Source organism: Diabrotica virgifera, chromosome 3, assembly GCF_917563875.1.
Source record: "Diabrotica virgifera virgifera chromosome 3, PGI_DIABVI_V3a".
In the NCBI taxonomy this organism is placed as follows: Eukaryota; Metazoa; Arthropoda; class Insecta; order Coleoptera; family Chrysomelidae; genus Diabrotica; species Diabrotica virgifera.
The window spans coordinates 193,075,800-193,652,515 of record NC_065445.1 but is presented as its reverse complement, the minus strand read 5'-3'; the positions used below and the strand labels follow the sequence as shown (position 1 = coordinate 193,652,515).

At 33.1% G+C, this 576,716-nt stretch overlaps 8 protein-coding genes and 1 long non-coding RNA gene across 16 annotated transcripts; 6 read left to right on the top strand and 3 right to left on the bottom strand.

Annotated features, from left to right (window-relative positions):
- Nucleotides 1-42,995: 42,995 nt before the first annotated feature.
- Nucleotides 42,996-45,237, bottom strand: LOC126882664 (uncharacterized). Its single transcript, XM_050647638.1, has 2 exons — nucleotides 45,234-45,237; nucleotides 42,996-43,735 (listed from the first exon to the last, which is right to left on the bottom strand). Exons 1-2 carry the CDS (start codon nucleotides 45,235-45,237, stop codon nucleotides 42,996-42,998), a joined length of 744 nt encoding a protein of 247 aa, XP_050503595.1.
- A 3,819-nt stretch (nucleotides 45,238-49,056) lies between these two features.
- LOC126881498 (uncharacterized) lies at nucleotides 49,057-55,915 on the bottom strand. The gene is made up of 2 exons (XR_007696881.1): nucleotides 55,442-55,915; nucleotides 49,057-49,724 (listed from the first exon to the last, which is right to left on the bottom strand). It is a non-coding gene; the product is annotated as an uncharacterized LOC126881498 (long non-coding RNA).
- Nucleotides 55,916-75,902: 19,987 nt separating this feature from the next.
- Nucleotides 75,903-82,822, bottom strand: LOC126881497 (uncharacterized). The gene is made up of 2 exons (XM_050645790.1): nucleotides 82,396-82,822; nucleotides 75,903-82,104 (listed from the first exon to the last, which is right to left on the bottom strand). Exon 2 carries the CDS (start codon nucleotides 77,271-77,273, stop codon nucleotides 75,903-75,905), a length of 1,371 nt encoding a protein of 456 aa, XP_050501747.1. The 5' UTR covers nucleotides 77,274-82,104; nucleotides 82,396-82,822.
- Nucleotides 82,823-116,407: 33,585 nt separating this feature from the next.
- On the top strand, nucleotides 116,408-121,734 carry LOC126882663 (uncharacterized). The gene is made up of 2 exons (XM_050647636.1): nucleotides 116,408-118,256; nucleotides 121,640-121,734. Exons 1-2 carry the CDS (start codon nucleotides 116,408-116,410, stop codon nucleotides 121,732-121,734), a joined length of 1,944 nt encoding a protein of 647 aa, XP_050503593.1.
- A 23,925-nt stretch (nucleotides 121,735-145,659) lies between these two features.
- On the top strand, nucleotides 145,660-173,631 carry LOC126881496 (uncharacterized). The gene is made up of 3 exons (XM_050645789.1): nucleotides 145,660-145,814; nucleotides 154,530-154,716; nucleotides 173,123-173,631. The coding sequence occupies exons 1-3, from the start codon at nucleotides 145,665-145,667 to the stop codon at nucleotides 173,242-173,244; spliced, it is 459 nt and encodes a 152-aa protein (XP_050501746.1). The 5' UTR covers nucleotides 145,660-145,664; the 3' UTR covers nucleotides 173,245-173,631.
- Nucleotides 173,632-186,514: 12,883 nt separating this feature from the next.
- On the top strand, nucleotides 186,515-401,443 carry LOC114330328 (P protein-like). Of its 4 annotated transcripts, XM_050645780.1 has the most exons (15): nucleotides 186,515-186,661; nucleotides 206,786-206,938; nucleotides 215,879-216,042; nucleotides 221,969-222,153; nucleotides 232,946-233,212; nucleotides 244,508-244,711; nucleotides 257,566-257,681; nucleotides 319,219-319,357; nucleotides 327,289-327,424; nucleotides 344,310-344,500; nucleotides 346,345-346,438; nucleotides 357,729-357,871; nucleotides 363,306-363,564; nucleotides 385,561-385,654; nucleotides 401,225-401,443. In XM_050645780.1, the coding sequence occupies exons 1-15, from the start codon at nucleotides 186,639-186,641 to the stop codon at nucleotides 401,307-401,309; spliced, it is 2,253 nt and encodes a 750-aa protein (XP_050501737.1). In that variant the 5' UTR covers nucleotides 186,515-186,638; the 3' UTR covers nucleotides 401,310-401,443. The 4 variants fall into 4 exon arrangements, with proteins under 4 accessions (XP_050501737.1, XP_050501740.1, XP_050501738.1 ...); XM_050645781.1 differs by lacking the exon at nucleotides 206,786-206,938 and having other exon boundaries at nucleotides 186,588-186,661; XM_050645783.1 differs by lacking the exons at nucleotides 344,310-344,500; nucleotides 346,345-346,438.
- Nucleotides 401,444-403,207: 1,764 nt separating this feature from the next.
- LOC114330340 (regucalcin-like) lies at nucleotides 403,208-434,942 on the top strand. Its single transcript, XM_028279667.2, has 5 exons — nucleotides 403,208-403,558; nucleotides 415,979-416,182; nucleotides 420,781-420,996; nucleotides 430,431-430,648; nucleotides 434,707-434,942. The coding sequence occupies exons 1-5, from the start codon at nucleotides 403,402-403,404 to the stop codon at nucleotides 434,860-434,862; spliced, it is 951 nt and encodes a 316-aa protein (XP_028135468.1). The 5' UTR covers nucleotides 403,208-403,401; the 3' UTR covers nucleotides 434,863-434,942.
- Nucleotides 434,943-460,111: 25,169 nt separating this feature from the next.
- Nucleotides 460,112-530,074, top strand: LOC114330339 (regucalcin-like). The gene is made up of 6 exons (XM_028279665.2): nucleotides 460,112-460,265; nucleotides 472,432-472,613; nucleotides 511,197-511,400; nucleotides 516,345-516,560; nucleotides 516,616-516,797; nucleotides 529,774-530,074. The coding sequence occupies exons 2-6, from the start codon at nucleotides 472,457-472,459 to the stop codon at nucleotides 529,927-529,929; spliced, it is 915 nt and encodes a 304-aa protein (XP_028135466.1). The 5' UTR covers nucleotides 460,112-460,265; nucleotides 472,432-472,456; the 3' UTR covers nucleotides 529,930-530,074.
- Nucleotides 530,075-536,023: 5,949 nt separating this feature from the next.
- On the top strand, nucleotides 536,024-575,770 carry LOC114330338 (regucalcin). 5 transcript variants are annotated; one of them, XM_028279664.2, is made up of 7 exons: nucleotides 536,024-536,165; nucleotides 536,218-536,331; nucleotides 554,218-554,421; nucleotides 554,497-554,526; nucleotides 562,898-562,954; nucleotides 564,551-564,738; nucleotides 575,546-575,770. In XM_028279664.2, the coding sequence occupies exons 2-7, from the start codon at nucleotides 536,268-536,270 to the stop codon at nucleotides 575,699-575,701; spliced, it is 699 nt and encodes a 232-aa protein (XP_028135465.1). In that variant the 5' UTR covers nucleotides 536,024-536,165; nucleotides 536,218-536,267; the 3' UTR covers nucleotides 575,702-575,770. The 5 variants fall into 5 exon arrangements, with proteins under 5 accessions (XP_028135465.1, XP_028135462.1, XP_028135463.1 ...); XM_028279661.2 differs by having other exon boundaries at nucleotides 562,778-562,954; XM_028279662.2 differs by having other exon boundaries at nucleotides 536,027-536,331.
- The last annotated feature ends 946 nt before the right edge of the window (nucleotides 575,771-576,716 follow it).

Genomic DNA, 576,716 nt, shown 5'->3' with positions numbered 1-576,716 from the left:
TAGAAGGATCAAACGCTATCAACATTTTAAACGCATTCCTGTTATTCATCACACATCATGGACTACCACATATGATAATTTCGGACAGTGGAACCGAATTTAAAAATGGACTCGTTCAAGAATTCGTGGACACTCACAAGATTCTAATCCACTACACAACACCTGATAACCCGCAATCCAATGGAATGGTCGAGCGCTTTCACTCCACAATCATAGAGCATCTTCGAATATTAAAAGAAAAAAAGAAAACACTTAACATAAAAGACCAGATGCTTTACGCCATTATGGCATACAACAACTCTATCCACTCAGCTACCAAACAGAAGCCCATCAACGTTCTCAATGGTCACATAGATGCCCAAGATCCATTCGACATTGACATTAACAGAACACTTATAAATAATTACACACAGGAGCACAGATTGAAAACAAAAGAGATGTATAAAGAAATAAATAAGAAATTGCAAGAGAGCAAACAGAAAAATATTGAAAAATTGAACGAAAAACGACACTCACCTATAACATATAAACCAAGCACGAAAATCTACACTCGAAAAACAGTAAAACGAAACAAATTGCTCCCCAGATTTTCATCTAAACTAGTCAAAAATAACAATCCTGTTACTATTGATACCCAAGATACTACGGTGCACAAGAAGAACATTAAACATCAACCACCAATGAAAACTAACCCCAAAAATACTTTACAGATGTATCTCAGTAACAGCCCAAGAAGTGAAGATCCAGGACCTTCGAGACAATCCAGGGATCCTTCCTGTTAAGATCGGAGAAGCCAGAATCCAAACTAGCACTCACGATTTTATCCACTATTTCCAATTAGAACCAATAGCACAAGAAATCGAAACATTAGAATCTCAATATCAAACTACAACCATAGCTATAGAAAATGGACTCAGCCAACCGTACTTCGACAGTCTACAGAACTTCGACCAAACATTGCAATATCTCCTTAAAACAGCCCAAGAGAAACTCGACTCAATCTATCCAGCAACCAGAAATAAAAGAGGTCTTATCAATGGCTTAGGAAGTATTATAAAATCCATATCAGGAAACTTAGATCAAGAAGATGCAGTAAGATATGATGCTGCAATTCAGACACTTGAACTTAATCAACAGAATATTATTAACAACATCAACAACCAATTAAGCCTTAATAAGAAAATAATGAACAACTATAATGAGACAGTAACGTTGCTAACCCACAATCAAGAGATAATAGCAGCAGAAACCAACAGAATCAGAACGGATTTAAACCAATTCGTCTTTGACTTCAACCACTATATGCAAGTTCGAAACGTTCTAGACCAGATGAATTTAGCCTTACAAACTATCATACAAATATTAGATGACTTACAGACAGCAATTACGTTTGCAAAAATCAAAACTCTTCACAATGGACTTATAAAACCAGACGAAATCAGATGGACCATCCAGAAGATGCTAGAACATCACCCAGCTTCTCAGCTACCATACCTCCAAGTAGAAGATCTGATGAAATACTACGAGATAGTAGAAGTAGATGGTTACTATTCCAACCATTCTCTAGTCTTTATCTTACATTTCCCCATTCTTCATTCCAAAGTATTTACATATTTTCATTTATATTCACTTCCCACCATCAACAATACAATAATTATCCCACCTGGGCCATATTTAGTTTCTAATTCGGAACTTTTCCAATACATGGACCTACCATGCAGAAAAAGCGAACCGAAGAAATTCATCTGTCCAGAGAAGTTCCCACAAGAAAATACAGAAACCGATGACTGCATAAATCAAATCCTAAAATTATCCAACGACGCCGCTCAATGTCAAAACGTGCCGATCACAATTAGCACAACAATTATCCAAAAATTATCTGAAGCCCACTATATTGCTGTTTTTCCAAAAGCTACTAAAATTTCCACCCACTGTTCTACTTCCAAAATTGAAGTACTAGAAGGAACATTCCTGATAGAACTACCCCCAGGATGCGAGTTCAGAACCAACAACGAAGTTTATATCAACTCCAAAGCAGCAGTAAAAGAAGAACCTTTAACCCTGCCAAGGATCAAAATTAAATTCCAAGACGAAGATCCAACAGTGAAGCCTCTAAAGTTAGACAGAATCCAGTTAGATGAACTGCATAAACTCTCAACCGAAGAAGAAAGACTCCAACCCGTGTCCCTAACAACAATGGACCATTCTCATCTGTGGACACCACCAATATATTTCTTGGTAATTGCCCTTATCATTCTCCTGGTTTACAAATTACGAGAGTTATGGAAAAAGAAGAAAATGGAAGAAGACGAAGAAGAAGAGGATGCAGCCGATCCGGAACCAACGCCTTCAGTTTTGTTCATCCCTCACAAAACTTCTCAAGGGGATGGAGAAATTATGGTGCAATAACCCCAGAGGTCAGCGATCGCAATCAGCAGTTTTACCTTTTATATTCAGCATTTTGATTTTATATAAAAGTAATATCATTGTAATTAATTTCAGTTATTTTCGATCAATTAAAAGTGAAGTATATTTGTAAAAGTTAATAAAGGGTCTTTTTAAAAAGTACCTTAGTGAGTTTAAACCTTTAAGTTGCACCATGAAATGCACCAGTTTTGATAAAGTTTCTTGCTTTCTATATATAAATGTAGCATTAAATATTAAGGCAGTCAATGAGGGTATTTGGCTCAGAATTCCATCCTACTACATCGATTAACTTGATATTTTCACAGTAAGTAGGAAATAGCTCAAGAAACAAAGTCCATTCTATATAGGTACTATGGCACTTCTAACTTGTGGGTGGTTTCCATCCCTTCAAGGGGGTGGAAAATTTTTTGGTCAAAATAACGACGGAAGTGGGGCTAGAGAGCCTAATTCTAAGTAAAAATTCTTCCATAATGTTTTTTTGAAAACTCAATACTTTTTGAGTTGTTCGTGGTTGAAAATTGGCTATTTTCATTGGAAAATGACACCTTTTCAGAAAGTTTTTTGCGAATATCTTAATAATAACTATGCACCTAACTAAAAATACTATTTAAACATTTTTGTAACTTATGAAAAAAACACAACGATTCGCTTTTTCATAAATCTTATATAGTACGTTCTTTAACGGTAAAATTTTAAAGAACCGCTTGGATTGACATGAAATTTGGCATACACATAACTAACAAATCAAAGAAAAAAGTGATATTGTGCCGATATGTGCTTTTGCCCCGGGGGTGGTTTTCCACCGGAAATAGATAAACTATCTAATTTTAATTAACTTTTATTTTACAGAGTTTTTTCACTAAGTCAATAATTTTCGAGTTATTTGCCAGTGAATATGTTCATTTTTTATGTTCATATTTTATTTTTATAAACACCAAATCTTAATAAATTTTTGTCTAACAGAAAAACAAAAAAATAAATGATATTCAGAAAAGCAATGCTGGCTTTTTTCATTTTGAAAAAAGCATATTTTTCAAAATTAAATTTTTTTTAAATTTTACTTTAAAACCAGTTTTCCAAAAATAAGCACTTTGAATCGACGAAACTTACAGATTATAATAATATAAACACAATATAAGTAAAATAATTTGTGGAGCGGTAACGATTAATTTCATTTAAGTTGCTAATTAGGAGGTGGTCTTCCCGATTTTTTTTTTGCCAAAACAAAAGTGACCAACTTTATTTTGAACGTATCTTGCTTAAATTTCATGCTAGAAACTTTTTATAAAAAATGAAGCCTTTTTTAAACCCTTTAAAAAAGTTATAATGGGTTTTCACCAAAAAGTGCTTAATTTTCGGATATTTCACTTGGAAATATTCTATTTGAAATTTGGTGAATATGAATATATTTTTCATTGGCTATAACTCTGATTCTACGAGGTCCAGAGACCTAAAGCGTACACCATTTTTGTTACTTTTTACAGGCTATATTTTTGCTAAGAACGTTTTTTTCGACAAAATACTTACTTTTTGAGTTATTTGCGAAAAACTGTCTAAAATGGTAGTTATTTTCTTGAGAAATGAACATTCACTCCCAAATAACTCGAAAAGTGTTGACTTGGCGAAAAAGCTCTATAGATCAAAAGTTACTTAAAATTCGTCAGTTTATCCATTTCCGGACTTATTTTGGACATATATTTTTTCACCCCAAAAGGGGGAAAAAGTCACCCCCAGGGCAAAAGCACACATCGGCACCATATCACTTTTTTTATTTTACATGTAAGCTATGCGTATGCCAAATTTCATGTCAATCCAAGCGGTTCTTTATAATTTAGAGCAAAACCGTGAAAGAATGTGCTACTAGTTATATGTAATACAAATAGGGATATGGTAGGTGTACAGAGTTTGTTTTTTGGTGCATGCTCAAATCGGTGTATTCAACTTGAAATAACAGAAAAATGGTCGATTTTAGGTGTATAATGTCTGTACCTTGGAAGAAGGAGGGCCAAAGTCCAATTTCTTACTTTTGAGTAATTCCACTTATTAGGTTTCTCGCTCTTAAAATTCGTTGTCTTCCTTAGGGTATTTTATATACAGGTTTTATTTTATTGCAGCTGTATTTGTATAACAAGGACCATTAGTGGTGTGAATTTTTTTTTCAAAATTTAGTAGAAATGTTATTTTAGGTGGATATTGGCCTTTTTCAATTTACCGTATAATATTTTGGTTTGGACTATGGCCCTTTTATTATGCATCTGTGCCACTCACTCTCTTGACTTACATGGTTAATGAAATCATAATTTCGATTACTAATAAAATGTATTCAAGAGAAACTTCTAATTTTACAAAGTATGGGTATTATTAATAATAATAATAATAAAAAATAATGATAAAGAACAAAACACTATTATTTTTAGCTGTCAGAATAAGAAAAATCATCTCTTTCGTGTGCTGGAAAATCATCTAAGTTTCCTTTAGAATAGCTAATTTCTTCATAAAATCGTCTATTGTATTGACTGATGTAGGGCAATAGTTCCTTAAGGCTTTCACTTTAGGTTCACGTAATGGTAGGGGTTCGCTATTAATGGGCGCCAATAAAAAATCTATTTTGCTTTCTCGTTTTCGAAGTGATCCTCTCCTAAGATCAACTTTTTTTAATTTCGTGGCATCGAAGTTAGTTATTATAGTTATTCGAAGTTATTATAGAAAAAAACAAATGCCTCTTTTGTGAATTTTAGCCACTTGATTTGAATCCATGGTATTACTTCACCTTCTTCGTTCTTTTTCCTGTGAACAAGCTTGTTAGTCAATAGCTTCCCAAAATTTATAAAATCAGTTTGATTCATTTTGAGGACATTTAAAGCGGATTTTCTCTGTACACTCCTAATGAAATTGCACCAGTCATGTGGTACCTCAATGTCCATTGTGGTTTTCTTTTTTTGCCTCTCAATTGAGGCATGAATTGTATCTTCTTCCATGTGTGTGTGTCAAGGCTCCATAAACTTATAATTAATTTCAGTTACGGAGCCTTTTTCTTGCATAAGAGTACAAAATATTGTTATTAAGTAAATGTTCTTACTTTGTCCCGAGCATGAGCCGCTGTAAAAATTTATCTTTGTTATAGATTCTGGTAAAGAACACAAATCATCATTTGCAAACACAAATCAACACTTTTCCAAATCAAAAGAAGCTGTAACTGTTGCTCCATCCCTTTTGGAACTTTCTTTATCTGCTGCTTTCATTGAGTAAGTTTTTAATGCGAGAAGCAAATGGTTCTCTTTTTGTTTTTCCAGCGTCGCTCTTTCTTCCTGTTATTGCTCATTAACCTCCTTTAGATTAGCTAAGGATTTGAGACTAAATTAATCCTGTCACACTTATAACATGTGTCGTTAGCAGGATGATGAAAAGACAGGTTATATTCTTAAATATATGTCTGTACTGTCATTCCAGTTGTCCAGCAATGCTAACTCTTCATCTGACGAAAACGTCTTATCAGTTGGGTAATACCTTTCACAAAAATTGCACTTAGGTTTGATTCTGTAATTTAATAAATTTTTCAAATGGTGTTATTTCCAAAACAAGTAGAAGGGCCAATCTGCACATTGGCTTAGCTTATCCTGCGTATTGAAAGGGCCAAAGTGACACATTGGCCTTTATAAAATTCAGCTAGTCGGCACATTGGCCGTTAAAACAGATGTTTATTTTTTAAATGATCAATTTTAGGAGATTGGCCGCTTTACTACTGAAAGTATGAAAAAAGACATGAATATTGGTACCATAAGCTAAAAACAGCAATTTTTGGAGATTGGCCCTTATTCTTCCAAGGTACAGATGTAATCAATACCTTTTGTCGTGCTTGAAAAGGCTTTTAAATGAGCAAAATTAAATGTGGATTATCAAATTAAGCGAGATATGCTGCAAAAAAATGATGACTAATGTATTTTAAGAAAAAAATGAGAAGTATATTTAACGCATCATTCACCAGAATTTAAATGCATCGTTTTCCTTCTACAATACATTTTATTATAGTGTTATTTCTATACTCATAAAGTTGAACGGGTTTTTGAAATGGTGAATGGTTTTTGAAACAAATAAGATTAAATTGTAGAGCGCATTTTCTTAAAGATCTTCTTTTTCTCCACGTAACTCGAAAATGATTAGGGATACGAAAAAAAATACTGTACAAAAATGTAAGGATTTTTTAGATAAAAATTTTGTTTTTGTTTTCATTACTGTATCTCTCATCATTTTCAAATTACATGGAGAAAAAGAAGATTTTTAAGAAAATTTAAAAATGCACTCTATAAATTGATCTTATTTTTTTCCATAACCATTCATTTTAAACCCGTCCAACTTTTTGAACAAAGCAATAACACTATAATAAAAGGTATTGTAAAAATAAAAATATGCATCTAAATTCCGGTGGATGAGCGGTTAAATTATACTTTTCATTTTTTCTTAAATTATATTAGTCGTCACTTTTTAAAGTTATATTTCTTTAGGCGCGATGGAGAGTAAAATTCCATAATTCTGCACGCATGCGCACACAGACAGTGTGGCGCTTAGTTGCTAAAATCTTTCTAGTTATGTATAAATATATCAGTGCAAGAAAAGGTGTGAAAAGAATATATTAGTGTTTTTAGTAAATATATTTATTATAATTTTTGTGTCTTTGGATTTGTCTTCCTCAGGGGTAAGATGAGTATTGTTAAAACATTTTATTGTATATTTATTATAATCTTATCCGTCTTATCCAGGAAGAAATTCGATTACATTCAGAAATACACAAGCTAGAACTAACGTTATGTTAAATTCTCCTCTATTCGTCATGTGCAGCTATTATAATGCCTTAAGTATTTACTGCGATATATTTATTAAAGCAACTTATTTCTATGGCCAAGATCTACCTAGGTGATTAATAATTTATTTCTTTACGTTCAATAGTATGTTGTTCGTTGCTAATCTTTCAAATTATGTATCAGCGCAAATAAGCAATTAAAATAATATTGTTATGATCTGCTTTCTATTACTTTCATATTAATTATTATTTATTTGATCAATTATTTAATTAACGCAAATCATACATAAAAATATTAAGAAAAAATCTCAGGGCGCCTTTTGTCAAAAAAAATTTAAATAAATTCTCTTAGGTTATCCTTATCCTTTCTCGTAGCTTCAGTATCTCTTAGTTGATCCTTATCGGGATAAAATAGGAAAAGGAAATAATTAGATAAATCATAAATAAACACATACAAATACCTTTATTATCAAAAGCAATGCTCTATAAATTTATCAATTAAATCCTGTGGGCATAACTGTCCAAAAGAAACTTTTACCATATAAATTAATCTAATTCAAACAAATATTTATCGCTTTGTTCTTGATACCCTTAATAAAAAAACAAGCTAAACAAACAAATTTGGTATCCGCAAATTACTTATATTTCCTATTAAATTTTTGAAGTGTTGGAATCTTAAATGCATATGCTTTTACGTAAAAATTTTAACTTCTGATTATAAAGAAAATCTGTCACATAGGTTATTGACTGACCTTTTTGACTCACACACAATAATGTCTCCTCTTGACCCAAACAGCTCCTCCTTGTTGATTATGTTAGACTACCAATCAAAGCCATCTCCGTTCTCAGCAAACAATCCAGCAGGATACCAGCAACTATTTCTCCAAGACACAAGCCAGGTCTCTTTTTTTTTTCAGTACTCGTTCAATAAACTCCAAAACTCTCTCCCCTCTTTCTCTCAACAATAATCTCCTAAGACCCAAGTATCTATTTTACTTGGTGTTACAAATAATTTTAATAATGATAATTCTTGTAACTTTCTCTCTTGGACTTTACAGAATAAAAGAGGTATTTCTTCTCGATTTGATTTGTCTCTCGTTCCACTTTTCAGCTACTCTCACTATCAAAACAAAACACTAGTACTTGCTTCTGAACTACTCACGAAAATTTTGACTGCTCCTTTCGGATACCGGTAACACAATAATCCCTCTTTCCAAAAACTATCTGAAAATTCAACCTTCTCTCCTTCCCATTCCAAAGTGCCAAACCAATCAGAGACATTTCTTCTTCCCCATTCTTTTTTTCATTCGAAACACCCACTCATACTTTCAGAAATATTCCTACCATCATAATAATTACTTTCGGGAAATTCTACAAAATTTACTCGGGGTTAAACAAAATGAGATTAAAATTCCAAACTTTCTTTACCTTAATTTTCTAAGAACTAATTACCTATGGCTTCTACCTTTCCCGTAATAAACAATCGGTTTAAAATAATAATCCTAAATAACTTTCACTTCACTTTTATTTACAAATGTTTTTAATATTCTTTATGGAAAAATTCATTAAGGAGAAACCACGTTGCGTGAAAGCTAACTTCTAATAAATATTTACAAATCAATATACAGGGTGCATCAAATTTATGTGCCCGCGTTATATTAAAAAAAAATAAAAATTTTTATTCTATCTTTGATTGATAAATTGAAACACAGTAACATCCCCGCCTTGTTTTGAGATAAAATCTTTATTAATAAGTGCAACAAAAAAAAAATGATTTTCTCGCGACAACAACACTTTTCTATTGTGTCAAAATATTGAGTCCCACCTGAAAAATAATTGCTTCCTTTTTCCCAGTGTCTGTACTTAGGTGGGATAGGGTAAGATTTCGATCGAAGTCTTTAACCTCAAATGAATGTTCATACTGTTTGGCTACTCTGTTTTCTTCATTTATTAAATGTTCATACTCCGTCAATATTTTACGCAGTTCCTTCTCCTTTTTTTTTCCACATAGCAATTTTCTTTCGTTTTCTTCCGATTCTTTACACATGTTTATTGTGTATTCTGCCTCCTCTATTTTGCATCCTTCTTCTTCAAATACCACAGTTTCAATGGTATCTCTTTCGCCTTCTTTTTCTATTCTGATCTCTTCTTCTTCTGGGCTCATCTCTTCTTTTGAGGAATCCCAAGCTTCATTTTCTTTTGTCAATCTTTTTTCTTCTTTTCCTTTTTCTGGGCTCATCTCTTTTTTCGAGGAATCCCAGGCTTCACTGTCTTTACTTATCTTCCGCTGCTTTCTCCTCTTTCTTTTCTGTCCTTGTTTTATTGCCACATTCATTTCCACCGTTTGTTTTTTGTCTACATTATCCTTTTTCCGTTACTCATGTTCCTTGTCCATTTCCAGAATGTCCTGGTTCTTCTTCTTTACCCTCTGTGATTTTCATCGTGTTATTTTTGAAATCTGTCACATGTTTTTCTGACAATTCATCCACTCCTACGATCATATCATGCATCATGTGTGGCATTATAACACATTGGAGTGCATCAAATTTCTTCCCCAATCGAATCCTTATTCGTATTCCTTCATTTATAGTTGCCAAAGTCAGTTTATTTGCGCCCACTAAATTTACCCTGGGAATTTTGTAAATTATATTCGTTAAAAACAACCTCTTCTATTAATTTTCTGTTAATCAATGTAATTTCCGAACCAATATCAATCATAATTTTAATGGGTTTCTCATTAATAAAACCATCTACAAATTTTAAATTTACTCCACTTCTTTTATCATTATTTCCTGCTAATTTAATAAATTCGTTCGGGTGACAAAAAATTCCTGTTTGTTCTTTTGTGTTTAGTGAGCGCCTTCGTGAAAAGACGCTTGCTGTTCTTCTTCGCTTCTTTTCCGTCGCTTTGTCTCTCATCCTCATATTCACCTATTTGCGTATTGTTTACCGCTCTTCTATTTTTTCTTTGTCTGTCGGACCCGTATCGGTTTCCACGATTTTCCTGTTCATTCGTTCTATTATCATTTTTGTCTTCTTGGTATGTGCGGGTGTTATTTCTATTTTAGTTTTCTCGATATCTGTCTTCGTTCCATTGCCGATTTCTTTGTTCATAGTTTACTCTTCTGTTATCTCTATTTTCGTTTTCCCTCCTCGGAATAAATTCTCTTCTTGCATAAGCTCTCCTAAAGTTGTGTCTTCTATCTCTATAGTCTTGATTTTCGCGTTGTCTATAATTTTGTTGCGATCTTCTTATTTCTCTTTCTCGCATTTTTGCTTCTCGTATTTGTAAGAATTGGCACAAACTGTCAATATCTTTGTAGTTTTGTAAAGTTATGTGATCTTCTAAGGTATCTTCAAAATGTCTGGCTATCAGTTCTACTAGCTGTTCGGAAGAATAATTGTACAGTAGGTGTTTTGCATTGTCGTATAATTGTAGTGCGTATGTTTTTTCTGAAATACTCATTCTATCATGGTATAGTCTATTCGCTAAACTCAGACACAACTGGCTAGTGATTTTAGTTGGTATTTTTTTTTGTTGTTGGCCAATTTTTTCAAAATTTGAAAAAATACTAACAATTTAGTAATTATTAACTATTTAGCAAATATTTTTTTTGCCAATTTTACCAAATTGGCAAAATTACTTACCAAAATCACTAGCCAGTTGTGTCTGAGTTTAGCGAACCGACTATACCTCCCATTTTGCAACTCCTTGTTTATTTCTAGCTGTTGTATTTTTCCCCAGAAATAACTCAGGAACTTTTGTTCGAATTTATGCCAATTATCCAATTCTTCTTCTTTGCTATCAAACCATAAACTCGCCTTATCTTTAAGATGGTTCCTTATCGTTTCTTTGGCTGTTTCGAAGTTAACGATGTATCGTACTTTCTTTTTTAAATTATTTATGAAAATTACTGGGTGTAATTTTTTTACACACCCGCCAAATCTTATTCTCACATCCTCTGTACTATGGATAATCGTTTCCCTTCTTGCTCCGGAATTTTGTTGATTCCTGATTTCCTCCATTTTTCTTTCTATTTCTCTCCTGTCCTCTTGTAATGCGTTTTCCAACTTATTTTCCAAATTTTCTAGTTCCTTTTTCTGGCAATTTGTTAACTCCTCCTCTTTATTTTGAATTTTCATTTCTTGTTCTTTCATGTGATCCTTCATTCTCATTTCTTGTTCTTCTATCTCGTTTTTCATTGTTGTCAAACATCCTTTTATTTCCTTTTCATACTTTCCTATGCGTTCCTGTATTTTCGTATTATTCTCTTCTTATGCTTGTTTTGTTTCCTCCTGATTTTCTTGCATTTTATCCATTTTCTTTGATGTTTCATCCTGATTTTTATCCATTTTTTGTTGTGACTCTTCCATTTTTTGATGTGTTTCATCCATTTTTCGTTGTGTTTCCCTTTGATTTTCTTCCATTTTTTGTGACTGGAGTTGCATCAGTTGTAATAATTTATCTATTCCTGATAATTCCTGTTTTTCGGTTGCCATGATTGTTGTTTCGAAAATATCTTCTTGTTCTATATGTTCTTCTTGTTCCAAATGTTCCTCTTGTTTTTTGTTTTCTTTGCTTTTGCTTCTGGTGGTCGGCATGTAGTTAAAATTTTCTCCCCGCCTGATACGAAATTCGAAAATACCTTGTATGCTGTAGACACGAAAGTTTTTTTCTCCCCAAATATAATCAACTTATCACACAAATTTTCAAATCTATCAAAATTCAAATCAATCAAAAATAAAATAAATATGTAAAATTGTACCTAGATAAAAAAAATAACTCAAACAAAATATTTCATAAATTGTAAATATATCAACTTTTTCCGACGGGCAAATAAATTTTCCTTCACCTGTTTTTCCGTTTGCTGTCCTTTCAAATTCACAACCAGAGATACTTTAAAGCCCCACGTTGGGCGCCATATTGTTATGATCTGCTTTCTATTACTTTTATATTAATTATTATTTATTTGATCAATTATTTAATTAAAGCAAATCATACATAAAAGTATTAAGAAAAAATCTCAGGGTGCCTTTTGTCAAAAAAAAATTTAATTAAATTCTCTTAGGTTATACTTATCCTTTCTCGTGGCTTCAGTATCTCTTAGTTGATCCTTATCGGGATAAAATAGGAAAAGGAAATACATAGAAAAATCATAAATAAACACATACCTTTATTATCAAAAGCAATGCTCTATAAATTTATCAATTAAATCCTGTGGGCATAACTACTGTCCAAAAGAAACTTTTACCATATAAATTAATCTAATTCAAACAAATATTTATCGCTTTGTTCTTGAAACCCTTAATAAAAAAACAAGCTAAACAAACAAATTTGGTATTCGCAAATTACTTATACTTCCTTCTAAATTTTTGAAATGTTGGAATTTTAAATGCATAGGCTTTTACGTAAAAATTTTAACTTCTGATTATAAAGAAAATCTATCACATAGGTTATTGACTGACCTTTTTGATTCACACACAATGATGTCTCCTCTTGACCCAAACAGCTCCTCCTTGTTGGTTATGTTAGGCTACCAATAAAAGCCGTCTCCGTTCTCAGCAAACAATTCAGCAGGATACCAGCAACTATTTCTCCAAAACACAAGCCAGGCCTCTTTTTTTTCAGTACTTGTTCAATAAACTCCAAAACTCTCTCCTCTCTTTCTCTCAACAATAATCTCCTGAGACCCAAGTATCTTTTTTACTTGGTGTCACAAATAATTTTAATAATGATAATTCTTGTAACTTACTCTCTTGGACTTTACAGAATCAAAGAGGTATTTCTTCTCGATTTGATTTGTCTCTCGTTCCACTTTTCAGTTACTCTCACTATCAAAACAAAACACTAGTACTTGCTTCTGAACTACTCACGAAAACTTTTGACTGCTCCTTTCGGATGCCGGTAACACAATAATCCCTCTTTCCAAAAACTATCTGAAAATTCAACCTTCTCTCCTTCCCATTCCAAATTGCCAAACCAATCAGAGACATTTCTCCTTCCCCATTCTTTTTTTCATTCGAAACACCCACTCATACTTTCAAAAATATTACTACCATCATAATAACTACTTTCGGGAAATTCTACAAAATTTACTCGGGGTTAAACAAAAAGAGATTAAAATTCCAAACTCTCTTTACCTTAATTTTCTAAGAACTAATTACCTATGGCTTCTACCTTTCCCGTAATAAACAATCGGTTTAAAATAATAATTCTAAATAACTTTCACTTCACTTTTATTTACAAATGTTTTTAATATTGTTCATGGAAAAATTCATTAAGGAGAAACCACCTTGCGTGAAAGCTAACTTCTAATAAATATTTACAAATCAATATACAGGGTGTATCAAATTTATGTGCCCGCGTTATATTAAAAAAAATAAAAAATTTTATTCTATCTTTGATTGATAAATTAAAACACAATAATATATTAGTGTTTTTTAGTAAATGTATTATTTATTATAATTTAAGTGTCTTTGGATTTGTCTTCCTTGGGCGTAAAATAATAAAATATCTATTTTTATATTTCACTTGTCACCGTGATGTGTAATTATGTTTATGCGAAACGTCAATAACATGCGTCTTGATAGCCTGGTTGGTAGGGCATTGGACCAGAGATCCAGAGATCGCGGGTTCAAATCCCGGACGATTCATATTCTTTTTTTTTTAATTTTTGGCATTGTTAATTAAGTTTTGGTTAATTTTTGGTAATTATTGTTAATTTTTTGTATTGTAACTGTTAAGTATATTTATTGTGTTGAAATTATATAATAGAAGTATAACTTCTTACGTGCGTACAAAGTACACACACATTTTTTTTGCAGTATATATCGCTTAGTTTTTTTTAATGGCATGGACTTTATGTCAATCAGCCAATCTCGCTTAGTTTGAATCTAATCTACATTTAATTTTGCTCGTTTTAAAGAACTTTTCAAGTATATACTACAAAAAATATTGATAGCATTATACAGCTAAAATCGACAGTTTCTCTATTATTTCAAGTTAAATACACTGATTTGAGCATGCACAAAAAAAACAATCTACTTTCACCTACCATATCTCTTTTTGTATTAGGTATAACTAGAAAATTTATGAAGGAACGAATCTCTTTGTTTATTTTAAACGTTACAAAAATCTTTTATGTAGTTTTCTTAGTTAGATGCATAGTTTTTAATGTATTCGTAAAAAAACGTTCGAAAAGGTGTCTCTTTCAATGAAAATGGCCAATTTTCAACCACGAATAACTCAAAAAGTATTGAGTTAAAAAAATGATCAAACAGTTTTTGCTTAGAATTAGGTTCTGTAGCCACTCTTGTGGTTATTTTGACCAAAAAGTTTTCCACCCCCTTGAATTGGTGGAAACCGCCCCAAAGATAAAAGCGCCATAGTATATAGGATAGGATTTAAATTAGGAGATAAGTAGAAGCTATTCCCAAAATTTCATTAAAATCCATGCAGTAGAATAGAATTCGGAGGTAATATCCTGTTCTTGCTCTCATTTTTTTATGGCATAGACTTGCGTGTCAATTAGCCAGTCACAACTTTTTTGTTTTCTGTTCATACATAAAGAAGGCGATGAGGTCCTTAGAGTTCCATAGCAAACTCTTCTACAGCTCTCTACTCAGTTCAAAAGCTGGCCGCTATGGACTGTCTAAGTTGCTCACCACATTTTCCATTATACATCTTCTTCTTCTTCTTTTTTCATATGTACATAATATACCAAATTATCAGGATTAGTAAGTTTAGAGGTTAATTTTAGTTTCACAGGTAAATTTCATTAAACAATCATATATATTTTTGCTGTTCAGAGACAATAGATAGGATATATTGAAAGGTGGAAAAACATTACATTTTATAAAATCTTGGATTAAATTATGTGTGCATGGAATGTATTTTGCGCACTCAAAGAAAGCGTGATTCAAGTCACCAACCTTCTGACATTCTGTACAAAGATTTGAATCAAAAACTTTAATTCTTGCTAGATGAACTTGCTGTCATTGACTGGCGTATTATTTGGTAGTATATTGACATTAGTTGGGAATATTGTATTTAGCCTAAGTTTATTACACACAATCTGTAACTAAAAAAAAATATATTTTTCAGATTGCATTTATCAACAAGGCATATGCCGAAGATATAGAAGAGACAATAGAAGAGTGTGTAAAGTCGCTTGATCTTCCCGATAATTACGTAGAAAATCTAAAAAATCAACAATTAATAGATGATAAAATACTCTGTTTTTCTAAATGCGTAATGGAGAAAAGAGGACTAATAGATGGCGAAGGAAAATTAAATGTGGACAACGCAGAAAAGGATGTCGATTCCGATGAAAAAGCCAGTCAGAAGAACAAGGAAATTGCAAAAAACTGTATGCGTCAAATTACCACTATTTCCAGCTGTGAAGATACTCTCAAATATGATGGATGTCTTAGTCCTCTATGGTGTTCTGATGGTACTCTCGCTCACAGAAAATAATGTTATAAAATACATAATCAACTATTGTGCTTAAAATTATTAACTTTAATAATTTTTTTATATATGCGAGTACAATAGATTATAACTATTCAAAATGCATTAAACTTTTATTTGTTTTATAACCAGACCTAAGATAACCGAACCGAAAATTCACATAATTTTTGCAACACAATGGTTTATAGGATGAGTCACGCACTTAGGATAGTTTTAGGATTTATACAAAACCGAGTGCTGTTCTGAAGCTATTTTCTTGTGGCATTTTTTATAATCAATTACTTTTAATGGGAAATAAGCCACAATTTTACCAAAAAATCATTTTATTAACGTTTCGAAGCCCAAATCGGGTCTCGTTGTCAAAATACAAAATACTACTAAAATAAACAAAAATGTTGTTGCTAAGTAAAAAAATTCTTCTAATTTATTTAACCTGACTCATTTATATTGGCAATTCAGACGTATATTATACATTTTAAAGTAGACGACTTTAAAATGATACCGCCAATTTTTATGAGTTGTGTTCCTGGGAGGACTTTACTAAAAGATAGTTCATTCAATTACATGAAATCAATCCCAACTCAAGAATATCCCTCACAAAAAATCATAGCACGTAATCTGTCTTTAAAAAGACAACCAAATTTAACGATGACAGTAAAATTCTCGCGTTAGAGATTCCATAGTAAATCACAAGGGAAAACCAGGAAAAAAACTCGTGATACTATCCCGGCATCGTAAGTATTTGGTCTTACATTTAATTTACTTTCAAAAAACTAATACCAAATTCTGACTTTAATATGTTTAAATTATAAATAATATTAGTATTATATAGATATACAATGAGTAATACTAAAATATAAAATTTGTATTAACTCGATATATTATTCACTTACTAACCGTGGTATTTTCTTTCTATTGACTTCCTTTTTCAGTATGGGTAACCACATCTTACTGCATTCTACCGAGGAATTTGCGACACAAATGGTTTCATTTAGCATAATTAGAGCCGCTTCTTTGTTTTTTCTCTTTTTAGTATCTGATTCTTTCAGGACTATACTTGAATCTCTCCACTGAACTCTATGTTCATTATCCCATGCATGTTGACATATTTGAGATCTATCAAATTCTCTATTCTTAATATAAGACTCCTTCTTCTTCTTCTTGTGCCACTCCTATCGGAGATTGGAAATCATCAAGGCTACCCTGACTTTGTTTACAGCTGACCTAAAAATTTCATTAGTGGTGCAGCCAAACCACTCTCTCAAATTCCGCATCCACGACATTCTTCTACGACCTGGATTCCGTTTTCCTTATAATAAATATATTATTATATATATATATATATATATATATATATATATATATATATATATATATATATATATATATATATATTATATATAATATTATAATATAAAACTATAATATATATTATATATAATATTATAATATAAGACTGATGTTCACTTATTCTAAAGTTTAATGGTCTTGATGTTTCACCTAAATAAAATTGTTCGCATTCACAAGGTATTTTATAAATACAATTCTTTGTTCTTTCTTGTTCACTGTTAGGTTTAGTTTTAGATAGAATAGATCTCAATGTGTTTGTTGTTTTGAATGTTGTTGAAATGTTGAATTTATTTCCTACTGTTTTAAGTTTCTCGGATAGTCCTTTTATATATGGTATTAATATTTTCCTCGTATTATTTCTTGTGGATGTTATAGGATCCCGTTCTACGTTGTTCTGTTCTATTCGATCCAGTCTTGACAATTCCTTACTTATAAACGATAATGGATAATCATTTTTCAATAAAACAGATGTTAACAATTGTTTTTCTTCTAACAATGAATTTTCGTTAGAACAAGTAATTTTGGCTCTATCATATAAGGATTTAATGATTCCCTTCTTAACGTTGATGTTGTGATTTGATTTGCAATTGAGATATCTGTTGGTGTGTGTTGGTTTTCTATACACTTGAGTCTCATATCCAGTATCTTTCCCCACCACAATGGAGGCACACTGCTGAACATTTGAGGTCTGATTTTCGGCAACCATATGCACTTCCAGTTTCCATTGCATCTGCGAAAGATGTATTTAATAGGCTCGGGGGTACTGAAAGCTTGGAAGTATGGATAGGTATCCAAAACTTTCCATGTTTTTTTTAGCCCCAATCTTCTGGACCACAATGTTTACCGAGCCATGACTCAATCTGGTGATACATTCGGAGTCGGTGGAAACGGGCTGCATCTTGTGTAGGAGGAAGTGAGAATAGATTAAATGCATTTTTTTGTCACTGTTTTAGCGAATCGTGAGTATCTCAGGGTTTCCAGAAAATCTTCTTTATTTATACAATAAATTAAAATAAAATAACCACCACTCATGATCCGCGCTTACAAAAAACACAAAATGCTTATCTAATCACTTCTTCTTCTTTCTCATAATCCTTAGTGCCCTTCAGGGCGTCGGATGTCGGGTTCCGCCTTTTATCCACTTCTTCCAATTGCTTCTATTGGTGGCCAGGTTCTTCATATCCCTCATACTGATGTGTCTCCTTTCACCTATATCTTGGATCTGGTCCATCCATGTCTTCCTCGGCCTTCCCTTTTTTCTTTTGTTTCCCATTTTGGCTTCATGTGCCTTCTTTGTAAGTCTATTTTGCTCCATTCGTTGTATGTGTCCAAACCAGCTTAATTGTTTGTTTTCGATCTTCCTAATTATCGGTTCTTGTTCCAACTCTCTTCTTATATCTTCATTTCTGAATCTGTCAAACTTCGTAACTCCGGCTATTTTTCTCATGTATTTCATCTCCGTCGCGTTTATCATTGATTCATGTTTCTTTTGGACAATCCATGTTTCCGCCCCATATGTCATTATCGGATTTACTATGCTGTTATATACTCTGAGTTTAGTTTTGTTGCTTATTTCTGACTTTCCAAAAATTGTATTATTTAAAGAGTAATACACGCTAGTTGCCTTCTTCAGTTTATTACTTATTGCCAAGTCCGTTTTCCCATCATCTGTTATTATATTTCCCAGATATTCAAAAGTAGATACATGTTCTATTACTTTTTCCCTTACTATTATATTAGTATTCCTTTCTCTTTTCTCATCTTCATTTATTATCATAAGTTTTGTTTTGTTGAGGTTCATTTCCATTTTTAATTTATGTATCTCTTTTTGCCAAATATCTATTAGTTTCTGCATTTTCTCTACTGTGTCTGTGATTAGAACTATATCATCAGCGTATAGAAGGGAGTTGATCTTTATTGCATTTAAGTTTTTATATCCTACTATGTATTGAAGGTTTCTTGTTTGATCTTTGGTATTTTTGATTAAAGTATCCATGACTATTATAAACAAGAGGGGGCTTAGTCCATCTCCTTGTTTAATTCCCTTATCCCATTTAAAAGTGCCTGATCTTTCTCCATTTATTTGTACTTGGCCTTCTACTTCCATATATATAGATTTTATGACTTTTATCATCTTTTTTGGTATATTATAGCTCTCCAATATTTTCCACAATATTTCTCTGTTTATCGTATCAAATGCCGCCTTCAGATCGACGAACATGAGAAATAGTTCATTCCCTTTACGGCATTGTCTCTCTATTATATTTCTTATGATGTAGACGTTATCGTTTGTTTGACGGTTTGATCTGAATGCAGCCTGTTCGTCTTCCAATTCTTTCTCTATCACTGATCTTAGACGCTTCTCTATAATTCTCGTGTATACCTTGAAGGCGACCGATGACAAGCATATTGCTCTATAATTCTCGCATTCATTATGTTGTCCTTTTTTGTATATTGGTAGAACTATGTTCTTCTTCCAGTCATCTGGGATTTTCTCTGTACTCCATGCTTCCTTGCATATCTGTAATAGCCAGTCCTCTCCTTTTTCACCCATCCATTTTATCATTTCTGGATCTAGTTGGTCCTCTCCTGCCGCTTTTCCAAGTTTAATATTGTTTATAGCTTCTTCCAGTTCTTCCTTCCTTATACTCTCTGGTTCCTCTTCCTCCTCCAGTTCTGGTCTATTTCTTCCTGCTTCATATATTTCTACTTCTTCGTGTTTGAATTTATCTTCGTAGTATTGTTTCCATACTTCTACTATTTCTGTAGTCTCTATTTTCAATTGGTTATTTTTATCTTTGATTCCATACTGTTCCCTACCTTTTTTCCCTCTTAAACCCTTTATACGGTTCCAGAATTTTCTGTTATCTGTTTTGTAATTTGCTTCCAATTCTTTTCCGAATTCTTCCCAGCTCATATTTTTCGCTTTCCTTACTGCTATCTTTGCTCTATTACGTTTCTCCATGTATTCTACTTTGTTATTTTCATTTCTACATTGTTGATATTTTTTCCAGGCTTGCTTCTTTTCCTTTATTATTTTCTTTAGTTCTTGACTCCACCATTCTGTTCTCTTATGATATTTATTTATTGACTTTTTTCCACAAATTTTCTCTGCTGTTTTATATAGTGTGTCTTTTAGTATTTTCCATCTTTCTTGCATATCCAATTGCTCTCTTTCCAGCTCCATTCTTTGCAATTCCTCATATATTTCTTGTTTATATTCACTTTTCTCTTTCTCTGTTTTCAGCTTCTTAATATTTATCGTAGTGTATGACTTATCGACTATATATTGCTTTTTCTTTGTAGTCATTTCGGCTACTAGTAGCTTGTGTTGAGTATTAAGTTCTGCAAATTTTTCTGTTTTTATATTTTTGATAATATTCATTTCTGCAGGAATCACGATGTAATCTATTGGACTTTTGGCATTTCTTTCCTGTGCTTCCAAAGTGTATCTGTCCTCCATATTTTGATACCAGAATGTATTTCCAATTTTTAAGTCGTTATTTACACAAAATTGTATCATCTTCTTCCCATTTCTGTTCTCAGCTTTTTCTCCATACCGCCCAAGGCTTTCAAGTCCCTTGTTGATGTTATTTCCAACTCTAGCATTCCAGTCTCCCATAATAATTATGTTCTCAGTATCTTCTCTCACTTCGTCTAAAGCTGTTTGGAGTTCGCTATAGAATTGAGACATTTTCTGTTCTTCTGTGCCCTCGACTGGTGCATATATTTGTATTATGCTAACTAACTCGTCTAGTTTTATACTTACGGTAATTATTCCAAGCGCGGCTCCTCCTTAGGGTCAATTGGTCAATGACCCCCCTAAAATAATCTCATAAAAATACCAATTTTATTAAAAATATCTTTTATCTAAAACTTCACTCTGAAATATAAAATTCTCTCTCAGCAGTCTGCATTGGCAAAACAAATATAATAGATATAATAACGTCGCGCCTCGCGCTATACACAAGCCCGTGGCTGGGCCGTATTTTAAATTGTCTATATACAGTTCTTATGGCTTATGGACAAATGCATGTAAAATAGAAAAGAGACGGCAGATAGCAATTTCGTGGGCGAGAGTGGGAGTGACCTTTCCGTCGTATACCTCTAGTAGAGTCGACGGCCTCACGTTTAGTTAGTTACCGTCTGCTGACCGCACTTCACGGCAGGTCTATATCGATCGCGGCGTATTTGCGTAATTTATTTTGTTTTGTTGGATTTTTTTGTGATTGTAACAAAAACAAGATGAGTGTTGTTGACGAAATAATTGCCTTAAAATCTGCTGGAACACTAAATTATGAACGGCGGCTTGAGAAAAAAGAAAGTGGTCGACCAAAACCAAACATGAATTTAAAACAAACAACAAAGGATAGGGGTAAGGACATTCAAAGATATTTTAAAGAATCAATGTACAATTTGTGTGATTGGATTTGTGGCTGCAGTGTGAGAAATGCATTTTTTTGCTATCCGTGTTTACTGTTTTCGAATGACGCTGTATGGGCGAAAAATGGAGTAACTGACATTAAGCATTTAAAAGTGAAAATTACAAAACATGCCTCTTCAACTACTCATATAAATTCATCAATGAGTTACGCAAGTTTAGGACGTGTTAACATAAGACAGCAACTTGATAGTGTATATCGTAAATCTGTGCATGACTTTAATGAATTGGTATCTAAAAATAGGTATATTTTAAACAAACTAATCGACTGTGTAAAATTTTGTGGAGTTTTCGAAATTGCATTGCGCGGTCATGACGAAAGTGACAGCTCCAATAATCGTGGAATTTTTCTGGGCCTTATCGATTTTGTTTCTGAACTGGATTTAATGTTTAAAGAACACATTGAAAAAAGTACAGTATTTAAAGGAACATCGAAAACAATTCAGAACGATATTTTAGAATCAATGTTAGCCATTGTGCATACTCATATCATGAAGGAGATTGGCCAGACAAATTTTGTGGCCATTCAAGTAGATGAGACCACAGACAGCTCCAATAAAACGCAGATGATTATCATATTGCGATATGTATTAACTGGTATTGTACATGAAAGATTTTGGAAATTTGTTAACCCCCTAGGTACTACAGCACAACATTTAACTAATGTAATATTGGAAGAACTTCAATTATTAAAAATTAATGAAGCACCTGAAAAATTGATTGCCCAAAGTTACGATGGTGCATCAGTCATGAGCGGTAAACTGGGAGGAGTACAAACAAAAATTAAAGAAATATACCCAAATGCACACTTCATTCACTGCTATGCCCATCAATTTAATCTTATCCTCCAAAAAGCGGCGAGTCAACACAAACCGATAAAAATATTTTTTGCAAATTTACACGGATTTTCGTCCTTTTTCGGCCGATCTCCAAAACGTACGATGGTTCTGGATAGAGTGGTTAAAGTAAGGCTACCTAAAGCTGCGCCTACTCGATGGGCTTTCAATACAAAATGTGTTGAAATTGTATACACTTATAAAGATGATTTAAAATCTTGCTTAGAGGAAATTATTGATGAGGAGCAAGATGGTAACAATATAAATCAAGCAACTGGTTTAAAAAGACATTTGGAAGATGAGCATTTTTTATTTTGGTTAAATTTTTTCCATAAAATAATGCCCCATGTTGATATATTGTTTAAACAATTGCAAATGCGAGACATTGATGTTATATCTGTCAAAAATTGTATCCTGTCTTTTAACAACAATATCCAAATAATTAGAAATACTATTTTGGAATCAGAAGTACCAAGCACATCAACAGCAAAAAAAAGAAAAACTACTGCAGAGGATCCAAAGCGACGAACTGCACTTGAAATTTGTGATATTATTATATCTGAAATAAATCACAGGTTTAGTTTCAATGATCATCTCATGATTTCACAGTTATTCTACATAGAGAAATTTGAAGCATACACTACCAACTTTCCGCAAAATATTTTAAAAATGGTGACGGCTAATTATCCCACAGTGAATATTTCCAAACTAAAATCGGAACTTGAAGTCTTATATTGTCGTGAGGATTTTCGCAATAGTGCTGGTGCAGTAGCCATACTTCAGCTTTTTATTAACATGAATTTGTCTGAAACATTTTCTGAAGCAGTGAAGTTATTAAATATTTTGTGCACACTCCCTATGACAACCGTGGAAAGTGAGAGATGTTTTTCTACTTTAAAAAGAGTAAAAACATTCCTGCGTAATACGATGGGACAACCTAGACTTAGTGCCTTGTCTATGCTGAGCATCGAGAAAACGCTTGTCAAGAGCATTCCAAATTTCAATGAGAAGGTCATAGACTATTTTGCAGAACTAAAGGATAGAAGAATTGACTTAAAATATAAAAATATTTAAAGTAAGTTTCGTTTTAATAAATTTACAATTTATTATACTATAAATATTCCTATCTATATATCAGTCAATAACCTGTTCATACCATTTTTCCTATATTTTTTAAAAGATTTACTCTAAAAAAAGACAAATTTAATTTTCGGAAAACTAGGGTAAATAGTATTGAGTTTTATCTAAGTCTGTATTTTTTATCTAAAATATAAATGCTAAAAGATCTTTTAAATACTTTAAAAAATCAACAGTTTGAAGTTTTCAAACCAAAATGACCCCCCTGAAGATTGACCCACGAGCCGCCGCTGAATTATTCTAGAGTTTATTGCTTGGTATTTTACAACTCTCCCACTCAGATCATCCGTGATTATAAAACCGACTCCCTCTTTTGCTCTTTCCATTTCTTGTACACCTGAGTAGAAGAGCTTGTAACCATCGCCACATCTCATATTTCCTCTTCCCTTCTTCTTCGTTTCACTCAGGCCTAGGATGTCAATGCCGTATGTTTTCATTTCCTCTGTCAATTCGAATTCTTTACCATAAAGACTTGTGATATTCCAAGTACCTATTATTGTTGTTTCCTTTCCATTATTTTCGTTGTCCTTTTCCATTTGCGTTGTCTGTTTTACTAGTATCTTTGCAGTTTTTGGTGCCTGTGTTTTCAGTTTTTTGAGTTATATGCTCCCCCTTCTGCTGTTCTTATTGATTTTGGTATTTGCTGTATTTCGTTTCCTGGGGATCTTTCACTCGCTTTTCTCCCCTTTGTTTTTTGTTCCTCTGCTCCATTTTCAGGTTGAATTTCTCCATTGTTATCATTTTTGTAGCCCAACTGCTCCGGGGTATATATTTCTCCATCTATTTTGAGCCCGTTATAGTTTAGGAACGCTCTGTAACCTTTATCTCTAGCCAATTTCAGTTGGTGGATTAGAAATTTCCTTTTCTGTTGGTATTCTTTTGAGTAGTCTTCCGTAATGAATATTTTGCTGCCCTTGAGTCTACGTGTTTGGCTTAGTATCTCTATTTTTTTCGACACATGTTTAAGTTCTATTTTTATAGGCCTGCTTTTATTATTTTGGTTTCCTACTCTATAGATATCTTGTATCTCCTCGTTTTCGTCTATTGAAATGTTCATTTTATTAGTTATTTCTTTGAATTTATTTTTTAGGATTGCTCTATTTTCATTTGTTGTTTCGTCTACACCATGTATCACAATGTTTTTCTTTCTTACTTCTTTTTCTAGAGCCTCGATTCTTCTTTCTTGCAATTTCATCTCCTCTTTGATTTCCAGGTTTTCCTTTTTGATCAGTTCATTTTCTAATTTTAGCTTATTGAGTTCGATTGATATAGCATCTATTTTATTTTCTACCCTAATCTCTCTCTCTTCCATTTTATTAAGTTTTTCTATTATTTCTTCCATTATTTTTTCCATGACGATGTATTTGTTTTTACCTTTCCCTACACGACCACTCACCGATAAAGGTTTATCCTAAGTCGACCCTGCGGAGGAACCGCCTTTCCTTGAGTGGTTAAATGTAGTTTGTTTAGATTTTAAATCAAATATTTTATTTTTAAATTGATTTTTAAGTTGATTTTAGGCTTACTTTATTTATTATGGTTTAAAGAATATTTATACTATTATAATCCAATACTTTAACCATCCAACCGTCCAGAGGATCCAAAATCTATTTTTAATAATAAAAATATGGAATATTCTTACCTTGAATTGTTACGCCTATGTTTATGTTATTGTTATTTTTGAGTACCTTATTAAATTCTGTCACCACGCGTCTTACTTGTTTGTAGGTTAATAAACTAAATTTACACTTCCACAATAAAATATTATGAATTTTCACTATGTAAATATTTTAAACCATTTAACTATTAATTAAGTTTTATTAATTGTTGTTTATAAGTTTTAAAATTCACTTTTTACCACCAAAAACTTGATTTTTAGACGATCGATCTAATTATACGTATCTTCTAATATATATCCAGCGACGGAACCTATCTAATCACAAAAATATAAATTTTACCCAGAAGACTCTCAATAGTATTATCTATAAAATACAAAATACTTTTCACAATTTTTAATACCACTGCACGTGGCCAAATAGGTCGCACAACTGTAAGAATAAGTTAAGTAGAAGGGAATCGACTGCTGTGCCACCTAGGATAAATTATAATAATATAAGTAATAGCAGGCAGATCGCAGATATTCAGTCCGTTACGGAAGAGGAATGACGTAACTGCAAATGTTGTCAATTTTTGTTTATGCGTAATTCACTTCTAAAATACTATGTTCAGATGATACAAAAACGACCGAACTCTAAAAATGTGCGGAGTCACTATAGGGTAGTTGCGTCGTGAAATACGCGCTACGCTAGACGTTGTTTCAAATGTATAACGCAACTGTAGATAGGGTTGAAAATGGGGCGATTAAATTAAGATAATGAAATTCGAACCAATAAGGATGAAACTAAAAGCCATCGCGCATCGTTATCAAAAAACAAACGCCAAACCGATGCTCCTGCGGACGATTAATCTTCATTTAATCCCTATTTTAAATATTTAAAAATCGTTTTTTTGCTCTTGTTCTGAAGAATTTTTCATTTTGCGGTTGCGTTATTCTTCTTCTGGACCTGCGAATTGGTCCTCAAACAACTTCTTGGGCCTTTTCTATACAGTGCGTCCATAAAGTAACGCATAAATTCATTATTTCGTAAACGGGAGACTTTAAGGAAAAATCCTGAAATAGGTCGATTTTTATTTTTGAAATTACGATTTTTTGGCATACATATCATACTAGTGACGTCATCCATCTGGGCTTGATGACGTAATATAGGATTTTTTTTAAATGAGGATAGGGGTCATGTAATAGCTCATTTGAGAGGGTATGTAATTCTCTACTCAACAATATAAACATTAATATAATTATTTGTACAGGGTGTCCGAAAAATGTTTTTTTTTAAATTAAATTAATTGGTACAAAAAGATGAATGTATGTAATTTGTTTAATTCTAAATATAATTTATTGGTCCCAGAAAACATAAAAATGTTTTATTTAAAAAATAAACATCGATTTTCGCTTAAGCGTAATGTTAAACTTCCAAGAGGCAGGTGGGTGGCAGCTCTAACATTGAATTTAAACGAAAAGCAATATTTATTATTTGTCAAATAAACATGTATTCCTGTTTTCTGACAAAAGTAAAACGAATTTTGAATGAAATAAGTTACATACATTTTTCTTTTTGTCTAAATTAATTTAATTAAAAAATTATTTTTGGACACCCTGTATAAATAATTGTGTTATTGTTTGTATGAGTAAATAGAGAATTAAATACCCTTTGAAATGAGCTATCACATGACCCCTATTCTCATTTAAAAAAATCATCGATTACGTTATCAATCCCAGATGGATGACGTCACTAGTATGATATATATGCCAAAAAATTGTAATTTGAAAATAAAAATCGACCTGTTTCGGAATTTTTCCTTCAAGTCGCCGGTTTACAAAATAATGAATTTATGCGTTACTTTATGGACGCACTGTATATGCTTAGGCTTCTAAGTTTTATAGTGGGGAGAAAGGACAAAAATATCATAATATCAAATATAAAAAATCATAATAAAATGTATGAATAAAAAAATATATAGATAGAAAAGTAAGCCTAGGCACTAGGGATGGGAAAAACCTACCGGTTTAAACCTAAAACCGGTTTTTTTACTTCGCAATAACCGGTTTTACCGGTTGTTTTTTTGTCACGGTTATAACCGGTTTTTTCGTTTTAAAGTAAAAACCGGTTATTAGGTTTTTACGGTGATTAGGATTAGGTTAGGTATTATTTTGGATCCCAATCATAATTATTATTCTCAAGTAATTATTCCAAACTACACCATAATTCAAATTTTATTTTATTTTATAAAATACAGAAGCAAACTGAAAGTGCAATCTCACATCAGCCAGAAACAATTATTAAGTTTTATTATAATATTTCCTTAAAAAGGTATTTGTAATCATAATATTTACGTAAGAAGTGATCTGGTTGAATTAGACGCAAACAAAAATAATGCTCTGACTATGAATATCGAATTACTGATTACGAATACGAATCTCCAAGAATTTCGCTACGTTTTCAAAACGATACACTCATACAGGAAGTATTAAATGAGTTAAAATGTACCTTTTCTACAAATATACAAACGTGTTAAAAGTAATACATGTTCTTTCGATAGTATGTACTAATTTTGATCATATTGATATCGAGTAGAAGGGAGTATCGCAAACTAAAATGTATTGTAAATGAAACTTTGTAACCTATTGGATTAAAAAAACCGAAAACCGGTTTTTCCAAAAACCGGTTTTTTGGCCGGTTATAACCGGTAGGTTAAACCGTAAGCAAAAAAACCGGTATAACCGAAAACCGTTGTTTTGTCAAAAACCGCCATCCCTACTAGGCACGATTCCGACATCGACGGCAGGCGGCAGACGGCAACTGCAAGCGGCAGTTAGAGTTGTCACCATGACGACGTTATTACTTTGCACTATTAATTTGTATAATTATTAGCCGGTGTCTGGCAAAACGTCAGTTGCTAAGAAATATACAAATTAGTAGTGCAAAGTAATGAAGTCGTCTTGGCGACAATTGCAACTGCCGCCCTGCAGTGGCCGTCTGCCGCCTGTAGTCGATGTCAAAATCGTGCTTTAACGTTTTGTTTTTATTGTATCCCTATGACCACTCGAGAATCTGGTCAAGTTTGGAGCGCTGTAAAACCTAGATAAATAAATAGAATTAAACAACTTTATAGTGGAAATTGTTCGCTGAAGAACCCTCTACAAAATTGCTTTAATGTTATTTTATTGTAAAATGAACTGAAAAAAGTTACAACCTCCAAAAGGAAACTTGTTAAAAAATGTTTACTTATTTTTGTTTAGATCTTTTTTCTTGTTCACTTGACGATAAAAAATAATAGAAACAAAATTGTAGAAAATTTAATTTGATACATTTTATGTTTTATGAGAGTGTGTTTGAAAACTCCACCATAACACTGAATACTAAGTCCATTGAGAGAGTGAGCAAATTCAAATACCTAGGAACGTGGCTTTTTGAAGACTGGGCATCGGACAGGGAAGTAAAATGTCGCATTGAGCAAGCTCGACAAGCTTTCGTAAAATTCAGGAAGGTACTGAGCTGCTCAGAGTTCGACCTTACACTGAGACTAAGGTTTACTAAATGCTACGTGTGGTCGGTGCTGCTATATGGCATAGAGGGCTGGACACTCAAAACGAGGGATATAAACAGATTAGAAGCCTTCGAAATGTGGCTTTATCGCCGTATCCTAAAGATACCATGGACGGCGAAAGTCACAAATGTGGATGTCCTTAAAAGAATCAACCAAGAACGTCAGCTTTTCGAAAATATCAAGAAAAGAAAAACGGCGTATTTGGGTCACATCATGCGAAACAAAAAATACCAGTTCCTTCAACTTATAATCCAGGGTAAAATTGAAGGCAAGAGAGGAATAGGACGCAAGAAAATGTCCTGGCTCCGAAACATAAGGCAATGGACAGGGATTACCGACATACAATCACTGATCCACATTGCAAGAAACAGAGAGTTAATGGAAAATGTGATCGCCAACATCCATTAGTGGATTTGCATTTGAAGAAGAAGAAGAGAGTGTGTTTCCGTAGGGTTGGTAGTTTACGAGATATAGCGCGAAACCCCTTTGCACCCCTTTTTCAATATGGCGACCGGGGGACAAGGGTGGCGACCACAAAAACTTGAAATTAAGCTTTTACTGATCCCCCCTACACATTAAAAAAATAAAATTGGCTCCTCTAACAAATGCAAGCTATGACCTAAAAATATAACATTTCAATGGACTAGATAGAGAAAAGTTTAAGGCTTGTAAACATGACGACGGCCAACGTCTGAATACGGAAACGGCACCTAAAGAAGAAGAGGTTTATAGGTAAAAAGGCCGACAGAGGTAAGGCCACCCAATTTGGCCCCGTGAATGTGTTATTTGTTGTAGTCAGGATTACTGATTCTTGATCAGCTTAGTATGTAAGAAATTCAGAGCAATTATTAAAATTATTTTTCCACATGCCTCTATCAAAAGTATACATTTCCTGGCCTCATTGTAGGGAGGAAAAGTCGTAGTACTTTTACTCCTTAGGAAGTATAAGTAAAAGTGACGTCATGGTATGTCATCGATGAAATAACTTATTGATACTATACTTTTAGCCCTTGAGGTAGTGTCAAATTTGACCGGAGCATTTTAGCATGGCTCTTTTTTTTATTTAGTTAGGTGTTCTAAAGCTTATTAACAAATGATGTGTCAGCTGGCCCAAAACCGGAGATTTTAGGCAAGAAAAGGTAAAAACTGAAACTTGATGGAAAAACGCTACAACTTATATGTCAAATATTTATCTCCGTGGCTTACATCTATTAATGGCGTAGAGTACTTGGCCCCTAGCTTTTATTCAGGCGACCCGGGTTCAATTCCTGCCGTTAAATTTTTTTTTGTTTAAAATTGATATTTTATTTTGAAAAATTATTATTTTTTGATAATAGCACGTTTTTATTATTTATACGACACAATATAAATAGTCTGTCTTTTATAGAATCGTAAACTATGCATTTGATCATAAATAATATGATTGACCTTAATAAGCAAAGTTGTTGTACATGAACCCCTGAAGGTTCCTGAGTTAGTACGACCAATCTAAGTAAAAAAGGAGGTTGCCCTCCCCACCCCTCTCCCGACATTTTTTTTTATTTTTTTGGACAAACTGTTTTTTCTTAATTTTATATGAGGTAGAACCAAACGATACATGCAACCCTAATTTTTTAATTTTCTATCACCAACCCCCATTTTTTATTAGCAATCTAAATATTTCCCTGTTCTCTATAATATATTATAAAAATGAATGTTTGTCTGTATATCCCCTACAGAATCGTAAACTATGTATTTAATCATGATGACCTCAAGCAAAGTTGTTGTACATGAACCCGGGAAGGTTTCTGAGTTAATACGACAAACCTAAGTATAGTATTTTTACTACAAAAACGTTATTACGTAGGTCAAAATTTTTGACGTAAGAGAACTGTCAAAACATTAGAATGTGACTTTTCATTATTGCCATGATTATTATAAACATGGCAATAATGAAAAGTCACAATCTAATGTTTTGACAGTTCTCTTACGTCAAAAATTTTGACCTACGTAATAACGTTTTTGTAGTAAAAATACTATAAGCATCATTTACGCAGACACCACAAAAACAATATTGTTTATTAGAAAAAAGTATACTAAATTTTTTTGAATATTTTTTGGCTTTCTGGTAATTTTTAGGCATTTATTAAGGTCAATCATAATATTTATGATCAAATGCATAGTCTACGATTCTATAAAAGACATAGACTTTTTATATTGTGTCGTATAAATAATAAAAACGTGGTATTATCAAAAAATAATTATGTTTCAAAATAAAATGCCAATTTTAAAAACAAAAAAAATTTCAACGGCAGGAATTGAACCCGGGCCGCCTGAATAAAAGCTAGGGGCCAAGTACTCTACGCCATTAATAGATGTAAGTTACGGAGATAAATATTTGACATATAAGTTGTAGCGTTTTTCCATCAAGTTTCATATTTTACCTTTTCTTGCCTAAAATTCCCGGTTTTGGGCCAGCTGACACATCATTTGTTAATAAGCATTGGAACACCTAATAGTATAGTATAGTTGATCCAAAAGATGGCATAACCCAGACATCCAAAGTGAAAGTTATCCTTCAACACCAAATTGTTCTATATGGTCCACACAATGTCCAGAAAAAAGTCACACCATTTTGAGCGTCGGGTTTGGGGGGGAGAGGGGGCAGAAATCGGTAAATTCGTAGTTTTTTAAGTTTTTCGCCAATATTTCTAAAACTATGCGGTTTGGCATGAACAACCTTCTATACAAAATTGTTCTACATTAAATTTGAAATAAAAAATGCTCTATGTATCATCTTTTCAAAATGAACGGTTCCAAAGTTACGGAGTTAATATATTATAACTGGTCCAAAAAAAGGCCTAACCCAAACATCAAAAGTAAAAGTTTTCCTCCAAAATGTTCTATATGGTCCACATATTGTTCAGTAAAAAGTCACACCATTTTGAGCGTCCCGTTTGGGGGGGAGATAGGGGAGAAGTCGGTAAATTAGTAGTTTTTTTAAGTTTTTCGTCAATATTTCTAAAACTATGCTTTAGCTTAAACAATGTTATATACAAGAATATTCTACGTGAAATTTAAAACAAAAAGTTTTTATACATAATTGTTATAAAATCAACGGTTCCAGAGTTACGGAGGGTGAAAGTCGAGGTTTTCGATACTTTTTATATTTTTTGGGCAATATTTAAGATATAACTATACCAAAAACCCAGACATCCAAAGTGAAAGTTATTCTCCAACACCAAATTGTTCTATATGGTCCACATAATGTTCAGAAAAAAGTCACACCATTTTGAGCATCGGGTTTGGGGGCGGGAGAGGGGGGAGAAATCGGTAAATATAAAAGTATCGAAAACCTCCACTTTTCACCCTCCGTAACTCTGGAACCGTTGATTTTATAACAATTATGTATACAACCTTTTTTGTTTTAAATTTTATATAGAATATTTTTCTGTAGAACATTTCTTACGCTAAAGCACATTTTTAGAAATATTGACGAAAAACGTAAAAAAACTACTAATTTACCGACTTCTCCCCCATCTCCCCCCCCCCCAAACCGGACGCTCAAAATGGTGTGACTTTTTACTGAACAATATGTGGACCATATAGAACAATTTGGAGTTGAGGGAAAACTTTTACTTTGGATGTCTGGGTCAGGCCTTTTTTTGGACCAATTATACTATACTACCTCCGTAACTTTGGAACCGTTCATTTTAGAAGGGTTATGCATAGGGCCTTTTTTATTTCAAATTTAATGTAGAACAATTTTGTGTAGAGGGTTGTTTATGCTAAGCCGCTTAGTTTTAGAAATATTGACGAAAAACGTAAAAAACTACGAATTTGCAGATTTCTCCCCCCTCTCCCCCCCAAACCCGACGCTCAAAATGGTGTGATTTTTTTCTGAACATTATGTAGACCATATAGAACAATTTGGTGTTGGAGGATAACTTTCACTTTGGATGTCTGTGTTTGGGTCTAATTATACCATACTATAACTAAATAAAAAGAAAACAGCCATGCTAAAATGCCCGGTCAAATTTGACACTACCTCCCGGGCTATTTATCCGATTACGTAAATATCTATACGTTTTAACGTTTATTTATAGAACACACTGTATTTAGCAAAATAGTACAAAACAGTAAATTGTTATTTTGGTTTAATAATTATTGTTACATTAATAATTGGATTTCAAGCAATAGATTCTTCATCCGATTTTCGAATTTATGATTTTAAATAATTTTATAACCTGCTATGGTCGATTGACAGATTAGAAGTTTCAAAGTGTGTACACGTCATACAGTATGGTCGTGACCAACTAGCCCGAAAAATCCGGGACATGGCCCGAATTACGAAGTCGTGTCCCGGCTTCCCGGACAAGGCTTCCGGGCCATCCGAATTTTCAACGTTTTGGTAAAATTCTATTTTGAAATTTTGAATACGTTATTCTTTTAAGAATTCACACCAAATTGAATTGGTGGGACGAAAAAAAGTGGACAATTTCTAGAGTGTAATACTATTACTACATCCAAAACGCATGCATTTTATATCGTGGTATTATAGTTCTTCTTCTTCTTCTTATACTTGTTGTAGATCTGTCTATCTGTTAATTCCGACGTTGAAGTATTTCTTGAGAGGTAGACTGCCAGCTATCTCTCCATCTTTTTGGTGGCCTCCCCGGTGGACGCTTGCCTGATGATTTTCCTTCTAGAGCAATTCTTGGTAGTCTGTGCTCCTCCATGCTTTTTACATGACTGAACCATTCTCTTCGTCTTTGCCTGGCCCATCTGACCACATCTTGCACGCCACATTGTTCCCTGATGATGTTTTTTCGTATTCTATCTCTTCTTGTCTTTCCTGCTATTGCTCTTAGTGTCTTCATTTCAGCTGTTCGTAGCATGCTTTTATTGGTGTCTTCTCTTGATTCAATGCCATAAGTCATAACAGGTCTGATGCAAGTTTTATAAATTCTAACTTTGCTGTCCATTCTCATATATGGGTTATTCCAGACCACATCTATCAAACATCCGGACAAGACAGCGGCCTTGTTAATTTGTCCTCTTAGGTCTCTGGCTGGGTCATGATAACTTGATAACTCTACACCTAGATATTTGGACTAGTTTAGCTGTTCTCTTGGTTTTCCCTCTACCACTAGCTTGCATCTAATTGGGTCTTTCGCAATGGTAATGCATTTTGTTTTCTGCGTGGATATGTTCATGTTGAGTTGTCGACATGCTTGATAGAATCGATAAAGTTGTCTTTGTAGATTTGTAGGTCATCCTCGTCCTCTGCAATCAGGGCTGCATCATCCGCTTAGCACACTATACTGATTCTACTGTGGCCGAGTCTGTATCCTAGTTGTAGCGATTCCACATCTTCTATTATTTCATCCATTAGCATATTGAATAGAAATGGACTGAGGCTGTCTCCCTGCCTGATTCCTCCTGGTGTTGGTATGTTAGCCGTAGTGGTGTCGTTTGTTTTAATTTTTGTCGTGTTATTGTTCATTTGTTTTATGACTTCAACAATGTTTTATGACTGTCAAAAGCTTCCGTTAGGTCTACGAAGCAAATATATGTAGGTTTGTTATATTCTATCGACTTCTCTTTCACTTGTTTCATGACAAATATTGCGGCCGTCGTCGACCTGTCTTCCTGAATCTTTGCTGTTCTTCTCTGTTCTTTATCTGTGATTCCAATTTATTCTTGAGTATGCCTGTGATTAACTTCATTATCGTATTTAAGAGAGTTATTCCTCTGTAGTTTTCCGGGCATGATCTTTGTCCTTTCTTAAAAATCGGTATTGTGATACTGGTGTGCCAGTCTTGTGGTATATCTGCTCTGTCTAGGATTTTGTTAAACAATGTATTATAGTATTATAGTTCTACGAAAACTAAAACGGTGGACTTTTTTTCGTTTCTGCATTCTAATTATCGTCTTCTGAAAAAAAAATGCCCCGATTTTCATTGAAAAGTCCCGGATTTCAGGTATTTTTTTTCAGCCTTGTCCCGGATTCGACTGAATTGGAGTTGGTCACACCAAGTATGGTGCAAATGAAAGGAATACATTTTTCGTTATTTCGTAAACTGGCATCTTTAACGAATAATCCCGAAACACGGCAATTTTTATTTTTAAATTATGATATTTTGCCATATATACTATACTAGTGACCAGTGCCGGCGCTAGGGTATAAGGTGCCCGCCTGCAAAACTAGCACATGCGCCCCCCCCCACACACACACACACACACACATTCTTATGGGCGCCCATACACAAATTTTTAGGGTGAAACCAGACGTAAAGATGTTACACATTACATTTTGTATACTTTGGATGACAATATATAGTTTAAAGCACCCGAAAAGCTAGGGGGTGGCATGGCCTCCCTGACAGCGTGCCTGCATGGGTGCCCATGCAGATACTCGTACAACCCCAGCGTTGGGGACATTATGTGTGTTTTAATGAAACAGTGAGACCCACATTTCCGAAGATCAAACCGGTCACTGACCTACCTATCTCACCGCTCATAACCTGGAGTGGTATCTATCTGACCCCCAAGCTATAACACCACCCCACCCCATCGCAGTACATAACGAATGAGGAGGCTTTGTACTGAACGTTTCCTTGGATGCCCTGGGTAATGGGACATCCTCTGTATTACTTTATGTGGTTAAACCACCTGATTTTAGGGGTAGGTAGCTAGAAGAGCTTTTCTCCATATTAATGACTTGATTTTGGACTTGTGTCCTAAAAATGTATGTTCCAGGCAGCGACGTATCGACTTAGTTGGTGTTCCCCTATACGCAAATGTCCCCGGTAAATAAAGCCGGTTACAGTTTTATTGGATCCATGATCTGACAGAATAACTTCATTTTAATTTTTTTAATAAATTGGCTAAGAGAACTAAGATTGTTTTTGTCATTTCTTCTTTTTACACATTAACTAAATAAAAATAATAACTTTAAAACCTCAAGATTATTTTCTGCAGTAATCTGAAACCATAATTTAATAATAGTACTGAGTACTTAACAAATATAATTTTATATTAGTTGAATACAACACTAGATTGTTTAACTGCAGAGTACAACTGACAAACTATTCTGTATTAGTATAGGTATTATAATCACATGAAATAATACTAAATCTAAATCTAAAAATCTCTAAACTAAACTTAAAATATTTATTTTCAATATTACGTTTTTATGGGATTAAGCCGCGGCGCATATTGAACCTAAGCCAGTCACAACCTGCGCCGGTGGGACGGGTGACCTGTGCAGTTATTTTTGGGAGAGATTAAATTTCCAGCAAACGACGGCACTGTTGCCAGATTTACCTTTTTCCTTTTAGCGCGAATTTTAAAATTAGTCTAATGCCACTTTGGTTTTAAAAGAGAGTTATGTATTCTTAAATTTATAACCTTACTTTTACAAGTAATTAGGATTATTTTATTTACATGTAAATATTGAAACAAGTATTGTACTGTGTCATAATTTAAAACTCATGTTGCAGTATTTTGAAAAAAAAAATGAAGCTCAAAGGAAATATACTTATACAGTACAAATTATTTTTTAATGGGAATGGAAATTTACGATTTCAAAGGTGAAAATGTGTTGGGATATTATAGATGGACACTTTTTTATTTTAGTATTAAGTGGTTACATAATTATTCAGAATATTAATAAAATTACTAGTAATTTGAATTAGTTTTAATATGTATTATAAAAGTATTAATTCTCATCATGTATCTGGCTAAATAGCTAAGCGCTAAAGCCGCAAAATAAAAAAAATTTAAAAAAACACTCGCCTGGGGGCGAGGCGAGTTAATAAATTCTATTTTCTTATTTCAGTCATTTTGTGACGGCTTAAGAAGTTACATAAATGATGTCTTTAGGCTGTGAAATTTTAACCGTAGAAAGACATCTTTATGACTTGTATTTACATGATATAGGGCTTTTCACTCAGTCATTTGTTTCGAGCTTCTGTCATGTGTTGTCTAATATTAATATATCTATGTCATATGTTATTGATATTGCCAATGATACAAACCAAAGACGTATGACGTAGTTATATTAATATTATGTGACACTTGACTGAAGCTCGAAACAAATGACAATCGATGAAAAGCCCTATTCAATAGGGCATTTCATTCACAGTCATTTGTTTCGAGCTTCTGTCATGTGTCACATAATATTAATGTATCTACGTCATACGTTATTGGTATATACCAATGATACAAACCAAAGACGTATGACGTAGATACATTAATATTATGTGACTCATGACAGAAGCTCGAAACAAATGACAATCGATGAAAAGCCCTGTTGGCGTCTGCATATCAGGATCCGGTAATACTATATAATACTTTATCTATGATCAGGATATTGCTGGGTGTACACAAGTAAACAACACTTTTTTGATTAAAAGGTTTATTTCATTAAATCAAAACTTACATGGATACAATTTAAATAAGATATTTTTTCTTTTTAAGGCAACATAATATAAGATATATATTTTAGTATAACTCTCCTACATTAACAAGCTTTAACACATTCAGTGGCCATGACATATGGGTAGCATCAGGAAGGTTTTACGGAAGGTACTGACGACACATAAGTTATGTGAGTAGTACTGTGTAACTAAATAAATGATTTAAGTATGTGGTACCAGCCAAGTGGAGCTTGTTCGAGATGGGCACCAAACATGTTAATCTGGTTGTATAAAGTTAAGGATATAAACACCGAATAGCGATAAAGGTATTTATTGATAGAACCGACACTAGGGTAATTCTACCCCGGGAGTACTTCCGAACACTGACTAATTACTGATACGCGATTAGCTAAAGACTGATGTAGACTGATGAATGCTCTTTCTCTAGGCCAGATATCTTGGTTTTATAGAAGCTTAAATTGGGTCATTAGTGACACGATGCCCGCGTGATTTGTATATTTAATTAAGGTAAATAATTCTACTTTTGTCAGCACTTTCGTGTAATTTCCAAATTATATTGTTGATAATTGACCAATTTGGATCTAAACTAGTAATCTACGTGTGTGAATATAAAAACAAATAAATTCGTGCAATCTACTGGGTGGTATAATTATTCTGTTCAATATCGGATATGAATTCTGAATATTTGTTATTGGACATACTGCCCGCCGGAAAAGCGGTCCCAAGTGTCAGTGCTCGAAGTTTACAAGTATAACATAAACATAAGATATAATAAGTATATTTCTAATATTACAACATAAATAGTTTATTAATAAATAGTTTAAGAATAATCAATATTTCTCCAACTGTTAACTTAGCTTTCAACGTCCGACTCTATATTTAGATCAAAATTGGGACTATTAGATGAAAAGGTGTTGAGAGGGATGTCGGCTTTGGAAGTCGACGGGAGTCGTCTTTCCGGTTACGAGCTAATGTAGGTACCTCGTGTTCGGGTTTCTGACTAAGTGTTTTAACTGAGTGACATTTCGTGTAACAGGACAGTATTTCCACAATATGAGCAGACCAATCACCACTATCGAAGTAATGACCCCGGTGGCCGTTAAATAAGCCCAATGTGATTCGTGTATCTTTCGCCAAGGCGTATGCGCGACTTCTTGCCCCAGACTCTCTTCTTCCAATAGTATAGTACGGAACTCATCTGCTTGTGTGTTAATGTGTGTGGGTTGAGTCGTACTTAACTTACGTCGTGTCATCGTCAGCAACTGCGCTACGGGAGTGATCGGAGTCTTTAGGTAACTGGTTATCGCTGTCTCCACTCCACTGCTAGTTGGGAGTAGTGTAATGTTTTTCGTTTGGGCGATGCATCGGGGCGAGAGTTTCAGAAATGTGACTCGCTCCAGAACTCTTTCGTTTCGATTTCCATCACAGATAATAGACAGGTGTATCGGAATCGGTGTGATTATTAACCAGAGGTTGGGTGTACCCATCTTACTCCACTGAGCTTGCTGTATTGCCCGGGTAACCACTGGACATGTGCTATTCTTAGATCGCTCATAAATTTCTTCCAGTATACAGTTTGGTTTGGTATCCATGTTCATTACAGCCGTTGGGGAGCACGCTATCTGTGCCCGTGCCAACTGTAAGCATCTTGCTTTATCTTCTGCGGTCAATTCGAAGTAGTGGAGAGCGTTATAATCTACAATCAGTAGATTTGTTGGGGCCACAAATGAATGCAACACTGACCCCTCGACCTTAAGTGGTATCGCAGTGACCTTGAGCATGTTGTAATTATTTCTCCCTGTCACTATGAAGTAGCCGATGACCTTTATATATTTGTCGTCATGGCTAACCTCCGTTTCTATAATGGGTTGTCGTCGTATTTCCACTCCTTGTGGTAGTATCTTCCCTGCTCTTTCTATTAACTTGGCTATTTGACCCGGCTTTATTATATCAATGAAATGGCCGTGGTTGTAGTGAAGGTTTAGTATTCTCTCGTAAAATTGAATATATTCGTTTATGAACTCCGTAACTTGTAATGCTATAGTTTGTATTCGTAACGTGCTATATTCGGTTTCTAATCTTTGTGCTTTGTCCTCTACTTCGTTGAGACCTCTAGATATATCTTGTAGACCGGTTGTTAGTGCTTTTTGGAACTTATTCAGTTGTTCATTTATCCTCATCTCCGTGTGGTTTATTGACGTTATTGTCTCTAACATTATCTTTGCCTGATGCTGTGACCCCTTTATCAATTCTCTCTGGTTTTTGTCTAGTGTCTCAATGTCACTATAGGCTTCGTCGTTCACTCCAAATATGGAGGTTAATATTGTGCCTAATATTCCTCTTTTTCCTCTTCTTTTATTTCTACTGTCAAGGCCTCACTTACTGACTCCGCCTTCCTTCGTCCTTCCTCTAACTTCCCTATTATCTCTTTACAGTTTACGATTTTTGTCTCTTGACACAGATCCTGTATGCTTTCTATCATACTTCCTATCAGTTGATGCTCCTTTTGAACTCTTCCTTTTTCGATTAGCACCTTTATTCGGAATGTTCCCCGGTCTATGTAAACCTCTCCAAGGTCTTCTGTAAATAACCCTGGTTCCGGATTGTATATTTTATACAGTTCTGCATTCATGGGTTTTAATAGTGTTAAAAACATTATTGCGATTAGTATTTTCTTCCATCTTGATCCTGATGAATTCTTTGGTTTTTCCTGTTTCTCTTCTTCCAATTTTATCAGCTTATGTATAGGCCTTTTTGTTATTTTCCCGTTTGCCTTTCTCACTGACACTACTCTGGTTAATCCCTCCGCTCCAGGGTGTGTTTCTATTACCCTTGCTAATGGCCATCTACCTGGAGGTGTATCCTCTTCCTTAATTATGACTATTTCTACTTTTTCTATGTTTGGGTGCGTTTTGTGCCATTTATTCCTTTGTTGTAACTGTTGAAGGTACTCTTGCCTCCAAATCTTCCAGAAATCTCTTTTTATTTTTTCCAATATTCGCCACCTTGCTGGCATCTTCAAATACGTCGTGAGCTCTTCTTCCCGATTCGGTGATACGATTTCTTCACATTCTTGCTCTTCTACTGATAAACTTGTTTCTTGATTCACTTCTTCTAATTCCCAGAATTTCTTTATTTGTATGTCCATTTCTTGTCTGGATATCATACAGCATACTTCTGCTTTTGTAGTCTCCCTTTCTCGTGCTATCCCCGAAACTATCCAACCTAGTTTGGTGTTTTGACTTAGGAGTCCATTACTTATTCTGTGCATCCCTTCTGTCAATATGTAACTATATTCTTTTACTCCTAGCAGTAAGTCTATTTTTCCTACCCTGTAGTATCTTGGGTCTGCCAGTAGTACATTCTTCTCGTTATAGTCCTGTAGGATTATGTCCTGTTCCGGTAAATCCCTTGTTATTTTCGGTAGTACCAGTGCCTCTATTTCCATGTCGAAGTCACTTTGGTAATGATTTCCGATCAAAAGTTTCATACTCCAGTTGGCTGTCTTTTCCCCTGACGAGCCTATTCCGGATATGGTCGCCTGTATTGGCTGCCTTTTTGTTCCTAGCGCCGTCGCCGCTTGTTCCGTTATAAATTCGCATTGTGACCCTTGGTCGATCAATGCTCTCATTATGTGAGAATCTCCTTTCGCATCCCTTATGCGTACCACTGCTGTGGCTAGTAGTGCTTCACCTTCCTTATGGCTCGCACAGTTAACTGAGTTCTGGACTCTTTGCTGTGTGTTGTTGTTTCTTTGACCCTTGTTCTCTTGCGTGTTTTCTCGTCTTCCGTTATTTTGTTCTCTGGCGTTGTTGGAATAAATATTTCCTCCTCTGTACCTGTCCGATTAGTACCCGTTTCTTCTACTGTTCGATTCTCTTCCATTTCTTTCTTGTGTTTGTTCTCCTTTTGTTTCATTTGTGGTTCTTCTGTTGCCTGTGTTTCCTTTTTCATAATGCAACATTTTGTGGTGGTCTCCGCCACAGTGTTTGCACCTAATCTGTGAAAAGCATTGTTTCTCCTTCTTATGTGCTAGGCAATTCGCACACCATTCTTTTTCTCGTATTATCCGGTTCCGGTCTCTTACATTGAGTTCCTGAAATTCTCTGCAGTATGGTACTCCGTGATCTCCGTTGCATATCACGCAACTCATTCTTGTTTTCTTACCCTATCCTCCATGCTTCTCTTGTCTCTTTTCTGACTCCAGCAGTTCCAGTGTTTGGAATCGTCGCTGTAAAAATGTTTGTGTTGATTTGTACGTCGGTATCTCTCTACTGTCTCCGATGTGGTTTTCGTATAGCCTCCTTGTCTCATTGTCCCATTTTGTTATGCTAATTCGCGCTATCAATGGGCTCCACGCTTCCGTGTCTGTTCCTAAGCCTCCTATGGCTTCCAGGCACTCATGGAAGATGTCATGTAGTGATTTCAGTGCTCTAGCGGAAGATTCCTTTACTTCCTGTGCTAGTAACATCCTGTCTATTAGTTTAAACAGTATCATCCTCGGATTTTCATATCTTTCCTTTAACATGTTCCATGCCACTTTGTAGTTGGCCTCGGATATGTGCAAGTGTTGTATCATCCTGTGGGCTTCCCCTCTTACTTGTGTTTTTAGGTACTGCATCTGTTCTGCTTTCGACAGTTGGTCGTTTTCATGTATTACCTTCGTAAACAGATCGTGGAAAGTTCTCCACGTTTCGTATCTTCCTTCATACACAGGGATTTTTACCTGCGGTAATGTCACAACATCTCTTCTCTGTGTGCTGTCTGGTCGTTGCATCCCAGGCCGTATTTTCTTTAAAGTCTCCCTGACTTTCCTCCTTAGCTGATCTATCCTCTCTACTTCGTCACTGTCTATAACGTCTAGCTCATCATTTACTGTTGCTTCTATGATGAGTGTGTTTATTTTCTCCATGTGTTCTTTCAACTCTGCTTGCAGTTCTTCATCGTACTGCAAGTCTTGTTCATATTCTTGTAATAATTCCTCGATTTTTTGTTTTCTTATTTGTATCTCCTTTCCTTTTGTTGTCTTTCCTCTTTTCAAGATTCTTCCATATTCTTCCAATAGGGTTTTTCCCTCAATATATGTCTTAAAGACCTGCTCGTAGTATTTTGTTTCGAAGTATTTGTCTTTCGTTACTCCACTCTCTAGTAATTTCTCGTGGTTATGCACAAATCTTGTCCAATAATCCTCTAACCTATCCTGGCGCTCTTTAATGTATTGTTGATTCTTGCGAGATCCAGGGTCTCTTTTAAGAGACGATACCTGTTTACAAATCTCTGCTCCAATCTCTGCTTGCTTGTTCTGTACCGCTTCCATGTTTAAATTCACCTACTTTTATCCAGCAGTAAGTGTTTTCACGGTATTTTTAATATGTTATTTATATTTTCAATTTACTATGATTCACGTTTAAATGATGCGTGAATTTTACTCTTTTTGACCTTGCTGACGCTCAGTTTTTCTGTAGGTCAGTTGTACATGTAGGTTAATGTCGTCAAGCAAAATATTATGTTACACAACTATAAATAGAAACCTCTCGGCTACTATGTTTAATTAAAATTATGCAATATGAATGAAATACAAACGCAATATGTATCTATTAACGTATACGTTTTTTCTTTATCAAATTTTTAAATAAATAAAAAAAATAGGTAGTAAATATTTGTAGGGATAAATACCGTTTATTATTATTATATAGGCAAAAAAAATATCTATCTGTAAGTTAAATAGTTTGGGTTTAAATGGCAAATATTGTATATAATGCACTAAAAAATATATATTGTATGTATGTATACGTCAATTAGTTTGGGTTTAAATGGAAAATATTGTATAGAATGCACTAAAAAATATATATTGTATGTATGTATAGGTCAATTAGTTTGGGTTTAAATGGAAAATATTGTATATACGATACGTAAAAGTTGGAAAAATATTATGTTATTCAAAAACTTACGGTTTTTTCTTTATGTTTCTGGACGTTGCGGCTCTCCTGATTCTGGAATGGCTGTGCAAGTGATCCTGTAGTTTGTAGGTTCTGTAGTGGCTTTCTGGATCTGGCTTCTGGTTCTGTAGTTCGATCTCTGGCTCTGCTATGGCTTTCTGGATCTGGTTTCTGTTCTGTATTTCAATCTCTGGCTCTGCAATGGCTTTCTGGATCTGGCTTCTGGCCTGTATTTCGATCTCTGGCTCTGCAATGGCTTTCTGGATCTGGCTTCTGGCCTGTATTTCGATCTCTGGCTCTGCAATGGCTTTCTGGATCTGGTTCTGCTCTGTATTTCGATCTCTGGCTCTGCAATGGCTTTCTGGATCTGGTTCTGCTCTGTATTTCGATCTCTGGCTCTGCAATGGCTTTCTGGATCTGGCTTCTGGCCTGTATTTCGATCTCTGGCTCTGCAATGGCTTTCTGGATCTGGCTTCTGGCCTGTATTTCGATCTCTGGCTCTGCAATGGCTTTCTGGATCTGGTTCTGCTCTGTATTTCGATCTCTGGCTCTGCAATGGCTTTCTGGATCTGGTTTCTGTTCTGTATTTCGATCTCTGGCTCTGCAATGGCTTTCTGGATCTGGCTTCTGGCCTGTATTTCGATCTCTGGCTCTGCAATGGCTTTCTGGATCTGGCTTCTGTTCTGTATTTCGATCACTGGCTCTGCAATGGCTTTCTGGATCTGGCTTCTGTTCTGTACTCCCGGGCCTAGCGTCGTCTATCTGCTACTGGGTTCGTTTGGTGTGGACTGTAGTTGTAGGCCTCCTTTTTTTCTCGATAAGAACCATGTATAGAGTTAAGGATATAAACACCGAATAGCGATAAGGGTATTTATTGATAGAACCGACACTAGGGTAATTCTACCCCGGGAGTACTTCCGAATACTGATTAATTACTGATACGCGATTAGCTGAAGACTGATGTAGACTGATGAATGCTCTTTCTCTAGGCCAGATATCTTGGTTTTATAGAAGCTTAAATTGGGTCATTGGTGACACGATGCCCGCGTGATTTGTATATTTAATTAAGGTAAATAATTCTACTTTTGTCAGCACTTTCGTGTCATTTCCAAATTATATTGTTGATAATTGACCAATTTGGATCTGAACTAATAATCTACGTGTGTGAATATAAAAACAAATAAATTCGTGCAATCTACTGGGTGGTATAATTATTCTGTTCAATATCGGATATGAATTCTGAATATTTGTTATTGGACACTGGTCATGCACAGAGACTTATACTATAATATGTTATATCTCATATTGCTCACTATTGTAATGAGTGAGCCTGCATAGACGAACTATAATATATTATTATGGTTCTGTGTATGCAGGCTCACTCATTACTACTGTAGTGAACAATATGATATGTAATATTATGAGATATACCTATTATATATTATGGTATAGCTCTCCATGAGTGCCAAGTTTTAAACTTAACTGATAACAACTAATGGATACCCTTTTATCCAAACTTTTATGAAAATTTTGAATGGTCATATTGGTATTAATTCCACAACCCCTACCTATAACAATAGGCTCATTGTTGGATGTTATTGCAGTAGGTCTACTGGAAATACTTACTAAAATTGTATGTATCTACATCACTTAGAAGTCTACCCAAAAAGCTATTAATACTCTCTAAACCATCATTAATACATCTTGTATACATAATAGGATTTTTTTCAGAATCAGATATTTTATTAAGATTTACTTACCATGCCCTATCTATGTGCCAGGCACTTAGCAGTCTATTAGGAGCAATACCCATTACATTTGACGAGGCATTGTAAAAGGTGTCGCTTATGCCTGATATGAAAACATTTGACTATACATATAATACCAACAGAGACATGTATTTAAAAAAATTGGTAAATTAAAGTAGGTATCTTTTCTATTTGAAAATAAGAAAGCAGTACAAAATCCATTCCCAAATTCATCTTTTACTAATACTGTCATAAGTTCAAAGTCATAGGAATTGAGCCCATGAGTTCCATCGATTGCGATAAAGGATTTACCAAACTTAATTAACATTTCCTTTTGGCACAGTATTAAGGAAAATAAGACAAAAATCATAAATGTTAAATTCAGAATGAATATCCATTAGTATGCCCTGTTGTTTGTATGTAAAATAATATTGGACATGAGTCTGTAAGAATTCAACCCAAAAATAAATACTGGTTGCATCATCATTTTACATATACCCATCTTTCAAATCAATGCCATAAGAAAGTTTAATGTTTGTGATATCTTTTCTTGTAAGTAAATCAATTCTTTTTAATTCGCCTCCTATGCTATTATGCTATCCTGAGCAGTCTGAAGTTTACTAAAAAAGTAAAATATAGGTATAGGAGAATCAAACACACTAGTTTGAAATTGTAAACTGTAGTAAATATTCATGAGTAATATTTAAAAAGTGGTTTAGTAGTAACATTCTTGTTTTAAATTATATTGTGTATATCGACGGCGGAAAGGCAGGACCTCATAACTGAAAATTTTTTATAAAATGAGTTACTTCGGTTTTCGCTTTAGAATAAGTGTATCAGCACCTATTAAACAGCTTTTAGAGCTGGGAAAGCCTTTTGGAAGCCTTCCGGAAACTTTCCCAGCTGTAATCGCTGTTTAATAGCTGCCGATACACTTATTCTAAAGCGAAAACTGAAGTAACTCATGTTATAAAAATTTTTCAGTTACGAAGTCCTGCCTTTCCGCCGTCGATATGCAAATATTTTACTTACATTTTTGAAGAAAGTCTCAAAATAAACTTTGAAGAGATATTTATCTGATTTTGGTATTTATGTAAGTGCTCTATATCATCCTCATGCCCGTAATGTGTTTTAAAATAGTTTCAATATTTTTAGATACTATTATTCGACTAGTACACCAAATAAACATTTTGCAGGATCCTTGGGATTTTAAAGCTCTTTCTCTATCTTGTTTTGTAAAATAATTTTTTGAGGATCACATACATATACATTCATAATAAGATGTTCTTGTAGTCTTGTTCTCTTCCTGTGCCATCCATACAGTGCAAATCTAAAAAACAACATAACAGGTGATTACGTGGGCAGTTATACTACTTACAGCTTACTTTGCATCTAATCTATTATCTAGTATTACTCTATTAGTATCTACCTACATAAAACTATCTTTGAAATCTAAATTTTTTATATCAACATCAGCCTCTTAATACTTAAAAAATAAATAATAATATGGAAGTTACACGTACCTACCTAAAAGTTTTTGAATTGCAATTTTATCAACTGGAAAAGACTGCAACATAATGAGTTTGAAATTATGACACAGCTCAATATTTATTGTTTCAATTTACATGTAAATAAAATAATAATAATAATCCCATAGAGTTATATATTAGCATAGAGAGAGTGTCATTCAGAGCGAAGTGACGACACCATCTTTTTTATTTGGATTAGTGCTGTCTCACTCTTACGCATAGTAAAGCTGCTACAGTTGTCCTTCTCTTCCGTGACTATCTTCACACTGAATGTCATCATAGATTTTCAATACAATGTGTTGTTTCAATACAATGTGTGAAAGAGATGCAGCAAACCAGTCCATGAGATCTTGTTGTCAGGAAGCGCGGAAGATAGGCTCCCTCTATGTTAATATATACCTCTATGAATAATCCTAATCACTTGTAAAAGTAAGGTTAAGATTTTTGACTTGAGAAAACAGAACTGTCAAATTTAAAACCAAACTGCTATAAAATTTTAAAATTCCCGCTAAAAGGAATCTGGCAACATTGCCGTCGTTTGCTGGACATTTATGACTGGTTGCACCAACAGATCTTAAGTCGACTTTACATTACATGATTTATCATGTGATTTGTCATATGATTTGGTCATGGATTGAAATTTACATGTTTACACTGTGTGATTTGTCATATGATTTTGCATTGTTTATACGGCTCGCTTTGTCATAAGCATTGTTATGCGGCTCGTCATGGGAAAAATCATATGACAAATCACATGATAAATCATGTAGTGTAAAGTCGACTTTAAGCTCCAGCTTAGCTAAGCTCTACTTATAGATAGGGCCTCCTTGAGTATCACTTACGTTGCATCATAATTTTAGATTCTTACCTTATTATCAATTATATCTATTATTATATTATGGTATTCTTATTGTTATATATTATAATTATATTATATTAATTCTTATGATATTCTCGACTTAAGCTTAAGATCTGTTGGTGCAACCGGGCATTAATCTCTCCCGTTATTTTTCTAGCGTGCCGCATATTGAACACAAGCTAACCCGACCATCGGCTGTCGCCGTAACGAATAGAGACGGGCAAAATAAGTGCAAACGTGTAACGGTTACTATTGATACTGGTTCTCAGTGGTACTGATTACAAAATACTGATGAATCTGATCTTTGTACTGAATTGAGTAGGCAACTAAAAAACGGTAGTTTCGTACATGTAACTAGTAACGTTTTAAAAATATCTTACATGTCCCTAGTAGTCGTAGCGGTATGACTTTCGAAAACATCGAATTTGATTATAAGCGGGTGCATAAAAAGATATCTTACACTGAGTATTCTATTTCTACATACTTTTATAGTAACAAGCATAAGTTAAACACTGCATTGATTGTGATTGCAAAAACGGTTCTTTTGCTGATTATGTTTTTGATAAAATATTAAATCACACAAAAAATACAATTCCCAACCATTATTTAATTTTTAACGATAAACAAAAGTCTAATAAATATATGATCACAAGTTTAAAATTGAGCGACTTTTTCGATAACAGTGTCATTAATAAATATTTTTTACCATGAATCATTTTCCAATGATTGTGTGGATTTAGAAATACATACTAAACAATTTTTTGATCTGTATAAAGGAGATTATAATTATGACACATTATGGTACTCCTTATTTTTCAAATAATATGCTCTTGTAAACGCATAACTTTGATTTATTGGCTAAAGCCACACTAACTAGATACTTCACAAGAAATTAAAAATACTTAACATGTAAAAAATTCACTGTTTTAATCAGATATATTATATTCCCTACTATTGCGCCTACTATATTATATAATAAAATACATATTAAAACAAATAAACGAAAACTTGTAGAGTAGTGCTGATTGATACAACAGAGCAATAAAATGTTATTCATTCAAGATAGTGTAAAATATATCGCCGCTTATTAATTTCAGATATTTCCATCTCGCAAAACAAAAACACGTAAAAATTAACATCTGGCGCTGAGTCACCCGTCCCAAGCCCAAGAAAACTGTACGTCGATGACAAACCTTCTCAAGCTCGACCTGCTAACGCATGAACTGATAGTAGAATGCGCAGAACGGTCTACGCAACTCGCCGGTGCCAGGTTGTGTCTGCTTAGGATCAATTTGCGCCGGTACTTATACTCGATACCTATTAATAAGTACATAGATAATACTTAAATTACACAGGCGGCAAGAAAACAGTATCACAAGCGTGTTTATTTTACTAGAAATCATTCATTTCTTCTCATAACTGCTGATACAAAACTAACAACTGGCAAGAAATTTGAAGAAAATAAACAAAGCATTCTAATTTAGAGCAAAGTTGTTTGGTGGAAATATAATATCTTTGACCAATAAATTATATTACTACATGGTAAGAATTCTAAGCGGTATTGCATATTTTTGTATATTTTACATGTGTGATATGCAAAACAAACAAACACTGATTAGGGTATTTTGACGAATTTAAACCACATTAAAAAAAATGAATTTTTCTATTTTAGTATTTTGCATAACACCAGCAGAAAAAAGCTCATTCTGGCGCCCGCCTGCAGTGCATCCCTTGCAGGCCCTGTTGCTTTCTGCACAGACGATGGCCTCTAAATGCACATTTGAGACCACCAGAAGGGGGGTAGATATGTAAATTCAGTCTAGAACTCGCTGGTTTTTATAATATAATATTATATTAATATAATATTATATGAAGCGGACTGAAGTGGACTGTTTTATTCTAATTGTGATCAAGTAAAATGAAACAAATGAAATAGCTACAATACATCATTTAATGTTAAGACGACGAATTATTTGCAAACTTACACAAATATTTTGACAATACAGACAAACAGATACAATTATAAAAAGTTCAGAAAAACCACTGACCCAATTAATAGATACAATATTGCCATTGACCTTACCAAATCAGCTGTTAGAAATATCGTAAAGGAAATACAACAATAATTAATAGTATTCTAAACAGCTAAGACGTTAAATCTCCGGAGCGAATCTGATACCGATAAACAGCCCCTTTTTTAAAGAAAGAATTTTATGGTCGTAAATTATTAGGGCAAAACAATATCGAATTTCGGTAGGTCAATGATACCAGAGTATAATAATGAAAGGAAAATATTAACAAGCGTTTATTACGAGAAAGGCACCCTATTAAAATCAATAAAATCAATATATGGATATAATATATGTCAATAAAGTGTAATGCTAAATAAAACACATGCAATAATTATTATTATAATATGATACAACACAGAAAAATATAGAGATACGTTTAAAATGAATGTCTATACGATTAAAGACCCAATGTCTTTGCAAATTCGCGCACTTCGCGACGTTAAAAGTTATTTGGAGAAAAAGGGGTATCTGATGATACCGCAGCAACGTAAAATGTACTTTAAAACTTGTTTTGGTACCTTAAAAACTCCTCTCAGGGACGTACAATGCAGCAGGATTGCTGTAGTAATTGGCAAGGACATCACCTCCTAGCTCAGGAACGATGATGTCTGGATCCCGTCATGGGACGCAGGGTAGCCCTTGCTACCAAAGGAAGAACACCTTCTTCGCTCAACGAACTGTGCACTACTGACTTAGTCCCGTCTAACTGGGATTAAATAAACACATTTTTAGGGGGGTCTCTTCTTCGATATTGGTTTATTACCAATTTTTCATTATTTTCGTTCCGCGACGTAGTTAACCATAATTAGACCGATGTGATGTCGACACGTTCCCAATAGTAATAAACCGAGTTATAATTAAAAGTTCGTATATTTATAGTTCATAACAGTTCATCCATTAGACCCGACCCTTTTTTACGACATCTAAGAGCAACCAACGTTTTCAAGAAAGTATTTTAACTATACGGGGAGAGCCATAAGTTAAAAGAAAATTGCGGAACTGCAACATTCTCCCCGCGTTGGCAGACTTGCCAAGAAACCATAACTGCGTATTACGCGACACACGGCACAAAATCGGAACCTGTAAACACTTACAAGTTTATGAACCGAACGACACACTTACATGATTACAAAAGATGCATATTTACAAAGGTACAAGAAGAACAATAGACATACAAAAGATAATAGCTTACATTATTAGGATACATAAGTAATTACCAAACATACATAATTACTATTACACACTTATCTGATACGAAGTGCCTTCTCGTATTGTTATAAGATACTATTATTGACATATACGCAATCAACATATTATTGTGAATTTAAACAGACAGGCACAAGCGCAACAAGAGAACCTATTATGTGCCCACATAAAAGTTACAAACTATCAAGGATTGCACAGGTAAATACAACACTGTAATTAACAATACCACAGATTTCTACATAAATAAGTTTCCTCAATAATAAGAAGTGCCTTTTTGTATTATCCTAGGATAAAATACATTAATTCGACGCCACCGTCGAGATGTGGCGATTCAAGCGAGTATCATGTACGGCCAAGTTAACCAACGAGACTGTACTATGAAGAACGAGGAAGAAAGAGAAGTGATGCACGTGATTAGAAGGCTACGTTAAAATGTCTCGGAATAAACGAGAGACGAGATAAAATATATAAGTTCTACAACTAACATTCCATTATAAAATATTCCGAAAGCGGAGAATTGACAGAAGATGAATATCCTGGTTAACAAATCTAAGAGAATGACTCCACGTGATGACAACTAATTAACTTATAGCATCAGAATAATTATTAATCACTACAACATTCGAAACAAATAAGCGTCAAAGGCAGAAGAAGATCAATCTGTAAAGTATAGCATTGTCCCTAGTTATCCCTAATCTACTGGACAGACATAAGCATGACGAAAATGAAGAAACTATTTTCTTCCATGAATTTTATCTAGAAATGAGAAGATTGATAATCTAAATTGGCAATAAACAAATTAAATCTCAGGTTGGGACTGGCACCCTGTGGGTAAAAATAAGCAAACAATTTTAAATAGCTAGAAGCTTACTAAGAATATATTATAACATTATGATAAATCCGAACTAGGATGAATAAGAGATTAGATAACATACGACATTTTACTATTCAATTAACAAAACTTAAAACGACAATTCTTAAAGGATAAACTAGTACGAATAAGAGAATAGATACCATACTACATTATACTATTCAAGTAACAAAGCTTAAAAAATAAGGCAATTCTGAAATAAACAAGGAACGGTACAGCTCCTAAGAATTCTTTGCAGTATATAGAATTCGCACAGCTTGAAAAGAAAATACTTTGGCTCTCCAAAGTTAAAAGTCATTATTTTAACATAACGCGGCGGTAACATACAAACAAATAAAGCTTTATGCACAATGTATATCCCATAATCTACAGCAATAAAAAGAAATCTAGTACAAGTGACGCCATGATATATGGGACGTTCCAAATCATAAAATGCACCATAACTAAGTCCGAAATGATGTCTTAAATTAGACGTACCTTGGGATTCTACATGACCCAACGATACGTGGTTATCGAAGATCAGTGAAACAACTAGACTGTTCGAAGAAAGAAGAATAGACTTCTTTGCAAAAGGAAGATAAAAATTTCTCAACGTACCGCTAACTTTAATGCGGTCAATACTTTCCTCTGGAAGTAAATTAAAAGGAACCAACTCCTTATCTGAACTAGTTATACCGGATGACAACGATTCTATCATCCGAAGCAATGAAAAACTTTTTACGTCTCGAACGATAAGCAATTCCGCTTGCTTTTTATCAATATTTCTGGTGAAATGGAAAACAAATGCCTTTACTCGGCGCAAAAGAGAAATGAAAGAGTACAATTTAAAACTGTGTACCCTGAATGTTAGATCTAGAGAAGGGTGTAAAACCACTCTAGGGAATTTTGACCCAATTACGGTCGTAAAATCTAAGTCGATAGGTTTCGAAGAATCTGTTCCCCGAAACGACAAGACTTTTGGCTCACAACGCCAAGTTTTCGTTGAAGCAACAATACCGGGGCTAGCTCCCCGCGAAGCTGTATCAGCTGCGTCGTCATCAGACGCTCCACCTTGCAAAGAAAAGTCTTTCGACAAGGCTTGAATATTAGAATGGACCTGAGGCCCAGTAAAAGGTAAATCATTAAAGGATAGTCTCGTAGATAAACTCGCGCTTGTCTCGATAACACGAGTGTCGGAGGAGTCACTATCTGGTACCACTGCAACAAGTGGAAGAGAAAATGCATTACTGCTAAGGTCATTAGGTAACACCTTAGGGACAGTATCTATCTGACCTAAAGTCGAGGATTGCTGACCTGACGAACTAGGCATACTCACACGAGATGTTTGAGATGTAGATGTCTCGACAGAAGGTTGATGCTGAGAAGAGGATGAGTTTTTTGATATGTTAATTTGAGAAAATTTCAATCCATCAACTAGATGGCCTAGATCAGAAATGAGAGAGAGGGGTCTTTCCCCCACATGTAACCTAGGAGAACTATCTTGAGATGTACTACCTACGTTATAGTATGCATATGTTGAGATGGGCTCCCATATTATGAGCCCCATTGCCTTACAGAATAAATCATCTATAATAGTACGATCCTCGCTATCTGAAGAAGGATTTTCCGACATTAAGTTTTCGATTGCATCCTGTGCACATTCATATTTATCATACTCAATCTGTAAATATTTACGACGAACTTTTAATAGGTAATAGTCAGCTAATGAGACATTTTTTATAGTCCAATGACAATGCCGAATGATTGCATTCTTTGCGAACTTTCTCTTGAATATGAGAGTGTCCATAGTTTAGATCCAAAATGGAGCAGAAACAGGTAAATTAATAAACAATATGAAATGAATTTCGAAGAAGAAACAGTATTTTAGTTCCCTGGATTTTATCTACTACAGAAAAAAACCAAGGAGATGTTTGTAAGAAACGAAACAGGTCTCTTCTACAATAAGAAATGATAAACAATAACAAAACAAAGAACTGTCTCTACAGACCGGGTATCCTATAAAATAAAAGAAATACCCCAACAGAAAATGATTACGATATGATATTAATATTCCTACAATCAGGAAAGATTAATAAAAGAAAATAATTGTAATATCTGAAATTAATTTTAGCACTCGTAAAACAACTAGCGAACATAAAAATAAGAAATGTCGCTACAGACTGGGTATCTTTTATGACAAAAGAAATACTCCAATGCAAATGGTTATACAAACCGCAGAAAAAGATCTCTAGCACAAAAAACCTTGAATAAAGAAAATGTAACGATGTCTTTCGGCAGACTAGGTATGTTTTAAGGTAAAATAAATACCCGAATAGATAGTTAAGATAACCGCAATAAGATGAAAATCGGTAAAAGGTCTTTGTTATAAGAGCACAATAAAAAATAATATAAAAAAATAGTATTTCACCAGAATAGATATCTTTTAGTATAAAGGAAATACAGCACTGTAAAATGGTTGTAATAAGGTCTCTATCATAAGAAACCATCCAAGAAATCAGATTTCGACAAGAACATGAAGATGCAATAGTCTTTCAGCAGACTAGGTATCTTTTAATATAAAAGAATTACCGCAATAAATGGTTATAACAACCGTCAAAAAAGAAGGTATAAAAAGGTGTAAGAGCACTTTGATCAAAGCAAAGTAGATATGTATTATGTCTTTCAGCAGACTAGGTATCTTTACAGAGAAAAGAAATACCTAAATAAACTATGGTTTTTATAACCAGCACCTTGAACAAAGCACAGTAGATATGTCTTTCGGCAGACTAGGTATCTTTTCGGAGAAAAGAAATACCCGAATAAACTAAGGTTATGATAACCGCAAAAAAGGTCTCTACCATAAGAGCACCTTGATCGTAGCAAAGTAGATATGTCTTTCGGCAGACTACATAGGTATCTTTTCAGAGAAAAGAAATACCTGAAATGGTTACCACAACTGAATAGGTTCCTGCAATCATAAAACCTTAAGCAACGACATGTAAAATGGTTAAAACAACCGTCTAGGGGCTCCAAGCAGCAGGAGACCGCAAACTAAACTGGCTAACATTAACCGAAAAAAGAAACAACATGTAAACTAGTTAAAATAACCGACTAGGGGCTCCAAGCAGAAGAAGACCGCAAACTAGACATGGTTAAAATTAACAAAATAAAGCAATGGTTACAATAACCGACTAGGGGCTTCAAGCTGAAGAAGACCGCAAACTAGACACGGTTAAAGTTAACCGAAAACAAGTATCTACACGAAAACAAGCTAAATAAACAAAAAGTATAGTGAAAGAAGAAGAAGATCCGGCTCGAAGGACCATTTGTTGCTTTCTGCACAGACGATGGCCTCTAAATGCACATTTGAGACCACCAGAAGGGGGGTAGATATGTAAATTCAGTCTAGAACTCGCTGGTTTTTCCCCTTCGAATAAAGTGTATACTAATATAATATTATATGAAGCGGACTGAAGTGGACTGTTTTATTCTAATTGTGATCAAGTAAAATGAAACAAATGAAATAGCTACAATACATCATTTAATGTTAAGACGACGAATTATTTGCAAACTTACACAAATATTTTGACAATACAGACAAACAGATACAATTATAAAAAGTTCAGAAAAACCACTGACCCAATTAATAGATACAATATTGCCATTGACCTTACCAAATCAGCTGTTAGAAATATCGTAAAGGAAATACAACAATAATTAATAGTATTCTAAACAGCTAAGACGTTAAATCTCCGGAGCGAATCTGATACCGATAAACAGCCCCTTTTTTAAAGAAAGAATTTTATGGTCGTAAATTATTAGGGCAAAACAATATCGAATTTCGGTAGGTCAATGATACCAGAGTATAATAATGAAAGGAAAATATTAACAAGCGTTTATTACGAGAAAGGCACCCTATTAAAATCAATAAAATCAATATATGGATATAATATATGTCAATAAAGTGTAATGCTAAATAAAACACATGCAATAATTATTATTATAATATGATACAACACAGAAAAATATAGAGATACGTTTAAAATGAATGTCTATACGATTAAAGACCCAATGTCTTTGCAAATTCGCGCACTTCGCGACGTTAAAAGTTATTTGGAGAAAAAGGGGTATCTGATGATACCGCAGCAACGTAAAATGTACTTTAAAACTTGTTTTGGTACCTTAAAAACTCCTCTCAGGGACGTACAATGCAGCAGGATTGCTGTAGTAATTGGCAAGGACATCACCTCCTAGCTCAGGAACGATGATGTCTGGATCCCGTCATGGGACGCAGGGTAGCCCTTGCTACCAAAGGAAGAACACCTTCTTCGCTCAACGAACTGTGCACTACTGACTTAGTCCCGTCTAACTGGGATTAAATAAACACATTTTTAGGGGGGTCTCTTCTTCGATATTGGTTTATTACCAATTTTTCATTATTTTCGTTCCGCGACGTAGTTAACCATAATTAGACCGATGTGATGTCGACACGTTCCCAATAGTAATAAACCGAGTTATAATTAAAAGTTCGTATATTTATAGTTCATAACAGTTCATCCATTAGACCCGACCCTTTTTTACGACATCTAAGAGCAACCAACGTTTTCAAGAAAGTATTTTAACTATACGGGGAGAGCCATAAGTTAAAAGAAAATTGCGGAACTGCAACAGGCCCGTTATCGCCCGCCCTGCTAGTGACGTTATCAATCTGTGCGTGATGACGTAATCGATGATTTTTTAAATGAGAATATGGATCGTGTGCTAGCTCATTTGAAAGCTTATGGTAGCGGAGCCCAAGCGGGGATTTTTGCAGTAACTCGAGCGCGTCAGATTATCTTATGGGGAGAACCCTGATACCCTGTAAATGTAAATACCTCTACCATATATTGGCTCTAAACACAGGGGAGTTCGTTAAGGGGAGGCCGAAAAAAAAATCTATCCTTAGAAAAACTCGAAATCGTCAGATTAAGATAAGGTAAGTTAAGTACATGCAAAAGAGTGTATATTTCAAAAATCTGACGATTTGGGCGGGGCGTAAGGAAATGGGTGAGTCACGAAATTTCACAAGAAAAAAGCGAATATTTCGCAAAATTAACGATAGATCTAAAAACTAAAAAATACGTGCTCAATATTTGTCAAAAATGTATCGAATGATACCAAACACTACTGCCCACGGAGAGGGGTGGGGGGGAAATTTAAAATTTTAAACACGAATCCCGCGATATTTCGCGAAATGAACATCAGATCGCAAAACTGAAAAATACACTTATTCAATTTTTTTTAAAAATCTATCGAATGGCACCAAACGCGACCTCCCACGAATGTGGGGTGGGGGGTTACTTTAAAATTTTAAATAGGAGCCCCCATTTTTTATTGCAGTTTCGGATTCCTTACATAAAAATAAGTAACTTTTATTTGAAACATTTTTTCGAATTATGGATAGATGGCGCTATAATCGGAAAAAACGATTGTTGGAAATGGAAAATTAAATTAAAAATAGAAAGTCCCCAATAAAATGGAAAACTTTACTTAACTTTTTTTGTTTTAGAACCTACTCTTCACAACCCAATAGGTCCCCAAAGCGCTGGAGTGACTGCACATTTAGCATATTTTCCTCCCCTACTATTATTTAATTCTCTATGCAGTAATAGAACCACCTATATAATTATTTATACATGATGCCAAAAAACATTTTTTAATTAAATTATTTAACAAAAAAAAAGAAGAATGTAGGTATGTAATTTATTTAATTCAAAATACATTTTATTGCTGTCAGAAATCAGAAGAAACTGTTTATTTACCAAATAAACATTGCTTTTCGCTTAAATTAAATGTTCACACTTCCAAGTAGCAGGTGGCTGACGGGAGCTGGCTTGTAGTCTAGTCCTAGTCGCACCATAGGGGGTCCCGTGGGAAATTCTAGCTCGCCGTGATTTGATGGTGGTATTATAGGTTTTTTGGGTCGCTGAATCCAATGGAAGTTGTCTGGAAGTGGCTCACACTGCATGTAATATAATGTGGGCCAAAGAAAACAGTCCACCTCGATATTTGGCAGTATTTATTAGATTTTAAGAAAATAAAGAAACAGGTCAATTTTTGATCTAAGGGGGACACATTTTTAAAGTACATACATCTGTCATTTATCAACACCCTTCCTTCCATTTCCCCCACCCCCTAAAACCAAAAAAAGTTAAGTAAAGTTTTGCATTTTAGTGGGGACTTTCCATTTTTAATTTAATTTTCCATTTCCAACAATCGTTTTTTAAATTATAGCGCCATCTATCCATAATTCGAAAAAATCTCTCTAATAAAAGTTACTTATTTTTACGTAAGAAATCCAAATCTGCAATAAAAAATGGGGGCTCAGATTTAAGATTGTAAAGTAACCCCCACCCAATCTCCGTGGGGGGGGGGGCTCGTGTTTGATGCCATTCGATAGATTTTTCAAAAATATTGAATAAATATATTTTCCAGTTTTTAAATTTAACCCCAACCGCTCTCCGTGGAAAGTCGTGTTTAGTATCATTCGATAGATTTTTGAAAAATATTGAGCACGTATTATTTAGTTTTTCGATCTGTCATTCATTTTGCGAAATATTCGCTTTTTTATTGTGAAACTTTGGGACTCACCCACTTCCCTACGCCCCCCTCAAATCGTCAGAGTTTTGAAATATACACTGTTCTGCATGTACTTACCTTATCTTAATCTGACAATTTCGAGTTTTTTTAAGAATAGATTTGTTTTCGGCCCCCCCTTAACGAACTCCCCTACATTAAGAGCCATTATATGGTAGGGATACATTTACAGGGTACAAGGTTTCTCTCCATGTAATAATCTGACGCGCTCGAGTAACTGCTTGGGCTCCCCTACCACTACATAATACACTTTTTTAGATGAGGATATTTGTGGTTGAATATTTTCACGGAAAACCTAATACAATTTCACATATTTTGTGTTGCAATTAATGTTTTTTTTGAATCACCAATAACTCACAAATTAAAGCAGTTAGGTATAGGGAGTGCTTAAGTAATTAAAATGTACCATAAAACAACATTTCATTACAATACTAAAATACCAGGGTGTTTCTATTTAAGAAAACTCAGAAAATACTGATTCCGAGTTTCGACCAACCCTGTATACTAAAACAAAAAATTTAACCATACCAATAATTCCTAACAATAGTAGACTATATTAAAAATCATTTGAACATAAATTGAGTTTATTATGTCAAACTACTACAAGCCTACAGGGTGGGAATATTGCTACGAAATTAATAAGAAAACGTAACTATCTTTTAACCTACCCTGTATAATATTGCAAAACCTTATATTTAAAGAACGAAGAAATCAAGGAGAATCCAAAAATGTAAAAATATACAGGGTGTCCCATTTAAAAAAAAACGAAGTTACAATCAACTTCCGGTATAACCGGAAGTAGCAAAGAGACCAAAATATTTTCATTAAATAGTTCACACCTCAAAACCCCTGTATAACAATTTTCATGATTTTCTTACCTTTAGTTCTCGAGATATTTCTAATAGGCCCTTTATCTGCCTCACCCTGTATATACCTAAAAGAATAAAAAACCGCTAAACGCCGTAAAAATGAGTGGCGCATGCAATATTCCAGCTACAAAAGATGTGATATGAATATTACGTGGCTCGAAAATGTGTTTTCATTTTGATGCAAAACAAAATTCTAGTTTTATTTTAAAAGATTTTTTCATAATATTTGCTCAATTTGAAGTAAAACGCGGCACAAAAGAGTAACTTTTATACAGTTTGAATTTTGAAACTCTTTTGTGGCGCGTTTACTTCAAATTTAGCAAATATTATGGAAAAATCTTTTAAAATAAAACTAGAATTTTGTTTTGCATCAAAATGAAAATACATTTTCGCGCCACGTAATATTCATATCACATCTTTTGTATCTGGAATATTGTATGCGCCACTCATTTTTACGGCGTTTAGCGGTTTTTATTTATAAATTTTAGTTATTTATAAATTAAATGTATGAAGTTGAATGCAATATTTCTCGATTACACGTTAAGCTTTATAAATGGTCGCCTTTGTCACATTATCTTCCAAATGATCTAGTGTCCATCAAATGTACACTAGATTTTTTTCTATTCGAAATAGATTGAAAAAATATTGGGATGGCCGGTAAATAAACCCGCATTGCCCGTTGCCAGATCAAATTTAGCATCGTAACCACTATAACTACATAAACCACTTCGGGAATAATCGTTAATTGGATTATAATTTTGTAGCTTAATAACTTCTAAACGACTTAACCGATTTTGATCACTAAACATGAGTTTGAAACGTATTGACAAGTAGTATCTGATGCATCTAACGTCAAGTATGATAACTAAAGCTATTACAGGAATTATTGAGCTTGAAAACCGTTTTCCCATAGGAAATAGATTTGATCATATATTTATGAGGCCCATAACTTTTGAATTTTCCCGGATATAAGGTATACACCGTTAGATTCGTCTAGAGCAGCGGTTCTCAATCTGTGGTACATGTAGCACTGGCGATACATATCATGATTTGCGGTGGTACACAAAACAAAAAAAAAATTAAAATAGGAGTAGTACCTAATTAAGTCTTGATAATACAATTTAAAAATATGGTGGTACCAAAAATAAAAAAAATAACTGTAGGTGGTACATTACTCAAGAAGGTTGAGAATTGAGAACCTTTGGTCTAGAGTCCTTCTACAAACGCTCAGTTATTGGCGCAATTCGTAGGTTGAAATTTTGAGTAATTGTCGAAAAACCAAAATTTTCAAAGTGTGTTTTTCAGTTTTTCGGCTATACTGAGCAGTGTGTATGTCTGATCCTGACGGCTTAAACACCATTTGAAAGCATATCTCAACACTATTGATTTGGTGTATATGCGGTTCTCCTGTCTCTTCTTGAACCGGAGATATATACCCCCAAAAATATGCCATTTTGTACCTACCAAGTCCTATAGCTGGCTTATGGTTGGTCAAAATTTAAAAACTACACCGGTTCTGAATCGACCCTGACCCCCTCTTCAAACCCAAAAAAAATTCAGATCGGTTTAACTTTTCCACACACATACATATCCACAAACATTTTCCCTTTTTTAAATAGAAATTAAGTCATATTTCTGAGCAAGGGAACTTTTGAATTGTATAACCGATTTTCAAAACTAGACATGCGTTGGAAAGGTAATGATCAGTATTATTAGAAGACGCAAAGGTCAGACTTAAATTTTGGAAGTTTTTGGGAGTTTTGGGGACGAGAACGAAAAACAGACTTTAAATAGGAAGGGCCACAAAATCCACACCCTTGGACCTAAATGGATGGTTGACATATAAATGGGTGAGTCTTTTCCTGAAGTTTAAAATGGAAGTTGGCCCAATTTTCAATTCAGTCAGATTATGAAAATCGAAAATTTCGTGTATATTATATAGTGTCGCGTGTAGGGGGGTGTGTGTGCGCCACTGGCGAGAACTACCGTTCTCTGGTAATACAGTATGGAGCAAGGGAAAGGAATAAATTCGTTATTTTGTAACCCGGCGATAATAAGAAAAAATCCCAAAATATGTCAATTTTTATTTTTATATTATGATATTTTGGCATATAGGTCATACTAGTGATATTATGCAACTGGTCGTAATGACGTAATCGATAATTTTTTTAAGTGGGAATAGGGGTCGTGTGCTAGGTTATTTGAAGGGTTATTTAATTCTCTATTCATTAATATAAATATTTATATAATTATTTATACAGGGTGTCAAAAAAATTTTCAATTAAATTATTTGACAAAAAAAGAAAAATAATATAAAAAAATACGGGATTTTTTGTAAAAGGTATATTTAAAATTCCCTAAATAAGGGTTACAATACATCACAGAACGTTTTCAGATAAAGAATCCATCATCAGTGTTACTAAAAGCCCTAAAATAAGTATAACCTAATTAGTTAAGAAAAATGATTTAAAAAGTTGACTAAGGTTAAAAAATGCAAGACGTCATACTTACAAAAAATAGCATGCCTGAGCCACCAAAATGTTATGGGTAAAAACCCTTTAAATATTGAAAGTTGTTGTGTTATACTACATATTAATAAAAATACTTAATGATGTTGTACATCAAAATACCTAATAGCTCGAATCGCAGTGTCGTCAAATTTAATATTATTCCTCTTTCTTTGTTTTGTCGGTTCTCCTCATTTTCAGAATTTCAGTAGCATGCAGGTGTGACGATCTCGATAAAATGGTCACTACAGAATGTTGAAGATAAAGATTCAGTTTTAACAAGTCTTCTTCTTCTTCTACGGCACTACAGTCCAAATTAAGCCTTGACCTCCTTTATTTTTTGCCTCCACCCTTGCTTGTTTGTGGCTGATCTTCTCCATACACGGACTCCTAAAAGAGCTTGTGCGTCGCTGTTTACTGTGTCTTCTCAGCGCTTTCTTGGCTTTCCAACCGGTCTCTTTCCCTGGATTCTAGCATTCAGTGCTCTTTTTGGTAGCCTATCCTCTCCCATTCTTATCAAATGTCGGGCCCATTGCAATCTTTGTATTCTAATGAAGTCTGACAGGGGTGCTTCCTTATAAAGTTGATAAAGTTCGTTGTTGTATCGACTTCTGAAGATTCCGTTTTCCCTCACAGATCCTAGTATTAATTCTCCTCAGTACTTTCCTTTCGAATGTGTCGAGTATGTTTTTGGATCTTTCCTTCAGGACCCAGGCTTCACTGCCATAGCATGTTATTGGTCGAATTAAAGTTTTATAGATTCTCATCTTTGTATTTCGGTGGACACTTTTAGACCGAAATATACGGGAGAGGGTACAGTAAATATACCAAATACTAAGACAAATATGCAGAGAAAGTTTGTAATCATTGCTTTACTGGGAAATTACCCTAATTATACTGGCATTTATGGAAATATAATATCGTTAACTACGTCCTCAAATGGATCAGTCACGTTTGATTGTCTGCTATAGAGCAGGAAAATGCATCAAAAAACTAGCTGGAAAAAATTATATGTATCTCTAAAATTCCTAAAAAAAATTGCAGAATTTTATATATTTATATAACCTTTAAGACCTTCTATCTTCTCGGGTGTAGGTCGTAGGTACAAGCAGAATTTTTAAAATTGCCTACTGTCATAAATTAGACCGGGCATAGTTTCAGAAGTACCTCTGCGCAAGTTTATTTGCAAATTCAAAGGAACAGGAAGGTTGGAAATCTATGAATATCGCTCACTAGTATGTAGAGAAATCTCTTAAAAAAAGCGAAAAATTTCGGATCAAATTCTGGGAGGCACTGAAGTTAAAGAAGTAGATTGTAATCAGACAATTCCGAGTACTTCCAGGACGCCAGGAGTATAATAAAAGTGTTAGCGAAAACATCACAAAAACTACGTTGGCTCCAGCTCTCACTTCTATTGGTATTCAAATAACTACTGTTCAAAAGTGCACATTTAATATTAATATAAATAATTATCCAACCACAAATTAAACGTATTGAGGATGTAATTATGAAAATACGTACTATCAATTACATACTATCAAGCGGAGGCGCCCAAAATCCCGACAGACAAAATCCCGACAGCCAAAATCCCGACGGTAAAAACACCGACACGCCAGAATCCCGACACGCCAAAATCCCGACATGCAACAATCCTCGCATAAGCAAAAATCCCGACCACTACATTTTGAATATTTATTTTTTCCTTTTCAAATGCAGTACCAAATCATATTATAGAGTATTTAAATTGAAAAATTAATTACCTACTTACTAATAAGTACGGGTACTAATTATTATGTAAAAGAAAAAATCATAAAACACTTCATTTTATAATATAAAAGCTATACTTACTGAAATGGAAGGTTGTAAGTGACATGATAATTCTATTATTAGTGGAGTCAATGAAGGTTTTCACCTCCGATTTCGTTGAACCTCTATCGATTTTCATGAAAATTGGTAAGTATGTAGAGGATACCTCAAGAAACAAAGGTGGCATGGTGGCAACTTGCGCTTTTACCCTGGGGGGGGGATGCCACCCCTTCTCGGGGGTGGAAATTATGTTATTAAAAATAATACCACTAATCGATAGAGGGACAAATTATAAGTAAAATTTGTTATATAAAGTTATTTCAATAAATCAATAGGTCTTGAGTTATTAAAGATCAAAAGTTTTGATTTTTCCTGAAAAAAATCCATGTTCTAAAGCAGTCTTTCATAAATAATTTAAAAACCAAAAGTTTCTTCAAAAAAGTTGTTATTACCAAAATCGAAGATAATATAAAAATAAATAAGCTCCTTATTCGAAAAATCCTTTATTACATATTATACAAAGTGAGTTATATGCAATTGAATGTATATTTTTTTTCCGCGAGTACTCAAATCTTAGTATTCAAGCTTAAATAACAGGAAAACGATGCACTTTGTTAAATATAGATATTAAACATTTTAATAAACTACTTAAAGGTAACTATCAAAAAGCTATATAAGTAGTCGATAGCATCAAAATTAAGCAAGTTATGATCGAAATAAGAGGACCCTTTCAGATTTTTTAGGGAAGAATAAAAAATGAAACATACGTCATTTCCACAAAAATTAAAATTTATAGTAACCCATTTAAAACTTTATTTATTTTAACATGAGTAATAACTTCAACAATTTTGACCGGTTTAGAACGCATATTTTTGAAAAAAAATACGATTAAAAAAAATTAGAATTTTTTAAATTTTCGTGAATTTCATTTCTTTTGATAATAACTCCAAAAATTCTCGATATACTTAAAAAATGGTAGAGAACAAAACTTTAGTTCTAACTTTATTTAAGTTTTTTCTTTTTTTAATATTTTTTTACGACAAAAAATAACCGAGATAAAAACATTTAAAACCTAAATTTTACTGCGAGAACCATGTAACCGGGGCCATTTCACCTTGTATTTAAAAAAAATAAAAGATTTAGAAAATTATGTTTAATACAGTGTTATAGAACTTTTACTTAGCTTTGTAATGGTTTTCGGATAAATCTCATATTTCAAAATTTAACGGAGTTATTTAAAAAAAACCAATAACATTTTCTTTGAAAAAATTTTATAGCGGAGATTGTATGTATACAGTTTGTGGGAAGTCCAATTAGTCGTTTGTTGTAGGAGATACGAAAAAAGTTTATTTAGGTGAGATTGGGGCATAGATAATATCAGAATTTAAATACATTTCCAAATATACAGGGCCACCCATATTGACAGGGTGAAACAAAATTTTCTTTTGTTTAATGGAACACCCTGTATATTTTTACATTTTTGGATTCTCCTCTATGTTTTATTTCTTAAAATATCAGGTTTTGTGATGTTATACGAAGTAGTTTAAAAGATAATTACGTTTTTATTTTCAAATTTCATAGCAATATTCACCCCCTGTATAATTGTAGTGATTTGACATCAGAAAATCAATTTATGTTCAAGTGATTTTTAATATAATCTATTATTGTTAAAAATTATTAATCTAGCAAAACGTTTAATTTTAGCTAATACAGGGTTGGTCGAAACTGAATGAGTGTTTTCTCAAAGTTTGAGAGTATGAGTTTTCTCAAACGGAGCAGCCTGTAATGCCTGTAATGAGCATTGTAATGAAATGCTATTGTATGGCACTTTATTATTTCCCACCCTGCCAGTGAGAACTGAATTTATTTTTGAAATCCCTAACTTTATTTAATTATTAATTATTTTAAATATTGTAAACGATTAAAAAACAATCAAATTAAATTGAAATGAATAACCAGTGTATATCTTCCACATTTACTTCATATTTAACGTAGCCTGTACCATAACATTGCACAGATTATTATCACTGTATAGCAACGATATACCATGAATGTGAATTCATACTTGAGAAATGTCCTATATCCAGTCTCACAAAAAAAGGGATTCCTCAAACATAATATATATGCAGACAAAATCAGCCAAAGTGATTTGCGATATCTAATTAAAGGCCCTACCAAGTTGGTTTTGTTGAATATAGCATGGAAGCACGACGATACTTTAGTGATAAGCGTATTTTTCGTAGTAGCTATAGTATGTTGTTTTATATTATGTATTACCTATATTAAATTAGTTTTAGTATGTTTCGTTTATCTAAAAAAATGTAAAACAAACAAAAATTCTGTTTTTCTTGTAGTTGTTTTTTCGTATAGATATTGTTTTATATTGTAGTAAATTGAATTTAGTTTTAGTATGTTCCGTTTGTTTGTAGAATTATATTTAATTAGATTTGCTTTAATTACTAAAATAAATAAATTTTCAATTATATTTTATGTATTTGTGGAAAAGGAAACCTAGCATTAGCGGCCACATTTCTATAACGGCCAATTGTTTTCTATTTTTAGTGGCCGTTATTGTCAGGTTTTACTGTACCAGGTTCTACCAATATTATTTTGTCAGGTTTTACCAATAATATTTTATTAAATTATGAAATATTATTTAAATAAAAAATTTATAAACTTGATAAAAGAAAGTTTGCTTAGAATGTACTCCTCTATCTAATTATGGGGTTATTTTTAATAAAATAGTGTTCACCAATGAGAAGGGGTAACATCCACCCCCAGGATAAAAGCGCAAGTTGGTACCACATAATTTTTGTTTCTTGAGGTATCCTCTAACTACTTGCCAATATTCATGAAAATTGATGGAGGTTCAACGAAATCAGGGGTGAAAACCTTCAGTGACTGCCTTTTTGGAAATATAAAAGATTAATTTTTTTCGTGATTGTCGATTTGTTAATTTTCTGATTTTTGGTTGCTATAAGGTTTAAAAAATTAATAAAAATTATAAATCATGCACATAAATGTAAAAAAATATTTATTTTACTTAATTAAACAAGATTGCTTGAGCCAGAATGCTGAAATCTGCATTTTTATCATTAAAAAAAAGGTGGATTTCACCCCTAAAATGCAGAAAGCGCAACTTGGTGCCATATCACTTTTGTTTTTTGAAGTATCCTCTAACCTAACTAATCAACAAATTTCATGATAATCGATGAAGGTTCAAAGAAATCGTGGGTGAAAACATTCAGTGACTACACTTTCAGAAATATAGAAGAATAAGGTTTTCGTGATTTTCGACTTGTTAATTTTCGGATTTTTGGTTGCTATAAGGTTTGAAAAATTAAAAAAAAATGTAATTCATGCACATATATATAAAAAAATATTTATTTTTCTTAATTAAACGAGATTACTTGCGCCATAATGCGGAAATCTGCATTTTTTACAATTTAAAAAGTAGGGGTGTATTACATCCCTAAAATGCAAAAGCGCAAGTTGATGCTATATATCTTTTATTACTTGAGGTATCCTCTAACTACTTACCGATTTTCATGAAAATCAATGAAGATTTAACAAAATAGAAAGTGTAAACTTAAAGTGACTGCACTTTCAGGAATCTAAAAAATAATTTTTAAAAAAGGGGTGTATTTCACCCCTAAAATGCAAAAAGCGCAAGTTGGCACTATGTCACCTTTGTTCCTTGAGGTATCCTTTAATCACTCACCAATTTTTATAAAAATCGATGGAGGTTCAACGAAATCTGAGATAATAACTCATATCCACCTTCATTGACTCCACTATATATGAAAGAAAACTTGAATTCAGGATTGGATTACACATATATTATTGGACTATATATTGGCAAAAAAAATCATTTAATTCATTTACCCATGTTAGAAATTTTATTTAGAAAATTAGTTCATATTAAATGGTAAATACTTTTGTTTAGTAACAAAAAATAAACAACAGATGGCCATAAACAAAAAACCAGAAATAAATGAAATTATATGTTAAAAAGAAACTTATCAAACCTGTCGGGATTCTGGCGTGTCGGTATTTTGGCCGTCGGGATTTTGGCTGTCGGGATTTTGAGGTAGACCCACTATCAAGTACCTACTTAATAGTTCTGTAATAAATTTTGTTACTTATATAAATAAATTATCTAAAAATGAAAAAAGACTTGTTGATTGAGTTAGGTAACAAAATCATATTTATGTATAACATGGGAGTATAGTGCCTTTTAGTCCCTTGAATAATTACTACCCACCGCTACGTGTCGGGCAGTAAATATCATTCTCAGGAGGAAAAGCTCATTTTGCTTCCTTGTTATACAAATGGCCATTTAAATTATTTTGAGGAACGAAAGATGGACTTTGCAGTCAGTTTATTCCGTAATGAGTTTACATTAGATGACTCCAGCAACGTAGCGCGACCAAAGAACACAAAACTTTACGAAAATCTCAAAAAAAAAAGTAAAGGAAGGATGAAAATTTGGGAATAGGTAGTTGAAATTGTCTATTATTAGATATATAAGAAAAAGTTTACAATTCTACACCCCCTCCATTTTTGTAAAATGGAGGGGGTGTAGAATTGTAAATGAATGCCCCCTTCTCGGGGGTAAAAAATATACATTAAAAATAAGTCCGGAATTGGATAAAATGACTCTTTCTAAGCAACTTTTGAACTCTAGAGTTTTTTCACCAATATTCTGGACTAATTAGCAAAATACATAAGCAAGTGCATAAAAGTTATTTACAAGCAATTTTATTGCTGGAATTGAATCTGATAATTGTATATATTAACAAAAATAAAAAACCGCTAAACGCCGTAAAAATGAGTGGCGCATACCATATTCCAGCTACAAAAGAGCTGATATGAATATTACGTGGCGCAATAATGTATTTTCATTTTATTGGAAAATAAAATTCTAGTTTTATTTAAAAGATTTTTCCATAATATTTGCTAAATTTGAAGTAAAACGCGCCACAATAGGGTAACTTTGACACAATTTGCATTTGAAGCTCTTTTGTGGAGCGTTTTACTTCAAATTTAACAAATATAATGGAAAAATCTTTTAAAATAAAACTAGAATTTTATTTTCCATCAAAATGAAAATATATTATCGCGCCACGTAATATTCATATCAGCTCTTTTGTAGCTGGAATATGGTATGCACCACTCATTTTTACGGCGTTTAGCGGTTTTTATTCTTGTATCAGGAGTTTTTCAAAGTTATTTATAAATTAAATGTATGAAGTTGAATGCAATGTTTATCGAATACACGTTAAGCTTTATAAATAGTGTCGCATGTAGGGATATTATGCGCCACTGGCGAGAACTGCCGTTCTCTGGTAATAAGTTTTTAACGTACACCATACAAAAAAACACCGCTAACTTACATTATTATGCTTCCAATTGGATTTTTCCATTTTTTTTTTCAAAATTTATTGGTTTTTTAAACTTAACTTTTTTTATTTTTTATATGAAAAAGTTTGTTAACAAAATTTTTTTGTAGATTTTTAGAGGATCTATAAGACTGTTAATATTAAATCCTTTTAAAATCCTCAGTCGCAAAAAGAGGTGACTTTGAAAGGGTTGGTAAAGGTGGTTTTTCCATGTTATTACAAGTTCTAATTGTCTGTAGCTCACTCAATTTTTGTCGTAGAAAAAATTTTCGTAAACCAAGTTCTTAAGAATTAAACAAGCTACATTTTCATATGTAAACATTTTTTCGCAAAACTCCAGTTTTTTTAAAACTAGTATTTTTAAGCCGGTCAAACTTCTGTAATCTATTAAAAATACATAAATAAAAAATACGAAATAAGGTCGATGACTAATTTTAATTAGGGTGGTAATTAGGGGGTTGTTTCCGAAAATTTTTGACTGAAAAAATAGGGACTGACATTCTTTTCATTATATGTCACTTAATTTTTAACCTACAGACTTTATTTTTTATTTTTGAAGATAGATCTTTCTAAACACTTAAAATTAGTTTCTATAAGTTATCCTCGAAAATGCATAGCTTTTCCGTCATTTAACTAATAAAACTAGTAAAAAACTATTTAGTATTTGACGAAAAAAAGCTAACGTATTATAATAAAGTACAGTTCGATTACTATTGGTCTTGAAGAAAATTAAAAAAAAAACACTTTGTGTCTTTTTTAAAAAGTATATATTCGTTAAGTAAAGTTATTTTAAAACAGAAACTTTTTGAGTTATTAGCAGAAAACTGATTAATAACATTTATTTTTTCGGTATAAAACGAACACTTTCAATAACCAATAAATCAAAAACTATTAATCTTACACCGAGAGAACAATTTCTTTTCTCCTAAAACACCGATTTCTTTGAGCAATATTTCTTAAAAGTTAACATATCCTATTAACTTAAACACACCGGTTCACATATAAAGAAACCAGTTTTTTAAACACAACTCAATAATTTCTTACAGATAATTTCTTCAATACTAAGAAATGCATTAATGGTTATATTTAATTTTCTTATCCTAAAGTTTTTATTTCTTAAATTGAAAACTACAAATAATTTGCAGTATAAGAAATATAATGTTAAGTTAATCCATATTTATATTTGTGAACAAGAAATTTTCTTGCAATCAAATAAATATTTTAAACCACAAGAAATAATTCTTCAGAAATACCCTCTGTAGTAACTGTGGTTATAAAATAAAAACTAGGTCATTAATGCCGAAATTTTACTTGCAAAGAGATTTTCTTCCACAAAAGAATTGCGCAGATTAACTATTTATGATTTAGTCGTCAGTGTTTGTCAAGATGGCGTGATATGTTTATGTTCATATAGATGGATGTTGGATTTATTGGTGTTCTTTAAAAATTAACGGATATTTTGAAGGTACGTACATATATAGGTATTAAATAAAAGTAAATTAAGTAATTTCAGATGTAATAATAATATTGTTGCGTATCCGAATGGTTAAAAAAGAAACATAATATTATCTTTATATGCTTTTTAGGTATAATGATGGACGACTCTGAAATAAAGGAGCTTATTATTCTAACTGGGAAATATGCCACAATTTAAAGCTGAGACAGAATGATATAATAGAAATTGTAGAACTTCATACATGTAAGTACCTTTTTAAAAATGTGTATACTTATGTAGGTATCAACTAAGTATAATAGGTTTCTTGAATGTATCGTCTCCTATAAAATATACAATACAACGCTATATCAAACATGGCGGTTGAAACGCTGAGGATGTTTTCTGTTAATTTATTTGAGATAAAGAAATCAGTTAGTCTAAAAGAAATATATGTTTATGGTTAAGAAATGTTATTGCCGAAAACCGTGAATTAGTTAATATGTATTAAATGACTTAGATGTAAACTAATAATACTTTCCCGTAATAAAATTTCTTAATGATTAGGTATGCTGTCTCTTTTAGGTTATAAGAAAATTACATATTATTATGTCTGCTTCAATGTTTTACATTGGTTGTATTTTCCCTCTTGTTTTAGCTAAACAATGTTTATTGTGTGAGTTAATATTATACAGATAAATAATTAATATCTCATTAACAAAAAGAAAAAAATAAACAAAGATGTGTAGGTTAAATAATGCCATGTTTGAACTAAATATGATTGATTTTTATTAGTATTAATAGTTCTTATGTGGGGCCGTGTATTTGTTTTTTTTTGTATTTCCTAAATTTGTCAAAATTAATATCTATAGATATCTTTATAAAAATTTTTTTTATTAAAGTAAGTTTACTCTTTCTACATAACGATTTTGTTTTAGTGAATTGCTGATATACAAAGTGCTATTAACAAAAGAAGGAAAATTTAAGGAAGTTGGATGTTGCTAGATAGTTTGCCAGAAAGTGATGGTTCAATCATTTTTAAGATATATTTCTTTGGCTATAGTAGAATTTATTTGAAATATTTTAGAAAATTATATCTTACATACAAAGATATATTTCTTAGGCAATATGCCAAGTCGATCTTTCTTAAATATTAATAAAGTTTCTTTATGTCAAGAATTTTTTTCTCTCGGTGTATCAAAAAAATGTATAAAACATTTTTTGCTTACAATTAATATTGTCAAAATAAAATAAAAAATTTCTACCCCCGAGATGGGGTGGCAACCACCCCATGGTAAAAGCGTCTTTCGGCATCATATAGTTTTTGGTCCTTGGACTATCCACTACTTATTGTCAAATTTTCAAGCAAATCGGTCCATTCTGTAAAAATTGCGAAGTGAAAAGTTTCAGTTCCTGGACTAATTATACATTTGGAGCTCTATAACTTTTGAAAGACTTAACTGATTTTGATCAATAAACATGAGTTTGAAACTGTAACGAAATAACGATGGACTACCCCAGCTAATTGAAACAATATTCGAAAATATTACCTCAACTAACCAAGATAGCCATCGTTACACCCTTAGCTTAGCTCAGTTCACTCAGGTGTGTGTTCGTCTTGTCCTAACCTCAGATATGAACTATGAAAATTGGAATGGAAGCAAACAAAACATAGTTTTTAACTAATCATGTTTATTGTTCATAAAGATATAATAAATAAAATGACTTAGTAAATTGCATTAACAAATGTATTTAAATTCTTGCCAAAAACTAACAATTCTGGATTATACTTATGGCTTTTGGTAGCTGATGGTATCTTCTTGATGTCGTATGGTACTGCTGCTGGTTCTGCAACGGGCTCTGGGGTTGTAGGTGTTGTATTCCACCAGGCCTACGGATGTTGGTCGTTGCAGTCTTGGTTATGTGGTTGCAGCCCTGATGACATGGTCCTCGTTGTTGTATCGCCGGCGATTTGAGGGTTGTTGAAACTCCCGGAGGGAGAAAAGTGGTTTCTTTCCAAAAAACTATAAAATAGAGACACATATCAATCATCAAGAAGAAAAACCAACGTGTGCCATCTGCCGTTCTAATCGTCAGAAAGAGTAGCAGATGACAAGAATAAATCAAATGAAATTTAGATGAGAATAGTTAAAATTCTGATTACTAAACGTGCATACATGTAAATTAAAAGATAATTATATATTTTTTTTTTATTTACAATTTGCTTCAACCACAAGGGTTATTAGCAATGAACTGTATTTACATCAAATTACAAAATTTAGGTATATTAAATTTGGTTAATGAGTCCTATAGTACGTAAAAAATTAAGAGTCTTACATGAATTACTTTCACTTAAACAATCTTTAATTGTAGTTGGTAACTGTTGATGTTGCCGTTCTATAACGTAGAGGGGACAGTCTATTATTATATGTTGCACTGTTAGTTCACTATCACACACATAACACATCGGAGGGGCTTCCTTCTTTAATAAAAAGTCGTGGGTGATCTTCGTATGACCAAGTCGCAATCTGGACATGAGCACTTGGTTTCTTCTCTTTGTAGGATGTTTCGACGGTGATATACTTTGTTTGATTGTTCTTAATGTAGAATTTGATTCGTTCCAATTTGTTTGCCATTTTGTCATGATCTTGTTTTTAAAATATTGCTTTAGATCAGTATGAACGCAAGTAGTTATGATGTCTGTTAAGGGATTCTCACTCGCATTTTTTGCTAATGTGTCAGCTTTATCATTTCCACTTATCTCGCAATGTGATGGTACCCAGAGGAACTGAACTAATCTTTGATTTTGTTGGCATATCAAGAGTTCCGCCTTAATTAAGAGGAAGATAGGATGTTTGGGGTATACCCGCCTCAAGGCCGTTAATGCACTTAGGGAATCGCTAATGATTATTGAGAATTTGATGTCATGTGTGTTAACAAACTTTAATGACTGGAGGATAGCAAAGAGTTCAGCTGAGAATATGGAGGTTTGGGGAGGGAGCTGGTAGGAACTGTTATAGTTATCTGTTGTGAAAGCCGCTCCTACTCCATTTGCAGATCTGGATGCATCGGTATAAATATGGATGTGATCATTAAAACCATTTAATATCTCTAATAATCTCTGATTGAAGATTTTTGCTGGTGTGTCACCTTTCTTGAATGCAGATAGGTTTGTATTACAAGCAGGGAGAGCAATTGTCCATGGTAATATGTGTTGGCTGACTTTAAAAGTATTGTAAGTGTGTGGAATTATTGTGTCTAAGCTCTGTAACGTTGCTCTCACTCGATGATAAAACGGAGGATCCAATCTTTTCCCACAATTAAATGTCGATGGAAATCTATCTGTAAATGTGTTTTTATAAACAGGTACATGTGGGTTAGTTGATACTCTTAAGGCATACATGAGGCTAAGGTATTCTCTCCTGAGTTGAAGGGATGGTTCGCCTGATTCAACATACATACACTCAACTGAGCTTGTGTAGTGTGCTCCCAGTGCAATTCTAATTGCTGAATTATGAACTGTGTCTAGCACTTTCAATAGTGAACCTTTGGCTGAGTTGTAGGCAACAGCAGCATAATCTAGTTTTGAACGAATTAGGGTTTTGTATACAGTCATAAGAGTTTGGAAATCGGCACCCCATTGTTTATGAGAGATACTTTTCATTAAGTTAAGGCCGTTTTGAACTGACAGACGGAGAGAGTGGATGTGGTCTTGCCAAGATAGTCGGCTATCCAGTTTTACTCCCAAGAAGTTGATCGATTCTGAATACTTTATTGGTAAATTTTTTAGGAAGAGTTTCGGTGGATTTACTTGTTTCTTTGGAGTTTTACTGAAGATCATTGCTTTCGTTTTAGTGGGTGAAAATTCTAGGCCAGTAGTATTCGACCAATTCTCTAGTTTGTAAATGGCTTGCTGTATATGGGTCGTCATTGTTGATATATTTTTACCACGACAGAATATAACAAGATCATCAGCAAATAGACGGGCTTTGACTAATGGGCTAAGTGACTTAGCGATGTCATTGATGGCAATAAGGAAAAGTGCAACACTAAGAGTAGACCCTTGAGGAATACCGTTTAATTGGATTTTAGAGTCTGAAAGAAAGTTGTCTATTCGAACTTTGAAGTTTCGCCTATATAAAAAATTATTAATAAACTTGATAATATTTCCTTTAATCGACCAACTTGACAGGATTCTTATGATATCTGATCTCCAGATTGTATCATATGCACGCGTTATATCAAAAAATACAGCCAGACATTCTTGACCACATCCAAATGACTCATGAATTACAGATTCAATATCCACTATGTTGTCTAATGTAGATCTGGACTTTCTAAATCCACTTTGTATAGGGCTAAGTAGCTGTCGATCTTCTAGGTACCACATTAGTCGGTTGCTTGCCATTTTTTCAAGTACTTTGCACATATTAGATGTTAGGGAGATTGGTCGGTAAGACTCTGGGTCCGATTTATTCTTGCCCTGTTTAATAACTGGTACAATAATGGAATCGTACCAATCAATGGGGAAAACATTATTTGTCCAAATGAAATTATAAAGATCCAAAAGATATTGTTTTCCTTCCGTTGGCATAGCTTTTAAAAATGTCGTAGGGATGTTGTCAGGCCCTGGGCTAGTGTCTTTAACTTTGTTTAAAGTTTCTAACAGTTCATCCATCGTAAATATGGCATTTAGAGGTAAATTATTGTGGTCATCAAGATTTATACATGCATTATTAAATTTATTTTTATGGGCTAGGAAACTTGTAGATAGATTTTCGTCACTGCTATGTTGTTGGTATACGTTTGCTAGTACGGAGGCTATTTCTTGCTTAGTTGAATAAATATGGTTATGATGTTCTAGGTAATGAATGGTGTTAAATGATTTTTTCCCGTACATTCTGCTTATCATTTGCCAAACCTCAGAAGTCGGGGTAGATGAATTTAAAGATGATACATAATTTTTCCAGGCTTCTCTCTTACTCTTCTTTAAGGTGTATCTACAATACGCCCTTAATCTTTTGAATTCTAGCTGGTTATTTAAAGTTGGGTGCCTTCTTAATTTATAAAACGCCTTTTTTGACTCTTTAATTGCTGCTTCGCAGTGGGAATTCCACCACGGGACTGGAGCACGTTTTTTTGGAAATTTTGAATAACCTATGGACTCGTGAGCTATTGACGTTAAAAACTGTACGAGATGGAGTACTTTGGAGTTAATATCAATGTCTGTATCAAAGGGCTGAACCAACTGAGAAATTTTTTGTGAAATTAAAGAGGAATATAGAGACCAATCTGCATTTTTCAGACACCATTTATTGGATGGAATTGATGAGGAGATATGGTTATTGTTCGTAATTAGGATAGGAAAATGATCGCTTCCATGCAAATGGGATGTCACATCCCACGACAGAGTTGGTTGTAAGACAGGGTCACAGAGGGATAAATCTATTGGGGATCCATTGCCGGTGGAAATATTGAACCTTGTGATTCTTCCATCATTAAGGATATTCATATTAGAATCTGTAACAATTTGTTCGATTTTACGTCCCAAGGAATCTGTTTTTTTACCTCCCCAAAGTATATTGTGGGCATTAAAATCGCCTAATATAATACGCGGTTCTGGAATTTGATTGAAGAGTTCAGTTATTTCTTTTATGGACGGGTCTAAGTTCGGAGGAAAATAAATATTACATATATTGACTTTGTGGGGGCCTTTTATAGATACTGCTGTTGCCTCCAACTCAGTTCTTAAACGTATTACTTCGGTATTAAATGAGTTATGGACATATATTACTACTCCCCCACTAGCATGGCTAGCAGTTATTCTGTTCTTATAGTACGGAGTATAGTTTCTTAAATTATGACAGTTATCTTCTTTGAAGTGGGTTTCTTGTAGGCATATTACAGATGGTTTAAACTTAGCTATAATTAATTTAAGTTCTTCTAAATGGGTGTAATACCCATTTAGGTTCCATTGCAGTATACAGTTGAATGTTGTATTAAATTTCAGCAGAGGCGTCGCTGCTGTATTCACTGTGATCAGTAGAGAAAGCGGATAATAATAGCTGTTTATTAATCTTAGTTTTTAATCTTGTACAGCGACTTTTCAGATACTTGGGAGTTAATGCTGGATGGATTTTAGTTAAAAAATTGAGTAGTCCTTCGATATCTTCTGTATACGTTTTTGCAATGCTGAGAGGATCTGCAGAGCCGTATGCATTTTCAAAGAAATCAATTAGTTCTTCCTGGGTTAAATATCCGTTGTCAGAATTATCTTGGAAAAAAGAACTAGTGCATTTAATAAGATCTTCTGCTAAAGTCTTATTATCTTCAGGAATAGTTTTTGCTTTCTTAGATTTACGCAGAGGTTCTTTAAATGGGTTCTGGTCTACTGATGTTGAAGGAGACGTTATTTCTGACACCGCTCGTTTAGACGATTGAGTGTCAGAGGGTGTAGGAGGTTGATTTTGGCTGTGATTATTCATTTCAACATTATCTGGCTGGATAGGTGTTTGAATGGGATTTGAATCAAATAGAGAAGTATTGGTTGTTTCTTTTGATTGTGGACTGGTGGATTGTTGCGAAGATTGTGAAGGATGGATAGTTGGCTGAGCATCTGTTATGATAGGGTGGCAATTTTGGATATAATTTGGTTGAGCAGTAGGTGATGAATTTTCGATAGATGTTTGAGTGTTTGTATTTTTTTTGCACTGAGAGGCTAGATGACCTTGTTCTTTGCAAATGTAACAAGACTGTTTTTCAAGTGAAAAATAAATTCGATAATTGATTTGTTCATAGTTAATTAATATAGACTCAGGAATATTTTCCAGATTTTTAGGAGAAATGTAAGTATAGCGTCGGAAACTCAAGATATGCTTAAATAAAGAGTTAGTTGTACCTATTCTTAGAAAATCCAATGGAGTTATTTGATGAATTGCAAAATTTTGTAGTTGAGTCTCTATAATACTGTGAGGTATTGATGGGGGGACATTAGAAATTATCAGTTTTTCGCTTGGTGTGACTAACTTCCTGGCTTGGATACGTTCCTGATTGATTACTATTGTTCCATTATCTGTTCTTAAAAATTCGGTGACTGTTTCTTCAGTAGTAAAATATACGCAAATACGATCATTTACAATCCTGGAAATGGCGAGAATTTTATTGGGATCGACTTTAGTTGCTATGGCATTTAAATAATCTTCAATTTTTGTATTTGGAAGTGAATTGAATAAAATGGCTTGGTTTTTGCTTGCGAATTTTTTGTTAGGTTGAGTCAGAGCGGTTGAATATAATTTTGATTGATTGGATGGATTAATGACATCTTGAGAATTTTGAAGTTCAGAAGATCTCTCCTCTGAAATTTCCTGCATATTGGGCCTATGTTGCCTGATTACGGCCCTTGTGCTTGGACAGGTTCATTAGTAATTAAGCTACTTAATTACCTCGTTACTGGTATTTATAACCGTTGTTTACTGTTTGTTGATTAAAAAATAGTAATAAAGATGATCTAACTTACAGTTTGATCCCAAAATCGGATTAAGCACTATATAATACACTATTATACCAACTTTGATAATTTTCTAACAAGTAAAACCACCTTAATTTTGATAAAAACTAAGAGCTAATCGGAAACACTGTTTACTAGTTAAGAAACCAGTTTCGAATCGATAATTATATTTGAAACTAAAATATCAGAACACATGGTCTGACATTGGAAGTTAGGTTAGATAAAAAAACAATTAGAAAAACTGTTAGACGGAGAAATATAATCACAATATAATGTTATCCTTACCCCAAGAGATGATTTGATGAAATAGAAATGATTTATTTTTCGAATTACATGCCTTTTTAAGGATTAATTTTTCCCTTCCAGTGTATGTCAGGGAGTAGGGGGTCAAGTCGATGAAGTGACACTGTCATTGAAAACGACATTTAAAATGACAACCAAGTACTATGAAGTAGCGGCATGTTCCGTATTGAAAATACAGATATTTGGAGAGTATGAATATACGAGGTATGTTCAGTTATGATGATTTAAATGAAAGAGATATATTAAATAGAAGATAATAAAAGAGGGTAATAAAAGAGAGCGCCAACCGATTTTTAAAGGGGAAAATGGGTAAACCAAATAGAAGAAGATAATGATTAATGAAATATTAAAGAAAATAAGGTAAAATAATTATTTAAAAACAAAATATCAAAGATGTGACGTTTGTAACGTTACACACTCCTCTCACCCATCAGAAAAATTTTGAACAAGTGAGAAATTTTTCTCAAAGAAAACAGGAATGTTACACACTCCCTCCACTCATCAGAAAAATTTCGAACACAAGTGAGAAATTTTTCTCAAGGAAAACAAGAAATCAAAGTTCTAACCAAAAATAAATATATGCAGTAGTAATCGTTCAGAACAAATCAAAAATAAATCATTAAGTAATCATTAAGTCAATGTATATAGTTAATTTAAATTATTAATCATAAAAAATTTTAAAGTACCAAAATAATTTTCAGATGTTACTCTGGGGAAAATAAAAATATTACCCAATGAATTGTAGTATTCATCACACTGTAAAATATTTATTCATTATAAATAAATGACATCAGAGAATATCTATTTCTTGAAAAAACAAATAAATGTACTTTAAAAAAGTATGAAATTAATTCAAAATTATAAAGACATGTAAGTAGTATAAAGTCTAAGAAATAATCAAATTTAACTAATAATCCAAGTCCAAGTAATAATGAAAGATAAATAATGTAAATGACTTTTAATCAAAAGTCAAATAATATTGGTATTTATAAAAATCATGCAAATAATAAGGTATCTATATAATATAGAAGGCATATTATGTATAACCAAATTTAAGTAATTGTATAATGGATATTATATCCTTAATAAAATAAATAGCTAGGGGAGATATGCCTGAGACGGCATACTTTTTTTTAAATGTTTTGTAATCGATAACCGATATAGTTAGACATGTAATAAAAATCAAAGTCAGTGCTAGAACCATTTACATAAATATAATATTATTTTTTAACAACCTACATATTACAGTTTTTTTCTGAAAAAATAAATTGTAAAGTATTACATGTGCCATTTTACCCACATACATGTGGGTAAGATGGCATACCCTTGAAATAAAGGCACTAATCTCGACATAAGTCACAAATAATTTTTTTGTAGTCTTGGGTACACCGACACATTCGGAATATGACCACTTGCCACAAATTTGGTATCTTAGTCAGGTTTCTCGAGAACGAGATAATGAAAAGAGGTCATTACAAAAAATGCAAGCAGCATCTTCCTTGTCACTTGCCTCAACATCGACGGAATCGATTTTGTCGGTTCGAATTCCTCTTAAAACGATTCATAACTGTAACGATAAACTTCAATCATATAATAAAATTAATGCAGTGTAAAAACGCATAAGGGTGAGATGGCATACCTATGCCATCTAAGCCACATGCTTACTATGCCATCTCAGGCAACATTGCAATCATACCGTTTTTTTAACCTAGTTTTTCTTAAGCGTATTTTTAAGATATAAATCGATACAGGCGTGATAGGCATAAGGTAAAAGAACATCACAAAATTTAAAAACTTAACTCAGGTGTAAAGACTCGCGAATTATAATGTGATACAAAAAAAGTGAATAAATATTTTGTCCTACTTAATTAACATTCCAAAGGCTACTGCTGTCAAAATAAAACTAACATGCATAAGTTCAACAATGTTGACAAATTTTAACTTAAGGAACTGAAAACTGTCACACTAGGCACCAAATTTGGAATAGTTTACGAAAAACGCGTGATATGCCATCTCAGCCAGTATGCCGTCTCAGGCATACTTCCCCTAATAGAGCTACTAAGAACTGAATCTCGAACAAAATAACAAGTACTCGGATAACAAGTACCTAAAGTAAGGTAATAATATAATAATCAATATGATAAGGTGAGTAAAAGCATATAAGTAGATAAAGATAACATAAGTATAATATGATAAAAAGAAATGCAAGTGCAACTATAGATAAACCATTAAAAAAAATAAGTACCAACTATATGGAAAGCCAAATAAGACAAAGTTTTACACCAAAGGGTTTGAAAAAACTGCATAAAACCAGTCCTACAAGACTTAACCAATAAGTTAATAAAGAGAGAGAGAGAGAGATAATGATACATAATGCAAATGCTACTTCCATCAAATGCATACCAGGGATCTACACTAAAGAACAAAATATATGTATAAAAATGCATAAATATGATTTGCAAAGATGGAAAATAACAAATGCTAGTAGCTAAACTACAATCATACTTCAAAGCGCCACAATTCTACACCAGATTTCTAAAAGTAGATATGCATAGAATTGTTTGAACTCCAAAAGAAAAAATTTATAAAAGACATCATCCTAAAAATAATATACAGCATTAAACTGTATATCAACAGTCATTAAGACCAAAAAAACGGAACTCAGACTCAATAGATCTGGCCCAACCCTATGGATAACTTATATGTACCCTAGGAAAAAAAACACTAGGTGTCTATGCAGCTATATATAAGCCATACACAACTTATAAGTGCCGGATCAGGCTTTTGTGCTAATCTGTATCAAAAATCAGTACAACACCCAAAATAAAATAATAAAACAATAATATATAGATAAATAGGGCATTGTTAAATAAAAAAGATGTTAAATATGATGTTTATCATAATTAATATAAGTGCACTAATGCAAAAAATTGAAAAATGTAAAATATCATGCTTTACGAACAAAAATTTTTTTGAGATTCAACACAAGAAGAAGAAGAAGAATGATTTAAATTAATATTCTGAATACGTAAAGAAGAAGAATAAGAATAAAATACCTCAATGAAAGAAAAGAACTTGAAAATTGTCCTAGTCTTTACTATACAAGTAAAGTAGTATATATCATCCGGACAGAAAGTTCGACGGAAACAACAAAATTTTTGGTAGTTGTACAAAATTGGTAATAAATATATGAAAACAACTAGGAAATATAAGAATAAGTAAAAAGTAATTGAAAATAAGTAATAAAACAAGATTTAAATGCACTTTAGAGTACACAGAAGTACCTATGAAAAGAACGTAGAAGAAATAGTATGTATAAAAAGTACAGAAAATATGACAATAAATGGAAAAATTCTCTTGGGTTTTGGAAAGTTACAACAAAATATGAAAGTAATTAAAGAAGAACTACCAAAAAAAACTGGTTAAATTGAAAAAACAGAAAAAAAAATGCCATGTGGACATTACTATCAAGGTCCTAAACATAAAAATTAGCCAAAAAAAGTAGGTAAAAAGTATCAAAATGTTAAAAATACCAATATTTGCAACTGTAAATATATTTTAAATCAATTATGCTGAAATATATAATTAAATTATTGAAACTGGTAATACTTTTTGACCCATAACATGTGAAAATATATAAAAATTAGTCAAAAAGGTAGTCAAAAAGTACCAAAATAGATAATATATATAGATTTACTGCAAAAATTGAATATAAAAATGAAATATAAGAAAATAGTATTTATTAATGCTTGTTGTCTGCTACCAAACCACACACTCACAGCTCGATTCTTCGGATAAGACAAGTGCGTTGGTGCGCCAGTGTAACGAAATAGCGCACATGAGAAACGTTGCGGCGCCAGTGTAACGAAATAACGATGGACTACCCCAGCTAATTGAAACAATATTCGAAAATATTACCTCAACTAACCAAGATAGCCATCGTTACACCCTTAGCTTAGCTCAGTCACTCAGGTGTGTGTTCGTCTTGTCCTAACCTCAGATATGAACTATGAAAATTGGAATGAAAGCAAACAAAACATAGTTTTTAACTAATCATGTTTATTGTTCATAAAGATATAATAAATAAAATGACTTAGTAAATTGCATTAACAAATGTATTTAAATTCTTGCCAAAAACTAACAATTCTGGATTATACTTATGGCTTTTGGTAGCTGATGGTATCTTCTTGATGTCGTATGGTACTGCTGCTGGTTCTGCAACGGGCTCTGGGGTTGTAGGTGTTGTATTCCACCAGGCCTACGGATGTTGGTCGTTGCAGTCTTGGTTATGTGGTTGCAGCCCTGATGACATGGTCCTCGTTGTTGTATCGCCGGCGATTTGAGGGTTGTTGAAACTCCCGGAGGGAGAAAAGTGGTTTCTTTCCAAAAAACTATAAAATAGAGACACATATCAATCATCAAGAAGAAAAACCAACGTGTGCCATCTGCCGTTCTAATCGTCAGAAAGAGTAGCAGATGACAAGAATAAATCAAATGAAATTTAGATGAGAATAGTTAAAATTCTGATTACTAAACGTGCATACATGTAAATTAAAAGATAATTATATTTGAAACTAAAATATCAGAACACATGGTCTGACATTGGAAGTTAGGTTAGATAAAAAACAATTAGAAAAACTGTTAGACGGAGAAATATAATCACAATATAATGTTATCCTTACCCCAAGAGATGATTTGATGAAATAGAAATGATTTATTTTTCGAATTACATGCCTTTTTAAGGATTAATTTTTCCCTTCCAGTGTATGTCAGGGAGTAGGGGGTCAAGTCGATGAAGTGACACTGTCATTGAAAACGACATTTAAAATGACAACCAAGTACTATGAAGTAGCGGCATGTTCCGTATTGAAAATACAGATATTTGGAGAGTATGAATATACGAGGTATGTTCAGTTATGATGATTTAAATGAAAGAGATATATTAAATAGAAGATAATAAAAGAGGGTAATAAAAGAGAGCGCCAACCGATTTTTAAAGGGGAAAATGGGTAAACCAAATAGAAGAAGATAATGATTAATGAAATATTAAAGAAAATAAGGTAAAATAATTATTTAAAAACAAAATATCAAAGATGTGACGTTTGTAACGTTACAAAACATATTGACAAGTAGTATCTGATGCATCCTAGATCAAGTATGATAACTGAACGTATTACAGGAATTATTGAGCTTGAAATCCCGTTTTTCCCATAAGAAATAATATATTTGATCATATTATTACTTATGAAGCCTATAACTTAAAAATTCGAATTTTCCAAGATATGAGGTATACACCGTTTGACGCGAATAGAGACCTCCTACAAACGCTCAGTTATTGGCGCAATTCGTAGGTTGAAATTGTGAGTAATTGTCGAAAAACCAAAATTTTCAAAGTTTAATTTTTCAGTTTTTCGGCTATGGTGAGCAATATATATGTCTCAGCTTGATAGCTTAGGCATTATTTAAAAGTTTAGCTCAACTTTTGGGTAGTCAAAAGTCAAAAATTACACTGGTTCTAAATCGACCCTCACACCCTCTTAAAATGCAGAAAAAAATCAGATCGGTGTAACTTTTCCACACACATACATACATACAAACATATTATCCACAAACATATATTTTAGAAACTGTTTGCTTAATTCGTAAACATCTACATGTCTTTCCACCAAGACCTAATCATGACTACTTGACGAGAAATTCTACCTTTGACGTCTATTTACCGACCCCGTCATCTGAGTTAGTAAAGAAATTTATATTTTATTCCGCAAAAAACTTTACAACCATCTCCCTGTGCAACTTAAATCTGCAGCATCTTTCCCCAAATTCCGTAAACTGACAAAAGCCTACCTATCCGAAAGACCATATTATGCAGTAGAACATTTTCTTAATCAGTAACTAAGAAGTTACAGTACCCTTTGCACAAGCAGTATTTTTATTATTATTTTTCATCTGTATTTGGGTGTCATATGCAGCAGTTTATCTTTTAAACTTAAGAGGAAACAGTAGCGATCAACAGGTAGCGAAAAAGCGTTCCAAGATTGCGGCTGTAATTTTGAATATTTTTTCAAAATATTTGGCACACGTATTCGTAATATAATAAAGAATGGCGGTACAGAGCCCAATTTGAAAAATATATTAATATGTGGAAATTACTCTGTAACTAACTACAATATTAAAAAAACGAGCCTGTACCGCCATTAAGAAGAACAAAAAAATACACTTTCTTCAAATAAACTTTTTTATCCGATGCCTAGATTTTGTGTCATTTTGGAACTACTAATGAAATAAAAAATTTTAGTAGTTCCAAAATGACATAAAATCTAGGCATCGGATAAAAAAGTTTATTTGAAGAAAGTGTATTTTTTTGTTCTTCTTAATGGCGGTACAGGCTCGTTTTTTAAATATTGTATTTAATTACAGAGTAATTTCCACATATTAATATATTTTTCAAATTGGGCTCTGTACCGCCATTCTTTATTATATTGCGAATACGTGTGCCAAATATCTCGAAAAAATATTCAAAATTACAGCCGCAATATTGGAACGCGTTTTTGCTACCTGTTGATCGCTACTGTATCACCTTAATTACTAGGTAGACTATGCAATTTGCAATTTATTTAAATTTTTTAATTTTGCAATTGATTAACTGTTTAACTTCATTATTATTATTATTTTTTAATTTATACTGACGATTTTTGTAATTTTAGTAAATTGAATTGTTATTGTTTTGTTTTCCTGACTTTTTGTAAGCTTTGTCGATAAAATTGTACAATTTTTTATGACAATAAGCATATTTCTATTCTATTCTATTCTATTTCCCCCTTTTTAAATAAAAACTGAGTCATACTTCTGAGCTCGGTAACTTTTGAATGCTATAACCATGACCGATTTTCAAAATTAGGCATCCGTTGGAAAGGTAATGATCAGTATTATCAGAAGCCGTAAAGGTCGGACTTAAATTTTTGAAATTTTTGGGAGTTTTGGGGACGAGAACGAAAAACAGACCCTAAACGGGAAGGGCCGTAAAATCCACACCCTTGGACCAAAATGGAGAGTTGACATATGGATGGGTGAGTCTTTTCCTCCTAAACTTTAAGATGGGATTTGGTCCAATTTTCAATTCAGTCAGATTTAGAAAATCGAAAATTTCGTATATATATATATATATATATATATATATATATATATATATATATATAGTGTCGCTTGTAGGGGTATTGTTGTTGGGGTTGTGCGCCACTGACGAGAACTGCCGTTTTCTGGTAATAGTATAGGTAATCAAAGTCCGCAGATAGTGTGCTACTTTACCTACCATAGCTCTTTTTGTATTATAAAAAGAACATTTACGAAGGAACGAATCTCTTTGTTATTTATAACCTAAAAAATGTTTCATATAGTGTTTTTAGTTCGATGCATAGTTTTTAAGGTATTCACAAAAAACCGTCCGAAAGGTGACCATTTTTCAATGAAAATGGCCAATTTTCAATTACGCATAACTCAAAAATTATTGAGTTCTCAAAAAAAAGTATATAAAAAAGTATATTACAGGAATTATTGAGCTTGAAAAACCGTTGTTCCCATAAGAAATAATATATTTGATCATATTATTATTTATGATGGCTATAACTTAAAAATTCGAATTTTCCAAGATATGAGGTATAAACTGTTAGACTTGACTAGAGACCTCCTACAAACGCTCAGTTATTGGCGCAATTCGTAGGTTGAAATTTTGAAAATTGAAGAAAAAATCTTCTGTGTAAAACTTATATTAATTTGAAAACACCATTAAAGGGCTACATTAAAATACAGAAAGTTTTCGCTCTAAAGAGAGCATCATCAGTGTTCTAAGCACGCTGTACATGCTAAGACACCAAAAATACATGGGTTAAAACCCTTAAAATGCCGACCAAAGATCTTACATTGTCATATTATTTATTAGATTCAGATTTAGAGTGAGTTGGCTTTCACCTTTCTCTTTGTGAAGACAGAGAAATCAACTCAACCACCCACATGCTTGTGGTATAGTCATATGGTGCCTTGAGGTATACCTTTTAAATTTCACCCATCGCCAGGATTTAATAAATAATTATGCTAATGTAAGAACTTTGGTCGGCATTTTAAGGGTTTTAACCCATGTATTTTTGGTGGTTTAGCATGTAGAGCTTGCTTAGAACACTGATGATGCTCTCTTGAGGGCGAAAACGTTCTGTATTTTAATATTCTTCTTCTTCTTCGCGCGATTAGGATTACTCGTGTTTGTTTGCCTCTTATTCTGTTTCAGTTTTTGTTGAATGTACATTGTCTTTCCACCTTTTCGGCGACCTTCCAACGGGTCTTCTGCTACACGGCTTGTTGTTTTTACAGATGTTCGCTAATCGATCTGGTTCCATTCGGTTTACATGTTTGTTCAAGTTTTTCTTTCTTGTTTTTATCCACCTGTGAATATTTTTAATTTTGCATCGTTCTCGTATACTTCTGTTGTTTTGTCTGTCTCTTAATGGTATGCCCGCTATTGATCTTAATACTTTCATTTCGATACTGTTGATTTGTTGTTTCGTCTTTCTTGTATCGGTCCTTGTCTCCGCTGCATATGTTAGGATAGGTCTTACTGTTGTCTTGTATACTTTTATTTTGCTTTCTTGGTCAGATATTTTTTTCTTCATATGGTTTCTCGGAGGCAACCACTTACTCTTGCCGCTTTTGTTGCTTGTGTTGTGGTCTCTGTTCTTATATTCCTGTCACTAGTGACCTTTACTCCTAGGTAATCTAATTTCATTACTTGTTCTAAAATTTTGCCGTCTATTTCCAACTTGTATCTTGTATTTTAATGTAGCCCTTTATTGGAATCGTCAAACTAATATACCTTTTACACAGAAGATCTTTTTCTTCAATTTTTGTAATTAATGGTATACAGCCAGCTACAGGAAAATTTTTCCTTATGAAATTTTGAGTAATTGTCGAAAAACCAAAATTTTCAAAGTTTAATTTTTCAGTTTTTCGGCCATGGTGAACAGTGTATATGTCTCAGCTTGACAGCTTAGGCACCATTTAAAAGTTTAACTCAACTCTATTGATTTGGTGTACTTGCGGTTTTCCTGTCTCTCCCTGAAACTAAGCTATATACGCCCAAAAAATATGCTATTTTGTATCTCCCTAGCCCTCTAGCTGGCTTACTGGTAGTCAAAAGTGAAAAATTACACCAGTTCTGAATCGGCCCTCACTTCTTAAAACACAGAAAAAAATTCAGGTCGGTGTAACTTTTCCACACACATACATACATACAAACATATCCACAAACAGTTCCCCCTTTTTAAATAAAAATTGAGTCATATTTCTGAGCTCGGTAACTTTTGAATGCTATAACCGATTTTCAAAATTAGACATCCGTTGGAAAGGTAACGATCAGTATTATCAGAAGCCGTAAAGGTCAGACTTAAATTTTTGAAATTTTTGGGAGTTTTGGGGACGAGAACGAAAATCAGACCCAAAATGGGAAAGGCCGTAAAATCCACACCCTTGGACCAAAATGGAGAGTTGATATATGGATGGGTGAGTCTTTTCCTAAACTTTAAGATGGGATTTGGTCCAATTTTCAATTCAGTCAGATTTAGAAAATCGAAAATTTCGTGTATATACAGGGTGTAACAAAATTACAGGTCATAAATTTAATCACATATTATGGGACCAAAAATAGTTCGATTGAACCTAACTTACCTTAGTACAAATGTGCACATAAAAAAAGTTACAGCCCTTTGAAGTTACAAAATGAAAATCGATTTTTTCCAATATATCGAAAACTATTAGAGATTTTTTATTTTTTATTTTTTTATTTTTTATATGTTTAGTAGGCAATCTGTTATAACATAACAATAGGCACATTTTATCTGAGCAATAATGACATGAAGAGAGATTGTGACCAGCGCCACACATCTCTATAGAGATAATATTAAATTACTGTATTACATAAATATATTAACTTAGCTACTGTAACAATGTTAATGTCTGTGCGGTAAATCTAATGGTGTTTGTCTCTTTAACCGTTTTGTTTCCTGACTTTTGTCTAACAAATTAATTGCAAGCACATTCGCGTGGCTTTCAAGACGTACGATGTATTTTGCACTTAACTCCACTATCACTTCACTGACGGTTTTCGTTTCCAGATCATTGTAAATATCCCTGTTAGTAACAAACCACGGAGCATCGATTATTGAACGTAACACCTTGGACTGGAATCTCTCAATTATGGATACATTCGACTTGGATGCTGTTCCCCAGAGCTGCAGACCATATGCCCATACTGATTTGAATATTGTGTTGTAGACTAGCAGTTTATTTCTTGTCGTGAGCTTGGACTTACGCCCTAGAAGCCAATAATGCTTACTAAATTTTATGCCCAGTTGTTTCCGTTTGTTCCATATGTGGGTTCTCCAGGTTAATCCCCTGTCCAGGTGCATGCCCAGATATTTTACAGAGGTAACTGAGGTAATTACCTTATTATTTATTGTTACTGTAGGTGATTCACCGTGACATTTTGTAAAAACAATATGGTTTGATTTTTGTTCATTCAATTTAATTCTCCAATTTTGTGCCCAAGTATTTATTTGATTTAATACTCTCTGGAGTTTTGCAGCAGCTTCGACGGGATTTTTGTGTACTGCTAGGATTGCAGTATCGTCTGCAAATGTGGTGGTCGTTGTATCACGATTTGTGGGTAAGTCGGCTGTGTAAATCAGACACAGTTGTGGTCCCAGAACGCTTCCTTGCGGTACCCCTGATCTGATGGGATATAGTTTTGTATAGGCTGACTCAAACTTCACTCGAAAGTATCTTTCTGATAAATACGACTTAAGGAGTGTATATAGTTCCTCTGGTAAGTTCTCTTTCAGTTTATACAACAGTCCTTGATGCCAAACTTTATCAAAAGCCTGGCTAATATCGAGTAATGCTGCTGAACAGTAACTTTTTTCTTCAAAGGTTTTATTTATAACGTTGACCACTCTGTGAACTTGTTCGACGGTGCCATGCTCTTTCCTAAAGCCAAATTGGTGGTCGGGTATCATATTTCTGTCTGTTAGTATTTGTAGAAGTCTTCTTTCTATTATTTTTTCCATGATCTTAGACATTACTGGCATTAAACTAATTGGTCGATATGAAGTTGGCTCATTTGGAGGTTTTCCTGATTTTTGTATAAGGATAATTTCCGCAATTTTCCATTGGATTGGGAAGTGTTTTAGCCTTAGTACCGCATTACACAATTGAGTTAGCATTTTAATTGCTTTGGTAGGTAGATTTTTAATTACCTCACCTGTGATTAAGTCATAATCAGGTGCTTTCTTTTTTATTAGATTATTGTTGATTATGTTTTGAACTTCTTTGGGTGAAGCGTGTAATGTGTTTTCTCCTGTCGGGGTTTGGTTCTGTAGTAAATTGTAGATTTCTTGATCGTTATTTGTTGCAGCAGCTGGTATAGGTACTTCTTCTAGGTATTCGCCGAAAATTTCTGCCTTTTCATTGTTTGTTCTGACCCATGTTCCGTTGGATTTTCTAATTGGTGGGATATGACGATGTTGCTGTTTTAATTTTTTTGTAGCCTTCCATAGCGCATAATCGCTGGCATCTGACGGCGTTAAATTTTCTAGGTATTCTTGAACGCTGTTATTTTTTAGTTGTTTTAGTAGTTCCTTCAATTGTCGTGCTGCTCTATTGAGCCTTAACTTGTCATCTGGATGTCTAGTTTGCTTCCAAGTTCTACTCAGATACCTTTTTTCAATTATTTTTTCTCTGACCTTTATTGGAAAATTAATTTTTTGTTTTGCTTTTGTTGGTGGAGGTGTTGATTTCCATGCAGCTTCCTGAATCGTTGTTGTGTAATTTTGGATTTCTTTTTCTAGTTCTTCTGGTGACTTTAGTGATACGTTTAGTTCAATATTTGCTTCAACCCTTTCTCTGAAAGCTTGCCAGTTGGTTTTGTAATTGTGCAACTTGGGCAGAGGCTCTTTTTCTTTAATTCCTGAATGTACAGTTGCTACTACAGGAGTATGATCAGACTCTATATCGAAATTTGATTCGATATTTAGATATCCCCTTGAGAACCCTTTTGTAACAAAGAAATCTAAACAGTCGGGAACTTTCTGCGGGTCGGATGGCCAGTATGTAGGCTGATACGTAGACAAATGGTCCAAGTGTTGTTCTGATATGATTTGATGTAGTACCCTGCCTCTTCCAGGAGCGCACAGTCTTGAACCCCAACTAGTATGTTTGGCGTTATAGCCTCCACCTGCCAGGAAACGGTTACCAAGTTGGTTAAAGAATTTTTGTTTGCTCTATAATTTGGTGGGCAGTATACAGCAGCTATCGAGATTGGTCCTATCCAATCTTCTATTTCAATGGAGACTGCTTGTAAATCTGGTTGTTCAATCTTTTGTAAAATATGGTGTTTTATACCCTTTCTAATGATTATAGCTGCACCAGCACTGGCTCTTCTTGCTGCGTCTGGATGGGTAGCATTGTACATTAAATAGTTGGATATTCTAAAACTATTTTCTGATGTTAAGTGAGATTCAGATATTAGAATTATATCTAGGTTGTGAAATTTTAAAAATGCCTCAATTTCATTCTTCCGATTTATGACCCCATTGGCGTTCCATAAAGCTATTTTAAATATTTGAGCCATTAATTATTGGATTGAGTGTTTTTCTGTACTAGATCTCTCAAATGTCTTATTTCCTTGGTTAGTTCAAGGATTGCTGGCTGTTGCTTTTCTATTTGTTGTTGAAGTTGAAAGTTTTGTTGCAGGAGATAATTATTTTGCTGTTGAAGGAACGTGGTGAATTGATTATTTGTTGACTGCGGTAATAACTGTACCCTGTTTATATTTTGAACTTGATTTTGATTTGAAGCTGCTTGTGCATATGTTTTCACCTCTGCTGGAGCGTGTGAGCTGCTTATAGTTTTTTGTGATTCTTTTTCTTGTACTTTTGGTCTGGTCACTTGATTTTGTACAGCCACACCATTACTGGAGGGATATCTTCTATTTAAAATTTCAAGGTATACCTGACAACCTTTATAATTTGCAGGATGTGCTCCTCCACATAATGCACATTTTGCTGGATTGCCATCCTCTTTTTTCTTTTTGCAGGTACGGTAGTCGTGATACAGCACATTTCACGCAGAGAAATTGTTGAGTGCATTGGTTTCTTGTGTGTCCATAACTTTGGCATCGTTTACATTGCACTATAGTTTGCTTTCTGTGGGGTGTTTCGAATCTAACAACTGCATTTAAAAGTTTTGAGGTTTTAAAGATATCACCGTTATTTCGATTTCTCTCAATGTCAATAAAGAACAAGTTTTTGGGTGATTTTGTTTGTTTGTCATGGATATTCATTATTTGTTTTACCTTATGACCTTCTTCTGCTAATGCTGCTGTTATGTCTTTTGTGTCTGTGCTGTGGTGTATGTTTCGTAAAACTAATCTGTACGATTTTTCTTCTGGTAGTTTATAGGTATGCCTGACGATTTTATTGTCGTCCAGCAGCTTTTTGATTGTTTTGTAATTGTTGATAGTAGTTGTCTGGATTTTTATTTTGTTTTCTGATAACAATTTGTAAGCAAAATCTGACTTAGATGAGCGAATTAATGTTAGAAGAGCTGGTAAATTTGAGACTCCATATAGTATAAAAGGAGGAACTTTATCTATTTCCTTTTTGTTATTATTTCTTTGCTCTGTATCATCTTCATTTGATAGTGAAGAAAAACGATTTTGTGTGCTAATAGAATTTTCAACTTCACTTACCTTTAAGGATTTCTTTTTCATTTGTGGGCTGTTGCTATTTCTTCTCCGCTTCTTATATTCAATTTTTTGGAACTCATTTGGTTGAAATACTTCATTATCTGAACTTTCTTGCTCCATTTTTTCGTTTTCTGACAGTGAGACATTTCTTATTTGGTTTTGATTACTTGTAGTTGGATTTACTGCATCATAATAATAATTTATCTTCTGCTGAACTTTACTTTGGTGGCTTTGATCGGGAATGGCCTGTGTTGACATCGTGAATGGTGCACATTGCATTTGTTGTTGAGTGAGAAACATCCCCTGTGCGTAATTGTTATGAGCCGCATAATTTTGTGGTACCATTGGGATGGATTGATTTGCATCAAATGCAGTTGGATACTGAACATTTTGCGTGCTGTAAATGCTTGGGATGGGTTGCATTTGTATATATGGTGTAATTTCCCCTATATTCGTATTTTGATACATTTGTGGTTTAATAATTTATTCACCTAATTTATTTAAGTTACGCCACTGATTAAAATAGTCATACCGATTTTTGTGTTTAACTTTATCACAGTATTAGGTATTAATTGTTATTTGCTTTGTTTCTTAATGATGGGTAATTAATAAATAAATAAATACCTGTATACGATCACAGATAACAGCTATCACAAAGCGATAAGGCACCTGCACCGGTTTTCGCTGTCAATGGACAGCGAAATTTTATTGAAAGCGATTTTTATTGAAAATGGACATGTGGCATTCTTATGGTAGTAGTATCTTAAGAAAAATTATAGTGAAATTTGGACACCCGTTAAAAATTTTATGGGGGTTTTGTTACTTTAAACCCCCCCAAACTTTTGTGTACGTTCCAAGTTAATTATTATTGTAGTACCATTAGTTAAACACAATATTTTAAAAACTTTTTTGGCTCATAGTACTTTTTCGAAAAGTTAGTTTTTTCGAAAAGGGACAAGAAGTAAGATCTCATAAATATAACCTAGAAAGCTTGAAAGAAGACTCAACGAAATTTCTATATAAATTACGACTGGCCACAAAATTACAAAATGTGGGACGAGAAAATATAACAGCGGAAGAATTATACCAGCAAATTAAAAAATACATTCATGAGGCTGCAAGTGAAGCTTTGGGGTATAAATACAAACATGAAATAAAAAATACAGAATGGTGGTCGGAGAATATGCAAACGTTAGTAAACAAGAAGAAAACTGCTTATCAGAAATGGATGTCAACAAGAAAGGAGGAAGATCACAAGAGATATGCAGCATTAAATCGAGATGTAAAAAGAGAAGTAGTGAAAAGTAAAAATGAGATGTGGGACCGAAAATGCGCAGAAGTGGATAGGTATATGGGTGGAACAAGAGTTGGGCAAGCGTGGAAGGTAATAAAGTCTCTCCAGAGGGAAGGAAAGGAAAAATCTAACATAAAGTTAATAGATATTAAACAGTGGAAACACCATTATGAGATTTTACTGACAGAAGATAGATGTAAATTCCAAGAGATCGAAATGGAAGATTTAGTCGAACATACACAAATAGTTGAGATAACAACCGGAGAGTTAAGCGAAGCCCTCAAAAGATCTAAAAACGGTAAAACAGCAGGACCTGGAGACATCCCAATTGAGTTGGTAAAGTACGGACCAAACATATTACATGAGATGTTGGTTCAATTATTTAATAAATGCTTAAAAGGACAAAATATCCCTGATGATTGGAATGTTGGATACATCAGATCAGTATTCAAGAAAGGGGATAAACGCATATGCTCTAATTATAGAGGAATAACTGTTACCAGCTCAGTAGGGAGGTTGTACGGTCGAATAATAAAGAAAAGAATAGAATCAGAATACGAAGACATGGAAGAACAGTGGATTTCGTGCAGGAAGATCGTGCACTGATAATATATTCCTTCTGCAGCAGGTAATAGAAAAACGGAAGGCAAGGAATCTATCTACCCACCTATTGTTTGTAGATTTGGAGAAGGCATACGATACGGTACCTTTGAAAAACTGTTTCAAACATTGACGAAAGTAGGTCTCAGTAGAGAGTATGTGGATGCTACCGCAAATATATACAAAAATGCAAGAAGTGTCGTTAAAGAAGGAAACTTTATATCTGACTCATTCCCTATATCAAAGGGACTTAAACAAGGATGTTGTCTGTCTCCGAATTTATTTAAAATATATATTCAATCATCGCTAGAGCAGTGGAGGAAACAAGTATCCGGAATGGGAATAGACATAGGCAGTGGTAAATGTCTAACAACTTTGTTTTTTGCAGATGATCAGGTAGTCGTAGCGAATGATGAGGAAGACATGGACTACATGTTTAGAAAACTAAAGAAAGAATATGAAAAATGGGGCCTCAATATGAATATGTCAAAGAGAGAGTATCTTAAAATAGGGGATGATGAAGAAGATCCAGAGTTAGAAATTAGAACCACGAAAAGATGTAATGAATATAAATATCTCGGATCTATAATATCTAAAGAAGGCACTACCAAAAGAGACATCGAAAAGAGAACGCAGCAGGGCAAAAAAGCGGTAAACATTCTGAGCTCTCTACTGTGGTCTAAAGATATAAGGCAAGAAACGAAATTGACAATCTATCGTACCTTGGTAGAGCCTATTATGACTTATGGGGCAGAAGTTTGGCAGATGACAAAAAAAGATAGGAAAAGAATAGAAGTAGTAGAAATGGATTATCTAAGGAGAGCGTGTGGTATATCTAAAAAAGATTACATCAGGAATAAAGATATTAGAAGGAGGACACATACTGTATATTCCAGTGTAGATAAAATTGAAACTAGACAACTAGTGTGGTGTGGTCACGTGAAACGAATGAATGAAGATAGATGGCCAAAGAAAGCTTTAAATTACATACCACACCAAAGAAGAAGAAGGGGAAGACCTTCAGTTGCCTGGGAAGAAAATGTACGGCACATCATGAAAGATAGAGCCATCAAAGAAGACGAATGGATGGACAGAAAACGATGGCGGTCGAAATGCGAGAAGCGGCAGAGGCTGTAGGAACCTCGCTGATAGATAGATATATAGTTTTTATCGAGATATTTTGAATATTTGTCAAATCACCCACATATTTGTATATGGTTTACGTACGATTATGGAGACTTGGTAAAAATATGAAAATTTATTTATGATTTACTTTTTTAGGTATATTTTGAACCATATTAGAACCATATTAAAAAAGAAGCCACATCTCGATAAAAGGTAACTTATCGAACAAATACAAAGAGGCAAAAAAGTTTTAAAAACACTGTGTTTAACTAATGGTGTCGCAGTAATAGTTTAATGGGAACGTACACAAACATTTGGGGGGTTTAAAGGCACAAAACCCCCATAATTTTTTTATGTAAACATATTAAAATAGAAGCTGCATCTCGATAAAAACTGCCTTACCAAAAAAATATAAAGAGGCAAAAAAGTTTTGAAAATAATAAATTTATCTAATGGTACCACAATAATAATTTAATTGGCACGTACACAAAGGCTTGGGGGGGTTTAAGGAAACAAAACCCCATAAAATTTTTAGGGGGTGCACAAATTTCATTATAAGTTTTCTTTAAAATGTTCCTGGCATAAGAATGCCACATGTCTATTTTAAATAAAAAATCTCTAATAGTTTTCGATATATTCGAGAAAATCGATTTTCATTTTGTAACTTCAAAGGGCTATAACTTTTTTTATGTGCATATTTGTACTAAGGTAAGTTAGGTCTATCGAACTATTTTTGGTCCCAGAATATGCACTTTAATTTATGACCTGTATTTTTGTTACACCCTGTATAGTGTCGCTTGTAGGGGTATTGTTGTTGAGGTTGTGCGCCACTGACGAGAACTGCCGTTCTGTGGTAATTTACGGTCGCTATAATAACCACAATAATTATGATACACAAGAAGTAACTATTATTTTTGTATAAAAAGGAACTGTACCTATTTAATGTACTTTACAGAATTGAAATTGGACTATTTAAGCGGCCTCAGGAATATTTTAAAATTATAAACAATTTTTTGGCTTATATACAAATATTATATCTCGGGAAATATTAAATTAAATTAAATCAAGAAAACGGTATTGGGAAAAAGCGGCAGGACGCTTCTTTTAAAAGAAAAAACGTTTAATTGTGATGAGTGATACAACCGGTCAAAGTTGGCCAGTATTTACGGCAAAGATATAAACAACAGAATCATAATTTTCGAACCGTCACCTTTTTATTTTTGGCCTCTTTCTTCATACCAATTTTCATATCTTTAAAATACTCATAACATATATTAATATAATAAAAACTATCGATATTACCAGTGAAAATTGCCAAAAATAGCAAAATTCCAATCAAAAATTAGGTTGGAGAAAATGTAATTTTAAAGTTAAACGTATACGTTAAAAAAATGCATTTTCTCGGCTTCCCATGGAGCAATTTTCTTCATTCTTTTTTTGTCCCCAAGCAACTCGAGTAGAGCCATCTAACTAACGCATAATTAAATGTCAAACTTGCTTTTGTTTTGTTATAATAGATTAATTTATTTATAAGAAAAAAAAACTAAATATGTTTTCCAGTTGTAGAGTTTTATTAGATAAACTTACTACAAAAGTGTACCTTTTAACGTTAAAAACTCAAATATTCTCATTAGAAAGCTCTATACTTATTCAAACAATGTTGTTCTGAAGCTATTTCCTTGTGGCATTTTTATGATTAACTATTTATATGGGAAATAAGCCACATTAAATTGAAAAAATAATTTTATTAAAATCGTTCCAGGAACGCAACTCATAAATATTGGCGATATCATTTTAAAGTCTTCTACTTTAAAATGTATAATAAACGTCTGAATTGCCAATATAAATGAGTCAGATTAAACAAATTATTAAAAGAATTGTTTTTACTTAGCAACAACCTTTTTGTTTAATTTAGTAGTATTTTTATTTTGAAAACGACATCCGATTTGGGCGTCGAAACGTTAATAACATTATTTTATCAATTTAATTGTGGCTTATTTCCCACATAAATAGTTAATTATTTAAACACATTGAAAATTTTTGTTATAGTAAATAGAATAATTTATTATAACACAGCAAAAGCAACTTTGACATTTAATAATGCTTTAGTTAGATGGCTCTACTCGAGTTACTTGGGCACAAAAAACGAATGAAGAAAATTGCTCCATGGGAAGTCAAGAAAATGCATTTTTTTAACGTATACCGACTTTGAAATTTGAGATTACATTTTCTCCAACCTAATTTTTGATTGGAATTTTGCTATTTTTGGCAAATTTGACTCATAATATCGATAGATTTTATTATAATAATATATATTGTTATGATCTGCTTTCTATTACTTTTATATTAATTAGTATTTATTAGATTAATTATTTAATTGTCGCAAATCATACATAAAAAATATTAAGAAAAAAATCTCAGGGTGCCTTTTGTCATAAAAAATTTTAATCAAAATATCTTAGTTTATACTTATCCTTTCTCGTGGCTTCAGTATCTATTAGTTGATCCGTATCGGGATAAAATAGGAAAAGGAAATAAATAGAAATATCATAAATAAGCACATACAATTATCTTTATTATCAAAAACAATGCTCTGTAAATTTATCAATTAAATCCTGTGGGCATAACTGTCCAAAAGAAAATTTTACCATATCAATTAAACTAATTCAAACAAATATTTATCTCTTTGTTCTTGAAACCATTAATAAAACAAGCTAAACAGACAAATTTGGTATTCGCAAAATTAATTATACTTCTTATTAAATTTTTGAAATATTGGAACCTTAAATTGATATGCTTTTACGTAAAAAATTTAACTTCTGATAATAAAGAAAATCTATCACATAGGTTATTGACTGACCTTTTTGATTCACGCACAATGATGTCTCCTCTTGACCCAAACAGCTCCTCCTTGTTGATTATGTTAGGCTACCAATCAAAGCCCTCTCCGTTCTCAGCAAAAATCCAGCAGCATACCTGCAACTATTTCTCCAAAACATCAGCCAGGCTTCCTTTGACCAGGACTCGTTCAATAAACTCCAAATCTCTCTCCTCCCTTTCTCTCAACAATAATCTCCTGAGACCCAAGTATCTTTTTTACTTGGTGTCACAAATAATTTTAATAACGAAAATTCTTGAAACTTACTCTCTTGGACTTTACAGAATCAAAGAGGTATTTCTTCTCGATTTGATTTGTCTCTCGTTCCACTTTTCAGCTACTCTCACTATCAACACAACCACTAGTACTTGCTTCTGAACTACTCACGAAAACTTTTGACTGCTCCTCTCGGATGCCAGTAACACAATGATTTTTTCTTTTCCAAACTGTCTCAACATTCAAACCTCTCTTTCCCCATTCCAAGTTTCCAAACCAATCAGAAACATTTCTCTCTCCACCTTACTCTTTTTCATTCGAAAAACCCAGTCATTCTTTCAAACAATATTTCTACTCAACTAATCACTTTTCGGAAATTATCTAAATATTCTTGTCCTTAAACAAACAGATTGAAAATTCCAAATCTCTTTACCATTAGTTTTTCTAAAAACTAATAATTACAGGTACCTGTGGATTCTACCTTTCACGTAACAAAACAAATGTCTTTAATTCTTCATGGAAAAACTCATTAAAGAGAAACCACTTTGCGTGAAAGCTAACTTATAATAAATATTTACAAATCAATATACAGGGTGTATTAAATTTATGTGCCCGCGTTATATTAAAAAAATTCAATTTTTATTCTCTGTTTGATTGATAAATTGATACACAATAATATGTTATGAGTATTTTAAAGATATGAAGATTGGTGTGGAGAAAGAGGACCGACATAGAAAGGTGACTGTTCGAAAATTTTTAGGAAGTAAATCGGGAAAACATGTCTCTATGCAGAATTTAATTTCTGTGAATTTTTATTTAGGTGTTTTTGGTGTAAAGTTAAAATCTTTGGAGTTAAAGAGCAAAAATTGAAAAAAATACGATTTTCGGGCGCCATCTTGTTTACAAAAAAAGTAGCACACTGTTTGCGGACTTTGCATACCTATATTATTAATATATACAATTATAAGGTTCGATTCCAGCAATAAAATTGCTGGTAAATTACTTTCCCCAAAAATGGCCTATTCTCCGATAATCTGCCCAAATTATAAGTCAATACTTTTCGAGTTATTTGTAAGTGAATATGTTCATTTTTAACAAAGAAAACCATGTTTTTGGAAAGTTTTTCGCAAATAACAAAAAAGTAAGCATTTTATCCAAGAAAATGTCCTTGGCAAAAATATAGCTTATAACAAAGTGAAAAAAAAAACGGTGTATTTATGGAGTCCGTAGACTTAGTACAAGGAGAGTTCTAGTTAATGACATGTAGGTTCATTTTCGTCAAATTCCAGATAGAATATTTCAACGTAAAATAACCAAAAAACGGAGCTCTTTTCTGAAGAGCTCATTACAACTTTTTTAAAGTGTTTAAAAAAGGTTTATTCTCGTTCTATAAAAAACTTCTATCATTAAAAGTAAGTGAGTTACGCTCAAAATATTGTTGGTCCTTTTTATTTTTTGGTAAAAAAAAATGGCAAAAATTATCCCCTAATTAGCATCCCAAATAAAACTAATCGTTACCGCTTCACAAGTTACTTAGCTTATGTATTCTTTATATAATATGATCTGTAAGTTTCATCGGTTCAAAGTATTTATTTTTGAAAACGCTGCAGTTAAAATCGCTTGAACGAGTCACTAATCACGAGTGTATGCAAATTTTTAACAGCCATAGCATAACCAATTTTTGACTAACAGGAAAACAAGAAATCCAAAATATTCAGAAAAGTAAAACAATCCTTTTATTACTCTTTGAGATTTTTGGTATTACTAATAATTTTTAGTAATACCAAACGTAGGAGGATTTCCTGGTTGCGAAATTTAAGGGAGTGGTATGGGTGCAGTTAAATACAGTTGTTCAGAGCTGCAGCCAACAAAGTTAAGATTGCTGTGATGGTAGCCAACCTCCGATAGGAGACGGTACTGCAAGAAGAAGAAGAATAATTTTTAAGTTATTTTGATAACAATTTGGAATTTTTTTCAAAAAAAAAATATTTTATTTTAAAACCAATTTTTTTAAAAGTGAGCTCTTTGTACCAATGAAACTTATAGATCATATAAACAATACATAAGTAAAGTAACCTGCGAGCCGGTAATGATTAATTTTATTTGGATGGTAATTAGGGGGTGATTTTCGCGATTCTTTTTAACAAAAAATAAAAGGGGCCAACAATATTTTGAGCGTAACTGTTAGAATTTAAAAAAAAATAAACCTATTTTTAAATACTTAAAAAAGTTGTAATGAGTTTTCCCAGAAAAGTGCTCCGTTTTTTGGATATTTCACGTTGAAACATTTTATTTGAAATTTGACAAAGATTTTATTTTTTATTAGCTACAACTCTGCTTGTACTGGGTCTACAGACTTCAGGCATACATCAATTTTTTCACTTTTATATAAGCTATATTTTTGCTAAGAATACTGTTTTCGATAAGATACAAAAACATGTTTTTCTTTGTTAACAATGAACATAATATTCACTCGCAAATAACTCGAAAATGTTGACTTTGTTAAAAACACTATAGAATAAAAGTTGCTTTGAATAGTTAGTCATTTTATCCAATTTCGGACCTAGGTATGTTTAATGTATATTTTTCACCCCGAGAAGGGGGTATTCCCCTCCACTTTTGTAAAATGGAGATGAGGTAATATGCTAGTACTAAAAGGTACTCTTGATTTAAGTCGGTAAGACACACCACCGATTTCTAGAAAAACCGATTTGAAAATTTTTTGTGTTTTAAATTTGAAAAAAAAAATTAAAAAAAATTAAAAAAAAAAACGGTGTATTTTACCAACTTAAAGCAAGAATAACTTTTACTACTAGAATACCTCATAATATAATAATCTAGTGTCAAAAATTCTTAAAAATTAAAGACAAAAAAGTTATGCGATAAAATAACCGTTGACCTACCCAAAACCGATACATATGACCGATACAAGAAATTCGCAATTAATGAAATCGATTCTTCTCTGGAATATAATTAAACGTACAAGTTTTCGTTTTTCTAAATAGTTTTTTTAATTTGTTTTTAGATGTAAAAAACCAAAAATTTTAAAATCGATTTTTCTAGAAAACGGTGTATTCTATCGGCTTAAAACAAGAGTACAGGAATACATCACAATTTAATAATCCAGAGTCAAAATCTGGAGTACCCTTAAAAATTTGTCGAAAAATGTAACCCAGTTAATTGTAAATATATTTATCAAACCATCCTGCAGAAATCAGTTGTGAAGGTATAAATTTTATAACTATTTATAATGCGTGCCACCCCTAATATGGGGCCGCACTATAGAGTCATAAGTAAAGCTCGGAGTATAGTCAAAATGCCTTTTTGGCCTATTTTGCCTATTATAATTGTTTTTTGCACTTTTTGCCTTTTTTCGTAAATTCCGCCTATTTGTGCCTTTTTTAAAATTTCATGGTACTACCCATGATATTATTCTATTACTAAACCATTCTATAATAAAATTTTGGGTCAATAATAAAATATCAATGGTTTGTTTATATAACAGATTTCTAGGAAAATGCACCTGATCGAGACTTGAGGATTAACTATTTTGAAATCCCTAAGCTTTATTAGTTTATTATCAGTTGTACAGTCGGTTACTGTATCAGAGTTTAGTCACAAATTGCTATATCCTAGTTTAGTTTTGTTGCGTATACCGAAAAGCAAAGAACATGTTTTAAAACGTTTTAGACATTTGTGTGAAAAGATGACATATAAATTAAGGCTATGGATCGCACCTTATTCGGAACTTTCTCTAGAAGGAGATGGAGCATTTTGTAAACCATGCGGCAAATCGGTAAGTTTTATTTTTTCTCTTTTTTTCTCGTCCCACAACATAACAAATTCTAGAGCGGTTTTAGAATTCTAATTATTTTTTTTTAATTCTCAGATTTCAAGTAGAAAAAAGTACATTATTGACCAGCATTGTGGAACGCCACTTCATAAACGTAATTTGGAAAAATTAAATTCGTCTAAGTTAGCCCAAATATTTCTGCGGGATAGTTTAAGCAGTTAAAAAAAAAAGGAGGAAGACGCATTTAAATTTGATTTATGCCAGATGATGATTGCATCCAACATTCCTCTATATAAAGTTAATAACACTAGTTTTAAATGCTTTTTCGAAAAATATCTTAATAAATCCTTACCGGACGAGAGTACATTGAGAAAACATACTGTGGAAAAATGTTATGTGGAATGTATTTCAAAAATTAGGCGGGAGTTAGAGGTGGCAATTTTTTGTATATTATCGTGGATGAAACGACAGATGTATGCGGCAGGTATATAGCTAATTTAATGATTGGAATTGTGGGGAACCTGGCTCAAAGCAGTTTTTTTTACTTCGAACACTGCAATGAAATAGAATTAGTTATATCAGAATTTGATGATGATATTTCCGAAGCCATTCGAGAAGCAAAAAAAATATTAAAAATCCCAAATTGAAACAGGAACTCGCTTATATCAATGACAATTATAAATTAATAGTTACCACAATTACCTTATTAGAAAAACAAGAGATAAATTTATGTGAGTCAGTAAAATTAATTGATAATTTAAAGACGAAAATTAAATCGGCACCTGGAAATAACAGTCAATTAATTTAAAAAAAAAAATGAAATATGTTTTCAACAAGAATGAAGGTTTTTCGTTTTTATCTAATGCTGCTAAAGTTTTGAATGGGACATTTTCCGAGGAATTACAAATTATGCCAGATTTATTATCCGCTCTGAAATATGCTCCAATTACATCTGTCGATGTCGAACGTTCGTTTTCAATGTATAAATTAATTTTAAGTGATCGAAGACATAGTTTTAAGACCGAAAATATTGAAAAATATTTAGTTGTTTCTATTAATGGTAAAATTTTAAGTGGTTATAAATAATAAGTTATATTCCTGTATTGCCTATATTTTGCCTAAATGTTAATATTCCTGCCTTTTTTAATAAAAATCTTTGCCTATATAGGCGCCTTTTTCTTCAATTTTTGTTGCCTATAAATCCGAGCTTTAGTCATAAGTAATTTTTTTTTCAGAATTATTTATGTTTTCAGGACTTATAAAAATACTTACTCGTAACATTGTCTGACAAATTTTTAAAGCTACTCCAGTTGTCGCACATACCAAGGTTTAGAAACCTCTATATTGACGAAACGCTCCCTCCCGAAAATTTTCCGAAATAGAAAAGTTGTCCGACTCTACATGAATCACTGAATAAAAAAAGTCTTATGAGGGAGGTAATAATTATTTTTTTAATTGATGTTTTTTTTGCAGGATTGTTTGATAAAAAATACTTACAATTTACTGTTAATATTGTCCGACCAATGTTTAAGGGTAGGTAATCTAGTTGTCAGACGCATCAAAGTTAAGAAACCTCTATATTTAAGAAACTTCCTCTTCCGAAAATTTTCCATATTAGAAAAGTTGTCCAACTTGTTATAAATAACTGAATAAAAAAGTCTCAAGATGGAGGTAATAAGTATTGTTTCTATGGATGCTATACATAAATTTGCAACTTCTCTCACTACCTACATACATTCAAAACGGAAAATTTATCACGCAGTGAGAAAAGTCGGCCATTGCAGTGAGAAATAATTTCTAACTGGTTCTCCGCCGGTTTTCCATGTATTTCCGTCGGTGTATGGTAACAAGCACATTGCACAATACAAACACGATTATTGTTGTCAACTTTCCAAGCGTGATTATATGTAATTAATATTTTTTTAAAATATTTCTTACCTACTAAAAAAGAAAAATTTAATTCATTTTCTGAAAATACTTTGCTTGTGTACTTCGAAGAGTTCATCAAGAAAATTAAAACTTTCTACATTATGGTCCCAGTACTCCAGGCTGCGGAATACTATTAGAAACTTAGTGTGTTGAAAAAATTTACCAGGAATTACCTTTCAAATCTGTTCAAATATAACTATTAATTATTACAATTTTAAACAATAGGGGAGTGCAATTAGAACGATTATTTCATTCATAGGAGACTCTGACCAATAGAAAGCTACAGAAATCTAAATTAAATTGATAATTTTTGATAATTTCCCGTCGTCAAGTATATTACGTTAGATGCCCTTCGTTGCTATGAAAAAATACATTCAGTGACATTAATGATAATTAATGTTTTAAAAATTATAAAAGTGATGACTTTCAACCGTAAAATATTTATAACAACTGTGTGTTTAATTGTACGAATTTGTACTTACATAAATAAATTACAATAAAATTTTGGTTTTTAACAGTTTTATTCATGAAATAATCGCAACAAATTGCACTCGATCTCTAAAATTAATATAGAATTTTTGCCCTCGTGACACTTTAACATAATTTCACTCGCTTTCGGCTCGTGAAATTAAAACTGTCAAAGTGTCACTAAAAAAAAATTCAATAATTTTAGAGCTCTTGTGCAATTACTACTGAAAATATGCATTGTTTCGGAAAAATTCAAACAAGCTTATATTTTTCTAAAACTTTTTTTGTTAGTTTATATATATGTTAAAATAAAAAGTTCTACTCGCAGATTTGGCCGCTAATTGTTTAATAATTGTTTAAACAATAACAATTGTTTTGTATATATAATTTTAAAAATATCGATAAATTCATCATTTTACTTTGATCAAATATGTTTGTATTTTGTTGTTGATTATGCTGAATCCGAATATGGCATTGCAATTTGAAAATTCTTATACAGAAGCTCTTATACAGTGTGTCTGCGTAGCTAGGAACCACATGGAAAAGTTTTTTATTATCAATTTTACGAAAAAAAGTTATTCTTAATAAAATACTCTGGATAGTCAAAAATCTTAAACTGAACCATCAGATATCCAATTTTGTCAATTTTATACGAGTTATGTCAAAAATATGAATTTCGTTAAAGAGTAAAGTACCTTTATGTTCCAGAATATAAAAAAATGCTATTATGAAAAGTTGTTTGAAACTAGAAAGTATGTCTAAATATACAATTAGATCATTCTAATCGAAAAATTTTTTTTCAATTTTTTCTCAAATTACGGATACTCATCATCATTCTATCACAATTATGATAACTATTTTATTATCACTTTTACGAAAAAAAATTATTCTTTATAAAATGCTCTACCTGGTATAAAATCTAAGACACCACCATCAGATATCAAACTTTTTTAATTTTATACTAGGTATGTTAGTGTAGGAAACAAAGGTTGAACCTTGCAAAATGGACACAAGTCCGGTTTTATTTTTTTTCTGGTATATCAAGGGGTGTTTATTATAAGTCTAACTTCGCGCGAAAAAAATTCGCCCCGGAACCCTCATTTTCACCCCTTTAAAGGGGGTAATTTGTGGTTTTTGCGGAACGTAGCCCTTCCTTTACCTTTTACAAAAAAATTCTTTTATAGAAATATGAAGAGGACTAAAGTTTCTACGATTTATTTTCCGACAACATCTGTCCGTCATCCACCGTTTAGCGGGGGTGGCGCCCCAAAGTTGACAAGTTTTCAAAAAAGATGTTTTTAAAAAAATATATTTTTCCCTAACTGTAACGCAAATAAAGAACAAATCCTGCGGCAATTATTCACAAATAATTGATTGATTTTTTGGTATAGGTTTCGCTTAAGGGTTATTGCCCGTTTTTTAATTACAGGGTGTTACATTTTAAAGAACCACTTTTTATACCATCTGAACCGTTTATGCTAGAGTAAAAAGACTTTCAGCGATTACCCATGTACTGGTGCTATTTACAAATTTGTATAATGCACCTCCATTTTTTTCCCGGAACTACCCCCAAAAAAAAGAAGAATTAATAAATAAAGTGATTTTCTTGGAATCCTTCACACACAATGCCCTTTATTAATATGCTTCGTATATCATTTTGTGCACGTTATTATTACCCATGCATGGACATCAAAAGCGATTTTCTAGTGCAACCCCTGTAGCCAAAAAAAATAAATATAATGGGGGCTGAAATTTTTTTTTGTTTTTTGCTTTTTAATCCATATGGGCATATGCTTCATCAATAGTGCTTTTCAAAAATGTATATGGTTATTGCAACATCCCTGCGGAAACCACCCCTGTCCTTGAAAATATACTGCCGAAACTACCCCTAGCCCTTGGCGAGCATGTTTTTACGATTTTCTCATTACCTATGCATTCTTTTTAAACAAAACTTATACAAGGTTAAAGACCACTATTTACTCTAAAAATTAGGTCCTATTCATTTTTTTCGTATAAGCAACCGTTACGGCACAGTGGCGCCGTAAACCTCATATATGCTTTGGCGGGCTCCAGTTTTTGTTTTTTATTTCTTCATCTGTTCGTTTTATTGATAAAGTACTTATGTAAAATAAAACAACACGGTGTAACCTACAAATTATGACCTATGCACATTTTACATTCTTTCCGCCCCAAAGCCACAGTGGTGGCCCAAAATCAATTTTTGCATATATTCGCCACCTACACGCATTTTATTGCATTAATGCTACTTTAATAGCACAATATTCATCCTTAAGTGGTTACTAAGCAGTGGCGGATCCAGGGAGGGGTGATCGGGGCGATCACCCCCCCCCCCTATCAAACCAAGTGATATTCTATTTAAAGATTATAAAAATATTCATTTATTTTTATAGAAATACTTATATTATATGATTATTTTTATAAGAATGGCGTACTTTTTATGCTTTAGCGACAGTGGCGGATCCAGCATCGTTAAGAGGGGGATGCTAATTGGCTAAATTTTTATAAAAATAAATGAACACTTTTATAATCTTTAAATATAATATCACTTGGTTTAAGAGGGGGGTGATCGCCCCCATCACCCCTCCCTGGATCCGCCACTGCTTAGTGACAACTTAAGGGTGAATATTGTGCTATTAAAGTAGCATTAATGCAATAAAATACGTGTAGGTGGCGAAAATATGCAAAAATTGATTTTGAGCCACCTCTGTGGCTTTGGGGCGCAAAGAATGTAAAATGTGCATAGGTCATAATTAGTAGGTTACACTGTGTTGATTTATTCTACATAAGTACTTTATCTATAAAACTAACGGATGACGAAATAAAAAACAAAAACTGGAGCCCGTCAAAGCATATATGAGGTTTACGGCGCCACTGTGCCGTAACGGTTGCTTATACGAAAAAAATGAATAGGACCTAATTTTTAGAGTTAATAGTGGTCTTTAACCTTGTATAAGTTTTGTTTAAAAAGAATGCATAGGTAATGAGAAAATCGTAAAAACATGCTCGCCAAGGGCTAGGGGTAGTTTCGGCAGTATATTTTCAAGGACAGGGGTGGTTTCCGCAGGGATGTTGCAATAACCATATACATTTTTGAAAAGCACTATTGATGAAGCATATGCCCATATAGATCAAAAAGCAAAAAACAAAAAAAAATTCAACCCCCCATTTTATTTATTTTTTTTTGCTACAGGGGTTGCACTAACTAGGAAATCGCTTTTGGTGTCCATGTATGGGTAATAATAACGTGCACAAAATGATATATGAAGCATATTAATAAAGGGCATTGTGTGTGAAGGATTCCAAGAAAATCACTTTATTTATTAATTCTTCTTTTTTTTTGGGGTGGTTCCGGGGAAAAATGGGGATGCATTATACAAATTTCTAAATAACACCAGTACATGGGTAATCCCTGAAAGTTTTTTTACTCTAGCATAAACGGTTCAGATGGTATAAAAATGGGTTCTTTAAAATGTAACACCCTGTAATTAAAAATAGGGCAATTACCCTTAAGTCAAACTTATACCAAAAAATCAGTCACTTATTTGTTAATAATTGTCGCAGGATTTCTTCTTAATTTCCGTTACAGTTAGGGAAAATATATATTTCTTTAAAACATCTTTTTTAAAAACTTGTCAACTTTGGGGCGCCGCCCCCGCTAAACAGTGGATGATAGACATATACTGTCGGAAAATAAATCGTAGAAAATATAGTCCTCTTCATATTTCTATAAAAAAAAAATTTTTTAAAAGATACAGGAAGGGCTACGTTTCGCAAAAACCACAAATTACCCCCTTTAAAGGGATGAAAAGGGGGGTTCCGGGGCGAAAATTTTTCAGAAAAAGTTAGTCTTATAATAAGCACCCCTTGATTAAACAGAAAAAAAAATAAAACCGGACTTTTGTCCATTTTGCAAAGTTCAACCTCTGTTTCCTAAACTATGTAAAAAATATGAATTTTTCTTAACCTTTAACTACCTGCGCATTAAGTTATAACATAACTACACGCTTGGCGTACTTTATACGCCACAAGAAAATACACTTAAAAACATCGGATTTGTTTATTTTTTTTTGAAAAAATACACTTAGTTGTTTGTTATATACCTTATTCGGCATCAGTAAATACTTGGAGTTACTTCTCAGTAAGCCAATTGGGATTTATAACTGTAATCATGGAATAACCTGATTCCATGATAAATAAAATTACTAAAAAAAATTTTTTTAATGTGATTTTTTACAGGAGAAAAAGTATTGTTTATAAAGAAAAATATATTTTGTAACATAATGACTAAAAACAATTGAAATATGTACTTATATTACGACTTATATTAATATAATCGTGGCGTATATTGTCCACCACCGGAAACAACAAATAATAAACTGTAAATTACGATCTTCCCAGAACACCGATTGTAACGAAACTAAAACCAAATTGTAAAGCACATTCCAGTGATCGGTTAGAGAGATAAACAAGGTCAAAAATTAAATTTTGAAATATATTTGCAGTAGAATTCTTATATCTGGCGTACAAAATACGCCAGCGCGTGTAGTTAAAAGTTAAGAGTTAAGTGCCTTTATTATTCACAGTATTTTATTTAGAAGGATGTAATTGAACACTAAAACAAATTGTTAATTCCAAACAACTTTTCTTAATAACAATTTTCAATATTGTGAAATGTAAATGTGCTTTACTCTTCAGTGAAATTCATATTTTTTGACATACCTCGTATAACATTAAATAAATTTGATATTTTTTTTTATTTAAATTTATGTGTCTCGGCTGCAATGGCCATTGACACAAACAATATTGGTTATACAATAATTAATTACAATAAGGACTTAAAGCTAATTATTATAACATTTAATTTCTTAATCTTAAATACCATTAGGTAAAAAGTATGAAGAAAAAAAATTGGATACACAATCATGGGATACTATAGAGACGTACAAATAATTATTACAACAACTATTAATTATTAATTATAATGATTAATTATTAATTACTGAATTTTGAATAACAGGTAGAGATTATAAAGACAAAAGATCATATTGTGTTAAATAATTGAATGTCTTTCAAGAAACTAATTAGCTTACGGAGTTGATCGGACGAGTTTAAAATATCTTTAATATTTGACTTAAGTTTATGTTGATTTCTCTGCGTCACATACTGAGGACACTCAGTAAGGATGTGTTTCACGCTTAAAACACTAAAGTAAGTTTAACAATTAGGCTTCGGTTCAGACTCCATTATGTATTCGTGTGTGTATCGGGTATGTCCAATTCTCAACCTTCTAATGACTGCTTTTTCTTTTCTAGTCATAGTTGGGAGCTCAAATATATTGACAGTCTGCCGGATCTCGTGTAATGTGTTTTTGATTGTGTTCCAGTGGATTTGCCAAGAGATATGTTGTTGCTACTTAAACATCTTCTTCAAATCACTACGGATTTGAACATGTTCTTTTGAATGCTGGCCATTTAGGGTAGAGGCTAGTTTGGCGACGTGATCTGCTTTTTCATTACCGGGGATACCAATATGGGATGATAGTAAGGCTCTGTAGATGATAGTAACAACTACGCCTTGAGAAGCAAGTGTACTATAGATGTTATGGATTTCGTGAACTAAAGGATGTTGAACATATAAACTTTTTATGGATATGAGTGATGATAAGGAATCTGTGCATATTGCTTGGTTTTTACTATCGATTTCTAAGGATTTAAAAGCTTCTAATATCGCGTATAATTCTCCAGTATATACGCTGCATACATCTGGTAATAAAAATGATTTCATAGTCTTATCAACTGTGGTAACAGCACATCCAGTTCCTATTTCACTTTTGGAAGCAACTGTGTATAAAATTTTTTGGAATTGGTTGTTCTCCATAATTTCTTCAAAGTATTGTCTTATCACGATGCTCGGAGTTTCGTGTTTGTTGTAGGTCAACAAAGAAGTATTTAAATGTAGGATTGATCTGCTCCAAGGAGGGGTAGCTGGAATTGGATATGGAAGTGTTTTGGTAAGATCGATGGGATTTCGTAAGGTTGATTTCTGGATTTCAATAATTGATTGGATCGTTTTCGGTAGATCTGAGAGAGGCTTTGAATTTATTAGACGATAGACGGGGTTAGATGGATTTGCGGATACTGTAGCAAAGTAAGATTGTAGGAGATACTCTCGTCGAATCCAGAGGGGTGGTTTATTAGCCTCGCAATAAAGGCTCTCTACAGGACTGGATTTGAAGGCGCCTAAACAGAGACGAATGGAAGTATTATGCACAGAGTTGAGTAACTTTAAGTCAGACTTTGACGCAGACATGTAAATGAAACTACCGTAGTCCAGTTTGGAGCGAATTAAGGCTCTGTAGACATTGAGTAAAATACTTTCATCTGCACCCCAAGTATACTGTGACAGTCTTTGATTATATTAAGCCTCTTCATGGTATCTCCTTTTAGTTTGTTAATATATCTTTCCAAGTTAGTCTACTATCAAAAATTAAACCAAGTATTTTATAGTGTGTTACAGTTTGCAATGGAATCTCGTTGAGATATACAATAGGATTTTGGCTACAAAGTCTTCTGCTAAATCGAATTAATTTTGATTTGGGAGGTGATAGTATTAATCCTGTCTTTTTAGCCCATTCGTTAAGTTGATTTACGGCGGTTTGCAGTACTTTACATGTGGCGCTTGTATTTTTTCCTTGACAATATAGAATAAGATCATCCGCATACATTACATTTATTTGACTGGTTGACAAACACTCGAACAGATGTCATTTATTGTGAGTATAAACAAGGTTGTACTGAGTACGGAACCTTGTGGGACTCCAATATTTTGCGGGTATGTTGCAGATATTTCACCGTTTACTTTTACCTTAAAAGTTCTTTTTTTTTAAGTTTTGTATGAAGAAATAAATATTTCCTGTAATATTGTATTGAAGAAGCTTTTGAAGAATGGCTGGTCGTGAAATGTTATCGAAGGCTCCTTCTGTATCAAAAGCGGTAGCGATAACATCTTGTTTATTCGAAAAGGCGGTAGCTATTTGTGTTTGCAGTAACACTAAATTATCAAGTGTAGAACGGTGGCGTCTGAAGCCAGATTGGGCTTCGTTAATTGTAGCATATTTTTCTATATGCCAGGTTAATCTTGAGTTAATCATTTTCTCGAGAAGTTTGTATGATGAGCAGGTCAGTGAAACTGGCCTATATGATTTTGGCAGATTGGAAGGTTGATCGGGTTTTTTTATTGGTATGATGATTGATTCGGACCATATACGAGGAAATTTCTTAGTAAACCATATTTTATTGTACAGATTTAGAAGTTTTGCAAGGCTGGATTCAGATAAATTTTTTAAAAATATGTATGGAATATTATCTGGCCCGGCAGTGGAGTTTTTACAAGACGCTAGAGCTACTGTTAATTCTTCTAGTGTAAAACGGAGGTTGATAGCGGCTATATCATGTCTACTAATTTGAGGAGTGTGAGAAGTTAAACGAATTTTGCTCATTTAGACTTTGGTTATGCTCGAGTTCATATCTAGATTTCAGTGCGAACTTTCAGCCATAATATGCGAAATTGATTGGTTATCTGTAATTACTTTTCCTTCCTGTGTAATTGCTGGGATTTTTGATGAAGATTTCTGTCCTTTCATTTGTCTTATTTTTGTCCATACTTGTGTTGGAGAAGTATCACTGGTAAGAGTCGAAACAAAATTTTGCCAGGAATCTTTCCTACTCTTTTTAACAACATATTTAGCTTTAGCTTTTAGTCTTTTGAAGCAAATCAGGTTTTCTTGACTTCTCTTTCTTCGATATCTGTTAAGAGCAGTTTTACATTCTTGTACTATTTGTTCGCATTCTGGATTCCACCATGGTACAGCCTTTTTAATGGGGCATATTCTGCCGTGTTAGGCCCAAAGGCGGTAACTCACATTTGATAAAATGGTGGCAAAATCGATTTCAAAATTGAATGCTAAAATTTTGGCCCGTTAGGGATTTATCGACTAGCTAATAGTTTTAATGCATGCATATATGCCCCAGTTTATTAAGGGAACCATTAATTATATTTTAAAACAAAGTTTTATATAAAAAGAGGTAGATACCGCTAAAACGTTTTATCAAAACTTACTATAAAACTAAGCCTATTAGCGGTATGTGGTTTACAGTTGTGATGGATATGAAATAAAAAGCTTTTCTGTGTATTACAGTTTATTAAATTGAAAGAATCAAAGTAATATTAAATGTTATTATTTTGTTGAGCCACAATATGACAACAACAAATTGACAAAATAGACAACCGAACAGCATACCTTGTGTCCGGTATATACACAACACCTATTTAGTATTACAATGGTATTACCTCATAATTAACATTTTTTATAAAATCTTTTATAGTGCGTCTAATAATTTGGGCAGAACTGTACCATACTGTACTTATACTAGGAAAAAACAGAATCCGTTCAGATTGTTATAGATGTTTAAACACCTGCTGATGTTAAGCGTTTTAAAGAATTCTTCAAAACTGTGAATGTGATTGTAAACCATACTTTTGACTTTCTCAGCTATTTTTATTTTATTTCTTGGCGACAAAGGTTTGCTATTTTACGACAGGTTGTTATAGAGCTTTTAACATTTTTATGATCGCCGAGACCTACCCTAATATTATTATGCATTGTTATATTATTGGCTATTTCACAATATTATATTCGGGTAAATACCATTACTTATAGTAATTAGGTCAAATTTTAACCTTTTATTAGTTGTATTGTACAAACTAGTTATATGTTATGATTAAAATTTGATGACATTGTCTTTTAGACCGAAAAATACCTAATTATGGGATATATATATATATATATATATATATATATATATATATATATATATATATATATATATATATATAAGATTTTTAAAATATGCAAACAAATTTTTGGATCATTATCCAGGTACCTGACGCATTCTTAGAAAATTTATAAAGGAATAAAACCAGCATTTTTGTATAAAACTTAGGTAAATGATTCTCAAAAAATTAAGTAAAGATATCCCAAATCTACAATCTCGTATCTATAATAGCATTGCATAACTAGACTACTAGACATTGTCTAGTTAAACAATGAAAATAGCTTGTATTGTAATTGCTTGTAATTGCTTTACAATAAATTTTTCTCTTTCTACAATATTGTCTTCAGTGGTTTCACCTCGTGTTTCACAACTCTTACTCGACTCTACTTGATTTTCTAAAAAAACAAAATATTTTAAGTCTCTTTTTCTAAAAATGTTTGTGGACAGCGTGTGGATATATTATTAAGTTTTTAAAACCTAATTAAAAAAAGACATATTTTTTAAATATCAAAATATCTTACCGCCTAATTCAAGATATAAATTATCCACTTGGCGCAGAGTCATATTGTTTAGGACAACATAATTGGTTAATTCTTGAAATACTATAAACAAAAATGAAAATACATTTCAATAGATATAATAATCTCGAAAAGTTCTTACCATCCTCGCTAATTATTTCTTTTACTAACACAACTCTTTTAACTAACACAATAATTTAACCTTGTAAAGTTAGGCCGAATTTACTTTGTAATACTAAGGCGATTTGGCGGTTTCTAAATGTAGGCGTAGCATTCTTGAAAGTAGATTAGCAGTAAGTGCCATATGCTAAGGTATATGGACGGCAACTGTAGCAGATACCGTCAAAACGCCATAGTATTTAACATTTGCCGCCAAATGGCTTAGTATTTTAACTGAAAAGTGTAGATACCGCTAACAAAATTGCAATTTTATTTAAAATATAATGCTTCTACAACTCCAAAGACTTTATAAATATATACTAAATACCCTATTCTACCTAAAAATACAAAAATCTCATTTTCGATAAAAAATCAGTTCCCGCCTTTGGGCTTAGCACGGCAGTATTGATATTTTCTGGACATGAGTTTCTGCAGCTATGATAATGCAATTGTTAAAAAGAGTTATTGTCTCGTCAATATCTTCAAACTCTTGTACTAATGAGAGTAGGTTTTCGGCACTACTTTTGAAATGATTCCAGTCTGCTTTAGCAATATTCCACTTAGTGACGGTGCAATGTTTTTATGACTATTTGTTATGACTATCGGGAAATGATTACTATCGTATAGGCTATCTAACGTATACCATGAGAGTGAATCAGCTAACTTGGGTTCACATATACTTAAGTCAATAGACGAGTAACTTCCTGATGCGATATTAAAATATGTGTTAGCTCCACTGTTCATCAAACAAGCATTATTGCAATTCAATACGGTTTCTATGATTTTTCCTCTTCCGAATGTTTTCTTGGAGCCCCACATAGTATTATGGGCGTTGAAGTCTCCGACTAGTATAAATGGGTTAGGTAGTTGGCGGACCAAATCATCTAACTCGATTTCAGTGAGGTTATAGTTAGGTGGAATATAAATACTGCATAGAGTTATTTTATCAGGACACCAGATAGTTATTGCTATAGCCTCCAAATTAGTGGTTAGAATATGATGTAAAGAAAATAAATCGTTAGACACGAAGGTAGTAGGTTGCTTGAATTCCGTGTGGTGGGATAAAAATATATCCAGAACTACAAAATTAAGAATAGGGAAGACATTTGTGGAATCGGTACTCATGTATGGAAGCGAAGTCTGGACATTAACAGCAGAGTCCAGAAGAAGGATCAATGCTGTGGAAATGGACTACATACGTAGAAGCGCTGGAATCTCCCGATTGGACAGAATACGTAACGAAGAAATAAGAAGAAGGATGCAGGCACACGATACAGCGGTAGACAGGCTCGAGAGAAGAAGCCTAAAATGGTTCGGTCACTTACTTAGAATGGACGACCAACGATGGCCAAAGAAACTCCTGAAATGGAAACCCCCAGGTAGGAAGAAAAGGGGAAGACCAAGACTATCCTGGAATGACACGATAAGGAAGGCCATGGAACACCGAGATTTGGAAGAGGAAGATGCCCAGGATAGAAATAGATGGCGGTTAGGTGTGGGGATGCGGCGTCAGCCGATATGACACCCCGGATATATATATATATATATATATATATATATATATATATATATATATATATGCTTTCTGTTGTTTTCCGGGTTTGACTCCGCGTTGAATAATTTTGGTTTTGACAAAAACCATTATTTTGACGACTTTTCGGCAAGATCTCACTTGCCATTGTCAAGTCAGGTAGTTCCGCTTCTCGCTGCTGCTTGAAGTAAACTTCAGTTTACTTCAGACAACAGACAACAGTTTACTTCTGAAGTAAACAGAAAGTTTACTTCAAGCAGCAGCGAGAAGCGGAACTACCTGACTTGACAATGGCAAGTGAGATCTTGCCGAAAAGTCGTCAAAATAATGGTTTTTGTCAAAACCAAAATTATTCAACGCGGAGTCAAACCCGGAAAACAACAGAAAGCACATATAGCTCCCGCGGAAACTTCAAGTGTAACATATATATATATATATATATATATATATATATAGACACGAAAATAGAGGTTCCTCCACTTGCTCTAGTAAATGTTGTTCGAAGAAAATGGTAACCTTCAAAGTTGTTAAGCTCTCGTTTGTGAGAGTCTTTAAAATTAGTCTCTTGAAAGCAAATTATATCGGCTTCTGTATTGTTGATTAGCTGTTGTATGCGTTCTAAGCGAGGGTAAAACCCATCGCAATTCCACTGAACTAGCGTGAAAGTAATTGGACGAAAAGTATTATTTATTATTGGATAGACAGTTCCGCCCTTGCTCAATGACGGGAAAAAACAAGCATCAAAAATACACAACATATATTTGTCAGATTGTCATTAAAATTATTAGATTGATTGTCATAATATAAAATCACATTTTTTAACAATTTGTAATTAATTTTTTAGCTGAATACAAGAAGTTTTTAATATAATATATTACAGTCCATTCTATCAGAAGTTTGTCCATAACATTTGGTCCTTCGAGCCGGATAAGCATAAAATTGTGTCCGATCGAACCCGATGATTGAGACAATGGTCTAATAGATCCAGATGGGTATGAAGATTATTGGTTTTTGAAGAATTTATGATTCAGCCAGATTGGATCCGCTCTGCCGATTGAATTAAATGTGAGGTTTTTCCATTTATTTTCAACAAAAATTTTTATATTTATTTCCTTTCAACAAAGTGCCAATAAATTATTAGATTTTTGAGGATTTTGGGGTTCAATTAAAAATTTTGATTTTGCGCATTGAATAGTTGATTTATAACCTATAACTTTATTTAGCTAAAAAATAATTACTTATTAGATTGATTTGTACACCTTTGTGTGTATGCAAATATGTATTTGAGTTGATTTGGAGTATTAGTTTGTGGAATGCTATACGATTTCTGATTATTATTAGTAGATATTGCTATTATTATTGGATTTATTTAAATATAAATGATTATAGGACCATAGCCAATATTCGGCTAAGTTTGATTATTAGATAAAAGACAGATTTAGATTTGACTTTTATTACTTGATTGCTTAACGTTGATTTTTAGTTCGTACAATTAAATAATATTATTTGCTACGTATTTTGATTAATATAAAGCTAAAAATGCCTATGAAAGCTTCTGATTTTCGTCAATTATATCGCAAAAGAGATATAATTGAACAAAGATTAAACAATTTTATTAAATTTATAGAGTCGATGACAAATATCGCGATTAATGATTTAAGCGAAGACCATTTTTCGCAGATAGAATTGAATACAGAAAGAACTGAAAGTTTGTTTACTGAATTTGATGAAATCCAAATGTCAATTGAATTAAATTGTCAGGATCAAGATATTCAACAAGAGTATGCGAAAAGACAACGATTAGATACTATATTTTCAAAAACTTTGTCTAGAGCAAGAACGATGTTAAAAAGAAAATGTTCCGATTTATCCAGTTCACAGTCGAAAAGGTTAGACATAAGCCATGAATATAGTGGATTAGAAGGTGTCAAATTACCTCCTATTCAGTTACCTGTCTTTCATGGGGACTATTTGAAGTGGATTGAGTTTAAAGATACTTTTGAAGGGTTAATTCATAATAATAAAGTATTGGCAGATATTCAAAAATATCATTATTTACGTGCGAGTTTAAAAGGTGATGCATTGAAAATTATACAAAGTTTAGATTTTTCTGCACAAAATTACAATTCTGCATGGCAGACTCTATGCAACAGATTTGACAACTCTCGGATGTTAGTAAACAATCATTTAAAAGCTCTTTTTGAGATTGAAAATTTAAATAAAGAATCTGCATTAGGTCTTAGAAGCATGATAGATTCAGTTAAAAAGCATTTATTCGCTTTAAAATCACTTCAACTACCGACTGAACATTGGGATGCTATTATGGTGTATTTGGTAAGTGGTAAATTGGATAAATTTAGTTCTAGGGAATGGGAAAAAAGAAAAATAGATAATTCTTTGCCAAGTTTAAACGAATTTCTTGAATTCTTGAAGAATCGTGCTGATTTTTTGGAAACTATAGAGTTAAGCAATGTGACAAAACCGGATTATAAATCTAATTACCAAGATAAACGCTCTAGATCTCTGCTAACTAGTAAAAGCAGAAGTTGTAATTTTTGTAAACAAAATCATTTGATTTACCTATGTGAAGAATTTCTTAAACTTTCAGTAGCCCAAAGATGGGATAAAATAAAACAATTAAATTTATGCCGAAATTGTTTATGTACCGGACATTCCTACAAACAATGTAAATCGTTCGGTTGTAAGATATGTAAAGCCAAACACAGTTCTCTTTTACATGAAAATAAACCATCTGATATTCATGTTAAAGAAAACAGTTCAATTAATTTCAACCCGAACAATGATTCCGAGAATGAACCAAATAAAGTTAAGTTGTCAACTAATACTTCAGAAAATAATGTTAATAGAAATGAGATTGTTTTAAAAAATAATTGTTCAAATAATGATTATGTACTGTTGAGTACTGCTAAATTTAGAGTATATGATAGATACGGAAATACTCATATCGCACGAGTAATCCTAGATTCAGGGAGCCAATCATGTTTTATTACAGAGGATTTTCTAAGTAAACTCGATTTAGACACAAATAGAGCAAATATTTGTGTTTCAGGAATTAATAATTCCGTTTCATCTTTAAATAAAAAATGTCAATTAAAAATTGGTTCTATATTAAACAACTTTAAGTCAAATTTACATTGCATAGTGGTGCAACAGATTACTGAGAATTTGCCAACTTATACTTTTAATGTCTCAAATTTCTCAATACCCCCTAATATAACTTTGGCAGATGATTCATTTAATGTAAGCAGTAAGGTAGATATGTTACTTGATGCTAGTTTGTTTTGGGATATAATGTTAGATGGTCGCATAGATCTTGGAAAGAATTTACCCTCCCTCCAAAATACTGTTTTTGGTTATATTGTGGTTGGTAAAGTTCCATATCCAACAAAAAATCATATTAGATGTCATTTTTCACAAAGATTTAGTAGTGATGATTTACAATTAGAGAAATTTTGGTCTGTTGAAGAGCCAAAGTCTCATATTTCTTATTCAAAGGATGATGTTTATGTTGAAAATCATTTTAAAAATTCATTTTCTCGATCAGAAACTGGTCAATTTATTGTTAAAATTCCCTGGAAGGAACATCCTTCTGTCCTAGGCGATTCTAAACAATTAGCTGTTAAAAGATTATTGTATTTAGAGGATAGATTTAAGAAATGTCCCGAACTTAAAAATGGTTATTTAAATTTCATGAAAGAATATTTAGATTTAGATCACATGTCAATTGATTATAATTTAGATGCGGAAGGCACCACAGAACCTAATTATTTTTTACCACATCATGGTGTTATCAAAAATGAAAGCCTGACAACCAAACTCCGTGTTGTTTTTAATGGTTCTGCCCCATCGACTAATGGGAAGTCATTGAATGATATCCAATATTCAGGACCAGCAATTCAAAATAATATTTTGAGTATTTTGATTAGATTTAGACAACATGCAGTTGTTGTTGTTTCCGACATCAGCAAAATGTATAGGATGATACTTGTTCATCCCGATGACAGAAGAATGCAAACAATTGTCTGGAGGAATAGTCCTTCTCAGCCAATTTCAATTTATAATTTAAAAACCGTAACATATGGCACGGCCAGTGCGCCATATCTAGCCATTAGGTGTATCCAGCAATTGTCATTTGATAATAAAATCAAGTTTCCTGAAGCAAGTGAAATTATTCTGAGAGATTTTTATGTTGACGATCTCATTACTGGATTTTCAAGTGAGGCTGAAGCTATTAAAAGATGTGATGAAGTGGTCAAAATATTGAAGTCAGCTTGTTTTAATTTAAGGAAATGGTCTTCAAACAGCCAATTGGTATTAGATCACTTTAAAGATTATTCCGATCCTTTAAAAGTACTTAATTTAGGAGATCACGAGTGTATTAAAACTCTTGGTATTCAATGGTCTAGTAAGTTAGATATTTTCAGTTTTCATGTTGAAAACCCTGATCTTTTATCAAAAATAACGAAGCGCACAATGCTTTCTGCAATCGCAAAAATTTATGATCCTTTAGGTTTAGCCAGTTGTTGTATAATCCTAGTAAAAATTATGATTCAATCTCTTTGGTCGTTAAAACTTGATTGGGATTCCGAAGTCTCCTCTGATTTGTGTGATAAATGGAAAAAGTTCCAGTCTAAGTTATGTCACTTAAATGATTTAAGAATTCCACGGTGCGTTCTGAGTAATAAACCTAAAATAATAGAATTACATGGATTTAGTGATGCTTCACAATACGCATATTGTGCAACAATTTATACTCGATGCATTGATTCACAAGGTTCTATAAATGTTCATTTGTTATGTGCTAAGACTAAGGTCGCCCCAGTCAAAATATTGACTATTCCTCGATTAGAATTGTGTGGTAGCTTATTATTGGTCCAACTTATGAAATCTGTTTCAGATTCTGTTACTTTTTAGTACACTCCATATTATTGGTGTGATTCACAAATTGTTTTGCATTGGCTCAATAATGACCCAGCAAACCTTCAAGTTTTTGTTGGAAACCGTGTTGCAGAAATTCAAAGATGTACTACAATTGAAAATTGGAATTATGTTAGCTCGTCTGAGAATCCTGCAGATATTGGTAGTAGAGGAATTTTGCCAGACCAATTAGCTCACTGTAAGCTCTGATTTAATGGCCCTCAATTTTTATCAACAGATTTTGATAAAACTAAGTTCTATGATTTACTTGATATATCAAACCTTCCTGAAATGAGAAAGAAATCTAAGGCATTAGTTTCTATAAAAAATGATTTTAATTCACTTTTTTATAAATACTCGAATCTGAACAAATTAATTAGAATTATGGCTTATTGTAGAAGATTTGTTAATAATTCAAAGTCAAAGTCTAATAGTAGAAGGTATGGCCCGATTTCAGCAATCGAATTTACTGATTCAGAGGTTTTTCTTGTTAGATTAGCTCAGACAGAAAGTTTTGTTGAAGAAATTTCATTATTAAATAACGGTAAAGACCTTTCGTCAAAGAGTAGATTATTACCTTTAACGCCTTTTCTAGATGAAACTGGATTATTGAGAGTAGGAGGACGTCTTAGAAAATCTTCTAGGAATTATGATGGGAAACATCCCTTACTATTAGATAAGATTCATGTTTTAAGCAAACTAATATTGAGACATGAGCATGTGCAACTTCAACATGCAGGTCCACAACTCTTGTTAGCGACAGTTCGTCAAAAATTTTGGATAATTGCGGGAATGTCCCTAGCTAAAACAGTTGTAAGGAATTGCATTAGATGCTATCGGTTTAAACCCAAACCTGGTTCTACGATTATGGCTGATTTGCCAGAACATCGTGTTAATATATCACAACCTTTTTTCATAACTGGATTAGATTACGCAGGGCCAGTTACATTAAAGGATAGAAAAGGTCGCGGATGTAAAACGTATAAAGCGTACATATGTTTATTTATTTGCTTCGCCACGAAAGCAGTACATTTAGAATTAATTAGTTCTTTGACATCTGAAGCTTTCATGGCAGGCCTTAGAAGATTTGTTTTTAGACGCGGTAAACCCGGGCATCTGTATTCAGATAACGGTACAAGTTTTGTAGGTGCCAAAAATGAACTAAAAATTTTGTATGATTTCATTAGAAAATCAGAGGATGAAATTGTCACCTCTTGCGCAGCTCAGAATATTATATGGCATTTCATTCCTCCTAGTACTCCAAATTTCGGGGGATTATGGGAAAGTAATATAAAAGGGGTAAAATATCATTTATCTCGTATTATTGGTCAAACCCTTCTAACTTATGAAGAATTCTGTACATTTTTAATTCAGATTGAAGGCACTTTGAATTCACGTCCTTTATATGCTCTATCATCTGATCCTAACGATTACACTCCTTTAACTCCCTCACATTTTTTAATCGGAAGACCGATGACCGCTGTCCCTGATCATACGTTTCAAGGAGGGATAAAAATAAACCAATTGTCCAGATTCCCACTGATTCAGAAATTGTTGCAAGACTTTTGGAAGCAATGGTCAAAGATTTACCTGAATGATCTCCAACAACGTCATAAATGGAGAAGTAGTACTTCCACCATTCAAGTCGGATCTTTAGTGCTCTTAAAATCTGACAATTTGCCCACTTGTCAGTGGCAGTTAGGAAGAATAGTGTCTGTTCACCCTGGTGATGATGGTGAAATTCGAGTGGTAACTGTTAAAACCGCTCATGGACTTTATAAACGAGGAATAACTAAAATTTGTCCATTACCATTAGCTGAGACTTGTTTCTAGTGTTCCTCATTAACTTAGGTGATTTGTGTTTGAACGGTCATGGAGCTGTTCAAGGCGGGGAGTATGGACGAAAAGTATTATTTATTATTGGATAGACAGTTCCGCCCTTGCTCAATGACGGGAAAAAACAAGCATCAAAAATACACAACATATATTTGTCAGATTGTCATTAAAATTATTAGATTGATTGTCATAATATAAAATCACATTTTTTAACAATTTGTAATTAATTTTTTAGCTGAATACAAGAAGTTTTTAATATAATATATTACAGTCCATTCTATCAGAAGTTTGTCCATAACAGTAATGGCTTTAGGTAGTTAAGGAAGAGTCTGAGAGATAATAGTTATCATTATTGGTTGATTGAGATGCTGTACTTTCCGTTTCTGTGTTGTCTATATTTAACTGTTTTTTAATGTTCTTAGAGACTCTTGTGAATCTATTTTTCGCTGTTCTGTCTTCAAGTGAGGGGTATATTTTTGACATATCGTCAAGGAGTGCCTGGACATTTGGAGTGAACTCCTGTGTTTCGTGCAAGGGGTTATCACTGCCGAATGTATTTTCAAGGAAGGCTAGGAAATTTTCAACTGGAAGGGAAAATGAGTCTGGATTTTCTTGAAAAATATTTTGGATAGTGTGAATTGTGGAATTAGTTAATTTAGATTTATCGGGGGAGTCTTTCTTAGATCTTTTGGCTTTATGCTTAGTGGGAACAATTACATCTGATGTGGGCATTTCATTGATTTTAGTGGGTGTATTTTTAGAAGTTTGTGTTTCTAAAGAGCTTGTATCACTGATGTCAGAACGACTTCGTTTCTGACTGGTGGATGGGGGAAGAAAATCATTATTTGGGGTTATGGAAGTAATGGGAACATCGACTGTATTTATTTGTTGACTAAGATCTAGATTATTTGTTGGGTTTGAAAGTGTGTCATTATTTGATATTGGGGAAGTGGGATTGGGTTTGGAAGTGACCTTGTAGTTTGCATAAAAAACGAACCATTTTATCCGTAGAGAGAAATATCCTGTGAGAGTTGTTGTCAAAAGGGATTATTATTGAAGTTTGGAGCTCAAAGTTTTCTGTAGATGGAGTGACATATACTTGTCTTCTGAAACTCATAATATGAGTAAATACATCACCGGGGATTCCAGCTTTTAGATATGAGACTGGTGACGCGAGTTGTAGACCTAGATCCTTGAGATGTTTTTCTATGATGTCGTGTGGGATTGATGGACAAACGCTGGAAATTATAAGCCTTTTAGCTGGTGTTACTAATCTGCGTACTGGTAGTTCAACTGTATTTATTTTAATTGTAGAATGTTCAGTTATAATTTGATCGACGAGTTCAGAATTTGTAAGATAGATACAGATTCTGTTATTGGAAATTCTTGAGACGAAGCAGACGTTTTTCGGATTAACAATATTACCTATGGCTTTGACATAGTCTAGTAGTACTAAATTTGGTTCTGCATGAATTAAAATTGCTTCGGTCTTCTTCGGATACTTCGGACGCGGTTTAGTCATACTAGCAGTTGCATATGAACTAATAAGATTACTGAAAGCATTGGGTCCAGACATGGTGTTGCTAACAGTGGGGAACATTGATTTAAATTGTTACTCATGTAGTCAAAAGTAACTTGAATTTGTTTATATTAACGCTTTGGATGTCTGGAAATAAGTGATAACCTTGGATACATCACTGCAATACTGGTTGCCTAACCGTTGGCGTCCGTTGGGACGGGATAGCAACAGTGAGAAACTATTGACAGTTTGACACTGAATTTGTTTAAGTTGAAAGATTATTAAGTAAAAAATCGCTTACTGAACGAAGTTACGGCTTGTTCTTGATGAATTACACGTAACACAATTGATATTAGTGACTATTTGCGCGAAAACTAATTTTAATAACTAGTATTTACAGTAATAATTACAAATTTCGGCACCAATTTACAGATCGATACATACACGTTCTGACGTTAGTTTGACAGTCCAATTTGATATTTGATAATTGCATCTTAGACTATATAGGATGCAGAGTATTTTATAAAGAATAACTTTTTTTCGTAAAACTGATAATAAAAAAGTTATCAATAGGTTCCAAGTTACGGAGACATACTGTATAAGAGCTAAAAAAAATTTTTTTGCTGAACATTTATTATTGTTGAAGCTTATTATTAAATGTCTTTTAGGTAAGTTTTACAGAAAAAAGTTTTGATCACTTTGTATAAACATTTTTTTAGCTGGCAATTTTCGGTTTTTGTATTACATTTTTGTTATCTTTCTTAATTTTCTTAAAAAGGAATAGTTTATTTCATTTTTAAAGTAAAATAATTCAGTGCATTTTAAAGATTACATCCTAAGCTTTAAAAAAGCACTTCTTCTTCTTCAGTGCCTTATCCGGTCCGGATGTTGGCGATCATCAAGGCTATCATTGTTTTGTTGACTGCTCTGCGAAACAACTCCGCGGAGATTATCCCAAACCATTGTCGGAGGTTTTTCAACCACGAGATATGACGGCGTCCCGGTCCTCTCCTGCCAAATATTTTGCCCTGCATGACGAGTTGAAGAACTCGATATTTTTCTTCGTTCCGCATCACGTGGCCAAGGTACTCAAGCTTACGTTGTTTTACTAAATTAAGCACTTCTTTTTCTTTTGCCATGCGCTGTAGGACCTCAATGTTCGTGACATGGTCCACATAAGATATTTAAAAAGCACTTATAGAACTGTAATAGACATGTTCAAACTTGAGTAATACCTTTTTAAAATGGTGGTAATTCTCTAAAACTACGAAGATTTCAAAAATTACATTTTTTGAGACGTTATATCATTTGAATTAAATTTTTGAGATTTTTTTTTGAATGAAACATCATTTAGTAAGATAATTGAAAGGTAAGTTGTGCAAAATTGAGAGTTTTATAAGAAAAATTGTATTAGTTACACATTTTTAAATCATTTTTAAACAAAATTCATGTAAGGCTCACTTTCCGCCCACACCGTACTTATGCCTATATATTTTATTTCTTTCTATTATAACCAACTTAATTATTCTTCTTTCATGTTAAATTTGTAAAATTTCATTTCATCCATTATTTTAAGAATTACATTAAAATAACTCAACCGTGCACTTCGCCGTACGTTAGATTACAGTGCGCCAATGTTTGTGAAAGGGTGACTTTAGCGTTATAAATAAAAAATTATAGAAGATACAGATTTAATTTCAGAAAATTATTTATATAAGATTTATTTTGTAAAATTTTCTGAATTTTTCAATGGTCCAGTCAGTTTTTTTCTAAAATTTATATTTTCGGAGTTATTTAAAAAACATCTAATTCCGTAGTTCATATGTTTAATAAAAAATGAAGCACTTTCTTCTTGAGTAGAACTTTTTGACATGTTGTTTATTAAACATTTCTTAATCAAATTACAAAAAGTTCTATCTTGTTTGATTTTTTCCGAAGTGAATATCTATATGCACTCCCCTATAAAAGTATATAAATAGGTATTAAGAATATTAAATACCTACATAATATATGTATATGTAATTTATTTCAATTAACACATATAATGTACCTAAAGGAACCTAAATTATTTAATTTTGAAATTTGAACTCTTGACAACAACGCATCCATAGAAAAAGTACAGTGTCCAATACGTGAGAAAGTGACCTATTTCTCCCTCGCTTGATTTGCGGCACTTTTCGTCTGGTACCTACAAACTTCTGCGCTCGTGAAATATCTTTTTTGTCACTTGTTGTACACTATACTTACTATTTTCAAATAGTGGGCCCAAGGACTATTTTATATTTTTCACATGTTTCCTCGTGAATTTATTGAAGCTAATGGCAAAAACCAAATCACATAAAATAAAGCAATAATCAAGGATTTTTAAAAACGTTTAGAATGATTATTACTCTGAAAATACTGTATACCCAATTTATTAAAACGGAAACGAGTATTCGTATTAGCATTTTGCAGTTATTATACATCCGGTTCTACTTATCCTCGCTACATCATTAGATTGATCTATGAAAGAGTATCATAATATATTTTATCAATAATTAACACGGATTATTCTGATTTAATTATGCTTGTTACCAATGCCGTAGCTTGGGAAACAATGACAATATAAGGAGATTTATAGAGTTTTAAGCACTACGAAAGACTACGTCATTGCTCTTCTTTTAAATTACCTTCCGATAACTCACCACAGCGACTAGAACAGTAACGAGTTTCTAAAAGATTGGTACAATCTGTTAAAGACTACAAATTTTAAAAATAAAATCATTATGGAACTAAAAAATCGAATAGGTAATAAATAAAAAACATTTACGCATAGTAACTTAAGAGTGTAGGCGCAAATATTTTACGGCTATCCCTACTTTTTTTGTCTTTACACGGCAAATTACGTGTAGTAAAATTCTAACTGGTATATATATATATATATATATATATATATATATATATATATATATATATATATATATATATATATATATATATATAAAGTCGGTGAACCAACTTTGTATCTTTTGATCACTGAGTGTGTTCAAAGATTGACTTCTTTTTATATATATATATATATATATATATATATATATATATATATATATATATATATATATATATATATATATATATATATATATGTTACACTTGAAGTTTCCGCGGGAGCTATATGTGCTTTCTGTTGTTTTCCGGGTTTGACTCCGCGTTGAATAATTTTGGTTTTGATAAAAACCATTATTTTGACGACGTTTCGGCAAGATCTCACTTGCCATTGTCAAGTCAGGTAGTTCCGCTTCTCGCTGCTGCTTGAAGTAAACTGAATTTTTACTCACGATACCGTCGCTTATGTAGTTGATCCTGATGCTGCTTGCCCTGCGCGAACTCTGGCTCTTGTTATTGGTCCGGTGTAGGTTGCAGTCGTCGGCGGGATGTTACGCGTGGATGTTGCGGCCTGATTTATTTTGGTCTTTTTCTTCAATACCGTTTTCCAAGTTGTAGGAAGCCGTTGCGCATCATCTCTTTGGTTTAAGCCGTTGGGATTTCTTTCAATTTCTATCGATTCTCTGATTTCCCGTTTTCTTTTTATTTCGATGTTAGCTAACATCGTTGTTTGGTTCAGGTTTATTGTGTGTCCTGTATTTGCGACATGTTGAGCCAGGGATGACGTGGTTTCTCCCCTTTCGATAGCATTTCGGTGTTCTTCTCGTCTTACCTGGATTCTTCGGTTGGTCTGTCCAATGTACGACTTTCCACAATCCCCACACGGAATCTCGTATACACCTTGGCTTTCTAACGATATTTTGGTCTTTGGTGTTGGTAAAATAGTTGAGATCTTTCTGTCCGTATTAAATATCGTTTCTATGTTGTGTTTTCTCAGCACTCTCCCTATTTTCTCTGTCGTACCCTTCACATATGGCAGAATGGTTTTGCCGATCGGCTTATTGTCTTCTGTAGGGTCCTTATCTCTTCTTCGAGCATTTTGAGCTTTTTCGATGTTGTATGTTGAGAAGCCGTTTTTTCTTAACGCTGTTTTCACGTTATGGATTTCTTCATTTTGATGTTCTTGGTCTGTCAGTCTTTCGGATCTTGTAATCAAGGTTTTGATGACTGAATGCAATTGTGCAGGATGGTGGTGTGAAGCAGCATTTAGATATCTATCGGTATGTGTCGGTTTCCGATACACTGTATGGCCTATGTGTCCGTCTTGTTTCTTTATTATTAACACATCTAAGAATGGAATTTGATCGTTTTCTTCCAGTTCCATGGTAAACTGAATTTTATGGTGGATATTGTTGATGTGTTCTAAAAAAGCCTTTAGTTTTTCTTCTCCGTGGGTCCAGATAATAAAAGTGTCATCCACGTATCTAAGCCAAAGTTTGGGTTTGTATTCAGCTGTTTCTATTGCCCGCTGTTCTATTTCCTTCATAAACAAGTTCGCTATTACTGGTGACAGTGGAGAACCCATCGGTGCTCCCTCAATTTGTTTATATCTTTGTTCCTTATAGATGAAATAAGTGTTATTTAAACAGTGTTTGGTTAGGTTTAGTGTATCCGGTGATATTGGATACTTTTTGCTTATGATGTCCAGTGATTCATCTATAGGAACATTCGTGAAAAGTGAGACAACATCGAAGCTGACTAGCAAATGTCCCGGCTCAAGAGTCACACCTTTTATACGCTCAATGAAGTGGCTCGCGTTCTTGACGTAAGACTCCGCTTCTTCCGCGTATGGTTGCAGCTGTTGGGCCAGAAATTTCGCCAGCGGTTGTAAGGGAGATCCGATGGAACTCACAATTGGTCGCAGTGGTAATCCTGCCTTGTGTACCTTGGGTAGGCCGTAAAATTTTGGGCATCTAGATGACTTCTCTCTAGGTATGAGATGGACCTGTTGTTCTTTATTGATATTTGAGGCTTTGATCTTGCCTTTTGTTATTTTCTCTAGATAGGTGGTCGGGTCTGACGAGATGCTTTGATATGTTGTATCATTTAAGATGTCGTTTATTTTTGTTTCGTAGTCTTGAATATTCATCACTACCGTAGCGTTGCCTTTGTCAGCTGGAAGCACGATGATTTCTTTGTTGTTCTTCAAATTATGTAAGGCTTCTTTCTCTTCCCGTGTTAAATTTCTTTTTGGTGGTTTAGCTGTTCTTAATATTTTTGATACGTCTTGGCGTATGATCTCGGCTGTTTCTGCTGGGAGATTAGTAATTGTAGTCTCTACCTCAGTAATGATGTTTTCTACGGGAATGTATGTAGGTGCAACAGCAAAATTGAAACCTTTTGCAAGAACACTATTCGTGGCTTCATCCAGTGTCAGATTTGAAAAGTTATATACTAAATTGTTTGTTTCTATTTGTGGATTTTCTTTCTTTTTTGGCCGCTGTTGTAGTAACAAATTTTCAAACTTTTTAATTTGTTTGGTCTTAGTGAGATCAGCATCTGTTTCTGCTCGAAAGTTTGTCAGTTGTTCAAAGAAATTCCATAATGTTGGATGGATTGTGTTACTTAGTTTAAGATGCAGCTGTAATGATTCTGCATTCATTTTGTCGATGTCTCGTCTGGTATCATGGATTGCCTCTCTAATAAGCGCCAGGCTTGCTCTTCTTAAGATGTTTTTAGTTTTATAGTTGTTTTTGTGAAAAGTGAGCTTCATACAAGTCGGTATAATGCTTTCGTCACGGCAGCGTTCTAAAAACGTAAGGTTGCATAATAACGTCCTTCGTTTCGATCGTAGTTTTTCGTATCTTCTGATGTCTGGTAGAATTTCCTCCCCGTAGAGGTTAATTATGTTACACTTGAAGTTTCCGCGGGAGCTATATGTGCTTTCTGTTGTTTTCCGGGTTTGACTCCGCGTTGAATAATTTTGGTTTTGATAAAAACCATTATTTTGACGACGTTTCGGCAAGATCTCACTTGCCATTGTCAAGTCAGGTAGTTCCGCTTCTCGCTGCTGCTTGAAGTAAACTGAATTTTTACTCACGATACCGTCGCTTATGTAGTTGATCCTGATGCTGCTTGCCCTGCGCGAACTCTGGCTCTTGTTATTGGTCCGGTGTAGGTTGCAGTCGTCGGCGGGATGTTACGCGTGGATGTTGCGGCCTGATTTATTTTGGTCTTTTTCTTCAATACCGTTTTCCAAGTTGTAGGAAGCCGTTGCGCATCATCTCTTTGGTTTAAGCCGTTGGGATTTCTTTCAATTTCTATCGATTCTCTGATTTCCCGTTTTCTTTTTATTTCGATGTTAGCTAACATCGTTGTTTGGTTCAGGTTTATTGTGTGTCCTGTATTTGCGACATGTTGAGCCAGGGATGACGTGGTTTCTCCCCTTTCGATAGCATTTCGGTGTTCTTCTCGTCTTACCTGGATTCTTCGGTTGGTCTGTCCAATGTACGACTTTCCACAATCCCCACACGGAATCTCGTATACACCTTGGCTTTCTAACGATATTTTGGTCTTTGGTGTTGGTAAAATAGTTGAGATCTTTCTGTCCGTATTAAATATCGTTTCTATGTTGTGTTTTCTCAGCACTCTCCCTATTTTCTCTGTCGTACCCTTCACATATGGCAGAATGGTTTTGCCGATCGGCTTATTGTCTTCTGTAGGGTCCTTATCTCTTCTTCGAGCATTTTGAGCTTTTTCGATGTTGTATGTTGAGAAGCCGTTTTTTCTTAACGCTGTTTTCACGTTATGGATTTCTTCATTTTGATGTTCTTGGTCTGTCAGTCTTTCGGATCTTGTAATCAAGGTTTTGATGACTGAATGCAATTGTGCAGGATGGTGGTGTGAAGCAGCATTTAGATATCTATCGGTATGTGTCGGTTTCCGATACACTGTATGGCCTATGTGTCCGTCTTGTTTCTTTATTATTAACACATCTAAGAATGGAATTTGATCGTTTTCTTCCAGTTCCATGGTAAACTGAATTTTATGGTGGATATTGTTGATGTGTTCTAAAAAAGCCTTTAGTTTTTCTTCTCCGTGGGTCCAGATAATAAAAGTGTCATCCACGTATCTAAGCCAAAGTTTGGGTTTGTATTCAGCTGTTTCTATTGCCCGCTGTTCTATTTCCTTCATAAACAAGTTCGCTATTACTGGTGACAGTGGAGAACCCATCGGTGCTCCCTCAATTTGTTTATATCTTTGTTCCTTATAGATGAAATAAGTGTTATTTAAACAGTGTTTGGTTAGGTTTAGTGTATCCGGTGATATTGGATACTTTTTGCTTATGATGTCCAGTGATTCATCTATAGGAACATTCGTGAAAAGTGAGACAACATCGAAGCTGATCGAAGCTGTCTAGCAAATGTCCCGGCTCAAGAGTCACACCTTTTATACGCTCAATGAAGTGGCTCGCATTCTTGACGTAAGACTCCGCTTCTTCCGCGTATGGTTGCAGCTGTTGGGCCAGAAATTTCGCCAGCGGTTGTAAGGGAGATCCGATGGAACTCACAATTGGTCGCAGTGGTAATCCTGCCTTGTGTACCTTGGGTAGGCCGTAAAATTTTGGGCATCTAGATGACTTCTCTCTAGGTATGAGATGGACCTGTTGTTCTTTATTGATATTTGAGGCTTTGATCTTGCCTTTTGTTATTTTCTCTAGATAGGTGGTCGGGTCTGACGAGATGCTTTGATATGTTGTATCATTTAAGATGTCGTTTATTTTTGTTTCAAAAATATTAAGAACAGCTAAACCACCAAAAAGAAATTTAACACGGGAAGAGAAAGAAGCCTTACATAATTTGAAGAACAACAAAGAAATCATCGTGCTTCCAGCTGACAAAGGCAACGCTACGGTAGTGATGAATATTCAAGACTACGAAACAAAAATAAACGACATCTTAAATGATACAACATATCAAAGCATCTCGTCAGACCCGACCACCTATCTAGAGAAAATAACAAAAGGCAAGATCAAAGCCTCAAATATCAATAAAGAACAACAGGTCCATCTCATACCTAGAGAGAAGTCATCTAGATGCCCAAAATTTTACGGCCTACCCAAGGTACACAAGGCAGGATTACCACTGCGACCAATTGTGAGTTCCATCGGATCTCCCTTACAACCGCTGGCGAAATTTCTGGCCCAACAGCTGCAACCATACGCGGAAGAAGCGGAGTCTTACGTCAAGAACGCGAGCCACTTCATTGAGCGTATAAAAGGTGTGACTCTTGAGCCGGGACATTTGCTAGTCAGCTTCGATGTTGTCTCACTTTTCACGAATGTTCCTATAGATGAATCACTGGACATCATAAGCAAAAAGTATCCAATATCACCGGATACACTAAACCTAACCAAACACTGTTTAAATAACACTTATTTCATCTATAAGGAACAAAGATATAAACAAATTGAGGGAGCACCGATGGGTTCTCCACTGTCACCAGTAATAGCGAACTTGTTTATGAAGGAAATAGAACAGCGGGCAATAGAAACAGCTGAATACAAACCCAAACTTTGGCTTAGATACGTGGATGACACTTTTATTATCTGGACCCACGGAGAAGAAAAACTAAAGGCTTTTTTAGAACACATCAACAATATCCACCATAAAATTCAGTTTACCATGGAACTGGAAGAAAACGATCAAATTCCATTCTTAGATGTGTTAATAATAAAGAAACAAGACGGACACATAGGCCATACAGTGTATCGGAAACCGACACATACCGATAGATATCTAAATGCTGCTTCACACCACCATCCTGCACAATTGCATTCAGTCATCAAAACCTTGATTACAAGATCCGAAAGACTGACAGACCAAGAACATCAAAATGAAGAAATCCATAACGTGAAAACAGCGTTAAGAAAAAACGGCTTCTCAACATACAACATCGAAAAAGCTCAAAATGCTCGAAGAAGAGATAAGGACCCTACAGAAGACAATAAGCCGATCGGCAAAACCATTCTGCCATATGTGAAGGGTACGACAGAGAAAATAGGGAGAGTGCTGAGAAAACACAACATAGAAACGATATTTAATACGGACAGAAAGATCTCAACTATTTTACCAACACCAAAGACCAAAATATCGTTAGAAAGCCAAGGTGTATACGAGATTCCGTGTGGGGATTGTGGAAAGTCGTACATTGGACAGACCAACCGAAGAATCCAGGTAAGACGAGAAGAACACCGAAATGCTATCGAAAGGGGAGAAACCACGTCATCCCTGGCTCAACATGTCGCAAATACAGGACACACAATAAACCTGAACCAAACAACGATGTTAGCTAACATCGAAATAAAAAGAAAACGGGAAATCAGAGAATCGATAGAAATTGAAAGAAATCCCAACGGCTTAAACCAAAGAGATGATGCGCAACGGCTTCCTACAACTTGGAAAACGGTATTGAAGAAAAAGACCAAAATAAATCAGGCCGCAACATCCACGCGTAACATCCCGCCGACGACTGCAACCTACACCGGACCAATAACAAGAGCCAGAGTTCGCGCAGGGCAAGCAGCATCAGGATCAACTACATAAGCGACGGTATCGTGAGTAAAAATTCAGTTTACTTCAAGCAGCAGCGAGAAGCGGAACTACCTGACTTGACAATGGCAAGTGAGATCTTGCCGAAACGTCGTCAAAATAATGGTTTTTATCAAAACCAAAATTATTCAACGCGGAGTCAAACCCGGAAAACAACAGAAAGCATATATATATATATATATATATATATATATATATATATATATATATATATATATATATATATATATATATACATATATATATATATATATATATATATATATATATATATATAAATATATATAATATATATATATATATATATATATATATATATATATATATATATATATATATATATATATATATATGAAACATTACTAGACAATATAAACATTATTACTAGACAATATCATCATTAATTTTAAAGAGATGGTTTTTGAATGTTCTTGGATAACTGCTACTTGTATAATTGCTTAAATTATTAATACAGTTAATTAATATGATAATTTTTTCACTAACTCTGTATTCAGTGATTGTAGTCATTTATATACTGTACAACAAAAACTAATACTCAATCGAGGAAAAAAGAAAAGTGATAAACTGATTTTTTAATAATATATTGTTACTATGGAATGCTTACAATTTTGAACATCTTTAACAACAATTTACTTGGATTACAGAATATATCCTGGTGTATTCTCTGCTTGGATCTTCCATAAATACTAAACAATATATAATTGTTTATTAAGTTTAGGTTTTAAATCAATTATTTATCAAATATTTGGCTAATGATCTTAGAATTGTGGCATGGAATTCCAACGGGTTGCCTAATCATCAACAAGAACTACAAGCAATCCTTGACATCGAAAAAATGAATTTGTTTCTTGTCTCTGAAACGCATTTTACAAATCAATCCTACATCAAATTTAAAGGATATAAGGTATATCATACAATACACCCTGACAATGCGGCCAAAGGAGGCAGCGCAATCAACATAAAGGATAATACACACACCAAAACTTGTATGGAATCATCTGATATTTCTTATTATTTCGCGCGAATTTAAAAAAACAAACACACGAAGTCAAACAATATTTATTTTAAAAGAATTTAATAAAAAATACATAACAATTAAATAACCAAATTGAAACTAGGTACTTCTTTTAAAGTCAATAGCATAAAAAGATGCAATGTAAAACGAATAGTGTTTAAATTATTTTTATTTATTTTTTTTGTTTTTTTTTTTTTCGGTAGTCAGTGTTATCACCTCTAGTTCTTGTGCAAGCTTGTTTGTGTGGGCACGCTCCTAATCAAATTATCAATACTTTTTTGTGGTAGGTTACTTCATTCTTCAAGAGCAGCTTGTACTAGCCGTGCGGTGTTTTGTGGATTATCTCGGCGAGCTCTAATTTTTCTTTTAAGCATATCCCACAGATACTCTATAGGGTTAAGCTCTGGTGAGCAAGCAGGCCACTCCAAACAAGGGATACCTTCTGCTTTAATGATGTCTCTAGTCACTCTAATGGTAGGTGGAGGTCCATTATGATGCATGAAAATTAAATTTTCTCCTGTTGCACCTCTCCAGAGTCTAACTACAGGTTATCAATATACCTGTGAGCAGTTAAAGTTTGTTGGATCAAAATTACAGTAGGTTTTTTACGGATCACAATTTCTCTCCAGAACATTACACTTCCCCCTGTATATTTGTGAACAGATCTGACAGTTTTCGTTCTTGTTTGTCTTCCTCGACCTCTAAGTACACGATTTCGTGGGTCATCTGATTTTACACAAATCCTGACTTTTTCTGAAAATAGCACATTTTGTTCAATCCCCAATATTACAGTTTTGGTGGTGAAGACACCAATTTAGACGATCAATCTTGTGCTGCCTGGATAACTCGGGAACCCATAACTGTCTCCTGTTGTATACTTCTTGACACGAACTCTTCTTGCAAAGACCGAATAAAAGGTTTGGTGGTACAAAAGAATAGCGTCGTACTGGAAATATCAATTCTATCTCTTCAACGTTCTTAGGAGCGAATAGCTGCCATCTGGAAAGCAAAGCAATCATAGTTTTTAGAGCAAATTTAGTCCATACGTAAAGAATAAAATATAAAATAAAAAAATTGAAGAGGTAAAGTTGACGTCGGTGGTAAGTCTCTTGATCTGAAATTTTGGCACTGAGCAAATTTTTCTGGCAATCAAATGAGAGCGTATGAGTTTCCTTCTCTTCTACTTTTAGTAATACAAAAAAGGCTTTAGCTCTTTCTTTAATAGCTTGGGTAGCTTTTTAAGATGCGGTTTGCCGAGGATCGGTTGTTTGCTTTATTTTTTCTGAAAGTTCCAGGCACGCCGACCATACAACTATCCTATAGGTCAGAGGTTCCCAACCTTCTAGCAACTGCGTACCACCTAAGATATTTTGAAGATTTTGGCGTACCACCAAACCCCGGGTGGGGGAGGGGTATGGAATGGAAAGACCCCTCCCCCAGTCCTAATTTTTTTAGAAACATATTTAGTATCAGAAATATGTCAAATCAACAAAAATCAACATTGGTCATTGTATATCGAGATTAATGCCAAACTTGTTTCAGTTTGCCTGTGATTAAAGTGTCAATTGCAGGAATAATTATTGAACTTACATAATTTTATTCTTGAGTCCTCTTCAACATTTGTTAGTTGATTTCTATATTTATTTTTTTATTCTTTACATACAATAGTTCAGAAAAACTAGTTTCACACAAGTAATTATTGACAAATGGCATCAAAAACAGCATAGCTTGTCGGGAGAGCATTTCATACTCTGATTTACACCCGATACACCAGAAGTCAATTGAGGATTTCTCTTTAAAACATGTCTTTCATAGAACTGTCTTCTGTTAAATTACGATCCAGTCAAGTTCTGATCCAGTCAAGTTTGGAATAATCTTCAAAGAAATATTTATTAAAACTTTCTTGAAGAGATTCCAAGTGAAGATTTATATCAGCAACCACATCTGGTATTTGATGGATTCGACCGTTACTTGATGGAAGTTCATTTTATCTAACAATAAAACACTGAAAACGTTTGTTTTCTATACTTCCACAAAATTTATTACAACTATCTGACTACAGCTGTTTCGGCAGAGTGCCTTTCTCAAGTGATATAGTTTACAATGTGTTTGCCTTTTTAAGTCTTTAACTGAAGAGGTTGAGGAGTGGGGAGCTGTTTGTCTCGAGTTGGTCATTCAGAATTATATCTGTATTTTTCAGTTTATTAATTTCCAGAGATTCTAAAAAAGATAGCTTAAGGCCCTTATTCTGAATATGCAGAATTTGAAACTCTTCATTGAAAGAATGATTATGATCTAGAAGGTGAAGTGCGTATGTAGAAGTTTCTGTTTTTCTATTGTTGAAAGCCCTTTTGTGTTCTGCTATCCGTTTGTCAAAAGTTCTGCCAGTTTGACCGATGTACGTTTTCGGACAGTCACCACAAGTTAGTTTGTACACACCACTCTGTAGTTGTTTTCTCTTTCGGCTTTTATTGTTCTTAATATATTTGCTTAAGTTGTTGTTAGTTCTGAAAGCTAGTGTTATTCCTTTCTTTTTTATGTATCTGGCTATTTTTGTTGTTATCTTGCCAGTATATGTAAGAGAGCAGAAGGTACTGGGTTCTTTCTGTGGTGGTGGATACACCAATTTCAGGGCTTTCTTATGGAGTTTTTGGTTTAAAATTTTGTTAACTGTTTGTTCGTTATAGCCTTTGTTTACTGCTATTTGTTTAATGATGTTTAGTTCTATGTCGAAGTTATTTCTTGTCATGGGAATTTCTGTCAGTCTATGTATCATGCTATGGTAGGCTGCTAATTTGTGTTGTGTAGGATGGGATGATGAATTGTGTATAGTTGTGTCAGTATGGGTAGGTTTAGATATCTGGTATTTAGATATTTCGTTTTCTTCCAAGAATGATGACAGCGTAGGAAAAGCAGAGACAGTTTTCCGCTGTATTTGAGAACATAAAGGAACCAACTTTTTCTTGAAGGAGTTTATTTTTCATTAGCTATGAAGGGAGTGGTGTTTACTCCCTGAAGACCCTGTATGCAACAAAAGAGTTTTGAACTTGCCACCCATATCTTCACACATCAAGGAGAATAATCTGGAATTAACTTTATGAAAATAAAATAACCTTCAGAGCATATGTAAAACGGAGATCATATTTTCCGACATACCTTTAGCAGTTAATTCTTCTCGCTGTATGACACAAGGTGTACTTCGGCATTCAGGAGCAACTTTCTTTATTTTTGCTGCTAGCCCTGTCAATTTTCCTGACATAGCTTTTGCTCCATCTGTACAAAAACCAATACACTTTGATCAAGGAACGCGTATTTTGAGCTCATACTCATTTATTGTATATAAATAATTTCCCCTGTAGTGTTTGATTCAAGTGATTTGCAGAACAAAAACTCTTTGAACGGTTTGGGTCATTTCAACAGCGGCCGGTAGTAAAAGAGTCTCATCTATTATGTGAGGCTTTCCATCCTTTGTCATTTTATAACTATAAACTTATAGCAAGGTAGAACGCCTTCATTAAGTTTGTATGAGTATTTACAAAGCTAATCATACATTTATTTTCTTTCTTAAAAAAGCAGATTTTTTTTTTAATTTGATCGGCAACCAAATCAGAGTGTTTTGTGTGATGATGACGTATCAGCATAGAAGGCTTTATGTTTTGGTTCGAAAGCGTTTCTAAATAAGCAACACATTGAGGAATAGAATTGTCATTAGGGGAGCCTGGGTACGGTTGTAACAGGGTACGGTTGTAACAACTCGAATATTATCGAAACTGTGTATGGTAGGCGAGGGGCACAAGGGAAGGAATACGCAGACAACGTGTCCCGACACGATTGTCAGTGCTGCATCACCTTTCGCGCGGTAATTACACTTACAGTGAGACCTATTGTGTTTTGTCAACGAAAAGTAAGTATTTTTGAGGAATTTCTTTCTATTATAACTTAAATATTAATATTGTCACGTATTTCAAAATATGCTTATATAATCGTCGCAGTTTAGAGATTATAATAAGCATATATGTTTTTGTATAGGTTATGCTACTTCGTGCTTGCGACAGTATTATTATCAAAATGGGGGGGTGGGGACGGTTGTAACGATTTTCATGGGGACGGTTGTAACAGTAATTTTAATTGTAAACCGGCGTTACTACAGTACATAAGCCTGACAGGGTTGTTGCAAGACGTGGCACAAGGCAGGTGGGCGCAATTACTTCTGCTGAACGAGGCTCTTTGGTCACACTAGCATTTACAGCTAACGCATTAGGCAACGCCATTCCACCTATGTTCGTGTTTCCTCGAATTAGATATCAAGAGCATTTCATTAGAGACGGACCAGTGGGATCAATCGGTGCCGGTAATCCATCAGGGTGGATGCAAGAAAAGTCATTCATTATATTTCTTAAACATTTTCAAAAACATACGAATGCCTCTTTGTCGCATAAGATATTATTAGTGCTAGACAATCATTCGCCCCATATACATATCAACTCCTTAGATTTTTGCAAAGATAATGGGATAGTATTACTGTCATTTCCGCCCCACTGCTCTCACAAGCTACAGCCCTTAGATAGATCCGTTTATGGGCCTTTCAAAAAAGCCATTAATACTGCCTGTGATGCCTGGATGCGAAATCACCCAGGAAAAGTCATGACTATTTACGACATACCGGGTATTGTAACTATCGCAATGCCACTTGTTTTCACTCAGGTGAATATCCAGGCCGGATTTCGAAAGAGAGGGATCTTCCCATTCAACCGCGATTTGTTTCAAGTAATTGATTCTGCGCCATCGTTCGCGACAGACAGGCCTAATCCAAATGCTACTGAAGAGGTGGGCATTTCTAATCAACATAGCATTAGACTTGCACCTGATGACGAATCACTATCACCTTCGTTACTGAAGGAGGATTCACCTTCATCCAGCGCAGTAAGCCCCACTGAGCCCGAAACTAGAGCTTCAACTAAAGAATTTACTAACAGTGATCCTAAAAAGGAAACATCCATTGACCATCAAATGCTCACACTAATTGAAATATCCGAGCTCGAAGCAACAATAACACCGCCTAGGCAAACATCTCTAGAACCTAGCCAAGAATGGCAAGCTGGTACAGTGAATCTGGAATCAGACATCTCTCCTCGTGATGCTGTTTTGTGTCAGCCATCAGAACCGTCTACAAGCAAGCAGTCTGTCTTCTCGCCTGAGACTTTACGGCCTTACCCTAAAGCTCCACCTAGAAAACTAGGAAACAGAGGTCGAAAAACCAAAAAGTCTGCTATCTACACAGATACTCCAGAAAAGGAAGCTGCTAGAAAGGAGTATGAAGAGCGACAAAAACGGTTGAAAAATAGACGAACAAAGAAAAAAGTACTCGAATCATCTACTGGAAAGGTAATCAAAAACAAAGGGAAAGGAAAAGCGAAGAAAATGAAGATTAATACACCATCAGAAGAAGAATATTATTGTCTTATTTGCTTAGAGATCTATTCAGTGAGTCGATCTGGAGACAGTTGGATTCAGTGCCAAGGTAGCTGCAAACAATGGTCTCACGTGGCCTGTATACTGATGGAAGTAGATATTATATATGCCACAACTGTGATGAGTCTGATTAAATATAGGAAATTATAATTTGTTTAAACTCAGATTCTGTTTGATATTTTTTATTAATAAATTTGATTTTGATCTTGTTTGGTATTTTTGATTAATAAATATGATTAAAAATAATAAAACTGATTTTATATGTGTGATTTATGTATTATTTTTGATTGTTACAACTGTCCCCTATTCGTGTTACAACCGCCCCTGGTATGGGGTCGGTTGTAACAATCGCACACACTTATTTAAATGACATATTCCCTCCGTACTATTTTACTTGAGCTATAGGTTTTGACATTAATTTAAAGACAAATGAATATTACTTCACATCAAAGACTTTGATCGTTGCTTACAGCTATAATAGCTGTGCTATGAAGCACTAAAGAAAAATTGTTACAACCGTACCCAGTCTACCCTATTTTCTGTGCCAAACTTCACTATAAAACCTTACTGTGAGTAATCGCTTGTTTCGCCCACGCGACGCGTACCACCTGAAATCTTCCCGCTTACCACTAGTGGTACGCGTACCACCGGTTGGGAACCCCTGCTATAGGTCATAGGTGAACCAAAGCTCAAATTAAACTCATGCAGAACAATCTGGCGAAAGTAGAAATTTTCGATTTAGAGTGCTGGTTTGCGCTATCTGTTCTAGGTGAAAAATAAGACAGTTTTGCCTTCGCATTTCAACTGAATAAAAATGGTATACATTTTTATTTCATTTTATATTAGTTTTACTCGTTTGAGTAACTAGGTCCATTTTCCGTTGGAATTTAACAGCTGAACAGACGGGGTCGTGAATTATAAGTTTTTGAATTCCCTTATGTCTTCTTCGTTTCTGCATCCATCTGGCTTGCAATTTTTAGAAGCCACGGGGGTGTTACCAGGAAAATGTTCCAAAAAGTTTTCAATTAAATATCTTTTAGGAATATTTTTAATATTTTTTAATATTTTTAACATTTCTATTAGGTGGAAAATTTTGACTTTCAGTTGCCAGATGTCGCTAGACACCTACTCCATAAACGTCAGTTGCAATGCGGGGATAAGTTGTCGGAGTTTCGTCACTTGGGACAGAGAGCAGCAAACCTACGGCTCTCTGATGATGACTCTATAGAGTCAAAAATCGTCGATTTAGAGTGCTGGTTTGCGCTCTCTGTTCTAGGTGAAAAGTAAGACAGTTTTGCCTTCGCATTGCAGCTGAATAAAAATGGTATACATTTTTATTTCATTTTATATTAGTTTTACTCGTTTGAGTAACTAGGTCCATTTTCCGTTGGAATTTAACAGCTGAACAGACGGGGTCGTGAATTATAAGTTTTTGAATTCCCTTATGTCTTCTTCGTTTCTGCATCCATCTGGCTTGCAATTTTTAGAAGCCACGGGGGTGTTACCAGGAAAATGTTCCAAAAAGTTTTCAATTAAATATCTTTTAGGAATATTTTTAATATTTTTTAATATTTTTAATATTTCTATTAGGTGGAAAATTTTGACTTTCAGTTGCCAGATGTCGTTAGACACCTACTCCATAAACTTCAGTTGCAATGCGGGGATAAGCTCTCGGAGTTTCTTGGGGCAGAGAGCAGCAAACCTACGGCTCTCTGATGATGACTCCAACTAGAGTCGAAAATCGTCGATTTAGAGTGCTGGTTTGCGCTCTCTCTTCTAGGTGAAAAGTAAGACAGTTTTGCATTCGCATTGCAACTGAATAAAAATGGTATACATTTACATATATTTTTCTTTTATTTTAAAAATTTTTCACTTTCAAGTTCACTTCGGCTTGAGTGTTGTACATACTTATTTGCTAAATTTTTTATATTCAAATCAAAGGATAGGTAACTTTGACCAGTATTCCTACCGACAATATTGCGAATATAAACACTTTATTATGAGCTGATGTATTTTATAACACCTTGTTTCTCATTGAATTTTTTAGAAATTGCGTTTACCACGCTTTCTCTCCTGAGCAACATTTTATTGATTGTTTCAATAAATAAAATTATTAATATTAACCGCAAAACATTTCTCATCACTTTATTATGAGCTGATGTATTTTACAAAGAAAATGTTATAATTATACTAGGAGACCTCAATGCCCAGATAGGAAAAGAGGATTTTTTACAGCAAATTGCAGGAAAACACACCGTACACAAAAACACTAATGATAATGGTCTAAGACTATGTAACCTAGCAACAAGAACAAACATGATAATAAGCTCAACAAAATTTGAACACCCTAAAATGCATAAAGTAACATGGAGGTCACCTGATCACAAAACGTATAGCCAAAATGATCACATACTAATAAACAAAAGAAAACAATCTTCAATGAAGTACGTGAAAACATTCAGAGGTGCGTGTGCAGATTCAGACCACTATATGGTCACAGCCACCATAAGACAAAAAGTTAAAATCCAAACGAAACCGAAAAATCAACAGAAAAAATGGAAAGTCAATGAATTGCAGAATGCAGATATTAGAAAAAAATATGAAGAATTGAATATGAAAATATGAACAATTCAAATAAGAGAGAAATATAAAGCAGGGAACATCAAATCGGAATGGGACATGATCAAAAAGTCAATAGAAGAAGCTGCAAAGAAGCAGGTAGGCAAACAACAGAAGAAAACAAAAAAGGAATGGTATAACAACGAATGTAAAGAACTAACAGCAAAAAAGGTGCAAGCAAGAACTAAATGGCTGAGAACGGATAAAGAGGAAGACAGAGAAAGTTATGAAAAATAAAGAAAGGACGCTAAGAAAATTATAAGACAAAATAAAAGAAGATGGGCAGAAGAAAAGATGCAAGAAATAGAACAGGAAAGAACAAATAGAAACACAAAACATTTCTATAAAAATATTAAAGAACAAACCAAAAAATACAAAGGTAAAACAAATGGAATAAAAAATAAAGAGGGAATAGTCATAGTAGAAGAAAATGAATATAAGCAAGTATGGGCAGATCACTACAGAGAACTCTTGACGGAGGAATACAATGAAGAAAAAATGCTTGAGGAAGAGGAAACAGTGGAAGAAGAAGCAGATGAAATACACATTGAAGTCCCAAAAGAGCCAACAATAGAAGAACTCGAGGAAGTAATACAGAGGAGCAAAAATGGAAAAGCTCCAGGAAAAGACGAAATTAACATGGAACTTATAAAATATGGAGAAAAGGGACTGAAGGAAAAAGTATCATCACTATTGAGAAATATATGGAAGGAAGACAAGATGCCGGCGGACTGGGAGATAGGGCAGGTAATAACAATACATAAAAAGGAAGACCAACAAATTTGTGAAAATTATAGAGGAATAACATTACTAAGCACAACGTAGAAAATATTGACTTCAATAATAAGGAAAAGATTGTCAAAGATCACTAGGAAGAGAGTGGGACAATACCAATGTGGATTTACAGAGGGAAGATCGACAATAGATGCTATACACACGATAAAACAAATAATGGAAAAAGCAAATGAATACAAACTAGAATTACAAATGCTATTCATCGACTTCAAACAGGCATTTGATTCGATTAAGAGAAAAGAACTAATGATTGCCCTGGAAAAATTAAAAATCCCACATAAAATCAGAAAATTAATAAATATGACAATGAGAACTACCAAAATTAGCATAAAGACACAAAGAGGCGAGACAGATGAATTCATTATAAATAAAGGAGTGAAACAAGGAGATGCCTTATCCACGACACTGTTCAATCTAGCTTTAGAATATGTACTACGAAATTAAACAAAGGGAACCTAAGAACAAGAGGTGGACAAATAGTCGCCTACGCAGACGACATTGTTATTATTTCAAAGAATAGAAACAGATTGAAAGAAATGCTAGAAGAAATAAAAGAGAAAGGGGAGACAATGGGACTCAGATTAAATGAAGAAAAGACAAAGATATGAAGACTAGGGAAAACAGCAATTAAACGAAAAACCAAAATAGGAAATTCAGAGTTTGAAGATGTAGAAAATTTTAAATACCTGGGAGTGACAATAAGCAAAACGGGTGAAAGAATACCAGAAATAAATGAAAAAATATTAGCAGCGAATAAAGCATATTTTGCAAATAAAACACTACTTAAAAGCAAAATACTGACTATTAAAACCAAGATGAGAATGTATTAACACCATAATTAGACCAATATTATTATACGCAACAGAAACAATGACGATGACTAAAAAAGATGCAGAAAACTTAAGAATAGTGGAGAGAAAGATCATGAGAACCATACTGGGACCAATCAGAACAGAGGAAAATGAATATAGAAGCCGAACCAATGCAGAGATCAGGAAAGTACTGAAAGAAGATATCGTGACCAAAATAAAGCAATGAAGAGTTAGATGGTTAGGTCACATCTGCCGCGCAGGAGATGAAGCAGTGACATATGCTATGATGGAATGGAATCCAAGAGGAAGAAAGAAAAGAGGAAGACCAAGATCAAAATGGTTGCAAGAAGTTGAAGAAGACTTAAAAAACGCAGGAGTCAGAGAATGGCGGAGAAAAACTAGAGACAGGATAAAATGGAGAGAAATCGTTAAGAAGATAACATAAGCAAAAGGGACTGATCCTCCCAAGAAATAGGATCTAGAAAGGTTTAGCGACTTAGCCCCATATCGGGGTGTACAGTCACTATATATATATGATGTATTTTATAAAACCTTGTTTCTCATTGAATTTTTTAGAAATGCGTTTACTGCGCCTTCTTTCCTGAGCAACATTTTATTGATTGTTTCAATAAATAAAATTATTAATATTAACCGCAAAACATTTCTCAGCAAAACTAAATCGACTGCATTCTCTATACTAAAATAGAACACTAATTGCTGGCTGATATACAGTGATGAGCGCGCTAATAACCGGCAAAATAGCTCAAAAGATGGAAAACATAATACATTGCGCAACAAAAACAGATGAAACTAGTGGAGGTGGAAATTATCGTTATAAACGTCAAAAATAACATTAAATTACATAGTTTCTCACCTTTAGACGTATCAGAGGAGTATGACAAATGTCACTGTGACAGTATAATTTTATAAAATACTCCTGTCACAGACGTCTAAAGGTGGGAAACTATGTAATGTAATGTTAATTAATACGTTTATAACGATAATTTCCACCTCCACTAGTTTCATCTCTTTTTGTTCCGCAATGTATTATGTTTTCCATCTTTTGAGCTATTTTGCCGCTTATTAGTGTGCTCGTCACTGTATATGTACTTCCATATCTTCAATAGTAACGTCACCTCACGTGGGTCGAAAGCATGCTTGCGATTCGTTGGAATCGTTGCGGTGGACTTTACCTGTTTTACTCTTTAAGCGGGCGGGACTTTATCTGTTTTGTTTCCAAAGTAACCTTTAGTCGATTGAAATGTATTGGAATTAATTCGTTTTGATGGTAATAGTTGTTTTCCTAACAAGTGCAGAAAGTCATTCTTTTCCGCACGCGACTGCAGTTTGCCGAACGACGCGAAGCGGGAGTTCGGCAAGCAGTCGAGTGCGGAAAAGAGACTTTCTGCAAGAGTTAGGAACAATATTTTTTCCAAGAGTCTTTAAAAAATTACCAAATCTTAATCAATTAATTTAATTAATATGAAAATACATACACAAATTAATTCTTTGACAAGGTCGTCAAAAACAAAATTTCAATATAATTAGTTAGCATGACGACGATCTTGGTTTCCATGACGATGATTCAAAACGACTGTTATTATCTACCGATTTGACTTTCGAATAATATGTCAAAATAATTTTATTTCATCGAATTGTCGCGTTAATTTCATTAAAACAGGAACACAATAAGATATATTTGAAATAAATTAGTAAATAATATCTAAATATTAGTTTATTGCATGTATTATAATTACTTTAAGGCCATATTAACATATCTAAATTAACACGCGTGCGGAAAAGTAAAACCGAGTGCGGAAAAGTAACACGCGTGCGGAAAATTGAAACTTTCTAAACTAAAATGCGTGCGCGAAAGTAGATATTTTTGCACGCTCGTAGAAAAATAAATTAGTGTACCTATAGAATAGACCCTAAGGATCTAGTTAAGCTCAATATCTCATTTTCGACAAAAGTAGATTTAACGCGTTTTGCTTCTAAGCACCTCATTTTTGTATCTAATAAATAAAAATTATGTTTTTATCGGTAATTTAAGAAAAATGTGCAATTTTTTTTTTCATTACTACACTAGACAAGCCGGATAAATATCCAATCATCTTAAAGAAATCAATGGACGAAAACAAGAAGGGCCTACATAAAGATGGACATTTATATAGGAAAAATTATTGACAAAAATGTGTCGCAGTGCCCGATTCTCTTTCTGTATTAAATCTCATGTATAAAAAATTTATTTTCGTGCGCTACTGAATAATTAACGTTATGTAATACGTTATAGATGTTTGCAACAGATTTAAATACATTGTTACTTTTTGCCTCATTCAGAACTTCAGTTTCGATAATAGGTACTATACGGAGTGTTACAATGAATCACAACCAACTTTTAATCGCCTTTGTAATAGTAGCAAGCTTTGCTTTGGAAGGATACGTAAGTACAGAATATTCATTGAATAATAATCAAAATATCGCTTAAGCGCGTAGGCGCAAAATTTCGTGCTAATGTGTTGCCAACTAAGTATTTTTGAAGAAGGGCCTAGCCGGGTAAGATGATGAAAAGTGCCCCAAATTCGATTCAAATTCCATATAGGTCACCGTTTAGAATATATAGTGAAACTAACTTTCTGAAATTTTTAGTACCCTAGGTGGTCATGTGACCCACCTAGACCTAGAGCTTAATTAGGGTTTTTATGCTTTTATTTTTTATCTCAGCTGCATCGAGAACTAGCGAAAAACTTTAAATAAAAAAGTTGTAAGCTTTAAAAAGTTCTGTCTGAATTTTTTTTTATTTTTGGCGGGAAATTTAAATTTTAGAACGATTTTAAAATTTTAAATGAGTATAAAAAAGTAACTAAGACATTCGTTTTCACGAATTTGCACAATGTTTCACCCTGAATATTTTCAAATTTTTAAAATTGGTGAAACGCACCTTTAAAAATAAAAAACTGCATTTTTTCGTTTTTTTTTTTCGTTTTTTTGATGCAATTTTATACATATTTTTCAAAAAAGGTAATACCGTCACTAGGATAGGTAAAAAACTGAAAAATAATTGGGGTTTGCTTAATAAAAATTTTTTGTAACGTCATCCGTTTTCAAGATACAGGGCGTTGAAGAAAACAAAATTTTACACATTTTTTACGATTTTGCCGAAACTACTGGCAACATTGTAATAAAACTTGGTGGGTTTTAAGAGGTATTTATTGTGCATGTTTTGACATACAATTAAGGATTTGATATTCATCATTGGCGCGCATAGGGGTAATGGTCTGAACTTTTCAAAGAAAAAAAGATAGTACGCCACTGACATATTTCAAACTAACAATCATTTTTGAATTTCTCGTTCAATTTGCGATAAAAAACTATCTTCTCGTTTTTTCATACGACGCGCCGTTTTGCTGCAAAAAATAAAATATTTTAACGCTTCCAAAGTATTCGAATTAGTTTTTTTAATGGATGTACGAGTTATGTACATAGATGTAGAAACCTAGAAGTTCGAATACTTTGTAAGTGTTAAGATGTTTTATTTTTTGAATAAAAATGGCGCGTCGTATGAAAAAATAGGAGGAAAGATTTTTTGTCACAAATTAAACGGGGATTTCAAAAACGCTTGTTAATTTGAAATATGTCAGTGGCGTACTATCTTTTTTCTTTGAAAAGTTCAGACCATTACCCCTATGCTCGCCAATGATGAATATCAAATCCTTAATTGTATGTCAGAACATGCACAATAACTGTCTCTTAAAACTCGCCAAGTTTTATTACAATGGTGCCAGTAGTTTCGTCAAAATCGTAAAGAATGTGTAAAATTTTGTTTTCTTCAACGCCCTGTATCTAGAACATGGATGGCGTTACAAAAAATTTGTATTAAGCAAACCCCAATTATTCTTCAGTTTTTTACCTATTCTGGTGACGGTGTTACCTTTTTTTAAAAATATGTATAAAATTGTATCAAAAAATGAAACAAAATACCGAAAAAATGCGGTTTTTTATTTTTAAAGGTGCGTTTCACCAATTTTAAAAATTTGAAAAAATTCAGGGTGAAACATTATGCAAAAATATACGTTATATATTTTTTCGTGAAAACGAATGTCTTAGTTATTTTTTATAGTCACTTAAAATTTTAAAATCGTTCTAAAATTTAAATTTCCTGCCAAAAATTAAAAAAAAAATTTTCGGACAGAATTTTTTAAAGCTTACAACTTTTTTATTTAAAGTTTTTCGCTAGTTCTCAATGCGGCTGAGATAAAAAATAAAAACATAAAAACCCTAATTAGGCTCTAGGTGGGTCACATAACCACCTAGGGGGTTAAAAATTTCAGAAAGTTAGTTTCACTATATATGCTAAACGGTGACCTATATGGAATTCAAATCGAGTTGGCACTTTTCATCATCTTACCCGGCTAGGCCCTTTAAACTCAGAATGACAGATTTCATTATTCATTATTACCGAGAGCCGAGAGTCCCTGAAAGCTTCTATAAGTACTTAATGTTTATTTTACTAATAAGGTACAGGGGTAAAAAAAAGAGAAAATTTAGAGTGATTTTAATTTCAAATATCTCATTCAAAAGAAACTTTTGATTATTCTAAGGGACTTTTGGCCCTCGGTAATAATGTGATCTTTCATGCTGCGTTTAAATTTTTTAAAAATTTTGATTAGTTTTCTCAGGATTTGAAAAAAAGTTAATGCACTTAAAACACATTGGCGCAAAATTTTACGCCTATTCCTTTAAGTTGCAAGTGAAAATAGATATACAGTAGAACCCGCTTATTAGAATACCCCTTATAGGAACATCCCGCTTTAAGGAATAGAAATTTGAGGCCCCGAAACGTTTCTACTAGCCACCAATTATCGGTTATTATAATATCTTGGTTATAGGAATACTTTTGCTTGGCACGAAGGCTTTTCTAATAAGTGGGTTCAACTATAGTATATATGATGATATAGTATAATTTAATGTATAATAAACATAATATTTGTATAAAAAACATAACATTGAGTTTTTTTTTTGTTTACAAAAAACGTATACAGCCTATGCAGAAAGCGTAAAAAATGAAAACATAAAGATAACTGTGGCATCCCATATAATATATGTAGTAACAAAGATTGGTTATGTTATGTGTATTATATAGACCAGCAATTTAAAATTTTATATTTAAATTATAAGCTATAGCTTTACCGAAAATATGCGTATTTTTAAATGCCCGCAGGTATGTCTTACAATCTTTTTTTTTTTATAGATTTTTATTGCAAATGCAACATAATAATATTTTAGTGGTCAATATTAACCATTCTTTCTCTTCCATCCTGATCCCCCGGAGGGAGTGTAGTGGTCGACGTGATGTCGTGTATTGTCCGTCTCCAAAGATCTTTGTCTCCGGTCATTTCTTGTAACTCATGCATAGGTTTTTGCATACTCCTGTAATTTGATTGATCCATCTTCGTCCGATTGTCTCAGGGTTCTAGATTCACATCCTTATGTCAGTATTGGGAATATTAAGCAGGTGATCAACATTATCATTAACGGTCTTGAAATTTGACAGTCCTTCCATGTTGTCGCCATTTTTGCTGTGGCAACTTTTGCTAGATCAGATCTACGTTTTATTTCTTCCTGTGGTTTCTCTGTGTTTGTGATCAATGATCTTAGATATAAGTATGAACTTACAACCTGAAACCGGTCAATTATGGTTATGTCTGGATGATTATGTAGTCTATCCACTATCATGATCTTTGTCTTTGATATGTTTAATTGCAGACATAATATTTTACTTTCGTTTTCGACCAGTCATTTAAGATAAATCAGCTCTACTTGACTATTTGCAAAAAGGGTTGTGTCATCTGCTAAACGTATATTATTTATACATCCTTGTTGATACCCCGTTCTGGATGAAATTTGTTTTAAAGTGTGTCAAGCACTTTAATTGATTCATCAGTGTGTCTGTATAGTTCAGTTATACTGCCGTCCTCAATTAAAACGCGGTATCTGCAAAAAATTGGAAATCGAGTTTTTGCTATATGTGGTTTATTTGTGACCTTATTTATGCTTCTGCAATGTCTGAAAGCCGTATCATTTTATTTACTACCAAAATAAACAAACTATAATATGCCGTATATGCTTTTCAATAGTTGCTTAATTAATATGCGGTATCTACAGAGTACTCAACTAAAAAGCGGTATGTGCTAGCGAGTATCATCTATTTGCCGCGTTTTAATTGATAAACTAATTTCAGGGCTTTTTTATGGAGTTTTTGGTTTTAAATTTTGTTAATTGTTTGTTCGTTATAGCCATTGTTTACTGTTATTTGTTTAATGATGTTCAGTTCTATCTCGAAGTTATTTTTTGACATGGGAATTTCTCTCAGTCTATGTATCAAGCTATGGTAGGCTGCTAATTTGTGTTGTGTAAGATGGGATGATGAATTGTGTATATTTGTATCAGTATGGATAGGTTTATGATATACGGAGAACTCATGTTTGTTGTGTAGTCTGGTAATTGTTACATCTAGATAGTTTATGGACTTATTCTGTTCTGTTTCTATTGTAAACTCAATATTACTATGAAGTGAATTAATGTATGATAGAAATTGGTCAAGTTGCCTGATAGTTCCTGTAAAGCATACTAGTATATCATCCACGTATTTCCACCAATATAAGAACTATTTAAATACGGGATGTTTAGAAATTGTTGTTTCAAGCTGGTTCATAAATATATCTGATAGCAATGGGCTTAGAGGATTACCCACAATAAGTCCTGCACTGTTGTTTGTGTATATCTACATACATGTATATGTATATATATATAATATATATACATACATACATAAGGGTACTGTAATTTCTTGGTTATTGATTAAGAAACTCTTCTACACAATAACATGCTCTTTTAGATAGATAGGATTTTGTCATTTTAAGCAACTTGCGGAAAATGTTGCAGATTTAAGTTGTGGAGAGGGATGGTTGTATAGCTTTTTGCAGAATATATTATAGGTTTCTTTACTAATTCAGTGGATGATAGTGGACAGAGGTCAATAGAGAGCAAAAGTAGAATTTCTGGTGGAATAGTCATAATTAGATCTTGCTGGAAAGACATGGAGATGTTTACGAACTAAACAAACAGTTTTTAAAATATATAAACAATGAAGTGTTAAAATCCCGTGATCGTAGAAGTAGCTTCTGCAATAAGTTATTTTTCTGAGGCCAAACACATATCTTATTGCTCTTTTTTGTAACTAAAAAAAACAGCGGATTGGGCAGCTGTACCAGAACCCCCAAAAGGAGGACCATATCGAAGATGCGACTCGAACAAAGAAAAATATGTTATTTTGGAAGTGGCTAAATTAATTTCCGTCGAAACAGATCTTACTGCATAGCAAGATGAGAAAAGTTTTTTACTTACATGGATATGAAGCGACAATTTATTTTAAGGTTTTTATTTACAAAAAACCAAAAAATTTTACAGAATCAACGGTAGTGATCTGGTTGTTATTAAAAGTGGTAAGGGTTAAAGAAAAGAGCTCCTTTATAGGATAGTGCTACTGTTTTATCTCCCTTAAAAGAGAATAAATCAGAAACGAGCTAGGTCTTTATTGTGACTATATCCAAAGTTATAGTAGCATGGAGAGTTGCAATATTTGAGTAAAAATAAAGAATACTGGTATCATTAGCAAAAAGAAAAATTTTTCCATCAATTTTACTAGTGATGTCATTAATAAAGAGGACCCAATACTGAACCATGAGGTATCCCACGTACAATGTTTTTGAGACTAGAATCTCTATAACTTGCTCTAACCAGTTGTTTCCTATTTTCCAAGTAAGATTGAAACCAATTCAAAGAAATAACTCGAATTCCGTAGAAATTTAGGTTTTTTATCAAAATGTCACGTTCTACCATTTGTGTCACAGATATCTTTGTGTTTCCATATTTTACGTGCGTGCACTTTAAAAAATATTTAAATTTTTTATATCCCATTCGCTGCCTATCATGGAACTCGTCTAGTACGCCAGGGTAATAAGACAAAAATATACCCTGTTCGTGACACTTCAGCAGCCAGGGTACTGAAGCGTTTTTTCGACAGGTAATACATATAGGAACAAATTATAACTATTTCCTGCGCAGGATCCGGCGACCATTTTTATTTATAAACAATTAACTGTCAAAAAATGGCATTTTCCCCTTTTTTTTCAAATCAACGGAAAACAGTGAAACTTATCATTTTATAGTACAAATATCTTCGAGATTATGGAAAAAGCTTTAAAATGACGTATTACAAAGTTTGATATACTCATTTATTGTTAATATAATTGCGAAAAAATCGGAATTGCAAAAAAAAAATATTTCCTTAATAACTGTTGTAAAAATTAGTGTACAGCTTTGAAATTTTTGTCAAATGAGAGTTCTTTGGTGCTTAATATGTGATAAAAATTTCAAAGCGATTAATTTAATTGTTTAAATTTTATTCAAATTGTTTATCCCAGAGAGCATTTTTGTTGCAATAACATAAGTCAGAAAAAAATGACCTTAGAACCATTCCACAGGTGTCAGATGAAAGAGCATGAGCTACATTTTCAACATGGTTTAAAAAAGTGAATAAAAAATGCATTTATTAGTAATAAATAATTATGCAAAAGTATCGTCAATTTTCCTTTATAAACTTTTTGAATAACTTTTTCCAAAAAATTAACTTTTTTACCCTGTTTTAACTGCACAAATACCAAGTAATGTTATCTATATAATAATTGATAAAAAATTGTAATAAATATGTATAATTTCGTATATAGTCCAAGTAATGAAGCTTAAAATAGGACAAAACTTCGCAATTTTTACAGAATAAATCGATTTGCTTGAAAAATTGAGAATAAGTAGTGGATAGTCCAATGATTAAAATCTATCTCATGCTGAAAGGCGCTTTTGCCATGGAGGTGGTTTCCACCTCATCTCAGGGGTGGAAATTTTTTATTATATTTTAATCACAAAAGTTGGTAAAAACGTTCATTCTTAGCAAAAAATGTTCTATACATTTTTTTAATAAAATTGATAGTTTTCAATTTATTCGCTATCGAAAGTGTTGGTTTTATATCGAAAAAATCAATGTTTTTAATAAGTTTTCTGCTAATAACTCCAAAAGTTTCCGTTTTATCAAAACAACTTTACTTAACAAAAATGTACCTTTTGAACAAATAAACACTAGACTTTCTTTAAGACCAATAGCAATCGAGCTATACTTTATTATATGTTAGCTCTTCTTCGTCAAATGCTAAATATTGTAGTTTCAAAGTCAAAAGACGAGAAAACTATGCATTTTTCGAGGACAACTTGTTCAAACTAATTTAAAGTATTAAAAATATCTATCTCCAGAAATAAAAAAAGTCTCTAGCTTAAAAATTAAGTAACTTATAATGAAAAGAATGTCAGTCCCCATTTTTTCAGCGAAAAAGTGATTGGAAGCAACCCCCCAATCACCACCCTAATTAAAATTAGTCAATGACCTTATTTGGTCTTTTTTATTTATGTATTATTAATAGGTTCTAGAAGTTTGACCGGCTTAGAATGAACATTTTTTAAAAAATGGAGTTAAAAGCAAATAACGAATTTTTGAAGTTTGGAAAAATTGCTTTTTCTTCAGAATAGCAAGATTAGCATCAGAGAAACGAAAAAATGTTCAAATATGAAATTGTAGCCGATTTAATTTCCAAAAACCTGGTTTGCAAAAATTTTTTCTGTGGCAAAAATTGAGTGAGCTATCGACAATTAAAACTTGTAATGATATGCAAAAACCACCTTTACCAACCCTTTTAAAGTCACCTCTTTTTGCGACTGAGGATTTTGACAATAATTAATATTAATAGCCTTATAGACCTTATAAAAACCTAAAAAATTCTTTTTTATCAAACTTCTAGGATCAAAATTTAAAATGTTAGGGTTAAAAAATCAATATATTTTTTTGAAAAAAAAAAGGAGAAATCCAATTGGAAACATAATAATGTAAGTTAGCGGTGTTTTTAGTCATTGGCCTTATTCATTCTTATTTATTTATGTATTATTAATAGATTCTAGATGTTTGACTGGCTTAGAATGATTGGTTTTTAAAAACAGGAGTTAAAAGCGAATAACGAATTTTTGTAGCTTGGTAAAAAATGCCATTTTCTTCAGAATATAAAGATTAGCATCAGAGATACGAAAATATGTTTCAATATAAAATTGTAGGTTATTCAATTCTCAAGAACTTGGTGTGAAAAAATTTTTTCTACGGCAAAAATTGAGTGAATCGTAAATGAGTATACCTATCAAAACATTGATTTTTTCGATATAAAACTAAAATTTTTGATGGCAAATAAATCGAAAACTGTTAATTTTATCAAAAAATATATAGAACATTTTTTTCTTAGAATGAATGTTTTTATCAACTATTGCGGTCAAAATATAATAAAAAATTTCCGCCCCCGTGATGGGGTGACAACCACCCCCATGGTAAAAGCGCCTGTCGGCATCATATAGATTTTGATCCTTGGTCTATCTACTACTTATTTTCAAATTTTCAAGCAAGTCTATACATTCTGTAAAAATTGCGAGGTGAAAAGCTTCGGTTCCTGGCTTAATATAACAAAATAGAAAGTTTATAAGGAAAGGTTTACGATACTTTTGCATAATTATTTATTACTAATAAATGCATTTTTTATTCACTTTTCTTAAATCAAGTTGAAAATATAGCTCATGCTATTTCATTTAACACCTGTGGAATGGTTTTAGCGTCATCTTTTGACTTATGTATAATTTTTTTCCATAATCTCGAAGATATTTGTACTAAAAAAGCCATAAGTGTCCCTGTTTTCCATTGATTTAAAAAAAAAGTGAAAAATGCCATTTTTTGACACTTAATTGTTTATAAATAAAAATGGCCGCCAGACTTTACGCAGGAAATAGTATAGAATAGAATTTGCTCTTATAGGTATTACCTGTCAAAAAAACGCTTAAGTACCCTGGCTGTTCAAGTGTCATGGAAAAAACCTTATTACCCTGGACTATAGGAGCCAAATCTGTAAACGGCACCTAATTGAAGTAACCATATCACGCGCTGACGTGATCGTCAGCGAATGGGTTAAATTAAATTTTAAAATGGAAAACTTTATACAATGTAATTTGTTATTAGTGTGCTGCTGCTGCTCCCGAGAGCCCTCCCACAAATGTAACCATCAAAGACTACTGCATCAAAGAAACGAAAATAAGTCCAGACAAAGTAAAGAAAATTGAGGAAGAATCAGAGGAAGAAATCGACGAGCAAGGATACTGCTATATTCAATGCATTTTCGTTTCCATGGAACTCATTGATAGCAAAGGTAAAAGGTTTAGGTATTTGTTTTTACAAATTTTTGGTTATAAGAATTGCGATTTTGTTATTTGACATGGATCCTCGTTCAATCTTCGCTTGTCAACTGCTGTCGTATTTATCTCTCTCATCATTTTCCATCTGATTCGATCTTGTGCCTCTTGCACCCAGTTCCTATGACAACGTTTTAGATCGTCAGTCCAAGGCAGTCCCGGATTAAGAATCTTGAGGCCCCTAGGCAACCCATGCCAGGAGACCCCTTAGGAAACTTTTGTCTTTTGCCTCCAAAACCTCGGATAACCCCTCCATCTCCGAGCGGTATTCCTTTGATATGTTAGTTGACATTTTGTAGAATTAAACTTAAATTTTTGTTTCATTTTGCAAAACGTGTTGCTTGAATAAATAATACAAAGAAATAGTCAAGAAACTGTAAATTTATATGTATAATTTTGCTTAAATTACAAAAATTATTCCAAGATATTTTAAATTTTAAAGCACTAAAAATTATTTTAGTTTTTTTTGTTATAATTGTCAATAAAAGAACGATTAATTTTAAAGTACTATAATTGTTCTACTAATGAAAGAAAGCAGGTCGTAGAAAAGTATAGTTTTCTACTCACATGTAATGGCTATTCCTCACTCTGATGAATTACGACACGAGCCGAAGGCTGGTTTCGCAAACTTCATCATTGTGAGGAATACCCATCACTACATGCTCGTTGAATAATATACTATTACTTATTACTTAATTATAATATAATAATAAATAATTACATATGCATTAAATTTAGTTTGAGTTTTCAAAGCCTTATAATAATTATAAAGCAACTTTCTGCAGCTAAAGCAACTGAGTTTCGTAGAAACAAAACTACATAAAATATTTTCAAATTCTAAATTTTCGAGCACATCATTCTCAACAGCCATAATTGAGGGAAATGCTCGTCTGTTTTGTGCCATTGTTAAACGGTGATAGTTTTTAATAATTTTCATTTTTGAATATAGCATATATTTCATAATTTTCATAAATCTTAAAAGCTACTGACAAATTTTGAAAGTTCGATTCGAATTTGTTCTCATAAATAACCCAAAAAGACTATGAAGCAAGATTAAATTGTTTTCGCTACAAGTGCTGAAGATGGACTATAAAATATTTGAACTGTAGTAGTTCATCTTAAATTTCAGGTTCAATATCATCAGTATAATTTTCATGTGGTTTTAAAGCACAATCCTTTACTTGAGTATCACTCAGTTTTGTAAAAACACACAAAACACCAAATACTGAGTTCACTGACTCGTACGCTGTCAACTGCCGAGTCAGCTCATTAATTAGCTTATCCAAAATTCGTAGTTTCGTTTCAACCTTTATCTTTTCTCCACCCTGTAGAAAAAATAATCAAAATGTAGTTCTCCTGCTCGCGTTTGTTTACTCTCGTCGGAATATTCAGAGCATTCTAGATCGCAGAACTTCTGCTCGTAGTAAGCAAAATTATATTTTTGGGATTTTAAGAACTCCAAAAGTGAATTTAGAAGCTAAACTACAGTTTCAAGTTCAATCTCTTCTATCTGTAATGATTTACTGACAGCGTTGATAAGTTCTAAAATTTTTGCCAAAAACTCATTCATTATGAATGTTTATGTTTTGACATTTCTTTCAACAAACACGCCTCATGAACTGTTTCAGCTTTCTAATTACTAATTAGGGTCTTCAGCAAGAGTATGAGAGCAGATTTGATCGCGTTGTAACCTTTGGACAAAGCTCTTGTTCCATCAGACCTTGTGCTGCTTGTTGTTTTAAGGACAAGTTTAATTTAAGAATTTGATCATAGGTTCCCAACGGTGGGCAGAGGCTGAAAAAAGTTGTACACGGACTGACCAAATCCAAATCACAATATTGCTCCAACGGGTCCAAAACAACTTTTAGTAGCACTTACTCCAACTAAAGCAAGCGTGCGGAACAAGAAATGTAAATTGCAAGAGTTTGTTAATCTTAGATAAATGAGCCTGGAGACCATTGTATTTGCCTGACATGTATCGAAAGGCATAGGTAATGAAGGAGAGGGTAGCGAGGGGGCGCTGACTCATTTGTTGCTCTTGCTCTTACTACCTTTTTAAGAAACCGTGCAGACTGAAAGGCAGTACTGTTCCTTCTACCAAACGGCATTAATTAGCGACTTATTCTCACAACATAGGCTTTCTATGTGAACAAAAAAGTGCATTGTAATTTGTAATGTAGTTTTATACGTCCACCACCACCACTTTTATGGTATTGCGTCACTGGATATTTTTAATTTTTATTTAAATCTACTTATTATTTTCTCGTTTTGGGCCCTACGAGGCCCCATTTGGAGCCGAGGCCCCTAGGCATCTGCCTACTTTGCCTAATGGTTAATCCGGCACTGGTCCAAGGTGTCAGTGGGCGACCTCTGCTTCGGTAAAGATCATCTCCTGGTCACCATTCCAATATCCGCTTTGTCCTTCTGTTATCTGTCATTCGATCCACTTGACCTGCCCAGTTCCATTTCAGTGTTGCTATTATCTCTACTGCATCAGCCACTCCTGATCTCTGTCGTAGCTGGGGGTTTAGCATCTTGTCTCATACTGAAACGCCCAACATAGCACGCTCCATCGCCCTTTGAGACACACGGATCTTTTGCACTGTTCTCCTTGTCATGGTCAACGTTTCCGCTCCATAAAGTGAACATTGACAAAACACACTATTAAATGGTTTTCTTTTAAGACATATTGGTATGTCAGACGATTTAAAAATATGGTTTAGCTTGCCGAAGGATGCCCAATTCAGTCTTATACGACTTAGAAGCTCAACGGTTTGGTTATCTTTTCCTATTTAGTCCTGTCGCCAGTGGAAGTACAACGGCCTTCTTAATTCAGATGGACTTACTCAAGTTTTTTCATGTATTTTGACTCGTAGAACACGAATGTTTTGGGTAACAGTCGATCCGGATGTCGAGAAGGTCGATAAACAAAGAACTTGAGGAATAACATAACAGCGATTTTTAGCACATTGTTTTGTATTTTTGGGTCATTCTAAGCAAAAAATGTTTTTACAAGTTTTTTCGTAGGATGCATAGTTTTCGACATAAACGCGGTAGAACTTAAAAAAAATCGAAAAATTGCAATTTTTGAATCCAAATAACTTTTAATTGAAAAATAAAATAGCAATTCTGCTTACCGCATTTGAAATCTCAAGTCAAATTTAATCGGTTTTGATTACTTTCATTGCTAAAAATTAATTTTTTTATTGTTAAACAAAGCTATAAACACATAGTGATTGAATGATATTTTCAATGCATTTCCCATTTGAAATCGAACGAGTAGGCACGCATACAGACAATTTCTACGTTGATTACGTATAGTCCGTCCGCTATAACTTTTCCCATGCGGTACGATTCATTTTCAATCAAATTAAGTCAAAACAGAAAGTGAAACGTACGCCGATATGTGTAGTATATAGTATACAGTATACAAAATGTATATACACATAGACGTTCGTTTCAATGTATGTTTTGACTTAATTTGATTGAAAATGAATCGTACCGCATGGGAAAAGTTATAGCGGACGGACTAAATATAAATATTGCCAGAGAACGGCAGTTCTCGCCAGTGGCGCACGCCTACACCCCCTACACGCGACACTATATATACACGAAATTTTCGATTTTCTAAATCTGACTGAATTGAAAATTTGGCCAAATACCATCTTAAAGTTCAGGAAAAGACTCACCCATTCATATGTCAGCCATCCATTTTGGTCCAAGGGTGTGGATTTTACAGCCCTTCTTATTTAGGGTCTGTTTTTCGTTCTTGTCCCCAAAACGCCCAAAAAACTCCGAAAATTTAACTCCAACCTTTGTGGCTTCTAATAGAAGCGATCATTACCTTTCCAACGCATGTCTAATTTTCAAAATCGGTTATACCGTTCGAAAGTTACCGAGCTCAGAAATATGACTCAATTTTGATTTAAAAAAGGGATAATGTTTGTGGATATGTATGTATGTGTGTGGAAAAGTTAAACCGATTTGAATTTTTTTTCTGTGTTTGAAGAGGGGGTGAGGGCCGATTCAGAACCGGTGTAGATTGTGAGTTTTGACTACCCATAAGCCAGCTATAGGACTTGTTAGGTACAAAACGGCATGTTTTTTGGCGGTATATATCTTCAGTTATCATACTTGACCTTAGATGTATACGATACTACTTGCCAATACGTTTCAAATTCATGTTTAGTGAACAAAATCGCTTAAGCCGTTTAGAAGTTATTAAGCTGCAAAAGAATAATCCAATTAACGATTATTCCCTAAATGGTTTATGTAGTTGTAGTGGTTGCGACGCTAATTTGATCTGGCAACGGGCAATCCGAGTTCATTTACCGGCCATCCCAATATTTTTTTCAATCTATTTCGAATAGAAAAAATATCTAGTGTACATTCGATGGACACTAAATCATTTGGGAGATAATCCGACAAAGGCGACCATTTATAAGCTCGAGAAACATTGCATTCAACTTTATACATTTAATTTATAAATAACTTTAAAAAATTACTGATACAAGAATAGAAAACCGCTAAACGCCGTAAAAATGAGTGGCGCATACAATATTCCAGCTACAAAAGATCTGATATGAATATTACGTGACGCGAAAATGTATTTTCATTTTGATGCAAAACAAAATTCTAGTTTTACTTTAAAAGATTTTTTCGTAATATTTGCTAAACTTGAATAAACGCGCCACAAAGAGTTTCAAAATTCAAACTGTATCAAAGTTACTCTTTTGTGTCGCGTTTTACTTCAAATTGGCCAAATATTATGAAAAATTCTTTTAAAATAAAACTAGAATTTTGTTTTGCATCAAAATGAAAATACATTGTCGCGCCACGTAATATTCATATCAGACCTTTTGTAGCTGGAATATTGTATGCGCCACTCATTTTTACGGCGTTTAGCGGTTTTCTTTTTGTAAAACTATACATTAAAACGCATGCATTGGGCACGGGTAACACTATGTGTTTATGGCTTTGTTTAACAAATAAAAACTTCATTTTTAGCAATGCAAAGAATCAAAACCGATAGAATATGACTTAAGCTTTCAAATGCAGTAAGCAGAATTGCTATTTTATTTTTTAGCCCAATAAATGACCGTTTTCTAGTGTAATTCCCAGGGGCAACTCCGAATTGCTTGAAAATTTGGATTTAGGTTCTACTTACCCTCCACTTTAAAGTTGAATTTGTGCCGTTGGTTGCTTTTACTTGGGGGGTGACATTTACCCGTTCTCGGGGGGTGAAAAACGCGTGTTTAAAATAAGGCCGGAAATGGACAAATTGACTTATTTTAAGCACCTTTTGTTTTATAAAGTTTTTTACGAAGTCAATACTTTTCGAGTTATTCGCGATTTAAAGTGTTGATTTTTCGACAAAAAAACTACGTTTTCAGACCGTTTTTCCCAAATAACTCAAAAAGTAAATATTTTATCGAAAAAAATTTTTTAAGTAAAAGTGTAGCCTATAAAAAAACGAAAAAAAAAATGGTGTACCAGTTAACTCTACAAATTGAGTAGAAGCAAAGTTGTAGCTCATGAAATATACGTTCTTATTCGTCTAATTCCAAATCGAATAATTCAACGCGAAATCACCGAAGAAAGAAGCGTTTTTCGGGAAAATCTTATTAACATTTTTAAAGTATCGAAAAAAAAGCTTATTATTTGTTTTTTTACAAAGGTGTACAGCATCAAAAATAAACGAGTTACACTGAAAAAAAAGTTGGCCCCTTTTTTCTTTAAAAAAAATCGTGAAAACCTCCCTCTATTTAGCACCCTAAATGAAATTAATCATTTGGCTTTACCATCTATTTTAACTGTATGTGTATTGTATATATGATTTGTAAGTTTGATTGGTTTGAAGTGCTTATTTTTGAAAACATTTGGTTTTATAGTAAAAAAAAATTTCTAAAAATTTTTGAAAAATTTCATTTTTTCAAAATAACTTAAAAAGTATTAGTGATAAGAAAAATCTTAAAGAGTAAAAAAATTTAGGTTTTGCTATTATAAATATGCTAGTTTCATTTTGTTTCTCCGTAAGACAAAAATTGGTTAAGATATGGGTGTTCAAAATTTGCATACACTCGTGATTAGTGGCCCATTCAAGCTTTCTCAATTATAACCCTTTCAAAAATAAACACTTTAAACCGGTGAGACTGACAGATCATATAAAAAATAGATAGGTAAGTAAATTGTTTCTAAAGCGGTAGCGATGAATTTCATTTGGGGAGCTAAACACGGCGAGATTTTCATGATTTTTAACAAAAAAAAAAGAGGGCCAACTTTATTTTGAGCGTAACTCGCTTATTTTTAATGCTAAATCTTTTGTTAACAACTAAAACAAAGCTTTTTATAAACACTTTAAAAAAGTTTAAATGGGTTTTTCCCGAAAAGTGCTTAATTTTTCGGTGATTTCACCTTGAAATACTCGATTTGGAATTAGACGAATAAGAACGTATTTTCCATGAGCTACAACTTTGTTTTTATTTGATTGATAGACTTTACTGATACACCGTTTTTTTTGGGTTTTTTATAAGCTACACTTTTGCTAAGAATATTTTTTTCGATAAAATATTTACTTTTTGAGTTATTTGCGAAAAACAGTCTGAAAACGTAGTTTTTCTGTCGAAAAATCAACATTTTCAATGGCAAATAACTCGAAAAGTATTGACTTACGTAAAATACTCTAAAGAACAAAAGTTGCTTAAAATCAGTCAATTTATCCAATTCCCGTCTTATCTTGAACGTATGTTTTTTCACCTCCGAGAAGGGGTGACTGTCACCCCCCAAGTAAAAGCAACCAACGGCACAATTTCAACTTTGAAGTGGAGGGTAAGTAGTACCTAAATCCAAATGTTCATGCAATTCGGAGTTGCCCCTGAAAATTACACGGTATCGCCAAATTTCCCGTTCATTTACTGGGCTATTTTAATCAAAAGTTATTCAGGTTCAAAAATTGCAATTTTTCGATTTTTTGAAAGTTCGACCGCGTTTATCTCTAAAACTATGCATCCTACGAAAAAACTTGTAAGACTGCTGAGAATCACCCAAAAAATACAAAAGTTTTGTTTTGCGAAAAATCGCTGTTATGTAATTCCTCAAGTTCTTTGTTTATAACAAACTTATCGACATCCAGATCAACTGTTGCCCAAAAAATTCGTGTTCTACTACGGGTCAAAATACATAAAAAAACTTGGGTAAGTCCATTTGAATTAACGAGGCCGTTTGCGTCTATTTGCTGTCACACTGACCCAATCACGTCCAGTCGAGTCGAGTAGCGTCGAGTCAAGACTCATTCGACAGTTCGAATTTTTTACGTCAGTCTTGTTCAGTCACAGCTAGCGATGTGAAATTACGTGTAATTTCAGAAATTGTAAGTTACACGTGTAAAATTACCCAAAAATTACAAACCAGATGTAATTTATGTAACTTATGTAATTTATGTTCATTGTATTAAAAAATCAATTGTTTGCATTCATATTGAATATAATAAACACAAAGTAACTACATACTTATGAAATAAAGAAAAGTGGATAAGAAATACATACAAATAATAAAGAAATGAAAACATAGGTTCTTTAGTTTTGTTTTAAGCGGCTTTTATAAATCACAACTTCCTTTTTCGCAGACAACTGGAGACCTTCTTGTTATAAAACGTCGAAGTTTCAATTGTTTGCTCTTCCAATGAGCCTTGTGTAATTTTTTTTATCTCCGGCAAATCCAGAACTGCATCCTGAAATTAAATAGGAAAGTGTAAACATAGAGAGTAAAAATAATGGGTTTATAATATAATATATACAGATCTAACTACCTTGTTTTCGGCATCTGAAGTATCCTTCTCGACTTCCGTTTTTTTTTGGGGTTGTTCTGTGCCTTTACCCTGAAATTGATAATTTTGGAATATAAACAATAAATATGTATGTGTTTACACTAATTTACCGATTTCATTAAGACGTTTTCTAAAATGTTCACTTTGCTTTGTCTCAAAATGCGTGCTGGTCTCTGTTCCCTAGTTTCCATTCTTTGATCAATTTCATCATCGGTCATTGCAAAGTCAGCAAAATTAAAATCATCGTCGGAATTTCCATTTCCTGTTGTATTTGAATGCCATGATGATATTGTCTGAAAACATAAGATTTATAATTTTTTATTCGAAAACGGTGGAATGCATTGGAAAATCGGAAAAGAAGCAAACTGCATATATCACATGCACATATCACATATCTAAAAAATGCCTAAATTTAAAATTACCTCGTCTAATTCTTCCTCTTCGGAAATATGGTTTTCAATTACTTCTATCTCCTTCTGTAAGTTTCTACCTTCTATCGAAACGTTGTTCTGTACAGTCTCTTCTATAGGATATTGACTTTGTATGTGATGTTGTCGTGAACGTTTCAGCAATTTTGAATTATATTGTATATAATTTAAATTTGCTGCCCTTTGAGTTGTTAGGCGATTTCTTCTCTTCGTATGAATGCTGCTCTGGGAGCTAAAGCTTCTCTCTGTTGCCGCAGAAGTGCACGGCATTGTCAATATCCTGACTGCAACTTTGGAGAGGCATGAATGTCCACAAAATCCTTTCCACCATGTAACCAAAGAGACATTATCGAGTATGTTCCATAAAAATGTTTCGCCAAAAAAGTCTGTTTTAGCTAAATAGTTTCCTAAATCCTCAGTAATCTTTGACACTCCTTCATCACCAATCTCTATCGTGGTCGTGGTTGACATAGTAGTAATGTATTTCATCGCTTCAATCCTTTCGGCTGATGATAAATTTGCACCAACAGACCGAGGGTTTAGTAAGTCTGCGGCAAAATGGATCGGTTGAAGGGCGTATTCCTTCCTTGATATAAATTTATCCATCGCTTCTGTTTTTTCGCAATCCGTTAGTTTCACGCATTCTAAATGAGTAGATATGTTACTACCGATTTTCGCGAAAGTTTCACAAACCAAATGAATTGACGAAGAATCTCCTTCAAGACGTGTTATTGCTTCAGTAATTGGCTTAAGCAATTCAACAAGAGCGCTAGAATTTATCCAGAATCCTTCATCAAGTAAATTTGCTTTTGCGCTGCGTATTCTATCTTGAATTGTTTTATCTGGAGATATTGCTAGACGTTGTAGGACGGACTTGCATTTAGTCAGATCTTGAAGACATTTTACATGTGAACCCCATCTTGTTTTTACAGGTAGGCTAAGAGACACTCCACACTTCATCTCATTTCTTATTTCTGTGAATTGAGCTCTCAGTACTTGACACTGGTTAATAGTTTTAACGATATGTATAATATGTGACAAATGTGTCTCTATTGAAGATAATTTCAAAATATCGCTGCACAATAAATGTAATGTGTGCGCTAAACAGCCGTATGATACAAGATGGGGATACATCTCTTCACATTGTCTCACAGCCTTCCTCATATTCTTTGCGTTATCAGTCACAATAGCGAAAAATTTTTTAGGTCCATACTCCTCCAGAACTTCAACCATTAATTTTGTTATATATTCTGCGGTATGCTTCTCTGCTTTTGTTAGTACTGATTTGACAAATAACGGTTCGGGTGTTGTAACAATGAAATTAATTACACTTTCATTTCGCAAGTTGGACCAACCATCGCATTGCAATGATAAATTGTCAGCTTGCTTAATTTTATCATTAACTTGAACTTCAACTCGCTCGTACTCTTCGGTCAGGAGACGATTTGATAACATATATCTCGATGGTAAGGTGTATGAAGGTCTAATTTTTTTAAAAAACAATTTCCAATCTTCATTCTCGGTAATTGAATGTGGTGCTGAACTGGTGTAAATAGCTCTAGCAAGCAAAATATTCAATTCGTTATTTTGTTCGTGTGTCATTCGATCACAAAATGATTGTATTCTGTTGATTTTTGTGCAAACAGGTGTTTCCACATGAATGTTATCAGAAGCAGATGTTGATGCTGTGGAAACCGTTGATGATGTACAAGCAGCATCAGTGTTATCGTTATCCAATTTTGCCGATGTGATCTTTTTCATGGATGTTTCAAATGGAAATTTAGAGTGATTCCCCTTTGACTTTGGAGTTAAAATATTGAATTTAAGTTTTATCATATGCGGCACATAAGTGCATTGTTGAAGATGAGATTTCATTCTTGTAGCATTTTTTGCATGTACACTCTTGCAAAATTTACACCTCACATTTATGGTCTTTTGATTAGAAGAACCCGCAGGTAACACTTCAAAATAAAGCCAGATATCTGTCTTACGTTTCACCATGTTTTATGACCTAAAAAAAATATTCAGGTAGACTTAAACATTAAGAAGGGAAAAAACATTATTTTTCAAAGTATTTGATGGGCACGAGGGCATAAAAAATTGTTAGGCATCCTTAAATAGAAGAAAGATTAAAATTGAATCTGTGTAACAATTTAATGAAATTCGAATAAGCAGAATACTGGATCGGACAACTACATTATTTTGCCCTCAACGTTATCAAAATTTTTTATTTAGTAAGTTATGTCAGTGTAATTCAATTACACATGCTACATGCACAAGTACCCCGTTGCTCCTATCATTCTTATAGTTATTGTACAGTAAACTAATCTAAAAAATCGAATAAAACTTGGTAAACCGAATTCAGAATTAAGTACTGTAGCCACATATAAAATGACGCGCGTTAGATTTAACGTACAGTCGATATGCGATAGGCCCGCCCCTGTGTTTCCCAATCTAAGGTTGCTATGGACATCACCGGCACGTGTTTTGCTGTTTGTAGAAATAATATATTTCTTACCTTATAGTTTCTGTGCTTCCTTATAAATAAATGTAAAGTAACCAACGCTGCGTGAATGAATAGAGAAAGAACAGTCGAAAACTAACTTATACATACACATTACACATACAATAACAGAAATGTAAACATAACCTGCCTGACTCAGACTAAGGAACGACTAACGAGCGACGAGCGTAATAGCACCCACTGGTTCGCGCGCGCCGGCACCGGCGCACCGCACTTACGACAATTGCGCGCGCATAAGTTGCCATAATATATGTAATTTTACCAGTAATTACATAAATTACGGTAATTTATGTAAATTTATCATAAGTTACGTTAAATTTCATAAATTACGTAAATTCCAAAAATTACATAAATTACATTAAGTTACGGGTATCATGTAATATTACCGTAAGTTACGTGTAATTTATGTAACGTAAGTTATGTAATTTTACAACTCACATCACTAGTCACAGCACAATGTTCACATTTAAAAATAGGTATTTAAAAACTGATATTATTAAATAGTAAAAAACGAATAAAATCCTTTATAAAAGGTATAATTTTCAAAATCCCTAAATAAGGTTACATCACAGAACTAGTTTTCGATTGGATGACCAACCAAAGTGGCAAGTGACCACCACACAGTCAACATGTGAACAAGTCGATTTAGTGCTCAAATGGTATCTACACCCTATTCCACGAACATACGCCTGTTTTGGATTACTTCGACAACGAATATTTTACTGTGCAAAATAAGAAAAACGAAAGTAAATTGCAAATTACATTGTTGTTTATTGGAATAATTATTAGCGACATTTACTTTCGTACTTCTTATTTTGCACAGTAAAATATTCGTTGTCGAAGTAATCCAAAACAGGCGTATGTTCCTGAAATGGCCCATAGAGCATATTACATGAAATATTTTGAACATCCATGTTTAAGTTCACATAATATTTTATTTATGTTTCCATGACGGATCAATTTTAAAGGGTTTTTGCCCATATATTTTTATATTGTATTTTGGTGGTTAGCATGTTAGATCACGTAAGCACTGATGATGAGTGGTCATCCTATCGAAAACTAGTTCTGTGATGTAGCCCTTTTTAGGGGTTTTTAAAAATATACATCTTATAAAGGATTTTAGTCGTTTTCCCAAATAACTACCCAAATATAAATTCACCGTAATTAAATTCTGCCTAGAGACGTGTTTTTCCCGATTTATTTCGACGACAATTTTCCCCGGAAAATGCGGGTTTTTCCAACAATATCTTTAATTTTCAACTAAAATTTAAATAAGTAATTATTTATTAATAATTAAATAACTTGGTAATATAAAAGATCTTTTCGTATCGATTATAATTCCAGAAGCCAATGTAAATTAAGTGAACATTTTAGCAACGATTGAATTTTTAATTAAAAATTTACGGTCGCTATAATAACCACAATAATTATGATACATAAGAATAACTATGAGATTTTTGTATAAAAGAACACTGTACCTATCTAATGCACTTTACACAATTGAAATTGGACTATTTAAGCGACCTCAGGAATATTTTAAAATTATAAACAATTTTTTAGCTTATAAAAAATGTCTCAAGAAATATTAAATGAAATTAAATCATGAAAACGGTATTAGAAAAAATCGGTAGGATGCTTCTTTTAAAAGAAAAAAGTTTAATTGCGATGAGTGGTGCCTGAGATACAACCGGTCAAAGTTGACCGGCATTTACGGCAAAGATATAATTACATATTTTTCCAGTTGTAGACTTTTTTAGATAAACTTACTACAAGTGTACCTTTTAACGTTAAAAACACAAATATTCTCATTTGAAAGCTGTATAATAATTTAAACAATCTTTATCTAAACAAATTAAAAATTTTTGTTATAATAAATAAATTAATTTATTATAACAAAACAAAAGCAAATTTGACATTCAATAATGCGTTAGTTAGACGGCTCTACTCGAGTTACTTGAGAACAAAAAAATAATGAAGAAAATTGCTCCATGGGAAGCCGAGAAAATGCATTTTACTAACGTACACCTATTTTGAACTTTGAGATTACATTTCCTCCAACCTAATTTTTGATTGGAATTTTGCTATTTTTGTCAATTTTTACTCGTAACATCGATAGTTTTTATTATAATAATATATGTTATGAGTATTTTAAAAATATGAAAATTGGTGTGGAGAAAAAGGACCGAAATAAAAAGGCGATGGTTCGAAAATTATGACCCTATTTTTTATATCTTTGCCGTAAATGCCGGTCAACTTTGACCGGTTGTACCTCAAGAACCACTCATCACAATTAAACGTTTTTTTAAGAAGCGTCCTGTTGCTTTTTTTCCAAAACCGTTTTCATGATTTAATTGAATACTTCCCTAGATATTCTATTTGTTTATAAGCCAAAAAATTGTTTATAATTTTAAAATATTCCCGAGGCCGCTTAAATATTCCAATTTCAATTCTGTAAAGTACATTGGATAGGTAGAGTGTCTTTTTATACAAAAATCGTAGTTATTCTTATGTATCGTAATTATTGTGGTTATTATAGCGACCGTAAATTTTTAATTAACAATTCAATTGTTGCTAAACTTTTCATTGAATTTCCATCGGCTTCTGGAATTATAATCTATACGGAAATAGCTTTTATACTGACAATTTAATTAGTGATAAACTTATCTCAAAAATTTTAGTTCAAAATTAAAGATTTTGTTGGAAAGACCAGCATTTTCCGGGAACTGTAGAAAGAGGATACTTAGGCGGTCTCAAAAATACCATACTTAATGGGTCTTACTCCATTAATAACAAAGATACTGGGTGTTTTATCTATTTTGCCATTTTTTTAATTGGTTCATAACTTTTTGACCACTCTGTATATTTATTTTATATTTGGCACGCAAATATCATTTAAGGCGTACAATAAATTAATTTATTTACAATTGTAAAAAATCCAGGTGCGGCTTAAAAAATATTGGAAAAATATTCCGACCCCAAAACAACACTCTCTACATTAAATTTCTTTAAAATGGATTTTTCAGTTGAAAAGAGGATAAAAAACTAAATTCAGTGGTATACCTTGAATTTTCGGCAAAATGATTTTTCTGGTGAAATTTGTAATTTGAATTCTGAAATTAAGTGAATTGCGAGAGCTCTAAGTAGAAAAAAATTGAAATACAGCTTACAACTTGTCAACCACACTGTATATTGATTTTATATTTAACACGCGAATATTCTTTTAGGTGCCCAGTTAATTAATTTAATTACAATTATAAAAAATCCAGGTCCGGATTAAAAAATGTTGTATAAACGTTCCAACCCAAAAAAAAACACCTTGTGTATTAAATTTTTTTAAAATGGATTTTGCATTTGAAAGTGGATGAAAAACAAAATTAGTGATATACTTTGAATTTTCGGCAAAATGATTTTTCTGGTAAAAATTTGAATTTGAATTCTGAAATTATGTGAATTGCGAAGCTCAAAGTAAAATAAATTAAAATATGACTTAATTTTAATTAATACCATTATTTAACCTAAATTGCTAAAATATTAACATTTGCACACATAACAATAATTTTTGATGACCCCCTCTCTGGCTCAGTGGTAAGAGCGCGCCTACCTTTGGATCGAAAGGTCCGAATGGTCGTTAGTTCCAATCTCACCAGGGTCAGAAATGTTTCGTTTATTATAAATTAATAAATGAAAATAGTTTCTGTCCTTGTGGGATCGGTACTCACCGGAGGGACCGCAGACGTTCGGATACAATTAGCGTCTCTTTGCAAAGAGAATGATGTCGACTTTGCAATGTAACAAGACACTTACTCAACACACACAGTACACACTACACATGACGCTAGGTACCTAACTACAAATATTTACCGTACCTACGTATAAAAAAAAATAATTTTTGATGGTGGTAATTTTGAATAAATACTTTAGTTTTGGATAGTGATTATGCTGCAAATTTTCGCTGTTTTGTAATAATTTTAATCTATTTTGTTGATTAAAGTGATGTATTTTTTATTGACCCTTTATTATTTATTCATTATTGAAAGATGAATATTCGCCAAAAACTATTTTTCACACATAATAAAAAAACACTAAAATATTAACATTTTACCAATTTAGATTAAATAATGGTATTAATTAAAATTAAGTCGCATTTTATTTTTTTCTACAAGATCTTTCGCAATTGACATAATTTCAGAATTCAAATTCAAAATTTTACCAGAACAATAATTTTGTCGAAAATTCAAAGTATACCACTAATTTTGTTTTTCATCCTCTTTTCAAATGCGAAATCCATTTTAAAGAAAATTATTATACAAGGTGTTTTCTTGGGTCGGAATATTTACACAATATTTTTTAAACCGAACCTGGATTTTTTATAATTGTAAATAAATTAATTGGTTGGACACCTAAATAGACTGGGCAGTATCATCGCCCCCGCTAGCGAAATTATTCAGATTCGATTTTTTTGCAAAAACTTACTCAAAAAGAGGTCTTTATAACATATCCACAGGGTGCCGGGCGGTGCCGTGGTCGAAAAATTGTTTAAACAATTTTTTTTAAACAAATTCACAAAAATAATTTTTTCATTTCGAACAAAATCTTTTTAGATAAATTGGCTTATTCTGAGCAAAAATGGTCTCTTGTCATTTTTTCTGAAATTCATTGTTGTCGAGTTATATGCGATTAAAAATTTGAAAAATGCGAAAATGGCCATATTCAAGGCTTAATAACTCGATTAAACATTATTATTATGAAATTCAAAAAATCACCAAATCAAGTTTCAAATCCTTTCTTCAAGGTCCTGAAGAGATTTTTGTCATTATTTTATTAGAAAGCTGTTATTTTTAATTATTAACAATTAGCGCTATAGTCCAGGATGCATCGTCTCCCCCGTTAGTGAAATTATTCGGATTCCATTTTTTTGCAGAAACTTGCTCAAAACGAGGTCCTCATAACATATCCACAGGGTACCGGGCGGTGCCGTGCTCGAAAAATTGTTTAAACAATTTTTTTTAAAAAAATTCACAAAATTTTTTTTATTGCGAACGATTTTTTTAGATAATTTGGGTAATTCCGAGCAAAAAAGGTCTCTTGTGATTTTTCTCTAAAATTGATTTTTGTCGTTATATGGCCATTTTCGCATTTTTCAAATAATAGATCGCGTATAATTCGACAAAAATAAATTTTAGAAAAAAATCACAAGAGACATTTTTTGCTCAGAATGTCCCAAATTATCTAAAAAAAATTTGTTCGACGTGAAAAAATTATTTTTGTGAATTTGTTTAAAAAAAATTGTTTAAACAATGTTTCGACTACGTCACCGCCAGGCACCCTGTGGATATGTTATAAGGACCTCGTTTTGAGTAAGTTTCTGCAAAAAAATGGAATCGGAATAATTTCACTAACGGTGGCGACGATAAATCCTGGGCTATAGCGCTAATTGTTAATAATTAAAAATAACAGCTTTCTAATAAAATAATGACAAAAATCTCTTCAGGACCTTGAAGAAGGGATTTGAAACTTGATTTGGTGACTTTTTGAATTTCATAATAATAATGTTTAATCGAGTTATTAGGCCTGGAAAATGGTCATTTTCACATTTTTCAAATTTTTAATCGCATATAACTCGAAACAATCAATTTTAGAAAAAAATAACAGAAGAACATTTTAGCTTAGAATAAGCCAATTTATCTAAAAAAATTTTGTTCGAAATGAAAAAATTATTTTTGTGAATTTGTTTAAAAAAAATTGTTTAAACAATTTTTCGACCACGGCACCGCCCTGCACCCTGTGGATATGTTATAAGGACCTCTTTTTGAGTAAGTTTGTGCAAAAAAATCGAATCGGAATAATTTCGCTAGCGGGGGCGACGATACTGGCCGGTCTAAAAAGAATATTCGCGTGTTAAATATAAAATCAATATACAGTGAGGTTGACAAGTTGTAAGCTGTATTTCAATTTTTTTCTACTTAGAGCTCTCGCAATTCACTTAATTTCCGAATTCAAATTCAAAATTTCACCAGAAAAATCATTTTGCCGAATATTTAAATTATACCACTGAATTTATTTTTCATCCTCTTTTCAACTGAAAAATCCATTTTAAAAAAATTTAATGTATAGTGTGTTGTTTTGGGATCGGAAGGTTTTTCCAATATTTTTTAATCCGGATCTGGATTTTGTACAATTGTAAATAGATTAATTTATTGTACACCTTAAATAATTTGCGTGCCAAATATAAAATAAATATACAGTGTGATTAAAAAGTTATGAACCAATTAAGAAAATGGCAAAATAGGTAAAACACCCAGTATCTTTGTTAATAATGGAGTAAGATCCATTAAGTATGGTATTTTTGAGATCGACTAAGTGTCCTCTTTCTACAGTTAACGTATGTTACTTTCCCAATGAAACACCCTGTATAGCAAAAATCGAAATAACACGATTTTCGGGCGCCATTTTGTGGACTTTGCATACCTATATTATTAATATGTGCAATCATAAGATTCGATTCCAGCAATAAAATTGCTGGTAAATAACTTTTCCCAAAAATGGCCCATTCTCCGATAATCTACCCAGACTCTACGCAAGTGGAAAAAATCGCTAAGTGTCACCGTATATTTGACAAGCTGTACCTTAATGTGGTCGAGATTCAAGCTTTACCATGACAATTGAACACATTTAGGACAACCTCTAAAAACGGGCAAGAGCAAGAGTACCAGCCTCTACATCCTTCGGAGAGATTAAGACGTCTGCGATAGAGGAGTGGGACAATATCCCCCCATTGGATATCCAGGAGATGCTGAATGGAACGCCAAATCGGCTCCAAGAAGTTCTAAGGGTCTTTAATTATTATACTATTATTGCAACATTATTATTTGGTTGAATTTTCTTGGAAGATTTTTCAGCATTGGATTTTTGCTGAGAATCCTTTGATAAACGAGTTTTTTTCGTTAATTATATTGTTTTATTTGCATCAAAGGTAGTTTTCAGTAGTAATTGCACAAGAGCTCTAAAATTATTGAATTTTTCCCGAGTGACACTTTGACAGTTTTAATTTCACGAGCCGAAGGCGAGTGAAATTATATCAAATTGTCACGAGGGAAAATTCTATAATAATTTTAGAGATCGAGTGCAAGTTGTTGCGATTATTTCATGAATAAAACTGTTCAAGACCAAAATTTTATTGTTGTTTGTTTGAGTTTATTGTAAGTTATTTATGTAAGTACAAATTAGTACAATTAAACACACAGTTATTATAAATATTTGACGGTTGAAAGTCATCACTTTTATAATTTTTAAAACATTAATTGTCATTAATGTCACTGAATGTATTTTTTCATAGCAACGAAGGGCATCTGACGTAATATACTTGACGACGGGAAATTAGCAAAAATTATCAGTTTAATTTTGATTTCTGTAGTCTATTGGTCAGAATACCCTATGAATGAAATAGTCACCGTAGCTTTCATAAAATGTGGTCCAAGATTGACAATTTCTGCAAATTCAAAAGAATACAAGATGTACGGTTATTTTTGACGGTTAGTGTAATTATTTTCTTCTTCACAATTTAATATTTTGTTTTCCATTGTCAGGAAATTTGAATGTTAAGAAAACCATGGCTGCGTTCGATGACATGGATGAAGAATGCTTAAAGAAGGTAAAGAAGATTATGGAATGTACGGACATGGCTGCCCTTGATGACTGTGAAAAATAAATAATCTCTAAATATTAGACTAAAACCACATATTGTAATTTGACTTTTAATTTTTATTTGACTGTTAGAGTATGAAATTCCAATTTTCTCAGGTCATAAATATAAAAAAAAAATTTGATAGGATAGTACTCTTCTTAAATTAGCTGTTGAATCTCTTATTTAACAAATAACATACTATTTAAATAAAAAGAACTTTATATATCAAGTCAGTGAGCTAGATAAAACTGATACAATAGTTTTTGTTTTTTGTAATTCTTGTACTGGTTTTATATTTTTTTTCACTACCCATAAGCGCGGTTATAGGCTGTATTGGTTGGTCTTTTGTACTTTATTTAGTAGTTTAAGAAATGTAAAAACTAGTAAAATAAATATATTATGCAAAATTTCTTTATTTGTTTATTATTAAGCGATCTGTGTTCAAGCTTTTGCCTCTTTTATATCGTTGGTATAATAAAACTGTTTGAAAACAATTTCGTCAGACTTACCGGTTTTCATACGTATAGCAGCCAAGTTCTACTGCAGATCTACTATCTACATTGAGTAAAATCATGGCAAGGATGATACTAGAAAGGATGAAAGAAACTATCGATCAGTTGTTAAAACCAAACCAAGCGGGCTTCAGAAGTAATAAAGCATGCACAGATCATATTGACACATTAAGAGACATTGTAGAACAAACAATAGAATTTCAGCAAAATCTGTATAAATTTCATTGACTTTAGACAAGCCTTTTCCGGATTCACAGAGAAAAAATGTGATAAATATTAAAGATATATGGAATTCCATTAAAACACATATGAATTATCAAAATGTTCTATGAAAATTAAGGTACGATTCCGAAAGAGGCTGCAGACTGCAGACCGCAAACCGCAGACTGCAGCGACAGTGTGGTCTGCGGTCAGACCAATTCCGAGCAGAACTGCACTTCATCTACATAATATCGACAACAGCATTGCACGATGGGAATTTATAATAGTATAATATTAAAAGTCGTATAAGTAGGATGTCAGACGCAATGAACAACGATGAATTAATGTTATATCTTTTGATGGAAGAAGAAGATGACGACTATCTTTTACTTTTGCATTATAAAAAAAGGAAATCAACTAGGTCCCTATTTAAAAGTAAACAATTTGAAGCAAGCTTGCCTCGTAAATAACTTAATATTTTGCTAAACAATTAATTAATTGCCCTTCTTATTCATTTAAAATACTCATTTTCAAAAGAAATTCAATTCTTTTCAATTTAAGTCAATTTGGAAACAGCAAAAATACGTGTCGTCGATCTGCGGTCGGCGACACTACTGGTTCTGGTGCAGTCCTGCGGTCTGCGGTGGCGACGTTCTGCGTGCGGTGGCGACAGTGCCGCTCTACTCGACATCAACCTCATAAGAAACCTTATGAACCAGTAGGTCTGTCGCTGCGGTCTGCGGTCTGCGGTCTGCGGTTTGCAGTTTGCGGTTTGCGGTCTTGTTCGGAATCGTACCTTTATACCGCAAAAATCGTGCACAATTGGAAACTCACAGAACCAATCAACATAGACAGCTGAGTTAGACAAGGGTGTATTTTATCTCCAACCATATTTTTGATCTTAATCGACTGGGTCATAAAGAAAGCAACGAAAAATAAAACTGGAATTAGATGGAAAGCTTTCGGCCATCTTAAAGATCTAGACTTAGCGGATGATTTATGTCTGGTGTCCGAAAAAAGACAACATATGCAGAAAAAACAGAAAAGGTGACAAAATAAGCTTGAAAAATAGGATTAGAGATTAACACAAGAAAAACTAAACATACTTTTGAAGATGTCGGTCACGACGGCTCAGTTGGAAGAGGCGCAGTCGATCGACAAGTTTAGTGGATTTGCGATTGTCGGTTCGAGCCTCATCCAGGTCATGAAAATAATAAAAGGCCAACGTCGGTAGTATAAAATTCAATAGAATCTACGACTTGGTCTGGAATACCTGGCGTCTGATCGGCCTATGGAGGAGCGGTACGGCAAGAGATAAGGGCTTGCGGCTTGGTGATACTCCCCATAGATCCCTACCAAAGGGCGTTGACGCCTAATAACGGTGTACATATATATACCTATTTCTGAAGATAAATACGGAAAAAAATGGGAATATTCATTGAAGGAGAAGAAATTGAAAATGTACAGAAGTTTTGCTATCTGGGAAGCATAATTGACTCTACCGGTGGAATAGAAGAAGAAATTAATGGAAGGATAACTAATGTCCAGAGTCCGTTATATACCTTTGCTAAAGAAAACATGGGAGTCCAATAAATTAACAACCAAAACCAAAATCAGGATATTAAATACAAATGTAAAGAGCATTTTCCTACATGCAGCAGAAACTTGGAAATTAGAGAAAAAGATTATGCAAAACGTCCAAACATTTGTAAATAGATGCCTTAGACGAACATTGCAAATATATTGACCAAATCGAATAAGTAAAAAGGAACTTTGGAGAAAAACTAATCAAAAGCCAGTAGCCAAAACGATAAACAGACGCAAATGGAAATTTATTGTACACACATTAAGGAAAAATGAAAATAAAATAACCAAACAAGTTGGATTACCAACCAAATTAAAAAATAAAACAAGGCAGACCAATGATATCCTCGAAATGAAATATTACCAGAGAGCTAGAAGATAACGGGTTAACATGGAAAGATGTGAAACCCCTGGCCAGAAACAGAGAATAATGGAGGTGGACTGTAGAGGCACTAGGTTCCAAATGGAATCAAGAGGATTAAAGTAAAGTAAAGTAAGTAAAGCCAAGTTACACTACATTTTCTTAACTCTACCACTTGTAATTAACAGATTTAAACTGCAAATATTTGCTTAAGGTACTGTCTAGTACGAAAATACTAAATTTTAAGAGTGATTAATCCTAGAGGAATTCTGGTAATAAGGCCACCGAAAAAATTGCTGCAAAATGCAAAAATTTTCGATTTTTTCTTCTTCTTCTTGTGCCACTCCTATAGAAGATTGGAAATCATCAAGGCTATCCTGACCTTGTTTACAGCTGACCTGAAGAGGTCATTAGTGATGAAGGCCACTCTCTCAAATTCCGCAACCATGACATTCTTCTACGTCCTGGATTTCGTTTTCTTTCTATTTTTCCTTGCAATATATTTTGAAGTAATGCGTATTTATGTCCTCTCGTCAGGTGATCCAAATATTCGACTTTTCTTCGTTTTATCGTTAACAAAATTTCTGGGCCTTTTCCTATCCCTCGTATTACTTCAAGTTTGTGACTCTTCCAACCCAACATATCTTCAGCATTCGACGGTAGCACCACATCTCTAAACTTTAAATATATTTTATGTTATTTTGTTTGAGAGTCCAGGCCTCTACACCGTATAATAGCGTGGTAAAAACGTAGCCTCTTAGTCTTAATCTTAGATTCTTAATCTTAATCTTAGATTATTAATCGTAGATTGATGCATATTACAGAAGAATTTTCTCATCTTTATGAAGGTGGCCCTGGTAATTTTCTCGATTTTTACTTTATCGTACTACATACATATCTACGTAGTATAATAGATGAATTTATAGGATCGTGCAAAAAGAGTTTCAGATTTCACTTTTTCTAAATTTCGATTAAATTCGGTATGAGTAAGTTTAAAAGAATTTTGTCGAGAAACTAATAAGCTCTTAAAAAAATCTCTTAAAGGGGGACCGAAATAGGGGGGTTATTTAGGGCCAATTTTTGCAAATTTTGACCGAAACGAATGAAACTTAATGCAAAGTTAGCGATAAGTGAATAGAAATACGGAATTTGACGTTTTCGTATTCAAAATGGTGGCCAATATGGCCGACGACCCACTCGGCACATTTCCTTACCTATCTAAAAAGTTATTTAAGATAAGTTTAATCTGAAAAGGTCGTTATGTAGCCTATAATGGGACGAATATATCGTACTTAAAATTTGACAAAAACTTGAACTATATTTTCTCAAAAATGGCCAAAAGAATTTTTTTTTTGATATATTTTTGATACCCTATCGGTTAATTGAATGACATTAGTCAGACAACTTAACTCCCCATGGGAGGAGAGTTATAAATTTTTTATAAAAAAATATTCGAGTGCCCGTAACTTCATCTGTGATAGAAACTGAAATTTGAAATTTGGCAGAAAGATACAGTACTTTATTATCTATTATCAAAATAAATTTTACCCAAAATATGGCTTCCGGTTGAACTGGAAACGAAAAAAAACCTCTTAATATTTTAGACATACCCTGGATATTTTTACATATTTTGAAAGAATGCAAAATTACCTTTCCAATGACATAAAAGTCCTTGCTGTAGCTCCAAAACTCGAAACGTTACAGTAAATAGAAATTTTGCTAGTCTCTTGTGTCCTCTCTCACGCGATCATGACATAGCAGACCATATTATAGGGCAGTCAATGAGGGTATTTGTCTCCGAATGCCGTCCTACTACATCGATGTACTTGATATTTTCACAGTAAGTAGGAAATATTTCAAGAAGCAAAGTCTGCCCTATGCAAAATCTGCCCTATACTATGGCGCTTTTATCTTGGGGGCGGTTACCACCCCTTCAAGGGGGTGGAAAATTTGTTGGTCAAAATATCTACGTGGGCTAGTGGGCTAGAGCAGCTATTCTAAGCAAAAACTGTTTTATACTTTTTTTTTTTTGAAAACTTAATACTTTTTGAATTATGCGTAGTTGAAAAATTGGCAAATCACACGTTTTCGGACGGTTTTTTGCGAATACCTTATAAAATCTACATCTAACTAAAAACTATGTAAAACATTTTTATAGATTATAAAAAACCAAAGAGATTAGTTCCTTTGTAAATCTTCTAGTTATAATACAAACAGAGATATGGTAGGTGAAAAGTGTTTGTTTATTTGGTTCAGGCTCAAGTCGGTGTATTTAACTTGAAATGAGAGAGGAACGAAAGATTTTAGATGTATAATAATGCTACCACTACTTTTTGTAGTTCTTGAAAAGGCCTTTAAAACGAGTACAATTAAATGTCGATTCCTTTGGAACTAAGCGAGATATGGTGCAAAAAAAATGATGACTAATGTATTTTAAGGCAAAATGAGAACTATATTTAACCCCTCATCCACCAGAATTTAAATGCATCGCTTTTCTTCTACAATACCTTTTATTATAGTGATATTTCTATGTTCAAAAAGTTGGACGGTTTTAGAATGTATGTTTTTGAAAAAAAATAAGATCAAATTATAGAGCGCATTTTGAAATTTTCTTAAAAATCGTCCTTTTTCTCCATGTACTTCAAAAATGATAAAAGATACAAAAAATACCATACAAAAATGTAGGGTTTCTTTAGATTAAATGTTTTTTTTGGTTTTTCATTACTGTATCTCTTATCTTTTTCAAGTTACATGGAGAAAAATTTAAAATGGATTTAAAAATGGATTTAAGACAATTAAAAAATGCGCTCAATGATTTGATCTTATTTTTTTTAAACCATTCATTTTAAACTCATCCCATTTTTTGAACAAAGAAATAACACTATAATAAAAGGTATTGTAAAAGAAATTCGATGCATTTGAATTATGGTGTAAATATAATTCTTATTTTTTCTTAAAATGCATTAGTAATCAATTTTTTGCAGCATAGCTCGCTTAGTTTAAATGTAATCGACATTCAATATTCCTTATTTTAAAGGTCTTTCCAAGCACTACAAAAGTTACTGGTAGCATTATACATCTAAAATCGACCGTTTCTCTGTTATATTAAGTTGATTACACCGATTTGAGTATGCACGAAAAAAGCCAACTCTTTTCACCTACAATATCTCTTTTTTATTATGACTAGAAGATTTATGAATGAACGAATCTCTTTGCTTTTTATAAGCTACAAAAATGTTTTACCTACCTATATAGTTTTTTTAGTTAGATACATAGTTTTTAAGGTATTCGCAAAAAGCCGTTCGACAATGTGTTTTTTATGTTTCAATGAAAATGGCCAATTTTCACCCACGAATAACAGAAAAATATCGAGTTTCCGAAAAAAAAAATTATATAACAGTTTTTGCTTAGAAATAGGTTCTCTAGCCACTTGCGTCGTTATTTTAACCAAAAAATTTTCCACTAGGCTACTCCCAAAATTTCATTAAATCCATGCAGTAGGATAGAATTCGGAGGTAATGTCCGGTTCTTACTCTCGCGCATTGACTGGCGTAACAGAAATAGAATTAAATGCAAATATCATGTAAACTATTTATTTCTCAGAAAAATAAACTTGTTTGAAATGAAAGTATGGCTAATATGGTATTGATTTATGCAATAACTTATAGTGTGTTCCCCGAAATATGGCATCGAACATTTTCTGAAAATCTATTGAAAATTTTACAAAATGTTTTATAAAATTTGTAGGAAATAATGATGCGTAGAACAATAAAATATCATCAAGTATGCAAGGTGTCCCTAAAATATCAAAATAACGAGTAGTGTTGCCCAAAATCGGTCTTGGTCTTGCAGTCTTGGTCTTGTTCTTGCGTTTTAGCAAGACCAAGACAAAGACCAAGACCGCCTTATTTTAGCAAGACCAAGACCAAGACTGACCGTGCAAGACTTGAGCAAGAACAAGACTAAGCCTGCGAGACTCTTGCGTCTTTCAGTTAGGATTGAGTGTCGGTTTATGGAATATATTAGTTCGGGAATATAGGACTGGATCCCGCGTATTAAAAAAAAGTTAATTAATAGCAAGCTGAAAATTTGTTAATAGCTTAAGGGTGTCTAGTCGGACAAACTTTGATGTATGGGAACACCGGAACAGGGGAAGTTTTAATTGTGGAACAGGTTAAAAATTTGGAACGTCAGACCACGAAAACGTCACATGTATTTTGTCCGACAGAACTTCCAATTGATTTGTTACCCTTTCGTTAAACGCTCATGCAAAAATCAGACTGCTATTTGTCACCTGTCATAATTCCTGTCATTTCACATGTTCTACGTGTTCCACTCATTAAAATGCCCATTTAGTGATAAATAGCAGTCTGATTAACAAACATATATAGCGAATTAAAATATCCATATAAGAACACTCAGAGGTCAATTATTACAATGTAAAAGTTAAATATTATTTTCATTCTTTCCTAATATCAGACAACGCCTTCGCTCCGAAAGTAATTGTACTAGATTTTGAGAATACCTACCTTTCATAAAATAATCGCTTGTGTTGTGTGACGCCGCAGACAGTATAATAATATCGCATTGAAACTTTTAAGTCGCCTTTGTTGATAAAAATATAATACTAATAGCATATCCACTGTTATGGACAACCACTCAATTGTTTTTCCTTATCAGTTAGTGGGAATAATACCCTATCGTAAAGACTAAACGTCCTAGTTATAAACTTTTTGCAGAGTGTGCAATTAGATATTAGATCAATAGGCCAAACAAAATTTTTTGCTGAAAAAGCACTAGATAAGATAATACCCGGCTACCCTGTCTAGTCCATTTACTCACGGTAAAATGTTACAAAACCTTGAAATTTTAAAGAACCGCTTGGATTTTGGATTGACATGTTTGCGTACACGTAGCTAACACGTCAAAAAAGAGATATTGGCCGATGCATGTGTGATTTTGCCCTGGGGATGAGTTTCACCTTTCACCCCTTCTTGGTGGGATAAAAAACAAAGGTTCAAAATAAGTCAACGTTGAATAAACTGACTAATTCTAAGCAACTTTTTTTTTCTATTTTATTCATCTACAAATAAACCAAGTCAATACTTTTCGAGCTTTTTGCGACTGAATATGTTCATTTTTCAACAAAAAAAAAACACGTTTTTCGACAGTTTTTGCGCAAATGACTCAAAAAGTAAGTATTTTATCGAAAAAAATATTCTAAGCAAAAATATATCTTATAAAAAATTGAAATAAAATTATGCATTTAATGGTAGGGGAACCCAAGCGGGGATTTTTGCAGTTACTGGAGCGCGTCAGGTTATCACATGGGGAGAAACCTTGTACCCTGTAAATGTACCTCTACCATATATTAGCTTTTAATACAGGGGAATTCGTTAAGGGAGGCCCGAAAAAATATATATTCTTAGAAAAACTCGAAATCGTCAGATTAAGATAAGGTAAGTTTAGTATGTATATGCAAAACAGTGTATATTTAAAAAATCAGACGATTTGAGCGGGGCGTAAGGAAATGAATGAGTCACAAAGTTTCACAAAAAAGCGAATATTTCGCGAAATGAATGTCAGATCGAAAAATTAAAAAGTACGTTCAATATTTTTCAAAAATCTATCGAATGATATTAAACACGACCACCCACGGAGAGGGGTGGGGGTAAATTTTAAATTGCAAATGTAAACCTCACGATATTTTGCGAAAAGAATATGAGATCGAAAAACTGAAAATTACACGTATTCAATATTTTTGAAAAATCTATCGAAGGACACCAAACACAAAATGCAAACTTTTATTAAGAAACAGACTGACTCCCGTGGGACATGGAAGATAGCTCAGTTAGTTAGACGTTAGACTATAGGTAGGGATAGTTTAGATCGTGGGTTCAAACCCACCCAATGTGAGTTGTTTAGACATTTATTAATTTGGTTGGTTTTTACTATGTCTATGTTAAGTCAAGCTGAAAATGTACCTATACGTTTACGTTGCTCTAAGATCTAAAGTAATATTTAGTAAATAGCAATATGCTAGTGGGTAACTGCGAGACTTGCAAGACTCTTGCTGCAAGACCAAGACTGGGAGTGCAATACCAAGACCAAGACCAAGACCAGGTGTATTGGTGCAAGACCAAGACCAAGACTGTCTAAGTCTCGTCTTGGTCTTGCATTTAGGCCACACTAATAACGAGCAACTTTGCTATTTTTATAGAATGCCAGTATCTAGTACGATAACGATAATAGATCGGTACGATAAAGGTATCGGGCGGCTCTTCCGTCCAGCGTTTTTCACATTTAGTTAAATAAAAATTGCACAAGGTTTGCGACTGGTACATACAGTTGAGTCCCCGAGTCTACCCATTTAAAGCATACGAAAAAGTCGGATATTTACTAAGCGCAACAGTAAGTGACAGAAAGTGGGTATTATTCCGATCACGGGTTATAGTATAAAATTTTACGTTATCAAATAAATAAAATGTCAAATTTAAGTTTTGCTTTAAAATTTTGATGCATAATTACAGCTACATTTAAAGTAGCTTAGTAAATTCTTTTGTTATCATTGATTAATAAATAAATTAACAATATATAAAAAAATTCGATAACATATTTTATTTTTGTTATTTTATTCACTTTGGCGGAACATTAAACATAAGCAATCCTTAACTTTGTCAACAATGAGGTTATTTTTACGTTGTCAAAATTTATCGTAAACTAACATAAACTTATCATTAAAGGACATCGCACACATCTTATGGAAAATATAATGTCACTCAAATTCAATAAAATTTATACGAATAGATTCGTTTTAAATTAACGATCAAATCTTATCATTGCGCCAACTCTTAATTATGATTAATTACGGCGCAAATTGCAATTAAAGTTTATCAAAATCATATTTTGGGAGTTCATAAAAATGTCAGATACAATCACTATTACTCAGGGTGCTATTCAAAGCAGCTTAAACCCAGCGGGTCCTAAAAGCGGATTAGTGAAACTATTTATACTTTCCTACTTCTCACCAAATATTTAATTATTACATAGGCTTTCGTTAAAAATTATCAATGGTGAGTGGTTCGCCTGTTTAAATGTTGTGGAATACTAATCATTTTTTTATTATTTATGTATGGTAAGTATACATAAAACCTGTAACTAATTTCGATTAAATAATGCATTCATTAGTGAGTGGTTCTTCTGTGTAAATGTTGTGCAATACTAATCATTTTTTATTATTTATGTATGGTAAGTATACATAAAATCTGTAACTAATTTCGATTAAATAATGCATTTCATTTCCCCACCACCATTGAGGTAAAATGCAAGGCGCGTTTTTTTTGCATGGTTTCCCCATTAGGCCTAATCCATGTTGTCATTAATTATTAAAAATATATATAAAAAAATTGAAAACCAAGTTGTGGTATTCAAAAAGTCAACAATTACTGATTCAAATGCACGTCTCTATTAGGAGCGTCTAAGACAGAATTTAATAACTGTGTTGATGGATACCTTACATTTGCGTCATGCCTTGCATACCCTAGATACCATAATACACTTGCAACATGAGCACAGCATCCAACAGTTCGTGCACCAGTTTTGCAAGTGCAGTAGTAGCCGTCGATTGGTATATTGTCACCGTCATTTTCTAGATGGAGTGGTTGAAAAGCTATCCATAATTGATGTTTAGTCGCCTGACGAAATCTAGAGTAAACACGAGCTCTAAGAAGACCCTGTTCTTCTAAAAGTGCTTGAAATGTAAAATGTTCAATGTTTTCTTTCTGTAATTTATCTTGAATGTAACTGGGTGCAAGTTTTACTTGGTAGATTCCAATAGTCAAATCTCTAATCTGTTGTAACGACAAAATGGGAAATTCTGGTAAAATAAGTTAATCTAAATTCACCCATGCATCGTCTTGAATACGTTGTAAGTCCAAACGGTCAACTTCAACACGAGCTTTTACGACATTTTCATATGCGGCCAATTCCTGCATTGTTTCTGCCAATTCTGCAGTTGCACCTTGCATTTGAATAGGTGGAAAATATTTATTAATTAAACTGCACCCAATTTTTAAAAACATTCTAATATTAGGCACATGATGGACCGGTATTAATCCACAAAACAATTTAAAAATACTTTTTAAATGTCCATTCCGAGCTTCAACTATCCATCTTGTTTTAGTAATTAATCGCGCTTTATTAGCATCTTCAGTAGACAACTGTCTTTGTCCTCTTGGTAGAAGTGGTGGCATATGACATTCTAGGCCTAAATAATTTAATAAATGAATAGAATCACGATTGCCTCTATCTACAATTACAATATCATTTGGTTGCAGCTAGTTACGCAAGTTATTTACTTCGTCTTGTTCCTCATCTTCAAGGTGATGTTGTAAAATTGCAGCATCGTTATTTCTTGAATCAGAAAAATAGGGGCCTTGTACGTCCAAAATATATCCGTCAGGTCCGACTATTAAAACAGGTTTGATTAAATGATAACCCTTATGTAGACAGTAAGTTTGGCGAAGACTTCGAAAATTAGACGATTTGGGAATTTTGAGATAGGTTCCATCTATGTAAATAATGGCTTGAGGATTGTCAGGATTCGGATTGTACAAAGAGTTAGCAAAATCTGTAACATGGATTCTAATAAATTCTTGACGACCAATTGCTTCTAAACCCAGATTTTCTCTAACAAATCGTTGACAAAGACTTGTACGTACTGCAGTTATTGTCAGACTAACGTTGGATCTGCTAGAATATGAGCACAAAATTTTTAATAAATCGTCACTTAAATTGTATTTTAATTTCATAAGAAATGTAATTAAATCCTTTTTAGTAATAACTCTAGTTCTATCATAAACTACGACCTCATCGCAATAAGTATAAAGATCTTGAAAATTATTTTTGCTTAAGTTTGTCAATGCTTTGAAGTCGTCCTCTTGAATACCCGTGTCTGTCTCGAAACGATTAGTAGTATTTTCAATTGCTGTCAGACGTAACGCTTGAAACCACTCTGAAACTTCTTTCGGACTTAAGTTAATATTACGCATATTACCACGCAAATTCTCTATTATATTATGATCTAGCATACTGTCATCATTTATGTAATCACTGCAACATAAAGCACCCTTTCCTACAAAAATCTCTCGTTTCATGTAGATATCTACTCTAGCTTCTAATGACAAACGTTCAAGATTTCTAGCTCTATCACATACAAAACATAAATTATTTCTTTGTAATACACACTTGAATCTACGAGCATTCACATTATCATCATTACCTTGTTCAATTTCTTCAATGATGTATCTGTAGCAGTTTATGTGAATCACAATCCCAATATCAAAATTGGCTTCCGGTAGATTGTTGTTCATGCGGCGACCCAATGCAATCTCCTGAAATCTTGGTGGAAGATTATCTAAGTTCTCAACTCGACGAAAACCTCTAGCACGAACTTGAACATCACAAATATAACACTGCATTTTCACTAATTAAAATAGTTAATAGTAGAACAACAGTTCGACAAAAACTAACCATTTGGCGGAACGTAACGACCCTTTATAATAATTACTAGTTCATAATAATTACCAGAAAAAGTTGACTAGTGACAAAAACTTTTGATTCTTTCTAAAGCAAACGATTTGCCTAATTTTCTTTTAATTGATCGATAATGTTAAAACACAGTAGAATGCAATTTAAGTCGTAATTCAATAGTGTTAATTAAATAAAATTCTGTTAAATTCTCATTAGTGCGTTAAATACCCTTGTTTTACGGTGCGTCACTGGAAGTGCGTTGTCATTTATGATTTACAAGGTAAGAGGCTTAATAATCTTAGAAGATTTATGAACTTCCGATAATTTGGATATCTTAAAATATTTTTTCTCTCTCTAACTTATGTACCTACCCATTTGATTTCAGATTAATTTATATCAATTCCTGCTCTTATTACTGAAAATTCAGAGTTGGCGCAATGATAATAAGTGCGTTACATTGAAACGAATCTATTCATGTAAGTTTTATTGAATTTGAGTGACATTATATTTTCCATAAGATGTGTGCGGTGTCCTTTATAACTCAAATATGAAATTAGTTGTGAAAACAACTGTTTGTATATTATAAAAAATTTTAAATAGCAAAAAGTCGACAAAATAACAGCAAAAAATTCAACAAAGTGACAGCCACAAAAGTAAACAAACCAAAACGTCAGAAATTGTACTTAAAATATGTGAAAACATCCCCAATCGTCTTTTTTTGTGCCTATCTCTTTTCAATGCACTGAATCTAGATCGTTCATAAAAATAACATGTGTTTTTACTTAATAACAGGCGGCAGCTGGTTTGTCATTAGTTTCATGCGTGGAAGAGAATGATTTTAGATAAAAAGGATGTGTTTTACCTCGCCAGGTATTAATGACGCACGGGTAAAATCTCGCGGACTCAACTGTATACCTAGTTACTATTATTACAAGGTAGGTACATCCTGCAGTGATTCCAGCAAAAAAACAAACTTATAGAAATTGTCCAAATTAAAACAGAACCTGCCTGGACTATTTTGAAAATACTAACAAGTCACGAAGAAGACCTTTAAAACAAACCTATTTTTAAGCCTGTAGGTACATACTAATTTAGGAAAAAAACTCATAACTCTACTTTTTGTTAACTACCAATTTAGGTGCTAGACTAAACAAATAATAATTATTACCAATGGCCATAGTAGGTGGGTTTAATAAATACAGGATAGTTTTATATGTGATAATATTAAAATGGAGAAAGAATCTAGTCTAAGGTAAGAAACAGATATATTTTAAACAAAATTCAATATTCAAAAAAATTACCATAAAATTAGGGCTCTTGTACAAAAAAAAATCTTGCGAAAAATTTTATGTAAGTTAAGACTTAACTACTTAGTAAATTTAAATGATACTTATATTGTATGTACATTTAACACGAAAAACTGTATTTGGACAATGTGTATGGCGATTGAAAAATGAAGAATATAGCCTTTAGTATGATGTTTAACTTATCCTTCGAAAAATACCCTGTTTTTTATTTATTTCGTATAAAAAAGTAAATTTTTTTAAAGGTTATGTTGAAATTTCTTAGAAAAGGTTCGCTTAATCTAAAATCTTAGATAGAAAAAATCTTACAAAGTTCACTACTATTTGGTATTTTTGGTATTTCTGTGTGAATGAGTTAGTTTAGATATATTACAAATAGATCAGCATCATAAAATTCATATTTATTTTTTCTTCTGTTTATTGTACTTATTAACTTATTTTATCAGGATTAAAAATTGGTGACCATCTTATCAAAATCATGTTTATTTTTTTAACTATTTTGCAGCTCAAAATAGTGAATGTAAATCCAAACCAGTCCCATCTCTTTTGCTAATCAACCACGAATATTTGCGTCTTCCTAATAGATTTCTCTTGCCTTCTAGTTTTCCTATTAACCTCGAAAGCTTTGCTTCGCTGCTTCCTATGGCCAACCAACGGTTGCATTTTTCATCATCATCATCAGCCTCTCTCAATCCACTGCTGGACATAGGCCTCCCCTGTTTGTCTCCAAAGTGTTCTATCTTCTGCTTTTTGTATCCAATTTTTTTTTGTCTTTCGTAAGTCGTCTTGCCATCGTATTGGTGGTCTTCCTCTGCTACGTTTATCGGCTCTTGGTCTCCATTCAACTAGTTTGCGAGTCCATCTTCCGTCCTTCATTCTGTCAACGTGTCCAGCCCATTTCCATTTTAAGTTACAGCTTCCTTCAATGACGTCTATGACTTTGGTCTTAGCTCGTAGATCTTCGTTTCTAATCCTGTCTCGCAGAGTGGCCCCTATCATTGATCGCTCCATTCTTCTCTGCGCTACTCTTAGTTTTTGTGCGTTTTTCTTTGTAAGCGATAATGTTTCTGCACCATAGGTCATCACCGGTAGCACGCATTGGTCGAAAACTTTTTTTAACACTTTTTTAACACTTTTTAGCATTTTTCATACCTACGTATAATTTGTTATATCACAAATTAAACCTCTTTGTTTGTTGAACTTTCCAGGGCATTATTAAGAGTCTTCTATATATCCACATTTCAATGACATCTAAGTGTCTGTATGACTTTGTCATCATCATTAGCAATTTTGACTCCACTGCTGAATATAGGCCTTCCGTAAATAATTCCATTGCATCCGATCTTGACCACCCTGCGTCTACGTCTCCATTCTAAAATTTTCTTGGTCCATATTCAATCGTGCATCCCTAACACCAGTTATTCATATCATCTAACCTAACCTAACTATTTTATTAAACTTTTTTTTCTGAGCCAGGGACAGAGACAAAGAAAGAGACTATGCCATCTTCTCCAGATGTTTTGGTGTTCTTCATACCTTTTAACGTTGATTTAATTTCCTCTTTGGTTATGTCTGTAAGTTCCTCTCATTCTTGATTTTGCATAGCTGGGATGTCTATCTATATAATGTTCTATACTAAGTACTCTTCAATGATTTTCAAGATTTCTTATTATTCATATATTTTAAGGTGAGGCAGATAAACGGCCTATTAGAAATATCTTGAGAACTAAAGGCAACAGAATCATGAAAATTGGAATGAAGGGGTTTTCAAGAATGATCTAATTAATGAAAATATTTTCATCCATTTCCTACTTTCGGTTATACCGCAAGTTGCTTATAACTTCGTTTTTGTAAATGGGACACCCTGTATGTTTTTACATTTTTGGATTCTCTTCGATGTCTTATTTATTTAAATATGAGATTTTGTAATGTTATACAGGGTAGTTTAAAAGATATTTACGGTTTTTTATTAATTTCGTAGCAAATTTCACATCCTGTAGAGTTGTAGTAGTCTGACATCAAAAACTCTATTTATGTTCAAATAATTTTTAATATAGTTTACTATCGTTAACAAATATTAGTACAGGTAAATTTTGAATTTTAGTATACAGGGTTGGTCAAAACTCGGATTGAGTATTTTCTCAGTTTTCTTAAACAGAACACCCTGTATGTTAGTATTGTAATGAAATGATATTTTATAGTACTTTTTTATTTCTTAAGCATTCCCTATACCTAACTGCTTTAATTTGCGCTTAAATGTTAATCGCACCATGAATATTAACTACGTAGGTATTTTGATAGCTCAACCATTATTGGTAATTTTAAGGATCAGTCTAGGTTAATATGTATTTATTGTTTCCGAAAAATTATTTGTAATTGAATATTTTTACGGCCAACCTAATAAAATTTCACTTATTTTTTGTTGCAATTAATGTTTGGATAGAATCATCAATAACTCACAAATTAAAGCAGTTAGGTATAGGAAATGCTTAAGAAATAAAACAGTAACAAAAAGTATCATTTCATTACAATACTAAAATACAGGGTGTTCTATTTAACAAACCTGAGAAAATACTCATTCCGAGTTTTGACCAACCTTGTATACTAAAATTCAACGTTTAGCTATACTAATATCTTTTAACAATAATGATCAGTTGACTATATTAAAAAGTATTTGAATATAGAGTTTTTAATGCCAAATTATTATAATTCTATAGGGTGTAAAAGTTGCTACGAAATTAAAAAAAGGTAATTATCTTTTAAACTACCCTGTATAATATTACAAAACCTCATCTCGTATTTTAAGAAAGAAGACATCGAGGAGAATCCAAAAATGTAAAAATATATAGGATGTCCAATTTAAAAAACAAAGTTATAAGCAACTTCCGGTATAACCGGAAGTACCGGAAGTAGGAAGGGAAATTACTTTTCCTCCCTAGGGAGGAAAAGTAAAAGTGACGTTATGGAATGTCATTGATGAAATAACTTATTGACGCCCTATCTATACAATATTCTTTTATCTATTACGTAAGTATCTATACATTTTAACGTTTATTTAAGAGCACCCTGTATTTTGCACAATGGCAAAAACAGTAAATGGTTATTGTGACTTGACAATGTTTACATTAATAATTTGACTTATATGTGACAGTTGACAGTTATACTGTACCTACTTGTTAGTTTTAGTGCTCTAATAAATTTTGTCAATTAGTTACATAAATAAATATTAATAAATTACTTGATATTTGAGGAAGGTGGAAAAATCATATGCATAAAATGGAGTAAAGTGCCTTTTCCTCCCTTGAATGATTACTGCCGTCGGCTACGCGTGTTGGGCAGTAAACTTCATTCTCGGGAGGAAAAGGCACTTTACTCCCATTTTATACATATGATTTTTCCACCTTCCTTAAATATCAAGTAATTTTTTCATTTTTAAATATTTTATTTATGTAACTAACTGACAAAATTTATTTGAGCACTAAAACTAACAAGTAGGTATAGTATAACTGTCAACTGTCCAATATAAGTCAAATTATTATTGTTAACATTGTTAAATCACAATAACAATTTACTGTTTTTACCATTGTGCAAAATACAGGGTGCTCTATAAATAAACGTTAAAATGTATAGATACTTACGTAATACATAATAGAATATTGTATGGGCGTCAATAAGTTATTTCATCAATGACATACCATGACGTCACTTTTAGGAAGTAAAAGTACTTTCCCTCTCTAGGGAGGAAAAGTACGACTTTGCTCCCTACAATCAGGTCCGGAAAAGTATACTTTCGGTAAAAGTAGGTGGAAATAGCTATTTACTACGTGTTACCTATACATTTTTATATCTGGTGATGGATTAATAATGGTTTTGTTAACTACTATATTCGATAGTATTTATTTTAAGGTCAAATGGACCCTTCCATAAGCTCTTTCTTGAGTAGCCTAATTTAGTAGTTACTGAATAACTTTTAAGTTCTCAGGAATAATCACAATATGAACTGCATATCGTAGGTTGTTAACTGAGTCGTTAATTTTTACACACCAATATATCATCTATGCATACTGATCTAAACAACAAATCGGATAGCGCTTTCGGTCATCTGGGAAATATACTGAATCTAGCAAATTCTATGACATGATATCAAGAAGAAATATTGGAGTGTATTTCTTATGACTTATGACGTTCGTTCCTATTATGGTTCCATTTTTTTTTGTTTTGTGTTTTGGTATTTGTTTCTACATTTAAAATTGTGTCTTTATTTACTTATAATTATTGTTTTTACCCTCTAGTTTATCTGATTTTCTTTTTTGACATTTGATTGCGTTTGTTTTTTAATATCTAGCTGTTATATTATTTATTTGTGCTAGTTTTTCTTTGTTGAGAATATGTACCAATATTTTATCTATCCCAATAAGTAATCAGATCCACACCGTGCTCTCCTTTGGCTTTCTACATCTAGTTTGGTTTGTATCTTGCTATGTTCAGATGTGAAAAAATTGTTGAGCTTATATTATTACATTGTTTCAGCTGCAACATGAATTAGATTTTTCTGTTCTCATTCATATATTGATGAAATGAATTTTCTTCTTTAGTAAGTGTCTTGTCCTCTGTCTTGTCGACCAATCTGGACTTTGTCGGCAGCGGCAGCGAGTCTAAATAACGTCGTGGTGCTGACTCCTTACCACTAACGTAGGTTCTTGATGAGGATGTTGGTTGTTGTCCAGGACCACGTTTCCCTTTTATTTTGCCCTGAGTAACTACATATTTACAGTAATCCAGTGATTCTCAACCTGTGGGGCGCGCCCCCCTAGGGGGGCTGTTGACATAACCCCCTGTTGGTGACATAACCCCCTCCAGGCCGAAACCATTTTTTTTGAGTAGTATGGACGTCTATATTAATAACCTATATGTTTCCTGTATACTCTGGTCTAATTAGCAAAATACAAGGAAAAGTTATTTACCAGCAATTTTATTGCTGGAATCGGATCTTATTATTGTATGTATTAATAATATAGGTATGCAAAATTCGCAGATAGTGTGCTACTTTTTTTATAAACAAAATGGCGCCCGAAAATCGTGTTTTTTTCAATTTTTGCTCTATAACTCCAAAGATTTTAACTTTACACCAAAAACACCCAAACAAAAATTTACCGCAATTAAATTATGCATAGAGACGTGTTTTTTCCGATTCACTTCGACGAAAACTTTCCCCGGAAAAAGCGGGTTTTTCCAACAAAATCTTTAATTTTCAACTAAAATTTTAGATAAGTATTTGTTAATCAATAATTAAATAACTTGGTAATGTAAAAGCCCTTTTCATATAGATTATAATTCCAGAAGCCGATGGAAATTGAATCAATAGTTTAGCAACAATTGAACTGTTAATGAAAAATTTACGGTCGCTATAATAACGACAATAATTACGATGCATAAGAATAACTATGATTTTTTCATAAAAAGATACTATACCTATCTAATGTACTTTACTTAATTAAAATTGGACTATTTAAGCGGCCTCAGGAATATTTTAAAATTATATATAATTTTTTTGCTTATAAACAAATGAAATATCTCGGGAAATGTTAAACTAAATTAAATTGTAAAGACGGTATTCGAAAAATGTCGGCAAGACGCTTCTTATAAAAGACAAACGTTTAATTATGACGAGTGGTTTCTGAGATACAACCGGTCAAAGTTGACCGGAATTTACGGCAAAGGTATAAACAATAGGATCATAATTTTCAAAGCATCACCTTTTTATTTTTGTCCTCTTTCTCCACACCAATTTTCATATCTTTAAAATACTCATAACATATATTATTATAATAAAAACTATCGATAATACGTGTGAAAATTGCCAAAAATAGCAAAATTCCAATCAAAAATTAGGTTGGAGAAAATGTAACCCTCAAAGATCAAAATCGGTATACGTTAAAAAAATACATTTTCTCGGCTTCTCATGAAGCAATTTCCTTCATTCTTTTTTTGTTCCCTAATAACTCGAGCAGAGCCATCGAACTAACTCATTATTAAATGTCAAACTTGCTTTTGTTTTGTTATAATAGATTAATTTATTTAAAAGAACAGAAAACTACATATTTTTTCCAGTTGTAGGCTTTTTTTTAGATAAACTTACAACAAGTATACCTTTTAAAGTTAAAAACATAAATATTATCATCTGAGAGCTGTATAATTATTTAAACAATTTTTATTTAAACAAATTAAAATCTTGTGTTATAATAATTAAATTAATTTATTATAACAAAACAAAAGCAAGTTTGACATTTAATAATACGTTAGTTCGATGGCTCTACTCGAGTTACTTGGAAACAAAAAAAAATGAAGGAAATTGCTCCATGGGAAACCGAGAAAATGCATTTTTTTAACGTATATCGATTTTGAACTTTGAGGGTTACACTTTCTCCAACCTAATTTTTGATTGGAATTTTGCTATTTTTGGCAATTTTCACACGTATTATCGATAGTTTTTATTATAATAATATATGTTATGAGTATTTTAAGGATATGAAAATTGGTGTGGAGAAAGAGAACAAAAATAAAAAGGTGACGGTTTGAAAATTATGATCCTATTGTTTATATCTTTGCCGTAAATTTCGGTCAAATTTGACCGGTAGTATCTCATGAACTGCTCATCACAATTAAACGTTTTTTCTTTTAAAAGAAGCATCCTGCTGATCTTTTTCGAATAACTTTTTACAATTTAATTTAGTTTAATATTTCCCGAGATATTCTATTTGTTTATAAGCCAAAAAATTCTTTATAATTTTAAAATATTCCTGAGGCGGCTTAAATAGTTGGATTTCAATTCTATAAAGTACATTAGATAGGTATAGTGCCTTTTTATAAAACCATCATAGCTATTCTTATGCATCTTAATCATTTTCGTTATTATAGCGACCGTAAATTTTTAATTAACAATACAATTGTTGCTAAAATGTTAATTCAATTTTCATCGGATTCTGGAATTATAATCTATACGAAAAGCGCTTTTACATTACCAAGTTATTTAATTATTGATTAACAATTACTTATCTAAAATTTTAGTTGAAAATTAAAGATTTTGTTGGAAAAACCCGCTTTTTCCGGGAAAAGTTTTCGTCGACGTGAATCGGGAAAAACACTTCTCTATGTAGAATTTAATTGCGGTGAATTTTTGTTTGACTGTTTTTGGTGTAAAGTTAAAATCTTTGGAATTATAGAGCAAAAATTGAAACAAACACGATTTTCGGGCGCCATTTTGTTTATAAAAAAAGTAGCACACTATCTGCGGACTTTGCATACCTATATTATTAATACATACAATAATAAGATTCGATTTCAGCAATAAAATTGCTGGTAAATAACTTTTCCCAAAAATGGCCCATTCTCCGATAATCAGCCCAGACTAGTAGCCGATTTTGATGATATAGTTATAAACAAATGAAGATCAAAAAACGATAAATGTTTGCTTTTTTCGTCTATAACCAAAAAGTTAAGTATTTTAAACAAATTTGAGAGTGAGAAACTTATAAATCGTATAAAAAACTTCAATATGGCGTTCGCTAAATATGTCCTTTCTTATTGGTTGCTTAGAAAATTGCAAAATAAATCATAAATTTTGAGTTTTTATAAATATTCATGACTTATGTAAAAATTAACTTAGAACGTTCTTATTAAGCGGAGGTAAGACCCCATTTCAGCAGTCCCCGTTTCGGCGGTTCTCGATTCCACCGACCCGTTTCAGCGGCGTTTGGTTCTGCAGCATGCCGTTTGAGAGGCATCGTTCAGGAAAATGAGTAAAAACAGGACCCTCTTGGGGACAGTAGTTTTAACAATAAAAAATGAATTTTATAAAATAAACAATAAATTGTCCCTAAATCACCCTATATGGTGAATTGGAACACGGGCCATAGGAAACTCAATGTAAAATTCTAAACTGTTGAATTCCTACTTCCCTAATTATTTTACATCAAAAGACATTAGAAACTATTTGTAGAGGATTGAAATCTGTATTGAAAACGACTGTTAATATTGTTCTACAAACAATAATTATTCAAAATTTTGTAAAAATATAATACAATTTTCAGAGAAATACGCCAAAGTTACGCCACACACACTGCAATAATGTGTATAAGATTGCATTCGGTGACAATGAATTTATTATATTAACAATTTGAACTGTCAATTTCTTTATTTATTTTATCATTTATTCTTTAAAACACAATAAAGTTGATCAGATACCCTCAGTTAAGGAGAAAGTATTAATAATAAAGATATTTTCTTTAGTCAATAGTGTGCTCACTGTCAGTTAAATAGTAACGTGTGGCCTAACATGCCCACACATACCTACTGCGGTAATTACATTATATTTTTCAAAATTTTGGAATGTGTTTAAATCGTACAACAATTGTAACTTCTGTTTTTAATACAGATTTCAATCCTCTACAAATAACTTCTCATGACTTTTGATGTAACATAATTAGGGAAGCAGGAATTCAACAGTTTAAAATTCTACATTGAGTTTCCTATGGCCCGTTTTCCGATTCACCACCCTGTATAGCTTTGCAATTGCATAAAAAGTAGGGTAATATAGTAAATAATTTGCAAACAATTTTTTAGATTAATTCATGCAATAGTTTTTGTAAAAGTTTATCCTAGAGGCTAAATATTTATAACATTATTCTACATAAACCAATTTACTTAGGATGATTCTGCGGGTAGGTACCTATCGAAAGAGGGAGAGCGGGTTTATCAAATCAATTTGTTAGAAGTAAAAAAAAATATTTTTTCTACTAGCATGCGGAAAATCACATTTTCCGCACCAAAAAAACAGTGAGTAAAATCCATTTTTTTTACAACCACTACTCAAAAAGAGCTTTTTCTACGCCCCTTTTTAAAGTTCCTAATATTACACCGGTTTGTTGCACTTATGTTGTACTTATTAGATGCTTACCTAGACAAATATTAATAGATTCATCGAATAAAATTATAATAAAACAAAAATTACTTTATTAAGGCAGTATCAAATTAAAAAAATTATGTATTGCATTAATTTATAATTATTATAGAATTTATCTAACTAATATACTTTATTTAATAAAATTTACAGAATCCTTACAAAATAATAATAATTGTAAAATTCAATAACTTTTATAATAAATGTAATCAATTTACTTTTCAGGGATTTTCCATTATTTTAAAGGGTCCTTACTTTGTATTATTTCACTGCATATACAATCCATAAATTGGATTATAAAATGTAGATTCTTATATAAAATCTATTCAATTTTCACCTATTAATATTTGTAAACAATTGAAATATGATTTATTAAAAAGCAAATGTTAACTTGATTTCTACTGGTCATTTAAAACTATTTTTTTCTTTTTTAATGTGTATTTTTTATTATATATTTATCTTAATAATATACTTTATTTAATAAAATTTACAGAATTCTTACGAAATAATTGTAAAATTCAATAATTAAAAAAAATGTAATCAATTGATTTTTCCATGATTTTGCATCATTTTAAAGGGTCACAACTTTTTATTATTTCACTGCATAGGCAGTTCATAAACGGGATCATAAAATGTAGATTCTCATATACAATCTGTTCAATTTTCAGCTCTTAGTTTGTACGAACAACGGAAATATGATTCATTAAAAAATAAATGCTAACTTGATTTCTGTTTGTCATATAAAATTATTTTTTTCTTTTTTATATGCATTTTTTCATCAGCTTTTCATTGAGCCTACATGCAAGTACGGAACGTAAAAAATATCTAAGTTATTCTAATTGTTTATAAGCTAAAAAGTCAGGTCTTTTTCAAACAGTTTTTTTAATAACAATTTCAATAAAATGTTAAAAATTTTTTAATACGTCTTAAAATTAAAGTCTCAAATAATCGACTGCGATCTGATAAATATCTCACAGAGTCACTGTAAGGCAAGAACAGTTGTATAAACAATTGCTCTCTGGGAAAAACAAATTGAATAACTTATAAACTATTTGGTCGATCTGGTTGAAATTTAGCACACTTAAATAACTCATTAATTGACATAATTTATAGTCATTAAATTTTACGTCATTGTGCAAAAAATAAAGTTATTAATATTTATAATTTACTGCAAAATTGAGGGTTTTTTGCAATTATCTCGGTCAATTGTTTATATATTACAATACGCTTACCACCAAATTAAAGAACTTTTTAAGAACTACATTTATTCGAAACATTTTTCTCTAAAATGTACAAGAAACGTTTTATAGTTAAAAAACTGCTTTTTTCATTATTTACAATTGTTTAAAAAATAAGCAAAATCAGCTGTACGTCTTCACGGAATTATCATCAGTTATCCCTCATCTACCGTTTAAAACTTTGAAAACCCTGTAGAACATTTTTACGTGAAATCGATTATTTTTTTCCCTATTAACTGGGGTATATACCAGATACTTAGATATTACCTGTATATTTTCAAACAAGAATAGGTTAAAATAATATCCTACAATAAAACTAATTACTTATCATTATCATATTATTATTTTCTTATTGAGACCGCTCTATTGGGGACCGCGTTTATGAAGACCGCTGAATCGGGGTACCGCTGAAACGGGGACCGCTATATTGAGACCGCTCAATCGGGGACCGCGCTTATTGGGACCGCTGAATAGGGGTGAAACCTAAGCGAAATGCTGGGACTTCTGGTACTTAAATCATACCTTAAATTTCAAAGCAATTGGTCTAATAGTTTAAAAGGTATTTAATTTGTTTTTCCCAAATTAATTTTTTTTGCAACGCTATAAGTCAGAAAATGATGAAGTTACACTAATACTTTGGATAGTTTATGAAAGAAGAAGATTTATAATATTAATTTAAAAAAAAAATGACAAAAAATAATTCTAAATACAGCAAAATTATTTTGCAAAAACATGTAAATTAAAAAATGGGGGTGGGGGGCTAACTTCGTCCCTAATTGTCCTAGGACAATTGTTTTTCTTTCTAAATGTGTATAATTCAGTCATTCTATATATGAAAAAATAATTTTTCTACGGGTAACGGTTAAAAAGTTATTATAATTGTTTATAAGTAAGCAAAAAATCGACACGTTTTTGCAAAATAATTTTACACTGTTTAAAATTACTTTTTGTCATTTTCTTTTAATTAAGTCAATAGTATAAGTGTTCTTCTTCCATAAACTGTCAGAAGTCTTACTGTAACCTCATAATTTTCTGACTTATAGTGTTGCAAAAAAAATGAATTTGGGATAAACAAATAAAATAACTTTTAAACTATTTGACCAATTGCTTTGAAATTTAAAATTTAATTTAAGCACCAGAAATCTCAGTAATTCGTGTAATAAGAAGGTTCTAAATTAATTTTTATAAGTTATGAATATTTATAAAAACTCGAAATTTATGATTTATTTTGCAATTTTCTAAGCAACCAATAAGGATAGACATATTCAGCGAATGCCATATTGAAATTTTTTAGACGATTTATGAGTTTCTTACTCTCAAATTTGTTTAAAATGCTTAACTTTTTGGCTATAGACGAAAAAAGCGAAAATTTACCGTTTTTTGATCTTCATTTGTTTGTAACTACAGGGTGGGGCATTAGTGTGACAAAGTCCAATTACTCGTTTGTCGTAAGAGATACGAAAAAAAGTTATTTAGGTAAAAGTTGGGGCACACATAGTACCATAATTTAAAAATATTTTCAAATATACAGGGTCGTCCGTATTGAGAGGGTGACACAAACTTATGTTTTTTTTTAACGGAACACCCTGTATATTTTTACATTTTTGGATTCTCCTCAATGTTTCCTTTCTTAAAATATATGGTTTTGTAAGATTATACGAGGTAGTTTAAAAGTTAATTACGTTTTTTTGTTAATTTCGTAGCAAAATCTACACCCTGTAGAATTTTAGTGATTTGACATCAAATTTTTATTTTATGTTCAAACGATTTTTAATATAGTCTACTATTGTTAAACATTAACAGTATAGCGAAATGTTTAATTTTAGTATACAGGGTGGGTCGAAACTCGGAATGAGTATTTTCTGAGTTTTCTTAAATGGAACACCCTGTATTTAAGTATTGTAATGAAATGATATTTTATGGTACTTTTTTATTTCTTAAGCATTCCCTATACCTAAGTGCTTTAATTTGTAATTTATTGGTGATTCTTTAAGCCAAACATTAATTGTAAGAAAAATCACGTGAAATTTTATTAGGTGGCTGTGAAAATATTTAATCAAAAATAATTTTTGGAAAAGAAAATACGTCATAATCTAGTCTGATCCTTAATTTATTACTATTGGATGAAATATCCAAATAAATTCGTAATTAAGCTTGTTGGTGCGCAAAATATTAATAAAAACATACAATATTCTACCTAGTCGGCTATGGCACTAAATTTCCTTAAAAATTTGACATTATACTATTTTTATAGATCCAGTTGCTTTGTTACCATTACTAATATGTATTTTTCTTATGAGAAACTGATTAATAAGATTTTGGTGCTAGTGGAATATAACAAAAATGTGCTACTAGCAATAAGAATTTTTCATCAGAAATTCCCTGATAGACGACAACTAAGAAGAGAAACGTTTAAAAATATACTAGAACGGTTTCAACGGACTGATCACTTAGATTATGATAAATCTGCTCGAATAAAAACTATTGTAAGTGAAGAAAACAGCAATTAATGTAATCCTTAGTGTCACTGAGGATCTGCATATTAGTACAATCGTTCTTACAATCTAAGTATCTAGCCTGTTGAAACCGTTTTAGTATACTTTCAAAAGTTTCTCTTTTTGGTTATCGTCTATCAGAGGATTGCTGATGATAAATTTTTATTGCAAGTAGCTCATTTTTTGTTATACTCTCCAAGCACAAAGCCATTTTAATCCGTTACTCATTAGAAAAATTAATATTAGTAATGGTATCAAATCAACTGGAACTATATAAATAGTATAATGTCAAATTTTTAAGCAAATTTTGTGTCATAGCCAACTAGGCAGAAGTTTGTATGTTTGATTCATATTTTAAGCACCAAAAACCTTAACTACGAATGTATTTGGATATCTCATCCAATATTAATAAATTAAGGATCAGGCTGGATTATTATCCATTTTTTCCGAAAAATTACTTTTGATTGGATATTTTCACGGCTACCTAATGAAATTTTATGTAATTTTTGTTGCAATTAATGTTTGTTTAAAGAATGACGAATAACTTACAAATTAAAGCACTTAGGTATAGGGAATGCTTAAGAAATAAAAAAGTACCATAAAATATAATTTCATTACAATACTAAAATACAGGGTGTTCTATTTAAGAAAACTCAGAAAATACTCATTCCGAGTTTCGACCCACCCTGTATACTAAAATTAAACATTTCGCTATACTATTAATGATTAACAGTAGTAGACTATACTAAAAATCGTTTGAATGTAAATAGAAAATTTGATGTCAAATCACTACAATTCTACAGGGTGTAGATTTTGCTACGAAATTAACAAAAAAACGTAATTAACTTTTAAACTAGCTCGTATAATATTACAAAACTATATATTTTAAGAAAGGACACATCGAGGAAAATCCAAAAACGTAAAAATATACAGGGTGTTCCATTTAAAAAAGCATAAGTTTGTGTCACCCTGTCAATACGGACGCCCCTGTATATTTGAAAATATTTTTAAAATGTGATACTATGTGTGCCCCAACTTTTACCTCAAAAACTTTTTTTCGTATCTCTTAGGACAAACGAGTAATTGGACTTTGTCACACTAATGCCCCACCCTGTATGTATATCATCAAAATCGGCTGAAGGAAACATAAAGGTTATTAATATAGATGTCCATACCACTCAAAAAATTTGGTTTCGGCCTGGAGGGGGATGTGTCACGAGAAAAATCTTATTTCTCTGGACTATTATTATCTATAGTACTTTACCGCTGAATCATCTTTATCTTCTTCCTAAAGTGTCCTCTCTTCAAAGGAGATTGAAAATTACAATTGCAAACTCTTCTCTGTCTTCAGCCGATATTAGCTGTTCACAATTTATTCCTGTTCATTGTCTGTTGCTGTGAATGTTTCTTAGCCACGATAGTATTTTCCTTTGTAGTCCTCTCTTTCCCTCGATCTTTACTTTCACTATAATAATATGAGTATATTAGTAGTTATTATTTCTCAGTATATGGTCTAGATATGATGTTTTTCTAACTTTCACTGTATTGAAAAGTTCTTGTTCACTGCCTATTCAATGCAGCACTTGTTTATTTAAGGCAGTGGTTCTCAACATGGGGGCGCGCCCACCTGGGTGGCGTGAGAGAATTTCAGGGGAGGAGTGAGGGTACAAAGAAAAAAAAAAAGAAAAATTAAAAAATATATATTTTGTTAAAAAACAAAATGTTTTTTATTTCGTATTTTTATTTTGTTTAGAAATATTTCTGTATTTAGGCGTGATTAAAATCGTTTTACTCAAACACACAACCTGAGTTGAACACGACAGTCTTGTGTATGGCAACATCGTAGGAGCGCAAAATTTATTTACCAACACTGTATTGCAAGCACTCCTGGCTCCAGTTCAGTGACTTCGTCTCACGCGTCAGTCTCAGTCGACAGCGTCTGTGTGCTGTTTGTAGCAATCAGTGTAATCGTTATTTAATTATAGAGTGATTGTTTGTGAATTATTTAATAGTGTTGTGTAACAGCTTTGAAAATGGCTAAGTCACTTCCAAAGAAAAGATTGTATTCAGACGATTATATCAAGTATGGTTTTACCTTCATGGAGAAAAACGGCAGTCATTTACCTCAGTGTGTTAACTGCCATGCTGTTCTTAGTACTGATGTAATGCTCCCCGGACGTTTGGAACGGCATCTAATTACAAACCATTCTTCTTTGAAAGATAAAGGTCCAGAATTTTTTATTGCCTAAAACGTATGAAACTTGACTATACTGCAAATTTTCGTGTTGAAAATGAGAAAGCTGTGGAAGCATCATACAAAATAGCACTTTTGATAGTTAAAGACAAGAAACCACATATTATTGGTGAGTCACTAATTAAACCTTGTTTACTTACTGCTTGTAGTACCGTACTTAGTGAACAACAGTTGTAAGAAAGTAGAAAAAAATTTCTCTCTCAAATGACACAGTAAAACGTAGAATTGATGACATGGCTTTGGATTTGAAAAATCAACTATTGCAAAAATTGAAATGTTCACAGTTTTTCCTTTGCAGTGTGATGAAACAACTGATATTTCAAAGCATGCCCAGTTATTGTTTTACTGTCGACTTATTGACAGAAAACGGTTCCTGAAGGAAATATGGTTTTCAACATCCCTTGAAACAACAACTAAAGCCATTGACATATTTTCTGCTCTTGAAGATTTTTTAGTACTCAATGAACCTCCATGGGAGAAAGTAATTGGCATATGTACTGATGGGGCCCAAGCTATGACAGGATGTCGATCTGGATTTATGGAATTGGCAAAAAAGAAGAACCCTAGGATAATTGCTTCTCACTGCAATATTCACAGACATGCTTTACCTAGTCAGACTTTACCTGAACCTTTCAACGTCACATTAAACTGAGCAATAAAAATAGTTAACCACATCAAATCCAGCGCATTAAACGCTAGGCTTTTTCAGGCACTATGTCAATAACTAAATAGTAATCAGGAAACCCTCCTGTTTCACACAGAAGTCCGGTGGTTATCCAAAGGAGATATGCTTGAAAAATTATTCAATTTAAAATCAGAAGTTGAAATTTTGTTAATGCCTCCAAAACAAGAAGATCTTCACAGAAGATTTATAGATGATAAAAATATCTTTTACTTGGCTTATTTGTCTGACTTTTTTGAGACACTTAATGTCCTGAATCTGAAGCTTCAAGGCCGTAAAAACCTCTTAAACACTTATGATGCAATTAAGGGGTTTATAGAGAAAATATCGCTTTGGCAACGCCGCCTTTACAGTTCCAAGCCAAACTTTTCCTCTTTTCCTAAACTGAACGACCTCCTCGATGATATTCATACCCTTCCACTACATCTAGTTTCGGATTTGAAAGACGTCATATCACGGCATTTGGAAGAACTGAAAAATCAAATTCGAAAGTACTTTCCTGATGTTAGCTTGGAAAACTGGAAATTTAGGCTACGGCTCCACGGGCTGGAAATTGACGCTAGCAGTAGCCGCAAAACGAACTAAAGGTTCCTCAGAACGGAATAGGAATAGCCGAACTGTACCGACTACGCACAAGTCCTGTAGTCGGTATAGTTCGGCTATTCCTATTCCGTTCTGAGGAACCTTTAATTCGTTTTGCGGCTACTGCTAGCGTCAATTTCCAGCCCGTGGAGCCGTAGCCTTAAGTTGACAAGAGATCCTTTTCATATCGAAGTTACCATTCTTCCAGTTAACCTTCAAGAGCAGGCAATTGATCTAAAATGTGATTCACAAGCAAAAGCAGATTTTGCAAATATGGACGTGGAAGAATTTTGGTTAACCTACTTTCCTGTTTACCCAGAAGTGGCTTTAGTATCTGCGAAGTTATTAGACCAGTTTTCATGCACATATCTTTGCGAATCTGGTTTTTCTGCATTGGCGTATATAAAATCAAAATACTGTTCAAGGCTGGACGTTGAAAGTGACTTGAGGTGTGCTCTGACACAGTTTCAACCGAATATCGAAAAACTTGTTAAGAACAGACAATGTCAACCCTCTCATTGAAAGTTCAAAATCATTCATTTAAGACTTTCAACTTTATATGCGTATTTGATTTTTTGATTATTCTTTTTCTCAAATAAATAAACAATGTTAAGTTTAATGAGACATCCAATAAACTTTCTATTTTCTATTTTGCATCCCAGCTTTTGCTAACGTACAGTTAGCATCGTCAGTTTCACAATTTCACTGTTCTAACTTGAACCAACCAATTATTGACTAGAGGGGAGGCGTGAGCGACAGTGTTCAAAGGGGGCGCCAATGCTAAAAGGTTGAAAACCGCTGATTTAAGGAATGCGTTGTCCATGAAATCTTAAGGATTTTACGGTAGATCCACATTTCAAAGGCCTTCAGTTTATTTACGGTTGATGTGTTAAGGGTTCACGATTCAAATGTATAGAAAAAAGTCGACCAGACGCAGACGTAGCAATTTGATAAAAGTACCTAGTCGAATTTTGAGTTTTATTCGAGGGTTACATAGCAGTCTTTTTATATTCTCGAAAGATTTTCTGGCCTGTTTTATTCCCGATCTTATTTCTAGATCAGTATTTATATTAGGCTGCTCTCGAGCCAACATTTCAGGTACTTAAACTTGTTGGCTGTTTTAAAATGTGCCCGTTATTTGTGTAAGGTTGAGATACATTTTGTTTTTTTTTTTTTCAATTGGCATCACTTTGGTTTTCTGAATGTTTATTTGGTTACCAGATTACCCACAGAGCAAGTTGATTCTGTCGATGAATCGCTGTTTGCCGGAGTCGGAATCCACAATCAACACTACATCATCAAAAAACCGTGTCAACATATATTTGAATTTAAATTAAAATAAATATCATTCAAAATAGCAATTAATAGTAAATCTTCAATATTCTCTGCCATTAACAGGGTGTCATCTGCACACGTTAGGTTGTTAATGGAGATTCTGTTAACTATAACGTCAGTGTTTTGTTGAACAGTACCTCTTGCATAATAACTTCCGAGTAAAAGTTAAATAGCCTACTTACTCATTATGAATCTCAAACACTCAGTGAGTTTAATATAGTGGAGAGATATAGTTCGTAAAGTCAATCTCGCTTAAGAATGAAGACAAAAAAATGGTGATATTATTTATTTACTTGCTTAACTGTAGTTCTATCAGACCTATCAGAAATATCGAAAAAATACTTAAACTTTACTTAATTCAATTCATTCCCATATTTGTAATGTATTTGTATCATCATCACTCTCTTTGCCTTATCCCTATGCGGGGTCGGCTTCCCTAATTGCATTTCTCCACACAATTCTATCTTGAGTCATATCAATGTCAATCTCCTTTACCAACATGTCCTGCCTTATCGTCTCCCCAGGTCTTCTTTGGTCTTCCTCTCCTACTCCTTCCAGGAATCTGCACTTCAGCTATTCTTCGTATTGGGTGACTAACGTTTCGACGTTGAACATGACCAAACCATCTTAACTTATGCTCTCTCATTTTGGCATCAATTGGTGCCACACCTAGACTTCCCCTAATATACTCATTTCCAATTTTATCCTTCTTTGTCACTCCACTCATCCATCTAAGCATTCTTATTTCCGCCACATGAATTCGTTGTTCCTCTTTCTTCTTTACTGCCCAGCATCCAGTTCCGTACATTATAGCCGGTCTTATGTCTGTTTTATAGAATTTTCCCTTCAGCTTCATTGGAATTTTTCTGTCACACAACACACCACTCGCTTCTTTCCACTTCATCCATCCAGCCCTAATTCTACTGCATGCATCTCCATCTATTTTTTCATTACTCTGTAATATCGATCCCAGGTACTTAAAACTATTGCTTTTTACAATCAGCTCACCATCCAAAGATACCATTTTATTTGTAGTAACTCCATCTTTAAATGAAAATTCCAAATACTCTGTTTTTGTCCTACTAAGTTTTAAACCTTTTTCCTCCAGAGCTTGCCTCCACTGTTCCAGTTTTTGTTCTAAGTCTCTTTCACTATTTCCTACTAACACGACATCATCAGCATGCATTAAGCATCATGGAATGTTACCCTGTACTTTCGCTGTTATCTGGTCCAAAATTAATGAGAATAAATACGGACTAAGCACAGAGCCTTGGTGCAATCCTACTTTCACATGAAATTTATCAGTCTCTCCCACACCTGTCCTAACACTAGTCGTTACTCCCTCATACATATCCCTCACAATCTTTACATATTCACCAGGGACTAGTTTCTTATTGAGTGCCCACCACAGAATATCTCGAGGAACTCTATCATAAGCTTTCTCAAGATCAATGAATACCATATGAGCGTTTGTTTCTTTACTGCTGTATTTTTCCATCAACTGCCTTAAAATGAAAATTGCATCTGTTGTTGATCTGCCCTGCATAAAGCCAAATTGATTCTCGGATATTTCGGTCTCTTCACGTATCCGTCTATCAATTACTCTTTCCCATATTTTCATGGTGTGGCTAAGCAGTTTTATAGCCCTGTAGTTTGTACATTGTTGTATATCTCCCTTGTTTTTGTAAACAGGTACCAGTATACTGCTTCTCCATTCGTCTGGCATTTGTCCAACTTCCATAATTCTATTAAAGAGACCTGCTAGCCACCTTGTTCCTGTCTCTCCCAATGCTCTCCATACTTCCCCAGGAATATCATCTGGTCCTACCGCTTTTCCGTTTTTTATTTTTTGAAGCGCTTGAGCCACTTCCTCGTTTGTTATTTTGGTGACCATTGCTGCTACTGTCTCCGTTGACTCTACAGGCTGTCTGTCAAATTCTTCATTTAATACGCTGTCAAAGTACTTTCTCCATCTCTTTTTGACATCCCTTTCGTGAACTAGTATTTTATTATTTCATCTCGGATACATCTAATCTGATTAAAATCTTTTGCTTTTTCTGCTCTCTGTTTGGGTATTTTATATATCTTCGTTTCGCCTTCCCTGGTATCAAATTGATCGTATAGGTTTGAATACGCTTCTGCTTTGGCTTTTGCTACTGCTACTTTCGCTTCCATTTTCGCCACCATTATAATGTATTTGTATATCACTACCTATTTTCTAGCCCGTCCATGAATAAATATAATAATCATTAAATATAAAAATAAAACATTATTTGGATATTATATCAAGGTCTTTATGCTATTTATCTAACAACGGTGTTGTTTTTATAATTTATGCCCAAATTATCAAATCATAATTTTCCTATATAACCAATCTTGCAATTTAATTCCCAGAAATAACCACAATGTATATTTATAAATTACTATCATTATTATATTTGAAAATTGTTAAGAATACCAACAATACTAATTATGCTTTCATGTATGACTCATTTAATTGTCATGTTTAACAATGGAAATGTTCCAGCCGGACAGTTTTCAAAAGTATCGAAGTTGCAAATACTTCCAAGGTAAAAGTGTTATTGCCATTGCCGCAGACTACAAAATGGTATGGAAGTGTTGCTAATTATGCCGAAACAGAGGATAATGATGACCACAAATCGGTGTTTTTTCGTAGCAGGTAAAGTATTTTTAAAATAAGAGTAATTTAAAAAAAATATTACATTTATTATTATGTGGTTGTATATTAAATTTTGGTAATCAATCAGACCGCTTGTATTAAGTTGGATCAAGAAATTCCAGCTAAAGTTTCTATTAATGGTGGTGTCAGACAGGGATGTGTTTGTGTTAAGCCACCAACAGTGTTCAATGCCTACACAAAACCAATTTATGAGAAAGCGTTAAATAATCATCCTCGCGGAGGTGTTAAAATCGGTGGCGAAATTATTAGTAACATCAGATACGCAGATGACACCCCTATAATGGCAGAGAGTCCAAAAGACCTTCAAACCCCGTTGAACGCTGTAAATAACGAATATACTGCAAATGGCTTAACAATCACCCGTGTTGAGCTGCCCCCCCCCCCCACTTAGAAAAATCAAAAAACAAATAGCCCTGATTTATGAGCTATTTATGAGCTCTCATATTCCGCAAACTAAAAATTTTGAGCTCGTTCCACTGAGCAGGAATTTGATACTTTAGTGGGGGGGGGCTGACTCAGCCCCCCCACTACTTAAAAATAGGAATATTGAATCGGTTTTTGCGGCAGAATTACGAGCTATTTATGAGCTCTTGAAATTATATAGTTTCGATTTTTGAGCTCATCCCCTTCACCCCCAAACAACCCTTTAATTGATTTAACTTAAGAGAAAAATGCTGAGAAAACTTAAAATATATCGTATTGCGGATATAATTCCTATAGCGTATATACTCTAAGAATAAACTATTAAATCACGTGTATTTCGATTATTGAGCTACAACCCCTTCGCAAGAAAACCATCCTATCTTCCCGGCTTAAGAGAAAGTTGTACTTCAAATGCATTAAATTAATTATTTGGCGACTACATATCATTTAATAATTTATTAGGTTCCAAATTACGCGCATTTAAATCAGCAAATTGCCATTTATTTTGTATAGTGCAGTCACTTTAGTTTGCGGAATATGAGAGCTCATAAATAGCTCATAAATCAGGGCTATTTGTTTTTTGATTTTTGCAAGTGGGGGGGGGCAGCTCAACACGGGTTTAACAATCAACGCAAAGAAAACAAAATAGATGGTGGTCGGAAAAATTAAAATGAAATACTCAGTACTAAAATTAGATAATAAAATCCTGGAAAGGGTGGAACACTTTAGATATCTGGGTAGCTGGATAGAAAGTGATAAGGAAATGTCGACCAGAATATAACTTCCACGAAAAAGCTACATTAGCTGCCATTCTGTATTGTGCAGTAGAAGTGTGTCATTGACCGCACGTCTAAGAGTATTGAAGTGTTACGTCTGGTCCATTTTGTTCTATGGATGTGAAACATGGACAACAAAAATGATTAACAAATTAGAAGCGTTCGAGTTGTGGTGTTACCGTCGCATGCTCATAATCCCGTGGACAGCACATATATCTAACAAACGTGTACTAAAGAGACCATACAAAGAGAGGGAGAATTTATCAACATCATAAAAATGAGAAAGGTTCAATATTTCGGTCACATAATAAGAGGATCTAATATCGCTTACTCCGGTTGATGATTCAGGGCAAAATCGAAGAAAGAGCAAATGAGAGCAAATAGCTAGGTGGTTGGAAGAAAACTGTCCAGGCTGCGTAACATTAGACAGTGGACAGGTCGAACGGTCGAGGAATAATTGTTTCATATAGCTGCCGACTGAAAAACATTTAATAAGCTTGTTAATACGACTATAGCCAACGTTGAAAACAAACACGACAAACAATGAAGAAGATAATTTTGAAAATCTCAAGTTTTGACATATGAATGTATGTATAGCGTTAACAGACTGTTTAGGCCCATCTGTCGATGGATAATTTCCATCATTTTCTGTTCTAAGCTGTCAGCTTCCTATCTCTGATTCCCATCTTTCTAACATCTTCCATCACTACATCTCTACATTTCTTCCTTGGCCTTACTCTCTTTTTTTTGCCCTTTGGTAACCATTCAATATTCTTATGTACCCTAATAACATCAAACATTCCAGGAATGTTCCTAGAAGGTACACACAGAACATTGAAAACATTACTGGAATATCCCCAAAAGCACAAGAACATTCCCTGAACGTCCCAGGAAAGTCCTGTGTCAGCATTTTAAATATTCCTTAAATGTCTTGTCATTCCATGAATGTCTACGAATGTTCTTTGGACATTCACAGTATATTTATTAGACATTCCCTGGATATAGTCGCATATGTGACATAATACCTCCGATCTGTTTTTTCATGAGTTTTGTAAGAGAGACTAAAAACTTGTCAAAATTTACATGTGAAACGAGGAGATGACCCTAAAAATGGTTTTTCGTCTCCTACAAAATTCATGAAAAAGCAGATAGGAGGTATACCAGACGGTAAACCAGAAGTGTATTATGTGGCCATACCAAATAATACATCCTTGATAAATATAAACATTTTTATTGCACAAAATCTTGTCATATATTTTTTTCCATAATCATCACTACGATGATGATTATTAAAATTACAATCTGATCATAACTGACCAATGAGCAATTTTAATTTAACTTAAATTACTACTGTTCCATAAAATGAAGAGCTTACCCGATAGCGTCTCTTATCTAATCTAACAAGATAGTGCACTATAACATACACAGGCACACAAGCACTATGCTCTGCTTTTCAGTATCACATATCACTCAAACTAGTTCAAAAGGCTTTGTCCTCTTCAATCTTCTAGTTTGCCCAGTAGTATCTAGGAGCTGGATGACCTCAATATTCTCGTACTTATGAAGTCGTTGCTCGTGACTTCCTGCCAACTTCTTGATGATTATATCCAGTTTCCATTCCTAGGTCCTTATGGAGATCACTGTTTGTCACATACCAAGGAGCATCTATATTATTTCTCAGTATTTTGTTCTGAAATCTTTGTATAATTTTTATAATACTTGGTCTAGTACACCCCCCTAGTGGGCATCCATAAGTCCATACAGATCTTAATATTTGTTTATAAAGTAATAACTTATTATGCATCGACAATGTGAAGTTTCTTCCAACTAGCCAATACACTTTTTATATCTTTCTTTTGCCTTTCATTACCATTTGCCTTTTTTTACGTTTCTTTCCTGGTTTATTTGTAGACCACTTTCAGCTGATTCTCAAAAAAATTAAAATGAATGGTAATTTTTCTATCCTTTACAATTAAAAATCGAAAGAAATAGGTACTATTTACAGGTAATAATATGCATAAATAATTCGTTTCATACTTTGTGACTATGATACATTTTATTGTTATTCATTCACCAATATTATTTCTCGTTATCTCAACGTTTACCTAGCACAGGTAGGTACAAAAAACAAAGAATAATGAAAATTGAAAACGGATTTTATAATACTTACATAATTGTTTAAACAAAAGAGATCCAGTCAGAGCAAAACTAACACAACAGCAAAAAAAAACTAATTTCCATTTTTAAATCAGAAATTTTTAGGTTATCATGAATCATGAAATGTGATAACCAATGACCACGCGACCTGTACTGTGGCCCTACACGCCCTACATAGATACACGCTAGGGTGGTTCGAAAAACACTTTTTTTCTTATTTCAGATCGCTATAGTGCGCAAAAGTTGCCATTGGTATAGACTTGAAAAAAGCACTAATTATTATTTTTTTTATTAATTTGTCTTCCCGTCGCGCAATGCCATCAAAGTTAGCAAAAATTGTGAAAAACCTTAATTTTTCATATATTTTTTTAACAGGCCAAATGGTTTTAAATGCGTTCCTACACGACGAATTAACTACTAAAAGTATAAAAAATCAATATAAATGCACTTATTATACATTTGTTTCATATCTTCCGGTCGCGCAACATAATACAAAATGAGTAAAATTAGTTATTTTTGCAAAATTTCGAAGTTTGACTGTTTGGTACAATTTAATCATACGACTTTTAGAGATGGTATAGTTTAATTCAATTACAATAATATATTTAAAATCAAAGCATATAAGATAAATTTTGATATTCAATTGTTATTCGGTCGCGCAGCTTCGTCAAAAACAGCAGACTACCGAGAGGCGAGGCGAAAGTGACGAATGCCAGCGAAGCGCGCGCAGCCACAAGTAAAGATACATTTGGGAATACCTCTACAATGGAGTATTTGTCTTCTCCATTACAACGAACTGCCATTCCACCACCTTTTCCAACACTTAGATGAAAATACAACAGACCCAATAGGATATTCCGGACCAATTGGAAAGGTCCTACCTGATTGTGAAAGACTACCACTTACTGATTTTAATCCTATTGATTGTGAAATTCCAAAGGTTGACAAGCGTATTCTTAGCAAGCACCAATAATTGTACTTGCTTGAGATATCAGAAGTCATCAAGTCAGGACATTGTTCAGAAGACTTTGTAGTGGGTACGTGATCCTAGTTCAACGTCACATTCAAGATGGCTTACTACTGCAAACCGAGTTTTGCGTTTCTACATCAGTGTGTCCAACCCTTCTGAAAATCTGAGAGAGATTGTCACATTCATTCATAAATGTTATAATATGCCTCTGTGGGTTGCCACAAAAATAAACCACAAATTCACAGATGGGCCTAGACATGATTACAAAATCATTGAATCTTCAAGGTACTTACCAGAAGAGCTGCTTCAAGTTGTTGATCCCGTTTTACAACGGAATGCTTACTTTGCCCATTCCGAAAATTTACTTTTGGCTATGGCAACTAATCACAGAAACCATGTCCGAGAGCTGGGCTTTAGGCGTATCATGAAGGAAAATCAAGCAATATCTGAAAGTGACTCTATCAGAATCTTTAAACCACCAAACTTAAACTTTGAATCTAAATAGTATTACGAAATTATCAAATGGAACACCAGTACACTGACTCCACTCTACTGCTAAGAACATTGACTAATGAAGAGATAAAACAGTATGTGAGCAATGACTTCAAGTTTGTTATGAGTATAGATATATATTTACTTTGCCATGTCATACACAGGCAGTTGAAAGATGCGTTAAGCTAGTGACCGAAGCTTCAAGTAAAGTGTGTGGACACAGTTCCAGAGACGGCTATATTGGAACCACATTATTGCATCGCTCAGCGATGCCAACGATTAAAATGGCGGCAGCTGGTAATCTTTCACAATCAGGTAGGGCCTTTCCAATCGGTCCGGATATCCTATAGTGCCTGTTGAATTTCCATCTAAGTGTTGGAAAAGGTGGCAGAATGGCAGTTCGTTGTAATGGAGAAGACAAATACTCCATTGTAGAGGTCTTCGCACATGTATCTCTATTTGTGGCTGCGCGAACTTCGATGGCATTCAACACTTTCGCCCCGCCTCTCAGTAGTCTGCTGTTTTTGACGAAGCTGCGCGACCAAATTCCACTTGAATATCAAAATGTATCTTATATGCTTGGATTTTAAATATATTATTGTAATTGAATTAAACTATAGCATCTCTAAAAGTCGTATTATTAAATTGTACTAAACAGTCAAACTTTGAAATTTTGCAAAAACAACTAATTTTACTCATTTTGTCTTATGTTGCGCGACCGGAAGATATGAAACAAATGTATAATAAGTGCATTTATATTGATTTTACATACTTTTACTAGTTAATTCATGGTATAGGAACGCAATTAAAACCATCTGGCCTGTTTAAAAAAAATATGAAAAATTAAGGTTTTTCACAATTTTTGCTAACTCCGATGGCATTGCGCGACCGGAAGACAAATTAATAAAAAAATAATAATTAGTGGTTTTTTCAAGTCTATACCAATGGCAACTTTTGCGCACTATAGCGATCTGAAATAAGAAAAAAGTTTTTTTCGAACCACCCTAATACACGCGCGGCAAATTTGAAAATGAACGCAAATTGAATAGTAAATGGTCTCTTTTCGTTTTTGCATAAGTTTCTGTTTGCTTTTTAATTTTTAAATCCACGAGGAAAAATTTCCTGTAGTTGGCTGTATACCATTACAAAAACATAAAATCCTTTATAAAAGGTATATTTGTTAAAATCCCTATACAGGGCTACATCAAAGACAGAACTAGTTTTCGATCGGTTGACCGATCATCCTTAGTGCAATCCTAAAATGTGTATAACCAGATAAAATGATGCAAAGTATTTAAAATGTTGACTAAGGTTATAAAAAGTTATAGGTTATACTCACTTAGAATCTACATGCAAGCCACCAAAGTAAAAATAACAGGGTAAAAACCCTTTACAATTGATCCGTCATCGGAACATATGACAAAGATGTGAATTATAACATGGATGATTAAGATATCCAATGTTTTTCGCCCGAGGTACCAATGAGCTCTATCTGACAAGTTCACATCATGACTGTACGGAAGCAAGTGATTTTGATAACGGAAATTCTGAATGGTGACGTGACATGAATGACAGTTCCACAGGAAGTTATAATTTCCCTGTTGTTTTGTGGTATTTGTTGTAAAATTTGTTAAATTAATAACAATAAAACAGTCGTTCCCATTGTGGTAGATAGTCTGTAAAAATGGAAATAGACTTGATGTAAATGTTAAAATATTGTAATGGAGGAAGTAGGCAAACCACATTACACATAATACAGAAAACTTAATAAACATTATCAAACCCTTTATATATGATATCTAGGGCTTAGAAAAGCAGTTGTGTGTTTATTTAAAAGTTATCAATTATATTAGAATAATTGGAAGTTGTTATAGTATGTGGAAGTACCATAAAAACCACTGTGTGGGTGACAAAGGTGTAGAACTGTTTTCTGATCTGGGAGGGATATATAATACAAGCTAAGATACATGCCACCATTTCTCAAGATCCCTGCACATCGCCTGGAACTCTAAGGGTTCGACAAAACAGACCAATATATGAGATAGCTAACAAAGGGGAGAGGGGTGGTGTTATAAATTTATGAGAATGTAATTAAAATGTAACATGAAAGGGACCCAGAAAGAGTAGTGAGACTATTAAATTTAGTTGCAGTATGAATATATGGGGCGGATATAATTAAATTATTGATGAAAATTTAGAGATGAAACGGTATGTATGTGGGTGATGATAGCAGCTATTGGTTTGTGTGTGTATAATTGGATAGTGATAGTGGTTGATGGATAGAGATGAATAAGGAAAGAAAATCATTATGAATTGTGTCAAATCAACTGTAAATGTGGCTATGTGAAAGAGATAGAGTAATAAAGAGGTGAAAAGTACTATTGTAATTAAAAAGAAGTTAAGAAAAAAGTTGTCGATGAAGTGGATGGAAGTCCCGGTTAAACGAAACATGGCGGTTGACACAATTTGGGCTTTTTTGTTTTTCTCTGACTATTTCCAGGTCCTCGTACAAGTCCAACTTCAGAAAGTCTCTTTGGGGGATATTGTGTAGAAGAGAAACATCATCTGGGATGTTCAGAGTATGATTTTTCTCTTTGAGATGTTGTGAGAAGGTAGAGGTATTCTCTCTTCTGATGTGTTCAAGAGAGCGAGAAGCAAGTGATCTACAAGTGATCTACAATTGCTTTCTATGTAGGTGGCATCACAGTCAGAACATTGTAGTTTGTAAACACCACTACATTGTGGTTCATATAGTTGATAATATCTTTGGTGTTAGATAGAGACTGTCCTATGTTGTTGGATACCTTAAAAGAAATTTGGACGTTATCTACTGATCTTTTTATAATATTTGAAATATCCCCAGATAGTCGATCTTCGTGAAAAGGTATGGAAGCATAAGTAGGTTTGGTTTTAGGATTGCACTGATGATGATCGGTCAACCGATCGAAAACTAGTTCTGTCTTTGATGTAGCCCTGTATAGGGATTTTAACAAATATACCTTTTATAAAGGATTTTATGTTTTAATTTTTAGGTTTAATAAGGTTGCAATAATACTTATTTTTATTTTTATTTATAAAACGAAACAGGAAAATATCGCAGAGGTCTTTAAATTATCAACAAATAAAATAACACAAACATACCTAGTAAATTTTAAAAATACTATTTTTTAATAGGTCAAGGTCTATAATATGGGAGAGCATCCACAATATTTATTATTTGGCAGCTTAAAATATAGGACAGTGATAGACATAGAATGTCTTGTGGTAACGTTTAATCAGATGTTCACCGAATGTTGCTTGAATGTCCAGGACATTCAAACATTAATAGAACTTTGATAGTACATTCCTAGAGTGTTTTGTGTTGTTAGGGTATGTATAGTGTTAACAGGCTGTTTAGGCCCATCTGCGGATGGATAATTTCCATCGTTTTCTATACTTAGCTGTCAGCTTCCTATCTCTTATTCCTATCCCTCTGACATCTTCCATCACTACATCTCTCCATTTCTTTGTTGGCCTTCCTCTCCTTTTTTGTCATTAGGTAATCAGTCAATACTCTTAACTTGTCAATTACCTGCATTATTTCTAGATTTTTTTCTAGTCTACGTGTTTCACTACTTTTGTCACTGGATAGTGAGCATTTAATTTGGTACACGTCTACATTGGTTCCTCTTCTCCATTCTCCCATCATTCTTTCCCATACTTCTAATCTGTTCTGTAGGTTTTTGTCCATAGTTCATGTCTCGACAGCGTATAGTATTTAAGGTCTAACTATATTTTTATACTCCTATTTTTTATAACGAGATATACCTCTGGCCTTAAGTATTTTGTTCATTGGCTCAGCTCATTTGTTATACCAATTTCTAAACGGATTCGCAGGATCTTGTGTAAGACTGTACACAAGATCCTGCAAAATCAAGCAAGACACTTAAGACGTGAAGACTTTTACACTTTTTCCCACTTTTACATTGTTAAGTTATGGAACAAAGAGTATATTCTTATAAAAACAAGCTTTTTTTAAAAATAGATTTAACAAATGGTCAAGCTTTGCTCTTCAACTTTAACTGATTAATCCAGGTAGCCTTTCCAAATTTTATGTTTTAGTGAACTTCTGTCTACAGTTAAAACAGACATTCGAACTTATTTAAATGTCCTCAAGATATGTATCCTTGTGGTTGCATGGATCTTATGCAGTTACGCGCTAACTTCAAGTCCGGAAAAAGACAAAGAGTCGTTTAGACTAAATATACCGGAACATGAGGCATACAGTAAGTTTCTATTTTTATACTGAGTATTATTTAGTTTCCTTATCTATAATATCAATTAAAAAGCAAGGTTATGAAACTGTTTAATTGTGGCATGTTTAGTATGGTGTTTATGGAATTAAGCCACAATTGTTGGTGTAATGAAAATTACTTTTTTAAGTAAAACTATTGTTTGACATTTCGATTCCTTCTCCGAAAAAAATCGTTCTCAGAAAATTAAAAAGAAAATTAGGTCTGAAAATTCGGGAAAATCCTCACAGCCTGATCTTTGTAGATTATATCATTATACGTAACTTCCTTGCAAATGAAATTTTGGTCTCGATAAGGCACCTAAACTCCGTTTCAAACGTTAGAATCAGTATAGTTGTAAGCTAGTTTGGAATATGTATACTGTAGGATTCCACAGCAGTTAACAGCGATAATCTTCTGCAAGTACCCGCCTATTACTACTTTTCACGGCAACTGCCGTAAAGAAGCGCAACGTTGTCAAATAAATTCTCATTTAGTTTGTGTTGTTTGTTTGTGTAGTTCTCTTAGTTTGTGTTCTAACTGTATACAATTACCGGTAATTGTATACAATTACCAAAGCCGACGGTAAATGTGGGAAATTATTTTCAATTACCTATCTACTTTTACCGGTAATTGTATACAATTATACCAAGGACCAGCGGTAAAAGTAAGTAAGATGATGAAATAAAAACAATAAATTCCAACAGCTATTCAAGAATTGTGATTTTTATTGAATTGAATTAAAAACAAGAGACATTTTGTTTAACCTGAAGTGAGCTTTTTTGCCTGAATTAATACTACTACTTTACTTACTTACTATTTGTTGTGACATAGCAAACTCTTATTGAACTTGGAATTACACAACTTTTTTTATGTTTTACACACAAAACGTTTTTAATGTTTTTAACATTTTCTTCGCTTGCTTTTCAAGATCTTCTTTTGCACGTGAATCTCGCTTCTCTGAAATTTGATTTGAAAATCAACCAATAAGACGAAACTCTCCCGATAAAATCTCATATGGTGTAATTATTCTGCACGGTAATGATCAGCCTTATGTTTTCAAAATAGTGAAAGATAACGAATAAGAAATCTACAACGAAAGGGATAGAGGATATTAGAAAAACCACCCTACAGGCTCGATTTATCGCCTTGTGATTTTCACATCATGAGGCCACTTAAAAATACGCTAAATAGTAATTATTTTCGAGCAACAGCTACCAAAATTCTTTAATTTATTTTATGGTGGCTCCTAGCTTCTGAGCCAACTTAGATAATTAAGGGTTGGTTACCCCCCGACCATAAGGGTTGATGTAGTAAATAACTCTCACAGTTAATACATTTATTTATACGCGGAGTATTTAACGGTAAGTAGCTGGTGGTATAATATTTGCTTAATGCGATGTTACCCGCTGGAATCTCAACTGCCAATTGAATAATCTTTTCTCCGTGAAAGTATAATTAAAAGTCGATTGTCGTGTTTATTGTTTTGATATAAACAAAAGTGAGAGTGATATCAAAACTGCTGAATGGACTAGATTATAAATAACATATACTAATTATTATTGCAACTTGACCTTGTATCAAAACGGCATGCATTGATGTGGTAATTTAGGTCAATCGTATTTATTAAAAACAAACATATTTGTTTTTACCACGGGCATTTAATTATTAAAGAATTTGTCTTAATAAGATGTTTACTGAGATGCAGTGTATCCCAATACAATTTAAGCAGAGTATACATCGGTTGGAAAAACAATGGAATAAGTACCATCATTTTGGTGATAATTATTTGTAGATATACTTACTTACTTACTTGGTCCTAAGCCTTTCTACCTTTAGGTGTAAGGCTGGTGGAGTTGAGTTTGGCATTGTAGTCTCCATGCTTTCCGATCTTGCGATAGGTTTCTTGCACTTTCCAATGTCAATTCCTTCTTCTCGACTTCTTTCCTGATTTCATCTATCCACATAACTTTTGGTCTTCCTCTTTTGTTTTTCCCTGCACTCTCGTTTCGAACACTCGTTTTTTTAGCCTCTCGTTCGACTTTCTACTAATTGTTTCGTTTCGTATTGTGTCTGTCCTCTTTCTGTTTGGACTCTGGATTTTTGTCTCCCCGTCAATGTCCATGTCTCGCTGCTATACATGATTGTTGGTCTAACTACTGATTTAACGACTGCAGTTTTTATTTTCTCCGGTATCTCTTTTTTCCCCAAAAATGTTGTTTTTATAGTGTTAACCCGCGAGTAGTCGCGCTGTGAGATTGAATCTCAATTTTTATCCTTTTTCGCGATAACTTGATGAAAAGCTTTGCAATTTTGAAAAAGTTTCGTGAGTGTCTCGAGGAAGGGTGTAGTAATGCGTAGGAATTTTTTTTCTTCTTCTTCTTTTTGTGGAATTTATGGCTTTGGGGAGAGCCAATTAGCTTTAACCCGCGAGTAGTGGCGCCGTTAGATAGAATCTCACATTTCATCCTTTTTCGTAATACATACAGTAAAATTTGTCAGTAACGGCCACTAAAAATGAAAGAAATATTGGCCGATATAGAAAGGTGGACGGTATTGCCAGTTTTTGTAGTCTACATATAATTGGTTTGGGAAATTTTTAAACTGGCCGTTAGGACAGGTGGCCGATGTTGGCAGGTGGCCGTTAACACAGGTTTTTTAATAAAATTGTTAGAAATATATATTTTCAATATAAAAAGTAGATAAAAATAGTACAAAATAAAAATTTGTTTTAAATTCGTATTTTGAGATAGAATCTCACACAAGCTTCCTGTTCGTCCCAATCTCTCGTTTATTTCCATGTCTTGTTTACCATTTGATTCGATTATTACTCCTAGATGTTTAAAATATTCCACTTGCTCTAGTTGCTTCCCGTCTAATTCTATTGCGCGTGTCTTCCTCGTATTTGAAATTATCATTGTTTTTGTTTTCTCTGTATTAATTTTCATATTTGTTTGATAGTTCTTCTTCTAGGATTTCAAGATTGTTCTGTAAGTCTTCTCTGTCTCCCCTTTCTTCTTGATTACCTTCTCACTTACTTGTCTGAATGTGAATATTAGGTCTTGCATGCTTCTGTCCTTCCTGAATCCACACTGTGTGTCGTCCATAGTATAGTTGTTTCTATTTGGGTTTTTATTATTGCCTCTATTATTCTTGCAAATACCTTCCCAGGGATACTTGATATGGTAATACCTCGGTAATTATTACAGTTTCTCTTGTCTCCCTTTTTGTGTATTGGTAATATAATGTCTTTCTTCCAGTCCTTTGGTAATTCTGCTCTATTTATGATATCATTCATTAGTTCTTTCATGGTATCCATTCCCTCTGTCCATGTCCCCATGAATATTATCATTTCCGGAGTGCATTTGTAGAAATATTTACCAATAAAAAAGATTAAGTTTTCATTTTAATGGCATATAAAACAACATAATGCTATTCCATATCCCACCAGAATGAAAAGAATGAGAACGTTCTCTGGTTACACCTCCGAGGCTTCTACAATTTGCAAGCCATACGGATGCTGAGACTAAGGAAGATGAGGGAATTCTACAATTTACAATTCACGTCCCATCTGCTCAGCGCGGTAAAGTTCCAAGTATTTTTGATTTACCAATAACTTTTTTCTGGACCAAGGATGAGTTTAAATTGAGCGTAGCCTATGTTTGTAAATTTTTTTGTTATATCCTATAATAAAAGATTTACTGGGTTGGGATAAAGTATGGAACCAAGCAAATATCTTTAAAACGAAAAGAACAATATTTATGAAACTTTGCATGCAAGTACAGTGAAGCAAAAGGCAGCTGATGCCATATTTTTGTTACTACTCCACATCCGGTTTCACCGGAAATACCCTTAACTTATTTGATTTAATAGGGACACCCTGTATATCTCTGCAGATTTTAAAAGAACTTTTAATTTTTAACTGATTTATACCAAAATTGGAAGAAAAAATTTGGAAAAAAGGGTCTGTAGATAATTTTTTGTATTAATACAACGTAGTAGGAAATAAACGAGTACATACCGTCGTCGTCTAAACTCACTAAGTCCACTTTTGTTAAAATTCAGTTAAGTGTCCTGATAGATCCACAATATCAATTTTCAAAGTCTGGCAGAAATACCGAAGTCCTAGAAAGTACGTAGAGATGTTTGCCAAAATCACTGAATATGCATAAGTCCAAAATTACCATTTTGTTGTCCAGCAGAAGTCATTCAATGTTCGTTATTCAGATCTGTTATTTTGGACTTAGTGACTTTTGCCGCGACGACGACGATACCATCTATACTCTGTACTGTAGACTAAAATTATTGTTTACATGCACTGCCTGACTTACTTGAATTAAGTATAGTAGGTAACTGTTACTGAACTAATTGACATAAAAAAGTTGTATTAAAAATGGTTTATTTAAGTGACAGAGATCGTATTGAAATATTAATGATATTCAGTTATGGTGAATTTTCATTTTTTAGAGGTGAATTTTCCAAATCGATGGATTTGGCGTAGAGGATTCATGGAGTGGCCCGCTCGTTCTCCGGATCTCAACCCGTTAAATTTTTCTCTTTGGGGTTATCTAAAATCACATGTTTTCGATAGGCGACCAACATGCTTGCAGGATTTGAGACAAAGAATAACTAATGAATGTGAACTAATACGTGGAGAAATCTTGCAAAGAGTGACTCACAAATTTATTTATAAACTTGCAGGTTGTCAGGGGGTGAACGGAGAGCATTTTCAATATTTGAAATGATTTTTTTTATTTTTATGATCATTGGTCTAACGTAAATTAATTAACCTATTTTTTAACTGTAAAGAGATTTATGTATTTCTCGTTTTAATAGTTTTTTCTTCCAAACTTGGTACAGTTGAGTCCGCGAGTCTTTACACGTGCGTCATCATTTAAAGCATACGAAATAAGTCGTAAATTTATTTCACGCAATAACAACTGACAGAAAGTGACTACTGTTCCGATTACGGGTTTTATTATAAAATTTGACGTTATCAAATATATAAAATGTCAAATTGTAAGTTTTGCTTCAAAATTTTTGTGCAGAACTACAGCTACATTTAAAGTAGCTTAATAAATTATTTTATTATTATTGATTAATAAATAAATAAACAATTTTTAAAAAAATTCAGTAACATATTTTATTTTTGTTATTTTATTCACTTTGACGGAAATCTAAACACAATCATTTCTTTATTGTGTGAATGACGTTAGCTTTGTATGTTCTAAATATTAATTGCCAAAATATAATTATTTACCACAAAATTGCAAAGCCCAATATAAAATTAGTTGTGAAAACAACTGTTTGTGTAATATAAAGAAATTTCAAAACGCAAAAATTCGACGAAAACCGCAAAAAATTCAACTGACTGACAGCCACAAAAGTAAACAAAGCAGAAACGTCAAACAAATTGTGCTTAAAATATGAAAACACACCGAATCGTCTTTTTTTGTACCTATCTCTTTTCAATGCACTGAGTCTAGATGGTTCATAAAAATAACATGTGTTTTTGCTTAATAACAAACGGCAGCTAGTTTGTCATGAATTTCATGCGTGGAAGAGAATGATGCTAGATAAGAAGTATTTGTTTTATCTCGCCAGGTATTAATGACGCACGGGTAAAGACTCGCGGACTCAACTGTATGTATGAATTAAAAATAACAAGTTCTTTTAAAGTCTGCAAAAATATACAGAGGGTCCCATTTAAAGAAAATAAGTTAGGGATATAGGAAACATATTTCCTGTGAAACCGGAAGTGGAGTAGTAACAAAAACTATGGCATCAGATGCCTTTTGCGTCACTGTACCTGCATGCAAAGTTTCATAAATATTGTTCATTCGTTTCAAACTTCGTTACTTTATCCGAACTCTGTATAATGGACTTTGTCACAAAAGTTGATCATAGTAAATTCTCGTAGGTTTTATATTACGTGAACACCCAAAAGATAATACCATAAAAGTAATGCTGAAAGGAAGAATTTTACCTCCCTATTACGCTAATCTTACAAGTCTGCATATGAAGGTTTGGGTCCAGATTATGGTTGTTAAGCATGTACCAACAAGCATCGAGAAAACCAATAACTCAGATGCAATTGTTTTGCGGGTAAGTTGACAATAAAGTTTTGATTAAATCGGTTAATATAATCAGGAAACAATATTAAGTTGTAGTTAAACAGTGCATATAGTGCTATTCAAAAGTCTCCTTCCCCTCCCCTCGTATCTTTTGAACGGTTAGGGGAAGGGAGGGCAAGACGGAAGGCTAACTTTATAGTGTGTAAAAAATGAAACAACGTAATACAAAACTTTAATTTTAATAATTCTTGAAAGAGACCTTATACAGTTACAAAAGTCAGCCATTAAATATTATTAATAATAAGTAGAATTTTTTTATGAGTAATTAAAAAATAATGTTAAAAGTTCCATCTGGCCCTTACCCTGAGGGCAGGATGGAAAGCTTGTTCGGTCAAGATGGAATGTAGAGGAAAGCACTACATTTTACAGTTTACACACATAAAACTGCCATCTTCTGTGTCGGTACACAATTCATGTGCTCAACCATTACATACAGGACATTGTACCCAGTCCTCTGTGGGCGGTTCCACATAACGTTCACCACATACACAGAACACATCATTTTGTGAAGACTGTTCTAAATGTTGTACAATATTTTTAACTTTTTCTGTTTTTGTTTCTTTTCCTTTACCTTTTCTTTTATTCTCGCAGGTTCCTATTTCCTTGCTTTTAATTTTGCCCAACTATTATCTTCCAACTTGCCCTAAGTTGCAATTTTCCATCTTGCCCATATGCCCCTTTCCAATAATAATATCAATATTTTAAAAATGCTTTATTATTTCTCTTATTTAAATATCAATTCAGATAACCTGTACCTAATAGATACTTTGTATAAATGCATAATAATAATATTATACACCTTGTTTAAATAATCCTATCACAGAAATTCAACAATTGCGTAATATTTAACTGCGAAAATAAGAAGGAAGCGTGTACACTCATTAGCTGACCTGAACTGACTAAGCCGTCGTTTGTAATTGTAAATGGAATAAGAGAGAGGTTCGCCTGCATCTGTGTGAGTGTGGATCCGGGCGCTTCATTGCGCAGTTCGGGTTTTATAGGTCATTTCCATCTTGCCCTATCCTTCCATCTTGCCCTCCTGTCCCATATACTTCTTATAATAGTGAAAGGACACCACACACATCTTATGTAACGTATAATGTCACTCAAATGAAATAAAATTTACATGATTGGTCTCAAAAGTACAATAATTTCATATCATCGCGTCAACTCTGAATTTTAATTAATACCGGCGTAAATTGTAATTAAAGTTTATCGAAATCACATTTTTGAACTCCACGAAACTGACATTCATAAATGCTATTAGTCTAGCGGCTGTTGAAAAGAGCTTACCTAGCGTGAGCGAAGCCGATTAGAGGAAGTACGACTGATCAAATTATACCTACTTTATTATCAATAATATTAAGATAAGAAAAAAGTAAGCATCTGCCTTAGTCCCTCAGAAAGATTTATGGAGTGGCGCATTACAAAATCTTTTTTCTCTCTTTGACGCACGTTCATTCCCATTGGACTGTAGATTTATTTAAATCATATTACGCCGTTATTATAGAGTTAACGCAATGATATAGAATTATTGTAATTTCGAGACCAATCTATTCATGTAAATTTGATATCATTTTAGTGACATTATATTTTCCATGAGATGTGCGGTGTTCTTTGGAGGCAGGAAATAAACTGACGTAGGCTTCTCGTTAGGCATACCTTACGTTAAGAATAAGATTTAGTAATATTGTAATACACAGATACACATGACCTCAACCCCTACCTTATCTTTATTTTTAATTCAACACGTCACTTAAGGTTTCCCCTATCCTCCTTTTCGCTCTTAGGAAGGTGAGGATAGCATAGCAGGGCATATGCAAATCTTCTTAGGACCTACCTACAGACCGCGCGGAATATCCCTATGTATCGTGCACTAATGAACACGTCCAGGGATGTTCCGGGTCGGAAGAGGGGGTGGTTTTAGTTGGTAGACGGCTGGTTATGGGGGGCAGGCGGGACGCATGAACCATACTCCGGTCTGTGGGCCCCAGCGTGTTCTCCTTTCCTGTCCGAGTCCAACAGTACTAGGGACACCTTCCCTAGTCTGCTAAGACCGTTCAACCTCAATCCAAAAAAAGACTTCCCGTTACGCTTCTCGTATTACGTTACAGAGTCACTGTGACCGATAAATTGTAAATGAGACCTTATCACAGTGATATCTCGTTAGAAATTAGTGAAAATACCTATTCAATCATATTAATTTTGTTTTGGTTTAGGCTGGTTTAGATGAAAAAATTAAATACAGTCGAACCCGCTAATTGGAATAGCCTTCGTGCCAAGCAAAAATATTCCTTCAACCAGGATATTCTATTAACTGATCACTGATAGCTAGTATGGGCCATTCCATGGTATTGGTCTGTTCCAGACCATCGCGACAACGAATATTTTAGTGTGCAACATAAGAAGTACGAAACTAAATTGCAAATTACATTCTTGTTTATTGGAATAGAGCCATTTACTTTCGTTCTTCTTATGTTGCACACTAAAATATTCGTTGTCCCGATGGTCTGGAACAGACGTATATTCGTGAAATGGCCCATAGAATCGTTTCGGTACCTAAAATTTTTATTCCTTTAACCTGGATATTCTTATAACCGGTATTCTAATAAGTGGGTTAGACTGTAAATGCTAAACTTGTAGTTTCGCATTTAATTAAAACAGATTTAATTACCAGTTCTTATATTAAGTGCTTAAAATGCACTGCATCTACTTCCTGACAGTAATGCATCCTATTGCTAAACTCTTGTCGTACTCGTTCAAATGTGTCTGGAGAAATTGCCCTACATTCTTCAACAATTCGTTGTTTCAAAATGTCAATACAGTTGGGTGCTGTAGCGTAAACCTTAGAGATCAAGTACCCCCACAGAAAAAAAATCTGATGGTGTGAGGTCCGGTGAACGAGCTGGCCACCGAATCTATCCTTTATCTACCACGATAGTCCTCATCTAGGTAACGTCTTACTGGACCATAATAGTCTGCAAGAGGATCATATTGTCGAAACGTTATTGCCAAGTTGCAGAATTCATCTGGATTATCTTCCAGAATTTTAAGAACTAACGGCCCGATTGCGTTTTATAAGATTGCCAAGTACACTTCACCGGATTTTCTTTAAAAAAATTTAATTCTCTCTATTTTTGTTCATGTATTATTTATCTATTTATGTCGTAAAGTTAACAATAAAATTAAAGTTGATTCAATAATTATACTTAATTACTATGTGTACATGTGTGTGTGAACTGTAACTATCGTGTTTCTAATAAAACTTAATTTATCTTCATTGTACTTCATTTATTTTTCTTGTAAAATACATAATGCTTTACGATGGTGAACGTAACAAAATTAAATTATTCTATCATATGGATATGTAGGAACAGTATTTGACATCCAAATGTAGTACCGGCATTTATAATTTTTTTAATGTGTTTTGACCGTTGTCCAGTGTGTGTTAAATATTATTTGTTAAATTTGCCCTCACTCCCATCAAACAAATGTCACATTCTAATAGGATACCTTCCTGATTTGCCGAAATGCCCCTGTATAATATGACCCTTTCGCTCTATACAGAGTGGTCCTTAAGTAATTGTACAAAAAGAAACAGTAGATTCTACACTCTAAAATATTACGATTTAATCCAACTTACCTTAATAAAATGTTGATATTAAGAAAGATACAGGGTGGTACAGTTAAACTTTTTTTTTTATTTATTATTGAATATTTCCTGACAGGTATGAGATAACAACATGAAATTTGGTATGTGGGGGTTTTTTGGGTCGAAAAAACTAAATTCCCTACAAAAAATTATGTATCCAGAGGGCACCACATACGCCTTTCAGCACTCATTTATTACGTTCAATTTTTTTTATCCCTCACTTTGTATAATTTTGACACTAAAATTTTTATTCTCCTATTAGTTTTACTTAAAAAAGGTATACCTCTTTCATCTCCCTAAACTTAACCGTTTTCGAGATAAACGCATTTGAAATCTACGATATACCATCTTTTTTAGCATAATATTGTAGTTACACCCGAAAAATAACTTAAAACCATAATAATTGTGCCAATTCTCAAATTTATGTCATTGCATCGCAAATTCCATTTGAAGAAATTTGCGATACATTTTTGGATAATTTTATGGTTTTAAGTTATTTTTCGGGTGTAACTACAATGGTATTATGCTAAAAATGATGGTGTATCGCAGATTTAAAATGCGTTTATCTCGAAAACGGTTTAGTTTAGGGAGATGAAAGAAGTATACATTTTTTAAGTAAAACTAATAGGAGAATAAAAATTTTAATGTCAAAATTATAGAGAGTGAGGGATAAAAAAAACTGAACGTAATAAGTGAGTGTGAGAATTTAATTTTCTCGACCCAAAAAACCCCCACATACCAAATTTCATGTTGTTATCTCATACTTGTCAGGAATTATTCACTAATAAATAAAAAAACAGTTTAACTTTACCACCATGTATCTTTCTTAATATCAACATTTTATTAAAGTAAGTTGGGTTAAATCGTAATATTTTAGAGTGTAGAATCTACTGTTTCTTTTTGTACAATTACTTAAGGACCACCCTGTATAGGAGCGAAAGTATACTTGGGTAAAATTTAATAAACTAGGTGCTCTAAACCTTCCTTTTGTTTCAATAAATTTCATATATTCGAGCGTTAAACTTTCCCCTATCTTAATACAAAGTTGCCTGGACGTCTATCAAGATATATGCATGTTTTATTGACTATAATAAAGCACTCGACAAAGTGCGACATGCATGTCTTAAAATCAAAGAACATAGACTACAACGACCTCAGGATATAATAAGCAGCGAGCAAAAGTACGTGTTAACGAACAGCTGTCAAAGGAAATTGAAATAAAACGTGGGAAGAGGCAGGGATGCATCTTGTCGCCAATTTTTTTAATACCTACTCGGAAGAGATCTTGAAAGAGCTCTTGAGGATGAAACAGTAAAGGTAGATGGAGTTCCCATTAACAACATTAATATGCTGATGGCACTGTCATCTTAGCCGAAAATATTGGAGATCTTCAGAAGCTGGTGAACCAGAATAGCGAAGTTTGACCAAGAACACGGTCTAACAATGGAAGTCAAGAAGACAAAATTTATAGGAATAGGTATCTTTTCATAAACGGAACCAATATCGAACGAGTAGAAAAATATGCATACCTTGGAACACTAATCAACTCCACAAATGATTCATCATCATCATCACGTAGCGTTACAACCCTGGGTGGGTCCTGGCTGACTGTGCAACTTTCTTCCAATTTGTTTGGTCTTCCATCAACCTAGGGTCAAATGGAATGTTCATTTTTAGGAGATCTGATTGGATGTTCTAGAATGCCCCCAGATACTTAAAACGTTGTACTCTTTCGAAATTGAAGGTATTGACCATCACATTTTGTCCTATCCTGTTTTTTCGTGTCATTCTATTTATACATATACAGGGTGTAACAAAAATACACGTCATAAATTTAATCGCATATTTTGAGACCAAAAATAATTCGATTGAACTTAACTTACCTTAGTACAAATGTGCACATAAAAAAAGTTACAGCCCTTTTAAGTTACAAAACGAAAATCGATTTTTTCGAATGTATCGAAAACTATTGGAGATTTTTTATTAAAAATAGACATGTGGCATTCTTATGGCAGTAGCATCTTAAAAAAAAATTGTAGTGAAATTTGGACACCCCATAAAGATTTTATGGGGGTTTGGTTCCTTTAAACCCCCCCAAACTTTTGTGTACGTTCCAATTAAATTATTATTGTAGTACCATTAGTTTAAACCAATGTTTTTAAAACTTTTTTGCCTCTCAGTACTTTTTCGAAAAATCAGTTTTTATTGAGATATTTCGAATATTTGTCAAATCCACCACATATTTGTATATGGTTAAGTACGATTATGGAGACTTGGTAATATGAACATTTATTTATGATTTACATTTTTAGAGCTATTTTGAACCATATTAAAAAAAAAGTCACATCTCGATAAAAGATGCCTTTTCGAAAAAATACAAAGAGGCAAAAAAGTTTTAAAAACACTGTGTTTAACTAATGGTACCGCAGTAATATTTTAATTGGAACGTACACAAACATTTGGGGGGTTTAAAAGAACAAAACCCCCATAAAATTTTTATGTAAACATACTGAAAAATAAGCCTCAACTCGATAAAAACTGACTTATCGAAAAAATACTAAGTGGCAAAAAGGTTTTAATATTAATAAATTTAACTAATGGTACCACAATAATAATTTAATTGAGACGTACACAAAAGTTTGGGGGGGGGGGGGGGTTTAAGGGAACAAAATCCCCATTAAATTTTTATGGGGTGCACAAATTTCACTATAATTTTTCTTTAAGATGTTCCTGCCATAAGAATACCACATGTCCATTTTCAATAAAAAATCTCCAATAGTTTTCGATATATTGGAAAAAATCGATTTTCATTTTGTAACTTCAAAGGGCTGCAACTTTTTTTATGTGCATATTTGTACTAAGGTAAGTTAGGTTCATTCGAACTATTTTTGGTCCCAGAATATGAGATTTCATTTATGATCTGTATTTTTGTTACACCCTGTATATTTCGTATTCTCTTCATTAATCCTCAGCCCTACTTCACTTGTTGCTCCTTCCACCTTGTTGAAAATGGCTTTTGTGGATAGGATGGAGTCTCCAACGAGATCAATGTCATCTGCGTATGCTAGTAATAACTTGGGACCTTGAACCGATAGCAGTTCTGTTTTTATTTCGGCCGACCTCATGGCTTTCTCTAATACAAGGTTAAAAAGTAGTAGAGATAACGTATCACCCTGTTTGAGTCCACTGTTGATTTCGAAGCTGTCGGAAAGTGTATTATTTACACGTACTTTTGATATTCTACCCTCCATACAGACTTTAGTCATCCGAATGAGTTTCTTTGGTATTGAGAACTCCGCCATGGCATTCCATACTTGGCTTCTTTTTACGCTGTCATATGCCTGTCGAAAGTCTATGAAGAGATTGTGTATGTGTCTGTTATACTCCCATCCCTTTTCTATAAGCTGTGAATAGTTGATCTATTGTGGATCTGTTTGCCCCAAAACCAGCTCGATATTCTCCTAGGACATTTTCAGCATAAGGGGTTAGTCTACTAAGAATGATGTTTGAGAGGATTTTATATGCCGTGTTTAAGAGTGAAATTCCTCTGTAATTCGCGCATTTTGTTTTGTCCCCTTTTTTGTGGATGGGCACTATGATGTTTTCCTTCCATCTTGGTGTTATCCTTTCTTCTAACCATATCTATGTTATTAATTGGTCGATTGCTGGTATCTCGTCCGTACCCGGCGCTTTGTGATATTTCAACTTATTTAAGGTCCACAAATAATTACTTCCAAGTAATCAAAATCAGAATATAAAAGGCTAGAGCAAATTTTAACGAAATGAGAAAAGTGCTCTGCAAAAGAGATTTGAAATTGGACAGAATTAGGTCTGGACTTTATTTTATTGATTGGAAGCTTCGACCTTAAACGCGGCATTAATGACAAAACTAGAGTCATTCGAGCTATGGATGTATAAAAGAATTCTGAAAATATTTTGGACAGAACACGTCACAAACACAGAGGTTCTGAGAACTATTAAAAAAAAATGAAAATCTTAAATACCATCAAAACAAGAACATTAGAATATATCGGACATATTACACGTGAAGAGAGATAAAACTTGCCCCAATTGATTATGCAGTAGGGTGGTGCTAAAAAAGGCAAGTTGATAATTCTGTGTCGCTATAGTGCGGAAAAGTTGCGATTGGTAATTACAAGAAAAACAAAAAAAGAATTATTGAAATCGGACTTCATCTTCCGATCCCGCAACAGGCCTAAAGATTATGAAAAAAATGAAATTTTACCTTTTTTCAAAAAAAATTATTTCTCCCTGGTGTAAGTTTTATTTATCGCTATAGTAAAATTTATTTACAGTTTGCATGGTAGAGTACTAAAAAAAATTGATTTACGCATTTAACGAATATCTTCCAATCCCTCAAGGTCAATCGAAATCTAGAAAAATTTGAAATTTTTGATGATTTTGATAAATTAAAAAACATTTAGTTATCTAATTTTTCTGTTACATTGTGAAGCTCTTCGCTTGTTTAGATAGTGTATGACAATATTTAAACCACCCAGAACTCAAAACGAGGGGGTGGTTGTAGTTCTAGCTCCACACGCACCCCTCTCTCCAACCAACCAATGAGTGTGTGTTTTTTACATTATTTACATATGTACATTTCTTTTTCATCTGTTTGTGTCCAGCTCTTAAACATCAACTTTGTATTGTGATTTCTTGGTAAAATCTGGCAGCATGAACCTTGATTTAAATGTTTTACTGATGAATCCATCTGTTGATTGGGGCCCACATACATTAGCATTACACGATGCATTAGCGTGGGCAACTTTAGACACCGCTCGTCAGCTTGCATGTGGCAGGAACAGTTTTGTATATTCCAGTCTGACATGTCTCCCGATGTAATGCAAGAAGTTATATCTTCATTTGAAAATCTTCGAAGAACTGATGGAGAAGATAGTTTTGTAACACTCCATTCTATTATTTCAGTGTAGTCCTGTGCTTGAAAATTTAAAGTAGGAGGGATGAAATTTTTAATACTTTTGCCCTTGACTTTAATCTGTCCGGCTTTTAACACTCTCCTTTGCCCTAGCTCTTTAATGTGTTTCCTTTCTCCCTACTACTTGAAATTTTGAAGCACATGACTAAACTAAAATAATAGACTGGAATTTTGCAAGACTATCTTCCCCACCACTTCTTCGAAGAGTTTCAAATGAAGATATAACTCCTTGTATTACATCGGGCAACATGTCAGACTGGAATCTACAAAACTATCTCTGCCACAAGCCAACTGATGAGCGGTGTCTAAAGTTGGCCACGGAAGCATCGTCTAACGTATAGATAAGGGGGTGGGGTGGTCTAATGCTAATGTATGTGCGCCTCAATCAAGAGATGGATGCATTAGGACAACACTTAAATCAAGGTCCATGCTGCCAGATTTTACAAAAAAATCAAATGCAAAGTTGGTGTTTGAGAGCTGGACACAAACAGATGAAAAAGAAATGTACATATGTAAATAATGTAAAAAACACACACTCATTGGTTGGTTGGAGAGAAGGGTGCGTGTGGAGCTAGAAGTGCAACCACCCCCTCGTTTTGAGATCTGGGTTGTTTAAATATTGTCATACAATATCTAAACAAGCAAAGAGCTTCACAATGTAACAAAAGAGTGAGATAACTAAATGTTTTTTAATTGATCATCAAAAATTTCAAATTTTTATAGATTTTGATTGACCTTGCGGGATCTGAAAATATCGGTTAAAAGCGTAAAACAATTTTTTTTAGTACTCAACCATGCAAAGTGTAAATAAATTTTACTATAGCGATAAATGTGTACTCGAAGGACAAATAAATTTTTTTGAAAAAAAAAGTTAAATTTTATTTTTTTTTTTTTCATAATCTTTAGGTCCGTTGCGGGATCGGAAGATACAGTCCGATTTGAATAATTCTTTTTTTGCTTTTCTTGTAATTACCAATCGCAACTTTTCCGCTTCCGCACTATAGAGATACGGAATTATCAATTTGACTTTTTTCGCACCACCCTATTATGCAGGGAAAGGTTCATGGAAAAAGAAGCACAAGAAGACATAGAATATCGTGGCTACGCAACCTGAGGGAATGGTACGGATGTACATCAAATGAACTTTTGTCTATTGTCCGAATAGCTATGATGATTGCCGATCTCCGTCTCGGAGATGGCACTTGAGAAAGAAAACAGGCAACATAATTATTTATACAGTGCGCTGGAATAAGTGTTATCCCCCCCCTTATTAACATATTTAATTTTAGCACATAAGCAAAATGCTCGGATAGGTCAATATTTATAGTATATTATAGCAACAATGTTTCGAACTTTACGCGATCCCTTTTCAGGTGACAGCTTTTGAAATACTGTTTACAAAAATGTATAACACTTTAATCTTTTTTGAGAGCGTAGGCGCAAAATTTCGGTCGAACTCTTTTTAAACGCATTCATTTTTTTCAAATCCTGAGAAAACTAAGTATATTTGAAAAATTTGAACACAGAATGAAATATTAGATTATGACTGAGGGCTGACAGTCCCTTAGAATAAACAAGAAGTTTCTTTTGAATGATATATTTGAAATTAAAAATCAGACTAAATTTTCTCTTTTTTTCACCCCTGTGACTTATTAAAATAAACATTATAGGAGTTCTCAGGTACGTTCGACCATCGATAACACTGTAATATTTAATTCTGCGTTTAAATTTTTTAAAAATATTTATTAGTTTTTTCAGGATTCGAAAAAAATGATTGCATTTAGAAAGAATTCGACCGAAATTTTGCGCCTAGGCTCTCAAAAACGATTAAAGTATTATACATTTTTGTAATCAGCATTTCAGATGCTTTTAAATGAGGTGTTACATGATATACTTTCCTATTTAAAAAAGTCGTAGTTATGCCTGTCATCTGAAGAGGGATCGCGTAAAATTCGAAATATTGATACTATAATATACTATGATTATTTTAAAAATCGACCTTTCCGAGAGTTTTGCTTGGGTGCTAAAAATAAATAAGTTAATAAGGGGGGGGGGTAACACTTATTCCAGCGCACTGTATATGCTATTTGGTATCCGTGTATATATCATTTTTTTAAGTTATTTTATCCTCATTTATGATATTATTTTTTTTAGAATATTTCTGAAGTTTGGCGATTGCCTCTCGCTAGCCATGAATTTATAAAGCAAATTCCAAAGATGGAGTATACTCAAGTGTTTCACGTGATGCCTTATCAACTGAAAAATTTTACATACTACGTCCTCAGATTACAATTTGCGACAAATTTAAGGTCTAACTTGAAGGTGTCTATGAAATATAATTTACAACCAACCAATCCCAAGGATGGTATTCTTTACGCAGCTTTAATATTGGCGGGACTCTATTTTATGATTATATTTGATGTAAGTACTAAATATCGCTTAGTATTCATACTTTATTTTTATGCATCTCTTTTCCTCTCTTTTTAAGTAGCAGGTTATAGTGAATGGGTAATTATCATTCCTAAAGTTTTCAAGGTATGGTTGAACATGAATGAGTATGCGGTATTGATAAAGACCAACCTATAATTGAAGGGCTTAATGTGAAACAATGACAAGCCTCAAAAAGGTAAAAGTGAGATATTTGACTTTGAATGTTAAAAATAATATTAAAAACTCCAGTAACAACTTTTATTGCTTTAGTTTAAATATTTCGATGCATCATGCCCTATGGGACTATAGTTGACAGCAATGTTAATCAAATTACTTGAAACTCAAGAAAAAACAGCCTTTATTTAAAAAAATGTGGCTTGTTACATTATTATATTAATAATAAATACTCAAATCTTAGATATATGTAGATTCAGAATTTTCTATTATTGACTGAGTTCGGGGTGGTTTCAACCCTATAGGTGTTAAACAGTGTTTATTTCTTTGTCTCCATCCACTTGTTAAAATTTTTGACGGGTGTGTTTAGTTTTTATTGACGGACTTTGTTCATTATCCTACAACCAAATGCAATAATATAACAAGCCACGTCATAAGCCACTACATTTATTGAATGGTAAAAATTTATTATTTAGAATACATATCGCTGGATTTTCATTACTTGTGTCACTTCCAGATTGTATATAGTCAGGGTCACGGTCACAGAACTCAATAATTATCCGAAACGCTTCAACCCATGTTCACGATATTGATGTGGCTTGTCATTATGTCGAGTAGATACTAGAAAAAACTAGGCCTATGCAATAGTGTGACCATAGATTTATCGGGCCATCTATTAACGAAGGGCTGAGATAATTTGTTAGTGGCTTGTTATACTATTACTTTAATCAAGAATAACACTAACTCTTTTTGAACTCATGTGTGGCTTGTCATTGTTTCACATTAAGCCCTTTAATTATACATTACTTGTCCGATAGAGACTCTTAAATTAATAATGAAATAATGGAAAAAGGAAAGTATTTTTAAAGGGTGTAAAAATATTTACTTCTTAGCTGAGAGCTTTCCAGTGCTTGAACTGCCAGAAGTACCACTACTAAGGAGGATAGAAAAAATGATATCAAAAAAATTCTTTAACCCATTAGCTACCGATCACGCGCCAGCGCGTGATATGGTTACTTCATTCAGGGCCTAGATTTTTGACCCTTCGCTTCGTTATCGAACGTATTCGTCTCATATTCTTGTTTTATATCTGTTTAGTATACGAAGCAATTACGTTCGATAACGAAGCGAAGGGTCAAAAATCGAGGCCCTGGTGCCGTTCACGCGCTAGCGAGTCATATGGTTACTTTAGTTAGGTGCCGTTCAACAGAATGGCTCCTAGCCGAGTTCCATCCTCTTCGACAGGTAGCGAATGGGTTAAAGAATTATTATTCTTCTGAGGTTAAAAGATTTGGAGAATGGATAAAATTTTTGTTTTTATTTAAAAAAAAAAAACTTAAAGAAAGTCTATATATTGGGACTTCGCAAAAACATGTTAAGAATTTTTGAGCATCCTAAGGTGCAACCATCCACCATCTGGAGTCCAGGCGGCTAACAGAATCAACTGACACCTTTGCCCTAAGTATTTATATTTATGGACCAATTCTATTTCGTTGAAGTCGGCTTTTCAATTTACGCTTGGTACCAGGTTTGTCCTGTATTGTGTCTTTCCAAAATTTATGTTTAAACCAACTTTCTTACAGGCATCTAACTCAGTAAACATATTTCCAATTTCTTCATATTTATTCTTTCGCGCCCCACTTCAATTTTTTGAAAGCCTTTTTAAGTACAGCCGTAAAGGGTTTGGGAGATAACGTGTCTCTCTTGTACTTCGTATCTTTGTGTAGTCGAACGGTCTCTCTCTCTCTCTCTCTCCTGTCGTTTCCTCATTATTGAGGATCGTGATTTCTTCCAATATTCCTAACAATGTTTCTCCATTGGTCTCTATCTTCAGCTACTCTAAGAGCTTCGCAGAATGAGTTTCCAACTGAATGCTTTATTTGGTTAGACCATCTAGTTGGTGATCGTCCTCTTGATCTTCTCCCCGGAACGTTTCCAGAAACAATTAATCTCTCCAAACTGTCGTCACCTCTGCGAACCACGTGACCAAAGAATTGCAGAATTCGTTGCAGACATATTGTGGACAGCCTTTTTTTTAATATTCAGTTAGTTTAGAATGGAAACGTTTGTCCTATGAGCTGTCCAAGGCATGCGCAGCATTCTTCTCCAGCACCACATCTCAAAAGCATCAATTTTTTGGCGCTCGCATGCGCGAAGAGTCCAAGTCTCTGCTCCGTATAGAAATATTGAGAATACAAGGGCATTCACCAGTGTCATCTTGATATTTTGAGAGATAGATCTGTCTTTCCAAACATCGCATTTTTTGCCATACCAATACGTCTCCGAACTTCTGCTTCACAGTTACCATCGTTAGTTATACTAGGCACGAGATAGACAAAGGTGTTTACTCTCTGGTATTCCTGTAATATGTTAGTCAGTTGAATAGTGTCAAATATGTCGACCACCATTATTTTTGTCTTAGCTTTATTGATTTTCAGACCAACTTTATTGCTTTCGTACTCAACTCTTCGCAGAAGATCATGGTTGCATTATTTTGTATGTTCGCAATCAGTTTGTACCGATTATCTATACGACTTTCCTCCAACGCTTTCATTTTGATGTTAATGTTTATCGTATCAAGTGCTTTGCGAAAGTCTAGGAAAGCCAGGACCAATGGTCAGTTCTATTTGATAGCTTTTCTATAATCCCTTTTATGCAGTGAAGGTGGTCGTTAGGGTCAAAGTTTTTCCTAAAACCTGCATGTTCTCTTGGTTGGTAAAAATCTAATTTTGTTTCCAGTCTATTTCTTATTATTCTTGTGAATAACTTGTAGAGGTGGTTTAATAGGTTTATGGGTCGATATGAAAACTGATGACACCAATTGGGAAAACAGAAGGCAAATGGTGCCCAGGGCGCAAACAACAATAGTGGCTTCGAGAAAAGCCACTAGTGATCTGCAGTAAAGAATGTGGAGACTATATTCCAGGAACCAGCGGAAGACGCACTTCGCCACTTCAATCGTCAAATGAGCATCTAGAACCAATAAAAGTCAAATATTAGATGGACAATTCGATGTAAATATCAGGATCGAATTGTTTTCTAATGCCCTTTTGTCCGATTCTTCTCGATCGACGATCGTAAATAAATGATTGAAGTGTGGAGTAAGAATATGGTTTTATTGACAGCTACTGCACTATTAGTAACTGTATATAATAGACTGCGACTCAAAATAGTCCTTTTGGCTAATTTATAATCTCATCAAAATATATAAATCATCAATTACTTGCGTGGTAACAAGAACAGTGAACTTGCAAACTACAGTTTAATCAGGCTATTGCAAAACTTAGGAAGTTCAAATGGAAATACCACGATTTGGAAATATATTTAGATTGCAAAAGGTTCACTGGACTCTAATAATTAAAATAATACCCGATATGTTTCAATTATACGCGGTGAAACTATAAAAGTTTAGGAAGTTAATAAAAATGTGAGATTACAAATTAAGGGATTAATTTGAGATTGAACATATTGGCCACTTAAAAGAAACAGACGACCAATAGAAAATGTTTAAACACATATAAGATATAAAATAATAGTAATATAACAATAATCATAACACTAATTTACTCGGTTTTTGAATTATTATCCCACCCGAGCAGTGCTACCAATAACTTGGATATTTAGAATTTATGATTCAGTAAAACTATCTAATTTAAATCTAAGCTCATTAAGTGAAACTGATCTAGGAGGGACTTCTTCTAAAGTTTTACTTAAAGTTGGTTATAATACCGTATGTCTTCGAGGTAGGGATGGCGGTTGTTTAGAAAACACCGGTTTTCGGTTATACTGGTTTTTTATCTACGGTTTAACCTGGCGGTTATAACTGTTCAAAAAGACCGGTTATTCCAAAAACCGGTGTCAGGTTTTTTAGCCATAGCCAATACCCAACAGGATACATCAATTTATATTGCACTTTACTAGATTCTAGAATACTAGATTCAAATCGATATCAGTCCATATCAGTGTAGAAATTAGTGTTGTAAAATCGGTTTCAGTTAGCTTAAAGTTTCTCATTTATGCTCGGGGGAAGAAAAATGTTCTCAATTTTTCTCTGAATTTAGTATTTTTTCTACTATTCCGGGTTTTCACCGGTTATTACTTTAAAAAGAAAAACCGGTTATAACCGGGACAAAAAAACAACCGGAAAAACCGATTATCGCAGAGGAAAAAACCGGTTTTACCACTAGAAGCACCACAGCGGTCATTTTGACTGTTTTTTATTTTTGATACTCTGTTTTACTCATTCATAGTTATTTTAGAAACTTGATAATTTATGACTGTTCCTAGATCTATTTGAAGATTATAATTTCTCTTTTACATCTACTTAGCGGAATTACTTTTTAAGATTGCTAATGTCTACCTAGAAGCACCAGAGCAGTACTTTTGACTGCTTTCTCTTTTTAACCCTCTGTATTACTCATTCATATTTATTTTACAAAATTTATAATTTGGGACTTTCATATTTATTTGAGGATTATAATTTTTCTTTTACAGGTACTTTTACAGTATAATTACATTTTGAATATAGTTAATGTCTACCTAGAAAAATTGGGTAGTAATGACAAGGTATTCTACATTTTGTTCTATTTTTCTGGGAAGTTTTTACTTGTTTTATGTATAAAATGCATCGAAAACATTTGTTATTAGGTAATTTGAGTATAGTCTTTGCAAGTGCGTGCTCAATATGTATTTTGATTTTTCATTGTGATCTTTCTCTTCTCTGCTGTTATCACGTCTCGTCGATATTTGACTGAGCAATAACTATTGGAGTGGTTACAGAATTTGTCAGATAATGAATATGAAGTAGAGTTATATGATGAAAATGTATCCAATAATGAAGAAGACGAGTATGTGCCTGATAAAGTTGATCAAGGACATTCATCGGGTAGCGATTCTGAAGATGTAGTTGAGATTGAGGATATGCTCAGTACTTCTGCTTCAACTTCGAATGCTGACTTCAATACCTCTTTAGGAATTATTACCAATCAGGTAAGAGAAATTCGCGGAAGCAGTTTAGAGAATTCCTCCATCCACACTATAGGATGGGAGTTACTTTGCAATAGCGCTAGTACACCAGGTGAGCAACGATATTATATTAGTAGCTAGCTTATATTTATGTATTCACTTAGGCATATAATATTTTTGAGCATATTATTTTTTTATGTGCCTATCCGTGATGAATGTTGGCGACCATCATGGGAATTTTTACCTTATCCGCAGGATGTTCGTCTTCCTGGGCCCCGTTTTCCAAATATTTTTCCTTGCAGGATGGCTTCTAGAAGGGTATATTTGGATTCATTTCGCATAATGTGTCCAAAGTATTCGAACTTTCGAGATTTGATGGTGGTACCTCTCGGTTCTTCTACATTCTTCTGAGGACCTCCTCATTTGTGACTCTCTGATTCTTTTGTGGCTATTCTCCAATATAGCCACATTTGGAATGCTTCCAATTTTCTGCACATATTCTTTGTTCAATGTCCACGATTCAACACCACAAAAAACAACAGAGAAATCGCAGCAGGTGAAAGTAAAAAACATGTGAAATTTGTCATATACATAAATGTAAATAAAATGTGTGTGGGTCTTGTACAAGCAAAATTGAAAAATTTTGCTACTGCATAAATCGTGCTTAAATAATTAAATAATTCGTTTAAATTAATTAAATATGTCTTTTATTACTAGTTATTAACTCAATATAGGTTTTTATCAAGTAAAAAAGAATTCAAAAACGGCTGGCAATAGAAATTCTCATACCCGTCATTTTAACCGCTGCGGTGCTTCTAGGTATGCAGAAATGTTGCTGCTTCTAGTGTTAAGTTATAACCGGTAGGTTTTTCCCATCCCTACTTCGAGGCGCAGGATGAGGTTGGATGTACGAACCTTGATACCTTTTTTAGGCTCTCTTCGAGCTTCGAATATATCTGACTACCTTCCACATAATGACAACATAACAATGAGTATAGTGACTAGTCCCGTGGTTAAATGAGGAATCCACCGATGGTTAGCAATGGTTTTCCACGTGTGCTTGGATATATTTTAGTCAAACTGCTCTGCCTTAAGTGCAATTTTTGGCAACTCATCTCCCCGAATATTTATATTATGTCTGGGAATGTTGATCTGCTTTATGATTGGGCTCTACACAAGCTCTTCAATGGGACTGACAGGAGTCTTTAAAAAACTTGCAGTTATTGTCTCCAATCCATTACTGGATGTGAGTAATGTTATGTTTCGGGTCTGAGCAACACATTTTAGCGACAGCTTTATAAAACTCATTTGATTGATTATATTTGTTCAGATCGAGAACCGTCGCACATTGTAGCTAAATTTATAGCGTATGGTGGAATGACTAGCCAGAGGTTCGGTGTGCTCATTTTGAACCAACTGGCTTCCTTTATCATGTACTTTATTATATTACAAGTGGTGTTGGTAGTTCTATCATATAATTCATTTAAGATACAGTTTGGCTGGGTATCCATATTAATGATTCCCTTGAAAAACATGCCAACTTTCCTTTGTTTAATTCTATACACCTTCCTTTATCTTCATATGTCACTTCAAAATAATGTAAAATGTAAGTTATTGTAATCTACTGCAAGTAGATTCCTTGGGACCAACAACGAGCGCACAACACCACATCTCACCGACAACGGAGGAGCTGTAACTCTCAATAGGTTGTGTGTTGTCAATTATTAGTAAATAGCCAATAATGACGATGTCTCCTTCTTCATTTTGTACGACCGTATCTATTAGTGGCTGCCTTCTTATATCTATTCCTTGTGGAAGGAACCTTGTAGCATTCGAAATAATTGACTACATTTGTCCGGGTTTTATAATATCTAGAATGTAGAATGTAGAATGTAGAATGTAGAAAATGGGGCGGCCAATAGAGCCTGATACACTGCGACCTTAGTAGATCTATTGTGTTTCCCCTTTCTTTTAAAGCACTTCATCTAGCTTAGTCCTCTTAATGAGACTTAACAGCCTTAAGAGTGGCCTTTTCATGTAGCCTGGTGCTTCCGGTTTTTCTTCACCGAGTTCTAGAAACCGCACTCGTGGGAGACCTTCGCAATGACACAGAACGTGTAGATCGGTTTCCTCTTCTTCCAGATAGAACCGACAGGTGTCCTCTTCTGTCAGGCCTATGAGACTCAAGTGTCTATTGAGTCTACAGTGTCCAGTCAGTAGACCCACTATCATTCTGACAGTGCTTCGACTGCGCGAAAGTAAGTCTGTTGTAAATTTAGCCAAATGTCCTTTGATGAACTGTTTGGCCTGCCTCTGTCCTGGGGAGTTGTTCCACCATTCAAGAGACTTCTGTTGCGCCCATTTTTGTATAGCTGCTCTTTTTATCGTATTTGCGATTCTAAAGACGAGTTCCGGACCAACCAGTGACGTAGATGCGCCTTCTCGGGCTAATTCATCGGCCTTCTCGTTGCCACGATGACCCTTATGTCCCGGCACCCAGGCAAGTGTCAATCTGTTTCGACTTCCCACCTGAGAGAGGACACTCAAACAGTTCCATACCAGCCATGAATAGACCTGTACCGAACTGAGAACCTTCAGAGCCGCTTGACTATTCGAATAGATAACGATGGAGTCGTTATCTAGATTTCGACTGATTAGTTCCATAGCGCACCTTTGTATAGCAGCTACTTCGGCTTGAAATACGGTCGCATATGTCCCTAGACATACCCGGACTTCCGTCCTTGGTTTTAAGCCATATATTCCAGCCCCTGTACCTATATCGGTTTTGGAGCCGTCCGTATACCATATTGAGTTTGCCGTTATCGGCGGACCAGTTTCCCAGTCCTCTCTTTTTGGTATTGTGACTTGAAAATGTTTGTTAAAGCTATTCCTCGTAACCATTCGGTCTACAGGCATTCCTAGAAAGGGGTCTGCCTTTATGTCCTAGTATAGCCTTAAGTTATCAGTTCCCTGCATCATATTTATTGGAGTTTGGCCCTGGATCAACCGATGTACTGTTGATCTGGCTTCACTCTGTATGTATATATGTAGAGATGGTAGGTTTAGTAGAACTTTTTAGTAGAAAGTCAGTTGACTTTCCTGGCTGGTATGCATATTGACGATCGCTAAGTGGTTTTTCCATCAGCACATCGTCCCTAATATACCTGTCTATCAATATTTCCAGCGTTTTTGCTAGGAAAGAGGATAGACTTATTGGTCTGTATGACTTGGGGGTCTGGTCCATTACCCTACCAACCTTGGGGATATATGCGACTTTCACCCTTAGCCATGCAGTTGGAATATATCTCCATGCCAAACTAGCTTTAAAGATCTTTGTTAGATGCGGGATAATCACATCCTGTCCCTTCTGTAGGAAGGCTGGATAGATCTCGTCCATTCCAGGTGATTTATATGGCTAGAATTTATTGATCGCCAACCTGACTTTTTCCAGTCTCGTGATGTCGGTAGCTAATTTCCAGTCCGCCTTAGTAGGCATTATGGGATAAGCTACCTCTACCGGAGCATTATTAAGCTTTCCTCCAGGGTTTCCACATACGTTTCGTCCTCTTTATTCAAGAGGCCGACCTGATTCACAATACCATCCTTAGCTAGGACCTTGTGGATTCTGGAGCATGCGGGAGCCTCTTCGACTTCCTCGCAGAACTTTCGCCATGAATCTCTTTTGGCTTTTCGGATCTCCTTATTATATTGCGTCAGTTTTTCTCTATAAATGGACCACTCCTGGTTGAATTTGGCTTTATTGAATAGCCTTCTTACATCTGCCCTAAGCTTTTGTAAGTGTTCATTCCACCAGGTTGTGTTTTTCTTTACTTTCTTTTCTCTCTCTGGACAATTCTCCTGGTAAGAGGCCAGAACAGCTCCGCTCACCGTTTCAACTGCCAGTTCGAGATCTTCCCTATCTCTTATGGTGCCTATTCCTCCCTCGAGAGATTTCTGTTGCTGACCCTTAATCGACTCAGCACACTTTCCGCCTCCAACCTCTTTCCGTCCTCGTCTGGGATATAGACAGTGCAAGAACACGGCCTCTCGACTTCACTCTTGTCCTTAGCCTGGAGGTTTGCACCTTCCCAAGGCTTTAGAGCGGGAGTAGTGTCGATGAGCCATTGTCCGCTTGCACTATCCGCGCATGTCACTACCAGGTAACCGGGTTTGAACGTGCTCTTTAGCAGCCTGATTTGTGGCCCTCCTTCTGGCGTTCTCTCCAAAGCCTCCAAGATGGATGTTTGCACTGCCTTAAGCTTTGTGGGTTCCATCTTGACTTCGGGGAAGCCATCACATACTACCGCCACCTTTGCCGAGCAAAGGGCTTGTGTGAAAGTCATTTCTGACTTTCTCGGCCTCTTTTTGACTTCCGCTGGCGGCGTACTGTGGTCCGACCTGTGTCGTTTCTTTGTAGGCTTTTTGTAGCCATTTCCAGCTTTTGCTTCGCCTTCTCTTTAGACTTAAAGGGACTGTCCTCTTGTCGTCCAAGGACCTTGGTGAAATTGGCCTTGATCACCGAGCGTTTGGCTTCAATGTAATCCTGGCCTTTTCCCACCAGATCCTTTACCTTCTTCTTGGAGGCCCCAGCCAGCCTGGCCTGAATGACCTCCTCGTCTGTCATCAGATCCACCTCCTCTAAGGAGGTGACTCTGACTGCCTTCCTTGTGGTCGGCTTCGCTATCTGAGTAGTAGTGCCTTCAGGGCTTTCTACTACTATACGGGTTGTTCGGGAATATTGGTTTCCATATTTTTGTCCATATTGTTCCCACGAGTAGCTAGGGAATTGCAGTCCACTCCACCAGAGCCCCGCATGCCGGAGTAAGGCTAATTACTGTGAGGTGTCGCCTGGTTCCTCGCAGGAATCGCTCTCGACGACCAACTACGCATGGCCATTCATCCTTCGCCGCGATGTCTGCCAGCTTAGATTGCGGATTTTTTTAAAGCTGATTTTCTCCATCTGGACTGTTCTGTCTGGATTACCATTCCATAGCCATATATAATATCTATGAAGTGTCTATGATTGTAATGAAGATTTAATATTTTTTCGTATGTGTTCGTATATTCTTTTGCATATTCCATTGCACGGTTATAAGTCGCTTCCACTTTAAGTCGTATGTACTCTTTCTCTTATGTGTCAGCTCTATATGAGACATCACTTCAAATTCGATTATCGATTTTGTACGGAACTGGGGAACAGCTATTCAGGTCCCTAAGGGTCGTCTCCTTCGAAGCAGCTCCAATCCAATTAACGCCCTTTTGATGTTGTTTTGTCGAAGGACCAAATGGACAATTCGATGTAAATATCAGGTTGAAGTGTGGAGTAAGAATATGATTTTATTGACAGCTACTGATAATTACACTATAGTTGTTGGTCAGGTAGCTTTCTATAATAGACTGCGACTCAAAATAGTCCCTTTGGCTAATTTATATTCTCATCAAAATATACAAATTATCAATAACTTGCATGGTAACAAGAACAATAAACTTGCAAACTACAGTTTAATCAAGCTATTGCAAAACTTAGGAAGTTCACATGGAAATACCATGATTTTGCAATTTATTTAGGTTGTAAAGGTTCACTGGAGTCTAATAATTAAAATATTACTCGATATGTATCCCAATGTTTCAATTATACACGGTGAAACTATAAAAGTTTAGGAAGTTAAGAATAATGTGAGATTACAAATTAAGGGATTAATTTGAGATTGAACACTAGAAGAAGAATAACTTCCAATATCTTGGACACGTAATAAGAAGACTACAATAAAAGCTAGTGTCAGTCTTTACATAAAAAATCATCGGAAAAATCATCGCAGTGTTAGAGAGAAGCAGATATCTTGTATCCCCAACTTCAGATAATATTTCTCATCTAACTCTATCTAAATAAAACTTATCTAACCAGCTCTTAGTAACAGCAGTGAAAAATATCTAAATAACACTGACCAACCTTGACAGTGAAAAGAAGACGGCACCTTAAGAAGAGGATTAAAATGATCAATACAATATTGACCATACAAAACTACATAAACTCTTTATTATAACCCACATTCCATTCCCTCTTTCTGAACACAAACACACTCTATTATGACACAATATATTTTTTGAACATTATTTTCTACTTAAAAAGTTTCTGTAATGTTTTAGATAATCCACCGTACTATGGCTTCTGTATTGGCAAGTACCGTGTCCATTGCAACATTAGCTGCCTTAGATCAGAGACCATCCATAGCAGAGTTGGTCTCCTGGATTGATATGGAAACACTGATCTTGTTGTTTTCTATGATGACTATGGTATCTATTTTCAGTGAAACAGGAGTTTTTGATTATACTGCCGTTCTTGCTTTCAATGTAAGTATCTTAAATTAAATAATGTTAAGTGTTATAAATGGATTGGAATTATAAATGGTATATATACAATGAATTCGTTATATTTACTTTGAACAATGGTTGTTGTTCAAAGTAAATACACACAACAAATACCTACATACAAAATAATTTTTTAACAAATCATCTTTCACACGTTGGCTGCCATAATGTTCAAAAAAGTGGGTCCATACCAGTGGCGGCTCGTCAGAGGAGGCAAGGGAGGCTTAGCCTCCCCATAAATTTTTTACACACGCTACACTGTTTTGTTTATCTTAAATCGCGAAAACCAACAAGCACTCTTCACTATTATACAACGTGTAAATTCCATATTATCACTTAATATCCATACGCATGGAGCATTTGCATTAGAACGCATGATTGCGTCTTAGTTTTTTTATTATTATTGTAGGCAGGACCCTGAGTTATCCCGAGATGCATGAACTGAGCCGAGAAATGTAAATAAAAAATGGTAAAAAAATGGGGCCTTACATTACATTTTTTGGCGCATTTTTTGCTAGTGCAAATTTGTCTAGAAATTTTAGAGTTAGGTATAGCCTCCCCTATTGTAAAAATCACAAGCCGCCACTGGTCCATACGGCCACGAGTCTCCCGTTTCTATGCTTTTGAGACAACTACGATGTGTCACGTGGCTGTTGTCAACAAAAACATGAGACAGAACATTTGTATCTCACGGCAGCCAACGTGTTAATATAGAAATTTGTCGTTAGCCCTTGTAAGGTAGTAGAAAACTGCCGAAATGGCTAACTCTTGTAGAGTTTTTTAACAGTGGCGGCTAGTCCTATGAGGCAGGTGAGGCAGTGCCTCACCGCTATATCAATCGACCCTTTACGTTCTTTCGTTATTTCATCATCAATTCTTTAAATACAATTTAACTGTTTGAAATTTGCTAAATAACTTTATTTTCGTTATTTCATCATCAATTATTTAAATACAATTTAACTTTTTGAAATTTGCTAAATAACTTAATTTTTATTAAAAAACTTAATAATTTTATTTTTATGATAAAAAATAAAAATAGGTACATATGGCCCTGACACCGTATCTTTGTAGTTAAGCGTTCTTCATAAATACACTGGGAGTATATATGCGTCTCATTCTCACTTTCTCAAATTATATAGCAGAGGCATTGCCTCAGATGGGTCCTTGTCTAGCATATTACGAAGCCGACGGTGATCGGCCGGCCGCAATAAAATTTAAACTGAGAATAATTTTTGGAGCCGGGATTAAATATCCTTTCAGAGGCTGGCAAAAATATGCCTCTAGCGTGGTTTTGCAGTTTTAGTTAGGTAGTTTGTTAAAGAAGTTTTTTCTGGTTACGTGTATTTGGCCTTCTTACACTCTGGTTACTTACTATTAGTTTAATTAGATGTTTAGAATATGTTATCATGCTGTGACTAGCTGTATGCCATTTTCCAAATGTCAATTAAATAAGTAAATTAATAAAAAAATTATAAATTACGATTTCTTTCATAATAATTTCACTTTTAAGCACGCTGTTTAATAAAAAATATAAAAAACCAAAAAAATAAAATTTAATCCTTAGTTTATTTAACATAAAAAATCAATCTTATAATAATATAATATAACAGTAATTGGCTTACTTGCTTGTTTTTATTTCCTATATATTCAATACATTTACAATATAAGATTGGTTCCAAATGAAATTATCACGTGTTTGAAGGTATATTGTTTGCGCACAATAATTTCATTTTGGCAAGTGATTAATAATAAAAGAATCAGTCAACAGCGTAACCAGGATGATCCTATAAGGGGGTATGGGTCTCTGGGGGTATGGAATTAAGGAGGATGTTAAGGGTATGGGGCGCTTATAACCACTAAAAACCCCCTGGTTACGCCACTGAAATCAGTTGTCCGTTTTTGTCATGTAGTACATAATGTAAATTTTGCTTAATATGACTACAACGCTGATTAAACCAAGAAAGGACGAAACATCTGACTCACACTGTTTTGATATGTGGTATCATATTAATTATTTTTAGCTAAAAAAAAACAGCTAATAAGAGTATGAAAGATGTTAGAGACATAGAACTTTCGACTTTCTTTTGCGAATAAAATAATTGTTATTTATTTTAATATCGTTTGCAAGCCTTAAAATAAATACGGTGCCGTTTTGTGACGTTATGACGCCACAAAATCGACCTTCCGGCTATTAAAGAAAAGCTAACCATAATAATGCAGTAAACTCCCTCTATAACGAGAACTGAAATAGCCTACTAATGACCTCGTTATAAGCGGATCTCATTATATCAGACAACAATATTGTGCATATCACCACTACTGAAATGTTTTGAAGCCTCCTACATAGTTTATTAGGTGTCGATCATCAACTTCAACAATGAAACTTAACCATCGCAAATTGTAAATTTCCTACGATATTCAATATCGGTCGACAGATAAATAGGAAGGAAGTTACAGGCGGTGGAATTTATTACAGCACTGGCCTCGGTAAGCACACAGATGTTGGACATACCTCGTTATAAGCGAAACCTCGTAATACCCGTGTTCGTTATAGAGAGTGTTAAAATAAACTGGCTATTTGCCTAACAGCGGCATTTGGCTTGTGACTAGGAAGCCACGAAAGGAGAACAGTTTCTAACACTACATAAGTACTGCTTCTAATACTCTACATTTTCAAGAACTAAAAAAAACTTCATTAAGAACTACGTCAGAACTTAATCTTTGAACTTAACTTTCTCAGAAAACCGCCAAAGGGGCTTCTGCCGAGGCTTCAACCAACCTCTTTACTTGAATGCCCAAACTTGAATTCTTTAATCTCACAACTTGAATGAATATCCTCAAACCAAAACGCTTCCTTCCAGAAATCTCCCACATTTCTTCATTTTACCCTACTTATCCAATCAACCAATAACAAAAAAGTCTAATCCTTCCTTCTTTCATCATTCACTAATAAAAAAATAACTAAGCTTCCTACACTTATTACCGACCAATAGGGAAAATTATAATATATTCTAAACCCAACCTACTTAGTAGGGAACCATCAAAAATCAGTTCGCGAAGTCAGCAAACCTCTCTCCGTTCTTACATTTTTAAGAAAGATATTGCTGAGTCCACGATTAACACCTGCGCTCTCTGATACTGATATTAGCACGTATGTGTATGTAAACTCCAAGATTCGTGGAGCCAGTCAATCATTATAATACAATGTAACCCTTTTTTACATCACTACTGAACGGGCGAGAATTTAAACACAGATAATCGAATGTAGATACCTATGACTGTAAAATATAATATCGTCTTTTTTAAACAAGACGGATAAACTACAATTGAATTATTCTTACGTTTTTTCGGGACAGAAATAAATTCCTAGATATGTCTACAGGGTGAGACAAAAATATGTAACAATGACATTTACGATTTTTGGTTTCTGGATAAGGCAAAATGATTGCGTTCTTTCGCACCGCTTCAATGTATACGTGAAAAAGGTATCAGAGATTATTCAGAAACAGACATAGCTAGAGTCCAGACGAGGTAACAACCATCCAACACCAACTAGTTACTGTCATTACGTAGTGAGTTAATAAATATATTTAATTACATAGTGCGCCGAAGTTAATCAACCCCATCACCGGGGGTCGCAACCCTGCACCACCATACGTTAAAGAGAAACTCAAATTTAGTACCAGGTGCTGATAATATCCATTACTCGATGCTATCAAATCTTTCAAGAATTGGTAAGGCTGCACTGCTAAATCTAGATAATGAAATTTGGATGCACCGCATAATGATTTCTGACGATTGGCACGTTTACACTATTATCCCGGTTTTAAAACCAGGAAAATCATCAAAGAATTGGGATTCTTACCGTCCAATCGATCTGGCTTCCTGTATACTTAAAACGTATGAGAGAGTTATTAAAAACCGTCTGGAATTTTGGTTAGAAAAGAACGATCTATTACTAAAAAGTCAGTTTGGTTTTAGAAAAGGTAAATCCACATAAGATAGCCTCTGCCACTTTTTAATAGACACTTATAGTTCCTTTACTTATAAGAAAGATTAGATATAAAAGGGGCTCACGACAACGTTAATCTTCACATACTCTACACGAAAATGTTGGAAATAGGAATACCTGAGATTGTAACATGAAACATCATTAACTTATACATTAATCGAGTAGTTCACGTTAGATTAAATGGAGATAAATCTAACTCCCGCTACACATCTCTGGGACTACCACAGGGTAGCATCTTAACCACTATATTATATGTACTGTATACTGCTGACTTAGAAACTAAACTTCCTCAACACATAAAAATCCTACAGTACGCTGATGATGTTGCGATATAATGTAGAAAATAAGTCAATAGATAGATGTAATGATTACCTTAAATCGTCATTGAATATTATAAAAAAAAATGGATGACCCATAATAACTTAACAATCTCAGAGAGTAAATCAATCATTGTTACCTTTACCAGAAAACGATATTTTCCTCAAAGCCATCTACATATCTACAATTTGATAATAATAGTATTCCCTATAAAACTTCAATAAAATGTGTTGGCGTATTCTTAGACTTCAAATTAAATTGGAACGAACGCACAAATTATTACATATTACGAAGAACGGAAAATGCAATGAATATCATGAAGACTGTAAATGTCGGTAACTGGGGAGCTGAACCAAAAATATTAATATTACTATATAGAAATTTGATAAGATCGATCCTAGATTATGGATATATTTTTTATGGCTCAGCTTCAAACTCTGTACTCCAAAAAATCGAGAGGGTCAAAAATAAAGCACTTAAGTTATGCACTGGTTATCTAGTAGCCGTAGCACACCTATATTGGTCACGGAATGGGAGCTTAATGAAATGAACCTCCACTTTCGTTACGCAGGAAATACCTAAGTGAGAAATTTACAGTTAAAGTGGCGGTAAACAATAAACTGCTATTAAATTAAATTGTTCATCTAACCACCTCATACCTAACTCATAATTACTGGGAAAAAAAGAAACTGCTTTTAGTTGTGGAAAGCTTTCTCAACGTTTCCAATTCCATTGGCGACATACACCAAATAGAAGAAAGCTTGTCTCGAAAATTAAATTATAAAGATTATTTGTCTCCAGTTAACTGTCATTTAAGTAATATTCGTGCGGAATTCCGATGGAATTTATCAGCTGAACAGACGGAGTCGTGAATTGCAAGTTCTAAAATTCCAAGTAAAATTTAATAAAAAATTTTTGGCTTGGTAAAAGGTATATTAGTTTAAAAAGCCCCTATAGGGCTACAAACATAGAAACAAAAAGTTTTAGCTCTGTAACAAGAGCATCATCAGTGTTACAAGAACATGGTGAGCCAACCAAAAAATACAAAGGTCAAAGCCTTTCAAAAATAGACTAAAAGTCTTATATAGATGCCAACATAGCAAAATCCAAAGGATGGATAAAATCCCTATGGCTACGGCCCTAGGGCAACATATGACTCCCACACGTGGTAAGTGGGTCAATAGGTAACATTAGGTCATTATGTTAAAACAGATGACAGGCAACCTTTGGATTTTGCCATGTTGGCATCTATATAAGACTTTTATGCCCGGTTGCACCAACAGATCTTAAGCTTAAGTCGAGAATATCATAAGAATTAGTATAATATAATTATAATATATTACAATAAGAATACCAAATATAATAATAGATATAATTGATTTTAAGGTAAGAATCTAAAATTATGGTGCAACGTAAGTGATACTCAAGGAAGTTCTATCGATAAGTAGAGCTTAGCTAAGCTGGAGCTTAAGATCTGTTGGTGCAACCAGGCATTAGTCTGTTTTTGAAAGTTTTTGACCTTTGGTTTTGGCTCACCATGTTCTTGTAACATTGATGATGCTCTTGTTACAGAGCGAAAACGTTTTGTTTCTATGTTTGTAGCCCTACAGGGACTTTTTAAACTAATATACCTTTTACCAAGCCAAAAATTTTTTATTAAATTTAACTTGTAGTTAATGGTATACAGCCAGCTACAGGAAATTTTTCGTAGTGGATTTTTGAAATTCCCTCTTGTCTTCTTCGCTTCAGCATCCATCTGGCTTGCAATTTTTAGAATCCATGGAAGCGTTACCAGGAAAATGGTCCAAAAAGTTTTCAGTCAAATATCTTTTAAAAATATTTTGGATATTTTTAAATATTTTCAATATTTTTATTAGGTTGAAAACTTTGACTTTCATTCTATTTATTGTTTTTTATCTTTAGAGGTATGTATAATAGTCCAGGGTTACTAGGACCATCTTCTCCCGGTAAGGGTGGTTAACCCTTATCCGAGGGGTGGAATGATTAATAGTCGTATCACTGCTTAAGTTGTTTTATTATACTTGCATGAGTATAAGCTGGTAGCAAGCTACGCGACGTCGTCTCGCGGAGTGGAGATGATACTATTTGAATATGAATAATCTTACGTCTAAGAAAGTATAATGACGAATGTGGAATGTGGAATCCCTTACTATGTTTTGATTGTATAAGTATATTTGAAAGTGCCGAGTCAGCGGCGACCCTGAAAGGTGTTTATAGTAAACACCGACCGTGACTGTATGTATAACTACTCCTCACAATCTAGGTCAATAATATTTATGTAACGAAAGATATTTGTTTATGATAACATTTAAATAATTGAAAGAAATTAACGTAGATAATTAAAGGGTGTTTTAAAAGATATCTAATAAGTACAGATGAATTCTTGTACACCTTTCCCTCCTAAGAATTTTCTGACTACGGGGAAGAAAATTTTGCAAGTAGTGCTACCAACCAATACTGTGTTGTAATCAATACAAAAAATTTTTATTTTATATAAAAACTTTCCTAAAACTATGTAAATACATAAATAAAAATAAAAATGTTCGTTTAACAACATTGTTTCATTACACTTGTCACTCACTGTGTTTTCGGATTGTAAGCATATAATCTATTCTTATGTATTTCCTTGATTTTATTGTTTTCTATTCTGATTTTACAATTAACGTTATTTACTTCTGTTATTGAGAAGGGACCTACATAAAGACTGTCAAACTTACCATTCTCTTCCCTTTTTACCAGGACCAGGTCTCCAGGACCAGGTTTGAGCTTATTCTTTTCTTGCCGCTCTTTTTTGTTTTTTAATAAGAAGGTTCTAGCTCTCTCGTGTGCGCTTTGTAGTTTGTATCGTAACTCATTGTAGTAGGCATCTATATTGTAACATGGTTGAATCTCCTGTGTAAGGTCTTCCGGTAGGTTAACCTTCCTGCCATATAACAGTTCGAACGGTGTGTATCCATGATACGCGTTAGGGGTTGTATTGTAGCAGTATGTGAACATTCTGCAACACACATCCCAATTTTCTCTGTCTTCGTCTATGAATGCTCTTACATACTCGTTCAACGTTCTGTGTAGTTTTTCGCAACTTCCAATGGACTATGGGTGGTATGCCGTTGAAAAGTTGTGCTCTATTTTTAATAGATTTGTTAATTCCTGCATTACTTCGTTCTTATACTCTGTGCCTTGGTCTGTTCTTATTTGCTTCATGAGTCCGTATGTTGGTATGAAATGATCAAAGATTCCTTGTGCTATTGTCTCTGCTTCTTTATTGCGCACTGGTATGCTGACCGCGTATTTTGTCAGTTCACACAACATTGTGATACAGTATCTATTACCTTCATTACTTCTAGTGAATGGACCTATTGTATCTATGTATACTATGTCCCATGGTTTGGAAGATGTGTCCGATATCACGAACTCTTCGACATGTGTTCTTTTCGGTTTGTTAATTTGACATTTGTGGCATCGTTTAACGTATTTTCTTACGTCTTTTTCCAAATTTTTCCATCGGAATCTTGCCTTTAGCTTCTTTACTAGTCTATTATTCCCTACGTGTCCTCCGAACATCGGGTGATTATGGTATTCTTCTATTAATCTGTGTTTTTCTTTGTCATCTTTTATTGTTTCTGGTACTTCACATATGTATATTTCTATATTCTTCAATTTTTTATTTCCTTCTTTAATAAATTCATCAATTGTGCACAATTTAAAAATAATATCATTTACGTATATCTTTACTTTACGTACTGCATTCTCTACCGCCAGCTTATCAAGCTGTGCCAACGCTTGGTTTAAATCGAAATGATCCAATCCTGTGGCTATGCTTTTGCTGCATTTTATTTTGTTTTTGGCCCTAATGCTCAGTCTTGGTGAGATTAGTTCTGCTCCAAAGGACAAAATTGGTAGTCTATGCGCCTCTAAATTATTTAGTATCTTCCTTACTGTCTGTTTGGTGGCTTCTGGCTGTAGTGCGAGTTCACTTTCAGCCTTTGTTTGTCTTGCTTCTTTCTCCTTTTCTCTTGCTTGAGCTCTTGTTATAGCTAGTATATGGGTGTTGTCTATGTATAGGTTCTTTAGTTGATGCAATGTTATTCTTGAAAGGCTGTCTGCGTAGTTACTTTTCCCTGTTATATATTCTATCTCGAAGTCATATTCTTCTAGGTCTAATCTGATCCTCGTGAGTTTTGAGGTTGGTTCTTTCATTGCAAATAGGTGTGTCAAAGGTTTATGGTCTGTTTTTACTTTGAATGTTGGTGCTCCATATAGATAACATTTAAAATAATTAATTCCCCAATGGATCGCTAATAATTCCTTAACGATTATAGGTTTATTGCCTTCTCCTTTACTAAAACTTCTTGATGCATATGCTATGGGTAGGTCTATTCCGTTGTAATCTTGACTTAGGATTGCTGAACAACTCTCATTGGATGCGTCTGTTGTTAGGATAAACTGTTTGTTGAAATCAGGATATTTTAAGATTGGTGGTTCCGTCAGAGATGATTTAAGCTTTTTGAATGCTTTTTCACACTCCTCAGACCAAAAAAATTCTACTCCTTTCCTCGATAATCTGTTGAGTGGTCTGCATATTTCCGCAAAATTTTTAATAAAACGTCTATAATAGTTGCAAAATGCTACAAATCTCTTTGTTTCTTCCGCTGTCTTGGGTGTCGGGTATTGTTCAATTGCTGCATACTTCGCTTTGTCGGGTGATACTCCCTCTTGAGAAAGAGCATGTCCTAAATATGTTACTTCCCTTCTAAAAAATTGACATTTTCCTGGGTTAAGTTTCAAATTGAATTTTCGACATGTCTCAAATGTCTTTTTCAGGTTGTCTAGGTGATGTTTTTCAGATATTCCTATCACTACTATGTCATCCATGTAAAGAAATGCTTTGTCTGGTGTTAATCCTGAAAATGCTATTGACATCATTCTTGAAAAGCTATTCGGGCTTACATTTAATCCAAAAGGTAATCTGGTAAATTGAAATGCTCCGTTTTCCGTGCTAAACGATGTGTATTTTCTCGATGACTTTTCTAATGGTATTTGATGAAAACCTGACATTAAGTCTATAACTGAAAACCATTTTGCTCTTCCTAGTTGATCTAATATCGAATCTATTCTTGGTAATGGGAATTTGTCTGTAACTATCTTCTTGTTCAATTGTCTAAAATCTATGCATAATCTCCATGCTTTTCCTCCATCTATAGCTTTTTTCGGTACCAGTACTACTGGGCTGTTGTACTCGGATGTAGATGGTTCTATGATTCCTTGGTCTCTTAGTTTTTGTACTTGTCGATTTAATTCCTCTGTTTGCGCATGAGGTGTCCTATAATTCTTGATATATACCGGAGTTTGGTCTTTAACTCTTAGTTTCTGTTCGTAGAAATTGTTACAGGTTAACATATCATGCCTTAGGGCGAATATGTCTGAATATTCTTCGCATAACGATACTAAGTTATCTCGTATGTATTCTGGTATGTCTAATTTCAGTGATTCTCGTAATTCTTTTTTTCTATCCTTGCTGTCGTTGACTAGTCTATATATGTTGAATAGTTTAATGTCCAACGTCCTGATTGTGCTTGCCTCTACATTTACTGTTTCGTATGTTGTGTTCAAAATTTTGATGTATGGATTATTACTTGAAATAATTGCTCTTGCTATGAATATTCCTGGTTGTATTTCTTGTTGCTCCACTATCCTGTCGTTCTTTAGCGTTTGAAAAATTTTGACTATTCTGTAAATTTCACATCGGGGTGGTATTATTATGGTGTCATTATCTATATTATTCAGAATTTTCGTACTAATGTAACAATCGTTGTCCTCTTTAATGTGCATTTTAAGGTTTGCGTAGTCCAGTATACATTGAAAGTTAGAAATAAAGTCTCTCCCAATGATTCCATCTGTTGGAATTGGAAAGTTAGGTTCTACCAATTGAAAGATGTGTTCGAATCGAGTTCCTTTTACTTCTAGTGTTGTCTCAACTTCTCCCATTGTTTGCAACTCTCCTTTAGTGACTCCTTTTATTTTCGCCTTTGTGTTTGGTTTCACCTGTTCATAAAATCTTGTGAACATTTTAGTATTGAAATATCAGCTCCTGTGTCTATGATAAAGGTGCTTGTGTTTTCAAGGATTCCTGTTTTCATTCGTACAAAGTTCGTTAGGTTTAGGTCGAAGTTGTAAATGTTATATTTTATTTCTGACTGTGTACTTCCAACTTCTTGTTCATTCAAAACCCCAACTGCTGGTTTTCTTGTTCTTCTTGACTGTCCTCTATCTCTAGTAACCTTACGTTCCTGTTACATCCTCCTCTCCGGTTTCCTCTGTATGTTTGATTGTTAAATTGTCTGTATCCTCTGTTCGAATAATTTCGTTGATTGTCCGTTGGTTCTCCTTCGTTCCGTTGTCCGAAGTTATTTCTTCTTCCTCTGTCATATTTGTTATGGTATCCTCTTCTGTATTGCTGCTGTCCTCTCCTATTCTCGTAGTTTGTCCTATAATTTAAGACTCTTCCTTGTGCATTTTCTTCAGTCGTATCGATCGATAAAAATTTAGATACTACTTCCTGCGGTGATGTAAAGTTACCTGCTTCCAGTATTAGCTTAGCTTTATCTGCATTAACGTTTCGTTTCATTGTTGTTACTACTGTTTCCGTCGTATATTTCTTCGCTAACTCCAGTGGCATTCCTTCCGCTATGTATGCTACTTTTAATTGTTCTGCTAACTCTTCCACTTCAGATGCGTACACTGCTGCATCTCTATGCCTTTGCCTTTTCTTGGCTAATTTGGCTATTAAATTCTTCGGATTATCACCTCTTAGTTCTTTCTTCAGTGCTTCAGCTATCCGTGGAATCGTATCTTCCGTGGTTATTAAGTTCCTAGCCTTATTGTTAAGTCGTGTTTTTATTAGCGTTACAGCTGTGTCTTCATGACCTTCTGCCAATTTTCCAAGTAGTTCTAATGCGTCCAAAAATGGTTGTAATTTCCCTGCGCTTCCATCGAACTCGTTGGGCAATATCTTGCTTGCGATATTCAAAAATTCATTGATTGTCAGAGCCATGTTTAATATTGTTATATCTTGTTTTATGTCACCTTTTTCCTCTTCTATTTCGTCGTTAATTATTTCTTCTTCTACTTCCTCGTCGCTTTTTCCTTCTTCTACTTCCTCGTCGCTTTGTTCCTCTTCAACTTCCTTGTCGATTGGTTGATGTATTGAATTTGGAACCACTGTTCTTACATTTACTGCTTGAAATGAGCGTATAACTTTGTCTCTGACTTTTCCAAAATATTTGTTGCACGCTTCCCTCTGTTTGTCCGAAAGTGCTTCCCAGTTTTTCTTAGTTAAGTGCGTGAACTTGTTATAAGATTTAATTAGCTGTGTCGTTACTTCTTCCTGTATGTCCTTAGATTTCGGTACTTTTTTCTTTAAGACCCTTCTGCTTTGTCTTCCTACTTCTTGCGCAATTTCCTCAACTATTTTGACAAAATCTTCCAAAGTAACTTTGTTGTTACTCATTTATACATAATTTTTCTATCCTCAGTTCTTAGCGAAAATATAAATTCGATAGTCTTACGGTGTATATAGATATGTAGTAAATAGATATATAGTAAAAAAAATAACGAGATAAAATAATACGTCAATATATGGTAAAAAATATGTAAAAAAATTGCAATAATAATAAATAAAAGTTCAATAATAAATAACGTTATATTAACCCTTGTAAATAAGTAGTTAGAATAATAATGTAAATGTATTATGCATATAGCGTATATTTGTTATATATTTATATCGTATATTTATATTTATAGTGTATATTTACGATAGCAAATATTAAAATCATAAAAAAAAATGCAAAAATGTACCCTCGTAATGAATAATATAAATAATATATACCTCAAATAATAATGGTAATATGCCATGTGAATAACTTTAATATTTGTGATAAAAAAATTCCAATAATACCCATAAAGATAATTAAAAATAAATAGATAAAAATACTAGAAATATACCTTACATTACTGCTATACTATTCATTTGTTATGAAATATCGTGGAAACACCATAAGAACAAAATATAGACTCACCACTTTTAAACGTTTGTGTTCGTATCATTTAAATAATTGAAAGAAATTAACGTAGATAATTAAAGGGTGTTTTAAAAGATATCTAATAAGTACAGATGAATTCTTGTACATATGAGAGGAGTTAGTAGGTCAACTAAAACTGTCACTGTCACAGTGGCAGTTGCCAAACTCATCCGATAGGTCTAAAGGTGGGAAACAATAAATAGAATGTAAATTTGTAGGTTTTTATCGCTAAATTTCGCACCTCCACTCATTTCATTTCTTTTTATCTCACAACTTAATGTTTTCCATCTTTTGCGTTATTTTGTAGGTTATTAGCGCGCTCATCACATATTTCATCGTTTACTTTTATATTTAAATTGTTTACTGTTTTATAAATTTCTAAATATTTTTAAAATGATTTTTAGAAAACAGGAGGAAAATTGTGGCCTCTTATCAATGTGTTGTGCATCTTAGCTGCAGTAAGCTCCTGTTTTTTGGATACAGTCACCACTGCTCTATTGATAACACCTATTACCATCAGGTAAGCAGTATTAGCACTTAGACAATATTAAACAGAACCTAAATAATTATTAATATGGTTTTACTTGTACCGGGTGTCCCAACAAGTATGGCTCTCGACCATATCTTAGGAATCGTTTATAGTACAGCTTTGAGAAAAAATATTTATAACAAAAGTTGCTTCGGGAAAAGGCTGGAAATTATTTTCATAATTGTAGGTCCACCGCTAGAGGGCGAAATTGAATATCAAAATTTAAAAAATCAAAATTAAACAAAATTTACCTAATAAGACGGCACTGGAAATCCAATCATCGTATTCTTCATAAAATTTTGCGCATATTTGATTTCACAAGTTTCAGTCTACCTTTGCAAATAAGAGGTGGGGGTGAGTGGGAACCTTCTTATGAAAAATGGCGGTAAGTCCAGTTCTGCTAAATCGAATTTTGCATACTTGGTCTTATTGAAAACAGCTCTTTTTCGTCAATCTAAGTGTCTTATTTTGGAAATAGCCTAATAAGTAATAAGCAAGCTAGGAGGCGTTATTTAATTATTTTCAGAAATCTAGTTTCCTTTGGAAAATATTAAATAAAAGTATGCATTTTTAATCCTGTATTACAAAATTAGACCAAATTAGCAACATAATACCGAAAACCGTATAGGTCTGGATCCCGCGTATGAAAAAAAAGTTGATTAATAGCAAGCTGAAAATTTGTTAATAGCTTAAGGGTGTCTAGTCGGATAAACTTTGATACATGGGAACACTGGAACAGGGGTAGTTTTAATTCTGGAACAGGTTAAAAATTTGGAAAGGTCAGACCACGAAAACGGCACATTTATTTTGTCCGACAGAATAGACTTAAACTCTCCGAACAGAGATTAAACTCTCATGCAAAAATCAGACTGCTATTTATCAGCTGTCATAATTCCTGTCATTTGCAATATTCTACATGTTCCACTAATTAAAACGCCCATTTGGTGATAAATAGCAGTCTGATTTTTGCATGAGAGTTCAATCTCTGTTCGGAGAGTTTAAGTCTATTCTGTCGGACAAAATAAATGTGCCGTTTTCGTGGTCTGACCGTTCCAAATTTTTAACCGGTTCTACAATTAAAACTGCCCCTGTTCCAGTGTTCCCATATATCAAAGTTTATCCGACTAGACACCCTTAAGCTATTAACAAATTTTCAGCTTGCTATTAATCAACTTTTTTTTCATACGCGAGATCCAGACCTAGTATCTCGATACCTTTTTTCTATCTCGAGATATCTTAAGAAATGTGTAAATTTTAAACATAACTGTTACTGTCACCAGTAAACGAGGTTAAGGAAAAGTAGTGTGCTATGGAAAAAATAAATAAATTATTTATATTTAATTAAAACAACAATAAGACAAACAACAATATAAAATATAACAAAGAAATAAAAACAACTACTTACTTAGTCTTAGGGACTGCCTAAATGTTCAAATTGTTGCCCATCATTTTCGATGCAAGCATTTACTCTTTAAAGAGTAGATTAAATAGCAACAGGCAACAGATTTAACTGTTTTAGACTTTTATTTATGGGGACGGATTAAAAACCTTGTTTTTTCCGCTAGGCCCACTACTCGAGAAAACATGATCTAGAAAATACCAAACGCCATTCAAAGACTTGCGAAAGCGGAAATTGAGACTGCTGTTCAATCTACTCTTGAAACAGTATGATGAGTCTTGATCGAAAATGATGGGCAACAATTTGAACATTTAGGTCGTCACTAAGTAGGTAGTTGCTCTTATTTATTTGGTGTATTTTATAGTGTTGTTTGTCTTATTGTTGTTATAATTAATTATATACGTTAACATTTGGAAAATGTTTCTTTGTTTTTCTCATAGCACACTACTTTTCCTTAACTTCGTTTGTCGGTGACATTAACAATTTGTTTAAAATTTACACCTTTCTTAATATATCTCGAGATAAAAAAAAGGTATCTACATGCGGTTTTCGGTATTATGTTGCTAATTTGGTCTAATTTTATAATACAGGATTAAAAATGCATACTTTTATTTAATATTTTCCAAAGAAAACTAGATTTCTGAAAATAATTAAATAACGCCTCCTAGCTTGCATATTACTTATTAGGCTATTTCGAAAATAAGACACTTACATTGACGAAAAAAACTGTTTTCAACAAGACCCAGTATGCAAAATTCGATTTAGCAGAACCGGACTTACAGCCATTTTTTCATAAGAAGGTTCCCGCTCACCCCCACCTCTTATTTGCAAAGGTAGACTTAAACTTGTGAAATCAAATATGCGCAGAATTCTATGAAGAATACGATTATTGGATTTCCAGTGCCCTTTCATTAGTTAAATTTTGTAAAATTTTGATTTTTAAAATTTTGATATTCAATTAGGTACGCCCTCTAGCGGTGGACCTACAATTATGAAAATAATTTCCAGGCTTTTCCCGAGGCAACTTTTGTTATAAATATTTTTTTCTCAAAGCTGTACTATAAACGGTTCCTGAGATATGGCCGAGAGCCATTTTTATTGGGAAACCCGGTACATAAATTTACCTATTTGGTGTACGAAAATTGCAAACAACATAAATGTGTATAGCTGTTCCATTTTATATTTGCCCAAAGCGTCATGATTTATTTTCAAACAAGTTAAATCAAAACATAAAGTTAGACTAGTTCTATGTCAAATCGAATGATAAGTGGTATCCAGAATCGTGGTGGAAACACACATTATTGAAACGAGTGATATTACACATGCCCTTTCTTGACTCTATAATCTATAATAATTCAGTTTTTGCTAAAAGTGTAACAGTACATCGACATTTATTATTTTCTCAATGTTCCCTTGTTTTTCATTTGTTACTAATAATAATGTCAGGTTACACGCTACAAAAGTAGCTGTCTGAATACACATACACAATAGATTTAATTTGATATAAGTACATAAAAAAAACAAAGAAAAAATCAAAAGTTTCTTAAATTTTGTGTGTAGCCCGTTTTCTCTGAACCGCAGTTTATTTGCGCTTTAACCCTTTAGGGTCGTTGTCCTTTGCGGTCGTTGTCATGAAATACATGACGTTATAACTCGTATTCACTAACAATTTTGTCCGCACCGCAGCGCGCAGGTCGTCTGGCATGCCACACATGAAAATCGGAAAACACGGATTTAGTCGTTGGCAGGGTTGCCATATTACACGAATTATAGTGTAATACACGATTTGTTCCTACACGATTACACGAACCAACTACGAAATCTTACGATTTTTACCATTAAACAAATAATAAAACTTGTAGGAAATAATAATTAAAACTTTTAAAATATTTAATAAATTTTTGTAAATGAAAAACCCGTAAGAACGTTTCTTCTTTTCCCCCACTTTTAGCTTTAAAACGAGCATAAAAAATCACGTAGGTATGGATGTATAGACCAGGGTATTTAGCACAAAATAAATAGATTTTTAAATACAGCCCCTCAAGAGTACAGAGGAAAAACAAGGAATGTCACATATTATTCATATTAAGATAAACACTAATAAAGGTTTAATTCTTATGATATCTAAATACTACTTAGGGGATTCTTAGCAGAATTCTAACAATTATTATTCTATAATCTTAACATAATCTTAATCTATATTAACTTATTAATTTAATAATGCACCAAAAAACTGCTAACATTCCTTATTTTTGTTCAGTGGCGTACGGACAATCCTGGTTCTTCTCCTGGATACAAATTGTTAGAAACTTTATATAGACTGATCTTTCTAGTTATTGTCCTGAATTGATATGCTAGTCGATAGTACTCATTTTTTGCTACAACATGGCGTGAAAACCCAAAATTCATGGAAAAGTGACATTCCTTGTTTTTCCCCTGTACTCTTCACCTAGAGACTGGCAACTTTTTGTATTGTGTTCAGGATGACACGTCACCCTGAACACAATGCAGAAGCCAGAAAAAAGTTTACAATAGAAAAATGGGTGGAAAGGTATAGTTGCATTTTAAAGTGCATAACATGCATTTTAAATTTAATTTAGGGCAAATTTTGTTATTCTGGGGTGTCTTTTGGACCACTGAACACGAATACGCAATCAGAATCGACCCCCATGAACCTAGTGACCTGGGTTACTGCTAAAGCAGTATATATCTGAAGCTTCGAGGGTTTTCGGCACTTAATTAATGCAAACAGATTACTCGGAAGTTTTTGGGATCGCTGAACACGAATACGTCAACTGACTCGACTCCCGCAGCACCTGGTGTCCAGGGTCGCTGCTGAGGCACGTCATGTTTTGGAGTTTCGAAGGTATTCGGCAATTGATACAAACAGATTACTCGGGGGGTTTTTGTGGTTGCTGAACACGAATAAGCCATCAGCTGAAAAACCCTCAAAATTCTAGAGGATGACGTACATATCAGCCACCCTAGGCATGGAGTGCACCGAGGGTCGGTTTTGATGCCATATTCGTGTTCGGCAATGCTAAAAACCTCCGAGTAACGTGTGTGCATCAATTGAGTGCCGAAATCCCGCGAAACTTCAGATGACGTGCTTTATTAGCAGTAACCAAGGGGACCAGGTGCAGCAGGGGTCGGATCTGATGGCTTATTTTTGTTCAGTGACATTAACAAAATTTTGCCTTAATATTCTCATTTTAACATGTTTATACCTACACTTTTGGATGCATGTTATGCACTTTAAAATGCAATTATACATTTCCACCCATTTTTATATTTAGTGTGATAGAATTGATCCAAAAGATGGCATAACCCAGACATCCAAAGTGAAAGTTATCCTCCAACACCAAACTGTTCTGTATGGTCCACATAATGTTCAGAAAAAAGTCACACCATTTTGAGCGTCGGGTTTGGGGGGGAGAGGGGGGAAAACTCAGTAAATTCGTAGTTTTTTACGTTTTTCGTCAATATTTCTAAAACTGTGCGGTTTAGCATGAACAACCGTCTATAGAAAAATGCTCTACATTAAATTTGAAATAAAAAAGGTCCCATGAATAATGCTTCTAAAATGAACGGTTCCAAAGTTACGGAGGTAGTATAGTATAATTGGTCCAACAAAAGGCCTAACCCAGACATGCAAAATAAAAGTTTTCCTCCTACAACAAATTATTCTATATGGTGCACATATGGTTCAGTAAGAAGTTACACCATTTTGAGCGTCCGGTTTGGGGGGGAGATGGGAGAGAAGTCGGTAAATTAGTAGATTTTTTAAAGTTTTTCGTCAATAATTCTAAAACTATACTTTAGCGTAAACAATGTTCTATACAAAAATGTTCTACATAAAATTTAAAACAAAAAAGGTTCTATACATACTTGTTATAAAATCAACGGTTTCAGAGTTACGGAGGGTGAAAACTGGAGGTTTCCGATACATTTTATATTTATTGGGCAATTGATTATGATTTTGGGTGGTGAGGTTGACGTTTCTTCAAGGGCTTATCACTAACATACCATCCGCCACTTAAATAGCAAATTTGATGTATAAGACATAATCCTGTTAAAGAAAATCAGTAGGAAATTGCCCAAAAAATATAAAATGTATCGAAAACCTCCACTTTTCACCCTTCGTAACTCTGGAAATGTTGATTTTATACCAATTATGTATACGACCTTTTTTGTTTGAAATTTTATGTAGAACATTTTTGTATAGAACATTGTTTACGCTAAAGCATAGTTTTAGAAATATTGACGACAAACGTAAAAAAAACTACTAATTTACCGATTTCTCCCCCATCTCCCCCCCAAACCGGACGCTCAAAATGGTGTAACTTTTTACTGAACAATATGTGGACCATATAGAACAATTTGGCGTTGGAGGAAAACTGTTACTTTGGATGTTTAGGTTAGGCCTTTTTTTGGACCAATTATACTATACTACCTCAGTAACTTTGAAACCGTTCATTTTAGAAGGATTATGCATAGGACCTTTTTTATTTCAAATTTAATGTAGAACATTTTTGTATGAAAGGTTGTTTATGGTAAATCGTATAGTTTTAGAAATATTGACGAAAAACTTAAAAAACTACGAATTTACCGATTTCTCCCCCCTCTCCCCCCAAACCCGACGCTCAAAATGGTGTGACTTTTTTCTGAACATTATGTGGACCATATAGAACAATTTGGTGTTGGAGGATAACTTTCACTTTGGATGTCTTGGTTTGGGTCTAGTTATACCATACGAATTGTAGATATTTTTCCTGGCATCATTCTGAACACAATGCAAAAATTTGTAAGTCTCTAGGTGCTGTATCTATTGAAAAATCGATGTCTTTCGATGTTCTTAGTGCTATATGCTCTAGTTTAGTAGTATGTATAATATACGTTGACGATAACGGATTGAAATATGCGTTCAAATTGCCGACGCTGGAGATTAATTTGGGGAATCACTCGAGTCTCGAGTTGAGATGGAGATTACTGAATATGCCGGATTTATACTCAATATTGCCCGAAATACGATATCGGCGCGAGTGAGGTGTTCACATCAGTTCCTCGCCAATGTCCTCACAACTCATTTAAATTAATAACCGAACGACTCACAAGAATGGAATGTGACGACATCATCGTCTTGCTCCCTTACTCACTTGCCGCTTTACCGGCTGCAAGTGTGAGAGAGAGAGAGAGACAGAGAGAGAGAGAGAGAGAGAGAGAGAGAGAGAGAGAGAGAGAGAGAGAAGTTGAATGTCAATGCTTAGCCAGTCCTTTGACTTCCATCTCGAAAACCGACTTTTGAGAGAGCGCAATGCAATGACCGTAGAATTAGCAGCGACAGCGCGAGTGAGCTATTTACACATTCACGCTGCCCACTTCCCTGCCCAATTCTCTGTCCAACAGGACTGAGTATAAATGCGGTACAACACTTAAGAGCTTTGTGTCGCTTTTGTCGTTCTGTGATGCGAATCCCTTGTTCTAGTTGTTGTGTCTAAAATGTCTGATAGTGAAATTGATATTGACGTGCAAATGCAAGATTTAGATGACGTTTGCTGTCAAGAGGCGAAATGAGATAGCGAGACAATCGTTTGTTAAAATGAAAAAGTTCCTATGCAGCCGGGACATAAATATAAACTTAAGAACGAGAATGTTAAGGTGCTATGTTTTCTCCGTTCTGCTGTACGGCATGCAAGCTTGGACACTGAAAAAAATAAACATAAAAAACATTGAGGCATTCGAGATGTGGTGTTACAGGAGAATGTGGAAAATACCATGGACAGAAAGAGTAACAAATCAAGATGTTTTGCTGAAGATGGGGAAGGAATGCGAAGTCATAAAAACCATACAAACGAAAAAACTGGAGTATCTAGGCCACATAATGAGAGGAGAAAAGTACTCTCTGTTAAGACTCATAATCCAAGGAAAAATCTCGGGAAAGAGAAATGTGGGACGTAGGAGGATTTCCTGGTTGCGAAATTTAAGGGAATGGTATGGGTGCAGTTCAATACAGTTGTTCAGAGCTGCAGCCAACAAAGTTAAGATTGCTGTGATGGTAGCCAACCTCCGATAGGAGACGGTACTGCAAGAAGAAGAAGGCTGTATATGCAGTGTTAGCACGCATGAAAAGAAACTAAAAAGTGTAAATTATAAACAGAAATATAAAAAAACTGGGAAATAGAGTGAAAGTCACTCCAGTCAAGTAAAAAAGATCCAACTTGTGCATGCTGTGTAAATTTGTTGATTGATTTTGTAAATTTAAAATAGTGACTTAGGCCGTCCGCACATGGGTCGATAGAATACACGTTTCGAAGTTCGCGCATCTTGCTCGTCTTGTACGAACCCTGAGGCACAAGCGATTGCTCTCCGCACACTAGTCGATTCAGTTTGCTCACATCTTCCAACTAGTCAGAACGCATTTTTTATAATATATCAACCAAAACGAATATTTCGATCTGTGAAAAATATGGCATTGTTACATTTTTAGTATATCTTGTATACAATGAGGACTATACAATTTGAGGGTATTTTTCTACTTCCCCAAAAAATCCACAGAGAACGGCAGTTCTCACCAGTGGCGCACAACACCCCTACATGCGACACTATATATACACGAAATTTTCGATTTTCTAAACCTGACTGAATAGAAAATTGGGCCAAATCCCATCTTAAAGTTTAGGAAAAGACTCGTCCATCCATATGTTACTTCTCCATTTTGGTCGAAGGGTGTGGATTTTACGGCCCTTTCCATTTAAAGCCTGTTTTTCGTTCTCGTCCCCAAAACTCCCAAAAATTTCAAAAATTTAAGCCCGACCTTTGCGGCTTCTGATAGCACATATCATTATCTTTCCAACGCATGTTTAATTTTGAAAATCGGTTAAACCATTCAAAAGTTATCGAGCTCAGAAATATGACTCAATTTTTATTTAAAAAATGGAAAATGTTTGTGGATATGTATGTATGTATGTATGTATGTATGTGTGTGGAAAAGTTAAACCGATCTGAATTTTTTTTTCTGTGTTTCAAGAGGGTGTGAGGGCCGATTCATAACCGGTCTAATTTTTGACCTCTGACTACCCGTAAGTCAGCTAGAGGGCTAGGTAGATACAAAATGGCATATTTTTTGGGCGTATATATATCTTAGGTTTAAGGAAAGACAGAAAAACCGTAAATACACCAAATCAATAGGATTGAGTTAAGCTTTCAAATGGCGCCTAAGCGATCAAGCTGAGACATACACACTGCTCACCATAGCTAAAAAACTGAAAAATGAAACTTTGAAAATTTTGGTTTTTCGACAATTACTCAAAATTTCAACCTACGAATTGCGCCAATAACTGAGCGTTTGTAGAAGGACTCAGGACGCTTCTAACGGTATATACCTTATATCTGGGAAAATTCGAATTTTTAAGTTATAGGCTTCATAAGTATGATCAAATCTATTTCTTATGGGAAAAACGGTTTTTCAAGCTCAATAATTCCTGTAATACGTTCAGTTATCATACTCGATCTTGGATGCATCAGATACTACTTGTCAATACGTTTCAAATTCATGTTTAGTGATCAATATCAGGTAAGCCGTTCAGAAGTTATAGAGCTCCAAAAGTATAATTAGTCCAGGAACTGAAATTTTTCACTTCGCAATTTTTACAGAATGGATAGATTTGCTTGAAAATTTGACAATAAGTAGCGGATAGTCCAAGGATCAAAATCTATATGATGCCGAAAGACGATTTTACCATGAGGTGGTTGCCACCTCATCTCGAAGGTGGAATTTTTTTTATATTTTGACCGCAAATGCTGGTAAAAATATTAATTACTAGCAAAAAATGTTCATTATAGATTTTTTTGATAAAATTAATAGTTTTCGATTTATTAGTTATCGAAGCTGTTAGTTTTATATCGAAAAGATTACCAGATAACGGCAGTTCTCGCCAGTGGCGTAGAAATGCACCCCCCTACACGCGACACTATTATATACATGAAATTTTCAATTTTCTAAATCTGACTGAATTGAAAATTGTGCCAGCTCCCATCTTCAAGTTCAGAAAAATACTCACCCATTCATATGTCAACCATCCATTTTGGTCCAAGGGTGTCGATTTTACGGCCCTTCCTATTTAGGGTCTGTTTTTCGTTCTGATCCCCAAAACTCCCAAAAATTTCGAAAATTTAAGTCCGACCTTTGCGGCTTCTCACAGTACTGATCATTACCTTTCCAACGAATGTCTAATTTTGAACATTACCAGAGAACGGCAGTTCTCGCCAGTGGCGCACACCCACACCCCCCTACACGCGACACTATATATACACAAAAATTTCGATTTTCTAAATCTGACTGAATTGAAAATTGGGCCAACTTCCATCTTAAAGTTCAGAAAAAGACTCACCCATTTATATGTCAACCATCGATTTTGGTCCAAGGGTGTAGATTTTACGGCCCTTCCTATTTAGGGTCTGTTTTTCGTTCTCGTCCCCAAAACTCCCAAAAAGTTTAAAAATTTAAGTCCAACCTTTGCAGCTTCTAATAGAACTGATCATTACATTTCCAACGCATGTCTAATTTTGAAAATCGGTTATACCATTCAAAAGTTATAGAGCTTAGAAATGTGACTCAATTTTTATTAAAAAAAGGGAAAATGTTTGTGGATATGTATGTAGGTGTGTTTGAAAGTTAAACTGATTTGATATTTTTTCTCTGTGTTTAAAGAGGGGGTCAAGGCCGATTTAGAACCGGTATAGTTTGTGACTTTTGACCACCCATAAGCCAGCTATAGGACGGTAGGTTCAAAACGGCATATTTTTTGGGGGTACATATATTCGGATAAAGAAGAGGCAGGAGAACCGCAAATACATCAAATCAATAATGTTGATTTAAGCTTTCAAATAGTGTTTAAGCCGTCAGGATCAGACATACACACGGCTCAGTATAGCCGAAAAACTGAAAAACTAAACTTTGAAAATTTTGGTTTTTCGACAATTACTCAACTTTTCAACCTACGAATAGGCATGTTCACTAATTTTTAAATATAGTTAAATTCAATAGATTACAAGGTATATAAAAACGTAACAATTATAAAACTGTTTAAAAATGTATATTTTTTAAGATAAATGAGTTCATAATGTTGATTTTCTTGGAGGCTAGAAAAACGGTACCCTGCAGCGAGGCTACGGTCTGTGACGTCAGCAGTCGTAACGTCTTTAATCGACGACTAGTTTTGTATACTTATTTACGAAGTGTATTTGAATGTGCGCAGTTTTTTACGTACTTGATTATTAAAAATGAAGCCAAATAAGTGGTGTTTTGTTCCTGGGTGTGTAAATACATCAAAAAAACAGTTCTGACAAGATTTTTAAGACCGTTCCAGCCAATTTAAAACAGAAAAAGAAATGGTTTGTTGCAGCTATAACTTAAAATAACTAACTTATAGAACTAACTTAATAAAATAAACACTATACAAGTTTTCCAGAGACTTTCGGCCCTTGGTAATAATGTAATTGTTCTTTCTGCATTTACATTTTTCAAAAATACTTATTAGTTTTCTCAGAATTCGAAAAAAATTAATGAATTTAAATAGCATTAGACCAAGATCTTGCACCTACCCCCTTAAGGAGTAAATGAAAAAGTTTCGGGACCTCAAATTTGTATTCCTTAAACTGGGATGTTCCTAAAAACGAGACTCTAATAATACAGACAGTAAAAGTAAACCTTGAAATAACTACATGTGGATGTAGGTATGACTTTATATTATATTAAAATCATTAATAATTTAGTGAAAAGATTGGTTGAAATGAAAATGTATAATACCCAAGTTCAAAAATATTTTTTACCTTGGAACAGTTGTCAACTCTAAATACGAAACAACCGAAATAAGATCTAGAGTTGAAAAGGACAGAGTAACATTTAACAACATGCATGAGAAATATTTTCACCCATTGCGACATATAATATCTCTTTCACTAAAAATGCGGCTGCTAAAATGTTATTATTTCCGGTCTTGCTATATGGCGCAGAGGCCTGGACAATAATGGAAACGTTAATGAAAAAGCTAGAGGCATTCGAGATGTGTGTGTACCCACGTATCCTCAAAATATCCTGGCGACCCACACCAACGTACAGGTATTTCATCGAATAGGAAAACAAAAAGAAATCTCTTTTACAATTAAGAAACGAAATCTTAAATATTTCGGTCATCTCATGAGGCATGATAAATATCGTATACTCCAACTGATAACGCAAGGTAAAATAGAGAGCAAACGCGGACCCGGAAGAAAAGACACTCATGACTTAAAAACTTACTCCAATGATTTGGACAAAAGTCGATCGAGTTATTCAGAAACGCCGCAAATGAAATTAAAATTGCCATGATGATAGCCAACGTCCACAACGGACAAGGCACATGAAGAAGAATAAAAATAGTTTTAATACACCTAACCAAGGTAAGGTAATAACCAGCCAATGTATGTATACAATATGCATGCGTACAATGCATGCATACAACTTTCTCTATTTTTTTTGTGGAGTATTAAGCATTTATTTTTTTAGCTTAAAGAAGACATGGAAAATTATATGGAATATATACTCAGTAAAGCTGTGGTAGATTTATTTTTTTACAAGATGCCAATAAATCATACACCATTGTTACATCTACACTACAGTCAGTAGTTTATACGAATCGGCTTTCTGAAAACCTTCTTCCATTTTATTTGTTTATTTTTGTACCACCCAAAATATGTTCTTACAAACAGTCTATCCACTTTAAACTAAACAAATTCACTATAAAACTCCACTTTAACCCTGATAAAACAAGAAGAGAACAAAATAAAATGACCTGAAATGTCAAACAGGTAAACAATAACACTATGAGAATGGCGCGCGCTTGGGGTATGCAACTAGTGACGTCAGGCCAATAGAGAAGCGTTCTTAAAATTTAAAATAATGTTAGATTTCTAGTAAAGATTTTTTATAGAAAGACTTTTTCAATTTTGTTGAAATTTTGGACAATTATTCCTAGGGTGTTTCTTAATCGTTTTACATGTTTGAAATGACTTTTTAATTTTTTGTGAACATCCCTATTGCGCCAATAACTTAGCGTTTGTAGAAGGACTCAAGACTAATCTAACGGTGTATACCTCATATCCGGGAAAATTCGAATTTTTAGGTTATAGGCTTCATAAATATGATAAAATCTATTTCCTGTGGGAAAGACGGTTTCTCAAGCTCAATAATTGCTGTAATAGCTTTAGTTATCATACTTGACCTTAGATCCATCAGTTACTACTGGTCAATACGTTTCAAACTCATGTATACTGATTAAAATCGGTTAAGCCGTTTAGAAGTTATTAAGATACAAAAGTATACATAATCCAATTAACGATTATTCCCCAAATGGTTTATGTAGGCTAAATGGGTTTATGTGGTTACGACGCTAAATTTGATTTGGCAACGGGCAATCCGACTTCATTTACCTGCCATCTCAATATATTTTTTTTCAATCTATTTCAAATAGAAAAAAATCTAGTGTACATTCGATGGACACTAGATCATTTTGGGAGATAATGCAACAAAGGTGACCATTTATAAAGCTTGACGTGTAATAAAGGAACATTGCATTCAACTTCATACATTTAATTTATAACTAACTTTGAAAAACTCCTGATACAAGAATAAAAAACCGCTAAACGCCGTAAAAATGAGTGGCGCATAAAATATTCCAGCTACAAAAGATCTGATATGAATGTTACGTGGCGCGAAAATGGATTTTCATTTGATGCAAAACAAAATTCTAGTTTTATTTTAAAATATTTTTCCATAATAATTGCTAAATTTGAAGTAAACGCGCCACAAAAGAGTTTCAAAATTCAAACTGTATCAAAGTTACTCTTTTGTGGCGCGTTTACTTCAAATTTAGCAAATATTATGGAAAAATCTTTTAAAATAAAACTAGAATTTTGTTTTGCATCAAATGAAAATCCATTTTCGCGCCACGTAACATTCATATCAGATCTTTTGTAGCTGGAATATTTTATGCGCCACTCATTTTTACGGCGTTTAGCGGTTTTTTATTCTTGTTTTATATTAAACACCTAGAAAAGAGAAGTTGAATGTTTCCAGAATTTTATAATACAAACGATATACTTCCACAAAGTATGTACTGCAGTAAACGAACATAACATGCACTGATCTTAAAAAAAACAAAATTTAATTTAGCGAAAAAAACTACCAAAAAACGAAGGAAACAAAATAAATTTATTTCCAAGCTGGAAACTTACAGGGTTATTCACTATATTTTGACCCCCCTTTAAACTGCTTTATTTACAGAATTAGAAAAAAAATGTAAAATAAAAAAGTTATTCGATTTTTAAATTATGATTTTTTTATATATATGTAATGTATCAGCGCTAGCTATTAAGCTGACACGTGCTCGAGACGTTACAACTTTAAATAAAAGCCGGATATGAACGGACTATTTTTATTGTATAGTTGAAGTAACATACAAGAGGTCGAATACAGGTTACAATTGTCTTATATACTGTTACAGAGTAGTGGGATGGTCACTGCTGTCAACAATGGGCAGTGACACCGCGCGAAATACGAATAACTTAAAACCTAGTATATCACATCATTCCTCCCCTTAAAAAAATATGCAAATATTTCATACTTTAACATACCATAAAAAAAATTATTACCTACTTAATTCTTTAATAAGAGTGAAATGAAATTTTTATAATGTTACACTTTATATTAATTTCAGAGTCTGTAAATACAAAAAAAAATATATGCCTATCCTTCATCTATAAAAATTTTCTTTTATCCTATAACTTTATCAGCCTGATATAATACATAACTAGGTACCTTTTTTTAACAAAAACAAAGTATATAATCATCAAGAATTTTTAACAAGTTTCAGCAATCATTTATTTTTATTACGTTTAGAGCGTCTTAAAATTGGCGTGTTTTGATTGTCGTGTTCATTAAAGTTATTTTCTGAGGAAGGCTGTGAAATTTGAGGAATGTCTTTAGCAACATTTTCAGCAAGGTTTTCTTTTAATTGAACGTTTTGACATTCGTCAGATTTATTGCCTTCTTGAACGTCGTTAGCTGAAATGTTTGATTTTATTGGAATGTGTGGTACTTTGTTACTAACAACTTCAAACTTTTTGATTTGATTGGTGTGCCTCTTCCAAGTTTTTTGCAAATCGATCACTTCAACTAAGTAAGTTCGCTTACCTAAAATTTTTACAATTTTTCCCTTAATATAACAAGGACAATTAACATTTCTATAATCTTTGACTAAAACTGTTTCTCCTATTTCAAAATTAATATTATTTTACCACCTTTATATTCTACCTGCTTATTTTGTACGTTTTCGACCCTTCTGCGTATTTCAACCGTGTTTAAGCCTTTATTTGTAATTGTGTGTTCTGATGGCAAAAGAATTGAAAACCTATTTCTTAACTGTCTACCGAACATGAGTATCGCTGGGCTAACACCAGTAGAAACATGCGGTGCATTACTGTAGTTAAACAAAAATCTAACTAATGCCAAATGAATATCTCCATTGTTACGAGATTCAAGAGCTTTTTTAATCGCGTTTTTAACAGTTTTTACAGAATTTTCTGCAGCTCCGTTGGAGGAGGGAGAGTACGGAGGACGAGTTAAATGTTTAATGTTATTTTGTGTCAAAAAATACTCAAATTCTTCAGAAACTAAAGATCTACCATTATCTGAAACTAACGTTAATGGCAGGCCGAACCTAGCAAATACACTTCTAAGTACTTTAATTGTGCACACAGAATTTATACTTGACATTTCGAAAACTTCCAACCATTTTGAGAATGCATCTACAATGACTAAGTAATATTTTCGTTTTAGCTCAAAATAATCTAGATGTATTCTTTCCCATGTACCTTTTGGCCACGACCAGGGTATTATTTCCGCTTTTTGGGGATTGTTAGAATGAAGCGTAAAAGCTTCGTATGACTTGCTAATTTTTTCAATTTCTTTGTCTAAATTTGGAAACCAAACATAACCTCTAGCAAAATTTTTCATTTTAACAATACCCATATGTGTATTATGAAGTTGCTTTAAAATTTCGTTTTGTAACTTATAAGGGATAACAATTCTATGATTCCAAAAAATGCAATCTTGTTTAATACAAAAATCATATCTTTTAACAAAAAATGGATTCAACTGAGCCTCCTTTACTTTCTTAGGCCATCCATTTGTAATAATTTTTTTTTACTTTAGTAAGCAGAGCATCCGACTTGGTAGCTTACCTAATATTTTTGAAATTTAATTTTAAATCTTGACTTGACTCTACTAAATTACAGTAATCAAATTCAACTGAATCACTTAATAAAAAATATGTATGTACTATTTTTAATCGGTAAACGTGATAGCCAATCTGCACTGTTGTTTCCACTTGAAACATACTCTATCTCGTATTGATATCCCGATAAAATAATTGCCCATCGCCTTAGACGATTTGCTGAAAATTGTGGTATTGCTTTTTTCGGGCCAAAAATAATTAAGAGTGGCCTCATATCAGTAACTAAAATAAATTTTTTATTGTATAAATATTGACTAAATTTTAAAATTCCAAAAATTATTGCTAATCCCTCTTTTTCGATTTGAGAATAGGAACGTTCAGAAGTTGATAGCGTTCTGGACGCAAAGGCAATAGGTTTTTCTTCCGAATTTGGGAACTTATGACTTAACACAGCCCCAACACCTTCTATAGAAGCATCCACTGTTAGTCTAAGCTCCAAATTCGGATCGAAATGTACTAAAACTTGAGAAGATTTTAATATTTCTTTAATTTTATTGAATGCTACCTCACATTCTTCAGTCCAATTCCAAGAAACATTCTTTTGTAACAATCTATACAGAGGATTTAAAATAGTCGACATATTTTTAACAAACTTACTATAAAAATTAATGTTTCCTAAAAATGATTGGAGTTCTTTAACTTTAGTTGGCCTCGGTGCCTTATCAATGGCTAGAGTTTTATCTTTAGATGGGTGTAACCCCTCAGAATCAATAACAAATCCTAAATATTCAACACTTTTTGAAAAGAAAATACATTTATCACAATTTAATTTAAACCCTGCCAGTAATTAAAATATCATCTTGAAAAACTGCACAACCTGCAACACCATTAAATAATGCATCCATAATTTTTTGAAATTTAGCTGGTGCACATGCTGTGCCAAAAGTTAAACGATTAAATTTAAAAAGACCTAAATGAGTAGAAATAGTTAATAATACTTTACTGCCCTCATCCAGACTTATTTGCTGAAAAGCTTGTGACAAATCTAACTTGGTGAACTCCCTGCCTCCTGGAAGCTTTGCAAACAATTCTTCTATTCTTGGCATATAGTGCTGATCGATCTCTATTTTAGGGTTGACTGTTACTTTGAAGTCACCGCAGATCCTAATTTGCCCATTTTTCTTGAATACCGGTACTATTGGTGTAGCCCAGGGACTGTAATCAGTCGGTGATATAATACCTAAAGACAAAAGACGATTTAGTTCTTGTTCAACTTGTTGCCTAATGGCAAAAGGTATAGGCCTTGCCTTTACAAATTTTGGAGTTACATTGAGGTTTTTTAAATTAATTTTCACTAACCCTTTTTTAAAATTACCTAATCCAGGCGAAAAAACGTCATTATATTTCTTTATTAAACTTTCAATATGTTTGTCATTCAAGTTACCTTGTTTAATATTATTTATGACTGATAAGCTTAAATTATACATTACCAGAAAATCCCTACCAAGTAATGGTGGGCCTCCATTTTCCAAAATAAAAATCTAAATAATTTTCTTTATTGTTATATGAAATTTTCAAATTAATTACCCCTAGGGGCTCAACTTGTACCCCATTATAAAAAATAAAACGTCTATTTGTTTGTTTTATGTAAATATCAGGAAAATATTTTAAATAACACTGCTTAGACAAACAAGAAACACTACTACCCGTATCAATTTGAAATACTAAATAATGATTGTGTACTAATACCTTTAACGTAAACAAATCCTCTAAAATATCCGTATTCGTGCTTTGCGAATCAAAAATATTACTATCTGATATATTAAAAAGGTCAATATCATCATCATTATTTACATCAGGAACGTTTTTTGCCTGTTCTTGATTTTGTAAAAAATTTTGATGCGATAAAAAAGATTTCTTTTTACCTTTACAAACTCTGGCCAAATGGCCGATTTTTTTACAAAAATTGCAAATATAATTTTTATAAATACACTTATCATTTTTATGATTCATCCTTCCGCATCTGTCACATGCACCATGTTGTCGTTGTTGAGGTTGGATGTCATGCGTGTAACCTCTGTGCTGCTCCTTATTTTCTGATCTCTGCGTCTCTGTAGTTGCCCATTTCCTCGGAGTCTGCGCGTTGCTCCAACGTCGCTGCGCATCGTACCTTCGCGTACCTTCGTACCTTCCCGTGCCTTCAGAACTGACGTGATTAAGAGGTTCTGGCTTAACCTCTACCATTTCCTCGTGTATTTCTCTGGCAGCCATCTTGGAAGCTGCTAAACTGACCATTTTTTCGAGATCGGCGCTTACCTCTTCTTCCATAAGTCGGTCCAACACGGGTCCCTTGCCGAAACCGAACAAAAATCTGTCTCTTGGGCATACTTTTAACTCGCTGCCGAACTCACAGCCTACCGCTAATCCTCTTAAGCGTGCAGCCCACTCACTCGCCGATTCGGTCACGTCTTTTATGGCACTGTAAAATTTAAATCGCGCTGCAAACGGACTCTGCTGTGGTTTGAAATACCCGTCCAATGTAGCAAGAAGCTGATTATACGTTTTTTCTTCTGGTTTTTCAGGACTTACCAGATCCAAAATAAGCTGATATGCGCCCTCGTCTAAAGCGTTTAATAAAATAGCTCTCATCTTCTCTGCTTCCGTATTGACTTTGATACCGTTTGCTGCGAAATAGTTTCCTAGCCGCGCTTTGAAAATTGACCAGTCTGAACTCTTCAAACAGAACTCGCGTAATTGACCACATATCGATTCCGCCATTTTTACACTTTTTTCACTATTTTTTACACGTTTTTCACTACGTATTTTTTACACGTTTGGCCGTAAGTAAGAGTTTATCCTCGTCGCCAATGTAATGTATCAGCGCTAGCTATTAAGCTGACACGTGCTCAAGACGTTACAACTTTAAATAAAAGCCGGATATGAACGGACTATTTTTATTGTATAGTTGAAGTAACATACAAGAGGTCGAATACAGGTTACAATTGTCTTATATACTGTTACAGAGTAGTGGGATGGTCACTGCTGTCAACAATGGGCAGTGAAACCGCGCGAAATACGAATAACTTAAAACCTAGTATATCACAATATATATCGGTACTAATGACGTCATCCATTTGGGCGTGATGACGTAATCGACTATTTTTTTTTAGATGGGAATAGGGGTCGAGTGGTAGCTTATTTGAAAGGTTATTCAATTCCCTATTCAATAATATAAACAATAACATGATTAATTATACAGGGTGTCCAATTTTTTTTTAATTAAATTAATTGACACAAAAAGAAGAATGTATGTAATTTATTTAATTTAAAATACATTCTACTGCTGTCAGAAAACAGAAATAAATGTTTATTGAACAAATAAACATTACTTTTTACTTAAATTCAATGTTCAATCTGCCTCTTGGCTGTTTGAACATTAAATTTAAGCAAAAATCAATGTTTATTTGTGCAATAAACTTTTATTTCCGTTTTCTAACAGCAGTAAAATGTATTTTAAATTAGATAAATTACATACATTCTTCTTTTTGTGTCTATTAATTTAATTCAAAAAAAAAATTTTTGGACACCCTGTATAAATAATTATCTTATTGTTTATATCACTGAATAGAGAATTGAATTACCTTTCAAATGAGCTAGCACACGACCGATATTCTCATTTAAAAAATAGTCGATTACGTCATCACGCCCAGATAGATGACGTCACTAGTATGTTATATATGTCAAAAAATCATATTTTAAAAATCGAATAACTTTTGTATTTTACATTTTTTTCTTATTCTGTAAATAAAGCAGTTTACAGGGGGTCAAAATATTATAGTGAATAATCCTGTACATCTCACTCAAACTTTATCGTACGCTACCGATCGCAAGGAAAGAGAGTCGTACAAGACGTAGACGAGGAGATTTACAATTATAAACGGAGCTCAATGCCACAATGAAGGAACTTAAGTAGAGGGGACAGATCTATGCGACTGGAATCGAGTCGACTACTTCGAGCGTCGACCCATGTGCGGACGGCCTTAATTTTAGGTGCAAATTTTGAACTTGCGATATCCGCATTGCAAGGGGAAAAGGAGCAATTAAAAACATGTTACTTCGGCTAAACAGATAAAATCACTGTTAACTTAATGTTGTTCTGAAGCTATTTCCTTGTGGCATTTTTTAATCAACTATTTTCAATGGCAAAGAAGCCACAATTTTACCAAAAAAATGATTTTATTAACGTTTCGACGCCCAAGTCGTGTGTCGTTGTCAAAATACAAAATAATACTAAACAACAAAAATGTTGTTGCTTAGCAAAAAAAACTCTTCTAATAATTTATTTAATCTGACTTATTTATATCGGAAATTCAGACATGTATTATACATTTTAAAGTAGAAGATTTTAAAATGATATTGCCAATATTGATGAGTTGCGTTCCTGGGACGAATTTACTAAAAGATAGTTCATTTGAAAACTTCATTTAAAACGACACCCGACTTGGGCGTCGAAACGCTAATAAAATCTTTTTTTGGTAAAATTGTGGCTTATTTCCCATTAAAAATAGTTGATCACTGTTAACTGTTACATCATAACCATCTGTGATGTCGATGTTAACCAAACAAACAAAAAACGTAGACGCAAAAGCAAAAGAGTGGTTTTGCGACTAGCTGGATTTATGGCAGAGCATATTAAAAAAATGTTTATTTACAGGGTATAACAAAAATGCAGGTCATAAATTATACAAAAATATGTGGTGGATTCGACAAATATTCAAAATATAAATACACATAAACACTGGATTATCGACAAAGTACTAAGAGGCAAAAAAGTTTTAAAAACATTGTGTTTAACAAATGGTATCACAATAATAATTTAATTGAAACGTATACAAAAGTTTGCGGGGATTTAAGGGAACAAAACCCCCATAAAATTTTAATGGGGTGTACAAATTTCATGTTCATTTCTAATAAAGAATCTATAATTTTTTTTTCGGTATATTGGAAAATAGTTATTTTCCTAACTACATAGTGCGAAAAGTGATACTTTCACGCACGAGACTGCCGTTGATCCGAACGACGCGAGAGCGGAGTTCGGGCAAGCAGGCGAGTGCGGGGAAGACACTTTCCGCATAAGTTAGAAACAATATTTTTTCTAGGGACATACGTTTGGAAAAAAAGCAACAAAAAATAGAGGTATATCAATTTTTATTTAGAAGTGAAAATACACAAATTAATTCTTTGACAAGGTTGTCAAAACCAAACTTTCATTATAATGGGTTACCACGACGACGATATTGGTTTCCATGACGACGATTCAAAACCATTGTAATTGCCTACTGATCTGACTTTTAAATATTATGTCAAAATCATTTTATTTCATCGAATTGTCAGTAGTAATTGCACAAGAGCTCTAAAATTATTGAATTTTTCCCGAGTGACACTTTCACAGTTTTAATTAAGTATGTCAAAGTGTCACGAGGGCAAAAATTCTATATTAATTTTAGAGATCGAGTGCAATTTGTTGTGATTATATGATGAATAAAACTGTTCAACACCAAAATTTTATTGTAATTTATTTATGTAAATACAAATTAGTATAATTAAATACACAGTTGTTATAAATATTAATTTGACGGTTGAAAGTCATCACTTTTATAATTTTTTCGTAGCAACGAAGGGCATCTGACGTAATATACTTGACGACAGAAAATTATCAAAAATTATCAGTAGCAATTGTACAAGAACTCTAAAATTCTATATTAATTTTAGAGATCGAGTGCAATTTGTTGCGATTATTTCATGAATAAAATTGTTCAAAACCAAAATTTTATTGTAATTATTTATGTAAGTACAAATTAGTACAATTAAACATACAGTTGTTATAAATATTTTACGGTTAAAAGTCATCACTTTTATAATTTTTAAAACATTAATTGTCATTAATGTCACTGAATGTATTTTTTCGTAGCAGCGAAGGGCATCTGACGTAATATACTTGACGACTGGAAATTATCAAAAATTATCAGTCTAATTTAGATTTTGTAGCTTTCTATTGGTCAGAATCTCCTATGAATGAAATAATCTATTTAATTTAGATTTATGTAGCTTTCTATTGGTCAGAATCTCCTATGAATGAAATAATCGCGCTAATTTCATTAAAACATGAACACAATAAGATAAATTTGAAATAAATTAGTAAATAATATCTAAATATTAGTTTATTGCATGTATTATAATATATTATAATGCTATATTACAAGGTATTTTACTTTCCCGCACGCCATGCGGGAAAATTTACTTTCACGCACACCGTGCGGGAAACGAAATGCGTGCGTGAAAGTGGCTCTTTTAACACGGCCGTACAAAAAATCTATTTTCATTTTATAATTTCAAATGGCTGAATTTTTCTTATGAGCACATTTGTATTCTTTTTCTCATGATCATCTTTCAGTGCGTCACAGTTTTTCGATTTCTTTCTAACGCATTAAATTGTATGTGACAGAAAAAAAGGAACGTCCGTGATTACAGACATTTACAACTTTTTTTCTAGTTATTCTAGTTGTCGAAAGATGGCGCCATAATAAAAAAATAATTTTTTTTAATTAGTTAATAATATTACAAATATAATCTGTATAATTTATAAGACTATACAAATCAAAGAAAATACCATTTTATAAATGCAGGAAACCCATTTGATTTGTTTTTATTCCAAATTGAAAATAAAATGTGACAACTGTCAGATTTAACTAAAATGTCATGTTAGAATAAATGTCATAAATGTGTATTATCACGGACTTACCCTTTTTCCTGTCATTTGTTACGCACTGAAAAATTCTCATGAAAAGGACAATACTAAGGTAAGTTAGGTTCAACCGAACTATTAGGTTCCAGATAGGTCCCAGAATATGTGATTGCATTTTTATGACCTGCATTTTTGGTAAACCCTGTATATATGTCGTTTTAAAGTAAGAATAAAGTTTCTTTCTTGGATTTGGCCTTTAATATTATCTTTTTATGGTTTTTAATATAAATTAAGAATTTTTTGACTTACACAATTTTCTAAAAATCTACCATTTTATCCTTTTCCGTGATAACTTGATGAAAAATTTTGCAACATAACTTTCGTGGAAATTTAATGGGTGGGAATTTTTGTTTATTTTTTTTATTTTTTATTTTTTTTGTGGAATTTATGGCTTTGGTGAGAACCAATTAGCTTTAAAATTTTTAGAAATAGATATTTTTAAAATAACAAGTAAATCAAAATATTATAAAATAGAAATTTGTTTTAAATTCGTATTGTGAGATTTTTTCTCTACGCTCGACTGCTTACGTGACAGATGTGAGCGCAACTGCTAACGGGTTAACGATTTTTGCTTCACTTCATCTGGCAACCCTGTTAGTCGTTGGCATCTCTAGCATGCCGTAAATATAGTCTTCTTTAACCATTCAATCGATGAACATTTTAACCGGATATTTGTATTATTTGGTAGATATCTGTTGAGGATCGCCCATATCGGTTTTTCGGCAAATTTGGTAATTGTTTTGATTTTGATTTTGAATGCATTTATGTTTGACCTTGCGCGTGCTATACTGCTATATACATGCGTCCAGTTCCGTTAAAGAGAAGTGTTTACGTGAAGTTCTGTTGATTTTATAAAGTTTGTGCTAGTATTTTTAATATGAGTAAAAGAAAGTATACTCAGGAAGAGCTAGAAGCTGTAGTAGTATCCGACATAAGTGACGACTCAGATAAGGATACTAATATTATAGAAAATGAAGTAGATTCAGACTCGTCTGAAGATGAGATTCTTCTTGAGGAAATTTTTGAATCGGATGATTCAGCTGAAGATGTAGCAATTACAGCAGATATTGATTTTTGGGAACCATGGGAGGATAATCAACAGAGATTTGAAAGTTTTCCATTTACCAAAGATGTTGGATACTGTCCGCCCACGTTAAATAAACCAACATCAGAACTAGACTTTTTTCAACTCTTTTTTACAGACGAGCTTCTACAAGCAATTGTAGATGAAACAAATAGGTGAGTTAGTTTGACTGTTTTAATTTCTAGGGTAAGTCCGGGAGAGTTAAACCGCCTTTTTTTATGAAAGTATGGCATTTTCTTAATAAGTGAAGCTTATACTGATTCAATTATAATAATAAACAGTAGCTTGTTTATTTAGGCTTACTTAGTACACAATTACTTATTCTATAATATTATAGGTACAACTGAAATATTATTATTATGTTACACATTCGTATTTAAATGAAAAATTGGTTATGGATCAACTCTCCCCACTCATAGGGACACTTTAACCAGGGTCTGGGGAGAATTGAACATTGTTTTTCGAAAGGGAAAATAAGATCGTCAAACTAAACATTAAACGTTTCTTTAATCAAACTTTTTGGTCTTTCTTGACGGTTTGTTTAAATTGAATACCTACTTATACTAATAATTTGGTATCATCAATCAGTCTTAATGATAACTTTCAGTCAGCTAGTACTTAACGTATTTTTTTCCCTTACCTAAGAAAAATAATCCTAAATCTTGCGATGAGTACCGATTAATTAGCCTTATGAGCCCCACATTAAAAATACTACTCAAAGTTATTCCACAGCACAGCGTATATGTTACGCTCAAACTCCGAATTCGGACAATGTCCGAAATTTTTACTAACTTCGCGATGTGGACAACGTGAATTACACACGTCACGGAGTGGGCATTTTATTCGGACATTGGCCAAAGCGAAATACCCAGAACGCGTTGTGGGTAAACGAAAGTACTCAATTGCCGAAATAAACACGTTCACCGGAGATTGAGCAGAACCATAATACCCATAATACGACGCGGGTAATCTATTTTACCCACGTCGGGTTTTGGGTATTTCTAGTTTGCGCAAACTCCGAAAAGTCTCCAAACACAACCATACCTACACTACTTCCATAATAGCAAGTAAAATAAAATCAGAGCACGGAGTTTTTGACAAACAGTTTTCTACAAACCAGTTCCAGATAGCTTCTAATAAATGTATTAATAACATCGATGTTCCCGATGAACAGCTCAATGTCCGTATAGAAGCAATGCTGTCATCCGGGTCCAAACAAGGTGTTATCAGATGTGGATGCAAGAAGAACTGTTCGAGCAAATCTTGCAAAGGTGTAAAATAAAACATAAAGTGCAATTCTAAATGTCACGGTAGCACTTCTTGTGCTAACAAGTAAAGTGATTATTTTCTGAAACGAACTGTAATAAACATTGAAAGTGGTACATGTATGAAAAATACTCATATAAGAGAAGTATATGTATGAAAACGTTTAATAATTTTTTTCTATTTTCAATAATAAGTTGGTAGGTACTTGTTGTATTTTACTGTTTAGTTTTCTTTTAATTAAGATAAATGGAATTTTAATGAAAATTCCACACCTGTAATTTTGAACCAATCAAAATACGTTATTTTGACAGATCACCATGGCAACGGAGGTATTTTATCGGAAATTTTTTGCTCGTGGGGTACCCAACAGCGAATTATAGTGGAAATTTTTTGACGTTTACAATAACAGAACATTTTTGACAGACTGGTTTTTATTTGTTTACATAATTTACAATAAAACGCCAAAAAATAATTTTCTGTCACTTGTAGTTACTCAAAACTTATGTAAAATTGAAGAATATACTATTTTCTATCTTGAAATGGTATTCCCATGCAACTACAATGAGTAGAAATTACGAATTTGAAAGCCTAAATAATTGCTGACAAAGCTATGGCGCGCTATTAATCTGTTCATGCAGCTTTGGATTTTCAAATGCAAATTTGGTATGGAATTTTCTTACCGAATACCACGCGAAGTCAAATTAATATCCGGAATTTTTTTTTTGATCATGAATATTTTTAGAAAATTTCCCTCGTCTGCGACTCGGGAAATTTTCAAAATATTCATGATCTCAAAAAAATTTCCGGAAATAATTTGATCTCTAGTGGTATTACTAGTGAAAATTTGATTTGATTTTACTTGTTATTATGGAATTAGTGTAGGCTACAGTTACGTTTGGAGGCTTTTCGGCGTTTGCACAAATTACAAATACTTACAACCCGACGCGTGGGTAATAGCTATTTGTATAACAAGGGAGGAAAGTGCTATTTTTGCTCCCGAGAATGAAGTTTACTGCCCGACGCGTAGCGGAGGGCAGTAATCATTCAATGGAGGAAAAGGCACTTTACTCTTATGTTATACATATGGTTTTTCCACCTTACTCAAATTCATAACAAGTCATTTTTCATTTTTATTTAATTTATTTATGTAACTAACCAACAAAATTTATTAAAACTAAAACTAACAACTAGGTACAATATAACAGTCAACTGTCAAATATAAGTCAAATTATTAATGTAAACATTGTTAATTCAAAATAACAATTTACTGTTTTTTACCATTCTGCAAAATACAGGGTGTTTTATAAATAAACGTTAAAATGTATAGATACTTACGTAATAGAATATAGATATTGTACAGGGCGTCAATAAGTTATATTTCATTAATCAAATACCATGATGTCACTTTTACTTTTCCTACCTAAGGAGGAAAAGTACAACTTAGCTCCATACAATCAGGTCTGGAAAAGTATACTTTCGGTAGAGGTAGGTGGAAAAATATATTACCCACGTCGGGTAATGTGTATTATGGTTTTGCTCAATCTCCGGTGAACGTGTTTATTTCGGTAATTGAGTACTTTCGTTTGCCCCCAACGCGTTCTGAGTATTTCGCTTCGGCCAATGTCCGAATAAACTGCTCACTCCGCGACGTGGGTAATTCACGTTGTCCACATCGCGAAATGAGTAAAAATTTCGGACATTGTCCGAATTCGGAGTTTGAGTGTATATATACAGTGAGGACGTTTGAGTTTGCATAAATTCATTATCTTGAGAATGGGCACTATGTGCCCATTACTGGGAATGTATCTGTAGAAGAGAAATTCTCAGACAGGTCGATTATTATTTTTAAATTAGGACTTTTTGGCTTATAATACTAGTGATGTCATTCATCTGGGCGTGATGACGTAACGATGATTTTTTTAAATGAGAGTAGGGGTTGTGTGATAGCTGATTTAAAAGGTTATTTAATTCTCTATTCAGTATATTAATATTTATTATATACTAATATTATGAATTAGCACTTCGAGCCAAACAGGCTCATGGCTTGGTTTACAGTCTTCCTCCATTCTTGCTTGTTCTTCGCTTTTTCTTTCCAATTGGTTGCATTGACATACCTCAGGTCATTATTGACTTCATGGCTCCATCTGGTCCTAGGTCTCCCTTTTCTCTTTTTACCACCTATTGTAGCGCTTAACATTATTTTGGGCATTCTAACTTGGGCCATTCTTTGGACATGTCCTAACCATCTAAGTATTTGTGCTCTTACAACTGCAATTATGTTAGGCTCCTTACACAATTCTTCTAACTCCTTGTGTGTTTTTAGTGTCCACTGATTGTTGATCATTTCCCCCCAAATATCCTTCTCAGTAATTTTCTTTCCCATACTTGTAACATTGATTGCTCGGTTTTTGTCATAGTCCAGGTTTCTGAGGCATTACGTATGCCTCTATTCAGTAATACAAACAATAACCTAATTATTTATACAGGGTGGCCAAAAAAAATTGAATTAAATTTATTGAGACAAAAAGAAGAATGTATGTAATTTAATTCGAAATACATTTTAATGTTATCCGAAAACAGGAAAAAATGTTTATTTGATAAATAAATAATGTTTTTCGTTTAAATTCAATCTTAAAGCTGCCACCCTCCTGCCTCTTAGCAGTTTGAACCTTTAATTTAAGCGAAAAGCAATGTTCATTTTTCAAATTACAATTTTTTTCTGTTTTCTGGCAGCAGTAAAATGTATTTGCATTAAATACATTACATACATTCTTCTTTTTGTCTCAACTAATTTAATTCAAAAAATTTTTTTGGCCACCCTGCATAAATAATTAGGTTATTGTTTATATTGCCGAATAGATAATTGAATTACCTTCTAAATCACACAACCCCTACTCTCATTTAAAACAATCATCGATTGCGTCATCACGCCCAGATGAATGACGTCACTAGTATTAGATATATGCCAAAAAGTCATAATTTACATAAAAATAAAAATCGACCTATCTGAGGATTTCTCTTCAAATTTGCCCATTCTCGAGATAATGAATTTATGTAAACTCAAACGTCCTCACTGTATAAAAAATGTGAAGAATAATAATTTAGACAACACATAGTTTGGATTTAGAAGTGAAATGGGAACGAGAGAGGCATTATGCGCAATGACGGTATTATGTATTACAAAAACGCAGGGAATATAATGAAAACACAGGTTCTGCAGAAATTCGGGTTTCTACCCGATCTGTAGAACACAGTAAGAGAGATACCACTTCAGCCTTTTCACACCATTTAAAAGTCAATAAACACGAACTTAAGATTCTTGAAGGTGTCCAGTTGATACACAATATTCAACAAAAAATACACTCCGTTTAGACTTATACGAAGATTTGGAAATTGTCAAGGACCTGAAGGAAAGTCCCAACTGTGTCAATAGACAAACATCCCTCAACCGTAATTTTGTCCCCATTCACCGTCAATTATTCTCATAATTCCTATTACTTATAACTTTCCCTTCTTCTATCCTATTTTCTCTCTTCTTTAACGTATTCGCCCTTTTCATCTATCTTCTTCTTTCCCCACTGTTTCCAAACTCCTTAACATACACTAATCATTACTAACTAGACTAACCCATATTAACCTAAACCCAATTAATTCACCCTACTATCTTCTCACTTCTCTTTCATTTCATTATTTCATTCAGTTTAACCTTCACACCCACTCTTTTCTCAATCCCTCTCTTTCCCTTATTACACTTGTCCTTCGACCTTACACCATAGTCCCTTACTCTTTGCCTTTGACTATTTCCAAATATATTTTATCTCTCCAATTAACATTTCATCACTTAATTTCAGTCTCACAATTAAACCCGTTATTATTAGGTACAATTAAATTATATAAATATTCGTTCTCCTAATTCGGTTTTACTAATTTTATTTTATTCATTACATTTTTTCAATATAGATTTCATTTTAATTTATTTTTGTATCAACTGGGCTCAGCTATAATCTTACATTTCTTGATCATCAATTTTACATACCCCCCACTTTGTCACAAGAATTCTCTCAAAAATTTTTTAAAAATATCTCGTAATAATTACAATCCTTTTATTTACATATATTTCATAATATTATTTTGACTATATCTTAACTCCAATCATAGCCACCTTTACTTAACAAGCCATGAAGTTGAAACTTGGCAACATCTATTGGTAGACCGATTAATTCTGACAGTTCTCATTTGTTTTTAAATAATTTTCACTGTATTTACAGAGAAACTGAAATATTTTACAATATTTCATGCTCCAAATTATAAAGAACATTAAAAGGTAGGTTATTAAGATGATTTTAGTTCAATATAATATATTTTTATATAAACTTGCGTGCATATAGAAATCCGTCAACTTAAAAAATTTGTCATTTTTAATGTCTCGTATTTCCAAAACCTGTTGGCAGATTTAAGTGATTTTTTTAATATGTTATAGCCTAATTCTTTAACAATACCCGCGTAATAATATTGTTGCTAACCAGTTAAATTTTTTGGTGTACTGTATATGTTTATAAAATACTGAAATTAAAACCCAACTATAGACTCCGGTTTTCTTAACATTCTGTTTTTTTTGATTAATTCGTTTATATTTAACAACTAGATTTGTTATTTATCAATTCAGGGCGTTTCTAAATAAGTCCGACAAACTTTAAGGGGAAAGGAACAAAATGCAAAATTTTGACGCCTGTATTTTAAATGTAATCATTTTTTTCGAATTCTGAGAAAACTAATAAGTATTTTTGAAAAATTTAAACGCAGAATAAAAGATTACTTTATTGCCGAGGGCCGAAAGTCCCTTAAAATGAATAAAAAGTTTTTTTTAATGACATATTTGAAACTAAAAATCACACTATATTGTCTTAGTTTTTCACCCCTGTAAGTTATTAAAATAAACATAGAAGTTTGCAGGGACTTTGGGCCCTCGGTCCTAACGTAATCTTTCACTCTGTGTTTAAATTTTTGAAAAATACTTATTAGTTTTCTCAGGATTTGAAATAAATGAATCCGGTTTATATTCTTGTTATTGTTTTTTTTTGTATAATAAAAGTTACTTACAAGGAATTACTTTTAATATTATTTTGTACAAACTTCTAATTAATAATATTTTCTTGTTCGACTCAAAAAATACTATAAATTTTACCAGAATTTGTACTTTAAAATCGTAGTTTCGAAAGCGGTAGTCCGAAAGTCAGACTACCGACGTCATCAATTGCGACGTTGCCTTTTTCTCTTCATGGCTTGTAAAGTAAAGGTGGCTATGCTCCAATCCATTATTTTAACAATTTTCATTTACATTCAAATAAAAATAATTTCCCTTTTACATATACAACCACCAATACAATATACATATAAATAATTTTGCCAACATGGCAATTCCTTTGTATAATAGCATTCCAATTTAAAAATTTTTCTTTCTCCTCTCTCACCGTCATTGGTTGTATCTTTTTGTTTATCATTATTAATAGCAGCTCATACTTCCTTTTTAATCAATTTGATTTTTTTTAACATCCCATTTATATACCATCTGTAATAATGATTACAATAAGTAAATTGTTTAACAATTAAAAGAGACTTGCAGGAGACTGTCCAGTGACAATAACCTATAAAATCATAATTTTAGTACTTAACAAAATTATTTGTGACTAATAAATAAAACCCTATAAATAAAACTCTAATAAATAAAATATTTTTGAAAATTTAAAATTTAAAATCTTGTTCGTAGATCGCTTGGAGTGTGGAGCTTTAGTCTTCTGTTTGCCTGGGGTCTCATTAGGTTCTTCGCTAGCCTGTTGGGGTGGTTTTGTAGTCGGATGTCGTATTTTTGGGCGTAACTGGCAATTTCTTCTTTGACAGTCTTCATTTGGAGATCACGATTGATTTGTTAATTGGGCATGTACCAAGGTGCATTTGTGATAATGCGCAATGTTTTCGATTGGAATCTCTCCAGGATGTCGATATTGGATATCGACGCAGATCCCCACAGTTGGATACCATAGCTCCATATTGGCTTAGTCACTGCCTTGTATACTAAAATTTTATTGTACAAACTCAGTTGTGACCTTTTTCCTATCAGCCAGTACATTTTATTGAGTTTCAGACCCAACTGTTTTCTTTTCGTGAATATGTGTTTCTTCCACGTTAATCTGCGGTCCAAGTGCATATCTAGGTATTTTACATCATCCTTTTGTTGTAGTACCTGATTATTTAATGAGACGGTTGGGCACGTATCTTTTCGATTAGTGAATGTTATATGTACTGACTTGCTTTTGTTTACTTTAATTCGCCATATTTGTAACCAAATATTTATTCTGTCGAGATTTGTCTGGAGCAGTTGCGAGGCGATGTACGGGTTTGAGTGAGCTGCAATGATTGCTATGTCATCTGCATAATGTGGCTGTGATGATGTTTTGGCTTGTAGGAAGATCTGCTGTGTAGAGTAGGTAGAGAACTGGTCCAAGGACACTACCCTGAGGTACTCCAGCTTTGATTGGATATAAGTTAGTGCACTGATCTTTAACTTGTACAAGGAAATGGCGGTCGGAGAGATAGGACTTGAGGATTAGAAAGTAGTTGAGAGGAAGGACTTTTCTTATTTTGTATAGCAGGCCAGTGTGCCAGACTTTATCAAAAGCCTGCGAGACATCCAAAAAGGCTACAGATCAGTATTGCTTCTCTTCTAAGGCTTTGTTTATGGAATTGCAGACTCGATGAATTTGCTCGGTGGTAGCATGTTGTTGTCTAAATCCAAACTGGGGGTTGGGTATTAGCTGATTTTCCACGAGGATTGGCTGTAATCTGTCTAGTAACAATTTTTCAAAAACCTTTAACATAACTGAAAGTAGACTGTTAGGTCTGTAGGACTTAACTTCTTCTACAGGCTTGCATGGTTTGGGTATTAAGATGATTTGTGCCACTTTCCACAAAAGGGGATAGTAACCAGTTCTTAAGATTGCGTTAAAAATCTGTGTAAAATAGTGCACTCCTTTTTTGGGAAGTTCTTTTAAAATTCTTGCAGTGATTAAGTCGAACCCTGGGGACTTTTTCGGATTCATATCTGTTTGGATTTTGTTGAAAACTTGTTTGGCTGTGAATTTCTCCAACGGTGCTTCTAGTTGGTATGGATATTCTAAATACAATTGAATATTATCTTCTGTATCAGAGTTGTTGTTTGGGCATGTGGTTGGAACACTTCCTCCAGGTATTTGGCAAAGACTGTAGCCTTTTCGTTGTTACTTTTAGCCCATCGTCCGTTACTGGCCCGGATAGGCGGATTAGAGAGTTGTGATCTGTTAATCTTTCGTGTTGCCTTCCATAGCGAGTATTCGGAGGTTTCCGTGGCAGATAGATTTTGTAGATATCGTTTTATGTCGTTGTTTTTATTGTTGTTTAACAAAGTTTTTAGTCGCGCTGTAGCTTGGTTTAATTTATTTTTATCCTGGGGTGCGCGGTTTCTTTGCCATACTTTCCTTAGTCTTCTTTTTTCTGCGATTTTTTCTTTTATTTCGTTGGGTAAATCTTTGTGTATGATTGTTCTTGGTTGTGTAGGCGTTGACTGCCAGCCAGCTTCCTGAATTATCCTGTATAATTGATTTACTGCTTCGTCAACTTCGCCATCCGATTTTAGTGGGATGTTTAGATCCAGTCTCTCATCAAGGATAGCCCGGAATTTAATCCAATTGGTATATTTACTACTTAGATATGGTGGAGGGTCTGTTTCGAGGATATTCGTGGATATCATGACCAAGACAGGAGAGTGGTCGGATGAAAAATCGAAACAAGATTGTGCTGTCTGGGATTAAAGTGGTATTCCTTTCGTCACACAGAAATCAACCCAATCTGGAATTTTGTTTGTGTCTGTGAACAGTAGATATGTATTTAAGGTTGTTGGTTTCCATTGCCATGTATAATTGCCTACCTTTCGGGGTTATTAGCCTGGATCCCCAGTGAGTGTGTTTTGCGTTATAATCGCCGCCTGCTAGAAACCTGTTTCCAAGTGTGTTGAAGAATTCTTGGTATTGATTTTTGGCTATAATATGTCGTGGTGGACTATATATTGCAGTTACTGTTAAGGGACCGTTCCAGTCTTCTATGCTAATACTCGTTGCTTGTATGTAGTATCTTTTAAACTTATTTAACTCGTGGTGTTTTATCGATGACTTAATTATGATTGCAGTTCCTCCATGTGCAGTGCCATCTGGATGTTTGTTGTTATGTATTGCATAGTTGGGAATTCTAAGGTAGCTTCTATTTGTAAAGTGTGTTTCAGATATTAACATTATGTCGATGTTGTGTATTAGTATAAAAGCTTTAACCTCTTGAGAATGATTTGTTAGCCCGTTGGCATTCCAAATAGCTATTTTTAAGAATTTGATCATTTTGTTAATTTAGTGACGACGGTGGTGAGAAGATTTAACAGTGTACCCATTTGTTCCATCAGGACTTTTAACATATTCTTTAGTTCAGCCATGTCATTTGGGGCGGGAGTATTGGTAGTAGTTACTTCGGTTTGATTTGTATTACTATTCGTAATTTGTTGTGAGTTATTAACGATTTGGGAGTAGGTAACTCCTGCTTGAACATGTTGTGCATGATTAATTGACATGCTAGGGCTGGGTCTAATCGTTGGGAATTTTTTCATTTGTAGCTCCTTGTATACCCTGCAACCTTTGTAGTTTGCTGGGTGGTCTCCCTCGCAGAGTACACACTTGACGTTGGCACTTCTTTCTTTATTAGTGCATTGCTCTGTTGCATGATCCCCAGTGCACTTTACACATCGTGGTCTAAGGTGGCAGTATGACTGGTATGTCCATATCGTTGACATCGAGAGCATTGTGGTATCTCTCTTTTTTGGTACGGTGGTTCAATTTTAATCTTATGGCTTAATAGGAACTCGATGTCATTATCAGAAGGTTCCAGGTCGACGAAAAATAGTGATAGCTGATCTTTAGTTTTAGGGTGTTTGATGTTCCAAATGTTTCTAACAGTGTGACCTTTCTCTTCTATGTCCTTTTTTATAAGATTTTTGTCCATCGAATAATGCATGTTCTTAAGAACAACCCTGAAACTGCGCTCGTTTTTTATTTGATAAGTATGAAACTCTGTCTTTTTTCCGATAGGGCTTTTGTTATTGTACTATAGTAGTCAGCAGATTTTGGCTGAAGTTTAACTTGACTGGAGCTAAGAACTTTTAATTCGTAATTATTTTTAGCAATTTGGTTTAGTAATTCGATAAGTGGGGTATGTGTTTAACCCCCTTAATAAATATTGGAGGCGGTTTGGTTATTTTCTTTTTTCACTTGTGCTTTCATTGTCATTTATTTCATCATCTTTTGACTCGCTATTTAGTGCCTCGAATCTGTTAGAAGTGGTAGTCGGCGAGTTCAGCCAGTAATCGTTTATTTTTGTTTGCTTTACAATTCTTTTGTCTGGACTAGTTCGATGCCTTTTGTTGGAGTTTTCGACTGTTTTCCATTCGGTTTGATTTAATGAGGTGGAAGGTGGGTTAGTATATTGGGGTTGCTGTAAGGGTTTAGAGTAAGATGTGTTTAATGGTTGAGAAATTTGCATATTACCTTGTAATTGTTGATCAGTGCACATTTGGTATTTTGGAGCGTACGCCACTGGCTGCTGTTTAGAACCCATTACGTCGCATTGCATTGGTTCGTTAGATTGCAGAATATTCTGATTTATCGCCGTCGAAGCGGAATCCATTTTCGTTTTTTGGGTCCCATTAACAATCGCTTAATTTGTTTCACAACAAAAACTGGATATTTATTTTTGTATTTATATTTAACTACAGATAAGCAGACTGGTAATATCTACTGTCTCGTTCGGAATTCAAACAAAGACTGAATCAATTTGATCAGTTTAATTTTATAGTAAACACTCAAAGTAAAATAATTTTATACTCAAAAAAATTTTGAAAACACAATTTTCTTTTCAAAAAACAATATATTTAAATGTTAGACATTTTCAGATATTAAAATTTTCAGATATTAGACTTTATCATAATATTATCATTGTTTTGGATCAAGACCTTTGGTTAAAACTTTTAAAAATCGACTACCTTCTTCTCTACTGTCAATGTCACTCCATACAATTCCTTACAAACTTTTGACACTTGGTAGTCAACGTTGGCCTAAGATGGTTGAATAAGTTTCCTGGTAGAGTTTCACCATGTTCCCGGAGGTTACATCTTTTAACATCGGCGTTTAGCCTGTTCAATATCACTACAACATAATGTAGATTGAATTATAATATCAACCATTGTTTGGTTCTGGGGCTATTTAGCAAGTATTCGAGTAAGTAATCATACCCATATTTTTAACTTTTAAAATTTCAACCATCTTTCAATTTTATTACTGGGATTACTTAGGTATTCTATTTTAGATTCACTGATGATGGACCGATAGGTCCGAAAACGTTTTGAATTGGACAAAATTTTTCAATCCATTGGGAATTTAAATTTTTTTTAATAAATATACCAATTACATAGAAGTGGTTTTTACTTCATATTTGAGTTTTTTAAATTGTATGTAATATGTAATTTTCTAAAATATTTCAAATAAATTTTACTATAGCCAAAGAAATATATCTTAAACATGATTGAACTATCACTTTCTGGCAAACTTCAAACCCATTTATCAGAAAGAAATTACACTTGATGTTAATTGATTTGATAAGAATATATTTTGTTGACATTACAAAACTATTCTTTCTGAGCAGTAGTATTTCTTAGTAAGGAATATTATTATCTTACTATTAATAAATTAATGTATTTAATGTTAAGAAATATATACCGCAAATATAATCGTATATTTAGAATAAACTTAATATTTCTTGAAAATAAAGTGATATTACATACGGCGAAATAAATCATTGTGTTAAGGTAAAATCATTATTTATTAATAAAAACAAGATATAAAACGTTATTATTACATACAAATATTTTCTCCACTCTTAAACCACTAGCTTCTACACAACAATAAAAGGATGGAGAGGCAAATCCAACCTCCTCAATTTTTCCTTCTTTTGTTAGTAGGACTTTGTATATCAGAAATTCACTAAAACAAAATCGTTATGTAGAAATAGTAAATTAATTTTCATATTTTTTTTATAAAGATATAGATATTTACTTTGACAAATTTAGGAAATACAAAAAAAAATACACGGCCCCACATAAGAACTATCAGTACTAATAATTATCAATCATATTTAGTTCAAACATGGCATTATTTAACCTACATATTTTTGTTTATTTTTTTCTTTTTGCTAATGAAATATTAACTACTTATCTGTATAATATTAAGTCACACAATAAACATTGTTTAGATAAAACAAGAGGGAAAATACAACCAATGTAAAATGTAAAACATTGAAACAGATATAATATGTAATTTTCTTTATTTTTATAATATAAAAGAGACAGCATACCTAATCATTAAGAAATTTTATTACGTGAATGTATTATAAGCTTACATCTTAAGTAATTTAATATATATTAACTAATTCACAGTTTACGACAATGAAATTTCTTAACCATTAAAATATTTTTTTAGGCTAACTGATTTCTTTATCACAAATAAATGAACAGAAAACATCCTCAGCATTGCACCCGCCATGTTTGATATAGCGTTGTATTGTATATTTTTATAGAAGACGATACATTCAAGGAACCTATTATAGTTGATACATAAGTATACACATTTTTAAAAAGATACTTATATGTATAAAGTTCTACCATTTCTGGAAGGCCCCGCAGTTGGTTATTAACTCCTTTCTTAATATTGTTCTGAAGCTATATATTATATCATTCTGTCCCAGCTTTAAATTGTGGCTTATTTCCCAGTTAGAATAAAAAGCTGCTTTCTTTCAGAGTTGTCCATCATTATACCTAAAAAGCATATAAAGATACTATTATGTTTCTTTTATAACCATTCGGATACGCAACAATATTATTATAACATGTTAAATTACTCAATTTGCTTTTATTTAATACCTATATATGTACGTACCTTCAAAATATCCGTTAATTTTTAAAGTACACCAATAAATCCAACATCCATCTATATGAACATGAACATATCACGCCATCTTGACAAACACTGACGACTAAATAATCATAAATATAGTTAATCTGCGCAATTCTTTTGTGGGAGAAAATCTCTTTGCAAGTAACATTTCGGCATTAATGACAAAGTTTTTATTGTATAACCACAGTTACTTATGATTTCGTATTCTTTGCCCATTACTCGTAATACTTCCGTGTTCGTTTTCTTCTGTGTTCGTGCTATATTAAGGATCCTCCTGTAACACCACATTTCAAATGACTGCAGCTTATTATTTATAATATGTTCTTACTTAAGGGGATGGCTACGTAGTTTCGTCTCCAATGCTATTTAAATGTAATTCATTTGTTTTTCAAATCCTGAGAAAACTAATGATTATTTTTGAAAAATTTAAACGCAGAATGAATTATTACGTTCTTAGCGAGGGCCGAAAGTCCCTGAAAACTTCTGTGATGTTTATTTTAATAAGTTAAAGGGGTGAAAAACAAAGAGAAAATGTAGTGTGATTTTTAATTTCAAATATCTTGTTCAAAAGAAACATTTTATATATTCTAAGGGACTTTGGGTCCTCGATAATAATTTAGTCTTTTATTCTGCGTTTAAATTTTTTAAAAATATTTATTAGTTTTTTCAGGATTTGAAAAAAATGGACACCATGTCCGTGGTGATATTTTCCAAATCGAACATTCGCTATCTTTGTCATACAACGCACTGAGTCAAATAGGATATGATGGCATCGGAAATATTTTTAGTTGTTAATTAAATAATATTGATAGTGTATTTGATAAATAATTGATTTAAGACGTGAACTTAATAAAAAGTTAATTGTTTGTTATTTGTGGACGATCCAAGCAGATAATTGACCAGGATAATACAGGGTGTCCCGGAAAATAGTGCGTTCCTTTAAGGTATGGAGAGAATACACAATTTGGAACAACAAAGTCCTATACCATTTTTTTCTAAAGTTAACCGTTTCCAAAAAAAAGTTAACATTGTTTTCCATATACCTGTATTTTAATGTTTGGAAATTTTATTAAACTGGCAACATCGTACGCACTACGGAATAATAACATAATAAGAACTCGTTTGTGATTGTGATTAACAGTATTTAAAATAATCCAACCTAATAGTAGGTAATACTTATGTATTTACTATTTGTTTACTAAAATTATTTTCTTTTGAAATGTATTGAAATACCTATTGCATAATTTTAAACGAATTACACATCTTTTAACATAAAAACACATCTTTTAACTGAACTAGTATTATGTATTTAGTAAGGTTTAAATGGGTTGAATGCTGAGTATTGCTGAGGGCTTTAACTGAATTACATAGTTTTAATAGTTTACAGTGGAACTTAAATACACCAGATAATGTCTCAGTAATTTGTTTACTTGTGAACTGAAATAACTAAGTTGTACTTACTTGAAAATAATTATTGTACCGAATAGATGTTTCAAGTAATCTTTCACAAACACCATTCATAGGTAATAACATAATAGGTAATACACTCACTATTCGAAAACATTTTCGGCATTGACACTAAACAGGATTCTTTAAAACTATCTGTTTACTATCATCTTCTATCTATTTATTTACATGGGACTGTCTATGCTTAAATTTGCGTACCGCACATAGTTGTCAGATTTAAATTTGCCTACCAAAATACATTTTAATTTTTTGGTCAAACGGTTGCATTTAGAAAAAAATGTTATAAGAGTTTTTTGTTCTACATGGTGCCTTCTACCTATACCTTTAAGGAACGCACTATTTTCCGGGACACCCTGTATATTCTGTGATCCAAGTATTTTCTTGTTAAAGATGTCCAACATTGTAAGCGTTCCATAGTAATGATATATGTATTATTAAAAAATCACTTTAACACTTTTCCTCTTTTCTCGATTGAGTATTAGTTTTTGTTGTACAGTATATAAATTATTACTATCACTGAATACATAATTAGTGAAAAAATTATGAGATTTATTAACTGATTTAATAATTTACAATTATACAAGTAACAGTTATCCAAGAACATTCAAAAGCCATCTCTTTAAAGTTAATGATGCCATTGTCAAGTAGTAATGTTTACATATACATACCAATGAGAATTTCACTACACGTAATACGCCGTGTATATATATTAACGAGGACATGAGCAAGAAGGGGAGGGATATACAAGGAAGAATAAGAATTAAAGCTAAAGAAGAAAGAAGCGAGGGGAAAAAAGTCAAAGTAAGGTTTCAAAAAATAATAATAGATAAGAAGAATGGATATGAGACAGTGATGAGGATCAACTAATACCTGAGATAAGCAACAAATACCCAAGAACAATCCATCCAAAAAACTGATAAGCGAATTGGGCGGAGAGACATTTATGACGACCAGGAAAGGACATGGAACATCCAGTAATATGAAAGAGCAAACAACGAGGAAAACTAATAACAAGGAAGAAAAGAAAAATGAAAACAAATGTCAAAGGAGAATAGGTACATGGAATATAACCTCGATAACAGGAAAGGAACGTGAATTAACAGAGGAAATGGAAAGATTTGAGCTGCAGTTGATAGGAGTAAGCGAGACGAAAAAAGTAGGAAATGGAATTGTCGATATCGGAGGGCAGCACATACTATACTATTCCGGAGTTCAGATTGGACAAAGGGCAAAAGAATGCGTGGGAATAGTTGTAACGAAAGAAATGAATAGAAGAATAAGAAAATTCAAACCAGTATCATCAAGAACCATATACATAAAAATAGAGTTAGAAGAAGAAGAATGTCACATAATACAGGTATATGCACCGGTAGAAGGAACAGAGCATAAAAAAACAGAACTATTCTATGATGAGATACAGAAACTTATTGATGAGATACAAGAGGAAAGCAAAAACATCATTTTACTAGGAGACTGGAATGCACGAATAGGAAATGATAAAAATATGGCATTAGGCTGCTTGGGAAGGTATGGAGAAGAGACGATAAATAGAAATGGTAGAAGAATGATAAGTTTCTGCCAAATAAATGACTTGTTAATAGGCATTCTTTCTGGAATCAACCGAGAAACGAAAAATATACATACGTAGCAGAAGAAAGAAATGCGAGAAGCATAATTTACTACATAGTATATCCTCGAGACGCAGAATTAACGATACAAAATATAAAAACAGAGAACGAAGCCGAACTCGGTACCCAACACAGACTAGTGACAGCAGAGGTAAACATGGAGCTAATGGAAATAATAGAGAGTCCTCAATATACAAGAATAGCAATACATAAGATGAAAAATATGGAAATGATGAAGTTATACCAAAGAGAGACAGATAAAATACTCAAACAGCATGAAAACAATGAGGAAATATGGAATATGGAAGAGAGATGGAAAAAATTGAGAGACACGTTTTGGAACACTGCAACACAAGTATGTGGAATAAGAAAGAATAGGAAGAATAATAAAAGAACTGGATGGTGGAATAAGGAAATAAAGCAAGCTGTAAAAAAGACGAAAGAAATATACTGAAAGAAAAACAAACAGAGAAAAACACAAAACAGAGAAATATAGTGAAAGAACTAGTAAAAGATGCGAAGAAGAAGAGCTGGAAGGAATTCGATGAATAACAGGAAGGTTTTGGGAATAACAATAAACAGTTTTGGAATAAAATAAGAAGCATGAAAGGAACAAAAAGGAAGCGAGATGAATTGAAAACAAACATACAAGACATACTAACCATATGGAATAATACCTATAAAGAAAAATTCGAGGCAAGTAACCAATAAAATGAGGAGAGAGGACAGCAGGCAAGAGAAGTGGATAGAGACAATGGAGTAGACGAAATTCATATCAAAGATATTGAAGAAGGATTGGCAAGAATAAAGATTGAAAAAGCGGGAGGTGCCGATGACATAGATCCGGAGATGATGAAATACGTGGGAGAACGAGGCAAGCTTTGGCTACTGGAAATAATGAGGGAAGCATGGAGAACAGAAAAGATACCGGAAGATTGGGAAGAAAATTTATTGATACCAATACACATGAAAGGAGATGAAGCGGAATGTGATAACTATAGGGCTATAGGCTTTTAATCAGTGGCATATAAAGTCTACACCGGGATAATAGAAAGGAAGCTCAGGAAAGAACTGGAAGAAAAACTAGAAGAAAAACAAGCGGCTTTTAGGAAGGAAAGAGGAACAACAGATAAATATGTATACATACTGAGAAATATAATTGAAAGGAAAAACGAAATAGGAGAAGGCTTATATATTACGTTTATAGATATTAAAGCTGCTTTTGATTCTATAAATAGAGAAGTAATATGGTCAGTAATGGATGATCTGCAAATCCCGCAAAATATTTGCGTGGTAAAAAGTACATATAGAAAGGTACTTGGTAAAGTACAAATAAACGGAAACAGATCGCCAATAATAAATCTAAGGAGAAGAATAAAACAAGGGGACAGTCTCAGCCCAGTTTTGTTTATATTAGTAATGGATAAAGTAATGAAGAGCGCTAAAAGAAGGTTAAGGCAATTACAGTCAATAATAGGGTACATGAATTTAGTACCAGTGAGAATGGAGGGATTACTATATGCAGATGACTTAGTACTAATACCAGACAATAAAGAGAAAATGCAAAAATTAATCGATATCTGGGTGGAGGAAATAGAAAATTTGAAAATGGAGGTAAATGTAAGGAAAACGAAGACCATGATAGTAACCCAAAAGAAAAGGGAAGAAATAAACCAAACGATATTTAGGTGCAAAAACGAAATAATAGAAACAGTCTCGACGTTTGAATACCTTGGAGTAATAATATCAGAGGATGGAAAGATAGATCAAGAAATCTCATACAGAGCGAAAAAAGCAAATAAGATCTACTATGCACTAAAAAAACAATATTTGGAAAGGAAGAAATAGATAAAGAAATAAAACTGAAGGTATACAACGTAATCTCTGTACCAACTTTAATATATGCAAGTGAGACATGGGTAAATAATGCAAAAATAGACAGTACAATAAACGCAGCGAAGATGAAGCAGCTAAGAAAAATAGCAGGAAAAACGAAATTGGACAAAATAAGAAATGAAGATATTAGACAAAAACTGAAATAGGAATCGATAATAACCAAGATACAAAAAAGAAAATTAAAATGGTATGGACACATTAACAGAATGGACCAGGGAAGACTACCAAAGCAGGTGATGGAATCGAAAAGATATGGTAAAAGAAGGAAAGGGAGGCCAAGGAAGAGATGGATCGGTCAGATTATAGATATTGGATAGGAAAAAGGAAAAACACATCAACAAATGAAAGAGTTAGCAAAGGACCGTAAGAAATGGAAGAAATGGATTGAAGATGAATAAAACCTCCGACGCCCCTGAGAAGCATAAGGAGTTTCGAGAAAGAAGAAGAAGAAATAATTTGCCGTGTAAAGACAGAAAAACTAGTGATAATCGTAAAATATTTGTGAATTATGTACCGATGGCTTAAATGTCCAGGACCTCGATTTTTGACCCTTCGCTTCGTTATCGAACGTATTCGCTTCGTATGTGTTTAGTATACCAAGCGAATACATTCGATAACGAAGCGAGGGGCCAAAAATCGAGGTCCAGCTTTCATATCCATATTGCAGTATCAAAAATATGTACACCGAGAGAAAAAAATTCTTGACATAAAGAAACTTTATTAATATTTAAGAAAGATCGACTTGGCATATTGCCTAAGAAATATATCTTTGTATGTAAGATATAATTTTCTAAAATATTTCAAATAAATTCTACTATAGCCAAAGAAATATATCTTAAACATGATTGAACTATCACTTTCTGGCAAACTTCAAACCCATTTATCAGAAAGAAATTACACTTGATGTTAATTAATTTTATTAGTCATAAAAATATATTTTCTACACATTAGAAAACTATTCTTTCTGAGCAATAATATTTCTTAGTAAGGAATATTATTATTTTACTATTAATAATTAATTTATTTAATGTTAAGAAATATATTTCGCAGAGATAAACGTATATTTAAAGTTAAGTTAATATTTCTTGAAAGTAAAGTGACATTACATAGGGCGAAATAAATCATTGTGTTAAGGTAAAATAATTATTTATTAATAAGACAAGATATAAAACGTTATTATTACATACAAATACTTTCTCCACTCTTAAACCACTGGCTTCTACACAACAATAAAAGGATGGAGAGGCAAATCCAACTTCTTTAAATTTTCCTTAGCACTTTGTATATCAGCAATTCACTAAAACAAAATCGTTATGTAGAAAGAGTAAACTTACTTAAATAAATTTTTTTTATAAAGATATAGATATTTATTTTGACAAATTTAGGAAATACAAAAAAACAAATACAGGGCCCCACATAAGAACTATCAATACTGATAATAATCAATCATATTTAGTTCAAACATGGCAATTATTTAACCTACACATCTTTGGTTATTTTTTTCTTTTTGTTAATGAAATATTAATTATTTATCTGTATAATATTAAGTCACACAATAAACATTGTTTAGCTAAAACAAGAGGGAAAATACAACCAATGTAAAACATCGAAGCAGACATAATAATATGTAATTTTCTTAATTTTTATAATCTAAAAGAGACAGCATACCTAATCATTAAGAAATTTTATTACGGGAAAGTATTATTAGTTTACATCTAAGTCATTTAATACATATTAACTAATTCACGGTTTTCGGCAATAACATTTCTTAACCATAAACATATATTTCTTTTAGACTAACTGATTTCTTTATCTCAAATAAATTAACAGAAAAAATCCTCAGCTTTGCACCCGCCATGTTTGATATAGCGTTGTATTGTATATTTTTATAGAAGGCGATACATTCAAGAAACCTATTATAGTTGATACATAAGTATACACATTTTTAAAAAGGTAACTTACATGTATGAAGTTCTACCATTTCTGGAAAGCCCCGCAGTTGGTTAATAACTCCTTTCTTAATATTGTTCTGAAGCTATATATTATATCATTCTGTCCCAGCTTTAAATTGTGGCATATTTCCCAGTAAGAATAATAAGCTCCTTTATTTCAGAGTCGTCCATCATTACACCTAAAAAGCGTATAAAGATACTATTATGTTTCTTTTTTAACGATTCGGATACGCAACAATATTATTATTACATCTTAAATTACTCAATTTACTTTTATTTAATACCTATATACAGGGTGAGTTTTTAGTGCGGGATCGGTCGATAACTCCATTATGGTATAAAATATCGAGAAAAGTTATTTAAAAAAAATGTAGGCAATGATACTCTGCACGCTTGGAAAATATGTCCATTTATACAGGGTGATCAGTAACTGCGTGGTATATCAAACATATAATTTTTTAAATGGGACACCCTATATATTTTTTCATAATTATATTCCCCTCATAATTCTTGTTCATATAATATATAGTTTTGCATTACTATACAGAGTATTTAACAAGTTATGACCATTTTTATTTCGAAATAACTATGAGATTAACACCCTGTATATAAAGAAGTAATTTGTAGACAATAATTTGTTTTATGTAATAAGATAAACAATATACTGTAGTTTTTAAATTAAGTCCAATTCACATCATTGACGAATATTTGTATACAGGGTGAACTACAAAACCAAATTACGATTTTCTCTATTTTTTTAAATGGATCACCCTATATTTTATTTTTCAACATTATTGTATTTAATATACTCTTTTATTTTTATATAGCATTCCCTATATCTAAAATGATTACTTTCCGAGATATTTTTAGTTTTCTTCAAATTTCGGGAATACATTCAATTTTTCTAGTAGAAATAAGTTAGTATTGAGTGATAATTAAACAAAATTATTCTTATTAGATAAATAACTAACACAAAATATAAACCATAGCAATATGCAGTGAATATACCAATAAATGTGATATTAAGAAATTATCATATTTCCCTAATATACAAGAATCGTAAAATTCCTACAAACAAAACTTTGTATTGTATATAAAAATATAACAAGATTATTTTTATTCAATAAATAACTTACATGAAACATAAATATCAAAACAATATACAGCTGATGTAACAGTTTTTAGATTGGTATATCAACAGCATTCTAAGCCAAGAATTTTTTAGTAGAACATTCATTTTTATAAGCACTTTTTAACTACAAAACAAAATTACGATTTTCTCAATTTTTTTTTAATAGATCACCCTATATTTTATTTTTTTGAAATATTGTATTTATGATACTCTTTCATTTTTATATAGCATCTCCTATACCTAAACTTATTAGTTTCTGAGATATTTTTAGTTTTCTTCATTTGCCGGGAATACATTCAATTACATATTCTTATAAATATAAATAACTTAACAAATAAGTATAATGTAATAATATAACAAATATTTTCATTCAATAAATAACTAACAAAAAAATAATAAACCATAACAAAATTTAATGACTGTACCAATTAATGTGATGTTAAGGATATAAGTCTAAAGTAAATGTTGAAAATGACCACTTTCAACGTCTATGCAATTTTGTAACCGATATTCAAATGACCGAGCCACATTTTTAACATTTTTGTAAGTCAATATTATTAAAAGCTTCTTTTATTCCATTTTTCATATCATCAAGCGTTGTTGGATGCTTCTGGTATACAAGGTTTTTTATATAGCCCCACTTGAAAAAAATCAATTTTGGAAGAACTGGAGCACCGTCGTATAAAAACCTCAACCGTCAAAAAATGTGGACCAATCACATAATCTCTAACAATATCACCTTAAACATTTATAGATCACCTAGTTTGAGTGTTAACAAAGTAGGGATTTCTTATTGATGCATATTAATGAAATTTAATATGAAAATTATATTATTAATAACTGCGGGTCACAATCTGCTATTAGGAATGTGTTAGTAAAAACTTCTTGGCTTAGAATGCTGTTGATGTAATAATCTAAAAACTATTAAATTAGTTCTATATTGTTTTGATTTATGTTTTGTGTGAGTTGTTTATTAAATAAAAATAATCTTGTAATTTTATTATACACAACATAGGTACCTATATTTTTTTTGTAGGAATTGTATGATTCTTGTATATTAGGGAAATATGATAATTCCTTAATATCACATTTATTGATACATTCATTGCATATTGCTATGGTTTATATTTTGTGATAGTGATTTATTAAATAAAAATAATTTTGTTTAATTATCATTCAATACCAACTTATTTCTACTAGAAAAATTGAATGTATTCCCGAAAGTTGAAGAAAACTAAAAATATCTCCGAAAGTAATAAGTTTAGATATAGAGAATGCTATATAAAAATGAAAGAGTATAATAAATACAATATTTTTGAAAAATAAAATATAGGGTGATCCATTTAAAAAAATAGAGAAAATCGTAATTTGGTTTTGTAGTTCACCCTGTATACAAAAATTCGTCAATGATTTCAATTGGACTTAATTTAAAAACTACAGTATAATGTTTATCTTATTACATAAAACAAATTATTGTCTATGAATTACTTCTTTATATACAGGGTGTTAATCTCATAGGGATTTCGAAATAAAAATAGTCATAACTTGTTAAATACTCTGTATAGTAATGCAAAAACCTATATTATATGAACAAGAATTATGAGGGGAATATAAATATGAAAAAATATATAGGGTGTCCCATTTAAAAAATTATATGTTTGATATACCACGCTGTTACTGTAGAAATGGACATATTTTCCAAGCGTGGAGAATATCATGACCTACATTTTTTCTAAATAACTTTTTTCGATATTCTATACCGTAATGGAATTATCGACCGATCCCGCACTAAAAACTCACCCTGTATGTACGTACCTTCAAAATATCCGTTAATTTTTAAAGTACACCAATAAATCCCACATCCATCTATATGAACATGAACATATCACGCCATCTTGACAAACACTGACCACAAAGACTGACGGACTGACGACTAAATCATAAATAGTTAATCTGCGCAATTCTTTTGTGGAAGAAAATCTCTTTGCAAATAACATTTCGGCATTAATGACAATTTCTTGCGGTTTAAAATATTTATTTGATTGCAAGAAAATTTCTTGTTCACAAATATAAATATGGATTAACTTAACATTATATTTCTTATACTGCAAAATATTTGTAGTTTTCAATTTAAGAAATAAAAACTTTAGGATAAGAAAATTAAATGTAACCATTAATGCATTTCTTAGTATTGAAGAAATTATCTGTAAGAAATTATTGAGTTGTGTTTAAAAAACTCGTTTCTTTATATGTGAACCGGTATGTTTAATTTAATAGGATATGTTAACTTTTAAGAAATATTGCTCAAAGAAATCGGTGTTTTAGGAGAAAAGAAATTGTTCTCTCGGTGTAGCATCTCAGAGCTCGTACTCTCAGTTCTAAGATAAGGTCTTTGTTGCAAGCAATTTTTTAGTTTTACAAACGCATTTCTTGTTATTTTAATCCTAGCCCTTATTTCTCTTTTTTTATCATTATTGTGAGAAATACAGGTTCCTAGGTATTTTTATTGATCAACCCTTTCTATGTGTGACAGACACATATTTTCCAAATAGTCTAAGAGCTAGTGAACCCTTCGACTAACGGTCGTCCTAGAGGCTAGAAATTTGTATAGTGATAATTCATAGCACACAAAGGCTAAAAACCATGACCTGGCAGGCATCAGCGGTGCACGTGTATCTACCAGGTGAATCAAAAAGTGCAAATTTAGGGGGTAAAATAAACTTTCTCCTGTAAGGTTTAAATTTAAGTATGTGTTTGAGTAAGTCATTTAGAAGAAATTTGTACAATGACAGGCGATTCTGAAGAGCATAAGTCCCGGCGCATTTTGAACCTAAGCGAGTCACAACCTGCGCCGGTGGGACGGGTGACCTGTGCAGCTATTTTTCTAGCGTGCCGCATATTAAACCCAAGCTAACCCGACCGTCGGCTGTCGCCCACGCCGTAGCGAATAGAGACGGGCAAAATAAGTGCAAACGTGTAACGGTTACTATTGATACCGGTTCTCAGTGGTACTGAGTACAAATACTGATTACAAAATACTGGAGTAGGCAACTAAAAAACGGTAGTTCCGTACATGTAACTAGTAACGTTTTAAAAATATCTTACACGTCCCTAGTAGTCGTAGCGGTATGACTTTCGAAAATATCGAATTTGATCATAAGCGGGGTGCATAAAAAGATATCTGACACATACCTTTATAATAACAAGCATAAGTTAAACACTGCATTGATTGTGATTGCAAAAACGGTTCGCATGTTTTAAATAAGATTTTTGCTGATTATGTTTTTGCTAAAATATTAAATAACACAAACAATACAATTCACAACCATCATTTAATTTTTAACGATAAACAAAAGTCTAATAAATATATGATGACAAGTTTAAAATCGATCGACTTTGTCGATAACAGTGTCATTAATATATATTTTTTACCATGAATCATTTTCCAATGATTGTGTGGATTTAGAAATACATACTAAAAAATTTTTTGATCTGCATAAAGGAGATTATAATTATGACACATTATGGTACTCCTTATTTTTCAAATAATATGCTCTTGTAAACGCATAACTTTGATTTATTGGCAAAAGCCACACTAACTACAGAGCCGTGCGGTACATCTTTTCAATATGATGCAAGTCTTCGAAATGCCGCCTCTTAAGTATTAAAGAAACTTAACTTTTATTTTTATTAAATGAACCTACACAAAATGAAGGACACCTTTTATTTTAAAAGCAAAACATATTTATAGACCTGGATCCGGCAAACTGAAAATTTGTTAGTAGCTTAACGGTGTCTATTCGGACAAACTTTGATGTACAGGAACACTGGAACAGGGGAAGGTTTAATAGTGGAACAGTTTAAAAATTTGGAACGTCACATTACGAAAACGTCCCATGTATTTTGTCGGACAGAACAACCAATCGATTTGTTACCCTATCATTAAACTCTCATTCAAAAATCAGACTGCTATTACTAACCAACATGATTCCTGTTATTTGACATAATCTTCCTGTTTCACTCATTAAAATGCCCAGTTAGTGATAAACACCAGTCTAATTTTTCCATGAGAGTTTAATGAAATGGTAACAAATCAATTGGAAGGTATGTCCGGCAAAATATATGGAACGTTTTTGTAGTCTGACGTTCCAAATTTTTAACCTGTTCCACAATTAAAACTTCCCCTGTTTCAGTGTTCCCGTACATCAAAGTTTGTCTGGCGAGACACCGTTTCTTCTTCTTCTTCCTTCTTGTATGTAGGCTTTAAAGCCTGTTTCTTCTTCAATATTATCCTCCTAAATTGTTTAGGTTATCGCACCACCTTTTTCTTGGTCTGCCAATACTTCTTCGTCCATTTGGTGACTTATCTCGTGCTATTCGTACTATCCTATCCTCTGCCATTCTACTAATGTGTTCGTTCCACTCCTGTTTCCGTTTTTTCACCCATCCATTTATGTCTTCTATATTGCATGATCTTCTTATGTTTTCGCTCCTCTCCCTATCCAACAGACTTTTCCCTGATATTCGTCGGAGTATTTTCATCTCTGTTGTTTCTAGTAGTCGTCTCGTTTTAGATGTGTCAGGCCTTGTCTCCGCCGTGTATGTTAATATAGGTCTAATTGCTGCTTTATAGATTCTTGCTTTTGTGTCTTGTCTTAAGTGTTTGTTCTTCCAGATTGTGTCATTAAGAGATCCCGCCGCTTTACTTGCTTTTAAGCTTTGTTGTCGTACTTCCTCTTCAACATCTCCGTAACTGGTTATATCAATTCCCAGATATCTAAACCTTGCTTCCTGCTTTATTATTTTCCCATCAATTTCGATTTTACAATTATCGACACCGTTAAGCTATTAACAAATTTTCAGCTTGCTATTAATCAAATTTTTGTTGTTACGCGGGATCCAGGCCTAGAAATACAATGTCACAAATGATGGCGTAATCCCTTTTCTATAGGTATAAAAATTTTTTAAATATCATTCATTTCTTAAATCTACACAACATTATCATTAAAAACCGTTAAGCATATCTGTGAATATCGCACAACCCTCAAATAAAATGTGTCATCATACCGGGCTTGTTCATGCTTAAAAATAAAATATGTAGACAAGATATAAATATATGTAATAGGTAAGCAGTTTTTGCAACGACAATCCAATCACAATCAGTGTTGTTTATAATAATAGTAATTCCGAATGAGTTCTATTAGCTTTTCTACGTCCATCTCGAAAACAAAACCGCAACTGAGAATTGAGTCACGCGTCCCACGACACCAGAAAACTGTACGCCGATGACAAACGTTCGCATGCTAGACCTGGCACTGTATTCACTGATATTAGGATTCGCAGAACTCTCTACGAACCTCGCCGGTGCCAGGTTGTGTTCGCTCAGGATTAATTTGCGCCGGCACTAAGACCTTGCCAGGTGAGGGGAAAGATTTGGAGTTTTTCCTAAAATTGTTCTTTTTGCATCGAACAAAATTTTTTTAGATTTTTTGAATCATTTTAAACAGAAAAGGTCTTTAGTGATTCTTCTCTTAAGTTAACAGTTTTTGTTATATAAGATTATAAGCGATTGAAAATTTTGAAAATTGCGAAATCGTCCATTTTTAACCCTAAATCGGACATTTATCTAAAAATTTCAATGTTGCCAAGGTACGTAGATATTCTTTAAACATTGATTGATGAAATCCCGAAGAGTTTTTTGCAATAAAATATCGAAAACGCCTTTGTTTCTTTAATTGCTAATCAAGCGGGCGCGACACTGTAGTATAAGTGAGGACGTTTGAGTTTGCATAAATTCATTATCTCGAGAATGGGCAAATTTCAAGAGAAATCCTCAGACAGGTCGATTTTTATTTTTAAATTAGGACTTTTTGGCATATATATAATATTAGTGACGTCATCCATCTGAGCGTGATGACGTAATCGATGATTTTTTTTAAATGAGAGTAGGGGTTTTGTGATAGCTCAGTTGAAAGGTTATTTAATTTTCTATTCACTAACATAAACATTAACATAATTATTTATACAGGGTGTACAAAAAAATTTTTTTTATTAAATTAACTTTGATTAAATTTGACAAATAGAAGAATAATTTTTGTTGTACACCCTCTATAAATAGTTATGTTAGTGTTTATATTACTGAATAGAGAATTAAATAACCTTTCAAATGAGCTATCACACAACCCCTACTCTTACTTAAAAAAATCATCGATTACGTCATCACGCCCAGATGGATGACGTCACTATTATTATATATATGCCAAAAAGTCCTAATTCAAAAATAAAAATCGACCTGTCTGAGGATTTCTCTTGAAATTTGCCCATTCTCGAGATAATGAATTTATGCAAACTCAAACGTCCTCACTTATACTACAGTATCGCGACGCCTGATTAGCAATTAAAGAAAACAAAGGGGTTTTCGATATTTTATTGCAAAACACTCTTCGGGATTTCATCAATCAATGTTTAAAGAATATCTGCGTACCTTGGCAACATTAAAATTTTTAGATAAATGTCCGATTTAGGGTTAAAAATGGCCGATTTCGCAATTTTCAAAATTTTCAATCGCGTATATAACAAAAACTATTAACTTAAGAGAAAAATCACCAAAGATTTTTTCTGTTTTGAACGATTCAAAAAACCTAAAAAAATTTGTTCGATGCAAAAAGAATAATTTTAGGAAAAACCCCTAATATTTGCCCTCGCCTGGCAAAGTCTTATGCTCTTCAGAATCGCCTGTAATTGTACACATTTCTTCTAAATGACTTACTCAAACACATACTTAAATTTAAACCTTACAGGAGAAAGTTTATTTTACCCCCTAAATTTGCACTTTCGATTCACCTGATATAGATACACGTGCACCGCTGATGCCTACTAGGTCATTGTTTTTAGCCTTAATGTGCTATGAATTATCACTAGACAAATTTCTAGCCTTACAGGACGACCGTTAGTCGGAGGGTTCAATAGCTCTTAGACTAAAATGTGTGTTTGTGTGTATATTTATTTTCTTAGTTATTATCATGTACCTATTTGGTCTCTTTATATTCATTTTTAGTCCATATATTTTGTTTGTTTTGTTTATTAGTTATTATTGTAGTTGTTCAATAGAGCTTTCCATAACCATGATGTCATCTGTGCATAATATGTAGTTAAGGCCATGGGTAAATAATTCGCAAATATTTTTCGGCTATCCCTACTTTTTCTGTCTTTACACGGCAAATTACGTGTAGTAAAATTCACACTGGTATGGATATGTAAACATTACTAGAATGTCATTCTACTTGAAAATGTCATCAATAACTTAAAGAGATGGCTTTTGAATGATCTTGGATAACTGTTATTTGTATAATTGCAAATTATTAATTCAGTTAATAAATGTGATAATTTTTTGACTAACTAGTATGTATTCAGTGATTGTAATAATCTATACGTACAACAAAAGGTAATACTCAATCTAGAAAAGAGGAAAAGTGTTAAAGTGTTTTTTTAATAATATATTGTTACTATGGAATACTTACAATTTTGAACATCTTTAACAACATCACAGAATATATTATCCTGATGTATTCTCTGCTTGGATCTTCCACAAATAATACACAATAAATAACTTTTTATTAAGTTCACGTCTTAAATCAATTATTTATCAAATAAAATATATTATCTCAATATTATTTAATCAACAACTCAAAATATTCCCTATGCCATGTCAAATATTTAAAATTTTCACCGATTGTCAGTGTCTGACTGACAACATGCTGACAATATTCTATTCTACTGAGTGCGTTCTAAGACAAAGATAGATTTAACAAATATTACCAGGGACATGATGTCTATATTTTTCGAATCCTGAAAAAACTAATAAATACTTTTAAAAAATTTAAACGCAGAATGAAAGAATAAATTATTGCCGAGGGCTGAAAGTCCGTTAGAATAAATAAAAATTTTATTTTGAATGAGATATTTGAAATTAAAAATCACACTAAATTTTCTCTTAGTTTTCACTTCTGTAACTTATTAAAATAAATATTATAGAAGTTCTCAGGGACTTTCGGCCCTCACTAATAACGTAATCTTTCATTCTGCGTTTAAATTTTTCAAAAATACTTATTAGTTTTCTCAGGATTCGAAAAAAATTCATTCCCATTTGAATAGCAGTGCAGCCGAAAATACGTACCCATCCTCTTAATAGATCTTCGGTTAATTATTATTCCTTCACTTGGAGATAGTAATGATTCATCAAAAATGGCTTCAATATATACATTAAATATAAATAGTAATGGAGAGATAATACATTCCTGCCTAACTTCTCTCCTGATTTCAATTTCTGGAGTGAGTTCGTTATCTATTACAATTTGTGATCTTTGATTCCAGTTAAGGTTTGATATTATTCGTAAGTCCCTTTTGTCTACTAAGAAATACTTAGCAGACATAAAACTAAAGTAATCAGGCAATACAATAGCAATAACAACACACAATACGTACCTCTATAAACATGGCCGCAATCCCAAAACTACAAAAAGTAATCAAGTTTACTTTATTCCACCGTAAGAAAAACATCTCTTTGAACCTGGCAGTCAAACGAACAGTCATTATATAAGTAATGACTGCGTGCATGTTATTGGAATCCCGCGTGCTACCAATGTTTGTCTTGATATTTCGTTAGAGCTTTATGTTATATTTTAAAGGGTGGTTTAACTCTCCCACCTAAGCAAGTCTCCCTTACTTTTCCTAATTATTATCTACCTGTTTTGATTTTAGAAATGCACAAGAAAAAGTTGTAATGAACACACCATTAACTAGAAGATCGATTTGGGCATCTTGGAAGCCAGTCGCACTGGAAGAATTTAAAGCCTTTTTAGGTGTTGTCATCAACATGGGTTTAAATCCTAAATGTGAACTAGGAGACTATTTTTCTTCATCTTGGATCGATCATCAGCCATTTTTTAAAGATGTATTCGCAAAACAAAGATTTTTTCAAATATTTTGGAATCTCAATATTTCTTCACCACAGAACAATACTTTAGGTGAGAGGAGCCGTAGTAGCAAAGTAAAAAATGTACTGTGTTACTTGGAATCTGCATATACAAAATACTACTCTCCAGGAAAACACGTAGCTGTTAATGAAAGCACAATTGGTTCCAAAGGCAGAGTTTCTTTCCGATGTTATAATGAAGACAAGCCCACTAAATGGGGTATAAAGTTATACATGCTTGTCGATTCGACCAATGGTTACGTATTTAATTTAGAACCGGATTTTGGAAATCAAACTGCAGAATTACTAATCCGTCCATATCTTCCTGCTACAGCGCGTGTTGTAGTTCATTTAGCACAAAAGCTCGTTGATGCTACTAGTGCATGTGGCTATCACATTTTTACTGATAGTCATTATACAAGTCCATTGTTAGCCCAAGAACTGCAGAAAATGAAAATACATCTAACAGGGTCTGTAATGGGAAATCGTCGAGGTCTTCCAGATACAATGAAAACCGTTTCTACAAGCAAAATGCAAAAAAGTGAAGTATGTTGTCTTCACAACAGATATTTGTCTGCATTGGCTTGGAAAGATAAAACAGTCAATCTTATGCTCTCTAGTTTATATGACAATAGCGTGCAAGACATGACAAGACGCTATAAAAGAGCTGATGGTCGATGGATTGAAGAAACTATCCAAAAACCAACGGTAATTTGTGAATACAATAAGTTCATGAGAGGTGTAGATATTGTCGATTATTCTACAAGTGACGCATTTTCAGGAAAATCATCTAGATGGTGGCGGAAAGTCTTCTTCTGCTTGCTAGATGTTACTATGAATAACGCATTTATATTATATCGGTCAGAAAAAAATGGAACAAATTATCGATCGCGCAATTTCAGAAAAAAATTAGTTTTACAGTTAATAGGAGATTTCAGAAGTAAGGCAAAACGAAGAATTATCAACATAAATAACAATGTTCGGTTAGATGGGAATTTCCATGCAATATTTTTGAGGAAAAGCAACTCAGATTGTAAGGTATGCAGTGATAGAACAAAACCGGGCGGACGGAAAACTACAGTCTACTTCTGCAAGACTTGCCCAGAATGTCCTGCTTTACACCCTGGAAATTGTTTTGAAAAATACCATACACTGCAAGACTATAACTAAAAGATAGTTGCACTTGTTTGTAGTAAATTTCGACCTAAATTTAAATTAAACAATAAATTGTAAGTACCTAGTGTTAAAACATGAATTTTATTTTTAACCTTTACTGACATGGATGTTTCAGGACGTATACGCTCTGAGCTTCGCTGGTGTCGCTCCTAGCGGATTAGTAATGCAACTTTCACCGGTGATTTTTAAATTTATTATTTAATTGTTATCGCTTAATATTTACAACGCAAAAAAGTAATTCAATTGTAATCGATTTTTTAAAGATTTTGCTAAACATTTTGACGTTCTATTGATGAAATATTAATTTCTTACTTCGGATACTTTCACAATTATCGTGTAGATGGCGCTAAGATTAATAGATTAATTTTTAATTACATATTACGGAACATTAAAAAAACTTAAATTCAGTATTTAAAACGTAAGTACATATATTTAAGGTAAAAATATATACCACAGCTTTCTTCTTCTTGTAGTGCCTATCCGTTTCGGATGTTGGCGACCATCATGGCAATCTGCACTTTGCTCACTGCTGCTCTGAAAAGATTTGTAGTGGTTGTGTTGAACCACGTTCGTAGATTTTTCAGCCAGGAAATCCTTCGCCTTCCTGGTCCTCGCTTTCCCTCTACTTTTCCCTGCAAGACCAGTTGCAGCAGTCCATATCTCTCACTGTTCCTCATGATGTGACCGAGGTATTCGATTTTGGCTGTTTTTATTTTGATTAACAGCTCTTTTTCTTTTTTCATTCTCAGCAAAACACCCTCATTAGTAATGTGGTCGGTATAAGATATCTTCAGGATTCGACCACAGCTTTGACCAACTAATATTTTTTATAATTAATGTTTTTATTTTTAATTTTAAATTAATCACTTATTTCCAGTAAACGTTTACAGACTTCACAGAACAGTCACTACTGGCGCTCGCGAATTTTTAAATATCCCCTCTACGTACGACCTCACAGCGTATACAGTTGAAAAATGAAAGAATACCCATGAACGATAACATCAATCACTTATTTTGTATTTTCCCTGTTTTTCTATAGCAAAACGTTTGTTATTTATAGAGAAAGACAGCAAATACAAAATAAGTGATTGATGTGGTCGTTCATGGGTATACGCTCTGAGCTTCGCTGGTGGCGCTCCTAGCGGATTACTGGAATTATCTTTCACCGGTAATTTTTAAATTTAAGGTAAAAATATAAACCACAGCTTTGATCAACTAATATTTTTTATAATTAATGTTTTTAATTTTAATTTAAAATTAATCACTTTGACATTTATGTCAAATTTCCGGTAAACGTTTACAGTCATTTGTTTCGAGCTTCTGTGATATATGTCGTATAATCCGTGTATATTAATATTATACACATATTATACAACATATATGACAGAAGCTGGAAACAAATGACAATCGATGAAAAGCCCTATTCTTTCATTTTTCCGACTGTAGGCATTTATATTCGGTATATCATACCGTTGCCTATTTTCCTTTGTTTTAAATATGAGTTTGTCTTATATAACTGTACTTGTTTTTTACATTAACTACGGAATGATTCTTTATACTGCTGTAAAATAAAATACTGCTCCAAATAAAATATACTTTATTTTTTCAAGAAAATTATGAACGCATGCATAATATTAAAAAAATGGTGGAGGTTCTTAAGAAATCTCTATATATCTACTGAATTACAAAAAAACGAGTATCATCGTTAACTAAAAAATAGTAAAACAATGTTGAAAGTACTTGAAAGTAGAACAACTGGATGAATTTGCTGCCATTCTAATATTCAAAGAATAATGAATGGACTGCTTTTAACTGTAGAAGCGTAAACACTGACATGCGGTAGGTACATGATGCCGCCAGAAAATTTTACGTCAACGTAGCTGAAAGACTAAACCATACTAAAACTGCATCAGTTTCGGAGGAATGTGTTTCGAAGTGTGTTCGAAGGAATCTTTTATAAACCAAGTTTTACAACAAAATATATCTATTTTTAATTGAAACATCTTTCAGTTTTAAATTCATCTCTACCTTGTTTAACATATTTTGTCTAGTTCTACCAAACAGGTACGAATACTTTAGAATAAACGGAAAAAATCAGAGCTATTTAGAGCTATTTTACAGAATGGACATATTGGATTTATTAAACCGTCACCCGTCATGACGACCTGTCACCTCCAGGGCGCTTTTATGAAGTGTCAAACAGTGACACGCAGTGCAGTATTTTATTCTTCATAGTGTTGAATTCTGTATAGTGTTAAATTTTTGGAATTGAAATAAATTATTATAGAATAATAAAATTAATTACAGAAACACTTACAATTGACACACAGCGCTATCTATTAAATACTAACACAATCTCGATAGAAGTAAACCTGTATAGCGTTTACCGCCATCTATTAAAAAGTCATAAAACTTGGGTCTACCCCCACTTATCGAGTCCCAACTACCATACACCCAAAGCGCACACGCACCAAATCGGATATACTCCCTATAAATTATAATATTACTTATCTATGGATATAATAACCCTAGCCATAATATTACCAACTCACATAATATATTATACATTGAAAATATAATACATTGTGAAGAAAAAGAGATGAAACTAGTAGAGGTGGAAATTATCGATATAGGTAAACGACTGTATTTACAGTCAAATAATTCTAAACATTCGGTATTATTAACAAAAATGTGTTTAATGAGAATTTTACTAAATTCTTCTTCCTCTTATGCAATCCACTAATGGATGTTCGCGATCACGTTTGACCATTTTTCTCTTTCCCTTGCAGTATGTATTAGGTCTCCTATGTTTCTTGACCCTGTCCATTGTTTGACATTACGGAGCGATGACATTTTCTTCCTGCCCACTCCCCTTCTTTGCAGAAACTGGTATCTTTCGTTTCTAATTAGGTGCCCTAGGTATGCCGTTTTTCTCTGTTTAATTGTGCATAGCATAGCAGTTGTCGTTCTGTACCAACTCTTCTCAGAATTTCTTCATTTGTTATTCGTGCGGTCCAGGGAACTTTAAGGATTCGTCGCTAAATCCATATCTCAAATGCCTCTAGCTTATTGATTGTGTTTATTTTTAAAGTCCATCCTTCCAAGCCATAAAAGGAGTACCGATCATATATAACGGTCGGACCATATTAGCGGTTTACTAAATTAGAGTTATAAACTGCTAAACAGGGGCGTCACAAAGGCCCCCGCAGCATGAAGCTTGCGGGGGGGCCCCAACATGTTAAGGGCCCCATCTCGTCGTCTAATATATTATGTAAAAATATAAAGTTGTTATATTATTGTGCGCATACATAGGTAACGTTTTTTAAGCAATGCAGTATTGAAAATAAAGTTACTTATCAGATGATACAATGTATCGTATGTATGTATTGTATGTATTAATAAAATTGTAGATACATTCGCTGGTAGTAGTGCACGAAGAAAGTTGTTCATCTCATAGAATAATACTATGTAATAATATAGTGGTTTATTAATTTTCTTTCTATTTTATTCTATACCAATAAAGATGAAAAATGTAAGTTGTCATAAACATTGCACGAATGCACTAATAGCCCAGTAAATGACCGTTTTGGAGTGTAATTATCAGCGTCACGACGTATTTGCTTGGTAATTTGGATTTAGATTCTACTTATTCTCCACTTCAAAGTTGGAGTTGTGCCGTCGGTTGCTTTTACTTGGGAGGTGAAAGTCACCCCTTCTCGGGGGTGAAAATATACGTTTCAAATAAGTCCGGAAATGGATACATTGACTAATTATAAGCAACTTTTGTTTTATAGAGCTTCTTTATCTAAGTCAATACTTTTCAAGTGACCTGCGAGTGAAAATGTTTATTTTTCAACAAAAAAAAACCACGTATTCAGGCGGTTTTTCGCAAATAACTCAAAAAATAATATAAGTAATTTATCGAATTAAATATGTATTATCAAAAAATTGTCGAAAAAATATTTTTAGCAAAAATGTAGCTTATAAAAAACAAAAAAAAATGATGTACGTATTCATGAAGTCTATCGACATAGTAAAAGGAAAGTTGTAGCTCATGAAAAATTGTTCTTATTTGTTCAATTTCAAATCGAATATTTCAACGTGAAATAACCAACAAACGAAGCACTTTTCGCGGAAAACTCATTGAAATTTTTTTAATGTTTAAAAAAGAGCTTTATTTTTATTTTTCATAGCATTTTTTGTAGCATTTTATAGCAAGCTTCTAGCATCAAAACTAAGCGAGTAACGCTCAATATAAATTTGACCCCTTTTTTTGCTAAAAAAAAAATGTGAAACTCTCCCCCTAAGTTGGATCGTTTCGAAGTTCCTATTTTTGAAAAAAATTGGTTTTATAGTAAAAAAAGTTTTTATAAACATCTGTCCCGCTTTATTTTTGTAAAAGTTGTGCCGAACGAGGTAAAGTGTGAGGTAATCATGCCCCCCCTCGAAAATCGGTCTTGGATCCGCCCTTGAGTATTAGTGATACGAAAAATCTCAAAGAGTAAAGAAATGTAGGTTTTGCTTTTATAAATATTTTTCTTTTATTTTGTTTTTCTGTAAGACAAAAATTGGTTGAGATATGGCTGTTCAAAATTTGCATACACTCGTAATAAGTTACTCGTTAGAACCCTTTCAAATAAAACCCATTCAAAAATAAGCACTTTGAACATTAGTTTCATTTTTTGGTGTGCTAAATAGGGGGAGATTTTCACAATGTTTTTTACCAAAAAAGTCTTTAACTGTATTTTGAGCGTAACTCGCTTAGTTTTGATGATAGAAATTTTTATAAAAAGTAAAAATACCTATAATTTTTTTTAAAACACTTTAAAAAAGTTTTATTGATTTTTCCCCGAAAAAGGCTTCATTTTTTGGTTATTTCACGTCAAAATATTCGATTTGGAATTTGACGAAAAAGAACAATTTTTCATGAGCTACAAATTTGCATTTACCTGGTCGATAGACTTCATTTTTGTATGAGTTACATTTTTGCTACTTACTAATACTTACTTTTTGAGCTATTTGCGAAAAACCGCCTGAAAACATGATTTTTCTCGTAAATAACTCTAAAAGTATTGACTGGACCACTTCGGTGGTAACATTGAAAATTACACGGTATCCCGTATTTCACGTTCATTTACTGGGCTATAACACATATATATGTATAAGTTTTTGTTACACATGTCGCATTGAGTAATTTTTTAAAGTGGGCCCCATTTCCAATTCTGCGGGGGGGCCCGACAGATTTTGTTACGCCACTGCTTCTAAATATAAAGTTAGCTATTTACTGTGAAAATGAAATACCTACATGTTTTAAGTATGGCTTTGGTAACAGTTGAGTGAAGGTGCTTCGTTGGTTGGGAAAGAGTGGATATTATGGTCATTAGACATAAATTTACATAATGTGAATACTGTCTCAATTGCAGAGAAGGAATTACATCAATTATTGTTAACAAAATACAAAAGTTTCATTTAAGTCGGAAAATATCGACCGCACGAAAAAAATTGCAAGGAAGAAATTGTAGGAAATCGCAATTGCAACCAAGTACTTACCATTTTGTCGAAGTGTTTAAAATGAAGATCATCATAATTCTCTTTGCCTTATCCCTATATGGGGTCGGATTCCCTAACTGCATTTCTCCACACAATCTCATCTTGGGTCATATCAATGTTAATCCCCTTTACCAACATGTCCTGCCTTATCTTCTCCCCCCAGATCTCCTTTGTTCTTCCTCTCCTACTCCTTCCAGGAATCCGCACTTCATCTATTTTTCGTATTGGGTGATTAACGTCTCGACATTGAACATGACCAAACCATCTTAACCTATGCTCTCTCATCTTGGCATTAATTGGTGCCACGCATCTAGACTTTAAAATGACCTAGATATTGAAAAAAAAAACCGGTTCAAAAACCTATAAAATATAACCATTTTCCACAAGATCTTCTGCTTGCGCCTTTGCAGCATACGTACGACCTCAAATATTGATTTTACCAAAAAAATGAAAGAGATCAAAATTGTATAAATTATAGTTCTCTTCATATTTCTATAGGTACAATTATATCGTAAGGTTAATAATAAACGAGATAATTCACTAGTCATGCTTCCCCTCCCTTTCCACCATTTTCGCACAAATATTGACTACACAAAAAATTTTAAAGGATAAATTTTAGTAAATCGTATATTTGCAACAATTTCTGTCCTGACTATTTTTGTCGAAAAGTTGAAAATAGTTTGGGTATTGAGCAAATATCGTCATTTTGGTTTGACCTCTTCTAAAGGTTTGAATAATAAAATTTCGGGCAGCTTGGCTGAAGGTGCTCGAAGATTGCCCATGCAAGCTATGCCTTTTTGTTTTGTCCAAACCGACTGGACTAATTAATACGTTTATTTCTCTTTTTAGGATATGTGAAGTTATTAAAGTGAATCCAATTCAGATCTTAATCTATACGTTAATATTCGCCAACATAGGTGGTGCAATAACACCTATCGGAGATCCGCCAAACGTGATAATTGCCTCTAATCCAGATGTGATGAAAGCGGTAAGTTAGAATATTTTTTTTGTGTAACGTCTTTAGATATACGGAGTGGCCCAAAAGGTTGGAAACGGCCAATTATCTCGTAAATTGCTAGTCATAATTGTACAAAATTTGAGGTACACCTATTTTGGGATATGGAGATTCCATATTTTATATTTGCAATGTTGCCAGATTTGCCGTTTCTCTTATATTATTAGTAACTTTGGTTTTTCAAATTCATCACCCTGTATATTCAGTCATTGTTGGAATCTCCTATTCAATACGAGTTCAACCATATATAACACTTATGATTTTATGTAGTCTGGAAGGTCTTAAATACATAAAACAATGCAAAATAGGTAGATTTTAATAAATTTAAATATTTAAATGTAGCGTGCTGTTGTGTTTTGAAAAGTTCTGCAAGATAAATTGCTTCTCTAAAATGGCACTTAACGAAAAAAGAATTAATTACTATTCTAATGATGAGACGGTACGGTGACAGAAAAAGATCTTATTGTGAAGTAGCCAACTTGTACAATGATACTTTCCCAAACCGTTCTTCTATTCATACGGCGACGGTACAAAAAACTGTAAAGCGATTTGAGGAATCTGGAGAAGTAAAAGACAGATACCGATCAGATAGACCGAAAAGAGTTATGAATAGAGCTCGGGAAATATGCACTTAAAAAACCCTAAAATATGCATGCAAATATTATGCACAAAAACAGTTAAAATATGCACTTAAATATGCTTTTATGCATTTGATGCATATAAATAAAAAACGCAGTAATCATTGTTTTGAAGATATTTAATTATTTATTTGATGCAAATGGACTGTCGAGGTATTTGCAAAAAAAAATATTATTTATTTTATGTTAAAGTCATAAAAAATATTTATTGAAATTTCTATAACTTACATCATTATATTCATTTTTTATTCTTTATATTTATCATCATTCTTTATTATTTATTATTACAATTATTATTAAAACTATACATTGTTAAACGTTTTTCTAAATTTTCTACAGAAAAACAGTCGTAGGTATATCTGATTGTACTCGTAATTGTTTAAGCAAACACGGAAAAACTTTCACTTTCTACTTCACATGAAGTTAAAGAAGCAAACTCAAAATATTGTTTAACTAAGGGTTCTACCTATAAAATTAAATTATCTTCACATTTCCCCATCTTAATAATATTTTTTTAAGTATTTTTTGATATCCCTCATTTTTCTTTAACACAGTGCGATTTTTGATACACTTTGTTGGTTTCACCAAGGTATTTAATTATTTCATTTAATGAATTGATAATTTGAATACTTTGTTCTAAAGAAATGTTTCGCTTTTCTAATTTAGTAAGTGGCTGAGCAATATTTACAAAATTTGTTTGGATTGTGTCAAATTACTTTTTAATAACGGTTCTTTTTAAAACATCCACAAATTTTTCATAGCACCTGAGTTACGTCTACATCGAAACTACAAATTAATGACGTCTCTAATTCCCTCAATATTTTTGGTTATAAAACTTACAGAATCTAACCATGTTCTCCATCTAGTTATCACAAGTTCAGGTGGAAAAGCACATTAGGTAAACGATCTTTATACACCACCTATTCTCGCAGAAAGGCTTTTAAAAATATGTTTTTATATTTAATACAAGGGTATTGACCATTGACCATTGTAAATTCCATCCTTACAGTTGTAGCATCCTGCTACTCTATTTGTAGCAGACGCGTGCTCTAGACAAGTAACAAATTTGAAAAAAAAAAATATTTTTAAATGTTGTCCACCTTTGGTCATATGGCGCAGCATCACTTAACAATAACAAAATGTTTTCACTAACAAAATATGACTGCATATTGTAGAGTCCCCTTCGTCTCCTTTATTCGTCGCCTTATAAATTGTAAAAGGCAGATATTAAGGATATTACCAGAAAGCGGTTCCACGAGAATTTTCAGATTTATTGTTTAGATCTGACACTTCTTATTTCTTAAAAAGATGCAAAAAGTCTAAAAATATGCAATTTTAATAAAATTAAATAATAATAACAAAATTTATCCAAAATATGCAAATATCCACTTAATATGCATTTTGCATATTTCCCGAGCTCTAGTTATGAATGACAACAAAACTTTAGATATAATTGAAGAATTTAGATATAGTTGAAGATCCATATACATCCTCACGCAGGGTTGCACAAGTACATGATGTAGGTCGTTCTTCAGTCTTACGTGTATTACGTAAGAGTAAATTTAAACCATACAAAATTAACTTATTGCAAGAATTAAGTGAAGATGACTTCGATCGTAGATTACAGTTTACTGAGGTAATGATGGATAAAATTGAAAATGATGAAAATTTCGTTAACAGAATATGTTTTTCCGATGAAGCAACCTTTACACTGTGTGGAAGTGTAAATCGACACAATTTAAGGTACTGGAGTAACGTAAATCCACACTGGATGCGTGAAAACCATACTCAAAGACCACAAAAATTAAATATATGGTCAGGTATAGTAAGTACTCAGTTAATTGGGCCATTTTTTAGCGAAGGAAATTTAACGTCAGATAGTTACGAAATGTTACTTAGAAATGAAATTGTACCTACACTGAGAAACTTGTTTGGGGCCACTTTTAATCAGATTTGGTTTCAGCAAGATGGAGCTCCAGCTCATTTTGGTGTAAATGTTCGGCGTTATTTAGATGAGATATTTCCCGGAAGATGGATTGCTAGACGAGGTAGAATTGAATGGCCTCCATGTTCACCTGATTTCAATCCTAAAGATTATTTTTATTGGGAATACTTGAAAAATTCAATTTACAAAACTAAACCAGCAAGTCTTGCAGAGCTAAGGCAACGAATTATCGATGAATCTCGAATAATTTCTAGACAATCATGGAGAAATGTGGTAGACGCAATCCACCATCGATTAGGTGTTACTGTTAACTCACAAATGGAGCAAATTTTGAACACTTGATAAAGTAACCATTATGTTAAAAAATGTTGTAATCTATCAATTGTTATGTTTTAATGTAGTTGAAAATAGTTAGTACTAAAAAATTTATTGAGACAATTAGACGTTGCCAGACTTCTGTTTTATGTATTTAAGACCTTCCAGACTAATTAAAATCATCAGTTTTACCTAATATGGTTGAACTCATATTGAATACGAGATTCCAATAATGACTTAATATATAGGGTGATGCATTTGAAAAACCAAAGTTACTAATAATATAAGAAAAACGGCAAATCTGGCAACATTGTAAATATCAAATATGGAATCTCCGTATCCCAAAATAGGTGTACTTCAAATTTTGTATAATTATGACGAACAATTTACGAGATAATTGGCCGTTTCCAGACTTTTGGGCCAATCTGTTTATGTAAATAATATACCCTAAGAAAACCTTAAAATACGGTAAATACGTTAGATTTATTTTTACATTTACAGTCAGTCAAATCTAGGAACAAGCTTAAAAATCTTACAATCACCGTAACGACACATGGATATTGTAAGATTTTACTTATTCCTAGATTTGACAAATTGTAGTTTGCAACATTTTATAGAAACCATAATGAGAAAATATATAAACTTATTTGAACCTAGGACAAATAAGCGCTGGACAAATAATCCCGGATAAAAATTCCCACAAATTGTTCCTGGACAATGTGTGTGTTTTGTATTTTATTGGCACTGGTTTTCACAACCAACTGGCCAGTCAAATTCATAAAGATTTTTTAGACTATAACTTATCACTAAGTCAGGGGAGTAATGTGTAGTGTGTGTGTTGAGTAAGTGTCTTGTTACTATACAAAGTCGACGTCACTGTCTTTGCAAAGAGACGCTAATTGTATCCGAACATCTGCGCAGTCCCTCCGGTGAGTACCGATCCCACAAGGTTAGAAACTATTTTTATTTATTAATTTATAATAAACGAAAAATCTCTGACCCTGGTGAGATTCGAGTAGGCGCTCTTACCACTGAGCCACAGAGGGGGGTTTCTTCCTGGACAAAAAATCCCCAGAAAAAAATCCCCACAAAAATTCCCCACAAATAATTCCAAGACAAAAAATAATCCCCGGATAAAAATCTTCACAAAAAATTGCTGTCAAACAACCCTCAAAAATATTTTTGGACAAAATATCGCCACAAAAATTTCCGAACAAAAATCTCCAAGAAATATTTGCTGCCGAATATTTCTCAAAGTTATCCTATTAACGCAATCGACGCAAATGTTTTTCAGCGTCAGTGCATGAGAGTATAGCAATCGACATGAAACCGCTTTTCGCCACGAAACTAATAATTAGCAGTTCAAATTAAGAATTAATTGTAATTTCAATTACCAAATTGTGAATTCCAATTTCCCATTCTAACTGGTTTTCTCCATTACGGATTTATGCCAAAAACTTCAAATTTAAACGACAAAAGAGTGGAAGTTTTTCCAAAAATCGTGGAAAATATGGGGAATATGATAAGAATGTGCTATTTTGCGCTTTTGGGAACAAAATGGGCATTACTATTCGACATTTGGTTTTTAAAAAACGTAATTGAGGATTTGTGTGCATCCATGAAAATTTTTTGCGATATTACGAATGTTTAGCTTTGTTATAGAAACGCACAGAACAGGTTTGTGGAGATTTTTTTGTCCTGGATTATTTGTCCAGGGATTATTTTGTCCGTACACGACTTGATATTCGTTTTGATGTTCTTTTGTTTCTACTTTTTATTATTTTTATTTTACTTCATTTTTAAACTTTATAATTTTAAAAAGGCATTTTTTATTAACCCGGCACCTGCCACGTGGCTTTGCAAGGCGCCAACTGCCACGTGGGGTGCTCACAGCACCCCTTAAATATTTTCTGTGATCTACTTGTTTAAAAAACAAAATAATGTGTTGAGTAACACAAGAATATATATAAACATGTTTTATTAACTTATTAGCCGCTAATATGTTATAAAAGTTAAAAAATAAAATGAAAAAGGTTTTATAAGCAAATTAGGAAGTACCAAGCCATAATAAATGAAGTCAATTAAAATATCTAAAAAATTAAGATTTAGTGAGTACAGAGTCTATATTAATAATTTAAATCAGTTATTTCAATAAAAAATGTAAATTTGACCTGTTTATCAAAAATCCAAAAAAAAAATTTAAAACTTAAAGTGCCAGATGATGACACCCCAATTCGACTTTAGAGCTATAAGTTCAGAATGACACTAAATAACCACTTCAAACACTAACACATATATGCTATATAATATTATAGAAAGCTACTATGACGCACAGCTCGGTTACCAAACTTGAAATACCAAATATTTGAAAAATGTGTTATGGGGTGCTGGTAGCACCCCACGTGGCAGGTGCCGGGTTAAACAATCGATAGATTTCAATAAAAAAAACAGTTGTGTAAGTAATAGTCCATTGAAATGTTACATTTAGGGTTGCATTTCTTAGAGGAGTCATTTATATTTTTGAAGATATTCTTCTTTAGCGGCGAATCGATTGAGGGTAAAATTGTACATGATCCGCGCGCCTGCGCACACTGACAGTATGTAGTTCTGACAGTATGTAGTTCATTGATAATCTTTCAAGATAGGTATGTATGTATCTGTAACCGTGCAAATAAGTCATTAAAAGAATATATTGGTGGTTTTAGGAAATGTATTATTTATTATAATTCTTGTGTTTTTGGATTTGTGTTTCCCTGTAGTAAAATAATAAAATATTATGTAAGGATAACATTTTTACACTATATGTCGCCGTGTTGTGTAATTATATCCGAAACTTACCTGTCTATTTCTAGAGCCTCGCTGGAGTAGTGGGAAATGCGTTAGCACTGAGATTGGAAGGTTGCGGGTTCAATTCCTGGGCGATTCATATTTTTTTTTATTTTTGGTTGTTTTAATAAATTTTTTTGATAAGTGGTAGATAAGAAAGTTAGGTTGATTTTTAAATAAAATACAAATAACCTTTTAAGTATATTTACTTCGTTTAAATTACCTATTATATAATAGAAGAATATCTTCTTACGTGCGTACAAAGTACACACACATTCTTTTTTTTTAATGTGTAGAGGGGTTCAATAAAAGCTTAAGTTCAAGTTTTTGGGGTCGCCACTCTTGTCCACCGGCCGCTATCTTGGAAAAAGGGGTGCAAATGGCTTTCGCGCTGGATATCCTTAACTAACAACCCTGCAGAAAATTTATTGACACATAAAATGTAGCAAATTAAGTTTTCTACAATTTTATATCTATTACTTTTTATCGTCAAGCGACCAACAAAAAAGTTATAAACAAAAATAAGAGAAAAATTTGTAAGAAGTTTCCTTTTGGAAGTTATAACTTTTTCCGTTCATTTCACAATAAAGTAACATCATAGAGATTTTGTAGAGGATTTTAAACGAACAATTTCCACTATAAAGTTGTTTAATTTTATTTATTTATCTAGGTTTTACCTAGGTAAAATAATATATCTAAAATACTTTTCACAATAATTTTTAATGCGACTGCACGTGGCCAAATAGGTAGCACAACTGTAAGAATAAGTTAAGTAGAGGGGAACCGACTGCTGTGCCACCTAGGATAAATTATAATAATAAAACTAATAGCAGGCAGATATTCAGTCCGTGTCCTATACGGAAGAATAATGACGTAACTGCAAATTTTGTCAATTCCTGTTTATTGCGTAATTAACTTCTAAAGTATTATGTCCAGATGATATAAAAAGTTGCATCATTACTGAAATACGCGCTATGTTAGACCTTGATTCAGATGCCTAATGACGCAGCTCTAAATAGAGTTTAAAATGGGGCAACTAAATTAAGATAATGAAATTCGAACCAATATCGTTGAAAATAAAAGCCCATCGTTGTCAAAAAACCAACGCCATACCGATGCTCCTGGACGACTACTCTTTATTAAATTTCTATTTTAAATATTTAAAAATCGTTTTTTTGCTCTTCTGAAGAATTTTGCATTTTGCGGTTGCGTCATTCTACTTCTGGACCGGCAAATTTGTCTTCAAACAACTTCTTTGGCCTTTTCTATACATATGCTTAGGGTTCTAAGATTTATAGTGGGGAGAAAGCTCAAAAATGGATTAATAATAGCATAGGAATGTTAAAATCATAATAAATTGTATGAATAAAAAAATATATAGATAGAAATTTAAGCCTAAGGTTTTGTTTTTATTGTATCCCTATGAGAATGAATTCGAATGCATTCGAGAATCTGGTCAAGTTTGGAGCGCTGTAAAACCTAGGTAAGTAAATAAAATTAAACAACTTTATAGTGGAAATTGTTCAGTCAAAAATCCTCTACAAAATTGCTATAATGATATTTTATTGTAAAATGAACTGAAAAAAGTTATAACATCCAAAAGGAGACTTATTAAAAAATTTTTACTTATTTTTGTTTATATCTTTGTTGTTGGTCACATGACGATAAAAAGTAATAGAAACAAAATTGTATAAAATTTAATTTGCTATATTATGTTTTATTAGATTTTCTGTAGGGTTGGTAGTTTACCAGATATAGCGCGAAACCCCTTTGCACCCCTTTTCCAAGATGGCGGACGGGGGACAAGAGTGTAACATTTTAATGGATTATAATGAGAAATGCTCAGTTCATTTTTTTATCGGGTCTTTTTATCACCAGCGCATGACAAAAGCTGCAAGACTTTTAACGTAGATTGGTCCTTCTAGATATTAAAATCGAGCGGTTTTTGGGTTTTTGCCAAAACAATTATTTTGTCTAGTTTTATGAGGCTACCAATCCTCTTTGGAACACCGTGTATGTATTGTTTAATATATCTTTGTGTAATTCGTTCGCATTTTTTTTCACTAATAAGCGACACACCAAATCATAATAATATGTGTGTAAAGCCGATTTTATTTATGGTACTTCAGATATTATAAATAATTGATTTCATTACCTTTTAACCTTATATTTCTTTTTAGGGTATAACGTTTGGAGTTTTTACTTTACATACTGGAATTGGAGCTTGTATTATCCTATTCATAATATATTTGCAGATTAGAATAATGTATAGAGACATCAAGCACTATCAGTATGACGAACCTGAGGAAATTAAAGGTTAGTATGAAGACTACAGAAAAATAAGGTTATATAATGTACGAGGGGAACCATATGGTCGGTCCACCTAATTAGTAACATTCTTCTTTAATAGACCATCTACGCGGCATCTATATTGCTTCTTTCGTCTTGTTTTAAGGTCCAAGATTCACATCCTTATGCCAGTATTAGGAATATTAATCAGTTCATCAACCTCATTTTTAGCGTTCGTGAAGGGTGAGAGTCCTTTCATATTTTAGCCAGCTTTCCTGCGGCCACTTTTATCTACGTTTTATTTCTTCTTATAGTACCCCGTTTTTGTTATTAATTATGCCAGATATAAGTATGAACTCACAACCTCAAACCGGTAAATCGTAGTTATGTGGATGGTTGTTATGTAGTCTATCCACTATTATGATCTTTGTCTTTGATATGTCTAATTTCAGACCAAATATTTGACTTTCGTTTTAACCAGCGGACAATGCGGACAAAAGAATTAGAATCATACAACCCAAGAGTAAACATCGAGAAAACTAATAAAGTAATGGTAGTAACAAAAAACAAAACAAAAATAAACTTTAACATTGAAGGAAACCAAATCGAACAGATCGAAGTATACAAGTATTTAGGGATGAGTTTGAATAATGAATAGATTGGTGCCAAAATAAATTCAGCAACTAGAATATATCATTCTTCTTCTTTAAGTGCCGTCTCCTAATCGGAGGTTGGATATCATCATCACTATCTTTACTATATCTAGAGCAAAGATAGTGATGATGATATCCAACCTAAGATTAGGAGAGGAGTCACTCAATAAAATAGAAGTCCCTGGCAAATATGTAAAGAGTGTGAGAGATATGTATAAGGGAGTAACGACTAGTGTTAGGACAGATGTGGGAGAGACTGATAAATTTCAGGTGAAAGTAGGATTGCACCAAGGCTCGGTGCTTAGTCCTTATTTATTATCATTAGTTTTGGACCAGATAACAGCGAAACTACAGGGTAGCATTCTATGGTGCCTAATATATGCTGATGATGTAGTGTTAGTAGGAAATAGTGAAAGAGACTTAGAACAAAAACTGGAACATTGGAGAACTCTGGAGGCAAAAGGTTTAAAACTTGGAAGGATGTTTATTTAAAGATGGACTTACTACAAATAAAATGGTATTTTTGGATGGTGAAATGATTGTACAAAGCAATAGTTTTAAGTACCTAGGATAGGTATTACAGAGTAATGGAGAAATAGATGGAGATGCATGCAGTAGAATTAGGGCTGGATGATGGATAAATGAAGTGGAAAGAAGCGAGTGGTGTGTTGTGTGACGGAAAAATTCCAATGAAGCTGAAGGGAAAATTCTATAAAACAGCCATAAGACCGGCTATGATGTAATAAACAAAAAGTTGGGCAGTGAAAAAGAAAGAGGAACGAATGCACGTGGCGGAAACGAGAATGCTTAGATGGATGAGTGGAGTGACAAAGAAGGATAAAATTAGAAATTAGTATATTAGGGGAAGTTTAGGTGTGACACGAATTGATGCCAAAGTAAAAGAGCATAGGTTAAGATGGTTTGGTCATGTTCAACGTCGAGACGTTAATCACCCAATACAAAGAATAGCTGAAGTGCAGATTCGTGGAAGAAGTAGGAGAGAAAGACCCAAGAAGACCTGGGGGGAGACGATAAAGCAGGACATGTTGGTAAAGGCGATTAAAATTGATATACCCCGAGATAGAATTGTGTGGAGAAATGCAATTAGGGCAGCCGACCCCGCATAGGGGTCGTTTTGAACGAAAAATACTCAGAAAAATTTTCGGACCTCACCACGACATTAACACAAACCAGTATAGGATCAGAACCAACTTCGAATTAAAAGAACTCTACAATGACATCAATATTGTCCAAGAAATTAAATCACAGCGACTAAGATGGGCAGGCCACTTGCACAGACTTCATAACGAGAGACTTGTAAGACTGGTATGGGAGAAGATTCCTACAGGAAAAAGACCACTCGGACGTCCCAGAATGCGATGGAGAGATAACATCCAAGCAGATCTCCGAAAAATGAACATCCCATTTGACCCTAGGTTGATGGAAGACCGAACAAATTGGAATAAAGTTGTACAGTCAGCCAGAACCCACCCAGGGTTGTAGCGCTACGTGATGATGATGATAATGACCCCGCATAGGGATAAGGCAAAGAGAATGATGATATGTTTACTCTATCTACTGCTGCTCTGAAGAGTTCTATAGAACTGCATTTAAACCAGTCCCTTCAATTCTTCAGCCATGACACTCTGTTCCCTCAATATGTGTCCCAGATATTGTATATCAGGCACTGTCCCAGAATATATCATGCACTACACAAAAACTTCTTGAATAGACAAGAAATAAAAACAAAAATAAAAACGATTATGTACCAAACAGTGTTCCAACCTGTTTTAACCTACGGGGCAGAAAACTGGGTACTCGACGAAAAACAAACAAAGCTTCTGTAAGCAAGTGAAATGAAAAACTTAAGGAAAGTGCTGGGCGTTAGAAGAACAGACAGAAGAAGAAACGAAGACATTAGACAAGAACTAGGAATGAAATCACTAAAGGGTAAAGCAAACGGGTAAATCGTAGTTATGTGGATGTTTGTTATTTGTTATGTAGTCTATCCACTATTATGATCTTTGTCTTTGATATGTCTAACTTCAGACCAAATATTTGACTTTCGTTTTATCCAGTGGACAATGTGGACCAAATAATTAGAATCATACAACTTAAGAGTAAACACCGAGAAAATTAAAGTAATGGTAGTAACAAAAAACAAAACAAAAATACTTGGTCAAGAGACTTGACCATTTAAACCCTCTATGCTTCCCTACCGTATCGTCATGAACGTCTTTCCGGTGATATCAGATACCTTCTTAAAAGAGCAGTTGATAACACTCACATTTCTTTTAAAGTACCAAATAATCTGGGACAGTGTCTTACCAATTCTAAAGACCCTATTAACTATATGAATCGTAGTGGAGTCTATAGATTACAATGCTCCAAATGTGAAGCTACATATATACACAAAGCATCAAAATTAACGCACCACCTTAAAAATGGGACATTTTTTATGTTTTGTATTTCCTAAACCTGTTGTCCGATTTTACTGATTTTTTTACTATATGATAGCTTTATTCTTCAAGAATATCAACATGATAATATTATTGCTAAACAGGTAAGTGTCATTGTATACGGGTGTAACAATGATAGGGTGTTTTTTCCTCAAAGTTTGGAACACCCTGTGGAATATTCCAGCGTATGTAAAATATTTAGATTAAAACTCAACTGTAGCCCTAGGCTTTCTTAATATTTTGCCTTTTGATTCATTCGCTTATGTTTGATAATAAAAATGTTAGGTACTTTAACAACTAGCAATGTTATTCATCAGTACAGGGTGTTTCTAAATAAGTGCAACATCCTTAAGTGGTAATTCTGCATAAAAAAATAATGACCGTTTCCTTTATAAATATATGTCGGCAAATGCTTTGTTTCCGAGATACGGGATGTTGAATTTTTTCTTACAAACTGACGATGTATTTATTGCTCTAAAACTGGTTGAGATGTGCAATTTAAATTTGGTAGGTTTTAAGAGATAGTTAGTGCGCATTTATTTACATGCAACTAAGAATTTTATATTTACTATTGGCGTGCATACGGGATGTATCTAAAAGTTTTATACCCGTATGCACGCCAATGGTGAATATAAAATTCTTAATTGTATGTCAAAAAATGCTCAACAGCTACTCCTTAAAACCTACCAAATTTCATTTGCATATCTCAACCAGTTTTAGAGCAATAAATAAATCGTCAGTTTGTAAGAAAAAATTCAACATCCTGTATCTCGGAAACAAAGCATTTGCGGATATATATTTATAAAGCAAACGGTCATTATTTTTTTATGCAGAATCACCACTTTAGGATGTTGCACTTATTTAGAAACACCTTGTACTGATGAATAACATTGCTAGTTGTTAAAGTACCTAACATTTTTATTATCAAACATAAGAGAATGAATCAAAAGGCAAAATGTTAAGAAGGCCTAAGGCTACAGTTGAGTTTTAATTTCAATATTTTACATACGCTAGAATATTCCACAGGGTGTTCCAAACTTTGAGGAAAAACACACTATCATTTTTACACCCGATATACACTGACACTTAACTCTTTGGCAATAACATTATTACATCGATATTCTGGAAGAATAAAGCTATACCATATTAAAAAAATCACTGAAATCGGACAACCGGTTTAGGAAATATGAGACATTAAAAATGTCCCATTTTTAAGGTGGTGCGTTAATTTTGGCGCTTAGTGTATAAAGGTAAATTTAATTACATACCAAAAGAGAGAACACTTCAACTTTCTCACAACATCTCATACAAAATAAACTTACTCTCAACATCCCAGAAGATGTCTCATTGTTACATAACATCCATCAAAAAAACTTCCTAAAATTGGACCTGTATGAGGACTTAGAAATAGTTAAAGAGAAGCAGAAAAGTCCTAATTGTGTTAATCGCCATGATTCTTTTAATCGAAATTTTCAACCCCTACACCGACAACTTTTTTCATAACACATAACACATAATATTATCTATATCCTCTCATCTTATGTGTACCATCATACTTTCACTATCATCTACCTTTTTTATTACTATACAAATTTTCTGTAAGCAACATCCTACTTCAAACTCTCAATACATTTTATTTACATTTTATCGTTCCATATTCTTATTATTTCACTTCTACAGCAATTTACACATACTTCTACATATTCGTTTTATTTTCTACATTGATTATCTCCACATCCTTCCACCCTAATTCTGCACCCTTCTTCCTTATACATCCATTCATTTTCGGGCGGTTTGCGGTTGAGTTTCTTGGGTTATCGGTCTTATCAAGTGTTTTTAGTCTCATTCTCATTCGCATATAACAACAAAATTTCTTCAGCCAAACGAAATATAACATCACTTTCCAATTTTGTCAAGTTCATCTATAATCAACAAATTAGATCAAATTATCAGTCATTAAAACACTCACACGTTAATCAATAACTTAGAATTGCACATTTATGTACATCGACGCTGCCAAGCCAAAACGGCATAAACGCCAAAATGACCACTTTTTAGTTAGCTGCACCAAAAAATAGGATTTTAATTTCCGCACCAGACAGTCAACGCGGTATAACCCCAGACAAAGTGAAATAGGGGTAATATTGGTTTAAATTTTTTATAAACGCCAGTCTAGTCACGCACGTGAACACCGACGTGAACACCGATTGACATAATCGCCAGTGCCAGTAAGATTATCATTGTGTACAGTTCGGTCTAGTAATAATAGTAAAGGTATGTATTTTTACAATTTTTATGGATAAGTAACATGATATTACTTAACTTTGCAATATTTTCAATTTGTATTGATTTTTGAAGCGTAAATACACTAAAATTCTCTAAAAACTATGAGGCGTTTATGCCAAAACCAAATATTTACATCGTGGTTGACACAAGCGCCATTCCTCAATGCTATTCTTATGGAGGTTTCTTATTTAAAAATTGCGCAAATAAAAAGTTTATTTTAAAATTTTCTATTGTAACTTTGTACTAGTGTGATGAACAATTCATTTTGTATTACAGCATATAGTTCAAATCAATTTTATATAGCTAAAAATGACGATCGATTTTTGGCGTTCATGTTGTGTCATTTTTTTGTTGCAGATGAATAGCAGAAGTAAAAAAATAATGGCCTTACTAAATGACAATAAAACATATACCGAAGCAGTAAAAATGATATACAGACTGACAATAATTCCCCTATATTCCCCTTAGAGGTTTATGATATTTATAATGCCAACATTGCAGAAGCTTTTAGCAATGACATTATCATCTTTGAGGAACCACCAGACGTTGCAGTAGAAGAAGAAATATTAGCAGCAGATAATGGTTTGGGTGCCGGTATAAGTAGTGATCAAAATAAGGAAAATACAAGCAATCAAATCAATAATGATGTTGAACCAAATATTGACAGTGATTATGAATTAGAATTTGCTATTATTAGATATCCGCTTCTATTTGCAAATTATTTACTTTTAAGTATTTCATCCTAGCATCAAAAGTATGTTTAAAGAATTTAGGGTATTGTTTTTAACTTAGAATGTATTTTTGCTTTAAAAAAATAAAGCCTATCAAAAATCTTCGTAATTTCATAATTTTTCTTGTTGGCATAAACGACAATTTTTAATTTCCTTTTTTTTTTTTTTCATTAATGGCATATATCCCTTTTAAGCGCCATATTGGCTAACCTTACAACGATGCGATCGACACAAACGCCAGAGGTAAGTTTGGCATATTCACCAAAGTTATATCTTGATTGGACATAAGCGCCATTTTCTAGTTTTTAATTTATTTCAGACAGTATTTTTAGCTACATTCATATTCGCAAAATATTAAAATTTGAAAAAAAAAATCATCAATTTTTTGAGTCACTATGCAGATAAGCAGAATTGGTAAAAATAAAAATAATCAGTTTTTTGTGTTTCCTGAAAAATCAAGTTAATGTCGTTTATGCCGTTTTGGCTTGACAGCGTCGACATATTAAACAAATTCTGATATCCTACACGCATTTCGTAAAAGGCCTTTTAATAATTCTAAGTATTACCATTTCTGTAAGATCCTAATTAATGTGTTGCTGACTGCATAACTTCTAGTACCTTTTTATCATTGGTCATGTTCATATACATTTAATCATCACATTATATTTCACAATTTTACATTTATGTTCGAATATTTCTAACAGCAATATATGGATATTTGATAATGTTTTATTTTTAACATCAACATAAACTTTAAATTCATTGGCTGAAGTAACAAAATAGTTCATAACGTCGCATTGACAATCTGTCACTGACATACTTCTAAAGTTTTTTCACCTTTCACCTTTCAGTACAGTTTACACTCAATTTTCAATATGTGAGGTTTATTCCTTGCATATCACATCCACGTGGGTTAGAGTCCTGTGTTGCCCTGGGTTATATCCAGGAATATTTGTAACATCCATCTGTAATAATAATAATATGTAGTATCATTTAAGATCTTGGAACTTTTAAAGGGTTTTCACCCATAACTTTTTGGTGGCTCACGCATGCATGCTTTTGTAAGTATGGCCTCTGTCAATTCTTAACCTTAGTCAACTTTTATAACATTGTCTATTATTAATTAGGTTATACTTACTATTTTAGGGCTTAACACTGATGATGGATTACCTATTAATTCGAAAACGTTTTGTTTTGTGATGTAACCCTTATTGGGGTCTTTTAAATATACCTTTACAAAGAGGATCTTATATTTTTTGTGATTTATGGTATACAGCCAGCTATAGGAATGTTATTTTCCTCGTGGATTTCTAAAACAAAAATAAACTTTAACATTGAAGGAAACATTATCGAACAGATTGAAGTATATAAGTATTTAGGGATAAGTTTGAATAATGAATAGGTTGGTGTTAGAACCAATTCAGCAACTAGAATATATCATTATTCTTCTTTAAGTGCCGTCTTCTAATCGGAGGTTGGATATCATCATCACTATCTTTACTCTATCTACTGCCCTATGAAGAGTTCTACAGAACTGCATTTAAACCAGTCCCTTCAATTCTTCAGCCATGACACTCTTCTTCTTCCTATACTCCTTCCGCCTCTTATCTTTCCCTGTATTATCAGTTTTAGCATTTCATATCGCTGTCCCCTCATTATGTGTCCCAGATATTGTATATCATGCACTGCCCCAGAATATATCATAAACTGTACAAAAACTCCTTGAATAGAAAAGAAATAACAAAAATAAAAACGATCGTGTACCAAACAGTGTACCAACCTGTTTAAACCTACGGGGCAGAAAATTGGGTATTCGACGAAAAACAAACAAAGCGACTGCAAGCAAGTGAAATGAAATACTTGAGGAAAGTGCTGGGTGTTAGAAGAACAGAGAGAAGAAGAAATGAAGACATTAGACAAGAACTAGGAACGAAATCACTAAAGGATATAGCAGAAGGAAAGAAACTGAAATGGTGGGGACACGTGATCCTGAAAAACCGTAGAGCCCGTAGAGGTCGACCAAGAAAAACATGGAACAATAGCATAAGCGAGATTTTCAAAGAAAGAAGGAAATTAGCAGCCTACCATAGCATGATACATAGACTGACAGAAATTCCTATGACAAAAAATAACTTCGAGACAGAACTAAATATCATTAGACAAATAGCAGTAAACAATGGCTATAACGAACAAACAGTTAACAACATTTTAAACCAAAAACTCCATAAGAAAGCCTTGAAATTAGTGTATCCACCGCCACAGAAAGAACCCAGTACCTTCTGCTCTCTCACATATACTGGCAAAATAACAACAAAAATAGCCAGATACATAAAAAAGAAAGGAATAACACCAGCTTTCAGAACTAACAACAACTTAAGCAAACATATTAAAAACAATAAAAGCCGAAAGAGAAAGCAACTACAGAGTGGTGTGTACAAACTAACTTGTGGTGACTGTCCGAAAACTTACATCGGTCAAACTGGCAGAACTTTTGACAAACGGATAGCAGAACACAAAAGGGCTTTCAACAATAGAAAAACAGACACTTCTACATACGCACTTCACCTTCTAGATCATAATCATTCTTTCAATGAAGAGTTTCAAATTCTACATATTCAAAATAAAGGCGTTAAGCTATCACCTTTAGAATCAATGGAAATTAATAAATTGAAAAATACAGATATAATTCTGAATGACCAACTTGAGACAAACAGCTCCCCACTCCTCAACCTCTTCAGTTAAAAACTTAAAAAGGCAAACACATGGTTTTTTTTTTTTTTTTTTTTTTTTTTATTGGCATACACATTAGTGATTCAGCCAGTCACAACATACATATTATAACCCTAACTAACCTAAATAATCCTAACTACCCTAAGCGAATATTCGAAATAAAAATCAATAATTATGTCAAAAGGAACATTAACTGGGACACACACTTCTCGTCCAGGGACCCATCAGGACATTTTCATACAACAACACAAGACTAGGCCACGGATAAGTAAGGTAAATTTACAAAAGGTTAGACATAGGTTTCAAACACTAACTAAACCCTAAGTTACTATTATAATACAATTTTACAATTTGTGAGAAAGTCAATAAGTAACCTAAATATTTCTTCCAATCCCAAAGTTATCAAATACTGTATATTAAGAGGAGATTGCAATCCCAACGTTAAAAAACTATTATATAATTTCTTTGATTCTTGTATGTTTTTACTGCATCCAAAAAATAAATGGTCTAGGTCACCTTTCATGCCACAATGTTCACAATTTTCGGATTCAATTACTTTTAACTTATATAAATGTGAAGGATAACATGCATGACCAAATTTCATTCTGGTTATCGTCGTAATGTATTTCCTTGGCACATCAAGTTCTTTGTGCCAATATTCTTTGGGGAGTACTGGTTGACTACTGTTGTATCTATTGGGGTTTGTAAAACAGTATTCCTTCCATGCATAGTTCCATCTGTTAAGGACTTTATTTTTAGACATCCTAAGAACTTCTGGAGCGCATATATCATAATTAGCTTCAGTTCCTACGAAAATGCTCTCCTTTGCCAAAAAATCAACAGCCTCATTATCTTTAATCCCAATGTGTGCTTTCACCCAAATGAATTTTATGTATCTTCCAACTCTTCTTAAACTGAAAATGTTTTTTCTGATTAATGTTATGAAAGTGTTACTTTGTGTTTTTGGTATATCAATTTTTTTTATCGCTTGTAATACCGATAGCGAATCTGAAAAAATTAAAACAGTTTGAAAACTGGATTCGGTAAACAGAATTAAAGCTTCATAAATCGAAACAGCCTCAGCGCAAAAGATTGAAAAAAATTCCGGCAGTTGGAACTGTTTTTTGATACCTTCTTTGGGTGCATAGTAAGCTCCTCCAGTACCTTCCTCATTTTTAGATGCGTCAGTAAAAACCACTAAGGCTTCAGCATTGTCAGAAAGTAAGCTATTGATCTTAATACAATTGACTAAAGGGTGATTACTGTAGCAAGGTTCTACTACTTTAACCTCCATAAAAAAGGAATCAAAATCTTCGAGAACCGTAATGTTATCCAAATACTGTATATGATTGTTAATGAAGTCATTGTTTTGGAATGCCTCACATAACGGCGGTAAATTCTTTTTTTTCCAAAATCTGTTAGTTAGGGTAAATTCATTTAATTTTCGAATATCAGAGAACAAGGCATGATTCTGATTCTTGCTTTTTATTAAGAATTTGTCACTCAAATAATTTCTTCTATACTGTGGTGGTAATTCAATGGCTTCCGCAAACAACGCTTCAACCGGAGTGGATCTCATGGCTCCTAGACATACTCGAAGGCAGCAATTGATGGTTACGTTTATTTTCTTTAACAAATTGTTGCTGGCAGATCCATATAATATGCTGGCATAGTCTATGATCGATCTTATATAAGATCTAAAGAACAATAAACTTGTCTTTACGTCTGCTCCCCACCATACTTTCACTGTAGATTTTAAAAAATTTAGACCCTTTTGACATCTTTCCAGCATGTAGTCAATATGAAGTTTCCACGTCAATTTTCTGTCCAGTATCACCCCCAGATATTTTACACTTTGTTTGTATGGAAATGTATACGTATATACCGATATACTCTCTAATCTTGGTAGATTATGCCTTGTAAAGATTGAGATGACAGATTTGTTCGCTGACAGCTCAAATCCGTTATATGAAAACCATTCTCTTAATCGAGAGGAAATATTTTCTAATGCGTTGTTTATTTGCTCATACTTCTTGACTTCCCAATAGAAGCAGAAATCATCAGCATATTGAATCACTTTAAAAGGCATCTTTTCGGTTGATATGTTGTGTATATCAGCAGTGTACATATTGAATAAAATGGGGCTGAGAACTGACCCTTGAGGTACACCTTTTCCGTTTTTCCTAGGTCCTATGATGGAATTATTCTGATTCCGTATATATATGTCTCTGCACGAGTAGAAGTTGATTATGGTGTTGACAAGTACAGCCGGTATTTTGAAAATATTTAGCATTTTATTTTTCAATATGTCTAAACATACTGCGTCGTAGGCTCCTTCTGCATCCAAAAAGAGTGCTGGCATATAGTTATTTCTAGAAAAGTTAGATTGAATATCAACTACGAGGGTGGTTAAGGCATCTAGAGTCCCACAACCTTTCTTGTACGCAAACTGATTTATAGGTAATTTGTATTGTTTTTGTAGCCACCACTCCAGTCGATGTTTTATCATTCTTTCAAGGCTCTTAAGAACACAAGATAACAAGGAAATCGGCCTATAAGATTCTGGGAGATTAGCATCTTTACCTGTTTTTAGTATGGGTACGACTACTATCTTCTGAAAAGCATTTACTTGGGCACCTAAGAGTATATCGTTAAAAATGTTTAACAATGACAGTTTTGCGATTATTGGCAGATGATAAAGCATAGAATACGTAATACCGTCATAACCAGGAGCGGTGTTTGTCCTATTGCTTAAGACGAACTTTAACTCATCTAATGAAAAAGGTCTAGTAAGAAAGTGGTCTTCAAAAATCCCATTGTTCTCTGTATTTTCTGATTCTTTCACATAAGGAGGGGCCACTTTATCGTAAAATCCATCTATCAAATTTTCATTAAAAGGCGGAGTGCTCTTGATGTTATTTCTTTGCATTTTCCTAGCTTGCTTCCAAAGTGTAGCAGATGATGTATTTTTATTCAAAGAGGAGCACCATTTTATCCAACTTTCTTTCGCTTTTTGTTTTAAAAGTTTTTTAGATCGAGCCATAATTTCTTGATATTTTACATAATTCGTAGCAGTTGATTCAAGCTTATATTTTTTCAATGCTTCTTTTCTCTCAGATACAATTTTATCACATTGTTGATCCCACCAGGGCGGGGGTGCACGAGCTCTTGGTTTAAATGGTTTGTATATAGGTATGGATATTTCTGCTGCTGAGTTTATACAAGTTTCGAGAAAACTATACTCTTCGTTTGTACTATTAAAGGTGCGAGAATTGCTAAAACATTTTTCAATTACTTCATTATATAACGGCCAATTTGCCTTTTTAAGATTCCATTTACTCCTGGGATAGATAACTTCATTTGACCCCTGTGAGAAAGTTAAGGTCATGTTAATAACAAAGTGGTTTGAACCTAAAGTATCTGACAAAACAGACCAAGAAATTTTGTTAGCTATTGAATCGGAGCTAAGAGATATGTCTATCATTGAATCTAAACAACCGGGTCTAGTGAGACAGGTGGGTTGACCATTATTTAGGATAACAAGATCCAGATTACTAAAAATATTGACAAGTTGCTGCCCAATACTACTATTTTTTGGAGATCCCCATGCAGAATGGTGAGCATTGAAATCTCCTCCAATGATGAACTCAGCGCTAAATTGACTAAACACGTTTTCCCAATCCTTGGGACTAATTCTAACATCCGGAGGTCTATATAACGAATATAAAGCCAAGACTTTTTTATTATACTTAATTTTGGATCCACAGACTAATAGATCTTGGTTAAAATTATTAACCAAATTAATTTCCTCATAAGGAATAGAATTTTTGATCAATATAGCGCAACCAGCAAATCCATCAAATCTATCCCTCCTTATAATATTGTAACCATTAAAAACATACTGTTTATTTATTTTAAACCATGTCTCGCTTATAAGCGCTATATCTATATCATAAGTGGATAAAAAGGCTACAAAACTGTTTTTATTCGCTACAAGAGATCTGGCATTCCATTGACAAATATTCAAAGTTTTATTTTTCGGATTGAAGGTTACTTGTTGACGTACCCTCCAGTACTTTATTAATTTCTTTACTTATAGATTCATCATTAATCATTTTTAAATCTTCTATAGATTGAATATTTTTTAAAAAAGAAACTATATATTTTGTAACAGAGTTAATAGTATCTTGGTCAAATACTCTCCTATGATAACTTGGACTATGAGAATTCTGTGGTAGAGGTTTACTAGGACCGAACTGAAAGGGAAACATAGGTTTAGGGTTTGGAGAAGTTACAGGAGATGATATTTTTCTTTTCTTTGTGCTGGAAGTATTGCTATAATAGGGAGTTGCTCGAGATTCGTGTAAAAAGTTTTTAGTCTGAGAAAAACCCGTTACTCCAGTATTTTGACTATGATTGGGAAGTGGTGGAAAGTTAATATTAGGATCAGCCAGTATAGAAAAGGAATTTTTAGTAATAACGTTCGAATATGAACCTTCACAGTATTGTTTTGCTTCAAAAAATGATATATTTTGTTCAATCATAACGTTTTTGATTTGTTTTTGATGCTTATTGTATGGACAAAGCTTGGATATTGAAATATGCTCATTACTTTTGCAATACATGCAAAATACTGCACTTTCGTCACAGTTATGGTTTTCATTTTTAATAGAACTGCATCTTATGCAAAGTTCGTGGGTCCCTTTACAATTCCGGGCCACGTGTCCATATTTTAAACAGCGGAAACACTGGGTACAACGGGCCTGAACTTTATCCACCGAACAATATACGCTGTTTATGCAAATATAACTAGGAAGAACATTGCCTTCAAAAGTGATAATAATCGATTTTTTGGGAACGTATTGGAACGTACCATCTTTTTCTATTTTTCGATGATTTCTAGAAATATTGACTACACGCGATGGTGCAGAGATATTCTCGATCAAATATTTGGTATCAAATTGAGTGTCAATGTCTCTAACAAAACCTTTGACTTCTAGGAGATGATTAGGAATGTAAGCTTTTAGGTTTTCAGACTCTAACTTAGGATTAGTTATCAAAGCGTTTGCATCGCTTAAATATTTTACCACAACTTTAACCCTGTTCCTACCCAGACTTTTGATCTGCAAAATATTCGGTACGTTTAATTTTTTATGAAGTATGTGTCCCAAAAAAATAGGGTGAAGGTTTCCTACCCCGCCCTCAATATTAATTCGTTCAATATAAACATTTATATTTTGTAAATTATACTTATCGGTTTTGTTGATATCGAAAAGCTTTTTCTGGCTGCTAGCAGGCCGATTGCTGTTGACCTCGGGCGAACTTCTATCTTCGTCTATCAGCATGGGTTTGCTACTTTCACCAATATCACTCACATCACCGCTACGACTTACAAGTTCACCTAAAGGTGACTTCGGGGTGTTAACTTCCCCCATTAGGGGGAACACTATTCTCACTCACTTATAATTAAATAATTAAACTAACCAAAAACAAAAAACAAAAAACACAGCTTAACAATATACACTGCGCACTGCTAGTTGTATCGTAGACCAGTTCACTACGGTGGATCGTTAGCTACTGAATCCATGGTAAAATATATCACTTGAGAAAGGCCCTTTGCCGAAACAGCTGTAGTAATAACATAGTTGTAATAAATTTTGTGGAAGTATAGAAAACAAACGTTTTTCAGTGTTTTATTGTGAGATAAAGAAGGAAGACATGAAGTGATGCGAAGGAACTAGCTAGAGACAAAAAAGGGTGGCGTAAAGTAGAAAAAATTAAGAGATCTTGTACACTTCGACATCTTCAGGTATAAGAGGTTTTTGATTATGTATGTATATATTTAATCAGTCGAATGAGATCAATTAACCCGTCTTGACTATTTGCAAGAAGGGCGATAGGTGTTGCCATTTGACCCTGTCGAACGATTTGCGATCATCCATAAAACAAATGTATAGTGGGATGTAGAACTCTCTAGATTTTTCTATTATTTGTTTTATATTTAGAAGCTATTCTCGAGTACCTCTACTTTTGGCAAATCCAGTTTGCTCTTAGGTATTTCTCTTTGCAGGACAGTTTTCTGTCTCTCAATGATATGTAATATGAATCATTATTTTACTGGCATGTGACATAAGGGAGATGGTTTTATAGTTGTCGCATTTCTTCTGTGGTTTTGAGCATTTCTGCTTTGTTATAGTTAAGTTTACTGATCGCCAGTCTTATTTCATTCTATAGTATATTAGGTTTCTCTTCCGTTTTTTTGGGGGTTTTGGTGAGCAAGTCACTGACGTTGATCATCTTTATATACTTGGATCACGACAATACAATCTCCCTGTCTCTGCCATATGTCTTCTCTGTTAGTTCTTAGGGTTCTTGTTTGGTCGTCAACGGCCCAAGTCTTTTGTTATGTAACGCAAGTTTATAAGTAGATCTCTCGGCTGATTGTGTTGAACAGATCAAGAATTAAGGATACAATTAGTACAAACTGCATCTCACATTTTTTTTCGTTTTCGATATAGGTACTGATGACTAGACTTAGGCAAATATGCATATTGCATATTTTGCATACTATGCATAATATATGCAAATATGTAAAATTTTTGCATATTTTTATAAAAGTGTGCATAAAGTGCATATAATTTGAAATTTTGGTTGTAATTATGTATATTCTTGTAACAAATAGCTTGGAAATCCTAATATTTTGTTTTTTAATCTCTTGGTATTAAAATTTTTGGTACCGAAAGTAGTAACTAATAAAAGATAACGGCTTATAGTTTTGTCCTTGAATGTGAGGGTTCCAAAATCTGCCAGTTTATATCTCTAGGTAAAAATTTTTATTTTAACGGCCAATTTTACTTTTGTTATTGAAGTCGAAAAATTGAAGCCGTGAACACGTGTCTTTGTAAGTGTGACTAATTGTACTTTGAAAATGCCGAAAATAAACTGTGATAAAATTTGAAAGTGCTTCAACTAAGAGGTATTTATGGACATGGATAAAGTTTATTGCTCATTTTTTGGCAAAACCGTAAGTACCTACGTATTATTTGTTATTTTATTTTAAATATTTACACGGTGGTACAAATAAACGTTTTAAAAGTTGAGAATATTTTTAATAAGTGCGAACACAAGGCTGGTGTGCAAGAAATCGATGTATTTTTTCGTTTTCAAGCAATTTTTAATTTCTTGAGATGGAAAAATCTTCAAAATGCCGATCATTCAATAGTCTACTGAAGGTCGCTATTACTTTTTTCTTGAACAACAGCATTAGTTGGGCTTTATTTTACTAAAGACAAGAACATATATATTGCACTTAATTAATTAAGTGCTTTTAATTTATGTTCATAGTATTTTTTTTTTAAATATACAAAGAAAAGGTTGAGGCCTCCTGTAAATATTTGGGGGTCCTTCCTTCTTGCGCAGACAGTTTCAAGGTTACTCCACGAATTTTTAATTGGATATTTTTAATTTAAATATTGTAATTGCTATGCAAAGAAAAGTTAAAATATTTTTTTATTTTTTTAAGATAATTTTAAGGTTCCTACATCGATTTTTATTTAATATTTTTAAAAAAATTCTCTGCAAAACGAAAATGAGACATCTTACATTTCAATTCGTTCAGAGAGGACCATAACGCCCTTAGGTACGTTTCACCCTTATTAGGGATCGTAGGAGGGGTACATATGGATGGATCCCTCTGTGAGGTATATACCCCTACAAAACCGCATTTAATAATTTGTTGTTACAACAATTCGAAATAATATCCTTTATTTGTTAAAATACTTAAACTTAAATATTTAATTACATTAACTTAGTTTGTAAAATACATAGGTACATGTGAATTAATATTTTATTACTTGCATATTTTCTAGATAAACATGCATATTTTTGCGTAAAATACTGCATATATATGCGCATATTTCATACCTTTTATTTGCATATTTGCCTAAGTCTACTTATGACAGTGACTTAGTTGTAGACAGTTCGTAAATATACAACTAATTATTTTTGTTGCATATTTGCAAAATATAATAGATATTAAATAATTTTCTTACAGATTTGAAACGAGAAATTGCTGTATGGGAGCGAACGGCAGCTTCAGTAAGCAGTTACAGTAAAGATGAAAATATCGTTAAAGAAAGTTTACTGAAACAAATGGCTCAGTTACAAAATAAATTAAAAGATACTGTTAATCAGTGTAAAACCGCATCGACGCATGTCATCCGCGTAGAGAATTTAAAGAAACAGGTAATTAATCTCTAACTCAATTTTTAGTGTATTTCTTGGTGTCGATTTGAACAAAGTGTATCATGGTTTAACTTATATAAGTCTTATATAATATATAAATTGTCAAAATAGTAGAAATGTGGTCTGAATACTTTGAAGAGGTCCTGAAAATCCAAGATTTTACTGAAGACAACAAAAAAAAAATAGTGGAAACAACGGAAAACATGAGTATTAAACAGTCGAATTAGAAATACTCTCATCAAGCCTAGAAGAAATTAGTCATGCCATAAAAACGCTTAAAACCGATAAATCCCCTGATATGGACAATATTGATCCAAAATTAATTAAAAAAGGTGGTCATAAACTCATAGGTAAAATCCGTCAATTAATAGAAAAGGCCTGGCAACAAGAAATATTGCCGAAATAATGGTGTGGTAGTATTATGTACAAGTACACAAGAATGGAAAAAAAAAGAATCATACGCCGAAGAAATATTTGGTGACTACCAGTGTGGTTTCAGGTCTGGGAGATCGACTATTAGTCAAATATTTACTGTTACACAAATGCTTGAAAACTACTTAGGGATATAATCGAGACGTGCATTAAATAGGCTAATTATTCAATTAATCGTTTATGGAAGGCAATGGTCGAGCTGGATCCAAGAAATTAACTGCGTTGACGCAAATGTGTGTAAGTAACTCCCTTACACAAGTTAGAATGGAGGGAAAATATCAAATACTTTTTGCGTATAATATGGACTGTGACAGAGAGATCCGTTGTTTCCATTGTTGTTTAACCTGGCCTTAGAATATGTCATGCGAAAAATTTAATCAAAAGTCAAACCACACAGCTGCTCTGGAAGCAAAAATTGTACTCGCCTTTTCTTATGACGTAGATGCAGTGGCACAATCAATATTAGAAGTTTAGGATATTTTCACGAGTTTTGAACAAGCTGTATTAAATATCAACGGTCAACGAATAGAAAGGGTAAAAATATTCACCTCCTTTGGTACGAACGTCAACGACAAGTGAACCATTCCTTAGAAATCAAAAGTAGGATAGAGAAAGCAACATCTGCCAAAAATGGCTAAACTATTCAAATGTCATGATTCATTAATACCTATATAAATCAGATTACTATGATCTTATATCTTCCCTACACTGCTGTACATAATAGAGTTGTCAACTCTCACAGACGCTACCTGCAAGAAAATTGAGGCTTTCGAAATGTTGCTTTATTGTCAAGTCCTGAAGACAACTTATATGGACTACGTCAGTAACCAGGACGTCGTATTAAGAATACAAATAAAAAAGATCTGTTAATCACAACACAAAGAACGAAAATACTTTGGTCGCATTATGACAAACAGCGAAAGATATGGATTGCTGCACCTAATTTTACAGGGAAAAGTAGAAGGACGAGGACCAGGAGGGCAGAGGCGGAAGAAGGATTCCCTGAAAGGAAGAATTACATTATTACCGAGGGTCAAAAGTCCCTTAGAATAAACAAAAACTTTCTTTTGAAGGAAATATTTGAAATTAAAAATCACACTTAATTTTCTCTTTTTTTTCACACCTGTAACTCATTAAAATAAATATTATAGAAGCTTTCAGTGACTTTCCGCCCTCGGTAATAAAGTAATCTTTAATTGTGCTTTTACATTTTTCAAAAATACTGATTCAGGACAAGAAAAAAAATGAATTCATTTAAACAGCACTGGACCAAGAATTACTTAGTTATTAATATTATATCAAAATTCATCAATTATTAAAGTAATGTATAACATCGTGTAGACAGTTGTTCAATATGTTAATTTTCTTTACTCTACATATTTTTACATTTCTTATATTTGTTTTGCTTTTAGTATCCCATTAAAAACAAATCTTTGTTAATAAAGTCTGGAATAACTTTGGCTTTAGTTATATGTTTATTTTTCTTTAATTCCATACCCGCATTTCGTAAGTATTAAGATTACTCTTTATAAATATTAAAGCATTTTGTACGTAACTTTTATAGATATAGTATGGTATAACTAGATCCACACCCAGACATCCAAAGTGAAAGTTATCCTCCAACACCAAATTGTTCTATATGGTCCACATAATGTTCAGAAAAAAGTCACACCATTTTGAGCGTCAGGTTTAGGGGGAGAGGGGGAGAAATCGGTAAATTCGTAGTTTTTTACGTTTTTCGTCAATATTTCTAATACTATGAGGTTTAGTATGAACAACCTTCTATACAAAAATGTTCTACATTAAATTTGAAATAAAAAAGATTCTATACGTAATCCTTCTAAAATGAACGGTTCCAAAGTTACGGAGGTAGTATAGTATAATTGGTTCAAAAAAAGGCCTAACTCAGACATTAAAAGTAAAAGTTTTCCTCCAACACCAAATTATTCTATATGGTCCGTCCAAATATTGTTCAGTAAAAAGTAACACCATTTTCAGCGTCCGGTTTGGGGGCGGGGAGATGGGGGAGAAATCGGTAAATTAGTAGGTTTTTTAAGTTTTTCGTCAATATTTATAAAAATATGCTTTAGCGTAAACAATGTTCTATACAGAAATATTCTACATTAAATTTAAAACAAAAAAGGTCCTATACATAATTATTATAAAATCAACGATTCCAGAGTTACGGAGGGTCAAAAGTGGAGGTTTTCGATACTATTTATATTTTTTGGCAATTTATAATATTTTTACTCATTGGAAGAAATTTTCTTTAACAGGATTTGCTATTTCAGTGGCTGATGGTATGTTAGGATAAGGCCTTGAAGAAACGTCAACCTCACCACCCAACATCATCATCAATTGCCCAAAAAATATAAAAACTATCGAAAACCTCCACATTTCACCCTCCGTAACTCTGGAACCGTTGATTTTATAACAATTATGGATAGGACCATTTTTGTTTTAAATTTTATATAGAACGTTTTTATATAGAACATTGTTTATGCTTAAACATAGTTTTAGAAATATTAACGAAAAACCTAAAGAAACTACTAATTTACCGATTTCTCCCCCATCTCCCCCCCAAACCGGACGCTCAAAATGGTGTAACTTTTTACTGAACAATATGTGGACATATATGATAACAATTTGGTGTTGGAGGAAAAGTTTTAGAATATAAAGGAAAAGTTTTACTTTGTATGTCTGGGTTAGGCCTTTTTTTGGACCAATTATATTATACTACCTCCGTAACTTTGGAACCGTTCATTTTAGGAGGATTATGTATAGGGCCTTTTTTATTTCAAATTTAATGTAGAACATTTTTGAATAGAAGGTTGTTCATGCTAAACCTCATAGTTTTAGAAATATTGACGAAAACCGTAAAAAAACTACGAATTTACCGACTACTCCCCCCTCTTCCCCCCAAACCCGACGCTCAAAAAGGTGTGACTTTTTTCTGAACATCATATGGACTATATAGAACAATTTGGTGTTGGAGGATAACTTTCACTTTGGATGTCTGCGTTATCTCATTTTTTTAATAAATTCTATCATACCATACTAATATGGCAAAAACTAATTTTATGAGGGGTTTCGAATAATCTGCACGAAATTCGTCCTCGGAATTCGAAAAACTGAATATTTATGACATACTATTTAATTAAATTTTATGCTTGTAACAGGAAGATAGTTTTTTGTAATTTGTAATTAGAAAAGTTTCCGTAACATCGTAGTATATGTATCGGTATATTATGTATACTCGTATGAGTAAAAAATAAATATCTAATGTGATAAATGCGTTTCACGTGACCGTCCATTTCAATTAAGACAATAATTAAGAGAAATAAAAGTAGACTTACTCACGATCAGACTGACTTACCAAATACTTTAAAGGCAAAAACATTCAATCAGTTAGTACCTATTGCCGGTTCTGATATATGGAATTGAAACACGGGCTTTTTCGGCTTTTAACAACACCGTAGTCCACAACCTTCAAGTGACTCAGCTATGGAACGGAGAATGCTGAACATTAAGCTTAATGTTCGCAAATCCAACGAAGAGATAAGAAAACGATTAAAAGTAACAGATGTGATCCAGAAGAATGCCATGTTAAAATAGAACTGGACAGGACACTTGGGAAGGATAAAATAGAACCTTTGGACGAAGCAAATTCTTGAATGGCGACCAGGGGCAAGCAAAAGAAGTAGAGAGAGACCTCAAATAAGATGGACTGATGACATCAATCGAATGGCTGGCCACGAACGGATTAGTACGTTCTTTAAAGGTAAAATATTGCAAAATCCCTAAATTTAAAAAAACCGCTTGGATTGACATGAAATTCGGCATACGCATAGCTAACAAGTCAAAGAAAAAAAGTGATATTGTGTCGATATGTGCTTTTGCCCTAGGGGTGAATTTCACTCCCTTTTGTGGGTGAAAAATATATGTTCGAAATAAGTCCGGAAATGGATAAAATTACTAATTCTAAACAACTTTTGTTTTATTAAGTTTGTTCACCAAGTTAATACTTTTCGAGCTATTTGCCAGTGAATATGTTAATCATTCTACAAAATAACCACGTTTTCAGAAGGTTTTTCGCAAATAACTCAAAAAGTAAGTATTTGGTCGAAAAAAAATTCTAATCAAAAATATATCAAGTTAAAAAATTGAAAAACATAGTGTATATCGCCTAGTGAGAACAATAGTGGCGAAACTCGAAAATTAACGTTTTTGAGTTAAGTCCATTAATCGACATCTAAATATGCCCTCTTTTATGTGCAATGTCGGCTAACAATTATTTAATTTCCTTATTACTAGAGGGCGCCTACAAGTCTTTATGGTATTGTGAATTTGTCAAATATTTTGATGCATTAACGACGAAAGCACGCCAAACTTTATATCAATACTGGCGAATCTGTAATTACGCCGTGCCTACATGTATTTGAAATATTTAGTATTTTATTAAAGATAGTAGTACAATGTGCAATAGTGGCGAATGAGCACTTTTGTCTGTGTGGTCGTTTTTTGCTTTTGTGTTCTTTTTAAAAAACTTCATACAGAGAAACTCAGTTTCAATCGTTCTTTGGTACTTAGAAATAGCAAACCAAGAAAGCGTCTATCCACTTTGGATCAGTATTGATTAATCTCAAACTATCAAGAACCAATATTCATTTCTAAAAAGAAGTCTTACAAAATAAATCAATTCCTTCTATCCACAATCATTTCTTTAGTAGTTTGAAATACGAAACATACGTAAGTGAAATGATGAATTTAATTTTACTATTCATAGTTCTTTTGCTTACTTTTGATCTTTTATCATGTTTATCGTTTTCATAATTATTACTTAAGATCTTATTTTGTTATTTTTCTATTGTACTTTAGTTTCATTTTGCGCATAACTGGTGTGTACAATAAAATATTTTATTTGATGCGTTTAATTTATTTTTAAAAGTAAATTTTTTAATTATTTAAAACAGAAACTAAACTGTTGTAGTATAGTAGTATTAAAGTATAGTGGCGAAACATCAAATTAAACACCTTCGATAATGCAATAATGGCGTAACGCAGAAAAAAAAATCAAAAATAAATACAATATCCATCTTTTCTTCAAATAAAATTACATCTATTAATTGGTTTACATATCTAGAAAGCACATTATTAGAAAAATTTTGCAAAATGATTACCTATAAGTCAGTTATACTGTTTAGCAGTTTCATCAAAACTTCAAATACGATTATCTCTAAATGTTCATTTTGAAGTTTCGTCACTATTGTTCTCACAAGGTGAATATTAGGTCACTATACCTAGTAGAAGCAGAGTTATAGCTAATAAAAAAAAGATTCATATTCGTCAAATTCCAAATCGAATATTTTAACGTGCCATAACCAAAAAACGAAGCACTTTATTGGGGAAAACTCATTTTAACTTTTTTAAAGGGTTTAAAAATGCTTATTTTTGTTTTTTAACAAAAAATTTTGGCATCAGAAGTAAACAAGTTACACTCAAAATAAAGTTGGTCCCTTTTTTTGGTAAGAAATCGGGAAAATCACCCCCTTATTAGCATTTCAAATGAACTTAATTGTTACCATTTCACAAGATTTTTACTCGCGTATGTAATGATCATATGATCCGTAAGCTTCATCGGTTTAAAGTCCTTATTTTTGAAAGAGCTGTAGTTAAAAGGGCTTGAACGAATCACTTATCACGAGTGTAAAAAAATAATTTTTTTCAAAATTGGAATTTTAAAAAAATTTTACTTTAAAACCAAATTTTTTCAAAAATAAACACTTTGGATCGATTAAACTTACAGATCATATATAAACACAACATAATTAAAGTAATTTGTGAAGCGGTAACGATTAATTTCATTTCAGTTGCTAATTGGGGAGTGATCTTCCTGATTTTTTTTTGCCAAAACAAAAAAGACCAACTTTATTTTGAGCGCAACTTGCTTACATTTGATGCTAGAAATTTTTTTTAAAACAGAAATACATCTTTTTTTAAACACTTTAAAAAAGTTGTAATGTATTTTCCCCAATAATGCTTCATTATTTGGATATTTCACATTGAATTATTATATTTGGAATGTTTCGAATATGAACCTATTTTTCATTAGCTATAACTCTGCTTTTGCTAGGTATAGAGACCTAATATATACACCATACCATTTTGTTCACTTTTTTATAGGCTATAGTTTTGTTAAGAATATATTATTCGACAAAATGCTTACATTTTGAGTTATTTGCGAAAAACCGTCTAAAAACGTGGTTATTTTGTTGAAAAATGAACATATTCACTTGCAAATAACTCGAAAAGTACTGATTTGGTGAAAAATCTCTACAAGACAAAAGTTACTTAGAATTTATCCATTTATGCATTTCGGGACTTATCTTGGACATATATTTTTTTACCCCCGAGATGGGGTGGAACTCACCCAAAGGGCAAAAGCACACATTGGCACCGTATAACTTTTATTCTTTGACATGTTAGCTACGCGTATGCCAAATTTCATGTCAATCCAAGCGGTTCTTTAAAATCTATAGCAAAAACCGTGAAAGAATGTACTAGATGCAAGTTCCAGCAAATAGAAATGAATGGACACATCTTATGCCTCCACTACACATCGGCAGATGCGTCTGCGGATGTATGTATATCACGTCGGCAGACGCATCTGCAGCACATCCGATACTTGTCGGTTTCTCCAGCACATATCAAAGTATTTCAATGCCAAGACTGAACGACCCTTCAGATGTGTGGTCAGCGTGTTATAATACATCCGCGGACGCGTCTGCTGATGTGTAGAGGAGGCATAAGGGAGAGTTAAGTAGGAGACTACATCCGACGACGGATGGAATACCTGTTGATGATGACTCACAATCAGTTTAATATTACCTACGACGACCGATTTCGCATATTACAAATTACTATGCATTTTCATTTTAGGTCTCCAGTAAGGCAACTAAACGATGCGATACAAGGAATGGTTTTACACTCACCGGCACAAAATTCCACCACCCAAAATTTTTGATAAGTTTGACAATTTATAACTATTATTTATTTGTGCTCCGATTTTCAAGATTCTTGCACCAGTTTGTAGGTACATGTATTGATATCGTTTGATATCATTCCGGAAACAGAAAAATTTTGCTTGCATGGCATTATACAGGGGTGAATGGGAGCGTTGCATTTTCTATTAACTTTAAAGAATTCTGTGGAAAAATGGAAGAGCTGATTTTGTTTCATAATCCTATCATACTATCCCGGAGGCATCACTAAAATTTTGTTTTTTGAATTATCCGAATTATATCTTTTCTTGTAAGAGCTGCACCATGTTTTGTAAATAAAAACATTGATCGACTCATAAAATAGAGGTTGGATTGATAAGATTTGAATGGCCCGCAGCCCAGATCTCAATCCTATTGAGCATTTATGGGATAAATTAAGAAAAGCTATTCGCTGTCATCCTATTCCTTCAGAAAATTTGGTACAGTTATGGGTCTCGTAGAGGAATATCGGTCTATTATCCAGGCAAGGATAACACATATTTATTCGATGCCAAACAGATTGCGAGCAGTCGTTGTTGCAAGAGGTGGACATATCCGCTATTGAGTTGCTTTGTTTTGTTGTTAATTTTGTTTTGTTTTGTTAATTTTGGTGCGCTTGATAATTTTAATGAAATAAACCTTCAAAGAAAGGTTTTATTGACAGCTCTTACAATAAAGGAGATACTCGGATAATTCAAAAAACAAAACCTTAGTGATACCTCCAGGATAACACAAAAGGAGTAAAGCAGCCCTCCAATTTTTCCACAGAATTTTTTAAAGTTCGGAGAAATTACAACGCTTCCATTCACCCCCGTATAATCCATTCTGGCAAAAAGTTTTTGTTATCGGAATAATAGGTTTGTTCTAACATCAGTTTCAAACGGTTTGAAACCATCAGCGAATAGTGGACCAGCGCGAGTAGAGGGGATAGCACTGGTGACTGTATTACGTTCTCTCACTGACCAACTGTTTGCTGACGGTTTCTGACTAGTTTGACTGTTTGCTAGAACAAACCTAATAACAAACGACATCAATACATGTACCTACAAACTGATGCAAGAATCTTGAAAATCGGAGTACAAATAATAAAGTTATAGATTGTCATCTTTAATCAAAAATTTTGGGTGGCGGAATTTTGTGCCGGTGATTATATATTTTTGTGAAAACTTATTCACAACTCTGTTATGGTTGACAGATGTTTGATAGTGACCGGCTATGCTGAATTAAGACAAATGTATGAGTTTACTTGAGAAGAAACAGATAGAGTAAATCCAGAGGAAAGAAAGAAAAGTATACTATTGATATAGTTTGTCCAAAGAATCTTTGTTCGTGATGTAATATTATATAAAATTATTTTTATTTATTGCAGAGATTTATTGTAAAATAGGTCGGTTAAAATTATTGAGAACTCGACTGGAGTCGACTTTACTTACTAATAAGACATTTTCTCAACATCATCATCATCATCATTCAACCCGGATCTATCCACTGCTGGATATAGGTCTCCCTCAGTATTTTCCATGTATTTCTGTTTTTGTCGATCCGTTTTATGTCATCAGACCATTTTGTTCGCGGACGACCTCTACTCCGATATGCTTCTTGTCTTCGCCTCCAGTGTATTATTGTTGTGTTGTGTTATTGTTGTTGTGTATTAGTGTTATTCACTTTGTCCATCTGTTATCCGATGTTCTAGCTACGTGTCTCGCCCAGTTACATTTAAGGGTCTTAATTCTTTCTATGCCATCTGTCACTCCTATTCTCCGTCTTATTTCCTTGTTCGTAATTCGATCCCTACGGGGAATGACTATAACATCAAGCGCTCCATGGCTCTTTGCGTAACTCAAATTTTATTTCTTATTTTCTTGGTTAATGTTAGAGTTATTGTGAGATTTTTCTTTTGAGACACATAGGTAGTTTTGACTTACGGACGCGCTCAGCTTGCTGAATGCTACCCAAGTGAGTCCTATGCGGCGGCTTAGTTCGCACGTTTGATTGTCCCTTCCTATGCGTTGCTCATGTCCCAAGTATTTATAAGATGTGCATGGTTTCTTCTATTTACTCAACACACACTATATATTTATATTACTCCCCTAAGTTAGTAATAAATTAAGTTACCACAAATTATCTAAAATGATTAATTTGTATACAGTGCGGTGGAATAAGTGTTGCCCCCCCCCCTATTACCTTGTTTATTTTAAGAATATAAGCAAAACACTCGGACAGGTAGATTTTTAAACTAACCATAGTATATTATAGCATCAACGTTTCGAACTTTACGCAATCCCTCTTCAGGTGACAGGCATAACTTTGATTTTTTTAAATGGGAAAGTACATCATGTGACAACTTATTTAAAAACTTTTAAAATACTGATTTCAAAAATGTATAATACTTTAATCCTGTTTGAGAGCGTAGGCGCAAAATTTCGGTCGAATTCTTTCTAAATGCAATAATTTTTTTCGAATCCTGAAAAAACTAATAAATATTTTTGAAAAATTTAAACGCAGAATGAAATGTTACAGTATTCTCGATGGTCCAAAGTCCCTGAGAACTCCTATAATGTTTATTTTAATAAGTCACAGTGGTGAAAAAAAGAGAAAATTTAGTGTGATTTTTAATTTCAAATATATCATTCAAAAGAAACTTTTTGTTTATTCTAAGGGACTGTCAGCCCTCGGTAATAATCTAATCTTTGATTCTGCGTTTAAATTTTTCAAAAATACTTATTAGTTTTCTTAGAATTCGAAAAAAATAAATGCGTTTAAAAAGAGTTCGACCGAAATTTTGCGCCTATCTCTCAAACAGGATTAAAGTATTATACATTTTTGAAATCAGTATTTTAAGAGCTTTTAAATGAGGTGTCATATCGCACCTTGAAAACCATAGGGCAGTAACTGCAAAAATAATAATATTGAGTTATGAGCATTTTAAGTTTTTGTAAAGTTAATTTTATTTACTGTAATTCCAAAAATTAAGCTGCAAACCTGGTATTTGGCACAATTGTCTTTAATTTTACATATTTTTATATGAATTAAGAAGTAAGTAAAATTTCCCCCAGGAAATAGGTATTTTAGCACATACGGCCATATGGTATTAAAAAATATATCAATTTTCGTACTTCCGGGCCTAAAGTGACAACTTCACTCCCTTGTGACAGGTACTAAAGTGTCACATTTAATCCCTCCGGGATTAAATATTGACGAAACTCCCGGAACGATTAAATCACAAACAAACGAATTTAAGGGATATTTTATTGAAAAATATAATTAATTAGAATGGTAATTAACGTTAATATTCAAATTAATATTGTGACAGTTCGTCATATTGACCAGTCTTTCCTGGGTTAATGCAGCAGGTAACTGACGAGTAACAGATAGGTCCTTTTCATATTGAACTGGTGTTTGTTTCGAAGATCCTGCGGAAACAGGAAGCGAGAATGAGGACTGTGGCATAACTATAGTGGACGAATCGGCGACTTGACCAAATATTTTATCTGAAATTTTTTGTTTATTTTTAATAGACGATTCAATATATCCCTCGGCCACGTTGGAGGATTTCCATCCTCCATGTCTCTTCAGCACGTCTATTGTTGCTCCCGAATCAGCTAACAAAGACGCAGATGTGCGTCTAAAACAATGTCCCGTATAAGACGTCGCATTTTCTAATTTCAAGAAAGCTGCTATTTGCCGTGGAATTGTACCAAACATGTTTTTTCCTACTACTCGCGTAGTACATTCTTTGTTGATGTATTGAACAAAAAATTTTGAATGAGTTGTCCCTGTCTTTCGCAATGCCACATATTTCCGAAATATCGCCACAAAACTGATGGCACTGTTTTCTGAATTTTTGATCACAAAATTTCGGTCAATTTTATTTTTGGTGTTTCTAATCGCAATTAGGAAGGAATCGCCCAAATCTCTCACATCGTCGATTTCTAAATCAACCAACTCTTTTCCACGACAAGCTCCCGCAACGCCCAAAATAAGTGCAACCTACAAAAAAATTGATTTCTTAAAATTTCTGAATATAAACAAATTTCCAAATTTACCTTAAGCATTAAATATTTATCATCCGGAGCCTCCCGTAAGAACTGATCTACCTGCTCAGACGTGAGAATTCTTGACTTCTTTGGCTTAAATCCCTCATTTCTTCTCTTCAAAAAAGCTAATAATTTTGGAAATTTACTTATATCAATATCTTCTCTAATGTTAATAACCGATTTCAGCATTGAGTAATGTGCCCAGAGAGTTGAGGCACAAACCGCTTTTGATTTATCATCGAAGTAGACTAACAGCGCATTTTCAGTAGGTTGTCTCACATTTTTTAAGCGGCACCACTTTTTAAAAGCATCGTACTGCTGCTCGTATAGTTTTCTAGATTTCGGTGGTAACAATTCTTCACCTACTTCGGCTGCTCTTTTATCAATATCAGATACACCTTCTTCACTCATGATACCAATAATTATCAATAACAATGTTTCTTTACAATGACACTAGTAATGACAATGTTTCTAAATTATAACTGTCACAACGCAATGTTACTATGGTAACTTATTTTAAAGACAGTTTATTAAATGAGTTGAAGAGAGAAAAAACTGATTGAAATTATTGAAATAATTAATAAAATCATACCGGAAGTACGAAAAGTATCGTATATACCTTGCGACTGAAGTACATTTAATCCTTCAGGTAAATTATGGCCCTCCCTGCGGTCGGGCCATAAACTTTACCTTCAGGATTAAATGTACTACTTCAGTCCCGCGGTATATAATGTACTATAAAATAACAGTCCCGCGGTATATAATGTACTATATAAAAATTCATATAAAATAACAGTTTTTTATTGATTGTACTTATTTATTACAAATGTTTAGTGTTAACACTAAAGTCTTGCATATTATAATTTGTCGCTTATATAATGTCTGTCGGTTATAATTCGCTTTTCTTTTGGGATCTGCAGTACGACGTTGTATATCAATTTGTTATAGTCTTGTCGCTTATTTCCAGTGTTGCAATCAAATCTCTATGCAGCACTCTGTTTTGTTGCATTCAAAGGATGTTTCCTTAGTAGATCTTGCTTTCATTTTACGAGCGTGGGTCACATTTTGCACATATTGCCATATAGATCTGGGGTTTTTTTTCCAATTTTAGAACCGTAGAGCATCAACTACTGCAGATAATGCCTGATGGTATAAAAAGAAGAACCGATTTTTGACAAAAGCCATAGGGATGTATCTTTCTGGTGCCTAACTTAAAATTTTTTGCAGACGCTGCTATATAGCATTAAAAAATAGATTTTTTTTCTTATTAGACCACATTCAAAGGTCATTTCATGAAAAAATTGCAGATATTGCCATATGGTTTTCAAGGTGCGATATGATGTACTTTCCCGTTTAAAAAAATCAAAGTTATGCCTGTCACCTGAAAAGGGATCGCGTAAAGTTCGAAACGTTGATGCTATAATATACTATGGTTAGTTTAAAAAATCGACCTGTCCGAGCGTTTTGCTTATATTCTTAAAATAAACAAGTTAATAGGGGGGGGGGGCAACACTTATTCCACCGCACTGTATATGTAATTACATGGCTAAAGGTTTCAAACCAAGGCATAAAAAAAAACAAAAAAACGCTCTATGCTTTTAACTTTTTATGCAACTGTTGCCATATTTTAAATGTTATGTAAGGTCGATTACAAAAAATGTAAAACATGTCTGTAAAATTTCATCGTAAACATAGGTATACAAATTGATAAATTTTTAGGTACACTTGGACTTGGATGGACAGCTCTTCTAGGTGTCATATTATTGCTGATTTTATACGATTCCAAAGATTTGGATGCAATCTTCGCCAGAGTCGAATGGTCCACTTTACTGTTCTTTGCTTCGTTATTTATTTTAATGGAGGTATATAACGTTTTCATTTACGGTATAAACAAAAATATATAAGATCGCAAAATTTCCAGACAAAATTATCCTTTTTGCTACCTACTTAATTCCCCTTTATCGTAACGTGGGTCGTCTAAATGCCCGGGATAACATTACATTGGAATCAACCCAGTGGCGGCTCGTGATCTCAGTATGCGGGTAGGCGACACATATACCTTTGTATAATGTACTCTTTGAACTCATTGTACTCAATGAACTCCTTTTTCAATAAAAAAACCAAGCAGAAAATGGACATGGATGAGCCCCGATAAAAAGACAAAGAATGAAATAGATGTTTGACCTAGGAAGCGACCATAGACTAATCAGAACAAAACTAGTAATAAACAAAAAACTAGAAAGAAAAAGAATACATGAAAAAAGATAAAAATGGACATTTGAAGAAATAAAAATAGTGAATTTAATAAAAAGATAATGCATGCATTAAATCAAGTTAACATGCAGCAGATAAACTCCAATAATATTTATGATTTGAATAACCTGATAACCGAAACAGTGAACAAAAGCATTCTGCAACTGAAAAAACCCAAAACAACACACAATGAATTAGTCAAAGAAATAATACAACAAATAGAAAAAAGGAAGATCTTAAATAAATCTAACAAAAAGGGAACCGCAGAATATAGAGAACTTAATAGGCAGATTAGAAAAGGAATCAGAAAACAAAAAAAAAGAAGAAGAAAAATTAATAACAACAACTATTGAAAAAAATAAGAATATGAAATGCCTCAGACCGACACTAGGAAGACGTCAGATAATATCATTAATGGGAAAAGATGAAAATGAAATCACAACTAGAGAAAACATACTGAAACGAATAGAAGAATTTTACACGGAACTCTACAGAACACATTAACAAGACGATGAAATGAGACCCGCACGGAAATTAATAAAAAATGCTGGATCGGAAATAATGCCAAAAGTAACAATTTCAGAGGTAACTACAGCATTGGGAAACATGAAAAGAAATAAAGCTGCAGGAGAAGATAGGATTACCACATATTATGATATTAGAAGGAGGTAAGGAACTCATTGCAATTGTAACTAAGCTTATAGACAGTTGTTTACACCAGGGCAAAGTCCCTAAGGGCTGGAGCAACTCTAAAGTAATCTTATTACACAAGAAAGGTGATAATCGAAAGTTGGAAAACTACAGGCCCATCAGTCTATTGTCACACCTATTTAAAATACTCACCAAAGTCGTAACTACCCGACTAACAAGAAAATTAGATGAATACCAACCATATGAACAGGAGGTTTTAGAAAAGGCTATTCAACTTCCGATCTCCTGTTAACCACAAAATATTAATAGAAAAATGTAACGAATACAAGGTTCCAGTTTTTATAGCATTTGTAGACTACGAAAAAGCTTTCGACACTATAGAACACACGGCCGTAATAAACGCGCAATGCAAAATTGTAGAATAGACAGCAGATATATTAACTTAATAAAAGAAACTATGAACCAAGCTACAGCTACATACTACCTAAATAAAAATGAATACATACACGAACCCTGTACCAATAAACAGGGGACTCAAACAGGGAGACACTCTATCACCCAAACTGTTCACCTTAGGTTTGAAGGACGTTTTTAAAAATCTAAATTGGAAATATAAGGGAATAAACATCAATGGCCGCTACCTCAGTAATCTACGATTTGCGGATGACATAATCCTGATAGCTACTGACCTACAAGAACTGCAAACCATGCTTTCAGAACTACACACAGAATCTTCTAAAATAGGACTGGAAATGAATTAAAACAAAACAAAAGTCATACACTCCGAAGAAACAATGACAATAATAAACAACAAAGTTATAGAAAAAGTTGAAGAATATATATACTTAGGACAAAAAATAATACTAAATAGGGAAATTCAAACGGAAGAAATAAAAAGAAGAAGAAAGTTAGTATGGACAGCATTCGGCAAACCGAACTATATACTCAGAAATCAGCAAATTCAACTATATCTTAGATCTAAAGTTTTTGATGCATGCATTATTCCGATATTAACATATGGGGCACAAACATGGACAATCACAAAAAATAATATGAACATACTCAAGAGTCACTCAACACGCTATGGAAAGAGCAATGATTGGCATATCACTTAAGGACAGGAAAACAAACACATGGATAAGACAGAAAACCAAAGAGCGATCTTAACAAATGGCACAGAATAATTCTAACCTGGAGACCATACGAACACAAAAGACCCAGAGGCAGACCTCCTATGAGATGGACAGATGATCTGAAACGAACTGCCGGGAAAAATTGGCAACAGTAGCGTACAACAAAAAACAATGGAAAGGAAGACTTGAAGAGGCTTATGTTCAGATGTGGACGTGAATGGCTAGACGAAGTAGAAGAAGAAATAAGCTCAGAGGTAAGAAAGCCTACCTTTAGACCCAAAGGTGGTGAGTTCAAATCCCAGCTGAGCAAGAAATTTTTCTTTATTAAAAATTTAATAAATGAAAATATTTCTATCCTTGCGGGGACATTACTCCCTTGAGGAAACGCAGACGTTCGGATAGAATGAGCGCCTCTTTTAAAAAAAGAAGAATTTTTGTGTAATTTGTACGCACGTAAGAAGTTATACTTCTATTATTATAATTTCAACAAAATTAATATACCTTACAGGTTATTTGTATTTTATTTAAATATTAAACTAACTTTCTTTGCCTACCACTTTTAAAATTTTTTTATTAAAACGATACCAAAGACATAAAAAAAAGAATATGAATCGTCCGGGATTTGAACCCGGGACCTCTTGATCTCCGGTCACACGCTCTACCACTGAGCTATATTCCTTTTGCTTTGACAGGTTATAAGATTTCTCATACATACTGACAAATTTAATAGACCAAGTGAAGTGTACAAAAATACTTTAAATATACTTACTATTATTATAATAGTACATTATATACCGCGGGACTGAAGTAGTACATTTAATCCTGAAGGTAAAGTTTATGGCCCGACCGCAGGGAGGGCCATAATTTACCTGAAGGATTAAATGTACTTCAGTCGCAAGGTATATACGATACTTTTCGTACTTCCGGTATGATTTTATTAATTATTTCAATAATTTCAATCAGTTTTTTCTCTCTTCAACTCATTTAATAAACTGTCTTTAAAATAAGTTACCATAGTAACATTGCGTTGTGACAGTTATAATTTAGAAACATTGTCATTACTAGTGTCATTGTAAAGAAACATTGTTATTGATAATTATTGGTATCATGAGTGAAGAAGGTGTATCTGATATTGATAAAAGAGCAGCCGAAGTAGGTGAAGAATTGTTACCACCGAAATCTAGAAAACTATACGAGCAGCAGTACGATGCTTTTAAAAAGTGGTGCCGCTTAAAAAATGTGAGACAACCTACTGAAAATGCGCTGTTAGTCTACTTCGATGATAAATCAAAAGCGGTTTGTGCCTCAACTCTCTGGGCACATTACTCAATGCTGAAATCGGTTATTAACATTAGAGAAGATATTGATATAAGTAAATTTCCAAAATTATTAGCTTTTTTGAAGAGAAGAAATGAGGGATTTAAGCCAAAGAAGTCAAGAATTCTCACGTCTGAGCAGGTAGATCAGTTCTTACGGGAGGCTCCGGATGATAAATATTTAATGCTTAAGGTAAACTCGTCAGTTACCTGCTGCATTAACCCAGGAAAGACTGGTCAATATGACGAACTGTCACAATATTAATTTGAATATTAACGTTAATTACCATTCTAATTAATTATATTTTTCAATAAAATATCCCTTAAATTCGTTTGTTTGTGATTTAATCGTTCCGGGAGTTTCGTCAATATTTAATCCCGGAGGGATTAAATGTGACACTTTAGTACCTGTCACAAGGGAGTGAAGTTGTCACTTTAGGCCCGGAAGTACGAAAAATATCTTATTCCCGAGGAAGACAAATCCAAAGACACAAAAATTATAATAAATAATACATTTACTAAGAACACTAATATATCCTTTTTTATCATATAATATGACTTATTTGCGCTGACAGCGCTGATACATACATGTCTTGAAAGATTAGCAACGAAATATATACTGTCTGTGTGCGCATGCGCCCGGCATTATAAAATTTCACTCTCGATCGTAAAGAAGTATAACTTCAAAAATGAAGTCGACTTTACTAAGTAACAAGACACTTACTCGACACACACACTGCACACTACGCGCCTGAGCAAATGATAAACTACAATCTGATTGCGACCTGTCGAATGATTAATGTCAAGTATTAAAAAAAAAACTCGGCTATTTATAGACCAGTTTCAGCAACTTATCCTAAATGCTACCCAGAAATTTGTTGGTGAATCTAAGTCTGTTAACGGCCGATGTCATGTACAGTGGTGGAATGAACGTTGTGCTACTAATCGTTAAAAGTAAAACAGCCCTAAACCGATACAAAAAAAAAATAAAATACCCGATAAAACTAATTTTGTATTGTAATTTTAACATACCATACCGATATTGTAATATTGTAATTTTAACATCCCGATTTGATCAGTAAGTTTGTTCTTCCTGGTATCAACTCTCTCTGATATTCTCCGATTACTTTGTTTTACCTTATTTTACATATTAATTAATCATTTTCTAATAAAGTAAGTTATCAATCGAAGTAGCACAGAAACCGACAATAAATATCGTTCCCATACCACCAGATTAACAACAGGTGGAATACTTTCTTTGGTTACAACCTCCCGAGATTTTCAAAAATTATAAATCATACAGGATGCCGAGGAAATTAAGATGAGAGAATTTGAAATAACTTGATAACTAACTTAATTGATTACTACTTACTTTGTTGTTCGGTAGATGGCTCTAGTACTCTAGTACATCCGTGACATTTCGTTCTTTGTAATTCATAAAGGCCCAAAGTATGATGCCTGGGGAAATCGGAGAGGAGAGGATATGGAACTACTGATGAGGAGGAAAAAACCTCCAAAACCGGTAGGTATAGACTCTTCCTGAACTCTCCGATTTAACCAGAGTATTATGCAGCTGCTGCATTTTCGTGTTGTAAAGAAATTGAAAATGTTTATAAACTTTCTAATAATTTCTTGAAGCCTTTTGTGGACAAGTTCTAATAGTGCCATACTTCTATACTTTTTGCCCTCCGTTTTGTCGATTTTTAGATCGGTCGAATAAAAGCGCTAATCAATTGTTTCAGCATTTCGTACGTTTGCCAAGCTGCTAATTTTAAGCGGAAGATTATTTCTTGTAGTTTTTCGCCGTCTTGCTTGAAAATCTCAGCTACGATACCAATTTATTCTGTCCTCTTGCTATTAATAGCACTTATGTTATAAGAGTATCAATGTTTTTATTCATCATTACTTGTAGGGAAAACCTTCATTATTTTATTTACTTTTAGGCACTTTCGCGTTTAGGCCTAATCGACTACATAGGTAAACAAACCCAATACGTAATAACCTCAGTGGGACCAGACTCAAGACTTGCTACAGCAATAGTATTGATTCTGTGGGTCTCTGCAGTAGCATCAGCGTTTGTCGATAATTTACCGTTAACCACGATGATGATAAGAATTGCCATTGATCTTTCACATAATGAAGAACTACATTTGCCTTTACCTCCTCTGATATGGGCTCTTTCTTTTGGATCGTGCCTTGGAGGTAAGCTGACTATATATTTCTATTGATTATGCACCATTTCTGATATGAAAATTCTAATCATTAATCTTCATTCTATTAAGCATCATAACTGTCCGATTTAGACAGGAAAAGTATTATCCGGATTTTATCAATAATGTTAAGTTTTAACACCTTCAAGGGGATGAAATCTAAAAAACATGTAACTACAGTAAGAGTTTTTTATTTTTTTTTTATTTATTAATTAACGGGATAAACCCAATACATACAAAATACAATAAAGCAGAGCTTTCGTCCTAATAATGAAAATATAAAATTTTGATACATGTAAAACTACAACTAAGTATAAAACACAAACATAAAAAATAAAAGAATATAAAATATTGTTAAATGATGAAAACAACTGAATCCATTATAACAGTTAAATCTAATTAATTTTTTGAATTCAAAATTCAAGACGCCCGAGTTCTTGTTTAATAGAGGAAACTGAAGAACCAAACAGATCTATTAGGCGAGGCGCCCATTGAGGTGGAATGGCCGTGGCCCGTGGCGTGGTATTGGCTATTAGAGATGGTTCGGCCAGCTATTTTGATATAGCAGTTGCTTTTTTATTTTTCATTATTCAACATTTTCAAGATGATATGAGAAAAGCAAAATCATATTTGTTTGTTTTGTTTGAAAAAGCATTGTTGTTGGTATTTAATGTGAACATATAAATAATAATTGTTACTAAAATAATACATCTAAGTACGAACATTTTTTGAAATGACAAAAAAATTTAACAAAATAGATGGTGGTTGTAATATTTATATGGTCGTAGTATTTATTTAAATTTACTGTTGTTTTCACCCAATCATGAAAAAATGTGAAAACTTTGAATTATCCACGTCCGTCTGTCCGTCTGTCTGTCTGTCTGTCTGTCTGTCTCTCTGTAATCACAACTCCTCCGTCAATATACCAGCTAGAATGACAAATGTGGTGTCAAATAAAAGCTTATAATCCAAGGATAGTACTAAAGGTGATAAATTTGATCTAGGCTGTTTGTCCGTCGGTCTGTCCGACCGCGAATATAACTTCTCCGTCATTATACCAGGTAGAATGACAAATGAGGTGTCAAATGAAAGCTTATGATCCAAGGATAGTACTAAAGGTGATAAATTTGATCTAGGCTGTTTGTCCGTCGGTCTGTCCGACCGCGAATATAACTTCTCCGTCATTATACCAGGTAGAATGACAAATGAGGTGTCAAATGAAAGCTTATGATCCAAGGATAGTACTAAAGGTGATAAATTTGATCTAGGCTGTTTGTCCGTCGGTCTGTCCGACCGCGAATATAACTTCTCTATCATTATACCAGGTAGAATGACAAATGAGGTGTCAAATGAAAGCTTATAATCCAAGGATGGTACTAAAAGTAGGATATTTGACGTAGGCTGGCTGGTTATCGGTCTGGTATAAGGATAGTACTAAAGGTGATAAATTTGATCTAGGCTGTTTGTCCGTCGGTCTGTCCGACCGCGAACATAACTTCTCTGTCATTATACCAGGTAGAATGACAAATGAGGTGTCAAATGAAAGCTTATAATCCAAGGACAGTACTAAAGGTGATAAATTTGATCTAGGCTGTTTGTCCGTCGGTCTGTCCGACCGCGAATATAACTTCTCCGTCATTATACCAGGTAGAATGACAAATGAGGTGTCAAATGAAAGCTTATGATCCAAGGATAGTACTAAAGGTGATAAATTTGATCTAGGCTGTTTGTCCGTCGGTCTGTCCGACCGCGAGTATAACTTCTCTATCATTATACCAGGTAGAATGACAAATGAGGTGTCAAATGAAAGCTTATAATCCAAGGATGGTACTAAAATTAGGATATTTGACGTAGGCTGGCTGGTTATCGGTCTGGTATAAGGATAGTACTAAAGGTGATACATTTGATCTAGGCTGTTTGTCCGTCGGTCGGTCCGACCGCGAATATAACTTCTCTGTCATTATACCAGGTAGAATGACAAATGAGGTGTCAAATGAAAGCTTATAATCCAAGGATGGTACTAAAGGTGAGATATTTGACCTAGGCTGCTGTACGTCGGTCCGTCCGACCGCGAATATAACTCTACCGTCATTATACCAAATAGAATGACAAATAATGTGTCAAATGAAAGATTATAATCCAAGGATGGTACTTAAGGTGATAAATTTGATCTAGGCTGTCTGTCCGTCGGTCTGTCCGTCCGCGAATATAACTTCTCCGTCATTATACCAGGTAGAATGACAAATAAGGTGTCAAATGAAAGCTTATAATCCAAAGATGGTACTAAAGGTGAGATATTTGACCTAGGCTGCTGTACGTCGTCCGTCCGACCGAGAATATAACTCCTCCGTCATTATACCAGGTAGAATGACAAATGAGGTGTCAAATGAAAGCTTATAATCCAAGGATGGTACTAAAGGTGAAAAATCTGACCTAGAATTTCCGGTTTTAGAAATGAAACCGGAAGTGCTTTTTTAAAGTAGCCGGAGTAGTATAAGCGATATATTATTCGACGTGCTTTAGCAAGATGGGAACAAATGTATACTTTTGGTTTTTATATCATTTCCGGTTAAAAAGTTTTAACCGGAAGTGCCATATTATGGACACAAAAATAGTACATGTGATATATTTGAAATTTGACCTCGGAGTTGCGGTTGTAGAGTTGCAATAGGAAGTACCGTTGGAAAGTCACTGAAATAGTATAAGATATATTATTCGACGTACGTTAGTAAGATGAGAAAAATATTTGGTTGTAATATTTATATATTTATTATTTATATGGTTACTATGGGTACTAAAGGTGAGAAATTTGACCTAGGGCTTCCGGTTTTAGAATAAACCGGAAGTACTGTTTTAAAGCCGCCGGAGTAGTAGAAGCGATGTATTATTCGACGTGCCTTAGCAAGACGAGAACAAATGTATACTTTTGGTTTTTAGATCATTTCCGGTTAAAAAGTTCTAACCGGAAGTGCCATATTATAGACACAGAAATAGTACATGTGATATATTTGAAATTTGACCTCAGAGTTGCGGCTTTAGAGCTGCAATAGGAAAATACCGTTGGAAAGTCACCGAAATGGTGGCAAATGGAAATAGTAGATATATTATTCGACGTGCCTTAGCAAGATGAGAACAAATGTATAAATCTGGTTTTTATTCATTTCCGGTTAAGAAGTTCTAACCGGAAGTTAGGCCACATAATAAGACGGGAAAAGTACTCCCCGCTAAGGCTCATAATCCAAGGAAATATCTCGGAAAAGAGAAATGTGGGACGTAGGAGGCTTTATACAAATACAATAGTTCAGAGCTGCAGCCAACAAAGTTAAGATTGCTGTGATGGTAGCCAACCTCCGATAGGAGACGGTACTTCAAGAAGAAGAAGAACCGGATGCTTTTTGGGTTCATATAATTTCCCGTTAAAAAGTTCTTAACCGAAGTACCATATCAGATTCGCAGAAATGGTACATGTGACATTAATTGAAGTGTATTGAAAAGTCGAGTTTAAATCTTTGGTTCCGGTTTTGAAATTATTTCCGTTTAAACAATTATGACCGAAAGTTTAGTAAAAATTACTAAAAATTAGCGAAATATTTTATCCATCAACGCAAAATTACACGAAGAGTTCAAATATCGACTTCCGGTTCTACTTTCGATCCCCATGGGTGCGAAAACCTAGGACTTGGAAAGTTCAATTATTTGTAATTAATTAATACATAATTTGTGAAATTAGAATAATAATTCTTATGATTTATGCGTTTTATTCACTTTGTAAAGATTTTTTTTTGTCAGCATTGTAATATTATAATACAGCGCGGTAGACTAAGTACTATATAGTAGCACCGATTAACTTTTATTTCTTTAGTTTGCCAACCTCAATGCTAAAAATCCAAAGAAGAGAAAAGCTCATTATTGGGTGCACCCTATCTGGCAAAAAAAAATAAAAATTTGCAATTTTTAACGTTGATAAAAAGGATTTGAACTTGAAGGGGTGGTATTTTGGAAGTGCCGCGCCGTAGCGCCAGTTCCCTTGCCACTAATCGACAGCAGGTTTAATTTTCGAGTGGTACTCGAATGGTGACCACGTTGAGTTTGTGTTGCAATATACGAGGACGTATTTAAAAATTTTAAAATCATACAAGACGATCAACAATTTAACATAAATATATTAAATATTTATAGAAACTTTTTAATTCCTGGATTTTTCGGTAAAACTCTTTTCGGCTATTTGCCATTTTTAATAAGCACTTTAATTAATAATTATTATATATTGCTAGCTTTGTTATTTGACTATTGACACATTATGGCAGAAAGTCAAATCAAGAATTGAATCTAGCATCTCAAAAATCCAACAAGTTAAAATGTAAGTACCAGTTATAGGAATATCCCTGTTTATGGAATATAAATTAGAGGTCCCGAAACGTTTCCATTTACTTTTTAAGGGGTAGGCTCAAAATCTTGGTCCAATGCTATTTAAATTCATTTTTTTTCATTTTTTCGATTCCTGAAAAAACCAATAAATATTTTTGAAACATTTAAACGCAGAATGAAAGACTACATTATTACCGAGTTCCGAAAGTGTCTTAAAATATATAAAAAGTTTAGTTTGAATTTAATACTTGAAATTAAAAATCACAATAAATTTTCTCTTTTTTTCACGCCTGTATATTATAATTATAAACATTATAAAAGTTTTCAGGGACTTTCGGCCCAAGGTAATAATGTAATCTTTCGTTATGAGTTTAAATTTTTCAAAATACTTATTAGTTTTCTCATAATTCGAAAAAAAATGCATTTAAAAGCATTGGACCAAGATTTTGCGCCTACCCCCGTAATAAATTTATCCGTTTGTTGAAATATCTTTTAATAAAATAATACCGCTGTTTATAATACTTTTTAACCAAACGAATAAATTTTTACCTACAATATCCTAAAAATTTAAATTATATCGGGTATTATGCTTTATTGCAAATGCCTAAAAGGCCTTTATAGCTGTTTTATATTATTAGGGTTTCTCAGGTAATAAATACTTTATAACAACTGTTATGAATACAAACTCGCCGACAAATTTACTGGAGGTAAAATTATTTTACTTTTCTACAAATTTCTATACAGTGCCCACCTACTTATACTTCGTCTAATCTACTTACCGTTGCACGTGATCCGCGTCATAGCCCGTGACGTCACATGATACCAACACGAAATATTTTGGCGGTAGGTGTGTTCTTTTTTAGAATCATTTTTCCGAGTACACGGGAATTACAGCCACTAGATATATTTTATTATATACGCGTAGAAATAATATTTGAAGATTTCTATTAATGTTAACTTAAAGAAATACACAATAATATGTTTCATTTCATTTGTATACCTAAATGGACTATAAAGCGTTTTTATGAAGCACATTTGTTCGGAACACACTATAACTGTAATCGAACGAATGTGACATTTTAGCCATTTATTTGACAGTTGCGGTGATGATACTTCATATTTGTTTTTATTCTTTATTATAAGTATATTTGTTTTATTAGATTTACTGTTTATATTATTTACTTTAACTTAAGATTATAACTTAATTCTTCTTTTCTATTTCTTAAGTTTTTATTTATTTACATTGAATATGAATTTGTTTTGTTGTATAATCCACTTCCGCAAAAATTATGTGATATACTTGATTTAAAATGACTTTAAGAATTATTGCGCGATCCCTCTTCAGGTGACAGCCATAACTTTGATTTTTTTAAATGGGAGAGTACATTATGTGACACCTCATTTAGAAGCCTTTAAAACACTGATTACAATAATGTATTTTAATCCTTTTTGAGAGCGTAGGCAGAAAATTTCGGTGGAATTATTTTTAAATGCAATCATATTTTCGAATCCTGAGAAAACTAACAAGTACTTTTGAAAAGTTTAAGCACAGAATGAAATATTACATTATTACCGAGGGACAAAAGTCCCTTAGAATAAACAAAAAGTTTCTTTAGAGTGATATGTTTAAAATTAAATATTACACTCAATTTTCTCTTTTTTTTTTTTCGCCCCTGTAACTTTTTATTAAAATAAACATTACAGAATTCCTCAGAGACTTTTGGATCCTCGGTAATACTGTAGTCTTGTATTCTGGGTTTAAATTTTTCAAAAACACTTATTAGTTTTCTCAGGATTCGAAAAAAAGTGAATGCATTTAAAAATAATTCAAACGAAATTTTGCGCCTACGCTCTCAAAAAGGATTAAAGTATTATATATTTTTGTAATCAGTATTTCAAAGGCTTTTAAATGAGGTGTCACTTTATGTACTTTCCTATTTAAAAAAAATCAAAGATGTGGCTGTCACCTGAAGAGAAAACAAACTTTGGAAAACTGTATGTTCTACACTACTCACGTACTTTTCAATACTATTTTACTTGACGTTATTAATTAGGAATGTGCAGGGCATTGCTATATATTTCATTTGGAGCAATTTCCGAAGTGGAAGTTTAATTTTACCTCAAAATTCAAATCTTTCCAATTCAATTTCTAATAATATTGTGGCTTATTCTCAGTTAAAACAAGTAATTGGACTTCGTAAGTCCTAGGTTTTCACCCAAACTAATCTAAAGTAGAACTGAAAGTCGATATTTGAACGCTTCATGTAACTTTGCGTCGATCGATATACGATTTTACTAATTTTGAGTCATTTTGACTAAACTTTGCGTCATCATTATTTAAACAGAAATGACTTCAAAAGAGGAACTAAAGATTAAAAGTCAACTTTTCAATACGCTTCGATTGTTGTGTTACATATACTATTTCTGCGACTATAGCGGCAATTCTGGTTAGAACTTTTTAAGCGGAAATGATATAAGAACCAAAACCAAAATTTTTTCTCATTTTGCTAAGGCACGTCGAATGATATATCGCTTATACTATTTCGGTGACTTTAGAACAGTTCATACGGTTGCAACTCTAAAACCGGAAGTCCGATGTCAAATGTCTCATCTTTAATACCATCCTTGGGTTATAAGCCTTCATTCGGCACTTCATTTGTCATTCTATCTGTATTAATAATGGAGGAGTTGTATTCGCGGACGGAAAGATAGATGAACAGAGAGTGATGGAACCGAAAGTATATATTTATTCTCTTCTTGCAAAGTAACGTCGAATAATATATCACGTGTACTATTCCGGTGACTTTAAAACAGTACTTCTGGTCGCATTTCTAAAACCGGAAGTCCTAGGTAAAATTTCGCACATTTATTACCATCCTTGGATTATAAGCTTTCATTCGACACCTCAATTGTTATTCTATCTGGTATAGTGACGGATGAGTTATATTCGCAGTCGGACGGAAAGACGGATAGACAGCCTAGGTCAAATTTCTCACCTTTAGTACCATCCTTGTATTATAAACTTTCATGTGACATCTCATTTGTCATTCTACCTGGTATAATGGCGGAGGAGTTATATTTGCGGTCGGACGGACCGACGGACAGACCGCCTCGGTCAAATATCTCACCTTTAGTACCATCCTTGGATTATAAGCTTTCATTTGAGACCTCATTTGTAATTCTACCTGGTATAATGACGGAGGAGTTATATTCGCGGTCGGACGGACCGACGGACAGACAGCCTACGTCAAATACCTCACCTTTAGTACCATCCTTGGATTATAAGCTTTCATTTGATACCTCATTTGTAATTCTACCTGGTATAATGACGGAGGAGTTATATTCGCGGTCGGACGGACCGACGGACAGACAGGATACGTCAAATATCTCACCGTTAGTACCATCCTTGGATTATAAGCTTTCATTTGACACCTCATTTGTCATTCTAGCTGGTATATTGACGGAGTAGTTGTGATTACAGACGGACAGACAGACAGACGGACGTGGGTAATTCAAAGTTTTCACATTTTTTCAAAATTGGGTGAAAACAAAAGTAAATTTAAATAAACAGTACGACCATATAAATGTTACAACCACCATGTATTTTGTTATATTGTTTTTGTCAGTTCAAAAAATATCCGTACTTAGATGTATTATTTTAACAATAATTATAATTATTTATATTATTTATATGTTCTCATTAAATGCCAACAAAACTGCTTTTTGAAACAAAACAAACAAATATTATTTTGCTTTTCTTATATCAACATACGTTGAATACGTTGAATAATGCTGAAAAAGCAACTGCTGTATCAAAATAGCGAGTTGTTCTGAAGCTATTTTTATATATATTTTGTATTTTGACAACGAAACCCGATTTGGGCTTCGAAACGTTAATAAATTCATTTTTTAGTAAAATTGTGGCTTATTTCCCATAAAAAATACGTAATTATAAAATAGCGAGTCGGCCACCTCTACTCAATACCACGCCACGGGCCACGGCCATTCCACCTCAGTGGGCGCCTTGCCTTAGATGACTAAACTTGTTTCCATACACGGTCAATCTACTAATTGGTGCATATTGACCATAATTTGTAGCATGCCGTTGTTCCTTGAATATTTGTGGATTTCGTGTCAATCTAGCAGTTATATTAAAGTATACAAGACTTAACAATTCTTCGGAGTTAATGACACCAGAGATAATTTTGCAAAGATAACAAATATTCAGCATGACTCTTCTGCGTTCAAGAGTTTGTAAATTTAGTCTCATTAATATATTGTCATAAGTATAATTTCCGACTGTTAAACCCATCTTAAAAGCTGCAAAACGTAAAAATTTGTTTTGAACCTTTTCAATATTTAGGATTTGATATGCATAACTATGTGACCAGACAATAGAACCATATTCAATAATTGATCTCACGATACTGCAATATAAGATTTTTATTGTGTGAATTGATAAATCTTTTGATGAACGTAATACAAAACCCAACATCTTTAATGCCTTCGAAACAGTATGGTCAATGTGAGAGTAAAATATTAATTTACAATCAAATATTATACCTAAATCCCGAATTTCGTTCACACGTGTGACAGGAGTATTATTATTAAAATATTGATGGTGAATAGGCGAATGGGATCTAGCAAAAGTTATTAAAAAGCATTTATTAATATTAAGTTCCATATCATTTCTAACACACCACTCATAAAAATCATTTACTTGTGACTGAAGCTGAAAAATGTTATCATCATTATTGACAGTCTTATATATTTTAACATGATCAGCAAACATTAAAAAGTTAACTTCCTTAAAAATAGAGTGAACATCATTCAAGAACAAATTAAATAGAAGGGGGCCACAGTGGGAACCTTGCGGTACTCCAGATGTAGCTGTAAAAACATTAGAAAGAAAACATCCTATTTTTACACTTAAACTTCGATTAGTCAGGTAACTTTGCATCCAATCAAAGAGACTTCCAGAAATACCATATGCTGTAAGTTTCGCAAGTAAGATATTATGATTGACCTTATCGAATGCTTTAGAAAAGTCAGTAGAGATGGAGTCTACTTGTAACTTGTTTTCCAAACCAATAACAATGTCACTCTGATAAAGAAGTAAATTAGTTACTGTAGATTTACCCTGTACAAAACCGTGTTGTTCATTCACCAGAATACTACTGAATTCACAAGTAAGCTGCTTAGTAACTAAATAATCTAATAATTTTGGAATTGCTGATAAAGTACAAACTGCTCTGTAGTTTTCAACATTTGACTTTGAACCAGATTTAAATATAGGTTTTACGTAACTACGTTTCCAGCAATCAGGGAAAGCCCCTTCTTGCAAAGATTTATTGAAGAGTATATATACCTCGTCCAATTTACTTACCGTTGCACGTCATCCGCGCCATAGCCTGTGACACGATACCAACACGAAATATCTAGGCGGTAGGTGTGTTCCCCTTTAGAATAATTTTGATTCTGAAAAAGAACACACTCACCGTCTAAATATTTCGAGTTGGTATCGTGTCACAGGCTATGGCGCGAATGACGTGCAACGGTAAGTAAATTGGACGAGGTATACAATGGCTTAGATATAGTACAAACACGTTGTTTTAGTAGATAGTTAGGAATGCCATCAGGGCCAAAATTTAGTTTAGGAGACAAATTGTGAATACTCTCAAAAATAGTATTAATGTTAAAATAGCATGAACTCATGTTACCAGCATTTTCAAATTATATTGTGGCGGGGGGTTGTATTGTGGTCAGTGAACACTCTAGAAAAAAATTGGGCAAATAAATTCACAGCTTCCTCCCCAGAACTACTTTGATCATTTCCTAAATATAAGCGGCATGGTACATCATAATTTTTCCTACGACTGTTTATATATTTCCAAAAAGTGTGTGAGTCACTATTAATTCTAAATTCAGAATCTCTAACATATAAATTATAACAATCTTTACTTAGTCTACTACATTCAGATCTTAAGTTATGAAAAATAATAAAATCATCATAATTGTTGAACATCTTATACCTTTTATGATATTTTTTCTTTTCTATTATTAATCGTTTTAACTCCGGGCTAAACCAAACTAGAAAAATGTACTTGTCTTACATACTTTTTGAAGAACATAAGAATTTATTGCATGATTGATAATATCGTAAAATTTAGACAGAGCGTCCTCAATATTCAAAGCCTTTAGTGACTCCCAATTTATTTCCGACAAGAAAAAGTTCATACCAATGTAATCACCGTTTTTAAAATCATAATATGACTCTGCGCACTTTAAAGAATCATGGTTATTTATTATATTAACATCGAACATTACACCACTGTGGTTAAGGTAGTTAGGAAAAATTAAATCAGCAGCATTTACAACACTCAACTCGTTACAATTAGAAAATATTAAGTCTAAAATTACATTTCTACTATTGGACACAAAATTATTTTGAAAAAGGTTGTAGAATTTGGAAGCAATATTCTACACTGGTCGTACTGGAATAACTTGTCATATTTTATATCTTACTTTAACTGTTATCTTGTTATATTTTACATCTTACCTTAACTGTTATCTTAAAACAAACGAATTAATGGAATAAAGATATAGACGTGAGGTTTATCGACTTTGAGATGGCGTTCGACCGTGTGAATAGGGTACAAATGTGGAAAATCCTAAGATTATATGGAATACCACTAAAAATCATAAACTTTATTAAACTCTTCTAGGAAAGCCACAAAGCAATACTGGAACATTCAGGTGAAGTAACAGAAGAAATAGCCGTAGAAAGTGGAGTCAAATGGGGCTGCGTGCTATTCTCTACCACAGTGTTTTTCAATCTGTGGGTAGCGACCCCCAGGGGGGTCGCGAAGCCTTACTCGGGGGTCGTCGACTGAAAGAAAAAGTTGAGGTTCTTAAAACACAATTTTAGTGGGAAGGATTTGCTTATTTGTTTTTCAAAAGTTTATCAAATTGTGGTACTATTTTTGAAATGTTACTAATCAAATCATTTTCTAATTGCAGTCTATTTCTCTTTTTAGTTTTAATGTCTACCATTGAAGACAATGTCAGTTCACACAAGTATGAAGTGGCGAGTTGCACTAATAATTTAAGACCTTCCCTTGCCAGCTCTGGGTATTGATGTTTTATTTTATCCAAAATACGTCGACACTTTGCGAATAAAATTCCATTTTAAGCATACCATCAGCAGCTAAATCTAAAAGACATTCTTTCATATTTTGTTGACATCAGTCAGATCTATTGATGTGTCCAACAAAGGGTTTGAAGGTGTTAGATACCCTGACAATAGTCAATAGGGGAGGATTCATATACTCCTATTGTCAGATTCAGAGTGCAACTCTGGAAAGTATGTCAAAAGTTGCTCTTGTAAATTATGCAAGCTCTGTATAATGCAAAGAATGTAAGCCAATACTGCAAAACTTTGGTCTGTTGCATTATCTTCATCAATCTTCTGAACACATGGAAAAGACTCAAACATTTTGTTTTGCAGAGAGGTTGACCACAATCGAAGTTTTGCGTGAAATACTTTTACTTTATCTTTAGCTTTTAAAATATTCTTTTCTCTTCTTTGAAGGTTCTTTTCAACTTGTTAAGGTAAAAGATCTGCCAAAATGCTAATTTCAAGAGCCAATAGGGTCAGAAAAACCGAAAGCATATTTAGATTTTGCATCTTGTAAGAACATTAACAATTCATCTCTCAGTTCCAGAACTCTTGTCAACACCTTTCTTTTGAATAGCCAACTGACCTTTGTGTGATAAAGGAGATTTTGATGAAGCGAGTCCATATCTTCACAAACGATTCTGAATAGCCGGGTTTGCAAAGCCTTTGATAGAATTTACAATTTTTAATACCCACTTGAGCACATTATTTATATCAGAAGGTACTACCTTAGAGCCTGTCGATGAAGAAAACAGTGTGTCCAGGATATGTTTGGTACTATCGATTTTATTTTGCAACGAGTCCGCTATTTTTGCCATTCATAGTTTTAACGCTATCGCTACAAATAGCGATATATTTTTCCCAATCAATATTTTAGTTGCAAGTGCTTTCTAAAAACATATCGTACAAACCCTGGCCAGTAGTGTTTGCAGGAAGTAAAAAATAAGATTTCTTCCATGATATTAAAGGATAAATGTACCAAAATAGGAAAAAATTATTACCGAACGTATGTTTGTAGTTTTTAATTAAATTAATTATTTCTTTGACTTTCTATGACACCAGAGGGTCGCCAGAATATTTCAACCTGTAAATGGGTCGCAAAATCAAAAAGATTGAAAAACACTGCTCTACCCTATATATTATTATGATAGATTAGGGAGATTATAATGAGAAAGGTAACTGACGATTGAGCAAGCATCAGATGCAACCTATTAAAACAATTGGACGGCATTATGCAGAAAGCTACTAACCCTCAATATATCAGATATTGGGTTGGATGCATATTTGGACAACAAAATACGAGTTCTGCATTCTGTAAAAACCTACCACCTCTAGAATAATATATAACCTATAAAACTATAAAAATGCTAAGCCACATATTAAATTTATCTGATATTCTAATTTGCAGAAACCTACCAACCCACTTGATAGTATACTTTTAATTTACAGAAACCTTCCAACCCACTTGGTAGAATTTTAATAAAGCGCCACTTGCATCCAAGTGGGTTGGTAGCTTTCCGCAAATATTGGGGATTTCCATTGTAACTGTACATCTAAACGTGCAGAAAATGTTTCTGTTGAAAGTCGAAAATATGAATTTGAGAGGTTTTGGTCGCTAAATTCATATGATGCTCAAACTAATTTTATTGCTGCTAGTGTATCCGATATCGAAAAAAAAGGTCTTATGGTAGAAATATTGAAAAAAGGAAATTATCTCGAATTTATAAAATAAAGGACACAAAAGTGTGTAGCGAAATGTTTATAAATACTCTAAAGGTAACTGCATTTCGAGTAAACACTGCATTAAAGAAATTTCATGGTCGGGCTCCTATTAGTGATCAAAGAGGTTTAAAGCAGGGAGGCAAAAACAAATTAGCAGATGAACGGATTCAAGCAGTTGTTAGTCATATTAATAAAATACCTAAATACATTTCACACTACCGTCGGGAACAAACAGAGGCAAAATATTTACCACCTGGTATCACTTTACAACAAATGTATGACATGTACAAGCAGGAAGAAACCAATCCCGTAAGCTTAATGTCATACAAGAACATATTCTACACGAAATTTAATTTGAAAATAAAGCCATTAAAAAAGACACCTGCAATGTTTGCGATACTTTTAAAATGAAAATTGATAATGAAAAGAATGAAGAAAAAAAAGAGTTCAAGCAGGAACATACGAAGCATTTGCAAGTTGCAGAGGAGGCACAGAAAATGAGAAGAGATGATTTCAAGATACTGACTGAACAAACAGATCAACCCTACCGCTTCCCAGAATACCTACAGGCATCGTATTTTATAAGCGTCAGTTGTGGGTGTATAATGCAGGAATACACAGTGCTAAAGAAAATAGAGGATACTGTTACGTTTGGGTAGAAGGTTCAGCTGGAAGGGGCGCCCAAAAAATAGGCTCTTGACTTATAAAACATGTTAAAACTAAATTAACTCCAGAAGTCAAACATTTTACGCTTTGGTGTGATTCTTGCGGTGGGCAAAATCGAAATATTAAGTTAATACTTATGCTTAAATCAATTTTGCATGCGAAACGCACAAACGTAGAAAGCATTACCGTAAAATATCTCTGTTCCGGTCACAGTTTTTTGCCCAACGACACTGATTTCAGTGATATTGAGTGGGCTCTTAAACGACAGCAAAGATTATATTATACCCCAAATGACTATATCGAGGTAATGCGTTCTTGTAGAAAGCAGAAACCATTGGTAGTAACCCAAATGCACGTCGAAGATTTTTTAGGCGTAATAAACATTGAGAAAAAAATTGCTAATCGCAAAGTGACCGAAGATAAAGAAAAAATTAATTGGTTGAAGATTAGGTCAACCAAAATAGAAAAGTCTGACCAATTTATGCTAATGATACAACAACACGATTTTTCACAACCGTATCAAAATATTTCTATCAAAAAATCTTCTCGGGGTAGAACTGCTAACGGAGAAATCTGTAGCGATTTAATACCACTGTGGCCTAACGGGAAGCCTATCGCTGAGGCGAAATTACAAAATTTAAAGGAAATGATGCACCTTATTCCTGCTGATGCATTGACTTTTTATCAAAATTTGCAGGGTGCCAACATAACTGAAGATGTTGAGGGTTACAATGTGAATGTTGAAGATCTAGATTTTGAAGTGGATGAAGTAGATTAATATTAAAATTTATTAAATTAATACGTTAAATATTCATATCCTTAACTTCCTGTAAATAAAAGTAATTTTTCTAACTTTACTGTTGTTTTTATTTAATATTGTTGGTATTAATTCCCCACTTTGCAAAATGCAGAAACCTACCAATCCACAAAAATTTGCCATTTCTCTTTTAAATTTACAATTAAAATATTTGAACATGTAGAAAATACCAAAATATTTATCCACAGTCAAAAAAAAGTTACAAAGTAGTAGCAACATATCCTACAGATTTTTTAAATCAATAAAAACTTTAAACTTGATTATCTCAGTTTGCCACTATTGAGGGTTGGTAGCTTTCTGCATAACGCCGTCCAATTAGAAGATCTTGAATTTGCGAATGACATCTGCCTGATCACTGAATACCGAAATCATATGAACACACAAGTTGGCACAGCACGTTCGGACTCCGAATAAACACAGAGAAAACCAAACTCTTAAAAAATAATGACCACCCAAATAATAATATAGTGATATACGGCAAGGAAGTATAGAAGAAGAGGTAGACAAGTTCAAAGCTCAACATGCATTCAACGCTTTAAATACATGGAAATGGAAAAGGCAGTTTTTGTTTTTATTTGATTCAGAGTTCGACCATAATCTCCAGATAGTTATTTCTGGCTCTCAGGAGTTATCAAGGAGCTATGTGGTCACAACTCTGAATCAAACACTAACAGGCTGCCTTATTTAAATACAATTTGACAAACAAACGAAATAGAAATATCGAAAACAACAAAAATTAAAATCTTTAATGCCTGATTGCACCAACAAATTTAAGCTCCAACTTAGCCCAACTCAGCTAATAGATAGGGATGCTTTAAGTCTAACTTACTTTGCACTATAATTTTCGATTCTTGTCGATCCAATCCACGTGGCAATCCATTGTGGCAAGCGAAAATTGATCTAAGCCCCAATGGTGTAACGCGTCTGTTTCGTAAGCTGAGCTTAAACAACGTCTTATAGTGCGGCAGATTCGTGCAAATTTTATAAGAATTGTGCATTTAATGATAGAATCATATAATTTGGACCACATATGTATACTACACATATAAAGATTCAAAATTAGATATGAGGTCATCTCAGATTTTACCTTTTACAAAAATGGCGGGCATTCAAAATGGCGACGATACATATATGTGATTAATAGAACGATAACTTTTAAATGAAAAGTCCGACTTCAACCAAATTTAGTATATGGGTTCTTTTTTTGATGTATAAGATTTAGCTCCTGAACCGGAAGAATCGGTTTACCAGAAGTTGTGTTTTTCCTGATTTTTTTTTTGTAAAAATATGTTGTTTTTTTTTCAATTTCTTCCCCTTGTATATATTAATTTTTCGAAAAGGTAATACCGGCATTGAAGATAGCGTAAAAATATTTTGTAGGAAATAGTTTGAACTTTTAAGTTATGTTAATTACCATGTAAATACCATAAAGTTTTTTTGATTCAAATCTTAGTACTGAATGTCAGAAGGTGGGTGATTTGAATCATATTTTCTTTGAGTGCACAAAATGCATTCCACACAGCTATAATTTAATCGAAGATTTAATAAAATGTAATGTTTTTTCACCTTTCAATATATTCTATCTATTGTCTCTGAACAGCAAAAATATATATGATTGTTTAATGAAATTTATCTGTGAAACTAAAATTAACCTCTAAATTTATTAATCCTGATAATTTGATATATTATGTACATATGGAAAAAGAAGAAGAAGAAGAAGTGTATAATGGAAAAATGTGGTGAGCAACTTGGATAGACCATAGCGGCCACCTGCAGCTTTTGAACTGAGTAGAGAGCTATGGAAGAGTTTGCTATGGAACTCTAAGGACCTCATTGCCTTCTTTATGTATGAATAGAAAATAAAAAAGTTGTGACTGGCTAACTGACACCCAAGTCTATGCCATAAAAAGAAAAAAAAATTACCATGTAATAAATGCATAACTTATCTTCACATATACCTAAGTGCGGCAGATTCGTGCAAATATTATAAGAATTATTGTGCATTTAATGGTGGAAGCATATCATTTGGACCACATATACTACATATACAAAGGTTCAAGTCTAGATATGAGGCCATCTCAGATTTTTTTTACGAAAATGGCGGGCATTCAAAAGGGCGACGATACATATGTGACTAATAGCACGATAACTTTTAAACAAAAAGTCCGACTTCAACCAAATTCGGTATATACGTTCTTTTTTTGATGTGTAAGATCGAGCTCTTAAACCGGAAGAATCGGTTTACCAGAAGTTGGGTTTTACCTGATTTTTTTGTAAAAATATGTTGTTTATTTTTTCAATTCTTTCACCTTGTATATTTTAATTTTTCAAAAAGGTAATACCGGCGTTGAAAAGAGCGCAACAATATTTTTTAGAAAATATTTTGAATTCTTTAGTTGTATTAATTTCCATTTTATAAATGCATAACATATCTTCACATGTAGGTACCTATGTGCGGCAGATTCGTGCAAATAATAATATACAAATTATTGTGCATTTAATGGTAGAAGCAAAAATAATTTGGACCACACCTACTACACATGCAAAGATTCAAATTTAGATAAGTATGAGGCTATCTCAGATTTTGTCTTTTACAAAAATGGCGGGCATTCAAAATGAATCTGCCACCCATAGGTACATACAGTCGGAAAAATGAAAGAATACCCATGAACGAACATATAAAACACGCTGTATTTTCCTGTCACCGTGTCACAAAGAAAATTGTCCAGTGCAAGTACATGTAACAATAATTATTACATGTACTTGCGCTGGCCAATTTTTTGTGTGGCAGGGTGACAGGAAAATACAGCGTGTTTTATATGTTCGTTCATTTTTCCTACTGTAGGTATGTGAACATACGTTATGCATTTATTAAATGGTATTTAAAATAACTAAAAGTTCAAAATATTTCCTAAAAAATATTTTTACATTTTTTTAATAGCGGTATCAGCTTTTTGAAAAATTTATATATACAGGGTGAAATAATTGAAAAAGAAACAACATATTTTTACATAAAAGAAAAACAGTAAAAACACAATTTCTGGTAAACCGATTCTTCTGGTCCTCGACTTCCATCTTATTCATCAAAAAAATAACCTATGTACCCAATTTGGTTAAAATCTGACATCTCGCTCAATAGTTATAGTCGCCATTTTGAATGCCCGCCAGTTTTGTAAAAGGAACAAAAACTAAGATGGCCTCATATCTAAATTTGAACCTTTATATGTGTAGTATATGTGGTCCAAATTATATGCTTCTACCATTAAATGCACAATAATTCTTATAATATTTGCACGAATCTGCCGCATATAGGTACATGTGAAGATACGTTATGCATTTATTAAATGGTAATTAACATAACTAAAAAAGTTCAAAATATTTCCTAAAAAATATTTTTACGCTCTTTTCAATGGCAGTATTAACTTTTTGAACAATTATTGCATACAGGGTGAAAGAATTGAAAAAAAAAACAACATATTTTTACATAAAAACCAGGAAAAACATAACTTCTGGCAAACCGATTCCTCCGGTTCAAGGCTTCGATCTTATGTATCAAAAAAAGAACCTACATATCCAATTTGGTTTAAATCTAACGTCTCGTTCAAAAGTTATCGTGCTATTAGTCACATATGTATACTCGCCATTTTGAATGCCCGCCATTTTTGTAAAAGGCAAAATCTGAGATGGCCCCATATCTAAATTTGAACCTATAGGTATATGTGTGATATACGTGGTCGAAATTATATACTTCTATCATTAAATGCACAATTGTTTCACATATCGGCTGCACTATTAAGCTTAAGACCTAAGCCATTAACCAGGCATAATAGTTGCATCAAAAGTATACTACTTTACGGAGCAGAAATATGGAAACAGGTCGAAACTACAACCAAAAAACTGCAAACTTCTGCAAAGAAATCTTTAAAAAATCCTGCAAATATACTGACCCAACAGAATAACTAATACAAAACTGTAGGAACGAACATAGCAAACTAACATATCTACTACAATCAAGGAAAAAAGTGGAAATGGATGTGCATCTTGGACTAGGGATGGCGGTTATTGACAAAACACCGGTTTTTGGTTATACCGGTTTTTTTACTTACGGTTAAACCTGGCGGTTATAACCGGCCAAAAAACCGGTTATTTCAATAACCGGTATTCGGTTTTTTTAATCAATAGCCAATACCCAGTAGTTATATTTATATGCACTGTAGTTTGCAATACTCCATGAGAATCGGTATCAATGTTATCGATATCGATACTATTGGAAGAATACATCAATACCAAGATAATTAATCGATATGTAAAGGGTTAAGGATGGCTTATAGCAGAGCATAATCTCATAGATAAATGAAATGAATTTCGACTCGATTGAAGTTCTCTGTTTAACCCAGGTATGACAATACCAAAAGGCACCGCTAGGAAAATATTCAAATTTGCGGTTCAGAGAACCTGCATGAAACGAGACTGTGTACTCTAATACAGAGTATGGCATTAGTAAAATAAGAAAATCTGCGATATAAATAGTTTTAATTTATATTGAGAAACTACGGTCGTGTTGGTGTAAATTTGTCTTCCTCAGAGCCTCCTTGACAACAGGTAGACCTAGAAATAGTACTATCGGAGAATGGAGGGAGACAGATTTAAATGAAAACGAAACCGTAGATTTTCTTTTTTAACTAATGTCATAGATAAATTCATTTCTCATAATGTGTTCGAAATTTATCTTTTGAGATTTGATGGTGGACTCGGTTATTCTTCATTCTTCTGAGGATCTCATCATTTACGACTCATCAGTCCACGAGTTCTTAAGTATTTTTTGATATACATAGCAATATCTCTAATACTTCAAATTTTATGTACATATCTTCGTTCAAGATCCATGATTAAACACCGTAAAAAATGACACAAAAGACGTAGCATCGCCACATTCTTCTTTTTATACCAAAAGCGAGGTTGTGGCTGTTGAGGGAGGCCCTTATCCGGTTGAAGGTGGATCTAGTTTTCTCAATAGCACTCTTATCCTGGTTGTTGGTCCATTCTTCATTCATTATGGTGTCCAGGAAGCTGTAGTTCATTATTTCTACTGGGGTTTGGTTGGCGTAGGCTAGGCCTTCTGTTATCTTTTTCCTGATAATTACTATGATCTTTGTGCTCTATATTTACAATAATCTACAATTTTCGCACACTGATGAAAATACAGTCGATCTATACTACAAAAATCCGTGTTTATTCTCCAGTCAATACTAGGTTTGAAGAATAATACCTATTATATACTAACGATCTAGCTTATAGATGCTTTTATTTCAGTTTATAGACGTTTCTCTGTAAATATATGAACTCCATAATATATAAAAGAAATTCTCCATTTTTTCTCTGAATTCATTATTTTTCCAGAGGTAACTTATCCGGTTTTTCACCGGTTATTACTTTAAAATGAAAAATCCGGTTAAAACCGGGTCAAAAAAACAACCGAAAAAACCGATTATTCCGAAGTTAAAAAACCGGTTTTAGGTTATAACCGGTAGGTTTTTCCTATCCCTATGGGACGTACCCTAGAGTGAACGCTGGTTTTCGGAGTCAGCGTCGAATCTGTGTACGAATAACCCTTTGTATTCAGGTGCACCCTAGACGCTACCCGTAGGGTGCGTCCGTAGATAGTGCACGCTGGTTTCCGAGCCGGAAAGCTGACGCCGAGTCGTTGTAGCTAAATCCTTCTTATTTATGGGCCAGTCCAAAGTGCACAAGCTCGCTGACAACTAAAAACGAATGATAATTCGCACACCGATTCAGCTATGGCTGTCTTATTCGAAAACCAGCGTGCACTATGGACGCACGCTTAGAGAGTCGCCTCGACAATCTGAATCTGACAACCAAATTTTACCAGTGTTCATGTGGGACGTACCTTTATACCGGTAGGTACAGTAAGGCCGCACTTACATTGGATCCGTTTTTCTCCGATCCGATCAGATCAGATCCGATCCGATCCGATAAGATCCGATCCGATCCGATCCGATCAGATCCGATCCGATCAGATCCGATCCGATCCGATCCGATAGGCGACACCTACATTGAATCCGTATTTCTCCGATCAGATCAGATCCGATATAGACCGATTTTCCGGCGAGGGTGCCTATATTGGTTCCGTTAACTTCTGACCACCGACCACTGACCACCGATAATGATGAAGAGTGTTGGCTGTTGTTGGAAAACAACGCTCTTAAAAGACGTAGAAAAAACGTAGATGGATGCATAAAAATAATAAAGACAGATCTTCAGGAGAATTTAATATAAACAAAAATCTACGTAACTATCCTGATAAATTTAAGATCCTATTTCTTATTTTTTCGTCACAAGAATGTAAAATAATTCATGGGAAAAAAACATTGATTTATTACAAACTATGTAGCCTTGTGTTGGCACGTATTAAAAAATATTCTGATATAAAAAGAAAAAGATATTTTAGTAACACGTGGTTACACATAGTAGGTAATATAATTATACTTCCGGTTTTATTTAAGATTATTTTCGGCAATTTCAAAGACACATTATAGTACCCGTTACAATTTTATAACCAAAGTGAAATTGACCATCCCAATAAAACTATTTACCTAGAGGCACAGAATAGGGAACAATAATTATTATTTCCTATTATGTGCTAGAAGTATTAAATTTTCGACCTGTGTAAATAAAAAGATTTTGTAACCATTATATTTAAGAAAACATTATAAAATATCTACCTTGTAGAGATACATATTACAAAATTAAATATTAAGATTTTAATGCTATTTATTGCTGATTTATTTCATGAAATAGTTAAAACAAAAAATTCAATTACTTTATATGCAAAAACCGCAATGAAACCAAACATTTCTCGATGAGAATAGGAGAAGCCACTCCCGACGTCGCGTCGGCCGATATCTGATCTGATCTGATCTGATCGGATCGGAGAAAAACGGATCAAATGTAGGCACCCCCATTTAATACTATGGGTTTATTTTTTATTCCGACGTCAGCCGACGTCGGATCTGATCTGATCGGAGAAAAACGGATCCAATGTAGGTGCGGCCTAAGAAGTAATGTATTGTAGAATGTCATCAATTTATAATTGGCAATGGAGGCTGTTAATAAATAGTTTACACAAAGAAGAAAAGTGATCGAAAATGTTATTCTACTTTTAACAGTCTTTGTATAATGAGGTCGTGAATCTCGCAATTAACATTGTTTTGTTTCAGGAAACGGTTCCCTTTTTGGTTCATCATCGAATATTATCTGCGCAGGAGTGGCAGAGCAACATGGATACCGATTTAGCTTTTTGCATTTTACCAAGTAAGTAATGTAACTCCTTGATTTTATATTTGTTACGGTATGTGAGATTTTTATTGTGTTACGTATTGGACGACAAAAGTTGAAATGAAGATTTAAAAGATGTGCTATTTAGTAGAAGTGTTAAATCGTAAATTAAACCCATTAATATGCATTCCCACATTAATCTTAACTTCTTTATTTTACTTATAGAATTGTAAAAGATATCTATGTATATTTTAATTTAATTACTACGACGATTTTTCCTTTGGAAAAATTAATATTAGTCGAAGCAATAAAGCACTGAACCTCCGAAAAAAAAAAACGACAAGACGGATCTTAATAATATTCTTTTTGCATTCGATTCGTGAATGCACCAGGAAAGTTTGTGACCCAGAGCCATGATATAATATTGAAAAATTGCATACAAAAAATGCGTTCCTAAAGTGCATCTCAAACAGACAATAATACAAATTCAGAACTCGTCAATTATTGGCGGAAATGAGTTCAATTTTGTTACTCGGGGGTTTTTGAGGTCGCTGAAAACGAACATGACGTCGAAAGTGATCTCCGGAGTACCTGTTGCCCAGGGTACCTACTGTTTACCTCGTCCTGTGGAGTTTTCGGCAAGTTCGTTAAAAAATTAGTCAAAACTTATTACTCGAGGGTTTTTGGGGTTGCTAACGACGGATGTGACATCGGAAGTGTTCTACGGAATACCTGGTGCCCAGGGTACTTACTTCTTCTGGAGTTTTCGGCAAATTCATTAAAAAATTAGCCAAAAATCATTACTTGGGGGTTATTGGGTCGCTGACGACGAATATGACATCGGAAGTGATCTATATACGGAGTACCTGGTACCCAAGGTACCTACTGTTTACCTCGATTTCTGGAGTTTTTGACCAATTCATTAAAAATTAGTCAAAATGTATTACTCGGGGTTTTAGGGGTCTTTGATGACAAATATGATATCGGAAGTGATCTCCGGAGTACCTGGTGCCCAGGGTACATACTGCTTACCTCGTTTTCTGGAGTTTTCGGCAAATTCATTAAAAATTACTCAACATTCACTACTCGGGGCTTTTTGGTGTCTCTGACGACGAATATGATATCGGAAGTGATCTCCGAAGTACCTAGTGCCCAGGGTACCTACTGTTTATCTCGTGGCTAATGATTTTTCTGACTAATTTTTTAATGAATTTGCCTAAAACTCAAGAAAATGAGGTAAACAGTAGGTACCCTGGGTACCAGGTACTCCGTAGATCACTTCCGATGTCACATTCGTCGTTAGCGACCCCAAAAACACCGAGTAATTATTTTTTACTAATTTTTTAATAAATTCTTTGCCGAAAACAAGGAGAGGTAAACAGTAGGTATCCTGGGCACCAGGTGCTCAGGAAATCACTTCCGATGTCATATCCATCGTTAGCGACCCCAAAAACCCCCCGAGTAATGATTTTTGACTAATGTTTTAATGAACTTGCCGAGAACTCCACAAGACGAGGTAATCAGTAGGTACCATGGGCACCAGGTACTCCGGAGATCACTTTCGACGTCATATTCGTTTTCAGCGACCTCAAAAACCCCCGAGTAACAAAATTGAACTTATTTCCGCCGATAATATTGACGAGTTTGATTTTTTTATTGTCTGTTTCAGATGCACTTTAACAATGCATTTTTTGTATGCAATTTCTCAATATTATATCATGGCTCTGGGTCACAAAGTTTCCTGGCGCATTCACGAATCGAATGTAAAAAGAATTATTGTCGTTTATTTTTCGGAGGTAAGGCCGGTTATAGTGCTTTTTTGCTTCGCCTATATGCATTGATTTAGTGCTTCCAGAACTAAAGTAAAGCCGAATAGATTACAGTTATACCTACGTGATCAATCAAAATCATCTATGAACTCTACATCAAGTATACGACTACACGAAGACGAAATTATGTATGAAACATGAAACAACACAAGTTATAGAAGATGAAGTAGAAATGCCAGAGCTAGAAGTGAATATTAGAGAAATTGGAGTCTATAGGAATAAAAGGCAAATATCGAGCATCTAGTTTTATTAAGTCTTGCCTAAGTATACTTTCGCTAACTTAGAACCATCAGGGGCATCTGAAATAAGCCGAAAAACCCATTGTAGCAAGAAGTAGGTGGAAATACTTTGACAAAAAATCGAATTGGATGTTAAACAAAAAAATTTAAATTACAATAACGTAGACTTACTTCGTCAAATTAAGAAGATATCCCAGCAAAATGCAACATTGGCAAATTTTTTTTTTAAATTTGCAACTAATAAATAACATATCGCTCACTGAGTTCTATAGTGGCACATTTTCAGAAAATGGTGTTTGGTGATAACCACTAAAAAATCACGAAATTTCACTTTATAATAATTGAATGAAACCGGCATAAAGGTAGCTTGCATGGAATCCCCAAGACAGAGTTTTACCACGTGCATATTTCCCTCCATTTCGCTCGAGTGGCAGCACTATACCGTCACATATTTAATATGCCGTTGACTTTAGGTGTGTTTGTGTTATTTGTATGTGGAATACGGGCACATTTTCATAAAACTAGTGTTATGCAAATTTTTAATTTTTATAACCTTCAATAAAAATATCTTATTTTTTAGTCTATACCGGCACATTAAAAGTTGTGCCAGTATGGAATGAATTTTTTGGCAAAAACATACTCTTTGTGTCACCAAAATATAAGGTTGTGTCGGTATAGAATTTACTTTAATTCAAATACTTTACTTTATACCATGAAAGAACAAAGTTGTGTCAGTATAGGTTTACTTTTTCTTATATTTCACTTAGAATGTAAGAAGAAGAAGAATGTAAGAAGTGGATCCAAAACAGAATCAAAGGCCTCCGAAACTCTGGACAATCTTATCAAATGTACAACAGGAAGATATACGTTCCAGCCAGATCAGTTAGAGATCCGTGTGACATCACAAAATACAAATAAACATGTACCGGAAATGCACAGAAGAAGAGAGACGAGCGTTTTTAAATTATACTGGGATTTGGGAGACATTTCCAAGCAGCTAAACATTATAAGTGCATTGATTAAGGAAGAACCAATAACAATGCTTTTTATTTTGTTAACCCATTCGCGGATACGACTGCATATGCAGACACTTACAAAGGGAAATTACTGTCCGCATATGCAGTTGTGTCCGCGAATGGGTTAAACAAAGTAAAAAAGTAAGGGTGTGCAAAGTTTTTTCATTTCAACTTATGTATTACTTTAGGTCTTTAAGGAGAAGTCTTTATTAACTGATGTTTCAATACTGGAAGTCGAAAAGGATAATCATAGCATGTTCCTGTATAAAACTTCCTTTAACGAATTTTATTTTAAAATGATCAACTTATTCAAAGAAATACGAACCATAAATCCTAACAAAATATTCTCTTTTAAAGACATTGAAATTAATAGGGTATATCAAAATAAAATTCCAATTTCCAGAAAAAAGTATGAAGATCTAATGTGTCTTATTCAATCTAATGCAATTAATAAAAGTCACCGTGAATTTTACATCAACTTGCATTCCACGTTTCTATTGCTGTTTCTATAATCAAGGTTTTTCTATAACTGAAAATCATTTTAAAATTCTTTTGTAGTTATTAGCAAGAAAAATATTGTTGTGTTTAACGAATATTGTTATATTGCGAATAAAAACACGATTAAAAAATTTAAAAATAAAAACGTTTATTTTATGAACTTTCTATGCCACTACTTACGACTTACTTACATCTTTGTCAAAACACTGTAAAACTTGAATTCAATGCTGGCATATTTATATCAAAGTTCTCGAAATCCATACAATGGAAAAAAATGTAATATCTAACCATCCATTGACAAGTATTTGGTTTCTTCTGTCGACCTCTTATCCATAACTTGTAATTTTGAATGGTATTTTATTATGTCATGAAACTTCATGGTCAATTATCTCAGAACTCCATTTTTGCGCTTGTGCCACTATAGAAATCAGTGAGCGATATGTATAACACACACTGGACAAAGGACAAACAGATCAAAATTAATTAAAATTATGTCGGGTGCTACATCTTCAAGTCAAAATGTAAGAACAATGAATGACAGTAATGACAGTTCCTACTGTACTGTCATTCATTGTTCTTACATTTTGACTTGAAGATGTGGCACCCGGCATAATTTTAAATAATTTGGATCTGTTTGTCCTTTGTCCAGTGTGTGTTATATGTTATTTATTTATTAGTTGCAAATTTTAAAAAATTTCTTTCTTACCAATGTTGCATTTTTCTGGGATATCTTCATAATTTGACGAAGTAAGTCTACGTTAGGTATACGCCAGTCAATGGGAGCAAGAATAGGATATTACCTCCGAATTCTATCCTAATGCATGGATTTTAATGAAATTTAGGGAATAGCCTCTACTTATCTCCTAATTCAAAGTCTACCCTAAGCTCATGTGCGCTTTTATCTTGAGGGTGGTTCCCACCCCTTCTCGGGGATGGAAAATTTTTGTGGTAAAATAACTACGGAAGTGGCCAGAGAACCTAAATCTGTGCAAAAACTGTTCCATATTTTTTTTTTCGAAAACTCGATACTTTTTGAGTTATTCGTGGTTGAAAATTGGCTATTTTTATTGAAAACTCACACCTTTTCGGACGGTTTTTTGCGAATACCTTGAAAACCATGCATCTAACGAAAAAAACTATAAAAAATATTTTTGTAGCTTATAAAAAAACAAAGAGACTCGTTCCTTCATAAATCTTCTAGTTATAATACAAAAAGGGATATGGTAGGTGAGACGAGTTTATTTTTTTGGTTCATGCTCAAAACGGTGTCTTCAACCTGAAATAACAGAGAAACGATCGATTATAGGTGTATAATGCTACTAAAACCTTCTGTAGTGCTTGAAGAGACCTTTAAAATGAGCAATATTTAATGTCGGTTACATTCAAACCAAGCGAGATATGCTGAAAAAAATTGTCGACTAATGTATTTTACGAAAAAATGAGAAGTATAGTTAACCCCTCATCCAACATAATTTAAATGCATCGTTTTTCTTCTACAATACTTTTTATTATAGTGTTATTTCTATATTAAAAAAGTTGGACGGGTTTAAAATAAAGGTGTTTGAAAAAAAAATATCAAATTATATAGCGCATTTTGAAATTTTCTTAAAAATCTTCTTTTCTCTACAGTAATGAAAAATTAAAACTAAATTTTTATCTAAAAAAAACTCTATATTTTTGTGTGTTATCTTTTTTTGTATCTCTTATCATTTTCGAGTTAAATGGAGAAAAAAGAAGATTTTTAAGAAAATTTCAAAATGCGCTGTATAAGTTGATTCTAACTTTTTCAAAAACGTTTCATTTTAAACCTGTCTAATTTTTTTTAACATAGAAAGAACACTATAATAAAAAGTATTGCAGAAGAAAAACGATGCATTTAAATTCTGTGATGAGGGGTTAACTTCATTTTAGTAAAATACATTAGTCATAAATATTTTTTGTAGCATCTGTCGCTTAGTTTGAATGTAATCGACATTTAATATGGCTTATTTTAAAGCTCTTTTGAAGCACTGCAAATGGTTTTTGTAGCATTATACACCTATAATCGACCGTTTCTCTGTTATTTCAGGTTGAATACACCGTTTTGAGCATTCACCAAAAAAACAAACTCATCTCACCTACCATGTCTCTTTTTGTATTATAACTAGGAGATTTATGAAGGAACGAATCTCTTCGTTTTTTTATAAGCTACAAAAATATTTTTAATAGTTTTCTCGTTAGATGTATGGTTTTTAAAGTATTCACAAAAAAACCGTCCGAAAAGGTGCCATTTTTCAATGAAAATAGCCAATTTTCAACCACAAATACCTCAAAAAGTATTGAGTTTGCAAAAAAAATTATAGAAAAGATTTTGCTCAGAATTAGGTTCTCTAGCCGCTTCCGTAGTTGTTTTAACCAAAAAATTTTCCGGCCCCGAGAAGGGGTGGGAACCACCCCAAGATTAAAGCGCAAATCGGCATAGAGTAGACTTTGTTTCTTGAACTATTCCTAACTTACTGTGAAAATATCAAGTAAATCGATGTAGGAGGATGGAATACCCTCATTGACTGCCCTATTAATGTAATTTAAAATTTTTTGTTTATCTTCAACTTCGATTTTTTGTCAAAGTTTTTTCACCTATTTCTTGCTACAATGCGTTTTTTGGCTTATTTCAGATGCCCCTGATGATCAGAGCCCCCGCTTCCATATCTGCAAAGTGTGCAATGCACACGGGCGCCATCCTTTAGGGGCGCCAGAACCCAGGGTAAAAAATTGCAAAAAATTTGAAAAAAAAAAAAACAAAAATCAATTTTAAAATAAACGTTAGTAAGAAATTAAATAGGATTACGTATAAATAGAAGAAAAACATGAGAAAACAGAATACTTCGGCCCTTTAATAATTAGAGAACCTAAATTCCAGCTACTTCGCCTTATAACAAAAAGTGGAGGGAAAGAGATGGATTGGTCGAAATTAACTTTCATGGTTGTGAAATATTAGATAAAGAAGACGAAGGTATGGGCCATTCCACGAACATACGCCTGTTTTGGATTACTTCGACAACGAATATTTTACTGTGCAACATATGAAGTACGAAAGTAAATGGCGCTAATAATTATTCCAATAAACAACAATGTAATTTGCAATTTACTTTTGTTCTTCTTATTTTGCACAGTAAAATATTCGTTGTCGAAGTAATCCAAAACAGGCGTATGTTCGTGGAATAGGGTATATAATAAATACACACAAAATTTTATTAGAAGGTATATCATCCAGTTACTGCCGATTCCTATATGCAAGATCATGTCGGAAGTCAGGCATTTTAATTTATTTTGTTATGATTTTATTATGTTTGCTTTATTTTGGTATTTTAGTCTACAAATAATAGTCCATTTACTCACGGTTGTTGCTGTGAATTTTAAAGAACCGCTTGCATTGACATGAAAAATACACATTGGCATACCCATAATACACATAGCTAACAAGTCAAAGAAAAAAAGTGATATTGTGCCGATCTGTGCTTTTGCACTGGGGGGTCGGTTCCATTCCTTCTCGGGGGTGAAAAACATACGTTCAAAATAAGCCTGGAATTGGATGAACTAAGTAATTCTAAGGAACTTTTTTTCTATAGAATTTTTTCACTAAGTTAATACTTTTCGAGTTATTTGCGAGTGAATATGTTCATTTTTTAATAAAAACCCTGTTGGACGGTTTTTCCAAAATAACTCAAAAAGTAACTATTTTATCGAAAAAATGCTCTTATCAAAAAATAGCTTACAAAAATTTAAAAAATGGTTGGCACATGAAGTCTGTAAACCCAGTAGAAGCACCACAGTTGTAGCTAACGAAAAGTAGGTTCTTCTCCTTCAATTCCAAATCGTATATTTCAACGTGACATAACCAAAAAATGGAGCACTTCTAAGGGAAAGTCATAAAAACTTCTTTAAAGTGTTTAAAACAAGCTTTATATTTATTCTTTAATAAATTATATAGCATCAAAAGTAAGTAAATTATGCTCAAAATAAAGTTAATCCCTTTTTTTGGTAAAAGAAATCTCTTGGACAAAATTTTTTTTATCTTGAAAAAATAGCTTTTTTTTTAAATAGCTTAAAAATGGTGATACCAAAAATCTCAAGCGGTAAAAAATGTATGTTTTTCTATTCTGAATATTTCGTTATTTTTTGTTTTCCTGTAAAACAAAAATTTGTTAAGATATGGCTGTTCAAAATTTGCATACACCCGTGATTAACGACCTGTTCAAGCACTTTTAAATAGAGCAGCCTTATCAAAAAAACACTTTGAACCGATGAAACTTCAGATCATATAAACAATACATAAGTAACTTGTAGTGAAGCGGTAACGATTAATTTCATTTGGGACGCTAATTAGGGGATGATTTTCACGATTTTTTTTATCAAAAAAGGGACCGTCATTATTTTTAGCGTAACTTGTCGTTTATTTTTCGGAGGTAAGGCGGTAAGGTTATAGTGCTTTATTGCTTCGCTAATATGCTTTGATTTAGTGGTTCCAGAACTAAAGCAAAGCCGAATAGATTACAGTTATACCTACGTGATCAATCAAAATCATCTATGAACTCTACATCAAGTATACGACTACACGAAGATGAAATTATGTATGAAACATGAAACAACACAGGTTATAAAAGATGAGGTAGAATCGCCAGAGCTAGAAGTGAATATTAGAGAAATTGGAGTCTATAGGAATAAAAGGCAGATATCGAGCATCTAGTTTTATTAAATCTTGCCTAGGTATACTTTCGCTAACTTAGCATCATCAGGGGCATTTAAAATAAGCCAAAAAAACCATTGTAGCAAGAAGTAAGTGGAAATACTTTGACAAAAATCGAGGTTGATGTTAAAAAAAAAATTTTAAATTACAATAACGTAGACTTACTTCGTCAAATTAAGAAGATATCCCAGCAAAATGCAACATTGGCAAATTTTTTTTTTAAATTTGCAACTAATAAATAACATATCGCTCACTGAGTTCTATAGTGGCACATTTTCAGAAAATGATGTTTGTGATAACCACTACTTAAAAATCACGAAATTTTACTTTATATTAATTGAATGAAACCGGCATAAAGGTAGCTTGCATAGAATCCCCTAGATAGAGTTGTACCACGTGCATATTTCCCTTTATTTCGCTCGAGCGGCAGCAATATACCGTCACATATTTAATATGCCGTTGACTTTAGGTGTGTTTGTGTTACTTGTACGTGGAATACCGGCACTACCGGAACATTTAAAAATGCTTTTATCAAAAAATAGCTTACAAAAAGTTTAAAAAATGGTTGGCACATGAAGTCTGTAAACCCAGTAGAAGCACCACAGTTGTAGCTAACGAAAAGTAGGTTCTTCTCCTTCAAATTCCAAATCGTATATTTTAACGTGACATAACAAAAAAATGGAGCACTTCTAAGGGAAACTCATAAAAACTTCCTTAAAGTTTTTAAAACAAGCTTTATATTTATTCTTTAATAAATTTTATAGCATCAAAAGTAAGTAAATTATGCTCAAAATAAAGTTAATCCCTTTTTGGGTAAAAGAAATCTCTTGGACAAAATTTTTTTTATCTTGAAAAAATAGCTTTTTTTTTAAATAGCTTAAAAATGGTGATACCAAAAATCTCAAGCAGTAAAAAATGTATGTTTTTCTGTTCTGAATATTTTGTTATTTTTTGTTTTCCTGTAAAACAAAAATTTGTTAAGATATGGCTGTTCAAAATTTGCATACACCCGTGATTAACGACCTGTTCAAGCCCTTTTAAATAGAACAGCCTTATCAAAAAAAGCACTTTGAACCGATGAAATTTCAGATCATATAAACAATACATAAGTAACTTGTAGTGAAGCGGTAACGATTAATTTCATTTGGGACGCTAATTAGGGGATGATTTTCACGATTATTTTTTATCAAAAAAGGCACCATCATTATTTTTAGCGTAACTTATTTACTTTTGAAGGTATAAACTTAAAAAACAAAAAAAGAATGTTTCACTTTCACTTTTTATAAGCCTTATTTTTTTAAGAACATTTTGTTCGATAAAATACTTACTGAACTTACTGAAAAAACTCTATAGAACAAAAGTTGCTTAAAATTGGTCATTTTATCAAATTCCTTTTTTGACATTTCTATGTTTTTTTACCCCCGAGAAGGGGTGAAACTCACATCCAGGGCAAAAGCACACATCCGCACAATATCACTTTTTTTTATTTGACATGTTAGGTATGTGTATGCCAAATTCCATGTCAATGCAAGCAATTCTTTAAAATTCGGAAGTTTTGCAATATTTTACCGTGAGTGACTGGACTATAAATATGACTTCTAAGGTTCAGTTTTTTGCTATATTTTAAGCACCTACTTACCTTCAAAAAATAAATAGAAAACCATGATCCAAAATGCCTTAAGGGGCGCCAAAATCCTTTTTTGCACACGGGCGCCAGTTATACTTACGGGGGCCCTGCTGATGATGCTAAGTTCGCGAAAGTATACTTGGGCCAGATTTAATAAAACTGGATGCTCGATATCTGCCTTTTATTCCTATAAATTCCGTAATACGAAAATAATAGAGAAAAGACTAATAACCCGGTCTATATAGACATTTCAAATAACCAAAATTGCCGGAGAGCCAAATTTTGGTGGAGAGCTAGGGTATACCATAACAAATAAAGTTTAAAAAGTCCCCATCGATCCCATGTGTGCGTCAAAAGTTATTCGGGGTCAAAGGTCAAAATTTGAGATTTTTTGGATTTTTTTTAGAAAACGGTAAGTTTTATCAAAAAAAAAACCTTTAACCAAAGTTGTAGATCTTAAAATTCTCTACAAAAATAGTCCTTACTATTTTTTTCCTAAGAGTTGCCATTCCTGAGATATCGCGATTCAAAGAGTCACATTATACATGATATGCACACGTTTCCACACCACCTGTGAGGTAGTGTACTCGGCGCGTTTTTTTTACCGTGGTTTCCCCTGTAGGCCTACTCCACTAACTGTTTTGACAATTTTAGGATAATTTAAGGAAACAATACCGGTCAAGTTCTAGATATTACCTTATTATTGATATTGCTAATGATTATTAGGTTAACTATTGTTTTGATTTCTTTAGATATTTTAATCAGATTCATATTCTTGAAAGTCTACTTCAACAGTCAAGTCTTCTTCGATTTCATCTTCTTCCTCTTCCTCTTGCTGGATGTTCAAAAATTGTTCAAATGTGACTGAGTCATTGGTCTCTTCATTAAAATCACAGGAGTCTTCCTCTGTTGTACTAAACTGGACATTTGAGCAAGACTGACCTTGGCAGTTGGTATACACTAGAGAACAAACCAACCCGACTTTTTTACATCCACATTTGGCACTACAACCTTTTTTGCAATTGCAAAAAATAGTGTTAAGGAGTTTTTCTGGAGCAGGTGGGAGTAAGGTTTTAATCGGTTCCAGGGTATTATCTATTAATTTCAAACCCCAGTCTTCTGGATTCAGTTCATTGCCTAGCCATGTTTGAACTTGATAATATACTCGATACAAATGTTGAAAAGCAGATGCTGATGTTGGAGGAAGACATGATACTTGTACTTGTTTCTTGTTTCTCGTATTTTTTACAAAAGTTAAGTGTCGGTATTTATCAAGACAAATAATTTTTTTTGAGCTCCATAAAATGCAAGAAGAAAGCTGAAAGAAAGCTGAAATGTTAACTGACAAATTAACAGCTGCGAATATTGAAGTGAAACAAGCTAAAAATGACGCAGATGTCCTTATAATTGAGACAGCAATTGAAAAATTTAAGGCAACAAACACAACAATTGTAGTTGGTGAAGGTGTTGATTTGTTGGTACTGATTACTGCAAGGACTCCAGTAGATAAAATTATTTATTTTCTGAAACCTGGAAGGGCTCAACAGCGAACAGAGATATATTCTTCGAATAGTTTATCGGCTTATCCCAAATGCCAAAAGTATATTTTATTTTTACATGCGATAACCGGCTGCGACACTACGTCCGCAATGTACAGAAGGGGCAAAACGTCAGTACTTAAATTATTCGAAAAAAAAGAATTGACTGACTGCTGTAAAGTTTTTACAGAACTTGATTCTACACCGCAAACAATAATTACGGAAGGAATTCGCTTTCTTCTTGCGGATTATGGAGCTCCAAAAAAATTATTTGTCTTGAGAAATACCGATACTTAACTTTTGTAAGAAACAAGAAACAAGTACAACTATCATGTCTTCCTCCAACATCAGCATCTGCTTTTCAACATTTGTATCGAGTATATTATCAAGTTCAAACATGGCTAGGCAATGAACTGAATACTAATACTGATAACTAATAGATAATACTCTGGAACCGATTAAAACCTTACTCCCACCTGCTCCCGAAAAACTCCTTAACACTATTTTTTGCAATTGCAAAAAAGGTTGTAGTGCCAAATGTGGATGTAAAAAAGTCGGGTTGCTGTGGTCTCTAGTGTGTACCAACTGCCAAGGTCAGTCTTGCTCAAATGTCTAGTTTAGTACAACAGAGGAAGACTCCTGTGATTTTAATGAAGAGACCAATGACTCAGTCACATCTGAACAATTTTTTGAACATCCAGCAAGAGGAAGAGGAAGAAGATCCACAAGGAAAAGAAAAAGTTTTCCTGTAGGAAAGGAAGAAGATGAAATCGAAGAAGACTTGACTGTTGAAGTAGACTTTCAAGAATATGAATCTGATTAAAATATCTAAAGAAATCAAAACAATAGTTAACCTAATAATCAATAGCCATATCAATAATCAATATCAATAATAAAGTAATATTTAGAACTTGACCGGTATTGTTTCCTTAAATTATCCTAAAATTGTCAAAACAGTTAGTGGAGTAGGCCTACAGGGGAAACCACGGTAAAAAAAAACGCGCCGAGTACACTACCTCACAGGTGGTGTGAAAACGTGTGCATATCATGTATAATGTGACTCTTTGAATCGCGATATCTCAGGAATGGCAACTCTCAGGAAAAAAATAGTAACGACTATTTTTGTAGAGAATTTTAAGATCTACAACTTTGGTTTAAGGTTTTTTTTTTGATAAAACTTACCGTTTTCGAAAAAAATCCAAAAAATCTCAAATTTTGACCTTTGACCCTGAATAACTTTTGACGCACACATGGGATCGATGGGGACTTTTTAAACTTTATTTGTTATGGTATACCCTAGCTCTCCACCAAAATTTGGCTCTCCGGCAATTTTTGTTATTTGCCAAGCATTTTGATGTCTAAGTTGACCGGATTATAAGGCAAGAAGTAGAAATGAAATTGGGAGATGAACAAGCGGCCTTTAGACCAGGAAGACAAACAAATGACAACATATTTACCATCAGGAACCTAATCGAAAGATGCTTAGATACGGGGGAAATCTGGTATTAGCATTCATAGACCTAAGAGCATCATTTGACACGATAGAAAGACACATTATAGGGGAATGCTTGAGGAAAATAAATGTACCAAACAGATTGATAAAAATTATAGAAAGTACTTACAAAGAGGTAAAAGGAAGAGTACAAATAGCAGGGGAACGATCAGAAGAATTTAATTGGAATAGAGGTATTAAACAAGGAGATAGCCTCAGCCCTTTGCTATTCATAATCGTAATGAATGAATTAATAAGAAAAACTAGAGCAAGAACCAACCAACTACAGACAATAATTGGATACCATAGATTACAACCGGTAACAATAGAGTCCTTAATGTATGCGGACGACATATTACTAATAGCAGATTCCGAGAACAAAATGCAGAAACTAATGGATATATGGGTAGAAGAAATAGAAGAGCTAAAAATGGAAATAAACGAGGAAAAAAGTAAGATAATGATAATCAACGGCAAAGAAGATAATGAAATAAAGATAAAATGCAAAAACTCAGAACTGGAAATAGTTACAACTTACGAATACATGGGAAGTATCATTACTAACGACGGAAAAATAGACTGGGAAATAACAAATAGAGCAAAGAAATCAAACAAGTTATACTATGCCTTAGCCCCAATACTGGGGAAAAGAGAACTTGCAAGAGAGACAAAAATAAACATATATAACACAATAGTGATACCGACTGTGCTCTACGCAAGTGAAAACTGGACAATTCTGGAACAACATAAAAGCAGAATAAATGCAATGGAGATGAAACATTTAAGAAGGATAGTTGTAAAGACAAAATGGGATAGATTAAGCAACGAGACTATTAGGATAATGTCCAACCAAGAACCAATAATTAATAAACTAAAAAAGAGACAAATGAATTGGTATGGGCATTTGATGAGGATGCAACCCAACAGAATTACGAGAAGAATCCACGAAGCAAGGAACATTGCAAAAAGAAAAAGAGGCAGACCAAGAAAAAAATGGATACAGCAAATAGTAGAGGCGGGAAAAGTTAAAGAAAAATCGCTCGAGGAATTAAAAATAATGACCGAAAACAGAAAAGAATGAAAGAGATGGGTGAATGTAAATTAAAATAGCGATCCCAAATCCGACACCCTGATAGGGTACAAGGAAGGGGATAAAGAAAGAAAGAAAGATTCCATAATATATTCGAGCATTCAACCTACTTCTATTTTATTAGAGAAATTGTTACAAGCAGCGAACACGAAAAAGTTGGAATAAGATAGGGTGAAGTCAAAACAGAGCGAGAAATAGAAGATAAGGGAAGGAATGAGTGCAGTACTTTAGCAAGAAAATGAACACCACTGAAGATGCGCTAACTATACTGGCCAGTTAGCCATATTACACTTTTAGCCAAAAAATGCACAAGCGTCCAATACTCCACAAGGAGGGATGGCACCAGAAAAAGAGAGTCTCGACTAGAAACTGAAAAAGAACTGCCATCCTAAACTAATTTAGGTGTGTCGTGTACCCAGATACAGATTTAAAGGCAATTTTTAAGTGAACCTATGTCCATAAGAGGTACATCGAATTACATAGAATCACAAAACCAAAGCTATAGGGTTTTTTGTGGTATGCAGTCATAGTTAAAGTTAAAATATATGAACAAAGAAAGTTTTTGCTAAAAGAAGTATTCTTTTAAAGGATAGGGTATGTGTTTTTATTTTGCAATAAACAAATTTATCTATTTATATCGAAATGTACTAAAAATTAAAATATATCAATCATTATCAAAGGTCATTGGAATGCCCAATCAGAGCAAACGTATCCGCTGTACTGCGCATCTCACCAAAAATTAATGTTTATTTAAAAAAATTCCTGACGCCGTGGTAGTTAACCGATTTTAATTTTGCAAATTGCAAATAAAAGTTACGGCATTCTTCAATATTTATGTAGAAATAATTTCAACTTGCTATCTTATCTGCTTTATTTTCAGTCCTGCAACATTTTGAAAGAATGAATTTTTTTTGCGAAAGCTGGATTGCAAAGTTTATTTTACCAAGTCTGTTGAACCGATCTTAATGAAATTTACAGTATTGTTTTGATATATTATAAAGTTTTTTTGAGTGTAATACGAAGGTCCTAAGTGTAGCATAAATGGTTGAAAAACGTAAAATGCGAATACTTGTTTTTTTATATCTTTTTCAAAATTATGGCTATTTTGCATCAAGGGTAACAACTTTTAAATTTTTAGCTAATCCTATATTGTAGAAAATTTAATTAGGCAACTTTTATGTCATTACAATTTTTATCGAAATTGAATACTTTTAAAGTTATAATCAAAAAACGAAGAAAAAAGTCGAATTTTTCCTTCATTTTTTGACATTTTGATTATATTATTTAAACACTGTTCCGGACCTTTTTGAGTGGGAGGATAACTGAAATATTATTATATGAGTTATTTTCAAGCAATTTCTGCAAAAAAGTATGAATAATTACCTCGTAACATCCAAAAGTACTAATATTTTTGCAGATGCGCTCTGGTTTATTCCATATTCACGATAATTACATTTATTTATTTATATATTTTATGTGTACAATTTTTTACCGTTTTTAAGAAAGTCAAAACTTCACAAAACTTTTTATATATTTTCTTTTTCATTTCAGAGTTGGATTACCAGTGATGATTACCAGTACCATAATCATAACCATGTACTTACTAGTCTGTCATGTAATTCTAGGCTGGCAGTAAAACCTTTCAACAATGTCATGATATATTTAATCAATTGTTTATACTTTTTGTTTCAAATATGTATATGTAATTATGAACTACCTAGTTTATCCAGTTTATTTTAAATAAATGTGAATTTTATTTTTCTAAATTTTCATGTTGTATTTTATTTATTTGATATTAAAAATTAACCGAAGTTGTAGGCCAGTAAGGCATGGTATTTATAGGTACCTGTTCCTTATTATTTTAGTTGGTGCGAACTACTGGTGGTGAAATAATAAATATTTTAAATTAATTTTATTTTAGTAAACGACAAATAAGTAAATATTAACTTTTTTATAAATCAACTCGATTTGGGCAAATTTCAGTTTTCTAATTTAAGTTTGTGTCAATCAACGCTTCTAATAAATGTGTGTTTGTCTAAACTTTTGGTTATTATGTCTAGTAAACGAAATGGTAAAAACAATATTTCAAGAAACATTGAACATCATACCATTGGGAAACGTTTTAAAGAAACTTACATATATATTATATAATAAGCGTTTTAAAATATTAAAACAGTCGTACAGATCCTTTATTCTACTAGAGAATAATTCTTAGAAGGTAGTTATTCTGTCATAGAATTTCCAAAATTCTTTGATACGTTAACTAAAGCTCTATCTCCAACTTGGACCATATCACGTATAGGTACAATTTAATCTTATACTCTCACTAAATACAATCAATCGAAACGTGAAATAAAAAACATTGTTTAAACAAAATTTCCACGTTTTATTTTTTTACTGCGTCAGCTTTTATATTTTGTGTAATTTTCTTAATTCATATTTTATAACTTTTCTTCAGCTTTTCACTTTTACGTACCACGTCATTGTTATTAACATCACTGGTCCTGATTTAGGTCGAGTTACAATACCACTTTTTTATGAATTTTAGGTGAACATCATTGTAATTGGTATATTCAATGATATTATTTCAACAAAGTAAGCGTCTTTGTTTAGGTGCATATAAATGGTAAGTAATGAGTAAATTTCAAAATAAAGAGAATATTAACAGTTTTTTTTATTAATTTTACATACGTGGTTTTTTCCTCAAACAAGTATCTAAAAATTCACATCTACATAACAAAAAATAAATAAAAGAATATGTGTAGATTTATTTACTACAAAATAATCATTTACAATTTATAAAACAGTTTATATTATTTTAGTAAAAAAAATTAATCATTAGCAAACTTTTATTCAGAGTAATCATCCAAATATTGTGTTTGCTGAGAGTGGGGAAGATTCAAATAAAAACTGCAATATTTCTCTGGTATAGCTTTCTAGAGTACACAGCAACAAGATCTTTATACAGTGCGCTGTAATAAGTGTTACCCCTCCTTATTAACTTAATTATTTTTAGCACATAAGCAAAACTCTCGGACAGGTCGATTTTTTAAATAATCATAGTACACTATAGCATCAATGTTTCGAAATTTACGCGATCCCTCTTCAGGTGACAGGCACAACTTTGATTTGTTTAAACGGGAAAGTACATTATGTGACACCTCATTTAAAAGCTTTTAAAATACTGATTACAAAAATGTATAATACTTTAATCCTTTTTAGTGTAGGCGCAAAATTTCGATCGAATTCTTTTTAAACGCATTCATTTTTTATGCAAGTTATAAGCAGTTAAAATGGAGGAAAATATAAGTGCCCTATAACCCGCCGACAAGATACGAATTGCTGTGTTAATAGATATCGTCTACAATGGATAAGACACGAGAAGAAGAAGATATTTTCTTAAAGATTCTAAAACTTATCAGCAAATTGGAAACAATTTTAAAACTTAAGTACTATCTGAATGTGTTTATCTACAATTCTTAAATTAGTTTAATATTATTCAAAAGATAAACAATATTTTATATAAGATAACGTAAAAGAATGAACGCAGATTTCTTGAGACGAGTTTACAGTCCTAAAATGGTTACTAACTTTGATAAGTAATTAACCTCTTTACCAGCTTAATTAAAAGTGCAACAAGTTCATTTATTCACTAATTAATTTTTTATTCCAAATCTACTTAATCACCGTGTACTAGTCTTTAAAATTCATTTATTTCAAACCACGTTATGGCTCCTGTGGTGGAAAAACTTCTGTCGGGGTTTCTGTTGAGTGAAGGTCCGCATTGGGATGATAAAAAACAATGTTTATATTTTGTGGATATATTAAAAAGTACCATCAATAGATACGTACCCAGTACTAAAGAACATACTTGGGCAAAGCTTGGTAAGTTCCAAATTTTAACCCTTAATAAAACATAAACTATAAGAAAAAGTAATGTATTCCTTTGCATACGACACCTTTGGTGTCTAAAGGAAGTAAATAAACCATATTTATGTTAAAATAAAAAATCCTTTTTTTTATTAAAAAGTTAATTTATTTTTTGGCAATTTACTATTTTATTTCGGAAATAAACCACAGTTTGAAACTAAATTTTTATTTTTTTCCTACTTCCACTGCGGAAATCGTTATCAAAATACAAAACAGTACTAAATTAAACAAATTTTGTTTTTGTTGCTTGGTAAAAAATTCTTCCAATAATTTAATTTTATCTGACTGATTCATATTGACAATTCAGACATATTTTATGTCGTCAGGAGAGCAAAAAAATGATTTTTAAATATTTAAAATAGGTATTAAATGAGGCGTCGTTCAGGAGCAACTTTCTGGCGTTTATTTTTATCCCTATTGGTTCAAATTTCATTATCTTAATTTAATCCCTCCATTTTCAACCCTATCTACAGTTGCGTCATTATTCATCTAAAATTTTTAAATATTTCAAATAGTAGGTAATTAAATAATTAGTAACCATCCAGGAGCATCGGTATGGCATTTATCCTTACAATGATGGCTTTTAGTTTCATTCCTATTGGTAATTTTATTATCTTAATTTAATTCCATCATTTTCAACCCTATCGACAGTTGCCTCATTCTTCATCTTAAAATTTTTTTTTACAAAAAAATGATTTTTAAATATTTAATATGCCGTTTATTCTAACAGCGATGGCTTTTATTTTCAGTTCTATTTACAGTTGCGTCATTATTCATCTGAAACAAGGTGTAAAATGACGCGTATTTCAATAATGACGCAACTACTCTGTAGTGGCCCAGCACATAGTTACAGTTCTGTCGTTTTTGTATAATCTGTATGCAAAATTTTAGAAGTTAAATTACGCAATAAACGTATTGGAGATTCGTATTCGTAATCAGTAATTCGATATTCATAGTCAGAGCATTATTTTTGGTAATCAGAAAAAGTCATTCACCCACTTTCAATGTCAAGAGTTAAGTGTGAAAAATAGATGATGTTTGCGTCTAATTCAACCAGATCACTTCTTATGTAAATATTATGATTACAAATACCTTTTCAAGGAAATATTATAATAAAACTTAATAATTGTTGCTTCTGTATTTTATAAAATAAAATAAAATTTGAATTATGGTTCTGTTTGGAATAATTACTTGAGAATAATAATTATGATTGGGATCCAAAATAATACCTAACCTAATCCTAATCACCGTAAAAACCTAATAACCGGTTTTTACTTTAAAAATAAAAAACCGGTTATAACCGGGACAAAAAAACAACCGGTGAAACCGGTTATTGCGAAGTAAAAAAAAACCGGTTTTAGGTTTAAACCGGTAGGTTTTTCCCATCCCTAATCGGGCCACCCAGTGACGAGCACCCAGGTAAGACATAATATTATTTTAGCCAAAATTTAATCTATGACATAACGATTAATTTAAAAATAACAAACAAAGTTGATACAGATAAACAATACTGACAATAAATATGGGTTATTAGTTTAAAAAATCGAGAAAAGCTTTTAAACTTACCAGATTAACAACTTGTTATTTCACCGCACTACTACACTATACTCTATTTCTCCTGATTTACTGGAAGTCCAAAAGGTCTGGTCTTCTAATCTTCTTTTCTGTGAAATATCGAGAAGATCTGTGGCCAACGGATTTGGATGGCAAGATAGTCTGGTCTTGTATCCAGAAATTCAGAATTTACAGCAGATATTGGTTCGAAAAACGTTTTCTAACTATAAATCGTGGTGTAATCTGTGGTTCCTAATATTCCAAGGGGCATCGCAGATCTGACGCAGTACTTTAGATAGGAAAAGTTTCTATATGTTGGTATTAGTTGTTGTTATTTTAGTTGACTTTGTCAAACGCTTTCTTAAGATTCACGAAATATAAATATGTTTGTATTACTTGTTGTTGTTTCAGTTTACCTTGTCGATTGCTTTCTTATGGTCCTTAATGCATTTATTTTAAGATTTGTCTTGAACTTGCCTTATTATAAATATAGCGTCGGTGCATAATATTCCCGACTTAAAACCTTGTTGTACTTCTGCTAATGTTATAATTTCATTCCGTTTGTTTGTTATCAATTTAATTGTTAACTTTAATGTTGTGTTTTATAAGTAAATTCCTCAGTAAAATTCCAGGTTCGATTTGTCTCATTTTCTGAAGAGAAGTATCAGGATGCTTGATTTCCATTCTTATCACGTAAAGGAAGCATTAAGGAAATCAAACCACCAGGAGAGGACAGAATAGCAAACGAACCCCTAAAGTATGGAGGACAAGATCTGACTAAATAACGTGGTATTCTCTTTTTTTTATTATTTTTTGTATAGGTTTTAACAGTTATTTAGTCAGATCTTGTCGTCCATACTTTAGGAGTTCTTTTGCTATTGTGTCCTCCACTACTATTTCTTCGTTAGTCGTAACTTCAGGTGTTGGTGGTTCATTATCGCTAGCAAATAGAGATCAGAAGTACCTATTCTGCCCATGTTTCTTTTCAAATGTGTTTATTTTATTAATTCGTTAATATCTTGCCTTTGTCCTCTGATCATTCTGCATACTTCTTTTTGCGTTCCGTAGAAGTCGTATTAGCTAGTTATAGCCTAATCGGGATAGCATTTGACCTTGCATTACGAGCTGCCCCAAATTTTATTCTTCTACTCTTTAGGGGGGTCAATAGTAGTATAAATTTAAAATGTCGATTGAATTTAACCGTTGCGTTAGCCGCCATCTTGATTTTAAACGAGAACCGTTTATGCTCAATATCTCCTCCATTTTCAACTTTTCGACAAAAAGTGTAAAAACTAGAATTGTTGAAATGTGATTTGCTATAATTTCGTTTTTATATTTTTTTTTTTCGTGCGGTCGTTATTTTCCTAGTTATAGGGAATAAATAGTGACAGTTAGAGCATAATTATGGATTTATTAAATTATCTCGCTTATTATTAGTTTTACCACAAATTTGAATAAATACAAAAATGAAGAGAATTAAATTTTGTACAATTTTGATTTGTTTCATTTTTTTTGATAAAATCAATATTTAAGGTAGTACGTATGCAGTAAAGGCGCGAGCGTAAGACCTGATTGATTTTATAGCAATGGTTTTTGTTCAATATTTCCGCCATTTTCAAGTTTTCGACAAAAAGTGAAAGGAATGAAATTGTTTCAATTACGATTTATTACAATTTTTCGAGAGAACCATTGGCGGGTCTACGAGTGGGGGGGGGGTGGAAAAGTTCCCTCCAACGAGGTCCAAAATTTAAAAAAAATTGTTGAAATATTAAAATATGTTAGCTGACATGAAATTTAATTATCGACAGACAAATTGAATCAATAAAACCCACTAGTTAATAAAATTAAGTAAACTTAATGCATATAAGTTATTTTTTATGTCTTTTATGTACTTAGTTTGGTTGGTGTTTCATTGGAGTTTCAAAAATTGTATAAAATATAATTCTCTTTATTTTTGTTTATGTACAATTATGTCGTAAAGTTAATAATAAATGAGACAATTCAATAATTATGCTTCCCCTCCGCTTCCACTATTTCCCCCCTTAACTCGGAGAATATTAATCGCATAAAAAATTGTTGGAAAGAAATTGTGGGAAATTGCGTTTCCAACAATTTTAGTTCCTACCGTTTTTGTCGAAAAGTTGAAAATGGCGGAGATATTAAGCAACAACAGTTCTCGTTTAAAACAATATAGCGGCTAATCGAGATTTTAAATTTACACTATTATTGATCTCCCCTAAAGGACAGAATTATAAAATTTGCTGCAGCTCGGAAACAAGATTCAATCTAGTAATTATGCTCCCCCCACCACTTTTTACTATTTTCCCACTTAACTCGGAAAATGTCAACTGCATGAATAAAATTGTTAAAATGAGATTGTAGGAAATCATATTTGGAACAGTTTTAGTTGAAAATAGCGTAGATATTGAACAAAAACAATTGCTACAAAATTAACCAGGTCTTACGCTTGCGCCATTATCGCATACGTACTAGCTTAAATATTAACTTTAGCAAAAAAATGAAAAGAAATTAAAATTGTGTAGAATTTAATTATCTCAATTTTTGTCGTAAAACTAATAATAAACGAGATAATTCAATAATTATGCTCTAACTGTCACTATTTTTCGTCATAACTCGGAAAATATCGACGGCACGGAAAAATTGTAACAATAGAAATAATAGGAAATCACATTTTCAACAACTTTGGTTGTTACACTTTTTGTCGAAAAGTTGAAAATGGCGGAGATATTGAGCAAAAACAGCTCTCGTTTAAAATCAAGATGGCGGCTAACGCAACGGCGGAATTCAGTCGAGATTTCAACTTACACTACCATTGACCCCCCTAAAGATTAGAAAAATAAAATTTGGGGAAGCTCCTAATGCAAGGTTACGCCTGTTATTCGTCTAACCCGACTAGACTATTATAGGTGTAAATTAAAAAATTGTTTTAATCCCTTAACCACTGACATGTGGCATGCCATACCGCGCCGAAAATATAATTTTGTTGTAAAACCTGTTTTATAAAAGATTTCTGTAACACTATCTGTGTACATTCAAATACCTATGTAAAATTGTACCTGCTCTCAACTAGTCTTTGAGCCACATTGATGTGTACAGTGTATTCTTTCGCTATTATTATGACAGAAAGTTCATCCAGTTGTACACTTTCAACTGCTTTCAACATTACTTTACTATTTTTTTGGTTACCGATGCTTAATTGCTGTGCGTTAGTCTCGCTAAAACTCGAGAATGACTGGACCGATTTGGCTAATTTTGACGTTGAATTTTTTGTGGAAGTTCAGGGAAGGTTCATACGGTTTTATATTATCATTTTAGTAGCCACCAAAATTTTTACAACTATAATGTGTAAAATGCTCTTTTTACAGTGTTTGTTGCCATAATCGTCCGAAACGACTCGACCGATTTTTATGAATTTCTGCAAATATACTCGACCGGACCGGGAGTAGGTTGTTATCTATATTTCATACCCGTGCGTCTTAAGGGGGGTTGCCCCCCTGATATTTATTTCTATTTTTTCGGACAAACTCTTTTTTTTTAATTTTATAAATTTTACATGATGTGGAACGTAAAGATACATACAACCCTAAATTTTCACTTTTCTATCACTAACCGTTATTTTTTAATGGTCATTTAAATATTTTACATCTATATAAACAAAAGAAAGTCGTGACAGTTACCAACACATAACTCGAGAACGACTGAATAGATTTTTATGAAATTTTCCACGTTTATTCGATCGGACCGAGAATAGGTTGTTATGTATTTTTCATATTCGTAAGTCGTAACGGGGGCTGCCCCCCTAATATATTTTTTTATTTTTTTGGTCAAACTGTTTTTTCTTAATTTTGTGTGATGTGGAAGGCAAAGGTAAATGCAACCCTAAATTTTCACTTTTCTATCTTCGACCGTTATTTTTTAATAGCCATCTCAAATTTTGCATCTTATATATAAAAATCAATTGCTGTGCGTCAGTCTCGCTAAAACTCGAGAATGGCTGGACCGATTTGGCTAATTTTGACGTTGAATTTTTTGTGGAAGTTCAGGGAAGGTTTATACGGTTTTATATTGTCATTTTAGTAGCCACCAAAATTTTTACAGCTATATGTATAAAATGCTCTTTTACAGTGTTTGTTGCCATACTCCTCCGAAACGACTTTACTGATTTTTATGAAATTTGGCAGGTATGTTTGATCTGACTGGGAGTAGGTTTATATCATATTTCATACCTCTACGTCATAAGGGGGTTGCGTATGACGTCATAACTCTCAGAATAATTACGGGAAAAATACGAATTCCGTGAAAAATTCCGAACAGAACCGTACTAAAATTTTTTCCCCAGCTCAATCGGTGTTCAAAATACAATATTTTAAGCCGTAGAAATATTCTGAGGACAGAAAAAGAACGAGCAATAAATTTCATCGAAGAAAAGTGCAACTGTTTAACTTTTGGACTTAAATTGGGCAAAATATGAATTTCTTAATTTTTCGAAACTTTCAAAAAATATCTCTACCGAACTTTTCTGACGAACGGCAAGCAGGAGAAAAGCACACGAAAAGAACAAGCAGCAAATTATAAAATTTTATTTAATTTCAATTAATTTTGTTTCATTTTATTTAATTTTATTTAATTTAAATACTTTATTTATTTTCGTTTATTTTATTTTATTTCATTTTATTAAATTTTAATTATTTTATTAGATTCTATTTATTTTTTTTTTTAATTTTATTATTTTTTAAATTCATTTATTATTTTTATTTAAGTGTATACTCTTTAAGAGTTTAGTGTAAAAAGCAGAGAATAGTGCTGTGATGTTATTGCATGTTAGTTGTAGTGCATTAGTTGATAGATATAATAAGAGTAGGCCATAGGGTATGCCTTTAGATTTAAGTATTTGTTGTTATTAAGTTAGGTCAGAGAATAACTGATAATTGGTCATTTGTGACCAGATAGCAGTATACAAACATCGTACAGATGTTATAAAAAAAAATTGAAGTTTATTCAGTTTTATTTATTTTTATTAACTTTTATTCAATTTTATGAAATTTTGTTTCATTTTATTTAATGATATTTAATTTTAATTTTATTTTGATTAATCAACACATATTTTGGACAACCCCGAACCCAATTATAAATACAGGGTTGTTTTGAATGTAAATCAAATAAAGCTGTTATATTCATTACAAGATAAACAAATTTAAGATTGCAACTGTTGCACTGCAAATTTTATTTTGTTACTTCTAACTAAACTTTATTACTTCAAACATCACGTGTAATTCATTAAAAATAATAATAAAAACTCATTCACATCGAGCATTTTTTGTTTATTAATTACGAATTCCTTTTGTTTATTTTAAGTTTATTGTTTACAAAAGTTTGTTTTTATCTATTGAGGCAGTACGAAGTTTGCCGGGTCAGCTAGTTCAGTTATAAAAATGTTTGTAAGAACCTCCACCGTTTTCTTAATATTATGTATGCGTTCATAATGTTCTTTAAAAAATAAAATTATAACAGCCACCTGTATATTGGCTCACAATCTCCCGGACTATCATGTTCCACAAGTATTATACAAGTAAATTTGACTTAGTCAAACCACCGCTGATGGTTCCCGCTCAGCGTCAGTTAAATCTAGGTCAGCGCGAGAGACACTCCTCCGCTGGTTCTTTTCATTATTTTTAACTCAATGTATTAGTTATTTTACGCTGTTAGTATTATTTCAATATAATCTAAATCACTAAGTGGCTTCGTAATTTCCGTGTACCCACCAACCCTTATGTCGCAAAATCGGGAGAAATGCTCGTTTGTATGTGAAATAGTGCACTACTTAGGCCACATCATTACCCTCGAAGGTATTTCGCCGAATAATAAGAAAGTAGCTGCCATAATTAACATGCCTCCTCCTAATAACGTGAAACAACTCTTAAGTTTCTTACAAACTTGCTCATGGTACAGGCGTTTCATAGAAAATTTCGCGGAAATTTCAAAGCCGTTAAGCACTCTGACAAAGAAGAACTTCAAATGGACCTGGGAGCATAAACAACAAGAAGCTTTCGAAACACTTAAAACTTTACTGTGTTCGCCACCAATTTTAAGACAAGCGGACAGCAGACTACCCTATATATTGCGCACAGATGCCAGTGGTTATGCAATCGGTGCATGTTTATTCCAGGTGGAGAATGACGATGAACGACCGTTGGAATATGCATCTAGTCTCTTGACTTCCGCAAAGCAAAACTACAGCACAACGGAACGTGAAGCCCTTGCTGTTGTGTGGGCTGTAAAGAAATTCAGAGGTTACCCCGAAGACGCTACCACCACTGTTGTTCACTGTTGTACTCTCAAATGGATGATGTCTATCAAATCGCCAACCGGACGCCTCGCTAGATGGGCTCTAGAACTAATGCCTTATGATCTGCGCGTAGAGTACATTGTTGGTAAGAAAAATGTGGTTGCCGATACGCTTTCGCGGCCACCAAGCAACGAAACCGAAGAAACAGTATAAGTAAGCTATGTTGTAGCCGATTTTCCTACATTTAGCGCTGCCGATATTCGACAATTGCAGGTATCTCACCCCAATGTCGAGAAAATAATAAAAGGGCTTGAAAAGTGGGTGGAGAGAGGATATGTGATGTCATATGGACTTTTGTACCGCTACACCCCAGACATTGATGAAGACGAGCCACAACTTGTAGTAGCTAGTGCTCGTATTCCACAAATTTTAAAACAATACCATGATGCTTATACAGCTGGTCATTGTGGTGTCGAACGCATATATCAGCGCATCGCTAAAATATATTTTTGGCCTGGTATGCTCAGAATAATAGCTGGTTTCCTACGTAACTGTGTAGACTGCCAGAAATTTAAGCCTACCAACTTAAAACCTGCAGGCCTACTACAGACGCCTATACAGTCTCAACGCTTCGAAGTACTTAGCATAGACCTGTTTGGACCATTACCAGAAACTACAGATGGTTACTGCTGGGTATTTATATTTGAAGATGTCGCAAGTCGATGGGTAGAACTTTTTCCGCTAAAAACAGCAACCGCTGCCGCGTGTGCCAAGTGCCTAATCGACGAGGTCATACTGAGGTACGGAGTGCCTCGACAGGTAATAAGTGACAATGGCGTACAATTCGCCGCACTCGTAATACAAACGGTCGCAGAGTGTTTCGGTTTCAAACAATCGCTGATCCCTGTGTACCACCCTGCGTCAAATCCCGTTGAGCGTAAAAGCCGCGACATGAAAACGCAACTAGCTATCTTATCTAAAGATGATCATACGGTTTGGTCAGATAAACTCTCCGCCGTACGTTTCGCAATGAACTCTGCCAAGTGTGAATCCACCGGTTTTTCGCCGGCCTATCTAACATTTGGACGCGAGTTACGCACTCCGGATGATGCCAATAGAGACTTTCGTGCGATAGTGCAGACTGAAAACTTTGTGCCGCAAATCACTCTGTATTTGCTTACCCTTAGTGATACGTTACGCGCCGCGCGCGAAAAGCACGAACTAACCCAGGACCGTAGAAACTCGTACCAGAACTCTCATCATCGTGATGTCGCTTTTAATGTGGGTGATCAAGTTCTCGCAGACACTCACGTTCTAAGGAAAGCAAGCAAGATGCGCACATCTAAATTTGTGCCGCGTCGTGATGGACCTTATCGCGTGTTCGCATAGTGACTCCTACAACCTACGAAATCGCTTCTGTCAGCAACCCAGATGTACCTGTCGAAAAGTACCATGTATCTGCTCTGACACCCTATCGTGCAGACCCTGAAGAAGCTTCTCAAGAGCCCATTAGGCCCATCTGTAGAAGAGGACGCCCTAAGATGAATACCACTACCACATAGATTCTTGCCCCACATTCGAAACGATTATGTGGTACAAAGCGGGATACTATAACAGCCACCTGTATATTGGCTCACAATATCCCGGACTATCATGATTCCCCAAGTATTATACAAGTCAAACACACCGCTGATGGTTCCCGCTCAGGTTCAGTTAAATCTAAGTCAGCGAGAGAGACACTCCTCCGCTGGTCATTCTTTTCATTATTTGTAACTCCATGTATGTATTAGTTATTTCACGCTGTTAGTATTATTTCTACAGCAGTGCGAGGAATCATTCCGTAGTTAATGTATAAAACAAAATTGTTTTAGCAAGTCACTTACTGTCACTTGTTACAACAGCAAGTGACAGTAAGTGACTTGCTGTTGCGTTTAGTAAATTTCAATTTCCGACTTATCATCGACTTATTTCGTATGCTTTAAATGGTGACGCACAGGTAAAGATTCGCGGACTCAACTGTATAAGCCAAATTCATATTAAAAACAAAGGAGAATAGGCTACAGTATGGCATATCGTATGTCAAAGTCTACGTCCTGAAACATCCATGTCAGTAGTTAAACGTTAATTATGCATTTGTGTAATAAAGCAAAAATCGTAATCAATGAAGTTAATGCATGTTTTTACAACGACAGTCAGACAACAATATAGCTAATTATGTGTTAACATTGTATTTTAAAAAATAATAGCGCTCACCCAATTAGTATGTATGGGAACGTTGGCATAGTTAAGGGGAGGGTACGAACTTTCGGCTTCAATGCTATTTAAATTGGATTCTTTTTTTTTTCGAATCCTGAGAAAAATAAGTATTTTTGAAAAAATTTAAGCGCAGAATGAAAGATTACGTTATTACCGAGGGCCGAAAGTCCCTGAAAACTTTTATAATGTTTATTTTAAGAAGTTATAGGGGTGAAAAACTAAAAGAAAATTTAGTGTGATTTTTAATTTCAAATATCTCATTCAAAAGAAACTTTTTATTCATTTTAAGGGACTTTCGACCCTCGGTAATAAAGTAATCTTTCATTCTGCGTTTAAATTTTTCAAAAATACTTATTGGTTATAATAGTCGAATTTTGAAGTTTTCAAGTTATAGTACTAAGGCGACGATAATATAGTTGAAAAACAAACGTCCACTATATAGAAAAATTCGTAAGAGATTTGTGAAAAATTTGACTATAAAAGAGGCAAAGAAAGCTTGTTCACGTCTATTCCTATTCCAGTAAACGTGCATTTCTAAACCCTTTTCATTTATTTGTTTTTGTATATTATGTGGGGGGATACAGGACCTATAATCTTTCAATCTTTTATGTTTCTCTTCATACCTTATAATTTTTGGTTACTATTATTTCTCAAGGTTTTTTCTTGTCTTTTTCTGTATCTGTCTGTAATTTCTGTATCTTCTTGTGATCGTTTAAGGCTTAAGGTATCGTATGTTTCCTGAAGTTTTCATCTAGTTTTTTTTGGGTTCTTACCACTTTTTCCCAATGATTTTATTATTCCTAATAGTCAGTTAAGTTTGTTTAGTGCTTTCAACTATCATTCATTCGGCCCATGATTTCTTGCGTTATCAATTCTTTTTCCTATCATTTTTATTGCATGCGATGTCTTCTTCGATCTTTCTTATTTTTGTTTTCATAACACTCACCCTTTTTTCAATATCTTCTTTTAGTACTAGCTTTCAGCTCTGCCTGACATACAGAGATACCTATATTCACCGAAAGTAATAGTAATACTGATAGTATACTGTAATACTGAGTAGATAGTGTGATACTGAGAGTAGAGTAATACTGAATATTTCTGCATTAATCCTTCTGTCGATTTTATATCGAATTTATTCAAAAATAATAGCCGAGGCAATAAAGCACTGAACCTCCGAAAAAAAAACGACAAGACGGATCTTAATAATTCTTTTTGCATTTGATTCATGAATGAGCCAGGAAACTTTGTGACCCTTAGTCATAAATAATATTGAAAAACTGCATACAAAAAATGCATTCTTAAAGTGCATCTCAAACAGACAATACAAAAAATTCAGAACTCGTTAATTATCGGCTATCAATTTTGTTACTTGGTCGCTAGAAACGAATATGACGTCGCGAGTGATCTCCGGAGTACCTGAAGCCCAGGGTATCTACTGTTTACCTCGTCTTCTAGAGTTTTCGGCAAATTCATTAAAAAACTAGTCAAAAATCATTACTTGGGGGGTTTTTAGGCTCGCTGAAAAGAAAGATGATATGGAAAATTATTTCCAGAGTACCTGGTGCCTAGAATACCTACTTTTTACGTTAACTTAAAAAGTCGAGGTAAACAGTAGATACCCTGGGCACCAGGTACTACGGAGATAACTTCATATTCGTTTTCAGCGACCCTAAAAACCCCAAGTAATGATTTTTGACTAATTTTTTATTCAATTTGCCGAAATCTCAAGAAGACGAGGTAAGCAGTAGGCACCCTGGACACCAGTGTGATCAGGTGACACTGGAGATAATTTCCGACGTCACATTCGTTTTTTGACTAATTTTTTTATGAACTTGCCGAAAACTCCAGAAGACAAGGTAAACAGCAGGTACCCTGGGCACCAGGTACTCCTGAGATCACTTCTAACGTTATATTCGTTTTCAGCGACCCCAAAAACCTCCCGAGTAACAAAATTAAACTCATTTCCGCCGATAATTAACGAGTCCTGAATTTTTTTTATTGTCTGTTTGAGATGCACTTTAAGAATGCATTTTTTGTATGCTGTTTCTCAATATTATATCATGGCTCTGGGTCACAAAGTTTCCTGGCGAATTCACAAATCGAATGCAAGAAGAATTATTAAAATCCGTCTTGTCGTTTTTATTTTTCGGAAGTAAGGCGGATTTTGGTGCTAATGTCTCGCCCATAAGGTTCCTTAACTTCTATCATATTAATAATATTATGGTATAGTTTTTTATTCTTATTTTTAATTTTTTTAGATGATCATAACGTCTCCCTAATAATACCGGTGAAAGATAGAGAAAACCATTTTCTTGTAGCTTTAGACAGATCTGTCTGTTTGGTAAATTGGGACGGTCAAAGCAAGCAAGTCACCAAGATTGAGAGACTTGTTGAAGTAGAAGAAGGTACAGAACATGTATTGAACGATGGGAAATGTGATTACACTGGAAGATTATGGATAGGTAAGATAGATTAACATACTGAGATACTTATAACAGGTCAAGAAAATTTCGAGACACTTTTATCATTGTACAATTAACAATAATGGCCATTAAAAAACCTCCACATCAATTATTATTATTGTCTGCTTAGTTTATTAAGTAGTATAGTATCTGGTCTGGTGATTATGAATTTCAAAGTATTTTCATCTTTTAAAGCGTGCTTTCCTGGGGCATAACACCCTGCTCGGGCGCCAATGTAACGTGATCGTTGCGTTTGTTGCTCCAGGTAACAAAAATTCAGCCGAAGACAGATGATTCGCTTTTTAAGACATTTATTTTAGAATCAAAACATTACAAATGATAAGATAATTAGCCTTAATTACTACTCGTAATATTTAATTAATTTCGTATAATTTCGTTAATAAAATATATTTATAACCTACGTGTCGAACATTAGGTTCGGGTTGATGTGGCGATATCTGGTACATGAATGAATACAACCGACGATCGCGTGGATCAGCTATTACATTTATTAATATGAAAGGGACATATAAGAAGAGGAAATCTCGTTCAGCTCGCCAGCGGAAGAGACATGTAGGGAAATACGATCACCGCTCGTATAAGGATAGGTAAAAGGAAAAACCATCGAAATTCGTTTAACAGACCAAAGACGACGGCGGAAAATGTTCGGGATAACGCACCTTTTATAGCACTTTGCTGCTTATTATTCTTCGATCAACGCCGCTGCAAGAATAATAATCAACTAGGCTTTTCGTTCCGACTGTTATATCGTCCGAGATGGTACAAAACACCTTTTACTTAATTCATTGGCGTACTCTAGACGAAAAAATTATATTATGGTCACAACAAAAACACTTGTCAATTAAATAAATGAAGAATACACAATAAGTAAGGAACAACAAGGTTTTCGGAAAAATAGGTCCACAATAGACGCCATATTCATAGCCAGACAAACTGCTGAAAAAACACTGGAATACAATAAACCTGCATTTATGTGCTTTATAGATCTGACTAATGCCTTCGATTGTGATAGATTGGAAGATGTACTAAGATTGCTAAAGGAGAAAGATCAGCCCAACAAGAACAAAACCAGAATAAAAGTGGAGAATGAACTAACATCGAAAGTAGAAATCAACTCGGGAATCAGACAAGAGGATAGCTTGAGCACATTGCTTTTTAATTTAGTAATGGACAAAATCATAGAAAACATTAAAGGTACTGGAAAAGGATATAAGATGGCAGAAAAAGAAATAAAAATCCTCTGTTTTGCTTACGACGCAATCTTAATCTCCGATAACGAGGATAACCTACAGCGAATGGAACAGACTTTCAATACAGTGGCGAAGAACTACAACATGAAAATATCAACAGCTAAGACAAATCCCTGGTAGTGTCAAGGGAACCCATAAGATGCAAATTAGTAATTAAAAACGAACTAATTGAACAAGTCTCGAGATTCCAATATCTGGGAGTCGAAATATGTAGTTATGGGGATGTTAAAGAGAGCGTTCTAAAGCAAGCAAATAAAGCCAATCACGTGTCAGGATGTCTGAGGGATGTCATCTGGAGAAACAAAGATATAAGGCTGGAAGAGAAAGTACGCATATACAAATCATGTGTAAGACCGATCATGACGTACGCGATAGAAACAAGATGTAACACAGCAGAAACCAAGAGGATACTGAGAACATCAGAAATGAGAACGTCGAGGTCAATAACTGGGAAAACACTGAGAGACAGATTACCGAACGACAATATAAGAAATCTCTGTAACATACAAGATATAGTACGGTGGGGAGACGACGAGAGTGGAATCAGAATGTCACGAGAATGGACAGCGAGAGAATAAAGGCCCATTTATACATATCAGGGCCGTGTCCGTTCCGTGTTAAGACAGGGCCCGGTCCAAAAAAAAACAATATGTACTCTTATGAGGATATTTATACATTGGCGTTTCCCGGACGGGGCCCGTCCGGGCCCGGTCTGAAATTAATCCCAGCCAATATTTTTTCTGTCGGCACTGGCGATGCACGAAAATGACACGGATCGCAGGGACTTGTATAAACACGATTTTATTCTTTTGTGAACGGGACTGCTGGAAAACAGACAAGCAATAGATATTGTGAGGTGAGATCTTCTATCCAAGCCGAAATATTTTCAACTATCTTTTACACAGAGATATGTAATAACGTTTTCCTCTCTTATTCGGCCCGGTACGCACACTGCCACAACCCGGTTGTATGTGAATATCGCAATAAAAATACCCGGACTCGGCACTGACCCGGAACAGACACGGCCCGGGTATGTATAAATGGGCCTTAACCCGTATAGCCAGGGATTCGAAGCCAACAAGCAAGAGACCAATAGGAAGGCTCTTTAAAAGGTGGCGAGATAGCTGGCAGTCAACATCACAGCTAAGAATACAAGCTCAAAATCGGTTAAGAACAGGCCAAGAGGCCTAATATAAGAAGAACAAGAAGAAGAAGAAGAAGAAAAAGAAGAGACGTTTAGAACGTCACAAAATGTATAGAAACCAATCAACGAACTGTCAATACTGTCAATACCACAGAATAAATAACCACACAGAAGCGAATCTGGACTGTCGTTTCCATTGATTTTGTTGGGACCGAAATATTTGACCTTGTGCATCAGTTACAGAATAGAACTTGATGTTCTAGGGAATAGACGATTCCAAATTAGGTAATATTTTTGACAAGTAGTTATTAATTAAATATGAAATATAAAATTTAACTATAAAATATAAAATAAAACATATATAAATATAAAATTTAACTATAAACAACTGCCACGTCAGTCGCAAAAGTAACGTTGCACCAGTTACGTTGACACATGAGCATGAAAATTATGTTACCGTTTTCGGCAGGAGTTTCGCTTCTGTGTGGTTATTTATTCTGTGTCAATACTCAGACTGACAGTATTGACAGTATTGACAGTTCGTTGATAGAAACTGAATATTAACATAAAAAGTTGACAAACAATAATTGACAAGACATTAAATAAAGCTGAACTAATTTTGACGTTTATATTTGTCATTTTGTTAATGTTGTAAAAGTTTAAGGGCCGGTTCTTCGAACGCTAATCAAAAATGATCATTATCAAATATTTAATTACTGTCACAACTGTCAATGTCAACTTTGATGGGGTTGCTGAAAACATAATTATTGATTACAATTATGAAATTAGTTAATCAATTATGTTAATAATTGTTATGTTAATTGATTAACTAATCTGGCCTAATTGATAACTGGCCTATTAGAAATATCTCGAGAACTAAAGGCAACAGAATCATGAAAATTAGAATACAGGGGTTTTGAAGGATGATCTATTAAATGAGAATATTTTCATCTCTTTGCAACTTCCGGTTATACCGGAAGTTGCTTATAACTTCGTTTTTTTTAAGGGACACCCTGTATATTTTTACATTTTTGGATTCTCTTCGATGTCTTCTTTCTTAAAATATGAGTATTTGTAATGTTATACAGGGTATTTTAAAAGATAATTACGTTTTTTTATTAATTTCTTAGCAATATTCACACCCTGTAGAATTGTAGTAGTTTGACAACTAAAACTCTACTTACGTTCAAATGATTTTTAATATAGTCATCTATTGTTAAGAATCATTAGTCTAGCTAAATTTTTAATTTTAGTATACAGGGTTGGTCGAAACTCGGAATGAGTATTTTCTGAGTTTTCTTAAATGGAACAGCCTGTATTTTAGTATTGTAATGAAATGATATTTTATGGTACTTTTTTATTTCTTAAGCATTCCCTGTACCTAACTGCTTTAATTTGTGCTTAATTGTTAGTCGCACCAACAATCTTAACTACATAGGTATTTTTATAGCTAAACCATTATTGGTAATTTTAAGGATCAGTCTGGATTAATATGTATTTATTTCAGAAAAATTATTTGTGATTCAATATTTTCACGGCCAACCTAATAAAATTTTACGTATTTTTTGTTGCAATTAATGTTTAGCTTGAATCACCAATAACTCACAAATTAAAGCAGTTAGGTATAGGGAATACTTATAAACTAAAAAAGTACTATGAAATATCATTTCATTACAATACTAAAATACAGGGTGTTCTATTTAAGAAAACTATTCATTTTGAGTTTCGACCAACCCTGTATACTAAAATTTCAAAATTAGCTATACTAATGATTCTAAACAATAATAGACTATATTAAAATTCACTTGAACGTAAGCAGAGTTTTAAATGTCAAACTGTTACAATTCTACAGGGTGTGAATTTTGCTACGAAATTAATAAAAAAAACGAAAATATCTTTTAAAATACCCTGTATAATATTACAAAATCTCATATTTTAAGAAAGAAGATATTGAGGAGAATCCAAAAATGTAAAAATATACAGGGTGTCCCATTTAAAGAAACTAAATTATAAGCAACTTCCGGTATGACCGGAAGTTGCAAAGGGATGAAAATATTTTCATTTAATAGATCATTCCTCAAAACCCCTTTATTAAAATTTTCATGATTCTGTTGCTTTTTGTTAACGAGATATTTCTAATAGGCCAGTTATCTGCCTCACCCTATATACTCCTTTATTTTTAGGCACCATGGGAGCAGCTGCGAAAGCATTACAAAATCTGCAAGACGGACAAGGAGCATTTTATAGTATATCTAATAAAACGGTCCAGTTACATAGAGATAATGTTGGTTGTTCAAATGGACTTGCATTTGACTACAAGCTGAAGAAATTGTACTATAATGATTCGTTAAGAGGGACTCTAGATGAATATGATTTTGATATTGAAAGTGGAACTATATGTAAGTATTTGTGTCTTATTTGTGGATCATATACAGGGTGTTTGGTAGGTCGATGGAAATTTTTTAAGGGATAATAGGGGACGCAATTTGCATCATTTTTTGCTAATAATGTATCGCTCAAACTGTTAAGGTTTCCGAAATAAAGTTAAATTTTTCAATATTCGACAACCGTCTATTTCACGTTTAAAAATTATCTAGGCGTACTACCTCCCTGTTTTACGAATGGAATAAAAATGTAAACCTACAACACTGACTCTTCGCATACAATTTCCATCAGCTATCGTCATTCTCCGAACGCATAACAAACAAAAAACAATCTACCTGCTATGCTAATGGTTATTGTATGCGTATGAAAGGCGCGTTTTACTGTTTTGACATACGAATTGTGTTTGGAGTTGCATTAACAACGAAGGGTTTTTGTAATCTGAGCAAGTAACACGTAAGGCATTTTGTATGTCAGGGAAGTATCTCGCTTAGATAATTATTTTTAAAAATAAAATAGACGAGCAGCCTTATTTTCTAATATTGACAAATTTAACTTTATTTCGGAAACCTTAACAGTTTGAGCGATACATTATATTAGCAAAAAATGTTGCAAATGGTGTCCCCTATTATCCCTTAAAAACTTTCCATCGACCTACCAAACACCCTGTATATGTCTTCATTTACTTCTCTTTTTAACTATTAGTAAATTTTATGATGATGGGTCTATTAATATATAAATAAAAGTCTAGATCAATTTTCTTACTTATTTAAAAGTGTTCAGCTATATCAAAATCACATGACAGTAAATAACTATAATTATTTCTAACTAAATGTTATTGGCTAGAGATAAAGTAATGCTTAAGGGGAAAGGTGGAAAATACAAAAATTTGACGCCTATCAACATTTTTAGGGCCGGTTGTTCGAACGCTAATCAACAATGATCATTATCAAATAATTAATTACTGTCAATGTCAACTTTGTTTGGGTTGTTAAAAAGTCTGTGGAGTCTATCATCAATTAATATAACAATAATTATTAACATAATTAATAATAAATCTCATAATTGTAATTAATTATGTTTTCAGCAACCCAAACAAAGTTGACATTGACAGTTTTGGTGACAGTAATGAAATATTTGATAATGATCATTGTTGATTAGCGTTCGAACAACCGGCCCTTAGTGTGTTTTAAATATATTCATTTTTTTTTTGAATCCTTGGAAACTAATGAATATTTTTGAAAAACGTACTTAAACGCAGAATGAAAGATTACTTTATTGCCGAGGGCCGAAAGTCCCTGAAAACCTCTATAATATTTATTTTAATAAGTTACAGCGGTGAAAATAAGAGAGGAAATTTAATGTGATGTTTAATTTCAAATATTTCATTCAAAAGAATCTTTTTATTAATTCTAAGGGACTTTCGGCACTCGGTAATAAAGTAATCTTTCATTCTATGTTTAAAATTTTCAAAAATACTTATTAGTTTACTGAACAACAGGGAGAAGCGTACTTTTGAAGTAAGTAAAATATATGTATAATTCCCAGTTGAGCGCTTTCGGCATATTAAGCCATCTTCAGAGCTATGGTCAAAAAGTTCAAAATACCACTATGAAGAGAGAGGGATCCCATGTAAGATATAAAAAAGACTTCTACGGGCACAAAGGACTCCTCGCCAAAAGAAATTACATTACAGATTTCAAAGATTTGATCATGCTAAGGTCAAACAACCTTACCATCTGAAGTGTACGTTGTCAGCATGCAGAAAAAACTTATTAGTTTTCTCAGGATTCGAAAAAAATGAATATTTTAAAACACATTGAAAATTTTGACAGGCCTTTTCATTTTGACAGACATTTCGACCTTTTTCATATTGCGCAAGTTGTACTATTAATGTTAATATGAATAAATGAAATATAAATATTTTGACGTTTCACAATTTGACAATTCACTTTTAACTGCAGTGCCTTAAAAATTTTAAAGCACTAGTGCTTTAAAGTAGCATTTTTAACGCTCCTATGGAGTGCTAGAAATTGCATTTTTAACACGCTTGTAGAAAAATACATACAGTGCTAGTCAAAAGTCCGTACCCCCCCTTGTATCTTTTGAACGGTTGTACTTATAATAGTGAAATTTTAAGGGAGGAAATAAACGGTTGTAGGCGTCTTAAGTAGTTATGATAGGTGACGTAATAGTGACAGATGACGTTGCAGCGCCACCATGACAGATAATTTTAAATGGGACCTTATGGCAAGTGATACCTCGTTTGAAAGGTATTAAAAATACCTATTCAGTCATACTAATTGTGTTTGAGTTTAAGCTCAGTTTGATGAATAAATGAAATAATATAAAATTGTAGTTTCGCATTTAATTAATAAAAATTTAAACCTCCGCCTATGATTACTTGTCAAAAGGGTTTACGTTGACGTAAAAACTATTAGAGAACTGAAAAACGTGAACTTTTTTGACAAAAAAACCATAGGCGGACATTTGAATTTTTATTAATTAAATGCGAAACTACAATTTTATATTTATTTCATTTATTCACCAAAATTAAAATCAATTTATATCCAAAAAAATTAGTATGACTGAATAGGTATTTTGAATATCTATCAAACGAGGTATTACTTGCCATAAGATCCCATTTAAAATTATCTGTCACAGTGGCGCTGTGAAGTCATCTGTCACTATGACGTCTTCTGTTATGACTAGTTAAGAAGCCTACGTCCGTTTATTTCCTCCCTCCAAATTTTACTATTATAAGCATAACCGTTCAAAAGATACGAGGGGGGGTACGGACTTTTGACTAGCACTGTATAAATATAAAAATTGTCAATATGAAAGAGCCAGAGAACATTAAATTATTAGAAAAATTTTATTACCAAGTCATAAAAACAAAAATTAAATTTATTTCTCTCTTCATAACCCTTTCAATGTTTTTTTTTTTTTGAAGTTATACTTCTTTAGGCGCGATTGAGAGTAAAATTTCATAATTCTGCGCGCATGCGCACACATACAGTATGGCGTTTAGTTGCTAAATCTTTCAAGTTATGTACAGTCCGTCAAATTTACTTACCGTTGCACGTCATTATCTGATCCAGAGATCTAAGTTGACATAGTTGCCAAAGTATAAAAAAATCCTGAATCCATTTTAAATAAAATAGATCACATAATTATTGTAAACGTGGATTATACAACAAAACAAATTAATATTCTATGTAAATAAATAAAAAACTTAAGAAATAGAGAACAAGAATTAAGTTATAATCATTTAAGATTTGCAGTGCAAGCGTTTTTGCACTGCATTGTTTAATTATTAAAAAACGGCTCTAGTAGTCGTCCAAACTTGATCGAGGACGGTTGTAGATAAAACAATTACTGTTATCAATTTACCATTTAAAGCTAATTATACCTTAATGGACTTGAAATATTAAAAATAAATCTGGTGTAGTGATACAAAACAGATTTTATATATTTAAATCAACCAAATTAATTATTTCAAAACAAATTAAATAATAAAAATAAAGTATATTAATATTAGTGCTGGCGATTGTGTCAAAAAATGTGTTGTGAATTTTATTTTTGGAATCCACCAATCAAGGTAACACCTTATACTAATATTAATATTTAAATCAAAATGTCGAACGGATATAATCAGTATCCATTTCCATACTCTCAATGTCCAACATCTAGCCAAATGAACCTCAGCGACCAAAACTTAACAGTTCAACAACTAGGATATTTTCCACAACAAATGCAAATGGGACCACATCCTGCATCACAAATTCAGCAAAATTTCGCTCCAAGCCAGCCAAACCAGCCAATGCAGTTATATCAACCTCAATACCAGTATTCAGTCCAAAGTACATTACCACAATATCAACCCCCATCCACATCCAAAGCAAATGATGAAGAATGGCAAATAGTTCCAAATAAAAAACGTGGGAGAACCAGTCCGGAACAACATTCCAAACTTAAACAAACCAAAATAGATAACTACTGGCTCAACACACCAACAGCAAATAAATTTAATGTATTAATTAATGAAGAGACACAAGAAGCAGATACTGAAGAGGAAAAAAAACAGGAAGAGAAGCCCCCACCAATATTTATTGCCGGTGTTAAAAACATCCAACCATTAAACGAACTACTAAACACTATAGCCAAAGATAAACATTTAATCAGAGTGTTGAATGAAGAACAAGTCAAGGTACAGGCCCAAACAATTGAAATATACGACAGTATAATAAAAGCACTTGATGAGAAAAAAACCGAATATCATACATATCGTAAGAAGCAAGACAAACCCTTTAGAGTAGTGATTCGCCATCTTCATCCTACAGTGAATATACAAGAAATCAAAAAAGAAATAGAGAGCCAAGGACATATAGTTCTACAAATAACGAATATACTACAAAGAATTACAAAAAAACCCCTACCACTATTTTTTGTGGACTTAAAAATGCAAGATAATAATAAAGAAATTTATAAGATGGAATATTTACTCAACGCAAAAATTGATGTCGAAGCCCCAAGGCTAAAAAGAGAATTAGTACAATGTACCAGATGTCAAAGATATGGTCACACAAAAAATTTCTGCTATCATCAATACAGGTGTGTAAAATGTGCTCTAAATCACAAAACAGCTGATTGCCCTAACAAAATTAGATCTGATCTAGTAAAGTGTGTAATTTGCGGTAATAACCACCCAGCGAATTACAGAGGATGCAGTGTACATAAACAACTGCAAGAAGCAAGATTTCCAACCTTAAGAAAGAAAGAGTCACCGAATCAACTACAAAACCAACAGCTACCAGTGGCTACAACAAATATAAGTACAACACAAAGACCTACATATGCTCAAATGGTAAATACCAACCAACAAGATATTACAATGGTCACTCAGGCAAATGACATGCAGGAGTTAAAGAATATGATGAAAGGGCTTATGGAACAAATGAGCACCATGCTAAACTTATTAACAACACTTGTCTCAAAAATGAACTAATGGCTAATACACTAAAATTTGCCATATGGAATGCTAATGGCTTGACACAACACAAACATGAGTTGTATGCATTTATAGTTAATCACCAATTAGACATAATACTGATTTCAGAAACACACTTCACGAAAAAAAGTTTCATAAAATTTCACAACTATAAAATATATCACACAACACATCCAGATGGAACTGCACATGGTGGGACAGCAATCATTATAAGAAACAACATCAAACATTACCAGACAACTCACTATCAAAAAGCACATATTCAGGCCACAAATGTGGTTGTAGAAGACTGGACAGGACCTATAACTTTTTCAGCTATATATTGTCCACCAAAACATTCAATTAAACAACCAGAATTTAAAACCTTTTTTGATACACTTGGACCTAGGTTTATTTGTGGCGGAGACTACAATTCAAAACATCTAATGTGGGGATCTAGACTTATTAATACCAAAGGCCGTGAACTACAAAAAGAAATACTAATAGATAATCTGAACATAGTAACCACAAGGGGGCCAACATACTGGCCTACAGACCCTGCGAAAATTCCAGATCTCCTCGATTTTGCTATAGTGAGAGGAATAAATGAAAAATACTTTAAACCAAAGTCTTGTTACGATTTATCCTCTGACCATTCACCTGTTATCATAACTGTAAGCAAAAACATAACAAAAATAGAAAGGAGCTGTATATTACACAACAACAAAACAAATTGGAGTTATTTTAGACATCAAGTAAATAATCAGATCAATTTAGACATCCCACTAAAGACCGATAAACAAATCGAACAAGCAGTAGAACATTTTAACACAGTTTTACAGGAAGCAGCATGGAACTCAACACCATTACCTACAAATCGACATATGAACAAACACTGTTCCAATACAATACATGAAAAAATAATTGAGAAAAGAAGACTTAGAAAACAATGGCAATTATCAAGATCACCTCAAAGTAAAACAAACCTCAATAAAGCACAAAAAGACCTAAAAAAATTGATAATAGCAGAAAAAAATGCAAGCTTTCAGGAATACCTACAAAAACTAGATGCAACTCAAGCTACTGACTACTCGTTATGGAAGGCTACAAGGACTCTACGAAGGCAGAACTATACAGTCCCACCACTAAGAACACAAACAGGACAATGGGCGAGAAGTCCTCTAGAAAAGGCCGAAACATTTGCGACACACCTTAAAAAAGTCTTTACACCAAATGAGGGAAATTACTCACTACAAACTGAAGAAGAAATTATTTCGATACTCACAAAACCTTATCAACTAGAACTTCCTGAAAAAAGATTCACAAAAAATGAGGTAAAAAATATTATACAACACAACATCGATCCAAAAAAGGCTCCAGGATACGACCTGATTACAGGAAAAACTCTTCAGCAACTCCCAGAGAAAGGCTTCCAATTTCTGACACAGTTATTTAACTCTATAATGAGACTAGGTCATTTCCCATCACAGTGGAAACTAGCACAAATAACAATGATACTAAAGCCAGGAAAAGAACCAGAAAATGTACAGTCCTACCGTCCTATTAGTCTTCTTCCCGTGGTATCCAAAGTTTTTGAAAAGCTGACACTTACTAAGCTAATGCCTATACTAGAAAACAAAAAACTAATACCACCACACCAATTTGGGTTTATAAAACAACATTCAACAATACAACAGGTACATAGAATTGTAGAGAGAATCAACGAGGACTTTGAAAATAATAGGTACTGCTCGGCGGTATTTCTGGACGTAAGTCAGGCATTTGATAAAGTCTGGCATAAAGGCCTATTATGTAAACTAAAACAGAATTTACCTACAAATTACTATATACTGTTAAAGTCATATATCACCAACAGAAACTTCCAGGTAAAGTATGAGAATGAATACACAAACATACATCAAATTCTCGCTGGGGTGCCCCAAGGAAGTGTACTAGGACCTATATTATACCTTATATTCACTGCTGACTTACCGACAGATACACATATCACTACAGCCACATTTGCGGATGATACGGCAATACTATCATCGAACAAAAATCCCAAAATAGCCTCAGAAATCTTACAAAATAATCTAAATAAAATTCAACAATGGATGACAAAATGGAGAGTCAAAATTAATGAAAACAAATCGCTACACCTAACATTTACCACGCGTAGGGAAACATGTCCGGCTGTATACTTAAACGGTAAAGGAATCCCACAAGGGGATGAAGTCAAATATCTAGGTATGTACTTGGACAGAAGATTAAACTGGAGGAAGCATATATTTACTAAGCGAAAACAACTGGGTCATAAGTTAAGAACCATATATTGGCTGTTGGGCAAAAAATCAAAACTATCAACTGAAAATAAAATATTAATCTACAAATCCATCCTAAAACCAGTGTGGACTTATGGGATAGAATTATGGGGAACCGCCGCACATTCCAACATTGAAATCATACAAAGATTTCAGTCCAAAATATTGAGATCAATACTAGGAGTTCCATGGTTCATAACCAATGAAGCCATCCATCGGGACGCCGGACTACCATACGTCAAAGATGACATCAAAAAGTGCGCGAAAAAACATACAGAAAAACTTAAAGTGCATCCAAACGTGTTAGCAAAAAATTTAGTGAATAAACCGCGTACTGTTCGTAGGTTAAAACGAAAAGTTCCGTTAGAGTTAAGTGAACAATAGGTACTAAATTAATGTGTATAAGTTTATGTCAGAAATAGTCAGTGTTGTAGGCTAAGTTTTAAAAAAGGGGTGCATCACTGGATGCCTCCCTACATGTCATTCCTAATTATTGTCAGTCCTATTACTTATTGTCTATTATCTACTTAAACATTTAGGTTTAGATTGTATAGATAGATTGTAATAAATGTGGGGTTAAAAAAAAAAAAAAAAAAAAAAAAAACGGCTCCGAACTCTTGGGAGAAGCCGATAGGTTTCTTTGTATATGTCTACAATAACAACTAAAAAAGTTGTCAGATACCTCGATTATTCCAAGTCGTGATAAAATTAGGTGAAATTTATATTTTTATAGTAGAGGATCTTTTTATATTAAAGTAAATAATAAAAACAGTATATAATAGAACAGATACTTATAGTAAATAATATAAACAAATAAGAAGTGTCATCACCGCAACTGTCAAATAAATGTTACCAATTTATTCTAAAATGTCACATTCATTCAATTACAGTTACAGTATGTTCCGAACAAATGTGCTTCATAAAAGCGCTTTATAATCCATTTATACAAATTAAATGAAACATATTATTGTGTATTTCTTTAGGTTAACATTAATAGAAATCTTCAAATATTATTTTTACGCGTATATAATAAAATAGGTCTAGTGGCTGTAATTCCAGTGTAAAATGATTATAAAAAACAACACAACTACCGCCAAATATTTCGTGTTGGTATCATGCGACGTCACAGGCTATGACGCTAATGACGTGCAACGGTTAGTAAATTAGACTAAGTATATAAATATATCAGTGCAAGAAAAGGCGCGCAAAGAATATATTAGTGTTTTTAGTAAATATATTTATTATAATTTTTGTGTCTTTGGATTTGTCTTCCTTAGGATTAAGATGAGTATTATTAAAACATTTTATTGTATATTTATTATACTTCAGCTTGCCTGTTTGTTACCGTGAATTGTCATTAGGTACGTCCGAACCGATACAGACACAGTCCTCGTAGCGTATTTGGTATATCATTCGGCCAGAGATCGAGAGGTCTTGAGTTCGAATCCGGAGCAATCCTATACTTTTTTTTTATTTTTTTTGAAAGCGGTAAGCACAAAATTAGTTTGGTGTTAAAAAAAAATTAAAACAAACTGTTTAAAGTATATTTATTTTTAAGAAATCATATAATAGAAGTAGAACTTCTTACGTGCGTACAAAGTACACACACATTCTTTTTTTGTATTCCAACTTTTATCTCCCTTGACTGAGGCTTTTCCAAATCCTTGACATCTTAATATTACTTTGAAGCTAATTTCTTTATAATGTGCTATTTTAGTTGAGAATGAGACAAAATTCTGCTTTCAAATTAAGTTTATTTGACGTTTCGATTTCCACTTTGGAAATCGTTATCAGAATACAAAACGTTAATAAATTAAACAAATATTGTTGCTTGGTACAAAAATCTTCTAATCATTTAAGTTTATCTGACTCATAAAAAGTAGTCGACTTTAAAATGATATTGCCAATATTTTGAGTTCCGTTCATGAGACGACTTTATTGGAAGATAGCTCATTCGATTACATGAAATCTACTTTCAGAATATCCATCAGAAAAAAATCAGAGCGCATGTGATTAGTCTTTAAATAGACAACCACTTGCCATAATGAGAGTAAAATTCTAGTGATATTGATCTCATTGATATCTTATCTGCCATATTTTCTTAATCCCAGTAAATAGTAAAGAACTTCAATTGTTCTAGCTAACTTAAACTATGTTTTGAAAAGTTTCGGTGATGACTCATCGGATAATGAAGTGCTAGTTTTGGATCCCGAAGAGTTTTCTGGAGTATGTGATGGTGTGACTATTGATTCTGAAGGAAATCTCTGGGTTGCGATTATTGGTTCATCAAAAATAGTGCAGATAAAACCAGGCAAACCGGCAACTATATTGCAATCTGTGGAGCTTCCAACTCCTCAAGTAAGTAGAATAAATGTAGAAATCTAGAAGTAATCTAAGACGTACCCTTTCCCTCTTTCTAGTCGGTTTCCATTTCCCGAAGTTTTTAGCGGCTTTTTGTCTCGTTCATCCTTCACATCTTCTTTAAGTGCCATCTCCGCGGCGGCGGTCGGCAATTATCATAGCTATTGGTATTTTAGAGACGGCTGCTCTGAAAAGTTAATTTGATGTACATCCGTATCACTCTCTCAGGTTGCGCAGCCACGATATTGTGCGTCTCCATATGTTTCTCTTTCCTTGAATCTTTTGCTACATATAATCAATTGGAGCAAGCTGTATCTCCGTCATTTTCTCTCTCATGTATCTCCCAATTTTCTTGTTTTGATGGTATCTAGGATTTCCATTTCTTTATTCATCTTTCTCAGAACCTCTTTGTTTGTGACGTGTTCTGTCCACGATATTTTTAGAATTCTTCTGTACACCCACAGCTCGAATGATTCTAGTTTTTTCATTGATGCAGCATTCAAGGTCCAAGCTTCCATTCCATAAAACAAAGTCGAGAAAACGTAGCACCTAGCCAACCTAACTCTTAGCTCCAACTTCAAATCTCTTACGCAGAGCACTTTTCTCATTTTGTTCAAATTTGCTCTAGCCTTTTCTATTCTGATTTTAATGTTCTGTAAATAATCTCCTGTGGAGTTGATCATTGTTCCAAGGTATGCATATTGGTCGACTCGTTCGATATTTGATCCGTTTATGAAGAGATTTTCGTTATTTCTTTAAGTTTTCGATATTCTCATAAACTTTGTCTTCTTGACATTCATTGTTAGCCCGTATTCTTGTTCAAACTATGCTATTCTGGTCACCAGCCTCTGAAGATCCCAATATTTTCAGCTAAGATGACAGTGTCATTCGCATATCTAACGTTGTTAATGGGAACTCCATTTACCTTTATTCCAACTGTTTCACCCTCAAGAGCTTTTTTCAAGATCTCTTCCGAGTAGGCATTAAAAATAATTGGCGACAACACGCATCCCTGTCTCACTCCACGTCTGATTTCAATTTACTCTGACAGCTCGGTCGTTAACACGTACTTTTGCTCGTTGCTTATAGTATAAATTCGATATAATCCTGAGGTCATTGTATTCTAGATTCTTTGATTCCAGGACGTGCATTAATTGTTCATGTCGCACTTTGTTGAATGCTTTATTATAGTCAATAAAACATGCATATATATCTTGATTGACATCCAGGCACCTTTGTATAAGTATGTTAAGTGAAAAAAGAGCTTCACGAGTTACCAGGCCTTTGCGAAACCCAAATTGCGTATTATCAATTAATGTCTATGTCCAGTTTATGATATATTCGGTTATGGATGACTTTCAGTAGCAAATTTAGCACATGAGACATCAAACTAATGGTGCGGTAGTCGCCGCATTCTCTTGCGTTTTTCTTTTTAGGGAGGCAAATAAAGATCGACGTCAACCATTCTTTGGGTAATGTGCCTAAGGCTACGGCTCCACGGGCGAGAAATTGACGCTAGAGGTAGCCGTAAACGAACTTGAGGTTCCGCGGAACGGAATAGGAATAGACGAACTGAACCGACTACGCACAAGCCCTGTAGTCGGTACAGTTCGGCTATTCCTATTCCGTTCCGCGGAACCTTAAGTTCGTTTTACGGCTACTGCTAGCGTCAATTTCTCGCCCGTGGAGCCGTAGCCTAAGCTATAAATTTTGTTCAAGAGTACCACTAAAATATCAATATGCTGCTCATCTATAATTTTTAAAAGGTCGATAGGAAGTATGTCAAGTCCTGGGCTTTTCCTGTTCATTGTTTTTAACGCTTGTATTATTTCTTCCTTTGTAATATCTGGACCTATTTCTCCTGAAGTAAGTTCTATGTGTTCCAGGTACCCTCTTTCATCATCGAACAGTTCATCGATGTATTCTGCCCAACGTTGTAGTTTCTCATCGGTCTCTGTTATAGCAACCCCGTGTCTATCCAGTGCACCAGTGAGATTTTTTTTTGTTAGTCCAGCCATTTCTTTGACTTTCTTATGTAGGTTAAAGAGATCGTATATTTTTTAGAGGTCCTCGATCTCGTTGCATTTCTCTTCAAAGTGTTTTTCTTTTGCCTGCTTTATCATCTTCCTAATTTCGTGGTTAATCTCCCTGTATTTATTGTCATCTTTGTTCTTATATTGTCTCCGTTATTCCATCATATTCAGTATCTCGTCATTCATACATTCCTCTTTTCTCCTTGTGGAAGTCTTTAATATATCTTTACAAGGTTCTAGTATGAAATGTTTTAGTTGCTCCCAGTGCTCGTCAGTATTCTTCGCATATGTTCATATTATTATATCGTTTTTCTATTTCGTCATTGTGTCTTTTACTCATTCGTTAGTACTCTAATTCATTAAGTTTTTAACCTTGTCCATCAGTGCAGCTTCTTCTCAAAAAACTCCATTTACATAACATTTCTTCTGTTTTTCATCCTTTTATTTGTCACCCATATCTCTGGGCCATACAGTGAGCAGTTTTCAAATATTGTCTTAAAGATTTAGTCTTTAGAGTTGCTTGTGATATCGTCGCTCTTTATAATCGAGTGTAATTGCTGGGTCTTGTCTTTCTTTTCTTTATATTTTTATTTATTATATCCGTTTCATCTGATCCTGTGTTTGTTGAAGTTGCCCCTTAGTAATTATATTCATTTGTTTTTTTATGGTATTATTATATAACTCGAGATCTTCTGTGGTTATTCCAATGAGCAAGTATTACATTCTATCAATATTAATTTCTAAACCCCAGCTTCAAAATTGTTCTTCTATTTTTTTATCATGTAGACGATATCGTCTTTGTCTTCTGCTGAAATTATTTGATCATCGCCAAACAAAAGACTATGGTTAATTTTCACTCAACGTTTTATTTATAATGTAGTAACTAATAATAGTAGAAATACGTAGAGGAGTACGACATTGATGCATTTTGTCACCACTGCTATGTCATGTATATAGTGAAAGCATCTGCCAGGAAGCAAACAAAGGAATCATAATTAATGGAGAGGCTGTAAATAATATTCCATACGCGGACGACACTGTACTAGTTGCAAGAATAGTAGAGGAATTACAACGATTACTTACAAACATAAATATTGCTTGCAACAATTATGACCTAAATATCAATATCAAAAAAACCAAGTATAATATGGTCTTCAGTAAAAACATGACACACCTAGCACATATTAGTACAAACGGCATTCAAACTGAAAAAGTATTAAGTTACAAAAATACTTGGTACCTTTAATAATCGAAACTGGAGATTAAAACAATGAAATAAAAAGACGTATCGAAATTTCCAGGGCCACCTTCATAAAGATAAGAAAATTCTTCTGCAACAGAGACATAAGCATTCCTCTACGATTAAGAATGCTAAGAGGCTGCGTATTTAACACGATATTATACGGTTTAGACGCCTGAACTCTCAAACAGAACAACATAAAAAATATTGAAAGTTTCGAGATGTGGTGCGACCATCGAATGCTGAAGATAAGTTGGGTTTAAAGAGTCACAAACTTTGAAGTAATACGAAGGATAGGAAAAGACTCAGAAAATTTGTTATGATAAAACGAAGAAAACTCGAATATTTGAGTCACCTGATGAGAGGACGTAAATAAGCGTTACTTTAATATATAATGTAAGGAAAAATAGAAGGAAAACGGAATACACGCCGTAGAAGAATGTCTTGGTTGCGGAATTTGAGAGAGTCGTTTGGCTGCACCACTAATGAATTCTTTAGGTCAGCTGTAAACAAAGTCAGGATAGCCTTGATGATTTCCAATCTCCGATAGGAGTGCCACAAGAAGAACAAGAACTAATATCCTTAGTGGTCGATGAGCTTTTATCTAATTTCATGTTCATCGTCTCAGTACATAATTATTTACATGACTTTGCTGCTAAACTTTTATAAAGGTTCAGTTGTTATAACAATTTTTTTGCTCCTCTTGTTCTAACTATTGTGTTACCTTTTTATCCTATAATTAATTGGCGTGGTATAAAATAATTATTAACTTTATTTTCTAGATAACCTCTCTAGCATTTGGGGGTCCTAATCTAGACGAGCTCTACGTTACAAGTGCAAATTTTAGCTCTCAACCAAAAGGAGAAAGTCCTGGATGTTTATTTAGAGTAACAGGACTAAATTGCAAAGGAGTGCCTGCTGACGAAGCAGTGATATAGGAAAAAATGTCAGCTAAAATGAATATTTCGTTAACAAAAATGTAATTTTTCAATAAATATTTGACAAAAAAAGGTTTTTATTCAATCGTTTACTTATCTTAGTATTTCAGAGAATACATACTTAACCCATTAGTGCCCAGATTATGTTTTTCCAGTTTTTAATGTGATGCTAATATTTCTTTGGGAGCAGTTTGATTAAAAAACATAAAAATGAATGAATTTATGCATTTGGATTTATAGATCACTCAATATATGACGTTACATATATGTAACGCTAGGAGCTAATGGGTGCAAAAAATACAAAATATAACTGCAGACAGTTTTATTTATTTAAATACGGAAGATAAAGAAAAAGGAATTTAAACATTTTGGTTTGTGTGATAGGTAACGAAACAATCAACACAAAGACCTACGTTACATTTCCTACACATCGTGCTTGTTGAACTTTTGCAAGATGTTCCAGCACAGCGCCTTCTTTTGTCGTTTGGAATTTTATCCACTAGGTGTTCCATCCTATTATATCTAATTCCATCGACTGCTCTTTGCGCATTAGAAGATGGAGATGGAGTTCTGCCCATGCCTTTTAGCAGTGACGAATATTTCTTCAAATAAACTGACAGGATAGCCTTTCGAAAGTCTATTTGAGACATCTGAGAGTTGTTTGATTTTCGATACAAACACCACGCGTTATTGACTAAAACATCAAGAAGCCATGTAAACAATGCCCAGTACCATTTCCTGTTTCTAATTTGAATCCTGTACTGTCCAACGTTCTGATCCATTCAATCAGTACCACCCATTTTTTTGCTATATTCTGCAAGTACTGCTGGTCTGCTAACTTGTATGTGTTTTTTTCCTTTTGCTAATAACGTCTAAACATTTGTTATTGGATTGATACTATATCTATTGGAAGCAACGCAAACTACGGAATTATTGACCCACTTGGCTACTAACACAGCATCTGTCTTACTAATAGCACTTTCATAGTATCCCGTTTCCTGTTTCTGAAGATCATTTGTAGCCAAAAAAGGACAGCTCCTAGGTAAACGATTTTCTCTTATAGTCTCCGTGCCTCCGTATCCTTTCAAACGTAAATATGACAATAAACTGAATGTAGTAAATAAATTATCAAAGTATATTACTTCCTCTATAGAGTCATCTATCCTTTCGTATTCTCCAAAGGCTATATCGATAGCTTCTTGAACAGTCAGGCCTCTTTGAAGAACTGCAGCAAGGCCTCTGAAATAAAAAAACAACTTATTAGGTACATACTGCATTTCTAAATTTCCTTAAGTTCTATAAACACTCTGTATACTAATACTTCGAAAAATGTTACTAAAAATACCATACAATGAAAACAAAACTCATAATACGTCGGTACAAAATAACTGTAGAATATGCTTACATTACATCCTAGCGTTACAAATATGTAACAGTCAACTTCCTAACTTAGCAACTTTTTTATTTGAAAAAATATCAAAGCTTTTTTACACAAAGAATATGTATTTATATTTACTTTTACTATTTGTTTTCTAATATTAACTTTATTATACAAAATGAGATTTATATACTTACTTTTTCGACGAAGTCCATTATTTGAAGCTTTATTTGTTTTGTTATATTTTATCGAGGCACAGATTAAAAACAAAGTTCTAATGAAATAGAAGACTTCAAACAATGTAAACACTATAACCTTCTGACAAGAACTGACTTGCTTTCAACTGAAAATTTGCGACGTATGCGACAGAGGATCTATTTAGATGGCACCACTTTGCCGTTACATAATTGTAACGCTAGGCACTAATGGGTTAATATTGCTAAATTAAACTTAGAAATTTTTAATTAGATCTTTAATAATATCTGAGATAAACTGAGTTTCAGTGACGTCATAGCTGACGTTATAAGCACTATGACAATACATACAGTTGAGTCCGCGAGTCTTTACCCGTGCTTCATCATTTAAAGCATACGAAATAAGTCGGAAATTTACTGAACGTAACGGCAAATGGATATTATTTCGATCACGGGTTATTATAAAATTTGGCGTTATCAAATAAATAGAATGTCAAATTTAAGTTTTGCTCTACGTTACAAGTGCAAATTTTAGCTCTCAACCAAAAGGAGAAAGTTCTGGATGTTTATTTAGAGTAACAGGACTAAATTGCAAAGGAGTGCCTGCTGACGAAGCAGTGATATAGGAAAAAATGTCAGCTAAAATGAATATTTCGTTGACAAAAATGTAATTTTTCAATAAATATTTGACAAAAACGTTTTTATTCAATCGTTTACTTATCTTAGTATTTCAGAGACTACATACTTAATATTGCTAAATTAAACTTAGAAATTTTTAATGAGATCTTTAATAATATCTGAGATAAACTAAGTTTCAGTGACGTCATAGCTGACGTTATAAGCACTATGACAATACATACAGTTGAGTCCGCGAGTCTTTACCCGTGCTTCATCATTTAAAGCATACGAAATAAGTCGGAAATTTACTGAACGTAACGGCAAATGGATATTATTTCGATCACGGGTTATTATAAAATTTGGCGTTATCAAATAAATAGAATGTCAAATTTAAGTTTTGCTCTACGTTACAAGTGCAAATTTTAGCTCTCAACCAAAAGGAGAAAGTTCTGGATGTTTATTTAGAGTAACAGGACTAAATTGCAAAGGAGTGCCTGCTGACGAAGCAGTGATATAGGAAAAAATGTCAGCTAAAATGAATATTTCGTTGACAAAAATGTAATTTTTCAATAAATATTTGACAAAAACGTTTTTATTCAATCGTTTACTTATCTTAGTATTTCAGAGACTACATACTTAATATTGCTAAATTAAACTTAGAAATTTTTAATGAGATCTTTAATAATATCTGAGATAAACTAAGTTTCAGTGACGTCATAGCTGACGTTATAAGCACTATGACAATACATACAGTTGAGTCCGCGAGTCTTTACCCGTGCTTCATCATTTAAAGCATACGAAATAAGTCGGAAATTTACTGAACGCAACGGCAAATGGATATTATTCCGATCACGGGTTATTATAAAATTTGGCGTTATCAAATAAATAGAATGTCAAATTTAAGTTTTGCTTTAAAATTTTGGTGCATTATTACAGCTACATTTGAAGTAGCTTAATAAATTATTTTATTATCATTGATTAATAAATAAATAAACAATTTATAAAAAAATTCAATAACATATTTTCTTTTTGTTATTTTATTCACTTTGGCGGAACCTTAAACACAAGCATTCAACTGTGTCAACAATGAGGTTAGCTTTGTACGTCGTCAAAATTAAAATAACATAAACTTAAACATAACATAAAATAACATAAATCTTAAAATAACATAAACTTATCACAAAATATCTAACTCCAATATAAAATTAGTTGTGAAAACAACTGTTTGTATACTACAAAAAAACTTAATGCAAAAACTCGACAAAATAACAGCAAAAAATTCAACAAATTGACAGCCACAAAAGTAAGCAAACCAAAACCTCAGAAATTGTACTTAAAATATGTGAAGACATCTCCAATCGTCTTTCTTTGAACCTATCTCTTTTCAATACACTGAGTCTTAATCGTTCATAAAAATAACATGTAGTCCAGGCCGCATCTGTTTTGAGATGGACGTTGAGAGGTGACTCAAATTTTTTTGCAGAAACTGTTTGAAAATAACTCAAATAATAATATTTAAGTTATCCTCCCACTCAAAATGGCCAGGAAGATTGTTTAAATAATCAAAATGTCAAAATATGAAGGAAAAATTCGATTTTTTATTGGTTTTTTGATTATAACTTGAGGGATATGAAGAACCTGGCCACCAATAGAAGCAATTGGAAGAAGTGGATAAAAGGCGGAACCCGACATCCGACGCCCTGAAGGGCACTAAGGATTATGAGAAAGAAGAAAGAAGATTATAACTTTAAAACTATTTATTTCTGAGAAAAATTGTACTAACACAAAAGTTGCGTAATTAAATTTCCTACAATATAGAATTGATTAAATATTTAAAAAATAGTCACCCTTGTTGCAAAATAGCAATAATTACGAAAAAAACCATACAAAAACAGGTATTCGCATTTTACGTTTTTCAACCATTTATGCTAAACTAAGGACCTTAATATTTTACCCAGAAAAACTTTATGATATATTAAAACAAGAGTGTAAATTTCATTAAAATTGGTTTAATAGATTTTGCAAAATAAATTTTGCATTCCAGCTTTCGAAAAAAATTAATTTTTTTTAAATGTTGCAGGACTGAAAATAAAGCAGAATTGAATTTTTTTTGCTTATAGAAGTGAACTGTACCTTCCATTTGCAATTCGCAAAATTAAAATCGATTAATTATCACGGCGTCAGGAAATTTTTTAAATAAACATTAATTTTTGGTGCTACGCGAAGGACAGCGGTGTTCGATTCACACAAGTTGATTTCCACCAAAATTTCTTCCAATCTATATCTAATATATTATTTTCTTACTCTATATTTTGTTGTATTCTAATATTTTAATTCCACAAAAATCAGAATAAATTTTATTATTTTTTGTGAAATATTGTTTAAATAATTGCATATGTTTAAAAATAATAAACTTTTATTCTCTAAGTTAAAATATATGAACAAAGAAAGTTTTTGCTAAAAAAAGTGTTATTTCAAAGGATAGAGTATGTGTTTTTATTCTGCAATAAACAAATTTATTTATTTATATCGAAATCTAATAAAAATTAAAATGTATCAATCATTATCAAAGGTCATTGGAATGCCAAATCAGAGCAAATTTTCCGCTGTCCTGCGCGTAGCACCAATAATAAATGTTTATTTAAAAGAATTCCTGATGCCGTGGTAGTTAATCGATTTTAAATTTGCAAATTGAAAATGAAAGGTACAGTACACTTCTATATGCAAAAAAAATCAACTTGTTATCTGCTTTAGTTTCAGTCCTGTAATATTTTGAAAAAATGAACTTTTTTGCGAAAGCTGGATTTCAAAATTTATTTTGCAAAATCTATTGAACCGATCCTAATGAAATTTACAGTATTGTTTTACTGTATCAAGAAGTTTATCTGGGTGAAACATGAAGGTCCTAAGTGTAGCATAAATGGTTGAAAAACGTAAAATGCGAGTACTTCTTTTTGAATTGATTTTCGCAATTATTGCTATTTTGCAGCAAGGGTGACTATTTTTTAAATTTGTAACTAATTCTATATTGTAGAAAATTTAATTACGCAACTTTTATGTCAGCACAACTTTTCTCGGAGATGAATACTTTTAAAGTTATAATAAAAAAACTAAGAAAAAAATCGAATCTTTCCTTCATTTTTTGACATTTTGATTATTTAAACAATGTTCCGGACCTTTTTGAGAGGGAAGATAACTCAAATATTATTATTTGAGTTATTTTCAAGCAATTTCTGCAAAAAAAATTGAGTCACCTCTCAACGTCCAAATGTACTAATATTTTTACAGATGCGCCCTGGTCTAATGTGTTTTTACTCAAATAACAGGCGGCAGCTGGTTTGTCATTAATTTCATGCGTGCAAGAGAATGATGCTAAATAAAAAGTATGTGTTTTATCTCACCAGGTATTAATGACGCACGGGTAAAGACTCGCGGACTCAACTGTATCGATGGTGAGAAGCTAAAAATATAAACAAACCAAGTTCTCAATCCAGTAGTACAGAAACCAACAATAAATATCGTTCACCATACCATTAGATAGACAACAGAGGGAAACTCACTGGTTACTACCTCCGCGGCTTTCAGAAATTATAAGCCATACGGGTGCCGAGACAAACATTAAGATGAGGGAATTTTAAATAATTTACGTCCCATCTGCTCAGCATGGTAACGTTCCAACGAGAAGGTTTCCTAATTACTCCACAAAAGAGTAAAATAAGTTAAAAATGTATAAACATTTTCAATTTCCTTGCAACCCGAAAACGCAGCAGCATTATATTCTAGTTCAATCGGAAAGTGCATGAAGAGTCTATACCGGTTTCGGGGCTTTTTTACCCCATCATCAGTAGTCCCATATCCTCTTCTGATCATCGAGGTATCTGGTTGAATCGGAGAGAAGAGGATATGGGACTACTAATGATGGGACAAAAAAGCCCCGAAACGGGTATAGACTCTTCCTGCACTCTCCGATTGAACTAGAATATAATGCTGCTTTTTAATGGCTAGTGGGTTAAAAGTTAAAAATGGAATATTTTTTTAATGCGAATATAATGAATATTTTTGACAAAATTATTATTTTTGATGAAATTTAACGAGATTGAAACCGGTAAGGCTGTTTATGGCACTTCTGCGAACAAACTGAAATATAAGAAGACTCTTGGTTTCGTTTTACAGCAAAGTTATTATTCTCTATTATTTTTACTCCTAACGGACTATGCGCGACCAAGTTTTCGATGGAATTTTGCCACGCTGAACTGGCAGGAAGTGGAATGCAATTTATAGAGATCTCCTGGCCTTATTTTTTCAGCACTCGTTTGGTTTGTAAATTGTAGAAACCATGAATGAGTTACCAGAATCTTGGTCTCAATTGCGATCTCAGGTTTTATTTTTTTATTAATTTTAATTTTATTAACGTAAAACTTTTAACTGTTTTGTGCAGATACCGGCAAGGTACCCATGTCGTGTTATTTTGTTGTAATTCGGTACTAGCAGTCGGATTTGTGACAGTTCGTTCAGAGATCGTCTTATATACACTCTCTGATGAAAGCTAATGAGCTTGAAACCGCTAAGGGTGTTTACGGCACTCTCTGAACGAACTCGAATATAAGTCAAATTGAAGAGTCTCAAATGCAGAATTCACCACTCAATAAAATTAAAATGGTAAATAGTTATTTAAATCTGAGACAATCGTGTTGAAAGTTCTTTCTGGTACATCCTTAATCTGCGACTTTTACAATTTATAAGACCGCAGACGATGAATATAGAAAACAAAAAGGACTCCTTGCAATCACATTCCGTTTTCATTCGTCTAGGAAAAGGACAGAAGAGGAACTTTCTAGTACTCAAATCTGAGTAAAGATAGAAAAGTAAATGGATGGTTTTGCTTGTTTTCGATTCAGAGGGTTGCATAATCGCTGGAAAGCTGGAAATGGTGGAAACAGCTGTCCAGCGATTATGCAACTCTCTGAATCTAAAACAAGCAAAACCATCTATTTACTTTTCTATCTTTACTCAGATTTGAGTACTAGAAAGTTCCTCTTCTGTCCTTTTCCTAGACGAATGAAAACAGAATGTGATTGGAAGGACTCCTTTTTGTTTTCTATATTCGTCGTCTGTGGTCTTATAAATTGTAAAAGTCGCAGATTAAGGATGTACCAGAAAGAACTTTCAACACGAAGAGTCTCAGATTTAAATAACTATTTACCATTTTAATTTTATTGAGTGGTGAATTCTGCATTTGAGACTCTTCAATTTGTTAAGAGATGTCGCTGTATCGCGTTCCAATTGGGAATTCAATGATTTGTGAAATTCCCCTTAAATTGATGGTTGAGCTATTTTTCGAATCAGAGGAGTGCATGCTAGCGCTGTTGAGGAAGCCTGAAATGGAGAAAACAGCTGTCCAGCGATTATGCAACCCTCTGAATCGAAAACAAGCAAAACCATCTATTTACTTTACTATCTTTACTCAGATTTGAGTACTAGAAAGTTCCTCTTCTGTTCTTTTCCTAGACGAATGAAAAAGGAATGTTATTGCAAGGAGTCCTTTTTGTTTTCTATATTCGTCGTCTGCGGTCTTATAAATTGTAAAACTCGCAGATTAAGGATGTACAGTGGAACCCCGATAAGTCGGCCCCCGATAACCCGGAAGTCCGGCTAACCCGGACCGATTTTCATCAGACAAACATTTCAACAATAAAAATGTATGTAATATAATATTTGAGAGATAATGTGTGTATTGGTGTAATTTGAACTATACGATAGTAAAAATTACTCATGGCACACGGCGGCAGAGCAATGTTCGTTGTCTCGTATTACCGGAAACAACAGGCACCTGTATTCCTTTATTTATTTTAAACTGTCTTAGCATTTAAAAAATTATTTTTTAAACAATGGTCTTAGTCTCCACTGTTCTTAAATAACATAACATTGTTCCGATTGTGACCGTATTGTGTGTAGTACCGAGTTTTTACCAAAAAATGAACAATACTCTATACTCTATACAACTATACGTAATTTAGATGTGTACTGTGCATATATATGTCATATTATATCAACTATAACGGAGTTTATCTGTTAAGTATACCGTATTTTATTAATTTTTACCACATTCTCCGGATAACCCGGATTTTTGATAACCCGGATCGGCCGCGGTCCCGATTAATCCGAGTTACCGAGGTTCCACTGTACCAGAAAGAACTTTCAACACGAAGAGTCTCAGATTTAAATAATTACTTACCATTTTAATTTTATTGAGTGGTGAATTCTGCATTTGAGACTCTTCAATTTGTTAAGAGATATCGCTGTATCGCGTCCCAATTCAATTATTTTTGAAATTCCCCTTAAATTGATGGTTGAGCTATTTTTCGATTTAGAGGAGTGCATACTAGCGCTGTTGAGGAAGCCTGAAATGGTGGAAACAGCTGTCCAGCGATTATGCAACCCTCTGAATCGAAAACAAGCAAAACCATCTATTTACTCGAATATAAGTCTTGGTTTCGTTTTACCAGTTACTATCCTGCATGTCTCTCTTAGCGTTGTATGAACTGATTTGGTGTGGGCAGATGTGCCCCAAACGGAGCACGTATATTCAGCAGTTCTTCTTCTTCTTCTTTTTATATAGACATTACTCTGTCTGTTTTTCAATGTGCCTCCAGTAAGTTGTCATTCCATCTTTTTCGTGGTCTTCCCACTTATCGTCTTCCTATTGGGGAACCGTCTCTCGCCGTCCTTACTACTATATTTGTTGTCATTCGACTTATGTGGTCATTCCATTCTACTCTTCTGCTTTTCACCCAGTTATTAATGTTGTCCACCTTGCATCTCCTTCGTATATCTGCACTTCTAGCTCTATCCCACAGCGTCTTACCATAGATTTTTCGCAATGTTTTCATCTCTGCTGTTTCTAGCATTCTTTTTGCCCTTTCTGTATCAGGTCGTGTTTCTGCCGCATATGTCATTATTGGTCTGATGACTGTTTTGTAAATTCTGCCTTTCACTTCTTTTCCGATGTTTTTATTTCTCCATATTGTTTCATTCAGGCAACCTGCGGCTCTGTTTGCTTTATTCAACTAATCTTCCGCTTCTTTTTCGAGCTTTCCGTAGCTGCATGGTGTACTGCCTAGATATTTAAACTCCATGACGTTTTCTATTATTTGACCCTCCAGCTCTAATTTACACCTTATTAGATCTGCTGTTATAACCATGCATTTAGTCTTTTTTGGGGCCATTCTTCTTCTACTTCTTCTTCTTTTTATATAGACATTACTCTGTCTATTTTTAAATGTGCCTCCAGTAAGTTGTCATTCCATCTTTTTCGTGGTCTTCCCACTGATAGTCTTCCTATTGGGGAACCGTCTCTCGCCGTCCTGGGGGAATTTCCTGGGATTTCCTTTGGGAGAATTAACATGTTAAATTTTCTAGCGGTTATATTAAGTTCGTGCAGCATACGTTGTAAATCATCTTCACTTTGAGAGATTCGTATTGCGTCGTCTGCATAGCAGATTATTTTAAGTTGTTTTTCTCCCATTTGGTATCTTTTTTTGGTCTTACTTTTTTTATTATTTCGTCCATGATCAGGTTGAACAACAGAGGACTCAGGGAATCTCCCTGTCTTATCCCATTGCCAGCTTCAATTGGGTCAGTTAGTTCTTCATTTTCATATTCAGCAGTTGAGACACACAATGCCTGTGCCTTTGTTTTTAAGTCACCAGGACATGCGGTATATTTACTTCCCGTTAGCTTTCTGAGTATGCTGTTCCTAGTTGTTACTTTCGCTCTCGTTTTTATGCAATATTATCTGTAGCTAAGGGGCCGGTCCAGATTTACTCCAAGATATATAGTTTGTTCTCTATATTCTAATATATTGACATTCCAAGCAATTTGGAGTTTTCGCTTGACTTCTTTTGCGCGAAGGTGGAAGGTGCAGACTTGGATTTTGGAGGGAATGGCTCTCAGGAAATTCTGCAGGTAGTACACTGTCATTGTTTTTAAGGCAGTTTCGAGTTTCTCCTCCACTTCTTTAAAACTATTTCCTTGAGCACATATTACGAGATCGTCAGCATAGAGGAAGTGCATAGTTTAACACTAGAAGCACCAGAGCGGTCATTTTGACTGCTTTCTATTTTTGACCATCTGTATTACTTATTCCTAGTTCTTTTAGAAAGTGGATAATTTAGGACTTATCCTAGATCTACTTGAGTATTATAATTCCTCCTTTACAGGTACTTAGTGTAATTACTTTTTGAGATGTGTTAATATATACCCTCTGTATTACTACTTATTCATAGTTATTCTAGAAACTTAAAAATTTAGGACTTTGTTACATCTATTTAAGGATTACAAGTTCTCTTTTGCAGGTAGGTACTTAGTGTAATTACTTGTTGAATATGTTGATGTCTACCTAGAAAAAATGCGGTCCTTATTACGGAGGAGAAATACCAGATCTGAGCGACGATCAACAGATAAATTTGCACTTGCGTCGGCAATATGGAAATTATTTATAGATAATTGTATATTTTGCTACAGCTACAACTGGCTAGAATATATCTATCGACGAACAGCTTTTTCACACAAAGGCAAGATGTCACTTCACCCAGTACATGGCGTATATACCCGATAAGTTTGGAATCAAATTCTGGCTTAGAGCTAATGTCTAGTCCAAATATTTATTGCACGGATTTCCTTACCTACGGAAAGATAAACAACGACCAGACAATCAACTTCTAGGTGAACATGTAATTAGCCGTGTAATGGGCCCATTTATGAATAAGGGGAGAAATGTCACGATACATAAAAAGTATTAAGAAAGAAGGCTACCAGCAGTGCTGGAACAATAAACCGAGCAAGCAAGGATATTCTTCCGTCAATAAAAAACGAAAAGGTGGAATTATACAAATCAAATATTTTTAAATAAACGAAGACTTGAGCTAACCAGGGAAGCCAGGTGTACCAGAGAAAAATGATCAAACATGTTCTAGCGCTGAATTTTCTATACTCAAACAATATTGAAATAGGCATAGACAAAAAGGAGAAACCTAAAACCATTACCTACTACAACCATACAAAATACGGTGTAGACGTTGTAGATCAGATGGCCATACAGTGTTCATCCAAGTCAGCTTCAAGAAGATAGCCGTTGCAGGCTTTTTTTAATATCTTAGATATGGTAGGAATAAATGCTTGGATTCTGTATAAGTAAGTTACTGGTTGTCAAATATCTGGGTAAACTTTCCTACTTCAGTTAGCAGAAGAATTGCGACAAGATCATCTGACTAAGGGCAGGACAATATCAACAGAAACAAATCAGAGGTACAACACCTCAATCAAATAATAAACGTACAGTAGGCAGTCACAAAAGCTACAATATCTCGGACATGTGATGCGGAGTTAGAAGTATGGCATCCTATGACTCATATTGCAAGGAGGGGTATATAGCAGAAGAAGCATCGGAAGAAGACGAATTTCACGGCTGAGGTTTGGATGCAGCTCAAAACAACTATTCAGAGCTACTGACTCAATTACTAAAATAGCTATGATGATTGCCAACCTCCGTAGCAGAGATAGCACCTGAAGAAGAAGAAGTGGAAAACTGGGAACTAAAACTAAAATATAACATGTGAAAATCATATACCTATATAAAAAATTTGTGTGTATGTCGTACCAGCAAAATTAAAAAAATTTGTTACGACATAAATTGTGCCTAAATAATTAAATAATTTATTTAAATTAACTAAATGTCTTTTGTTAGTAGGTATTAACTCAATATAGGTTTTTTTTTATTAAAAAACGATTCGAAAACGACTGGCGATAGAAAATTCTAATACCCGTCATATTGACGGCTCCGGTGCTTCTAGGTATGCAAAAATGTTAATGCTTCTAGTGTTAAGTCGGCGTAGGTTTGTCGTTTGTATATATATTGAAGAGCATTGGTGCTAAAACACTTCTCTGTAGAAGGATTCGACCTACTTACTCTGCTGTCCAGTATAACGAAAGAACGTCTGTTTTGCAGTAAGAAATATACGACTTTACCCAGATTGTGATCATTGAGATTGTCGTATAATTTGCGGAGCAATTTTTTGTGCCTTACTGTGTCATAGGCTGCTGTCAAATCTACGAAAGCAGTCCCAATTATAAGTTTTTCTTCAAAGCCCTCTTTAATCCCTCTTCTGTCAGTGCGAGGACTTGACCGGTACAAGATTTGCCTGGTCTGAATCCTCCTTGTTGTGGGCTGAGGTGCTTGTCGACATTTTTTTCTCTTCTGCCGAGGATGAGTCTTTCGTATAGTTTGTAAAAGTATTCCTAGGTCCATTGAACATATAACCCCATCAACGTTGTAGTTTCTTTTAGCCCTCTTTTTTTGGACATGGTAAATAGCCTGTAAGGTTATCATTTTGGTATAAACAAGAGATCTGCCGAAGAGCGAGAATGAGAAAGAAATATCTGCAGACTGCAGACATCGTAAAAATATTTCGTGAGATTAAAAACCGAACCTTTTCCTTTTAATATTAAGTACTTTTGAATAATTTATAGAGTTTTTGTGTAGCATGTTAATTCGTTAATACTTAAAAAAATTAATAATAATTTAGTAAATTATCGACAAATCTACGATCGATGCTTAATTAGCTATATCCTGCTATACAGGGTGCCACAAATATGTTTTTATTTATGGGATTACATATGTACAAAATAAATAGTTTGGTGAAAAGTTTTTCGTTTGCTCTTTACAGGGTGTTCTGTGTATTTCTATCTATTACTTGTTGGAAAATAATTATTCGGGTTAAGTGATAATAAATTTGGTATCGTGTTACTAAATTGTGCGTCAGAGAAAACGGGCCACCCAAAACATTTAAGAAATTTTTGTTTTTTTTTTTTATTTTTGTCTTATTTATTTCAAACTATATTATCGCTGGCAACAAAACGGCGAAAAAGTAAAAAGAATGACAAGGTGAAACAAACAAACTGGTGGAATGCTGAAATAAAACAACAAGTGAGAACTAAGAAAAAACTTTGGAATAATTATATTTAGGAAACAAAATAGAAAACAATTACAACAAATACAAAGAGGCAAGAACTGCAGTTAGAGATATAATAAGAACGGAAAAGGAAAAGAGTTGGCATCAGTTTGGACAACAGCTGGAACACAATAGCAAAGAAAATAAAAAACTAAAAAAAGAAGGAAAAATAATCACAGAAGAAGAAAAAATTATTGAAAGATGGCGGCAACACTTCCAAGAATTATTAACTACCACAAAAGTGGATGGGAATAAAGAAAACACTAACGCGACAGGCAGTGAAGAACAGAGAACAAGCATCGAGATAACATTCGAAGATACAATGGAAGCAATAGGCAAACTTAAAATCGGAAGGCATCCTGGCACGACCAAATACCACCGAAAATGCTGAAGTACATGGAAATGAAAGGTGTACATCAATTAGCCGAAATATCCAAAGAAGCAAGCAAACAAGAAACAATACCAAAGGACTGGGAGATAGGAGTAATATTGCTGATATATAAGAAAGGAGACCCCAAAGATTGTAACAACTATCGAGGAATTACACTGTTATATTCTACACTCAAAGTCTAGGTACAGTACTAGAAAAAAAGCTGAGAAACATTACAGAAACTACTTTGAATGAAGCACAGAGCGGCTTTAGAAAGGGACGTGGAGTACAAGACCATATTTTCACGGTAAAACAAATAATTAAAAACGTTACTGTTTAAAAACAAAGCATATATGGCCTTCACAGATCTGAAAAAGGCATTCAACAGGGTGAAACGACAAACTGTGTGGGACAGCTTGATAAGAAGAGGGGATGACGATAAACTAGTTGAAATCATCAAAAATCTTTATAAGAGAAATAGGAACTACATAATATATAAAAACACGAAATCAACAGAATAGGGAACTTGCACTAAAAAAGTTTTTTGCATAAAATTGATAATTTATGTTTTAAAATGTTATCCCTATTCAAAATATTACGTCTTAACAATGAATAGTGTACGTACAACATCTGATCAAAGTTCCGCGCCTAAAATTTCCGTTTCAAACAACTTCAAAAGCGAGAGCTGGGTCTGACGTCATAGGCTACTCGTATCGTTTGCCCGTTCGGTGGGCTATTGCATTTAATGCAGTTTGCCCATAGATAAATAATATAGTTGAAATATCTTGTTTTACTCTGTGGCAAAAATAATTTTTTCTGTGACGGCAAAATATTAACATTTTATCTCTGTTGACATGTATCAAAAAGTTCTTTTTTATGAAATTGCTTTTGTCGTTTATTGTGATGAAGAACAAAGAAGAAACAAATAACTTAAAAATAAACAAAACTTTTAGTAATAAAAGTAAGAGTAACTAAAAAGTATTGGTGCTACTATAGTATGCGGTCTACATTTGGGTCTCTACTATAGCTTGCGGTCTACCGAGGGATGCGGTGTAAGTATAAGCTGAGATGATAAAGATATTAACTTGTAAAATTACAATAATGATTCTTCTTATTTATACGTATTATTAACTTTGTAAAGAAGGATTTTGTTGGCTATGTACACGTTCTATCACCATAATATTTTCTCAGAAGGCTTTGAACACAATAATGAAAGGCTCCAGTAGGTACTAATAAACATTACAATAAAATATAATCTTTATTATAATGCAAATTACACCGTAATCTTTTCCAGGATATACGAAATCCTTCGATTAGAGGTAGGTAGATCAAACCCACGGGGTAAACCGCATACTATAATATAATGGTACCAAACTATTGTTATAAACGGTTTAAACATGCTTATTAATAACTCTTACTTATTTGTCTTGACACCTCGCATTTCTCTAATAGAATAGCTTTCACTACTTTTTTATAAAAGTTGCCACCATGAAGACATCAACGGTAGGTAAGTTGTCAGACTTACCCTCGTCCGTCATATTATGCGTTTTAAACTCTTTACAAAGTAGCACTCAACTTTATCAATTTCAGTTTAAAACTAAGCTGATTGGGGAACTACTTATTACAATATATAAGATGAACATAAATAATACCTAGGAATTTTCCATTAAAGACGATTAAAATGTAATATACCCGTGATACCTACCCTAATCGCGTTGTTTCCGACTGCTAACCCGGTTGACCGTGGCCCGTGACGTCGGACCAATAGAAGGACGTTCAAGAGCCTCCTAAGATATTTGAATTTTATAGCATTTTCAAAGCGTCGTAATTAGCGTACGGGTTAAAAATATTTGTTTTTTTCGCATGCAAGCGTTTTAAGATCATGTTACCTTATGTTTTTTAATATCATTTTAATATTTAAAAATTTATGGAAGTTCCCTAATCGAAACAACTGAAGGACTAAGGCAAGGATGTGTCATGAGCCCAACCTCCTTCAACATCTTTATGGACGAAATAATGAAATAGTGCACACCGCAACTAAAGAAAGTACATGTAAAGTACAGGAATCTCCATAGCGTAATCATTTCGGAATGTGCATTCGCAAATGATGTCGTTGTTATCGCAGAAAAAAAGAAGACCTGCAAAATAACATGCAGACGTGCAATTATGCATTATATAAACAGGGTATGAAGATAAATACACATAAGACGAAGACCATGGCAATATCGCAAGAACCAGTCGTAACAAATATACAAATTAATGAAGAGGAAATAGAACAAGTAAACCATTTCCAATACTTAGGCTTACAATTGAAAATAATGGAAGGCAGGACAAAGATGTTGAAGAGAGAATTAGTAAAACATCAAAACTATTGCATGAAATAAAAAATAGCTTCTTAAGCAAGAAAGAAATCACAAGAAAAACCAAACTAACTGTATTCAACACCATATAAATAGACCAGTGCTTACATACGGCTGTGAATCATGGATACTAACAAGAAAACTGAAGAGTAAGATGCAAGCCCTAGAAATGAAGTATTTACGAAGAGTTAGAGGAGTGACAATTAGAGACAGAATGAGAAACACAAATATACGCACAGATCTTAAGAAAAAATCAGTACTTGAATATATTGAAGAAAAACAACTAGGTTGGTGGGGACACATGAAAAGAATGAAAGACAACATACCGGTGAAGAAAATAAATGGGAAGCTAGGATACAAAAGAAAAGAAATAGAGGAAGACCTAGAGAAGATTGTGATACAGTAGTCGTTAAAATCATCCAAAGGAAGGGGAAAACAATAGCAGAAGCAAGCATATTAGCATACAATAAGAAACAATGGTCAACATTTGTACACACGTGAAAAGACGTGTCAGTCCTGACACTGAAAAGTAAAAGGGACTTTCGTGTCCTCATTACATTTACAGTTACAGCTTTTTAAACTAATATATTTTTACCAGGACAAAATTTTTTTATTAAATTTTGTATGTATACACCGGTATTTTAGGCGTTAACGCCCTTCCGGTAGGGATCTATGGGGAGTATCACCGAGCCGCACTGCTCCCTCATAGGCCGATCAGACGCCCGCATATTACAGTCTAAGCGCCAGATTAATATTTAGAATTTTAAACTGACGCGTTAGCCTTTTTGTTTTCCTATGACCTGGCTCGGCTCGAACTCACATACCTCACGTCGAAGTGAAGTGGCGGTCAGCCGCTAGTCCCACTGAGCTGTCCGATCGACTTTTATTAAATTTTTCTTGTAATTAATGATATACAGCCAGCTACAGGAAATTCTTTCTTTTGGACTTTTCCATATCGTAACTGGAGAAAGCTTACCACAAAATACGAAGATTTAACCCAAAACACTTAAATGAAATAGTCTTCCTTAACGAGGTACAGGGTGTTTTATTATAAATGTTTTAATTAGTGTTCTTATGATCTAATATTTTTTGTTCAAACTTGACACAAAGTTTACACATGTTAAGATACTTTAACTAGTGTTAAAAGATAGTTTTCCACTGTTACCAGAGACGTGCTGTAGGGATATATACTTTATTTTCGCCCCTTTTCCCCTCAGAATCTACGCCACTATCGTCATAATCATTTCAGCCTGTTTTTTGATTCCTTGTTACTTTTTACATAAATATCATCCTTTGGTCTCATGGTGATAAAGTAAGTAGTTTTCAAGTTTTTTGCGTTTAAAGATAATGGATTCCATGAGACTATGTATTTTAAACTAGTGGGTGGTCCGATAAGTACTTAGCCTCTCCGCTCGATGGCGACACTGTCGCAAGAGAAATCTACAATCGTATAATACATTCCTGTAGATTGCCTATATCAAAATATCAGCTGAATCGGACTCGTAATTTTGTTTTGAACGCATGTGTAAGAGGGAGTGTTTGGGGATTTTAGAAAAATGAAAAAAGATTCGGTGATTCAACTCTTGTTTTAGAAGGGAAGTCCTGCAGTGAAATCAAAAAGCGCTTAAATGTTGTAAACATTTACTCTTCTACTTCGGTGGAAACCGTCAAAAAATGGTTTAATGAGTTTCAACGTGGTTGCACGTCGGTTTTTGATAAGTCACTCCCAGATGCCCCGAACACGCCTACCACGGAAGATAACGTGAAAGAAATCCACGTTCTTGTATTGATAGACCGCCGACTGAAGGTGCTTGGTATAGGTGAGATAGTAGATAGTAGCATTTTAAAAGATCTCGTTGATTATATCCTGCATGCAATTTTGGGCGTAAAAAAGCTGGAGACCAATTTAGAGCAGTGTCTGATGCTGTTTAAGTATAATGCAAATGAATTTCTACGTTGTTTCATAACCGCCGACGAAACATGGTTCCTTTGGTATACACCAGAGTCCAAGGAACAGTCGATACAGTAAACGTCACCCCGGGAACGTGCTAGGAGGAGGGCGAAGGCTGTCCAATCGGTCGGAAAGGCGATGACCACCATTTTCTGGTATTTACAAGGTGTGATCTATATCCACTTCTATTCCTGGAAAAGGGCAAACGATCACAGCGCTTTACTATACCGCATTTATAGCCAGATTCGACGCTGAATTAAAAAAACGGCCCCAATTGGGGAAGAAAAATTACTCTTCCACCATGACAACGCTCCGGCTCACACCTCCGCCATCGCCATGGTGGAAGATGGAAAATTGGTCGAATTGGGATACAATTTGCTGTTCCATCCAACACGTTCTCCAGATTTGGGCCTGTACGACTTATTTTTGTTTCCAAACTTGAAAAGTCACTCGCCGAGCAGAAATTTAAGTTAAATAAAAAGTTCATCACCGCCACGGAAGCCTACTTTGCAGACCTCGAAAAAAGGTATTTTTCAGACGGGCTAAAGAAGGTGGAGAATCGTTGGGTCAAGTGTATCGAGCTAAAAGGAGACTACGTTCAGAAATAAATCGCCACTTTTCCAAAATTCTCGTTTTTGATTTGAAGGCTAAGTACTTATCAGACCGCCCTAGTACATTCAATAAGATTGTGTTTAATAGTTATGTATGTACCAAGTCAGTAAAGTGACTCTTTATCGAACAAGTCTGATATTATGAGCCGAGCGAGCCTAGCGAGTGAGGCGAATAATAGACGAGTTCGATAAAGAGTCTTTACTGACTTGGTGCATACAAAATTTTATCGCCAATCATAAAATACATAAACACTTACTTAATTACATCCTAATGAAAAAGGAGTGTGTGTACTTGGTACGCACGTAAGACGCTATACTTCTATTATTATGATTTCAACGAAATGAATATATTTTAAACAGTTAATCGTATTTTTATTTAAATATTAAACCAATTTTAACGCTTAAAATAACATCAAAAACTAAAAATACCGTTAATAGTTACGTTATGTTTATGAAGTGTAGCCTCCCGCAGCGCAGTTGCTTTTCCCTTGATAAATAGAAAATGTAAATAACTATATTTGCTAACAAATTATAATTAATATCTGTCACTGTCCTATATACATATAATCGAATTAACAAAAACACCATTTCATAATATACAATTTGTATTTGCATTAATACAAAACTTAAAAGATTAAAGAATTTTATTAGTTTTAGACAAAATAAAAATTTCGTATAACAGTAATGACGATGACAGAAAGCTTTTGTATGATGGCCGATTTCGATGTTTAATCGATAGTTGTTATCAATATTGAATAAGTACCTAATTCCTAAATCTGTAAAGTATTGATTTATGTTTTATGAATATAATTGTAAAATATTACAGAAGTTCACTTTCTGACATAAATTTAATTAATAATAACGTAATTTTGTAAAATATTTTTAATAATTAAAGTAAATAAATTTTAAGTGCACTCAAATAAATAATCGATTACTGCATCGACCACTTACATTCATTCTCAGTTTATTTTTATTAATCGCGGCAGGTAAAGTAAAATTCTTCTTTCAGCACAATAAAGTGTTACTTTACTGCCGCAAATGGCGTTAAATGAGTACAATAATGAATGACTTTAGTGACGGTTGGCGATAAAATACATAATTTTATTGAATCCATTACATTAAAACGTACACCGAGAGAAAAAAATTCTTGACATAAAGAAACTTTATTAATATTTAAGAAAGATCAACTTGGCATATTGCCTAAGAAATATATCTTTGTATGTAAGATATAATTTTCTAAAATATTTCAAATAAATTCTACTATAGCCAAAGAAATATATCTTAAACATGATTTAACTATCACTTTCTGGCAAACTTCAAACCCATTTATCAGAAAGAAATTACACTTGATGTTAATTAATTTCATTAGTCATAAAAATATATTTTCTACACATTACAAAACTTTTCTTTCTGAGCAATAATATTTCTTAGTAAGGAATATTATTATTTTACTATTAATAATTAATGTATTTAATATTAAGAAATATATTTCGCAGAGATAAACGTATATTTAGAGTTAGGTTAATATTTCTTGAAAATAAAGTGATATTACATACGGCGAAATAAATCATTGTGTTAAGGTAAAATCATTATTTATTAATAAAACAATATATAAAACGTTATTATTACATACAAATATTTTCTAAACTCTTAAACCACTGGCTTCTACACAACAATAAAAGGATGGAGAGGCAAATCCAACTTCCTCAAATTTTCCTTCTTTTGTTAATAGCACTTTGTATATCAGCAATTCACTAAAACAAAATCGTTATATAGAAAGAGTAAACTTACTTTATATCTTTATAAAAAAAATTTTATGAAGCCTAATACCTAAAAAGCATATAACCTATATACCTAAAAAGCATATAAAGATACTATTATGTTTCTTTTTTAACCATTCGGATACGCAACAATATTATTATTACATCTTAAATTACTCAATTTACTTTTATTTAATACCTATATATGTACGTACCTTCAAAATATCCGTTAATTTTTAAGGAACGCCAATAAATCAAAAATCCATCTATATGAACATGAACATATCACGCCATCTTGACAAACACTGACGACTAAATCATAAATAGTTAATCTGCGCAATTCTTTTGTGGAAGAAAATCTCTTTGCAAGTAACATTTCGGCATTAATGACAAAGTTTTTATTTTATAATCACAGCTACTACAGACGGTATTTCTGAAGAATTATTTCTTGTGGTTTAAAATATTTATTTGATTGCAAGAAAATTTCGTGTTCACAAATATAAACATGGATTAACTTAACATTATATTTCTTATACTGCAAAATATTTGTAGTTTTCAATTTAAGAAATAAAAACTTTAGGAAAAGAAAATTAAATGTAACCATTAATGCATTTCTTAGTATTGAAGAAATTATCTGTAAGAAATTATTGAGTTGTGTTTAAAAAACTCGTTTCTTTATATGTGAACCGGTATGTTTAAGTTAATAGGATATGTTAACTTTTAAGAAATATTGCTCAAAGAAATCGGTGTTTTAGGAGAAAAGAAATTGTTCTCTCGGTGTAAATATCTTGAAAACTACCTACTCTATCGCATTAAGACAAAAGGATGATATTTTTTTAAGAAAAATATTTTATTTAAGTGTTTTGGGTTAAATCTTCGTATTTCGTGCTAAGGTTTCTGCAATTAAGATATGGAAAATTCTTAATGAAACACCCTATACTTATACTACAAAATAATTCACACGGTTCTCAAAACAATCAATTTCGAGCAGCTTCATTGATTCGTAAATAATGAGTTTCGAGATTCGCTGATTCTCTCATGATATTTTCTGATTCAATAGGTTTTACTAATTTGTTTATTCTCTTTGAAGGCTCGGTCTAGCTTCTCTGCATAATCCATAATTCATTTAATTTAATTAACATAAAACATATTAAAAAAATATGAGAAATATAAAAAAATATAAAATTTTCAAAATTTTGTAGGTGGCCCGTTTTTCTGACGCTCAGTGTATTTTAACAAACATAAGAAAAACATAATATTATAAGTTTTATCAAAGCTGGAAGTAAAGATGACAAATTACTAGGAGACAAGACAGAAAAATTTTAAAAATTGGCGGAGTATTTCGACGAATTATTAAACGGTAAGGCGAAATAAAATAGAAATTCAACAGCGAAGACCAGAAACAGAACAACAACAAATACAATAGTAAAAAAGTTCAGGAGGAAGGGGAGTACCTACCATTAGAAATGTTAAATTAGTACCGAAAAATTAAATTAGGCCGAAAGTACGTTATTAGGGGCCCCGGGTCAAACGTGATCCAGGGGCCTCTTACCGGGGAGTCTGGTGAGTTTACCCCCCAGCAGAAGGGTGGGGCCCGGAAAAATATTTGATATTTAACCCCATTAAAACGCATTTTAATGCATACGATGACTGAAGTCTCTTGTACCTACATATTGCTATGTCAGTTGAAAAACACAAAAAATTTTGAAATCACCTTATTTTAAGCTAAATAATTTTGCAAGTACATACCATCAATATAACATCTTTTCTGTTGTCATAAAACAATATACGGTAATGTTAATTACCATGTACCTTTTGAACCTGAAACTGTTACAAATTTGTTAGAAAATGTCTTTACATATGTTGGCAAATCTGAAACAAAACTGTTATATGGAATGCGATTAAATACTCCCCTGAGGCATCCCTTGCTGGACATCTTTATATGGTTACGAAACGTTTCGGGGCCTCAGATTAGCCGGGCCCCCTCTTCGAATAGTTTTTAGGTTTTATTACGCCGAAATAAATAGTTTCCTAAGTAATAATTTAAATTTTTATGTTAAGGTCTCGGGGGCTCTAGCTTAGCTCAGGCCTTAGGGCTCTGAATAGAACACCCGTTCTGTTCCAATTGCATTTTAGTCGAAAAGACTAATTTACCCAGTCAAAAATGAAAAATTTATGTTGAGGTCTATGGTGTCTCTGTAACGTCTTTTTAAAATTGTGTCATTTGAAAATATTTCGTTGGGATCGGCTTTTATAATACTTATTTTTATTTTCCTCGTTAAAATCTTGGCACGGCCAACCAAACGGGGTCGCCTTGACCAAAGGGGCCCTGGGCCACTGCCCCGATTACCCCAATGGTAGTTACGGCCCTGGCTCTACTTATTTTAAAATTATTGAAAAACGAAAAAGTGCCAGAGTAATGCCCATCTGCTCAATTCACAATTCACTCATTTAGTTGCAACTTGTTGCATTGTGGCCAGGAAAAAAGTCTACAATAGAAAAATGTAGAGCAATAGAATAAAAAATAGAGCACTGCTCAGGCACGTCATCTGGAAGTTCGAGAGTTATCGGCTCTAAATTGATGCAAACAGATTACTTAGTGGTTTTCGGAGTCGCTGAACACGAATACGCTATCAGAACCCTACCTCCGGAGTATCTGGTGTAGTATTACTAATAAAGCACGCCATCTTCCGACTTTCTGAGGGTTTCGGTATTAAACTGATACATTTACAACAGATTACTCGGAGAGTTTTTGGGGTTGCTGAATACAAATATGTCATCAGAACGACACCTGGAGCACCTGGTGTCTAGGATCACGTCATCTTCTGAAGTTTCGAATGATTTCGGCATTAAATTGATGCAAATAGATTATACGGGGGCTTTTGGAATTGCTGAATACGAATACGCCATCAGAACCTACTCCCGGAGCACCTGATGCCCACGGTTTCGGCTAAGAAACATTCATTTCTGGAGTTTCGAATTTTTTAAGCACTTTACGCATGTAAATAGATTACTAGGCGGTTTTGGGGTAACTGAATAAGAACACGCCCTCAGACTTACCCTTCGGACAACCTGGTGCCCAAAATAACTGCTAAGGCATGTTATCTTCTAGAGTTTAGAGGTTTTTTGGACACCAAGTACAACAAAGTTTGATTTTGATGGTGTATTCTTGTTCAGCAACCCCAAAAACCCCCGTGTATTCTGTTTGCATCCATTTAGTGCCAAAACACTCGAAACTCTAGATGACGATGACGTGCCTTAGCAGTGAACCTGGGCACCAGATATTTTGGTGGTCAGTTCTAATGGTGTATTCGTCTTTAGTGACCCCAAAAACCTTAGAGTAACAAAATCTGGCCCTTAATACAATTATTTTGACATATTTATGCACTTATGGATCCATTTTATTTACTTTAAAATTTAACTATGCATTTCCATTCATTTTTCTACTGCAGACTTTTTTCAAATCATAACACCTGAACATAATGCAAAAAGTTGTTAATAGGTGCTGTATTTAAATATCGGTTAATTTTGTGCTAAATGGGACTAATTTGTATATATGGGACGATAGTGCTGATTTTACCTGTGGTGAGTTTAGCTAAGGGCACGATTGCGCCGAACTAATTCTTCAGATGGTTCCTAACCCCTGAGTATGATTGCGCCGCCTCTCGTGGTGTTTTAGTATCTTAATGTCTTCCTTGTTGTGACTACTACCACACCATAATGCAATAATAGGGGAAATAGATTAGATATATAATTAAAAATTTAACGAACATACATAAATTTATTTCAAGAATATACACTTACACTTACGGACCTAATTAAATTAAAGCTATATTTGACTGCGGATGACACTGTCATCTTAGCTGAAAATATTGGGGATCTTCAGAGGCTGGTGACCAGAATAGCAGAGTTTGGACAAGAATACGGGTTAACAATGAATGTCAAGAAGATAAAGTTTATGAGAATATCGAAAACTCAAAGAAATAACGAAAATCTCTTCATAAACGGATCCAATATCGAACGAGTCGACCAATATCCACACCTTGGAACAATGATCAACTCCACAGGAGATTGCTTACAGGAAATCAAAATCACAATAGAAAAGGCTAGAGCAAATTTTAACAAAATGAGAAAAGTGCTCTGCACAAGAGATTTGAAGTTGGGGCTAAGAGTTAGGTTGGCTAGGTGCTACGTTTTCTCGACGTTGTTTTATAGAGTGGAAGCTTGGACCTTGAATGCTGCATCAATGAAAAAACTAGAATCATTCAAGCTGTGGGTGTACAGAAGAATTTTGAAAATATCATGGACAGAACACGTCACAAACAAAGAGGTTCTGAGAAAGATGAATAAAGAAATGGAAATCCTAAATACCATCAAAACAAGAAAACTGGAATATTTCTGACATATTACACGTGGAGAGAGATACAGCTTGCTCCAATTGATTATGCAGGGAAAGATTCAAGGAAAGAGAAGCATAGGGAGACGCAGAATATCGTGGCTGCGCAACCTGAGAGAGTGGTATGGATGTACATCAAATGAATTTTTCAGAGCAGCCGTCTCTAAAATACGAATAGATATGATGATTGCCTACCTCCACCGCGGAGATGGCACTTAAAGAAAAAGCCTTATTTCACCGCCTTCATGTTTTTCAATGATTTCTCCTAAATACTTTAAGTGTTCTTTGTATTTTTTTTTTGGAAATATGTTTGGAAGATGAATACTTTTTAGTTTAACGTAAACATTGATTTGATTTTGTATTAAAACATGTGTAAAATGCAAAATATTAGGATGAGGGTAATAAAAATTTCGTCCCGTACCCGAGGATTAAATCTGCTGCCGGCGCAATCGTGCCCATACTTTAAAAGATCCTTTATCGAGACCAGATTATAGCAGATACCAACCAAATTTTCCACCATTACCTGCCCAAATTTTCACCTCGCCTATCATACCTTATCCAATTTCCTTAGTGGTCGGACACCCTGTATAATAAATCAAGTTCATTGAATATAAACATAGCAAAAGTTATATAATAAAGGACGCGGACGCATCTTAAAATATAAAATATTCATATATTTTATTTTTCAATTATTACTAAATTAGGTACTTGTGTGTTGTGATAATTTTTGGATAATTTTTGAAATACCGTTAAAAGGTAAGAAATAATTTTATATAAAATATAATATTTATATTTTTTTCTTTTGAATGTGTTTTAATAGTTCACTTGTACTGTTTTAGTACTTCATTTTGATTACTTTAGTACCACTATAATAATACACTTATATCCTAATAACAACTTGATTATAATATATTGTGCCAAAATTTTTTTAAAAATATTGTTTTTTGAGTAAAATTTCCAGAAAGAGAGCAAAGTCGAAACGTCAAACATTAGTTAGTTAAAACTGTAATTTTTATTACGAGCAATAACTCCTATCATACAACGAATAATTAGGTATATAATAAGTGTAATATTATTACACTTATTATATAATACCTAACTATTCGTATTTATTTCTTTGTTTGGGGATTGTGATTATTATCCCCAATATCCAATATTCTGGAATGTCTTCTTGATGTATCAAACAGAAGATCTAGTAGGGTTTTTGGTTTATTTTTACCAATTTTAAGGTAAATTTTCAGGTCCTGGAACTTTCCCATTTTTCATTTCCTGTGGGGTTTCTCGCATCTCATCGACCTTTATTGGCATTACCATATATCTTCTTCTTTTTCTAATGGCGCTACAACCCTTTATGAGTCTTATACAGTTGACTATTTTATTGAGAAATAAGCCGCAATTTAATTTAAAAATGTTGCCGTTTCGACTTCCACTTCGGAGGTCGTTATCGAAATATCGGTACAAAATATTAATAAATTAAACAAAACGTTTTTGCTTAGAAAAAAAATTTCTTCTAATAATTTAACTTAATCTGAATCATTCATATCGCCAATTCAGATTATAACAAAGTCTATATCATACATTTTAAAGTAGATGACTTTAAAATAATGTTGCGTTCTTGGGACGACTTTATTGAAAAATAGTGATTTGTCTTTAAAAAGACAACCCATGCAATGGTGACAGTAAAATTCTCATGTTAGTGATTCCATAGTAAATCACGAGAAAGAACCTCATGAAACTATCCATACATGGTAAGTATTTGGTCTTACATTCAGTTTACTCTCAAAATTAGCACCAAATCCTGATTTTATATGTGTGTTATTTTAAATTATACCTATTTACATTTATATTTATATTTATATTTATATTTATATTTATATTTATATTTATATTTATATTTATATTTATATTTATATTTATATTTATATTTATATTTATATTTATATTTATATTTATATTTATATTTATATTTATATTTATATTTATATTTATATTTATATTTATATTTATATTTATTTATATTTATATTTATATTTATATTTATATTTATATTTATATTTATATTTATATTTATATTTATATTTATATTTATATTTATATTTATATTTATATTTATATTTATATTTATATTTATATTTATATTTATATTTATATTTATATTTATATTTATATTTATATTTATATTTATATTTATATTTATATTTATATTTATATTTATATTTATATTTATATTTATATTTATATTTATATTTATATTTATATTTATATTTATATTTATAATTTATATTTATATTTATATTTTAAAATAACATACATAAAAAATCTAGGTTTGGTATTAATTTTGAGAGTAAACTGAATGTTACACCAAATACTTATTACTATGGACTCACTAACACGAGAATTTGACTGTCCCCATTGCATGTGGTTTTAAAGACACATCACATGCTATGATTTTTGTGACGGATCAAGCTCTGCTTTACTATTTGCAAGAAAGGCTGTATCATTTGCCAAACGTAGGTTGTTTATTTTATGACCATTTATTCAGATGCCCTTTTCCCATCCTTTATCTGATACATCCCGTGCTCATCTCATAATATGTTCCTCGTAATATTTGAATAATTGTGTACTTATTATACAGAGAGAGTCTGTAAAGTGGAATAAATTCAATATCTCAAATACTAATTGTTTTTTTGGAAAATGCTCAGACCCGTCGATTAGTATTTCAAATTGTCCTTTTTGACATTCAATAATAATGTATACAGGGTGTCCCAATTTAGAGATATGACGTCATCGTCGATTTTCTTAAATGGCAACACTGTCATTTTGATAGCTAATTTGATAGGGTTTGTAAAGTTATACATAACTGCAAAATATCAAATTTTTATTCTCTACCATTTACAAGATAATAGAAAATAACAAAGTTATATCTGTAATTTGGAATATATTCAATAATTAAAATACTAACTGTTTTTTTGAAAAATGCTCAGACCCGTCGATTAGTATATCAAATTGTCATTTTTGACATATAATAATAATGTATACAGGGTGTCCCAATTTAGAGATATGACGTCATCGTTGATTTTCTTAAATGGCAACACTATCATTTTGATAGCTATTTTGATAACGTGTGTAAAGTTATACACATCTGAAAAATTTCAAAATTTTATTCCCTACCATTTACAAGATAATAAAAAATAACAAAGTTATGAAGAACAAGAAGTAATCAAATAATAATCGAATTTATTTATTTCAATTAAGCAAATGCTCATAACGTTGCCCATTGACAATTTGACAATAATTGAGGGCAACATTATGAGTTTTTGCTTAATTTATTGAAATAATTAAATTCAATTATTAGTTGATTACTTCTTTTTCATAACTTTGTTATTTTTTATTATCATCTAAATAGTAGAGAATACAAATTTGAAATTTTGCAGTTGTGTATAACTTTACACACCCTATCAAAATAGCTATCAAAATGACAGTGTTGCCATTTAAGAAAATCAACGATGACGTCATATCTCTAAATTGGGACACCCTGTATACATTATTATTATATGTCAAAAAGGACAATTTGATATACTAATCGACGGGTCTGAGCATTTTTCAAAAAAACAGTTAGTATTTTAATTATTGAATATATTCCAAATTACAGATATAACTTTGTTATTTTCTATTATCTTGTAAATGGTAGAGAATAAAAATTTGATATTTTGCAGTTATGTATAACTTTACAAACCCTATCAAATTAGCTATCAAAATGACAGTGTTGCCATTTAAGAAAATCGACGATGACGTCATATCTCTAAATTGGGACACCCTGTATACATTATTATTGAATGTCAAAAAGGACAATTTGAAATACTAATCGACGGGTCTGAGCATTTTCCAAAAAAACAATTAGTATTTGAGATATTGAATTTATTCCACTTTACAGACTCTCTCTGTATATCCTTGTCTGACACGCGGTTGTGGATGAAATTCGTTTAAAAATGTGTCAAGTACTTTAACTGATCCAGTAGTTTGTTCGTATAGTTCAGTTATAAGCGAAATTAGGTGTTAGTTGTGGTATGCCCTTTCCTTTAGTATTCGCCATAAGTGTCTCCACGTGAACTTGTCGATGACAAGCATAATAAGAACATATTAGTGGATTATTGAATTCCCTAGATTTTTCGATTATTTGTCTTATATTCAACAGGTATTCTCGAGTGCCTCTACCTTTGGTAAATCCAGTTTGCTTGTAAGGAGTTTCTCTTTAAAGGAATTTTTTCAATCTCTCAATGATTTTATATGTAGCATTATCTTGCTGGCATGTCATATAAGAGATATAGTCCTATAATTCTGGACCTCGGAGGTAAACTACACTATGTCATTTTAAGCGACTTTTCAGTAGAGTAGTTTGAATCGGTGGCGCCCAAAAACCCGACAGCCAAAATCCCGACGGCCAAAATCCCGACGGCCAAAATCCCGACGGCCAAAACACCGACACGCCAGAATCCCGACACGCCAGAATCCCGACAGCCAAAATCCCGACAGCCACAATCCCGACGGCCAAAATCCCGACACGCCAGAATCCCGACAGGCCAAAATCCCGACATTCAACAATTGAAATTGAAAAATTATTACTTACTAATAAGTACGGGTACCTACTAAATATTATGTATTTTAAAAGAAAAAATTATTTAAACACTTCATTTTATAATATAAAAGCTATACTTACTGAAATGGAAGGTTGTAAGTGACATGATAATATCTATTACATGAAAGTAAATTTGAATTTAGGATTTGATTATACATATACTATTGGACTATATTATATTGGCAAAAAAAATAATTCAATTCATATACCCATGTTAGAAATTTTATTTAGAAAATTAGTTCATATTAAATGGTAAATACTTTTGTTTAGTAACACAAAATAAAAACAGATGGCCATAAACAAAAAACAAGAAATAAATGTAATTATATGTTAAAAAGAAACTTATCAAACCTGTCGGGATTCTGGCCTGTCGGGATTTTGGCCTGTCGGAATTCTGGCGTGTCGGGATTTTGGCCGTCGGGATTGTGGCTGTCGGGATTTTGGCTGTCGGTATTTTGGGGTAGACCCAGTTTGAATATTTTAAAAATCTTATATATCCCATAATTAGGTATCTTTCGCTCTGAAAGACAATGTTATTATATTTTAATCATAACATATAACTAGTTTGTACAATACAACTAATTAAACGTTAAAATTTGCCCTAATTACTGTAATTAATGGTATTTTACAGTGATATAGTGCAGTTTACCTCTAAATGTTTTAAAAATCTTATATATCACATAATTAGGTATCTTTCGGTCTGAAAGACAATGTGATCGTATTTTAATCATATCATAAACTAGTTTGTACAATCCAACTAATAAAACGTTAAAATTTGCCCTAATTACTGTAATTAATGGTAATTTACAGTGACATAGTGCAGTTTACCTCTGATAGATTTGACTTATACTTATAAAATATTTAATGAATTTAAAGGCATTTAACCCGCGAGTAGTCGCGCTCACTTCTGTAACGTCGATAGTCGCGTGTGAGATTCTATCTCAAAATACGAATTTAAAACAAATTTTTATTTTGTACTATTTTTATCTACTTTTTATTTTGAAAATATATATTTCTAACAATTTTATTAAAAAACCCTGTGTTAGCGGCCACCTGCCAACATCGGCCACCTGTCCTAACGGCCAGTTTAAAAATTTTCCAAACCAATTATATGTAGACTATAAAAACTGGCAATACCGTCCACCTTTCTATATCGGCCAATAGTTCTTTCATTTTTAGTGGCCGTTACTGACAAATTTTACTGTACAGTAAAACCTGTGTTAAAGGCCACCTGCGAACATCGGCCACCTGTCCTAACGGCCAGTTTAAAAATTTCCCAAACCAATTATATGTAGACTACAAAAGCTGGCAATAGCGGCACCTTTCTATATCGGCTAATAGTTCTTTCATTTTTAGGGGCCGTTACTGACAGGTTTTACTGTATTACGAAAAAGGATGAAATGTGAGATTCTATCTAGCGGCGTAACTACTCGCGGGTTAAAGCTAATTGGCTCTCCCCAAAGCCATAAATTCCACAAAAAGAAGAAGAAAAAAAAATTTCTACGCATTACTACAACCTTCCTCGAGGCACTTACGAAGTATTTTCAAAATTGCAAAATTTTTCATCAAGTTATCGCGAAAAAGGATAAAAATTGAGATTCTATCTCACCGCGCGACTACTCGCTGGTTAAGCCCAAAAAAATTAGCTAGGTACTTCTCATGAAACAAATTTGTATTTTAGTTAAATGTTATTACAGTAAAACCTGTGTTAACGGTCCCCTGTCAAAATTGGCAACCTGTACTAACGGCCATTAATATAATACGGACGCGGCCAAATAATCTCATTACTTTTAAAACCCATTTCATAGAAATTTTCCAGTTAATATCGGCCAAAATATTTTTGTATGGTACTTGTTGATAATACCCAATATTGCGAAATACCCAATACTATTTTATTACTTATCGTATTTATCTAAAATGAGATTAAAAATAACCTGCATAAAAATTTGGGGTCGGTGTCGGCAAACACAAAGTTCTTAAAGCTCTAGAATAATCTGTCGTAAAATAGGAAACCTCTTTCGCTAAGAAACATAATGAAAATATAATAGCTGAGAAAGTGAAAAGTCTGGTTTAAATTCACAAAAGTTGGCCGAAAATATAGTGTTGTAAAATTATCAAGCTGTATTATATAAAAAAATAAAAGTGTGTTGAAGAATTCTTTAAAACGCTTCACTAAACGCTAACATCAGATGTTTAACATTTGACCACAATCTGAACAGATTCTGATTTTTTCCGTAGTATACAGCCTCTGGTCAAATTATTGAACGCACTATAAAAGATTTAAAAATGGTTATTATGAGGTAATGCCATTGTAATACTAAATAGGTTTTTTGTATGTACCAGACACAAGGTATGTTGTTTTGTTGTCCATTTAATTGTCTATATTTCATCACAAATATAGCATTATTATTAATTAAAAAAAATGTATTTATAGACTCTTGAAGGAAAGCAGAAATAACAACAATGTTGTCAATTTGTTGCTGACATATTGTGGCTCAACAAAATAGTAACATTTAATAATACTTGTTGTTATTTCTTTTTCTTTTATAATTTTTTTAAATTTAGCATAATTTTAAGTGATGCATAACTTTTGAAACTATGTGTATAATGCCATTCGAAATAGAAACACCAATTTTTTAGAGCAGGTACAGGATATTTGTTGACTGTTTATTACAATGTATTAATAACCACGATTTTTATAAAAACAACAACTATGTAACTAGAAAAAAGAATAGATAAAAACAAAGAGATTTATTTCTGTTAAAAAGAACAGTTACCTATGACCCGTTTGCCTCTAGTTGCTCAGGGTACTAAGTCAACATAGTGTTGTTTGCCATCAGTACGCAGTTAGTAACTGGGAGGTAAAACCACTCAAGTTTACATGGCGCTTTTTACCTCTCAAATTATTTGAACATAGTGTCCTATTTTTTTTGGTAATTTCGTTTTCGTGGTCATTAGTACCAAGTGTAGTATACCTCTAGAAAGCTCTTGGAGAGCTGAGTGAGTTAAAGGAATAAAAACAAAACAACACCATGTCGACATAGTGTAGTTTACCTCCAAGCTCCAGAATTAATTTTCACATTTATGGAAGCTGAAAGCTATATATTGTCGTTATTGTAGGTTTCGTCCAGTCTTCAGGCCATTCTTTAGAATGCCATATATCGCCGGTCCGGAATAAGAATGACGTAACTGAAAAAAGACAAATTTTTCACCAGAGCAAAAAAACGATTTTTAAATATTTAAATTAGGGATTCAATGAGGAATAATCGTCCAGGAGCCTAGGTATGGCTTTTACTATTACAATAAAGGCTTTTGTTTTTATCCTTAATGGTTCTAATTTCATTATCTTGATTTAATCCCCCCATTTCAACCCTTACTACAGTTGCGTCATTCTTCATCTAAAATTTTTTAAATATTTAAAATAGTGGTTAAATAAAGAGTAACAGTCCGGTGCATCGGTATGGCGTTTATTCTTACAATGACGGCTTTTAGTTTTATCCCCATTGGTTCGAATTTCATTATCTCAATTTAATCCCCCCATTTTCTCTCCTTTCTACATTTGCGGCATTCTTGATCTGAAAATTTTTGTGTACAAGAAAAACTATTTTTAAATATGTATTATGCCGTTTATTCTTACAGCGATGACTCTTATTTTCATCCATATTGGTCCAAACTTCATTATCTTAATTTAGTCCTCCCATTTTCAACCTTTTTCTTCTTCTTCTTCTTAACTCAGACGAGACTCGTTAGTCTCTGGCACTTGGTCATAAGACCTTTGTACCAAACCCTGTTCTTCTCCTTAAACTTTAATAAATCTTGTGGCCTCAACGAAGGCCAACAGTTTTCTTATTGGTAGTTTTAGGATCTCTTCTGGTTCTAACCTTATTTGACCAGTGAAGTCCTGCCTTACATCACCTAGCACACTGCAATGGCATAGTATGTGTATGGCAGTTTCTTCTTCCATTTCGCACTTTCTGCACCATGGTTCATTCACCTTACCAAGTTTGTATAGGTGATTTCTTAAACGGCAATGTCCAGTCACCATTTCAGTGACCGTTTTGATCTCTCGTTTATTGAGGTTCATCAAACTGTTCGAGAGTTTTTTATCAATATTCTTGATTATTTTTTTAGTCAGGATTTGCCCTTGAGTGGTTCTTCAGCACGAGTCAAGGTAGATGATGAAATGACTGAGGAGATCAAAATATGTAGAGGAGTAAGACAGGGGTGTATTCTGTCTCCTCTTTTGTTTAATTTTTATAGCGAAGTCATATTTAAAGAAGCTCTGTCGGACGTTAGTTGTGGTGTAGTGATCAACGGAAATACAATCAATAATTTGAGATACGCTGACGACACAGTGATATTAGCAGACAATCTTACAGATCTGCAACGACTGATGGAACGCACTAACCACTACTGCAACAGCTACGGACTTACATTAAACCTCAGAAAAACTAAATGGATGGTAATAACAAAAGATCCACACGCCAGGAATGATTTGGTTGTCAATAATACGGGTATAGAAAGGGTATCCTCCTATAAATACCTTGGAGCTTGCCTGGATCATACAGGCGATCAAACAAAAGAAATAAGAGCAAGAATAGAAATAGGTAGATCAGCATTTAACAAGATGAAAATATTTCTCTGTAGTCGTGACATAAATCTTGATCTGAGAGTGCGTATGCTGCGGTGTTATATCTTCCCCACTTTATTATACGGAGTTGAGTCATGGACCATCAAGATGGGCAGCATTAAAAAAATTGAAGCTTTTGAGATGTGGTGTTACCGTAGAATGCTACGTGTATCTTGGGTGGACCACGTGACGAATGCCGTAATTTTACGTCGGATCGGAAAAGGATGTGAAGTTGTACTTACTGTTAAAAGAAGAAAGCTTGAATACTTTGGCCATGTTATGAGAGGTGACAAATACTCGCTGCTGAGACTGATCATTCAGGGTAAAATCAGGGGTAAGAGAAGTATCGGTAGGCGCAGAATATCTTGGTTAAAAAATCTGAGGGAATGGTTCGGCTGCAGTTCCATCGACCTATTTAGGGCAGCCGCCAGTAAAATAAGAATAGCTGTGATGATTTCCAACCTCCGATAGGAGACGGACTTGAAGAAGAAGGTTCTTCATTTATTTTGATGTTTCTTTATCAGCCATTTCTGAACCTCGTTTTTCATAGCATCTTTAGTGATGCCACAGAAAGGTTCTGGGCCTTCAAAAGTTTCTCTCGAGCCTTGTTTCGCTAAAATATCTGCTCGTTCGTTCCCATGCACCCCTTCATGACCCGGCACCCATATTAAAGACACTTTATTGTCTTTTGCCAGGTTATTGAGGAGATCTTTGCAGTTTCTCACCAGTTTTGATTTGGTAAGAGGGTTCTTTACAGCCAGAATAGCCGATTGGCTATCTGTGTAAATGTTGATTCTCTTAGCTTTAGGGTCTTCATCAATGATTTCATCAATGCAGGCCACCAAAGCAAAAACTTCAGCCTAGAACACCGTTGTATGTTGTCCTAGGCTGTAAGATTTATTATAGTTACATGTTTGCCCAAAGACTCCTGATCCAGTATCATGGGCAGTTTTAGATCCATCAGTGAACCATAGTAAGTCCCCATTAATGTTTGGGACTTTTTGTTCTCTAGATGGTATAATTGTGTTAATCTTCTCAGTGAAGATTAGTTCTGGTGTCATCATATCTGAGTTCATCATAAAGATGGATTCCTCAAGTATAGTCCCAGTAATGTTTGTGTGGCTATTCAATACATAATTTGGCCTCCAAGTATTGTTTGCTTTGAGCCTCAGGATGGTCATAAAGGCTACCGCCGAAATATATAATTCCAGCGGAGGGAGATCTGTGATAGCCTCTAATGAAGCCGTTCCTGTACTATTCAAGGCTCCTGTTATATTTAGAAGCGCTTGTCTTTGTAGGGTGGTGAAAGTGGTCACACAAGATTGCAAAGCCGTCTTTCTCTACCAGAGTACTGCCCCATAAGTAACTGTCGGTCGTATCACTGATGTGTACAAACAACATATCACCTTTGGTTTCAATCCCCAAGTTTTACCTACAACTCGTCTGCAGTTCCAGACGAGTCGCTTAGCCCTATTGGTTATATTGGTAATATGAGTATTCCAATTGTGTTTCGAATCCAGTGTTACCCCTAGATACTTAACCTCATTGGTTCTTTCCAGTACCTCTCCAAATAATTTCAGCTCACTCAGTCCAGTAAGCTTCCTCTTATTTGTAAAGGTTACCAGTTTAGTTTTAAAAGGGTTCACGGAGAGGTTCCCTTTCAGACACCAGTTCTCTATGTAGTGAAGGACATATCGCATCTGATACGCAAAAGTGCTGGGAAATTTTCCCCTAGTTACTATTAAGATATCATCTGCGAAACCCTGGACCCAGATTCCTTGAGCGATTCCCATGAATCAGATCATCGACAACTATGTTCCATAATAACGGTGACAATACACCGCCTTGAGGACATCCCTTAGTTGCCCTCAGATTTATGGTATCTTCATGCGTATCTGTGGATATTATTCTGCTCTGAAGCATCTGAATAATCCACTTGCATGTTGTGTTGTTGATTTTCTTCCTCACCAGTGCACTTTGTATAGACTCGATTAAGGTATTGTCAAATGCACCTTCTATATCTAAAAATGCAGCAAGGGTGACTTCTTTCTGATGCAGACTCCTTTCGAGTTCCGACACTAGATTGTGCAGGGCGGCTTCACCTGATTTCCCTGCCTGATACGCCCATTGCCGTTGGTGCAGTGGATTTTCATTTAAATTGTTTTTCTTGATGTGTTCATTTAAGATGTTTTCCATGGTTTTTAACATGAATGAGGTCAGACTTATAGGCCTGTAGGATTTTGCTAAGGTGTAATCTGTTTTTCCTGGTTTGGGAATAAACGCCACCCTTGCTCTCCTCCAAGCTTTGGGAATGTATCCCAGAGCATGGTTAGCTCTAAATATTCTGATCAGGGGACCCATGATTATTTCCGGACCCTCCTGGAGAAGCTTAGGAAATATACCATCTGGTCCCGCAGTTTTATAAGGTTCTAAAGTTTCAATAGCCCATCTGACCTTGTGAGAACCAAAGATCTCGTCAGAGGTCAGCCAGTCCCTTTTGGTTGGGCTATTGTTTGCTTGATGATTGTTATTTCCAGTCAATTGCGTCGACCCTAGAAAGTGAACACTTAAAAGATGCTCTACAGCCTCCTTCTCTGTGTCCGTATACTTCCCATTGGGCAATTTCATTGACTTGGGTTTGTTAATGTTATCTCTTTTGAGGATTTTGTTGACCCTGGCGCTTTCAGGTACACTTTCAATGTTGTCACAGAATTCTCTCCAGGATCTTTCCTTAGCGGATTGGATTTTCTTATTATAGGTTTTCAGTTTAGCCTTATATGCTTCCCAATCACCTGATTTCTTCGCCCTATTGAGGAGCCGTCTTGTTTCTCTTTTGAGATCGGACAGCTCCTTATTCCACCAAGTTACTTGCCTTTTTCAACCTTATTTACAGTTGCGTCATTCTTCATCTGAAACAAGGTCTAAAGTGGTGCACATTTTAATAACGACGCAACTACCCTGTGGTGGCTCAGCACATAGTTACAGTTCTGTCTCTTTTGTATCATCTGTAGACAGTATTTTAGAAGTTAATTACGCAATAAACAGGAATTGATAAAATTTGCAGTTACGTCATTCTCATTCCGGACCGGCAATATTTGGTTACAGAGTAGACGAAGTAATTTTACGCTGGTTTCTTCTGTGGATTTGAGCATTTCTGCTGATGTCATATCTGGAGCTGGTGCTTTATTACATTTCAACTAAGAAATACTGATCGCCGTCTTACTTCATTTTCGAATCAGGTTGATGTTCCACGTCGTCAGGGATTTGGTTAACAAGTTCTTATCGTTGATCATCTAAACAAGATCCCTGAAATACAATCTTCACGTCTCTGCTATGTTTTCTCTGTTTCTTCTCAGAATTCCAGTGTCGTTCTTCAATGGTCCACGTTCTGTATTTGAAGTCTCTTATTAGGTAGCGTATTTTTATAAATAGACTTTATTATACTGACGGTTTAACAATTTATTTTTCATAAGTTTAAATTATGAATATTGGTTATAATAAACATTACTCAACAATAATCGCTTTAAATATATTTCCTTTATTTCATACATCCTCGCAACCCTGTATATCCTAATTTCACAATTTTCACTATTTCACAAATTATATTCGTTTCATTAAATATGTCACTATAATTTGAAATTATATAATTTTTTTAGGAAATATATATCTAATAAGTTGCAAATGGCACCCGTCATAGAAAAGTTACTAAATGGTTTAAAAATTGGAGAAGGGCCACATTGGGACGTCCAGAAACAATGTCTATATTTCGTCGATATTCCAAATAGCACTATCCACAAATACGTACCTTCTACAAAAAAACATACCAAAGCTAAAATAGGTAACTACATTTGTATTTGTTTTTTATAATATGTAAATTTAAAAATAACACATTAATCACGAAATGTATTAGTGATAATTTAGAATTTATATAAAATTCTGGTTTCTACACTAATGGCCAAAAAAATGCAACATTTTGAAGGACAATATATTTTTTAAATATTTATTTATGGAAATATATTATAATAGGTATCCTTATTATATATTATAAAATAATAGTAATAAATGTATATGCTCCTACGAATATAAACGACGAAAATGAGAAGGAAGAATTTTACGAGCAACTACAAACAACGTTTAATAGGAATAATAATAAATATAGAAGAGATATAAAAATAGTAATCGGAGACTTTAATGCTAAAATAGGAAATGATAATACAGGACATGAAAATGTGATGGGAAAGGAGGGAATCGGAGAGAGAAACGACAATGGAAATCGATTAATCGAATTTTGTGAGCAAATGAATTTTAATAGGCGGAAGTATCTTTAAACATAAGCGGATACATAAGGAAACATGGACATCACCAGGAGGGAGATACAAGAACCAAATAGACCACATAATAATTGAACATAAATGGACGAGCTTGCTGCAGGATGTCAGGAGCTTAAGAGGTGCTGATGTGGGGTCAGACCACATGCTAATCAAAGCGAGACTAAAAATTAAATTAGCTAGAGATAGATAAAAACTAAAAAAACACCAGAAGGAACAATTACAATTTTGATGCCCTAAAACAAGAATGTACAAGAAATAAATTCAGTGAGAAACTGGCAATTAACCAAACAGTATCACAATAAACTAGAGAGTCAGTTGAAGAAACATGGAAATATTTTAAAGAAGTGATGATGGATACAGCAAAGGAAACAATCGGATTAATAAGAAGACACAATAAAAAATGGATTACTAAAGATACTCTACTATTGATAGAAGAAAGAAATTTTACAAAAGGAAGGATCGGAAGAAGAGAGGGCACTTAAAATGAAATACAAGGCAAAAAACACAGAAGTAAAAAAATAAGCCAGAAAAGATAAAAGAATCTATATAAATGAGATGCTAAATATATCGGAAGAAGCAGCGAAAGAAAACGACTTACGAACACAATATACAATCATACGAAATTTAACAGGAAAAGCACAACGAAATACACGAGAAGTAAAGGATAAACAAGGAAATAGAATAAAAAATGAGAAAGAAATAATACAAAGATGGAAGGAATACTTCGAAGAGATATATTCTAAGCATGAAATAACTCAAATCATAGTAGATGAAGTAGAATCACCAGAGCTAGAAGTGAATATTGGAGAAATTACAAGGGAAGAAATTGCAAACACCCTACTTCTAAAAAATGACAAAGCCGCGGGAATCGACAATTTACCCATTGATATAACAAAAGCAGACACCGAGCAGTCAGTAGAGATGCTACATACACTTTTGAATAAAATATTGACGGACGAAGAATTGCCAAAGGAGTGGAAAGAAGGATTGATTATAAAAATACCCAAAAAAGGAGACCTGAGCAAATGCAACAATTGGCGTGCAATAACACTACTAAGTGCCACATCCAAAGTGCTGACCAAAATCATATTGGAAAGATTGAAGCCGGAACTAGATAAAAAAAAACTGATAAACAACCAAGCAGGCTTCCGTTCCAACCATTCCACTATTGATCACATTTGCACCCTTAGAACTATCTTGGAACAAACAAATGAATGGAATAAAGATATAGATGTGAGTTTTATCGATTTCGAAAAGGCCTTTGACCGTGTAAATAGGGCACAGTTGTGGAAAATCCTTAGATTATATGGGATACCACTAAAAATCATAAACTTTATTAAACTCTTCTACGAAGGATACGAAGCCAAACTAGAACATTCAGGTGAAGTAACAGAAGAAATATCCATAGAAAGTGGAGTCAAACAGGGTTGTGTACTATTCCCTACCCTATTCCTTATTATGATAGATAAAGTAATGAGAAAAGTAATCGACGATCGAACAGGCACCAGATGGAAACTATTCAATCAGTTAGAAGATCTTGAATTTGCAGATGACATCTGACTGATAACTGAACACCGAAATCATATGCAAGCAAAAATTGACAAATTGGCACAGTTCTCCGACACGATCGGACTTCGAATAGACAGAGAAAACTAAACTTCTAAAAAATAATAACCATCCAAATAATAAAATAATGATAAACGGTAAAGAAGTAGAAAAGGTAGACAAGTTCATATATCTGGGATCTGTCACGGAAAGGAGCGGGGGTGTAAAAAGAATATACAGACGAGAATAACAAAGGCTCAACACGCATTCAACGCTTTAAATAGAATTTGGCAAATACTGCTCTATGGAGCAGAAACATGGAAACAGGACGAAAAGCAAACTAAAAAACTACAAAAATTTGTAAAGAAATCTCTAAGAAAATCATAAAAATATACTGGCCAAACAAAATAACTAATACAGAACTATGGGAAAGGACAAAGCAAACTAGCATATCTACTACAGTCAAGGAAAAAAATGGAAATGGATCGGTCACACTTTGAGGAAAGATCAAAGCAGCATAGAAAGACAAGCACTTGAATACCAACCAGAGGGGAAAAGAAATAGAGGCAGACCAGACAACAGCTGTAAAAGAACAACAACGAGATAACACGAAAAAATTGGACTAAGATGGGGCGAAGTCAAAAAGGGAGCAAAAGATAGAACAGAGTGGAGAGAATTAGCTTACAATTTATCCAGAGAATAAAAACAAAAGAAGATGCGCTCTCCCGGCCAGACAGTAATCTAACACTTTTGGCCAAGAAACGCATAAGCGCCCAATACTCCACAAGGAGGGATGGAACGAGAGAGAGAGAGAGAGAGAGAGAGAGAGAGAGAGAGAGAGAGAGAAAGAGAGAGCGAGAGGTATTTTTATTATTTGATTACAATATAAAGAAATCTGCAACATCGTTTTCGTCAAAAAGTTAATAATGGATTACTTCTCCTTGATTTTCTATACTCTCAGTTACTCTATGAGGCATTGATCGAATTATGTGGTCTACTCATAATATCATATTTCGAAATAATCATTTATACTCTTGATATGACATGTCACAGGTCTTTTAAGTTTGCTGTAGGACGTGACAATCGATTTAGTTTTCCCACATCCCACATATTTTCGATGGGTGACAAATCAGCTGATATTCGTCGCCACTCCAAAGTCTCTATAGTAGACTCATGTATAAACTCCACCGTTTCACGGGCAATATGAGGTCTTGCGTTATCCTGTTGAAAGATCGCATTAGAGATGGTTTGTAAAAAAAGCCGTATACAGCGCTATAAAAGCTCCCAAAATCCCTTTCAAACGAAGGTTTAATTTCAAAAAAGCGAACTGGGAAAAAAGATACTGATGAATTGGAAACACAAGTGAAAAATATAGTCCCGATCCCCAAAAACTATGATGCGTTCATCAAACTTGTAAAACGAACCTCATGTAAACACATACCCAGAGGATGTCAACAACATTACATATCTGGTCTGAACGATGAAGCAAAAGACATTATGACAAAGTACACCGAAGAATATACTAAAGACCCATTTAGCGAAGTTACGGCAGAGATAGGGGAGATACTGCAGCAAACACTAAGCACCTCCAGACAAGAACGGTGGAGCGAGACTTTAAGTAAAATGGATATGACGCACAGTAGTAAGCAGGCTTGGAATATGATCAAAAAACTTAATGGTGATCCCACAGAGGTGAAACAGCCATGTTCAATACGCCAAATCAGATAGCCCACCAACTGCTTCTTAATGGCAAAACAAACAATCGTTGCAAAACGCCAAAGATTATAAGAACTCAAGACCAGGAAACAACTCTCTTGCGAAACCTATTTACCATCGAAGAGGTTAAAAATGGTATTGACTGTATGAAAAATGGAAAATCCCCTGGGATGGACGAAATCCTAATACAGCAGATAAAACACTTCGGGCAAAAAGCGAGGCAATGGGTGCTCGATCTATTTAACATCTGTCGCTCTACCTATCAGATTCCACAAATGTGGCGTAAATCAAAAGTAGTAGCCCTTCTGAAACCTGGTAAAGATCCTGAACTACCGAATAGCTACCGTCCGATATCTCTTCTATGTCATTTATATAAATTGTATGAACGTCTCATTTTGAACCGCATCCAGGAAACATTAGATGCAAAACTAATCCCACAACAAGCAGGCTTCAGACCAGGTAAATCATGCACAGGCCAAGTGCTGAACCTAACAGAGCACATAGAGGAGGGATTTGAGCAGAGGGGGATAGTGGGAGTAGCCTCTATAGACCTCACAGCGGCCTACGATACGATAAACCACAGAACATTGCTAACTAAGATCTATAACACTGTGCTTGACTATGATCTGGTAAATATCATTAGATCACTGTTGTGTAATAGACGCTACTACGTTGTGCTAAATGGAAAGAAGAGCAGATGGAGAACCCAAAAAAATGGCCTACTTCAAGGAAGCGTTCTGGCGCCATCCCTATTTAACATCTACACCAATAACCAACCAATGCACCCTCGGACTGAGAGTTTTGTGTACGCTGACGACCTTGGTATCGCCGTAAAGGGGAAAACACTCACACAAGTAGAGTCGACAATGGAAGAGGCTTTAAACAGGATGTCAACTTACTATAAACAAAACTCATTAAAACCAAACCCTACTAAAACCCAAGTATGTGCATTCCACCTCAACAACCATCTGGCGCATGTAAAACTGAATGTTTCTTGGGAGGGACAACGCTTGGAACATACTGGTAGGCCCAAATATCTTGGAGTGATACTAGACCGGTCACTAACGTATAAATTACGTTATCAGAGACTAACGGTCACTAACGGTCAGAGCACAAGACAAAAGATTTCTACGAGAAACAACCTTCTCCGGAAACTTGGAGGGAGGAAGTGGGGTGCAAACCCCCAGGTTTTAAAGTCAACAGCTGAGGCCTTATGTTTCTCAACAGGGGAATATGCTTGTCCCGTCTGGGGTAGATCTAGACACGCCCAACAAGTCACCACGGCGTTAAATGAAACATGTAGAATAATTACCGGTTGTATGAAGCCTACTGCTCTACCATTACTGTACCGGGCAGCTAGATTCGCATCACCAAACGACCGTAGATGCGCCTCACAATATGTGGAGAAGTTCAGGCAAACCTTCGATGAAAGGCATCAATTATACGGATTTGACGAACCGCCAGGAATCAGCCGACTTAAATCAAGGAAAAGGTTTATGAGAAATGTCAGCGTCGAACCACCCGAACTGTACCCCTACATCCAGAACGACCTAATGGAATGAACCTGGACTGGAGAACCTGGCGGACACTCAACCGCATACGTACAGGTGTTGCCCTTGTAAAACAGAACCTTATTAAATGGGGCATCAAGAGAGATAACGACCCACTTTGCGAATGTGGGGAAATACAGAACGTGGAGCACCTGAGAGTATGCAGCCTTTGCCCAGCACAGTGCACCCTCGATGATTTATGGCTCGCAAATACAAAGGGTGTAGACGTAGCCCGATATTGGGCAGAAAACTGTAGTCGGATCCAGACACGAAAAAGTAAAGTAAAGTGTAAAAAAAGATTGTAAAAAAAATGGTTGTTGTCCAAAACCGGCCTCTTTCATCCCTACAATGTGTCCGTTTTCGAAGTCGCTTAAATTGCTACAAAATTGCCAATGACCGCGAACTCTTGGCAGTTTAAATTTTTTAAATAGGTAGAATAATCCAAAAAGACCAAAAATTACAAATAAACTGAAGTTAATTGCACAGAAATAAACTTTCTTATCTTTTCTGTTTTTGTCAAAAAAAAAAGAAAAAAACTACAGCTTACTTCAGTTCGAAGAACAAATTTAAATTAAACAAGTTTTGTTTTTTAACTCGGTAAAAAATTCCTTTACTATTTCAGTTTTATTTGACTCATTCATGTTGACAATTCGGGAATACATAAGTTTATTTTAAAGTAGATGACTTTAATATTTTGTCAATATTTTTGGGTTGCTTTCTTGAGGCGACTTTAGTGGAAGATATTTTATTCGATTACAAGAAATCTAATTTAACTTAAAAATATCCGTAATTAAAGTAAACTTCTCCTAAAAAGAGAAAAACGAAAAGTCCGAGATACAAAGTTTACTATAATTAAACAATAAAAATAAACAATATTTTAAATCTACGACTTTTCGTTAAGAAACTGCTTTCTGGTTGCATCCAGTATCCCCGGCTCATAAGCACGGAGGCGATGAATATAATAAGAACGCAGAAAGGACACGGTAAGTTTCTTTACTTAACGTTCCCGAAAACGGAGTGGGACAAGCCGAATTGAACCGACTACAAGTACAACCTGCATAGAGATTACGAACACTCGATACGAATCGTATCCGCCATGTTTTACCGTAAGGCGCTACAGAAAAACATGGCGGATACGATTCGTATCGAGTGTTCGTAATCCCACGCCAGATTGTCGATCTTTCGATGTACTTATACGCGTTATAATCCGGTCAAAGACATCAAATTAGTTGGCAAATAACAAAAATTGCCGGAGAGCCAAATTTTGGTGGAGAACTAGAGTTTACCATAACAAATAAAGTTTTAAAAGTCCCCATCGATCCCATGTGTGCAACAAAAGTTATTCGGGGTCAAATGTCAAAAGTTGAGATTTTTTGGATTTTTCTCAATAGTCCTTACAATTTTTTTCCTAAGAGTTACCATTCCTGAAATAATGGGATTTTAAAAGTTACTTTATACATTATATGCACGTATAAGCCACGTATATGCATAATGTTGCACTTAAGACAAAAGTATAAATGCCTATTTGTGTCTCTTTTATATAATATATTATATTATTCTGAAAATATTTCTACCAAAGATAATCAGTCCCAAACTGAAATTTTATTTTTACATGCGATAACCGGCTGCGACACTATGTCAACAATGTACAGAAGGGGCAAAACCTCAGTACTTAAATTATTCGAAAAAAAAAAGATTTGACTGACTGCTGTAAAGTTTTTACCGAACTTGATTCCACACCGCAAACAATAACTACGGAAGCAATTCACTTTCTTCTTGCGGTTTATGAAGCTCCAAAAAAATTAGTCTTGATAAATACCGATACTTAACTTTTGTAAAAAATACGCGAAACAAGAAACAAGTACAACTATCATGTCTTCCTCCAACATCAGCATCTGCTTTTCAACATTTGTATCGAGTATAATATCAAGTTCAAACATGCCTAGACAATGAACTGAATCCAGAAGACTGGGGTTGGAAATTAATAGATAATACTCTGGAACCGATTAAAACCTTACTCCCACCTGCTCCAGAAAAACTCCTTAACACTATTTTTTGCAATTGCAAAAAAGGTTGTAGTGCCAAATGTGGATGTAAAAAGTCGGGTTGCTGTGTTCTCTAGCGTGTACCAACTGCCAAGGTCAGTCTTGCTCAAATGTCCAGTTTAGTACAACAGAGGAAGACTCCTGTGATTTTAATAAAGAGACCAATGACTCAGTCACATTTGAACAATTTTTAAACATCCAGCAAGAGGAAGAGGAAGAAGATGAAATCGACGAAAACTTGACTGTTGAAGTAGACTTTCAAGAATATGAATCTGGTTAAAATATATAAAGAAATCAAAACAATAGTTAACCTAATAATCAATAGCAATATCAATAATCAATATCAATAATAAGGTAATATCTAGAACTTGACCGGTATTGTTTCCTTAAATTATCCTAAAATTGTCCTAAACAGTTAGTGGAGTAGGCCTACAAGGGGAAACCAAGGTAAAAAAAAAAAACGCGCAGAGTACACTACCTCACAGGTGGTGTGGAAACGTGTGCATATCATGTATAATGTGACTCTTAGAATCGCGATATCTCAGGAATGGCAACTCTTAGGAAAAAAAATAGTAAGGACTATTTTTGTAGAGAATTTTAAGATCTACAACTTTGGTTTAAGGTTCTTTTTTGATAAAACTTACCGTTTTCGAAAGGAATCCAAAAAATCTCAAATTTTGACCTTTGACCCCGAATAACTTTTGTTGCACACATGGGATCGATGGGGACTTTTAATACTTTATTTGTTATGGTACACCCTAGCTCTCCACCAAAATTTGGCTCTCCGGCAATTTTTGTTATTTCAAATGTCTATATAGACCCGGTTATTATATTAGGTACGAATGGATTATTATAAGTATTTTAGAAGTTTAAAACTTCTAAAAATCTTATAAGTTTTAAAAGTATTTAAAACATTGTTTATTTTAAATCATTGTTCATTATCACTTATTATATCTGAATCTATTTCTTTGTGGCATTTATGTAATTTATTCTAAATCGAAAATAAGCCAAAATTTAACTTAAACAATGATTGTATTAACGTTTCCACTTCGACATCGGACGTTTACATATACTTAAAAGTAGTTTTTAATAACTGTTTTCAGAAAATGTTTAAGTGTTTAAAAAATGTTGTATATTGTGTGTGTGTTTTTTTTTTTGGAAAATTTATAACCTATAAATTATTTTTCTTTATTTATTTGTTACATTTACATACAAAAGTAGTTTTTAAGTGTTTCAAAAGTAGTGGTTGTGTTTATTTTTGTAAAATTTATTACTAATAAATTATTTGTCTTTCTTTATTTGCTACATAGCCCGATCAAAGAACAATCTGGCCCAAAAAAAACTAAAGGAAGGATGAAAGATAACTTAAAAAATTATTTTATTAACGTTTCCACTTCCACATCAGACGTTTACATAAAACAAAAGTACTTTTTAAGTGTATCAAAAGTTGCGGTTGTGTTTTTTTTGTAAAATTATTACTAATAAATTATTTGTCTTTATTTATTTGCTACATAGCCCGATCAAAGAAAAATCTGACCCAAAAAAAATAAAGGAAGGATGAAAATTTGGGAATAGGTAGTTTAAATTGTCTATTATTATATAAGAAAAAGTTTACAGTTCTACATTCCCTCCATTTTACAAAAGTGGAGGGAAATACCCCCTTCTCGGGGTGAAAAATATACATTCAAAATAAGTCCGGTATTGGATAAAATGATTTATTCTAAGCAACTTTTGTTCTATAGAGTTTTTTTTACTTAGTCAATAGGTAGGTACTTTTCGAGTTATTTGCGAGTGAATATGTTCATTTTTAACAAAAAAAAAACATATTTTTGGACGGTGTTCCGCAAACAACTCAAAAAGTAAGTATTCTATTGAAAAAAATATTCTTAGCAAAAATATAAGTAGCTTATATAAAAGTGAAAAATATGGTGTATGTAATAAAATATAATATGTAAAACCTTTAACAAGATCAGAGAAGAACATGAAATAGAAAAGAAAGAGAAGAGTATTTGGATGAATGACACTATACTGCAACTTATCGAAGAAAGAAGAAAATCAAAGAACAACAAAATAATGTACAACAAGATTCAGAGACAAAAAAACCGAAATACGAAAGGCCAAAAAAAAATGATTAAAATCACATGATAGTGATTGTTATAAAAAGATTTGTTAGAACAAAGACATAATAGGTAAAGTTGACACCATCTACCTATCGTCCGTTCGGCAAATTCAAACAAAAATATAACTCCAGACCATCTTTTACCACCTTTAGTCCAGATAATTAATATATGTATTTAATATATTTTTACCACCAAAAATGAGATGTTTTAATCAAATATTGGTTCAATTATAATCTGCAGAATAATTTTGAATCACGTTCCGCTAATGAACTTGCTTTTTTGTCCTTAAAAGTAGAAAAAAGTTTCAATTATATTGCTTAATATTTCATTCCAATATAATCATCTATCAATTTTAACTGTACTAATGCCCAAGTATACATTTTCAAGTGTTAAACTGATTGATTTACGACGAGTAACCCGGTTGAAAAAATACCGGCATCTGCCTTAACAAAGGGACATCGGTTTACTCGAATTTCATAACATACAAATGTTATTTGTTTGAATTTGCCGACGGGCGAAATATCTATGGACCCGACCTTAACATGCTTAAAAAGGTGAAACAAGCATCTAGTCTTCCGAAATCCAACAGAGCTAGCAAACTGCGAGAACAACAGGAGAATATTATCACAGACAAAAATTAAGAAATCTGCAAATGGACAAAATACATACAAGAACTCTTTGATGATACTAGATTCGATCCGAAGTCAATAGGTAGGTACTTTTCGAGTTCTTCGAAGTAGAATATGTTCATTTTTAACAAAAAAAAAACTGTCTGAAACATTGGATCAAGAAGTTTCCCAGCTAGAACCTTGCCCTGATTCATACGATAAATTTGTAGAAATCGTAAAGCAAGTATCACGGACATTTATCCCTAGAGGTTGTCGAACTGAGTACATAGCGGGGCTCAATGAAGAATCTAAACCCCTACTTAAAAGATACGAACAGCTATATGAAGAAGACTCTTTCTCGGAAGCGACAATACAGGCTGGGGAGGAAATGTTACATGCGATATCCGCCAACAGAACGGAAAGGTGGTGCAAGCTGGTCAGGAGTCTGGACATGAAACAAAACAGCAGACGTGCCTGGAAGCTGATTCGGAATCTTGGCAACGATCCCGCTGCTCCGGCAGTCAACATGACAGAAGTCACACCCGATCAGATAACCCATCATCTTCTAATGAACGGTAAGACGACATCAAGAAAGAACAAGGTGAGAGCTCAACGGAATATCGACGAAGAAAGAGATGTTCTAGGTACCTCCTTTTATCTAGAGGAGATGAGAGGCGCGATCCATCAAATGAAAGATAATAAAGCGGCTGGTCTGGACGACATACGAACAGAGCAAATAAAGAACTTTGGACTAAAAACCGTAGAGTGGCTCGTAAAAATGATGAATTGCTGCATCCGTACATTACAAATCCCCAAAATCTGGAGAAAAGCTAGAGTGGTAGCCCACTTAAAACCAGGGAAGGATCCGGCGGATACAAAGAGTTTTAGACCTGTATCTCTCTTGTGCCACCTTTTCAAGGCCTTTGAAAGAATGATACTGAACCGGATCGCAGAATATGTGGAGACTAAAATTATTTATTCCAGAACAAGCAGGATTCAGACCCGGAAAGTGCTGCTGCAGTCAAATTCTTAATCTCATCCAACATATTGAAGATGGTTTTGAACGGAAAAAAATAACAGGAGTAGCGTTCATAGACCTAACTGCCGCCTATGATACAGTTAACCATCAACGGCTACTCGCAAAACTCTACGAAACTACAAAGGATTTCCGACTAACAAGGTTAGTGAAATGTCTCCTCCAGAATAGATGTTTCTACGTAACGCTCCAGTCCAAGAACAGTCGGTGGAGGGACCAAAAAAATGGGCTACCACAGGGAAGTGTCCTCGCGCCGATTCTATACAACATATACACCAACGACCAACCCATACACCAACAAACAAGGTAATTTATTTACGCTGATGATACAGCGGTGGCAGCTCAGGAAAGAACCTTCAATGAAGTCGAAGTGAAACTGACAGATGCCCTGGGAGACTTAGCTCTATACTATGATAAAAACCATCTGAAACCCAATCCCACAAAAACCCAGGTATGTGCTTTCCACCTGAGAAACAAGCATTCCCGAAGGTCGCTGGAGGTGGAATGGCGTGGTCAGATGCTGGAACACAACAAGACGCCAAATTACCTTGGCGTCCGTCTGTATAGAACTCTGTCTTACCGATACCACTGTCAAGATGTCAAGAAGAAAATAAGTGCCAGAAATAATATCATCCGCAAGCTAACTAATACAAAATGGGGAGCACAACCACACACTCTCCGCACTTCTGCCTTGGCATTATGTTTTTCGGCCGCGGAGTTTGGAGCACCAGTATGGGCAAACTCCGCTCACGCAAAGAACGTCGACATGGCTCTAAATGAAACGGTCCGTATAATATCGGGTTGCCTGAAACCGACACCTATCGAAGAGGTATACCCCATTGCTGGAATTGCTCTACCACCTATCAGGAGGAAGGTCACGTCAGAGATAGAACGGAAAAAGCAGGAGACGGACCGAAGACACCCCTTATATGACCACCAAACTCAGCCAAGCAGACTAAGATCTCGGAAAAGCTTCCTGAAAACATCAAGATCCATCCCCGAAGCGCCAGAGACGCGCCGAATACACCTATGGCAAGCGTCAGCTACCGCGACACATTTTCCTCCCTCAGAGGAAATGGCTGCTGGACACAATTTACCGTATCCGACTTGGAAAGCGCTAAACAGACTAAGAACCGGCGTTTCACGTTGTGCTAGTAACCTGAAAAAATGGGGATACCAGGAGGACGATACCTGCGACTGTGGCGCGGTTCAGACCAGCCGGCATCTGCTATCATGCACAGAGATGAGAGAGACCTGCACAGAACAAGACTTAATTATAGCAAATGACAGGGCCATCTATGTGGCCAACCATTGGAAATACAAAATTTAAAGTTGTTGGTGTTCCGGACACGGAAAGTAAGTAAGTAACAAAAAAATATATACAATCTACAATCATTGTTTAAGTTAAATTGTGGCTTTTTCCCATTTAGAATAATAAATTACATAAATGCCACAAAAAATAGCTTCAGAATAATATATTAGGTGATAATGAACAATGATTTAAAATAAACAATGTTTTAAATACTTTTAAACTTATAAGATTTTTAGAAGTTTTAAACTTCTAAAATATGTACCTATAATCCATTCGTAATAACTAATATACCGCGTATACGCTGTGAGTTCGTACGTAGAGGGGATATTTATAAATTCGCGAGCGCCAGTAGTGGCAAGTCTGTAAACGTTTACCGGAAATTTGACATAAATGTCAAAGTACTTAATTTAAAATTAAAAACATTAATTATAAAAAATATTAGTTGGTCAAAGCTGTGGTATATATTTTTACCTTAAATATACTTACGTTTTAAATACTGAATTTACGTTTTTTAAATGTTCCGTAATATGTTATTATAAATTAATCTATTAATCTTTAGCGCCATCTACACGATAATTGTGAAAGTATCCGAAGTAAGAAATTAATATTTCATCAATAGAACGTCAAAATGATTAGCAAAATCTTAAAAAAAATCTATTACAATTTAATTATTTTTTAGCGTTGTAAATATTAAGCGATAACAATTAAATAATAAATTTAAAAATTACCGGTGAAAGTTGAATTAGTAATCCGCCAGGAGCGACACCAGCGAAGCTCAGAGCCTATACATCGAAAGATCGACAATCTGGTTGTGCTTGTAGTCGGTTCAGTTCGGCTTGTCCCACTCCGTTTTCGGGAACGTTAAGTTCTTTCTTTTCGTCTAGAAAAAAGACCGAAAGACAGTTTCAAGTACCTACTCAAAAATCCGAGTAAAGGTAAAAGGAGAAAAGGCAGTTTTTGCTTTTATTCGATTCAGAGTTGGACCACCATCTCCAGATAGCTATTTCTGTCTCTCAGGCGTCATCGATGGAGCTATGCAATCGCAACTCTGAACCAAACACTGTCTTATTTAATGGAACTTACCGCGACTGCAATAATTCACCTTTAAGACGCAAATCAGCGACATACCTCATAAAAAACTTTTTATTAAACTTTTTTAATTATAATAAACTTTGTATCTTGGATTTCTCGTTTTCCTCTTTTTACGAGAGATGTCGCTGATTTGCGTCTAATGGAAAATGATTGCAGTCGCGGTAAGTTCCCTTAAATAACGCAGCCTAATGTTCCCAACGTAAGGTTGAGAGGCAGAAATAGCTATCTGGAGATGGTGGTCCAACTCTGAATCAAATAAAAGCAAAAACTGCCTTTTCTATTTTCATCTTTACTCAGATTTTTGAGTACTTGAAACTGTCTTTCGCTCTTTTTTGTAGAGTGGATACGTGACCGTTGTCCTTTCTACTTTCTTCTATATTCGTAGTCTCTGTGCTTATAAAGCCGGAGATACGGGATGCAACCAGAAAGCAGTTTCTTAACGAAAAGTCTTAGATTTAAAACATTGTTTATTATTTTTATTGAAGTTATACTTCTTTAGGCAAGAGGCTAAATTTTTATTTTGCTGGGCGCATGCGCACACCGACAATATGGTATGAAACTTTATGAGGGATCTGATTGGGTGTTAAAATCATTAGTCAATAATTGTTCAAATGGAGATTCTGGATAAACAAAATGTTGTGTATATTAGTTTTTATTGTTGTGAGGACAGTGACAAAAAGCAAGTTCATAATTGTAGTGACTTTTTAAATAGTTTTAAAAGCAACAGGTACGTACCTTATTGTAAATGTTTCAGTATTGTAATAAAAAATTACAAATTAGGTACCTAAACACCTATTTGGAAAATGTAACTATCTAGCTAGTAGGTAATGCTTTTACTTACACAATTTGATTACCAACAAAAATATCCATCTAATATATTGCTTCTTTAGTCTATATTTTGTCGTATTTTAAATCCACAAGAATCAAACTTATTTGATTAAACTAACAGAATAAGCAACTCTCAAAAAAATTTTAAAACGTTTAGTTGCTAGGTATATCTCTCCACTTCTTTCACAGACATGTCTCGGTAGTTAAATTCTGCGTGGGGTTAGTTCAAAATAATCTAAACCTGATAGACGCAGTTTCAATTCCTAATTCAAATTTTTATTTTTTTCATTTTTTTTTATTTTTTTTTTCAGAAAATACGTATTTAGTTAAAATTTTCTCAACAATTGTTCAGAAATAATATCGTTGGTTTCACTTTTCAATGTGTTTTTAATAGAAATTTTTGGAAAGTATTAAGTATTAAAATTAGTTTAATATTTAAATAAAATATAAATAAACTATTATACTGATTTCGTTGAAATCATATAATAGAAGTATAACTTCTTACGTGCGTACAAAGTACACACACACTCTTTTTTGTTTAATTATAGTAATCTTTGTATCTCGGACTTTTTGTTTTCCTCTTTTTACAAGAGATATCGCTGATTTGCTTCTTAAAGGCGAATTATTGCAGTCGCGGTAAGTTTCCTTAAACAAGGCAGCCTGCTAGTGTTTGGTTCAGAGTTGTGACTGCATAGATCCATTGATAACGCCTGAGTGAAATGTGAAAGAAATAGCTATCTGGAGATGATGGTGCAACTCTGAATCAAATAAAAGCAAAAACTCCCAGCTAACATTGTTCGTATATATGACGTCAAACAAACGTCAACATTTTGGGAGAAGTTACGTCAAAAGTTACATCAAATTTTACCTAAAATATACGTAAAAAAGTCACAGCGATGTTACGTAACAGATTTACGTAATTTCTACGTAACCTTTTTAACATCACTTTGTAGTTGAAGTCTCGGTATAAATAATATATAGGGCTTTTCATCGACTGTCATTTGTTCCGAGCTTCTGTCATGTGTCACATAATATTAATATATCTACGTCATACGTCTTTGGTTTGTATCATTGGTATATGCCAATAGCGTATGACGTCATGACGTAGATATACTAATATTATGTGACACATGACAGAAGCTCGAAACAAATGACTGAATGAAAAGCCCTATAAGACCTTAAAATTATTGTGTAAATAAAACCACATACCTACATGATGCTAACACATTCATTAAATATTTGAAATAAACATTTATTATATAAAAAGACTAAGTTTTCACTCTAATGGCATATAACATATCCCACCAGAATGAAAACAATGGGAACCTTCTCTGGTTACACCTCCGAGGCTTCTACAATTTGCAAGCCATACGGATGCTGAGACTAAGGAAGATGAGGGAATTCTACAATTTACAATTCACGTCACATCTGCTCAGCGCGGTAAAGTTCCAACGAGACTGGTTCCCTTCATACTCCACACAGAGTAAATGTAAATCAAAAATGAATAACCATTTTCAATTTCGTTGCAAAACGAAAATACAGCCGAACCATATTCCAGTCCAATCAGAGAGTGCTGCAAGCACCTCTACCGGTTTCGAACCTTATTAGTCTCTCATCAGGAGGCACATATGCTGCTCTCCCTGATCCAACCAAAACAAACCCCAGCGTGCAGTCCCGAATTGCAACGAACGAAATGGCATAGATGCCCTAGCGGCAACTGCTAGCAAAAGACTAAGTTTTCACTCTAATGGCATATAACATATCCCACCAGAATGAAAACAATGGGAACCTTCTCTGGTTACACCTCCGAGGCTTCTACAATTTGCAAGCCATACGGATGCTGAGACTAAGGAAGATGAGGGAATTCTACAATTTACAATTCACGTCACATCTGCTCAGCGCGGTAAAGTTCCAACGAGACTGGTTCCCTTCATACTCCACACAGAGTAAATGTAAATCAAAAATGAATACCCATTTTCAATTTCGTTGCAAAACTAAAATACAGCCGAACCATATTCCAGTCCAATCAGAGAGTGCTGCAAGCACCTCTACCGGTTTCGAAACTTATTAGTCTCTCATCAGGAGGCACATATGTTGCTCTCCCTGATCCAACCAAAACAAACCCCAGCGTGCAGTCCCGAATTGCAACGAACAAAATGGCATAGATGCCCTAGCGGCAACTGCTAGCAAAAGACTAAGTTTTCACTCTAATGGCATATAACATATCCCACCAGAATGAAAACAATGGGAACCTTCTCTGGTTACACCTCCGAGGCTTCTACAATTTGCAAGCCATACGGATGCTGAGACTAAGGAAGATGAGGGAATTCTACAATTTACAATTCACGTCACATCTGCTCAGCGCGGTAAAGTTCCAACGAGACTGGTTTCCTTCATACTCCACACAGAGTAAATGTAAATCAAAAATGAATAACCATTTTCAATTTCGAAACCGGTAGAGGTGCTTGCAGCACTCTCTGATTGGACTGGAATATGGTTCGGCTGTATTTTCGTTTTGCAACGAAATTGAAAATGGTTATTCATTTTTTATTTACATTTACTCTGTGTGGAGTATGAAGGGAACCAGTCTCGTTGGAACTTTACCGCGCTGAGCAGATGTGACGTGAATTGTAAATTGTAGAATTCCCTCATCTTCCTTAGTCTCAGCATCCGTATGGCTTGCAAATTGTAGAAGCCTCGGAGGTGTAACCAGAGAAGGTTCCCATTGTTTTCATTCTGGTGGGATATGTTATATGCCATTAGAGTGAAAACTTAGTCTTTTACTAGCAGTTGCCGCTAGGGCATCTATGCAATTTTGTTCGTTGCAATTCGGGACTGCACGCTGGGGTTTGTTTTGGTTGGATCAGGGAGAGCAGCATATGTGCCTCCTGATGAGAGACTAATAAGTTTCGAAACCGGTAGAGGTGCTTGCAGCACTCTCTGATTGGACTGGAATATGGTTCGGCTGTATTTTCGTTTTGCAACGAAATTGAAAATGGTTATTCATTTTTGATTTATTATATATTTGAGAGGTAGCTACTTTATCTAATACATAAACATACCCTTAAATTAATCTTCATTCTTAAAGTGTAAACTGTACACTTTCATAATATTAGGCTCCTTTCCCATCTTTAGAAGATATTTCCATACATTTCTGTTTTCAATTAAACTGCCATTGAATATAATTCTATCTTGTTTATGCTTTTTAGGGAAAGAATGAAACGACAAATTACTATTACGCTCTATCCAAGAATCACATTGAGGCACACACCACTCATAATTCGATTTTTTTGCCATAACTCAATAAAAACTAACACGATTTTAAGCACGGAAATGTAAGGTTATGTTATGTATTAATGTCTATTTGAAAGGTTCGAACTAAATACGCGATGGCGCTGCAATCTTAAACGAGATTGCCACGGTGGCAATGCCACCAAAAAGCCACGTTTTAGGGACGAATAAATTCATACGTGTTAAATACCTACCAAAGAGCCACGTTTCAGAAACGAATAAATACATACGTATAATATACGTGTTAAATTTCGTATCAGTAACGTCATTTTTTTATAGATGTTACGTAACAATACAAAAAACCTCAATTTAACGTTAAGGTAACGTTATCTTGCTAGCTGGGCTGCCTTTTCTCTTTCTCTAAAATTCTCCTGTTGGGCTATAGCGTCTACAATACCTATATTTTAAATATTGCATTTAACATTTAAATATATTTTTTAAGAAACCTCCAATACAATATTACAACGCATACTGGTGAATTTATGTGTTATTTCAGGACCGCACTGTATATAGAAATAATTGTAAAAAAATAGTTTTTATAATAATCCGCAATTATTATGTTAATTGTATGAATTTATTTATTTTTGTTTTTAAGCGGATGCTGTTATTACTGATAAATTTTAATAAGGTATGTTTAATAAGGTATGTCAAGGAAATAGACGAAAAATAATATTTCTGAATTAGATTAATGATGTGGAGAAGTCTCAGTAAAAATTAGCTATATTTCTAGACTATGGTATTTGTTACTAATTATTAGGATTCGTTCAAGGTTCCGTTCTTTCTGATTTAATCTTCTTGAATACAAAAATAATATATTTACTTGATTACTATTAATAGTGCAGTCACTGAAGGTGGATATGAGCTATTACCTCCGATTTCGTTGAACCTCCATCGATTTGCATGAAAATTGGTGAGTGGTTATATCTCAAGGAACAAAGGTGACATGGTGCCAACTTGCGCTTTTACCCTGGGGGTGGATGCCACACTTCCTCGGGGGTGAAAATTATTTTATTAAAAATAACCCCACAATTCAATAGAGGGACAAATTATAAGCAAAATTTGTTATATAAATTAATTAAAATAAAGCAAAACTTTTTAAGTTATTAAAGATACAAAATTTTAATTTTTCGTGAGAAAAATGTTTGTTTTTAACCGATTTTTCATAATTAACTCAAAAACTATAAGTTTTCTCAAAAAAGTTATTATTATCAAAATTGAGACTAATAAAAAATCAAATAAACTCCTTATAGACCAGGGCGGATCTGTAAAAATATTAATACATTTGGACGTTGAGAGGTGACTCAAATTTTTTTGCAGAAATTGCTTGAAAATAAATCAAATAATAATATTTGAGTTATCCTCCCTCTCAAAAAGGTCCGGAACATTGTTTAAATAATCAAAATTTCAAAAAATTAAGGAAAAGTTCGATTTTTTTCTTCGTTTTTTGATTATAACTTTAAAAGTATTCATTTCCGAGAAAAGTTGTACTGACATAAAAGTTGCGTAATTAAATTTGCTACAATATATAATTGGCTACAAATTTAAAACATAGTCACCCTTGTTGCAAAATAGCAATAATTGCGAAAAAACCATGCAAAAACAAGTATTCGCATTTTACGTTTTTCAACCATTTATGCTACACTTACGACCCTCATGTTTCACTCAGAAAAACTTTATGATACAGTAAAACAATACTGTAAATTTCGTTAAGATCGGTTCAATAAATTTTGCAAAATAAATTTTGCAATCCAGCTTTCGTAAAAAAAATTAATTTCTTCAAAATGTTACAGGACTGAAAATAAAGCAGATAGCAAGTTAAAATTTTTTTTGAGTATAGAAGTCTACTGTACCTTTCATCTGCAATTTTGCAAAATTAAAATCGATTAACACCACGGCGTCAGGAATTTTTTTAAATAAACAATAATTATTGGTGCTACGCGCAGGACAGCGGATAGTTTGCTCTGATTGGGCATTCCAATGACCTTTGATAATGATTGATACATTTTAATTTTTATTAAATTTCGATATAAATAAATAAATTTATTTATTGTAAAATAAAAACACATACTCTATCCTTTGAAATAACACTTTTATTAGCAAAAACTTTCTTTGTTCATATATTTTAACTTAAAAAATAAACGTTTATTATTTTTAAACATATGCAATTGTTTAAACAATATTTCACAAACAATAATAAAATTGGTTTGATTTTTGTGGAATTAAAATATTAAAATACAACAAAATATAGAGTAAGAAAATAATATATTAGATAAACATTGGAAGACATTTTGGTGGAAATCACTTGTGTGAATCGAACACCGCTGTCCTGCGCGTAGCACCAAAAATTATTGTTTATTTAAAAAATTGCCTGGCGCCGTGGTAATTAATAGATTTTAATTTTGCAAATTGCAAATGAAAGATACAGTACACTTCTATAAGCAAAAAAAATTTCAACTTGCTATCTGCTTTATTTTCAATCCTGTAACATTTTGAAAAAATGAATTTTTTTTGCGAAAGCTGGATTGCAAAATTTATTTTGCAAGATCTGTGGAACCGATCTTAATGAAATTTATAGCGTTGTTTTACTGTATCATAAAGTTTTTCTGGGTGAAATATGAAGGTCCTAAGTGTAGCATAAATTGTTGAAAAACGTAAAATGCGAATACTTGTTTTTGTATGGTTTTTTCGCAATTATTGCTATTTTTCAACTAGGGTGACTATTTTTTAAATTTTTAACCAATTCTATATTGTAGTAAATTTTATTACGCAACTTTTATGTTGGTACAACTTTTCTCGAAAGTGAATACTTTTAAAGTTATAATCAAAAAACGAAGAAAAAAATCGAATATTTCCTTAATTTTTTGACATTTTGATTATTTAAACAATGTTCCGGACCTTTTTGAGAGGGAGGATAACTCAAATATTATTATTTGATTTATTTTCAAGCAATTTCTGCAAAAAAATTTGAGTCACCTCTCAACGTCCATCTCAAAACAGATGCGCCCTGGACTATTATTAGAAAAACCTTTCAATGTTAAGTAAAAGTGAGTTATAGGTAATTGAATGTATATTTCTTTCGTCGAGTACCCAAATCTAAGTATTCAAGCTTAAATACCGGGAAAATGGTGCATTTTATAACATAAACTTCTTAAAAATTTGTCAAAGCTCATAGAAATATCTATCAAATAAGCTCTCGAACAAGTTGATATCATTAAAATTTATGCACCAAAAATGTTTCAAATGTATCTTTTAAAATTTTTCCAAATATTGTTATTGTTTTTTTGTAAATAACTCCGTTAATTTTTAAGACATAAGGTTCACCTAAAAACTAATTAAAAGTTGACTCGAAGAGCTATTAAAAAACGTCAAAACTAGTCTTTTAGACCTGTTACTTTTTTTAAAAATAAAAGGTTAAATGGCCCCGGTTACACGGTTCTCGCAGGAAAATTAAAATATTAAACGTTTCTATCTCGGTTATTTTTTACTATACGGAAATGGTAAAATGGGTAGAGTATTTTTGGAGTTATTATCAAAAGAATATGAAAAGTACGATAAGTTTAAAAATTCTGATTTTTTTAAATCATAATATATATTTTTCAAAAATATGCATTCTAAACCGGTCAAAATTGTTGAAATCATTAACTATGTTAACCTAAAGAAATTCGTGTGAGGATTACTACACATTTTAATTTTTGTGGAAATGGCGTATGTTTCATTTTCACTTTTTCCTAAAAAAATCGAAAGGTTTCTCTTATTTTCATCATAACTTGCTTAATTTTGATGCCATTAATTTCTACTGAAACTCAATTGATAGGTATTCCGAAGTACTTTGACAAGTAATTGATGGATTCGACCGTTACTTGATGGAAGTTCATTTTATCTAACAATAAAAAACTGAAAACGTTTGTTTTCTATACTTCCACAAAATTTATTATATCTAAGTGACTACAGCTGTTTCGGCGGAGTGCCTTTCTCAAGTAATATAGTTTACAATGTGTTTGCCTTTTTAATCTTCAACTGAAGAGGTTGAGGAGTGGGGAGCTGTTTGTCTCGAGTTGGTCATTCAGAATTATATCTGTATTTTTCAGTTTATTAATTTCCATAGATTCTAAAAAAGATAGCTTAAGGCCTTTATTTTGAATATGTAGAATTTTAAACTCTTCATTGAAAGAATGATTATGATCTAGAAGGTGAAGTGCGTATGTAGAAGTGTCTGTTTTTCTATTGTTGAATGCCCTTTTGTGTTCTGCTATCCGTTTGTCAAAAGTTCTGCCAGTTTGACCGATGTACGTTTTCGGACAGTCACCACAAGTTAGTTTGTACACACCACTCTGTAGTTGCTTTCTCTTTCGGCTTTTATTGTTCTTAATATATTTGCTTAAGTTGTTGTTAGTTCTGAAAGCTGGTGTTATTCCTTTCTTTTTTTTATGTATCTGGCTATTGTTGTTGTTATCTTGCCAGTATATGTGAGAGAGCAGAAGGTACTGGGTTCTTTCTGTGGTGGTGGATACACTAATTTCAGGGCTTTCTTATGGAGTTTTTGGTTTAAAATTTTGTTAACTGTTTGTTCGTTATAGCCGTTGTTTACTGCTATTTGTTTAATGATGTTTAGTTCTATTTCGAAGTTATTTTTTGTCATGGGAATTTCTGTCAGTCTATGTATCATGCTATGGTAGGCTGCTAATTTGTGTTGTGTAGGATGGGATGATGAATTGTGTATAGTTGTGTCAGTATGGGTAGGTTTATGATATATGGAGAACTCATGTTTGTTGTGTAGTCTGGAAATCGTTACATCTAGAAAGTTTATAGAGTTATTCTGTTCTGTTTCTACTGTAAACTCAATATTATTATGAAGTGAATTAATATATGATAGAAATTGGTCAAGTTGTCTGTTAGTTCCTGTAAAGCATACTAGTATATCATCCACGTATCTCCACCAATATAAGAACTGTTTAAATACGGGATGATTAGAAATTGTTGTTTCAAGTTGGTTCATAAATATATCTGATAGCAATGGGCTTAGAGGATTACCCATAATAAGTCCTGCACTGTTGTTTGTGTATATTTGATTATTGAATTCAAAATAGTCTTGATTTATGCAAATTTCAAGAAGGTGTGAAATTTGCATAAATCAAGACTATTTTGAATTCAATAATCAAATATACACAAACAACAGTGCAGGACTTATTATGGGTAATCCTCTAAGCCCATTGCTATCAGATATATTTATGAACCAACTTGAAACAACAATTTCTAATCATCCCGTATTTAAACAGTTCTTATATTGGTGGAGATACGTGGATGATATACTAGTATGCTTTACAGGAACTAACAGACAACTTGACCAATTTCTATCATATATTAATTCACTTCATAATAATATTGAGTTTACAGTAGAAACAGAACAGAATAACTATAAACTTTCTAGATGTAACGATTTCCAGACTACACAACAAACATGAGTTCTCCATATATCATAAACCTACCCATACTGACACAACTATACACAATTCATCATCCCATCCTACACAACACAAATTAGCAGCCTACCATAGCATGATACATAGACTGACAGAAATTCCCATGACAAAAAATAACTTCGAAATAGAACTAAACATCATTAAACAAATAGCAGTAAACAACGGCTATAACGAACAAACAGTTAACAAAATTTTAAACCAAAAACTCCATAAGAAAGCCCTGAAATTAGTGTATCCACCACCACAGAAAGAACCCAGTACCTTCTGCTCTCTCACATATACTGGCAAGATAACAACAACAATAGCCAGATACATAAAAAAGAAAGGAATAACACCAGCTTTCAGAACTAACAACAACTTAAGCAAATATATTAAGAACAATAAAAGCCGAAAGAGAAAGCAACTACAGAGTGGTGTGTACAAACTAACTTGTGGTGACTGTCCGAAAACGTACATCGGTCAAACTGGCAGAACTTTTGACAAACGGATAGCAGAACACAAAAGGGCATTCAACAATAGAAAAACAGACACTTCTACATACGCACTTCACCTTCTAGATCATAATCATTCTTTCAATGAAGAGTTTAAAATTCTACATATTCAAAATAAAGGCCTTAAGCTATCTTTTTTAGAATCTATGGAAATTAATAAACTGAAAAATACAGATATAATTCTGAATGACCAACTCGAGACAAACAGCTCCCCACTCCTCAACCTCTTCAGTTGAAGATTAAAAAGGCAAACACATTGTAAACTATATTACTTGAGAAAGGCACTCCGCCGAAACAGCTGTAGTCACTTAGATATAATAAATTTTGTGGAAGTATAGAAAACAAACGTTTTCAGTTTTTTATTGTTAGACTTTGACAAGTGCTTAACAAGTTATATTACCTATATAAAATGCATCGTTTTCCCGTTATGTAAGCTTGAATACTTAGATTTGAGTACTCGTCGAAAAAAATATACATTCAATTACACATAACTCACTTTGAAATAACATGAGTTTAGTTCTTTAAGTGGGGAGTGTATTAAATTTTTTATTATCTTTAATTTTGACAATAATAGCTTTTTTAAAAAAGGTTATAGTTTTTGAGTAATACGCGAAAAACGGCTTTAAAGATGCATTTTTTAAAGAAAAAATAAAATTTTTGATATTTAATAACTCAAAAATTATTGAATTATTTTAATAACTTTATATAACAAATGTTGCTTATAAGTTGCTCCTCTATCGATTTCTGGTATTATTTTTAATAAAAAAAATTTCACTCCCGAGAAGGGGTGGCATCCACCCCCAGGGTAAAAGCGCAAGTTGGCATCATATCACCTTTGTTCCTTGAAGTATCGTCTAACTACTCACCAATTTTCATGAAAATCGATGAAAGTTCAACGAAATCGGAGGTGAAAACCTTCAGTGACTCCATTATAAATTAACTAAGGAATTTATATTTTTTAGAAAAGTATAAATTACTATAAAAAATATATATAAAAGTTAATATATAAAATTTATATATATAAAAGTTTAAATACTACTAAATTACTACTCCAAGAAATTAACTAAGGAATTTATATTTTTTAGAAAAGTATCGCCAATTTAAACTACCTAATTGTAAATTATTTTACTATGCTTCTTTTCATGAGCATTTTTCAGTGCGTCACAAATGATAGAAAAAAAGGTAAGTCCGTGATAATATACATTTTAGTGACATGACATTTTAGTTAAATCTGACAGTTGTCAAATTTTATTTGCAATTTGGCATAAAAACGAATCAATTATGTTTATTGCATTTACAAAATTGTATTTTCTTTGATTTGTATAGTCTTATAAATTGTACAGATAATATTCGTGGATATATTATATAATTCGAAAATAATTTTTATTTCCATTATAGCGCCATCTATTGACAACTAGAATAAATGTTATAAATGTCACCGACGAAATGTAATCACCGACGTGCGTTCTTTTCTGTCACATGCAATTTAACGCGTTAGAAATAAATCGAAAAACTGTGACGCACTGAAAGATCTTCATGAGAAAAAGCATACAGGGTGAGTAATGAGGAACTGTACATACTCCTACCTCGTATAGAGGCCCCTATGGGGAATAACAAATGACCATTAAAAAGTGTCTGCTCCCATTATTTAATAATATACAGGGCGAGTTTCGCATTTTGACAGAAAATTTTATTGGTCATAATTTTTGAACGTTCAGATCGATGTGTCTCTTATTTTGGTCAATCGTTACACTATTACCACCTAATCAACTGATTTATTCATACTAGAAAAAAATCAGGTCCGGCTTTAAAAAATTAGTTCGTTTTTGTCTTAGAAAAAATTTCACCCTGTATACGCTTTTTGAAAACTCTAATATTAATTTTACAAATTATACAAATAGGCAATTAAAATGGCATATTTATTTTTTCCCCACACGATTACTTAATTTTTTTATAAAAAAATCAAATTTGACTATGAATTAAAAGTTTGGTAAAGTGAACCATAGATTTAAAAAAATTAACTTTTATTATAAAAATTAATTTTTAAACAAATATTTGATTTATGTTACCACCCAATCAACTGATTTACTAAAACTAGAAAAAAATCAGGTCCGGCTTTAAAAAATTAGTTCGTTTGGGTCTTAGAAAAAATTTCACCCTGTATACGCTTTTTGAAAACTCTAATATGAATTTTAAAAATTAGACAAATAGGCAATTAAAATAGCATATTTATTTTTTTCCTCATACGATTACTTAATTTTTTATTAAAAAATTAAATTTGTCAAAATCGCAATTTTACCATAAAAATAAAAAAAAATAAACAACGTTTTTCTTAAAATTAATTATTTTCACCATTTTTTTTTTTCTATAACACGTCTAGATCTAAAACATAACACTTCTCTTTGGACTCTATAGTTTAACATAGACGTGATCAAATAGATAAATTTAAAATTTTTTCACTTAATTTTTGCGATTTAACTTTGCAATTAACGAATCTGCACCTTTTATTTTTAAAAATTCATAACTTTTACGAGAAGATGACTGAAAGTCTACAACAATTTTCATAGTCTTCACCATGGTAAGAGATATGTGCTGTAAAAATTTCAGAAAAAAAAAATTAAATGGAACGTTGTAGCGAGTTAAACCGTGATTTCATTTTTTTTTCATTTTAAGGTTAAAATTCCGGTTTTGTCAAATTTGATTTTTTAATAAAAATTAAGTAATCGTGTGGGGAAAAAATAAATATGCCGTTTTAATTGCCTACTTGTCTAATTTGTAAAATTTATATTAGAGTTTTCAAAAAGCGTATACAGGGTGAATTTTTTTCTAAGACCAAAACGAAAAATTTTTTTAAATCTGGGCCTGATTTTTTTTTAGTTTGAATAAATCAGTTGATTGGGTGGTAACATAAATTAAATATTTGTTCAAAAAAAATTAATTTTTGTAATAAAAGTAAATTTTTTTAAATCTATGGTTCACTTTACCAAACTTTTAATTATCATTCATAGTCAAATTTGATTTTTTTATAAAAAAAAATAAGTTACCATGTGGGGAAAAAATAAATATGTCATTTTAATTACCTATTTGTCTAATTTGTAAAATTTATATTAGAGTTTTCAAAAAAGGTATACAGGGTGAAATTTTTTCGAAGACCCAAACGAACTAATTTTTTAAAGCCGGACCTGATTTTTTTCTAGTTTGAATAAATCAGTTGATTGGGTGGTAACAGAAATTAAATATTTGTTTAAAAAAAATTAATTGTTGTAATAAAAGTTAATTTTTTTAAATCTATGGTTTACTTTACCAAACTTTTAATTTTGATAAAAATAATAAACTTAAAGATAAAACCCATAACTAAATTAAAATTCATGGTGACGATTCAATTATTACTTTAATCATCGTCAGAATAATAAGTTTCTTGAGGGGATGCTTTAAAATAATTTTAAAGGAACAAACAATAATTAATGAAAACGTAAAAACAATCATTGGGTTAAGTCAATAATTTCAAACACGCCATGTCTTGTTGCGTGTTTAAGGGTGGCTTCAAAAGAAATATGGATAATGCTTCCTTGATGCTGAGTTCCGTTGGAGAACTTGCATGACCAATGATTGAGAAGTTCTTACGACTAATAGGGTGGTCAGAATCAGTCATATGTTGGAATACCGCTGAATTTGGAACTGTTCTTCATCGTCTTCCTAAGTGAGGAGTGACACCTAAGTGCTCGCAACATCTGACATTAAAGTGACGTCGAGTCTTCCCGACGTACGTAGCTGCACAGCTACTACATTTGAATTGGTATAAATGTTAGATGCGATTGTTAATTCAAATGTAGTAGCTGTGCAGCTACGTACGTCGGGAAGACTCGACGTCACTTTAATGTCAGATGTTGCGAACACTTAGGTGTCACTCCTCACTTAGAAAGACGATCAAGAACAGTTCCAAATTCAGCGGTATTCCAACATATGACTGATTCTGACCACCCTATTAGTCGTAAGGACTTCTCAATCATTGGTCATGCAAGTTCTCCAACGGAACTCAGCATCAAGGAAGCATTATCCATATTTCTTTTGAAGCCACCCTTAAACACGCAACAAGACATGGCGTGTTTGAAATTATTGACTTAACCCAATGATTGTTTTTACGTTTTCATTAATTATTGTTTGTTCCTTTAAAATTATTTTAAAGCATCCGCTTAAGAAACTTATTATTCTGACGATGATTAAAGTAATAATTGAAACGTCACCATGAATTTTAATTTAGTTATGGGTTTTATCTTTAAGTTTTTTATTTTTATCAAACTTAATGGTGTGTCCTTATCTACAAACTTTTAATTCATAGTTAAATTTGATTTTTTTATAAAAAATTAATTAATCATATGGGGAAAAATAAGTATGCCATTTTAATTGCCTATTTGTCTAATTTGTAAAATTCATATTAGAATTTTCAAAAAGCGTATACAGGGTGAAATTTGTTCTAAGACCCAAACGAACTAATTTTTTAAAGCCGAACCTGATTTTTTCTAGTTTGAATAAATCAGTTGATTAGGTGGTAATAGTGTAACGATTGACCAAAATAAGAGACACATCGATCTGACCGTTCAGAAATTATGACGAGTATAAATTTCTGTCAAAATGCGAAACTCGCCCTGTATATTATTAAACAATGGGACCAGACACTTTTTAATGGTCATTTGTTATTCCCCATAGGACCTCTATACGAGGTAGGAGTATGTACACTTCCTCATGACTCACCGTGTATATTTTAAAAATCTGTATAGTACAGTATTTCTCGTGATCATCTCTCAGTGCGTCACAGTTTTTCGATTTCTTTCTAACGCATTAAATTGTATGTGACAGAAAAAGGCACGTCGGTGATTACATTTCGTCGGTGACATTTTTATAACATTTCTTCTAGTTATTCTAGTTGTCGATAGATGGCGCCATAATAAAAAAATAATTTTTTTTAAATTAGATCATAATATTACAAATATAATCTGTATAATTTAGAAGACTATACAAATCAAAGAAAATACCATTTTATAAATGCAAGAAACACATTTGATTTGTTTTTATTCCAAATTGAAAATAAAATGTGACAACTGTCAGATTTAACTAAAATGTCATGTTAGAATAAATGTCATAAATGTGTATTATCACGGACTTACCCTTTTTCCTATCATTTGTTACGCACTGAAAAATGATCATGAAAAGGACAATAATATTTTTAACAGCAAAAGACGTTTAATCCACAGTACATCGTCCTTTTTTGAAAATGATTATAAAAGTCTTAAAAATGGTTTTAACTGCTTCGTTTGAACGAGTCTATCACTTTCTGAAACATTTCAGAGTGCAGGTTGGACGCGTTTCCGCACGCCCTACGCCTAAACCTGTAGCTCAAGCTCGGTTATGTTTTGTTATTGCAAAACTATAATTTTTAATTTTAGTTAAAAGATTTTGCGTTAAAATAAAATAAATTATTTTTGTCGGACAAAAAAGAGGGCGCGATCGTCGAGTCCGACACCCTCAAAATGTCACCCGCAAAATGTCAGCGCGGTACAGTTTTGTTTTTACAAAACTCTTAATTTTCAATTAAAAGTATTAATAATTAATTCTTAAGGATTGTCGATTTCTTGTCCGACTTTTACCGTCTCGTTTCGTTAGTCTGACAACTTAAATATGTTAATTATGGCAGGTTATGTTTCGTGATCGCGATTACAAAAGTCATAATTTTAATTTTTTAACATTTAAATAATCTATTAAAGAAGTAATTTTGCAACTACAAAAAACGCAAACTTGTAAAAAAACAAAATTCTTTTTAAACAGTGGTAGTCTACTTGTACTTTGTCGGTATCGTCACAAATCACATACCTCTAGTACTCTAGTGTAGATGCTTTATAGTCCAGGGTAATAAGGATTTTCTCGGGACACTCCCAGATCCAGGTAGCTGATTACTTTTTTAGTTATTGTAGACCTATAGGAAGAAAACCTACCTGTTTCCTGCCTAGAGTTCGCGTCCGTTTTTTAATTATTAACAATTTGGTGCAAAAATTGCGATTCTTTCGATTTTTTGCACTCCATTCAAAAAGTAAATAGTTGACATAAAATTACAAAATTCAATTTTTTAGAACATTGAAAAACCTTCAAAATGCCGATTTTTGAAAGTTAAAAAGTTAATTTGTTGCTACGCAAACTGCAAAATAAGTAAAAAATCGTTATTTGTTAATAACTTTTACTAAAACTACCTTAGAACTTTAGTATTTCACCCAAAGTTGGACAATTGGACATTGGGGTACTTAACAAACCCTCAAAATTTGAGACCGATCCATTAATTAGTTTAAGAGTTATTCTATTTGTTTATCCCAGAGACCAATAGAAGAGTGATTATATCAGAATGTATTAAAAAAAGATAAAAAATAATTAACATACTAAAAAATCCTAATGCCAAATTTTTAAAATTTTGTACTTTATAAACATTTAGAATAACTTTAAAAATGTTGTCCGTAGAAACAATCTTTTTATGTATTCGAAAAGATAGTATTTTAACACGAATTTTCAAATCAAAAAATTTAGCCTGAGCTCATTTGGGACAAAGTTAGCCATATGTTTTTTTAATTCACAGCTATTTTTTCTTAAATTATTTGTATTTTTTCTTAAAAAAATTGCACAAACATTAAACCTTCACAGCAACCTCTACGATTTTTCAAAAATATAGTGCAAACGATTACTAGGAAGAATCTACAAATCCAGCGAGTTAAAATACCCAAAAAAGCAATTTCAAACGAATATAATTGGCTGTATCTCCGGATCAACTCAATGGATTTTGATCTTTCTTTTTTAATTGGTATGTAATTTTTACGTACATTATAAATATGCAATTTGTTTATAAATGTATTAATTAATAAACAGTCTAATTTGTTTAAACAATTCTTGAAAAAATATTTTTTTTACAAAAATCAATTTTTTTAATCATAGTATCATTAATGATCACAGAAAAAGTTAAAGTACACTTTAATAAACAAATGATTTTTATTAGATAATTATTTATTGAAGATAATTTATTTATTAAAGTATACCTTAAATTTTCTATGATTAATAGGGATAGTATGATTAAAATCATGGAGTTTTGGGAAAAAATTATTTTTTCAAAAATTGTTTAAATAAATGACACTGTTTATTAATTAATAAATGTCTAGACAAATTGCATATTTGTAATATACAGAAAAATTACATGCAAATTAAAAAAAGAACGATCAAAATATATTCAGTAGATCCCTTGATATAGAAAATGATAGTAGTTTTAAGTTGCTTTTCATAGTTTTAGAAACTCGTGCATTTGTCGGCTCCCAGCTCCCCCTTCACTTACCACGACTAGTCACCAATTAAACTACATTTTTAAAAATTCGTGTAAAATACCAGCTTTTCAAATATCTAAAATGACTTTTTCTACAGACAATATTTTTAAAGTTATTCTAAATGTTTTTAAACTACAAAATTTCACTTTGGCATTAGGATTTTTGACTATATTAGATAATCTTTTTATCGTTTTTTTAGTAAATTTTGATAGTATCAGTTTTCTACTTTCATTTGGCATACTCAGAATTGCCCTATCTTCATTATTTTCTGTCTTATGTTATTGCAAAATAAAGGTCTCTGGGATAAACAATTAGAATAACTCATAAACTAATTAATGGATCGGTCTCAAATTTTGAGGATTTTTTAAGTACCCCAATAGCCAACTTTGGGTGAAACACTAAAGTTCTAAGTTAGTTTTTGTAAAAGTTATTAACAAATAACGATTTTCACTTATTTTGCAGTTTTCGTAGCAACAAATTAACTTTTTAACTTTTAAAAATCGGCATTTTGAAGGGTTTTTAATGTTCTAAAAAATTAAATTTTGTAATTTTATGTCAACTATTTAGGTTTTGAATGGGGTGCAAAAAATCGAAAAAATCGCGATTGTTGCACTAAATTGTTAATAATTAAAAACGGACGCAAACTCTAGGCAGGAAACAGGTAGGTTTTCATCCTATAGGTATACAATAACTAAAAAAGCAGTTAGCTACCTGGATCTTTGAGTGTCCCGAACATGGTCTATTCCTAGCTTATTACCCTGGTCTATTATTACAACGCTTTGTTTGGATATGAAACGTCTAATAATTAGATAATTAGTCTATGTTTATATTCGGTTGCTATACATTTTCTGAGGTTCTAGACATAAAAGTAAACAACACAATAAGTGGAGGGTCCAGGGCTGTATTAGCTCAATGTGTCTAGTACCGAGATGGTTACGGTATAAAAAGTTTTGAAATTAATTTGTTGGACTGGCTATCTAATACAATGGACAGTGCTATATTTGGCTAAAGGGCAATCTATTACTCTTGTTATTCGTGTCCGAATGTTTTTTCGCAAAACATAACCTGCCATAATTAACCAATTTACGTTGTCTGATTAACGAAACGAGGCTGAAATTTTGTCGGACAACAGATCGACAATCTTCAGTAATTAATTATCAATACTTTCAATTGAAAATTAGGTAATAGTTTTGAAATAACAAAACTGCACCGTGCAAGATTGACATCTTGCGGGTGTGACTCGACGATCTTTTGTCCTACTCTTTTTTGTCCGACAAAAACAATTTATTTTATTCTAGCGACTAATTTTAAAGGGTGTTGAAATTTTTTTTATTGAATTGAATTTTTATTAATATCTGTCCATTTTTTTCTCATTCAATTCATTTCAGTTCAAAGTTGGATTTTTACGTGTTTAGAAATACTTCCGTTTAACTGTTAGGCTGCAACGATAATCTAGAAATATAGCACCTCTGTAATAATGTGCTCAATCTGTTGTATTACACGAAGAACGCTAAAGTTGTCTCCGAAATAATGGAATATTTTTGTGAAAGTAAATAGTAGAGGATACGATATAAGGTCGAACTGCACCGATCTGTTTATTTGGAAAAAAATTATTTTATATGTAAATTAGTATGTTAAACATTATAAAAACAAGGGGTGCCTTATATAATCCTGTTCTGACTATAATTAATTAGTAATTAAAAAATGATTTTTTTTATAAATTTGACTGACGTGTTTAACAAAAAAAAATTAACACTATCGGTAAGTGCAAAGCCTATAGGATATGTAAAAATAGGGTTGTCTGTAAAAAGCCTGTTCTAAATGGGGGTTGCCTAATTTTTAAAATTTTACAGCTTCTCCTTATGGATAATTGAACATGTGTAAAACTTTGTTATTACTAATTTTACGAAAAAAAGTTATTCCTTATAAAAAGTTCTGCATGATGTAAGTCCTATGATTCAACCATCAGATGTCAAATTTTATCAATCTTATACGAGTTATGTCAAAAAATGTTAATTTCGGCCAAGAGTGACTTCGTCCTTTCGAAAATTGTTATTATAAAACGGTATTAATAATCAAAAAATATGTTTTAGTGCGCAATTACATCATTATAATTAAAAAAAATTGCAAATTTTTCTGAAATTCGATTTATAAACTTCATTTTTATTTCTTACAAGTAGGATAACTCTTTTATTATCAATTTTGCGAACGAAAAAAAGCAATTGTTTATAAATAGCTTTAGATTGTCTAAAACCTAAGGTGCAGCCATCATCAATTTTATATACTTTATACGAGGTATATAAAAAAATTTGCATTTCGCTCCGGAGAAAAGTTATTTAGTATTAAATATATGTTGCAATATAGAAGAATATCCTTATAATTTGAAATATTCTAAAATATATAAAGGTATAAAGAATCTCTTAAGCGAAATTTATTGGCAAAATCGGCAAAATTTGCAAAATTGGCAAAAGGGGAAAATCACTGCCAAAAACTCGCAATATATTATTACAAGTACTATGAAATATCCAATAATTTGGAAACTTACTTATATTAGATTAATTCAAAAAACTGTAAACATTAAATATTTAAATATATTATATATTATATTTATAAATAAACCATTTACATGTCGTTATAAATTGCAACCAGAAAGCAGCACATAGTTACTCGAAACGTTTATCTTTTTCAAGGATGTAAATATAAATGAACAATGTCAGTTGTCAAAAATTTCAAATTAAAAAATAAAAAATAATTATTAAAGATATTTTATTCAGTACAACAAGAATTTTATTTTTTAAAACCATAAGTTATGGACCATGGACGTTAAATGTGGAGACAATGAGACGACTAACGCCTTTGAAATGTGGACCTATAGAAGAATTGTGAGGGTTTCCTGGGTAGATAGAGCTACGGACAATGAAGTACTGAGAAGAATAGGTAAAGAGAAGAAAGTTGAACTTACAATTAAAGAAAGAAGGCTACAGTAACTCGGAAATGTGATGATTTTATTTCAATTTATGCATATAATATACCTAAAAGCACCTAAATTATTAAATTTGAAGTTTAAACTCTTGATAAAACCACATCCATAGAAAAGGTACAGTGTACAACACATGAGAAAATTACATATTTCTCCCTCGCTTAATTTGCGGCCATCGCCTAGTGCCTCGGCTCGTGCCAACAAATGTCTGCGCTAGTGAAAAATATGTCGTTTTTTCTCATTTGTTGTACAGTATACTATTCCTTACAGTAAGTAAATAAGATTTCCTTACAGATATTTTTCGTTTCCAGGCAACAGCTAAATATATGGAAATATCGAACGTTTCTTTCAAAAAAGTTGTCAAAAATGTCTAAATTCCTGACCGATTTTCGTATTTGTATTGAAAAATATATTATAATATATTTCAATATTTAATGTTTACAGTTTTTTTAATTAATCTAATATAAATATATTTCTAAATTATTGGATATTTCATAGTACTTGTAATTATATAAGTACCTACATATATTGCGAGGTTTTGGTAGTGATTTTCCTTTTTTGCCAATTTTGATAAAGAGTTGTTTTTGCCAAAGAGTTGTTTCATACTTTTATATTTCAGAATATTCCAATTTTAAGGATATAATTCTATATTGCAACATATTTTTAATGCTGAATAACTTTTTTCCCGAGCGAAATTCAGATTTTTTGACATACCCCGTATAATATTTATAAAATTGATGATGGCTGCACCTTAGGTTTTAGACAATTCAAAGCTCTTTATGAACAATTGCTTTTTTTTCGCAAATTGATAATAAAAGAGTTATTCTACTTGTAAGAAATAAAAATGAAGTTTAGAATCTAATTTCAGAAAAATTTGTATTTTTTTTTAAATTATAATGATGTAATTGCGCACTAATACATATTTTTTGATTATTAATACCGTTTCATAATAACAATTTTCGAAAGGCCGAAGTCACTATTGACCGAAATTAACATTTTTTGACATAAATCGTATAAGATTGACAAAATATGACATCTGATGGTTGAATCATAGGATATACACCATGCAGAACTTTTTATAAAGAATAACTTTTTTTCATAAAATTAGTAATAACAAAGTTTTACACATGTTCACTTATTCATTAGTAGACGCTGTAAAATTTTAAAAATTAGGCAACCCCCATTTAGAACAGGCTTTTTACAGGCACCCCTATTTTTACATATCCTATAGGCTTTGCACTTACCGATAGTGTTAATTTTTTTTGTTAAACACGTCAGTCAAATTTATACAAAAAAATCATTTTTTAATTATTAATTAATTATAGTCAGAACAGGATTATATCAGGCACCCCTTGTTTTTTATAATATTTAACATACTAATTTACATATAAAATAATTTTTTTCCATTAAATAGATCGGTGCAGTTCGACCTTATATCGGATCTTAGACTAAAAAGGCTTTTAGAATTATTTCTGTTATCCAGGGACATTATCATACCTACCTTCAGACACACTTTAATTGGGTATATTTTGTGATCTGTTTTCAGAAATCCTTCTGTTAACATACCGACCTTGTACTATGTGTAGCATTGAATGATGTTGTCCATTACATTGTGCGCATTTATGAGAGAAATATCACGATGCTTCTCTTTTGTTAAAAGCCGCGTCCTCACTGGAAAAAAATTGCGACGAACCGGCAGTTCATCGCAAATATTTGCGTGCTTGAGGTAAATTGTGTAAATGTGGACGTGTTCGTTGCACAACAAAGCAAGACTTTTCGACGCACACAACGCATACGCTCCATCAGTTGTCAATATTTGAGCGAAGATCGAATGATTTACGTCGCATAGGGTTTACAGTGTGCACGTTACGTTATTTACGCCACATAACCTGAGCAGACGCGCACAACCAATGATAAACAAATTTTCGATGGTCGAGCAGATAAATTTGCGACGCAAATTCTTACGACGAACCATAAGTTCAATAGGCACGTAAAATTTATCCGAGAGGACACGGCTTTATAGGCATCTACCGCACCTTTGGGTCTCCTTTAAAATTTGGTTTTTTCTTCACGTACTTTTAGACTTGGAAATTTTTGGACTTGGTACGTTTTGAACAGTTTATCTTCTTCATGACATACCACATAGGTTATCTCCTTTTTTGTCTGTTGTCAGTGCTTTATGACACTTTTGGCAGTACATATACATTCATGCAACATAAGCAGAGCAGAAACCGACTATTTTTTGCGTTTCTACCGCACAAACCTTTTTATTCAATTCTATTTTTTTTAAGTTAAGATGTATTTTTTACTAAGGAAATGAGTGAATAGTCGCAATCTTAGAGTTTGTATGTTTTTTAATAGTTGTTATACAAGCATATGTCTTGGTTTTGATTAAAATACATACAATAAAACAAAACAACTGTGGAGTATTGAACTTAGTATTCCATACAGTGTATATTGAGACATTCTGCTATTGGGAGTGAACAGTCTAATGGAAATTGCTTGGTATATAATACTACATACCATCAATCCTAACCAAGTGTTTAAGGGTTGATGGAGTCTTGACAATAGGGTATATTTATGAACAAAATACACATAAAGTTTTTTGTAATAGGTATGTACTTACATATCAGTATTCGGAACTGTTCTACAGCCAAAGATATTCTCGGAAGTCACCAGCCCCATCAAAAAGCTGACTAGTTTGATTTTAAATCTTGTGTTGTAGATGGTGGATGTTTTTGTAGTTACAGTTGTTTTTGTCTCAAATTTTTTTATGCAGTTGTTTTTATTTTATTTTAATATTTGTAAAGGTGTAAAAACATTTATAATATTTAATTATTTTTTTATTTTTCCAAAGGGTGTCGGACGAATAAGTATAAAATTACATAAAAGAATTTTTCAGGTAACATTGAGATATGTGTCTTAATTGTAGTGGTATGTAGATATATTTGCCACTAAGTATTTCTGAGCCAAAGGTGGGTTTCAATATTCAAAACCTCTCATCTTCTGTGAAATTTGAAAGCATACACCTCTTTGTTTTCTGTAAGATATTTCAAATTTTCCTACCATATTTCCTTTGTTTGAATTTTGCTCACTAATAATTGTTGAAATAAATGAAGTCTGCTATACTTAGGGTATACCGTATTTATTCAATAACTTCTAATACCTAAGTCTTCATAAAATGTTCTGATTTTCCTCCATAATAATTTTTTGTTGTTGATTTATATTATTGTATCTCTGTTGAAAGAGTTGAAAGAAAGTCGTCTTTCAACTCTTTTAACATAATGACCTAATTAATTGTTACCTAGTAACCCACTTACCACGTGTGGCAGTCATATGTTGTCCTAAGGCCATATCCATAGGATTTATTTCCATCCTGTAGATTTTATGATGTTAACACATATAATATAAGACTTTTAGTCTATTTTTAAAAGGTTTTTACCTTTGTATTTTTGGGTGGCTCACCATGTTCTTGTAACACTGATGATGCTCTTGTTACAGAGCGAAAACGTTTTGTTTTTATGTTTGTGACCCTATAGGGGCTTTTTAAACTAATATACCATTTACCAAGAAAAAATGTTTTATTAAATTTACTTGAAATTAAAATTGTTCCATAATTTTGAACATCTCTATATTATGTTTGGACAATTATTTTGATTAATGTCTGCATTTTTAGTATGATGGCTAGTCCTTTTGGTTCATTGCCATAATTAAGGACTGGCTAATATACTTGGATATACCGGGTGTCCACATATATTTTCCCCCATTTTAACTGCCTATATTCTAAACGGCCCAAGATAGAAATATGCGGTTTTCTCTAAAATGTTTAATTTTAGTAAAAATTTTGTATGAATGGATTGAGTTTTTTATATCGCTTTCAATTACTAAAAAAAATGGCTGATTTTTGAAAAAAACTTTGATGAATTTTTTTAATGGAACACCCAGTATATTTTTTTGTAAATTTAAAGAATGGCCATTCACCTATCCAGCGATATAAAGTTTTTTAAAAGCGGTTGTCAAGTGACTGAGGAATTAATTTTTAAATAGCGGATATCACAACTAAATAACATAACTAAGCAACTTGATATTATGTTATGTGATTTCCACATTGCATCTCTCGCTTAAAAAATAAATTTCTCAGTTATTTGACAACCGATTTTAAAAAAATTTATATCGCTGGATAGGTAAATGACCGTTCTTTCAATTTGCAAAAAAATATACTGGGTGTTTAAATAAAAAAATTCAACAACGGTTTTTTTTTCAAAAATCCGTCATTTTTTATTTAAAAGCGCTATAAAAAAATTCAATCCATTCAAACAAAACTTTTACTGAAATAAAACATCACATACAATACTTCAGTGAAAACCGCGTATTTCTATCTTAAGTCGTTTAGAAGTTATACCTCGAGACTCGAGACAGACACAGCTTCGCCATGTTAATCGCCAACGTCAAGGGGACTTGATAGGGCACGTTAAGAAGAAGCCAGTTAAAATGGGGGAAAATATAAGTGGACACCCGGTATAAGAAAACCTACTCCTCGTTGACTTTCGTTTTCTGGTCTTTTAAAATAGAATGCGTTTCCGGATTGTAGTTTGATGAGATATTGGCCTCTTTATCGTTTAGTAAATACTCAAATATTTTTAGGTAATCACAATGTATCCATTATTATACCAGTACGAGGAAAAAGTGATGAGTTCGTAGTGACTGTAGACAATACTGTCAGTTTAATTAAATGGGATGGTGAAAGTTCTGAAGTTGGTCAACCAAAAGTTCTTTATGAAGTAGAAAAAGGAACAACCCATGTATTTAATGATGGCAAATGCGACAAAACTGGAAGGTTGTGGTCAGGTAAATTTGCTATTTAATAGAATAATATAGGTTAAGGTTAAAGCCTGTACATACTAGACACTGTTTAGCTTTCAATTAGGTATTCGCACTATAAATTGAAACATTGCTTATCCGGTGGTACCTAATGCACCATATTCGCGTTGAGTCATTTAGTCATTGGTCATTCTACAGTGGCAATGTAACTCGTTCTCACAATCAGTGTTGCCACATTCTAGTGCAGAGTATATCTAGTCAAACACAAAACACTAAGCAGTAACAAGTAAGTGGTACATTTCTTGTTCAAACATACAACTTTTTTCTCTTCCTCTTTACAAGCAATTCTGCTTGTTCATTGAAATATTGATACCTCTATGAAAGGTTGTCACTCCATCTTTTGAGCGGTCGTTCGATACTTCTTCTGCCGATTGGTGATTTATCTCTTGATACTTTGACCATGTGCATGTCAATTCTGCTTATGTGGTTATTCTATCCTTTTTTCTACTTAGTGTCCATTCATTTATACATTGTACGTTACATTTTCTTCTAATTTCTTCATTGCTCTTTCGATCTCTCGACGTATTTTCTGTAATTCCTCTCAGTTCTCGCATCTTTGTCATTTTCAATAGTCTTTGTGTCTTTGTGTTGGCTTTACAAATTCTTGACTTCATCTGTGTTAATATGTAGGCTTAGGCATATAGTATTATTAAGATATTTCTTTCCATTACTTGTTCAATACTGATGTCATCGATTTCTATTTTAAATCTATTGGTTCTTTGCGGATTATTATTTTAGTTTTCTGAGATAAGATTATCATATTAAATTATTTTGCCCTTATGTTAAACCTGTGGACTGGTCTTTGCAGACTATCTTCATCTTATGCCATCAATATTTTTTCATCTGCCTAACAGAGTACTTTTACTTCTTTATGTCCCAATCTATGCCCTCTTCCTTTTTTGACATTTTTGATGATTTCATCCACGATTAAATTGAAAAGCCATAGTCTAATTCCCTTGCCTATGTCTATACGTTCTGAAAGTTGTCCATCTATATTCTGACTTCCATTTTGTAGCTTTGGTAATTTTTCTAATAGATGTTTTGATATTTAGGGAAAGTTCACAAGATGAAATAGAACAAATATATATCTGGGTCAAATTATAAAACTTAACAAGGAAAACCAAACAGCAGAGATCAAAAGACGAGTTAGACTGGCATGGGCGGCATTTGGCAAACTAAGCTACATCCTTAAGAACAACAGATATCCACAACATCTTAAGACCAAGGTAGACAATGAATGCGTACTTCCTGTTCTCACTTACGGTTCCCAAATTTGGACGTTCACAAAAGCAAACATGGACAAGATCATAAAAACGCAAAGAGCAATGGAAAGGCAAATGTTGCACATAAAACTAATGGATAAAAAGAGAAACGAGTGGATAAGAGAGAAAACCAAAGTTAGGGTTGTTAGACAAGAAGTTGCAAAATTGAAATGGAGATTTGCCGGACACATTATAAGAGAAAAAGAAGACCGATGGAACAAAATCCTTATAAATTGGAGACCGTGGGAATATAAACAAAGCAGAGGAAGGCCACAAATGAGATGGGAAGATGATGTCAAGAACCACATGGGTTCTAGGTGGATAACTCTAGCGACAGACAGAGAAGAATGGAAAAGGATTGGGGAGGCCTATGTCCAAAGATGGACGAAGAAGACTAATTAGATAGACAGATAGATAAGGAAACTTTCTATTATACATAAGATGGATTACGTCTTTGAGTTTTAGTCTGCCAATTGCTTTCTTCAAGTCAATCAGACACAAAATTCTGGTCAATACTTACTTACTTTCCGTGTCCGGAGCACCAAAAATTTAAATTCTGTATTTCCAATGGTTGGCCACATAAATGGCCCTGTCATTTGCTAAAATTAAGTATTCTTTTGTGCAGGTCTCTCTCATCTCTGTGCATGATAGCGATGCCGGCTGGTCTGAACCGCGCCACAGTCGCAGGTATCGTCCTCCTGGTATCCCTATTTTTTTAGGTTACTAGCACAACGTGAAACGCCGGTTGTTAGTCTGTTTAGCGCTTTCCAAGTTGGATATGGTCAATTGTGTCCTGCAGCCATTTCCTCTGAGGGAGGTAAATGTGTTGCGGTAGCTGACGCTTGCCATAGGTATCATTCGACGCATCTCTGGCGCCTCGGGGATGGATCTTGATGTTTTTAGAAAGCTTTTCCGAGATCTTAGTCTACTTGGCTGAGTTTGGTGGACATATAAGGGGTTTCTTTGGTCTGTCTCCTGCTTTTTTCGTTCTACCGCTGACGACGTGGCCTTCCTCCTGATAGGCGGTGGAGCAATCCCAGCTATGGAGTATACCTCTTCGATAGGTGTCGGTTTCAGGCAACCGGATATTATAAGAACCGTTTCATTTAGAGCTACGTCGACGTTTTTTGCGTGAGCAGAGTTTGCCTATACGGGTGCTCCAAACTCCGCTGCTAAAAAACATAATGCTAAGGCAGAATTGCGGAGAGTGTGTGGTTGTGCTCCCCATTTTGTATTAGTTAGCTTGCGGATGATATTATTTCTGGTGCTTATTTTCTTCTTGACATATTGACAGTAGTATCGGTAAGACAGAGTTCTATCCAGACGTACGCCGAGGTATTTTGGCGTCTCGTTGTGTTCCAGCATCCGACCACGCCATTTAACCTCCAGCGGACTTCGGACAGGCTTGTTTCTAAGGTGGAAAGCACATACCTGGGTTTTTGTGGGATTGGGTTTCAGATGGTTTTCATAGTAGTATAGAGCTAAGTCTCCCAGGTTATCTGTCAGTTTCACGTCGACTTCATTGAACGTTCTTCCCCGAGCTGAAACAGCTGTATCATCAGTGTAAATAAACTGCCTTGTTTGTTGGTTATGGGTTGGTCGTTGCCGTCATTGGTGTATATGTTGTATAGAATCAGCGCGAAGACACTTCTCTGTGGGAACCCATTTTTTGGTCCCTCCACCGGCCGTTCTTGGACTGGAACGTTACGTAGTAGCGTCTATTCTGGAGGAGACATTTCGCTAACCTTGTTAGTCGGAAATCATTTGTAGTTTCGTAGAGTTTTACGAATAGCCGTTGATGGTTAACTGTGTCATAGGCGGCAGTTAGGTCTACGAACGCTACTCCTGTTATTTCTTTCCGTTCAAAACCATCTTCAATATGTTGGGTGAGATTAAGAATTTGGCTGCAGCAGCACTTTCCGGGTCTGAATCCTGCTTGTTCTGGAATAATTTTAGTCTCCACAGATTTAGTGATCCGGTTCAGTATCATTCTTTCAAATGCCTTGAAAAGGTGGCACAAGAGGGAGAGGTCTAAAACTCTTTGTATCCGCCGGATCCTTCCCTGGTTTTAAGAGGGCAACCACTTTTCCTCCAGAAGATTTGGGGATTTGCAATATACGGATGTAGCAATTCATCATTTTTACGAGTCACTCTACGGTTTTTTATCCAAAGTTCTTTATTTGTTCTGTTCGTATATCGTCCAGGCCAGCCAATTTATTATCTTTCATTAGGAGGATCGCGCCTGTCATCTCTCATCATTTTCCAGTCCAAAAGCCCTGTTGTTCATATTCTTCTTGTCCGTTGCGGACGTTGGCCATCATCATAGCAATTTTAATTTTGTTTGCGGCGTTTCTGAATTCCTTGATCGATGTTAGTCCAAACCATTGGCGTAAGTTTTGAAGCCATGAGCGTTCCTTCTTTTTCCGGGTCTGCGTTTACTATTTGTATGTTCTCTCTCCCGCTGTTCGTCTGCTAAACTTATCACCTGATTCATTAGTCCTTGTAAAATTTTAGGACAGTATTTAACAAGTTTATACGTCTGTAGTTTCTGGCTGTTTTATCTCCTTTTTTGAACAGTAGAATTAGTTGGCTGGATCTCCATTTTCCGGTATTTTATTATAATCTTTTTAATTGCTTTTTTTTTCTTTAAAAAATTCAGACCACTGCTAATACGCGCGCCAATGATGAATATAAAATTCTTAATTTTATGTCAAAAAATGTTAAACTCGAAAAATAATCCACCAAATTTCATTACAATCTTGCTAGTAGTTTCGGCAAAACCGTACACCCTGTAGAACGAAATTTAATACGTAATTTGAATTTGAATTAAATAGATTACTTTAAACTTCATCTTTCAATTGCCAGATGACGCTAGTCACCTACCCTATTTGTTTCAGTTGCAATGTGTGACAAGAGCTCTCGGTGCTGGTCAGTTAGGATATGGAGAACAAGCCTGCGCTCTCTCCGATGAGATTCCAATAAGAATCGAAAATCGCGATTCAGAGAGCTGGATTGCACTCCGTATTCTAATTGAAAAGTAAGATTGTTTTGCCTTCGCATTGCAACTGAATAATAAAAATGGTATACATTTTTATTTTATATTCGTATTACTCCGTAGAGTAACTAGGTGCATTTTCCGTTGGAACTTTACCTAGCTGCAGACGGGAGATGTGAATTGCATAGTGTAGAATTCCTTCCCTTTGTCTTCACTGCAGCATCCATTTGGCTTGCAAATTGTAGAAGCCTTGGAGGTGTCACCAGGTAAATGTACCAATAAGTTTTTCAATTTAAAAATCTTTTAGTAATATTTTTAATATTTTCAATATTATTAATGTTGCTTTTAGAATTGAAAAACTTCATCTTTCAATTGCTAGATGACGCTAGTCACCTACCCTATTTGTTTCAGTTGCAATGTGTGGGAAGAGCTCTCGGTGCTGGTCAGTTAGGATATGGAGAACAAGCCTGCGCTTTCTTAGATGAGATTCCAATAAGAATCGAAAATCGCGATTCAGAGAGCTGGATTGCACTTCGTATTCTAATTGAAAAGTAAGATTGTTTTGCCTTCGCATTGCAACTGAATAATAAAAATGGTACCTATACATTTTTATTTTAGATTACTTTAGTTTACTGGAATTTTATTATTTTTTAGGTACGTTAGGTCTTAGAATAAAATCTTTGGAAGACGTAGTAATGAAGAAAGGTGCCCTGTACAGTTTCTATAAGAATAAGCTTGAATGTCACAGAAATGAATTGAGTGTAGCTAATGGTATTGCGTTCGATCATAAATTGAAGAAAATGTACTATATTGATTCTCTATGCTACGGGGTTGACCAGTACGACATCGATCTGGACCAGGGAACTTTATGTAAGAGTTATATAGCTCTAATACCTTCGAAGTTAAAAAAATATATATCTTTTAGCAAATATGAAGACTGTATTTTCAACTAAGCACCATGGATTGAATGATCATGCTTTATGCGATGGTATGACCATAGACACCAATGGTAATCTCTGGGTAGCTATATTTGGATCATCTAGTGTGTACAATATTGATCCAAGGACAGGATCAGTTCTCCAAGTGATCAAGTTCCCTGCTGTGCAGGTCAGTTGTGATTTTAATATTTGTATAATAATAGATTTTTTCTACGACCGTTTAATAACATTCTTCTTCTTTAAGTTCCATATTCTATCGAAGGTTGTAAATCATCATGGCAATGCGGACCCTGTTGACTTCCGCTCTAAATAGCTCTGCACTACTGCATTCGAACCATTCCCGTAAGTTCTTAAGCCAGGATGTTCTTCGTCTTCCCATATTTCGCTTTCCTCGGAGTTTGCCTTGTATAATAAGTTGTAATAATGAGTATTTTTGCCCTCTCATCACATGTCTCAAGTACTCAAGTATTCGTCTTTTGATAGTTGATAGTAGCCTATCCTTCTAGTTACTTCCACGTTCGACATTCTTTGAATCCTTGATATTTGTAGGATTCTTCTGTAACACCAAAATTCAAAGGCGGCCAACTTATTCAAATGGACTTGTTTCAACGTCTACGCCTCCAGGCCATAAAGAAGAGTAGAGAACACGTAAAATCGAAGCATCCTTAGGCGTAGTTCTAACCTTATATCCCGACAACAAAGAAACTTTTTAAGTTTAATGAATGATGCACGTTCTATTTCAATACGTGTCTTAATTTCTTTGGTTTGGTCTACATTTGATGTTATCCATGTTCCTAAGTATTTGTAGTTATCCACACTCTCAATCACAGTATCTTCAATAGTTAATTGGATATTTACGTGTGCTGATTTAGTTATGGTCATGCATTTATTAAGGCGTTGCATTACGTTCTGTAAATCATTGTTGTTATCTGTTATTATTACTGTATTGTCTTCAAAAGTTGTTCAAAACTTCTCAATTGATAGATATACCTTCTATTGAATCTGAGAGTCCTTCTTGAAATACCGCTTCACTGTAGACATTGAAAAGTAGTGGAGAGCACGCAACCCTGACGGACTCCTCTCTGTATTTTGATATCTTGGGTGTCCTGGTTGTCAACTCTTACCTTGGCAGTTTGATTCCAATATATATTAGATATAATTTTCATGTCACGACTGTCAATATTTTTGCTTTTTAATATATCTACAAGATTTTAATGTTGAACTGTATCAAATGCCTTTTCAAAGTCTACAAAACATAAGTACATATCCTGATTCATGTCCATGCATCTCTGGGCCAGCACATTCAAGCCGAACAAAGAATCTCGTTTGCTCATACCATTTCTAAAGCCAAATTGTGTGTCACTGATTTCATATTCGGGAGTTTTAACAATTCTACTGTGTATTATTTTCAAAAATGTTTTAAGTGTGTGACTCATTAAAGATATTGTTCTGTGATCCGAGCAGGTTGTTGCACTTGACTTTTTGCGAATTGCTACAAAGGTCGATTGCAGCCATTGTTTGGGGATTGTGGCAGTCTGATATATTAGATTAAAGAATTCAACCATTACATCAATACCATCTTCATTAATAAGTTTTAATAATTTGATGGGCACATCATCTGGTCCAGCAGCTTTACCCTCTTTCGTGTTTTTAATGGCATAGATGATTTCGTCTCTTAATATTGGTGGTCCGGTATCTTCTGTGATTTCTAATGACAGTTCTCCCCTTTCATCATTAAAGAGCTGTTGGATGTAATTGGTCCATTGACACAATCTCTCCTTCACGTCAGTAATAATATCCCCTTTATCATTTTTAAGAGTATTCGTTCTTGTGCTTTTTCTAGAACCTGTCATTTGTTTGATTTTTTTGTGTAAATTAAAGCTATCATACTAGTCCAGAGAAATTAGATTTTTCTCGTGACACATCCGCCTCCAGGCCGAAACCAAATTTTTTGAGTAGTATGGACATCTATATTAATAACCTTTATGTTTCCTGCAGCCGATTTTGATGATATACATAGTTATAAAAAAATGAAGATCAAAAAACGGTAAATTTTCGCTTTTTTCGTCTATAACCAAAAAGTTAAGAATTTTAAACAAATTTGAGAGTAAAAAACACATACCTAAATCGTCTAAAAAATTTCAATATGGCGTTCGCTGAATATGTCTATCCTTATTGGTTGCTTAGAAAATTGCAAAATAAATCATAAATTTTGAGTTTTTATAAATATTCATAACTTATGTAAAAATTAACTTAGAATCTTCTTACTACACGAATTGCTAAGACTTCTGGTGCAAAAATTATATTTTAAATTTCAAAGCAATTGGTCAAATAGTTTAAAAGTTATTTAATTTGTTTTTCCCAAATTAATTTTTTTTGCAACACTATATAAGTCAGAAAATTATGAGGTTACAGTAAGACTTCTGACCGTTTATGGAAGAAGAACATTTATACTATTGACTTAATTAAAAAAAATGATACAAAGTAATTTTAAACACTGTAAAATTATTTTGCAAAAACACGTCGATTTTTTGTTTACTTATAAACAATTAGAATAACGTTTTTACCGTTACTCGTAGAAAAATTATTTTTTCATATTTGGAAAGACTGAATTTTTATACACATTTAGAAAGAAAAATAATTGTCCTAGGACAATTAGAGACGAAGTTAGCCCTTCCTTTTTTAATTTATATGTTTTTGCAAAATAATTTTGCAGTATTTAGAATTATTTTTTGTCATTTTTTTTAATTAAATTATTATTATAAATTTTCTTCTTTCATAAACTATCCAAAGTATTAGTGTAACTTTATCATTTTCTGACTTATAGCGTTGCAAAAAAAATTAATTTGGGATAAACAAATTAAATACCTTTTAAATTATTTGACGAATGGCTTTGAAATTTAGTGTATGATTTAAGCACCAAAAGTCTCAGCGTTCCGTGTAATAAGAACTTTCTAAGTTCATTCTTACATAAGATGAATATTTATAAAAACTCAAAATTTATGATTTATTTTGCAATTTTCTAAGCAACCAATAAGGATAGACATATTCAGAGAAGGCCATATTGAAATTTTTTATACGATTTATGAGTTTCTCACATTCAAATTTGTTTAAAGTACTTAACTTTTTGGTTATAGACGAAAAAAGCGAAAATTTACCGTTTTTTGATCTTCATTTGTTTATAACTATGTATATCATCAAAATCGGCTGCAGGAAACATATAGGTTATTAATATAGATGTCCATACTACTCAAAAAATTTGGTTTCGGCCTGGAGGGGTTGTGTCACCAACAGGATATTTTTTTCCTTATTTATCTGAACTATACTTTTTATCCAGGTCTTCTATTTCTTTGCATCTGTCGGAGAGCCACCTCTCTTTTGCCTCTCGAATTTTCTTTCTGATGTTTCTCTGAACTTCTTTGTATTTATTCGGGTCTTTTGTTTTATGTTTTCTTCGTTCTTCCATAAGTTCAAGAATTTCTACTATCATCCAAGATTTTGTTTTTTCTCCAAGTGGTTTGAGAGTTTATTTTCCAACTGATACTAAGGCATGTTGAATTTTTCCCCATTTTTGGTCAACAGTCAGTTTCCGCACTATCTTCTTTGACTTTCCTTAAGTTCTCGTTTATTTTAAATTTCGTTTCCGCATAGGTCTTGTTTGTTTGAGCCGCCTTGTATCCATGATTTGATTGGAGCTAAGGCTCTTTACCTTCTTTAGTTTCACTCTCATAGACAAAACAACCGGGTTGTAATCGGAGGATATGTCCGCTCCTGGATAAGTTTTAGATGATATTATAGAATTTCTATATCTTCTGTTGACGATAATGATAATACGTAAGCACTACGAGCCTAGTAGGCCCATGGCTTGATGCACTATTCTTTTCCACTCCCTTTTGTCAGTCGCTTTTCTTTCCCAGTTCCTTACGTTAATTCTTCTCATATCTTCTCTAACTCCATTACTCCATCGTGACCTAGGTCTTCCTCTTCGTCTTTTCCCTGCCAATGCACTAGACAGTACCATTCTGGGAATTCTAGATGGAATCATCCTCTGCACATGACCCAACCATCTAAGTCTTTGCGCCTTAATTACTGCTAGTATGTTAGGATCTTGATAGAGCTCAGTTAGTTCCTTATTTGTTCTTCTTACCCATTGTCCATTTGTCTGTTGACGATAATATAATCTATTTGATTTCTGACTATTTTGTTGTTATTGTCAGCTGGTGACTTCCATGTATATAGTCTACGTTTAGAAAGTTTGAACAAGGAATTTGCAATTATGAGTTCCTCATTGATACAGAAATCAACAAGCCTATCGCCACGTTAATTTCTTTCGCCGAGTCCATATCGCCCCACACAATTCTCCACTTCTCCTTGACCGACTTTAGCGTTCAAATCGCCCATTATAATATTTATGTCATGTCTTTTAGTTAGTTTTAAGACATTGCCAATTTGTTCATAGAAAGCCTCTATGGTGTATTCATCCTTGTCTGCAGTGGGTGCAAATACTTGGATTATATTTATTTTACGATTTAAATGAGAGTTAAGAGACAGCATTAATACTCGATCAGAGTAGGGAATAAAGTTACAAACGGCTTTCCGAGAATTGTTATCAAATAAAATTCCAACTCCCTGTTTGTGATTGGGGTCGTTGTTTCCGGAATAATACAGTGTTCCATTTCTGGTGTTACATTTTCCTGATCCAGGCCATTGTATATCGCTAAGGCCCCGTATGTTAATCTTCATTCTGCACATTTCCGACACAGCGTTATCGAGTTTGCCTGATTGGTATAAACTCCTTACGTTCCATGTTCCAATTTTCAATGCTATAGAGTCATTCTTATTTGTTTGACAGGGATTTACCTTGATGACGACCTGAGAGGCCCTGTCGTCTAAATCTGATTGTCCTCCCCTGCCGGATCTTGGATTCAGAGCTCCATGATCATTAAGTAAATTGGAGATGTCCACGCGGATCTTTAATGAGGTAGTCATCCCGTGGCTTTCCACATCTCAATGCCGTTGACTAATTTAGCTCTTCCGCCTTCGGAGTTAATTACTCGACTCCAGGGCAATGAAATGCCCTACCACGTGTCGGTTCTTCCACCCGTAGCTGTTGACTAACAAGTGGGTGATTACTTATACCTCCAATCGTTCGGTTATCATGATTATTCATGATTATTCATGATTACGGTTTAATAACATGATTATTCACTATTTTTGAATAGATAATAACACCCATTACTTTACTCGTGAGTAATAGTTCACACATTAAAATCACATCACTTGAGAAAGGCACTCTGCTGAAACAGCTGTAGTGACATTAGAGAGATATTGCAAATTTAATACAGCCTACGTTACTCTATCTACACCGCGCTATTTTCACAGAACTGCCATTTCTCAGACGTGTCATAAATTACCAGAGAGCGGCAGTTCTCGTCAGTGGCGCACAACCCCAACAACAATACCCCTACAAGCGACACTATATATACACGAAATTTTCGATTTTCTAAATCTGACTGAATTGAAAATTGGACCAAATCCCATCTTAAAGTTTAGGAAAAGACTCGCCCATCCATATGTCAAGTCTCCATTTTGGTCCAAGGGTGTGGATTTTACGGCCCTTCCCATTAAGGGTCTGTTTTTCGTTCGCGGCTCCAAAACTCCCAAAAATTTCAAAAATTTAAGTCCGACCTTTACGGATTCTGATAATACTGATCATTACCTTTCTAACGGATGCCTAATTTTGAAAATCGGTTATACCAATCAAAAGTTACCGAGCTCAGAATTATGACCCAATTTTTATTTAAAAATGGGAAAATATTTATGGATATGTTTTTATACATATATATGTGTACATATGTGTGTGGAAAAGTTACACCGATCTGAATTTTTTTTTGTGTTTCAAGACGGTGTGAGGGCCGACTCAGAACCGGTGTAATTTTTGACTTCTGACTACCCGTAAGCCAGCTAGAGGGCTATGGAGATACAAAATAGCATATTTTTTGGTCGTATACATATATCTTAGGTTCAAGGAGGGACAGGAAAACCGCAAATACAACAAATCAATAGGGTTGAGTTAAACTTTCAAATGATGCCTAAGCTATCAAGCTAAGATATATACACGGCTTACTATAGCCGAAAAACTGAAAAATTAGAAGATAAACTTTTTCAATCATAATAGCAACATTAATAATATTGAAAAATATTAAAAACATTACTAAAAGACTTTTAAATTGAAAACTTATTGGTACATTTCCCTGGGACACCTCCAAGGCTTCTACAATTTGCAAGCCAAATGGATGCTGCAGTGAAGACAAAAGGAAAGGAATTCTACACTATGCAATTCACAACCCCGTCTGCAGCTTGGTAAAGTTCCAACGGAAAATGCACCTAGTTACTCCACGGAGTAATACTACTATAAAATAAAAATGTATACCATTTTTTTATTCACTTGAAATGCGAGGCCAAAAATGTCTTAATTTTTACTTAGATTAGAGAGCGCAACCAGCACTTTTATCGACGATTTCACCTCTGGTTAGAGGCTCTTCGGAGAATGCATAGGTTGCTTTTCTCTAGTCCAGTAAATTTTTCGACATATATTAGTCCCACACTGCAACTGAGGTGAATGGATTAGGTGACTAGCGTAATCTAGCAATTGAAAGATAAAGTTTTTCAATCCTAATAGCAACATTAATAATATTGAAAAATATTAAAAATATTACTAAACGATTTTTAAATTGAAAACTTATTGGTACATTTCTCTGGTGACACCTCCAAGGCTTCTACAATTTTCAAGCCAAATGGATGTTGCAGTGAAGACAAAATGTAAGGAATTCTACACTATGCAATTCACAACCCCTGTCTGCATCTTGGTAAAGTTCCAACGGAAAATGCACCTAGTTAGTCCACGGAGTAATACTACTATAAAATAAAAATGTATACCATTTTTTTTTAAGTTGCAATGCGAGGCCAAAAATGTCTTAATTTTTACTTAGATTAGAGAGCGCAACTAGCACTCTTATCGACGATTTCACTTCTCCTCACCAGGGAAATGTACCAATAAATTTTCAATTTAAAAATCTTTTAGTAATATTTTTAATGTTTTTCAATATTATTAATGTTGCTATTAGGATTGAAAAACTTTATCTTTCAATTGCCAGATGACGCTAGTCACCTAATCCATTCACCTCAGTTGCAGTGTGGGACTAACATATGTCGAAAAATTTACTGGATTAGAGAAAAGCAACCTATGCATTCCCTGAAGAGCCTCAAACAAGAGGTGAAATCGTCGATAAGAGTGCTGGTTGCGCTCTCTTATCTATGTAAGTAAAAATTAAGACATTTTTGGCCTCGCATTGCAACTGAATAAAAAAAATGGTATACATTTTTATTTTATAGTAGTATTACTCCGTGGAGTAACTAGGTGCATTTTCCGTTGGAACTTTACCAAGCTGCAGACGGGGGTTCTGAATTGCATAGTGTAGAATTCCTTCCCTTTTGTCTTCACTGCAGCATCCATTTGGCTTGCAAACTGTAGAAGCCTTGGAGGTGTCACCAGAGAAATGTACCAATAAGTTTTCAATTTAAAAATCTTTTAGTAATATTTTTAATAATTTTCAATATTATTAATGTTGCTATTAGGATTGAAAAACTTATCTTTCTATTGCCAGATGACGCTAGTCAGCTAATCCATTCACCTCAGTTGCAGTGTGGGACTAATATAATATGTCGAAAAATTTACTGGATTAGAGAAAAGCAAACTATGCATTCTCTGAAGAGCCTCTAACAAGAGGTGAAATCTTCGATAAGAGTGCTAGTTGCGCTCTCTGATCTAAGTAAGAAGTAAGACATTTTTGGCCTCGCATTGCAACTGGATAAAAAAAATGGTATACATTTTTATTTGAAAAATTAGACTTTGAAAATTTTGGTTTTTCTATAATTACTCAAAATTTCAACTTACGAATTGCGCCAATAACTAATGGTTTGTAGGAGGTTTCTAGTCGCGTCTAACGGTGTATACCTCATATCTGGGAAAATTCGAATTTTTAAGTTATAGGCTTCAGAAGTATGATCAAATCTATTTCTTATGGGAAAAACGGTTTTTCAAGCTCAATAATTCCTGTAATACGTTCAGTTATCATACTTGATCCTAAATGCATCAGATACTACTTGTCAATACGTTTCAAACTCATGTTTATTGATCAAAATCAGTTAAGCCTTTCAGAAGTTATAAAGCTCCAAAAGTATAATTAGTTCTGGAACTGAAACTTTTTACTTCGCAATTTTTACAGAATGGATCGATTTGCTTGAAAATTTGACAATAAGTAGTGGATAGTCCAAGGATCAAAATCTATATGATGCCGAAAGGCGCTTTGACCATGGGGTGGTTGCCACCCCATCTCGGGGGTGGAAATTTTTTATTATATTTTGACCGCAAATGTTCGTAAAAACATTAATTGTAAGCAAAATATGTTTTATACATTTTTTTATAAAATTAATAGTTTTCGATTTAGTGGTTATCGAAAGTGTTAGTTTTATATCGAAAAAAATCAATGTTATTAATCAGTTTTCTGCTAATAACTGAAAAAGTGTTTGTTTTATCATAACAACTTTACTTAACGAATATATACCTTTAAAAATAGAAACAAAGTATTTTTTTTTTAAATTTCTTTAAGACCAATAGTAATCGAGCTGTACTTTATTATGTTAGCGTTTCTTCGCCAAATATTAAATATTATAGTTTCAAAGTCAAAAGACGAAAAAACTATGCATTTTTAGAGGATAACTTATAGAAACTAATTTTAAATGTTTAAAAAGATCTATCTATCTATAAAAATTAATGTCTGTAGCTTAAAAATTAAGTGAATTATAATGAAAGGAATGTCAGTCCCTATTTTTTCAGTCAAAAAGTTTTCGGAAACAACCCCCTAATTACCACCCTAATTAAAATTAATCTTCGACCTTATTTAGTATTTTTTATTTATGTATTTTTAATAGATTACAGAAGTTTTACCGGCTTAAAACAATTAATTTTTAAAATACTCGAGTTAAAAGCAAAAAACGAATTTTTGTAGTTTAGTAAAACATGCCTTTTTCTTCAGAATAGAAAGATTGGCATCAGAGATGCGAAAAAATGTTTACATATGAAAATGTAGCTTGTTTAATTCTTAAGAACTTAGCTTACGAAAATTTTTTCTACGACAAAAATTGAGTGAGCTACAGACAATTAGAACTTGTAATACCATGCAAAAACCACCTTTACAAACCCTTTCAAAGTCTCCTCTTATTGCCACTGAGAATTTTAAAAGGATTTACTATTAATAGTCTTATAGATCTTATAAAAACCTACAAAAAAATCTTTAACAAACTTTCTAATATAAAAAAATAAAAAAGTTAGGGTTAAAAAACCAATAAATTTTGTTGAAAAAAAAATGGACCCATTATGCTTCCAATCCAATTGGAAGCATAATAATGTAAGTTAGCGGTGTTTTTTTGTATGGTGTACTTAAAAACTTATTACCAGAGAACGGCAGTTCTCGCCAGTGGCGCATAATATCCCTACATGCGACACTCTTTATAAAATTGCATTCAACTTCATACATTTAATTTATAAATAACTTTGAAAAACTCCTGATACAAGAGTAAAAAACCGCTATACGCCGTAAAAATGAGTGGCGCATATAATATTCCAGCTAAAAAAAGCTGATATGAATGTTACGTGGCGGGACAATGTATTTTAATTTTGCTGGAAAATAAAATTCTAGTTTTATTTTAACAGATTTTTCTATAATATTTGCTAAATTTGAAGTAAAACGCGCCACAAAAGAGCTTCAAATGCAAATTGTGTCAAAGTTATCCTTTTGTGGTGCGTTTTACTTCAAATTTAGCCAATATTATGCAAAAATCTTTTAAAATAAAACTCAAATTTTATTTTCCATCAAAATGAAAATATATTATCGCGCCACGTAATATTCATATCAGACCTTTTTTAGCTGGAATATTCTATGCGGCACTCATTTTTACGGCATTTAGCGGTTTTTTACTCTTGTACAGATATTACTCAACAACATTTTGCTGGCGGTATTTTTACGGCTCGATTAAGATTAATTGTTTGTCTAATTTGTATGCAATTTTGGATCAAGATTTAGTTAGAAGCTCTCATTTTGGCCAATGCTAATGATGAAGACATCTAGTTTATCATCTTGCATAACATTCTGGAAGATGAATATACACCTATTACATGCTAAAATTAAAGGATTTGATTTAAATGGAAGAAAGGTTTGAACTCTCTTCCAAATATCGGGCATGAGAAACAAATGATCCTTGAGTGTTCTTAAAATAAAAAAAATTCCTGTTGTACACTTCATGTTTTCCTGGAATAACGACCAATTTTCTGAATAAGTCAATTCATTTTGACCTCAAACATATTTTAATAAATACAAGTCGTCATCAGATGTAAATCGGATTCATTTGCTACTGTCTGAGGTACTTAGAAAATTATTACAAATAAACTTGGTTTAAATGAAAGAAAAAACAACAAACAAAACCTGAAAAAAAAATAGCGCAACGAATACCGCACAGCGTAACTGCTCCCCTAATAACGGCAAGCAATATTTCCAATAACCCATCGTAAGCGAAATATCACATCTGCGCATGCTGTACTGTCAAAATAACGCGTGCTGTAATAAATACAGCAAGTGCAAAAGTGACTATGCAATATCTATCTATTAACATTCAATTTTGTGGAAGCATTGGAAAAAGCTTTCAGTGCTGTATTGTCACATAAAATGAACTTCCATCAAGTAACAGTGAAATCCATTAATAATTTTTCTTCTTTGAACAGTTCTGTAAGATGTAATCACGTGCCATGACAACGGTGCTATAGTGCATTTCTAATCTAGTATAGTCGTAAATCTGACAATAAATTAATAGTCCAGAGAAATAAGATTTTTCTCGTGACACATCCCCCTCCAGACCGAAACCAAATTTTTTGAGTAGTATGGACATCTATATTAATAACCTTTATTATATGTTTACTGCAGCCGATTTTGATGATATCCATAGTTATAAACAAATGAAGATCAAAAAACGGTAAATTTTCGCTTTTTTCGTTTATAACCAAAAAATTAAGCATTTTAAACATAATTAAGAGTAAGAAACTCATAAATCGTCTAAAACATTTCAATATGGCGTTCGCTGAATATGTCTATCCTTATTAGTTGCTTCGAAAATTGCAAAATAAATCATAAATTTTGAGTTTATATAAATATTCATAACTTATGTAAAAATTACCTTAGAACCTTCTTATTACACGAATTGCTGAGACTTTTGGTGCTTAAATTATATTTTAAATTTCAAAGCAATTAGTCAAATAGTTTTTAAAGTTATATAATTTGTTTATCCCAAATTCATTTTTTGCAACACTATAAGTCAGAAAATTATGAGGTTACAGTAAGACTTCTAACAGTCTATGGGAGAAGAACATTTATGCTATTGACTTAATTAAAAAAAATTACAAAAAGTAATTTTAAACAGTGTAAAATTATTTTGCAAACATACGTCGATTTTTTGCTTACTTAAAAACAATTAGAATAACTTTTTAACCGTTACCCGTAGAAAAATTATTTTTTCATATTTGGAAAGACTGAATTTTTATACACATTTAGAAAGAAAAACAATTGTCCTAGGACAATTGGGGACGAAGTTTGCCCCCCTTTTTTTTAATTCACATGTTTTTGCAAAATAATTTTGCAGTATTTATAATTATTTTTTGTGATTTTTTTAAATTAAATTAATAGTATAAGTTTCCTTCTTTCATAAACTATCCAAAGTGTTAGTGTAACTTCATGATTTTCTGACTTATAGAGCTGCAAAAAAAATTAATTTGGGATAAAAAAATTAAATACCTTTTAAACTATTTGACCAATTGTTTAGGGTATGATTTAAGCACCAGAAGGCTCACCATTCCGTGTAATAAGAACGTTCTAAGTTACTTTATACATAACTTATGAATATTTATAAAAACTCAAAATTTATTATTTATTTTGCAATTTTCTAAGCAACCATTAAGGATAGACATATTCAGCGAACGCATATTGAAGTTTTTATACGGTTTATGGGTTTCTCACTCTCAAATTTGTTTACAATACTTAACTTTTTGGTTATAGACGAAAAAAGCAAAAATTTGCCGTTTTTTGATCTTTATTTGTTTATAACTATGTATTTCATCAAAATCGGCTGCAGGAAACATATAGGTTATTAATATAGATTTCCATACTACTCAAAAAATTTGGTTTAGGCGTGGAGGGGGTTGTGTCACCAACAGGATATTTTTTCCCTTATTTCTCTGAACTATAAAACAAAGAGTAAAAATAAATATACTGCTTACCGGTTATACACTGTGTCCATGGATGGGGTGCCCAAGAGGAAAAACTTTTTATTTTTAATTTTAGCGAAAAATGTCATTCTCGATAAAAAAAAACCCATAAAACGAAATAAAATTCAATCTTTTTAAATCCTGCTTAATTTTGTAGCCAATTTTATGTAAATCCCTATACATTTTTGCACTAAGTTCGAATTCGTAACAATAATCTAGTGTTGCTAAGCTACAGTGTAGCTTAGTAACTGTGAACTCCGATAAATAATTTGCGAATTGTCATTTTTTTCGACAAAAATTTTAAATTTTTTGGAAAAAAATGACAGATAAATTCTTTGTTGAACGCTTAACACTGTCGAAAAAAATGACAATTGGCAAATTACTTATCGGAGTTGATAGTTACTAAGCTATATTGTAGCTTAGCAACATTAGATTATTGTTACGATTTCGAACTTTGTGCAAAAATTTATAGGGATTTACATAAAAGTGACTACAAAATTAAGCAGTTTTTTTTATAAAATTGAATTTTATTTCGTTTTATGGGATTTTAAAACAAGCAGAACTTTTTATCAAGAATGGCATTTTTCGCTAAAATTGAAAATAAAAAAGTTTTTTCTCTTGGGCGCCCCATCTGTGGACACACTGTATTATATAGATTTGAATATGTCTGAAATCTATTTTCTTAATGGTTAGAATGATCTAACCAACCAATCTAACGATTGTTTTATTTTATGTATATGTATATAAATACCTAATCAATAATATTTTTCAGATTACGTCCGTAGCCTTTGGAGGTCAAAATTTTGACGAGCTCTATGTTACTTCAGCAACCCTTGATGGAGAAGAGAAAGGAGAATGTCCAGGCACTCTATTTCGGGTTACTGGTTTGTCTGCAAGAGGACTACCAGCAGACGAATTCGTCGTTTAAAAAAACTAACGTTAATTTTTTAATCTGTAGAATAAGAACTGTATGGTGGTTATTTTATAAATTTTTAAATAAAGTTAATTTGAGAAACATCCCATTATATCAAGAATAATATGTACAAATTTTGTTTAATAAAAGTTAGTTGTCAGTTATGCTTTTTTTTAAACTTTGATCTTTGTGTCAAAATGTATATGTACTTTTTTTTGGCTTGGACTATATAGGGTGAGGCAGATAACTGGCCTATTAGAAATATCTCAAGAACTAAAGGCAACAGAATCACGAAAATTGGAATAAAGGGGTTTTGAGGGATGATCTATTAAATGAAAATATTTTCATCTCTTTGCAACTTCCGGTTATACCGGAAGTTGCTTATAACTTGTTTTTTTTTAATGGGACACCCTGTATATTTTTACATTTTTGGATTCTCCTCAATATCTTCTTTCTTAAAATATGAGATTTTATAATATTATACAGGGTATTTTAAAAGATATTTACGTTTTTTTATTAATTTCGTAGCAATATTCACACCCTGTAGAATTGTAATAGTTTGACATTAAAAACTCTGCTTACGTTCAAGTGATTTTTAATATATTCTATTATTGTCAAGAATCATTAGTATAGCTAATTTTGAAATATTAGTATACAGGGTTGGTCGAAACTCGGAATGAATATTTTCTGAGTTTTCTTAAATAGAACACCCTGTATTTTAGTATTGTAAAGAAATGATATTTCATAGTACTTTTTTATGTTATAAGTATTCCCTATACCTAACTGCTTTAATTTGTGAGTTATTGGTGATTCAAGCTAAACATTAATTGCAACAAAAAATACGTAAAATTTTATTAGGTTGGCCTTGAAAATATTCAATTACAAACAATTTTTCAGAAATAAATACATATTAATCCAGACCGATCCTTAAAATTACCAATAATGGTTTAGCTATCAAAATAGCTACGTAGTTAAGATTGTTGGTGCGACTAACAATTAAGCACAAATTAAAGCAGTTAGGTATAGGGAATGCTTAAGAAATAAAAAAGTACCATAAAATATCATTTCATTACAATACTATAATACAGGGTGTTCCATTTAAGAAAAATCATAAAATACTCATTCCGAATTTCGACCAACCCTGTATACTAAAATTAAAAATTTAGCTATACTAATGATTCTTAACAATAGTAGACTATATTAAAAATCATTTGAACGTAAGTAGAGTTTTAGTTGTCAAACTACTACAATTCTACAGGGTGTGAATATTGCTACGAAATTAATAAACAAACGTAATTATCTTTTAAAATACCCTGTATAACATTACAAATCCTCATATTTTAAGAAAGAAGACATCGAAGAGAATCCAAAAATATAAAAATATACAGGGTGTCCCATTTAAAAAAAAAACGAAGTTATAAGCAACTTCCGGTATAACCGGAAGTTGCAAAGAGATGAAAATATTTTCATTTAATAGATCATCCTTCAAAACCCCTGTATTCCAATGTTCATGATCCGGTTGCTATTAGTTCTCGAGGTATTTCTAATAGGCCAGTTATCTGCCTCACCCTGTAGTCATTCAGCCAGTCTCAATCAAAAGTAAAACTATTAAAGATATTGCCAATTAGTGAAACATGGTTATTATAATCGTATTACAAAATTTTTCTTCTTATTTACCTATTCATTACAGATAATGTATATACTATGTTAATAAATCTTATAAATATATTATACTACTAAATGTTTATCAAAAGCACATAGTGTATACATTTTACAAATAAAAATATTAATGTTAATATTAAAATAAATGCAGTCTTTTTTGTATTTTTTTAAATTTTTTTTTATTTTTAGTTTTTTTTTTGTTCTTTTTTGTCACTACGATAAGATGTCAACCCGGTTTAACTCCTCGGAGGTTTAAATCCTCTTAGTGACTTTTTTTTCTTTAAATTTTTTTTTATTAATTTTTAAAAATTTTTTTTTTTTGTTTTATTTTTTTATTATTTTTTTCTTTTTATCTTTTTTTAATTTTTTTTAATATTTTTGTTTAAACATATTTTACAAATACCTAGAACTAATTACAATAATATTTTACTATCCGACAAGAAAGATACCAAACAGTCAAAAATTTTCTTTTTATTCAGTGACAGAATAAAGAGAATATTTACAGGGAGTGGGATGTTCTGGTCTATAATTCTTTTAATTAGGTGATTGGTTAGGTGTTCATGCTTCTTGCATTAAAAAAAAAATGTGATCCAAGGCACTTTTAACCTCACATTCTTGACAAATATTAGAATCTAATATGTTTATTTTAAATAAATGTGCAGGATAACATGCATGTCCAAATCTAATTCTACTGATGGCGGATATGTATTTGCGAGGGAGGATGAAATTCTTATATGTAGGTTTTTCCGGAATAATCGGTTGTATCAAACTGTATTGTGTTGTTATGTTACAGTACCTTTCCCAGTGTGTTTTCCAGTTCTTCATTTGTTCAGTTCTTAAACAAACAAAAGCGTCTAGAATGCAGTGCTGATATTTGGTTACTGTTCCATGGATGAGGGAATTTTTAGCTAATTGGTCTACATGTTCATTATATGTAAGCCCTGAATGTGCTTTGATCCACATAAGTTGAATTTTTGGGGTGTGTTTATTAATTTCAAATAAGATTTTGTTATTAAAAAAATGTATGGATTAGAAGTACTACAAGGTAATTGAGGTGTTTGAATGGCAGTAAGCACAAATAGTGAATCAGATAAAATTACTGCAGAATTATAGGATGCTAACTTGAAATAAATTAAAACCTCATATACCGCCGCAGCTTCGGCAGTAAAAATGGAGAAATTTGAGGGCAGTTTAAACATTTTTTCTATAAATTTATCTGGAATATAAAAGGCACAACCAGTACCATTTGAACTTTTGGATGCATCTGTATAAATACAAACAGATTTTGACCAATTTGTAAGGTTATTGTTTAAAACAATACTGTTTAATAAAGAGTGCTCATGATAACTGGGTTGTATTATATCTACTTGATTTAGTAACTCAAAGAAATCTTCGAAATCTACCACTTTATTTGCAACTGCAAGTTCAGTATTATTATTCGCAGTGTTTCGAAATGCATCACATAACGGTGGCGAGTTTTTGTGAGCCCAATATTTATTTGTTAAATAAAAATAGTTTAAAGTACTAATTTCTTTATATAAACAAGTGTTATAACATCGGATCTTAAGAATAAATTTTTGACTGAGATATTCCCTTCTGAATTTAGTCGGCGGTTCCATTGTTTCAACATAGAGTGGTTCAAAAGGGGTAGATCTCATAGCACCTATGCAACAACGCAATACTGTGTTTAGAAAAACATATATGCGACCTAAAATATTGTTACCAGCTGATCCATACAGTACTGAGCCATAATCTATAATATATCTGATATATGAACGATAAAATAAAAGACATGTTTCAACATCTGCACCCCACCAAGTTTTTGCAATTGATTTAAGAAAATTTAGAGCTTTACTGCATTTCCAGGTCAATTTGGTATCCAGAATCATACCCAGATATTTTACTGATTTACAAACAGGAAAGTAATCATCATTTAATTGAATTTGTTCTCTTTGAGGTACATTGTGTCTAGTGAATATACAAATGTTAGACTTATTGTTTGCTAACTCAAAACCATTTTTTTAAACCACTCACGGCAATGTTCATGGATATTTTCCAATGTGTTGAAGCCATCATTATATTTTTTAGATTCAGTATAAATACAAAAGTCATCAGCATATTTAATTGTATAATATTAAATGAAATATTGTCGATACTAATATTATGGAAATCAGCTGTGTAAAGATTAAGTAGAAGAGAACTTAAAACTGACCCCTGTGGAAGACCTGAGCTATTAAAACGTGGTCCAATGAGTTTATTATTTTCAACCCTGATATATATTTTCCTGTTTTTGTAGAAATTGACAATATGTTGAGCTAGAAGAGAAGGTATTTCGAATCGATGAATCATTTTGCCTTTTAGCATATCTAAATTAACACTGTCATATGCACCTTCAATATCCAAACATAACATTGGTACATATTATGTATTTCGAGGATATGCATTTTGAATATGAGTTACAATAGTAGCGAGGGCATCCATAGTACCACATCCTTGTCTGTAGCCGTACTGAGAATTTGGAAGTAGTTTTTTCTCATTTATCCACCATTCAAGTCTTACTTTCAGTATCCTTTCTAAAACTTTGAGAATAAAACACATAAGTGAAATTGGTCTGTATGATTGTGCCAGATTCGGATCTTTGTTTGGTTTTAAAATTCAAATGACCATAACTTATTTAAATTCTTCCTTAAATATTTCCAATAAAAGATCTTTAGCGATTGCAGGAAGCATATTAATCATAGGGTACTTAATATGGTCATAGCCAGTATATGTACTTAGTCCAGAGAGCTTTCTCACAAGCGACATCATTTAATTTACATAGGTAATACGAATTAACTCAAAACATTTAGAGTCCATTTACTCACGATTTTTGATCCAAATTTTAAAGAACCGTTTGAATTGATATGAAATTTGGCATACACTTAGCCAACATAACAAAAAAAAAGATATTTTCTCGATGTGTGCTTTTGCTCTGGGGGCGAGTTTAACCCCTTCTCGGGGGTGAAAAAATATGAGTTCAAAAGAAGTCCGGAAATGGATAAACTGTCTAATTTTACGCAACTTTTGTTTTATAGAGTTTTTTGTCAAATTTCAAATAGAATATTAAGTGTGTAAAAGAATCTTAAATTTTATTCTGAAAAAAAGTTTCTAGCATTAATATAGACTTGCGTCTATATTCGCTGATCAAAGGTAAGCACGTTACACTAAAAATAAAGTTGGTCAATAAAATTATAAAAATCACCTGCTAATTAGCATCTGAAATGAAATTAATCGTTACCGCTTCACAAGTTGCTTTACTTATGTATTAAGTATTTATAATAAATATGATCTGTATCATAGGTTCAAAGTTTGAGAAATTTGGTTTTAAAGTAAAATTTGTTTAATTTTTAATTTTGAAAAAATTGCTTTTTTCAAAATAACTTAAAAATTATTAATGATACCAAAACTATCAAAGAGTTAAAAAATGAAAACTCTTGATTTTCTAGTGTCTACTGGTTCTGAAGACCTCATACATACACAATTTTTTTTCACTTTTCTATAAGATCTATTTTTTATAAGATATATTTGGTATGAACGTTTTTTAGATAAAATACCTACTTTCTGATAACTTGGGAAAAACCGTCTAAAAACGTGTTTTTTTTGTTGAAAAATGAACATATTCACTCGCAAATAACTCGATAAATATTAACTTAGTGGAAAAACTGTGTAGAATAAAAGTTGCTTAGAATTAGTAATTTTATCAATTTCCTCAATTATTTTTTAAACGTTTTAAACGTATATTTTTTTCAAACCCGATAAGAGGTGAGACTCGCCACCAGGGTAAAAGCACACATAGGTACAATATTACTGTTTTTCTTTGCCATGTTAGCTAAATGTATGCCAAATTTCATGCAAGTCCAAGGGATTCTTTAAAATTTGGAAGTTTTGCAATATTTTACCGTGAGTGGATGGACTATTAAGATAAACTAGACTATTTATAAACTAGACATAGACTATTGTTCTTATTTTTAGCCTAAAACAATACAAATTTTAAAGCACCAAAATTAATTTAACCGTTTAATCACACCTAGTTTTTAATAAAAACCGCACACAAGGGTATCAGAAACCCAATAATTTTTAATGAATGAATGAGTGGCATAATATCGCTCAATCTGATATCCAGGATATAATCATGAACGGATTGTCGAACCGGCTTTAATAAGTCCTCATAATTTTTTTAGTTAGACTATGATTTTCAAAATTACGTTTGAATTTTCTTCGAAAACCCAAATGGAGATGATATCGTTTGAGCATGATAATACAGCCCTAGAGGAAGACTTATTGTTATTTCATATTTTTCTTTGAATTGTAATTACTTGTGATAAGATATTTTTTAAACACAAATACCACTATAGTGATAAGAAACACAGATAATGATTATCATTACTTCCAGTTTATAAAACGATATTATATACCAAATAATCGCATCTAGATTATATTTACAACACTAACAGTTTACTACAGGTTGGATATTTGTCACTAATATTTGTTTTGTGATCTCACCGTTTATATACGTTCAACATTTAACTACATAGTACGAATTTTTAATCGTAAGTATGGCCCCTGTTATTGAAAAAGTGGTAGATGGATTAACGTTTGCAGAATCGCCTTATTGGGATGCAAACAACCAGTGTCTCTATTTTGTTGACCTCATGGAAAGCACAGTATATAGGTATGCACCGAGGAGTAAGCGGAAATTAAGGCAAGTTAAAATAGGTAAGTAGTATAAAACAACATAATATAATATTTAATTTTAATTTTAATTTAAATTTGTGGAAATACTGAAAAAGGTCGATCTTTATTCCAAAGGTTTCATCTTTTAAAGATATAGATATCTGTGATTTGCCAACCCCCTTATTCCCCCTAATCTCTACTATACGTTCTATATATTCGATAAGTTATATTCAAAACTATCAGAACTTCCATGGACCAAAAAGCTACCTACCTTTAATACTAAACTAACAAGATAATAAATAGGAAACAAACTATCCGTTATCTTCTAAGACAATTATGTTGAAATAAATAGCAAATAATAAAACCAAATTCTTGACACCGACGCAGGACGCGACGCGGACCCTCAAAAAATTGAGAGAGTACCATAAGTTGAGAAAATATATAACCTGTACACTGACTCCCAGCTACTTGTAGTATTCCTACTGCAGAATTATATGAAATCTTCTCACACCAAAAAAATATGTAGGCTTTGGCCACACGGGCGATTTTTTACGGCGCGATACGCCAAAGCGTAAGGCAACGGCCAGACGAGCGACCATTTACGGCGCCGTAAGAGCAGTAAAATGAAGCGCGAAAATTAGTCTCACAGTAAGTGTAGTGGTTGGCTCGATGGAGCTGTAAACTATCTCGCAGCAACATAACAACATAGGATAGGACCCATCTTCACTTCGCGCTTCATTTTACTGCTCTTACAGCGCCGTAAATTGTCGATTGTCTGACCGTAGCCTAATAACTAGACTTAGGCAAATATGCAAATAAAAAGGTATGAAATATGCGCATAAATATGCAGTATTTTACCCAAAAATATGCACGTTTATCTAGAAAATATGCATGTAATTAAAAAAAATATTTACAGTATTATTTTATTTACAAACATATTTACAATATATCCACATGGTGTATTAATTAACATGTATATTTTACTAACTAAGCTAATTAATTAAATATTTAAGTATTTTAACAAATAAATAATTGATATTATTTCGAATTGTGGTAACAATAAATAATTATCAAATGCTGCTCAAAATTTTCTAACAAATACTTGGCTTCTATCTGATTACATAGAAAACCTTCTTTCGATATTAACTGATGTAATTGGGGCGTTGTTTAAATTTACGAGAATAGTTGGTTCTAAATTAAGTGCTTCGAAAAATGTCCCAGCTAGTACTTGAACCACTTGAGAAAGAATCTGGTAATAAACACTGCTTTTTCCATGGTTGCTTTAAATTTTTGAAAAATTTCCTATCCAATATGTATTACTTTTAACGTTTTGAAACAATGATTCAAATTCTTTTATTTAAAATGTATTGTCTAACCATGATAATTATTTGGGGGATTTTAATTGAGTAATAGTTTTCTGAACAAAAACTATAGTTTGATTTTATGAATGACACAATAATTATTCACAATTACGAAGACACGTGTTCACGGCTTATTTTAAAACAAAAGCGAAATGGACCGTCAAAATAAAAATTTTTACCTAGAGATATAATGCCTATAATGATATAAACCTGGCTGATTTTGGAACCTTTGTAACCAAAACGTGACAAAACTGTGTACATATAATAAGCCGCTCTTTTATTAGTTACTATATTCAGGTACCCAAAATTTGAATATGTACCAAGAGATCCTAAAACAAAATTAAATATTGAGATTTCTAAGCTACTTGTTACAGTAATATAAAAATATATGAAAGTTACAACCAAAATTTTTATATGCACTTTATGCACACTTATATGAAAATATGCAAAATTGTAAATTTTTGCATATTATATGCAATATAAATATGCAAAATATGCAATTTGCATATTTGTCTAAGTCTACTAATAACCATTGTTAAACGGATGATACGAATGGAGATTTCAAATTTGATGCTTGCAATGCCGCCAGATTTATCATTTTTATGATTATCATTAGTCACTTTGTTTTTTTTTTTAATACACACTCTGTACCTATATTGTATTATTATTGTAGTCCTCCTTCAAATATATTATGTAGCACTTGGTTTTTTATCTATTTAGGAAGGTCTTAAATAAATAAAACTTCTCAGAATCAAATAGTTTTGAACTAATTAAATAAATATAGAACACTGTGATTTTGATATTAGTTCATAGTGGAGTCACTGAAGGTTTCACCTCCGATTTCGTTGAACCTTCATCGATTTTTATGAAAATTGGTGAGTAGTTAGAAGATATTTCAAGGAACAAAGGTGACATGATGCCAGCTTGCACTTTTACCCTGGGTGTGGATGCCAGCCCTTCTCGGGGGTGAATTTTTTTTTATTAAAACTAATACCAGAAATCGATAGAGGGGCAACTTCTAAGCAAAATTTGTTATATAAAGTTATTAACATAAATAAATCAATACTTTTTGAATTATTAAATATCAAAGATTTTATTTTTTCCTAAAAAATGCATGTTTTAAAGCTGGTTTTCACGTATTACTCAAAAACTAGAAGCTTTTGAAAAAAGCTATTACAGTCAAACCTGCTTATTAGAATACCTCTTAAAGCAATATCCCGGTTTAAGGAATAGAAATTTGAGGTCCCGAAACGTTTCTACTAGCGACCAATGACCGGTTATTAGAATATCCCGGTTATAGGAATACTTTTGATTGGAACAAAGGCTATTCCAATAAGCGGGTTCGACTGTATTACCAAAATTAAAGGTAATAAAAAATTTAATACTCTCCCCACTTAAAAAACTCAAGTAATGTTATTTCAAAGTAAGTTATGGGTAATTGAATGTATATTTTTTTCGACGAGTACACAAATCTAAGTATTCAAGCTTACATAACGGGAAAACGATGCATTTTATAGAATATACTTGTTAAACACTTGTTAAAGTACTTCGGAATATCTATCAAATGAGCTCAAGTAGAAGTTAATAGCATCAAAATTAGCCAAGTTATGATGAAAATAAGAAAACCCTTCCGATTTTTTTAGAAAAAAGTGAAAAATAAAACATATACACGCCATTTCCACAAAAATTAAAATTTGTAGTAATCCTCACAATAATTTCTTTAGGTTAACATAGTTAATGATTTCAAGTATTTTGACCGGTTTAGAATGAATATTTTTGAAAAAAAGAGATATAATTTAAAAAAATCAGAATTTTTAAAATTATCGTATTTTTCATTTTCTTTTGATAATAACTGCAAAAATACTCAATATACGTAGAAAATGATATATAACTAAATTTTAGTTTTTTCTGTTCCAAATACTTAAACGATTTTGCTATTTCCGCAGATTAAAAAATAACCGAGGTAGAAACGTTTAAAATTTCAATTTTGCTGCGAGAACCATGTAACCGGGGCCATTTAACCTTGTATTTTTAAAAAACTAAGAGGTTTAAAAGACTAATTTTGACATTTTTTAATATTTCTTGGAATCAACTTTAAATTAGTTTTTAGGTGAACCCGATATCTTAAAAATTAACGGGGTTATTTACAAAAAAACAATAACATTTTTTGAAAAAAATTTTAAAAGATACATTTTGAAACATTTTTGGTGCATAAATTTTAATGCTATCAACTCGTTCGAGGGCTTATTTTATAGATATTTTTATGAACTTTAACAAATGTTTTATAATTTTATGTTATAAAATGCATCATTTTCGCGGTATTTCGACGAAAGAAATATACATTCAATTACCTATAACTCACTTCTAGTTAACATTGAAAGGTTTCTCTAGTAAGACGTTTATTTCATTTTTTATTAGCCTCAATTTTGATAATTATAACTTTTTTGTAAAAACTGATAGTTTTCGAGTCATTTATGAAAAATCGGTTAAAAATATGCATTTTCTCACGAAAAATTAAAATCTTTAATCTTTAATAACTCAAAAAGATTTGATTTATTTTATTAACTTTATATAACAAATTTTGCTTATAATTTGTACCTCTATCGAATTGTGGGGTTATTTTTAATAGAATAATTTTCACCCCCAGGGTAAAAGCGCAAGTTGGCACCATGCCACCTTTGTTCCTTGAGATATCCTCTAACCCCTCACCAATTTTCATGCAAATCGATGGAGATTCAACGAAATCGGAGGTAATAGCTCATATCCACCTTCAGTGACTGCACTATCATAGAACTAACAATAGCTTGAAGTTCACTGTAAAGGTTGTAAAACAAATTATATTAATGACAACTAAATATGAGAGTTTTATGTGCTTTTAAAAACTCTACAATAAAGGTGGTTTTTAATGAAAAAATGCGAAGTGTTTTAATGATGAGAGACTACGGCAATAGCAAAAGATAAGTAATGAAGTAGCCAACTTGTTTAACGATAATAATTACTTAAACCGTTTTCCTATGCATAAGGAGACGGTACAAAAATTGTAAAGCCCTTTGAGGAAACGGGATGAGTAAAAGCGCTTCGGATGAGTAAAATATGGCATTCTAACTGGCAGACCAAAACTGTTGTAAATTATTCCAAAACTATAGATTTCATGCAGAGCTTCGTTGAAGATCCATATTCGTTCTCATGCAGAGCTCTACAAATAGATTTATATCTAAAGTCTGTGTCATTCTTCAGTTTTCCGTATGTTATATAAGAATTAATGTAAATGATGATGAATTATGAATCCATATGAATTTAAATCCATATGGATTCATTTCATAGACGCATTCTACTATCGTTGATATCGTTTTACTATCGTTGGGTCTTGGCCTGTTCCAGGATTCTTCTCCATTCTGATCTGTTTCGTGCTTTTTTCCTCCAGTTTTTTATTTTAAGGTTATTATATAATTTTCTATTTTATGATTAGTTATTTATATGGGAAATAAGCCACAATTTATATGAAATCAATATTTCAGAACAAAATTTTCTATTTGTTCTAAATATCTCAGCTTCGGTCTTCCTCTTGTTCTTTTTCCTACTGGCATCAGTTTGAATATTTTGTTTGGTATTTTACCTTCTTCTACTCTTTCTACATGTCCCATCGAACGCAGCCGTCCTATTTTAATGAATGTTATGATATCCGGATCCTGGTATATTTTGTATAGTTCAAAGTTGTACCTTCTTCCAAATTCCGTTTTCTTTTGTGCCTTTATATTATATGTGTCTCAAGATTTTTCTTTCAAAGGTATTATATCAAAGGTAGGATACCCTATTCCACGAACATACGCCTGTTTTGGATTCCTTCGACAACGAATATTTTACTGCGCAAAATAAGAAGAACGAAAGTAAATTGCAAATTACATTGTTGTTTATTGGAATAATTATTAGCGTCATTTACTTTCGTACTTCTTATGTTGCACAGTAAAATATTCGTTGTCGAAGTAATCCAAAACAGGCGTATGTTCGTGGAATGGCCCATAGCAATGTTTTCTCTCTTTTAGTGAGTGTCCAGGTTTCTGAGCCGTATGTGAGTATCGGACTTATTAAGGTGTTGTATATTTGGCATTTTGTTTTTCTTGCGACGTTATCTGATCTTAGTTGCCGAATTAAGCCATGGTAACTTTTATTGGCAATAAATATTCGCCTCTTCACTTCCTCCGCTACGTTATTATCAGACGTGACTAGGGATCCCAAGTATGTAAAGTTTTTTACCCCCTCAATGTTTTATTCTCCTATTATTATATTTTGTGGCTGCCTTATTTCTGCGTTTTTACTTACCTGGATATATTTTGTTTTGTTCTGGTTGATTTTAAGGCCACTATTTTGTGCAGCTCGTTCTATTTGAGTACTTGATTTGGTAGATATTAATTTAGCAATGTTTGAATCAAAAAATGTATTGAGACAACTAGGCCTCTCTAGGCTTTTCTTTTATCTTTTTAAGATGCTCCTGACTATATAAAATCGAAAGTACTGTCTACGGTTGAACTGGTATTGAAGTTGAGGTTGTAATAAAGGTACAATATATAGCTGTTTTGATATATTAAAAAAACAAGCGACTAATTATATCAGAAAAATGGTAAATCTGGCAATGTTACAAATAACAAATGTTAAATATGTATTCATATTGCAGAATGGGTATATCTCTCTTTTTAGACAATTTGGACCATCCATTTAAGAGATAATTACGTGTTTTCGAAGTTTTGGTCCACTCTATATTATATGAACTAACACGGAACTTTTTTAAGTTGGTTGTACTATTTGAGCACTACTATTTTTTATTGAAATAGCTGTGGCTAAATAGTACGGGGTCCGAAAAGGAGGTCGAAATGTCCCATTTGCTTGCCGGATGAAACATTTTTTTTATTAAATTTCATACATAGACAAACACGACAAGCATGGGTTGCCTATCAAAATCGTGTCATAGCTATCGTTAAAGGGGGCCGTAGGGGTTGAAATCAATATTTCAAGCACATTTTTTTTAAAGTGTGGTAGAATTATTTTATGTTTAAATTAAATAGGCATATTCAGTACAATTCATAGATAACTCAAGAAAAAATTTAAGGAAAAATACTGAAAAATAATCCAACGGTGGCAAAGTTTTAAAAGACACCTCAAAATTTAATGAATTTTGCGATAGACATCAGATGGCATCATTGGATCATGGTAAACAAAAAATTCAAAAAGATTTTATGAGCTTATGAGTTTCTCGAGGTAATGCTGTCGAGTTTTTTTAGTTTTATCTAATTTTGAATTCTTGATATCACTCAGAAATCAAAACAACGATTTTTTGCAAAGAAGGGTGAAAATGAACATATTTATTATTGTTAAACAAAAAATATCTCGACAGCGTTACCTCAAGGAACGTATAAAGAAAATTTATACAAAATTTCAGGTGGGTCGGTCAAGTAGTTTTTGAGTTACAATGTCTACAGCCTTTGAGAAAAGCCGTTTTGAGGAAAACGCGTTTAAAGTATTATTAACTTTTATTTTTAATTTCTTTTTTGTCCTTCAAATCGTAAAATGATGCACACCGGAATATCTTTTTGGATCCCGGAGTAATTTAGTAAAGAAAATGAGAACAGCTGTTGACCGTTGTTCAATACGTTCAAGCGTGCTGGAGCGAACCTACTGCAAATCATGGTACAATAAAGTTCCATGATACAATTTTGCGCATGACATTTGACAGCTGAGGTCAAGCGTGTGGCGTAGCAAAGATCCCTGTGAGCCATTATTTGTAATGGCTCACAGGGATCTTTTCCATTATTTCTATTAATAGTATATGTGTTATAGTTTGTATAGACTAATTTAAGAACATTTACTCGTTAGTGTCTATGTAGTTTTATTTGCTTTCGTGTATTTGTTTGTTTTCGTGTTTGGTGTTTGTACTCAAGTCTGGACTCAAGTGTCGCTACAAATTTTGAGTACCTAAATTACAGAGTGATCATCAACACATAGTAATTGCACAAGAGCTCTGAAATTATTGAATTTTTCCCGAGTGACACTTTGACAGTTTTAATTTCACGAGCCGAAGGCGAGTGAAATTATGTCAAAGTGTCACGAGAGCAAAGATTCTATATTAATTTCAGAGATCGTGTGCAATTTGTTGCGATTATTTCATGAATAAAACTATTCAAAACCAAAATTTAGTTGTAATTTATTTATGTAAGTACAAAGTACCATTAAACACACAGTTTTTATAAATATAATATGACGATTGAAAGTCATCACTTTTATAATTTTTAAAACATTAATTGTCATTAATGTCATTGAATGTATTTTTTCGTAGCAACGAAGGGCATCTGACGTAATATGCTTAACGACGGGATATTATCAAAAATTATCACCTTAAGTTGCATTTCTGTAGCTTTCTATTTTTCAGAATCTCCCATGAATGAAATAATCATGGTAATCGTTTGTAAATGAAAGCAACGTTTATTAAAACTTCTACATTAATAGTACATCAACACAGCAATAAATACAGGGTGGGCCAAAGAAAAGAGTCCACCTCGATATTTGGCAGTAGTTATTCGATTTTGAGAAAATGCCGAAACAGGTCGATTTTTATTTTTATATTTCAATTTTTTCGCATATATTTCATACTAGTGACGTCATCCATCAGAGCGTGATGACGTAATCGATGATTTTTTTTAGATGGGAATAGGGGTCGTGTGGTAGCTCTTTTGAAAGGTTGTTAAATTCTCTATTTAATAATATAAACATTAATATTATTAATAATGTATAAACATTCTCAATTTCTTTGCAAAACGAAAATGCAGCAGCTGCATAATACTCTGGTTAAAGCGGAGAGTGCAGGAAGAGCCTATACCGGTTTCGGAGATCTTTTTCCCCTCATCAGTAAACCCATATCCTCTTCTCTCCGCTTTAACCATTTACCATAGCTTAGGGCCTTCCCGAATAGCAAAGAAAGAAATGTCACGGATGAACTAGGGCCATCTACCGGAAAACAAACTAAGTTATCAATCGAAGCAGCGCAGAAAACGACAATAAATATCGCCTCCGTACCACCAGATTGACAACAGGTGGAATACTTTCTTTGCTTACACCTCCTGAGACTTTTACAATTTATAAGTCATACAGTTGCCGAGAAAATTAAGATGAGAGAATTTTAAATAATTCACAACTCATCTACTCAGCATGGTAAAGCTCCAACAAGAAAGATTCCTTAATACTCAAAAGAGTAAATGAATTAAAAATGTATAAACATTCTCAATTTCTTTGCAAAACGAAAATGCAGCAGCTGCATAATTAATATTATTATTTATACAGGGTGACCAAAATAATATTTTTTGAATTAATTAATTGTCGCAAAAAGAAGAATGTACTTTTAATTTATTTAACTCAATATACATTGTACTGCTATCAGAAAATAGAAAAAAATGTTTATTTCACAAATAAACATTTTTTTTTCGCTTAAATTAAATCACAAACAGCCTCCCACCTACCTCTTTTGATAGTTTTAACATTTAATTTAAGGGAAAAGCAATGTTTATTTGCCCAATAAACATTTTTTTCTATTTTCTGTCAGCAATAAAATGTATTTTGAGTTAAATAAATTACATACATTCTTCTTTTTGCGTCAATTCATTTAATTCAAAAATAATTTTTTTAGCCACCCTGTATAAATAATAATATTATTGTTTATATTACTGAATAGATAATTGAACACCATTTCAAATGAGCTACCACACGACCCCTATTCCCATTTAAAAAATCATCGATTACGTCATCACGCCCAGTTGGATGACGTCACTAGTATGAAATATATATCAAAAATTGTAATTTAAAATAAAAATCGACCTGTTTCGGCATTTCCTTAAAATCTAATAAGTACTGCCAAATATCGAAGTGGACTCTTTTCTTTGGCCCACCCTGTATAAATAAATACATATCATTTTTTTCTTTGCTCCACTAGTTTGCAAATTAAAAAAAAATGCAGCGGGTGGAGGATATGCGGGAGGGTTCAAGAAATTCTTCAAAAATGTTTACTTTTGAGTTGTAGAAGATATTCCAACAAAAAAGTTGAAGATATCGTAAATTAGATAATAACATGTTTCAAGCTCACCGTGATAATAATAAAAAAATGCTTTGTAATGGATATCTGTGTTAACAAAATAACAAGTTTCTAAAATATCAGTTTCTAAACCTCGCTAAAATAACTACCCGAAAATCAACAAAATTAAATTAGCTACAAAATATTTTTTATTATTAAATATTATAAGAACACAACTTTATCATTTCTTTATAATTACTATAATAATTAAATTAGCCAAATTATATTAAAAATTTAAAATTAAAAAGTATTTCCTTTAAAACTATATTCAAATATTGCGTGAAGAAGGATCTTTACTACGTCATGCGCGAAAGCGTATTTTGGAAGATTACGTGCCATACCATGGAAATTTATTGTACCATGACAGGCCAATCAAGTTAGGTTTTTTCTAGACATAACGGAAAAGACGAGGTTTGATAGTTGAAATGTGTAGTATGAGATATTACAAAAAGACTACCATCTTGGGATTCATCAATTTTTTAGTGGAACATCTTTTAAATAAACAATCAAAACGTCAAACTTAGTTTTTTGCTCATAACTTAAAAACTTGTTTATTTAGAAATTTGACGTCCACAGATAACTTTTTCAGAAAAAAAGGATACATCGAATGAGATATGCTAAATGAAAATCGGTTAATAAACAAAAAAGTTATTGCAAAACGGAAGACAAAATCACTGTTTTTGAATATTGTTAATAACAATTTTATTGTTTATTAGAATATGTTTTAATATAACTAAAATTGAGGGCATTATGGTGTTTGAATGGTGTGCAAAAAATGGTCCAGATCTGTTAAATAGTTTTCGCAAAATTGAATTTGTTTATAAAATTTTTTGAAAAACGAGCTAATTTCTGAGGCTGGTCCAGTTAATATGGCTGAATGTATCTCAATAATCCGGGGCTCATTTCCTTCGTTAAGATGTATACTAACAGTGTATGAAAAAAAAAGTAAAAAAAAATTACGTATACGTACACAAAATTATTTGTTAATAAATAGCAGTTTTTAAGCTTATAAACAATTACAATAATTTCGTAGAAATTAGATCAAATTAAATGGCAATAAAAAATACGAAAAGCTGGTTAAAATACACAACTTGCAAAAAAAAATTTTAGGTCGTACGACCCTTGGGGTCTGAGATAGCCCGTTTTTTTTTGAAAAAATCACTGTTACGTTAATTAACAACACTAAGATCTGAAATTAACCAATATTTTATAAGAAAAGTCAAAGTTTTTAACAAAGTTTTTAGCAAGAAAAAATGTTAAAAATTGTTTAAACAGTAGTGTTATAAACAAAAATATTTTGCGTTCCGACTAAAGTAAAAAATAGCGGGCGTAGTCGACTGACTGAATAGTGGGCGCGCTTGGCGACTGGCAGCAACTCCTAAAATTACGTTATACCGACCACAAAAATCAACTTTAAAGCGAATAACAAATTTTCGTCATTCCTTATGTTTTCGAGGTCTCCGAATCCAAATATGGAGTTTATTTTTTTCTAGAATTAGTGGAACATGTTCAAAAATCAAATTTTATGCCAAAATGCGATAAATCAATTTTGATGATTTTTCAATTTTAACTCACTGTATTTTTGGTCGCTGTAAATATTTCCTTTTGAAAATTTTACTGTGCTATCTTTGAAGCATTTAGATAACAATGAGATTTGTCCAAAATGATTAAACACATTAAAAGAGAAGTTGTTAATTTTTAAACATTTTGTCGTCATATTTCGTTATTTTCATGCTTACTTAATAAAGATGCAAGATAATAATATTCATAAAATGCAAGTTTCTACCAAAATATATAAATATAATATTAAGCTTCAAATCCGGTATACTGTCAATGTTAAAAATGGGCTGCAACGGTCTAGCGTTAGCGAATGGTAGTCCGCGAATTTATTCTCATTCGGCTACGCCCATTATTTTTTTTACTTTAGTCGCAACGCAAAATCTTTTTTGTTTATAACACTACCGTTTTCACAATTTTTAACACTTTTTCTTGCTAAAAACTTCGTTAAAAACTTTGACCTTTCTTATAAAATATTGGTTAATTTCAGATCTTAGTGTTGTTAATTAACGTAACAGTGATTTTTTCAAAAAAGGGTCATTTTTTCAAAACAACCCTAATTTTCGTTTTCAGCACCATCAAAAATATAAAGTATTAAAAGCTTTTTTGGGGTGTGCTAGTGTGCCGCTCGTCTATAAAGTCACATTATTGCATATTTTAAATTAAATTTTTTTGAAAAACTTCTTCATGAATTATATTTTATTTCTGTGTTAGTTAAAATTATAAACTTAAAAGTTTGTCACTCAACTTTATTAAGTAAGCATGAAAATAACGAAATATGACGACAAAATGTTTAAAAATTAACAACTTCTCTTTTAATGTGTTTAATCATTTTGGACAAATCTCATTGTTATCTAAATGCTTCAAAGATAGCACAGTAAAATTTTCAAAAGGAAATATTTACAGCGACCAAAAATACAGTGAGTTAAAATTGAAAAATCATCAAAATTGATTTATCGCATTTTGGCATAAAATTTGATTTTTGAACATGTTCCACTAATTCTAGAAAAAAATAAACTCCATATTCGGATTCGGAGACCTCGAAAACATAAGGAATGACGAAAATTTGTTATTCACTTTAAAGTTGATTTTTGTGGTCGGTATAACGTAATTTTAGGAGTTGCTGCCGGTCGCCAACCGCGCCCACTATTCAGTCAGTCGACTACGCCCGCTATTTTTTACTTTAGTCGGAACGCAAAATACTTTTTGTTTATAACACTACTGTTTAAACAATTTTTAACATTTTTTCTTGCTAAAAACTCTTATAAAATATTGGTTAATTTCAGATCTTAGTGTTGTTAATTAACGTAACAGTGATTTTTTCAAAAAAAGGGGCTATCTCAGACCCCAAGGGTCGTACGACCTAAAAATTTTTTTAGAAGTTGTGTATTTTAACCAGCTTTCCGTATTTTTTACTGCCATTTAATTTGATCTAATTTCTACGAAATTATTGTAATTGTTTATAAGCTTAAAAACTGCTATTTATTAACAAATAATTTTGTGTACGTATGTGTAATTTTTTTTTACTTTTTTTTTCATAGGCTGTTAGTATACATCTTAACGAAGGAAATGAGCTCCGGATTATTGAGATACATTCAGCTATATTAACTGGACCAGCCTCAGAAATTAGCTCGTTTTTCAAAAAAATTTAAAAACAAATTCAATTTTTCAAAAACTATTAAACAGATCTGAACCATTTTTTGCACACCATTCAAACACCATAATGCTCTCACGTTTAGGTAAATTTAAACATATTCTAATAAACAATAAAATTGTTATTAACAATATTAAAAAACAATGATTTTGTCGTCTGTTTTGCAATAACTTTTTTGTTTATTAACCGATTTTCATTTAGCGTATCTCATTCGATGTATCTTTTTATTCTAAAAAAGTTACCTGTGAACGTCAAATCTCTAAATAAACAAGTTTTTAAGTTATGAGCACAAAACTAAGTTTGACGTTTTGATTGTTTATTTAAAAATTGTTCCACTAAAAAATTGATGAATCCCAAGATGTAATATCTCATACTACACATTTCAACTGTCAAACCTCGTCTTTTCAATTATGTCGAAAAACGGCTTATTTTTTACTAACTTGATTGGTCTATGACTGCAAATCGAGTCGAATGTAGGGCGTATGGCTATTCAACACTATCTCCCTACCTCCTACTGCTCCTACCTTCGACTCACTTTGCAGCAAGAGAAACGGTCAACAGCGGTTGTTATTTTCTTTTGTAAATTACTCCGCCATTTAAAAACATATTTCGGTGTGCATCACTTTACCATTTGACAGACAAAAAGAAATTAAAAATAAAAGTTGACAATACTTTAAACGCGTTTTTCTCAAAACTGCTTTCTTCAGGCTGTAGACATTGTAACTCAAAAACTACTTCGAAAACTCACCTTGAATTTTGTATATATGTTCTTTACACATTTCTTGAGGTAACGATGTCGAGATATTTATTGTTTATGCTTATTATTTGTTTAACAATAATAAATATGTTGATTTTCACCCTCTTTTGCAAAAAATTCTTTGTTTAGACTTCTGAGTGAAATCAGAAAAGTGAGAAACTGATAAGCTAATAAAATCTTTTTGAATTTTTTGTTTACCATGATCAAATGATGAGTTCTGATGTCCACTACAAAATTCATTATATTTTAAGGTGTCTTTTAAAAATTTGACACCGTTGGCTTATTTTTCAGAATTTTTCCAGAAGTAATCTATGAATAATTGTACTGAATATGCCTATTTAATTTAAAAATAAAATAATTCTACCGTACTATAAAAAAATGTGTTTGGAATATTTATTTCAACCCCTTCGTCCCCCCTTAAGGATAGCTATGACACGTTTTTGATAGGCAACCCATGGTGGTCGTGTTTGTCTATGTATGAAATTTAATAAAAAAAATGTTTCATCCAGCAAGCAGATGGGTACATTTTGACCTCCTATTCGGATCTTAGACTAAAAGGACCAAATTCCAAACCAATTCTCCAAACACAATATACACATGATTTAATAAAATTGTGTTTTTTGACTAGGAAAGTTTTGGGGTAGTTCTGATTTCTTTCATTATATATGGATTTTGGGCTGCTGAATTCGAATATGAGGTTTGCGGACAAAATTTCGTGCCGGAACATTAAAAAAATCGGAATTAAAAATTTCAGCTTTTTTCCGCTTTTTTGCTCAAATCTCGAAAACTATTAACTTTTAGTAAATGGTCTGTTAACAGAAATTAAAGTGCTTAAAATTATCTACAAATATCACTATTTACTTTTATTTTTCAGACGAGCCGTTGAGTCTAAAATGCAAGATGAAAATTGCCAATTTTTAACGGTCTCGGCAAAACCCACTTTTTACATTCCAAAACTTTATTTTTTATTAGAATGCTGTCATTTGATAAATTTCTCCTAGTTTTCTGTACAAATAATAAATGTTAGTTCATAGGTATGGTATGTCTCTTGTGACAGCTTCCATGAGTCTATTCCGTCCTAAGAGGCCGGGAATGTCTGCTTTTCCCTTAGAGCCACAGATCAGACACAGATGGAGTCACAGTTTCAGTTGGTGTGAACATTTCCTTCGGATCTGTTATCTTGATTTCTGATAAATCTTAAGGTTTTGTCCTTTTAAAATGAATTAGTTGAACAGCTCCTTGACTTCCATAAACGTCAGGCGCGGGTTTCTTTTTTATCCGAGGATTGGATTGCTTAGGAGCTACTGCATGTTTTGGTGCAGTACAATAAATGCCACATATGACGTGAAAAGTGTGGTATTCGTCGATTGTATGTACGTTAAAATCAGCGTTATCGTACACCTGCTGTGTAAAACACGGCAGGTCAATTTTCTGCGGATTGCCTGCGAATACTGACACTTCCAGGCGAATAGCTTCTGTATAAGATGAACAAAACCCCAACGAGGAAACTACATCAACCTATTTTCTTAAGCCGTACTTTTTGTAGAGAAAACGGCCCTGAAAGGAATGGTGAGAACAACTATCTGGGCCTTACTGCCGCTATAAGACTTTGAGAAAGCGCGTTGCTTATCTGGAAGCTCAGCAATCGCAGGTGATCCGCAGAAAATTGACCAGCCCTGCTTTACACAACAGGTGTACGAAAACGGTGATTTTAACCCTTTCTATGCGAGGCCTTAATTTGCATGTTGGTCCCTCAATCCCAAAAGTTTTTTCATGCTTAGAGTCCCATTGTCTTATATATACGTCGGATATAAATAAACAAATAAATAACCAAAACATGTTTTTTAATGAGTTTTTTTAACCATTTTAAACGTTTTCTTTTCAAAAGTACTCATCAGAGAGCAAAACCAGCTTGAAAAAATGTAACCAACTTAAAAAAATAATGTAATGTAAATTAACATTAAAACTTTTCTTTTGTGTCATTAAAACAGGACACTACGCAAAGGCCGACTCCGCATCTTGCACACACGTATCTCGATTCGCTTCTTTTTTTTTTCTGGTCTTTTTTGTGGCTACAAACGCTCACCTTCTAGCAGCTACCTATAAGCGTTGCCACCAGTGCTACAATATAGCATATACCTAAAATATGTGAACAAATATATACGGCAATGGGCCCGCATGACCTGTCTTAGGTGCCAACATTTTGAGGCTTTGGGAACAATAATCAAAAATTTTCGCACATATTTCTACGGCATTGGTACACCAATGAGTCTAAAATATTATAAGCAATGCATATTTTCGGCTTTGGTAAATTGAGACCATAAAGCCTTGAACGTATATATACGGCGGCTGGGAATACAGACCCACTTTTTCAAAAACATATACAGGGTGTAACAAAAATACAGGTCATAAATTTAATCACATATTCTGGGACCAAAAATAGTTCGATTGAACCTAACTTACCTTAGTACAAATGTGCACATAAAAAAAGTTACAGCCCTTTGAAGTTACAAAATGGAAATCTATTTTTTCCAATATACCGAAAACTATTAGAGATCTTTTATTGAAAATAGACATGTGGCATTCCTATGGTAGTAGTATCTTAAGAAAAAATTATAGTGAAATTTGGGCATCCCATAAAAATTTTATGGGGATTTTGTTCCTTTAAACCCCCCAAACTTTTGTGTACGTTCCAATTTAATTATTATTGTAGTTCCATTAGTTAAACACAATATTTTAAAAACTTTTTTGCCTCTTAATACTTTTTCGAAAAGTCAGTTTTTAACGAGATATTTTGAATATTTGTCAAATCCACCACATATTTGTATATGGCTAAGTACGATTATGGGGACTTGGTAATAATATGAAAATTTATTTAAGATTTACATTTTTAGGTATATTTTGAACCATATTAAAAAAGAAGTAATATCTCGATAAAAAGTGCCTTCTCGAAAAAATACAAAGAGGCAAAAAAGTTTTAAAAACACTGTGTTTAACTAATGGTACCGCAGTAAAAGTTTAATTGTAACATACACAAACATTTGGGGGGTTTAAAAGAACAAAACCCCCATAAAACTGTTATGTAAACATATTAAAAAAGAAGCCACAACTCGATAAAAACTGCCTTATCGAAAAAATACTAAGAGGCAACAAAGTTTTAGAAATATTAAATTTAACTAATGGTACCACAATAATAATTTAATTGGAACGTACACAAAAGTTTGGGGGGGTTTAAGGGAACAAAACCCCCATAAAATTTTTATGGGGTACACAAATTTCATATTAATTATTTTTTAAGATGTTCCTGCCATAAGAATGCCACATGTCTATTTTCAATAAAAAATCTCTAAGAGTTTTCGATATATTCGAAAAAATCGATTTTCATTTTGTAACTTCAAAGGGCTGTAACTTTTTTTATGTGCATATTTGTACTAAGGTAAATTAGGTTCATTCGAATTATTTTTGGTCTCAGAATATGTGATTTAATTTATGACCTGTATTTTTGTTACACCCTGTATATGCAGCGTTGGGACAGAAAGGGTTAACGTACATACAATCGACGGATACCACACTTTTCACGTCATAGGTGGCATTTCTTGTATTGCACCAAAACATGCAATAGCTCCTAACCAATCCATTCCTCGGCTAAAAACTAAAGCCGCACGTGAGGTTTATGGAAGTCAGAGAGCTGTTCAACTAATGAACTAATACATTTTGAAAGGACAAAACTTCAAGGTTTATCAGAAATCAAGATCCGAAGGGAATGTTCACACCAACTGAAACCGGTTACTCCGTCTGTGCCTGATCTTCTGTGGCTCTAAGGGAAAAGCAGAGACATTCTCGGTATTTTAGGATGAAATGGATTCATGGAAGCTGTGAGAAGAGATACACTATATTCATATTATGAACTAACGTTTATTATTTGTACAGAAAACTAGGAGAAATTTATCAAATGACAGCATTCTAATAAAAACTAAAGTTTTGGAAAGTAAAAAGTGGGTTTTGCCGAGACCGTTAAAAATTGGCTATTTTCAACTTCCACTTTAGACCCAACCGTTCCTCTGAAAAAAAAAGTAAATAGTGATGTTTGTAGATAATTTTAAGTACTTTAATTTCTGTTGACAGACTATTTACTAAAAGTTAATAGTTTTCGAGATTTGAGCAAAAAAGCGGAAAAAAGCAGAAATTTTTTGCTTTTTTCGCGATTTACTCAATGTTCCGTCACGAAATTTTGTCCGCAAACCTCACATTCGGATTCAGCAGCCCAAAATCCATATACAATGAAAAAATCAGAACCACCCCAAAACTTTCCCACTAGGGAGCTCCTAGAGTACAAATTCACTGAATCAACACCCGCACACACACACACACACACACACACACACACACACACACACACACACATTTTTTTTTAATTTGAGAATCCATATCTTTATTATAAATCGCACGTTTGATCTATGTTGATTATAATGTATCTTTATTTTAGAAAACCATAAAATATCAATGATAATTCCAGTAATGGAGAGAAAAAATCGTTTTATAATTGGACTGAACAATTCGATAGCAGTTATGGACTGGAACAGAAAAGATAGTGAAGTAAAATCAATCAATAAACTTTACGAAGTTGACATAGATTACGTAAACTTTTTTACTGGCGGAAAATTTGACCTAACCGGAAGATTATGGGCAGGTAAGGTGTATTTTTATTACTTCTTGTAAGAAGACATGTGGATCTAAAACGTCATAATGTGGTATCTTTTTTCAGGCACTACGACTGACTATGGTGTATCTGGAAGTAAGTGAATTTAAACATATTCGTAGGTATAGCTGGTAAAAAATACGGTGACACTTGACTTTAGACATAAAAGAAAATTAAATAATTAGCCTAAAATACGTTTAAATCCTTCTTCTTCTTCTTTTTGTGTAGACATGACCCTGTGTTTTTTTTTTCAATGTACCTGCAATAAGTTGTCGTTCCATCGTTTTCGTGGTCTTCCCACTGATCGTCTGCCTACTGGGGAACCGTCCCTCACCATCGTTACTACTCTATTTGTTGTCATTCGGCTTATATGTTCGTTAAATTATACTCTTCTATTTCTTACCCAGTTAATAATGATCTCCACCTTGCATCTTCATCGTATATCTGTACTTCTCGCTCTGCCTCATCGTGTCTTACCAAAGATTTTTCGAAGGGTTTTCATCTATGCTATTTCTAGCTTTTTTTTGTCCTCGCTGTGTCAGGTCGTATATTTGCTTCGTATGTCATTATTGTAGTCCAAGAGTTCCCAACTCTTTTTGTCCAAGAGTTCCCAATTTGCTCGTAATAAGTAATATGGACAAACTATATGTAGACCCGGGCCGAAACATAAAAACGGGAAAAATCAATACACGTATTTGAAGGTGCTAAATTGTAGGGGGGATATAGTTAATTAAAAATACATACAGAGGTACTCGTAAATCGACCTCATTTTTTTATAAACAAAGGCCAAAGTTAGAAAATATTGTTTTTTGCCTATAGCATTTTTAGTATCATATTTACAGCAAAAGTTGTTTTATGAAAGTTATGTATCATGAAAAACCGATTATTTTGAATTTTTACAAGTTAAAATCCATAAAGAATTAACCGAGATAATTGCAAAAAACCACGTTTTTTGCACTATTGTGTAAATGTTAATAACTTTTACCAAATAGGTCGTAACGAACTTATTATACCTTGATCATGAGGCAATTAAGTGCCTTTATTGGTGTACAAAATTTCAAGAAGATCTGTTTCTCAGTTTGCGAGTTATGTTAAATGTTTATCCCAGACATCGAATGTTTAAACAATCATTGTTGCCCTAGGAGTATTTTCAGAGCTTTTTGGCAAAGTGCAATGAGTGATTAAAGACTAAAAGTACTAAGAAAGTTAAAAAAGAATATATTTGTTTCTTAATTGTTGTTGAACAGGTCGATAAAAAAATGGTGAGTTTTTTCCTTATAAGCAATTAGAATATCTTTGTTATTTTTTCTGATAAATATTTATAACTGGTTGTATCAAAAAGCTAGTGAAAAAACACACATTAAAAAAGAAAAATCAACTTTCTAGGATCAATAATAGCCAAGTTATACTTTTTTTTGCAAAATCAGATCTCGATTGTTTATAAATATTAAGAGTTGAAATTTTTACAGAATGATAATAAATTTCTATATTTTATATTGCAATTGATAAGTACGGAATATCTTCTATTTAAAACGAGTAATAACCCTTTAAAATGAAGTTACTCACGCTGACTGAGCTGGGACCATGTGATGGGGAAGATTGTCGGAGTCGTTTCGCGCGTCGAGATTTTGCTATAGAAAGTTCAATTTGGAGCGCTTGAAAATTTTTATAATATCTCAGCTTCCAGAGAACGTAGAGTCTTCATTTTTTTTTTAAATCAGGGTAACTCGATGAAAGAGTAAAAACTAGCTAATTTTCATTTACCGGAAAAATCGGAAAATTCTGGAAAATGGACTTTTTTATTCAACATTCATTTACAATGTTAATACTAATATATTTTGATAAATATTTTCATAAAAAATTATAAATTTGTAAATAAATATTAAAATATAATTATAGTATATATCTATTTATATACAGGGTGGTTCATTTTATTCGCCTCGGTGTCTGTACGGAAAACGACTTGATTTAAAAAAAATCTTCATAGACATACAGGGCAATTAATACTACAATATAAAAATAATGTGAATTATACAGGGTGCTACAAAAAGAGTGGTATATCAAAGATATATTTTTTATGGAACATCCTACAACTGATGAAATTTTTAAATTGCCCTTAAAAAATAAGTTAGACTATACCTAAATACAGGGTATTTTGATTCATTTAAATTTATACAAAAATATAAAATTTTAGAAAAAAATAAATATTTACAAATTTAAGAGTCGGTGACAAATTTTTTCTTAGATCTTCATAATAGACTATTCAGCATTTTTAAACAGATGTTTATTGTAACAAAATTTATAATTACTTAATAGTACATTTTTAGATTTAAAAACTAATTGAAAACAAAAACTTCCTCAAATTGAAAAAAAAATGTGTGTATAGATTATAATTATTGATCTTCGTTAATTATACACAGTTTATGTACAGGTTCATTAATTTCTTATTTCTTCAACATTATCCCTAATTTTGAGTAACAAATCTTCTTCAACTTCCACTTTCGTCATCTATAATAACTGTCAAAAGGTTGTAGCATCTTTTTTCGCCAGTGTCATCTGTGCAATTTATGAAAAGCTCGGTACAATTGATTTATTTCAAGAAATTATGGATAATGTGGAAGAAATTAATGAACCTGTACAAAAATTGTGTAGAATTAACGAAGATGAATAATTATAGTCTATACATAATTTTTTTAAAAATATTGAATGGGTTGCATATGTGAGTCCATATTAAATATAGTAATGAAACACAGACATACTCACAATCATTTAATTATACTTTGACGACCGGTTTCGATCTCTACAATATACAGATCATCTTCAGGTCGGCGTTACAAGTAGTTAAATGCTACAATAAGAGAAAACCTGTGTTAGAACAGTGTCTGATTGAAGGGATGTTAATAGAAAGCCAAATTTAAAAAATTTTAAAAAATTTTATAAAAATTTTTTAGAAAAAAAAAAAAAAAAAAAAAAAAAAAGTTTGCAACTGTTGACATTTCAGAATATTGTTATATACAAAGGCACACCTATGAGTAAAAATGCTCATAGGCATGTATGTGCAAATGGGTGCATACAGTTTGTGAATTTGTTGAGATTAAAATTTTTTTAACCATTAAAAACAAAATAAACATAAGCTGACTTAAATATGCTTCCAAATTCAAAGTAGTAATAATAAAAGAGATAGTAATATTGTTCTAATCTACTTACATGCCGTTACAAGGATTGCGTTGCAACTTGGTTGTTGTCATATTAGTACGTCCAAATTATGCTAATTGGTTTGTTAGGATAGTGATAGGGTAAACAGACATGTTACGTAGGTTAAAACACAGTAAGATTTCGAATTTGGAATGGATCCTGAAGGAAGATGCGTATGTGAAACGGGTGATGTTTTGTTCGAATGGAGAAAGACAATGCTCCAGGGGTTGCGTATTAATTGTAGCAAAGTGTGAAATGTTATTCTAGACTCTTGTACAAATGTGATGGTCTTAGCTCGTAGATGTTATACGATGCGGGCAGAGGTCAAAGCATAGGAGATGACACATAGGAAATTGTTGAAATAAATTAATCTAATTTAAGATGTGTTGTTCTCAGTAACTTAACTGAGGGATGTCATAAGTATAATAATAACATTATAATATTATGAAGTAGTAAGTGCCATACACTGTGAAACTATGAAGTGTATAGAAATTAAAAGAAAGCAAGTAAGTTAAATGAAAAAATTATTATTATCAAAAAGTCGGTTAAGAGACTTTAAATTGAAAATTGAAAAAGGTAAGAAATTGAGAAAATTAAAGATTATTTTGTTTGAGCTATTGTATAATGGGATATGTACAAAGAAAAAGAAAGAAACGAAATATTAATGGAAGGGTGTAGGCACTTACTTGAGAATAGTTTTTTTTTTAAATAAATAAATAAATTAACACATAACACATAGGGTTTAAAAGCACAAACACATAACAATTATTGGTAAAAGTTTTTTAAGGGAGGTAGCACTACATTTCCGCAATTCACTAATTAACTTATTTTTTATTTTTTATTTCCTGAATTGAAGTCTAGTTTTTGTGTTTTCATGTTTTCATGTTTTCATGTTTTCATGTTTTCATGTTTTCATGTTTTCATGACACTGTTCTAACACAGGTTTTCTCTTATTGTAGCATTTAACTACTTGTAACGCCGACCTGAAGATGATCTGTATATTGTAGAGATCGAAACCGGTCGTCAAAGTATAATTAAATGATTGTGAGTATGTCTGTGTTTCATTACTATATATAATTTTTTTAATTTGAGAACGTTTTTGTTTTCAATTAATTTTTAAATCTAAAAATGTACGATTAAGTAATTATAAATTTTGTTACAATAAACATCTGTTTAAATATGCTGAATAGTCTATTATGAAGAACCAAGAAAAAAATTGTCACCGATTCTTAGATTTGTAAATATTTATTTTTTTCTAAATCTTTACATTTTTCTAAAAATTGAAATAAATCAAAACACCCTGTACTTAGGTATAGTCTAGCTTCTTTTTTAAGGGCAATTTAAAAATTTCATCAGGTGTAGGGTGTTCCATAAAAAATATATCTTTGATATACCACTCTTTTTTGAAGTACCCTGTATAAGTCACATTAGGTTTGTTCTAGCAAACAGTCAAATTAGTCAGAAACCGTCAGCAAATAGTTGGTCAGTGAGAGAACATAATACAGTCACCAGTGCTATCCCCTCTACTTGCGCTGGTCCACTATTCGCTGATGGTTTCAAACCATTTGAAACTGATGCTAGAACAAACCTATTATTTTTAGATTGCAGTGTTAATGGCCCGGTATATTTCTATGAAGAATTTTTTTTAAATCAAGTCGTTTTCCGTACAGACACCGAGGCGAATAAAATGAACCACCCTGTATATAAATAGATATATACTATAATTTTATTTTAATATTTATTCACAAATTTATAATATTTTAGGACAATATTTATGAAATTATATGTGTTAACGTTGTAAATGCATGTTGAATAAAAAAGTGCATTTTCCAGAATTTTCCGATTTTTCCAGTAAATGGAAATTAGCTAGTTGCTATTGTTTCGTCGAGTTACTCCAATTAAAAAAAATGAAGGCTCTACGTTCTCTGGAAGCTGAGATATTGTAAAATTTTTCAAGCGCTCCAAATTGAAATTTCTATAGCAAAATTTCGACGCGCGAAACTGGACTCCGACAATCTTCGCCATCACACGGTCCCAGCTCAGTCAGCGTGTATATCTTCACTTTAAAGGGTTATTACTCGTTTTTTAAATAGAAGATATTCCGTACTTATCAATTGAAATATAAAATATCGATATTTATTATCATTCTATAAAAATTTCAACTCTTAATATTAATAAACAATAGAGATGTGATTTTTCAAAAAAAAACAGTATAACTTGACTATTATTGGTCATGGAAAGTTGGTTTTTCTTTTTTAATGTATGTTTTTTACCAGATTTTTGATAAAATCAATTATAATTATTCATCAGAAAAATAACAAAGATATTTTAATTGTTTTTAAGGAAAAAACTCATCATTTTTTAGCGACTTGTTTAACAACATTTAAAAAACAAATATATTCTTTTTTAACTTTATTAGTACTTTGAGTCTTTAAGAACTCATTTCACCTTGCCAAAAAACTCTGAAAATACTCCTAGGGCATAAACATTTAAACATAACTCGTAAACTAACAAACAGATCTTCTTGAAATTTTGTACACTGATAAAGGCACTTAATTGCCTCGTGATCAAGGTACAATAAGTTTCTTGCGGCCTTTTTGGTAAATGTTATTAACAGTTACAAAATAGTGCAAAAAACATGGTTTTTTGCAATTATCTAGGTTAATTCTTTATGGATTTTAACTTATAAAAATTCAAATTAATCGTTTTTTCATGGTACACAACTTTCATAAAACAACTTTTGCTGTAAGTATGATACTAAAAATGCTATAGGCAAAAAACCATATTTTCTGACTTTGGCCTTTTTTTATAAAAAAAATGAAGTCGATTTACGAGTACCTCTGTATGTATTTTTAATTAACTATATCCATCCTACCATTTAGCACCTTCAAATACCTGTATTGATTTTTACCCTGAATTCGCTCATATTTATTTTTCTACCCTGGTCTAATGGGGATATGTTGAATTAGTTGTGTACATGACTTTCTTCTACAGGCAGAAACCAGAGCGGAGAACGAGCGTAGTTACAAGGGTTCAAAGTCGCGGTTTTTATTTTAATATAATTTATTATTAATTAATAATAATAAAACTTTTAAAAGAGAAGAATGTGGACAGTCGAGATATACGGGCAATTGTCAATCTGCACTGGAATTAAAAAGCAACGGTTAAAATCGAAAATGTCGAAACAGAGGCCATAAAAATCAAGAGAGGTGTTAGACAGGGTTGCGTGTTGTCTCCATTGTTATTCAATCTGTACAGCGAAGCTATTTTTAAGGAAGCAATATCAGAGGAAGAACAGGGTATATCAATAAACGGAAAAATCTTGAACACCATAAGATTCGCAGACGACGCCGCTATTTTTGCAGACAGTCTAGATGCACTGCAACTATTAGTAAATAGATTACGTCAAGTCAGTATGGACTATGGACTACAAATGAACTTTAAGAAAACCAAGTTCATGATTATTTCTAAGCAACATACAGTAGTAAGGTTGGATATCGAGGAAAAACAAGTAGAAAGAGTGAATAACTACAAATATCTGGGAACCTGGGTAAATGAAAACAATGGCCAGGGTAGAGAAATCAGGACACGCATTGAAATTGCAAGACAAGCATTTATATAAATGAAAAAGATGTTTGTTAATCGAGACCTTCCTCTGGAGCTGAGGATAAGAGCCTTAAGATGCTACGTGTTCTCGACTTTGTTGTATGGAGTGGAATGCTGGACACTACAAGTAGAAAATATAAAGAAGTTGGAAGCTTTTGAGATGTGGTGATATAGAAGGATTTTGAAAATACCATGGTTCCAACGAGTTACAAATGCAGAAGTGTTAAGAAGGCTGCAAAAGGATTGCGAGGTGATAAAGAACATTAAAACAAGAAAGCTAGAATATTTAGGCTTTAGTTGTAGCTCATTAGATCCTTTCAGAGCAGCCGCCAATAAGGTACGGATAGCTGTGATGATAGCCAACCTCCGATAGGAGAAGGGACTACAAGAAGAAGAAGGTAATTTTAAATTCTAAGTAATATTAATAATAATACATAGATATAAATATAAATAATACTAAAATATAAAATAGGTACTAACTCGATATGTTATTGACTTACCAATCGTGGTATTTTCTTTCTATTGACTTCCTCTTTTAGTATGGGTAACCACATGCTACTGCATTCTACCGAGGAATTTACGACACAATTGGTTTCATTTAACATAATTAAAGCCGCTTCTTTGATTTTTCTCTTTTTACTATCTGTTTCTTTAAGGACTATACTTGAATCTCTCCACTGAACACTATGTTCATTATTCCATGCATGTTGACATATTTGAGATCTATCAAATTCTCTATTTTTAATATAAGACTGATGTTCACTTATTCTAATATTTAATGGTCTTGACGTTTCATATAAATAAAATTGTTCGCATTGACAAGGTATTTTATAAATACAATACTGTGTTCTTTCTTGTTCACTGTTAGGTTTAGTTTTAGATAGAATATATCTCAATGCGTTTGTTGGTTTGACTGTTGTTGAAATGTTGAATTTATTTCCCATTGTTTTAAGTTTCTTGGATAGCCCTTTTATATATGGTATTGATATTTTCCTCGTATTATTTCTTATGAACGCTATAGGATTCCGTTCTAAGTTTTTCTGTTCCATTCGATCCAAGCTTGATAATTCCTTATTTATAAACGATAAAGGATAATCATTTTTTAATAAAACAGATGTTAACAATTGTTTTTCTTCTTAGAATGAATTTTCGTTAGAACAAGTAATTTTGGCTCTATCATATAAGGATTTAATGATTCCCTTTTTAACGTTGATGTTGTGATTTGATTTGTAATTAAGATATCTGTTATGTTAGAGTGTGTTGGATTTCTATACACTTGGGTCTCATATCCAGTATCCTTCTTTGAGACTAAAATATCAAGGAAAGGCAGAGTGTTATTAGTTATTATATTCCTTTTCCATTGTAAATTTTATTATATTTTATTATATCTATGAGGCCATATTGAAAACACATCATCTACATATCTCCACCATACTGCGATTTGGGCGTCGAAACGTTAATAAAATCATTTATTTAGTAAAATTGTGGCTTATTTTCCATAAAAACTAGTTCATTAAAATTTGATATAATATAGATATAAATGTAGATTTTAGGGGGAAGCTTTACAGTTTTGATGAAGAAGGTGTTGTCAAGTGCCATCGAATTGGAATCGGTATTTCGAATGGTATAGCTTTTGACTATAATAACAAGAAAATGTATTTTACAGACTCACTAAGCCAAAGAATAGATCAATACGACATTGATTTTAACACCGGATCATTGTGTAGGTATAATAATAAATATATACATATTTGGCTTTTATTGCTTTTTAGAAGTTAATTCTTATTACAAGTTTTCACAAGTACTATGCAAACTTTGTACTTTGCATATTAAGAAAATATGAAAATTTAAGAAAAATTTCAGTAAATTTTGTTTAGCCGGATGATCTCACCGCACACTCAGCAAAAACAATATACTTTTATTATACGATAATGACAGTTATTATTTCCCCCATAACTCTAAAAATATCGACCGCACGAAAAAATTGTAATTAAACAAAATTATATAAAATCACATTTTCAACAATTTTAGTTTTCATACTTTTTGTCAAGAAGTTGAAAATGGCGGATATATTGAGCAAAAAACGTTTAAAATCAAAATGACGGCTAGCAACACGGAATTCAGTCGATATTTTAAATTTACACTACTATTGACCCTCCCTAAAGAGTAGACAAATAAAATTTGGGGCAGCTCGACTGGACTATCCCTGCTGTATTTGTTATCTACCACATATGGAAGTTGATGTAAGGAAAAAAGTTGGGCGTCTCGTCAAAATAAAGCTACTCACGAAAAATTAGCTATAAATGGTGAAAATAGGCCTGGGATCCCTGACTATAGGACATGCATTTAAATTTTGCTTATTGGTCTTAGTTTATCATGGAAAATTCATCTATATACAGTGATCACATTTGAGTTGGAATACATTCATTATCTCGAGAATGGGCGAATTGGAGAGAAATCCTGAGACAGGCCGATTTTTATTTTTAACTTACGACTTTTTGTCATATATATCATACTAGTGACGTCATCCATCTGGGCGTGATGACCTAATCGATGATTTATTTAAATGAGAGTAGGGGTTGTCTAATGGCTCATTTGGAAAATTATTTAATTCTCTATTCAGGATTATAAATATTAACATAATTATTTACACCCGGTGTCCAAAAAAATTTTTTTTGTTAAATTATTTTACACAAAAATAAGAATGTATGTAATTTATTTAATTCAAAATACATTTTACTGCTGTCAGAAAAACATGTAATAATGTTTATTTCACAAATAAACATTGCTTTTTGCTTAAATTCAATGTTCAAACTGCTAAGAGAGAGGTGGGTGACAGCTTTCATTGAATTTAAGCGAAAAACAATGTTTATTTTTAAAATAAACATTTCTTTCTGTTTTCCAACAGCACTCAAATGTATTTTGAAATAAATAAATTACATACATTCTTCTTTTGTGCCAATTAATTTAATGCAAAAAATAATTTTTGGACATTCTGTATAAATAATAATTATGTTAACGTATATGTTACTGAATAGAGAATTAAATAACACTTCAAATGAGTTAGCACACGACCTCTTCTCTCATTTAAAAAAAATCATCGATTACGTCATCACGCCCAGATGGATGTCGTCACTAGTATTATATATATGTGAAAAAGTCATAATTTAAAAATAAAAATCGACCTGTCTGAGAATTACTCTTCAAATTCGTCCATTCTCGAGTTTATGAATTTATTTTAACTCAAACGTCCTCACTGTATACTCAAAATTAAATTAAAAATATTTGGATATAATATTTAAAATTTTATTATTTGTAGCTAACAGGCAAGTTATTTTCTCGTTATACAACCATGCAGAATTTGATGAAGATGCCATATGTGGTGGCATGACGATAGATAAAGAAGGAAACCTATGGGTAGCAGTCTTCGAATCTTCAAGAGTGTACAAAATTAATCCACGAATACCAGATACTGTCTTGCAGATATTGCAATTTCCAAATTCACAAGTAAGTCATATGTACAGTGGAACCCCGATAAGTCAGCCCCCGATAACCCGGAAGTCCGGCTAACCCGGACCGATTTTCATCAGACAAACATTTCAACAATAAAAATGTACTATCCATTGCAAGATAATTCGGATGGAATTCCCCAGATTATTTTATGCTTGATATCATCTTAGTCAGTCTCTTAATCTAGGGAATCTTATCCGAATTATCTTGCAAGGGATAGTATGTAATATAATATTTGAGAGATAATGTGTATTTGTGTAATTTGAACTATGTATACGATAGTAAAAATGACTTATGGCACACGGCGGCAGCGGCAGAGCGACGGTCATTGTCTCGGATTTATCGGAAACAACAGGCACCTTTTATTCCTTTATTTATTTCAAACTGTCTTAGCATTGTTTAAAAAAGACTAAAAGATTATTTAAAAAATTCTTTTTGAAACAATGGTCTTAGTTTGCCCTGTTCATAACATCGTTCCGATTGTGAATGTATTGTTTGCTAACAATACAGTCTTGTATTGTTTGCTTCCGTTTGCCTAGGTTTATGTTTGGGTGTTTTTAATAATTTAGATGTGTAGGTACTGTGCATATATATATTTCATGTTATTTTAATTATAACTGAGTTTATCTGTAAGTATACCGTATTTTATTAATTTTTACCATATTCTCCGGCTAACCCGGATTTTCGATAACCCGGATCGGCCGCGGTCCCGATTAATCCGAGTTATCGAGGTTCCGCTGTATAATATTTAACAATATATTTAATCAATTCTCTTTTTATTAGGTTATAATTATTTCTTCTAGAAATCGCCCATAGAACTTGTGGAAAATATATGTATTTGGGTCACGAAATAAGGTTAACGCGTGACAACCATGCAAACATGCGAATTACTCAGAATAATAAGTTTAGGTTGGACTGCATTCGGAAAAATGAGAGACATGTTAAAAAAACAAATATACCAATCTATTTAAAAAGAAAAGCTTTTAATCAGTGCGTTCTATCAGTTCTCCTAATACAGAGCGAAAACCTTAACCCTTACAAAAACATCAGTTGAAAAAATGAGGAGACAACAAAAGATGGAGAGATCAGTGCTTGGAATAAGCTTAAGAAATAGAGTAAGAAACGAGGAAATTCGTAGGCGAACCGGAGTCGAAGATATTATCTAACGTATTATAAGACAAAAATGAAGATGGGCGGGACATGTTGCAAGAATAAAAGACGACAGATGGACAAAAAATTGCTTGAGTGGAGACCACGGGCGGACAAGTGAAGCCAAGGAAGACCCCCAACGCGGTGGACCGACGACCACAAAAGAACTATGATCAATTGGATAACAGAGGCACAGAACAGAAGAAGATGGAAATATCTGAAAAAGGCCTATGTTTAACAATGGACAAATCAGGGCTGATTGATAATGATCATGAGAGTTATTTCTTCAAACACAAATTGCATCAACTGATTACGGCTCAGTAGTATATAACTTAGCTAGGATCTTTTCTTAAAGAACTAGATGTAATTCAAAATACGGGACTACGAGTTGCTTTGGAGGGCTTTGGAGCAATCCCCATATTAAGGCAATGTAGTGAGTTAGGGGGGCAAACCCCCTAGAAAGAGATTTTTTAAATTTGTCGTTTGCTTGTAAATTTTTATCCTCTGCAGATAACCTTGTTTACCACAATGTTTTTAACAATCGTATTAGTCAGTACTTTTTATCTCAATTCATAGATATAGCATAATATTTCCGACCATATACCACCATAACGAAAATTCTCCTCCTCCATGAACTGTAAATAAACCACGAATGATCACTGATCTATTAAAATTTAATAAAGACGAATCCCCACAAACCATAATATTAAATCACTTTAAAGACATCATGGATAGATTTAGCAACTACCAACAAATCTATAGAGTCGAACCAGCTTATTGGAATAGCCTTCGTGCCAAACAAACGTATTCCTATAACCGGGATATTCTAATAACCGATCATTGGCGGGTAGTAAAAACGTTTCGGGATCTCTAACTACTATTCCTTAAAGGGAGATACTCCTATAACAGGTATTCTAATAAGCGGGTTCGACTGTACTCATAATGCTAAATTTAAATTGCTTAACAACTGGACTATCTCGAATGCAGAATTGTACACAATTCTTGAAGCTCTAAAATTCATTAACAAAACGGACCAGAGAAATTACACAATCATAATATATAACTTACTAAATGAACTCCCTTTGTAACATATAAAAGATATACTCCAACAACTTTATTCATTAAGACATTTTAAAAGAACTTCAAAATACTACAAAGGAAAACAAACACGTGGTATTGATCTAGGTTCCATCTCATATTGGAGTACATGGTACTTAACTATCTTAATAATTGTGCTTAAAAAACGGAAGTTAGTTGTGCGTGGTAAAACAAATGGTCGCAGCGTTACGAAAAACTACGTCAAATTAAAGACAACTCTTTACAAAAGCATGCCTTTGTGTTACTTAGGAGAAAACAAGTTATCTTTTCTCGATTCCGACTTGGTCAAACACATCTTCCATCATACACATATTTTACCGAATCAAAAGAGATACCTCCCCCCTCCCATCCTGCAAGCCGTAGCAAACAAACATAGCAGTATAACCTAATATTTTAACCGAATGTCAAATATTCCAGGAAACAAGAAGTAAACTCAACCTTCCCAACGACATATTCTCTGAGCGTCTTAGAGACAACAAAAATCTAAACATCATAAATAGTTATTAAGATACCATGGGTATTATCCATAATACCCGTGGTGCCTTCAACATTTAATGTCCCACTAAATATTCTTTATATGCAAACAAATTGAATGAATTTTGGATTAATTAGTTTTCAAATAAATACATTTACCAGCAATAGCCGTAACGAAATAATTGTGGTAACCACAGTTTTACTCAGGTTGTTATTTGTCAACTTGACAGTATTAACTAGTTATTTAAATGTAACAACCTAGGGTGTTATTTTGAAATATAACGCCCTAGTAGGCCAGCGGCAGACCCCTAATTTGAGGCTTAGAAATCGAAAACGCGACCATGATACATCCATGATACGTGAATATCAAATTTTGGTAATTCTTTATATTTTCGAGGTCGGTGAATCCGAATATATGAAGTTTATTTTATCTAGAATTGATGGAACATGTTCAAAAATCAATTTTGATAATTTTTCATATTTACCTCGCTGTATATTTGGTTGCTGTAAACATTTCCTGTTGAAAATTTTACTGTATCATCTTTCAAGTATTTAGATGACAACGAGATTTGTCCAAAATGTTTAAACAAATTAAAATAGGGGTTGTTAATTTTTAAACATCTTGTCGTCTGATTTCGTTATTTTTATGTTTACTTAAAAAAGTTATGTGACAAACTTTTTAGTTTATAATTTTGGCCAACACAGCAATAAAATATAATTAATGAAGAAGTTTTCTGTAAAATTTCAAGTCAAAATATGCAATAAGATAAAAGTTATGTGACTTTATAGACAAGTGGCACTCTTCCAAAAAAAAACGCTTATTTCTCGAGATACTGACCACGGTGTGGTGAATGGCTAATTTTGTTCTTACCTTATGTTTTTGATGATGCTGAAAACGAAAATAAGGTTTATTTTGAATTTTAGATGGAGGAACATTGTCAAAATCACAATTTTACCCTAAAAATAAAAAAAAAATTAAATCACGTTTTGTTAAAACTAAAAGTTGCATTATGGTTTTCTATTAAACATTTTATTCTTTGTACCCTATACTTTAATATAAACTTGATTAAAAAGCTAAATTTCAAATTTTGTCACTCAACTTCTACAATTAAGCTTTGAAATTCAGTAATCTGCTCCTCTCACTTTAAACAATTCATAACTTTTATTATAATGAGACAGAAATATTGAGACACATCATTATTTTCAGAAAGGTAAGAAATATATAGATACTGTAAAAATTTTAGAAAAAAATATTAAAATGGAACAGAGTTAATAAACGCGAAAAATGTGATTTCATTTTTTTTTATTTTTAGGGTAAAATTGCGATTTTGCCAATGTTCCCAATATTCCCAATGTTCTCCCACGTAAAATTCAAAATAAACCTAAGTTTCGTTTTCAGGACCATCAAAAACATACAGTATAACCAAAATTAGTCATTCACCACACCGTGGTCATCATACCACACAGTTTCTCGAGAAATAAGCGTTTTTTGTGGTGTGCCGCTCGTATATAAAGTAACATAACTTTCTATCTGTTGCATATTTTGACTTAAAACTTTCCAAAAAACTTACTCATGAATTATGTTTTATTGCTGTATTGGTCAAAATTATAAGCTAAAAAGTTTGTCACTTAACAAGTAAACATGAACCTAACGAAATCTGACGACAAAATGTTTAAAAATTAACAACTCCTCTTTTAATTTGTATAAGCATTTTGTACGAATCCAAATATGATATATGTAGTAAAATTTTCAAGAGGAAAAATATTAACAGCAACCAAAGATACAGCGAGGTAAAGTTGAAAAATCATCAAAATTGATTTTTCGTATTTTTGCATAAAATTTGATTTTTGAACATGTTCCTCCAATTTTAGATAAAAATAAACTTAGTATTCAGATTCAGCCACCACGAAAACATGAGGAACCACCAAAATTGGCCATTCACCTTAAAGTTGATTTTCGTGGTCGCTGTAACGTAATTTTAGGGGTTGCCTCGGCTCACCTGTTATAGGGAAATACACTCACCGGCACAAAATTCCGCCACCCAAAATTTTTGATTAAGTTTGGCAATAATATAACTTTATTATTTGTTCTCCGGTTTTCACGATTCTTCTATCAGTTTGTAGGTACATGTATTAGTGTCGTTTTTTATTATTCCGGTAACAAACATTTTTTGCTTAGATGGTATTATACGGGGGTGAAAGGAAGCATTGTATTTTCTCTTAAATTTAAAAAATTCTGTGGAAAATTTTGAGGGCTGATTTTGTTTCATACTCCTTTTGTATTATCCTGGAAGTATCACTAATGTTTTGTTTTTTGAATTATCCGAATATCTCTTTTCTGGTAAGAGCTGTAAATAAAAACACTGCTTTGAAGGTTTTTTTAATTAAAAATATCAAACTCACTAAAATTAACAAAACAAAACAAAATTAACAACAAAACAAAACAATTCAATAGCGGGTATGTCCACCTCTTGCAATGACTGCTAGCAATCTGTTTGGCATCGAATAAAGATGTGTTATCCTTGTCTCGGAAATAGTCCGATATTCCTCTAGCAGGGCCATAACTGTACCAAATTTTTTGGAGGCCTAGGATGACGGCGAATAGCATTCTTTAATTTACCCCATAAATACTCAATATGATTGAGATCTGGGCTGCAGGGCCCCCGGAAGGGTAACTGGCGCCTCTTAAGGCATTTTGGATCATGTTTTTCTATTTATTTTTTGAAGGTAGGTCGGTAGGTAGGTAGGTGCTTGAAATAAAGTAAAAACTGAACCTTAGAAGTCATATTTATAGTCCAGTCACTCACGGTAAAATATTGCAAAACCTTCGAATTTTAAAGAATTGCTTGCATTGACATGGAATTTGGCATACACATACCTAACATGTCAAATAAAAAAAGTGATATTGTGTGGATGAGTGCTTTTGCCCTGGATGTGAGTTCCACCCCTTCTCGGGGGTAAAAAAACATAGAAATATTCAAAAAAGGAATTGGATAAAATGACTAATTTTAAGTAACTTTTGTTCGATAGGGTTTTTTCAGTAAATTCAGTAAGTATTTTATCGAACAAAATGTTCTTAGCAAAAATAAAGCTTATAAAAAAGTGAAAGTGAAACATTTTTTTTTGTTTTTTAAATTTATAACTTCAAAAGTAAGTAAGTTACGCTAAAAATAATGATGGCCCCTTTTTTGATAAAAAAAAATCGTGAAAATCACCCCCTAATTAGCGTCCCAAATGAAATTATTAATCGTTACCGCTTCACTACAAGTTACTTATGTATTGTTTGTATGATCTGAAGTTTCATCGGTTCAAAGGTTTTTGAAAAGACTGTTCTAGTTAAAAGGGCTTGAACGAGTCGTTAATCACAGGTGTATCCAAATTTTAAACAGCCATATCTTAACAAATTTTTGTTTTACAGGAAAACAAAAAATCCAAAATATTCAGAATTGAAAAACCTACATTTTTTACTGCTTGAGATTTTTGGTATCAATAATATATTTTAAGCTATTTAAAAAAAGCAATTTTTTGCAAGATAAAAAAATTTTGTCCAAAAGATTTCTTTTACCAAAAAAGGGACCAACTTTATTTTGAGCATAACTTACTTACTTTTGATGCTAGAAACTTATTTAAAGAACAAGTATAAAGCTTGTTATAAACACTTTTGGTTATTTCACGTTAAAATATTCGATTTGAAATTTGAAGAATAAGAACCTACTTTTCCTTAGCTACAACTGTCCTTCTACTGGGTTTATAGGCTTCATATGCCAGCCATTTTTTAAACTTTTTGTAAGCTATTTTTTGATAGGAACATGTTTTTCGATAAAATACTTACTTTTTGAGTTATTTTGGAAAAACCGTGTAATAGGGTTTTTGTTACAAAATTAACATATTCACTCGCAAATAGCTCGAAAAGTATTAACTTATTGAAAAAATTCTATAGAAATAAAGTTCCTTAGAATTACTCAGTTTATCCAATTCCAGGCTTATTTTAAACGTATGTTTTTCACCCCCGAGGAGGGGTGGAACCCACCCCCAGTGCAAAAGCACACATCGGCACAATATCACTTTTTTACTTGTTAGCTATGTGTAATATGTGTACCTATGCCAATATGTATTTCATATCAATGCAAGCGGTTCTTTAAAATTCACAGCAAAAACCGTGAATAAATGGACTATTATTTGTAAACTAAAATATCAAAATGAAACAAACACAATAAAATCATAACAAAATAAATTAAAATGCCTGACTTCCCACATGGTCTTGCATGTAGGAATCGGCAATAACTGGATGATATACCTACTAATAAAATTTTGTGTGTATTTATTATACCTTCGTCTTCTTTATCTAATATTTCACGACCATGAAAGTTAATTTCGACCAAATCATCTCTTTCCCTCCACTTATTATTGTATTATAAGGCGAAGTAGATGGAATTTAGGTCCTCTAATTATTATATGGCCGAAGTATTCTGTTTTTCTCATGTTTTTCTTCTATTTATACGTAATCCTATTTAATTTCTCAACTTTTATAATAAAATTGATTTTTGTTTTTTTTTTGTTTGTTTTTTTTTCCAAATTTTTTGCAATTTTTTACCCTGGGTTTTGGCGCCCCTAAAGGATGGCGCCCGTGTGCATTGCACAATTTGCACATATGGTAGCGGGGGCCCTGCTGGGCTGCATGCGAACCATTCTAATCTTATCAATCCAACCTCTATTTTATGAGTCAATCAGTGTTTTTATTTACACAAAATGGTACAGCTCTTACAAGAAAACAGATATTCGGATAATTCAAAAAAAAAATTTTAGTGATGCCTCCGGGATAATATGACAGGACTATAAATAATAAAATCAGCCCTTTCATTTTTCCACAGAACGTTTTAAAGTAAGGAAGAAATACAACACTTCTATTCACCCCCTATAATGCCATGCAAGCAAAATTTTTGTGTTACCGGAATAATACCAAACGATATCAATACCTGTACCTTCAAACTGGTGCAAGAATCTTGAAAATCGGAGTACAGAAATAATAAAGTTATAAATTATCAAACTTAATCAAAAATTTTGGGTGGCGGAGTTTTGTGCCGGTGAGTGTATATCCATATGTAATTGACTTTGAAATCAGGTCGTTATTTGTCAAATAATAGACCAGTCGGACATTAAAGTTTTTAACGGCTATAGGCATAAAAATATTTACATTATAATCTAGTTTGTATCACAAATTATATCAGTTCTCTTTTTATGTTACAGACTAAGAGCCGCTATAGGTGAAATTTCTTAATCATTTTAGGCACGATGGGACCCTATAACTTAAATAGTAGAACCTAAAAGAAAACGTTTGAACACGTGCCGTCACTTTTCAGTGGCACATGCGTCGACAGTGGCGCATCAAACTTTCCACTTATGGACGGGATAAATAAATTAAAAGTTAACAGAACTTACTAACAGAATTAATTTTTTTTATTTTTTTAAGTTCTAGGTGATTAACACATAGGATTCATCGTGATTTTAACCCACCACCCCCTTCCCCCTGCCCCCACCATCAAAAACTTCATTTTTCGTTTTTATATTTGTTTGGTGGGATGCAATCAATTTTAAAATTTCAAAAAATTCACACGCATAGTTGAGGCTTTTATAAAATATGCCTATTTTTTATAGACCCATAGGTAGAGTGTACATAACCTCAAAAAATTAAAAGAATTTTTTTTTTCAAAAAAGCGTATAACTTTTTTTGAGGAATAGCTGCAGGTCTAATTTTTTCTTAATCTTGTGTGTTTTATGAAACACTATATTTTTAATTTTTTCAGATTTTTCCTTAAGTCTCCCCACCTTCAAAAATCCGAAAAATTGTTTTTTGGGGGATTTTCCCTATTTTATAGACTTCATAATATATCAAATCAATTTTGTTTTTATAGGTTATATGTAACTTGAAGTAACTGAGTTCTTTAGAATATTTAAAAATCAGAAAAACACGTTCAAACTCCCCAAAACCCCCTTAAAAAACAGTTTTTTGGATTTTTGAAGGTAACCAACGTTACAGAAAAATCTGAAAAAAATTAGGAATATAGTGTTTGATAAAATACACAAGACTAAGAAAAAATTAGATCTGCAGCTATCCCCAAAAAAAAGTTATATACTTTTTTTCAAAAAAAAAAATTTTTAAATTTTTTTGAGGTTATGTACACTCAACCTACATGTCTATAAAAAATATACGTGTTTTATAAAAGCCTTAACTATGCGTGTAAATTTTTTGAAATTTTAAAATTGATTGCATCCCACCAAAAAAAAAATAAAATCTAAAAATAATGTTTTTGATGGTGGGGGCAGGGAGAAGGGGGTGGTGGGTTAAAATTACGATGAATCTTATGTCTTAATCACATAAAACTTAAAAAAATGAAAAAAATTAAATTCTGGTAATTAGGGAGGGTATTTATTAATTTATGTATCCCGTCCATAAGTGGAAAGTTTGATGCGCCACTGTAGACGCATGTGCCACTGAAAAGTGACGGCACAGTGCTCAAACGTTTTCTTTTAGATTCTACTATTTAAGTTATAGGGTCCCGTCGTGCCTAAAATGATTAAGAATTTTCACCTATAGCGGCTCTTAGTCGTATTAGTATCTAGTTAATATTAATCAACTATTTTCAATGGGAAATAAGCCACAATTTTACCAAAAAAATGATTTTATTAACGTTTCGACGCCCACGTCGGGTGTCGTTGTCAAAATACAAAATATTACTAAATTAAACAAAAATGTTGTTGCTTAGTAAAATATTCTTGTAATAATTTATTTAATCTGACTCATTTATATCGACAATTCAGACATGTATTTTGTATAAAGTAGAAGACTTTAAAATGATATTGCCAATATTGATAAGTTGCGTTCCTGGGATGACTTTACTAAAAGATAGTTCATTTGATTACATAAAATCAACCCAACTCAAGAATATCCGCCACAAAGATCATAGCATGTGATCTGTCTTTAAAAAGACAACCAAATGCAACGGTGGTAGTAAAATATTGTATACAGTGCGTCCATAAAGCAACGCATAAATTCATTATTTCGTAAACCGGCGGCATTGAGGAAAAATCCCGAAACAGGTCGATTTTTATTTTTAAATTCCGATTTTTTGGCATATATATTATACTAGTGACGTCATCCATCTGGGCGTGATGACGTAATTGATGATTTTTTTAAATGAAAATAGGGGTCATGTTATAGCTCATTTGAAAGGGTATTTAATTCTCTAATCACTAATATAAACATTAATATAATTATTTATACAAGATGTTCAAAAAAACATTTTTTTAATTAAAATAATTGAGACAAAAAGAAGAATGTATGTAATTTACTTAATTCAAAATACGTTTTACTGCTGTCAGAAAACAGGAAAAAAATGTTTATTTGACAAATACATATTGTTTTTTACTTAAATTCAATGTTAAAGCTGCCACCCACCTGTGTCTTGGGCAGTTTGAACATTTAGTTTAAGCGAAAATCAATGTTTATTTGTCAAATAATTTTTTTTATGTTTTCTGACAGTAGTAAAACGTATTTTGAATTAAATAAATTACATATATTCTTCTTTTTGTTTCACTTATTTTAATTTAAAAAACGTTTTTTGAACACCCTGCATAAATAATTTTATTCATGTTTATACTATTGGATAGAGAATTGAATACCCTTTCAAATGAGCTATCACATGACCCCTATTCTCATTTAAAAAATCATCTATTACGTCATCACGCCCAGATGGATGACGTCACTAGTATGATATATTTGCCAAAAAATCGTAATTTAAAAACAAAAATCGACCTGTTTCGGGATTACTCCTTTTAGTCGCCGGTTTACGAAATAACGAATTTATGCCTTACTTTATGGACGCACTGTATAATAGTTAATATTGTAACCTTTCTTTGTTTTAATATGTATTTTTCCATTATAACCTGAGTTGTTCAGACGACTTTACGTCGCCTGTAAAAAAAAAATCATAAATTTATTTGAATAATTCTACATTTCCATACTAATTTAACTAATGATAGAAGCAAGTTCCCGAAACAAATAATAAAAATGAACTATTTTTAGATAACTTCTATCACATTTGGAGGAAAACATTTAGATGAGCTATATGTAACTTCAGCAGGGATTCAAGGAAATATGGAAGAAATCCACGGTTGTGTCTATCGGGTTACTGGATTGGACGTTAAAGGAGTGCCAGCAGACAAAGGCGTTGTTCTTTAAAACCGAGCAAAATAGTTAAACTTTTTTATTTATTTTGTAATAACTTCTAAATAAATTTTAAATAAAAAACGTTTTTTAATTAATCTTTTGCATAAGTTTATTCTCTTAATAATTTTGGTATTATGCAAATTGTCATAGTTGATATACTATCGACAAGAATAGAAGAAAATATGGCTATCGAGATTTAGCTTTTGGTATTAACCCTCGTAAGGCGGTGCTTAGATTCTTAAGGCGGAGACAGATATCCGCGCCGCGAGCTCCGCGCCGTGTGAGCGCCGCGCCGTGTGAGCGCCGGGCGTTCGTGGCGCGGTTATTGTTTGTTAAAATTTTTCATTTTGACGAACCAGAGGAAACCTACGAACGTTTAGTAATTGTAGATAATCATGTCTCTGTCCTGTACTTCTACTACATCTTATTTTGGTATTGTTCTGAAACTATTTTCTAGTGGCATCTTATGCAATTTCCTATTTTATGTGGAATAAACCACAGTTTGAGTTTGATTCAAGTTTATTTGACGTTCCAAATAAACAGTAAAAATATCTCTATAAAATATTTCAAACGTTTCGTGTTGATTTTGAGAGTAAACTAAATGTATGAATAAATGTTTACCTTGTCGGGATCAAATCATGAGGTTCTTTTTCCTCGTTATTTACTATGAGATCACCAACAGAAGATTTCACTGTAATCATCATATTTCTGATATTCTCTGATTTTCTTTCTTCTGATTTTCGGATATTCTTAAGTTAAAGTTGATTTCATGTAATATGTAATCGAATGAACTTATCATCTTCCAATAAAGTCAACCCTTTTGCGTTTCTGATCTCCTGATATAAAATCGTAAAAATTGTCGAATTTTAAGCGAAAGGCCATACGGGCGATAATTTACGGCGCCGTAAGAGCAGTAAACCTGACATTGGTTGACTAACTACTTCATCTACAATTGGTTAGTCAACCAATGCCTTGTCAGGTTTACTGCTCTTATGGCGCCGTAAACTATCGCCCGTATGGCCTTTCG

Bases quoted from the DNA above. Each gene is read 5' to 3' on its own strand.
- LOC126881497 (XM_050645790.1), bottom strand. From the start codon at position 77,273: ATGCAGGAAATTTCAGAGGAGAGATCTTCTGAACTTCAAAATTCTCAA.
- LOC126882663 (XM_050647636.1), top strand. From the start codon at position 116,408: ATGCCTATGAAAGCTTCTGATTTTCGTCAATTATATCGCAAAAGAGAT. The intron at 118,257-121,639 runs GTAAAGTTCCAT...ACTTGTTTCTAG, and splicing joins TTTTGGTTATATTGTGGTTG to TGTTCCTCATTAACTTAGGT.
- LOC126881496 (XM_050645789.1), top strand. From the start codon at position 145,665: ATGTTTGCAACAGATTTAAATACATTGTTACTTTTTGCCTCATTCAGA. The intron at 145,815-154,529 runs GTAAGTACAGAA...ATTTGTTATTAG, and splicing joins GCTTTGCTTTGGAAGGATAC to TGTGCTGCTGCTGCTCCCGA. The intron at 154,717-173,122 runs GTAAAAGGTTTA...TTCCATTGTCAG, and splicing joins GGAACTCATTGATAGCAAAG to GAAATTTGAATGTTAAGAAA.
- LOC114330328 (XM_050645780.1), top strand. From the start codon at position 186,639: ATGGAGAAAGAATCTAGTCTAAG. The intron at 244,712-257,565 runs GTAAGTATCTTA...AATGATTTTTAG, and splicing joins CTGCCGTTCTTGCTTTCAAT to AAAACAGGAGGAAAATTGTG. The intron at 344,501-346,344 runs GTAATTAATCTC...TTTTGCTTTTAG, and splicing joins TAGAGAATTTAAAGAAACAG to TATCCCATTAAAAACAAATC.
- LOC114330340 (XM_028279667.2), top strand. From the start codon at position 403,402: ATGGCTCCTGTGGTGGAAAAACTTCTGTCGGGGTTTCTGTTGAGTGAA. The intron at 403,559-415,978 runs GTAAGTTCCAAA...TAATTTTTTTAG, and splicing joins ACATACTTGGGCAAAGCTTG to ATGATCATAACGTCTCCCTA. The intron at 430,649-434,706 runs GTAAGTAGAATA...TTTATTTTCTAG, and splicing joins TGGAGCTTCCAACTCCTCAA to ATAACCTCTCTAGCATTTGG.
- LOC114330339 (XM_028279665.2), top strand. From the start codon at position 472,457: ATGGCACCCGTCATAGAAAAGTTACTAAATGGTTTAAAAATTGGAGAA. The intron at 472,614-511,196 runs GTAACTACATTT...AAATATTTTTAG, and splicing joins ACATACCAAAGCTAAAATAG to GTAATCACAATGTATCCATT. The intron at 511,401-516,344 runs GTAAATTTGCTA...ATTATTTTTTAG, and splicing joins AACTGGAAGGTTGTGGTCAG to GTACGTTAGGTCTTAGAATA.
- LOC114330338 (XM_028279660.2), top strand. From the start codon at position 536,172: ATGGCCCCTGTTATTGAAAAAGTGGTAGATGGATTAACGTTTGCAGAA. The intron at 554,422-554,496 runs GTAAGGTGTATT...ATCTTTTTTCAG, and splicing joins AACCGGAAGATTATGGGCAG to GCACTACGACTGACTATGGT. The intron at 554,527-562,777 runs GTAAGTGAATTT...ATATAAATGTAG, and splicing joins TGACTATGGTGTATCTGGAA to ATTTTAGGGGGAAGCTTTAC.